This window comes from Leptonotus elevatus, chromosome 10 (assembly GCF_054856555.1).
Source record: "Leptonotus elevatus isolate MCC_2025b chromosome 10, RoL_Lele_1.0, whole genome shotgun sequence".
Classification (NCBI taxonomy): domain Eukaryota; kingdom Metazoa; phylum Chordata; class Actinopteri; order Syngnathiformes; family Syngnathidae; genus Leptonotus; species Leptonotus elevatus.
In genome coordinates this window covers 11,109,960-11,557,459 of record NC_141248.1, presented here as the reverse complement: position 1 = coordinate 11,557,459, position 447,500 = coordinate 11,109,960, and the positions used below count along the sequence as shown (strand labels likewise).

The 447,500-nt window shown below is 39.6% G+C and overlaps 21 protein-coding genes, 1 long non-coding RNA gene and 6 other non-coding genes across 42 annotated transcripts in view; 10 read left to right on the top strand and 18 right to left on the bottom strand.

The window, feature by feature from the left end:
• Positions 1–69,894, top strand: part of foxp4 (forkhead box P4) — a 127,959-nt gene extending 58,065 nt beyond the window's left edge. The window contains exons 3-18 of one of the 2 annotated variants that reach the window (XM_086086935.1): positions 17,655–17,744; positions 30,301–30,423; positions 34,071–34,232; positions 39,265–39,400; positions 42,243–42,444; positions 44,608–44,706; positions 45,560–45,658; positions 48,835–48,922; positions 50,898–50,981; positions 53,731–53,962; positions 54,069–54,145; positions 54,224–54,325; positions 60,558–60,679; positions 61,173–61,239; positions 62,913–63,085; positions 64,571–69,894. In XM_086086935.1, the coding sequence (XP_085943061.1) occupies positions 17,655–17,744; positions 30,301–30,423; positions 34,071–34,232; positions 39,265–39,400; positions 42,243–42,444; positions 44,608–44,706; positions 45,560–45,658; positions 48,835–48,922; positions 50,898–50,981; positions 53,731–53,962; positions 54,069–54,145; positions 54,224–54,325; positions 60,558–60,679; positions 61,173–61,239; positions 62,913–63,085; positions 64,571–64,718 (2,004 nt within the window). In that variant the 3' untranslated portion in view covers positions 64,719–69,894. Of the gene's footprint in view, positions 1–17,654; positions 17,745–30,300; positions 30,424–34,070; positions 34,233–39,261; positions 39,401–42,242; positions 42,445–44,607; positions 44,707–45,559; positions 45,659–48,834; positions 48,923–50,897; positions 50,982–53,730; positions 53,963–54,068; positions 54,146–54,223; positions 54,326–60,557; positions 60,680–61,172; positions 61,240–62,912; positions 63,086–64,570 lie in introns of both variants that reach the window. The other variant, XM_086086934.1, reaches the window with a different exon arrangement.
• LOC147167051 (uncharacterized) lies at positions 1,609–4,959 on the top strand. The gene is made up of 3 exons (XR_015096339.1): positions 1,609–1,686; positions 2,514–2,579; positions 3,399–4,959. It is a non-coding gene; the product is annotated as an uncharacterized LOC147167051 (long non-coding RNA).
• Positions 69,895–77,955: 8,061 nt separating the features above from the next.
• mdfi (MyoD family inhibitor) lies at positions 77,956–111,113 on the top strand. Its single transcript, XM_086087181.1, has 5 exons — positions 77,956–78,427; positions 80,784–80,979; positions 93,463–93,600; positions 106,118–106,501; positions 108,797–111,113. Exons 2-5 carry the CDS (start codon positions 80,835–80,837, stop codon positions 109,048–109,050), a joined length of 921 nt encoding a protein of 306 aa, XP_085943307.1. The 5' UTR covers positions 77,956–78,427; positions 80,784–80,834; the 3' UTR covers positions 109,051–111,113.
• A 43,817-nt stretch (positions 111,114–154,930) lies between these two features.
• tfeb (transcription factor EB) lies at positions 154,931–184,614 on the bottom strand. 3 transcript variants are annotated; one of them, XM_086087987.1, is made up of 12 exons: positions 184,333–184,614; positions 173,086–173,161; positions 167,539–167,643; positions 167,295–167,462; positions 166,249–166,347; positions 165,980–166,168; positions 165,221–165,310; positions 161,530–161,647; positions 160,209–160,259; positions 159,779–159,854; positions 158,465–158,621; positions 154,931–157,678 (listed from the first exon to the last, which is right to left on the bottom strand). In XM_086087987.1, the coding sequence occupies exons 3-12, from the start codon at positions 167,566–167,568 to the stop codon at positions 157,109–157,111; spliced, it is 1,548 nt and encodes a 515-aa protein (XP_085944113.1). In that variant the 5' UTR covers positions 167,569–167,643; positions 173,086–173,161; positions 184,333–184,614; the 3' UTR covers positions 154,931–157,108. The 3 variants fall into 3 exon arrangements, with proteins under 3 accessions (XP_085944113.1, XP_085944112.1, XP_085944114.1); XM_086087986.1 differs by lacking the exon at positions 184,333–184,614 and adding an exon at positions 175,249–175,378; XM_086087988.1 differs by lacking the exon at positions 184,333–184,614 and adding an exon at positions 175,249–175,378 and having other exon boundaries at positions 158,465–158,612.
• Positions 184,615–184,916: 302 nt separating this feature from the next.
• tmem183a (transmembrane protein 183A) lies at positions 184,917–189,822 on the bottom strand. 2 transcript variants are annotated; one of them, XM_086085988.1, is made up of 8 exons: positions 189,620–189,822; positions 189,129–189,218; positions 188,877–189,047; positions 188,642–188,801; positions 188,258–188,438; positions 187,141–187,221; positions 186,916–187,071; positions 184,917–186,784 (listed from the first exon to the last, which is right to left on the bottom strand). In XM_086085988.1, exons 1-8 carry the CDS (start codon positions 189,681–189,683, stop codon positions 186,605–186,607), a joined length of 1,083 nt encoding a protein of 360 aa, XP_085942114.1. In that variant the 5' UTR covers positions 189,684–189,822; the 3' UTR covers positions 184,917–186,604. The 2 variants fall into 2 exon arrangements, with proteins under 2 accessions (XP_085942114.1, XP_085942116.1); XM_086085990.1 differs by having other exon boundaries at positions 186,916–187,068.
• A 1,711-nt stretch (positions 189,823–191,533) lies between these two features.
• Positions 191,534–261,159, top strand: ppfia4 (PTPRF interacting protein alpha 4). 6 transcript variants are annotated; one of them, XM_086086616.1, is made up of 31 exons: positions 191,534–191,871; positions 192,036–192,325; positions 231,596–231,697; positions 231,855–232,019; positions 233,204–233,278; positions 233,848–233,919; positions 235,764–235,985; positions 236,385–236,519; positions 237,755–237,889; positions 238,478–238,561; positions 239,230–239,361; positions 239,457–239,519; positions 240,506–240,603; positions 241,522–241,651; positions 242,027–242,223; positions 245,426–245,654; positions 245,733–245,768; positions 245,873–245,994; positions 246,120–246,241; positions 247,533–247,614; positions 247,719–247,800; positions 247,913–248,113; positions 250,445–250,507; positions 250,847–250,873; positions 252,938–253,113; positions 254,777–254,874; positions 255,600–255,775; positions 258,945–259,013; positions 259,094–259,280; positions 259,382–259,479; positions 259,922–261,159. In XM_086086616.1, the coding sequence occupies exons 2-30, from the start codon at positions 192,068–192,070 to the stop codon at positions 259,438–259,440; spliced, it is 3,597 nt and encodes a 1,198-aa protein (XP_085942742.1). In that variant the 5' UTR covers positions 191,534–191,871; positions 192,036–192,067; the 3' UTR covers positions 259,441–259,479; positions 259,922–261,159. The 6 variants fall into 6 exon arrangements, with proteins under 6 accessions (XP_085942742.1, XP_085942745.1, XP_085942744.1 ...); XM_086086617.1 differs by having other exon boundaries at positions 191,535–191,871; positions 242,048–242,223; XM_086086619.1 differs by lacking the exon at positions 250,445–250,507.
• Positions 261,160–261,944: 785 nt separating this feature from the next.
• Positions 261,945–263,766, bottom strand: myog (myogenin). Its single transcript, XM_086086575.1, has 3 exons — positions 263,079–263,766; positions 262,722–262,821; positions 261,945–262,621 (listed from the first exon to the last, which is right to left on the bottom strand). The coding sequence occupies exons 1-3, from the start codon at positions 263,592–263,594 to the stop codon at positions 262,503–262,505; spliced, it is 735 nt and encodes a 244-aa protein (XP_085942701.1). The 5' UTR covers positions 263,595–263,766; the 3' UTR covers positions 261,945–262,502.
• Positions 263,767–276,279: 12,513 nt separating this feature from the next.
• On the bottom strand, positions 276,280–284,064 carry mdm4 (MDM4 regulator of p53). Its single transcript, XM_086087684.1, has 11 exons — positions 283,904–284,064; positions 282,956–283,043; positions 282,787–282,861; positions 282,454–282,587; positions 282,312–282,361; positions 281,960–282,024; positions 279,529–279,625; positions 279,283–279,443; positions 278,992–279,177; positions 278,711–278,779; positions 276,280–277,979 (listed from the first exon to the last, which is right to left on the bottom strand). Exons 2-11 carry the CDS (start codon positions 283,025–283,027, stop codon positions 277,425–277,427), a joined length of 1,464 nt encoding a protein of 487 aa, XP_085943810.1. The 5' UTR covers positions 283,028–283,043; positions 283,904–284,064; the 3' UTR covers positions 276,280–277,424.
• A 451-nt stretch (positions 284,065–284,515) lies between these two features.
• On the bottom strand, positions 284,516–301,900 carry LOC147167043 (sortilin-like). The gene is made up of 20 exons (XM_086087794.1): positions 301,588–301,900; positions 294,780–294,842; positions 293,774–293,847; positions 293,578–293,680; positions 292,794–292,955; positions 292,593–292,666; positions 291,768–291,814; positions 291,570–291,697; positions 290,905–291,049; positions 290,645–290,800; positions 289,486–289,598; positions 289,293–289,395; positions 289,053–289,221; positions 288,793–288,977; positions 288,538–288,727; positions 288,201–288,317; positions 287,914–288,022; positions 286,647–286,759; positions 286,435–286,567; positions 284,516–286,340 (listed from the first exon to the last, which is right to left on the bottom strand). The coding sequence occupies exons 1-20, from the start codon at positions 301,822–301,824 to the stop codon at positions 286,326–286,328; spliced, it is 2,436 nt and encodes an 811-aa protein (XP_085943920.1). The 5' UTR covers positions 301,825–301,900; the 3' UTR covers positions 284,516–286,325.
• A 1,327-nt stretch (positions 301,901–303,227) lies between these two features.
• psma5 (proteasome 20S subunit alpha 5) lies at positions 303,228–315,456 on the bottom strand. Of its 2 annotated transcripts, XM_086087755.1 has the most exons (11): positions 315,334–315,456; positions 313,235–313,291; positions 305,551–305,601; positions 305,144–305,210; positions 304,883–305,009; positions 304,670–304,737; positions 304,495–304,602; positions 304,357–304,415; positions 304,155–304,257; positions 303,954–304,040; positions 303,228–303,565 (listed from the first exon to the last, which is right to left on the bottom strand). In XM_086087755.1, exons 3-11 carry the CDS (start codon positions 305,577–305,579, stop codon positions 303,488–303,490), a joined length of 726 nt encoding a protein of 241 aa, XP_085943881.1. In that variant the 5' UTR covers positions 305,580–305,601; positions 313,235–313,291; positions 315,334–315,456; the 3' UTR covers positions 303,228–303,487. The 2 variants fall into 2 exon arrangements, with proteins under 2 accessions (XP_085943881.1, XP_085943880.1); XM_086087754.1 differs by lacking the exons at positions 313,235–313,291; positions 315,334–315,456 and adding an exon at positions 305,841–305,936.
• On the top strand, positions 306,602–316,725 carry LOC147167041 (matrix remodeling-associated protein 8-like). Of its 2 annotated transcripts, none has more exons than XM_086087753.1 (12): positions 306,602–306,882; positions 307,527–307,553; positions 307,993–308,298; positions 309,404–309,505; positions 309,588–309,721; positions 309,933–310,112; positions 310,892–311,033; positions 315,341–315,502; positions 315,763–315,787; positions 315,888–315,976; positions 316,057–316,125; positions 316,176–316,725. In XM_086087753.1, exons 1-12 carry the CDS (start codon positions 306,831–306,833, stop codon positions 316,184–316,186), a joined length of 1,299 nt encoding a protein of 432 aa, XP_085943879.1. In that variant the 5' UTR covers positions 306,602–306,830; the 3' UTR covers positions 316,187–316,725. The 2 variants fall into 2 exon arrangements, with proteins under 2 accessions (XP_085943879.1, XP_085943878.1); XM_086087752.1 differs by having other exon boundaries at positions 306,604–306,882; positions 316,197–316,725.
• Positions 316,726–316,768: 43 nt separating this feature from the next.
• Positions 316,769–331,399, bottom strand: per3 (period circadian clock 3). The gene is made up of 22 exons (XM_086087751.1): positions 331,120–331,399; positions 326,966–327,362; positions 326,661–326,821; positions 326,463–326,581; positions 325,994–326,192; positions 324,475–324,526; positions 324,200–324,348; positions 323,974–324,052; positions 323,778–323,884; positions 323,556–323,712; positions 323,349–323,457; positions 323,108–323,236; positions 322,915–323,023; positions 322,698–322,809; positions 322,469–322,608; positions 322,218–322,382; positions 321,557–321,808; positions 320,596–321,461; positions 320,314–320,497; positions 319,734–319,920; positions 318,111–318,261; positions 316,769–318,030 (listed from the first exon to the last, which is right to left on the bottom strand). Exons 2-22 carry the CDS (start codon positions 327,238–327,240, stop codon positions 317,917–317,919), a joined length of 3,816 nt encoding a protein of 1,271 aa, XP_085943877.1. The 5' UTR covers positions 327,241–327,362; positions 331,120–331,399; the 3' UTR covers positions 316,769–317,916.
• A 403-nt stretch (positions 331,400–331,802) lies between these two features.
• On the bottom strand, positions 331,803–337,902 carry vamp3 (vesicle-associated membrane protein 3 (cellubrevin)). The gene is made up of 5 exons (XM_086087756.1): positions 337,585–337,902; positions 336,306–336,384; positions 333,906–334,064; positions 333,743–333,794; positions 331,803–333,380 (listed from the first exon to the last, which is right to left on the bottom strand). Coding segments are annotated over exons 1-5 (309 nt in total). The 5' UTR covers positions 337,587–337,902; the 3' UTR covers positions 331,803–333,363.
• A 1,618-nt stretch (positions 337,903–339,520) lies between these two features.
• On the bottom strand, positions 339,521–339,593 carry trnar-acg (transfer RNA arginine (anticodon ACG)). Its single transcript has one exon. It is a non-coding gene; the product is annotated as a tRNA-Arg (tRNA).
• A 534-nt stretch (positions 339,594–340,127) lies between these two features.
• On the top strand, positions 340,128–352,685 carry ccdc3b (coiled-coil domain containing 3b). 2 transcript variants are annotated; one of them, XM_086087174.1, is made up of 4 exons: positions 340,128–340,332; positions 340,445–340,874; positions 346,458–346,632; positions 351,082–352,685. In XM_086087174.1, exons 2-4 carry the CDS (start codon positions 340,525–340,527, stop codon positions 351,373–351,375), a joined length of 819 nt encoding a protein of 272 aa, XP_085943300.1. In that variant the 5' UTR covers positions 340,128–340,332; positions 340,445–340,524; the 3' UTR covers positions 351,376–352,685. The 2 variants fall into 2 exon arrangements, with proteins under 2 accessions (XP_085943300.1, XP_085943301.1); XM_086087175.1 differs by lacking the exon at positions 340,128–340,332 and having other exon boundaries at positions 340,339–340,874.
• trnat-ugu (transfer RNA threonine (anticodon UGU)) lies at positions 349,398–349,470 on the bottom strand. The gene has a single exon. It is a non-coding gene; the product is annotated as a tRNA-Thr (tRNA).
• On the bottom strand, positions 350,266–350,338 carry trnat-ugu (transfer RNA threonine (anticodon UGU)). Its single transcript has one exon. It is a non-coding gene; the product is annotated as a tRNA-Thr (tRNA).
• Positions 352,686–361,922: 9,237 nt separating the features above from the next.
• On the bottom strand, positions 361,923–394,167 carry camk1b (calcium/calmodulin-dependent protein kinase Ib). Of its 2 annotated transcripts, XM_086086964.1 has the most exons (13): positions 394,086–394,160; positions 391,756–391,768; positions 388,387–388,500; positions 371,078–371,209; positions 368,302–368,376; positions 367,145–367,283; positions 366,747–366,873; positions 366,312–366,387; positions 366,110–366,222; positions 365,961–366,039; positions 364,763–364,850; positions 364,384–364,525; positions 361,923–364,144 (listed from the first exon to the last, which is right to left on the bottom strand). In XM_086086964.1, exons 2-13 carry the CDS (start codon positions 391,764–391,766, stop codon positions 364,044–364,046), a joined length of 1,197 nt encoding a protein of 398 aa, XP_085943090.1. In that variant the 5' UTR covers positions 391,767–391,768; positions 394,086–394,160; the 3' UTR covers positions 361,923–364,043. The 2 variants fall into 2 exon arrangements, with proteins under 2 accessions (XP_085943090.1, XP_085943091.1); XM_086086965.1 differs by lacking the exon at positions 391,756–391,768 and having other exon boundaries at positions 394,086–394,167.
• A 1,739-nt stretch (positions 394,168–395,906) lies between these two features.
• Positions 395,907–403,050, top strand: nek4 (NIMA-related kinase 4). The gene is made up of 16 exons (XM_086087912.1): positions 395,907–396,221; positions 396,864–397,130; positions 397,208–397,405; positions 397,475–397,582; positions 397,704–397,858; positions 397,984–398,128; positions 398,776–399,357; positions 399,432–399,482; positions 400,394–400,534; positions 400,597–400,734; positions 401,188–401,254; positions 401,384–401,484; positions 401,577–401,650; positions 401,737–401,954; positions 402,024–402,160; positions 402,320–403,050. The coding sequence occupies exons 1-16, from the start codon at positions 396,135–396,137 to the stop codon at positions 402,416–402,418; spliced, it is 2,568 nt and encodes an 855-aa protein (XP_085944038.1). The 5' UTR covers positions 395,907–396,134; the 3' UTR covers positions 402,419–403,050.
• A 389-nt stretch (positions 403,051–403,439) lies between these two features.
• spcs1 (signal peptidase complex subunit 1) lies at positions 403,440–404,423 on the bottom strand. Its single transcript, XM_086087913.1, has 4 exons — positions 404,277–404,423; positions 403,930–403,989; positions 403,762–403,848; positions 403,440–403,680 (listed from the first exon to the last, which is right to left on the bottom strand). Exons 1-4 carry the CDS (start codon positions 404,310–404,312, stop codon positions 403,555–403,557), a joined length of 309 nt encoding a protein of 102 aa, XP_085944039.1. The 5' UTR covers positions 404,313–404,423; the 3' UTR covers positions 403,440–403,554.
• Positions 404,424–404,823: 400 nt separating this feature from the next.
• trnag-ucc (transfer RNA glycine (anticodon UCC)) lies at positions 404,824–404,895 on the bottom strand. Its single transcript has one exon. It is a non-coding gene; the product is annotated as a tRNA-Gly (tRNA).
• A 585-nt stretch (positions 404,896–405,480) lies between these two features.
• On the top strand, positions 405,481–408,949 carry glt8d1 (glycosyltransferase 8 domain containing 1). Its single transcript, XM_086087481.1, has 9 exons — positions 405,481–405,753; positions 405,866–405,964; positions 406,343–406,553; positions 406,698–406,800; positions 406,876–406,960; positions 407,049–407,161; positions 407,327–407,493; positions 407,577–407,689; positions 408,047–408,949. The coding sequence occupies exons 1-9, from the start codon at positions 405,744–405,746 to the stop codon at positions 408,229–408,231; spliced, it is 1,086 nt and encodes a 361-aa protein (XP_085943607.1). The 5' UTR covers positions 405,481–405,743; the 3' UTR covers positions 408,232–408,949.
• A 2-nt stretch (positions 408,950–408,951) lies between these two features.
• gnl3 (G protein nucleolar 3) lies at positions 408,952–414,898 on the bottom strand. Its single transcript, XM_086087480.1, has 15 exons — positions 414,764–414,898; positions 414,577–414,635; positions 414,351–414,491; positions 414,022–414,141; positions 413,848–413,928; positions 413,639–413,774; positions 413,445–413,548; positions 412,587–412,746; positions 411,763–411,850; positions 411,495–411,672; positions 411,273–411,415; positions 410,946–411,082; positions 410,722–410,870; positions 410,473–410,530; positions 408,952–410,391 (listed from the first exon to the last, which is right to left on the bottom strand). Exons 1-15 carry the CDS (start codon positions 414,774–414,776, stop codon positions 410,291–410,293), a joined length of 1,668 nt encoding a protein of 555 aa, XP_085943606.1. The 5' UTR covers positions 414,777–414,898; the 3' UTR covers positions 408,952–410,290.
• On the bottom strand, positions 411,156–411,230 carry LOC147167029 (small nucleolar RNA SNORD19). Its single transcript, XR_015096397.1, has one exon. It is a non-coding gene; the product is annotated as a small nucleolar RNA SNORD19 (small nucleolar RNA).
• Positions 412,828–412,963, bottom strand: LOC147167028 (small nucleolar RNA SNORA47). The gene has a single exon (XR_015096399.1). It is a non-coding gene; the product is annotated as a small nucleolar RNA SNORA47 (small nucleolar RNA).
• Positions 414,899–415,394: 496 nt separating the features above from the next.
• LOC147167026 (uncharacterized) lies at positions 415,395–418,281 on the top strand. Its single transcript, XM_086087273.1, has 2 exons — positions 415,395–415,637; positions 416,572–418,281. The coding sequence occupies exons 1-2, from the start codon at positions 415,418–415,420 to the stop codon at positions 417,483–417,485; spliced, it is 1,134 nt and encodes a 377-aa protein (XP_085943399.1). The 5' UTR covers positions 415,395–415,417; the 3' UTR covers positions 417,486–418,281.
• Positions 418,282–436,676: 18,395 nt separating this feature from the next.
• On the top strand, positions 436,677–443,865 carry LOC147167025 (adenosine receptor A1-like). Its single transcript, XM_086087843.1, has 3 exons — positions 436,677–437,259; positions 439,419–439,713; positions 441,583–443,865. Exons 1-3 carry the CDS (start codon positions 436,931–436,933, stop codon positions 441,970–441,972), a joined length of 1,014 nt encoding a protein of 337 aa, XP_085943969.1. The 5' UTR covers positions 436,677–436,930; the 3' UTR covers positions 441,973–443,865.
• Positions 443,866–444,839: 974 nt separating this feature from the next.
• The window catches only part of LOC147167024 (uncharacterized), a 3,711-nt gene continuing 1,050 nt past the window's right edge, over positions 444,840–447,500 (bottom strand). Inside the window, exons 2-4 of one of the 2 annotated variants that reach the window (XM_086087844.1) lie at positions 447,029–447,147; positions 446,463–446,690; positions 444,840–445,937 (exon numbers count right to left, since the gene is read on the bottom strand). In XM_086087844.1, coding sequence (XP_085943970.1) covers positions 445,905–445,937; positions 446,463–446,690; positions 447,029–447,147 — 380 coding nt within the window. In that variant the 3' untranslated portion in view covers positions 444,840–445,904. The remainder of the gene's footprint in view (positions 445,938–446,462; positions 446,691–447,028; positions 447,148–447,500) is intronic. The other variant, XM_086087845.1, reaches the window with a different exon arrangement.

The window sequence follows — 447,500 nt, the reverse complement described above, 5'->3', positions numbered from 1 at the left end:
TATATGTATAGATCTTTTTTTTAGGTCCGTGTTAAATGTTTAATCTCCATCACTGTATAAAACACCCATGTCGCATGTTTTGTCAATACTGTGCAGCCATCACAGGTGCATAGTCCTCACAATGTCGTAGTTGTGAATAACTGACACTCTGAGGACAGTGTATTTACACACTGCGAATGTAAAATAAGTTTTCAGGGGTTTGGAGTTACACATGCAGTCCTCATAATTCATACTCTGGTATGGACACTCTGAGGACTGTGTATTTTCTATTGATTGTTTCATTGTGAAAAATAGACGTCACCAATTTACACAAACCACTAGTGCTGACGGATTATTTATTTTTGAAATGGCAAATAAAATGTGGTTGCATTCACAATACTTTAACCTATTCATTGTTCTTTATGTACTGTAACTGTGTAAATGCACAGGTACAGTCGTGTTACTAAGAATTTAATTTTATATGTATTTTTCTCTTCATGTGTACCAGGTTTCAACTGAAGCACAACCTGAAGACATAGCTAAAGACATAGCTGTCACAGACCAAGTTGACCAGGTGACAAGATTTCTTTTTGAATGTTGATGTTGAAATACATTTTTCAGAAGCAAGACGTTGCACAATTTATAAAAAAAAATATCTTGTCGCACGAATGGCTCATGCAATATGTGTATTGCAAAGACATGCAACAAATGAATATTGGATTGTATACTTTAGTCTGATTTTGACCAATCAGAGACTACCTTAATTGCGCATCACCATACAAGAGAATTGTATTGAGGAGCATTACTAACAAAATATAACATTTGGATAAGACTAGATCACAATGAGCATGCTTATTTTTCCGCATTAACGTGCATTTCTTTCTTTGGATTATAAAGATCTCTCTATCTCTATCTTTATCTCTATATCTATCTATCTATATCTATATATCTGTCTCTCTATGTCTCTCTCTCTCTATATACAGTATATATATCTATACATCTATATCTGTATGCATGTGTGTGTGTGTATGTATGTATGTGTGTATATATATATATATATATATATATATATATATATATATATATATATATACTGTATATATAGAGTATGTATGTATGTATATATGTATATGTATGTATGTGTATATATACAGTATATGTATAGATCTTTTTTTTAGGTCCGTGTTAAATGTTTAATCTCCATCACTGTATAAAACACCCATGTCGCATGTTTTGTCAATACTGTGCAGCCATCACAGGTGCATAGTCCTCACAATGTCGTAGTTGTGAATAACTGACACTCTGAGGACAGTGTATTTACACACTGCGAATGTAAAATAAGTTTTCAGGGGTTTGGAGTTACACATACAGTCCTCATAATTCATACTCTGGTATGGACACTCTGAGGACTGTGTATTTTCTATTGATTGTTTCATTGTGAAAAATAGACGTCACCAATTTACACAAACCACTAGTGCTGACGGATTATTTATTTTTGAAATGGCAAATAAAATGTGGTTGCATTCACAATACTTTAACCTATTCATTGTTCTTTATGTACTGTAACTGTGTAAATGCACAGGTACAGTCGTGTTACTAAGAATTTAATTTTATATGTATTTTTCTCTTCATGTGTACCAGGTTTCAACTGAAGCACAACCTGAAGACATAGCTAAAGACATAGCTGTCACAGACCAAGTTGACCAGGTGACAAGATTTCTTTTTGAATGTTGATGTTGAAATACATTTTTCAGAAGCAAGACGTTGCACAATTTATAAAAAAAAAAAGATCTTGTCGCACGAATGGCTCATGCAATAGGTGAATTGCAAAGACATGCAACAAATGAATATTGGATTGTATACTTTAGTCTGATTTTGACCAATCAGAGACTACCTTAATTGCACATCACCATACGAGAACCGTATCGAGGGGCATTACTAACAAAAAATAACTTAATTGGATAAGATTAGATCACAATGAGCATGCTTATTTTTCCGCATTAACGTGTATTTTTTTTTCATTGGATTATAAAAATATATAGATATAGATAGATCTTTTTTTTTAGGTCCATGTCGAAATAATCTCCATCACTGTATAAAACACCCATGTCGCATGTTTTGTCAATACTGTGCAGCCCTCACAGATACATAGTCCTCACAATGTCGTAGTTGTGAATAACTGACACTCTGAGGACAGTGTATTTACACACTGCGAATGTAAAATAAGTTTTCAGGGCTTGGAGTTACACATACAGTCCTCATAATTCATACTCTGGTCAGGTATGGACACTCTGAGGACTGTGTATTTTCTATTAATTGTTTCATTGTGAAAAATAGACATCACCAATTTACACTAACCATTAGTGCTGACGGATTATTTATTTTTGAAATGGCAAATAAAATGTGTTTGCATTCACAATACTTTAACCTATTCATTGTTCTGTATGTACTGTAACTGTGTAAATGCACAGGTACAGACTTGTGTGTTACTAAGAATTGAATTTTATATGTATTTTTCTCTTCATGTGTACCAGGTTTCAACTGAAGCACAACCTGAAGACATAACTGAAGACGTAGCTGTCACAGACCAAGTTGACCAGGTGACGAGATTTCTTTTTGAATGTTGACGTTGAAATACATTTTTCAGAAGCAAGACGTTGGCACAATATATAAAAAAATATCTTGTCGCACGAATGGCTCATGCAATATGTGTATTGCAAAGACAAGCAACAAGTGAATATTGGATTGTATACTTTAGTCTGACTTTGACCAATCAGAGACTACCTTAATTGCGCATCGCCATACGAGAAACGTATCGAGGGGCATTACTAACAAAAAATAACTTAATTGGATAAGATTAGATCACAATGAGCATGTTTATTTTTCCGCATTATCGTGTATTTTTTTTCATTGGATTATAAAAATATATAGCTATAGATAGATCCTTTTTTTTAGGTCCATGTTCAATGTCGAAATAATCTCCATTACTGTATAAAACACCCATGTCGCATGTTTTGTCAATACTGTGCAGCCCTCACAGATACTTAGTCCTCACAATGTTATAGTTGTGAATAACTGACACTGAGGACAGTGTATTCATACACCGTGACTGTAAAATAAGTTTTGAGGGCTTGGAGTTATTATACAATTCATACTCTGGTCAGGTATGGATTCTCTGAGGACTGTGTATTTTCTTGTTTTTGTTTCATTGTGAAAAATAGACGTCACCAATTTACACAAACCTGTAGTGCAGAAGGATTTATTTATTTATTTTTGTAATGGCAAATAAAATGAGTTTGCATTTACAATACTTTAACCTATTAATTGTTCTGTATGTACTGTAACTGTGTAAATGCACAGGTACAGTCGTGTTACTAAGAATCGAATTTTATATGTATTTTTCTCTTCATGTGTACCAGGTTTCAACTGAAGCACAACCTGAAGACATAGCTAAAGACGTAGCTGTCACAGACCAAGTTGACCAGGTGACGAGATTTCTTTTTGAATATTGATGTTGAAATCAGTTTTCAGAAGCAAGACGTTAGGAGTGAAGAGTGTAGAGTAGATGCTAGGGCTGAACTATATAACTAACAAATATAATCACAACAATTTTTTATGCAATGTGTATTGCCAAGACGTTCAAAATATTGTATCCAACAATAAGCTTGTATGGGACTAAAATTCCTACAAGTCAACATTAAAAATATCTCAAATTGAAGATTTGTTGGCAGTTTGGTGATTTGGATTATGCACTGTAGTGATCTTTTTTTCCCATTAATTTATTTATGGTGGATTTTAGAGATGAACTCGCTATCAATTTTATTTTATTTTTTTAAACAGAAGTGTAAACATCAGGTAGTTAATTTACTTGTATCAAGCTTGGATAAATGTGCTTTATGTTTTGGACCTTTCGCTGCACTAGAATGGACTGGCATGATGGGTATTTTATCTTCTGTGTTATTTGTATCTGCAATGGATCTTTGTTTCACGCAACCAGAATTAATAGTGCAGGCATTTTCATTGAATGAATATAATTTAGTCAAGAGGATAAATTATGACCCATGTTTATACCTTTATCTTTAGTTGCAAGCAGCTAAATGTTGAGCAATTGTCTCAATCTTAACGACTGTCTGACTCGGTAAAATAGAAAAGTCTACTGTAACTGAAGGACTGTATCACACAATATCTGTTTTAGGGGCAATGCCATAGATTAAGCATATTAACTATCCCGCTTGTTAAATGCTTCATCTCATCTTTCGAATAAATGTGACTAGATTTATAATAATCTTTAGTATGTGCACAAACTTTAGGTTCTAAATCCTTTTCTAGTTTGCTCCAGCATCTGGCACATATCCCGTTTAAAAAAAATGCAAAACTGCTTGATGATGAAGACCTTTGGTAAATTAACTTTAGCACATTAGCCCATCAATGGCGGGAGCTACTTCTGCCGCGAGCGCTCGACACTTTTCTCAAGCTTCTACTTCGAGTGTAACATCACTAAGTAACAGCGAAGTAAAGCTAGTAAATATTTATGACCACCCGCCAAAATGAATTTTAACCCGCATCTGGCAGGTTAATTTTAGAGCCACTGTATATATGCATATGTATGTGTGCATCTACTGTATATATGGATATCATTGCTGTCCTGTGAAAAACATGTTTCCATTTTTAGGTCGCGGGCTGCTCTCCGGTAGCTCCTATGGTGGAAGTGTTTTTCACAGAACAGCGACAATATGTGTATGTATGTATGTATGTAATAATTGTTTTCGTTTAAAAAATTAGGTTGCTGATGTATCCAGTTCAAGTGAGGATTCGTTAGCAGAGGAATATGTTCCAGATTCTCACAGTACTTCGGACACTTCCTACATTGAACCTGTTTCAGAAATTCAGAAATCCGAAGGTATTTCAGGAATGAGCTATGAGAAAACTGCTCATCCTTTAAGATGGGAGGTAGTCATGTTTTAAAGAATAAAATGTTCAATGTTCACTGACTCTTTTGCATCTGGTTTCATGTCTTGCTTATCCATTTCAAAGCTGTGTTTGACCTAGATAACCTGTTCACATAAGAAGCAGTTTTATTAACATACCAGTTTCAGTCTGTCCTAAAATTGTAAGTTGTAACATGAGCACCATGTTAAAACTTACAATTTTAGGACAGATCAGGTATGACTTTGCATTTCACAGTATTGTTATGTACAACAATGTGTCCTTATATCAGGTAAGTCATTACACATCAATGCCATTTTAGTTTGTGTAAAGTCAGAATGCCAGAACTTTCAAATCACTTCAGTGACATGGTTGCTGTGTGTTGTGTAAACTTTGTCCTTGTAATGTGAGTTGGTCCTCATAATTACCATTTTTGCAATGGGCGTGGCTTATTTAGGTCATTATCTATGTCCTCACAATTACGGATTTTTTCAGGTTTTTCTTTTTTTCGTGTGTTGAGTTTTTTCAAGTTTTGAAGTGAGATTTTCCTGGACAACCCCAAAAAAAATTTTTGGGTGCAAGTCCCATCTCTCTGGCATTAGCAGAAAGGGGTGTCCCTGTAATACACAATTAAACCGGTTTGGAAAAAATGTCCTCATAATACACAGAGGCAAGTATGTGTGTGTGTGTGTGTGTGCGCGCGTGCGTGTGCGTGGGGGTGTGCGTGTGTGTGTGGCGCAGGGCTGGGTGTGAGGGTGTGTCCTGCCTGCCCCCAAGCCACAGCCAGGTGTAAAAACTCTCTGAACCAAGAACATGAAACAAGTTTATTTCTATCGAGGCAAGCAGGCAATACTTTTACAGGCCACTAATGAATAACTTTTTTTTCTTCTCGGAATATAATAATAATACGCCTTTGTGCATACTTTTGTCTTCCTGTGTATGTGTGTGCGTTCTCGTGCACACGACAGACAGTCTCTGTTTACGTCTAAGTACGCAGTAGTCTCCTGAGCAAGGTCTTGGCAGTTTCTTGCACGTGTTATTAGTTTAATTTTTTACTCTCTCCTTTTGGTTATTAATAATAACAACAGTTAAACGGCTTCCATATGTGCGGCCTGGTTGCCATGCTGGACCTGCGCTCATCATGGCGCGGCCCGCACAGGCTCCCTCTGAAGGGTTACTCTTGTTGGGGAGGAGGCACGCTTTCAACTGTGGAGGTCAACCAAATAAGAGCAAAGTGGCCTTTTCTGCCCTGGAGCATGACCAAGCTACTAAACTGTCCTAGCATATACATGATGAGGGTGAACTAATACAATGCTCAAGGTACAGTGTGTGTGTGTGTGCGTGTGTGTGCGTGTGTGTTCCACTGTGGGCTCAGTCTGTCTGGAGTGAGACCTTCCTCTCTTGCCAACAAACGAGCTGTTTTGGAAACCACAGGGAAACGGCATACAGTATGTCCATATAATGCATGACGTGTGTGCAAGTGTAGACCTATTTGCCATCAATTAGCCGCTTGGACTGCAAAGAGGCTCAGAGTACAGTGGAAGCCCCTTTTTATATTGTCAGGAAGGGAGTTTCTGGCTATTTCTAGCCCTTCTCACCCCGTTGGATTCCGTAAATGTTGAGAATCCATTTGAAGTTACTACTTTTTAAGTTTTGACATGCGAGTTTGATGGTAAATTATGTAATGATATAAAGCAGTCCTGGGTATTCAGTCATCCGGCATTTATGAGCAGGTCTATACCCCTGCGAATCAATAGAAACGTTAGATGAGTGTCGGGAAGGGGAGGTTTTCTCATTCCGCCACACTGAAGAGAACCATCTGGAAAACAACGTCCTTCCTGGATTTTCAAACAGGTCGCTTTTGTGAAAAATAGGATGTGGAGAAAAAAAACTCAACTCAAATCGGCGAGCATTACAGCATATTTTGATGTTCCTTTTAGAGTTTGTGAGTTTTTATTGCGTTGGCTCTCGAGCACGGTCTTTTCCTCTCTTTAATGGTCAGTCTGGGCCCAAAGAAGCTGGCTGCAGCCATTTGAAAAACCTCAGCTCTCTAACGGAGACTTTATATTGCGGAAACATTACATTAAATAACTGCGGAGGAGAGCGTTGCGGTTGGCTGATGTTTCTGTAGGTGTACCAGATAGCAAGAGATTGAGGTGCCATGCTCGTTCTGGAGGTGGGAAACGGGTTTGAAGTCGCACTGAGTGGAAACAAATGGTTGCAAGGCTGGTGAGGGAGATGATTAATTCCAGAGAAAGAGAAGCCCTTGTGTGAGGACGACTCAGACGAACGGGGCAAAAACTTGGCACAGCCTCGTTTGTTTGTAACTCACTGTAAAATTGGGGGGCTTTAGCAGGATTGGACTGCGTCTGCTCATATATGTTTACGTCCAGGAAATATTGACCCACTTGCCGTTTTTAGACGAGTCTGCGCCATAGCAACAATAACAACACAAAATTCAACTATTTAGTTTCGGTTAGCGAAGAGATTCATTTTGACAGTTGGCATAACGATTCAAGTTTTAAATGATGCTGCCAGCTGTTTAGCAAATGTATTTTCCATTGCTTTTGCCCACCTCTCTAAAAAATATTGAATTCTCCAAAGGTCAATGAACCATAGGCTGAGATGATATCAATGAATCCCGCATACCTCATCTTAACTCAGTAGAACACTGGGATTGTTTTTCTACTGGAGTACAATGGTCATGATTTTTAAAATCTGCAAAAGTTACTCAATTCAAAAAGGTATTATCACTAATTAAATCCTTGGTATGTATTTCAATAATTTCCCCCTGCACAGTCCAATGAGATGCACTATAAGAGATGAATGAAAAATTCTCACTTTATGAGGTATAACTTTAACAATATTTTATGCAAGAAAGGCTTAATGTTTCTTATTGGCAGTACTTGATGGTAAGTTACATGTGCAGTATTAGGTCAAAGTTTTCCAGCATTTTTGAGCCAAGGCACCTTTTTAAAATCTTACGGCACACCACCAAATGAAAATAGAACATTGCATGAATACTGGAATTATGATGAATGTGAATGTGAATACTGTATGTGAAGTGTGGGCTTGCTTAACTGAATATGAGGCTCATTTACTTGCAGGAAGCTCATGAAATATTCTGAATGGCAACAGGGGAATGCACTGGTTCATTTTAACTTCTGCCGTTTTATGGAAGAGCATTCATAATTATTATCCATGCAACTTTATGGCACATGGCACATAGATAGATTTTTAATGAATAAGTCCTCATTTTCAGACAAATAAAGTAAAAATTAGACCACTTCCCGCCACACCCCTAACAATCTCTCATTACTACCTTATTCATCTCTTTGTGATGCAGCATATTATCAATAATTAAACATATCGATAAGATTCTGATGGTATGATAAGCATGAGCAAATTATTTTTTTGCTGTATCACAGTATTAAAATTACAAAATTAACCTTTTTTAAAATACCGGTATTTGGGTGAATAAAAATAGCATTTCCCCATTGAGCACCATCTAATCTAATTTTAAACAAAATGTAGAATATTTGATACAAAAAACAAATGTGTACTGTTTTAAGTTTGAATGAATGAATGTATATATAAATAAATAAATAAATGTTAACATTCATCTTTTGTTTTGATTTTGGTGAGCTATTTTTAGAACAGACCCACATGCTACTGATATTGTCCTTCGGGCTAACTAGTACCCACTGGCACCATTTTATTCATTAAAAAAAAGAAGAGAACAATGCACGTTAATCAGAGCAAAACATCAATGTTTGCAGTGTATTTGTCTTTCCTCCTCCCTCTTCCTCCACCGTGAGGAGTAAAATATTAATAATTGGAGGCAATTAAATTTAAAAAAGGCAGCTTGTTTACTCAACACTGCAAGCAACCAATCATATTGTGCCCTGCTTCGATGTCCTCATTACAGGTGACAGCCAGGCTCAGCGGTTATTGAAACCTTGACTTTTTAAAAGCATGATAAACCATCAAACCCGTACAATGGCGAGTTCCAAGGAGCATACACTTCTAAGGCCTGGTATTGGTATTATAACGGCATTGTCCTTAGACTAGTAAAAAAAAAAAAAAAAAGTAGAACTTTTAATAGTCATAGTCTGTCAGTCCAAGTAAAGGTGGATTTAGTTTGGAGGTGCACCCATGATGATGCCCAGTGGACAGGGGATAGTAGGGATCACGGGGGTGACCCGGGAGGAAGGGCAGCTTTGACCCAGCTCTAGCTTGGCTTCAGCTTCAATAACAGCCTTCGAAAAAGTGACGCAACGAAAGAAAAGATTGTAAAGAAAAAAAGTCCCGCCCCTCCCTGTGAAGCCACGTCTCCTGCCGATCCAAAATCAGAAAGCATGCAGGCCTGTAGAGAAGCAGCTGGGTGTGACGGGCTTTTCTCTGCATCTTCACCCACAATATCCATCCCCTTTTCCTGCACTCCCCTGGGGGAGGAGCAGATCTATATGGATAGAAGTGTATTACAGGCTCTTCTCCCTTCACACATACTGTACTCGCGCTGCGTTTTGTGCACTTGCTCAGTTGAGTCCAGTCATGAAACAACGGGCCTCTCAACCCCCCCCCCCCCCCCCCCCGAAATTCTTCTTGGTCAAAGTGAAGAAATGCGATACCACCTGCCTCCTCCTTCTCCCCCAAGGACAGCAACCCTGTGCTCGCCCCAGGGACTGTTTACCGAAGAGGGAGGGAGGGTTGTGGAGTGGATGGTTGGAGTATAGGGGAGGTGAGAGGGGGCCACGTTTGTTTCGTTTTGGCCATCAACAATGGACCTCAGTCAGTGCTGATGGATTACTCCAACATATGGTACCCACCTGTCTTTTCCCTCCCTATTTGAGACTTCACTCTGTTTAGATTACTTTGCTTCTCTCTGCCTGTCTCACCCAAACACACTGGATGGATTAGAGACTAGATTCATCACACAGACACACACACATGCACGTGCAAACACACACACAGACCTGTTTGCTTTAGAAACCTGAACCAGACACGCACACACACACACTGTCAAATGGAGTGAAAAGGAGCTCATCCGAGCATTTTTTGTGTGTGCCATGGACAAAATGTCCACACAAACAGAAATGTCCACAGCATAAAGGGGTAAAGTCAAGTTCTGTGCCGCACACAGACAGAAAAAAAAAGCACAAATGAAGTAGCAGGTTAAGTTCAAGCAGGAGATATAGTCCTTTATTTACACAGAGGGTGAGCAGAAGTCACTCTGTAAACGCGACGGTTCCGTTTTGAGCCTTGCTTGCGGATTTCACCAGCCTCATTGTTTTGTCCCACTATGCCGTCCTGGCATCCCGTTTTTCTTTCTAGTCCAGTCAGCAAGCCAATTTTTGGGGCCCTAGGTATATAAATCACACGGTTGTCATTGTGAGTCATACGATAAACCAATTAAAAAAGGAATTAAACTGTTAAACTACACGCTAGCTGGCGTGTTTTTGTCAAACAGGAATCATGTGAAATATAGTCCTACTAGCATAATGCTGCAGTCGCCGATCAGACCCAACACAAGCTGAGGCGCGAGGTAAACAACATTGACTTGTTTAGCGCTGTTGAACTGTCAACCAAGATAGCATTAGCATTAGCTAAAGTAATAACACAAACACATTGACTAGCGATTACATTTGGTACAAATACTTCCTAGTAAGAATGCATTGTATTTTTGATTTTCAGCAAAATTGTAAATTTGAAAATCTAGTCATACCATTCAAAAAATTCAATTCAATGGTAAATGGAGTACACTTATAACGCTTTATCTACACCATTACACCATATATTGTCCAAAGTACTTTACCAAGCCTCATATTCACTTGTGTCTTTTAAAACATGAACGGAGTTGACGCGCTAACACAGCTGCATCAACCAATGGAAATGTTTTCTTTAAAAGTTTAAAATAACTTACTTTAACTTCCAGTATCCCTCACCATACACTGGCCCACGACAGAACCAAGGCTGGTTTTTCCTTTTTGGTGAAGTTTTAAATCCGTCTGTTGTAGCAGGTAGCTTGCGCCAAGCTAGCCTAGCTTGGTTCCTCTCCTGTCCGGCGTCCAAGTTTGCCAACTCCTTCTTGCTAGGATGTCGTCAGACTCTAACAACAAAAAGTATTGACAAAGGCGTTAATACACTGCCTAGATGGGCTTTATTGACTGATTGCTGAACAGTTGTATAATATAATGCTCATTAGCTAGCTAAACATAGCCGTACACACGCACACACTTCCGGGTGACGGGTTTCGAAGTGTGCGCGTCAACACGACATATGCTATGATTCGGTCTCACTCGAAAACCGAAAATTCTGATTTGCCATTTGTTTTTAACTGCTAATACACATCTCAATTGGACTAAAACTAAATAAAATATTTCTTCTTTTCTCCAAATGGATCTTCTTTACTGGTCCTCCCTTGCACCCTCGTTAAAAAGAAACTTAGTTGTCAGCTGTTTTTCACAAACCTAGTTACAGTTTGAAACTGGTCCCCACCGTAGCCATGTGTGGGTGTGTGTGTGTTTGTGTGTGTGTGTGTGACCCTGCTGAATTAAAAAAAATGCACTGTTATTAAAGGCTGTGTCAGGGGCGATGATTTACAGAGGGTAGCGATGACAAGTCAGAAGAGCACACACACACGCGCGTACACACACACTCACACTGTGTGCTCTCAGGCCTCCAAGCTGAGCGCTGACCTCGTCACCCCTCCTTCCCCTTCCTCCTCCTCCTCCTCCTCCTCCTCCTACCTCTCTCACTCTCATAAAACCTGTCTGACACCATTGATGTGCATGTGTGTACGTGTGTGTGTGCGTGTGCATGTTTGTGAGCATGTGTGTGTGTGTGCTCTTCGGCAGCACAAAGACTCTGTTGTTGGGCCTCCCTCTTAGGCCTCTCTCATATTTTCTTTAAAGGTGCAGTGCGCCCCCAGGAATGCCACAGGGGGAACAGAGAGTTGGGTTTGGGGGGGGGGGGGTATGTGTGTATGCGTGTGTACGCGCGTTACAATGCTGCAGCTCACCCAGGTCACAGAGAGAAAAAGAGATGGTGAAGATGAGAGATGAGGAATGAGTGAAGAGGGCCAACAACGAGGAGAGCTTCTTGACTACGTTGAAATGAGTGTGTGCACATGCATAATTGCGTTCCTGCGTGTGTGTTCAGGACTGTGGACCACCGCCATTCCACAAACTTTGACACAGAAGACAGCCACCAAAATACAGATATTCACTATATTGTATAATTATTGACGGATCAACTTTACAAGACATGTTCTCATTAAACCATGTGGTCATTGTTTTTTTTAAAGGAGTATAATAATACTCAAGTAAACTTTTTTGACATGTTGACTGTTGACTGACTGTTGAAAGGGACAGTTGCTGAAGGTGTTTGAAAAGAGTTGTCAACTTTTTAAATGTGTAGTTAAGTCAAAAATATGTTCCCCGACTAGTCTAAACACGATATTCTGATTCATATTGTCTTTCTAGAATATCAATTAAGCAGCAAAATCCACTCGATTTTAACCATCTCTGGGGGTGGCCATTTTGTCACTTACGGTTGACATCACAGTGCCAGGTGAGATGTGATTAGCCGACTGTTTGCTCGCAAGTGGCAAAATGGCCACCCCCTGAGAATGACAAAAAAACAGGTAGATTTTGCTGCTTACTTCCTCAGTTTTATCCTCCAGAGGTATTTTAAGGTAATTTTTTTTTACTATAATTGACACTGTGTATAAGTGTACAAAAACATGTAAATAAAAAGTGTCCTGTGTTCTAAAGAGTTCTAAACGTTAAAATGACATTGCATGTAAGCTGCATTTGTGTGTATGCGATCAGCCCATCCGTGGCCTCTTAATAAGTCACCAAGCAGTGCGTCATTGTACTGTTTGCCAACACTAAAAGTGTAGACATGTCCACTATATATCTACAGCCAACTTGTGTTTACTCTCACACCTCCACAACTGTGGAATCTGGGAGATGTACACTCCCCGCTTCACACTCAATTTTATGCTCATTTCCCATTTTGTGTGGAAACGCGTGAGTCGAGCAGTTCATCCGGCAAAGAACGATGCAAAATGGTGACTTGTCACAATTCAAATTTGACAACCATCCTTTGTTTTGTTTTTATTTACTTTACTTGGTTGATTTTTTTTTTTTTTTTTGGTGTGCTGGAAGTCAAACCTTGTGTCAAACTGCTCGAGTGAAGTTAAAAGAAAATGGAGAACGGTACTGTAATGCCCACACGTAGGCAAAAAAAAAAGTTGAAACTCAGTTGTACATTCAGTCATTTATTGAACGGAACAAATAGTCCATAGACACAAAATGTTCGAACACTCGCAAGGGTCTGCTGCAGAAAGTCAACTCATGCCCGGATGTTCAAATGCAGACTGACCAACTCCAGCTTCCGACCAGTCACTTTTCCATGCCACTAAAACGCACACGTCCACCATACGAATACTGCAGTACATACTAGGGGTGAGCAGCTCTCCAGTAAAAGACATATTGATAAGTATCTCAAGACATGAGGTGCGATATGATTCAAAGATGGCTCATTTTAAAGTGTAACGATTTGATTGAGTTTGGTTGATTCCGTGGGATTCTGATTTGATTCAAAATGGTACGGCTCAGTTCGAGAGGTTATGATGCAATGAGTTTCTTGTTATTATTTTACATTATTAATGAACTTCTCTTCTGTAGTCTAGTAGACAATTCTCTTAGAACTATTACTATGGAAAATTTGTAGAATCGATTATCGATTATTCCTTTGATTAATTGAATATAATTTTATTTTGCATTAAAATGTATATGACATGTTTTCCTTAATAATGTTTGTCAATCGATTATTGTAGTTTATTTGATATTGTTTACTAATTTAAAAAAAAAGTAATTATTATTTATGGTAATTCATAAGAAATTAAGCAATAACACACAAGAGTGATTGATGCTGTACTCACCAACCTTTTTTTTTTACTGATTCAGTTATTGGTTTGGTCATTGTTTTCCAACGTTAAAGCAGATGTTTGCAAATGTCATATTTTTATTAAACACAAAAGATAATCGTCTGCTTTCATGAAAGACTACAGAACTCAGAATAATGACTTTTTTAGAGGATGAAATCAGACAATTTGTACAATTTGAAATTAAACAAATGACAATAAATGATTGCTCAATTCATTTAATAATGGATTAGCTGTTGATGAATCGATCCAGATCCTCCATATATTATAAAGTATATTAGTTGTATTATTAATAATAATTATTATACATTTTATTGCTATATATAATTATAATAATATTAATTTTCTATTGATTGATTTATGCATTAATCTTTCTTTTTTTGCATTTCATTTCTCCAGCAAAAGTCTAAAGTGTTAATAACATATTATTAGGGATACCTACAAAAATTACGCATTATAGAAAATATATATAACACAGTGCTTTATTTTTGTAGAGTAGCCTATGTAACAAAAAAATATTGTTTTAGGTGGGCTTGAGTGGATTAATACCATGTCATTTCATTTCAATGGGGAAAATTGATTTGATACACATGTAAAATGGGTCACACCTTATTTATTGAATTCATTTATGACTTGGTCATGGATTGAATTAAACTTGCAAGTCAATGCACAACTGCTTTTCAGTTTTGCAGCATTTACATAAACTGTTCCATCAATCCACTCTACCTTAATGCTATTCGAGTACATACTATAAAGCAACTCAACTTTTTTTTTTTTTTAAGCACATGTATTGCCATGCTTTCCAAAAACACATCTATGAATAGCGGCGTAGGAGAGGAGACAGGCATCACCTCTGCTCTGTTCTAGCGTTTATGAAAGCCATAAATGGTTCTTTAATATAGTGGTAATCAGGGTGGTAATTTGGGTGGAATTGTCCTTTATTGTTGCCAGACATGGCTTCCCAAGTCCTGCCAACACACACACACACACACACACAGAGACAAAAGCGCACACTCGCTCTTGGGCAGACATGGTGTTCAAGGCCTAATTCACACCACATGCCAACAAACTGGGCGGTTGTGTGTATATGTGTCTGTGCGTCTGTGCTTGTTTTAATGCTGAGGTCAAAGCAGTAAATGGGAGGGGGTTCCCCAGATTTTGGTTCAAGTGTTAAAATTCATGTGTGTGCGTATGTATACAGCCACATCTGTGTATGTGTGTTTTAATTGCGGTCTCGGCAAAAGTCGCAAGTGCGCTCCATCCAGATGGTTCTCATCACGGTGAAAGCGCGGAGCATTTCTGTCTCTTTCAGCCTCCCTCTAATCTCTCGCTCTGTTTTTGCAATTAGTCCTTACTTAGCGTCTAATTTGACAATTCATTAAGTATGTGACATTATACTGTAACTCTTTCGCAACAGCGTTCTTCTCCTCCCTCTCGTTGTCAAACGATGCATTCAAAGTCATTGCGTAAGAAGAACATCCCGAGTCGCGGCCGTTAATTTGTGGCGTCGGCACATGCACACACAGACTTTCATAAATCAATATTTACTAAGGAACCTTTCCCCTTTGAGTCAGAGGAAGCAAATGTGCATCCTGCTGTCTCCCCTCTCAAACCCTCCGTCACGTGATTGTGTATGCGCTCAGCGCTCGTGTTTTGAAATGGGTGTTTTCTTGTTTGGTTTTCGGCACAGTTCAGACATTCCTGCAAGAAGACCTTTGCCTCTGGAACGGATTTGTCTTCACAATGGCGCGTTATTACGGAGTTTTAACACGACAGATGACAAACTTTTTTTTATATGGATACTTAAATGTGGACAAATATAAATAATATTAGGGGCGTTAGGGGCTTGGCTGGGCAGCACTGGAGGGCAGAGAAGTAGAGGAGGAGGAATTCTCTTCAATGTGCATCAGGGTCGCCTTACATCACTCTGACACATATAAACAGCGTGCAAGTGACACACATGACGATATCCTGACACACTTCTGCCTCAGAGGATGTGGACAACCCAATTGCAACGGTGCAAGGAGCGAGGAGGGGGGGGGGGGTGTAAGAGAGAGAGAGTGAGGCAGGACCAAATATTGGAAATAGGACATTTCAAATGAGTTTGGAGTCACGTCAAGAGTCAAGTATGCCGTAAAAAGGAGTGACCGGGATTAGACTGCATTTTATTCTTTCTTAACTCATTCACTGCCATTGACGGTTTTAGACGTCAAATATTCATTTGAACTATTTTTATTAGTTTAACATGTTTCCACTTTTGTTAACAAGAGTATGAAAACCTAGAATTTGTTTTATTGTACATTTAGAACAGATATCAAATGAGTGATTAATCGTGAGTTAACTCATAAAGTCATGCAATTAATTGCCGGACGCTCCTATTTTTTAAAATTGTAATTAATCGCATGACTTCAATAGTTAACTCACGATTAATCAAAAATTTCTGTTCAAAATGTACAATAAACATTTTTTTTCTAGGTTTTCATACTCTTGTTAACAAAAGTGGAAAACAAATGTTAAACTAATAGAAATAGTTCAAATGAATTTTTAACGTCAATAGTCGTCAATGGCAGTGAATGAGTTAAGTTGAAAAGCATGTTGTGGTGTGTGGCTCAGTGTACATGAACACGCTTAAATCACAAGGTCATTTTGGGAGTGCAACTAAATCATGAATTGCCATGGAAAGTAATGGAGGGAAATGTTGCCATTTAGGGTAACATTTTAACTAGGATGTTCGATGCCAGTTTTTTTTTCCAGACCGATACCAGTTGAGTAGTCACCGATATCAAGCACCGGTACCAGTCATACTTTTTATACATATGTTCGATACCACTTTTTTCCGGACTATATCAGTTTGAGTACTCAACTAATACCAAGTATTGATACCACTAGTACGTTTGATTCATTAAATTTCCCCCAAAACACAATGACAGATCATTTTAAAGAAAGTCCTTTTTATCCCAAAATAGCATTTTATCTTAAATTGCATGAAATGAATGGCCATTTTATATTCTTCTAATGTATCATTTCTACTTCTTACCAATACCTTCAAATAAGGCCAGGTATTGGCCCCATGAGATATGGTATCGGTACACGGCCATCACTAGACAGACCTCTATTGCAATTGTGTGAAATTTCCGGCAATTTTCTATTATCTTTTGTTTGTAAGATACACATAAGATTTATACAACACACAATAAAATTAATTTAAAGCCGCCACAAGAAGCGGCTGATACTGGGATTGGCCGCCGATACCTTAAAATAAAGTCTGGTATCGGCCCTATATCTATAGCTGGTATCGGTACTCGCCCATTGTTAATTTTAACATTTAAGTGAACTGCCTTACAAAAGAAAAATTAGTTATATTCCATTGTATTAGTAAATATGAATATAAGTAGAATATAATGGAACCGATCAAACAGTTTTAACTTCAATGTCGGAGTCACTCAAGTATAATAAGAAGTGACTTTAAAATGGAAATACGAAAAAACAACAACAGTAACTCTGGTGACAAGTCATGTATGGTGACTACTTTGAATGTGAGTCTGCTTCGTTTTCTGTGTACCGTATATTCTTCTTTTTGTGTTCTTTGTGCTGTCCTACACAATCAAAAAAAGGTACAAAAGCCGAATTTGATTCTTTTTGAAACCTAATTATGTTTGACTTAATTATTAGCCACGTTCATGGTTCAGTTCTAAACTGTTTTCCCTTCGAATATTCCACTTTTGATGTGTATCAACATTTGACCCAACGTCTCCACATGTAAACGTTCCCATCATGTCCGCTCTAACTCTTGCAGGCTCTTCAGGCAGCCAGACAGTTCCTGCTCCAGCAGGCCTCTGGACTCAACTCCCCGGGCAGCAACGAGGTCAAACAGAGCCCCGTGCAGGTCAGAACACACTCGCTAACACACACATGTGCAGAGGTCTGTGTCCATGTCAACTACACAGCGTGATATAGGCACATATCTTTCCTTCCTTATTGCTTGGGCTTCCTCCTTTTTATCACCTTTGTCACATTGGGCCAGTTTGATTTGTAGTGGTAGTTCACATTAGGGTCTTCGTTCGGGCTATAAAGTCATGAGATGGCAAAACTAGGAATATGTAATTTATTTTTTAAAAAGGGGAAAAAGTCTGACTTATTTATTTATTTATTTATCTATTTATTTATTTTGTATTATATCTCAATATTTGTATTAATAATAATAACTTATTTTATTACATTCATATACAACAGTGTGTATATATATATATATATATATATATATATATATATATATATATATATATATATATATATATATATATATATTTATATATAATGTGTTTATTATAATTATATTCATTTTCAGTTTTTATTTTATTTCTCTAGCAAAAGTCAAAAGTGTTTGTGATACTATTAGGAATAGACTGATAATCAGCAAGGATGTTCAGCATTTAGAGAAATATCAGCGTAGGCCTTATTTGAAAATCAGATGGCCGATAATAGATCGATTAAAAAAAAATTAATACATTTTCAGTTAACTTTATAAGAGATGCTGCTGACCCTTGAAACTCTCTATACCTTCAGTTTTTGTTGAAAATAAGATATTCTAAGTACAAATGTAACATTTCAGACATTTTGTTAAACTATTTACTGTAGCAAACAGTAAGGAGCTAAAAAAAAGAAAAAAGAAAAAAAAAGAAAGTTAATGAAAAAAGAAAAAGAAAAATGCAAATCTGAAAAGTTAGGCATTTTAACTAAGTTGGGCTGAATTATTTATTTTTATGCCAATATTTTCCCTTTTAGTGCACTGGAAAAACATATCAGTCTAGATCTACAAATTATGATTAAATAATAATAAATATTAAATTAAATTATTAGTTACATAATACATGAAAACATTGGCAGCTAACTTTTTTTTTTTTGCACAGTGCTGAAAAGCCATTACATTTATGATTCAAAATAGAATAAAAAAAATTGAATTATGACACTTTAATCAAAAGCTGAACAGCAATCATGAAGACTTTATTGACTTTGGATCAGTATCGGGAAATCTAAAGTAAATGAAGTGACTTTTAAGACATCATCATTTCAACATTGTGCTTTGTTTCTGAATTCAAGATGAACTCTGAACAGTGTCAATCAACACGCAATAAGCGGCGATGATACACGTACACGTGTGGTCGTGTCTTCCCCGACGCAGCCCTTCAGAAGTGACACATGCCTTCAATCTGCACTTCATTTAGTTTGTGGCTCTACAAATGACAACATCTTATATTAAACTGTGAAGGCTATGAAAGGAACAATGTTGTTCGAAATGTTTTATTTTCTGTTGTTCACACATAAAGTGTTATCATTGACCTGGAATGACAGATTTGGATGAAAAACACAAATTGAACACACGCTGACTTGACCTGCCTCATGTGCACATTCTGATGTGGGGTGTTACCTTTTACTTCCTTCCCTCGCTTTTTCTCCTAACACGCGGACGCAGACACACACAGCAAAAAAACCCTCCTCCTCCCCCTCTCGCCATCTCTGTCTTGTTTGTCTTGTTTGTTGGTGCCTGGCCTGTTAGCCTCCCTGCACTATCCAGGGCACCCGAGCTACATCTCTGTTGTCTCAGCTGTCAGCTCAAATGGTCACACACATCCTGCCAATGCACTCTAGGAAGTGTGTTGGCAGAGCGTGTGTGCCTGTGTGTGTGTGTGTCCTCAGTGAGCAAAAAACAAGGTACACACACAAAAAAGGGTGCTATTTACTAGATGCCACGGTAAACTTCCAAGATTGTAATTTGTGATTTGAAAACTGATTTGTTTTAGGCCTGGTTCTTGTTAAACGGATAAACCCTAAAAAAATTAAAAAAAAAACGTTTTTGCATCTTGAGTATGATCTAATTTGATTTTAAGGTAACGGCATCACTAGTAGAGATAGACTGATTTGTTTTTTGTTAGTTTTTTCAGGTACGGGTAGTCAATGCTGAGAACCGATATATGGAGCCGATATTCATTTTCACTCATGTGGGCCATTAAAAAGCCTTAAAAGTAATTAAATACATTTTGCTGGAATTGAGGCATTAAATGGCATTAAAAAAGTATTAAATACGATTTTCAGAGGCATAAATTTTTTTCAATACAATTGATGAAAAACATTGTTGTTCATGCTTTATTTTACCTTCAGCGTTTTACTTGCTTTTACGCAATTTAGCAATAATAAATGTGATAAAAATATTTTTATTTGTGGGGACTGATGACTAGCTGTAATTCACAATGAACAAAATGGCCTGGAGTCCACGAGTGTTTCATGTTCTAAATACCAATTGCTCTGAATTAGAAAAAAGAAAAAGAAAAAAGTCACTAACGTCCAACATGAAACACTAATCCCACCTAGTGGCAGAAAATTACCTCAACACAAATGTATGACTCAATGATTTACACTCCTTTTAACTCTTTTGTTATTATATCTTTTTAACTTCAATTAACTATATGAATTATTTACTATAAAATTACTGCATCAATCGTTGAAAAGATACAACCACATTTGTATTTTGGTAATCCCATACTCCATTTTGGTAATCCACTTTCATGTTAAATTATTTAACAAGAGTATGAAACACTTGGAAAAAAAAATGTTGTTGAACATTAAGCTTCAAGAAAAAAATGAATACAATTAAAAAGAAAACATTCAGCAAATAATTCACATCATTTATAAGTATGCTTGTAAATTGATTTGTAGCATGCCATATTTCAACGGCGAACGGTAGACACAAAATGGCCGACCTCAGGTTGTTCCATGGGGTGCTCTCTCACATGCAAATGAGTGTCAGACAATAATTAGATCTTTAGGAGCCTGATAATTAGATTTTTCCCCCCCTTTCTCTCTGAGGGACAGAAAGAGGGGGAAGACTTCTTCTTGTGTCTTGACTTCTCTGAAGTCATGGTTTATGCTGACAACAACTCTAATACTAACCCCCCTTGGACCCGCACCCATTCTCCATCATATTTCTCTTCTTTTTCTTCATTTGTAATGGAAGGGAGGGTCCGGACTGCAAGCCAAAGAAACTCACTCAAGATTGTATCTGCTCCATGATTGGTTGTTCTGAGATGGTCTTTGTGTGGGACTGCTTTGCGTGAGATATTATCAGTCCACTCTGTGTGTGCACGCGTGTGCGTGTGCGTCACCGTCTCGTGTCACATCCAGGAGAAACTTGACAATAGCTCACGTCTCTCGACAGGCAATTGCAGGAACAATTGATGGCGTCCAATGGGAGTGTGGCTGCACTAAAAGTACAATAGTAGGATCAAATTTAATTAATAATAGAATCAAATGCTTTGTTATTGTTATTGAATTTATTGAATGATTGTGTGTTGGTCCATTGCTTGCTGCCAGTGGGATGCGGACCTTTTTTTTTTTAATACGAGACTTTATAAAAATATGATCGGCTGGATCAAATTGGCACATATTCGTTGATCGGTTGTCGATCAACGACGTGATTGATCGGACCCGCAAAATAAGACATTACAGCAAATGCAATCTCATTTATTCTAGGGACGTTCTGTGCAGCCATTGTTGATGACACAAATGAGTTATCTTATCTTATCTAAGTCTCTCTGTCGCATCAAGTTTTTTTAAAGGAATGCTTGACTCATTGAGCCATTTTCAGCAGTAAAAAGTTAATATTTAGTCCAGAATCAATTTGATAACTTCATTATTTTTCATGAACAATTAATACCTTTAAAAATAAAATGTTCCACTTGCTGTGGACTTAATTGCCGGTGGCGGAAGTGGGTGGGAACCCAATTGGCTGAGACATTAACAACTGGCGGATTAGCCAGCAGGATGCGCGCCTCCGCGACCTTCCACGCTTGGCACGCGCTCATATGGCGGGCGGGTGGCACATATACCGCATACCCACTTGGCGCTGCTCGTCGGCGCACTTAACACGCCGCCACTTGGCATGCACACATACAGATTAGCGCGCGTGCTTGGCGGCGGCCCATACGTGTGTAATTGAATAGTGAGGTGTCCTGTTTTCATGTCTTATTGAGGAGCGTGTTAAATTAGGAGAAAATGTGAAAAGACTCATTAGAGGAATGTTAATTAGTTGCGGTCTGAAGAGGCCTGGCACCAACACCAGGTTGTAGAGAGCGTCGTGACAGTCCAGAGCCAAGATTTTGCTTCACTGAAACATTTTCCGATGCGTGTTGCTGTTTCAGATCATCTGCGTCTGCACATGTGTGAGAAACTCAAGCATACATTGTTTAAAAGGTCTTTATAGTAAGCAACAAAAGTATGTGAAAAGATGAGTGCTCTGCCCCTCAGAGCGGGACTCAAGCAGCCCTTCTTTCCTTTCTCCATTATTTCCTTCTAAAGTGTTTTTCCCAAAGCACTCCTTTTGTCCACTCACTGAAAGTGTTTAGTCGACAGTTTCTCTCATTTGATGTGCGGGGAATTGCCAGGGTGCGTATGTGTGTGTGTGTGTGTGTGTGTGTGCGTCCGCGTCGGACAGGCGGGGACGGAACAAAGCTGGGGGTGCGCGGGGTCCTGACAGTTTGTGAAGGGTGTATGGGAAGAGGTTGGGATCGGGCCGGGATGGAGAGAAGGGCCTGCTTGTGAGCGCTGGAGTGTGAAACTTATTTTGTGATTTGAAACATGAGTGAAATCAATAATGAAATATGGTCAATAACAGCCACTCCTCACACTTCCCAATGCAGTGGCCCGAGTGTGTGTTTGCGTGTGTGTTTCTGGAAGTGTGTCGTCATTTTTATTCGGAGGCACTGGGGCGTTAGATGGACGATGGCGGTGGTGGTCGGTTTTTTGGGGGGAGGGGGTCAAGGGGAGGGAGTGGGTAGATTTTCCACTTGAACTTGATTGTCTGTCACTATCCTCTGAAGTTTCTTTTATTTTCATTTTGTCTGTGCCCTGTCAAGGAGAGTATTTGGCACAAGTGTGTGTCATACATGTGTATGGCCACATGAACGGTGCACCTCCCAGCTCACTAATAAGCCCCCAGTCAGTGTTCTCCAACACCTCCTCCAGCCGCCATTCGGAGAGCTGCCTCTGGAGAGGCTTTTCACACCTGTGTGTCTTTTAATATAGACAGATGCAGCATATTTTACGACGAGCGTGTGAATGCTAAGTAATAACTCACATGTCATCATGTTACACCTGCCTGCCACCTGTGAGCAAGATGCCAATTCAAAAGAAGTATAGCTGAACCGCCATCATGAAACGTGCACAAGATTGTACAATTTGGACATTTCTTGGGACAAAAGGCGTTTCCAAAGTCTCTGAAAAATTCGGACTTTATTTCAACAAGACTTTCTAACAAATTGGAGGTGGAGCAAATGTGACAATAAATATTCCATATTAAAACAAACCAATATTCCATATTTAAAAAAGTGCTTATATCTACGGAAGTGTGGGATTACCAATGTAGAGGTACGTTCAAACTTATTTCAATACATTCCAACAAATACTTTATACGTATTTTATTTGCAATGTTCGAACATACTTGCAGGCTAAATACTGAACTATTTCATATATAAAATGTGGAGGAAACCTTTGTTTTGACTGGCAAATACATTTAAACGTATTTGAAAGTACGTGAACTTATTTACAGTAAATTAATTTGAACAAGTACTGTATGCACAAATGTTTTTGCAAATAGGGTTAAAAGTATTTGCAAGTATGTTTGAAGTACTTGCAGGCTAAATGCTAAACAAAAGTTACTTGCACATGCACGATTAAATACCCTGTGGCATTATGGGGGGAAATTCCCAATGGAAATCTTGCACTGCAAAAATATTAATAAAATAATAATTCTTAATTAAATTAATATAAATTAAATAATAATAAATATTAATATAAATAAAATAACTATTTGATAAAATTGAAATGATGGATAAACAGATTTTATATTTAATTTATAAATACAAATATTTTTATTTTTATAATTTATTTACATATTTGTATAATTTAGGCCAATTGCTGAAAAAAATATTTCGATACCTAGACATTATGGTGAAAAAATGCATTTTATCTAATTTGACAATTTCTTACTTGCGTATATATCCCCTCCCCTCCATACAAGCTATGTAAAATATGTCAATTTTTCCAGAACCTCAAAGAACAACCACTTTCTCTGCTCTCCAGTGATGCATTCTTCAGATAATCCAATTATTCCATCTTTTAAACAGTTTATTTCTCTTCAAATCCTCAACATCGTATGCACACTTTTATGCAGTTTGAGTGAGCAATTTGTCACATATCGATGATGTCAATCAAACAGATTTGTCCATGCTTGATGCCAGTATGAGTTGTTGATGTCCTCCTGAGGGAAATAAGAATTGGAGGCGAGATGATCAGAACATCCCCAACTCTGCTCACCTTTTTTACTTTGCTCATCAGTGCCCCCCAGGCTAATGTGGCCCCTGGCCCCACTGTGGATTAGTGAGTAGGGGTACTCACCGCACACAATGGAAGCCCTTTTAATTCCAGTAGCGGGCTGACCCTGAGCTCCAAACACTCTTTACACAGTAGGGACTCCTTCACTTACTTTTTTCTCCTTTCTCCTTCAGTCCTCTCTTGGAGAGCCCACTTACTCCTGAAAAACCTCCCACCCTTCCATGCCCTCCTTTTATTATTTTGCAAGAGGAAGAGACAGGTTGCTTATCTGGGGAAAGATAGCTTTTGTACAAACAAGTCCGAGTTCAAGAAAAAACACGGGACTTCACTTTATTAGGAATGGAGTGTGTATCCCTTCAGTGGCACCGGAGGGTCATGCATGCATGCATGCATGCAAACAACACAAGTTGCACAAGTCAGGTTTTCAGGCACATCAAGGTTTGTGAGTGACAAGGAGAGTAACAGAGAGGGGAGAGGTGCTAATGCTCAGTGACAGGGATAAACAGCACTGCTGGGGTGGGAGGGCTTGCTCCTACCAGGGGAGCAAGAGGGGAAGGAGGAGGAGGTGCGTGTCAGCCTCTCTTTTCCTCCTCCCTTGTCATTTTTTCAATTATCCCTCTCTCCTATGTGTCCCCGTAGACCCAGAGGCAAGGTGCACATCATTTAGACTGAGAGCCTGTTTAGATGGTGATTATGGCAGCGCTTCTTTTTCTTCTTTTCTCTCGGCGCCGCATGAACACAGTTTGGCCTTGACTCAGATTTGCTATCGACTATTATTATTATTATTAATATTATTATTAGGCTTTGCACGATCAGGATTTCCCGGACGATCGGCAATCAGTGAGTTTGAAAAAAAGAAAAAGAAAACCAATCACAGATTCCATTTGAAGATGATGTAATATGTCTATTTAAATACCTTCTACATTTACTCTTTAGTTGACAGCCACCATTCGCGGAAAATACGGACTGGCCCGGCCCACGAATAGCGAAACGCCACATATAAATGACATCGATTGAAATGCATGCGGGATAGGGGGGTCTTCAAAAAATGCTGATAAACATTAAATATAACTTATAATGTCCTATTTTGTGGAGCTGATCAATAATGCTATTGATCGATCAGGCAAATTAAGAATATTATAGCCGATCACCGATTATGCAAAAAATGCAGATTATTGTCCGATCCCAATCCAGCCAATCAGATCAGTGTAAAATATGTTATTATTATTATTATTATTATTATTAGTATTATCATCATCATCGTCGTCATCATTATTATTATTATTATAATTACTATCATTATTATTATTAGGCTTTGTCATCATCATCATCATGATTATTATTATTATTATTATTATTATTATTATTATTATTATTATTATTATTATTATTATTATTATTAGGCTTTGTCATCATAATTATTGTTGTTATTATTATTATTATTATTATTATTATAATTATTATTATTATATTGTTGTTGTTTTGTGTGGGTGTGGGTGTTTTGGGAATTATAACAGCTTCCACTCATTATGTCGCTCACCTTCAGTTCCTTATAAACGCGAGCTGATCTCATGCATGGACTCCAGCGAGTCTGTTATGCTTCCGCCATGCAGACCGCACGCCTCACCTGTGCTGAATTGAAAGGGATTGACAGGAGCCGCTTCAATTGGCCGGGAATCAAGACGACTGTGTTCACTCCCACAACGGCACTAATACAAATTTCGAACTGCGCCCGTCTATGAAATTACCGAATGAATGTAAACTCCACCCATGACACCTGTTTATCTATTGAATGTGTAATTTGATGAAACTTGTATGGAGTTGTTTGTTTGTTAATGCAAGAGAACGCGATCAGAAGCCGGTATCCAAATTCCATTCCTTCCTTGAAGATAATGCAGTCATTTGAGCAGCCTGTCTGTATATCAACATGGAGGCTAGTCCATCTCCAAGGCACTGGTTTAATATCAGATCGTCCTCCTCACCATCTTGCGAGGTTTCATCCGGGATGTAAAGTGGGGCTTTCCCTCATTCTTGTTTGAATGGAAAGTCATCAAGGGAGAAGAGGAGAGAGGGATGGCTCCCTCATTGAAATGCAAGTTGCATCCCCCCTTTCTCCTCTCTCCTCTGGGGACTCCCTGCCTTTCTCCTCCTTCTATTTCCCATCTTTCAGACGCTCCCTCTCTTCCTTTGTTAATCAGTTAAACTCCCTCTTCAAACAGCCCCTCTAATTACTCCTCCACTCTCTGTAAACGACAGGGCTGTCTCTTGCATCTCGTCTCCATCCCTCCCCGCCTCCCTTCCTCCCCCAGCTCCCGCTCTCCATGGCAGGGGTTGACCTCTGTCAGCCACCAGGCTCTCAGCAGTGCGCTCCCGTGCACGCACCGTATAACTGATTCCTGCATGTTAATGAAGGGAGCAGTGTGTTAGGTTAGGATGTAATGCTATTTTATCTCACTATTGGTGATGCATTTCATCTGGTTGCACAGTCACTAAACCAGTGGTTCTTAGTCTTGAATTAGAAAATTTGTGTTCTTGTATTCCCCGTCTCCATCTCCATTGGTTTTGCTCGATAGCTAGTTGTGCTGGACTAGAATTGTCAACTCAACTCAACTTTGTATTTTATTGAGCACTTTAAAACAACCACTGCTGTTTTTTTAAAGATGGAACCCAGTGCCAGCAGATACAATGAAAACAGCAAAGGCCCCAGAATTGAACCCTGTGGAACACCATATGTTCTGTTAAACATGTTGCACATATTCGTCCAACCACTTTCTTTTATTGCTTGACATAGTTAGTATGTATATGGATTAAAATTATAATGAATATAAATTAATAGGGATGGATGAGTACTGATACCAGGTATTTGAAGGTATCGGGTACTAGCGACGGTGGCCGATACCAATATCGACTGAAAGAAGATATTTTGATTGGACTTTTTTTCTGGCCACTGCATTATTTGTTTCATTTTATTTATTTATATAAATTAATTTCTTTGTTTTTCTTTACAAAATATGTATTTTATCGGACCCATTTTCCATGTATTGAATGTTTGGAATGGGGGGGGGGGGTGTTGACTGTATAGTAAATAAACAAGCTGTTTAAATAGATATATTGGTCCGTCTAATATTCTTTTCTTTTCTTTTTTTGCTTGCTGATTGGTGATCGGCTCTAAAATCCTGAACGTGTAAAATAAGATGACCTGACTGGAATTTGCTATTCGAACAAAAAGCTTGTCTCTAAAATAGAATTAAAATATGATTAAACTTCAGTATAAAAATAGGGATGTGACACGTTCCTGATTGAGTAACTGTTGGCCAGTTTGTTTTACTTTATTAGGGATTTCTTAATTTTTCAACAGTGACGTCCTCATTTTCTCCCTCTGCCACCCGGCCCCACCTTTCTGGCATTAATCTACACACACATCTCCCGCTTTTAAATTAACATGCAACAAGAAAAAAGGGGGGCGACAGAAGAAGGGGGGGGGGGGAATTAAATGCATTTAATAAATGGCTGACTTCAAATCGGCCAGCTTTTCAGCCTCCCCCTATTCAACAGCCCAATGAAAGGGGAGAAATCATTCACAGGGAGAGACAAAGCCGAATGAAAATATAATTCTGCATTGTGAGGCGCTTTTGTCCCGGCCCGTCAAATCGTTAATGGCAGGGCTTTTGTTTTGTGTCGTCGCTTACCGCCTGGCGGTGTCGTACGGCGGTGGCATCGCGTGCCCCCATAATCACCACGCTTTGTGATATTAGATTATAGGGGCAATTAATGGCATCAAACCATAACCGCTCAGCATTCAGGTTGTCACACACACGCATTCAGCCTCATCTACATCCTCACACACCAGTTCCGTATATCAGCACTCGCGCCCATGCGGGGCATTAGCCGACATGTGGAAAGGTGCTATAACTCCAATAATTATTATGCCTCTGACTTGAAAATGTCAATGGCGGTGTGTATAAAATAGAACGTAGGAGTTGTCAGCACGGAAGAATGGGATGCACAAGAGCAATTAATTACAGCTTTTCATTTGGCAGCCTCGAATGACGAGGCCCGGTGGAGGGGCCACGCTGGCATGATGCCAAGTGGTGGCCAACATCGCTCCCACCTTGCTCACCGCCCCCCCCCCCCCCCCCGCGTACCAACTGACACGGCCCCTCCCCCTACCCCTCGCTCCACTCCGTCATTAATGCCGCCTGTCTCTAATCTCAATTGCATATTTGGTAACACAGTTTATTCATCTTCATGCTTAACTCAGCCACCTTCTACTTTTCCGAGCCCTACTCACATCATTCCGGAAAGCCAAGCTTCCACAAAGTTTAGTTTAGTGTCACCATACAGTCTTTTTTGCCACAGAATTTAGTTCAACATGTCACCGTACAGTATTTTTTGCCATACAAGAATAAAGTGTAATTGCACATCCACTACAGTAGGTGGCAATGGCACGCTCATTATTTATGTGATTTTTTAAGTTGGTCAACAATTCTCTTTTTAAACTTAAGTTGGTTCAGCAATTCTCTTTTTAGACTGTATTGAATTATTCTTGTTATTTTCTTTTCATAAATTCAAAGCAGCTCTTCACACTTCCCTCTGTAACTTCCCTAGCATTCTCGTGGGTAGCGAGCAGTGATACCATTTGACCGTGATGGTGACAAATAATTCTACGCTGAGTGGATGTAGATAAATGGCCAGTTTGTGAGGTGATAAGTCATGCTTGTATTTCTCTATTAAAGTGCCATCACTGCTTAACAGGCAGGATTATTTGTATTGCGAAGGCAGTATAGTTTATTGACGTGTAGGCAGTGAAGGAAACGCGAGTCATCCCTCAGCCTGTTAAGAGAGACACTAGATCCACTCTGGCAGTCACGCGCTCACTGCCCGTCTCACTGAATATCTGTAATCTGCTTTGTCTTTATTTCCCTTAATTGTTTCCTCTGTCATTTATCTATTAATTTAATATGTAAATCTGTTTTTAACACACATCAATTTAGCATCTATCCTGCGCTTATGTCTCACTGAAATGTGGGATTAGTTTGCTTTCAGTTGTGTTGTTTGTAATCAGATTAGCACCCCTGCCTATCTGCGTGTATAATGTTTGCACATTTCTTTTTCTCTATGCTGTGTCTTTGCTTGCCTGCCACACGCTCTGATGAGATAGACATCTCGCACTGACAGCCGGGATGTTGTTGTATGTCTTTTCGTAGCCAGGCTTGAATATGCGGGAAGTAAATCGCAGGCAACCATAATCATGTGTTTATGGAGCGAGATAAGATGTATTTATTATTTTTTAGATGAAGATTGCCTATCGGAGCTTGTATATCTGCTGCTGTCCCATAAATTGCCTCAATTATTTTCAACAATGCCAGTGAAGTGGAGGAACGTGCCAACAAAATATGTCTTTACTTGTCTTTGTGTGATTTGATCTATAACTAACATTTTAAAATATGTATTTTATATTTAATACAAAGTGCTGATTCACCTGTCAGTTTACTGTGTATAAATAAACTCGTCTTCGGAGTCTCTTTTTTTGGGGGGGCTAACTGGCATAGGCCATTGTTTTCATTGGCATATGGGGCAACTCAAGTGGCCACTTGTCTGAATTGTATTTCAGTTGTCAAGTTTTCTAATAAATCATGACTGGTTTCCGTTTTTGTTGTGGCATTAAAATGAGTCATTGAGCTACCTTAGTTTAAACTGTGTACATCTTGGGCATAGCTAGCTAGATAGATAGCTAGGTACAGTTAGTTAGCAGCTTACTGTAGTTAGCAGCTAGCTAGCTACTATAGATAGATAGATAGATAGATAGATAGATAGATAGATAGATAGATAGATAGATAGATAGATAGATAGATAGATAGATAGATAGATAGATAGATAGATAGATAGATAGATAGATAGATAGATAGATAGATAGATAGATAGATAGACAGACAGACAGACAGACAGACAGACATTCTTAATTCATCCCGTGAGGGAAATGAAATAAGTATTAATGATGACTCTTTTCACATAAAACTCTAAAGATTTGACCGTGTTTGTGTTACTTTATCCAGCTCCCCGTATCCATGGCTATGATGAGCCCCCAGATGATTACTCCCCAGCAGATGCAACAGATCCTGTCCCCCCCTCAGCTCCAGGCCTTGTTGCAGCAACAGCAGGCGCTCATGCTTCAGCAGGTGAAACAAATGCGCCTAAGCAAACAAACACACGCACACGCTGGTTGTGTTGTGCTAGTGTGTCTGGTTGGACTCGCTCCCACACCAACATGTTTAGATGTGTCTGATGCTTCATTGTGCGATGATACAAACTAGGTGTGCCTGTATCTCATTTAACGCTGTGAGATCATTGAAGGTAAACAAAGGCAAACATTCTGACTCATGCGCACATTTTTTCTTTTAAAGTTCCTCCTCTTTTGCATTATTACTACTGTGCATGATTGTTATTATAGCTAAGCATGACCCCACCTGTAGGGACACACATGCACTAACCAGTATTTTAGGACGGCTTCGGGTATTCATTGTTGTCATAGTAACAGCCAACAAACAAACACTGCTCATCTGCAAAAGATCTGTCAAATGTTATGACACAAGATGTGACCTCTTGCCTACGTGTGAAATACACTTGCATTTAAGATTAAGAGTCAAACAGTCTGACCTTATGAAAAAGTGTACATCCAAAAATGTTCTTTACAATAATATATTCTACGTGCCCCCCACTTGTCTAACTCATTCTGATTAAATTGCGTTTGCGGAAAATGAATTAAGCAGCAAAATGCACCCACTTTTAAAATCCATGGCAAAGGGCGGCCATTTTGTGTGGTTTTTGTGTGACGTTTAAGCCATATTTTCCTCAAGGTTTGGTCTTTTACAACGTTATCCAATCATAAAGGACCTCTACAAATCACATTGTGAATGTAAGATTGGCTAAGAACCTCCTCACCTCCCCTACGACAGTGAAGTCAAACTAATAAAACCGCGCAGTTTAACATCATTCTCCCTGTTAATTAACCACAGTATGGACTTGCTTCCAGTCTATATTTGCAAGCCAGCACTTTTGCACAAAAGAGAAAGAGACAATCAGCTGACATATCACTCAGCAGAGCGTTAAATTTCATAACCCCATGGCAGTACCGCATTGTATAAAAGTGTAAGGGAGGTTTACGGTCCACTACCACATAATATTTGTGTGTATGTGCGTGTAAGTTAACCTTTAAATTTCCTCTAACCTTTACTTATGCTAGAACTGCTCGGCCTTTCCTTCCTTACCAAGGCAAGGTCATGGTAATAGGCTGAAGAGGTGAGTGCCTCACTTCCATACTCTTAATGCATAGAGCCACTGAATCAAATCATTAAAAGACCTTAATTATCACTTAATTATTCCCTCAACTCACCACTCGGTGAGTGTGCTCGCATATGCATTTGCATGTGTGACGAGGAGGGGGATCAGGACTAGTGAGGCAGAAAAGAGATATTAACCCCGCTTAAGGAAGAATAAAAGAAAGGAAGGGAAAGAAAGAAAGAAAAAAAAAAGTCCCGCGTCTTCTATTAAAACAAATTAAAGATAAGAAAGTACATCATTGTTGAAATGCAAAGTAAATTATGCAAAACTCAAGCTATGGCCGGGATAAGATTGAAGGCGGGAATGTAAAATGGCGCGTTGCACAAAGGAGCGTTCCGCCGCTCAGTTAGGATGTTCACTGGTGTCTAGTCGGCTCGATGCCGGGTCAGACGGATGAGAGACTGCAGCAACTGCTGCTCTGTGAAGTCATTCTCCTCGGAGAAGCCTCTTTGAACATTTGATGCGCCATGAAACAAAGACAAACTGCAGAGGCGCGCACACATAGGCGCTGATCTCAAGAGGATAACCTCCCCTGCACACACGCACACTTAAGCGCACACTGTGGTCAGAGTTTTCCCCGCCTGCGTTGCTCCCCTCGTGTGCCAGATTGTAATCTTAATGGAGCGGCCTGACTAAATGACTGATTACGAACACAAATGCACAGACAGGCTGTGGTCAGTCAGGGGAGACAACGCTTGGGTGTTTGCGATGTGTGTTTTTTAAATTAAAGAATGGTCCCAGCGGAATGGGCCTGCGGTGGGGTAGTGGTTCACAGAGCTGATTTTTGTGCGGCTGGCGTGAGTTCAATTCACACTCGGCGTCATCTGGATGTTTTCAGTGGACTGCATAATACATCGATTTTGACTTTATTTCACTCCTGGACAGTAAATATGGATTTATTTGTGGTGGGGCCAGGTCATATTAGTTTAATCAACATGTGTTTCAATGCCACATATTCACACTAGTATGTTTTTTTGCATGCATTATGCATTAAATTCAAGAAGTGAAATTTTAGATGATGAACAATAAAATACTGATGGAAGAGGGAGGGCTTGCAACACACAGATACTAATCATTTTAAAACAATGACAAATATTAATAATAAAAGGACAGCGTATTTGAGGTCAACAGTAGGGTTGGACAAGTTAAATGCTGGAGGGGGTCACAATTTTTCATCAGAAATGCACTTCCTAACCAGATGTATGACAATAACGGCATTTTAAATATGGAGACAATACATGCAAAATATGTGATTTTAATAAGCCGGTACATAATAAAATGTTCAGGTTTGAAGCAAGTAAAAAAAAAAAAAAAACTGTCACATACTGTGATTTTTTATTTTATTTTTATTTCTATTTGGGGGGGGGGGTGTTCTCTTGTATAAACATTTCCATTCAAGGACGGCACAAAACTGCTGAACAGCGAACCAATTTTTGTAAAAAAAAATTCTCCACAGAAATCAACTCCATCAACGTTTTTATATTACTGAGGTACTATGTCAATATTCGGCCTACTGACATTGTAGTTAGTATAGAGTAGTATGAGACCCTGTGCAAGCACAACTAAGCCATGCCTGCCATCTAGTTGTGAATGGTGATATTACAACTCAAGCACGGCATACTAATGATTGGTTGGTTGCTGAATTTAATTATTTCTTCTTCTTTTTTTCAATATTTATTTTTTACCTGGTTTTCCATATCACCCCCCCCCCCCCCCCCTTTCCCCCTGTTCTTTGTGGAAAACTTTTTTTTATGTATAATATTATATATATATTGAGTAATTAAGGTTTGTGGCCGCTAGTTGCTCATCCCTGTTCTAGTAAGTGCAAAAGAGAAATATGTAAATAATAAACAAAAATATAGGCATTTGACTTTTCAAGTATTGCAAGTTGCAGAGTGTAAACCCAGTGTAATCATTCAAATGAACATGATTACAAAATAAAATATAAATACTGCAGTGGGGTACTGTGGTTGACATATATTGATGTCATTTGTCCAGGAGTCTGATGGCGTGTGAGTAGAATCTGTTTTTGTCTGTCCAAATTGTTTCTCAATCCAAAGAATGCATTTTCAAAGTAATTATTTCAGCGAATAGTTGTAGTACTGCTTTCTTCCACCAGTACAATGGAAGCATCGGAAGTTGAAGTGCAGTGCTTAAGTAAACGTGTGTCGCAGTCCTACCAGTGGCTCTCAGCCAGTATCAGCTGGGATCGACTACAGCCCCCTGCGGTGATCTCATGAATAAGTGGTGTAGATAATGACTATCTGTGTGTAATTCCCTCGGAGGGATGTGGTCCTGCTCAGCGTTATAGACCCTGTGGATGGATGTAAAAAAAAAAAAAAAAAAAGATCCATCCTCGTACCATTTTGGCCTGTATGCAGTCACAGGGTATTTCCGGTCACAGCCAGATTCTCAGATGCAGTGTTTAATTGCTTGCCATACATAATTGCCGTACAAGTCAACACACCTCTTCACCTCCCTGCAGCTCCAGGAGTACTACAAGAAACAGCAGGAGCAGTTGCACCTGCAGCTCCTGACTCAGCAACAGCAGCAACAACAGCAACAGCAACAGCAGCAGCAGCAGCAGCAGCAGCAGCAGCAGCAGCAGCAGCAGCAGCAACAGGCCGGAAAGCAAGCAGCAAAAGAGGTGACCATAAAGTGCACACTCATTCTGTTGAAGTACACTTTGAAATATACGAGTGCCCTCAAATGCATCAAAAAGTGGTTGACATGAGGAGAAAAATTCCATCAAAGTGTCCGATGTATTGAATGTGCGGTAAGCTACATATGTTGGCCGTCTCCTTCTTCTTTCCTCGTCTTCCTGTGCGGTTTGCGGTCAGCTCATCTCCAGACAAGCATTAGCGAGCGCACGCTGTCATTTTCTCCACAAGCCCGCCATGTGGAGGCAGCGTAGGCGTGCGGTGCCAAGCCATCCGCTACCTTGCCAGAGCCCTCATTTACATGCCTTCAACTGTGGGCCTGAGGTGAAATATCCATGTAGGAGGGGTCTTCCTCTCTTTTAATTGACAATTAACCCCGCCAAGCGCTGGAGGCCTCTGACGCTTTCTCGCTCGCTCTCTCGTGCGTTGATAAATACAAACGCGCCGCTTTAACTACGGCTGCAAATCACTTCCGAGGATCATGTCAAGGCCCAATCAGAAAGGATTCCGCTCCATGGGACAAGATTGCCGTAACCTGCGTTGGACTGATTGTCCTTCTGTGCTGTTTGTCTATTTTTGCAGGTTTAATACTCAGCGAAGAAAAAAATTGGAATGTGCCAAACATTCTTGAGAGACAAATATTATATTCATGCAAAATTCCAGTCTGAACTTATTGCTCTTTTTGGGATACTTTTCCATACACCACATACCAGAAAAGCACCAAAGAGGAAAAATGTCATCAGGATCATAGAACCAAAGATGAAGCTTATTCTAAAATGGGAAAGTGGTACATTCATGCTTGTTCTGGCTGCTCAGTATAATAAGCTAAGTTGGCAATAAGTCGCTAATGATAATAACAGAAGAGTAACAGAATGCACATCGGAAAGTATTCGCCAACCAAGCTGTAATCTTCCCTCTGTGTTGTCATATTTCATTGAAGTTATAGTTTTAATATTTCTAGCTGTGGTTAACTTCTTTTAAAATTCATGACATCTTCCAAGCATTTCTCCACTTCCCCGTACAAGTAGAGACTCATTTTACTCTTCGCTGGTTTTACTATTAACAGCGGTGATTTATACTTTCAAATTAAAATTGTGCCTGTGCTTTAAATAATGTGGGAGAAAAATCACTTTAAATCCATATGTTGACCAGCATTTTTGAACTGATTGTGTTTGATTTTAGATGTTCCACTTCCATTTTCTTCACGGCTGAACTAAAGGGCCGACTTGCTGCTAACCCTTCACATTCAGACCTATTGACAATATAGGCGGCATCTCGCGCTCGGTTATTTTACGTGAAGTAGAGGTTGACTTATATTTTCTTCCATCCTTCTAAACCCCTTGCTACATTTAATACATTTTACTTTTAAAATGCAAAATGAAAAAAAAATACAGGCACTGTAAATCCTTTAGACGATGAAGAAGAACGGTAATCATGGGAACTAGATTTTGGTTTCTACAAAAAGGATATATGGAGCCAAAAGGCACATGAACCCACCGGGATTGTACCCTTGGCTACAATCCAGCGCGGGATTCTACTTAACTCATTCACTCCCAGCACTCCCACACTTTTCATTGAAGCAACCCCCTTCGCTCCCTGCTGTTTTACTGGATTTTGACTGATTTTGCAAGACCCACAGAATATTGTGTTTGATTGCTATAAAAACATGGAACCTACCAAAAGAAAGATTGGCCCTGGTTGATCTCTTATACTTTGCTGCCACCTGCTGGGCATTTTTTTGTTATAACTACCATTGCTTTAAGTGACCTCTTCAGGTCAGAGGCTGTATCAAAGCCTTCTGTATGCTCCAAACTACATATATTAAAAAAATAATAATAATAAATAAACTTTTGGGGACCATGGCAATATTCAAAACCCACCAATTAATTATTTATTTATTTATTATTATTATTATGATTAATGAAGTAATGAGGGAACACTGTATTGACCTTGCAGTTTTTTGGACTAAAAAAGTGCCAGGAGAAACCCCGCACATCTGCAAAGAGCCCAGATTCGAACCCCTAACCTCCAAACAATGAAGCAGCATGCAAACCACTAGGTCACCATGCCGCCCCTGACTTAGCTAATTCAACTCACAAGCAGCTAAGAACCTGATACTTTCTGACAAAACCCCAAAGAGACACGTCCTGCATTCCGTCTCTTCTCCCAGAGGCCCCGAACCAGCCCCCCCCCCCCCCCCCACCCCCAGCAAACCCCTTCGCCAACAGCAGCCAAACCACCTCAAGCGTGACCGAAGCAAAGCAGTTGTGGTCGCCTGCCATGTTTGAGGATTGCTTCCTGCATCCCCGCCCCTCCTCCCTGCCACTGTCCCACTTTTCAGGTTTTTGTTGTCCTGTAACAAGTAGACAAGTGCAATCACTGGTCATACAAGTACACATAGACGCTTGATGTGTGGTGGGTCACTGCACAAACGCTTACACTCGGGGGAATATGGCTCCCAGCAGAGCTGTATGCACTTTATGTTGCGATAGTCGTTGCAAGTGACAACAGAACTTGCTATAATATCCTGCTTGGAGACATTGAGCCGTGCTGTGTTTACTACATATGTTGTAAGCTTGATGTCTATAAAGCAACCAATGTTATATAATAGTAGTCATTTACAGTTCATGGCATACATGTGGAAAATGAATTTTTAAAGGCTAACAAGAAGACAGTAGGAGGCGGAGAAGTGCGAGCAGAGGGAGGGTAAAACCTTTAATCACTGCTGAGAGTTTTGTGCTCAAGTGGCTTTGACTTCTTGACCTTTTCCTCATTTTCCGCTCTCTTTTTTCTGCGTGGAAGTGGTTCATTCCAAGACGATGAAAGTGTCAGTGTTTTTTTGTGTGCGCGCACATTTGGGACTGGTCAGGAGTCAGCTTAATGAAGTGACTCTGAGCATCGCAAGAGATGTGTGCATGTGTGTGTCAGTCGGTGACTGTCCATTTCGTGCGTGTGTGTATGTGTGCGCATCTGTGTGACTGGCAGGCTCAGACAGTGTGTGATGTGCTCATAAATCACATTGACAGCCTGTTACAGCGCTAGCTTTGGCCACTCAGCCACAGCTAATGTAAACAGAACACAGACACACGCACACACAAACGCACGCACGCACGCACGCGATGTGCGCTTTAAAGAAGGACATATCTCAGAAGAGAGTGAGGGACAGAGGGGGGCAGAGGAGCAAATGAAATGGACAGACGGGAAAGAAAAAAGAGGGGCAGTAGGGCTGGGGAAAAAAAAGAAGTTTGCTTATGGAAAAAAAACAAAAGCCACCATCAAATCTAAGAAGTAAATGTGAGACTCTGTCCAAATTATTAAAAAACAACAAACATGTATCATTCAACATTATACCATAGTATGAGTCTTTTTTTTTTTCAATAGTACGTTTTGGGTGGATGTGGGAGGGGCATATCTTAATTGTATGTAATTTTTAATGATGATTAACTGTCATGCACAGTTAGGATTTCAAAGGGGCGTAAAATCGTCAAGTGAATTTCTGGAAGCCATCCAGAAAACTTTCCATGGGAAGTTTAGTGAGGGAATTTTGGAACTATTCCAAGTTGGACACATCCCCTATGATGCAGTATGCGGTGGTGTGGCCCAAATTACATTGCCATAAGTGACACATAGTGATTCACAGTGCTGAGTACAATTTCAACAGAATTTCTATCTATCTATCTATCTATCTATCTATCTATCTATCTATCTATCTATCTATCTATCTATCTATCTATCTATCTATCTATCTATCTATCTATCTATCTATCTATCTATCTATCTATCTATCTATCTATCTATCTATCCATCCATCCGTCCATCCGTCCATCCATCCATCCATCCATCCATCCATCGGGATAGCTAGCCAGCTAGCTAGCTACTAGCTAGCTACTGTACCTAACTCGCACAAAAATAAAATAAAAATAATAGCACAAAAAAAACAGAAACCAGTCATGATTTGTTACAAAACTTTACACCCGAAATTCTATTTCAAGTGGCCACTTGTTGCTAGGCATAGTTCAGGGGCTCAACTGTAACTGTAACTCTCTCTCTCTCTCTCTCTCTCTCTCTCTCTCTCTCTCTCTCTCTCTCTCTCTCTCTCTCTCTCTCTCTCTCTCCACAAAGTTTCAACTAAATTAGTTATAATCCCACATAATTTAACCAAAATACCAAAAGAAAGAAAACTCCACCCATGGCCCGTGCAACCACACTTTCACACTTTGCACTATAGGCTTTTGTGCGTTTCCTGTTGTCCTTCCACTTACCTTGTGCACCCTCAACGCTGCCAGCACACATTCTCTCCCCAGGCTCCAGTCTGAAAGGAAGTGACCTAGCTGCCCTTCCTGTGAGTTGGTCTCTGTTCAAAGGATTCCATGCTGCCAACTCACTCTCTGACACCCCCCCCCCCCCCAAATACACACAATAAGCAGGTCCTCAAGTCGTATTTATTTATTTTTCCCCCCACAAGTTATCTATGAGAGATAAAGCTCATCTCTCTGGGGTTGGCCTGCAGGGACTTCAAACAGCTCAGCACAGTCCCGCTCAAGTCTACCCTAAGAGAGCAGGAAAGAGGACATTTATCACTCACACACGCACTCACACGACATGTGACCTTTCTTCTCTTCATCATTACGGCCATTTGATGAGAGTAAAATCACATTTTACTGTGATTCTATGGTCCAAATGTGTGGCTTTGCTCTTGGATTTATTGGGTGTGAATAAAGTCATAAACGGTGGGACACAAATCACAGGCAATTTATTGAATGTGTGACATTTAGCACCAAATTTAAATGCAGAAATAAGTGTGGAAGATGCAAAGAAAATGGGCACACAAAAAGTACAATCTCAAGATTGTAGAAATATGAAATGACAGAATTAATCTGTCTTGGCTTTATATTCCTTTCCTTAAATTGAGTCCAAAAAGTTGAGGGGTTGCATACAGAATCGCAATAAAACCCGACTGACAAGCTTATCCCCCCCCCCCCCCCCACCCCTCTTCCCCTTTCCCCTGGCGTGCAGCAGCTCGGCAGCAAGCAGCTGGCCTTCCAGCAGCAGCTGATTCAGATGCAGCAGCTTCAGCAGCAGCACATCCTCAACCTCCAGAGACAAGGCCTGGTTCCCCTGCAGCCCACCGCCGCCATGCAGTCCCTGCAGCAAGGTATGCGCACTTGAACGCATTCTTACCGTAGACGCGAGATGCACAAGGTCACGACTGCCACATGTGAAGCCTGTGAAGTTCATCAGGCTGTAAAAGATCAAGGCAAAGCCCTATTGGTGGCTTTGTGGAAGGTACTCATTGGCGTAATAGGTCAAATGTGACACTAATTCCCCACTTGGAAGTGCGTGCATTAAAATTAGCCACACTCAAGCATATCATCAGTATCCTATTTTTATACTCAGCCGCAGTCCCCTCAATTGGTCTGCCGGGTTGATAAAAGTTGACTGCTCCGCCCACACTGACCATGCGTGTGTAACAGACATTCATTCATATTCAAAAATGACATCTTTTTAACTTTTCCTTGACCTCCAAGTGATATTTATGCTCACCGTTTGATCTTAAATTCTTTAGCGAAGAAAAAAACTTGCCGTTCTTATGTCGGATTGACAGTTTTACAGAATTCATATTATACGAGAGACACCTTGCACTAAACTACAATGCTGGACTTTGGTATCTCCCTCTCTTGTGTTCTCCCTCTATATGCAAGTGGAATTTCCCTGCAGTGTGAAAGAGCCGGCCCATTGTGACGGCTCAGCCAGGCGTGAACCGGAGCATTCCTCGGACCAGCCATGCTACACAAACACACACACACACACTGAAACGCTTGTGCACGATTGTGCATAATTAAACACTGGCACACAACAACACATAAATGAACACTCTAGTGGACTGCTTCAAAAGGCCGTTGTGTCCGGCTGGTAAGCGGTGGGGGGTGACGAGAGGGCAACCCCTGAGAGCTGTAAGAAGATAGAGAAGCTGCTCAGATGGCTCATCGGTGTAAATGTACAACAAATACGCAGACCACATTGTGGTTAAGGCAGCGAGGTCGTTGGCATCGACACGTAGCTTTTTATAGAATATAGGACTGTAAAACACCCACTCGGTTTAAAGCACTTTGGAAAAAGTTACACTAGTAAATGGGAATTCAACGAAAAGGCGCAAATTGCTAATTGCTCTTTCATGGGATTTTAAGAAAAGCGTGTCCATATGTTAAAGCATTTTTGTACCCCACATTGTGCATCTCTCAGTTTCCACCATACAGCACAAAATATGCTGAGGCCACACGACAAAAGAATTAAGATGACTGACTACATCCAGCCAATTATTTGCACTATAAATATAATAGTGGAGGCATATAATTAATAATAATAATAATAATAATAATAATAACAATAATAATAATAATAATGTTGCCCCGGAAATTTGAGACAGACAGTACATCTACTCAACAAGTAAATTTGCAGATTTTTTGTGTGTCTTTTAAATATTCTTGAATATTACGAATGGGCGAGTACCCATATCAGGTATCGGTGTCGATACCAGCCTTATTTTAAGGTATCGGTACTTGTGACCATGATTGACACCAATGTCGGCCGGCTTCTTACGGCCGTTTTATGATCAGGAACTAAAAATTTGACATTACAAGAACAGAAACATGCCATTAATTTAATGCATTTTAAAGGGAAAGTGCTCAATTGTGATATAAAGGACTTTCTTTAAAATTATCTGACATTGCTTTTTTTGGGAGGAAAATGTACATATCAAAAGTGTTAGTGGTATCGGTACTTGGTATCGGTGACTACTCAAGACTACTCACTGGTATCGTTCTGGGAAAAAAAAGTGGTCTCGAACACCCCTATTGAATATTTTTTGTTGCTGACAAACTCCTGCTCCACACGTCAGGACATTTATCAGTAAGATAGTAAAAATGAGTGGAAATGTGAAACTTTACACAAGTTGAATTTCAGTGTTCGCTCCTAAATTTTCTACTCCTAAAATTTCGTTTAAAAAAGAAGAAGAAATTTGGAGCCCCGCACCAAAGGGACTATGTTCGTTCTATTCACAAAACATTCTACTCATAATCAATCATACTGTTGATATAAAAATTGTGAAATTGTTTAAGGAAATCTCATCTAATTTTCAAATTGGAAAAAAAGTCAATTTTGAGGTAAAAAAAGACGTTTCATTTGTACAGCAACAATACGAAGTTTGAATTGTGGTGTGCCCGCTCCTAATGGAAGGCAGATGTATTCTCATCTCATCTCATTATGATAATGTATTTCTCCTAAAGTGTTTAGTGTTCAGCTGCCAATGTGTTAACTTGCTCTTCACTCATCACTTGCTCACTTGGAGTGTTTTCTATTTTCACGAAGTGGTCGGCCCAGCCCGATAAGTTAAACAAGAGGAAACGCTCGGCATTTTTACAGTGAGGGTGTATGCATAGATCGATCGGGTTTCTTGGCTAATAAGTGCACACACGGAGAACTCTATACCAACAAGAGGCCCCATTCCTCAACAGTGAGAACTTTTGTTTTGGCGGGACCACTGGAGAATGCAGTCAAAGCAGACATAATATTTGTATTGCTGCAAGGTCGCTCGCTGGGTGTGTATGTGCCGACACGTGCGTCTGTATGCTGGGCTACATCGGAGTGCACCGCGGCATTTTAAGCGTCTCTCTTTGCTTTGAAATTGGAGCAAAAATAACAAAGCTGTGCTCAAAAGTGTACCCTGACCCGCTTCAGACAAATAGTGCCAGTGACAGCCGCCGCGGTGCTGCTCGGCCGACGGAATTGCCATTAGTGTTTGGAATGCACGTATAAATTAGCTTTTGGTTAGCTTCAGCTGGTGCATACATTTCAGGATTGTGATTTGAATGAGTAGAAATGAGAAAGTGCTGTCTCCCTCGCTCATCAATATTATACGAACCACCTTTCTTCCCAATTTAGGCCTTTTAAATACCCTGATCGTGATCATCTTTCTGACCCGTGTCTGTGTTGTGCAGCGATGTGTCCGTCGGACCTCCAGCAGCTGTGGAAGGAGGTGTCGGGGCTGTCGAGCAGCGACGAGGCCTTGAAACAAGCCGAGGGCCTGGACTTGAGTACCAACAGCTCTAATTCTACCTCAGCCTTCCCCAAAGCGGCCAGCGTCCACATGCCACTGCACAGCCTGCCCAATGGGCAGAGCCACACCCCAAAGAGAGACAGGTACACCAAGAGTTAACCGTAAATAGGAACCGGCCACAAACATTAGGTACACCTGCACAATCTCGTCGGATCAAATGAGGCAGTTGTTTATTATTATTAAAAAAAAAATGTTTTTATCTGATTGAAGAATAACAATGACATTTTAGTAGAATTTAAATCAGGGTGTCCAAAAAAATGGCCTGGGAGCCATTTGTGGTCCGCTGTCTAACCTTAAGCGGCCCACGGCATGTACAAAAAATAATAATAATAAAATATGAAATTTGCTACTAATAAATTATTTTTATATACTGAAGAGCTTTTCTAAATATGCAAAGATGCAAATTTTCCATTAAAGAAGTAACAATATTTCTCTTCATAAACTGTGGTGAACAAAAATAGTAAAACTGTTTTTCCTCCACTTCTGCTCAAAATTGAGAACATATCACACGAATGATTCCCAGGTTACTGCTTTAAAAATGGTCAGCTTTCAACAGATTGCTCTTGTTTTGGTTCTTAAAGTAGAGATAGATTTGGTTGCTCTTCAGGGCAGGGGTAGATATTTTATGCTGGGTTGATGGGTCTCTGTCCACCCCAAAATGTTGTTAAAATTCTAAACTCTTTGCTTTAGAAAAAGCTGTTCGAGTAGTCATTTTTTAAAAGGCTCTGTAATGTATACAATACGCTATTGCTCCATTGACTGATTTTAGTGTGCTTGATGAATTAAAAGTCTTCTTCATTTTTATTTTATTTTTTTTGTTGTATGCGGATCTCAGAGGAAGAACTTTGGACATCCTTGATTTAAACACTTTGAGATTGAAAATAATAAAGCTATGTCCTAAATCTTCAGTCAATTGGAAGGAAAAAAAAACTCGTCCAGATTTCCATCAAAATGTCGAAATCAACCAAGTATAGCTCGTTTAAATTAAATTTGCAGCAAATAAGCAAACAAGCATGCATGCATCAAGGTTAAAATAGTTTAGATTTGCCATTATAATTAGTTTTTATTTTGTTTTGACTTTTTTTTTCAATTCAGTTTCAATTAGTTTTTAGAGCAAGTGTGTTAGTTTTTATTTTATTTTAGTTTCAGTCAGTAAATAAAGCGTAATAAAGTAAATTTAAACTACAATTCTCAAACAACTGACCTTCCTTCTTCTGTAGATATAGATAGATGTATACAAATGCAGAAAAAAAATACATTTACAGTAATTAGGGGTGGGCGAGTGGTACTGTTACAAATTAGAAGAATAAAACATTTCAATTAAGTTCATGCAATTTTAAGGGAAAATGCTTTATTGGAATGTAATTGTAAAGGGCTTTAAAAAAATATATCTGTCATTTTTTGGGGGAAATTTTATGTCTCAAAAGTGCTAGTGATATTTGTACTTGGTGTCGGTACTAGTTTCGAACATCTCTACATTTAATATGAACCCTGAAAGCTCATGTATGTTAATTGACCAAGATGAACACGAAGGACATTTTTGCTGTCGTTCGTTTTAGAAAGGTGACGATGTAGTTTCAGTTAGTTTCAGTTCATTAATGAAAATGAGTTTTCAATTTTCCTTTTTGTTATTTCATTAGTTTTTGCTAACTATAACAACCTTGACATGCATATGACATGTTAAGCTTTGCGTCGGCCGAGGTAAAACATCTGACTTTTGATTGACAGCATCAAAGCGGTGTTAATTTCTCGACATCTTGATTATTGCGCTTGCAGTTCTGGTCCAAAATTAGATCAGGTGTGCGCTGCGAATGTCGTGGCTGGTCAGTGTTAGCGTCCTTCCACTGTGTGACCTGTCGTCTCTCTCATTCACACGCTCCCTATATTTCAATTTCCTGCCTTCCTTTTCACTTTTTAGCCGTCCTTCCCTTGCGACACTCGAAGCGTTCGCACGCAGCGCGCCACGCAGCACCAACGTGTGAAGTCATTTGATAGAAAGTGTGGGTTGCGTTATGTATGTACTGCCAGTATGCTGTCAACCGCGTGCTAATATGATATATAGGGGAGGATGAACGGGAAGGAAGGAACGAGGTGGTATGGTTTAAAATTGAGATTGATAGATCTAATTTTGCTGTCAGTGTGTCGAATGAAGGCGTATTAGCACTACGCACACATGACACACACTACATGATATGGAGGTGATGTGGCCCCATCTAGCTGCTCATGGGCTTGTCTCCATTTTTAAGAGCCAGACTGTTTGAGTGGATATCCTCCTTCACCAAGGCAGACAGTGGCGATGACCATGCCCCCCCATACTCCAAAGGCAGCCAACCCCCCACCAGCCAGTGAGTACTATGCATACACACACACACACACACACACACACACGGGGAGTCAAGTTAGCCTGCTAAGCTAATGCATGGCTGATGTGGAGGAAAATGTGGTTGCCAGCAGTTTGTCACGGCTGCTGTCTGAGCAGCTTCTGAGTTGACTCAAGCACAGCCAACACACACTCATACACTGCCCCAACCTCTGCATGCACATTAGATCAGGAAGAGGCGAAAAAGGGAGAAAGAGTGAGACATGTTTCCATCTGCAAAACAAATGGTTTTTGTTAGACGACCTTATGATGTTGATTTGGTAGGATCCTCATTCCACACACACACACACACAAAGAAGGTTTCGATCCACATCTGCTACCGGGCCCGCCGCACACCCATATACGTTAACATTCTACTCATATATAGTGTTTGTTTTAGCAAGAGCGCACGCCAAGCTAGCCCAGTTACACACAGTAAGCTTACCAGAATAACCGTGGTCTCGGGAAGAGTTGGGCCGGCGCCGGCTCGTCGTCAAAGACCCGAAACACAAGAGCCGGCAGCGAAAAATGAACACACGTGCGCGCCAAGGACAAAAAAAAAAAAACAGGTCATGGACTCCAAAATGTGCTTGTGAGGTTGCTGGAGTGATCCCCTTATTTGCCTGGCTTCTGTAACTGACCCCATTCTGCTCTATCATCCTTTGCCTGCACTTGGCTCGGAGAGCGGCGCGAGCTAACCGCACTCAGATGGCTGCCTTGCTGCTACTGCTGCAAACGCTTATTCATTGTGTGGTCGATTGACACTTTGCTGCTGGCTTTTCTTGCTTTTATCGACCGCATATTGTGTCGCGGGTCCTAACTGATGTCTCTCCTCGCAGTCACGAGGAGCACGCCGGCTCCCATCCTCTCTATGGCCATGGAGAGTGTAAGTGGCCTGGCTGCGAAGCACTGTGCGAGGACATGGGGCAGTTCATCAAGTAAGTGTTTCGATGCACTTCTGCTGTATTTGCTGTTGATTTAAGCTTCAGGCATTGATGTCTCCTTCCAAATGTTCTTGGTTGTTATCCTCAAATTTGGCAGTCGCTCACTTCTATTCTCATTAACCACAAACTTTGTTTAAGACCACATCAGAACAGTCTTCAATTCCATCTTGAATTGTAACACATTTAAAAGGCTCAGGGACCCAATTTCATCCATGTATTAAAAGAAACATGACATCTTATCTGATTGAGATCCCTTGTAGGAAGATGAAGTAAAAACCCAAGTGTAATGTCGAATGTCAATCACACACGCCACTGATGTATTTTAGCACTTCTCCAAGTCTTCAGTTGCCATTGGTTGCATCACATTCAGTGATCGTCTGACACATCTATACATGTGTAATTGTGCATACATTGACACCTTTAACCCTTCTAACACTACTGGCAGTCGACGACATGGGGAAAAACAACCTAAGTAGTGTGGAAGCTCGCCTCAACATTATCCGAATGAGCTCAAGTTGTTTCATTTCATCAGTGTTGTGTTCCAGTCCTTCCTGTCCACATCTTTGTTGGTTGTTATCAACCAGTATGAAGTCAATTGAGGATGCCGAGCTCGTCTGGCCTTGACACGCTGTTACTTCCTCTCACACACACACACACACACACATACACAGCGGATTTCCCGTAGCACTGCTAACGACGGCGTCACGAGCTCCTAACGAAGCCCCCCAAAACAAACTCACTGTCATTATGTTTTTATGGAACTATTAAGCAATTTGAAAAAGCGGGAGGGGTATTAATTAGCCAAGGTGATGAAATCGGCTTTATCGTGAAAGTGCGCTTGGTGATTGTGATGGCATCGGACAAGCAGATCAAAGCTCGCAGGCAGGCTGGGAAAGTTTGGAGAGGAAAGCTGTTGTTTGGTGTCTCATTTCACATAGCCTCGGGCAGATGGAAGGAAAGGGAGGGGGCAGAGTGAAAGTGTGCAAGAGAGGGAGAGAGAGAGAGAAAGAGCGAGAGAGAGAGAGAGAAAGAGCGAGAGAGAGAGAGAGTTGAAGATGAGAAAAAAAAGAGGCGGTGACAGATAATGCCCGTAAGTCCAACAACGCTCCCCCCTTTCAAGCCAGCCTTTGTCATCGCCCCATGAGGGGAGCGGCAAGCGCAGAGGAGGAAGACGCTTCCACTATTTCAGCCTTTCTTGCACCCCCACTTGCCTTTCTCCCATGTAAAAAAAAAAACTCTGAACAGTTGGGTCAAAAATGGGCTGACCCAACTTTTTGATTTTTTTAAATGTGAAATTAAATAAATAAACCACAAACAATCCCATTTTGAGGTTGTTTGTGAGCTATTCATTTGTCCAAACTTTTGGGATTTAACTGAATTGGGTCAAAATGAACTGAAATGTTGAGTCAAATTAAATTAATTACCCACAAAGCAACCCAAAGCAAAGTTTTTCTTTCTGGTTGTTTTGTGGGTTATTCATTTGAGCCAACTTTCTGGGTAATTAAATAACCCAATTGAACTGGGTAAAAAATAAACCGACCCAACTTGAGTCAAATTAAATTTATAACCCACAAAGAAACACAGTTTTGTTTTGGGTTTGGGAAGGGGTGGGGGGGGGGGGGGGTATTTGTTTGACCCAACTTTTTGAGGTAATTGAATAATCCAATTAAATTGGGTAAAAAAATTAACCGACCCATTTTAAGTCAAATTAAATTACTAACCTACAAAGAAACCCAATTGTTTTTTTTGGGGGGGGGGGGTTCTTTATTTGATCCAATTCGGTCAAAAATAAACTGACCCAAGCTTTTGAGTTTTTTAACCCAAAAAGTTGGGTCAAATGAATAACCCACAAAGAACCCCAATTTTTTTGCTTTGTTTTGTGGGTTATTTATTTGACCCAACTTTTTGGGTTAATTGTATAACCCAATTGTATTGGGTAAAAAGTGAACCAACCCAATTTTTTGAGTTGCTTTGTGGGTTATTCATTTGACCCAACTTTTTGGGTTGGACTGAATTGGATAGAAAATAAACCGACCCAACTTTTTGAGTTGTTTTACCCCAAAAATTTAGTCAGATTAAATGAATAATCCACAAAGTTTTGAAATTGAATAATACAAAAAGTTGGGTCGGTCAATTGACCCATCTTGGTGCTGTTTGTGGTTGATGGGCCTGGGTTTAATGTGGGTTAAAGTCTTGTCTGCCAGCACTCAGAGGAGTAAACAGAGCCTCATTGTGGGCCACATCCAAGAAGAAAACCTGCTACTGTTTATGTCCCATCGACAGACAGAAGGGAGGTTTTTTTTGGTCGGAATGAGAGTGAATCATTGGCATTTAGGGAGATGTGGGAGGGGGAAGAGTGGACGGAAGAGTGAGGAGAGTAAAAAGGAGGGAGAGAAGTGAGATCATGTTTTTGTTATTATTATCATGCACTTGTGTTGAGCCATGGATTAGCCATGCCATGACATCATTGTTTTTGTTTCATTTCAAGACTCACTCTGATATTGCCTAACTTTCCAAAGTCTAAGTCAGAGACACACGCGCGCGCGCGCGCGGTGCGCGCTATCATGTGCAAGTTTAATTTGCCCAAAAACAGTGAGAAGAGTGCTTCCTTTGGATTAACACCACATGATATCATAAAAAGTCCCTATTGAGCACGGGCACACACACTTTACGGATATGTGCTGGCACAAACACGCAGTGGGCGGGCGGCAGCAACCTGTGAATAACCTTGGTGATGACAGAGCAGAGAAAGGGATGGAGGAAGGGAGACAGGGAGGGGTGCAGTGGGAAAGATCAGAAGGTCCCAGGTCCTCCCACAGCGGAGGAAACAAACAGCACCGGCACTCAGTCACATACAAACGCACATTCATATGAAGTGGCGTGAAGTTTAGCAAGAAGCGCATCTGAAGATAAGCTTTTGGCCGATAACACATGAGCTCATATCCAGGTGGTTGTCTTGGAACACGGCTCACTTAGCACCAGTGAAGTATACACACACACAACACAGCTGCTGCGCTCTTCAGCAGACAAAATAAACCATGAGGACATTTCTGAGACAGTTCGTAACTCTCGGCTAAATAAAGTGTGATAGCTCTCCAAAGTCATCAGCAATGAAGACTGCTTTTTGCTTCCATTCCAGAAATGACTTAACCCCGTCCAATCTTCTTTAGGCACTTGAACAACGAGCACGCCCTAGATGACCGCAGCACCGCTCAGTGCCGAGTCCAGATGCAGGTGGTTCAGCAACTGGAGATACAGGTGGGCCACTGGCACGCTTCGTTGTCACCACTTCCCAAACAAAAGGCCCGACCCGATTCTTCTCCGGCCCGTCTGAGGCTGAGGAGCCGTGTTTATGGAGAGCAGCGGAGCTTGTAATTTAAAAGGAGCAGTCGGCGGGGAAGCTGCCATCGCCCGCTCCAATTATAAAGCTGCTCCGGTCACCGGCGAGAGCGAGCGAGGCGGTGAAGGAGAGGAAGGAAAAGAAGAAATAAAAAAAGAGAGACATGAGCAAGAAAGCGAAGGGGCAGGCCATACTCTTGGCAGCATTCATGTTCAAGCAAAGACTGATACACACAACTGTTCAAATGTGTGCTGCATGAGCAAAAATATTAGGACACACGAAGTGAAAATGGAAAAAATATAAAAAATATAGTCCCTATTTCAGGTTCCAACAAGACTTTTAAAGCTTAAGAGTGTGCCTGATGCAGTCTCACACTCTATCCTCGTTCATCCTGAAGATGTTTGAAGTGCTTCTTCCGCAGCAAAGGCATCCAAGCAAATACGGGAAGTCAAGCGTTTTCTTAACAATATCTTCTATGCGGCCCAATCATGACTCAGCTTGTGAACGTAAACTCAGAAAACAGGTGAGCCGTGATTGGTCGTCTAAGCAACTGTAATGTTGTTTTCAGTTAACAGCATGTGGCAAAATGGCCGCCGCCTGAAATGGATAAAAACAGGTGGATTTTGCTGCTTAACTCATAATCCATAAACGCAATATTAATCATAATGTCGTGTTTAGACTAAAAGAGCTGCATAGAACATATTATTGTAAAGAAAATGTTTGCATTGACTTCACCTTCAAGAGTGACTTTGACCAAAACAACTGCAAATCATTATGAAACTTCCCTTCAGCGCATTCATGGAAAACCAAAACCACTGATAACACATTTCAGTAGGCCTACTGTTCATTGAATATGTTTTACATTTTCACAAAATTGGTTCAAAAAGTGGAGTATGTATATGTAGTCAAGATGTATTAATAAGCATTACTGAGATTGGGAAACACCATTTTTGTTGATTTCGGTCTGACAGCTGTTTTTGACTCAATTTCGGGTGCATGATCCAAAACGAATCTCACTTTCTCTAACGTGTCGAGTTTTTTAACTATAGGATCCCCGTTTTCTTGAAAAATATGAAATACATGTCTATGTACATGGAAGAATGACAAGCTTTGAAAACGAGACTGCACAAACAAGTTGCCATGAAGCTGCAGATGAGTCCAATTGTAAGCAGCTCTTCTTACTACAGTCTATCTACAGATAATTAGTAGAATTTTGCTAATCTGAAGGGTAAACTGTAGAGGAAAAAAATCTGCAGTCAGCATGCCAATTTTAGTTTTAATCAGCATAAAAATCAACCTCAGCAGAATTTTTTTTTCTCCATATTGTTATTCGCAATATTTCATGACTGCATTACACAAAAATAAAACAGTGACTCCCAACGCTGGTGGTAAACATTCTCTATTTGCGACGCTGAGACCTCCACCAGGGAACACAAAGTGACAGAGGAGCAGGCGGCGTCACATCACATCGGAATGTCCATCTTTATCTCACTGACGTGTCACTTCATCCCTCAACAGGCACACACCGCACCAACGCACGCACACACACATGCTTTGCGGCAATGTTTACATTTCTAATATTCACACATGCCGCTGCAGTGTGTGTGTGTGTGTGTGTTAATAGTGCTGAAAGTACATGAAGAGGCACACACGCGCACACAAAAAGGATATCCACAGGCTATAATGGTACCCATTTAAAGGCAGTCAACAATGTCAAAAGGGAACAAGTGTTTCTGCAGGCTAGTGCGAACGTGTGAGAGTGCTGCGGGTGCTCTCATGCTTCTCTCTGCCCAGGGTGTACTTCCACTCGTAACACTGTGTCAATATAGCCTTGCATTCATCTGCGAGAGAGAGAAAAGTGTGAGACCATAACCTGCATTTTGTTTCTCACAGCTGGCAAAAGAGAGCGAGCGACTCCAAGCCATGATGACCCACCTGCACATGCGCCCCTCAGAGCCAAAGCCTTTTAACCAACCTGTGAGTTCATACTAGCACTCCCATATTTTTATGATTAGGATATTTTCCTTGACCAACAAACATAACATAAAGTGGTAGAGTTTTAGCTTTGAAGATTTTTGGGCTACTGTCATTATTATTATTATTATTATTATTATTATTATTATTATTATTATTATTATTATATGTACTTTTATATAGTATAAATATTTATATATATTTTATCTATGATTTTGTTTTATTTTTTATTAATTTATTAGTTGCTAATTATATATTATTTTATTTTATTATTTATTATTTTTTTATTTAGTTATTCATTATTATTTTGTATTATTTGAATTTTTATATATTATTATTATTTATTTATTTATTTATTTATTTATTATTATATTGTATTGTGTTATTTGTAACTTGCCATTTGCGCCCTCTACTGACCAGAGAGTGTTCATGTTCAGTCAGCTACTTCACAATTTTATTTCTTTCTTTCTTTCTTTCTTTTTTTAACCCAATTTTTTAACCCAAATGGGGTTCTTCATTATTTTTATGCAATATTTAAAGAGTACAATTTCTCATCTGCCCTGAGAGAGAAATACCAAAGCAGGTTGATGAGGGCTGGAAATTAGATGTAATGGTTGTGAAAGTGTGTGTGAGTGTGTGTGTGGGTGTGTGTGTGTGCGTATTTGACCATAGTGCTTGTTATTAGTCATCTGTCTAATGAATATTTCATTATTCAGATTTACGAAGAGTCCTATTAAAATATGAAGATGTTGAAATTAATTGTCAATTAGAGGAAGAGTGTCATAATTTGAGTTGATGTAAATGGTGCAGCTGAGTGGCGTGCGTGCGCGTGTATGTGTGTGTGTGAAGCTGATATGTTGTTGGCGGGGGGGGGGGGGGGGGGATCAGCCGCCATTATCATCTAATGGGAAATGGGGAAGAGGCGTGTTCTGTCACCGCTGGAGCCGAGCCTGTGGGTCAGGGATTGGAGGAGGAGGGGCAAGGGCGGGGCGTCGGGAATGGAAACAAAGCTTGGCCTCAATTAACAGGGTTCGACTGTTGCCGTGGTGATTTGGCAGGGTTGGGGCGTTAATGAAGTACCTGTTAAACAGTCCCGCCCCCTCGAGTCGGCTTAAATGGTGGCGAGAGGGAACAGAGGAAAGCCGAGGAAATTCACACACACACGCACACACAGACAGAGGTTTTAATTAGTCCTAAACTAGTCGTCCTAACCTCTGTCCCAGCGAGGCTGTGGCTTATGGTTAAATGTGTGTTTGTGTGTGTGTGTGTGTGTGTGTGTGTGTGTGTGTGTGTGTGTGTGTGGGGGGGGGGGGGGGGGTGTGTCTGCAAGGCCCTAATTGGCCTGTATTCTTCCGTGATTTCTGTTTGTCTTCTTTACAAACATGCTGCTGTGTGGTTTTGTTTTTGCACGCAGAGTTAATTGCAGGAGTGTTTTGTGTATAAATGCATGTGAGTGTGGTGTTTGTGTGTGGTTTGGGGGTGCGGTGGGGATCTAAAACTAATAGAGGAAGCTGCAATGTGATAGGTGGACACAACTTAAATGTGTTCAGTTTTGAGAATTGGTTTGCACATGTATGATGGTGTCTTCCATTGTAGGATTTTTAAATATTACATGTCCAAGATCAGGGGTCTTAATTTTTTAATTTATGTGGGGGTCACTGGAGAAAAGAGTCTGGGTGTGTCTGGGCTGCATCAATTATTCCACACAAAAAAAGCAGGGGTGCCCCGATCACAATTTTCTCGTTAAAAAAAATTATGGAAAACGTTGAACAATATCTGTGAAATAATATAAACGGTTTGCTGCTCATGAAGTAGTTCTCTCCCAAAAAAAAAGAAAAGCCTCAGCAAAAGAGGACGTTGGCTGACTTTTTAAGACCTCTGAGGATGGAGATGAGATCGGTGAAAAAGATCAGATTATTTTTAAAGGGATTCTTGACTCATTGAGCCATTTTCATCAGTAAAAAGTGAATATTTTGTCCGGAATTAATTCGATAACTTCATTATTTTTCTTTTACAATTAATAACTTTTTTTTTCACTTGCTGTCGACTGAAGATGACATCACCTGTGCTGAGGAAGTAAGTAACGACCAATCACGGCTCACCTGTTTTCTGGGTTTAGTCAGCAAACTGAGCCATGATTGGTCGTTACCTACTTCCTCAGCACAGGTGATGTCATCTTCAGTCGACAGAAAGTGGGAATATTTTTATTAATTGTATATAAAAAATAATTTTATCAAGTTAATTCTGGAGAAAATGTTTTTTTACTGCTGAAAATCTCTAATCGGGGACGATAAATCGTTTAGCCGATTGATCGGTGCATCCCTAAAAAAAAGTGTTCAAGTATTTAAAAGAAAGGTACAACTAATCCAATTTGTTCAATCTTTATTAATAACAACTCCGAATATGAACGGTTCTTCAGAACATGAAGAAGATCAGTGACCCGGTCCTCTTAATCTATGGTAGTCTAAAATGATTAAAAAATAAAAACTCAAAAGGCCCAGCGCAATGATATGGCAAAAAAAGGTGGTGACCACACGAATATTTAACTTTTATGTCAAGTAGGAGGCCGTAAAATGTCTGTGGCTACAAATTCAAATCAAGTTTAGGACCCCTGTCTTAACTGCAGACTTAAGAGATCTCCAACGTAATTGATTCATTTTCACATCTGGATAGTTTTGTTACTAACTAAGCAAAAGAACAAATACGTGTGTTTGACATCCTCTAGCTAACCTCCATGCTTGCCTCTATTCAGTTGAACCTGGCTTCCAGCGGCTCCCTGTTAAAGCGGGACAGCGACATGTACCCAGAGGGCCTTCCTCACCCCCCCACCTCAGCCGCAACCCCCATCACACCCCTGCGCCAGGGACCCTCGGTCATCAGCTCCTCCAGCCTTCACACACACTCCCACGCACACGCACACGCACACGGCGTCGGGCCCATACGTAGGCGCAACTCCGACAAATACTGCACCCCCATCGCTTCAGGTAGGCCGACGTCTTCCACTGACGCGCGTCATTGAAATGTGTTTAAAAATGGAGACAATTTGATGTGATGTTTTTTTTTTTTTTTCCGTTCTTAATTCCAACTCAGAGCTGGCTCAGAACTGTGAGTTCTACAAGAACGCTGATGTCAGGCCTCCCTTTACCTACGCCTCTCTTATACGTCATGTAAGTTCTCCTTCCTCGCCGCTCCTCTTCCTCCCGTCCGTCCGTCTTCCCCTCTTAATTGTCTTGCCGCGCCTTCAGGCTATTCTGGAGTCTCCCGACAGACAGTTGACTCTGAACGAGATCTACAACTGGTTTACACGCAAGTTTGCCTACTTTAGGAGAAACACAGCCACGTGGAAGGTAAATACACACGTTGCGCCTTTTCTTACTAAATGAAAACGCACAAAAGAAAACATTCGTAAAATGTTGATGAATATATAATAATGAATATCAATAAATATACAAACTCATTTTGAGGGCAGGCCACATCGTCATGTTTTTTATTTTCAGAGGACTGTCTGATATTACATATACACAACAAATTGATTAATAACTTGTTTTGAAATCAGAGGCCAGTAAAAACGTCTTATTTTTTTTTTTTTTTAAATGACTGCAATATGACACAATTGCAAAGTGAAGACAATTTGCAGCAATTTGGATATTTTAGCAAGGAACATGAACTTGATGCACATAACTTGCTTTCATGTTGGCCACATAAAATAATGTGGCGGGCCAGAACTGGCCCCTGGGCCCTCGAATTGAGTTTGACACCTGTGGCGCAAAATCTCAATATTATTCTTATCATGTTATGATGTTTCTCCTCACATTATTATTCAAACATTCTTGTAATAATTTAACTTTATTCAGTACTCCATAAAATAGGGATGTTTGGAATATTTTTTTTCCCCAGACCAATAGACAAGTACTCAACTCAACCAATACCAATACAAAGCAATAATACCATTAGTACTTTTGATAAATAAATAAATTAATTAATGAATATAACAGATAATAAAAAAATACCTATATATCCCAACTTAACGTTTTTTTCTGAAAATTGCATATAAAATGAATGACAATTATTTTTAAAACGTTTTTTTTTTTTTTTAACGTGTTCATAAAATACATGTTTTGCATAGAACACACAATGAAATGAATTTAGATAAATAAATAAATAAAACTTGTATATCTTTAGCTCCTGATTGTAAAACGGCCACCTGGTATGGGCTGGCTTCTCGGGTGCCGATACCAATACTTATATTCTAACAGGACTATATACACATGGAATTATAACTGAGCTCTCTTCTTAATTTGTGCCATTTCCTTTTTCTTTATTTTTTCTCCTTTTTTTTTTTTCTAAGAGCTCAGTATTGTTCATTCGGTAATTTCACCGATTTGACATGTCATCATCATTGCTCTTTTTTTTTTTTTTTGTATGTGGGTGAGTATGTGTATGTGCGTGCGTGCGTGTGAGCCTGTGTGTTTGTGCCATTCCCAATCCAAGCATTTCAACTTAAATCTCTTTTTTTCCCCATCTTTTTTTTTTCTCTTTTCTCAGAATGAACTTGCTACTGAAATCAAGCAATAGACTAAGGTCAAAAGATGTTTCAACAGCTTCAGTATGTAAAACTATAAAAGTGTCAAAACATTAGAAAATGTTGCACCACAGTCAATGAGTCAAAGTGCAGCATCTCCTGTATAGAGTTATTGAAACATGAGAAATAGCCAAAAGCCACCATTCAAGCAGCAATTTAAAGAACATATCGATTCTATTCACGGTAGTAAATTTTACGCTCCGCACTTTCGAGCTCGGCTCCTCAAAGACGTGATTGGACAGTTATTGGCTCTTCCCGTCTTTGATGAGACTCTTCAACGCTCACGTTTTCCTCTCAGGCTTCCGCCGTTGTCTCACCTCACACTGCACGTCCAGCGCCTCATTACACAACTCGCGCGCACACACACATACCAAACTGACCCATTTCGCTCGTTTGAGTGGCGGCTCGTCAAGAGAGAGTGAGAGTATGACCGTAGAGACCCTGACCTCCGTCCTCGGAGTCCCAAAACTGAGGCGATAAGGAGCAAGCGAAGATATTGGCGCCTCCACCTCCACATCTCCTTTATAAATATATAGAGCTTAAAATATGACTCTTCTTTGGCCTTATGTATTTATACAGCAGCCCAGTGAGTCAAACAGGGCCGTGAAGATGTATGTCCCTTAATAAGCTGTTAAATTTCATGAGGGGAGCAGCGGTGTCAAGTGAGTGGAAGTCATTGATCAGAGGTAGAGCAAGCCATGGGAGTGAGAAAAAGGATTTTTGCTGCAATATGAATTACAGGTTGAAAATAAATAGTTTTATTTTTTAAAAATGGTTACATTTGGGTGGTAAGGATCCATTCAAAATGTAGTTTGACTTTTTTTGTGCTCGGTAAGAGCATGGGAAAAAGAAGGCCTGTTCCGTTAAGCCTTATTGAGTGAAACCAGATGGTGTCCAAACTATGGCCCGGGGACCATTTGCGGCCCGCAATCCATTTTTCAGCGACCCACAACGTGTCACGAAAAATGGCATTTGACACGACCACAAGGCTAGCTTAAAAAAAAAATGGTGGATGTATAAAAAAAAATAGGCACCGTTACTACTACTACCAATACATTGATTTATATACTATTAAGATATAAGCAAACTTTTTGTGACTAAAATAACAATGGGTGGGTGAGTACAGTTATGATTATCAGTTAGTATTAGGCCAATATCCAGCTTTATTTCAAGGTATCAGTAATGATAATAATAATCATAATCATAATAATAAATTGTATTTGTAATGCAGTACTTGTGCCGGCAGCTGATACCAATATCGGGCGTCCTCAAGTACTTGTTTATAAATATATTTAATATATAATAACATGTAAAAGAAAATTGACATGTATTTAATGCAATTTTTAAGGAAAAATAAATGCTATTTAGGTACAGTAATTTCTGGACTACAAGGCGCACCTGACTATAAACCGCGCTAGCTAAATTTGGGGAATACTTGAGTTTGTCACACATCCTGCTACTTTCTTTTCCATAATGAGGGCGCAAATTGTCTCGCTCTCGTTCTGTCTCTCCAACTGTTTTTGGGCTCCCTTTTGCTCTGCGTGACGCTCTTGCTCTTCTTTTGTAGTGCGCCCCCTTGTGATCTGATGGATAAACCGCACCTTTGTATTAGCCGCAGGGTCGAATGCAAGTGAAAAAAGTAGCGGCTTATAGTCCAGAAATTACTGTATATATAGGTCTTTTATAGGTCAGTCTAAAAAAAAAAAAAGTGGTAGTGAACGTTCCTAAATATAATACAATATATAATATGATAATATAATAACACAATTTCTTAGTCCAATTTATGAACATTAATGATCGTCAAGTGACAGTTTTGGTTCTGAATGTGGAGATGGAATATAGTCACAGTGCAGTGCAGTAGGGATGTAACGATAACGATAATATTGTGATATCGCGATAATAAAACTGCCATAATATCGTCGTCATGTCACGATATTAAAAGCAGTTAATAAAAGTCAGGTTGATTTCCATTTGTGCAGTTCTGGCACCCTCTGGTGGCTAGTTTTTTAGTGCAGTTAAATTTTCACAAGGCATGTTTTGGCCCTTCTATATTTAAAATCCACGCTAATGGTCAGATGAAGGGGAACGTAATATGTTTGTGAAGCCTGTCAGTACGTGGAGGAACTCTATGTGTGTGTGCATTAGCAAGTAAGTGCCTCAATATTAAGACTTATTAGCGATTGTAGTAAAAAATGTACAAAAACACAATTGTGTTTTATTTTAGTATGAGCTTTTTTCTTCTTTTTTTTACAATATTGTGACCTTTTTTAAATCACCAACCTCCTCACAATATCGTGATAATTATCGTACTGTGACCTTCACATGGTGATAATATCGTATCGTGATGTTTGGATATCGTTACATCCCTAAGATCTGGTCTAGTGGCATACAGGGCCGAGGCCACCTCATAATCTGGAAAATCCTAAAGGCTCTTTGCCTTACCACCTGTTATATAGCAAGTTTTAAAAATAGCTAGAAAACATAAACAATATATGATTGCTTGCCTGATTGATTGATTTCAGCGTGTTTAATAAGAATTTCAAAGTGGCCCATTTTTCTGCAAATGAAAAAAAGTTTGGACACCCCTTGAAAACACACGGCTCAAACATATACAGTAGAATTAAACGCACAGATTGTGTTTTTGTATTGCCCACAATTGAATGTGTTGTTGGATGAGTGACAAGGGTGTTGTGACCCTCTCTAAATGACTCCTAATATTTTAACTGGGAGAATCAGGCTTTCATCACGGAGACAAATGCAAATAGCGCCTTTATAGCGGCGGGCTGTCGAGGGTGTGAGCGCGCGTGTGTTTGAGTGAGAGTGCGTCGTCAGGGTGGCAGGCGGAGATTGGGGTCAGACTCATTTACAAAACTTAGCATCGCGGCTCAGGGGTTGAAGGGATGCGGGGGAGAGAGGCTTCCTGCGCTGATTATGGCTTGTGTAATTTGGTGTGTTTGTGTGAATGTGTGCGTGAGTGTGTGCGTGTAATTACGCCAACGAGTGATGCATGCCTGGCCTGTCCCTCCCCCTCGGCTTCCAACAGCATGTCAGAGAGAATATGCAGGATTTAATTATAGACGAATTAAAATTGGTAATGAAATTGGGCATGAACACACTACAAATGGCAGATGAAAAGGGAGGCCTGTCCCTGGGGGGGCGGACCCAGATAGCTGTGTGTCTGCCTGAGTGTCTCAGTGTGTGTGTGTGTGTGTGTGTGTGTGTTTGCGCGGGCGTGTGTATGCTTGATGATGACGGATAACAAAACTGCGAGATAAAATAATGCTGCACCACGCAGTTGTGGAATATATATATAAACAGAGTGTAAAAATTAAATGTACCTCATGTTCCTCACATCATTTTAATTTAAAAGTGACACATTTTTATTAAATACACCAAGCTTGAGGACTTACTCCACTTTTCAGCAGGAAGAAATTAATATTTTGTCTCGAATTAATTTGATAACATCATTATTTTACAAGCACAATTAATACCTTTAAAAACACATTTTGCCACAAAATGAATCACGTGTGCACAGGGCTCAGGCAATGACCAATCATGTCTCAGTTTGCTACGGTCACATGACCAAACCTCGAAAACAGGTGACCCGTGATTGGTCGTGACTCGTTACTTGAGTTCTGAGAAATGGTGATGTCATTTTCAGTCGACGGCAAGTGGCAAAATGTGTTGGCACAATCCCCAATAATAATAATAATAAAAATAATAATAATTATTATTATTTTTATTTATTTATTTTTACTAAAATTTAAGTTTTTGTCATCTGATTGCATTTTAGTTTTAATCCAATTTTATTGAACGAAAAAAGAGCAATTTTAGTCGACTAAATTGACAGTTAAGTCGATATTTGTCGATATTAACGTTTTTACAGAAAATTATAACACATATTTGTAACTGTAGTTTAACACGCAAGGCACATTTAATACAGCGGTGTCTTTATTAATTGTTGCAAAGAAACATGTTGAAATGACAATAATATAACTATAATAAAAGTAAAATAATAAAAGTGCATAATTAATCTTAATCTTGAGATTAATTTTACAGCTGCACAATGAATGAGTGGTACTTTTCTCCCACCCGCACTTCTTCATTCCTTCTGATTGGATTGTGTTGTTTTCATTTTCATTTTAGTCATTGACGAAATTTTAGTTATCGTCTCAATGAATGACTTCTATTTTAGTTTTTGTTAAATGTTTTCGCCTGAATTTTTTTTGGGGGGGGGGGGTGGTGACGAAAAATATGACAATTTTTTTTCGCCGATAAAATTATCACTGATTATTATTATCATTATTAATATTATTATTTATTTTATTTTTTAAGGGAGACAGTGTCACGTAACACATCATTGTTTTCACTTAAAAATACAATACTTTTAATAAGGGATGGGCAAGTATTGATACGAGGTATCAGTATCGGGCCAATACTCGACCTTATTTCAAGGTATCGTACTCTAGACAGTGGCCGATACCAGTATCAGACACCCTCTTGTGGCCATTTTACGATCAGGAACTAGGAATTAGAAATTAGAACAACAGAAAATTGTTAATTGTTTATTTCATGCAATTTTAATAATAATTTTCTTTAAAATTATGTGTCATTGTTTTATTGTGGGGGGGGGGGTAGGTATAAAAAATACTAGTGGTATCGGTTATTGGTATCGGTTACTACATAAGACTTGAGTACTCGTACTGGTATCGGTCTGAAAAAAGTGGTATAGATCATCCCTAGTCTTAATACAATAACTACTCTTACAAAAAATAATCTGCTCTGATATGATTATATACACAGTATTTTATTCTTGTTTTTTTGTGTGCGTAAGCCTATAACTACAATTTTAATGCACTTTAATACATCAATCTTAGGAAACTACATTTAAATATGAATTGCGAAGTGACTTGCACAAAATCAGAATATTGTTGTATGATTTCATGAGCAAAACATTTGAAATGAAATACAATCAAATGTGTTTCCTCCTTTCCCAGAATGCCGTGCGCCACAACCTGAGTCTGCACAAATGTTTTGTCCGTGTTGAGAACGTGAAGGGGGCCGTGTGGACTGTGGACGAAGTTGAGTACCAAAAGAGGAGACCACCAAAGATGACCGGGTACGCACACACACACACCCACACACACATTCTCACAGTTTTCCTTGGCGCACTCACGGTTGACGTGCGCATGAGCTTATGGATGCTGGCATGATGATTGCCTAAATAGACCTACATTTACCGTTTTGGTTCGTGTGTGTGCGCCTGTGTGTGCTTTCCTTGTTAGTCAACAAAATTAGCAAGCAGCTGTGTGAGATGCACGGGAGGCACAAACCTTGTTAGTGAATACAAACAGATGTTCCTTCCAATTGCCAGGAAAACTGGGGTTAATTAAATGCACACACACACCTGCACATCAGCTATCAGACAGTCTGCTATTGTGTGTGTTTAAGCAGCTGTTTACAGTGTGTGCGTGTGTGTGTGTGTTTCTACTTATGACTTATGATTATTTCTAAGCTGAGGATGAGGTGACATGTTCACATATGTGCCCAATCTGCCGTCCTCATCGCTCTTATTCTCTGGCTCTCTCTCTTTATCATGTGTGTGCGTGTAGGAGTCCCACTCTGGTGAAAAACATGATTTCAGGCCTGGGCTTTGGATCCCTAAACGCCAGCTACCAGGTAAGGAATGCCCTCCTGCCCACACACACACACACGCACGCACGCACGCACGCACGCACGCACGCACGCACGCACGCACGCACGCACGCACACAGCAGCAGCAAGAGCAGCCAATCACAATCAAGGACACTAATATCAATTCCCTTTTATAATTAGCAGATTCCCTAACGACGTTCGCACCACCTCCCTCGTCTCCCTCATGAACCTCACCTCCCACCTCCCTCTCTCACACGGGCGCCACCCCCATTTCCACACACACACACAGCCACATGCAATTTTGCACAAGGCGTCAAGTAGTAGTCAATTAAGGTTACTGCATAAAATTATGGTCCGTGGCAGCAAAAAAAAAAAAAAAAAAAACCATCCCCAAGCCGGTGAGAGTCCCCGCATCTTTTATCCTTTTTGTTTTCGGATGTGTGAGAGGGCATCAGGGACGATGTGAGTGTCCAAGTCGGCACACCTGAAGTTGACGCATCACGTTTGTGCGTTCGTTGATGTTGAGGTTGTGGCTGAGTGTCCCTCAACATGACTGTTGAGGTTCTCGGGTGAACGCGCAGACTTTTGACTGCCTCCTCCATGCCGAATGTACTGTGTATAAGTGCCCCCTAGTGGTTTGCCAAGTCATCGCCTCCAAAGCATGAAAGCATCATTCGGAGATGATCTAGCACACGGGTGTCCAAATTTCGACCTCCAAGGGCCACATATGGAAAATCAAAGCAAGCAAGGGCCACATTTTTCACCTTTTTCACAGCAGAATTCATTGAATGTGGTGAAGCAAATCCATCATTGTAGGTGAACATATGCTATGCATTTATGTCTTGCTTTTATGTAGGTTTTTAGGGTGTCCAGCAGCATGTGTTCAAATAAAAATAGATCCGCCCCTGTACTGAAGAGCAATAGAATTGCATCTCCACATTCACAAGCAAAGTAAAAACAATCGAAGGTCAGCTTTGTATTGGGGTGTTATGAATGTTGTCATTATTTCAGTTGTAAATAGTTTTTGCAAATTGAGAATAGCTCAATTTAGGATTATTACCATTATTGGGAAATAGCTGAAGGCCTATTTTTTTCTATTTCTTACAATTATTTGACGCACTTCTCCTTCTTCATAATTCATTCAATTTACATAATTCCAATTTCAGCATATTCCAAAAATTCACGCACTGGTGGCTTCTATTTTGTTTATTCCAAAAATTCACAGTTTTCCCATAACTGAGCTTTTTCACCTTAGAATTCCCCATTCATTCCAAATGAGACAGAATTTCTTGTTATTTATTTACCGTTCATTTTCATTGGCACATCCAAAATAACAGAGTCAGATAGTTCCCATTTGAAATTTTAATCATTCTGCTTATTCAATTCGCCGAATGAATGATTTTCCAAAATACCGAAAATAGGAGGGAAAAAAGGTGCCTGCATATTTGGGTAGATTTCAGCCAATCCTTAAAAAAAATATATATTTTTAATTGCTTAGTGTTGGGCATTCCCTGATTTGAGTTGGTAAAATGTGGTAACATTTGTCACCAATCCACATCTTACTGAAAGATGTGGAAAACAAGGAAGTGAGCTGGAGAACATTTTTTTTTTTCTATTCTCCATCTGCCATCCAGTGTCGAAAGAAATCTGAATTCTATGGATGCCATGTAAGCTTATGCGTGTTTGTGTGTGCGCAGGCGGCCCTGGCAGAGAGCAGCCTGTCCCTGCTCAACAGCTCTTCCCTGATGACCCCCCCATCTGCAGCCAGTCTCAACATGCTGCACGTGGGCCACGATGATGTCAGCTCCACGGTGGAGCAGGTCAACAGCAACGGCAGCTGCAGTCCCACGCTCAGCCCTCACCAGTACAGGTACGCACGCGCACACAAACACACACACACACACACACACACACACACACACACACACACACACTGGCTTCTACTTTTTCACTATTTGTATGTCAGACATTTGGAGATGATTTTACCTGAGAAATGAATGACGATTGTAAGCGATTCCAAGCAGCCAATTACTACTGAACAAAATGGTCTTTTTCTGATTGAACTTTGAAATGCAGGTGCTCGCGATGCTACTTTAGGAAACAATTGGAAGTAGACGAGCAAATTAGTGTTTCTATCAGGGAAGATTAACAAAGACTGACAAACTAACAAAGACTAACATGGTTAAAATAAAGAGTGGCAAACATTATTCAGTTAAAGAAGAAAAGTCAAGTCAAAACAATGAGGTCTTACCAGAATGCCAGACTCAAATGTGTTGTAACTACTTCAAAAAAAAAAATCCACATTGGAACACTAAACTGGATTCCCATTGATCCTTAAAATGTCTTAAAAAGCCATGATTCTAAAAACAAGGCCTTAATTGGCATTGAAATGTATTAAATCAGTCTTTTTAAGTCAAGTGGATTTTTTTTATCAAAAAAATATTCTCACAGGGCTTCACAGGCCAGCATTCAAATATGATAAGTATGATTTTATGATTGTAAATAGATGCAAACTCTCAAAAAGAATGAACCTCCTTAATTAACCAAATGACAATAATGGAACCAACAAAATGTCATGCATGGACTGTAAGAACTGTGGACAATATGAGACATTAAGAACATTCTGAAGTTGGTCTTAAACCCTTCGGACCCATAGATGATTGCAGTGGACATGGCATAGTTGCGTGTCTAAACCAATAACGTATCATTTGGATGATGTCAACACTTCTAATGGGATTCTAGCTAACCAATTACAATCACAAGTTGATTTGCATGATGTTCATGTTAAAAATGTTACATATAAGCTTGGTAAGTTTACAACACGTTACAGCCAGAAAAACATGAGATAACCCCCCCCCCCTCCAATTTTTTTTAAATTTTATTCCCATGTTGTTCTTATGTGGGAAAAGAGTCAAAATCTGTTAAAAAATAAAATTAAAAAAATTGTCCAACATAAAAAATGCAGTTCTGAAGGGGTTAAATTAAATTTCAAGTTATTTTAAGCCAGACATATCCAAACTACTGTTTTTAGCGGCCCATGGCATATAACCAAAAATGATATTTGACATTTTGGACAATTGGTTTCTAAACTAGAGCTTATCTAGATATGCGACGATACGAGTAATTATTATAATAATATTAGTTCCGTGCAGGGGTGGATCTAAAAAAAAAAATCCTCAAATTAATTGAACAGAAAGCTGTTCTATACAGTAGCAAGTTTTCAAAACAACTCAAATATAAACAAGATATAATTGCTTGCCTTATTGATTGAGTTCAGTGTGTTGAATAAATTGAGCGTGACCAATGACGGAGCGCGTCGATGTCACTGACGTCTACCTGCGCACGCCTCCTGCAGCCACGCGGTGCACGTGAAGGAGGAACCCACCGAGATCGAGGAGGACTGCCGGCCCGTCTCCCTCCTGGCCGGGATCGCGCACAACCTGCCGTTGCCGAGCGACGACCGCGACCTGGAGGACGACCTCCCCGCCGACGACCTGGAGTAAGACGGACCCCGCGGACGGACGGGGTCGGAAGGGGCGGGGCTTAGTCAGCAGAAACGATAGCGACACTCAAGCAAAAGGAGAGAAAAGAAAACAAACGAGAATGTTTTTATTTTTGATTTGTCGTTATGAGCAGGCAACCAAGGACGACATTGAAAAACTCCAAACAGGGTTTGAAGACCTCCGTTACTTTAAGTCTGTGGAGCACTGCTTTAACGTTACGTCTCTTTACACAAACACACACACACACTGGCGCACTCCTTCACTAATCGAAGCCTCCTTCAGCCTCTGCCGAAGAGGTTTGGATGTAACCTCTTGTCCTCCTCACTCAGGCTGCCCGGCTAGCCGTGTAGGCCCACACACACACACACACACACGCACACACACACACGTGTGACCATGTGTATATAGATTGGGAGCATTCGCCAGGGGGTCGTGCAGTATACCTCTCCATCTCCCGACACACTTTGGAGTCAATCTTTCATCAGATCCAAAGCAAACGTTCGGCTTTCAAAATGGAAAGAGAGGAAGATGCTTTCAAAGAATACCTCGGACTGCGCCCCGACACATCCGGAAGGGGGTGTGGCCTCTCTTTGCTTGTGAGATATTGAGGGGGAGGGAGGGAAACAAGAAGAAGAAAAATACATTATCCCAGTCACCCAAAAAGACTGCAAGAAAAGGAACATCCAGTGCTGTCTCTTCTCCTTTGTTCAGGATGGAGAGATGAGTTTGGAACACTCATAGAAGAAAATAGCCGGGAAGTGTCTATAGAAATATTGTGACTTTAAAAACAAAAAAGAACAAAAAAAAAAAGGAACCTGTCAACGACATGGAAAAAAAACACGTGGTAGCTTTATCTTTATCATTTCCTTTTTTTTTGTTTATGTTATTATTCTTTTCTTATTTTGGAGGAGCATTATTCCCATTGTGGTGTTTCAGTTTCAATGTATCTTTTCTGACGATGCTGGTTTTATTTTTGTATCGATTTTGTTTTCCACGCCATTCCGAAAGAGTATGAAAAAAGACAACGCGCAGTATTGTCCCCCTCTCCCTTTCACTCCCAAGTGTAGCAGGCTAGAAATTTGGAAATAGCACTTAAAAGTTACCATTATCCCAACTAATTATTTAACAGCATTTTTTTCTATGTGTGCCATTCAATTATTTTGGTTGTTTATTTAGTTGAGAGATATCAGTAATGCTTTAAAAAAAAAAAAAAAAGAGATATAAAACTATATATTAATGCAGTCAGAGAATACCTCATCCCACAATTTCCAAAAGAAACAAGGGGGGACTTCTTTGCGTGGGATACTACCAAAACCATTCAAAGCTCTGTGCTCGTGATTTGTTGCCGTGGCGACGCGATCTTTGATTCAATGTGTCAGGATGTGTTAACGGAATATTACCGGAGATGTTTCTGTTTTTCTTTGAATTGTATTTTGTTCCATGAGCAACAAAGCATTGCTTTCTCCACAGTACCGTGCCAAATTTAACATTTGTCATTTTTCAAATCTATTACCTGCTTCTTATTCCCGTCTTATTTTTGTTACAGGTAACCAAAGAAATATTTAGAAAACCAAAAACCCTGTAGTTTGTTTCACCCCCCTCACCCCCCCCCCCCCTTATTATTATTATTATTATTATTATTTCCATCACCTTTTTATTCTTAAAGAACTGGCCAAAAGACAACAAACCAGGAGTTTGAGCTCTTTTTATTGTGTTTTTTTTTTTATGTATTGTTTAAAAGTTAAACAGGACTTACAGTGCTGACCATTCCCAAACCAAAGTGTGAGAAGCAAACTACAAATTTGAAGTGAAAGCTTTTTTTTTTCGGTTACAAACGGCTCCTATTCGGTATGAGGCCAAATAGACAAAGGAGTATTAAAGCTACACTAATAAAAAGGAAAAAGGAAAAATATGAGAAAACAAAATCACATTTTTGCTTAGTAAAAATCAGGCCACTTCTTTTCAGTACCGGTAGTCAACTTTTGAATATTACCAATACTGATACCAAGTACCAATACCACTAGTAGGCTACTTTTGATAAATAAAATTTCTCCCCAAAAAACTAGGGGTATTTGATACCACTTTTTTTTCAGACCGATATCAGAACAATTCGTCATCTTACTATTCACCCATACCACTTGTACTTTTGATACATAAAAAATTCCTCCAACAAACAATGATAGATCATTTCAAGGAAAGATTTCATTAAAATTTCATTAAATTAATGGCCATTTTCTATTCTTTTAATTTCTAATTTCTAGTTCCTGATTGTAAAACGGCTACAAGAGGGCGGGAGATACTGGTACTCCCCTATCCCTAAAAGAAAGACCTATATATCCCAATATAGCCTTTTTCATTACGATTTTATGACATGAATAGCACTTTTCTATTCTTGTTATTTCTAATTCCGGATCGTAAAACGGCCACAAGATATCGGCCACCATCCCGAGTATGACACCTCGAACTAAGACGGGGTATGAGCCCGATACCGAAACATGCATAAAGTTGTCATTTTAAGAACTGAATGTCAAACTCACTCATTATTTAATAATTGTTAATTCCCAAAGTTGAATTTTCTGTGTGTGTAGTTCTTTCTTCAGAAACAAACACAAACATTGACACCATAAATGTTATACTGTAAGAAACATTCTCAAATGAAACTTTTATCTCATAACATTGTCGATTATTCTCATAGCATTTTTTTTCTCTCTCTATTTTCAGTGTGGCCGTAATACTCCTTGGTACAATTAAGTATTAACGTGCACAGTTCCTCTGACTTAGACAAAAGAAAAAGCACTTAGAAGTGGAAGCGTGACTCTGCCATGCTCGGGGCTAACGTGTGTTCCAAACACAATCCCAGGACTAAGTCATTCCAAATATGTGTAGCGAGGAATCTTTCCGTAAAGAGGGAACAAATAATAATAGTACAAATGATATCTCTCCAATGTGAGAGGACAGCAACCAAGGGACATCACGTTGGCATTTTCATTCTTAACGTTTGCACTTGACACCATTTTCTTATTTAATTGAAGAAGCTTTGCGTTCAAACTGCAACTTATTTCTTCGAAAGCAAAAAGACAAACCAAAAAGAACACTACCTCCTTTTGGAACTCTCTTTCAATACCCCCCCCCCCCTTACACATTATTCCTGATTTTATTAACAATATGTGGACTCCCTGACGCGTACGTGTGCTTCAGCCCAAAAACAAACAAAACGGACTGTAAAGACTACCTCGCCTTAGCTGCGACCTGAAGCATGACGGGGAACCCGTGATTGGGGCGATGTGCCGTTGCAGGGAAACTGTTATCAGGTGCGATGATGATAGGCTGAATAACACACACACACACACATGCACATACACATGGGTGGCACAGAAGCATTGAAGCAGGGCTACATGGGTTCGTGCAAACACAGACTCTGACCAAATATCCAAAGACCCCCCCCCCCCAAAAAAAAAGCAGTAACCACTCCCCGAGAGGACACTCACACACACTCATCACGGCTCCTTCAGTCCAAACAAGAGGAACTGCTGCATTCAGTCCAACATGTAGATGATCTTGTGCTTTAAGGTACACCTGTAAACAAGGCGCTTTTATAAAGATTGTTGACAGGTCGCCGCCGCGTAACATTTCTTGGCATAACATGATGTATTGTTGTATATTAATGATTGACTTATCTCTCCAGGGCATTCTTTCCTTTCATTTCTGCTTTTTTTTTTTTCCTCTCTGTGTGTTTTCTGCACCTGTTTAGCGATTGTAAAGCTTGCAGCTCTGGTTGCTATACTGTATTGCTAATGCTGAACTATATGTATTTATCATATTAAGTACTGCAGGTATCTCGGTTTTGATAGTTTTCTTTTGTTTCCATGTTTTCAGTTCTTCATAAAAACGTCTGGGACGCTGATTTTATTTTTTTTTTTTTAAAGTGTATTATGGCAAAAAAAAACAAAACAAAAAGAAAGAAAAAAGATAAAAGTTAGATCAGTGGTTTTAGGTAAGATCTGTTTGTATATTTATCTTAGCTAGGTCTATTTTGATACTTTTTTGTCTCTGTACTGCATTTATGCGTTTTTAAGGAAAAAATACACAAATGGATAAACTACAAATTTATTTCATTATGTATTAATACCTCAGAAGGACTTTTTTTTTCTCTCAATGACAGGACCAAAACCTTTGAAAAGAAAACGAGTGTAAGAATATTTAGCCTCTCTCCTGCTTTACACAAATGTGGACTGTCTGTTGGTCCTTTCAGGTGCCAACATTGTGTCCCTCTGACCCCTGACCCTTGTCATTCCTTAGCTGACCTCTGACCTGCAGAGCTGTCAATCATCCGCGGGCGGGATGGGGGTGTGCCGAGTCACACAGTTCCTCTCTTAATCCCGAAAAAGCAGATCAAACGCTTGCATTGTTGACGCTCATCCTTTTTTTCTTTTTTGTCGTCGTTGTTGTTGGCGTGGTCACGGTGCCAAAATGTGGACTCCGAGATGCAGCTCTCCATCTGACTACCAAAGTCCAAAAACTCCTGAACTGTAACCAAACTGATACCTTAACCAAACCGAAAATGAGCTACTTCCAAAAGTCTCGATTGACGTCACAGATCACCTTCACTGATAGCTGTTATCTCTTGTGCGTGTGCGTGACCGCGGGCCTCCAGCCCCAATCGTCACGTGTGATTGGACGCTTTCGCCGGCGTCATTTCAAGCGGGGGAAGGGACTGTCAAAGTGGAGCATTGACGGTTTATTAAACAAGTCCGAATGACCACTTCAGCTCTCCTCTGGTTAAACCTTAGGAATGTGTGTACATTTTCAGCAGTGACTCTTCAGTGCGTTGTTACTTAATTTCACTTTATCGCTTTGCTTCTTTTGTTGCTATTTCTTGTTCTTTGCAAGTGTCACCAGATTTTGAGGCGGGGGCTGGGTGCAGGTGGCTTTAAGACACAGAGTGGAGCCTCCATGCCGGGTAGCCATGTTGATGCCAGTCACTGCCCTTTCTGTCATGCTGTATAAAACACACACACACACACACACGCATATATCTGTGTATTTGTAACCTGAATCTTCTTGTGTCTGTCCATGCAGACAATAAAAAACTGTACAGTAGGTCTAGTTGCATGTAATCTGTACTAATTATTGACAATGGCATTATAAAATGCAATAAAATACTTATTACACTGTCCCTTGTTGAGTCTTTGTTACTTTAGGGGTTGATATTAGCTTAGTGGATTCATAGTAGTAGATAGTAGCAGTATTACATTTATTATTAACTGAAATGTATTTATTATATTAAATCAGAGGAGGAATCATACTGTTTTACAAGGTGAATGGTTGTATTTGCTTTATACTGTAGGGTGACCAGACATCCCGGTTTAAAGGGACAGTTCCGTTTTTGAGCTTTAATGTCATGAGTCCACAGCGGATTCCTGCTTTTTTGTTTGTTTGCTTTTTAAATTGACAGCAAGCCAATTGTTTGGGTCATGTGCATGTCAATCATACAGTATAGCAAATCATACGATAAATCTTTTTTTCTTTTTTAAAGAATTCAACTGTTAAATCGCTAGTTGGTGTTTGTCAGGCTGGAATGTCCTACTAGCCTAATGATGTGGTCGCAGGTCGCACCCAACACAAACTTTTGTGGTGGCATATGGCCAATGTTATTATGTTACAATGCGGGACCGACGGGAGCTCTGCCAGCTTACAATAACTGCCGGTAACGGCAAAAAGATGGTTGGATAATGGCGAGTCCATTGGTTGTTTACAGCTGTTCAACCAAGATAGATGTAGCATTAGCTAAATTAATAACACAACCAGATTGACTAGCAATTACATTTTTTTATAGTTATAATTGTTCCTGTTCCTGTATATTTGATTTTCAGCTCAATTATAGTGTCCCTGTTTTTAATTTTGAAAATCTTGTCACACTTTTTTTAAACCAAATGAGTCGGCGCTAACTGTCCAGAAGCTAATGGTACCCAAAACAAGAACTGAATCAAAATGTCAAGACAATAATGCTCACTTTGATTGACACTGTGAGCAAGGTATCGACTTAGTTAACAATACTAATATGATCATTAAAAATGTCCCAGCAAAACTAAATATCCTTCCATCTATTTTTTTATGCCACTTATATTGTTCAGGTTGGCAGGGAGCACACAGAGAGACATACAAAAGAGAAACAGCTCCACTAAAAGTATCAGGTACAGTTATATTATTTAAGATAAGTATTTAAATCGTTTAATTTTATACTATTTAAAGTAACAGCAGCCTTTGGTTTGTATGCTTTTGCACAAAACATTTGCTTCCTTAATGTATATCATACATTGATTTATTACCTCATCAAATGTATCCAGTATGAGGCATTGTAAGATTAAAAACACGAACATGCCAAGAAATAAGACGATTAAGTAACGCGGAGTCATGTTTGCTGATGTTGTGTTGTGATACAAAGAGCAGCCACCAGGAGGAGTAAACAAACCGGACAACACAAGCGGCATGTCACAAACATGCAGACTGGGACAAACATCCACTGACAGCATCCGGCCAACAGGGTGCGCCAGAGAGTTCAGAACATTGAGGGTGCGCTATCTGCGCACTTTGTGATGGAGTTAACAGTGACAAGCAGGCGAGATGGATTGATGGAGTGTTTATGCTTCAAACTACTGTAGTTCTTGTCACCTTGCTATATACTTCCTTTCTTTCCTTGTGCTTTCTCTTGCTGCAGGTTTGGCACATGCCCTCCAGCTTGTCTTTGAACCTCAGCACTGCACTCTGCATATGTTGCCACAGGGAGAGGGGGAAAAAATGGCTGCATGTTTTTTTAAATATTTTTAATCCGTTATTTTTCGTAGGGAAAGTTGAAACTTAGTTTCATCTTTTGCTTTTAGGGAACTTCTTTCAGTCATCTGGGAGGAAATTCACTCACACTGAAATCCAGGTGACTTTTACTTTTGGGAAAAGTGTGCTGGAGACGTGCGTGCAAACATACAGCGGCATGCATACGGGGGACTATGAGGATATATGCTTGCGCAAGGTGAGCCAGGGTGCAAAGCAACATAAAGAGGTTGTTCTTGGCGGGTCACTTTGGTGTTTGGCGCTGATGCTCTGGCTTTCTTCCTGACTGCTCATCTGGACTGAGTAAATATTAGGTGTGAAGGTATGGCTGAGTTTAGATTTGACCGGTCGGTACCGCTTGTGAAAATGTGATGCATTTTATACGCATATCAGCTTGCATGCGCGCGTGTGTGTGTGTGTGTGTGTGTGTGTGTGTGTGTGTGTGTGTGTGTGTGTGTGTGTGTGTGTGTGTGTGTGTGTGTGTGTGTGGCTTGGTGTGAAGGGCCCAACATCATGCAGAGCACTGAGGTCCAGGCAGACCCTATGAGTCACTAAATACATTTAGTGTACTGTACATAGAGCCATGCTGACATCTTTTCTCTTCCTGTCATCCACTCCTCTCGCCCTTGCTTTTCCCTCCTTCCATGTCTGTGGCCTGCCACAGTGGGCTGTCCTCCAAACAGCATGTTGACTCACTAAAAGCAACACAACATGCCGAGTTGAACTGCGACACGCTCTGATCAACGCAAACGTATGTTAAACACCATTTACAGCTCAAAGCAAACATGGTGAAGCAGCGTTTAGCTGCCGTGCTGTACACAAATGGAATAAGAAATGAATTTCACAGTTGGGTCTTTTAATGATTTAAGAAACCTTTATTTTTTTAACTTCTGAATGTAAAAAAAAAAAAAAAAAAAGAACTGTCATGACAAGTTTGCTCTATGTTATTTATTTGGTTGTTACTAACATAACTATGAGATTTATTTTTATGAGAAATCATTTCCAGTTTAATACATTTTGGAGTCTCGCAGCGTTCCTAAAGGGACGCTCTAAAATCTTAAATGCGTCTGGTGAATGACGAGAGAGCGGCGTGGGGGGGTGTGACTCTCCCAATCGCATGTTGTGTCTTTAGGCAGAATGGAAGGACAACAAAAAGTTTATTTAAAAAAAAAAACCCGCAGAGGGTTACAGCAAAGAAAAGATTATTAATAACTGTGTTTTTTGTTTTCTTCTTTGTTGAATTGAATGGCAAGGTCCAAGCTTTCCCGCTAGAGGCCATCATTTGAGAATACGCAATCATTTAAAATCCTTTGTGTTCATACAATGCCTTTCATGAATGACATTCACAAAGCTCAGACGTTATCAATAACTTCTCCACCTCACAATCTATTTTACAATGTTGTGCTAAAAGCAATAAAATAGTATAATGCAAAGACTGTTTCTCATGCAAGGTATGCATTTTGATTTATAAAGTTGGTTTTGCTGTGAATAATTTTTTTTTCACTTTTTCTTTTGATACAGGTTTGAAATAAAAAACTATTAATTCATTCATTTTTTCAATAGACACGTAAACGTATTAAAACATGGCTTTCCAAGTAATATTCCTGTTCTCGCTCCCTCACTGTCTTCGAAAAGGGAACAACTTTCGTATTACAAAATGACTTAAGTGACCTAATCCGCCTTTTAACACTACCCGTTGAATATTATATTTAAATTGGCACAAAACAATTGAGAATGAAACATTGCATATTCGACCAAGCAAAATAATACCGTCAAACAAAAAACATAATAGATGTGCTAACGAAAATTAGCATAGTTGTTATGGTAATTGTAAACCTTCCAAATACACCCATGGAGTAGCAATACATACAAACATAGTATATTCTCTCTGCTGTGCGGGAACAACAAATATTAAAAACGACAAAACGTGATAAACGTCTTCTTCTCGAGCTTAATTACGTTATGTCCAGCAGACCTTACTGTAGGCGCATACCGTACTCTAAATTTTACCTGTATCAGGTAAAAACACTTTATTGGTTCATAAGATTTTCAATACAAGAATTTGTAGCAAAAAAAAAAAAAGAAGGCAAATCATACATAGGAGAGGTCAAGAAATGGAGCGGACTGATTCAATACACATTGGGCAATTTTTGAGAGAGAGAGAGAGAGAGAGAGAGAGAGAGAGAGACCACAGCTGCAGAACAAAAGCATCTTTGTGAGTGATTGGAACCACATTTTGAACCTCCTCCTCCTCTTCCTCCTGCTCCTCTCTCCCATCCGACCGCTCTGAACGACTCAAGCAATCCACGTCTAAAGTTTATAACCATTGTGCGTGCGTGCATGTGACTCTAGTTTGACTTGCTCGCACACAAACAAACCTCTCTCTCTTCTCTCGTGTCACTCACTCCATGTGCTTGTGAAGTAGTAGGGCAGTGGAGCAGCTCTTTCCTCCTCCTGGCGAGGTGAACTCTCTCTCTCTCTCTCTCTCTCTCTCTCTCTCTCTCTCTCTCTCTCTCTCTCTCTCTCTCTCTCTCTCTCTCTCTCTCTCTGCTGGCACTTAGCACAGTGGAAAGCCTCAGCAGAAGCCTCAGAGGCCCAAGCCAAACAACGAGCATGTCCGCGTCCTATGAGAAAGGTAGAATTGCTTAAATATACTCCGAACAGGGCACGGCTTTCCTTTGTGAGGACAACGTGCCCTTGTGCGCAGCGGGGAGCACATTGCCTTCTCTCAAATATGCATTTGTACTTGAGAGCAAGCACTCAGCAAGAGTTGGTTTTACTCACTGAGAAATGCTAATTTAAGAGCAAACTGTCGCTGTAGGCAAACGACAAGACCGGTTGTATTGGAGGGTCTGTCAGATACGTTGAGCGAAACTTCAAGGCTCATAACGCACTTCTTTGCGATTAAATAAATCAGGTGGGGTCGAAACTTCTGCAATCATAACATTTTTTAAACCACTTTTTTTTTTAATATGCTACATTGTCTTTCTAAGTGATCTGATTAAGTAATGTGTTAGCCAGGAGCCACTTAGCTTATCCAAGTCAATGAAATGCTAGCTTAACTCTTAAAGCACTCAACTCAAGCCGTTAGCACCAGGTCGAGTTAACATATTTTATAGAATGCAGAAAAACATTAGTTATCTGCAGATTTAAAAAATATTTGCTAGTTTTTTTGTACAAGCTAGCTACTTCATGCTAATTTAAAATGGGCATTTTCCTACTGCTTTTGTAAATACTAAAAAATAATTCTTGTTTTGATAGCAGCCGCTGCTGATTTGTAATTGGAGGCTGATTTGATAGAAGTGTAATGTGTTAGCCAGGAGCCACTTAACTTATCCGAGTCAACGAAATGCTAGCGTAACTTTTAAAGCACTTAAATCAGTTTGCCAGTACCAGGTTGAAGTAATAACATTGTATTTTATACATAACAGAAAATATATTAGGTATGTGCAGCATAAACAAGATTTGCTAGCTTTTTTAACGCTAGCTACTTCATGCTAGCTAATTTAAAACAAACATTTCCACGTTTATTGTCTAGCTTGTTCCTAATAATGGCATATAATTCATGTACGACATATGTGCTGTAGCTTGTGCAAATACTAAAATAATGCTTGTTGTGATAGCAGCCGCTCCTGATTCATAATTGGAGGCTGATTTAAAAGAAATGTTCGAGGTGAGGAATGTGGAACGGCGTTGTCATATTTGCCTGCTTGGTGCGCTCTGCCACTGGATGGCTTGGCCCCGTTCACCTCACAATCAGACCAAAAGATGATCCCCCTGCACCACAAGATGTTCACACGAGAACACAACACCACCCTGTGTAATGTCTTTCAATTATACCAACATCTAACAATACAGTAGGCTGAATTATCACAAAGTTATACATGCATTTACAAGTGTTGTATGTAATGAGAAATGACTCCGTCACAAACATCTCACCTCATAATCTTTCACTGAGCACTAACGTGCCATGGCCCATGGTCTAAGTTACCAAATGTGGTTCCTTGCCCTATAAAGGGCCACCAGGAGAGTAAATGAGATGCTGTGGTGAGGCTTAAATGCTGGGAATGTGGGTTATTGGGACTTCCACGTGTTGGTTTGGTTATAAGCACATAGGTATTGCGTTTGTCTTTCTCATTGTACTTCATAGTCTTCATTTGAAATAAACCTGAATGTTTACATCACAAAGTCCAATTCAACTTGAACAACTAATACAGCGTGGCTCCTTGAGGCAAAAGTCCCGCCCTCCGACAGGTTTTGTCAGAAATCCTGCAAAAAGCTCTCCGTCAAAGCTTTACCGACTCAGAGGAGTGACTGAGAGGCCAAATTGAAAAGGAGGCCAACAGGTTGTTCACAAAAATGGAAACGCTGTGAAAAGCCGCCTTCGCACATCAATCAAACGGCGCACTCTCATCAGTTGTACTTGTAACCTTCAAGTGTTGACATGAGCTGACTACCCTGCGATGGGTTTGGCCTGTATCACGGCTCGCTTGTTTGTTTAATGTCCTGTGCAGGCCTGTGCTAAACACTGCAAATATGTGCAACGGATCGCACTATTCAAAACCACCAGCAAAAGAAACTCATGAATATGTTGTCGTTCTCAAGACTGTCATGTCATGTGTTTGTAATCTCTCAACAAACTTCAATCAATTTGACTGCTATTCTTCTGAACATTTGAATTTTTTGGTGCCGTCTAGCATGTCAACGCTGACTATTAGTAATGTCCACAAAGCATGATTAAGTGGAGGCAAATGCTTAGTAATGTCCTGAAACCTGACATTGTTTATGGCCTTTTACTGGAAGGAGAGAGGAAGATTCCCAAAGGGGACCACGAAGCACTTTATCTTATTCGGGTCTTTGGTGATTCAGCATTTTACGTTAGTTTAGCGATTAGCATTAGCTTCTCCCTCTTCTTATGTTCTCTCTTCTTGCTCGGTATGTGGCATGCTTAGATATTTAGCCTTTGGTGATAGCGCTACTTGGAGAAGTTTTATTTGTCGCCACCAATGTGGACATTTGTTACTTACCATGCATGGTTTGATCCTGGCAGATTTATCAAAGTTCCATGCTAGCGTTTAACTAGATGTTTTGTGGATTGACAGTTGTTGGGTTTTTTTGGGTCTTAAAGGAGAAGATAGGGAATTAGCTAACTTGCTTCGCTGCTTCGAGCTACGCGTTGTGAAGCAAGTTAGTTTAGCACCTGCTGCCAAGCGTTCACTTTTTTTTTAACCAGCTCAGAGTTGATTGGTTAGCGAAGCATGACCAATCCACGAGCTGTTTAGGATTGGTGATCTTGGTAGGAGAAGAGCGCTGAGGTTCAGGGTTCAAATATTGTCGCTTGCCTTCGTTTTTGGAGTATGTTCTCAGCTCGCCATGCATGGTTTTCTAGGGGTACTTTCTCCCACTTTCATGCTATCTTAAGTGAATACTAAAAAGTCAATACAGTTGTTGCAAACGTGTTTATTATTATTATTATTGTTAACTCATTCACTGCCATTGACGGCTATAAACGTCAAAAATTCATTTGAACTATTTCTATTAGTTTAAATTTTCCCCCCAACTTTTTTTAACAAGAGTATAAAAACCTAGAATTGTTTTTATTGTACATTTAGAACAGATATAAACATTTGTGATTAATCGTGAGTTAACTAGTGAAGTCATGCGATTAATTACAGTAAAAAAATTGTATCGCCTGTCGCCACAAATTTTTAAATAATTTTTTCTTTTCTTTTTTAATCTTCTCTTTAAAAAAATAAATAATAAATAACTAGCGGAGTCATACGATTAATTACAATTAAAAATTTTAATCGCCTGTTGCCCCTAATTTTTAAGAATCTTTTTTTTTTTTATGAACTTATGGCAGCAAATGAGTTAATAATAATAATATTTTGTCTAAATGTGCCCTGCAACTCCGTGCTGGAGACCAATCTAGAGTGGTCCCCACCTCCTCACCCAGGACCCTGATGACAAGTGATAGGCCTATAAAAAATTTAACCGAGGGACAAAACTATGGAGTATTTACGTACTCTCAACTTAGAAATTGAGCACTATTTTCTTTGTAGTAAAATGTTGCCTGTGTATAACTTCTTGGATTTGAAGAAAAGAAAGAAATGTCACAGCAGTGAGTCATCATGACACTTTCTGTTGACTAGCTAGTGCTTCTTCAATATGTCGTTCGTATTTGCTACCTGCATTGTTGCCATCTGTGACAAAGACTATTATTAATGTGAAAACATGTGGTTACCGGCCTCGTAATTCACTGGCATGAAAGCTAGCCGGTAGTGCTAGCTGTCTGCTTCGGGTTAAGAGGTAATTATATGACAGCACTATAGCTCAGCCCAAGCCGTTTGTAGCCTGGAGGAAGCACAATCACTGCTGACTCTACTGAAGTGTCCTGCCCAAAAGCTGCTGCAGCACGCTGGGACCGTGAAGGCAGCACAACGGGGACAGACACGGATATCACAAGTCACGTATTAGCGCCGATTTTTATTCGCGTGAGAGCGAGAAAGCGGCACTCACAACTTTCTTTTTTCCCCTCTCTCTCTCCCTCTCTCCTTCAGCGAGCTGCCAAAAGCGTCCCAACATCTGGAGGACGAGGGGTGAGCCGGAGAAAGTTTTAAGGGAGGCGGAGAGGAAGAGGAGGAAAGGGGGATATCGAGTGGAGAAAAATGCACTGAAAAGTCAAACTTTTTTTGGGGGGGGTGTGCTGTGCACGTACCCGGCGTGCAGTGGATAAGATCCGTGGAAGTGTGTCGATAGAAGTGGAGGGGGCGAAGAGGGGGGAGGAAGGAGGACTCGGAGGGTGAGAGAAGTCCACCTGGAGAGGTCAGAGAATGAATTAGCCAAAAGCTCGGATATTACTCGATCCATCCACACGCAAGGTGAGTTGTTGTCGTCTTTGTTGTTGTGGTACAAACCGACTATCTATTGCGAGCTCATCAAAGTTCTTCCCACTCAACTCAGCACGCATGGACTCGTTAAGTGAAGCAGACGCGTGTAATTAAAGGAAAACCAACACATTGTTTACCTCGCAACTATCGTGATAACACGCCAAATATCGCCCGAGTTCGAAAGTCTTCTGTGTGACTGAGTTTGACGGCTTTTTTTTGGTCGAAACTTCTAGAAACGGTTTCACCTTCCCAAATGAACTTTATGATGAAATTGTGAGTGCGTACTGCGAATATGAACAAGTTGAAGTTGGTTTGTTCGGATGTTTTGAGGCAAAAATTGGTCAAGGTAGTGGATTAGCGAATGAAACAGCGGGAGCGCGCAAACAGCTGGCCAGCTGAGTGGCACGCGCTCGCCAAACACATAGTGGCACGTGATTGAACTTGAACTCCACTTTTCAGATCACTCTTTTTTTTTGGGAGGGGGGGGGGCATTTTTCTAAATTGTTCATGTTTCATCTCCAGCTAAAGAAACTGTGATTGCAGTCACTTGATCAAACTTAACATTCAATAACATCCATCCATCCATTTTCTTAACCGCTTGTCCTCACAAGGGTCGCGGGGGGCGCTGGAGCCTATCCCAGCTGGCTTCGGGCAGTAGGCGGGGTACACCCTGAACTGGTTACCAGCCAATCAAATCCTTTCTGCAAAGCATTCAATACATTTTGTGCTATTTTCTCATTTTAATAAACATTCCCTTGTTACTATTGATAGATCAATATGACTTTTTCAGGGCTGGTCGTGATACAGGTTATTGGTATTCAAGTGCATTGGAGCCAATATTCATTTTCAATAAAATAGACAATATTAGCGTAAAAAAAAAAATGTTGAAATGCCATTCAGCACTTTTGTTATATATATTTTTAACATGTTTAAAGTTTTTAGACAACTTTGTTTGAAATTGTAAACGTGCAGGAAGCTTCCAGGGTCATCACTATGTCCTCAGCTGAATGAAAAACTAAACAAGTAAATAGCTTCTTTAAAGTTTTTAGTAGTTTTCCAAAATTTCAACATAACTAAAATGTTAAAAGTAAATTTCACTTAATTTTGTTTTAATTTCAAAAATTTGGGTCAAATTTGGGGTTTTAGCAAAGATGTTTGCAGACAGTGAAAAACAGGCTTAAGATATCCCAAATTTCTTTGCGACAAGTTAAAACTGTCTGCAAACAATTTTGCAACCTTTTATGATCCCTGATGAAAACCCCAAATTCGCTACGTTCGCAAGGATTCTTCACTCAGTGAGATACTAGCTACTATATATCGGCCTTAATCCTTGTTTTTTTTTTTTAAGAAAGAAAGGAGAAAAAAAAGGCAATATTTGTCAAATGGCCAAATGTCGGGCTCCGATATTCGGCCCAGCTGATAATTGGTCTATCCCTACTTTTTATCCTTCAGTTGAATGAGCTCATGAAAATTTGTTGGTCATCTCAGATGTGTTACAAATTACCGAAACAACTTGAACTTGACTTGATTTTATATTGATTGACTTTTGACTTTCTTTTTTGTCTTCCTGACATATTAAACATTTAAATCAGTGATTCTCAAAGTGTGGTATGAGTACCACTAGCGGTACATGGGCACCCTCTGGTAGTACGCAAAATAACGCTCCATTTTCCTAACCGCTTATCCGGTGTAAGTTTATTTCAGTTGCATTTAACTTTGTATTACAATACATATGCATTTAATCTTTCAGAAGTATTTTTCAAGCTTTTATTTCATTTAAATGTAACTTTTAATGACTTATAACGTGAAAAAAACCTGCCTCGTTTTTGAAGAAGACTACTGCGTTATACTGCATTTTAATGTTGGTCATCATGTTGGTACTTGGAGAGCATATTTGGTGCAAAATTTTGCGAAGCATTAAACTAAATATTGTTTTAATAGTGAAACAGCTGTAATGTATGATTTTTCAGTATTGAAAAATCCTTCAAATGTATATGTTTTTTCAATATTGTCTCAGAGTAATAAATGTTTCTGATGGTTTCCCCTGATAAAAGGTTCATATTTTTACGTAAAAGCAATTTGCAATACAACGGCAGCATTGAAGCGTTTCATACAAGCAAAAGACTTACCGTTAGTCAAAACTAAACGTGATGAGATCTTTCCAGTTTTGAAAGAAAACATAATCTGTCTGCTGTGTCTTTTCTACTTGAGGAATAACTTAATCACGCCGGTGAAAAAGGCTCTACCTCCCACCATGAACCACTTAATACAATAAGAAATTGTTCCTGTTATTCATCCAGTGATCATTCTCCCCACAATGCTAGGTCTGACTCTCCCTTTCCCACAGGCTAGCTCCTGGGCCCCTCCACCTCCTTGGAAAAGAGCCAGGCCAACGCCCATGGATGAGGAGAGGAGTGCTCCTGCCATATCCCCAGAGCCACCAGATGACGGGGACCCCTGCCCAGCAGCCCACCTGCCCACTTTACATATAAATGCTAACATACAGATTGAAAATAGCACCTTCATCCCATCAACAAGTAGAGGTAAGGTAAAGGGTTGACTTGTCTTATTGGGGTAATAGGAAGTGGAATGGTGGGTTGACTAAGCTGTATGAGACATCGCAAAAGATTCTTAAATAACTTTTCAGTTTGCTTGTGAGCACACGATCACGAATGTAAACATCGTCAGGCATCACAATGGACGAGTGGTTAGCACATCTGTTTCACAGTTCTGAGGTTTCAAGTTCAAACCTCAGCTTTGGCCTTCTTGTGTGGAGTTTGAATGCTCCCTCGTCACGACAACAGCGTTTGGCAAAATAAAATACTTTGCTTTTACTTTTCGTCTTGAACATCTTTAGATAAAATCTCTTGGTGGAGTTCTTTAAAATGTTACCTATATAAAAGAAAATGGGGCTAAATGTGAAAGTAAATTGAAAATGGTTTCCCCTTTTCACCAAAAGTGTTTTTATTCATTTATTGCTTTTATCTACCAATCACATCTTTTGAAATGTCTGAAATAGCTATGGGAGTCAACCACACCTCTTTCTGTCCATTGTTTGCTCAAAAGTTATTTGAAAATGTTCTGGAATCATGCCCGAGCTAAGACTGCTTGCTAGGAATTTTTAGGTTCAGTTTACAAAATGGATCGTTGGGTAAACATCATTAGCCTTGACATAACTACACATTCTACATCCCCCCCCCCCCCCCCCCGTTTGTCAACCCGAGCTTGTCGGTGATCGAGTGATATTGTCTATTCTCTTGTGAAAGAAGCAAATTAGCATTTATTAATATGACATATGACAGGGTTGAAGTTCAAATGGTCTTTCCAGAAATGAGCTTGTCTGATGTTGTCGAGAACAGTGTCAGTATTCAGCCAATAAATCTGTGGTTGCAATGGTACAATCTTGACTTCGCTATTGGGATTTTTCATTTATGTTGTCACAGTTGATTTTAGTGTTTGGTGCTGAAATCAAATTGTGGCTATGAGCTTTGGTTTGTGGGAAATAGTTGCTTCAAGTTGTCTGCACTTGAATGGGTGACCTGAGGGGGTCAAGAAGAATTCAGTTTATTGGAAAAAGCCAAAGTCATCAATGGGGCTCCTGGGAATTTGCGAGTGACCTTTACCCTCTGTGTGATTGGTCATGGCACCCCATCAGCTGGTGATGGGACGTGGTTAGCCACCTTGTGCTTGAACGAAGAGAAACAAACAAAAACAGTTGAAAATAACCCTAATTGGATTTTGTGATTTATTCATTTGACCCAACTTTTTGGGTTAAATAAATAACCCCAAAATATGTGTTGATCGCATTTTGACCCAACAATACGTATTGTGTTACCTTGGCATCCTGCAACAAAACTCTTTATTGAAAGCTTTTTTTGTTCTAACATTTGTCATGGTTACTGAATTATATTTGCTACTGTTGTACTAGCTACTCTTTGGTATATCCCATATTCATATTATGGGATTTACCTCAAGAAAGCCTGTTAAAGTTATTAAAAAGTGGGGCGGTGCTTCAACATGTTCTCGGAATTAAGCTGACTTTACCTGTGCAAACTCAGGAATCCATCGCAAAGCGTAACTGGAAGTTCGGCTGCCAGTCTGCCTGGCTGCTTGTGTGCGTTGAGGGTACGTAGGTGAGCCAGGGCGGGGGGGGGGGGGGGGGGGGACGATTGGTCAGGCTACCACAGAGGGCAACAAGGCCCTGCTTTCAGTGCCCCCCCCCCCCCCCCTCCATCTGGAGAACGCAGGACTTTGGGGCAACACAACATGCGCAAGTACAGTGAAAAACACATCTGACAGCACACACATAACGCTTACCAGGACACATGACAGTGCGTCTCTTTGACTTCCTAAGAAGTTGTTCGCCCACTGTGCCGATGTCATGCTCAACGATAATTTTAAGACAAGGGACCCAAAGATGTTTATTTTTATTCTACACATCAATTGTTTAAAATGGTAATTTTTTCCAAGTCATTTTTGGTTCCAGTCAACAATTTGCAGTCTACACCAAAACAGCATGATGCTTATTTTGTAAAATTGGTAAGGATGAAATAAGTCCTCGAGTAATTATTAGCGTAATTCCCAATGTTAGCGGCTAAAGGCTAGCAGCTAGCCACTGCCTGATATAGGCTGACGAGTTGTCAGACTACTTTTCAAAGGCAGTTTAATAGGCGAAAAATTACATTTTGATGCTGACATCTTGACACGCTTGACAAGTTCCTATTGCTAATTTATTTTTATTTACTTTTTACAAACCAGGCTTACTCAAATGAGCTGTTTTAGCCAGCAAAATCGCTACTGTGTTTTCAACCAAGCAAAAACAAAATATATGTTTATTTTAGCCACATACATTACTTGTTTATTTGATATAACTTTTAGTAGTTTATCTGAATACCGAAATATTATATCGCTCCAGCTCTAAAATCTGGGGATAATTTAGAGTAACATTAACACATATGATAAGGCTTTTTAGACCTTGGATTGCATCATTAGAAAAAGCCTCCTTGCAAATTAAACAAAATGACCCAAATTAGGGATAGGCAAGAACCGATTCTCGGTATCAGTACCGGGCCCATACTGTACTGTAATGTAGTTAAAGCACCCAAAAAATCCGCCTTGGCAGTAGTTAGCAAAGTGCGGCATCAGCGAATCATCATCTGCATCAGAAAATTATTTGTTCACAATGTTTTGCCAGTGTTTTGAATAAAGTTTTTATTTATCAAAAGTACTCATACTGGTATCCATTTTGGTGTCACACACTTGATAACTAAAATGACACAACTTATACCAAAGTGTGCAGAGTTTAATGATGAATGCGTCCCTTGAGTAGTGACCAAGCATGCACAGCAGAGTGCAGAGAGATCTCTTTTAGCGATCTGGTCATCCTTGATTGTGTTTTCAGCCTTTCCTGCTTAAAGTAAGTCAAGCTCCCCTCAGCGGCTCCAAGGCCACGGAATGGTGCTGTGTTTTGACAGATGTGTGCTCCTCACTGTTGGGAATGTTGCTCTCCCTCAGACATGAAGATGCAATGAGGCTATCTGTTTATGTAGGAAACCCTCAGCTCCATATGCTAAGCCCTCGTTCTTGTCCTTTTTTTTTTTTTTTTACCACTGGCATCTTTTTTTTGCCTCATCTTCAGTATTTTTTGACCCACTTCTCTCTCGTGTTGTTTAATCTTGCTCTTCGTTGCCATCTGCATCTGAGCCTACTAATTACTTCATTTGTATATATAGCCGAAGACTGGCGTATTTTCAATACAAAGGAAGTCAAACTGCGTCATTCTTTTAGGAGTCAGCACAACACTGAATTTTATTGCTTCCTCTTCTTGTTTGTAGACCAGTGGTTCACATAGCTGAACGCAGTCAATTTTCACAGTTGTACCTGACTGGCCACCAGCTTCTAATCTGCCGAGTCTATTGAAAGTGACGCACATAGAAAATAGGTTGATGGAATATGTTTGTTAGTAGCGGCCCCTGTTGATTTTCTTATATTAGCTCTTTGACTGCCAAGCATTTTCAGAAAAGAGAACATGTGGGTGCCAGCTGATTTAAGCATTTTGACTGATCTTTCAAGGTCCACAGAACATTTTGTGTTTGGACTATGGAAACACAGATACTACCAAATGAAAGATTGAACTCTCATCTTTCATCATAAAAAAAAGTTAGTTTCTACCTTATTCCGTTCTTCAGTAATCAACAATAGAAAATAGGTTAGTTTCTCCCAAATGCTCTTGTTTTGGACCAAAATACGGAGAAATCAAGCTTTTTGTGAAACGATATTATTTCATGCACTCTAGTGAATTTGACACCTTTCTTTTTCCATGAATGATGCCACAAACACCTAAACAGTGCTTTACTTCTGTAAAACACTACCACCAACAATGAAAAAGTGTTTTTTGATAGCAAAATACGTTTATTTACATTAAACAGTGTAACAATTTGACAAAACAATTTGGCAAACTATTTACAAATGTGTGCAACTGTGGTACTATTTACAATTGTGTGGATGTTTCAACTGCAGTTTTTCTTTTTGTGAGGTATATTGTGTAAAACTCCCCTGCGTGCAAGGGGACGCAGCAGGATTTGCACCACAGATTAGTTTCACTGCGATTGCCCCTTCGCGTGCACTTTCTTGCTTGCCTTTTTTTCCGGGGAGTAGCAGGTATATACTGCAGTGTGTGTTTGGCCATGTCATCAAGTCTACTCTCAGGATCATGATACGGTGACCTGGTGTTACGTCTGGCTTCCTCATGTCCTTCGGTTCCTATACCGGGTGGTAAGAGATGTTCAGATCCATCTTATCCACTCCATTCATGGTGGCATCGTAGTCCAGAACCAGTGTCTTCTCCGTGATCAGACTGTACCCACTCCTCCGATGAATATGCATTAGACTCGGGGTACTCTTAATCGTCCGATTGAACGTCCGCCTGTACAGAAGTGCTCGGTTGTGCACCACGTTTTCCGCCGTTAGCATCGCTAGCCGGTGAGGCTTTACGACGTGATCGAAGCCGCCGTGTCAACGCTTCCAACTTCGGCGTCAACCTCGGAGCCACCATCATCATCATCAATGTGCTCTTTAGCATTGGTCGATGCTTTTCGTCTTTGAAAAAAATGCTCAAGCGTGAGCTTCTTGCAACCGGTCGCCATTTTCGCTTCCTCAGCCATTCTCCCCTCAACACTCTAGCTCCGCCTCACGTCTTCTACTGACTCCTACCCGATCTTGTCCAAAGAGAGTCATCGCTGCCATCTAGTGCCCAAAAATAGTCATTATACTAACTCGATCTGCTTGATACTTTCAGCACAGCTTGCCAAGGCTTTCCTCCACCCGTTTCCAAAAAACAAACAAAAAAAACACAGTGAACGTCTTTTAACGTCTTTGGCGGCACCCATTTGGATTTTACTAAACGTTATTAAACGTTTTTGGCGGTCAAAGAGTTAATACCTTGCAAAATGAAGTCTAATATAAGAGTTGTATCAACAAATCTGCCTGCAGCAGTGTTTTAAAAAGGTCTTTAGATTGTTGCTGAAAAAACTAAACGTCCATAAGACTTGATTTATTTAGTTATGACATCTTGTTTAAAAAAAAATTCAACCTCAATTTATCTGCCAGATGACTGGAATCAGTGCAAGATGCCTATAACGCCGGCAATCAAATTAATGAATTGATCTTTGATTGATTCTTTTAGCTTTATACCAAAATGTTTGGGCTATTATTTGGTCCATACACAACTCCTGTATTACTTACTATGTCAACTTTAAAAACAAACTACCCAACCAGCAGACAGCGATCAAAACAACCCCTGCCCTAACTCAGTTTGTGTACGTATTGCTCAGGTAATTATTTCAATGTCAGCCAAGAACTAATAAAATAGTTTTTAATTTGGGGGGGATTCATTGAGTGAAGTATTTTTTGACAAAGCCAACATGTAGATCCATATTGTTAGCTTACGTTCTATCACAACATGACAACGTAATCGTGACAATCGTTGAAAATTCAACTATGGCCACTAGGGGGTGTGAATTGCCTAGGACCTGGCGATTCGATTCATAGGTCACGATTCAATTCGATTAATCCCGATACGAATCTATAAATTGATAATTGCAATTTTTTTTAACTCAAATTTAGAAAATACAAATCAGTAAACTTGTACATGCACACTGTAAGATTTCTATGAAAATGTATTATTTATCTGAAAATTCAGGCTTATAACTGAGCCACTGCACTTAACAGGTTGCAGTCTGTTTCATGTTTGAACAGCACTGAAATAACATATTAAGGCTTAATGTTCCATTAATATAACATTCTTCCATGCTTAATGTGTGAATCCTAACCCTAAGTAAGACGTTTTGTTGAATATTTCCATCAAAAATTGATCCGGTCGCATATTGAATCGATTCGAGAATTGCGTGCTGTAATATCGCGATATATTGCCGAATTGATTTTTTTTCTAACACCCCTAATGGCCACTGTAAACAAGTACCAATTTGGAAACAACTTTTGGTTTGCAGACTTAAATCACACAGTTGGTCTAAGTCTGTATTGAAGTCATCAATATTTAGTTACTGTTTCAATGATTATATTCATTCAGATATTTATGAATACATGCCCATGTATTTGTTTCTCCAAAAACAAGCTGGAGTTTAAATATTGGTGATATTTTGTTTGATCGTCTCATGTTTGTTCCAGCCTGAACTGCAGCGCGTCTCGCCTATGCTGTTAGGATGCAACTATGTGCCCGCTCGTCTCATTTTAGTCACAGAGGTTCATTGAGGCCAATGTCTAATTTAGTTTCCCACCGAGATTGAAATAACCAAGGTGCAATTTGGGGCATTTTTACAGCAGCATATTTGAAGTAGAGACATGTGGGAGCTTTCTCCCCCCACCTCTTCACCACCTCGCAAACGTTTGAGAAAGTGTCGCTCTTGCTCACAAGCACATGAACTGACGACAGACTGTGTCAACATAATGTGAAAGGCAATAAGCAGGCCTTTCATGTAAAACCACTTGAATTTTAATTCATCTTCTAATCAACAACTCTTATTTCAAATGTTTACCACTGAGTCACAGCTACCAAAAAGTCCTAAATTAGCATGGTCCGATTGAGATACTTTCTGTTTTGTCCTCTGAACATCCATTTCACATATTTCTTACTCAACCTCGAAAAATGGACGACTTTCTGCCAATGAAAGGCAAAGGCCACATTGATTTTCTTTTGTAGCAATATTTGGTCAGCTCAAGCTGCCTTTGCTACAGACGAGATGCCCCACAATGGCACAAATAACACTTTGCTGTTGAAAAACACTGAAGGAGACGATTCATTCAATCTGGGATTCTTATACAGTATCTCGATTTAAAGCTGCATTTTGCCGTTTAAAAAAGGGAATATGAAAGCTTTTTCTACATCATGCATGCTCCACCAATGCTCAGATGAGTATGAAGAGCCCTGACTGTTTTACTCTGACTGCACCTATCCGCTTTTATCTTCCCTTTATAGTAGAGTGTGCAGATCTACACGGTCCACAGTTTCTTTGGGGAGGGGCGACCGTGCACGTACTCGCACGTGCACCACGAACGAGCCTGGCAGATGCTGCAGTTACGCGTTGCGGCGCGAGTAAAAAGAGTGCACAAAGATTCTTTAAGGCTGCTGTTGCACGCATTCGAAACATATTTAATGTTACAACGAGGTCAAGTTGTTGCACGGTTAGATGTCTATTGTATCTCTTTTTGTTGGTAATGGGGTATATGCCACGAAGGAGGCGGGACTTCTGACTCCCTGGTTTTCACACATCAGCTTTGATACGTACAGCTTTGTTTGTGCCCCTCGGTTTGCGCGTTCCTGCGAGTGTGTCGTGCGTCTGTCTCAGTTTGCGTGGTTCGGGGGCGCAGGGGTAGGGGTGCGAGTGTTGGAACGCGGCCATCAGTGGACGGAAACAACGCTGATGTGTGGAACCAGGAAGTTGTTAGTCGGCGGCATCTATTCTTTTATATGGTATGCTTGTAGATTGTGTAGTGTTATCTTATTTCAATTGGCACCTACTGGGCCGTTTTGTTGTTGTTGTTTTTTTTTTTTTAAATCGATGCCTTGTCTTTAGCAGTACTTGTGTAAATGTAAGAGAGAGAAATCTCTGAGACACTACCACAATTAGCGTTTAAGAGCAGACCGTTTCACTTTTTTAATAAGCTACTATCACTATCATTCGTTCAAGCAATAATCCCTCCTTGGACATATTCCAGTTATTTGTGTGTGTGTGCGCCAGCCAGACCGCAGTTCAACAATTAGTTCCACTTCTCGTTTCATTGTGCGCGTGCTCCTGCGTTGATTTGTTTGTTGTTTGTTGTTGGATTCAGATAAAAGCGTCCTAACCAGCGTTGTGTGTTCCCTCATGTTGTGCTCGTTCTGGTCTGGCCTCAATGTTCGTGTGTGGTTTCAATCAGTTCCGCTGGCCAGGCAGATACTACGGCACAGTCTCCACTAGCTCGGCGCTACTAAACATTTGTCTGCTTTGATGCTCTCCGCCTCTTTTGAGTCTGCTTGCTCGCTATATTAGCTCTGTGCGCTCAAATGAGTCTTCATAAGCTGATAGTGCATGATCAAATAATTAAGCATAAAACCCAGGCATCTATTAGGGGTAAGGCACTAAGGTAAGCCTTTTTTGTAAATACATCGGGGGGGTAGAAGTGGCATACAACAAATTTTTAGACTTTTACATGGAGGAGACTGGGAGGGAGGAATCCTTCACGGCTACAGGCATATTGTCTCGTTGCCATGGAGACAACCTTCATCCACCGCTGGAGTGTGGAGACAAGGGTCTAGTGTCCAGTTGCAGTTCTTCATCCAGGGGACCCAGTAGGGCTTCAGTTAGCCAAATTTGCAATCACTTTCGTCAAGACGAGACACCAGCTTCTCCTTGGTGGCAGCCATTTTGTGAAGGAACTCAAACATCGCATCCATCTTGCGATTGAGTTTGCATGTGTCTGAGTGTTTATTTGTTGACAGCTTGCCCAAGGAATGAAGTACTCATATTGGTATTGGTCTGGGAAAAAAGTGTTATCGAACATCCCTAGTCTTTTGTTGACAAACACAGTGAAGTTCTGTGTTTCTAAATACAAATAGCCAAAGGAAGTACAGATCCCAGCGAAAGAAACAGAAAGTCGTGCTATCCTGCGGCGTGTTTAAAATATATCGTATCATTTGCATCCGCTCATATAGTATATAGCCTCTGTGTGTATATGTATGTGTGTTGTCCACATGTTTTTGCTTTAACAGTTGTGTTTACCAGGACAGCAAAATTCCTCTGCATTGCCCTTCAGGGACACCCACCCAAGTGCATTGTCAACACACACACACACATGCATCACTATAAACACATGTACAATATGTGAACAAACAAACGCGCATTCTCCCAGAAACACATGTAAGGACACAGCCGGGTCTCTTCAGACCTTCTTGATTGCTCTGGTCTGATTCGAATTAGAGGCTCATCATTCTCAGATCTCCCTAATGGCTCTGAGGTCGGGCGGTTTGGTGGTTTGATGCTGATGCCAGCGAACAATTGGTTGAGGGCCTGCTTGGATGGCACACTTTGGTGGGAATGTGTTTCGTTTTCAGGAAGTCAAAAACAAGACCTGCACATTTTTAACCCATAATACTCCTTTGGCAGTCGGAGTCAGGAGGCTGCACATGCTCGGAATGAATCGTCTGACCACACGATTGACACGCATGATATAAAGTGCAGATGTTATCCTAATATTCAGATAGCAGGTGTATGCACTCACTGGTCAAATCGTTAAGTGCACTTATGCACTCTGAGAGCTAACGTCATGGTTTGGCGGGGTTGAGGACCTAAGTAGAGGGAAGCGGAAAGGCAAGGCAAAAAACTGGTAAAAATGATATATGCATGAAAGCAAACATTCCTGTAGTATGTTATGAATAAATAAAGATCACTCAGCCCTTTGTTCGCAAGAGATTGTTGAATGTCATGGTACGCCATTGTTTCATATTAGAGCACTAGGTACCTGTGCGCCAAGAATTTAGCACTCACTCAAGTAAAATATATATTTTTACATTCATTATTTTTACAACTTTAACAGCTCCACTACCTTCATACAGAGATATTCAGTTGAAAAAGTGCTACAAATGACCTCTGAATGGTGAATAATGGCCATCATGTTATACGCTGTTGCATTCGAGCGTCACATGGACACCACAAATTATTAGCAGTCGCTTCACACAATGCGAATTGTGCGCCTTTCAAATCCTGCTGACTCCCGCACAAGAAATAAGAAGAGAGGGCTTCACAGAATGTGCTTCAGAGCGGTAGGAGATTGTAACTGTGCACATCTCTGTCCGCTCTCCTCGCGAGCAAAAATAATCTAAGTCTTTTGTCTTCCTTCCTTGTCTGTTTATTAAATTAAACTGAATCTGGTAAATAGTGTAAAAAATATAGCCATCAATTTCATTGTATGTGTGTTACCAATAAATAAATTAAATAAAACTGGACACACAACTTTTGTTTTTAAAAACTCTAAAAATCTTATATTACAGTGGACCCATTCAACTTACGGTTCAACTTACTAAAGTAAATCCGGTTAAAGTATTCGTAAAGTAAAAGTAAAAGAGATATGACTTATTTTTGTCTCCTCATGTCATCATTTACAGCATCTCCACAATTGGTGACCCCGACGTGATCACTATGGTACATTAAAATAGTATTCAATAAACTTCAATATTTTGCATATCTTAAAAGTTTTTTTTTTTTTTATGTTCCCTTTTAGTAAAAATGAATATCGGCTCCAAATATTGGTCTTCGGCTACCTTGACTGCTAATAATCGGTCGCCCTGGAAAAAAAAAACATATCGGTCCATCTCTAATTTTTAGTCACATATGGAGGATGTCTGGTCCTGATTCGAGGATATCCAGTGTAATCTTTCTCCCTTTCTCTCTTTTATTGCACTGCCATGACCCACATCTCTGAATTGTGCCACTTGGGAGCACAAAAAAAAAAACCTGGAAGTGTGCCATGTAGTGTAAATGAAGTGAAATGAGTGCCTTTTTCTGTGGAATCAGGGCTTTGTTTATCTTTACCTCTCCTGTCATTTTACATCGTCTTTGTACCACTCTGCGCAAACTACTTTTCTTTCACAACTCAAACCGAGACGCCTTTGCAAAGACTTGACAGAAGTGTGAACTTATTTATAAGGCTTTGCCAGCTATTAGAGGGAACACATTTGAAGTGAGTGTGGAGGGAATGCGAATTCAGGGCCGAGAAGCCGGGGACACAGACGGCAAAACAGATAGAGAAGCGAGCGGGAGTTGCTCAAATAAATAAATATGGCCGGGAAGTGTTGAGTCCATGCACAGGACGCGGTTTGGCTCGTTTGTGTGTGCGTGCGTGCATATATGAGTGCGTGCGTGCATGTGTGTGTTTATCAAACCCAGCTGGCACCCATTTGCCTCGGAATGAGTCTGCACCTCTCGGAGGCCCAAGCTTGCCCTGCTGTTGAAGGCCTCTGTGTTGTATAGATGTGCACGCACATATATGTGCGTGTGTGTACATAATAACCGCTTCATTAGAGCAGCCTGTGGTGCCAGGGAACACATAAACACCCAGACATGCTGTGTATATACATATATTTGTTATATTATATGTGAATTATGTCTTCTCCTCCTATATGATTTTAACACACTCATATATATATATACTCTGACGCGCATACTTATAGAGCCACAAGATTTCAGGTTACGCAAGTGCGCACATAGACCCCTGAAAAGTCCCACGGGGTTGCCGAAAACGACTTCCAGATGCAGGTTGAGCACAGAAAACACACCAACACAGACAAACGGGACAAATCTTCTGCTTAAGTGGAAGTCAGCAGAACTGCTTTTGGAATTAATGAAGTGCGTGTGGATGTGAAGAACAACATGAGTTGACATGTTTACACAGACAAAGAGTATGGCTTGTTCATTTTACAGATATGGCCAAGAAAGGAGCAGGAATGGATTTCAAAATAAAGTTCACTGTGTGGTCTCAGATTAAAAAAAAAAGAATTCTATCTATTGTGTTGTCAAAAATTAATCGTTAATTTAGTAATTGAGTAATCATTTAGAGTCATTATTTAACTTAAAAGTGTCCAGATTCTACCATTTCAGCCTTTTAGCAGTAATTCTCTGTGAATCAATTATTTAATCGATTAATCGAATACATTTTTATTTTGCATCAAAATGTACTACAAAAGCATTTTTTCCCTGATTACTGTTTTTTGACCAATGGTTGTTGTTTATTTTGTATTGTTAAAAAAGGGGGATTGATGACCGAACCAGTAACTGAATTAGAGCTGTCAAAATGAATCGATTAGTCGACAAGTAATCAATTAAAACATAAATCGATAACTATTTTAATTATCGAGTAATCGTTTGGAGCCATTTTTTTATTTCAAAATTGTTCAAATCCTCTGATTTCGGCATATCAACAGTAATTGTTCACTGATTTCTGTAGTCCTTCATGAAAGAAGACTGATTATCGTCTATGTTTAATCAAAATAAGACATTTGCAAACATCTGTTTTTACTTTGGAAAACAATGACTTAACCGGTACAATAGTACAACATCAATCCCCCCTTTTTTAATCACTATATGAATACAAAGTACGAAATAAACACCAATCACTAGTTAATAAACAGTAATCGGAGGAAAATGCTTTTGTAATACACTTTAACGCAAAATTAAAATGAATCCGATTAATCAATTCTGAAAATATTCGATAGTGACAGCCCTAAACTGAATTAGTTTTAAAAAGGTTGGTAAGTACTGTAAAGCAATCCCTCTTGTGTGATATTTATTAGCTGTTTAGTTGTTTTTTATAGTCACTAAACAATACCAAATAACCAATAATTGGTTAATAAACAGTCATCTGGGAAAAATGGTTTTATAATACAAATTAATGTAAAACAAAATTGTATCCAATTAATCAATGGAATAATCGATAGCCTAGTGACAGGCCTCTAAAGCGCTTGTTTGCTTTTCCAGATGTGGCCAACACCTACACTGAGCCCCTCATTCTGAGGTCCGATGTCATCCCAGAGAGGACGCAAGGCAATGACGGAGGCAAATGCAAAAGCAGCCCCTCGCACCCGGAGCTTACAGCACCCGGCAGGAGTATCACATGTGAGTAAATAGCGCACTCTCACGCACACATTCGCAGAGCCTGGTGAGAATCGTGTTTCCATTGCATATCACCAGGTCGGATGAGTCACATTCTCCTGACCTTTAACAAATAGGCCCACAAAAATATCCACATTGTCAGCCAAGTAGGTTACCTTCTTGATTTTTCAACCCGAGCAAGCCTGCGTCCAAATCAGCACACTTGAAATGAAACATGTTTCCCTCCTTTACTTCTGTCTCCTGCCTCTTTTCATTATGGGAAAATGAGTGTTGTTACCTTGACGACAGCGGACGAGTGCGGCTGCTACTGTGAAATTTGCTTCCATTTGTAAGTCTCATTTAATTGTTCACGGTTCACGGGACATTATGTTATCAGTCAAATCAATATGAATCCTAATGAAATATTAGATTTAATCAGTTGAAAGCCACACGGTCTGATGTCACATTCCTTTCCAGCAGCCTCGAAATCTGCTGCACTGCGTGTTTTAGCAAAAAATAAATAAAAAGGTTCTGCTCGAGACTTTCCTTCTTATTTGTACGGATTGAAACAATAAAGAGCAAAAAAAATAAAGGTGCTATATCAGAAATATGAATTACATATCAAACACTTTTTGTGGACAAATGGAATGAAGCACAAAACATGATTACCTGTATTTTCCAGTGCTGGCTTTTAAGAGCGCTTTCCTGCCTACCTTGTTTCGTAAAATCAACAACCTTGGATACAGGTGTAATAAAAGGCACTGTCATATGGTGTTCCACAGGGCTCTTTTTTGGGGGCCCTGCTGTATTTATTGTATTTGCTGCCCCTGGGCCCCATCTTAAAACTCATTAACTGCCATTGACGGCTATAGAAGTCAAAAATTCATTTGAACTATTTCTATTAGTTTACATTTTTTTTCATACAAGAGTATGAAAACCTAGAATTTTTGTATTGTACATTTAGAACAGGTATACAATTTGTGATTAATTGTGAGTTAACTACTGTAGTCATGCGATTAATTCCGATTAAAAATTGTAATCGCCTGACGCCCCTAATTTTTAATAATCTTTTCGTATTTTTTTTTAAAAATAGGCGATTAAAATGTTTAATTTTAATTAATCGCATGACTTCACTAGTTAACTCATGATTAATCACAAATTTTATATCTGTTCTAAATGTACAATAACAATTTTTTTTTCTAGGTTTTCATACTTTTGTTAACAAAAGTGGATTTTTTTTATACTAATAGAAATAGTTCAAATGAATTTTTGTGTAAATAAAATTGAGTTAAAAATAGTTTTTTAACATAAGAAAGCTACTCTGGAGAATGGCTTCATCCCCGCAAAATGTCTCTTTGCCCTCCAGCGCTCCTCCACCCCTCTTTTGTGACGTGCGTGTCCAAAACACCTGGAGTTCCTTTCTCTTGAGTCCTATCGTTATCAGCCGACACCACCCACTCCCCTCCCTCATATTTCATAGTCCGACGTGTCAGCCAAAGCGTCTGCCTCTCACTCTTTTCGTCTGGAGCTCAGCTACGCCCGCCGTATCAAAGCCAAAGGTTGCACAATGACGCTGCCGTTACACCACCACGGATTTATATTTGTCTGAGTCTGGCTCCGGTTTGGAATAAGGCAAATGTTAAACCAGCATTTGCACTGTGTCATTTAGTCACCGGAGCCGAGTGCCCCGATGGGTGCTTCACATTGTCTCAATCTGCATTTCCTGCCATTTTGTCCCAAAGGAGCAAATGAGGAGTGTGAAGGCTGTTGAGTAAGGTGACATGTGAGCTTGTGTTAGAGGACGTTTGTTTCCTGGAATCCGGTGAGGGCTGACGCGCATATCCAAACTGCTCCTTGCTAATAGCTACTTTGTGGCAACGGACTGACCCGAAGCTCAGTTCGGAAGCGTCAAAGTAGGTGAATGGTGAGTGTGTGAGTGGGTGTGTGAACGTCTGCTGTGGCTGTCTGTGGTTTTCCTTCTCTACCTGTCTTCAGTCTTCAGTCTGTGTGTGTGTGCGTGTGTTCCTATTTTCAGGGCCACGGTGGTGCTAGTTGAAGTCATGGGTTTTATATGCCTATAAAATGTATGCAACCCGCTGACTCCATGAGGTATTCAGAGAGTTATGCAACATGGGTTTAGTTGGAATCTTTTGCACCTCTTTTCTCAAATAAGTTACTTCAACTGTAACACAACCACAAATTAAGACTGCTGTGTTTGTCCTGATTTTGCTAAACACACGATTTATAAGGCTGGGCAATATATCGAAAAAATATCAATATCGCGATATTGGCCCATGCAATATGCATACCGCTATATATATATATATATATATATATATATATATATATATATATATATATATATTAGTATTGTATGCTTTTATCTGAATTTGACCAGTCAGATGACAACTTAAATATACGTATCACCACCCAATAGGGTAATTACAATTTCATTAATTAAGAATACATTAAGCTGGCTTATTTGGCCACATGAAATAAATGTCAATCTTTCATTCGATAATACAATTTTATTTCTTTAGGTACATGTTACAATAGGGTCCAAAATGAGTCAGGCTGACACTATAAAATATAAGATGTAAGGCTGTGACTAACGAATATTTCAGTAAGATTATTCTGTTGACTATTATTATAATGATTTCTTCCCCCCAATTGAATCCCCATATCCAACTAAGGGACTTGCAAAGCTCGGGAATAATTGATTGATGATTGATTTCAAGTCACGGTGAGTTCAAGTTCACAATATTCACCTAGAGTTTGAATGTTTTTTCTTGACGTAAGAAAGTATTCAAAATGTCTTTATGACAAGAAAAAACATTAAAAACTCTAGGCCAGGGGTGGCCAAGTTCGGTCCTCAAAAGCCGCTGTCCAGCCTGTTTTCCATGTCTCCCTGTTCATGAATCAGCTGTGTTAGTGGAGAGAAACATGGAAATCGGGCTGAATAGTGGCTCTCGAGGACCGAACTTGGCCACCCCTGCTCTAGGCTCGTGGTTCTTAACCTAGTTGGAGGTACTGAACCCTACCTACCCCTCTGGTTTCCTATGGACGAACCGAACCCTTTTTGAATGAAAAATAAAATGTATTTATTTATTTATTCATTCAAATTCAAAACCTAAGTATCGGGTTTACTGTTGAACAAAATGATCAGGAGAGCCTTTTCATGAGTATGGCTGTCTTCACCTTGAATTTAGCAAGAGTTGCGTTCTTGTATTCTCCATCTCTATGCATCTTAAGAAAGTGTTCCTTTAGTTTTGCTAGATAGCTAGTTGTGCTTGAGTAGAATTGCTCAACTTGGCATTACAAATCATGTAGTTTAGGACGCTGACTCCCATCACTCAACTTTAAAACAACCGCCACTTTTCCATTTTCTTAAGATGGAACTCAGCGCAGCAGATACAATGAAAACAACAGAGGCCCCTGAATTGAACCCTGTGGAACACCATACGTTTCATTATACAAGTGAATGTATATTGCACGTATTCGTCCGACCACTTTCTTTTTGCTTGACATTGTTAATTTTAACTCTTTGACTGCCAGACGTTTTCAGAAAAGGGATGCCGCCAGTGCCAGCCGATTTAAGCATTTTGACTGATTTTCAAGGTCCACAGAAAATGTTCTGTTTGGACTATGGAAACACACGTACTACCAAATGAAAGATTGGACTTTCATCTTTCATCAGAAAAAAAGAGTTTGTTTCTACCTTATTCCGTTCTTTAGTAATCAACAATAGAAAATGGTTAGTTTCATCCGATTTCGCTTGTTTTGAACTCAAATACGGAGAAATCAAGCTTTTAGTGAAACGATATTATTTCATGCATTCTAGTGAATTTGACACTTCTTTTTGTCCATGAATGATGCCACAAACACCTAAATAGTGCTTTACTTCTATAAAACACTACCACCAAGAATGAAAAAGTGTTTTTTGATAGCAAAATACGTTTATTTACATTCAACAGTGTAACAATTTGACAACAATTTGGCAAACTATTTACAAATGTGTGCAACTGTGGTGCTATTTACAAATATGTGGATGTTTCAACGACAGTTTTTCTTTGTGTAACACTCTCCTGCGTGCAAGAAGACGCAACAGCATTTGCTTGATCCATTTTATCCACTCCATTCATGGTGGCATCGTAGTCCAGAAACAGTGTCTTCTCCGTGATCAGACTGTACCCGCTCCTCCGATGAATATGCATTGGACTCGGGGTACTCTTCATTGTCCGATCGAATGTCCGCTTGTGCAGCTCCGCGTTTTCCGGCCTTAGCAGCGCTAGCCGCGCTAGCCGCGCTTTGCCGATGAGGCTTACTACTTGTTCATAACAGTCACGCCAAAGCTTCCAACTTTGGCGTAGAGCTCGTTGTCATCTTCATCATCATTATCAATCTGCATTGGTCGATGCCAACTCTCCATCGCCCGATCGAATGTCCGATTGTGTAGAAGTACCCGGCCGGCTATTGTGCGCGTTTTCCGGCCTTAGCAGCGCTAGCCGCGCTAGCCGCGCTTTGCCGATGAGGCTTACTACTTGTTCATAACAGTCACGCCAAAGCTTCCAACTTTGGCGTAGAGCTCGTTGTCATCTTCATCATCATTATCAATCTGCATTGGTCGATGCCAACTCTCCATCGCCCGATCGAATGTCCGATTGTGTAGAAGTACCCGGCCGGCTATTGTGCGCGTTTTCCGGCCTTAGCAGCGCTAGCCGCGCTAGCCGCGCTTAGCCGTGAGGCTTACTACGTGTTCATAACGCCAAAGCTTCCAACTTTGGCGTAGAGCTCGTTGTCATCATCATCGTTGACATCAATGCGCTTTTTAGTATTGATTGATGCTTTCCGTCTTTGAAAAAAATGCTCAAGCTGAGCTGCTTGTAACCGGTTGCTTGGTCAAGCCATTGTGGCTTGGATCAGCCATTGTCTCCTCAACACTCTAGCTCCGCCTCACGTCTTCTACTGACGCCCACGGTGGGCGGCCCATCCAACCTTGTGCAAAGAGAGTCATCGCTGCCCTCTAGGGGCCAAAACGAGTCTTTGACTAATCAGATCAGCCTGATTCTTTCAGCACAGCTGCCCAAGGCTTTCCTGCACCCGTTTTTGAAAAAAAAAAAAAAAAACATAGGGGACGTCTTTTAACGTCCTCGGCGCCCTTCCCTAGGTTTATGCTAAACGTTTTATAACGTTTATGGCAGTCAAAGAGTTAAGGGATTGCAATAATAAAGAAATCACACGACGTACCACCACAACAGGCACAAGTCGACTAGTTAGCGCATCGGATTCCTTGCAGCGCAGATAAGCTAAGCAATGTTGCGTGATTACAAGTGGCCAAGTGGGGCGTATCATCACAAATCACATTATGAGTCAGAGCTGTGTCTTGATGTCTGCCAAACCCCTCAGACTGACTCATGAACACCTGGTGTTCAGTCGAACCCAGGTTAAGAACCACTCCTCTTGGCAAACGTTTGCAAACAAACCCTGACAAAATCTGACGGGAGCACACTTTCGCCACCACTGCAAACTCAGTGGGATATGGGCTTAATTGATGCGTCAGATAAAAAAAAAAAAACGTTTTAATTTCCATTCCTTTAACAGGAGATTATTTTCAAATCAACAGTGCACAAACATAGATGAATTCTGATTCAGTTATTGGTTTGATCTGTAACGGGAAGAAAATAGGCACAAATTTTTATGATTTTTTTCCACAGTAAAAGCTACAGAAGAGGATTAGGGCCAGTGAAGAGAAAAAAAAAGTTGGCAGGATTCTGACTTTATTCTCACTTTTCTGACTTTAAAGTCAGAATTCTGAGAATAAAGTCGAGATAGAATAAAGTCAGAATTCTGAGAATAAAGATCTTCATCTCAATGGGTTTTTATCTAAAGGTATATTTAAAAAAAAGTCAGAATTTTGGTTCAAATTTTTTTCATCAGGGTTCAGATGAAAGGTTTTCTCGTTTAAACTGTTTGCTAACGTCGTTTGCTACCTCTAACGAACGATGCCGGGAAAAAAATTCATATCCGCTACGCTCGTAAACACTCGCAAGCCTTTCTAACTCTAGAATGCGCCCGCACCTCTCGGGAACAATTAGCGTGTGTTTGTTATTTGCGTGAGCGTGAAGAAACAGTAGCAAAAACAGAAGGTTGCTCAACACTGACGTTGCGATGACACTGTAGCACAAGCATGTGTCTGGCGCTGGGCCTATGACGAGCCGTCTGAGAGCAATGTGCCGCCAGAGGTTTTTAACATGTGTGAGTGTGAGAGAAACGGACGCACTCCTCGCCGGTGATGTCACGAACCTGCCGCTATCTTTGACGTCAGGGTCCCAGCAGGATGCGTTCGCTTAACGGCCTTGCCTCACCAGGCACTTGTAATTTATCACAGAGAGGGTGTTAGTAGTTGTTTATGATACAGGGCCGAGCTAAAAATGCTAGCTTTTGGTTTCTCCCTGACTCATGCTATACTTTTGCAAGAAGACGGGTAGTTTTTGTGCAGATGTGATGACAGGCCAACAGACAGATGGCCCTGATAAAAGTATGATGTCTTTTACAAAACATTTTTTTTTTTCTTCTTTGATGCATCTTGTCATCGTGGGGTGTGCAGTGTGTCATTGGTGGGAAATTTAGCAGGGCCGTGACAAACTGCACTCAAGAGAGACTTCAGTAGCTGCAACTGCTCAATTTAATCAGATCCAAGACGAGAACTATATTGAGCATTCTGACATTTCAAAAGAGGTTGAGATTTCTGCTGGTGTTAACAACATGAATTTTGGTTGCTTTGAGTTTTAATTGTGAGAAAGTTAAGTCTTGGCGGAGCAAGTTTATAAACCACTACCTGGTTTCGGCCCCAAAAAAGTATTACGTGAACGCACGCTTGAGAAAACGGGGTCAAGGATTGTGTTTTTTTGTTGTGGCAATATTGCATGTCAAGTCATGTTGTTTCTCTTCACGTCTTCAACTCTTGGCTATAATACAAGTCTAACCATATTCTTCTCATGTTTACACAATATTTCCATTCATTTGTCAAGTGGAATTCACTAAGGCAGAAGAAAAACAGTCGCTAGGTTTGAGATCAACAGTTTGAATGTCACAAAGCACAAGAAAAGTCTTTCCAGCATGTAGCGTTATTCGAGTAATCATCACTCTTAAGCACCAGCTAATATCATATCCTTGACGTGTACTTGGCCGTTTACAAAACGCTGTGCAAAATACAGAACACAAATGCTTCTGCAAATCTGTGATTTTCTAGGATTAGAAAAAACTCCACAGCCAACGTGCGCAGGCATGAATGCGTTTTTGTGTACTCTGAACATATTTCGCTCTTGTTGTGTCTAAATACATCAACACATACTTGAGAATATTTGAACACTCCAACAAGTATTAGATTGCTCATGTGTAAAGAAAACTAAGAGAATGTGTTTATCAGTAACACAACGGTAATACTGACTACTTCACTACATGCCGTATTATGGAAACTACTGCTTTTCTAGTCCATAACTGTACCTGTAATTGTCACGATTGTTCTGGTTGAGTACTTTTTTTAAATTTATTTTTTAATTTTTTGCTTTTTAACTGAGCTCTCTTCACCTTGAATTTAGCAAACGTTGTGTTCTTGTGTTACTCATCTCCATGCATCTTTAGGAAGTGTTCCTTTCGTTTTGCTAGAGAATTAGTTGTGCTGGACTAGAATTGCTCAACTTGGCATTGCAAAGCATGCAGTTAGGACGCTAACTCTCAACTTTATAGAGCACTTTAAAACAACCACATCTGTTTTCTTAAGATGAAACCCAGCAATGAAAACAGCAGAGGCCCCAGAATTGAACCCTGTGGAACACCACATGTTGCGTTATACATATGTCCGACCACTTTATTTTTTTGCTCAACATAGTTAGTAAAAAGGGAGCTTTTCACATTTTCAACATGTTAAAGGTTATTTTTCTTTTTATGATTTTAAAATTCTAATAAAAAAGTGCGGGGCGCTCCCAAGCATAGCAACATGTTTTAGAAATTTAGCCCTGGCTTGTATGATGTGTTCCTTGGTCTTCATGATGCTGTTTGCTTCCCAATAATCTTTTAACAGACCTTTGAGACCATCACAGAGCAGGTGCATTTATACTGAGACTAAAATTGAGGTCAACATCATTTGGAAATCATCAGGGAACTTCTGGAGTCAGTTGGCTGAGTTGGAGAGAAAAAAAAGGAGGGGGGGGGGGTATTTTCACACACCCTACTTTGCAGCATATCAATTTCATTCCAGTACACAAATCTAATTACATGTCTTTGTTTGAAGCCTGAAATATGGCAAAAGGTCAAAAAGTTCTATTGGGGGGGGGGGGGGGGCGTGATTGGGAGAAGACACTGTATACAATATCATGAACAGCCCTCCTTAATTGAAAGCTTTCACCATATTCCCCTTCAAGCAGTGGCAATGAAGCCGTTCTTGACAAACAGTCATCCTGATGCCAACAGAGGATAAGTAAAGAGATGAACACGTCTCCGGGCTGGGAAGAAGGAATGTAAGTACAGGGCAGGCCAGATATGCCAGCAAAGGAGGTCGAGGGTGTGTGAGTGTGCGTGAGGAGGGGACACGCTGCGCTTTTACTCTTTGTGACTCATTTTTAATTGCACGCTCTGGCACGTTGCACTTAATAATATGCATACAAATATAATACATGTGCTTGTGTTTGAGGATTGGGGACGACACATGCTGCAGTTTCTCAGTCTCATCACGTCAACAGCATACATTGGCCCGATTTTGGCTGTTATTTTGAACCGCTGCTGAATCACTGCGCGCATGAGTCACGCCTGCTCCAAATATCGAACGGCGTACAAACACTGACCCATTTCTTTGCTTTCCTTCTCTTTCACGTTCACATCATCTCACTGCTTTACGTTCTCAATTTCAGACAAAGGGACCTTGTGTTGGGGTTTTTTCTTCTTTTTTCGGAGTCGGGCCTTCACGTGTTCACGCATGCATATATTTGTGTGCGCAAGTGGGTTTAACCTCAAGCTCTCTTTGGAGACAGTCCTGACTCCTGGGCTCTCAGAGTTGGTCTGTTGGCATGCCAGATCCCGCTACGTATATTCATGCTCTCATACACACGCACCGCACTAACTCAACAAGCGACAATCCTTCGAGGACAATGCAAAAAATAAACGCTCAGACTTTTGTATTCATTCCGAGGAGAAACTATAGTTTCTTCGAGCAACGTGCGTGAACTGAACACACTGGCTGTGCAGCTTGCCAAACATCTGGAGCAAAGTTAGAAAACGCTGAATGAAAAGAATCTTAAATAACAGCGGATTGGTTGCGCGACGCCAGACGTGAGCCAGATAAAACAGTCCTTGTTGGGTTATCTGTCTGGGAGCGGTTATCGAACAGACGCTTTTATTGCTAGTCGTGTTCCTTAGCCAGAGTTTTAAGACCACACTCTCAGCGTGTGTGCATGTATGTGTGTGTGTGTGAGGTGACGAGCAACTACTTTGATTTTTTTTTCTCTGCGTCTGCTGTGCTCTACTGTGTCCCGTCAAGCCTCACCACGCCTCCAGACACCATATGCTTTATGGTCAAGAAAATAGTCCGACCTTTAAAGGATGCTATGAAATGCTGACATTAAAGCAAGGCTTTGACTTTATTCTTCATTTTAGATTGTTTAACTTGGCAGCAAAGGTGTGTTTTCCCACCTCCTTGCCGCTTCAGCGTTGACTTAAGAGATGAAATATACCACGTTAGGAAAACCCTAATTGGAAAAATCTAAATAGTGATTCGTAAATTCAATTTTACTCGCATGTACTTTTATTATGGTTTATTTTTCAAATACAGTCCTGGTCGACAAGCATGGATCGCTTTTGTGTTGTGTTAGCATCAGTGCTAATCCTTACTGTTGAAAACAATTGTTCCAGTAATTAATTTGTTTTGCTAGTCAAACCTTTAACCGGTTTTCACCAGGTACTCCAGCTTCCCCACACATCCCAAAGAAATTATTCTTCGGCTAAATGTGTAAAATATGTTTGTCTATATGTGCCCTTCAATTGGCTAATGACCAGTTCAGGGTGTACCCCACCTCCTGCCTAACGTTAGCTGGGATCGGTCTGTAACTCTAGTGAGGATAAGCACTATATAAAATGAATGGAGCTCATGTTTCAATTGTTCAAGTTGTTCCTTCTTTTGCAATCAAGGTTGAAAAAAAAGTACAAATCCAAAGAAAACAAAAACAAAACAAATGTAAAGAATTCATTGTGGCTACACTTCCTCACTATATAGAAACGTCAGCCCCTTCGTTTGCATGAGTGGTTATCTGACGCAATTGCAAGTTACTTAGTTACTATTACTGGGCCCATTTCTAACATTACATTGTGCAGTTAGTTAGCTAGCTAGCTAGCTATGCCTACACCCCGAAAATAAATATTTTCAATACATTTAAAGAATAGCTTGGTGTCGTAATTTAAATTCCCAAGCGAGGTAGTGACGCCACGGAGGAGCTCGCCATCCATCCGGCGGCCGAGAGGAGACCCGGAAGCCTGTTAGCTCGCAAGCTAGCTGGTGGCTAATAATAATGCATCAGATCTATATAGCGCTTTTCTAGACACTCCAAAACGCTTTACAATTATTCATGCACTCACACATTCACACTCTGGTGGCGGTAAACTACTTTAGTAGCCAGAGCTGCCCTGGGGAAGGAAGAAGCACACTTGCGTATTGTTCTCTTCCTGAGACGAAACACAATCTTTACTGGGGAGAGGTCGAGGCCGCAGGCAGACCAGTCCGGCAAACTCTGTTCCTGCAACCACACATTGGACCAATGCACACAGTGTGGTTTTGTATTGTTGAAATATTTATGGCCACTTGTACTTTTTGGCATTAATGGAGTCATAACACTCGGTCCAAGTTACTGACACAGTCTTACGACATGACAGGAGCTTGGCTTTTCAGTATGTAGCTGACGAGAAGGTTCTGCGGAACCCACAGTGTCCACACCGAATTCAACTGACCACAACACACATTTCTACCGCATGACGGTCCAGCCCAGTTGCCCTGAGCGCAGACGAGTTGACGTTACTTCTCCACACAGTTCAAGTTCTACTTCCTTTTGGAACATTGGAGTTGAATTTGGCATAGGTGGATGTAACTATTTATTGTTCTGTTTGACAAAGTGCTGCCAAAGAAATCTCAGGCCCATGTGGTTCTATCAGCAATTGATGAATAACTACTCTTGATGAAGTGAAGTGGTGTCTTAAGGATCGTACATCATGGGTGTTCTGCTTAGGCTTGACTCCTTTGTCTTTATATGCTGAAATGATCCGCGTTCAATGAATCGTTTAATTAAATTATGCACCATAGAGCGGGGCATATTCAAAAGCCATCTTACATTTCTTTGGATGAACATCGGAATCATTCAAATTTAATAGAATGCATTTCTCAGAAAACTGCTGATCCTCTTTCTGTCTTTGCTGCGAAAGGATAATATATTGCTGGAATGTTTGACACCTGTTTTCAAATGAAATCATTAACATTAAAACCGGACAGTGGTTCAGCGGTGAGTCAAGGTTTGTCTTATGCTGAAGAAGAGTGTAGACAAGTAAGATGAGGTTTCAGATGAGTGAATTAAAAGCTCTTTGTTGCCTTTGTGCTTGCTTTTAACTCATTTGCTCCCACAAATGTATAAAAACGTTCTATTTTAAATATGACTATGGTCCCAAAAACGTATTTATGGGGTTTTAATGTTTTTTTTATGCTATAGTATACTGAAGGCTTTGATGCAGCCGCTGACCTGAAGAGATCACTTAAAGCAATGGTAGTTATTACAAAAACGGCCAGCAGGTGGCAGCAGAGTATAAGAGAGCAGTCAGGGCCATGTTGCAACAAAGCTCATTTACCCACAGTTTTAAAAAGATTTGTGAATAATGATGAAACTTAGCTATATTCTAATGCTAATTGCTGCAAAACAGAAACAGATACAAATGTATTTTTTTCCTGATGAAAGAAGAGACTCTAATCCTTCTTTTGGTAGGTTGCATGTTTTTATAGAAATAGAACACAATATTCTGTGGGCCTTGCAAAATCGGTCAAAATCCAGTAAAACAGCTGGGAGCAAAGGTGGTTGCTTCAGTGAAAATGGCTGGGAGTGAATGAGTTCAATTGAACCTAACTTTAGAGAACGTTTGCACAAGTACTAAGATAAGCCTCAGGCTAGACTAAAGTCGGAGATCAAGCCTGCAAATGCACAAACAATACGAAAATTGAAATCAAACACTTGCAATAATAGTGTGATGGCCCCTGGTCTAGGGGTATGATTCTTGCTTGGGGTGCGAGAGGCCCTCGATTCAAATCCCGGACGAACCCTGGCTCAAAAGGTTCACAATAAAGAAGGGGGAACGCACAGGGATGCAATAACGATGATGACCCAGGTGCCCCTGATTACAGCTCCACCCATTTACCTCCTACGATGGCCATCACAATAGTGAAGAAGTTGTTATCTTGTATTTCTATGATATGAAGTCATATCACCTTAACACTACCCCCTTTGTCTTTTTACAGGTCAACCAGCAGCCAGATCCACACCCATCCACCCCACCCAGCCATGTCGGACGCAACCCAACAGCCACCTACGCAACGGAACCAAACATCACGCGCACACACACTCCCCTCACTGTCCGCATCCCACGCCTCACACACACTCGCTCCAGTCTGGCGGGGACAGGAACGGCGGCCCTCATCCAAAACTGGGCTCCCTCCCAAGAGGAGGCTCATCCACCTCCTCCTCCTCCTCCTCGGCGGGGCCCAGGAACTGCAAGAAGTTGCAGTCTAACCCTTCCATCACCTCCCAGAGCAGCAAGAGGAGCAAAGGCAGCTCCAAAAGTAGCTCGAAGAGCAACAGCTCCAAGAGCAACAGCTCCCAGATTCCCACAGAGGCACAGGATGGTAAGATGCACACGACAGTAATAACCTTAATCATAATACATCAACAAGATTCTGCCCCTTGGCTATGACAACTTTTAATAGTTAAGATTCAACATTTACGTCATGACAAACTAACTACAGGGCTATGGCATTAATCATCATAACATAGAGGACTATCGTTGCCATCTTCTTGGCAGCACGGTGACCGAGTGGTTAACATGGTTGCCTCACAGGAATATGTTTCTCCAGCCTTTATTACGACGATATTCTCTCTGAACCTTTTGACTTGAATGTAGATGACAAAAAAATTCAGTGTACGTTGATGCCGTCTGCCCTGCTTCAATGCACTCCGTACAAATTGTACTGAGCTTTTACACTGTCCAGCTCTTCGTCACGCTAGCAGTTTTGGCACCAGGTCGATTTTTTTTTAGACACTTTTGTGAGGTCTTTGACATAATAGGTCAACTGGAAAAATCCCAATGTTATTGTTTGCAGAGGCAATTGGTAAAACCTGATCTGGTTTGCGTTTTCTTGCAGGGCGTGACGACGTGGAGACAGATAGCAGCATCAGCTATATAAATAGTATGACATCAGATATCATAGCAGGGAACCGTAACAAGGAATATCAACACAGCACAGCACAGCACAGATGTTTTGTTTAATATCTCTTGGCCAATCAGTGGGCAGCTGTGTGTTTCGCTCCTCCCCTTAAAAGATTGTCATTGAGCCCTATTTAAAGGGAGTGAGAGGAGCATCTTTGATTGGACATGACGGAAATCAGTGTTCACTCACACGTCGGCTTGTGTTCGCCTGAGAAATGACAAAACCTGGTCTAACTTACTAACTAATTTACGCCACCTGCCATCACAATCTTCAATTTATGAAGATTGTGAAACTATAGCACTGCTTGTTTAAACTAGCGAGAGACCAATTGTTTGTTTGTTTTTGGGGGGGGGGGGGGGTGTTCAGGAACAATACTGACCATGAGTAAGACAAAGAGGCTAATAACGGATAGTTGGAGCTGATATTCATGATCAGTAAAGAAAAAATCAATCATCAAAATTTTGAAAAATACTATTCCAACTCTTAACTTTGGTTTATTTAACAACTTTTCACATTTGCAAAGTTTATATATAGATATTTTTTTTAAATCTTACATAATATATATTTTTGTTTTGGCATTCTAAAAAAAGGTGTGATCAGTATGTCTTCAAAAATTAAATAAAAACTCAAATTAATATCTCCTTATATAGTTTTGTACAGTAAATTAATTTTCCAAAATTTCAACATAACTAAAATGTTAAACTGTTAGTTATCTTTTTTTTAAATTTCTAACAAAAAGTGCAGTTCCCAGGATCAGCAGCATCGCTTCTAAAGTAAACTGAAATTTTAATTAAATGGTTCTCTGAAGCTAAGGCAGTTTTAAATTGATCCTTTATTGGCCGTCATGTTTTTATTTTTTATTTTTTAAAAGGCCGAAAGTGATATTCGTCATATGCCAAATACCGACACCGATAATATAATGGGCTGAGTTTACCCCTATCTTAAACAACCAAATGTTCAACCAATCCATATAACTTTAACTCTTTGACTGCCAGACGTTTTCAGAAAAGGGATGCCGTCAGTGCCAGCCGATTTAAGCATTTTGACTGATCTTTCAAGGTCCACAGAAAATGTTCTGTTTGGACTATGGAAATACACTACCAAATGAAAGACTGGACTTTCATCTTTCATCAGAAAAAAAAAGTTTGTTTCTACCTTATTCCGTTCTTTAGTAATCAACAATAGAAAATGGTTAGTTTCATCCGATTTCGCTTGTTTTGGACTCAAATACGGAGAAATCAAGCTTTTAGTGAAACGATATTATTTCATGCATTCTAGTGAATTTTACACTTCTTTTTGTCCATGAATGATGCCACAAACACCTAAATAGTGCTTTACTTCTATAAAACACTACCACCAAGAATGAAAAAGTGTTTTTTGATAGCAAAATACGTTTATTTACATTCAACAGTGTAACAATTTGACAACAATTTGGCAAACTATTTACAAATGTGTGCAACTGTGGTATTTACAAATATGTGGATGTTTCAACGACAGTTTTTCTTTTTGTAACACTCTCCTGCGTGCAAGGAGACGCAACAGCATTTGCACAACAGATTGCCTCTTCGCGTGCAAAAGCTCCACTTTCTTGCAGGCCGTTTTTTCCGGGGAATAGCAAGTATTACTAACATTGGAAATGTTCATATAATAATTATAATGATACATTTGTGGTTTCAAAGAAGAATAACATGAAAGCGTGAACTTTGTCTCCAGACTGCTGCGTTCACTGCATCCTGGCCTGCCTGTTTTGTGAATTCCTGACGCTGTGCAACATCATGCTAGACTGCGCCACCTGCGGCTCGTGCGCCGGCGACGACTCGTGTTTCTGCTGCTGCTGCGCGTCGGAGGAATGCGGCGACTGCGAACTGCCGTGCGACATGGACTGCGGCATCATCGACGCCTGCTGCGAGTCCGCGGACTGTCTGGAGATCTGCATGGAGTGCTGCAGCCTTTGCTTCTCCTCCTGAGGTCACGGCGCCCGGGGGGGTGCGACACACTCGTCTCAATCTTACCACCGCAAAGCCCGGGAGCGATTTCGATCAGCGTCTTGTCAAAGCTGCAAAGTGCTACATTCAGTCTTTGTTGTCATAGCTTGGCCAGGACTCTGTGGCTCTCACTATATTGGCTCCGCAATACAAAACGTCTCTCACAAAAGACTCTGAGAGCAGTCAATGGTGAATTCCTCCCTCTTTTATGGATCGAACAGCAGCCCCTCCTGCTTTGTGTTGGCTGTCGGCCCGTCGCTACGCAGTTGGACGTGCGCCGCAGACTTTCAGCTGCGATCCGCTAGCGCGCGCAGACTGGATGTTCCGACGGAGCTTCTCGTAAGTGACTGGAGTTCTCCGAGCGTGAAAAATGACCTCTAAAGGCAAATGAGAAAATGGATCCATTTAACCGGATTTTAGCGTTTCTGTTGATAAGAGCGGCGGCGTAATGGAAAAATTGAAGCTCAGCTCTCTGTAGAACTGTCCTTGGCAAGGTTAACGTCTTGCGGTTTGATTGCATACCGCGGCCTTTGCGACACGCTCGGCCCGAGAGGCTGATGTCGGATCCATTGATGTCTTTGTCCGCGGAGAAATGTACAAAACAGAGAATAATGGTGGCTTGTGGCAATTTTATAGACACATTTCCTTTGTTCGTAAAGTGTCTCATTTAACGGACGTAATCAGCGAAGAATCATGAGAGAGTCATTCATCAGCTTGCAGATGGGGCGCATCAAATCAGGAACGTTAGTGATGGACATCAGCGGGCGACGCTTGATGACATTTATGGTCACATTCTCTGCTTAACATGTGAAGGGAGAGTTCGCAATCAAATGGCTCTCCTCATTTCAGAGTTCACTTAGTGTTTATTTTTACTGATTTGAGGAGCTTTTTGGCTGCGTCCGCTGAAGTCTTCCTCATCCAAATGGTCAAAACTGGTAAAATTGGAAATAGAATAGCGGCATCTATCTTGAATACATTTCGTCTTTCTTTGTGAACAAATGGCCTTCTCGGCTTAGCTCACTGCCTCCATTTCTAAGTAGATTCCAAATCTATTAATCCTTTTTGGGGGGGGGTAGATTTTAGTTCAGATATTTGCATTTCTCCTCTAATGTGAAAATCACATTTCTGTGTTATCGGGTTTGGCCAAGCTAGCCGTAGAGCAGGTACTGCTAATTGAATTCCACCAGTGAAAATCTCATATGGCATTATGCTAAGTTGGATCCACACGCTCGTAGTATGAATGGTACGCTTTTGATAACAGGCCCACAACTCTCATAACATCACACACACTCTTTTCAAGCCACACACTTGTGCTTTATAAATGACCTGATACATATCTCCCATATTTTGTGCAATTTTGTTTCTTAAAAATAGCAGAGTTTATTATGACTGGAACGTAGTTTCTTGATTTATAAAAATGTGTACATAGAAGGGTTTGTTTTATGTGATGATGGTGAATTCAAATCCTATTTTAGGGTCTGAGTTTGTTACACAATACACAAAGAGGGACAATCACGCTAATAGCAGCAACGCGTAAATGCACGTTTCTGGAATCGAACACGTGGAACTGGAGAAGATTTTATGACCAAGAGTGTCTCAAATTTTCCAACATGCTGAAATTGATCATCCTGGGAAGCCCTGGAAGACAATGCAATATTTTACAGAGATTTATGAAGGGACAACTGGATCACAGAATACTACCGACAAAAGGATTAGGATGCCGTGTTTGGGGTAAGATACAAAATATCAAAGCACTTTAACTGGGAACACGTTCTCTGTCGCCAGACCAACCATATCACAAGGACCAATTTTTTTATGGACAAGGCAAAAACCAAAGGAAAATAAATATCAGTTATTTTTGGGGTGAGTCCTCACCGTGAAACTACTTTTACCGTCAATGGTCAATAACTGATTTCCATTGATTGTATTCTTTAAAGTGGAAGTCAACCCCCCAAAATTTTGGGACAATAATATGTTCTATGCAGCCCCAAATATGGTACTCTGGTTAATATTACATTATTGGAATATGAGTTAAGCAGCAAAATCCAGCCGTTTTTATCCATCTCAGGGGGCGGCCATTTTGCCACTTTGTGTCAACTGAAGATGACATCAATGTTGCTCAGGTCTCAGGTAACAGCCAATCACAGTGCAGCTTCAGAAAACAGGTGAGCTGTGATTGGTCGTTGCCTGAGCCCTGAGCAACTGTGATGCCATCTTCAGTCGACAGCAAGTGGCAAAATGGCCGCCCCCTGAGATGGATAAAAACGGGCGGATTTTGCTTCATAACTCATATTCCACAAATGTAATATTAATCAGAATGTCATGTTTACAGTAGTGAGATCACATATAACATATTATTGTCAAGAAATGTTTAAGGTTGACTTCCACTTTAAGTACTTGGTGCAGGCTAACTATGACATCAGCACATTTTATTTGATCTCATACAGTTTAACTAAGCTTAAAACAACACATGTACACTAACTTGTCAGTGTAATCAAATAGTTACTGAGAACCTTCCTGAAATACATAATTTATGAGCACTACACTTGAAACAAACATCAGCCCCATGTTAGCAATAGTAAACAAGCTCGCTCCTGAAAGGTCAAATGTCGCCATGTTGCGATGATCTGGATGCAGTGTTAAAGACTGTTTGATTGGTCTGGAAAAAGAGAACTCAATCTGGAAGTGGATAGCATCTACAAAATGTCATATGGATAAACATTTGACTGGAAATAGAGATTTTTTTGTACCATACAGACAATGTTCCTTCATCCTATTTCTTTTTTACCTTTACCTTTGTAGATTTGTAATCGTTTGGTGGGTTTTTTCTAAAGTGGTTTATATATAAGCTTGCCCCCTTGCTAGTAGTTTAAAACTATCACAGTTCAGATGAAAGGTTACTTGACTGTTGTCCACAATAATGTCAATTTGTTTACAACATAGCAACTTTATGTTCATTTCAATTTCTGTCTTGGAAGTCACATTCAACTTTTTGTTTAGTACTGAATAAACAATGTGAACTCCAGAAAACTTGGATCTTTGTAATTGTTGTTTGACCTTACTTTTACAACACCAAAAATAATGCCTATCATCATTTTGGACCCCTTTTGTGCAACACAACAGAAGATTGGTAAGAGCACAATAATCCGATTCTTTGGATCAAATATTCGAACATGGTGTGATTTGGTTTATGAAACTTCCATTATTTCATACTGGGAAAACTGTTTCAAAATGTGAACATATCAAAGGTGGACTGCAAATGGATAAATGTCCACTGGATTAAAAATTCTTGCAAAATTCTCAAGTCAATCTTGGTAAAAAGATTAATATGACAATATCCATAAAGGCAGACCCGTCGCCAGAGCCCAGGCTTAAGGGGGGCACATAAAATGCATGGGGGGCCCTATGTATTTGGATGAATTCACATAGCACTGCCGTGCATCCATCCATTGATGGAAGTATTATCTTAGACAGCATTTACAGTAAATACACAAACAGCAGACAGCAACGCCGTCGTGAGTACCTTGACGCCGCAGCCATATTGGATGACTCGTTCACTTTCTCTTTGGCGATGTATCATCAAGCCACAACTCATTGGAATAATAAGAAACAATTACCTTTGATTGTATTATCCCACTGTGTCTTAATCTTTATAATTATTTACCGATTTCATGGCGAATACAATTGCCACATCCAATATGGCGGATGCGCTGACATATCGCCTCGAACGGGCCACCCGTTTGAACGGTGTCTGCAGCAGAATTAAAAAGAAAAAAAAGGAAAGAAAAATCCAACCTCATTTTAGATGCCCAAATGATATGTGGCTCCCGTGGTTTCTTATTTCAAGTGGCCCTTTAGTTGCCGACACTAATGTAGTGTGTCCATCCTCACACATCCTCGGAACTCCTTATTTACAACTACGTAAATGTTATACAGACATGTCTTGCCACAGTACACAATACCAAACAATAAAACTTGCAACTTCACTTTGAAAACTGTACATGACTCTTGCACGGCAACATTGACATATTCGTCGCATATAAACCAGCATACCTAACGTTATTAAGGCCGTGATGGCTGTTGCAGATAAGACTGGCCGTCAATCAAACAAAATCACACCGCGTTTGCTTTTCATCACTGTAAAAAGTCGAACTAGGCCATTTCCTCATATTCAAACAGTAATGTTGCTCAACACTCCTCAAATTTCTCCAATAATATGTTTTGAAAAACATCTTTTAGTATCTGGAGGTTTTCCCGTAACCCCGGCAGATTAGTTGTCTGTGCAGCTGACAGAAAGAGGAGAAAAACGTCAGAAATACGAGAAACGGCGCAACAACTGGCTTGATGCGGAACCAAATCCTTTAATGTGTTGTTTTTTTAACGGCTTGCCAAAGTAGTTGAGGAGGAATGTCTGCTTAGGCCAAGATATTAATGTGTGTGGAGAAGTACAGGGGACATTGGTTTTTACTGATGTTTGTTCTGTTTTTTTGCCTTAATCCTTCCTTCATTTAACTGCGGCCCGTTGCATCCAATCAGGAGTCGGCAGTTGTGTCTGGTGAAAACAATGTACACTCTACCGAGCGTGTGCCTACAGACTGGCCTTTCGCTGTCCATTAATCTGAGGTGGACTAACATCACATCAAAAAGATTCTCTGTAAAGTAGAGGAACTCAAGTGGAGAAACAAATGTATATATGGCAACGATTCAGATGAGAAATGAAGTCGATGATTGGAATAGAGATGCAGAGGACGTCTTTGGACATCTGCAAATGTTTTGCAGGAAGCCATGCTGCAGTCAGCCCTCATTTCCTTTTCCATGTACACACACACACACTCACACTCGCTCGCTCACACACAAACTCAACAAATCAAAAATGATACACATCCCTTGCAGAAATTTCCCATGCACAAAGCGGGCACAGGGGACAAGTGGCTATTGAATATTAAGCATGAAATTACAAAGGCTGCATTCTAATGAAGGTGATGAGGTCAGACGCTGGGATGGAAATCATAAATTAATACTCCTCTCATGACAAGTCACTCGCCCTTGGCTCACACCAAATACACCCCCCACCCCACCCCCGTTCCACTGGAGTCCAAGAAGACACCTCGAGGAAGAAATAGTCGATTCATTATTAATATCAGGTCACAGCGGCCATTAAATGCGCCTGATAGTGGTCACATGTGACACAACAATGTCACCTCTGTGTTGTAGCTGCAGCTTTGTTGCTGGTGTTTTTAAGGACCTCCAGTACAGTGTCAACTAGTTTGCAACCTGCTTCATTCATTCGCCTCTTCTGTCTTTGCCTTGCTGACATGCTGAAGATGATTGCAAGTGGCTTTTGAGGTATGCATACAGTACAGGCGTACGCTGTGTGGTAACGGATGTGGCGACTGCTGGATAGAAACCATATGCTTGACTATTAATGTATACAGTGAATGTGTGCATCATTGTTAATTAATTGCGGCAACATCTGGTGTGCATGACTTGGCCACAAGGGGCACTATAATAAGGTAATTCAGAAACATCAAAGAAGAGTTTCGACTATTATTAGTATTTTAAGTGGCTTATTATGCTGCAGTAATAGTAGTCATTTTTCGTAGAGGATGAAGAATGCATGCGTGTGAGTATTGTTATATTGTCTGCCTGTGGTACCAATACCACTAGTACTTTTGATTTAAAAAATAAATAAATAAATAAGTCATGGATAATTTTAAAGAAAAAACTAATACATATCAGTATAGCATTTTTCCTGAAAATTGTATGAAAATAATTAATAAAATGTTCTATTCGTCTAATTCTAATTTCTAGTTCCTGATCATAAAACAGCCACAAGAGGTCGTGTGCAGCAATACCTTGTAATATGGCAAGGTTATCGACCCAATATCCATAACAGGTACTCACCCATCCCTAATACATTTAGGGTATGGATCTGTTTTGATTTTTTTGCCAATAATCATGTACTGTAGTTGTTGTGGCCACCTGCATAATCTCATAAGATCCAAAATCAGAAACAAATCAAACATGTTGCATTTACAAATATGATCTTTTTTCAGTGCAGTTCTTAGTAATGTAGTTTGTACAGTATATTTACGTCTGTTTGAGATACAATGCAAGACATCAGCAGAGAAACAAAGAAGAGAAAATATAAATAAAAAATATAAAATAAAATAATAAATAATTTAATATGGAAGATAAATGATAATAATAATAATAATAATAATAAGTAAAAAAAAAAATGAAAATACAATAAATAAAAATAATTAGGGATGGGCGAGTACTGACACTTGGTATCGGTATGGTGCCAATAACAGCCTTACTTCAAGGTATTGCGACATGCGACGGAGACCGATACCAGTTTCGACCACTCTCTTGGAGCTATTTTACAATCAAGAACTAAAAATTAGAAGAATTGAAAATTGCCATTAATTTCATGCAATTTTAAGGGCAAATGCTATATTGGGATGTATAAATCTTTGTTTATCTGTCATTGTTTGTTCGGGAAATTTTTATGTATCAATAGTACTTGTGGTATCACTTGGCAATGGTATCGGTGACTATTCAAGAGTTGAGTACACAGTAAATTCTGTAGAGTAAACTTGACTCTATTTAGAGTGGGACCAAATAGAGTCAGTTTTAGAGTATTATTTACACTTGGAATAAAGAATTGTAAAAAATAAAAAATAAAAAGTAACTCAAGGTAGGAACCAACTCATGACCTTCAGCTTGGGAAACAGCCGATCTACTCCTTGAGCCACACAGCTCCAGCTTTCTGCTAGTTATACTGCTCGTGTCAGCTGCAGCTGATGCCGTGATTGCATGGAATCTTCCTAATTCCAAGAGACCAAAAACAATGTATTGGAGAAAAGCAAACAGTAGGAGGGGCATAGCTCAGATGGTAGTGTGTCTCCCAAGCTAAAGGTCGTGAGTTCTTACCTCAACTCTTGAGTGAGTTTTATTTATTTTTATTTTACTGTCTTCTTAGTGCCTACTCTAAAACGGAGTCTATTTGGTCCATATCTAAATAAGAGTCAAATTTACACTACAGAATTGACTGTGTACATGTACTGGTATGGGTCTGAAAATAAAGTGGTATTGAACATCCCTAAAAATAATAAGTACTAGTATTTAAATGACTCACAGCCTCTTGAAAAGCATCTGTTTCAAATCAGAAGAAGCAACATGGATGAATACTTGTTTAATTGCACATTTCACTGACTCGCCGCAAAAGTCACTAACATCTTTCGACACGTTCAGCTGTTCAATAAAGTTTTTTATTATTATTTTTGAATCACACAATGGTGCAGTTTACCAAACTGGTAAAATGGTCTTCTGTTTACACTTATGACACTTAAAGATGACAACATTTCAATTAAAACGTGACTAAATTCAAACACTCCCGTTTTGTATTTGACCTTAAAAGCTCCACCATATTGCGTCAATTGGATCACGCCAATTGGAGGTCAAATCAATGCGGTGTTCGTAATTACGTCCATTTGACCTAAAAATGTTTGCAAATGTTTAATTGCATGCTAGCTGTTGAGTTGGAGAAAAGCGTGCCAGACTATGAGTCAGTCTTTACAAAGAAACACTTCTTCCTCTTTCATGGCTTCATGTCAGCCAGAGGAAACGGGAGATTGTGGTTGCAAACTACCCTTTATCATTACTTTTGTATTACACATCAAATTTGTATGCCAAACAAAGCCTGTATTCAGATCATTATTTTGGTTTGGGTTACTTCTCATTAAATGTAATTAAAGACAATTTTCTCTATATTGAACAGTGTTAACTAAACACTATCCACTTTTTTACACATTCTGCCTACCCGATAATGCCCGACGGCTTTTTTTACAAGCTGAAGCGGAACTAAATCACGGCGAGCAGACAAGCTTGGATCTGCGACAAAAATGTGTGTTTACTGTATCGAGTTACTGCTGCTGCAGAGCTACTGAGGCGACCGCAACCCCGTGGCTTTTCATGAAAAGCGCACACATACACAAAGTGCACAGACAAGCAGGCAGCAGGCCCGAGAGTGGGCGGACCAGGCCAGATGACCATTTGCGTGTGCAAGCCGTAAAAAAAACAAAAAAAACCATATCAAATACCATTTGATGTGTGTTTGACGTAAAAAGGATGAAAAAGCTTTCTACAGCTGCTCACAAGTTCTGCTGGCTCTGGAGGATAGATCTCGTATATTTCAGCTTCAGAGTAGCTCCGCCCACCCAATATGTGATGTTCTCATTGCGAATATCCAATCCCTGCAAGGTTGAACTACAACCATACATCTTCCTTACAAGACAGTGACAGATAGATTCTGTGAGAGCATCTGTTAGATAATGAATCACTGATGAAAGATCTCCCTCCAAGACACACTAAAGTCATTTTAATATCCTTGCATAAGCTATAGCAGAGCAATCTGAGACGCTGATCTAGGGTCAGTTTGGTCATTTCCCTGCAGGTTTTTCTTCATCGGTATCCTAGGAAATAAAAACTTGTGGATCTGTGGCCGTAGTGGATAGAAGTTATCTGTAAGGTGAAAACAGCCTTGAGAGTCACGACTCACGATTCACAACTGATAAACGTCACAGAAGAAACTCACTAAGGGGCATAATTCTCTCTCTCTGTTGGTCGGTATGTTTTGTGTTTCTCAGACAGGTTGTGAAGAAAAATTGTGTGCTAGGGCTGTCACTTGGTTGACATTTTTAATTTTTAAATAATTAACTCAATTAATTAATCATGAAATATTTGTGTTGAGGTCAATTTCTGTTACTAGATGCATTAGTGTTTCATGTTGGACATTGGTGACAGCAACAAGGTATTGTTTGAACATAAGCAAGTTGAGAACTTGTAAGCATTTTTAAAATTGTAAATTACAACTTGACCCATCACATGATTTTTAATAACTAACTTATTACAATTAACTCATCACAAATTAATCCCACATTTTATTTTTTCTCTAAATGTACAATAATGTGGGGGGGGGGGATTCATACTCAAAAGTATGGAAAAATATGTTAACCTAATATCAGTATATCTGTATCTTTTGTCCATTACAGTAACTTCGAGATAGTTCATAAATGTATGTACTGTACTGTAAAAAAAAAAAAAAAGGAAAAAAAAGAGAAACATTTGGGTTGAGGTCAATTTCTGCCACTAGATGCATTAGTGTTTCATGTTGGACATTGAACATAAAGCAAGTTGTGAACTTGTAAGCATTTTTAAAATTGGAAATTAGAACTTGACCCCAGTCCCCACAAATTATTATTATTATTGTTGTTATTATCTTTTTCTATCACTGTCTTGGTTGGTGTTTATTTTGTGCATCATCAGAGCGTCAGTCACTCAAGTCAATTATGCTGTTCATAAAGTCCGCACCTTTCTGAGGATTCGCGCAGATCCCAGCATGCAGATCTTTTGAATCTCTGTCATAGTAGCTCTCTCTGATACTTTATTGATGTTTTCTTCTGCCATACCCTTCTTCACTGTACCAAGTGCACCAACAACCACAGGGATCATTACGGTTTTCATATGCCACATTCTCTGTATTTCTAGTTCTAGGTTTTTGTACTTGCTTCCCCCCCCATTTCCTTCCATTTCTTTATTATTATTATTATGAATATTAATATTATAATAAAATAATAAATACTAATAATACATTTTGTTAGTTATATTCTGTTATGCTCCTTTGCACAATATGTTAATATGTTTGCTTTTATTTTGTAAAGAAAAGAAAGAAAAACGGCTTTTCAAATGAGACAGAAATAACACGTTAGGCCAGCTATTTTCTGGAGTTGCTGAATAAAATATGCCTGACATCTTAAGATCAAGTGACTGTAGCAACCTAGCTCAGTGCAAACTGCTAACCGGCACTATCGAGTATCTCTCCAAGCTGGAATGCATCGGTCTGTTTTTTAAACATTGAGTATATTAGCTGTAGTGCAATACAGCACATTTCTAGAGGGTAATAGAGATGTGAAAGTGTCTGGAAATCCCCCAGTACATGGCTTCCCAAATAAAGGGTGTGTGTTAATCATCATAAAAAAAAATGGTTCAGTTAAAGCAACTATAAAGTTAATGCATTATTAACGCTCTAATTTCGACACCCCTAGTTTTTACATACAGTACTTGGCTAATAAATCTGATTCTGAAAAGAAAACAAATAATTCCCTCTCCAGTGGCTCTTTGTGACAAACTGTAGAAGAACGTTACCTTATTGAAACCAAATTGAAATGATCATTAGAATGCTTTATCCATCCCAGATGCTTGTGAATGCCAAGTAAAAAGGGGAGCAAGGCAAACAATAAGAAGGCAGAAATTGAAAGATGTTGAGCGCCAACTCTTGCACAACTCTGTAATGGCAAACACACACACACACACACATATGACAGACTTGGGAGGTGCATGCTGAGCAGACACTGCCACTTAAGAGTTGACTTTCATCTGTGTGGGTGGGAGATGCCAAACACACCGAGTCGGCAAAGCACTGCCCGAAATCTGCACTGTGCACGTGCGCTCTTCCACTCATTTGGTTCAAAATGAGACTTGAGTATTTTTTAACGGATGACTCACACATGGATTTCACTTGCAAGTATGCAAAATTTCTACTTGTACGACAAGTACTGCTATTTTTATTTGTTGTAACAAGGGGAAGACCAAATGTAGACATTTTTAGTTGCTTACTTATACTAATTTATTGAGGGAAAAAATAGCACTCTACAATATTCTACTTTACAAAAACATACAAAGGTGTTCTAATTAAATAGTTTAAAAAAACAATTTTTATTGCACTTTGCATCAATTTTATATTCATTGGGATGCCCCTTCCAGTGTTTCCGCCTACATGGATATGTTCTTAGCTCCTCACTCACAGTTCCTCAGTACAACACCAATATTAGTCGCTCTTCTCAGAGGTTAAAGACTGCTTCTGCTGTGAGTACTATTATATTACCTGTCAACATTTTCACAATATGTGTTAGCATTCATTTAGCAAAGTAATGTGATTGCTGTAAATACACCAAGTGTAATTCTCTTTATTCAATGTTTAGTGTGACAGTAAACTTCAACTGGAGGTGGCATTTAATTACTTAAAGGCAAGAGTGTTCTGACAAAATATTGTACCTAGCTAGCTAGTTATCGAACTAGCTAGTTGGCTATCTTGCTAGTTAGCTATTTAGCTAGCGATCCCCAAAATGTACACACTTTTTAAACTACTATATAGTAGTACAATGACTCATTTATTTAATGGCAATATTTCACATTATGTGTTAGCATTAATTTAGCAAAGTTATGTATTATTATTGTTTTTATACATAAAGTGTAATTCTCTTTATTCAGTGTTTAATCTGAAACTAAACTTCAACTGGAGGTGAAATTGAATTACTTGAAGGCAAGAGTGTTGTGAGAAAATATTGTAGCTAGCTAGTTAGTATCTAGCTAATTAGGGAACTAGCTAGTTAGTTATCTAGCTAGCTAGCAATCCCCAAAATGTACACATATTTTAAACTATAGTCCAATGACTCATTTTAATGATTAAAAAAAGCAACAAAAAAGCCTACAAGTTGTTCCTGTGACAGACTGAACTTGCCAAGGTGCGGCCCAATTGGTGAAAGTGTACTATTGAAGTTGTTGATAGCTAATATTAAATAACTTATAGCTAATGACACCGCATGCATGTTTGCGTGGTCACAATAGATTAAAGGTGAACCATCAGACAAATGAATGAACTTGGCTATCATTGAAGGTACAGCACTAAAAATGTAAATAATTAATCAACACTGAGGTGATAAACATTTGGAATGACATGACCTCCCGTAGGTTTAAGGGCCCCATATATGCGTCTGGCGGTCATCCAAACTCTGCTGGAGGCTCGTTGACCGCAGTGACGTGCTTCTGAGGGCCACGAGGACTCAAGGAGCCTCACCCCAGATTAAATTATTAAAGCTAACATACCTGAATCAAGGATAGCAACCACTGAGTTCTCAACTGGTCTCACCCTGGGACCCGCATTTTTCCATGGTCATGACATCATGACACCTTTTTAATAGAAACCAAGCTCACTCATTTGTAAAAGTAATCTTCAAAAACTCTCTTTAGCTTTTTGTAGTGTATGCTTTCAACAATTATTGTGCTTTACAAAACGATTTACTTTTGTACACAATGCTCGAAAACACTAACTCCAATATGAAATATTCATATAAACTGAATGTGTTTACTTTGGTTGGGAACATGAGATCAGAGAATGACGAAAAGGCAAAAACGCGTGCAATCATCGGTGGAATCAAAGGCCGGTTTAGCTCGGTAGATATGTTGACTTGTGGCTAGGTGTGTGTGTGCGTGTATAGGTGCGTGCGTGTGCATGTGTCCGGCAGGCCGTTGGCAGGCCACACTAAAACAGAGCTCCTGTTTTTGAGTCAAGCTGACTCATGCCACCTTGAGCAAACAGAGAGCACAGACCATAGCCTTGTCCGCACACATGTGCGCGCACACACACACGTGCACGTGTTTCTTGTGCATCTCAAATTAGCTTTGATAGCAAGACTCTACTGCATGCCATCATTCGAACTTAAAACAAAAATGTGCAAAAACTATATAAAAAATAAGTAATTGAAACCGCCCACCAAAACTCCTTTGTTTCTCCACAGCCAGTAAACGTAGAGGACATATTCAGAAGGTTTAGGAAAGGGAATTAAAAAAAAAATATTTAGAAGAAGTGATGGTACCCTATAAACAGAAAGATGAAGCCCTAAAAACAGACAAAGAACCCGGGATTGGGGGGTCCCTTTGGGAAGGCACAGGAAGGGGCGCCCTGTCCACATAAACACTCACTTCCTGTCCCGTGTCTGACCGAGCGCCTGTGACTATCGTATGTGTGTGTGCGTGAACGCCAGCGGAAACACGCGGCAGCACGGTGGTCACACTTCAAAAGGACATTGTCCAAGTGACCTAACTGCTGCAACTCAGCGAAGGAGCGTGCGGACAGCGTGAGGCCCCGACACTATTTGGGTCCTAACGCTCCCTTGTTGTTACCATGACAACTTTCAAAACCATTTCCTGTCAGTGCCTTTCATTCATGTGCTTGCCTACCTGCTTTAGCATGCATGGAGTCAAACTGCAACACATCAGTAACGCCACATGAGAAGTAGTTCGGATGAGGAAAATAAACCTGAAATCAAACAAATTGTTCAATTTACAATATATATGAATACATTTTCCAACATTGTGTAATGAGCAGTGCAATGTTTTTATTCACAAAGACTTGTCATTCACAGTAAGTCTGGATCCGTCCAATATCATGAAAATGCCAGCTACAATTAAAAATCATCATCATTATTTTTTTCCTAAGATTTCTCAGCTAAACTTGCTATGGAATAGAAGTTTGGTTCAGTCGCTAAAACAAGCTCTTGCGCAATTTTTCTGCGGTAGGCTTTATGCGATCAGGATTTTTCAGCCAATCACTGATCGACGATGAATGAGTAAAAAAAAAAAAAAAGAGATAACCAATCACCTATTCTCCCAGACGATGAAGCAATACAGTATATCCATTTAAAAAATATATATATTTACATTTATTTACAGTTGGCTGCCGCCATTTACAGAGGATAGGGACTCGCCTGGCCCATAAATAGCAAAATCCTACGTATAATTGACAACAATTAAAATGCGTGGAAAAATAAATAAACAATTAACCCCAAAAATTGTTTACATTAAATATTCAAACAAAGTTCAACCAATGTTTCAAATTTTCAGTGTCTGCAACATGTGAATGAACTATACGATCTCAGTAAGTTTTCAACTTGATGATTGAACGGCGTTACTCCATTATCACCATGATGAAGCTCATATACTGGCCACAGCTATCTTTGAGTCGTATCTGTGTCAGGGCAGGTGGGAATGAGTCTGTTTCTCCATGGTAGCATGCTCCGTGTCTCCTAGGACCATTCCGTCAGATGGAGGGGTGTCAGCAAAGATTGCTGCGGCCGACCTCCCAGCAGACAAGTGGATGATGTCCTTTCACACGCCGCGGTCTGCGGATAATGGCTGCCGAGCGGCCGAAGCGTCATATGAGGTGAAGCAGAATAATTGCCGTAACACGGGCGGCCTTGTCTCGTCATCTCCTTCTGATTCTTGGCCAGCGTGCTCAAGTCACTGTAGCGTGTAGCTCATTTCACACTGTGGTTCTTTCTCCCCTATCCAGACCTGTTAGCTGCCAGATTGAGTTGAAAAGAACAGGATCCAATATTTTTTACAAGTTGTACGATTGGATATCTTTATCTATGCTGTTTACAATTGTGTTAGTTCAGCATCAGCTCAAACTTCAAACAATAACAATCATGGTAATTACAATGACATGTCATCATCATTGCTCTTTTTATTATTATTATTATTATTTTTTGTATGTGGGTGAGTGTGTGTGTGTGGGGGGGGGGGTGCGTGTGCGTGCGTGCGAGTGTGTGTATTCATTAGTTCACCTAAAACCTATTAAAAATCCCATACCGTTCACCTAAACCGAATACTTCAGAAATCCAGCACCTACAACCCACCGGGTTACCAACCAGTCTTTCACCAACCCCAGAAACATCTAAATTCCAACAAATTAGGGAGACCTTAAGAGACCAAAGGAGAGACTGAGGAAAGGAAGGACGGACATATGAAGCAGAGTGAGATCCACAGACACCAGTCTCCCCCGATTCAACGACCAGAGGAAGAAGCAGATTGTGTTTGAGTTTCGATTCATGCATGAAAATCTCCACCAAAGAGGGGAGGATAACGTGTTTGGACGAGTTGGGTAACATACAACATTATTGTAAAGAAAACCTTTGGGTTGACTTCCCCTGTAAGAGTTTGTTTTCTTAAGTATGCTCATATGCAAATAAATGCATAAATAAATGATAATTATATCAATACATGTTTGATTAAGTTTAAATTCAGGTTCAATGAAAAGTAGGACTATTCTTCAATTCTACCAAAATGTTGACCGGTCATTTTTTAAAAACGTGAATATTTATATTAAAAAAATATAAATTAAAAAACACCATAAAAGTAAAAGCTATAGGATCTATCAGTGGAAAGCGCTGAGGATGATAACGACTCTCCACTTGTCATTGTTCTTAAGTGTGCACAGAAGAGCAACGTCAGCTGCTTCATGCATGAGGACATTATGCAGGCCTGAAAGGCACATAGCTCAATTACACAGCTCCACTACTCATGTACTACTAACCACAGATTGACTGGTCGGATGGAGATATTTAAAAGTGTTCAGACACACCCGCGCATGCACTTTGCCTTTGCACATCAAGACTTCGGTTCAACCTGTCTGCCTTTTTGTCGTGGCGTGCGAGTATTTCTCTGTGTGTGCGCTCCCTCTGTTTGGCCCCGCAGTGGCCAAGCTGACCCGCTAAGGAGAAGAGAGGAAGCGCGGGAGAGTGGGTAAAGCCAATTAAAAGAGAGATCACTTGTGTGTCTGCTGGAGTGCCTGTAAGAGACTCTCACGGTTAACCTTTCCAGCTGGTGGAGTGAACAAACGAGTGAGCGGATGGAGAGGGAAGGCGGCTGGGGAGATCGGGCGTTTCAACTTTAATGGTCCCTCAGTGTTGGAGTGAGGCGGCTTAATTTGCCTCCCTTCTTGTGGCGTGCGAGGCTTTTTGCTTCTGTCAGGCCAGTATTCTGCAAGAAACTTACGCATGAATAATAGAGGCCACATCTTGGCTGTCGTGTGTGTGCGCGCGTGTCATCTCGCGAGACAGATATTCAGGGAGAAAACGGCTTTCTTTTGCAGTTGGCTGAATTTCATTCTAAACTTTACCTGTTGGATGACACAGCGCTGACATTTCGGGGGAATGACGTCAAATCGCGAGGCGCTTGTGAATCTGTGTGTGTGTGTGCGTTACGTGCCATGCATCAGAGCAGGCTAAGACAACACAAATTGGGCTAAATTAATGGCTGTGTGCGAATGTGTGTGCATGTGATTGCGGGGGCAGGGTGGCGGCTGACAGTGTGTGGCGGCATAAATTGGGGTTAGATTAATGCAATGCAGATCTGCCTCCGTGCTCTGACCCTCATCAGGGCAGAGATGAGCTTTGTGTCTCAATTAACCTTGGCAGAACACGCATGCATACGAATACACACACATGCGGGGACACACACACATCAAGATGCTGCATTTAAGACAGTACAGTACAAATGAAGAGCATTGGAAGATACAATCAAGTAAGAAAACTTTTCGTTAAGCAAAAACTAAAAGAAAAAAAGGCGTGCACTTATAAGACAGCTGGGGGGGAAACGGATAACGTATTATTATCTCTCCTTTTTAGATTATTGATGCTGATAATTAATCTGGGATGGCACAGTGAGATGAGTGGTTGGGGGCTTCAATCTGGACTCCGGCCGTCATGTGTGGAGTTTGCGTGCTCTCCCAATGCTTGCCTGGGCTTTCTCCAGCTTCCTTCCACATTTCAAAAACATGCATCTTCGGTCCATTGAAGAGTATAAATTTTCTTTCGGTGTGAATTTGAGTGTGGCAGGTTGTTTGTTTATATGTGTCCTGGGATTGGCTGGCTAACTGGGATATGCTCCAGCTCACCGGTGACCTGAATGAATACAAGTGCTATGGACAATTCATCTAATATGACTATTTAAAATTTCATTGTGGACATCTATAGTGTGTTTTAGTAGGCTATAATGAAAAGCATTGCTAGTGGTAAAAAATGGTATTACACAAAATACACAAAATGAGTTAGATGGGGATAAATATTCAGCTAAAATATCCTTAAAGATCTTGTAAAGCAAACATTTGTTTGAATGGTTAAAAAAAAAAGCCGGATGAATAAAATAAGACTAAAAAGAATGAAAAAAAATCCATCTGTGGGTGTGTCACTTAAATGTACTGAAACCATAAAACCAAACCAAACCACGCCCTGCTCAACTGTCAACTGTCAATCAAATACCAGTGTGTCTGATGTGAGAGCAAAATGGCGGTGTGGCGAAAAAGACTTACACAACGTAAGGGAAGACATGCCGTTTCCATGTACAGTATATAAATGTTGTATTAAAAATGTTCTATTGACACACGCACATGCACATACTCACGCACACACAAAAGAAAAAAAGAAAATAAAAGAAAAAAAGAGAGCAATGATGATATGTCAAATCGGTAAAATTACCGAATGAACAATACTGAGCTCTCAATTTTTTTATATTGAAATAAAAGCACACCTTTTTCACATGCATTTAAACACAACAGAGAAATCCTTATTGAGAAATGTTTTACTTTTTAATTCATCTCACTGGCCGTCACGCAGCTATTTGGTGGACGGCAAACGAAAGATCAGGGGTGAGAATACATACATGAGGTCAGCACACATATGTAAGTCACCAGCCGTTATTACCAGCTCCTTCTAGATTTAAAGAGGGTACTTGCTTACTTTGTCTGTTTCCACACTAAAAGCAATGGCAGTGCTCCAGGCCACACATAGATTGCCACATCCTTTTCACACAGAGATGTCTCCATGCGAGATGTAAGTGTGCTACATTTAAAGGTAAATGAGAGGAGCTGCTTTGCTGGAAAAATGACATTGGCTGTGTTCACGCCCACATCGGCGCAGGGCACACCTTTTTAAATAGGCTGGTTTGCACACGTCTGCAAAATTATCAACACTTTGGATTTGTACTGGTCAAGAAAATAAAGGCCTATATCTGCACAATTTAGTCAAACATGTATAATGTATCTAGACATACATCTCTCAGTTCATTTAGTAAGTAAATCATGGATGCACTGGCCAAAAATCAGGAAAAATAAAATGTGATAAATTAACGCTACAAGTAAATTCACTACTACATCGATTTTAGTCTTTTCAGCAATTATTTTCAAACATGTATAAGTTATATATACCAAACTATGATTTAACTTGACATGGTCTTTAACATATCAGTTTTGCATTGTACCCTTGAGGGAGACAAGTGAGGCAAATGGTCATGGACGTTTAAACGCGTGTTTACATTCATCTCTGAGCTTGTGTGTGGTCGGCCTGCTGACTGGCCCAGCTGTTTGGCTAATTAACACGAGTCTCATCTAGGTGATTAAATAATCAAGTAATTAATTCATTAAACGCAGGCCTCTTATGATCTGCAGCACACAGCTTGTCAGTGTGGGGAGCGAGTGAGAAGATGAGAAGAGGGCGGCGGAACAGACTGCTGACACACGAGAGAGCCTTTGAATAAGACAGGACACTCGTGCGCATTTGATCCATCGTTCCCCATTGTCTTGGGCCTTAAATGGCTTCATCGACCGGATTAAACAAGGGAGCTCTTGCACTATAAAATGATCATCACTCCAAAACCCCAGCGGTGGGCCTCTGTATTTATATGTTTCATTATCTGAGAGGGCAGATGGAATTAAAAGTGCAGCGGAAGGAAAACTTGTGGGATTGTGTTTGAAGCAGTGAGAGTAAAATCCTTACTTGGAAAGAACATTGCTCTGCATTAATATCGAAAAGCCACAGAGGTGAAGCAACCAGCACGCTGTTGAGGTTTAAGGCAGGGTTCGGTTTAGGGTTAGTGTAGGCAGTGTTTGCTAACTTTAACTGAGCCAAAGTACATATTTTGCATGATAAATTATAGGTTTACGGTTGGGTTATGGTTGGGTCAGGTTGGAATTAGGTTTAGCTGATCAGGTTGGGTTGTGTACATTTGGCTAGGAATATGAGGTTTGGCTGAATGAGGGTTGTTAGGGTGTGGTTAGAGTTAGGGTTAATAGTGGGTAGCGGGTTAGGATTAGGTTGAAAGGGTTGGGTTGGGGTTAGAGTCAGGGTTAATGAGTATTAGGGGTACAATGGGTTAGATTTAGGGCTGAGAGTTTGAGTTCAGATAAGGATTAAATTGAATATACTGTAACCGACGGGATTAAGACTTTACACTCTAGAAATTAATCCAAAAATAGAGACAAGAAGAAAAAGACAAGGCCGACTTCTACCACCATGTACAGTACCTATAAAAAGTCAACACACCCCTGTCCAAATATCGTCTTTTTGTAGGATTAAAAGTGACCAAGATAAATCCTTGCAAAGATTTTTCCATTGTTCCATTTTTTCAAGTGGGGATGTAAAAATAAACAATTTAGATGGTGCACACACCCTCATAATAATAATGTTAAATATGAGGATAAGTATCGCATTGAAGGCCGTGTATCGGGATACATATCGTGATACACATTGTAGCATGAGGTTCTGTGGCTGTGTTCAGAATGTACCAATCACGTTCAAACTCATGGTAGTCAGCACACACCTGCCACCATTAAAAGTGCCTCCGATTAACGCCAAATCAAGTTCAGATGTTCTAGTAGGCTTTTCCTGACATTAGTGTTTTGCTTTCTTGTAGAATATATTGTGCTAGCACTGGCTAATTCCCTCCACCTTGACTACGGCTCCAGTTCCAGTTGAAGAAAAACGTAAACACTATAAAGGAAGCACCACTATGCTTCTCTGTAGGTCTGGTGTTTTTTTGTTTTTTTAAGCTTTGGTAACTGGCCAAAAAGTTTCACCTTGGTTTCATCGGACCATAACACATTTTCCAGGTGCATTGCAAGATGTAGCCGTCTATGAAGAAGACTGGAGGGATTGTTAACACATGTAATAAACAGCCAGCACCTGCCAGAAATTACAGCAATTTATTCAGTGTTTCAGTCAGCCTCATTTGTTTTCATCTTTTCATCAATTTTTGAAGGGACATCCATGTCTTGGTGTTCAGTTGTGCCATATTTTAGCATGGTTCCATGTCTTGAAATTATTTTGTCGCGTCCTGGACTTTACTTACAGTTAATCAATGGCACTTTAAATGGTGGCAGGTGTGTGCTTCCCAATTAATATGATTTTGAATGCGATTGTTGAACTCTTAACACAGCTACATCCCCAGTTATTAGAGGGTGTGCACACTTGTGCTATCATATTATCTCTGTTGATTATATATGATATATTCTTTAATTGTGTTGTCACACGAGTAGTGGAAAAAGTTGTATTTTCCTTGGCATTTTTTTAGTTTTTATATCGCAAAAACGTCGCATTTGAACGGGGGTGTGTAGACTTTTCATATCCATTACGGTATACATCTTTCACACACAGATAGAGAAACACACACATATACACACACACAAGCACACGCAAAAGCCCAGCCTTCCGCAGCCCTCATTTTAAACACTCCTTTAGCCATAATCATTTTCATATAATTCACTTTCATACAATTCCTTCTCCTAATCATTATCAGGGCCACTAACGTCTTAATGACTTCATAAATTTAAGCTATAAAAAGTAATGGAGAAAGACAAATGAGATAATTAGGAATAAATCTTAGTGGAAAGCCATTTATCAAAACACGGAGAGGCCCGGAATATTCCCCACCATTAGGCGCTGCTGTAATTAACACGGGCTCTCAGTTATGAAGGAAACCTGGTAGCAGAGATATTAAGATCCAAAAGCCTCACTGTTATTAAATTGACCGATGAATCTGCGACGTATAATATGATGTGGATTATTAGGATCCTTTTTAATTAAAAAGAGCGTTAAGATTTTTTTTATATATATATTTAAAATGTTAACGCTTTAATGGTGGCTTGAACTCATCTCTCTGTGGTTATGGGCCAATGAGACAGAGAGAGCTGAAGAAATAAAGAAAGAGGGGGAGAAACAAAGTGAGTGACTGAGTGTGTGAATGTGTGTGTGTGTGAGATATTTCCCTTTTTTGCTGAAGACTATTGTAAGTACATGAGAGGAAATGGTATTCTAATTTAGACATCAAATGCATACACCGAGCAGACATTATTAATTCTTATTATGGTTTAAAGTGTAAAGTGTGATGTAATGCTTTGCTCTGATTAGTTAAAGTCACATTCAGCATTTTAGATTTTTCATTATTATAAATATATTGTACTTCCTACACACACTCACACACACGTCTTCTCCTTTGCCCTCCAAGAACAGTAAACCTCCCCGCGCTCAAAAGGATGTCATCAAAAAGTCCGAGATTTTCCATTTTATTTCTTGACCTTCAATCTGGTTCTGGTTGAGCTACAATGGCTGCCTTTAAGACTCATCAGATCTCCATTGATGTTCATTTTCATCTGTTCAAACTGCGACTTACTCCAGAATGATAATAAGAATGTGCCGTACTTGAGAGAATAAAACACGTTCACTGTTCGGCCCTTTCAAAATGAAGGCAAGTTATAAATATATGAGGCTCTGTGTATGATATTGCTTTTTTTTATATTCTAGTGTTCTAAATGTTGACATTTCTAAAGGATCGTGTTGAAGCACTTGGAAGGAGAAGAAGATGCTTTTGAGGAGTAAGTACAGTAAATGCAAATGATCTTTTTTCTAAATGACATGCCAACCTCCAATCGCTGACCAATTAATGACCTTGGGGGGCATCTTGTGACACATCAGCTGCACTAATTTATACTTGACAGCTCCCCTGGCGCGTGGCGTATATATGTGTGCATATGAGTGTGTAAGGTCCTCCTGCAACAGTTGAGCTCATTACCATGGAAACCCAGTTTGCAGATGTGTGGGCGTTTGTCACCGGGGCCTCGTCACAACATGCTAGTGGTGTGTTCTTAATTCCATAATCACTCTCTACATTTTGTTTCTGGGTTTACTGGAATGCCCGTGTTCATCCCTGAGTGCACTTTTGTCTACAGTACACACACTTTTAGAACTTATCTGTCACTCTCAGTGCAATGTGCATTTGTGTGTGTATTCAAATTCATTCACCACTAGCTCTTGTTAGGCCATTAATTGAAAAAGTGTAATTAATCCTGAGAGGGAGGGAGCAATACTGGACTGTGAGGCCTGTGAGAGAGAAGTACAGTTGTGTCTGTTTAATGTGACTCAATACTGCCCCCTGTTGATGCTTTGCTAGGAAACAAGTGATCATCCCGTAACACCTACAATGGCACTGAAACCTCGGGCTTTTAAATGTTTTCGCATTATTTCATTCTTCATTGCACAAAACAGCAATTAGATGTTTTATATTCAGTAAATTATATGAAATATATTATGGTAATGTTGCACATGGACTGAATTTCATTTTAGTTTGCTCACCATCTTTCAGACAGAGATTATGCAAAATGGGGGGAAAAAAGGAATTTACAAGCATTTAAGTATTAAATATATGGTATTATTACAAATACACATCGAGAATTAAAAATGATGACAGGTTCAATGGCATGCAGGGTTCAGTTTGAACTTACTGACAGTCAAGGGTGTAGTCACCTGTGATAGGCTGCCTCGTCACCTGTGATTGGTTCCAGGTCCCTGGAATCTTGGAACGTATAAGCACTATAGAAAATGCATGGATAGATAAATAGAGATAATTATATACTGCATATAACAATAATTAATTCAAATTTGTTTAAATGTATAGCAGTTGTATTTTTAATACTATATTGAGAAAATAAGTAGCAACAGTACACAATAATTTTAATACCATTTTCATATTTAATCTTACATTAATTGGATAATGACAATTTATACAGAATAAGAATCATCTTTATTAGCCAAATATGTAAAAACACACAAGGAATTTGTCTTCAGTCACAACCTGTCGAAGAAACATGAATAATATCAATGACCAACAGAGAGACACAGAACGGGAAGTCTGGCGGTTCGCTAATTAGCGCCCCAAATTTCTTAGATGGGGAAAAATTGACTTTATTATAAACTTATAAAACCTATTATTATTATTATGAAGATTTTTTTGGGGTCTGATGCAGAAAAGAACAGCGCATGATGATGACCCCATTGCTTATTTGTATGATTTGTCATTTCACTTTAGTTACCACATTTGCTTTCTTGCCAAGAAAACCTTTGTGATTCCAAACGAGAAGCTCAGAAGGCAATTTGAAATTATAAAGAAGGTGAAGAACCGGACTAAAACCTGTAAAGGTAGGGGGCCTGGCCCAGCTCCCATGGTGCCCCCTGTGGCGAAAAGGACATTGCAGATAGGCGCTGGGCCCACTGTATTATTCTAATCCGTGGTTGTGTCTTGGTGACCTTTGCAGGGATGATTGTTTCTCATTTAGAAGTGTAAGGCGTGATCTTCCCACCCGTTTGATCCCGCTCACCTGACCTTTGTAAATTGCCTGTTAAGCATATCGCGCCTTGACCCTCGTGTCTCACACATTGCCTATTAATACACAGTGGCCTCGGAAGTATTTTGACACTTGGAAACACTCATACACACCGCCCACATCCACACACAAGTTTCCGATGTCTGCCGGTAGGATTCGAATTACAGAAGTGTAGGTACGTATTTTAAGTGTGTGTTTATCGATGCAACATTTTGGCGCTCCATTATACTGAAGTGTGCTTCAAATATTTTGTTTATACATCATATTAATATTACAAATAGATTGTTGATTTGTGAGAAAAGTAAGCATTAATATTTTTGCAAAGCATTTTGAATGTGCAAGTGGTCGCTGAAGTGTGAGCGGCACAGCATTTGGTTACAGACGCACACACATAATCGTGCCTTCATAAAGAAAAATGGGGGCGAAAGGAAAGGCAAAAAAAAGATATGTAATTGTCCATTGTGCCCGGCACCTTTGTAGGCTTGCTTTTAATGAGGGCCGGAGCTGAAAGCAGTGAGGTGATTTTTCCATCACGTTGATGAGAAGAGAATTAAACGCCCTCAGCTTGGTGTCTGCAGCACCATTACACAAAGAAGGTCTAAATTCATTTGGCCTGGCCACCATTCTAATTAACAAGTCAATGCCACATAGGAAGCGGGAGAAGGAGCATAGTGTGAATTCATTTTAGTGGAAAAATGTCAAAAAGATTGGTCAAATTCATCTTTAATCACAGAGCGTGGCGACACTATACGAGTGCAATTTGCGGCGCCTCCTTTTCCCCTTTCAGACTCGCAGTCTTTGTGTTTATGCCGTCTCTCTTCCAGAACTTTCTCCTGGTCTGCCGTCGTTGTGTCCCGTGGCTCTTTAAAGCTGTGGGCTTACCAGGGACATTTCCCCGGATTAAAAAGATGATTTCATTAGCCTCCTCTGGTGTCAGGTTTCATTCCAGGGATTAAATTCTGCAGATTAGAAAACGAGGCTATTCTCCGGCATCTCATTAATATCTAATAGCGCAGGAGATGTAATTTGGAAAGCCTGCCTTTCTGATTACTAAGCAAATGTATGCTTTGCCATTTAAGAGCATCAGGCGGGCTAAGAATAGTGTGTCGGCCCAGGGTTTGGCCCACATCCCTAGGAAGAGGCACACGGGCCTACTATGAGTATAAATCTGCAAAGTACATGCTCCAACTTTTAGCTCCCTGCCTTCCAGCCGTACATATTTTGTTCATTATATAGCTGCTAAATTAATCGACTGATTAATCGGTTATCAAAATTTTATTCTGCCAAATATCGATATCAGCAGAGGCAAACAAAAAAAGTCCATATATGATTTTATTAACAAAGTGCAATTTCTGCAGAAATTGCGTTGGAATGCTGAATAGCTGAATGCTAAGATTTGAATACATTTCAGTGAAATTATAATCTATTTCCTGATATGATAGTCATAGTTAGAATCGAACCATCGAATGGACTAATATGTGGTCGAAGCGGAGTTTGAACTCAGGTTCTCCGTGGTGGAAGGTGTGCTCTAAGGACTGAGCTAACTTGACTTCATGGCTAATGGCTTATTTATTGTGAAAAGTGTCATCTGATGCTGAAAGGTAGCATTCATTTAATCATTTCAGTGTAATGCATTTCTCGATATGGTAGTCAGTTGGTATACATTATATCACTTAGCATAATGGCCATGTATATATTTGCAATGTACAGTCAAAGGTGGGATTCAAACCCGCAACCTCCTAGTTACTGGACAATGCACTTTACCAACTGCACCACTGAGCAGTATCAGACAGGTGGTAATGATGATCAGTTGTATGTATAGAAGTGGGCTTGGTAAGTGGGATAAAAATGTCAATGTCTGTCCCATTGAAAATAAATGGGGAAAAATTTACATTTAAAGTTAAATTGTGTGAATACTGTAATTAATGTAAAATCAGACGATATGTACCCTAGGAGGTGTGAATTTTTTAATATCAATTTGAAATTTGAATGGTGTGGATCGGAAGTATCATATGGGAGTTGTCACACGGCAAAAAAAAGTGTGGAGAATGAAAATCACAATATCATTATCAATATCATCATTAATTAATTAATTATATTCTTATGTGAAGACAGTGACCAAGGTAAGGATTCTCATAATAATAAGAGATAAATATCAATACAAGTTGCATTTCAATAAATATCTGCCTGTGTTCACATTTTCAAATCACCACTACTACAACATCCCTAGTAAATCACAATTATCTCATCATTGGTGAGCTATTTTCAGAACGGGCATAATCACAAGCACCATGTTAGTGGACCCCTGCCCTTTCAGTAATCCTGCAACTACACAATAATGAAAATGAAAATCCCGATACTCTAAAACACAAACCTTTGTTGCCTTTTAATTGGCAGAACCAAGACACACCCCTTTCACCTCTAAGAGTCTATGCCTCAAATCCAGAATTAACTCTGTGTTATTATTATTATTCTTTTTACATGTTTTTCGCAAGCCCAACCTACAGTCATCATGATTGTCATCTGACTGGAGTGAGGAAAACTGTGGCTACCCCTAACACTAGATTTGACAGCAAAAAATGAATCAACTTGGCTAATATGACAAAAAAATTGCTTCAGCAAAGCATCCTCAAGTCACGTGAACGTGTTAATAAAACCAAAATACACCCTAAATGACCAGCCAAATGTTGCTAAGCATCAGGTCTCATCTGATCTCCGGGGATACACGCAACTATCACGACCCCCCTCAGGAGGACCTGGTCACATCAGACCCGTGCTGGCCCGGGCCGGTCCCCACAGAGGGGCGCTCTGAGCGCTTGTTCGCCTCCTGTCAGTCACCATGCCCCTCAGCTGCCTCCCTCCCTGATGGAGTTTGGACAATGGAGAACAAGGTGGGCGCAAGGGGAGGCCGCTGACTTAATGAGACAATTTTGCAGATAATAAGATTGCTAGATATGCTAATATTTCTACCTTAAGGAGATAATTATGATGTAGAAGATAGAATATTTTATCTTAAAGCGACAGTACGTTGGTCCCAAACCGAAGCTGATTTTTTTCTTTTGCATGGTATGAGTGGAGGGGGATGATGTTTGAGGCGGAGTGATGCTCAGTTTTGGAGCTGTGGGACAGTGGCAAAACAATGCCAGCAGAGCCTGAATGCTTTCAGTGTGTTTTTTGGGCTGATGCTTTGATCATGCTGAGCATTTGACACACGCAGGAGAGGCAGGGGACTTTCAGCCTTCATAAATATTTATCTCATTACTGCGGGCCAAAAATCACAGAAGAAAGGATGAGGAGATATCAAGTAATCTTTATTGTTAATTGACCCAAAAGTATACTCATCATAGAGTGATTAAAAAAATGGAACAACAAAAACATTGTCCCCTCTCTCTTGTGTCTTGCAAACTTGGTCTTTGCTCCTCAGGCTCTTGTAATTATAGTTCATAATAATTTTGTTTTGGTGTTTAACTTTCTTATCGACAAGCCTGCAGTTCGTCAAACGCGCTGCCACCTTGATGGCTAGAACCGGAGGTGAAATGATTTAAGTGTGTTGGAGAATAAGTCTGGTGATTGTGGCCCCTGCTCAACAGCCAGGGGCCAACTGGAGGAACACCAAGGGACGTTAAGAGGAAAATTGCTGCAAGTCGCTGTCACTTTCTGCACTGATTGCATTCTCTCTACCTCTCTCTCTGCCCTATGCTTTACCACTTTAATTAGGCCAGAGCGAGCTCAATCATGTAATTAAGAGCTCAGCTGGACCAGAAAACAAGTCAGCCATTAGCGACGAGCAACCCAGATTATCCAGAGCAGCTGCTAAGCACACGCGCATACACACACACACACGCATACATACACACACACACACACCTGTCACCAAAGAAGAATTATTTTTATGCATAAATCTTAACTTCCAACTGATGCCATTTTAGAAGAAAATAGAAAAAAATGTCCTGTCTCACTCATTCTTTTTGGATACATTTCAATGTCAATGACAGTGGCAGGAGTCTCCTTGATGTTTTTATTTCGAAAAAGTCGAAAAGGAGAGAGTAATAGAGTAGCACTTTTATTTTTTTGTATAGATCCCAAACTTAAATCTCTTCATTAAGTCCCTTTTTCTGTGTGCATAGCAGCCATTGCTATTTTGTGAGGAAACTAATTCATATATCTATAGTGGAGCAGCCAATGTCAATGTTGTAAGCTACTGTTAAACAACCAAAATGTTCAGCAAATGTCCAGCAAAATTTCAAGCCATCATCATGCTTGACATCAAATCTAATGAGGCTTTGGCGCATTGAGCATCTAAATTCCACAAGTGGCATAGAAGAATAGTGTGATAGTAAATGAATGCTGGCTCAATGATACTTTATTTTTCGTATTATATAGGTTTGTTGTACAGTGATTTAACTGGCTACACAATTCATCAAGGTTTTATTACAGCAGCATTTGCAAATTGTTTTGACTTGGAATTCAACATGTAATGTGTTCGACTTTGGAGGTTCTGTAAAGCTTTTCGCATCCTATCATGTTCAATAACAATAACTGCATGTGTGCACTTTATCAGAGGCAACACCTGGTGAGTGGCACAATCTGCCTAACATCCCCTCTTCAAATGCAAAGTTGATTTAGTTAGACCCCATTCAGAGCCCCTCATGTAAGCTATCATGTTGCACTGGCGTGTGAACAACTATTTCATATTCACAGAAGGCCTGTCTGGGGAAGTTGTCAATTGCACTCTCGCCTCTCGCCGCACGCCGCATTACAATGCAAACAAGGTTCGTTTTCAAACGGCTCATTTGAATACGCTCAACAAGGAAACATATCAGGTGGCGCTGCTTCAATGGACTTTGTATTGCTTCCAGGAGGGTAGAGAAGAAGGAAGACGTGGGTGGGCGGGTGGGGGGAAGGGGGTGGTGGCTTGACGCGATACCGGGGGCCGATAGCGGCGCAGGAATGGCAGTTCATTTGAATATGGCACCCCGAGCCACAATGATTATTATCATCACCAAATCAGGCAGATAAATGAGAAAAGGGGCTCCAAAAATAGCACTGAGAGCCTTTTGTGCATAGCAGGTAGGCCCAGTGGGGTGGGTGTGGGGAGAGGGGCGGAGGGTGCGCGCTAGCTCATTATCCAGGGCTGGGCAGAGGGAACGGAGGGATCGAAAAAGAAATTGCATTAATGTGACCACGGACACTCTTGTCATAAGCGCGCGCACACACACATTCTATATGTCTCCTATATGGTCTGTTTAATTTGACTAGCAGCAGGAGGTAATTTAGCCGCACTGCTGTCACCTGCAATGAGGCCACAGATCGAGGCGGGAATGGTGAGAACAGATTGAAACTAGTGAGGCTTGAGACCTTTCCTACCACTCGCGCCATGCACACCTTCTTCTCGTCACTTTCCTCAATTTGCTTTCGTTTTCTTACTTTCTCATCTGTCACATAACCCTGTATCCATCCTATGTGATTCTACTCATGTCACTGTCTTCATCCCTTCAGTCGGAAGGAAGTGTGCTGCTGCTGCTGCTGCTGCTGCTGCTGCTGCTGCTGCTGCTGTTGCTGGTGAGTCATCCCCGCCACTCATTTGATTCATGCAGCTCCAGGCTTTCATCTCCCCGGAGAAATTACCAGTCATTTTAATCAGGCCTACGTCTCTAATTCATTACACAACCGCTGTCCTGACACACACACACGCGTGCACACACACACACGCACACACGCTACCTGCACATAGTCACCTCCGTCTTTGGTGTCAAACGCCACTTAACATTGCTGTCATTCACAAAGAGTCAGAGGAGAGCTGAAGGAGAGAATGAGAGGGCCAAATGGAAGCTATTTAGCCTCCAACTAATATCTCATCACTTTACCACACCAACTATTAGTTCTCCACTCTGTCTGCAGGACTCCCTGCTTCACTTCTGCTCTGCTTTCAAGCTCGGAATAACATGCACTTTCTTTCTTTAAACCAGGGGTCACCAAGCTTTTTGAAACTGAGAGCTACTTCATGCGAAGGGCTACAAGTTTGATACACACGTTTGTTCTGAAATAAAACATTTGCTTTTACCTTTAATTGTGTTACTATTCATAATTAATTATGTTCATCTACGTGAAGGTACCGAGCATGTCAGTGAGTTCTCACAATAATTACACTGCTCAACAGCCACATTTAATCATAGGTGGCTATGTGTCCCTTAAAGTATTTTTAATGATGATTTAAAAAAAAAAAAAAAAAATTCTGAACACATCAGGTTTTTACCATATTCTTCTTCTTATTATTATTATTATTACTAATGAAAACGTATGTACTAGAGGGAAAAAACATCTAAAAATGTTTTACTTTCATCTCTGATTAAAATATGTAGTAAAATGTGTTTACCAGTCATATGATTTAACTAGGTAGGAAATAAATATTGAATACAACACGTTATTTTCTGCAATTCTCTTCAAATGTATAAATCTTCAAATCATCACTTCAACAACATTCCAACACGCTAAAAACAGTTGGGCCAAAAACAACCCAATTTGGGTAAAAAGCAGACCGACCTGATACTTGGGTTAATTTGAGTAGTGTGTACACACTGAAAATAGTTGGGTAAAAAAATAACCCAATATACTGTGGGTAAAAAAATAACCCAATATACTGTAGGTAAAAAAAAAAAAAAAAGGGACTGTCCCAAATTTTGGATTATTAATTTAACCCAAAGAATCTGGTTGTTTTTTGAGTTGTTAATTTGACCCAACTTTTAGGATTTAATAATTAACCTAAAACAATTGCGTTGATCACTTTTTGACCAACATTGGTGAGCTATTTTTAGAAGTCAGATGGTACATAGGTGCATTACAAAAGGAATATGCAAACAACTCAGCAAATGCCATACAACTTGAGAAACGTTTTCCTTCACTATGTTTTGTTTGGGTCAGCGTGTTTTGTACTCCATGCCAACAATACAGACAGTCTGTTATCGGGTCATTGAGTTCACTACTGCGAGTGTGTTTTTTAATTTTCACGGACACTTGGCAGCTGTTCGGAGTTTAGACTACTTTCACAATTTTGTTAGAATACTATTAGAGTACACTATTTTGCAGAACAAACATTTAAAAAACATTTTTTTTAGTTTGCTCCTCTTCAAAAAACTAAAAACAAAAACCCACCCTCCTACTTCCTTATTTAAAGATTCCTAAGAGCAAAGCAAGGTACAGCATTGACAGCAGGCTCTAGTGATTACGTCCTTTCATTGGTTAATTAGCCCCTGCAGCGAGGCAAACAACCACTGACTCACCAAGTGATCAAAGACACAGCCTGTCAAGAGGCTCCAACTCTTACAGTACCTGTGGGACACACACGCACACAAAGTTGTACCTGTGGGACAGTGTCTCTGTCGCGCGCACACACACACACACACACACACACACACACACCCCCACACACACACACACACACACACACACACACACACACACAGCCATGTCTTCTTACCTGTGGGAGATTCCCCTGTGCCTCCTCCTGAGGTGGAGTGAGCTGCACAGTCAGACAGACATGTGATGTTGGGGAGTTCACACGTACACATCCACACAGAGCCTGCAAAGGAAAGGGGACAACAGAAACACAATCAAAGAGGGAGGTTTGCCTTTTGGGAAATTGGACTGTATAAAACAGGCTGCACATATATAGATGTTAGGAAAGCCATATTGGGTTAAATTGTAAGCTTGACATTTTTTTTTACATTTTACTTCGGAAAAGCACCTCCACCAAGGCCAGAAACCTATGTCCTATAGGGGGCAGTCTTGAGCAGGATCAGCGTGCCTTCATTTCTTTCTCTTTAGATCCGATCCTACTGGCACGGCAGGATCTGGGGCATTTTAGGCTCATCCGTGAGATTATTTTCCTCCATGCTGTTTTCACTGTAGAAAATCTCTTTGCCGACATCTTTTCTACCGGATGTGCAGTGATTTTTCAATTTCGCGGCAGGCTCGTACCTTGACAAAAGTGCACACTGCGCCATGCTGAGTGCAGTGTGAAAGAGCTTTTTATTGGCTGACAATGCAGTCATTGTTCATGTGATCATCGGCCGGTCTGAAGGTCATTCATTACAGGCAAAACTTGTGGCTGGGCAGTTTGTCACTTAGTTTCTACCTAGACTTTGGTTAGTAGTACCATACTTTCCAAATTTAGATTTTCATTGGCGCATTGGCCCAAGGTTTCTTTGGCTTTGGTGCGGATGACAGACATGTGCCGATTCCTATTCATTGATGGGAAATCTCTACAACTGAAATCTCTGCAACCACTTGTCACACATCCAAAAAGGTTTGTAATTGCTAATAGATCTCACAAGATGGTGGAAATTGTGTTTTTTCTGACTAAAGCTGGTCCCCTCACTTCCACTTAGTTCTTTGGTATGAAGACTTGTAAATGGCAATATTTTTAAATGAGACATGACTTTGACCTGAGCACAAAAATGTCAAATGATGTTTTTTAATGTCATTTTTATTCTTGCTTTTTTTTTCTTTATTTGTTTTGTTTTACCTGTCCTTTAGATCCAATATTTCTTTCTTGATCAATAAACCTAGGCTAACAGTATCACAGCACAAAGAATGTCGACTTTGCTCAGAAAATGAACAGCCAAATTTGACAGCAGCAGACTCAAAATGGGCCAAAAAACATAATTTCCAGGGCTTGTTGTGTGGCCGTATATTGTGTTATAGCAATAATTAAAGACACGTTAACCCACTTTGTGTAAGATGCCGGCGGTTACGTCAATGTCACCTGTGACAAATTAATGGTTTAAAACTTAAAATTTGAAGCCTGTTGATGGACACCACAAAGCGAAGGTGCACCACCACGCGAGCGCTCGTCGCTGGCCTACAGCACTAAAGAGCAGTAATGGTTCTAATTCCAATAAAGAGAAAATCCAAGGTCACACTGTGAACTTCCTCGCCATCAGAAGACCACAAAGACTGTCTGGGAGAGTGCATAATATCCTCACAGCTATTTTTACCCTCAAATTAAAATCTATGACATGTTGAAATGACTGCAGTGAGCAAGAGGGGTATTCAAAGCAGACACTAATGGCGCTTATTAATGGCATGAATGAAGTCTTGACAGGTCGTGTGTCATTTTGCAGGCAATGCTCCACTGGCATAATGGCTAATGTAAGTGGGGATAATTATATATATTATACCCTGTCTTGTGGTATTTTGGCAGGAGTATGAGGAGCCAGGCAGTTAGAGAGGAAGAGTGAAAGTACTTGCTCTTTTTAAGATATGCACGTGTGTTTGCGGACGTGCAGCATCTTCATTGCTCCTCAAGCCAGGTAATAATAATTGTAAGCAACACAACAGCACCAAACTGTGGCTGAACATAATGCTTGTATTTCCAATAAATAAACAAAATACTTATATGGACAAGAGTCCAACAGAACATTTACAATTACATTGGAGTAGGAGATGAATGGACGGCCACAGTGTGCTTATTAGACAAGACATTATAGCACATGTTGATGATGCATCATTCCTTAGCCATTACCATGAGATAAGCAGCGAGCAGTTAAATGACACTAAACGGTCTGAGTTGTGAGGAAGATCAAATTAAAAATAAAAACTTTGGATGACTGCTTGGAAATAGTGCAATTGTCAATTCACTTTATTACATTAACAAACCTGTCACGAAAGAAGTAATATTAAATAAGTAGCAACATTGATTCATTTTATTAGCAGAAATAAATGTGTAGCTCCATAAGTAATAGGCCTACTCCCTATCCCCAGTGTTTTTTCCCTTAAATATACAGTATAAACTAATGAAGAGGTGGGTAATAATCTCTGAAAAACCCACAAAATAGGGTGGTACAACCCAAGATAAACCCTGTAATGCGTGAATTTTGGACCCAAATACAAATCCGCAATATAGTGAATCCGCAATAAGTGAACCGCGCAGTAGCGAGGGACCACTGTAAATTAATAAATCCCTATTGTTTTCTACAGAAGTTTTCCAAAATGTTAAATCTTCACTTTAATTTCAAACAAAAACAGAAGGTGCAGAAAGTTTCCAGGATCAGCAGCATCTAAAAATTTAAATAAATAGTTCCTTTTAAGCAGTTCCAAGTAGCAAGATTTTTTAACAAACGCCAATGGCAATATTTGTCAAAATGCTGAATATCGGTGGCGATAATCGGCCCGGCCGATAAACGGTCTATCCCTAGTCAAATTGAACGATCTGTTTAACTGAGGATGTAGCCGATTTTCACAGATGTGGCCAGCAGCATGAGATTGTTTAAGGCAAAAAATAGCAATTTTTGTCAAAATACGACTTGGGCCCTAACTTTTTTAGAGGATGATATCTAAGTAAGTACAAAAAAACAAAACAAAACAAGTACAGTATATTTTGTAGAGTAAATTTGACTGTATTTAGAGTGGAATTGGTAAAAAAAAAAAAAAAAAGAGTCACTTAAGGGTTGAGGAACGAACTCAACGATCTACTCTCTGAGCCACGCAGCTCCTGCTGTGTGTTAGTATATCGTTCGCGTCAGCTGGTAATCTTCCTAACTCCAAGCAAAAACCAGACGAGTCCACCTGAGACTCTGAGGGGCAAGTGCAGGTATACGATGTGGGCGAGCAAAAACATTGTTTTTGGTCTCCTCTTGGAGGTAAGCAAACAGTAACTGACTGACTCCCAAGCTGAAGGTCGTGAGTTCGTTCCTCAGCCCTTGAGTGGGTTCTATTTTTATTTGTTCTCAATTCTTTATTTTACTCTCTTCCAAGTGTAAATATTAGCCTACTCTGAAACTGAGTCTATTTGGTCCCACTCAAAATAGTGTCAAATGTACTCTAAATAGAGTCAAATTTACTCTACAGAATTTACTGTGTATGTTGCATTAAAACTACTCGAGCAAGTACAATTTGTCGAAAAAGTTACTTAAGTAAATGCAAAGAAGTAACTCATTATTAACCACTTCTTGGATGGCGTTGGTGCTGGTAATGGTGGCAATAGTGGTGGCCGTCATTGTGGGAATGGGTGGAGGTGATGGTACTGGCGGGTGTGGTGGAGGTGGGCCTGGAGCAGGCACGCCTGAGTGCATCTTGGAGGATGTCGCCTGTCTCCGATGTTGGCAGCAGAGGCGACTAATTGGAAGCCCGCTGGTAAAATATGTTCATTAACGCCTCTGCCTTTTGGTCCTCCCTCTCTCAAATACTTTCCCTCATTTATCTGCTTATTTACGCAGGACCTGGGAGCAGGTTCAACACAGAATAAGAGTAAGAAGGAGAGCCATGTGTGGAGGGAGGGAGGGTTAACGTATGCTCAGTGGGAATTAACAAAGCACTGAGTAATTAAATCTAAATTGACATTCTGGTAATTAGCCCCTTGATTAGGAGCAATAACACAATTAGCCAACTAGTCTTTGCTAATTGTTAATTAGTATAAGCAAAGTTATTGTGCGAGTGCGAGAGGGAGGCATGTAAAAGAACAAATGTTAATCTGTCTCTCTTTCAACAGCCTTTCTGGCTATTGAGCTAGCAGGCAGGCAGCTTCATTGTCTTTGTCTCCACTCACAGGCGAGCGCTGGCTAATTAGCTGAAAGTCTTATCCAGGATGTGATCAGAGAGCAGGCTGGCACATCTCCACTTCTCTCTACTTTCTACCCTGCGCCTCTCCAGCACCGCGCCCACCGACGCACGCGTCACACGGAGGCTATTTGTTCCCAATGAAGATATGATGTGGATTAAACGCAATCAAAAAAGCAAAGCGCTGAAAGCCACTGGGCTGCAGATCAATCTGAAGGAGATGTAATTCATCTAAAAGGTTTTAGTTGATGAGGGAGAGGAACAGAGCGACTCATTAAAGGATGCAGGGGGAAAGATGTAGGAATATTAAAGACACTGCAGGGAAGTGCGATTTGCTTGGCCACAGGTGAGGCATGGGCATCTTGTTCAACAAGTATGGTTCAGCAAGACACTCTCGCAAAAAACGAATTGGAGTCAGAATTACAACTTGACTAAATAATTGATGATACAAATGCTGAATATGTGTTATGTTATTGTGTTTTATGTAAACAACATCTTAAAAATAATTAACTAAGGAGTACAGTAGAATAGTAGTAGAGGTCAATTTGTCCATGTTTATTTGGAACCTCTGCTACTTCCTTAGCCACAAAAGCAAATTTAGATGTTCTTTCAACCATGGCCATGCTCTTAGGAAACGTTTTTTGAGTCCATTCTGTCATTATTAGTAATATTAAAATATATTATTGTTATAAAATGATTACTTTGAGTAGCAGCTACAGTACCTCTCCTCCATTTCTTTAGCCAGCAAACTAGTTCCGATTGGATTAACCACTCCCTCTGTTGGTTGTGGACAAGTATTGACCTCCATTTTGCTCTCATTGCTTCAACAACATTCAGCACCTGAGAACCAAACAGCATTAGTAATATGAACATAAAACACTCAAAATAATCAAATAATAATTTATCACATCAAGGAAAAAACCTGGGAGAAAAATGAGGAGGGGCAAAACTGGGTGCCATCCAAAAAAAAAGATTGAGGCGTTTGCTTGACTGGGAGTGAGTGTGTACATTCAAACTCTCAATTTCTTCATTAATGAATTTTTTTTGATAGAACATAAAAGTGACCAAATGTGAGGGTTTGTGTGTGTCCAAGTGTTTTAACGCCTGTCTTGCAGTGTCTCCTGCCGTGTCCCACCCAGTGTGCCTCTAATTGGATCCTTATTACCAGGCCAGCCTCCATCTGAGGAATGATGGATTCATACCACGCAGAATTCCATTAATCATTTCTTTTTCTCAGTCCACTCGGAGGAGAGGGCAAATTCATTTCTTTGGTGAGCCGAGCGGGCCGGCATAATGAATATTCATGCAAGTAAATTTGGGGTCAGGCCTAATAAGGGAGGTAATTTGTAATTTGTCCCGTTCCCGCTCGGGTCTTGTTCGGGAGGTTAACCTATAGAATAGTCACACACATGCAAATAGGAGCTGTCGGAACACGCGTACTGTATTCTTGCTCTGCCATAATGTAAGCACATTGTGTACATTTTACAGTCCACACAATGAGGCAACAACAGAGGCAATATTAGTAAGACTTTATGATGGATGTCAACATTCAAAACACTTTCTTTTACATTACAGTGTTTGCTAAAAAGAAAGCCAAATAATGTTAGCAGAATAGCATATTTATCTAAGATATAGGTGAACATTTTTGGAAGGAAAAAAAAATCCAGTTGCCTTGATTCAAACTGCATGACTGAGAATCTACAGCACGATAAAGGAAAAGACAAATTTCAGCAAAGATATTCATATTTTTTTTATTGGAATTATGACAGTGAGTTCAAAATGACTTGAACAATATGGTATTAAAAAAAACATATCGCAATATTTAAAAATGTTTTTGTTAAATCCACTACAATTAGCCTATATTACATTTCATTTTTAGTATTTAATTAGAATTCAACAGATGAGATGTGTCAGAAAAGTTGCAGGACTGCTGTCACAAAAAATGCACTGTTTTTCAAATCCAAACTACACGTTTTTTTCCCCTTTAAAGTCGTCCGACTGGAGTCTTACACACTTCACCGCTATGACTCTTGATTCTTGATCCTCCACAGCTACATCGTCATGGCCATCCTAATCAAAGATGTAAAAATACGGCCCGCGCGAGAACGCAACACAAATGTCAGGTTTTCACTCAAATTAACTGTTGTTGCTAATTTTGTCCACTGGAGGGCGTATTGACAACATTTTAAATGACATTCGGAAATTTGCTCTCATTTTTGTTAAGAATTTTCAAAATACTCTGGAATAAGATAATATTAAATGGGAATATTGTTAGAATGTACTTGTAATCCTTTGCATCATAACATTATAGCTTATAAGGCCACGGACATACTGGTCACTTTTGGGTGAAAGTGGCCCTTAATTTAAGATGAGTTTGACACGACACGACTTTGATGACACCCTTAAGCCTGTAACACAGGAAAAATAATGACACACCTCTCTTGACCTGCGTCCAGTATTGTTTTAATACTATGCCTGTACCAATACCAAAGCCTTTCCTATTGGCAGTTATGTAAATGGAAATTCTGGCCATTTTTTACTTAGATACAGTAAATGATTGTATAGCTTAACACATGATTTACAAGAAAAGACAAAAAAGGCAAAATCAGGCCTGTGAGACACACTTAAACACTCAAGCGTCATCGAAGCATAACCCGAAAATCATCACTTCAAGCATCACTTAAAGTCACTTAATTAATAATTGATCAGTATATTTGAAGTGATTAAAATTCATGACTTGAAAGTGAATAGTGCCCCAGAACCCTCAGGGTGTCCAATCAGTGCACTGTGCGTGTCAGATCAGGAATGAATTCTTAATTGTACCTGGATATTTAGTGGGGTCAGCTAACTCCTTTGGTGTGCGTGCAGGTTAAGTGAGGCATGTGCGCACACACACATGCGCACACGCCTTCCTACAGCCAGTCATAATTTGTCTGTCACCCTGTCATCACCTTCTTGTCATCACTGCCCTTCCTCTTTGTCTCCATCTTCCACCTTTGTTGGAGACAGAAAGAATCATTAAGTCATCATGATTGAGACGTCGCGTCCGAGCCCTGTCAATCACACACACTCACGTTCACACTCACACACATTCGTACATTGTCAGGCGGCTCACTGGTTAGCACAGGCTCAGTATATGTTCAAAGAAAGAACATTAGAATGAATTCATGTTGTGACACTTAGCAACCGTACATGCGTCATATACGCTCTTTTTGTTGCTGATTTTAATGCAACGTAATTAATTAAGCATTATAAGATGCTCCAAACACGCATTGTTATTCAAATCATGTTCAAACACTTACTGTAGATACATTAATTAAAATGGTCAACAAAGTGATCACTGTTATGTATTGTTGCATTTACTTAAAATATATGAGTTGAGGCAAATATTGAGTTCATATTGTGTTGAAATAATACAATTGCATGCAAATGGGGCAGGGGCTGTTAACGGAATTAATACTCATTAAATAAATATAATCAGCATGCTGTCCTATTTTTTTATGTCACCATTTTTAGATATACTTTGTGTTTAAATTCTAAAATGCGTAAAAAAATCATTTGATAAGAATTTAAAATTTTGCATCCAATAGTTCTCCATATAGTCCCCAAAATAGAAACTATAACAAGATCATGGAAATGGATATATCTATTTTAAAATGAGAAATACATTAAAACATGTCAAATGTTCCAGGTTGGCCCCACAAGGATGACCTAAACATTAAAACGCTGCGTCATCAATAATTTAAGAAGGGCCCGTTTGCATAACGTGTGTTTTCACTTACGGCAACTCCACCCCATTTTTGTTACACTTTAAGCATTTGAAAAGAAAACCCGGGAAAACGCCATGTGCGTATTACAGGGAGCACTAACTTGAATCCCGAGACACCAGAGATGGGATGTGCGCCACCAACCCCGCAATTGAAGGTCTAAACACGGAACATGATGTGTCTTTCTTACTGTGGAGGTGAGCAAAATGGCCAGTGTTTCTCCGTCCTCTCATGTATTAAACATCTCTCTCTGTACCCCCCCCCCACCCCCAAGGTTCACAAGCCCCCAGCACCCCCAGAGACCACCGCACTCTTTTAAAGATATGTGCTCACTTAATCACTGAAGAAAAGGGCCCCAGAGCTAGCCTAATATTATAATTAATTAATTCAACCAAAAAGGGGGTATTAAATTTCCTGCCTCTTAGGATACCGTGTGGAATATATTGACCTTTGTAGAAAAGCCTCTCACTGAAATCACGTTCACTGGTTCACACACACACAACTTGTTTCTTTTACTTCCGGTTCCCTTGCAAAGTGCATTGTACATGGACAGCACTATTATTTAATATTGACAGTAAATGAAGATCGCACATCATGTTATCTTTATTGGACAGCAAGGTTTTATTTTATTTTTGGGTGTGTGTTTTCTTCATTTTTTGATAACACATTATTACACTCATTTATTGTAAGTCAACCCTTATTATCATCAATTAATTAAATTGAAATGGGTTGGGTGAGGGTCGTTAGTTTCCCCCAGAGTATAAATTTCTCTGCATAAACTCTCCAATTCGGTGTGTCAAGATACACTCGACATGAATGTACCCTATTTAACCTAATTTTTAGACCTGTAGTATTTTTGTTTGTGCATTTTCCAGGCCCAAAGCAGTACCTTGAAGTCCTTTTCCATTCAGCCTCGTCACATAATAAACACATTTCCATTGGCAAAACAAAGCGTCCGCTGGTCAGGTCCTGGCTAGCTCACCAATTTTATGTAACACTTTTGAACGACAATGAATTACCTCAATGGACTGGTAGAATCGGTTGAAAAAGCTTAGTGGAGTGTCCAAATGAGAAACAGAGACCAAAAGAATGATGTTAGCAGCTTTAGTGAACAAATGAAGGAAAATAGCTAATCGTGTTGCTATGTGGTGTGGAAGAATTTGAGGGAGCTAATGTTCTCTTTCTTTACATCAGAACTTCTTTTTTTTTTTTTACTCGGACCTGTCTCACTCTTGTGGAATCAATAGACTAACACTGATCCGTGTAGATCCAATATGCAAAATAAATCTAACCTGAGGAATTTTTTTTCATTTTCTAATGAGGGGGAGCCATGAGGTACACCCTGGAATTGTCACCAGCCAATCACAACCATTTATATTCACATTGAGACTTATGGGCAGTTTACAGGGTTCAATGAACCAGTTTTAGAACGTGTGCACGTGAGAAAACGCAAACTCCAGTCAGATAGACCCGGGCCAAGATTCAAACCATTGACCGCGAGGTACCCCAATACTATAGTCCGCAAAGTGTTTATGTGAACTGGTGTAAAAGTGTGTGTGATCTCCCTGCGCACGCAAGAAGAGAAAGTTTTCTTATTAGTGGAGAAAGTGGGGAAATAGCAGTCAGCTAAGTCTGTGTCTATCTCGACTCCCCAGTGTACTCTCAGTCTTCACTAACTCTGACTGAAGTTCAGAGGGGTTAGGTGGTATACTCAGGAGGGGGGGGGAGACAAAAGGGAGGAGGCAGAAGGAGGGGGGTTAAGTAGGATTGGAACAGTGGCAGTTTTAAAACACAACTTTAAATCTCCACCTACGAGAGAAAGTGTGGGAGGGGTGGGGAGGGGGGGGTGCAACGGCGTCATGTGGCGCGTCGTTATCTTCGGGGAGACGACGGTATGAGACTAAAAAAGAAGCTTGAAGAAGGGCATAAATGTGATAACAGCTGTAGGCTGTATAAGCTTCTTCTCATGGAGTGATGCGGATAATAAAAAATAAAAAAAATCTAATCTTTGCGACCTTCACATCATAAGTTCATTGAAACATATTCTTACTCACCACATTGCAAATAGATTTGCAAGATGGATGGATGGATGGATGAGTGCCTGGTGGAAAGAAACAAACACAGCAACAGAACAAATAGATGTTAATAGGAGCTTACAGGCTAGAATGAATCCTATGTGCCACACCATTAGCTTTCACTCTTCCATCAAGGACAATGAAATTAGCCATCATTTAGCCAGTATTTGTCCCAGACATAAATTTATCGCCAGAAAAAGGCTTCAATCAGGAGAAAGGTGCGGGTATGATACATCCCTCTCTACAGCCAGAGAAAAGATGGAGTCTGTAACCTTCAAAAGGAGACAAATTCTGCCAGATGCATTATTTATCTTAATAATGACGAGCTGAAATTAGCAGCCAGCACAAATCTAAATGATGGCGGCATATTTGTGTTCCCTCGTTGATCATTCGAACAGACCAAACTAGAGCTGTCTGAACGGGTCTTGCGTTTACAAAAGGATGACATTTTTCTTCAAAGGAACACATTTGACATACACGTGTTTTTCATCCTTTACTGAGCCAAGGCACATATTTTATATTACAAAAAAAAAAAACACAAAAAATGTATCGCACTCGCAGTGGGCGATACTGGTGGCCGTTTTACGATCAGGAACTAAAATTTATAAATGAGAAGGATAGAAATGTGCCATTCATTTAATGCAATTTTAAGGGGGAAAAAATCTATATTGACATATATAGGGCTTTCTTAAATCTGTTATTGTTTTTGGGGGGAGTTTTATGAACGAGTGGTATCAGTATTTGGTATTGGTATCTGTGACAACTCGACGAGTTGAGTACTCGTACTGGTATCTGTCTAAAAAAGTGGTAATGAACATACTATATATACTACTATAAAAAAAAGTTAATTATGATCTTCTGCTACAGAGTGGAAGAGATTATATTTGTTCTGCCTGTCACTGTACATTGCTGGCATAGATGGATAAACAAATACACATTATTTGTACTAAATAAAAATAAAAAAAACTTATTCTTTTTCAATTCTGACCAATTAAGTGAAACTGCAAATCACTACAAGAAGGAAAAAAGTATTGAGATACCTATCGCCTACAACCATAGGGGGAAAAAATGGAAGACAGGAAGTGTCAACTACGTCTTTGCAGCAACAAAATGGAAGACAATATTGTGGAACATGTGTATGGAAATGCAGAAAGATTTCATCCCAAAAGACTTTTTGATTGGGTTCAGGTCAAGTTCTTCCACGACCTTGCTTCACAGACTGGGGTACAAAACGGCCTTCATTAAACTGCTCCCAAAGAATTGTCCAAAATGTTTTGGAATGGTAAAGATTCACATGTCAGGAAGTTGTAATCTCTAACTGATTGAAAATGTTTATCGATGCACACACAAGTTTCATCCGGCCTAGATAATCATTTCCTCAATGGTGTGTTGGCTTATGTGGCGGACCACTAACTCCACCTACTGGGCAAGATGAGTAAAACACCATGGTAGTAACACAAGAAAGGCTATGCATGGACTGCATTTTGGAGAAAAATATATATATTATAATATATATTTCCTTTCATTTATGTCACCGGCTGTCTAAGCAAGAAGAAGAGACGGACCCTAAACACTGACCAATACACCATCAGACCCCCTCGTCTCATCACCTCCACATACATGAAAAGACCAACCCTTTCCTTTGCCGCTGTTAATGGCGGGGACATTATTCATCTCTCCAGCCAATTTGAGTTCCTTTTTCTTTCAGGAATGGAAGCACCAGAGGTTGAGGGGAGTCAGTGAAGAGTATTAAATATGTAGAAGAAGATGGACAAAAGGAGCGGCAGAATAAAGAGGGCAGCGGAGTTGGCAATGAAGAAGGACGGGGAGGTGTGCGGCGCTGATGTCAAGGTAGTTACAGTGACAGAATGTGAAGATGGCAGAAAGAAAAGAGAAGACGCTTCGCCTCTCTGACGGGTGGCTGCATGTGCTCTCAGTTTTGACCTTTCAAAAAAGGACACTTCTTTTCCACATTTGAATGTAGAGCCAATGAGGAGGGCTCAAAAGTGACAATGTCTAATGTGGCTGCTGTCACAGTGGAACCGCCAAGGTCGAACGCCATCCATTCTGCGATGATGGAATTCTTTGTGCCACAGAAAAATTCAAAAACTCTCTTTCGGCGGTAAGCTGTATGTGCGGCAATTAATTAAGTCACATTTTAATATTCTTAGCTGTAATACAAGTGTAAAAATTATATTAATGGTGTAGGTAAAGTGAAGTAGGCCTATGTTACATAGCAAAAATTGGAGTGTTAACATTTCAGGGTTAAATTTGTTGGAACTGATTTTAACTCCTGAAGTGTAATTTTAACATTTTCAGAGTTAAAAGATGTTATCTTACCAAAATGTTATTTTTCAAAAGTGTTGCTTTAAGTAGAGTGGACCAATTTAGACACTTGAAGTGTTAAATTTAACTCTGTAGCTGTTGAATTAACACTGCCTATTTTGATGTGTATCGAAAGTGGTGGCGGCACAGTGGTTGAACGGTTAACACATCTGCCTCACAGTTCTGAATTCCTCTGAAAAGTTTGGTTGCCTGCATATGCCATGCAATTTTTGGAATTTCATTTAGACAAAAATAATGATTTACTTTCAAATTAGGGCATCTACAGGCAATTACACACACACACGAGGAATCCGCGAATGTCGAACCATGAGTATTTAGGGTTCCATTTTATTTGTATCTGCGGACTCCTGGCATATACCAGTACATATAAGTTGTATCACGTTAGTAGGGGGGGAAACTGTAAAAAAAAAAATAATAATAATAAAAATAAATAAATAAATAAATAAAAAATAGTGGCGTATTGTGCTATGTCATGCACGACGGCGGCTTGACCTCGAAAGTTTTATGCCATTTCATGATATATCAATTTGAAGGCTCTGCTCCAACTTGGAAACTTCAATCCGCAGTGGTGATGAAGAATGGCTCTAAAATCAATTTTGCGTCACTTTCTTTGGGAGGAGCCACACGACGATCTACGGCCTCAGAAGCTATAAATTGTGCCTCCAATCTTCATCATGTGGTGGGCTCCATTATTTTTGGTTGCCCAGGAGGATCAGTCTGATGCAGAGCAGATCGTAAAGCGGGCTGTGATTGACGGCAACTTAATGGAGGAAGATGGATCAATGAGTACTATCAGCAAGGCAACACACATAAACCTTACTAACTTCTCAATGTCACTCATAAAAGTTTGCTTTCATATCCCCTAAGAAAAAAAAAGATAAATCCATCAAAAAAAGTCCCAGTTTTTATTATCCTTTCCTTCCTTTCATCAATCCTCCTCATCTCCATTTTGATGTCTGTCTATTAGCACGAGGTGAGGCCTTGCCTGCTCTCACATCCAGGGGCTAAATTAGCTCAATCAGCCCCCTTTCACCTCTCTTCCATGGGCTTCCAGCAAAGTGACACACTGCTCCCCTGAGGAGGAAGAAGGGAGAGAGGGAGGCGGAGGGAGGAAATCCAGGCCTAGTGGCCAAGAGGAAGAGTGGGGAGATGGAGAGCAGGTGTGGGTTGAATAAAGGGAGATAGTTTTAATTGTATAATGCTAAAACCTCCAAGAGGCCAAGGCACTAGAAAATGACATGTTTTCTGTTTTGCCCGCAACCATTTGCTGCAAGTGAAAAGCCACACACATGCACAGTGCAACTGGAGTGTCAACATCTCTTAACTTGCTCCTTCATGTTTGATTTGTCTCAACCTTTCCCCCTGCCTCTTTTTACTAAACAGCCTCCCAAGTATCAATGGAAGTGCAAGGCAGGCACTTCTGCCACAGTAATAGCCGCGCATGTGTGTGCGCGCTGGAGTGAGATCGGAGGTGGTGATCGGAGTGAACCATAAGATCTACTCTATGCAGCTCTACAGGGATTTATTAGACCAGGGAGTACATTAGCATCATAAAGACCCTGGAGAATGGGCCTGCGGATGGGCTGCACACACCACGACTACACTCTAACATGCTCTCAGTGCATCAGCGTGTGTGTGCATGTGTGTCTATGTGAGGATTAGAAATAAGATTACTTCTATTTAAGTTAAGAAGGACTATTAAACAGTTTATAGTTCATCTTGAAGCAGACTAGGACTAATACATCATAAGAAGATGGAGGGGAAAGGGACAAAAGGTGATTTTTGCTTGAAAGGTGCGATGTCCTGCTTCAACATTTATATTTTTATGTACATATTTTTATTTCAACTGCATGACACAAAACATACTTAATTCAAACATTTTTAGGTTGCGATTTTTTTGCACAAATGACAACTCTATATTTCATTATTGCAGTTTAATTAAAGAAACTACAGTAGTCTTCAACAACTCATGGATCTCTAGTGTCCCCTGGTGGGCATTAGTATAATGACATGGAGAAAAAAGTCCCTTTAAAAATGGTTTATAAATTTGATATAAATAGGCTACAAATGATTTTACAAGCTATTTTAAAGTCAGTAAGCAGTTGCAAATGACCTACAACAGAACGTAAACATAACAGAAAGTGTTTGCTGACTCACTATTGTTTTTTATTTTTTTATTTAAAAAAAAATGTTTTGAAAGAACACCAAAGGTGGTATGTGAGTGAAAGCTTAATTAGACTGTCTTACCTTTGACTGGAGCCAAGCGCACGAAGAGTCATATTCACCTTAAAACAAGAAAAGCCTCTTAACAAAAGCCGTCACATCAAACACACCACAATATTTTTTGGGGAAAAGGAATTACATTCTTTCATTGAACATTTACACAAGCCAAAAGATGTGTGAATAATAATATGAAACGTGGGTTACCTTATGTAACGGGGTAACCACTCATGGTCTATCATGTCTGTAGCTTTTCACTATTAATGTGTCATAATGAGTTGCCCACTTGCCCTGTGTATCAAATGTGCCATACATTAAAGTTTCCTTGCGTATTATATACCTCAGAAATATTCAACAGAATAAGGTTTACGACCGCAATGTATAAGTTACTGGTTACCACATAAGAAATGGTTAGACTAGCTTCTTCAGGTTCGTCTTCTTTAAATTATTTTACTGATCTTGTCTGTCTGGATAATCTGTGTCACTATGCTACCACCCACAGGGACTACATGGTACTACATCAGACATCTTGTGTGGGGAAAACTAATGATTGTAGGTATGGTATGTGTGGGTCTTCTCGAGTACACCACATACTATAAGGGTCTCTTACTCACACACAAGAAAAAAGTTAAAATGTTTAAAATCTATATGTGTGTAAAATCTATATGTGTGTAGTGTGAACCCCACTCCACCAAAGCATACCATGTACACAACAGAAAAATAAACACAAACACGCATAACATGTCGCCAGACAAACAAAACACTTGAAGCAAATTCTTGGATTCTGGTAAAACATTTTTATAACTTATTTCAAATCAGGACATGTCTCCTGTGTATGTTGTGCTGCACTGCACCCCCTAATGGAATATTACAGGGGTTCTGAGCGATTCTTTGGGGAGTGTGGGCAAGGTTGTCAACAACAGTTAAACTGTAGTCGAAATGGGGGAAAAGGCACAACTGTGGTGGAAAAACAAACACGGTCAGGCACTGATAACTATTTAGCACACAGTTGATGTGAAGTCAGTCTTACAGTTCCCAAGGAAACCGCTGTTACAAAGGGAAATTACACAGCAAAACTGACTTCCCGCTGACCAGACACACTGGTAAACTTTACATTCACAATGTGAGAAATTTGAATTCAATCACATTCAATCAAAAGAGTCATCTACTATTTGGCCTTAAAAGACAACAATGAAAAAAATAAATGCCCAATTACATATATATATATATATATATACATAAAGTAGGGAAAAAAGAAAAGAAATACAAATCTGATGTACAAGATGTACAAATCTTCCTAATCAGTAAAAGTTCCCAAATGGCTCTTTGCTTCATCTCAAATAACAAAAAAGGTGGCTTTAACTGGCTTTAAAAGGGGGTAGAAATTGTTGTTTTGGGGAGAAAAGGAAAAAAATGCATTTAGAGAACATAGACAAAATACTTAAAAGCTGCTTAGTGGCATTAAACGGCGAAATAATAATAATCATCATCATTTTTGTACAAAGTCAAAACAATAATATAGTTTCCAGTGCTTTGGGAAATAGAATAAACAACAAACTACAATAAAGAAACATAACTTACCAATATAATTAGGGATGGGCATAATCATGTATTGATGTCGTGAAAATGATAAAAAATTTGGTTGATTGTGTGGAATTGATTGTTGAAGAGTTGTGTCTTGAAACATTTGAGATATTACTAATTGTAATATTATTATTACAATTTATTATTATAATAATATTATTGTTAATATTATTGTAGCACTACTTGGCTACAACCAGCAGAGGCGCTGTCAACAACTGGTTTGTGGTCTTTAAGAACATGAGATGGAAAAAAGTTCTGAACAGTCACAGAGCAAATCTCCCCTCCCTGTCATCAATCAAGGAAATGGAGTCAAATGCCCATCCCTACTTATAATACAAAATATATATCACCACATTTCTTTACCATCCATAATGCTCATACAGCCATAGAAAACAAAACAAACTAAAAAGATGGCTGACATATTGCTCTGATCGGTCCGCCACCGATCGTGGTTGGTCTATTTCTAGTAAAGTTAAAAAGCCATCCTGTGTGTGGGCTTCTTTTTTTTTTTTACAGTATCAATTTTTGTCATGAACTCTCGCCTTGAAAAAAAAAATCATGCTAAAATCATGGCCCAGGTAGGTTCAAGTTCCCATCAGCACTTATGTAAATTGACCCTGCTTGTGAATTCCGTTACAGTACCTGAGTATGATAGATATGGATGACATGGTTTTAAATGGCAAAGAGCACACTAACAGAAACAATGATGTGTAGAAAGATGCTCTGGTGCATGTGAGAGTTAATAAAAAGTACACCGGGAGTGAGGATTAGAAAAGTCACTCCCGTGAAGCCCACAATGTGCATGTCAACGTGGCCACTTTAAAGACATGCTAAGCTAAGCTTAGCATGCTAGCGATGGCCTCTGGATGACACCAACCACACAGTGCTCATGGTGACAACAAAGTGTGTGATTACAGACATACCGAAACAAAAAAAGAGACAGAGCAGCATCACTGTAGGCTACCTGTAAATCATACAAACAGGACCACGGAGCTGCTCCTTCGGTATTTGATTCAGAATCATTCAAATCATTTATGGTGATAAGAACAAATGAGAAAATGTACAAGAATGTCATCATGTGAATAAAAAAATGACCACCACCTTCATAAAAACAACATACAGGAAAACTCTCTGACCTCAGTATTGTTTCTGCCTTGAAAATGTTCTATGAAAGTTTCAATATCCTCAGTTCATGTCTTATCCATTTTTTTTTGGTTGCGAAGTCTTGCATGCGTGTGAGTTTTTTATTTGATCAGAATTATTAGACGCATTGTGCTACTTGTATTGATTTCCTTTTTATGCTGTTCATAGTGGTACAAACACCCTTTTTTTCCAAAGCGTGTGCTTGCAGGAGTGTGCATGTGTGCGCATGCATGTGTTTACAGTATGTCACCATCCTCTATGCTGAAGCTGGATCTGCGACTGGAGTCGACAGAGGCCTCTGGCGACATGGTGGAGAGCAGAGGGTCGCCGCCGATGGGGGACAGCGGCTCATCCATCATGAGGAAACCCATATCGCTTCTACGGCCTTGCATCTCCAGTCCTCCCAGATCGCCCAGCCCCGACATGCCGTCTGTGAACGCCTGCATTCCGTCGCACAAGTCCAGCGACTGGGCAAAGTCAAAGGGCTGGGAGCTGCCTACGGCCGGGTACTGGATGGGCGCCTGGGGCTGGAGGTGCTGCGGGAGCATGGTCAGCTGTCTCGGCTGCTGAGGCTGAGCCTGGTTTTGAGGGTGCAGGTGGGTCTGCGGGAGGAAGTGATGCTGCTGGGGTTGGGGCGGAGCCTGATTGTGGGTTAGGTGGTGGTGGGGTGCTTGTGTCTGAGTGTGGGAAAGGGTCTTCTCTGGGCTGGTCTCTTGTTTTATATATGGGCCCATCACGTCTACTGGGTTCAGGCCAGATGGAGAGTTGCTGGGTAGGCCATGCAGATGAGCTTGCATCTCCAACTCCTGTTAACGTCATTATTTTCAATGAGTATTGTACCGTAATGAGCTTGTCTCAACATAGTTTAGTTAAGACCAAAATTACTCATATCCTGGCCACATTTAACAGGGAAGTCAACCCAAAAATATTCTTTATAATAATATTCTGATTAATATTGTATTTGGCCATTTTGGCACTTGCTGTCAACTAAAAATGACATCACAGTTGCTCAGGGCTCAGGTAACGATCAATCACAGCTCACCTGTTTTCTCAGTTTGGTCATGTGACAGTCACAAGCTGAAAAACGTGATTGGTCGTTACCTGAGATGCATCAAAACAAGTATTTCTATACCTGATATGAATCATTCTGTTTTGTCTTGTTGGTAGGTGACCAAATATGTATTTTCCACCATCATTTCGAAGTTAAAAAAACCTATCATGTGATTTCCAGGATTTTTTTTCTCATTCCGTCTCTCACAGTAAAAACGTGCTTATGATGAAAATTACAGACATCTGTCATAATTTTAAGTGGGAGAACTGTGTCTCTTAAAACATTGTCTTGTAGTCTATTATTTACTTTGTGTGAATTCTGGCAAAAAGATCCCCACCCAATAACAACTCACAGTGTAGGAATAGTGTTGGGCTTTACTACATTGTCGCTGCTATGTGAAAAACAATTAAGTCCTTTTTTTCTTCTTCATTTTTGACATATTTACGTTTTTGGGGACGTCTGCATTCCCAAAAACATAAAAACGGACATAAGTGTTTTTCACATAGCAACAACGATCGTGTAGGCATATTTGGCAAACTACCTGAATGCGAAGCATCAGCTGTTTGTTGGCCATTTCCATCCTTCTGAAGTTAGTCTCCACCTCTCTGGTCCTATGAACATCCTTCTGCATACGTTTGATGTAGTCTACAGACGCTCTCAGGATGGTGCCCTTGTTCCAGCGGACATCACTGTGCAACCCATAAAGGCAAAGGAAATGTTGAAGCGGCTACCAGTGACACAGCTGAAAATAGTTATGTCCTCAAGTAAATGGGAATGTAAAATGATAATCATCATTAATTGAGTTAACCGCATGTGATTAACCCTAAACAGTATCTGATTACCTTAGGCCATGTATACACGTAGCCGGGCTTTTTGCAAACGGGAGATATTTTTCTGCGGCTTTCCCCGTCATCCACACGTTCGAGGGGATTTTTTTCATTGCAAACGAAGGTTTCTAAAAACTCCGGCCAAAGTGAAGACTTGCGTATTTCTCTGGCTCCGCGATCGCGTGTGTCCGTCAGTCAACGGAAATTTACGTCGTCCTCTATACGCGTCACTCAATCACATACCTCAAGTTGTTAAAAAAGAAGCAAAAAAAGGCGGCATGGATTTGCTTCCTCATCGGGGAAACCATGTTTGTATATGTGTGTGTGTGTGTGTGTGTGTGTGTGTGTGTGTGTGTGTGGGTGTGTGTGTGTGTGTGTGGTGAGTGAATGGGAAAAAAAGTTGTAAAAAAAAAGTTTTTTGAGATTTTGTATTCATCCTCTTTGTTTTCATCTATGCTCCGTTTATGATGCACTCATTGACTGTTTACAAGTATTTATTTTTTTTATTGATAAAAAAAAAAGTCTTGTGTGCACTGACAGCACTGATCCGCGTATATACAGATCAGCGGCTGGCAGTCCGTGCTTGTATGACATATGGTGAAGTGACGTCAAAAGATAAACAGTATTTGGCCAACTACTGCCTCCTAGAGGCTTGGCATGCATCTCATTGTAGGCGCAATTTGTGGAAGTGGCGTGGCCAGATGGACGCGTACTCTGATTGGATAGTATTTTGGGAACTTTTGCCACCTTAAGGTCTGGAATTGTTATGAACGTACTTAAAAAGGCATTAATGCGGTTAGCTGTGGATGTTTTCTTTCTTTGGTGGTGTGGACACTATTTTTTTCTACATCCAGAGGAGGAAAATATCTGTTTTTAAAAATACCCTGCTATGTGTGTACATGGCCTTAATAACTGGACTAACATGTGAATGCTTATCTAAAGACATTTTTCTAACTTAAGTCATATAAAACTACACATTAACACATGCACACTCCCCACTAAAACATAATATAGCAAAAACTACTTACAGATCGTTGGTCTTGGGAATCATTGTGCCAAGCTCTTTAATACGATCATTAATGTTGAACCTCCGTCTTCTTTCGACTGTAAATGAATGAACAAAAGAGGATGAATAAAAAGACACCATGGAGAAAAGAATGGCTCACGCAGAAAGTCACACTTGTATATGGATGCACATTTGCACATACCCACTCAAGCTCACACAATCATGGGCAATTACATAAACTTCATTGCCAAAGCAGCAAAAAATTTACAGGTTCTCTATCCACCCACTCTTTGCACTATGTCAGCTAAATCAGCAAGACAGGACATAAAACTGTATTAGATTATAGTTGTGTGCACGTGTGTGTGTGTGTTGCCCCTGTGTAAGATTATGCAATGCACAGAACAAAATCATTACATTTAGAGGAAAACTTGCTAGAAGCGGGAAAGACTTACTCAGATTGTGGTTGTCTTTCTTTTGTCTCTCCTTGGCCATGGCACGGGCTTCTGTTTCTTTGCAAAAACAAAAAGTCATCAACTAGTGGCTGACACAAACACTGCATAAGTGCATGTACAACTTGTAAGATGATTATTACAAGAATGAGTTACAAATGTTGAACGCCACTGATGTAGAACGATTCTGGAAAGAACGCAAATGTTTGGGGAGATTATGTCGCTTTTAAGTCGTACAAAACTTCAAAGTTTAAAGTGTCTCAGCATATTGTGAGAAGCCTGACAAGCTTCAAAGAATTAACCCATGTGCCTTTTGTACTTTTTCTTTGACCTTTATATAACTTTTCAAAGGAAAAAAAGATAAAATAAAATCCAATCCAGTGTAACCAGAGATATTTTTACATTACTTAACTTGATTTTATACTTGCATAGCTAGTAAATATAGAACAAAGTTGAGTACATCTGTGAACAATTTGCAAATCAGCTTTGCATTACTCCTTATGTACAGTTTGATGAGTTGAGCAGTTTTATCTTATTTTTAAAGAAGCTAACTTCTTTTGCACTTGAGTAAGAATGTAAAAATGCTAATGAATAAAACATTGCCATTCCAGGTCATAAAAATATTACGGCATCACGTAGGCATGGGCCGAGTACCAATTTGATTGTTTAGCATAGTGTTAAAAAGTCAAGGATTCAATTGCCCCTAAAAGTGTCCATCACCGGTAATGAGCATTTCTTTTCTTTTTTTGAGTCCCGCTGCAATATGATTGGCTGCTTTCATAAATCCCTAAACAAACTGCTACTTTGAAAATAACTTGAGCAGACAGCGGCTTTTTTTCCCAGAGAGGGGAGGGGTGGGGGGAGTTTGTTTTGTATTCTTGTGAAACCAATAAAAAGGAAGGGGCAGAGGTGGGGCAAGGACAAGTGCATACACGGATGTATTTTTGCGATGTGGATTAATGAGGATAGTCCTAAAAACAAACAAACAAAAAATGTGGTGCCAGCGGGTACTAGTTAGCCCGATGACAACATGAGCAGTCAATGGACCCGTTCTAAAAATAGCTCACAAGAAATGTGACAATGTGACTTATTAAGAAGAATTAAAACTGAAGAAGGAAAAAATATATTTTTTTACTTTTTAACATGCAACACATTTCTTAACGTGTTAAAATTGCTCTGTATTTTGTTTTGTTTTTAAAAAAGGCTGTTTTTATTTATCCAAATATTTTTTCTTTAAAAAGAAGACATTTTAAAGCTGCAAAATGAGTGGCTTCACAGGAAAGAATCATTTATCATCATCAAGAAGCATGCAAAATGGTCGCACCTGAAATTTCTCGTTTGATGGTCAAGTTAGCAGGACAGGAATTGCTGGTCATTGCAATGGCTGGTCCTTTCATCCCTGGACCTGTGTACACATCCAGGTGGCTGCTGGACAGAGGGAGCTGGGGAGGAGGCACACAAATGCAAACACAATCAGAAGACCAACAATCAAAAGTGGTAATTTAGCTTAACAAGTACATTAACAATTCAATTTCACTTCATTGGTCCTAAAGGTATTTGCGTACTAAAAACAATATAATTTTGCTTATTTATCTATGCCAACAAAATTTAGCGACAAATACAACAATTTAATGCTCTTCTTCTTAACTTATTTGCTCCCAAAAACATATAAATACATTCTATTTCAAATGTTTTAAGTGTCTCAAAGAAGTATTTACACACGTTGTTATGTTTGTTTTTTATTTATCCTAAAGCATACAGAAGGCTTTGATGCAGCCTCTCAACTGCAAAGAAGGGTTGAAGATTTTGTAGTTATTACACAAACGGCCAGCAGGTGGCAGCTGAGCATAGGAAATGAACCAGGACCATGTTGGAAAAAAAAAACTCAATTACTCAGAATTCTAAATAGATTTGTGAACAATGATGAAACTTAGCTATATTCTAATGCTAATTGCTGCAAACTGAAACAGATAGCAATATACTTTCTTTTCCTGATGAAAGAAGATACTTTAATTTTTCTTTTGGTAGGTTTCATGTTTTTATAGCAATAGAGCACAATAATCTGTGGGCCTTGCAAAATCAGTCAAAATCCAGTGAAACAGCCGGGAGGGAAGGGGATTGTTTTAGTGAAAATGGCTGGGAGTGAATGAGTTAATAACAATTAACCTGCAAACTACTTATGTCACATTTTTGTCTGCAGGAGATTTGTTTCTAATGCAAAATATGTGCCTTGGCCTAATAAAGGGAAACACTGCTGAATACTATATTCCACATAATGGCAAAGCTCCTTCCTAAATGTAATGTCAATGATAAAAAATTTAAAATTTAAACACAGGTCAAACGGCCGTACTCCAGATTATTTCTCTATGGGTCCGAGACAGCTCATTTACAGCCTCGTTTAAGTATCTTTATGAAGGCAAGTGTCCATTTTTAGTGCGCGGTAAAGAAGGCCTAACTAAGGATAATGCAATATTATCACACCTAAAGACTCCCTGACAAGCGTACAGCAATGATTGACTGTCATCCTCTGGCCAGTATCTTATCTATCTCTAATGGCTTTATTCTCTCCTCGGCTGTGTGCAGACATTCCCCAACGCTCATAAAGGTTGCACTTCAACACTAACACTGAAAGCTCTGATCTGGCTACTAAAAATTACAGATTTCCTTTCAATTGATTTATATATTGATTTACTTCTTAATATCGTGTTGCCTATTGTGTTTTACTCGCTGGCGTGAGGGCAAATGGGGCAGCACTAATGAGGCCTGAAAGATAAAGATGTCAAAAGGAAGTGATAGCTTATCTGCTGGCTACTGTGGGAGCTCGGACATCACAACATCACACACATGCACTCACACAAACAAACACAAATTCCTCTGTATGTAAATTGCACGCTGTGAAATGTAACATTAATCAGATGCTATTCAAATTAATTTTGTCTATTAAATTGTATGTTAACAGGTAAGATATCCATCAAGTTACTCTTGTAAACAGCTAAAACTGTCTGACCCATCGAACTCCATATCCCAAAAGAAGTGTAATTTCATGGGGCACTGTATGGCTCTGTGTTTCAGTCCACGCATAAACACACTCTTAATATCAACCTCAGAGGTGCCTGGTATTTAATGGCGCTCACTAAACTTTGAGATTCCAAGAATTCCAAGAGTATGCCTCTTTAATCCCCATCAGGATTAGCAGGTGAAGAATTTCAATGGTTTGTCATTTGGGAAATTTTTTATTTTATTTTGAAATCCAACTGTATATCTATATAATATGATACATGATATGATATCGTATATATATATATATATAAAATCTTTATTTCTTTCCAGCAGCAGTTCATTCAGTGCACAGCCTTCACACCCCTCGACGCGCCAGTGTCGATCAATGTCCTGATATAATCAATCTATTACTGTGTTGTTAGATTGCATGTTAACACACAAACGTATGCAGACAAATGTGCATAAATCAAACATCAACATTCATGCAATGTAACCGCACACAGCGACAACCTTAAAACGCCTTCCACCCCCACACTCGTGTGCGTCCACATGTAATCAGCGACCCGAGGCTGGTAATTAAAGTCTTTCACCGAGAACCATGAGCACCAAGCAAGTCCGCCAAAATTGATCGCAGCAGTTACTTTTTAAAATCTTACCAACTGAATTTGTTCTCCTTCAATAAGTTCCACAATGGCGTATGTCTTACTCATCTCTTTCATCCTCTAATCCAGCAGCAAGGTCAGAGGGGTCCTTCCTCCTCGCTCCAAGGCAGACTTTGTCGGGACGCTACCTCAGCAACACTGATCCAATTTTCGTCTAGATATTCCTCACCCCACCACCAAACAAGAGTGAACTTTCCCCTAACTGGACTTTCAGCCTGTTTTTCTTTTGCACAAATTGCCCTCATCCCCCTCCCCTCCCCTCCCCGTCCTCCTCCTCCCTTCTTCCAAATATCTTGTAAACAAGTTGAACTCTAACTGCCGGCAGTTTAATTGTTAATTCTTACTTTTGCCCTCCCCTCGTCTTCAATTGACATGTTTTTGTTGGCATGTATAACCTTGCTCAGCATGTTCAAATCAATATAACCATTGTGAGTTTACGCAAGAAAATGCTTGTGACATCACAGATTGTTGCTTGGGTCTGGACACAAAAAATTAAAAGCATAAATATGATAAACACTTTGAATCATAGTCAAATTTAAGTCGCAATGACCAAATCAACATATTGTTTTTAACTTTAACATTTTTTGTGCCTTTTTGGTGCAAATAAAAATTGTATCGAGTCATGCCAGTGCAACCAGTATTTTTATTATTATTATTTTTTAAATAATTACTATTCTTGAATATTTTTTGTTGCTAATAAACTTCTGCTCTACATTTCAGGGCATTTATCAATAATATAGAGAACATTTGCGGGATTAATATTTACTTTGCACGCCAATTTAAAGTGTGTGTCCTTAAATCTTTTACTTGCACCCGTAAAATTTCCAATAAAGGGCACGATGTTCCTAGTAAAAAAAACTAAAAAACTGGAGCCCTGTTTTGTAAATATAAATAAATACGAACTCTGGAGGTTTCCTAACATGGGGAACAAAAGTTAATGTTACTGTGTAGTAATTTGTTTTAAATGCATAAAATGCTTCTAAATCATTATGTTCAAATTGTAACATAAAAAAAAATTTTAACTAAAAAAAAAAGACACTATATAGACAACATTCCTTACGACTAGGTAATAGACGTATTACTCATACAGGACATAAAATGGAAGTTATGAATCTATTAAGATTTCCAGTCTTCTGAGAAGGACTTCTTCAATATTTTGAAGTGCACCTTTGGGAATTTTTGTCCAATTACTCAGAAGCAAAGACTGAGACCAAGCTGAAGAATAAAAATTCTGAGAAAACTAATCAGTGTAGATGAACTCTGCACTAATTGATAAATGAATTGATCAATAAGACTGTGTCAACACTTTTGTCCATATACTGTCATTCACTAGTTTGTTTTGGCCTGACTTACTGTGTTGGGCATCTGGACGGGGTCTATGTAGGCCTGAACATCATCGTAACTGGACTGCATGCTGATGATGTCATCAATGACCTCATCCATCTGAAAAAAGACGGGAAAACGTATGTGAGTAATGAGCATTATTATAGCCTGTAAAGTTTCACTTTAAGACGAGTCATGCATGCGAGCCACATCTATATACTGAAAATTCCCTTATATTGACGTTTACATGTCGAGGCCTTCAGGTAAACTCACCTGCAGACGCATGTTTCATGAAGATGACTTCTCCATGGAGGCTAACTGTTTAGACTACCGCTATTTCCTCTCCGTAAGACTGACAAAACAGAGGCTGACAGCGACGCGAAGAGAGATTTTGGTCAAAGTCTGCCAGGTTCAAAGGGCCTTGGCATAGTAAACTGTTTGTCTGTCACTTGTTAAGTCGTAATTGCTGCTACAAGGCCATAATGGAGCATTTAAACTTCAATGAAAGCCAGTGTCAGTTAGTCAACACATTTATTCACCAACTGTGCGCACGACACAAATGGCTTTTAGAACGCCGATGCAGTTTATCAACGGCCAATTAAATCATTACGATGTTTTCATAAAATGTGACGATAATGGGGATAATATTCAAACCTCATAATGTTATACGCATGCAATAAGGTCATATTTCAGAGGTATTTTTTTCAATGGGGTTCGTGTGGACTACACTATTTGACATGACCAACAACAAATGTTTACTGGCTTATGCCACGCTCTCGAACCCGCTACCTCTTGCTCATGGTTGGATCCAATGTTGAGCATGGCCATTGGGCTGTTGGGTGCACTATTGCCAGTCATGAGCTGCTCAGTGCGCCTGTGTGGAGAGTGCAAGGGTGGGGGTAGAGACGCTGAACCCCCTGTGGGCCCAATGGCCGCAGGGGGGGATGGCGGCATTGGCCCTGCTACGGCGTGAACCATCTTGAGACAGAGAGAACAAGAAGAGCGAATGAGCAACTTCCGATTAACAGTATTGATGACGGATGATGATTGGCCGATACCTGTTTGGTGGCAAAGGTAGTGGACAGGTATTCTTTCACCTGTTGCCTCCGAGACTGACGGATGTGGTAGTCTGTAGGATTCTCAAGGTGGGTCTCAACCTGCATTACAAACGAAAGCACAAATATTATTATTATTATTATAGATTATTTTTGATATTTTGTTTTGTTTTGATTGGATTGGATTTGATATCGTTGCTGTGATGTCTGCAATACATTCGTTTCATCCCATAAACGTAAAAATGTAAAAAAATATATAAATAAATACATGAATAAATAATTAAAATAGACAAAAATGGACATAAGTGTTTTTCACAGGACGGCGACGATATATTTATTTTAAAGAGATTATTAAGAGTGTGAACTGGTGTATCTACATTTAATACACTCTAAAAACAGTTGGGTCAAAAGTAACCCAATTATGGATCAAAAACGTACCGATCCACTTTACGACCCAACTTTGTTTTTTTCTTCTTCTTTTTTTTTTTTTTCAGATAACCATTAATTAATTTTTTACCAAAGTAAAGGATCTGACCAATATTTATGAGTTGTTTTACACTAAAAGACCAATTTCTTGACTCAAAGTTGGGTCAAATAGACCCAAGTCGATGATCGGTCCATTTTTGACCCAGACTCACATTTCATTTTAAAGAGCTCTACTATTAAGAGTGTGAACTGGTGTATCTACATTGAATACACTCTAAAAACAGTTAGGTCAAAAGTAACCCAATTATGGATAAAAAATGGACCAATCCACTTTATGGGTTAATTTGATGCAACTTTCTGTTTTTGTTGTTGTTGTTTTTTAAACAAAATAACCATTTTTTTACCCAAATAAAGGCTCTGACCAATATTTATGAGTTGAATTGACTAAAAGACCCATTTCTTGACTCGAAGTTGGGTCAAATAGACACAAGTAGAGGATTGGTCCATTTTTGACACATAGTTAGGTTATTTTTGACCCAACTGTTTTTAGAGTGCATACTTGGGTTATTTTTTGACCCAAGTGTTTTTAGAGTGTATGATCACATACAGCTCCTCCCACTGACCTTAAGAACCTCCACGGGCACCTGCATGCTTTGGTAGTTCTGAGGGGTACTAATGGCTGCAGTGGGGGCAGGTGGTTCCGCCATGCGGTGCTGCATGTAATGCAGGGCTGCATTTTGCTGCTGTTGCCACTCACGCTGCTCCTCCTGCTGCAGCTGGTCTCGCATCAGCTAAGGAAGTAAATAAGTACAATCACTGAGCTCTTAACAAATAACTGAAAAATGACAAGTTGCTCATGTCTTTTACCTGCATGCGCAGACCAATGCGTGAGGCCATTGCTGGGGGGCGAGGGGGCAGGGGAGGGCGAGACGAAGTCAACGCACCGCAGTCCAGTCCGAGAGGTAGAAGAAGCTGTGAGAGAACGTAGGTTGAAAAAATTGATAGCAATCAAATTTGGATAGTTTCCATTGCAGCCATATAGGATGGATGGCGATAGCTGCATACTGCATTCTGCAGCATCCCCAAGAAATATACAAAAAAACCACATAGCTTTATTGTTTTGCAAAAGCAACCCATAAAGTCTTTGTTTAAACAAAAGTAATCATTTAATAAATAAAACATGCAACAAACAAAATACACACCAACATTGTTTTTTAGTCATGAAGCAGACCTAAATGTTTGGTCAAGTAGAAGCCTCCTTCAATAAATGGTTATTTCTCCAAGTAAACAGACACCCGTGGTCACTAATTCAGGAGAAATGGAAAAAATAGCTACATTTAGTTGCACTTAATTAAAATTTCTATATAGTCAAATGATTTAATATTGGTTTAACATGTTAATCATCTGAAACCGATGTAGGCTTAAATGTTCGAATTACATAAATGCAAATGATTAAAAAAAAATTCAGTGTGATCTTGGACAGAAGCCAGATTTAAATTTTATATTATAGGAAAAAATGTGGAATATTCTGATCAATGTGGTACTTCTATTTGTTTGTTCATAACTGAAATTTAATTTATTTGCCGTTTTGGCCACATTTTAAGACTGCAGAGTACAAGAAAGTAGTCGCAAAATTATACAAAAATATTGCACAATACCTTTTGATCTGATAGTAGCACTATGAGACTAATGTCGATTTGATAATATAGAAATATAACAAAATTCCCAATCTACACTATTTATGAAAAAGTGCCAGTCGACCTTGAATATTCCCCGAGGCAAATCACGTGTCATCGGATATAACCAAGTAGAAAGTTTCGCTTCCTTTTTTCCTCAACTTCTTTTCAGGATGATTAATCATTTCCCAAGCAGTGCGCCGTTATTGTGTTTAGCACATCTGCCTCACTGTTCTGACTTTCTGGGTTTAAAATATCATCTCTTGCACGTTCTCCGTGTACTTGTGTGGGGTTCAAACAGGTAATCCAAGCTTCCTGACAAATTAAAAAAAAAACTTGCTTGTTTGGTCAAACGAAGACTCTAAAATAGGTGTGATTTGTGAGTGTGATGTTTTTGTGTCAATACATTATGTGCCCATATGAAAATATGGATGGATGGACGTAAAATGTATAATTTAGGTTGACTTCACAGTACCAATAAAAACTCATCTAAAAATGTATGATGATGATGGTGGTGGTGGTGGTGGTGGTGGCGGGCACTAGGGTGCTAAAGCGAGTACCACAAAACATGCTGACTCCGGTCATGTGAGCAATGGGATAATGGGGAACACCCTGACCTCTTTACAGCACCTCCTTCTGTTTTCTCTCACGCATACAGTCTTGCAACATGCAGATACAAACAATCAGTGGGGAGTCCCAGTTCCCCTTCTGCAATGACATGTGTTAATTTCCCTGCATGACTAAGCTCTGCTGGAGTCAACAAATGATGTGCTGGGAAGTGACTGATGGTTCCTACTTCATTTTCCTCGTCTCAGTGTTGTTTTGAGAGTCACAGACGCAGTCACATGAGGTTCTAAACCACCAATCAGAGCCAGACTCACACATTGGACGTTCATGGTCACGAAGAGGGGAAAGACAGAGGGGAAAGAGACAAAGAGAGAGAAAAGGTCATTGTGCGTGAGGTACAATAAGAATGGCAGCTCCTATTGAGAAAGGCTCAAGCTGCCTGTTGTCCAAAGTGTACATTTCAGCACCAGAGGGGGCATACACTGCCCGCTTTGTGCCTGTCGGATCGCCCACATGAAAAAGAAAAACCCATGCAGAACGACAAATTGAAACACTCACATTCAAACACATTCAACTATATCAAAGACCCTTAGAAGACAAAGAAACGACACTATAAAACTCACACTTTCTTTCATAGTTTGGCTGCTCCTGCGACTTACTTTTATATATAAAAATTAGAGCTTGGACAGGCACACAAAATCCTTGCTCCCCAATTGTGTAGACTTTGGTGGTTGACAAATACTTTTGGTGCATCATGCCCGGTGGCCACAAGGTGGTGGTAATGCAACAAAAGCACCCGCCAACCACCAAAAGAAAGTAGAAGAAGAAATTAAAGCAGAAAAAGAAGCAGTAGTCATGGCAACTAATGTGTGGTGTACAGCTAATGCATTCTTTTCATTGCCTCATGTGTGGGGTTTTTTTTCTTATTTTTTGACTGGTTCAACTTATACTCTGGACAGAGTTTTGTTCAAACTGATGTAAAACGTGTAATTAATAGACTTACATGTCTAACCCAAAGCTATTAAATGTCTCTGAATAACACACATACTGCAGCAAAGCCCAAAATGGTTAATACCTTGTCCAGATTTTGGAATTAAGTGAATTCCTATTTGTCAAATGTGGAATGGAAAGAACAGGAAATGGAAAAGTTATGATTATGTTAAAAAAAAAAAATTGCATTATATCACAACATGCAAACATACCTACCACATGTCGTTTTTTTATTCTATTTTCTACCTCTGAAAACTTGTAAACACACTACTTTGCTGTACCATCATTGGCAATGTACGATGGCGTATTAGGGTCACCTAGCGAGATTTTTTTTTTTTTTTTTTATAACGCAAGATGAGATTTAAAGTCGGCAGGACAAGAATAAAAAAAAAGAAAAAGAAAAGAAAATAATATTGTCCTGATTACTTAAATTTCGTCTTGTCTTCTATTTTTCTCTTGCTAATTTGCCGTTGTAGAGTATGGGCGAAATATTTGTGGTAATAATGAGCAGTTATTTGATTTGTTGTTTTTTAAACTCATTTGTCCCAAGGCTCCTCCTACAATTATGAAATGTGACTTTCTGTGTTATTATAGTCAGATTTACGCAACAAACGGAGTAGCGCATTCGCTGTGAAATTAGCTGCAAGACATTTTTTTAATTTATACTGGGAATCCTCGAGTTGCGGACGAGTTTTGTTCCTACTCTGGTGATGTAACCCGAATTTCCACTTAAGTCGGTTTTTACCGTTAAAGTTCATATTTAAATCAAAATACATTGTATACTTTGTACCGTAATAAAAAAAAAACACATTTGTGTGAACCGGAAGATGCCGGAACCAATATTTCGTGTTTCCGCACGGACATTCATTGCTGCCGGACGGAAAAGAGGAGCTAATGAAAACTTTGCAACACAGAAATGTGACGCGACTGATGGTAAGCTGACCTGATGGATGGACGCCCATTGCTGGAGGTAACAACAACATAACTTTAAATAACTTTAAAATGGCGTGATTACTGTGGGAAATTAACGAAAAAGTAAAGTAAAGTCGAAACGACGGAGGTTGCGTACGACGTAACTCGAGGACACCCTGTGTGTGTGTGTGTATATATATATATATATATATATATATATATATATATATATATATATATATATATATAAAAATTAGTTCAGCAATTCTTTCCCATATATGACGGCGTATATAAAGTTAAGATGAGGTTTAAAATCAGTAGCAATTTGCCCAAAAATATCTGTACAATAGCCTTTTTATTTGACCATGAATAACTCAAACATCTTCTAATTAGTAGCTTAACACTTTAGCTGTTTACAATGGGCACGCACTCCGGCAAGCCTCTGGCCAATAGTTTTCAGACTGGATTCGGGTTTGAATTTCCCGCCCTCTGTCTGTCACATGTGACGTCATGTGCGCAGTGTGTACGTGAAGAATGGAGTGTGCAGTTTCTTTTTTCGGGTACATGTGGCAGTAGTGAAATTCAATTTCCTGCATTGAGGATTTTAAGTTGGCAAGATGAGATTGAAATCTTTTTTTTTAAAGATTTATTGTCCTCATCCTGCCAACTTTAAATTTAATGATGCAGACTTTAAATCTCATCTCTTTTTCTCCAAAAGTTTGTTTGTAATTAGTCTTACCCTTTATGAGCTAATCCTGCTAATAAACTGACAAAACCAAGTAACAAATCATAACCTCTAACCTTGAACTTTGTGCATGGAGATAATAAACACATTATAAAATATTTAAATAGGTTAATTGGTGGGGGGACTGACTCATTTTTGTGTCATTTGACACATGCCAATGAATTTTAGTCATTTCATTTATATGCATTATATGTACCAGATTGTTGTAAATCGATCACAACTTCTTACAACTTTACTGCCCCTGAAAGTTGATATCATGATGACATTTACATTCCAGTCCTGCTGTTTATTTGTTTGTTATTGATATGCACAAGGAAGCAGAAAAACAGGATAAATAATTTAGCAGGAAAGGAAAAGAAGCCCACGGGCTTATATGAGCTGTCAAACACACAATTATGTAACTAGTGTGTGGCTTAAAGGCTCCGACTAAATGGTAACACACATCGACACACACAAAGTGGGCTATCGCTTCCTGAACTCATATGGTGACACACGGCTACCAGGCAATAGAACATCCCACACTGGCCTTCCCATTGCCAAGCATCCACCGGGGGAAGCAGGCATCTGTGACGCAGTGCAGGGACAGCACGACCATTGTGTGTCCGACGCTGTGATGTCACAAGCCCCGGCACTTCAAACACTGGGTGCCAGTGGGAAGACACGGAACGGAGGAAGCCGGGCTAAGGGGTCAACTCTGCACATTAGTCACCAACATGCATGTCAACAGAGGTGTGCAGACCATGGACAGTTGGACACCATTCTTTTTTTTTTCTTTCATATTTGAAAGTGTGCATAGACATACACTTGGGGGCAGTGTGGGGCCATGACACCTGTGCTCACAGATATGGTGTTAATATGTGTGTGTATTTTTAGACGTGTGCTATGCCAACCAAGGGCTTTTAGCAGCCAAAGGCAAAGGGGTAAAAAGTGTATAGACACGAACAGACACAAAGGTGGACCCTCTAAACACATGAAGAATAATTGGCGTGTAGTTTCAGAAAAGCTGAAAGTCCCAAAAAACACAAAGATAACATTGGAGTCAATCCGCCTCACTGCGCACACATTCACAATATGAGCAAGGACCAAAATAACATGCTTGCTTTCTCTGTTCTCCTTTTCAGGAACAACATTCTTTTGAAACATGCATTATTTTTTCTTCTCTTACTGTTGTGCACATGCGTGTGTCTGTGTTTGGTTTGAAGTGAGCCGATGAGCATGAACACAAAGTGTATTCAGTTTCAGGTAAATGTTTGGTAAGACAAATGTGACTCGGCTGGCACGGCAAATGTGACCTCACAAACACAAACAGCCATAGCCCTTGGTGACAAGAACACACCGAACATTCTGCATGAAGACAGACAGACACACAGCTCATGTTCATACTGTACACGCTTCCCAATATTGTCTTGGGGAATATAATGAAATGAAAGGTTTGGGCGATTATTATTAGCATTGGGAACATGCAGGCGCAGAATCAAAGAAGCCTTATGGTGATTCTACATTTGATGATTCAGACATATTTACCTTGTTAGAGAGGAAAAATAAGTTTGCAAACAGGAATGCGCTGCGCTTCTGCTGATGATGATCACATGGCTGGAAGCTGAAGAATGATGACGGCGATGATGGGACCAAACAAGAACAAAGAGAGAAAAGGGCAGAAAATATGCTTGGTTACAAAATGTAAATGTATGAATCAGTAGTTTTGTGGTACAAAGAACATTAAAAAAAACTTGGGCCTGCCAGATACAGTATACTGTTCACTGTTAGTGTTATATTAATGCTATTGCTGTTGTTGCAACTCTGTGGTAAAGATTTTTAATTGATATGAAAAAACAAAATATTACAATCAACCCAACATTTTCCAATTCCGATACTTAAGTCGCAGGATACCTTACTTAAATAGTACTTCATTTATATAGCGCTTTTCCGCCTTACATTTTGATTACTCGTTCGCCTAATGATGACACCGCAACTGGCAATTCGAACCCACAACTTCAGGGTTGCAAGACCACTCTACCACTGAGTCATGTCGCCTTAAGATACAAATATGTGAAATTTCAAGTCTGATCATTAAAAAATTATTGCAGTGGTTCTGAAATTAAATTTATTTGTAGCTGTTCACCATTTTAATGTATTTGTATTAATGATGCAAAATCATATTGCTGGTGTTAGGCAGAAACCTTGTACCTCCAAAATAGTCACTTTTCAGGAGACGCCAAGAACTCCATATTTGTTCAACTATTATCATTACATCATAAAAGATATCAAGCCATTTTAACACTAGGTTGGTCAATAATTTGTAAAAAAAAATACATAAATAAATAATACCATTGATGTGACATGGACAGTGGGAAGAATTTAGTGTCATCTAGTGCTGAACTAATAGACCTATGTAATATACATAGCGATTATTAGACCTACAATTATATATATTTAAAATTACGTTGACGTGAAAGAACACATTTTCTTTGCATATTATTGAAACTAATACATTTTTTTAATGAATGAACATTGAAAAATCGAAAAATTCTACACACTGTCCCTTATAATAAAAAGCTAGTAGAGCAGATGCAAGAGCATAGATTGGCAAAAGCATTATGAGTGAGTGACATGTTCAAATGGGGAACATACGGCAACAGGTGCACAACACTTAACAGACGCTTAACAGTGGAAGCATGAAATCAACAGACCATGGTTTCGTACTAAGCATCTACATTAAAGGTGAACATATGGTAAGGCAAATAGAGTATGAAGCTCTTCGGATAAAGTCGGAGTTAAATGTAAAAGTGGATTGGTGTACACGTGAACGTGTTGCAAAATGGTGTCTGCAGCGAGTTGAACCCTCTGCCTACGAACATAACAAATAGTCATACACTTTGCATGAAATTATCCAGATGAGCATTTATGCTAAACAGCATTCTCTAGGCCACCATAATTAAATAGCACAAATCTGCCAACATCAGTGAATCATAATATCACAATGCAAAACAAATGTCTATATTTAGTCCACCTCAAGTGAATGTGTAAACATTAGCTCCCACTAAGGCACAGGAAAAGTCAAAGATGATCATCATAACAAAGCAAAGTGCATCACTTCCCTTTTCTTCCCTTCAGTTATCACAACTCCCACTTTTGTCAGAGTTGAAGCAACTTCCTCTACAGACAACACAGGACAACAACCAACGTTGTAATACTTTTTTTTTCTCTAAAACAATAGGAGAACTTATCTATATATGTTTTAAAACAAGTAAGGTTGGGATTTTCTCTTTTTTGACTGAGAGTATGATTTTAACAGAATCGTGTCTAATTTAAAATGAAATGAAAACAACCATTCCTTGTGTCTAACCAAACTGGTTGGACACAAATTATTTTGCGAACATTTTGTGCAAAGGTAGTCACACTCAGATGACGAGATATACAACCTGTTGTAGCAAAAACGTTATTGCCACACGCTGTGCACTTGTGTGTTACAAACTACATATATTATTTTCAGGAGGTTGTTACATTCAAGTCATAGTCTTACTAACACAATTATTATATACCACCACATAGCAAGCAATAATGACAGGTGATCACATTGTCGTTTCTAAACGTGTTTCTGTTGTCTAGTTACCTTCGTGTCACTTCACTAGTAGCACAAAATAAACTTTCTTGCCAACTGCAGAATGTAGAAGCTCAAATTCTTACCGGCAAGTGTCCAACTAGCTCCGAATTAACACATCCATGTGAACGCTGCTCCTCCACGTGCCATCATTTTGCCTGCCGAGCTTCACAAACTCTCGCTCGCAAAAGCAAGTTGAATGGTTGTGTTGCCACCCCTCCTTCAACTGGCGGAGTTACAGTCACTATTCATCATCTTCCTCGCTCCTCGCTCAGTTTCCCCCTCCCACTCTTACTATTCCCCTATATTAGTCTGATAGCTGGAGTCAACAGGAATAACAAGAGGAACCTTGTCTAGAGAATTCATCCCCACTGTTTTTTTTTTGTTTTTACATCTTCTGCGGAAACTTCAGCCCCATTACTTGTGCGCACCCGATATAAGCACACACCACATTTAAGACACGCACAGCTTTACCAATACATAGGTCTGCTAAAATGATTTATAAATATATATTAGAATAACAAATACAATGCTAGAGGTGCTTCGCTGGGGTTACACAAATATCTGATGGGGCTATAGCCCCCATTAGTCCCCGATGTAGCGCCATCCCTGGGCTAGAGTCTGATTTAATGACTGCCATACAAACATGTTTTTTAATTGGACACACCATTTAAACATTCACAGCAAAGGGTGGGAAAATGATAAGAACCACAAGGGTAAAAATGTATTGGAATTAGTCGAGCCAATCCAATCAATGTGGCGAGACTGAAGGTGTTGGTTAAAGCAACCCTGCCCTATTAAAAGTACACACACAAACATGTGTTTTTGTGGTATTAGCTTTAAGAAACTTAATTTGTCTATTGCAGTGACTATAAGACAATCAGGCAACGTTTAATGGAGAAAATGTCATTTTAAGTGGCTATAAGTAATAAGATTAGAGAGCTCTGCAAGCAGAGGTGACAAATCCAGGTCCAGAAAGTAAAAACCCTGCCACAGTTTGGCTTTAGCCCTTGATGTTAGCTAGCTAGCTAGGTCCCTGGCAGGTAAACAAGAACCATGGGAGCTAGCTAGCTAGCACCTGGGGCTAAAGCAAAACTGTGGCAGTGTTTTTACTTTCTGGTCTTGGATTTGCCACCTCTGTCTGCAAGACAGCATAGTAACCCAATCTTAATCCGAATGCTTGACTATTTGCCAGAGGGGAATATGCTTGTGGTAAATTGGTAACTTGGTGAGTGACAAAAGAACACTGCTTGACACTAAAATAAATTAAAAGTTAAAAATAGTAAAAAAGAAAAGAAAAAAGAAAATTTCACTCAATCCGATGAAAATATATTTTAAGAAATCATCACCATCCGCAAACATCTATACAGGATGCCTATTGGTTAGCTGAGTGTCATGTTAAAAAATGTTTACAACAAAACTATGTAACCTGCCTACAGTATTTTGTGTCCATGAATACACACGAAGATTGGTATCAAAGTGCCCCTCCACGAGAGGTTGGCGCCTATCACAACAAAGACCAACATTTATAGGCCTGCATGGTTCAGCAGTACACGGCTGACAAACATGCCTTGTTTGTACACAAAGCATTCATCAGCTGGGCCAGCTCCAGTTCTCATAGTGCCTGCAGTGTATTTACAGGGTTATTTTGGTCTTGGGGCAGGACCCCTCCAGGCCCTCATTTTATTGGCTGGGAAACCTGCATTCCTGTCAATACCAGCCAATCCTAAAAAGAAAGTGGAGGCAGAGAAATCATCACTGACCAAGACAGTCTTGGACTCTTTTGACAATTGTTTTTTGTTTTTTTGGGCGGGGTTACCTCTCAACAATAATTATTCACTAATTTCTGTCATCCTTCACAAAAGCAGATTGATTACATTTTGTGTTTAATCAATGTACGATATTTGCAAACATCTGTTTTTACTTTGGAAAACAATAGCTGCTTTTCCACCAACAAGCCCAGGATCTTTGAGTTCTGTGAAAAGGGAGTTATTGGTTGTAAAAGTTCCACAAGGAACACAAGGACGATGTAAAAACAACAAACCATCAAATTTGACCAACCAATCAGACTTGGTCAGTGCAGCCCGGCCCCTCAAAGTTCCAGCCTGGCTCAGCAAGACTCTGCAGAATGTAATTACCCCGGAAAATGATGTTGGTGGAAGATCGCGCAAACCGAATTTTACCAAGGTAAATTGAAAAGTTCTCCAAAAGTTCCGGTGGTGGAAAAGCCCCTAATGACCGAACCAGTAACTGAATCAAAAAAGTTGGTGAGTACAACAATCCCCATTTTTTTAATGATTTTTTTATGAATAAAGTTTGAGTCTCAGCTATTTGGTAAATGGCCACTTGCAAGGCTCAAGAAGGGCTACGCAATTGAACAAAATTCAATTACAATTTCCATTATTAGTACTGCACAATTACAAAATCAGCATAATAAAAGGATTATTGATACTAATTTTGAGTTGTTTAAATTAATACATTTGCACCTTTTTTAAATTAAAAAAATAATAAATGTAATAATTGTTTATCCGTCCAAAAGAACTTGCATAATAATAGTGTTTTGGAATTGTATTTGTCTTAATTAATATTTTTTTAAGTGTAAAGATTTTCTTGTTTTGTATACCAAAAAATAAATGATGGTCCTCATCGTGATTTCGATTATTACCAAAATAATCGTGATTAATATGTTCTTCATAATCGAGCAGTCCTAGGCTCAAGTACACTTTAAATGGGTTTCTCCCATTTTTGCCCTGGGCAATTTCCCCCACAACATCAGGATTTAATGATGCGTTAACTGTGAACTGTTATGATATTAACCAAAGTTACCGATTATGGTTTCATGGATGTTTTAAGGAAATTGCAGGTAAAAAATAAATAAATAAGAGCACAAACAAGAACTGGCTTTAATTAGAAATTAGCCAAACCTCATTACGTTTACTGTCAAAAAACAAATTATTTCCATTCAGAACGTATCCAGTGTCCATGATTAACACTATGTAAACAAATGGAGAACTACGAACGAGCCTGTGTCAGAAAGAGACCATGTGCAAGAACCTGCGAAGCCACCCTGCAGCATTTCTCTCTGCATGGCTGAGAGTCACCGTGACGGCCAAATGGAATGGGAGGCATTTTTCAGATCACTTGGCAGATAAGGCTCACACAAAATGAATGCCATTCACTCTTTGCTGCTTTGTTCCTAAATGTGTTGAGAGCTAATATCCACTTAATATAAAGACAGTGTTTGCCTCTTGAAACAAAAAAATCTGTGTGTGCTCATCACAGATAGAAAGCCTTGAAAAGTGTGTCTCTTTCTTAAATTAAAAGAACATCGGCCAGTCATCTCAGAAATGGCTTGAGTTAGTCTGCGTCACATGATATGACAAGTGAAATCCAAGTATTTCCTGACCTAGCGACACACACCCATGAATCATCGGTGGACCATTTCAAAAAGTGCTGATTCTGCTGTATGCGGGGAAAGAAGCGACTTTCTTTGAATGTTCTACCACCAAAACTAAAGATTGGCAGGGTAGCAAAAATGTAATTCAGAGAAAACGACGTTCAATGTAAGTAGAAGTGCAATTCTCGAATAATCGCGGGCCTTAAATTAAATTAATAAATTAAAGAGAGCCACAAACACATATCAAATCACTGCAAGTCAGACCCCGTCTTCTCTCGCCCAAAAACAAGTTGTGTAAGGCAGAGGCTACAGTCTGCAAATCAAAAGAGGATATGAGACAGTAGAAATGAGCTAAGATGGGGAAGTGGAGTCACACATTCAGCACATGCCCCGAAATATCCCACCCACACTCACCTCTGCTAGATCATGGGTCGTCTTGTTAAATATCACATGCCAAGCTGTCATTCCGCCGGGTTTCTAAGAAGCACCGTTTCGTGACATACTCACTGTTTTTTGTTCAAGTCGAATCCAGTAAATCACGCAAGATGCTTCCTCGCCTTGTCACGAAGCGGAAAAAAACCAGTCCCTATCCATATGGCGGGTGAACTTGTATTTACGCACACCTGATGCTCTTTCACACTAGAGTACATCGGTCCAAGATGGCCTCTGTGTGTTTGCATGGATGCTTCTGTTTACTTGAGGAAAATTAGCCCCATCGCCAACACTTACAGGCAAACACAAGCCCAATGAGGCTGAAATATGACCACTCACGCGAGCACACTTTTCCACATGCATTGCGCACATGCTTGCCCTCGTTTGTACACTGTTGACATGTGTCACACTATGACCCAACGCCTGACAATGATACAGTAGGGTCGGCATCATTTATACTTTTTCTGCCCTGGCAACCATCCGTTGACGGGTGCTGATGGTCATTCTATGCTGTCGCAACATTCAAAGAACATTCACTGCCATTGACGGCTGTAGACGTCAAAAATTAAATTGAACTATTTCTATTAGTTTAACATTTTTCCCACTTTTGTTAACAAGAGTATGAAAACCTAGAAAAAAATGTATTGTACATTTAGAACAGATAGAAAATGTGTGATTAATCGTGAGTTAACTATTGAAGTCATGCGATTAATTACAATTAAAAAATAATAATCACCTGACGCCCCAAATTTTTTATAATCTTTTCTTTTTCTATTTTTCAACACCAAAAAAGATTATTTTAAAAAACGTCTAGGTTTTCATACTCTTGTTAACAAAAGTGGGAAAAAATGTTAAACTAAAGAATTGTTTACGTCTATAGCCGTCAATGGCAGTGAATGAGTTAATAACAGACATGTAGGCTATGCTTTTCTACAAGACATAAACCATCAAGCATTAGTGGACAGGGTGGGGAGGGAGGGGCGCACACCTCGAGCCCTGCAGACCCGTACCGGGCCACGGACTGGTGTGAGAAATACATCTGGGCTGGGGGAAAAAAGTCAACCAAGTCGACATGTTTCTACACGAACTCTATATCTATCTATATATATTTTTTTATATATATATATGATCACAGTTGTAAAACAAAACACTATCTCAAATTATTTTTCTACATTGAAACGAAAAGAAAATCTATTTATCTGTTCCAGCCGACCTCCCCCCTACCCATTATTAAATAAATAAATAAATAAAATGTGTTTTTAAGTGAAAACTACTCTGTGATATTGTACTTTATGAAATCAAAGTTTTGATAGCACTAAAACCATGCCCAACAACGCTAGATGTTAGCATACCAATGGCCTTTAGCATTGTTTGTTAGCATTAAGCTAAGTGGGCTTTTCCGAAGTCATAGCTATGTGGTAATTTTAAAACTTTGTTTTTTATTTATTTGACAGTAAACTTCAGCTGGTAATGCCATTAAATAGCTTGAAGCATCTTTTTTGATGACTTGCTCAATATTTGCTAAGCCGCTGCTTATTGTGAAATGAGCTGAATTGAGTTCACTGCCACTAATACAGCAATTATCTCAAGTTTGCGCTCACAAGTCAAAGCACAAAATTGGCCGAATGATATCTCATATTTCGAAAAGCTCTTGTTTACAAAAAACTTGTTTGTATCTCAAGGTAATGTATTCAGGACATTTCTCCGACTGACCAAAAATAGTCAAAGAAATTTAAAACGCAAATCTTCATATCATATTTGCTTAAATAGTCAGCCAGGTATTTATTTGTACAATGTTAGAAAATGATCCACAGACAGATTATTGATCCAATAATGTACACAAATGCCTCACAAAAGTGTTCTTTTATTCTTTTCTTGGTTTATTTCCCTAGTGCGGAACAGTTGGAGATGCAAAGTACTTTGTCCTTGCTCAAGTTTTTGCACCGTCGACCCCGATAGACACGCCTGCCTAAATGTGATCGAAGCAGACAAGCAGGATTGCTCTAGCGAAGTTACATCTATTCAAATTTGCTGTGTATTTTATTAACCAATATATTTGTTTCTTTTTCAACCCAGTTCGGTTTGATTAGTCTAAACAAGTGCAGGCTTGGTGCGTGAGAATTTCCTCTAGCATTTAACTCAAATTTTAAGTGGGAGTGTTGATACCATCTCTGAAATGCAGCCCCCCCCCCTCCCCCATGGAAGTTGTAGGCTTTTTGTCTTCCGTCTCATCATTTGGCTTTTTCTCCTTTCCAAAGTCATTTTTTTGTTACTCATTTTTCCATTCCACTCAATTTATTTTGTTACTATTGTATCGAGACAAGCTGTACAGAGGCACCTAATTTTCAAAAGTAACTTTTAGTAACTCTACTAAATAATTACCTTCTTCTGTCTCTGGCCCAGGGACCGATGTCGGTCCACGGCTCTGTGTTTTGAGGAGCGCTACTCTGGTAAAATAGCAAAATGAAAAACCAGCCCAATTTTTTAACCAACCCTCCTCCATGTGCTCTTTGGGATCCAACACAATTGGAGTAAATAATGACGTAATAATAATTCCATACTGTATTTAGTAAATTTACTGGCGACACTGTCCTGAGCTATCATGTTGTGCTATTTATGTAAAGGCACTGCAGCGCAGATCATCGGCTGCACCCGTTGATGGACATTTACGCTGCCTCAGCCAAACAAACATCATCCTCAAGGACAACGGTCACCCCGGCAGTTAGCTGTTTGACCCGTTGCCCTCAGCAAGGAGCTGCAGGCATACAGCAAAAGACAAACGGACTTTTTCCCTAAAAGCATCTACCACCTGGAATTGGGGTGATAAAGATAAAATAATTATGGAATCGCTTATTGTATTCATTAATCATGCCATCGATTGATCAAATACTTCCTTAAAAATTAAATTTTGCCTTCTTTCATTGCAAATTTATTTATTTTTTGATGAATGCTTATTAACAGATTTTTTTTGGTTTAGGTGGTATTATTTATGATTAAACAAAACCAAGTAAATAATAACTACTAAGATATTCAAGATATGATAAATAATTATTATATTTTGAATTGTTACTTATTTTGCATTTCGCAGAGTATAATTTGTTTTTATTGACTTTTCCAGGGTTATTTCTCAGGGTCCTTTAATTTAGTTTGTATTTATTTTATTCAAGTGCAGTACATTCTTATGTTTGAGGTGGAATTTATGTAACTCACATGTTTGGAATAAGTGGGTCATTTAGTTTCTCATACCTACTGTTGATGACTATTATACCGGACTGATATCGGTATCGGACAGTACTCTAGGCTGCTATATCGCTATCATATTGGAAGTGAAAAAGTTGTATAGGGACATCTCTTGTCTTATTTTGATGAAATACAAAAAATAATCATTCTTAGGGGTGTGAATTGTCTCGTACCTGGCGATTCGATCCGTATCACAATTCGATTAATCATGATACGAATCTATAAGTCCATTATTGCGATTTTTTTTTATTGAAATTTTTGAAAATACTCCTCAGTAGTGATAGACAAATGAAGCTTCATGAAACACTTGTGGTATTGTTTGACTCCTCTAGATGGCACTCTTGGTTTAAATGGGCCAGCTAGCTAGCTAGCTAAACAGCTAACCAGACAGACAGACAAATGAAGCTTTATGAAGCACCTGTGATATTTTTTTGCTCCTCTAGATGCCACTCTTGGTTTAAAAGCTAACCTCAAGTAAGATGTTTTGTTGAATATTTCCATCAAAAATTTATGTTTAAAAATCGATTTGGCCGCATATTGAATCGATACGAGAATTGTGCACGGTAATATCGCGATATATCGCAGAAACTATTTATTTATTTATTTTAACACCCCACCCCTTATCATTCTGCTTTCATAAAGAGCTACAAGAGAGGGTGATATCAGAGTATTTGGACAATTTTAAACAATGACTCTAAACGATTAATTAATTATCAAAACGGTTGTCAATTATGACGATCGATTAGTTGTTGATTAATAGATTAACTGTGACACCTCTTGTTTATTTGAGAGGACAACACATACATTAAATAAAGAATGGTGTATATAACAGCAAAAGTCACTGTTTGAGGAATTACAGTAATTTAGAACCTAATATGAATTTAGTTTTAAGCCGGTCTAATGGATGGAATTCCTACAAAACAAGAGAAACCACTAATTATGTGAAAAAGTGACAGAGGCATATGATATTTTTAGAAGATTTGACCCCCCCCCCCCTTTTTTTTTTTTAAACAAAGCATTATGAACAGAAGAGCAATATGGGCACGTCTGAATAAAATTGATGTTCCCTGGGGCATAATTGTTCTAAGCAGAGCTGAACCAGCTCTTGTGCAAGCGCATTGGCAACTTTTGCCCGCAGGCCTTCAGTAAACAACAGACGGAAGTTTTAAAATCTAAGTTTCACATTTGATCTTTTGCCACAAAGCATTACAGACAATGCATAAGTCACCAAAAAACACAACAATGCCGCAGTGGTCAACTGAAACTTCCCGAAAAACACAACTTACTGTAAATACAGATTTACTTACTACATATTTATTTATAAACAAGATATCCTTACTGCTCTCATCCATCCACCATTTCTGCGTAACAATCTAATTCCTCATCGTCAAATCTGTAAAGTCGACGTCACTTTTGTTCTAGTTTTAAACTATACGGGAGAAATCCATGATGTCATTGTTCTTGGAAACCGCAGAAGGAAAGAGCAAAAATGACATTTCCACGATGCCATTTAAACCATATATTCTCAAGAGTCTAGAATGGCATGGTTCATGATTAAAGTCTGAGGGCAAAGAGGAGACCTACTGGCACCGTGCACAACTTACCGTAAGTTGCAAGTACTTGAGTAGGCAATATAGTTTATGTAGTCACAGCTTATACATAGCAACACAGCCCGGGGCTTAGGTGTTGTTACTGATACTGGGCTGGCTTCAGCTCAGAAATGGCAAGCGGCTGACTCTCAATGAGAGAGGAGGGAGGGCAAGTAGTGCATTTTCAAATGACAATTTTTTATTTATTTAAGAGCTGAGTCAAAATGACATTCCAACTTTTTTTTTTTTAATCTATGTTGACAATAACAGAGTATTACATTTTAAAAATATATTTTAAATAGTTTTATGAAATGTATGGAACTGATCGGAGCATCTTAAAGTTAATGCACGTGTCTGTCTTTTCTATGCAAATACAACACAGAAATACAAACGCAAACCACATAAAAAATAAAATGAAAAATAAAGACGCACACAAATGTACTTAAAATACGTTTTGACGCTGGTGTCGGTGTTGTTTTAAAAGTGAAGTGTTGGTGAAATGTCACACTTACCAGCACTGAAGGTCAGATAGAAAGAACGCAGTTAAGAGTAGCTTGGCGACAACTTCTCTGGTGCACTCCACAGAAAGGAAACAGAAACAACTTCAACCACAAACACAAAAAAGCAAACAGCTGCGATTTGTCAAGTTATCGGCGCCCCGGAAAGATTATATATCTCGCCACTTCCACATGTTGCTACGCAGCGTGCAATGTTTTGACCGTCGAGCTTTGGTCGCCTGTGCGCGCGCCTTCTGTCACCTGTGCCGTCACCAATGGCATCGTTCTTGCGGGCTTCTGGGTAATGTAGTTCTCGCCGAAAAGCAGCCGGAAATGACTATTATTAGACAGTGACGAGAGAATTGTTGTCTACGAAACGAGGGAACAGGTCAACCAGCTAGACCAAAAACAGAGGCAAATTGGTTTATATATAGCTTAAGTGCCTCCAATATTATGTAATCATAACTTAGTATATATTATATTCTTCTATATGACTTCATAATAACTACTATGAGCCTTGATAGGATAAATAATAAGATTCCCCCCAAAGCTTTTGTAACAGTGGACAGTACCATATTGGACTCCAACCATGACTTACATCAGCTTGAATTGGTTTATGAAAGGTCTTAGTGGTCATTTTATAGACATTAAATTACTAATGGCATACACTATCAACAATTTTGGGGTCACCCTGACAGAGCAAGTGTGTGTAATCGTATAAATATGTACATGCACATTTCATTTATACAGTATGTAGTTTCAAAAAACATAGACAACCTCAAAGTTTTCACTTTAGAGTGTTATATGTGCCACCATTTATGCCTACAATTATAAAGACTCAATGCTCATGAATGGGAGGCTTTTTGGCAAAAAAAAAAAAATGTTTTTTACATTCACCAGACTGCGGTGTACCTAATGTGTAAAGCACACACTGTACTGAAACAATTAGTTATGCCTAAATGCAAAATGTCAGAGAAATCGGATGTGCTTACAGTACCGCGTGTTACCACAAGAGGGAAGTCAATACTGTACTGTCAGTCCTGTTTCAAACAAAATATTGTATTAAAAATCAGTATGGCAATCAAATAGGGCATTTTCCTTTTTTATTAATTTCAAGACAATTAATAATTAGGGGAGAAAATAGTTGATCCCAACTAAAACACTCAACTATCATCTACTACCAAATGTCTCTACAAGTCTACACTGAGCATTATCAGATGATGAGACACCATGTTTTTTTTTAAAGCTGCAGAATAATTCTGATTTAATCATTTTTCTGAGGTAGCGCCTTCCCTCCACTGCACATTAAGATCAAGTATGTGATATGTATAATTCAACATTCAATACGCTAAACACAAGAGTATTACAGTGGTGGAAGAAAGAGACAAAGTTAACACTCCAAGTTTGTGTGTGTCTCCAAGATCAAGATATCGGACATAAATATTCTCACCGGCCACATCACATCATACATTATGAGCATGTCTCGAATTAAATAACCTAAGAACTCAAATATGGTTGGACAGATAAAACAAATCAATACATGTGGCTGGAAAGAAAATACTAATTCAATCAACATTGTTTTGAATGTGAGTAACTTCTGAAGTGCAAAACATGAGTGGTAGCCAAGTACCCATACATAAGAAATGCAATGGTCCTCAAATTGTAGCGCGTTACATCTATTACAAAAATAAAAATTGACATAATTTAATTGCCACATTAAGTTTTCTGCCAAGAACCATACAGTGAAACATTTAGCCGATTATTGAATGCCAATCATTTTACTCAAGCTTTTAATGAACAGGCTTTTTTTTTTCATGCTCAATTGTAAGGCCTGATTAGCAAACCCAAATAATGTAGGTACTATGATGTGACGGTGAACTTCACTGAGAAATCTACTGCTCCAAAGCATAAGTGGTCACTACTTCCCTACCATTAAAAGGATGTGGATGGGGGTGGGGGCTGTTTAGTGTGCATGCAGCATTAGTGCAACTTGACTGAATTCACTCCGCCAGTAATCAGTTGGCCTTGTATTATAAGTAGCTATTTAAAAAAAAAAATGCTACTGGTTAAAGCGGATACTGGAGGGTGGTACCATCTTAAGTTATGTGTCGTGGCCTTCTACACTAACCAACAGTGATTCTTGGATTTGAAGTGAGTTTTGGGAGGCCATTTTTATTTACAGATTATTGGTCAGTGCGTGTAGTCATGAGGTTAGAACAAATTTCTCTTGGGCGAGCAGCAAGATAATAGTCAGGATTCTGCTGTAGTAACAGCAAGCCTTTTATGTTTACTGTGACAAAGGGTACTGTGGATGCCACCAGTCCACAAGCTTCACACTGTGTACAGGATCCAGCACAACCTGCATCCCGCCATGATCGCCTCTTTTCCTCCCTCTCTGGATCGGCGAGTCCTGGAACATGAGACGAACGCGGTGATGGCGCATGTCTGTGCTGACGTTGATCGTGAACTACAACAACAGCAATAAATGTCACGTTAGAGGGGGTAACATCTTCCCAGGGTTTTAGTAGCCTTTGTCATGGCAACAGCAAAATCTAAATATTTCGGTAAGTGTCAAAACAGAGAGATTATCAGACAAACCAGGCTAAGTGTCATGCCCATGACCACAGGGGTGAAGATGAAGTTGAACGTTGATACTTGAAGCATGTAACAGTCCGAGTCCGAATTTCGGTGGACGTCTTCATACTGTTTAGGCTTGTGCAAGGGCCTTGCACGGCCGTTCTTCGTGTTTCCCTGCTAGGGAGCAACAATGATGATTAACTCCTGTTGAGCATCGGTGTAGATGTTTTAGACAAAGCTCATTACCTGTTTTAAAAACTTGAAGTTGAACTCCCACAATGCTTCTGGTCGAGTCCCAGTCACCTTTTTCACCCAGAACAATAAACACTGCAGATGATAACAAAATCACATATTCACTCCAATGAGATACTGTAGATGCTAAACGTTGTTGTCACTTCCACAGTGGAAACTGTAAAGATGAAAGTGTCTTAAGTAGAATAATTCAAAAAAACTAAAAAATTGTCATGGATACACCTCGTCTTGCGAGACCTCAACTTCAGCTCAGCGAGTCCCTGAAAAGATTACCTCTACAAGTGTGCGTTTTTTTGTTTTGTTTTTGCAACACCTCCAAATGCCAGTGATGGCAACGAGGAGAAATATGACTCTAACCATACAAATTGAAATGTAACAATGTGATTAAAGGTTCATGACAAATTAACCCTCCCGACACTTTAACCCGGGGGGTTAAAGCAACCTAAAACAGATTAATCTCCAGGAGTTAAAGGGTCCTAGGAGAGATTATACCCCCCAAATATTCAGCAATTAATTATCTGCTTTCCCCCCGCCCAAAAAATTTAATTTTTTTTCGACACCACTCTAGACGTTCTACAGGTGTGTTATTTGTTTATTTTATCTATAAAGGAAGGGTTATGGTTTTGGGGGTAGAGGGGGTAATTTGGCCTAGAGGGGTATAATCTGTCCTAGGACCCTTTAACCCGGGTTAAAGCGTCAAGGGGGTTAATCTGTCCTGTTACACCTGCTACAGTTAATACAATATGATGACAACTGACAATATATTATTTCTAGCATTAATAAATGCTTGTCATATTATTAAATGTAGTTAACTTATTTTTATACAATTGTAGAGAGCTAACAATATTAAATGGTTTACGATGGCAGCAATTTAAGAATCAGTTTTTGACTAATTATTTAAATTTCCATGATTTCCTATAATTAAAATTGTTTTACAATCCTAACAAATAAGAGATTGACCAGCATTCTGCCAAGAATGAGGGTCCACCTTCTACTGTACATCAATTCAATTGAGTAAAAAACAGTCAATTAAACTATAAACAGAAATAGTAAAAATCAGCAGGAAAAAACCCTTAATACTGCCTGAGAGCAAACTGACATGGTCATTTACCTTAGAATTGAGCAAAGTTGTAGGTGTAGATTCCGGCAGGGCTGGAATTTTGGACACACGTGAGCTGAACGGCTCGTACAAATGGAAGAGGGAGCGAATCACACGGGCCCTGAGACTGCACATTCTGCCAATGCAATCAGGCTGGAGACGAAATGGCAGGTCAACATCCATCCGGTAATGTCTTTAAATGAAAGAAATTATAGGAGGGGGGATATCAGGTATGTTGTTATACTTGAGCCCCAACGCTACGCATCTCATACTCTGGAAACACTGCCAGATAATTTGATCAACCTAAATGCTATCTAATAATAAAAAAACAAAAACAATCAGAGACTTTAAAAGATGAATGTGCGCTATAAAGTCAATGGGATTAAACTAGCACACCTTCTGTATAGCCTGGTCCAAAAAACTGCAGTGCATGTGACCATCCATGCGTTCCTACAGATTAGTGAGAATCTGCATACGTCTTCAGGTCGAATATAGGAGGAAAGCACAAGCCAGACGTCTACTGGATACTCGTGTCCATCACTGCTTTCACTGCTCTCTGGAAGTACACAAACTGCGTAAATAAAACAAACCTGCTTCTCACTTTTTCTTCCTCCACACAGTGATATCATACCCTTTCTCCTTTTGCTCTTCTTCTTATGGATCACTTTAGTTTCACTGTCACCATCTTCCTCTGCGTCTGGGTCATCACTGTTGTCCAAGCTATCTATTTTGATGGTACCAGCAGACGAAAGGACTTCTTCTACAGCACCATGAGATGCTTCCAGCCCACACAGTAATTTGACTGAATGATAAAGTGCTTAAACTTATCAGTTCAGATGCAAAAGCTTGGAAAAAATGTGTGCATCAGTTAGCGTATAGTTACCTTCTTTTTCGACTGCATTTGCAACAGCCTTTTTCACCCTACCAGACTTCACAACGGCCGGATCGGCGTCAGCATAATCAGCCACAGTCACTGAGGAACAAAAAATGCATAGTCATGCCGCATATTTCTTAAAGATAACATGCACAAGCCACTAATGCACTAATCCAGTATGGAAAGAGAATGGTAACTTTAATTTATAAATAATAAGTGCATATAATTGATAATCATCGACTGATGCGGTTAGAACTTACAGGCACGTATGACTCTTACACCATGCTATTTGTCCAACTTTCAAAAACAACAACTCACGTTTGTATCGATGCAATGCACACACTGAAAATTGTGCATAACTTAATTTGTAAAACATGTCAGGATAACCTAATACTCATAAAAACTCGGATGTATTAAAGTAAACAAGCCCATCATTATTTCTGAAACACAGTTGAAGCAGAGGACGAGCCAGCTTGTTGGCTATAATGAAAAAGACCTACCTGATTCCGAGCAAACGTCCCCAGCCCTAAATTTCAGCCGTTTTCTGTTCCCTTTCTTGGGCATGTCGATACTAATGTTCTGTGGACGCTTAACGTGGCTGTGAATCCAGCCATTGCTCTATGGCAAGCTGGAACAGAGAAAAAGAAAAAAGAATGAGAGAGATATTGAAAATAACACCGCCAGGATCTTCAGCCATCATGGAATGACGAAACTTTCGTCACGAAAGATGGCAAGTATCGCGAGAATACAGTTGCCTCATTCAGGAGGCAGTGCTGCTTTGCTGACCTCTATCGGCGAAATACAGCTTAAACGTTATTTATTTAAAGTTAAAGTTATTATTAATTATCTATGTTTATTTCATTAACTTTATTTATTTATGTATTTATTTATTTTGGACGTAGCGCAATGGCCAACTGGTCAGCACATCCGGGCCTGAATTAAAAAAACATGCAGGGTTGCCCCTGAAAATAGAAGCGCTTGCAGAAGATTTATGGAAATAGTGTTTCATATTGATACATATATTTTTCCTAACTTGTTGCTTGATGAATTGGTTTGCATGTGCAACAACAAAACCGATTGTAGCTATAGTCTACTCTTGTGCCACCATTGCTGTGACGACATTTTCCATAGCAGCCATTTTAGAATGGCTGTAGCTTGTATATCAGTCCTTCTCAATTATTTTTTTGTTACAAGGAAGAAGAAAATATTTATTGTCCCCCCACCCCCAACTCTCCGCTACGACTATAAATAGTATAATTTGTCTATAAAGATAAATAAACAAAATAAGTAGGCCCTATGCCTTTTGTAAGTCTGCTAATACTCCTTGCGTATTCTCTGACAATGAATGTGCCACTGCCAACTACTGTAATGGATGTGCAATTGCACAAGATTCTAGTGAGGCCAAAAAAATAAATAAAACATATATATATATATATATATATTTTAAAAGGACCCCTTCACCACAACCTCACCCTCGCTGGCCTGCCCCCGTTTTGAGGAGTAGGCTACTGTTTATCAAAGTGTTAGACAATGGAATAATTATAACATGTCTGCTTGTTTAACAGTTGTACTGGGTTCAAATCTCAGCTCCTGCCCTTCCTGCATGTATTTTTTCCAGGTATAGAAGGCCTACTGGCTTTCTCTGACATTCCAAAATAACTCAAATTAGGTTAATTGATTACTCTAAATTCACCATATGTGAATGCGAGTGAATGTGTATCTCAATTATTTGTTTATGTGCAATTGGCTGAAGACCAGTACCAACTGCCTCATGCCCAGACACCTGGGAAAGGCTCCAGCTCGACCCTCGTGAAGATAAGCAGAAGAGCAACGGAATGGATGCATTGACGGATGAAATTGGTAACAATGTCATTTATTAGGGTTCCATTCCATTTAAGTTTAAGACAGTCAGGCCCTTGCTATTACACAATAAATACTTTATACAACTTTAGCCTAAAGGAGCTGTTTTTATTGTATTTTATGGTTGGTTGGTGAGGTCATTGACATTTTCCCACAACACTGTATAGTATTTGAAGTATGGCACACGTTAGAGCCGTTAAAACCAAAATAGACTTGCAATATCATCCTTTTATGACTTCCATTACAAACGCATGACATGATCTCATTTTCATTGAAGAACCTGCAGGGAGCGCAGTGCATCCAAGTGTGCAATCATGCACAGTAATAATGAGCGTGTGTGGTGATGATGGAGCTACTGGGACATAGTCATGCAACTAGCGCTGCACAAGTATACGTTCATGGTTCACCCATGAAACAAGAAGCAGACGACCAACTTGACCTTGTAAGTGCACATCATATACGGTAGCCGTGTTAAGTGTAAGTGAGGATTGTGTGGGTGTGGGTGTGGGTGTGTGTGTGTGTGGTGGGAGGGGATGGAAGCAGAGAAGGCGGGTGCAGATAAGACTCTCTCTCTCACACGCACACGGCAACACACATACATACACACACACATTGACTGGCTCCTAGAGCGGATCAGACGTTCTGTCACGGATCTATTCTAGTATTTTGGAATTGTTACGTACTATGATCTCCGCCTTGCTCGTGGACACCGCCCCTCCGAGCGGTCGCGCGCCTGAACTGTCAATCACGTCACGCCGGGTTTGGTACATGTGAGCGAGGGAGTGCATGGCGAGCCGGCTAGGGCGGTTCTGCACACGGGGAGAAACGACGGTGGTTGACAAGGATGAAAGGTCGACAGTTATTATAGCATCATTTCGATCACCCTGAATAGGTAAGATGATCGATGCACTATATGGATGAACACACTTGGCGCGTAAGGCACGCCGTCCACAAATGCATGCTGTTCCTTTTATTTTGCTCGTGGTCTCCAATCAGTTTAAATGCATACAGTAGGTTAGTTTATATGTAACACACGAACCCGTCTTGAACCGACAGATCGCGTCGCCCCTACATCCAGCGCAGCAGAGATGATGTGCGAGGTGATGCCGACCATCAGCGAGGCGGACTCGGCCGGTCCCCCAAGAGGAGCCGGCAGCGTCCCGAATGGCTCTGAGCAGGAGGCCAACTTCGAGCAGCTGATGGTCAACATGCTGGACGAGAGGGACAAGCTACTCGAGTCCCTCAGGGAGACCCAGGAGACCCTCATCCAGTCGCAGACCAAACTGCAGGGGGCGCTGCACGAGAGGGACGTGCTGCAACGTCAGATCAACGCAGCCCTGCCTCAGGTGAGGAGCAGCCGGTCTCAGGAGGGGTTCCATACATTTATATCAAGCTATTAATTGGTACTCTGTGATAGCCTGGCTAGGCGGCTGTCATTGGGGAACTGGGGTTGGTGAGTTTAGGAGCTACAGATGAGTTCTCATTGGCAGTCTTGTGAAAAAATAGTATCTTGGTTGCCTTGTTTCTGAAGGATTCTGTGAATCACTTGGAGCGAGTGATCTTCAAGTTGTATGAAAATAGGTCAGAGTAAGTGAGTGGAGACCTTCCACACAGACCTCGCAAGAGTTGACTTCCCTCCAGTGACCAGTGACCACCCAGGACAGTGACTATGCGGATGTTTGGCATACATATTGAAATCGAAAATGTAGCTCATCATAGCTAAATATTTACTAGTACTACTCGTTGGCGAACACACATCCCATTTTCATGATTCCACGAGAGTGCAAAGTTAGTAAAATGACAAGCCCCATCACAAAAGCAGATACGATGTTTTCTTGTATATTGAAGTAAAACGCTGACATTTAATATAAAACAGAAGCTTAACACTGTCCAGTATTTATAAAGGATGTACTGACCATGGTGAAGCAACCCTGTTGAACAATATGCATCATGTAACAATGGACAGAAGTATGCATTGCAGGTCAGTAGTGACCAAGAGCTTTTCCTCCCTCGAGAAACGGCTTCATCGCTGTATATGTGATATGTGAATGAACGACTGCAATGCTCTTTCACTCATACTTTTGTGATTGTAACATACTCAATGTGAAATAGGTAGGATGATTTTGCTACTTTTTGCAGTGGTATAGAACTATATTGTATTATATTGACAACTGTGGGAAATGTTGGCATACTCAAAATGGCTCTATTTATAAGTAACAGCTCAGTGTAGTAGTAGACAGTGCATCTGCACCGTGGAACAAATTTGGGAGCACCCTGATTTTTGGAGATGAGCCCAGCAAATTGACAATTCGGTGACAGACAGTCGGTCTAAACTTACCCCTGCTCAGCTATGTCTAAATATTGGCGGAGTTGGTCTAATGCAATTTTGGTGTATTTGATCAAGGCACAAGCAGACAATATGTGATGGATGTCAGCGTATTTCATTCATAAATATGTGAAGAGTGGGCATCAAACCTTCTGAATGATTGTATTATATATTTGATACCATCTCACTGTGCAACACAGCTATGGGGGGGGGGGGGGGGGCATAGAACTCTTCTTCCACCACGTCGAGACTCTAGTGTAAGGGAATGAAATGAGCTGCTTTGATTGGCCGTGATTGAAGTTGGATAATGTGACCACTCCTACAACGGTGCAGCCATCCCTCATGCAGATCTACCGGCCTGAGCTCATCTGCGAAATTACCAAATTCGGGTCTACTGGTAGCCTGTCTCCGTGCAGAGATATGCTGCGCCGGATTTACGGCGTTCACAAAAATAGAAACCAGAGATTTACATGTGGAAGTTCAGGATGATGCAGTACAGTTCTACACCACTGTAAACTGCAACCACAATAATGAACGTGGTGAATTAATACCACCCTGACAGTGTCAATCAAAAACATTATCATCTTTGCTAAGGTAAGCTGAATTAGATGCCAATATACCCTGGCAAGAGGTCATAACGTTGTTAATAATGTGTCTTTTTGGTGTATGGCGATTCTCTCTCAAATTGTAATTTTTGCGAGTTTAAGTTTACAATTCAGGTCTTCAACTGAAAAGGTTTGGAAAATATTGCAGAAACGATCTTTCTCAGTAAGAGCCTTACAGAACAGAAAACGGGCAAATTAAGGTTATTGAAAGTACAGTAATGTCTACCAATGAGACCAAATAGCCTACTTGCAATATGTCAGATAAATCATCTGAAGGCAGTAATTAAGCAGTGAAAATCAGTTTCCCTGCCTGTGAGTTACTTCTTGTGATGTTTCAGATGTAGGTCGTGACTGGCATCATGTTGCCTCCTTAATGGGTTGTTGTTTTTTTCAGCCCTTGATCTTGATCAGCCATGCTTGACTAACAAGAAATATGGAAAAAGTGGGCTTGTGACTATCAGGGCCAGACCCACATTTTGCTTGGAAACCCGGCAGGGAAAAGCCCAAGGCCCACCTTATCATTAGTGTGATTGAAACAGCCTCAGTGGTGACCTGCTTTCTCCTCAGGGCCGTTCATGTGCTTATGTTGACCTGGAATATCTCTGACGATAGCCCGTGAGTGTGTTTGAGCGAAGGAGAGCTGTATAAGCGATGCTGCAGCCACCTAGCATGGCGACAATGAGGCCCCAGCACATAATACTGTGTTATCCTCTCCGACCCCCAGGTCTAAATGTGCGGCGTGATGTCACACCGAGCATGATGGTGTGCTGCGTCTGAGTGAGCGTGAGTGTGTGTGTGTGAAAGGGCGAGAGACAGAGTGAGAGAGAACCATGCTGGAGACGACAGCATCGCTGCAGTCGCTTGTGGGAGAAACATGGCTGCTTGCTAGTGTACATCGCCCTGGGCTGCTTGCTTCCACACATGCACTTATGTGTGAGTGAGTGTGTGTGTGAGAGAGAGAGAGAGAGAGAGAGAGAGAGAGAGAGAGAGAGAGAGAGAGAGAGAGAGAGAGAGAGAGAGAGTCATGCCTGTTTTCTAATCCTGCTTGAGCGTAATATGTAATTGTAGCAATAATGCAAGTATTAGTTATACTGTCATACACCTCAGGGACATTACACACACATTACGACTAGCATGCTTGGTTATAAGCTGACTGTGCACACACACTTGAAAACCAGGTCTTTCACATAGAGCCGGTGCAATGGGCCTGTCCAGTTTCTCAAACTCAGGTTCAGAAGAAAAAATGGGTCATGACTCAAGGGTCACTTCTTATTGGATTGTTGGTTGTCAGAGTGAAATGCTGTAGGAAGCTTTTTTTATTGATCATCAAGCAATGAAACACTTGCTTGGTAAAGGGATTTTTGATCTATGTTTGATGATGAATTGTGTTCTTTCTAATTAGTGTATGTACAGTATATGTACATGTGGCATGAAATGGTTTCTTACGTTTTGGTTGCGTGAGGAACCAAATTTAAGGTCCTGAGCTTCACTGTAAAACAAAAAAACAAAAAACAAAAAACAAAAAAATGTTTAAACAAAACGGTTAATTTCCGACAGCTGGGGCAACAACAACAAAATACAGTGAAATGACAGAAACGTATTCTTAGTTAATTCTCATAAAAATACAGATCCCCCCTCCCAGACCCCCACAGTTAAAATACAGTTTGCAGTTGTAATGTCAACAAGATTTTTGCCTTATTTTCTGGTTGTTTTTCATGTTTATTTAGAAACATTTTCACATTTTCCAACAATTAAATTACCTAGAAATATAGTAGGTAAATGTTGTTAGATATCCTTTCAAAATAACTAAATAAATACAGAACAGAAATACGTGTTTCTACAGTTACAGTGATTTCATGTTATTTTACATTCAGTACATAAGATCACAGTCTATTTTTGAAAGTGAAATGATATATTTAAAACAAATATAGGAAAAATCTGTAAAATAAAATAAACAGTGACAGTTAATTTAGGATATATATTTTTTTACATTGTGGAAAAATATCTTAAACCCTACAATGAACAATAGGTGATATGAAATACACATATTTTGGAATTTATTCCAGTTTTGCTGTGCTCTCTTGAAGAATGGGGGAAGATTGGCCTTGACACGTTTAAAAAGTGTAAGAAAGAGAACCAAATCACAGCTTTGGATACACTGAATTATTAGAGCAGTGTTGTGCTCTTTGCTGCAGCCAGCAATGCTGTGTCGCCCTCCGGTCGGAAGTGTCTCAATGTGTTTTTCCTCTTCTATATTCAGTTCCTTCTGTACTTAAGGTGGTGTAGCTTATGCATGAGTATTAACATGGCAGGACAACATTGTTATTCCTCCAACCAAGCACTACGTCCTCTGCTGATTTTACCTAACAAACATTTGTCTTCTAACATGCATCATCTACACCTACAGCATCTGTATGTGTATGGGTGTGCGTGTGTTGGGTGTGTGTGTGTGTGCTCTGACAGTTCTGGGCCAGTGTGCTCCCAAAAAGTCAGGAAATATTGAAGACAGTACACAGGCACAAAAACATAGCGGACAAAAATATATTGTTAAATCAATACCTCTCTGATGGTGTTTATCAAAACTGAGCGTATTGTTTTGTGAAGGCTAAATTTGTCACAAAGCTCTCAATAAATTTGGCACCTCATATCTGCTGACTTAATTCAACTATGGTCACTACACACAGATATCTCGACTTCATTGTTGTTTTCAAAAAAGGAGGAGAATGTCTTTGTGAGGAAATGATAGCAATTATTAGCATCCAGTCAGAAAACTAGCTGATAAGATTTGTGCAAATTGCTATGGAGGATGTACTACCAGACACAATATTATGCCACAAAAATACTTTTACTTTTACACATTGTATATTTTTTTAAGAAATGTACAAAGAAGAAGTCAACCCCCAAATTGTCTTTAAAAAAACATGTTCTAAACACAGTATTGATTCTGATTAATATTTGTGGAATATTAAGCAGCAAAATCTACCTATTTTTATCCATCTCAGGAAGCGGCCATTTTGGCACTTGCCGTTGACTGAAAATTACAACACAGAGCCGTAATTGGTCGTTACGCGAGCCCTGAGCAAATGCGATTTCAAGTAGCAAAATGGCCACCAACTGAGATGGATAAAAAGGGATGGATTTTGCTGTTTAAAGCGACAATGTGTATTATTTAGTGCCATCTAGTGGTCAATTAATACTTCATTCATTTGAAAAAATAAAATAAAAAGTGTATTCTGTCACATCAACGTGCATTTATATGTGCATGTAGTGCATGCGTCTAGTAACTGCTAATTATATTTAGGTTGCGCTGTGCCTTACTGACATGTTTCAACTCCATCTTTTTGGTACGGATACCTGAAGGAAGATGAACTTCATCAATGTAGTTAGCCTCCAGTGGTAGTTGGAGCTCGTGTCGGACCCAATGGGTCGACCACCGCTTACATTCCACAGCTGAGTCCCATTATTCGGACTCCCGCTGCTTGTCTCCCTCGGCTTTGCTCTCGCTAGCTTTTGCTAGCTTCTCCCGCAAGTCGCTCTTGCAGGATGGTTGTTTTAAAGTGTTTTATCAATCAAGTTGAATTGAGTTCAATTGAATTCATTCATCCATCTATCCAGTCACCCCTTTTCTATAAGGTGAATGAATAGTATACAGTTTGTTCTTTCAGGATCACAGGTGAGCTTGTGCCAATCTTAATTTACTTTGGGCAAGATAGGTACACCCTGAACACAGTGAACAGGCTGATAAAGCTAGCCAATTGCAATTCAGCTAACATGCAGATTCAGTGAGAATATACCAGATCCTCACAAGAACGGCAGTGCAAGCCAAGATCAAACCCGAAACTGCAGACATGCTAACCATTAGTTCCGCATGCCTCATTGAGTTATTCATTTTCAAAAAGGTACGCAAGCTAGACAAAATCCTGCTCTCTTGAGATGAGACTATTGCCATTACTATAATGTTTCCTGGCCCAGACAGGCAAAAGTCACTTAGTTTGTTTTGCTCCTCCATCAAGTTGGAAGTATTGCCATTTAAACTGAAAATATTTTGAGAAATAAGCCAACTGGTGTTCCTTGCTCCGACTGCACTCATTTTTAATTTGTCCTTCATACCGCTCTGATACTTATTACTCACCTGCATCTGTCATGATGCCAATTGTGACTCAAACGATCAAATATGTCCACAGACAGATTTATTATTAAGCGGCACATCAGTGCAACAATAAATTTAATTTTTAAAAATTTAATAAACAACTGCTATACCGAAAACTTCAAACTCATGGTCTCATGCCCTCACTTTTCAGATCGTTTGCGCAACATTGGTTTAACTAAGAGATTCAGTATTTTGGTATGTTGTTTCCTTGGCAACAACATTTTGAGCCTGGAAACATTTGAAAACAAGACTATTACCATTCCTGTGCTGAAAAAAAATTAACAGTTGAAAAGGAACACTCACTTTTGTGAACGGTGAATCTTCTCACGTTGTCGTCTAATTTCTACTTTTTTACTAGATGGTTGTCATTTCAATATTATTTTAATTACCTTGGGCTCCTTCCTACCCAAGACATTAAAAGTGATGCAAAAAATGTACACTGTCACTGATATGTGTGCTGAATTGATATTTTCATAAACCCCACAATGGGAGGTAGACACTTTAACTTTGTAGTAATTTGATGCCCCCTATTAGTTTGGAGTGTAGATTATGAGGCATTAGCTGGTTTCCAAGTGTGGAGCACTGTGGGTAGCCTCGAGACGGGAATTAGCAAGAAACAGCAAGGCTGGTTTTCCAAACATTTAAAACGGGCATGCTGGTTTTAAGAGAGCCTTGAATCCAGTTTTCACAAAGCAATAGTACAGTTGGGTGACTTCAGCACAGGAGGCGATTTGTTTGGCGTTTGTATCGTAAAAAGTTGTGTTACCAAATACGGTAGTGACAGTGTGAATTTGGATCACCGCCTTGCTTTTTTCCCTTTCTTTTGTCACCATCTATAGTTAGTTATTATGACAAGCAACCTCAGAGTGATGACAGGATTGTAAGAGAATCCTGCGGCCTGTAGTTCACACTCCTTGCCATTAGTTTTACAATGCCAAATCTTTTACAGCTTGCAGAGTGAAGATTTATGATGGAGACTGTCCCGTTTTCACCTTTATTCCAAGAACGGCTCTGCATGCGGTCTCATAAGGTTATAAAAAGTTTGCAGCATTCATCTGTGTGTTTGTGTGTTGTGATGTTTGGACACCTGTTCCAGTCAGATGCAACACTGGCTATTTTTTGCCAGCATACAAATATACATAGAGGACACACACATGCGTGTTGTTGTCATTCCAAAACAACGACCTTCTCTTGTATTGAATTTTAGTGACTGTACTTGATTTTGTCGTTTGTCTTTGTATCATTAATTTAATACTTATTTATTCATATTTTATTTATATTTGTAGTTATTTATGTACAACGGCAACAGCGCTTATTGTTTTATTATTGACAGTATATAATGCCATTGCCAGTATGAAGGTATCTCCTAAAAAAAACAATATGATTTGATGCAATATGATTTGCAAATAAGTTCCTTAGTCTGCCGTGAAATGATATCTTCTCACACCTGCACAGGAAAAGCAAGTTACAGGCAATGTTGTTGCCGTGACGATGCAAAGAGAAAACCAACACATCCCATTAGAATACTATTTTTAAGATGGTTAGGCTGGTAAATGAGGTGCATTTATTTTGTACCTTAACTGTGCTCAGAGTGCACTGAGTCAGAGCTAATTCGAATTACAGCATTTTAGCCCTGATTTTCCACTTGCCGGTAGCGTTTTGAGCTGGCAGACAGGAGGCACATTGGCCCTGGCTGCGCTGACATGAGACGAGAGGCTCGCTGATGCGTCAGTGACACAATCCAGATGTCACAAGAGGTTTAGTATCTGGATCTGAAATGTTAAGGCCACCGTAAATTACCATTAACTCGTGTAAGTTTTAGTGTTCATTCTGAGTAATGCATTTAGCAGGTTTTCATATCAGCCTTGTAAAAAAAAAAAAGTACTAGTGGTGTCAGTACTTGGTACTGGTGACTACGGAGTACTTCTACGGCTATCATTAAAAAAAAAAAGAAAGTTGTATCGAATAGTTGTTGTTATTAGAGTTAAAGAGGAAATCAACCTTAAATATTTCTTGACAATAATATGTTATGTGACTTCACTGGTCTAAGCATGACATGATTGATATTACGTTTGTGGAATATGAGTTATGAAGCAAACTCCGACTGTTTTTATCCATCTAAGAGGGCGGCCATTTTGCCATTTGCTGTCGACTGAAGAAGATCACAGTTGCTCAGGGCTCAGGCAATGACCAATCACAGCTCACCTGTTTTCTGAAGCTGAGCTGTGATTGCTTGTTACTTGAGAAACTGTGATGTCATTTTCACTCGACAGCAAGTGGCAAAATGGCTGTCTTCTGATATTGATAAAAACTGCTGGGTTTTAGTGATTAAATCATATTCCACTAACACAATATTAACCAGAATACTGTATTTAGTCTAGTGGGGCTGCGTAGAACATATATTGTCAAGATGTTTTCTTTTTTTTGGGGGGGGGGGGGGGATCTTCCCCTTTAATTACATGTTTCTGTGACAACAGACATGTTTTCATATTTTTATTTTTACAATCATGTTTTGGTTTCAGGATTGCATAAGGTCATGCAAAAAAAGCGCTTGTTTTTCTAAGTTCCAACATGTTCACTTGGCGTATATATGAAGTTTGCTATCATAAGCAGAAAATACGCCACAGGATGGAAGTGTTAAAATGTGGCATATTAAATCATAGCCTTTTCATTCGGCTCTGCAAATATAGTTCCTACCATTCGGATAAGACTTTGTTTTGCCGTACATTATCCAGACTCTGCCAATGTAATTCCCACAGTAGTGCGTGCTGGCAGGCAGCTAACAGCTAGAAGCGAAGTATGGCTAACTGGGAAACAAACACACATGTTGGTGCTTGGGCAGCCTGCCAATATGCCTGACAGCTTAACAAAATTAGTTTTTCTTCATAAAGAGTGGTAAATAAACGGCAGTATTTACAAACACTCACAGGCATTTTTTTCCTGTGGCAACCGAAGAGACGCAGGTTTAGAAGCCTCTGGACACCCTGTGAACTAACATCACAGAAACATTTTCAACGTTTTCAAATCTTACAATGTGTTACAGATACTGTATGTCAGAGTTTGTGAGCGAGGGAGTATGCCCACAGCAAGTGTTGTTTACACATGATTAGTAGAGGCAGCCTGATAGGACAATATTGGGGAGGGTGAGTGAAGTCACTTAAAAAATGTGGCCATTCTCATTGGTGAGCTGCCGATGCCCAATCTTTTCGCTGTGTTACGTAAGCCCCAAACAGGGGAATTTGGGTTGATGCAGAGCAAAGTGGAGCGTAAAGTGAGCAGCTGAATGCCACCAAGAAACCCTGTTAGAGGAAGAGAGGGAGGCAGCGAGAAAGAAAGAACAGAACATGAGAAGTCAAGACAAAAGGACATGAAAATGTTCTCAAGGGCCTTCTTGAGATGCTATCTGCATTTTCAGGCTGTTCTACCTCCAGCGTTTTTAGTTAGGACTTTTGGTAATTGTAGGGCACAATATATATTGTAAATATATTTTGTGCTCTTAGTCTCCCCCTATAGTTAATTGTAGTGAAATTTCAACATATAGCAGTAAATAAATAGACATAATACAGATTCCTTCAAGCTGAGACATTTGGTCAGAACATTTGCCGTTGTTTGAAAATATACAGGCGCTCGTGTGGTTAAAGAGAGATCTATCTTGTAAACAAAAGGCCTTGGGATTAGCATGTTTTTTTTTCTTTTCTTTTTGGTATTTCGTGTGAATTTGTGGAATGGAACACAGCTGGCTCCCGTCCAATTGAAGCGGCTCTTCTAATTTTTTGTCGAAGTGCACAGTGCTTCATAGTGCAGAAGAAGAAATTGACTCGCTGTGGCCTATGCATGAGAGTTGCCCACGCAACAGGTTACCCTAAAACAGATTATTTCTATGCCCATTATTTACCATGAAAGATGGAATTATAGGAGGATATAATGATACCTAGAATAAAGAAAAAAAGCACCATGTTGTACACTAAACGAAAAATAATATATATATATATATAAATAATATATATAAATTATATATATATATATATAAAGTTACTCAAGGGTTGAGGAACAAACCCACAACCTTCAGGTTTGGAAACAGCCACTCTACCACCTGAGTCATGCTTCTCCTTCTGTGTGTTAGTATATTGATGGTGTCAAGTGAAATCCTTATACCTCCAAGAGACTAATTACTTGGTGTGATTTTAGATACGCCCTCCTCTTACTCCGTCTCGTCCTGCCCTGGGTGAAAAAACTTTACAGTTTTTTTTTTTTAAGTAAATATTACTCCTTTTTTTAGTGATATAAAACATAAAATATACAGAAATGATCAGCTTTTTAAAATGTAATTATTGTGCACACTGTACTATCCTTTCTTTTGGGATGTGTGCCTTTAAGGGGTGTGGCTTTGTGAGGTGAGGAGCAACTTGGCTGGTTAGTCTACATGTGAGCGTCTGTGCGTGAGTAGTAGCCAACAGCAGCTCTTTAAGAGTATTCTCATTTTGTATTTGTGTGCTTGACTGTTGAGTGCACCTGCATTACAGCATTTTAATTGCTCCATTTATTCTTATTTCACTTGAGCGGGAGCTTATCAGATGCTCACATGTAACTTGGTTCGCAACACGAAACAAAACAAAAATCAACCCTGTGACGCTGATAAAAAAAAAATATATATGACTAAAGCCCATGAACTAAAGCCCATGAAATATATAGTGATGTGACTTTTGAGTACAGTATCTATATACCTCCAGCAGCAGCCGACAAACATCACACTCTTCTCACTCCAGCATCTTGACAGCTTTACATAATGTGTCATTTCACTTCTTCTCAGCGGCTCGCAATCCTCTCTTTGCTTGGTAGCTATTCGGTTTGATTCAAGACCTCCTCGAAGCGCAGCCTGACCAGGTCGCACAGCTTTTAGCCTCCTGAGTACTAATGGATTATAATTGTGCGTAGCTATCACCGCCACGCTGCCCTTTCACACCATGGCTTCGGCGCGCCATCTTTTAGTAGAATCCATCCTTCACTCTCGCCGTCCTGTGCCAGTGCCATCTGGCTCTCGGCACCGGGCACATTTAGCTCAGCAGGGCGCCAATTTGTCCCCTCCGCATCATGGGAGATCAAGGGAGACGTGAGGACTGCGGGAGAGAGAGAAAGCTATACAATATAGATTTAGAAAGTCTGAGCAGTAAGACTGTAAGTTTTCAAGGAGACCGAATCAAACGGTCTCTAAATATGGGACGTGCCCTGGTAATGCTGAGAACAACTGCCATGTCTTAAAAGTAAGGGTGCAACCACATACTGATGCGTTAAAATACTGTATACTGTTCATTGAAATACATATAAAGTACATGCACATACACGAGGGTACATCTTCAAGACGGCCCCCCCTCCTTTTTTTTTAACCAGCAGAGACGTAAAGTGTGGCATCAGAGGCTAAAGTCCATCGTTGAACTGTTAAAGGGATTTAAGAACTTTATAATGCTAAATGCGCTCCATGAAATACAGTTTGTCAGCAACGAAGCAACCCCCCAACACACGCACACACACACACTCACTAGCCTCATTCTGCTACCAAACACACACACTCTGCTCTCTGAGAGCGTGACATGCAAGTAAAATAGAGGATTTAGGAAGAGGACACGGAGTTACAATACATACAGTTTAACCATTAAGCCATTATATGATTTTTTTTTTGTGGGGGGGGGGCGATTAATCATTATAGGGTAACCAGATGTCCCGTTATACACAGGACAGTACCAATTTTGAGCCTTGTGACCTGAGTCCCGGTGGATATCGCCAGCCCCATTGTCTTGTCTCACTTTTTTTGTTATATTGTAGTCCACTCAGCAAGCCAATTGTTTCGGCCATGTGTATGTCAGTCACGCAGTTGTCATATCGATTCATACTCTAAACCAATTAAATAGGAAGATAACAGTTACATTTTTCCTATTCACTTCCATATTTATATTTGTATCACACCAGACCTACAGGACTACTTCCTGCTTCCAAATCATGGGAAATGTAGTCAGCCTGAACACGAGCTAAGCATTTCTACTAGCGGCACATTTCCAAAAAAGGTTGGATAATGGCGAGTGTATTGACTTGTTTAGCGCTGTTGAACTGTCAACCAAGATAGCATTTAGCATTATCTTAAGTGATAACGCAACCATCGGTCAACAGATTGACTAGCGATAAAATTAGTTATACAGTAAATAGTTCTTGGTGAGAATTGATTGTATATTTTCAGAAATATGGAAATAAAAATAAATAGTTCAGGGTCCAACCATTAACATATAAAACTTTTATCATCTGCACAGGCAATGATTTAGTAGCATCTTAAGAGTAAAAACATGTTTGAGCATCAATAAAATGAGTACTCAACTCGAACTTTGCATGAGTGATGGTCACAGTGGCTAACACTCCGCTTTTCCAATGTTGCATTATATTCCCTTTCTGATCCTATAGATGATCTTTGATCCAGTTAGACGTGAGTGTTAAATATTGCATATCAACAGTAATTACTACAGTGGAGATTATGGATTGCATTTTGTACGAGAAAAGAGTCATCATTGCTAAATTGCCCAGCCAGTGTGCAACTGGCTTGATACATCCTTCACACACAGCCGCATGGGGATAAACACGCACGATGACTGCAGCTTGCGCACTAAAGTGTCTCTCCTGATGCGAATGAGATATTAGCCACTTGAAAGCGGAGTCATGGCCGGTCACACACCAAATTAATCCATGTTCTGAGGGTCGTCGGTGATAAATACAAGATGAAGTGCACTGACTTTGCTCCATAGGCCACGCCATGATTTTATTTAAAGAACTTAATACAACCTTCAAAATCCCTTTTTGTCATATTTGTTAAAACTGTCAGTAAAAACCTGACAGTATTACATTAGCGAAATGATCCGTGAAAAAAAAAAATCAGCCCTTTCTGGTTCTGTTTTGTAAATCCTAATATGATTCTTAAGAGACCACCAATAAAGCAAAATCAACAATCAGAGACAGAAGGCGTGATCGACGTGGTTTTGATTAGTCATGCAATCGTGTGCACACTCGTAGCATGGCTTTGCCTTAGCCATTTTAAGCTTTGTTAAAAAACAGGGGGAGGCGGGGGGATGCCTATCCCTCATTTGCTATCAACTGGACGTACGACTAGGAAGCAGAAGCAGAGAAAGCGACCTCGAGCAGCTACAGAATCAGAAGTGAAGTGATGCTAGATCAGGGTTTTTCCTGTGTACAAAATTCAGAGGTGGCCACCTCCACCTAATTTGCTCCCCACCTCCAGTCTTAGCCATTGATATCGCTCATTTTAGCTCGGCAGCAACGCATTTAACTTGCAGTGTTGTGCCATTTAGGAGACGCTATATCAACAGCAGTGCACCGGAAAGACCTGAAGCAACAACCGAAGAAGAAACAGCTTTATTTAAAAAAAATAATAATTAAACTTTAATTTAGCGAAGAAGAAACAGATCATGGAGCAACCGTTGCACACGCCCATTTTCTGCCATCGGCAAAGTCATAAAATCACAGTATATCTAATAAACATAATAGTGTTTTACAACAATGCTGAACTATATACAATTTAATATGTACTAGTGGATGCATTTTTAATTTAATTGTAGTTAAAAAATGGCAACTTTGTATTCATATAATTTATTATTTCTAGTCCCTGATTGTAAAATGGCTGCAGGAGGGCGGCCGATACTGGTATAGGTCACTGCCGTGAGTACCAATACCTTAAATAGACACTATGTCACCCATCATAGTCAGGATGACACCACCCTGAAGATAGTAATCATGCTAGCCATTTAAAAACTTCAAACTCACCCTTCAAGTCGCCAATTGTAGGGCATATGACTTGCTGGGCTAAAACTTCTGAAAGGCTTAGCTTGATTTTAACTTAAGCTACATCAAATCATTTTGTGTATGTGCGTGTGCAGTGCGCGCTAGCTAACCGATAGTGGGTCAAACTCCAACCAAGCTTAATATTGGTTATATGTTTTTAGAAGACATTCAAGTAATTGACAATACAGAGAGTGATTTGGGGACATTAAGAAACTAGATTGGGAATGTGTTAGCCCAGCTAACTAGCGCAAAGAGATACTCAGTGAAAAGTAGCTAATGTGCGAATATACGAGCAATATATGAGCAAGATTGTATAACTTGACTTATGACTCAGCTTGCTCGAAATTTAGTATGTACTTGAGTTGACTCACTTGATTTTTGCCGCAGTAGCTTAGGACTTTGCTTAACACTTCAAGGGTAAGACTTGAAACTTACTTTAAAGTATGACTTGTGCACGTGACTCACTCTCTTGAGAAAGTATGTCTGTTTGCAGAGTTGTACATCCAGCTTTGGTTCGAGCTATCCCATGCTTGCGTCTCACAACCACAACCACATACACACTAGGATCTCACTTAAAAAACACGCGCAGATTGTGAAGATCAAATCTCCACGTCAACCAACAGTGGCGTGTCCTTTCGCCATGCAAGCTTGGTTCTCCTGACATCCACTCTCGTGTCTCGGCGTTTTGGCTCCTCTCACTCTCTGCCTTATCAGCGGCGGTCGCTGTAAGCGTGCGCGCTGAGAGGCCTATTAGTTAGCTATCGGCCTGTCAGATAATGCTTCATATCTCTTTGCTCACTCACACAGCTTTGCTCCGACTCTATAAGGTGGGCAGTGTATGTTCGTGTGTGTATGTGCGCAAAGATGTCCTTTAGCAATGGCATGTGTGCAATGAATCGACCCAAATCAGCTCATTAAACTAAGCAATATGTCTCCATCATAGCCTGAGAGCATGATTTTTAAATGAATGCGTGTGTTTCAACCACACATACGTTCATTCAATGGAACAAGGTAACATTTGTGACTGCATTGTACCACCGTTGACACCGTATAATTCTTATAGCCTGAAATCACATGTTTTGATTGCATGAATGACTGCTGTTCACTTGATGACGAGGATGAGGGTCAGTAAGCATTGCGGCGCCCCATTAGAAAACTGGGGGCTTTGGCGTGGCGTGCCTCAATGCACACTGAGCTGCCCTCCTCTTACTCCGTCTCGCCCTGCCCTAAAACCACACTTCAATATCCTTTTCATTTCCTTGGCCCTTACTCTCTATTTTTTTTTTCTTTTTTTGTCCCATACAGATTTCTGCCCATGTCCTGGCATGTCAATCTGATCTAGTCTAGATCTTTAAAATCAGGAGTGATGGCCAAATTTGCACACACAAAAAAATTACACTCAGAGGGGGTGGATTTTGAAGCGTATAGAAAAAAGGAAAATGAGAATTTTGGCAATGGAAATGGTTTTGCAAATAACCGCTGGCAAGACCGGATACAAGTCGCACGTTTTGACTGGATATTACGTTTGTAGTCCCAAAGCAATGTCGGACAATAAAGTAAGGTATTTTTGGGGGGGACGCTACGGTTTATCAAGAATTACAAAAGCAAACTCATACGACGTTATCGCACTGCGCAGTCGCTTCCTGGTCTTCTTCTTTTAAATTACTGGTGGATCACATCTCTTAATGGTGTATACCGCCACCTACAGCTGCGGCGTCCCCTTTCAATAATCGCAAAAGAACAGATGTAAACGGGCATAAGTCGCACGTCCATTTTGTGCATTTTCAGAAAATTTGCTTAAAAAATTCGAAAAAAATTGTATGGTAACCTAACTAGTGTCTTAAAAGATTATAAGTAGCCCTGGATGCAGAGTGCAGTTCAAAGCTTACCGCCACGCCGGGTGGACGTAAACGTTTGACTCCGCCCACACGGATTTTACAAAATGGTTTAAACTTTTTTTTTTATAACAAAATTTAATAATGCACCGTCTCAGGACGTAAAGTTATTCTTTTAAAACACATTATGGAGCATCGGGAATTACAAACACTCAACCCTCAGCCGGGGCGGAGCTAACTAATTGGTTTGACAGAAGAGGTCGAAGTGCATATGTCCCCAGCAGAGAGGTTGAGGTTAGTATTTGGGTTTCGGTCAGTTTTTTATTTTTGTTGTTCAATAAAATGTTCAAACAATACTGTAATTGTGATGTGTTAGGGTTAGGGTTATAAGATATTTTAAGATTGTACACAAAGCCGCCAGGGCAATAGTTTAACAACAAAGAAAGATAGAAGAAGGCACTTCGAGGTCAAAAATCTGGAGTCAAACGTTTAGGTTCACCCCAAACTGCACTCTGCATCCAGGGCTTATTTGGAATCTCCGCCTGTCCATCCATCCAGGCATTGAAAAAAACAACAACAATTTAACACAAGACACAGGCTCATGATATTAATGCTGAGGCTGCGACATTATAAAGTCCATGTTCCATACTGTACATTACAATACATTACATTTTAGTACAGTTGACATTTTAGATCAGCCCTTTGAACTAAGATGAATTTTAAAAAGACAAAACTTTTGTATATTAATTGATTGTTGGAGTGATATTATATTCAATGTACACACACGCCAGAAATGTAGGATTATTTGATAACTGGAATGACAGCTGACAACTAGAATGCTAACCGCTATTTAACCTTGAGACTAACGTTAGCTCTTTTCCCATTTGAAGCGCCTTGCCATTGCAGCAGAAGTCCTCTTGCTGTGTTGCGATGTTCCAATGTTGCCCAGCAAGGCTCCATTCCATGGTCCTTGCCCCTCACCACATACACAATGAATGGGTTTGCGCCCTGCTAAATGCAGTGTGAAAATGGTTTTAGGCTGCCCAAAACAACACTGGCATGGAAATAGGACAGAACAATTGAGAGTAATGATTCGCCCTTCCCTTGTTTGCAACTCTACACGGTGGCTATAATGAGTTCACCCAAGCTAGTCAAGTTAGCATTCAGGCTTGCACTACTAGCACAACAGTAGCTGGACTGACTGACTTAAGATTGCTTGAACTGTATGTTTGATTGTGATTCCACTGTTTCAACTAAGCACATATTTGACTGAGGTTTCACAGAGGCAACAAGAAGATGGAATTAAGTACCTATTATAGGGTGACCATATTCCCATTTACACACAAAAAAAGAGGACACTTACCCCGGCCTTGAAATTGTTGTACCAGTCGCAGTTACACAGTGTACTTCACCTCCTATTAGTCATGCAATGCCAACCGGACATTTTCATAAATTTATAAAACCCACGGATGCCCGAACAGGATGGAAGAAAATGGTCTGTCCTCCCAAACGTCTTCCCAAAAGAGCGCGTTTGGTCACCCTACCTAATTGCAGCCACTGCTCCAACGTGTCAAGAGAGTGACCAAATGTCCTGTGTCAACTTTTTTTACACCCTAAATTCATGTCCTGGAGGCAATGTGTTTGAAGTGCCTTGCCCAAGGACACAACGACACATGACTTGGGGAGAGCGGGGATCCAATAGCCGACCTTCTGGTTCCTGAACGACCGTCTCTACACCCTGAGCCACGGCCGCCACAGACTGTAGACGGTAGACCGTGGACTTTTTTCCAAGTCAATTGCGAGGGTTTTAGGGGAAAAAAGTAGGTTAACTTTTTACATACCTCACTTCCTGATCATTCAAATAAGGTACTAAGGTATGTCGGCTGCCAAGAATTTTTGTTTAGCTCACTGGTAGCACTCTGCGATCCCAAACCGGTAATGTGGTCTATCGCAGGAGCAAAAAAAAAAAGAAAAAAAAAGGGCTTAGAACATGATGTCAATATTCATTCATTTGTCAAGTAAGACTTGAAAAGAAAGTTATGTTTTTATTTTATTTCTTACTCATACAGAGTAGGTATACACTCAAATAGTTATAACGTATGACATCTTTGAGTAAACTGTGTATCATCTAAGTATCTCAAGGCCAGGCTGAGTCCTCTTTTTTTAGAGATGAAAATTTGGCCACCCTATTGTTTACCATTCTCGGCATATAAATCAGATTTTGACTCCATCAATGTGTCCACTTGCAAATGAGCACTGGTCAAAAGCGACTGTGAATGAGAGATGGGGAGGAGGGGCCTGTAGTTGCGTTACATAAAGGTCACTTGAATCTGTGCTGCTTGCATCCCACGATGGCATCTCCAATCGCACCCCCTCCCCTCCTACCCCAGCCCCTTCCACACACACTTCCGCTGCCATCTCCCATTATTCCTCCCCATCCGTATCCAGTTTCCACTTGCACCCTTTTGTCATTGTGAATTGTTCACTTTTGCCTGCTCCAGTCTGATCTACAGTTTCTGCGCTTGTCGGCTCTCGGCCTGCATGTACTGACGTTTCTGCATCTTGTGTCGCTCACTGAATAACCACTCTCTCTCTCTCTCTCTCTCTCTCTCCTCTCGTTTCTTGCGTTCGAAGAGTAATGGGGGTGGGTACCCTGGAGGGAGCGCACACACTCAGTCACAGAAATATTGTATTTTAATTGGTCTGGATTGGATTCTGACATTGAATGTGACATTTTAATTGTCTGTAACCACGGAGCGACCTCACATCCATTTTGCAATGTTATACTGTTGATATGTAGTAATTTACAGCAGCAGATTCTCCTGTTCAAACAAACCAGCCACCTGAGCCATTGCTGAGTTTCACATTAACGGTTAATGCTGCACTTTCTCGTGATTGCCAACCAAGAGCTGCTTAAGTCTGTCCAGTTTGGCTGATTTAGAGCGTTTAAGCGACAAACCCTGGGGAGGACTCTACAGCTCTGCATGTGTGAGTCAATTCTCTTTTGTTATTTTAATCAAAATCCGCAGTTTTTGTCATAACATGAAACATTAGCATGTGATCAAGATTGATAAGAGCTGTCCTTGCTTCCAGAGTCAAATAATGGCCATGTGTTGTGTATGTGTGTGCCAAGTCAGCACATGCAGTATATTCCATCATCTGTCATTGTTGTGAGGTTATTTTTAATCCCCTCATTTGTCATGATCAACTCTTCTTTCCTCTCTGTCTCAAATTACACTGACTTATGTTGTTATCTTACACACAAGATCCCAAAAGGAATACACCCGTCATCCAGTTGGAGCATGTTTAATGCTGACCCAGTGGGATGCGAGTCCCTTCAGAATTCCCCCCTCCCCCTCCCCCCTTGCCTCACCCCAAGGGCACCGCGGGGTCGGGTTCCACAATCGCACACATTAAGCACACACAATACACGTCAAATCATTTGGCCTCGCGCCTCCCGCATCATCAAACTGTCAAGTCAATCAGGCTCCATCAGCCGATGTGCGTCTGTGATTGCCCGTGTGCGGACTCAGACCTTTCTCTTACCACCTCAAACTCTCAAAGCTCTGCACATTTGGTCTCCATAGAAACGGGAGGATGGGGGTGAATGTTGACTTCCTGACACCTTCTGTCTCATGGGATGCCAACTGACAGCAACACTGCACGCATGTGTGTGCAGTTAATTGAAGCTGTAAGTAATGTGATGAGGTAACAACCAAAAACATTTTTTTTCTGTTTTAAAGATGCTTCAAAGGTTGGCTGACTTGCAAATGTTGGTGTGCGTGTGTCTGGCGCATGCAGCATCAACCTTGGTGGTTGGTTCTGATCGGCTGCCAAAGCTGAGCCGGCTCAGTGTGTTAGTGGGTCTGGCTGGAGATCAGTGTGAAGGAATTCCCTGTTCAATGCGGTAGGAAGGATGAAAGGCGTGCTTAACCAAAGGGAAGAATGAAAAGCTTCTGTATCGTTTGTTTCATTTGTCTCACTAGGTGAGAAAGGCAGGAAAATTAACTTTGACTTAAACGGCGGTAATCTGGTGTGTGGTTTTGTTTAAAGGGGTCTAGATGGCTAACAAGAAGATTGTTCTTTGTGTATATTTCTGTCATTTGATGTGCTGACGGTCGGGCCCACGGCACAGACGCCAGTCACATTTGGCACTGGACTTGCACCCCAGTTCTGTGTCCACATATTCATTTACCATTTAACCACAGATTTAATCAATTTGATTGGGTTACTTACAACTACAACTACTAGTACAAAAAACTACCATATGTTGTCCAAAGCGCTTTACCGAGCCTTATATTAACTTTTTTGAAAGCATATCTGACCGCGTCAGTCTACGGAAAGATTTTCCTTTTTCGTTTGAAACAACTTACTTTAACCTCAAGGATCTCTCGCTGATCACTGGCCAACGGTAGAACCCAGGGTGTGTGTGTTTTTTTTTAAACTTTTGGTAAAGATTTAAATCCATTTGTGTCTGTCTTACAAGCTATTTGCGGTAAGCTAACTTAGCAGCGTCTAAGTAAAAAATATACATTCATTCCAGGATGGGTTTCAGAGGCCAACCAAACTATTGAAAAAATGTTGATACACTGCTTAGATGAGTTTTATTGATTAACTGCTTAAGAGTTTAATATAATGCTCATTAGATGGCTAAACATTGCCACACACACAGATCAAAGGTCAACCAGTGTTATTTAACCAAATCCAGTATGAATTGTATTACGTAGATAAAGAAGTAAAACACACACAAAAATGTGTAGTTCAATAAATAAATTGTTGATTTTTTAAATGTATTTTTTTTAAGGGCAAAATGCCTTAAGTGGTTTCTTCTTAAGGTTCTTATTTAAGATAATTACTCCTCAATAAAATCAATTTCTATTTGTATTGTGACTGGGCCAAATTTGGCAAATCCTTATATGGATTTAAGGTTACGTTATTAAGTGCTGAAGTCACCTCTGCTTTTCTCACCTCGGCTTCCCTTGTGAATGTCAAGGAGGCGGCATGGATGCATGCTGTTGGACAAAATGCAGTTGTAACACTCTTGAGAAATAAAAGAAAAGAGGACATGAGACGAACAGAAGACAAAGAACGGTCAAAAGACAAGTTTGAGTCTCTGCATCACTACATACCACACCCACAGTTGCCATGGTTATTGGGCCTTGGCAGCAGGCAGCATTGTGTGAGTGTGTCCTAGTGAGTGGTGTTCCTGGATGACATCATACAGTAGCTTGCTGAGAGGTTCGACTGCAGGCATCTACAATATTTATAGACCCCCCTTAGTACAGATGAGCTCACTCCGTCACTGTGTGTCTGGCCTGACTTGGCACACCCACAATGAGTAAAGTGGCACACACAAGTTAGCACGCAAGCCAGGCCACACCCAACTATGCCACCTTTTGCAGGGTTTCAGGTGCAACACGCTTCCTTACATGCGTGCCAGAAAACTCTGATGATTGAACAATTCCATATACACACACACACACACACACACACACACACATGCACAGTGTTTTTAAAGCATCTATATACCGAGGGAAAATGAGCTGCCACTGCATGAGTCATAAGGAGAAGGACTGGTTCTTTGTGAGGGATTAAACCAGCGGGAAAATAAGGGACCGCTACGGTACTACACACACACACATAAACACATGTATGCAAACACACACGCACTAAAATGACCTCGTTCCCCCTAAACATGTGCATACCACACACACGGGCTTTAAATCCTCATTTCTCAAAATAAACAAAATCATCTCGAGGGAGAGAGCGCATGCACGTGTGTGTTTGTGCATGTGTGTGGCATCCATCACCAGATCACAAGGACCCAGATGATTTATTTATGAAATGTGATTTTTCTTCTGCTGCTCTCTTGCCCTATAACTCACATGCACACACACACACACACAGCTCAAAAAAGAAAAAAGAAAAGAAGATTCGACTCTAATCTGGTTCATAGCATGATGGCCATTCTGTGTGTGTGCGTGTGTGGTTGTGCTCCAAACATTATGCATCCACTGTAGACAAATACTGTAGCAGGCTCCACTATAATAGACACCATGCCTCAAATCATTGCCACATGCATTGTCCACTTGAGTAAATAAACGTCTTAAAGGGATATTTGACACATTGAGCCATTTTCAGCAGTAAAAAGTTAATATTTTTTCCAGAATCAATGTGATAATTTCATTATTTTCCATGTACAATTAACCCTCTCCAGGCAGGCGTTGCATATTTATATATATAATTGCTAATCCCCTAATTAATCCACATTCATATTTTTTTTGCCTTCTTTTTACTCAAAAGTACCGCTGCAGACCTTCGTTGTGCATTAGCAACAAAGAGTTTCCCAGTAGCTCACTAGATTGCAAGCTCTCTCACTTTCAAAATGTCTGCCTTCTTGGCTTCACTGAAATGGATTTTCTAGGCATCAATTTTCATGTAAGTATCACTACCAATCTCACTACCCAATTTTTTTTTAAATAAAGCCATAAAATCAATGATACAGTATTATTATATAGCATGCATTGAAATATATTAATTATAATGCATATCATATTTTAATATTTGGGAAGAAAATTATATTATTAACTCATTTACTTCCATCGATGAGTGTACTCGTCAGACCATTTTTTCCAATGGGAGGGGCAGAGGAGCCGCTGTTGTAAATCCGCTACCAAAATAAAGCTTAGGTATCGTTTTAATGGCATGCAATCACCAGCAGTTGGCAGCATTACTAAAAGAACGAAAAATGGTAGACTCTCTTTTTTCCCCCGGTGTATATACAGTGATACGATGTATAGAACACAATATTCTGTGGGTCTGGAAAATCTGTAAAAATGTTCAAAAACAGCTAGCACACAATGGCACATTGCATATGCATTCTATTTATATAAATAGATAACAGCCTACTGTATATGTATTAATATGAAAAGTGGTGTTGTGTGTGTTGACAGCGTGAGGACTGCGATGTAGATGTGCAATGTTGCTCAGTTTAATAAGCATCCCTGCTTTTGGCTTTAACATTTGAGTCAGACGTCCCACTGAGTATGTGTGTATGTTTATGCGTGTGCGTTTCCAATACAAAGACAAGCAGAGTATTTTAGGAACCTATGTGCGATAGGAAGGTATCGCAGCGCACACCCAGACATCTGCCGCACGCTGGCTGACACTCCCTAAAAGCTACGATGTTGAATGTGCACATTTATGAGCTTCCGCTGGCACGCCGTATATTTTTAGAGGAGGCAGAGCAAAATGAAGTAAGATCGGGGAATACGTGATAGATGGGCGCAGGCAGATTAATTAAACAGTTCATGAGGGCCTCCCACACACAGACGAAAAAGACGCAGATTAAAAGTCAGCAAGCGCAACGTGTGTTTTGTGCTCTGTGGACAGCGATGTAGCATTTTAGCCAGCTTATAATGACACTCAGGATAAAAGTCACTGTCAGCATATACAGTATATGGACAAAAGTATGGTGACGGTTGGTCATAACAGCAACAGGAAGTGAAATCTTAAGGGAAAAAGCAGGCTATGGTAACGTTTGACCATTCACTCTAAAGAACACATTTGAGGACACAGACCATTGACTCTTGAAACACTGTGGCACAGTCATGCTGGCATAGAAAAGGACCTTCCCTAAACTGTTCCTGAAAAGTTGAAAGCAAAGAATTGTGTAAAATACTGAAGAATTAACATTATTTTTTTATGCCCAGCGCAGTCTAACTGTGCGCATGGATGGATGCATAAGAGTCCGTTTACACCATTCGTTGCCGTTATGCGATGGAACGCAGCCGACTCCTGGCAAATCAAAGCGGCTCCCCTCATTCCTATTAAAATCAGGGCAGTGGAAGCGCACACATGGTTGACATTGAGGAAGCAGAAATTGACTCGCTGGGACCCGAGAGATGAGATTGGCGGGTGCGAAGTGCATTTATTTTTGCATGTGACGTGGGCAATTTGAGAACGACTTGTATCCCCGATTGTGCATCTATGTATGACATCACCCCCCAGTCAGCCCGGTGGTTTTATTAAAATATTTCTTTGATGATAATGATAGCAATTTGCTCAATGAATTGATTTCTATGATTATTCAGAAGGATTGTCCCGCACAGTTGTTTTATTTATGAATGAACTACGGTGATATTCACCACACACGTCTGTCTGCCTGCGCCTCGATCAAATCCAGCAAAATTGTGGCAGCCGCAGCAGCGTGAACGCCCATCAAGGTGTAACGCGTCAACCAAATTCACAAAAACGCTAGATTTGACTTTTACACTGAGCGCACGGGGCCCGTTTTACAAAGATAGGGCCCTCAGGATCAACTTCAATTCAATTCAATATTGATCAAGTGATCAAAGTAAAGATAAATGTCATTAAACAAGCCAGCTACATTTCCAGTGAATCTCCACAAGGCTTTAAAATAATGAAAATCAAGTCCTTCTCTCCAGTCAGGCGCTTACATATCTGCTAAATGTGTGTTACTTGAAACCATGCCACACTCAACTGTCAATCAAATACCTCGACTACAACCTGGAAAAATGGATGCCACTTAACTACGTTTGAGGTGTGTAAATGTATCTTAGCTTATAGCAGGCTTCCTCACTCCTGGTCTTCGAGGGTCGGAGTCCTGCATGTTTTAGATGTTTCCGTCCTCCAACTAAGCTGTTTCATATAATCAGCTCATCAGCGAGCTCTGCAGAAGCCTGATAACGATCCTGATCTTTTTCGCAGTTGCGTGCGCGCACTCATGACCAACAACGAGGCGCTCTTAAGCAACCTCAGCCCTGTGAACCCCAGGTTTACATGCTGCCTGTCAAATCAGACTTCCTTATTTTTTCCCCTCCGGGGACTTCTTCTTTTTTGTCCCTGATGTGCACACACTTACGGCTAAGAACGGGGCGTTCTAATGTGGCCACACCTGTGTACTTTCTGAAGGAAATTCTAATTTTCTGAGTTGACTCGGACAAAGGTGCTCAAGTTCTTACAAAGAGGGCCCCATTTTCGCCATGTTGAAAAGCAGTTTATCGCTATTGCTTCAACATTGAATCCGCAGTCTTTGCACATTTTCAGCAATTGTGTTCAAGCATGTATAATGTATTAGGAATCAAATCTTTGAATTAACTTTAAGGGATTTTAAAAGAGATACTGTATATCTGTATAGTTTTGAGCATATTCTGCCTCTCTAATGCCTTTGTAGCCACAGTTTTGCTCTTGAAGCCTTACTGGAGACACACACACACTTACACGCACGCAGTTGTGTTAAGTTACATCCTGCCATTGCAGTATTCCAGTGTGAAGGTCAAGGGCAGCATGCCTGACCTTCACACACACACGCACGCACACACACACACACGCACACCTCTTCGTTGAAGTGTGTGAGAGAAGATCATTTGTAATGATGCAGGAGCCACACTTGGAGTCGTTTGCCTTATTTACCCTTTGATTCAAGAAAATGCCCATTAATATTAATACATCTGTTTTCCTCTGCTGACATGATCCACTTTCATCTGCACAGCACACTGATTGGACGAGTGGGTCCCCATGTGTACATGTGTGTCTTTTTGTGGACTCTTCGATGGCTGCCTAAGACTGTTCCTCGTTTGTGGTGCGATTGCATATTCAAGTAATCAGCCAGACTTGTTTGTATGCAACTGGGTGTCTGTCAGGAACCGGCTGTTTGTAAATTAACTGAGCCTAAATTATGTAGTTTTATTTAGATGCACAACAATGAGACATGGTTATAAATAGAAAGATTTCTGGGGCAGACTATTTTGTGAACATCTTGGCACACACGTTGCTTGTGTGCATCTGGTCCCAATGCCACGCTGGGATCGAACAGGACGCGGCGAAGGAGAAAGTGTGCGGGCTGAGGCTGCAATGAGGGCGACAGGGGAGGGAAACAAAGCTGACATGGCTGCTTTCAACAGGCGGAACGGCACTGGAAACAAATCATTCTGCTTGGCAGAAGGATTAAAGCAGCTACGAACGAGTATGAGGGAAAATTACCTTGAGGTTTTCTTTTTAATGTCATGCATTACTTAACAGCACTTTAATAGTGATAATGGTAATGAACGTGCTTTATCAGCTGTCATTATCTATATAGTTCCAAATTGATGAACGGGTTTTCCTTTATCATACAAATCCACCTCACTGTCTGAGCTTGGAGCGTTTGTGGATGTCACAAGGATTTATTTGGCCTTTGAAATATTTTTTTAATAGAAATGTCGGTTTTATTTGGAACATGTTCACATTTTCGGTGTTCACGTTACTATTTGGCAACATGCATTTTTCAAATTTCCGATTTTCACAGTGGCACTTTGGCATACGAATATAAATTGTTTCATTACCTTGCTCATAACGTAAAACACTTATATATCAAATCATCTTTCCTCTTTGAAATTAATGTAAATGCCATTAATCTGATACAGTCACCCTAAACAACATTTGCGATGTGTTTTTTTTAACAAGAAAAAATAGCACTCCATAGTACTGTATTATACACCCCCCCCCCCCCCCCCCATAATAGAATTGAATTTTTTTAATATATTTTTTGTCCTTTAAATCAATTGACATTATGATGCTCCTTCCAAGGCCACTAGGGGCAGTATAATACATACATATGAAAACTTCTCAAAAAGTGTGCTTCCCAGAGGATAAAGAATATATATCCCTATGTGTATTGTAATATTATCTTTGTACTTGTGTGAATTGTGTTTAAACAACCATTGCTTAAGGAGGTACTCAACACTAAATCTAATTTTTTTTTTGACTGATAAACTGTATAAACTGTTGTCTACTAATGCTGTTCAAATGTCCTGTTAGCGCCACTCCTCTCATTACACGAGAAATCAGTTACTCTTTCAGTGTGACATAGTCGCTCTGCCACCCACCGGCTCAGCATTTGGTAAATTTATTTAGCATAGTTTGTCATAGTATAGAAATGATTTAGATCGTACTTTTCACTGCTGCTGTCAATCACAGCCAGACCACGCCCAGCCCTCTCCCCATTCGCAACCCATTCCTGCGCTTCCTTTGAGCGCCGATTTCAAATCTTGGAGAGGGGTGGAGCAAGAGTCTGATTTCCTGTAGAGTTACGCTTTAAAAACACCAATGCTATTTATTAGCTCTTGTATGGCATTTTGCATTGCTTGTTAGCTTGAAGTTACACTGACTTTTGTAAAGTAAAGCTATGTGATTGTTTTAAACACACAACGGTGTGTTTAAAACAATCACATAGCTTTACTAAACTTAGTTTAGTAACTTAGTTTACGGTAAACTTTAAGTGAGAGTGGCAATAGTCAACTTGAATCATCTTTTTTTAAGAAAAAGAAGAAGAAAACGTGTTCACTATCTACCACCACGCAGTCTTTGCTTGCAAGATAAATCTAAATAAATGGTTTCATAATGTTTACAATTTGATAATGAAACTGATAATTTCTATTTCTACACTTGTTCTTTTGTAACTCAAAGGCGTTCGAATGTGCAATTGAAATGAACATATTGCGTCAAGTGGACCATTGTGGTCATCTACGACTATATGTTTATAGTTCATTCATTTGTCAGGTGGTTGACGACTTGGCGTATATTTGATTTATAAAGGCGAAAGTAGCATCTAATTTCGTGATAAAACTAGCCCATTTGCATGTCAGTCTCTTGTCCCGGAAATTATGATGTCATTATTTTTTGCGTGGCAATGCATTATACCGAGTGGGTGATGATGATGGGGGAAGGGTTGTGCGGACTTGCCCTCTGCTTTGTATGTTCTGACATAAAATGGCTGCTTTCCATCAAGTGAAGGTTCAGATGAGATTATATTAACTGCTTGAAAAAAGAGTCACTGGAGTGGATCAAGTATGAAAGAAAGATTTGAGAGAGACATGTAATAATAAGAAAATGGTGTGAAGGCGTTTGCTTCTATTTTGGTGAAATCTTCAGTTTAAAAAAAAACACATCTCATATGTAAGTTTCTGTGTGTTTGTTTTTTAATCACAAGCAATACAATGAACCTTCAGCCTTTCTTCACAGATCACAGATCTGAATTACTGTTTTGAAGTGTGGCTAATGCGCACCACGCGGCCAGTAGGGGACGCTGCCTCCTCACAAACCTGGACAGGAATGGCGACTGGTCCAGTCGGTTGCTGAGTGGAACCGCACTGAGGCTCCAGGGTGCACTGCGATGCTGTCAGTTAATGGTGGAAGTCACCACAATCACTAAAGGACGTTATGATTTGCGGCGACTTGTCTGTCTCACTAATTCAACCTCTCTTGCAAAAGCACACGCGTTCTCTGTGGCCAGCCCTTGTTTCCGTGACAACCAGGTGCAAGCAAGTCGACTTGTTGTCATGAACTATTTTTGCTTCTTTTCCCACAGCACAGCAGCAGATGAAAAGTTGTGTAATGATGGGCATTTAATTACAATTGTACAGATTAAACATGGAGGTGTAAGAGAGGAAGTAATGCCGGTAAATGAATACAGAACACAAGATGAATCAAGAGACAGCAACATCAGTATAACAAATAGATTGTGTTTCATCACAATGTAGTTTTACTATGTGGACAATACACTGCTGACATCTTTTCTCATTTGCTGAAACATCATTTATATTATTATTATACCACTCACGGCTAGCTTGAGTCATAGAAAAAGCCATATTGCAAGTTTATCAGCTTGAAAGCCATAAAAGTGGTAGATGTTAACGTGAGCCAATTTCTGAAAGTACATGTTTTATTAATAATGATCCACTGTTAACATCTCATAACATTAATTGAAAAGGCTAGAGTTTTTTCATTTGTTTGTTTGTTTGTACCGTGTTGAGGATTTGCTCCAGTGGATAGATATAAAAAGTCTACACACTCCTGTCAAATACCATATTTATGTGATATAAATAGAAATCATTTCAAAATCATTTCCACCATTATTATGACTTGTAACTTGTACAACTCAATTGAAAAAAATACGTGTGTGTGTATATTTGGTGCTTTGGAAAGTCTTTTGCACACATCTCCTCTGGGACCTTTGAACAATGATGTCTTCCTGATAGTGTTGAAGCTCTCTGTGGACCATGGCCTACAAAAATGTCAGCTCAAATTGATATGGGTTTAATCAAAAGCTCTTTATATGATGGCAAGTCTGTACTGACTGCCATTCAACATTAGTTTCCCCTAGTTATAAGAGGGTGTGAACTTTCCCCCCCTCAGAGTCGTAGAGGTTACAGGTCACATGTGGAAATAGATTTGAAATCACAAAATTCTGGCATGTGAACTTCACATTAGACACTAGTCAGGGCTGGACTGGCCACCTGGCATACAGGGCACATGCTCAGTGGGCCAGTATCTATTGGAGGCTATGCGGTGCTATTTTAATTATTTTTTTTCATCCAATATCACCCCAAGAGGCGGGCTCACAATTTAGAGGGAGCATCCCATGAACCCATTTACAATTTAGACAACAAAGCAAACCAGTCACCATCAGAAACAGACCTTGTCTGAATACAAATTTTTATAAGAGCCTGTCTTTGTTTCTTGCCATCAATGTCAATTACATCCATTTTTCTCACACTATAGTAGGCAAACAACATGACTGAAGAGTTATTGTTTATCATATGAACCAGAGTCATGTTTTCATGCAAAAAGATGCACACATATCAGGAACACATTCATAATACAAGCAGGAACAAATATAAGTCGAAAAGCATCATTTGGAATTGTGAAGAATTAAGAGAATTTGTGTTGCATGCTTTTCAGATATGATTTAAATGAATGGGCCATTAAAGCGCAATATGCAAAACGGTGTCAGCTCTGATTGGCTGTTAGCTAGCAAATGCATGATCAAATACAATGACATTATCTAGTAAATTAAGCTTGTCAAAATCTTGCTGTTTACTTACACTTTGCATATTTAAAAAACACTGATCCAAACCAAAAACTCTCAAACAGATTGTGAGTTAATATTGAAAGGAGTAAGTAAAATAGAAAATCCATTTATTATTATTATTATTATTATTATTATTGTTATTATTATTATTATTATTATTATTATTATTATTATTATCATAGTCATAGTGTGTTCTATAGCAAAGGCAACTAACCAATTGTAACCTGATATTGTATCTCACATGTTTCACAGCAGTGGTTCATCAAATTCCATGATAGTCATTCACTTAGCATTGAATTAGGCATTAAATGAAATGTATCAAATAACAAAAATGTCAACCTTCTGTTCATTCCAGATGGCATATCGTGGCATTACCAAAGCTGCTCGCTTAATTCTCCTTTTCAATGTGGACTCCATTTTGTTGCACTTGAGGTATTTTAAGCAGAACCTTGCTCGAAGTATACCCAACTAGTCAGTGTCCTCTTTCTAACTCGGCTCAAAGTGACACGCGTTGTTTGCAGACATTGGCTGATTATTCTTGAGACCAGCAAAACTCCGGAAGCGCTTTCAGACTGCAGTCATGCACTTTGAAGCCCCACTGAGAGCGGAGGAACGTTTATAAATAGAAAGAATCAGTCGGCACAGCAGTGTCATAGTGGATGAAAATAGAGCTCTTCATTTTGGGTTGAGTGAGCACTGATTAAGCTTTTTATTAAGAGGAACTGGTGATGGTGCTTTTCATTTATCAATTTTGTTTGCCGTCTTTGATCTAATTCTTGGCATTCGTTCATAAAACTTCACATCTACGTTGAGACCTCCATTGTAGTTGAAGGTCAAACCTTTTTTTTTCCCACCAAAATAAATCATGCAAAGTGAATTTGTTTCAGGATTAGAGCTTTGCGGTAATAGAGCCTGCCCTTGATTAACTGTGCAAGCAATGTTTTTAACAGGGATGTTCGATAATCGAAATTTCAGACCGATACCAGTACAATTACTCAAGTCTTGAGTAATTGATACCGTACCGATACCATTTGTACTTTTGATACTTAAAATCACCCCTCAAAAACAACCATCCATTACCAATCCTATATATCGGAATTTACAAATTTTCCTTGAAATTGCATGAAATTAATGGAAATTTCTATTCTTCTCATTTCTAGTTCCGAGTATCGATACTATGTACCATGCCATACCATACCAATATCCCACCTTATTTCAAGGTATTTGCGACGGGTATTTGCGACTGTTTTACAATCAGGAATTAGAAATTAGAAATAAGAAGAATAGAAAATTGCTGTTCATTTCATGCAATTTTAAGCAAAATGCTATATTGGTCTGTCTTTAAAAGTATCTGCCATAAAGAAATTTGGTGCAACAAAAATACTTAGTGGTATCGGTACTTAGTATTAGTGTCGGTGACTACTCAAGAGTTAAGTAAAAAAAATTAAAATAAAAAAAGTGGTATGGAACATCCCTAAATAAACAACCATAGAAGTGTAAACAGATGTCGGTTTTGAATGAACTAAAAGTAAAACAATAGAGACATCTGATTAACATTACATGCTATTTTAAAAAAAAATATTATCATTTTTATTTATATATTTATATACAGTAATTGCTTGAGTATATGTATTGTACACAATACAGCCGGAACCGCCTATATAATAATAAATACTAAAAAATAAAATAAAATTGGCATATATTTTGGTTGAACTTCAAATTGAACCACTTTGACTTTGGCGGCGCAGCTATGTCAGTGTGTGTGTGCGCGTGTGCGTGTGTGCGCATGTGCGTGTGTGTGTGTGTGTGTGTGTGTGTGTGATGGAGAACAGGTGGCCGCCTCCTCTGAGCCCTTCCTGTCATTTCCTCCATCAGCTGATCACTCACCTCCTCCTCCCTCCATCCTCGAAATGTTGTCTTTCTCTCTGATCCAAAACCCAAATGTACCTCAATCCCATTGCCTCGGCCTGCCCTTGTTCCTCTCTCTCCTCCCTCTTGCTCTGGCTCGCTCTCCCTCTGCCAGGCCAGCTAACAGAGTGTTGTTACGGTGTCGGAGGGCAGAGGGAATAGCGTTAGGGAACAGCTTGTGAATCCACTTTCAGCCATCCTCTCCTGCTCTTTCTTTCTCTTTTCATGGGGGTTCAGTTTGAGGGATCTGCTATGTTTAGGCTCCACCATGAACCCAACGGTGAAGATCCACCTTCAGAATGGGACCCACTTTAACACCTACATGTACCAGGTAGGGAATGACGCGCAGTCCGAGTGTGGATACGAGCAGTGAAAGATGGTCTCCAGTGGAAATAAGTCACACGTCCTTGGTTGTATCGATGATGACTCTTTTTTTTTTTTGGAACTTTGACATGGCCTCCTTTCGTCCTTTTCTGCCTTTCCCACTTTTCACTTCATGCTTTAGTCAGCCTGCCATAAAATGATTGACATTTCAAAGAGATGCAGAAAGAAGTTGCTCCGCTAAGGCTTTCTCTCTTGTTGATGTGGGCTCTTGTATCTTGTCGTATTCCACTTCTACAAAACGACAAACTCAATATGTCGTGCAATGAGTGGGAATCTGTCTCCGGCTGGGAATGTGCTGGGCTGGCTTGGCTGCGTGTTTGTTGCACAACAAAAAGTCTTTGTGTTTCTCCTCTCGGCCGAGGAGAGGAAGACTTCCCCTCTCATCCTCTCTTTCCGTGTCCTTCTTCACGCTGGAGGTTTTGTTTAATGAAGGAATACTGGGACACATGAATGGATGCTATTCTGGTCTCAGGCCTGCAGTGGCCGCAGAGGAGAGACTTAGACAACTAAAAAAACTTATGTGCATGTTGTGCTTTAGGGAAAGCAATGTTGTTACAAGGGTAAGAAAGCTTCAAAGATAAATTTTTATGTTGTAATTACTTAGACACCCAATTAATCCCAAGTATTATTTTTACGTGCAGTTTGTTTCACAAGAGTAAGCCTAAATAACCTAAAAACATTACACATTGTAATAATATATTGGTTTACTAATACATGCTTCTTGTGATCATTTTCAAAATAAAAATGTGTTTTGAACATGATTTCAGTCAGCTAACACTCAAATACTCATTAATGACATGACATCAAAAACATGTTCCCATTTGGGTTTGAATATTGTAAGACTAATGATGACTGCAATTACTGAAGCTAGTGAGGCTAGCTGCTATTCAAATTCATTCATCCATCCGTTTTTCGATACTGTTCAGTTGTATGACGTTGTCCTATTTACGAAGGCCACTAATCCTGTCCACAGAGCGCAGAATTTGTCTCCCTGTGTCCCATTCAAATTCACCAAAATTGCGTTACACTACTTGCGCCAATAGTTAGACGTGGTTTTAGCATGTGGGAAGTCGAGTCAACTTTCTGCCACCAAATTGTGACGCCCTTGGTATGCCACAACGCCCAACATGGAGCAGAGCGGTCTGCCAAATGAAATCCCAAATAGGCAAAACGAGGTTGCATGGCATGAAAATCAAGATGTGCTAGTTTTTACGCTCAAGCTGTGCCATCTAGTCAAAACTAGGAAGGACTTAGATGTGATCCCTGCAGGACTCCATTTTTTAAGGTCTCATTCATCAACAAATTATTACCCTCTTAATCCTACTTTATTTTATTATTATTTTTATTTACCTACTGGGAAACATTCAACATCTTATTTACGTGATTAATAGGGTTAACGTTGTCAAGTTAAATATTTTTTGGTATTGAGACTGACAATCATTCACATGGTCATATTTATCTAATGTACTGTTGGAGGAAGCCAAAGCTTTCTTAAAGTGGAAGTAAACCCTACAAAAATATCTTGACAATGTTCTATGCAGCCCACTAGTCTAAATACGGTATTCTGGTTAATATTGCGTTAGTGGAATATGAGCTAAGCAACACAATCCAGCAGTTTATATCAATATCAGAAGGCAGCCATTTTGTCACTTGCCGTCGAGAGAAAATGACATCACAGTTGCTCGAGTCTCAGGTAACAACCAATCACAGCTCAGCTTCAGAAAACAGATGAGCTGTGATTGGGCATTGTCTGAGCCCTGAGCAACTATGATGTCATCTTCAGTCGACAGCAAATGGCAAAATGGCCGCCCCCTGAGATGGACAAAAAACGGCTGGATTTTGCTGCATAACTCTAAGAGATACTTGATTCATTGAGCCATTTTCAGCAATGAAAAGCTAATATTTCGTCCAAAACTAATTTGATAACTTCATTATTTTTCATGTACAATTATTACCTTTAAAAACAAATTGTTCCACTGAAGATTACATCACCTGTGCTGAGCAAATAGATAACGACCAGTCTGGATCAGTTTACTGACCAAACCCAGAAAACAGGTGAGCTAAGATTGGTCGTTACCTACTTCCTCAGCAGAGGTGATGTCATCATCAGTTGACAGCAAGTGGAAAAAAATATTTTTGGAAGGTATTATTTTTGCTGAAAAATAATGAAGTTATCAAATTAATTCTGGGCAAAATATTAACTTTTCACTGCTGAAAATGGCTCAATGAGTCAAGTATCCCTTTAATCAGAATGCAATGTTTAGACTCGTGAGGTCACATATAACATATTACAGTGGAACCTCGGAGTTTGAACATCTCGGAACTCGTACAAATCGGACTACAACCCCAAAACTCTGAGTAAAAAATAAGCAAGCTAAGCCGAACGCACCTTGAAAACAGGTAGCCGAGTGAAGCTCACGTTGCGGTAGTTGAGACGATGCGCTGCTCATTTCCAGTCAGATCGTGAATACTCCCGGAGGTGCTCCATACTCGCGAGTGAATTTTCATTTTTCCACAACAATTTTCTTCGCCATGGGCCCAAAGAAAGACAACAATGCCAGTGGCAGCAAGGAAAAACAGAAAGTGCTACGGACCACTGTGGAATTAGGAAGGAGATTTTCGCGGCGTTGTAACTACTGTGACGACTTCTGTAAATACTAGCACGAGGACCCCCCTTAGCTGTTCAACAACGTGCCTGACATGAAACAACGCACGCAAGGATTGCTTAGTAGTCTAACGATATGCCCAATGTAAAATACACAAACTCAGCACTGAACTAAATCAAGCATTAACATAGCATTTATCATCCACTGATGCCATCACACCACAACAAAAAAGGTAAGGTATTTTTTTATTGTTTAAATACTGTACAAGGTGGAAATGTAATAAACATAAATAGAAATTATAATAGGAATTTTTTTCTGTTTTTGGAGCTTGGGAACGGATTAATTCCATTTACATTATTTCCTATGGGAAAAAAAATTTCAGAGGTTGAACAATTCAGACTTTGAACACTTTATGTTCAAACTCCGAGGTACCACTGTATTGTCAAGAAATGTTCAAGGTTGACTCCTTTAAGTTTTAAAGTAAACATTTGTATATGAAAATTTGAGCCGCAGCTTCCAGTCGCTCATCCCTGCCGAGAATACATCTCAGCGGCCTCGCGCATGTTTGCATGTGTGAACATCTGCAGCCGTTTGATAAAACTTGCTGTTGGTATCCTGCTCAAACGCTTTCCCCATGCCCTGTTGCCATGGCAATGGAAGTGTGCAAGGCGGCGTCATAGCAGCAGATAACTCACTACCTATTCACACCCAGGAAAAGTGTTAGGGCGCAATTTGTTTGCTCTTTCAGAACTGCTGCTGGAGAGAAGATTGAAACTTATTTTTCTTATGGATGTGGGAGATGTGAATCATCTCTTGGCCTTTATTTTTTTCCTCATCCTTCATTCAATTTTAGTGGGGCATTCCTTAGCCTGTTTAACCAGCAAATTCATCACCAGCGGTCTACGTACTCTGCGCTGGACTTATTTGGGCCTAGCAGGCGTTAGTAGTCAGATTTTCTGCCACCAAATTGTCAGGTGCGACGGGTGCATGTCAACGGACACGCCCTCGCTATATGCCACAATGCCCAGCATGGCACAGAGCGGTCTGCCAAATAGACAAACAGGTGCAGTAAGCCTTGTGGGGAGAAAATTGGGATATGCCAGCATGCTCGCATAAGCTGTCTATGAAAATAGAGCCCTTAATGTTATTAGTTTGAGGTTTTATTGTTTGTGAGGCTGCCTATGAGTGCACAAAAATTTATTGGCACCTCATTAATTGCAACTATTGTCTCTTATTGGTTGCTTTTACTCGGTGGTTTCTTACAGACCCAAGAAGGGGCTCGAGATGATTTATCATATATTATGATGACAGTTTTAAAGTGGAAGTCAACCTTAAACATTTCTTGACAATAATATGTTATATGTGACCTCGCTAGTCTAAACATGACATTCTGATTAATATTACATTTTTGGAATATGAGTTATGAAGCGAAATCCAGCCATTTTTATCCATCTCAGGGGGCGGCCATTTCCCACTTTCTGTGACTGAAGATGACATCACAGTTGCTCAGGGCTCAGGCAACAACCAATCACCTTTTTCACAACTGTGATGTAATCTTTAGTCGACAGCAAGTGGCAAAATGGCCGCCTCCTGAGATGTATAAAAACGGTTGGATTTTGCTGCTTAACTCATATTCCACTAACGCAATATTAACCAGAATACCATATTTAGACTAGTGGGGCTGCATAGAACACATTTTATATATATAAATATATATTTATGTATTTATTTATTTATTTATTTGGTGTGGGGGGGGGGGGGGGGGCGACTTCCGCTTTAACAAGTATGACAAAACGAGATTGATTTATATATTTTTAAATAGCAACCCCTCTCGTTAAGTTTACATAAGCATATAAAGGCAAGTTCATTAATTTTAACTGAAGTGTGAAATGTGGGATGAACTGAAGCTCGGTTTAATAGCAAATATATATTGGACTTTTCAGGAACGACTGAATGAGGTGAATTAAGGTGATGCAGGTTAGACTCCCCACATTGGCAACCTCTCAGCAAATGAGAAACACACAAATGCACACATGTGCACGCACGCACACACGAAGGATGAGCACTTTCAGGGGAAAAAAAACACCTTTTTTTGGGATTGCATGTGTCTGATTGAAGCTTTTTTTTTTTTTTTTCCCGGCTGCACTCCAATCTCTCTCCCTCTCTTTGCACACACACACATACACTGACACACACATTTTTTTTTTCATCCTTTAATCCCAAACTGCTTAAGGAAGCGAAAGAGAGCAATCCTTTTACAATGTCTGGGCTCAGCAGTGTTCGCTCGCTGCTTGCTATCTCACAATGTGGTTGGAGGCAGACGCCCAGAACCGTCTCTCTGCTCGGTGTGATATACCCTCTGACAGATGTCGACGTCGCCTTGTCAGCCGGTTACGCTTGTTGTGAAGTAGAAGAAATATCCTTGGATTCTTCCAAGCTCACGTGGTTTGCAGGGGATAGGATTGTATCGCGCTCACAATGACGCATGTTTGTACGTCTTTGTGCCAGAGGGAAAACCCTCCTGCGAAATTAAATGGAGATTTGTATTCGTCCAGACAGAGATGCATCGTTTTATGTTATATAGGGGATATGCTTCATATTCAGTTATGTAAGTGAATTGTTCATACTTTTCTGTGTTTATGAGTGTTTTGGGAAAATGCATGTGGGGAAGTGGAGCGTTCCCAAAAAGCAGCAGGATGAGGGGATGAACTGGCGAGTCAGTGGCCCGTTGAGCCTTTTTGCGGTGATTGAAAGAGATGGTGAGCGCCAACATCTGTTGGTGGATTTGGCCTGAGCTGCCATCTATTTGTGCACCCCTGCGGAATAAGGCAAAGTCAATCAAACACGCTGACCTGTTTTCTCTCCCCAACTTCAATCCCCTCACTCACCTCATTCATCTGGACTGAATTACGACGTGTAGTTTCAGAAATCTAAGAAAATGGTTAAGTGTGACCTTTCGGAAGATAGATGGATGGATAAGATGGGTGTATAAATGTCAAACAGGCTTTTGACTGATTCATTATCACAAGTTAATCATAGTGAGAGTGGCTGATACATGCTACTACTGCCACTTTATCACATTAACATTATATTTCAACACACATTTCATGGCACATATGTTTATTATGCAGGCGGCATTTCGTAGTGAAAGCCATGGCTCGCTAATTGACATTGGATCAGCGTTGCAATATTGTCATCTGGCAAGGAGTTTTTCTGTCCGCAAATGCAGATAGCATCAGTTTAGGAAGCTTTATGGCTGTCACACTGATCCAACGCGTAGTATAATTTACTCTATACATGGTAATTTCTCAAAACTGGTTTTGTTGCTACCATCGGTGATTAAAAAAAAAAAAAAACTCCTACGGCAGACGTTCATGGAAAGCAAAAGAAAGTTGTAATTGAAATCAGCGTCAACAAAAGTTCGATCCAATGGATGTTTTGTACCCTTGTTCTGATTTTTGTTTTTTCAAAGTGGAAGATTGTGATGCTTAACAACCTGAAGTTTAAATTGTACAGTGCATTGGAGCAGTTTGATGGCCATAAAGTTTGTCATAATGCTGAACTGCAGTCGGGACAGAAACATTGGGAACATTTTGCTATGCTGTACCAATGTCAATTGGTGAGATAAAGACAAGGAAATGATATGCTTACAAAAACTGCAAAGCCTAAACTATCAAATACTGAAATGAAATACAAAAAGGAAAGTGCATAGTGAATTTTAGTATTTGTGATCGGGCCAATGCCCGGCCTTGTTTCAACATATTGGTACTTGCAACGTGGCTGTTTAGGAACTGGGAATTAGGAATTAAAATAATAAAAATTTGGCATTCATTTCTTTACAATTTGAAGGAAAAAATGGCTACATTGGGATATATGGATCTTTCTTAAAAATAATCTGTCATTGTTTTTTTGGGGGAAATTTTATGTATCAAAAGTACTAGTGGTATCTGTACTTGTTACCGGTAACCACTTAATTCAAGATTGAATACTTGTACTAGCATCGGCCTGGAAAAAAAGTGGCCTTGAAAAAAAGTGGCTTCGAACATCTGTAGTGATGTCCCTTTGCCAGGGGTTCAAAGTAGGTGGGTCCAATGACCCCTTTTTTTATTGCCCTCATAATCCTAAAGCTAATTAACATAACTCCTAAATAAAGGCTAACTAAACATTCTGTTTATTTGGTACACATCAGGATTTGAATGATGTCGTACACACTTGATCAAAAGAGCCAGAGTTCGTTTTTAACCAGCCCGCACCTGCTTTTAAATTATTTGAAAGAGGAAATATGCAACGCTGTCACAAAGTGTGCAAACGGCCCTGCATTATTCATAGGAGCTAAAAATAATACAACACACAAATAGAAACTGATAGTGAGGCAGTTACACATGCCATTGCCACACCAGTAATAATTCTCTATCGGTCAATTTGTATAAATAAAGACATCCTCTAAGCTCGACGCTGGTATTCTTTGCAGAAGAGTAAATAAACGCTCCAGGCTTCTATTGGAGGAAATACAGCAACTTTGTAACGCATGCTTTGCAACTGTTGAAATGGGAGATGTAAATCAATATTTGCAGCTGATACATTAGACTGAATGACTTCATGACCTGAGCAGGAAGGCAGGTCACATTGAAATAAATCATTACAATGTAGGGTGAAGATTTATGTAAGGTTACAGGAAGGTTAGAGTTAATTTAAGGTCTGGGTAAATTCCAGGAATTGATTGTGTAGGTGCGTATATGTATTTGTGTGGGAGGGATCAAACTATAAAAATGACTGTAACTGCATGCCATTTGAAACTATACAAATTTTGGTGTACCTACTCCTTCTGTAAATGTAGATGGCAGAAAGGGAAGGGCAAACTAAGTTAGAGCTTTTTTTTTTATTGTCACAACAACTGACTGGTTACATTTGACATCTGAAAAATCCCTATAGGTCAACATTGCAACCCTTTCAAACTCAGCTGCCAAACTAATCAAGTTCACACGTCTCATACGCGTGCGCCCAGATGCACTTAGCTTCACAAGATGAAAGTCGGCCATGTTGACGGCTGATACAATATTAACCTCAGATGTATGTTTGTGTGTGTTATGTAGGAGTTTGCCACCCTTACCAAGGAGCTGAACATATGTCGGGAGCAGCTGCTGGAGAAAGAGGAGGAAATATCGGAGCTGAAAGCTGAAAGGAACAACACCAGGGTATGTGCGCATGAGTGGGTTTGAGGGCTTGCCTCTGTGTCCTCGCGTCAGCGCATGTCAGATCGAACATAATATTCTCTATGATTTCAATTTGCTATATATGTTATGTGTGTAAAAATGTTGAATGTGGATTTACTGTGTGTGTGTGTGTGTGTAGCTGCTTCTGGAGCACCTGGAGTGTTTGGTGTCTCGTCACGAACGCAGTCTCAGGATGACGGTTGTGAAGAGGCAGCCTCCCCCGCCATCTGGAGTCTCCAGTGAGGTTGAGGTCCTCAAGGCCCTCAAGTCGTTGTTTGAACATCACAAGGCTCTCGATGAAAAGGTGAACAACTTCATAATTACCAGCCAGGACGCTATATCATAATAAGGGGAACCACATGAAGCGTGAAAAAATCGTTCATGGTTTGTTAAAGGGGAAGTCAACCCCCCCCAAAAAAACACTATCATACACAATAATGTGTTTCATGCATCCCCCATGAGTCTAAATAAGGTATTTTGGTTAATCTTGTGTTTGTTCAGCAGGAAAATCCAGCAGTTTTAATCAATATCAACTTTGTCGACTGAAGATGACATCACAGTTGCTCAGGGGTCCGACAACAACCAATCACAGCGCACCTTTTTCTGAAGATGAGCTGTGATTGGTCATTGCCTGATCCCTGAGCAACTTTGATGTCAAGTGGCAAAATGGCCGCCCCCTGAGATGGATGAAAACGGCTGGATTTTGCTGCATAACTCATACTTCACAAATGTATTAATCAGAATGTCATGTTTAGACTAGTGAGATCGCATATAACATATCATTGCGAAGAAATGTTTAACGTTGACTTCCCCTTTAATTATTTTTTAGTGTTTATTAAAAGCAGAGTCTGAATCAATTAAATCACTGTCATTGATAAGGATTTAACCTACTGTTTGCCAAATATTGAACCCACCTGTAAATGGATGATTTTGTTTCTGTCATGTTGTGAATGTAAGTTGTTGTTATTACAATAATACAAATACAGTTTCACACTAGTTTACACTCTAAAAAGCCTTGTGAAAAATCCATTGAAGGGGCTTACGAAGGTCCCAATTTTGAGGTTACAAGCGTCATGTGGCACAAGCATGATCAGTTACGGCTGAACTTGCTGTTTTTCATTTGATTGTCTAATTACAAATTGTACTGTAATTATGACATTTTGACAACAGTAAGCAATTAACTCAATTTAATTTACTGTAACTGTGACTTAACTTCAATGTCAGCATAGGTTAGTTATAGACTGCGGTGCATTCCGTCTCCACCTCCTCCAAGAAAAAAAAATGTGCCTCTGTATTTGTATTGGCACAACCCATTAGGTACAATATTTGTAATCCATTACATTACAAGACTGGTTATAACATAAAACCATGTCATTATACACAACATAGGTCAAACAACAAGACTAACTCAATACTAACTCAATAACACAAGAAATGTGGAACCCTGAGGATGATGTAAGAAATACTGTATGTGTGCGTGCTGGCCAGGTGCGTGAGAGACTCCGCGTGGCTCTGGAGAGGGTATCCACCCTGGAAGGTCAGCTATCAGCTACCACACAAGAGGTGAGGTGATTGCAATTGGTTGATCGAATGTGTGATAGTCTAGTATGGAAGCCTCCAATTCTTATCTAGTATCTGGTAGACAGGAAGTGTGTGTCATGATGCATTGATGCTGCTTGAAATCGATGGTGCAAAGCAGGAGTCTTCAGTAAAACATTAAAGAGGTGCAGTCCAGGCAAATACTTCAATCCGAGGTCCATTATATTCTAAAGTTTGTGGTCATCGGATAAAGTGCTTTTCAGTAGTGCATCCTAAAGTGCCTGAAAATGGAAAATAAACAAGATAAACATAAATATGATTCAATTACAAGCTAGTCCTCAAAATAATCTAATAATATTATTGAAAGGCCTCCAGCTCCAGATGTGGTTTACGTTGAATGCATATAGGAGGACTTTTTGAAAATACTAGCAGGCTCAGTCAAAGCATATTGTATGAGTTTTATAATATACAGTAAATAATAAGTTAGAAAGTAATAATAAAAATGACAACGTTTTTTTTTTGTCTATGGATTCACACAGAGAAAAATGAAATGTGGCTTTTGTGATTTTTTTCCCCTCCATTCTACATTACAGCTGAGCATGGTGAAACAAAGGAAGGACGGTGACTCAGTGGAGCGGACAGATGGATCCAAACCTCCTTGGAAGGTCTTCCTGACTGTGTGATTGTTTTTCTGCTCTGTGATTTATTTTATGACAGTCTTTTGACTGGCTTGACTTTCAATCACACTGCTTCACATCCACTTTATTCCGACTTTAACTTTAACTAATAGTGATTACTGGACCATAAATCACACTTTTTTCATAGTTTGTCTGGTTCTGCGACTTATCCTCAGGTGTGACTACTTGTGTTTAGCTAAATTAGAGCTCGGACTTGCACACAAAATCCTCGTTCCGTAATTGTGTTGACAGCATTCTGGCTGGATTCGAAAATTCCGCTTCCAACTATGGAAAGGTTTCTCTTTTTAGTTTAAGAATGGCTTACCTTAGCTTTGATTAGAATTAGCAGAATGCTGGTTGGTTATTAGTAGTAGTAGTCTTACATATTGTTTTTACTTCTTCGCGATCAGAGGTGGCAAATCCAAGTCCAGAAAGTAAAAACCCTGCCACAGTTTGGCTTTAGCCCCAGGTGCTAGCTAGCTCCCTAGCTAACTCCCATGGTGCTCGTTTACCTGCTAGGGAGCTGGCTAGTGAAATTAATTAATTAATTATAACTGTTTGATTTATAATATTACTATTTAGAAGTGGACAAAATTGCTTTAATTTACTTTACAAAAACCAGTTGAGCAAGAGGGGGGGTTTTCTCTTCACAGTACTGAGAGCAGAGCGAATGTGTTAATTAGATCTCTTTGTTTAAACTAGGCGTCAGCAGGTCTGCTTTGAAAAACAAACTCAAATTCTTATCTGATCTTTGCAAAACATCATTGTGGTCAGGGGAAGGGACATCTAGGTCTGCTCTGAAAACAACATCATTGTAGGAGGGGGAAGTTTGGTGAGTGTATTGATGTATCATGTGACTGTCTGGGAAGGAGAAGAACGGCTGAGGATTGGACGAAGAAGACGGGGAGGGGTTTGAAGAATCACGAAAGGATATTGGTGACTTGCTCGGAGGAGGAAGGGCACACATGCGGGGAAACAATGGCGGCGTTTGGCTGCAACTCCATGTGTCCATAAGCTTATGTAAAATAAATCCTGATTTCACAGATCTCATTGTCTGAGTTTGATAATCAACATTGTGAACACGGGAAAACAAAAATTTGTTTTTCTAACACTAGCTAGGTAGCATCAGGAGTTAAAGCCAAACTGTGGCAGGGTTTTTACTTCTGGACCTGGATTTGCCACCTCTGTTCATGATGCATTTTTTATTTTACGTTTGGTTGCGTTGATCTTACATGATCACTTATTGTACCAATGGTAGTTCCAACCCTTCATGTTTTTAGCATCAGGAATTGTTTGTATTTGTACAGTCTGTTTTTTTTTTTTGGTACCATTGGCCTTAGCTTCAGTAGCAGGGTGATGTCTCATTAAGAAAATAAAAAAGAAAGAAAAAGCTGAGCTAAAGATCACGGGCATTTTAAGTCAGTTTGGAACGTTTGATTCTCTAAAAACAAACTAGTGAGAGAATCACCTGGTGTGTTCGCTTGTATTACCGGGACATCTTGCGTTTGTTTTGGGGTTTTTTTTGTGCATAATCAGGCAACAGAGTCCAAATAACTTGGACTGCCCACTGGGTTGCCTGTCTGTCTGTGTCCCTTAAGGTCTGTCCAATTAATCCACTTCACTTTGAGTTGTAAAAAGAGGAGAAACATCAAAACAACAACATGGCAGCATAACCTCAAACATCCACGGTGTTATCTAGGTTATCTTTATCAGCTATCTTTCTTGTTGGCATTAACATGTTAAATTCACCACCACTAGTCTCAGACCAGAACTTATTTTTGCTGCCTGAAATCTGCTTGCACATCCATTAATTGTGCACGTCCACCTTGCAGAGACTGCCCAATGGCTCCATAGACGTTCATGATGATGGCAGCCGTGTGTCTGAGCTTCAAGAGCTGTTGGACAGAACCAATAAGGAACTGGCCCAGACTCGCGAGCACTCCGCCTCTTTGAATGGTCATGTGACCGAGCTGGAGGCCGAGCTCGCGAGCGCACGGCGAGAGCTGAGTCGCAGCGAGGAGCTGTCAATCAAACAGCAGAGGGAGCAGAGAGAGGTGAGAAATGTGAACATAAAATCAATAATGTTTTTGTAGTGGAAACAAGGTGAGGTGCAAGGTAAAGCAAAATAAGATAAAAGGTTAATAAAATATCATTTATTATAGTTCACAGGAGGGTAAGAGCAATCAATCCCACTAAAGTTTTGAATAATGTGTGTTGAACCTTGATTTTCTAACCTTGAAGGTCTCATTAATCTTGAGCACTATTCATCATTTAAATTAACCTTTTCAGCCAATAACTAGAATGATAAGATGCATTCACATTTGAAATACTGTACATCTGAAATCTGAAATCATTTTGTCAAGCATACTTGTATTAATGCCTTGGCACACATATTGCAGCTAAAAGCCCTTTTGGTTTTGTGGTTGAATATGATTGTGTCGCTGTGCTCGCAGAGAGAAGACATGGAAGAAAGAATAACAACGTTGGAAAAACGTTACCTTGCCGCCCAGCGAGAAACCACACACACCCACGACCTCAATGACAAGCTGGAGAACGAACTGGCCACCAAGGATTCCCTGCACAGACAGGTAAGATGCACACAAATAGCCAAGCCGTACTTAATATTGAACTTTACTACTGTCAAAGTACATAGTAAATATATACTTTTAATAATCTCCATTAGATAGTCAATAGTGGGCACCATATGACTAAAGTTGATTAGAGTTGCTAACTTCCTTAGCATTAGTAGCTTTTCATTTGAACCATTAGGTGGTTGTTTTACCCTCTGCTGCAGCAGTATTATTATGTCCCCAGATCATCCCATTTCACAAACCCTGAACGAAAAGTAAACAACAGTCCGCGGTATACGGCCCCTTCATATGAAAGGTTGCATTAGGTGCTAACTAAATTACGCAGTGACAAGAATGAGGTCGTCACGAGGCACAAGAAGGCATGCTCTGTTACTGCTACTAGTGTTTTCCGTTGAATTGTTTTAAATGTTTGGCCTGGATGTTTTGTTTTTTTATGCAGAAATGTACTATAATTATTATAGAGGACCAAAACTGCAAAAATTATACATAAATAAATAAAAACTGATATACACACATAAATAAAAGAAAAATAAATACAAAAATAATAAACGAGATTAAAAATAAATATAAAAATAAATGTGGAAATAGGCACAAGAAATATATTAATAAAATTAAATATAATGGAGGACCAAAACTGCACAAATAATACATAAATAAATAAATAAAAACTGATAGAAAAAATATAATTCAAAAATGAAATGCAAAAAAATTATATAAATGCATATAAAAACAACTAGATATACGCACATAAACAAAAGAAAAATAAATAAATAAATAATAAACGAGATTAAAAATAAATATAAAAATAAATGTGGAAATAGGTACAATAAATATATTAATAAAATTAAATAGCAATAAATAAAATTTTAAAAAAACGCTCCGCTCTCGTATTTATTTATTTATTGCTGCAGACAATGTCAGTATAAAATACATCATAAAATGTGATTCAAAATGAGGGAGCAGTTCCAAAAACGGATAAATTGACTATTCCAACTAGTAAACAATTTGGGTCTACACTATGTGTTTGAAAGGTAATGGGGCGGGAGTCGTAGACTGGGTAATATCTAGGAGGTTCATGTGAAGTGCAAGGTGAATCTGAGTTCAGGTCTCAATAGGGAATTCAAGCAACATCCTCCGCATGAGCGTGTCTTCACTGGCTGCTCGACTGTCTCCTGTGCACTGCTGTCACACTTAGCTCCAATATGTGTGTACGTGTTTTTTGTGTGAGTCAGAGTGAGGAGAAGGTGCGCCAGCTGCAGGAGATGCTGGAGATGGCCGAGCAGAGGTTGGCTCAAACCATGAGGAAGGCTGAGACGCTGCCAGAGGTGGAGGCTGAGCTGGCACAGCGAGTAGCAGCACTGTCCAAGGTTACACACACACACACACACACACATACTATACAGGGTTTTGATTTGATTGATTAATTTTTCCTTTCTGACACATTATTACAACAGGTTACATCGATCACATCATTTGCAACATTAACATCCGAAAAGAAGGGCTGACGGGTTGAAGCCATGGCTTATCACTAACCCGTCCCCTATAAATTCTTAATGCACGCATCAGCCTTAAACATTGATTTTGAGAGTCATGGGTTCATATCTTTATCCATCAATCGCAGGTTATAACAATTTGTGATTTTTCACAATAGTTACTCTTTATTTTGTTTTGACTTTTTCTAGTGGTGTCAGGCGATTACAATTTGTAATTGTAATTAATCGCATGACTTCAATAGTTAACTCACGATTAATCACAAATTTTATATCTGTTCTAAATGTACAATAAAATGTACACTAAAAACACACTAATTTTGACACCCTTTTTTTTCTTGAATTCAGTTAGTTTTAATTCGTTTTTAAAGCAGGTTTGTTAGTTTTTAGTTGTACTTTTTCAAAAAATTGCTTAGTTTGATTTAGTATAAGATAAGATGCATGAATAAGTGTCTCCCCTTTCAGGCTGAGGAGCGCCATGGCAACGTGGAGGAGCGGCTCAGACAGCTGGAGTCACAACTGGAGGAGAAGAACCAAGAACTAGGAAGGGTCTGTATATGTGTTTGTGTAAAAGAATGTGTGTGCGTGCCCTGCAGTATCTCTCTGACCTCTCAGTGTGTGTGTGTACATGTGTGTGTGTGAGTGGACTGATGCTTCACATTAGTTGGATGCCTCGCCTCTGTGCTCCCTCATGCTTACACTCACACACACACACACCCCCCCCCCCCCACACACACACACACACACACCCCCACACACACACACACACACACACACACACACATCATTTTCCTGGTTCATTGTTGCATGAATTTGAACCAAATCCACATATCGTCCCTGCGACACGTTCGCCTGCCAACCCCCCCCCCCCGCCGGAAATATAAGAGTGATTTGCTGCTATCTTTAGATTCGGAGGAATTCACGCTAGGCTAATTTTTCCCTCACACTGCCCATTGTTTGTCTATATTTAGTTGATGGCGTTATCTGAGAATGTGTTGTTGTGCGTCTCGGTTGATTGACTTCAATATGCATCGCTTTTCATTGCCACGAAAAGGGCTGTAATTAAGCCAGAATCATTGTTTACCGAGCTGACCCACAGTTTATCTGGCAGCTTGTCTTCTTTGACTAAGCACGCACGTCATGCTTTAATCCATGCAGAAAGGTCTCGATTAAGCAGCGTAAACAATCACAAGAAAATGAAGTCTGGTCTTTATCAGGCTCGTCAGCGGGAGAAGATGAATGAAGAACACAACAAGCGTTTATCCGACACCGTGGACCGTCTCCTCACTGAGTCCAATGAACGGCTGCAGCTCCATTTGAAGGAACGCATGGCTGCACTGGAGGACAAGGCGAGGCCGATACACTTTTTTTATGGCCTCAAACGAATATGCAATTTGTACTTTGGATAGATGTTTTGACATGACTTCATAATTTTTGTGTCTAGAACTCTCTTATTCAAGATCTTGAGAACTGTCAGAAACAGCTGGAAGAATTTCATCACACACGGGTCAGTGCACTTGAAAATCTATCTGAAACTGATGTATTCACATAATTTGTCATTTAGCTGTAGGGATATGTTATATATGAAGATTAACCAAAATATATGTTATATTGTCGCTGCTATGTGAAAAACACTTATGTCTTTTTTGTCTTTTTCTTCTTCTTTTTTTTTTACATTTTTATGTTTTGGGGATGAAACTGAATACAGGCATCCCCAAAACATAAAAAAAAATAATAATTTTAAAGACCAAAATGGACAGAAGTGTTTTTCACATAGCAGCGACGATATGTATTATTTTTTACCAGAAAACAAAGTTAGCTGTTTCCTCTGTTTTGACTTTTTTTATTGATTAGACCACGTTTGTCAAAACTTTTTCTTCAGAGGGCCACATACAGAAAAATTTAAGAATGCAAGAGCCATTTTAAATTTTTGTTATACTTTAATTTATCGAGTCAATCAAGCAATTGCATATTGTTTATATATTCCATTGTGTGTGTGCGTGTTTTTTAACTACTGCCTGAACAGCTTTCTATAAGGCAAATAGAGTTTACAAGATTTTGGGGTGGTCGATATCCTGTAACCCACCAGAAAATTTCTGAATTGAACAGCAGCCGAATCCAATTTCTACATTCAGAACAAAAAAACTGGTGCAATCTGACGTAAGAAGACCGTTGTTAAAGCAGTTAGTTGGCTTGTAAATATTAATTATTTATATTCATTCATTCATTTGTTTTTACCATATGTCAGTTAAAAATGGATGGTGGGCCACAAATTGCCCTATTTTGGACCCACCTGAACTAACTAACTAGCTAAAGGCTATAATATTTCAAAACTCACAATGAATAATAACGTTCCCCAAAACCTTTACAAAACACTGTAAATACAGGAAAATTTGGACAAGCGTCCACTTCATTTGAAAATACTTTTATTTATTTTTTGAATTTAATTGTGTTGTTTGAAAGATTTCACTTAAAAATCCCCTTTTCACGTAGGAACGTCTGATTGGCGAGATTGAGAAACTGAGGAATGAGATTGACCATTTGAAACGTCGCAGTGGGGCATTTGGAGATGGAAGTTCAAGTCACCCACGGTACACACACATTTACATATTACAGTGTATATGCAGTACCTGTACAATCGATTTGGAGTGATTCCCAAACACTGTGCCGTGGTACATAGTGTGCCATGAGAAATAATGTAATTTCACACAATTGATCTGAAAATGACTTCTTTTTTTCTTTTTTTTTACCACAAATGTATCTTTGTTCATCTGTTTTATGTATTGACTGTAAAGATACCCAGAACATTAAATGTTCTTCCACTAGATGGCATAAGAAACATTATTATTCAGTTCAAAGCGATCATCAATTCTTCTTAAATGTCAAGGACATGATAAAAACTCCACAAATACTGATACTTCCAAAGTAAGTTTTGCAGAGGCAGTAACTCAGTTTATCAATGAAATTAACACGTGGCACAGTGGATGACTGGTTAGCACATGCGCACTGACCCCCCCCCCCCCCCCCCCGCAACCCTTGTGAGGACAAGCGGTTAATAAAATGGATGAAAGTAACATGTGTTATAATCAGTTACAGTTAAGTGTTACACAAACATTGATATCAGTAAGGATGTGATGAAAATATTTTCATAATTGTAAATATAAACTTAAAATATTCTGAATTGTCTTAAAGTGCAATAAGTCAGGCCTTTCATAAATTTAAGAAAATACTTTTAAATAGATAAATGTAAGATACCAAAAATAATTCTTAGGAATTTATGGGAAAAAAATTGATATTTAAATAATCGATTCATGGTTTTATGAATCAATATTGGTCTCAAAAAGGAAAATTGATTCATATTGATTATTCGATTTTTCCAATACACAAATATTACTTGCCGAACGAAGTGTGAGAGGTGCTTCTACTATTTTGGTTACCTTACTTAACAACATGATTGACACTAATGATTTTTGTTTGTTTGTTTGTTTGTTTGTTTAATGTCGCCTCAGTTCTCATTTGGGCAGTGCAAGCGACCTTCGCTTCTCTGTGGTGGAGGGCCAAGATGGCCACTACAGCACAACTGTGATCAGGCGTGCACAAAAGGGCAGACTCTCAGCACTGCGAGATGATCCAAACAAGGTGCAAATAACTTCTTGCCAAACCACCATGATTCACACTTGAAGGCACTCTTGGCTGTGTGGTTAAAATGGAGTTTACATGCCCGTGTTTTGACCACATTTTGCTTTGCTCGTAAGCTTCTGTGCGCCGCTGGTCTATGATGAGGAGCTTCATGCGGTGATCTTCATGCCTAACTTCATTCTCTACTAACCTCTCTTTATCTGTCCCTCACCTGCTGACATGGACATGTTCTCAAATGTAAGTCTCTCGTTCATTCATGTTCATAACTACACTCAAGTGTGCCAGTTATTATTGTTTTTAAATATCACTAGTACCCACCCATGTTGTTTATTTGCTCAATGTATTACCGCTCGCGTGTGTTTCTGCTGTGTCTAGGTTTGCGGCATGTTCGAGCAGGACTACCCTTCGCTGCGAGGGAGCGTCAGCCACCTCCTCGGTAGCGACATCGAGGCCGAGTCTGACCTGGATGACGACGTTAGCTCGGCCATGCTCTCCCCAAGCGGTCAATCGGACGCGCAGACTCTCGCTCTGATGCTGCAGGAGCAGCTTGATGCCATCAACGAAGAGATAAGGTGACATTATAACTTCCGAACTTCTACCCCTTTACGTGTTCACGGTCACATGAGAGCTGGAAATGGTCGCCAGTGAATCACAAGACACATATAGGCAAACATTCACACCCACATTCAGGGCGCTCATTTTGTGCCAAGCGCAAGTGTAAAGCGCAGTCGTTGGTATTTTCGTAGACGGGCACATTAGAAAGTACCATTTGCACCCTTGTGGGAGTGAACACAGCCAACTTGCAAATGACCCCATTTCGGTTCCTTTTTAATAGGGATGTAACTGCATTATTGCGATATTAATGTAGCCGCAAGGGGGCACAAGCCAGTGTCTTCTTGTGCCGGTCCCAAGCCCGGATAAATACAGAGGGTTGTGTCAGGAAGGGCATCCGACGTAAAACTTTGGCCAAATCAAACATGTGAATCAACTTCTTTACCGGATCGGTCGAGGCCCGGGTTAACAACGACCGCCATCGGAGCTGTTGACCTACAGGGTGCCGGTGGAAAACTGGACTACTGTTGGTCGAAGGAGAAAGAGAAGAGGAACACCAAGAGTCTAGGACTGAGAGTAGCGACTTTGAATGTTGGAATTATGACAGAAAACGGTAGAGAGCTGGTCGACACGATGCAGAGGAGGAAGGTGGACATATTGTGTGTTCAGGAGACCGGGTGGAAAGGGAGCAAAGCTAGAAGTTTAGCAGCAGTGGTTCAAGTTGTTCTATCATGGTGTAGAAAGGAAGAGAAATGGAGTAAGAGTTATTGTGAAGGAGGAGTTTGTTAAGAATGTCCTGGAGGCAAAAAAAAGGCAGATAGAATGATGAGCCTATTTGGACAGAGAAGATCAGAAGGAGCTGCATTGTGTCTTTGTAGATCTGGAGAAAGCTTACGACACGGTGCCCAGAAAGGAACTTTGGTTCTTGTTTGCTATGGTAATGGACAGGATGACAGATGAGGTTAGACAGGAATCTCCATGGACTATGATGTTTGCAGATGACATTGTGATCTGCAGTGAGAGCAGGGAACAGGTGGAGGAGAAGCTAGAGGCCTGGAAGTTTGCCCTGGAAAGGAAGGGAATGAAGACGGAGCAGGACAGAGTATCTGTGTATGAATGGGAGGAGTTTAAGTATTTAGGGTCAACAGTCCAGAGCAATGGAGAGTGTGGAAAAGAAGTGTAGAAGCATGTGGAACGGGTGGAGAAAAGTGTCAGGTGCGATGTGTGATAGAAGAGTTTCAGCTCGAATGAAAGGAAAGGTTTATAAAACTGTGGTGAGACCAGCGATGTTGTTTGGTGATGAAGATGCTGAGGTTCTCTTAGGGAACGAGTACATCAGGGAGACATGTTAGAGGCTTTGGAGATAAAGTCAGAGAGGCCAGACTGAGATGGTTTGGACATGTCCAGAGGAGAGATAGTCAGTATATTGGTAGAAGGATGCTGAGTTTCCAAATGCCAAGCAGGAGGTCGAGAGGAAGACCAAAGAGGAGGGTTATGGATGTAGTTAAAGAGGACATGAAGGTAGTTGGTGTGAGAGCAGAGGATGCAGAGGACAGGGTTAAATGGAGGCAACTGATTCGCTGTGGCGACCCCTGAAGGGAAACAATTGCCACGATATTAAAACTCATTCACTCCCAGCCATTTTCACAGAAGCAATCCCCTTCACTCCCGGCTGTTTTACAGGATTTTGACAGATTTTGCAAGGCCCACAGAATATTGTTTTCTATTGCTATAAAAACATAGAAAGATTAGAGTCTCTTCTTCCATCAGGAAAAAAAAAGTATATTTCTGTTTCCGTTTTGCAGCAATTAGCATTAGAATGTAGCTAAGTTTCATCATGATTCACAAATCTATTTATAATTGTGAGTAAAAGAGCTTTTTTTCAGCATGGCCCTGGTTGATCTCTTTTGCTCTGCTTCCACCTGCTGGCCGTTTGTGTAATAACTACCATTTCTTCAACCGTTCTTTGCAGTTAAGAGGCTGCATCAAAGCCTTCTGTATGCTCAGGCATTAAAAAATAAAATTAATAACTTATACATACGTCTTTGGGACACTTAAAACATTTAAAATAGAACGTATTTATACGTTATTGGGAGCAAATGAGTTAAGAGCAGCACGTCTGTTAAAAAGGCCAGGTTGGATTCAATTTGCGTAATTGTAGCACCCTCTGGTGGTTAGTTTATTAGTGCAGTTTTATTTGAATTAGAAATTCTTTTTTTTTTTGGTCCACTGCAGCGGTTGTCACTCCATACCAGCAAATATTTTTCAACATCTACGTCAATAAAAATGTATATAAAAATACTTTTTGCTTTCGCTTCAACTGAACACAGCTTTGTGAACTACATAGACCATGATGCTTTGCGCCGCTAAACCAATAGGAGCACATGACAATGACGTGACAAGACATGACACGGCCAAGCCTATTTTCTTTTTCCCTGCTGCTATTATTACAATAAACATTTTTTTTGTATTATTTTTTTTTTTTATCACCAACCTCACCACAATATTGTGATAATTATAACAATCACATTAAAGCCCATTATCAATAATATTATTATCATGAGGTTCATATGGTTAGTTTGAAATGCATAAATAAATATAGTTTCTAAAAGAATACATGTTTTATTTTACAGTAATGGGAATGCAGAGAGTGTGAGTTCTGTTTTGTAATAATTAACTTAATTTGGAGGAAGTCAACACCCCAAAATTTTATTTGACAATAATATGTTCTGTACAGCCCTACTGGTCTAAATATGATATTCTAGTTAATATTGCATTAGTGGAATACGAGTTAAGCTGCAAAATCCAGCCGTTTTTATCCATCTCAGGGGGCGGCCATTTTGTCACTTGCTGTCGACTAAAGATGACATCAATGTTGCTCAGGTCGCAGGTAACAGCCAATCACAGCTCAGCTTCAGAAAACAGGTGCGCTGTGATTGGTCGTTGCCTGAGCAACTATGATGTCATCTTCAGCCAACAAAATGGCCACCCTCTGAAATCGATAAAAATGGCTGGATTTAGCTTCATAACTCACATTCCACAATGTAATATTACCGTAATCAGAATGTGATGTTTAGACTATTGAGGTCACATATAATTGTCGCGAAATCTTTAAGATTGACTCCCACTTTAATCGGGCCAGCACCAATTAAGTGAACACCTTGATAGATGTGGTTAAAACATCCGGTGCTAAGCTAACCTTTTATTGTGTGCTCTGCCCAGGATGATCCAGGTGGAGAGAGAGTCAGCTGACCTGCGCTCGGACGAGATTGAGTCACGCATGAACAGCGGCAGCATGGACGGACTCAACGTGACGCTTCGGCCACGGGCGCTACCCACGTCGGCCACGGCCCAGTCCTTGGCGTCGTCCTCCTCGCCACCTACCAGCGGCCACTCAACGCCTAAACACCACGCACGCAATGCCAGCCACCAACTCGGCATCATGACTCTGGTGACAATCACACAGACAGCACAAGGTTCAGAAGAGGTGGAGCCTTTTTTTTTAATCATGTGTTTTATTTACTGATAGCCAAGCGACTTGAGGAAACACCGGAGGAAAGTTGCAGTAAGCAAAAATGAACTTTGCTCTTTCCTTTTCCCTCCCATATCCATAAATCTCCTCTTCCTAAATTTCTACTTTCCTGTTGCTGAGATATGCTACTTTTTCAGTCACCAGTGGAGGTGGACAAGGCGACGATCAAGTGCGAGACGTCGCCTCCTTCCTCGCCGCGCAGTTTACGTCTGGAAACCAATTTCGCTCAATTCACAGGCAGTCTGGAGGATGGGCGAGGGTATGCACACTCGCACAACAGGAAGTGATGACAATTAGTTCGTATTTTGAACCCCATACACACACAAAGTACGCCGTAGCTAACTCCTAGCTAACGTTATTATGTCTCATTCAAACTGATTGCAGAAAGCAGAAGAAAGGTATTAAGTCATCCATTGGCCGGCTGTTTGGGAAAAAGGAGAAGGGCGGTCGAATGGAGCCGACCAGAGATTTTGCCAGGGATGGACAACCTCTACCAGCGTTAACAGGTAGACTCACTATGGAGTATTGCTGACACACATTATGCTAATTATTTTTCGATTAATCAATCCGAGGTCTGGGTTAGACTATAGTAGAGTATCATTTTTCATCTTACAAAGAGAGAATGTGAGACAGGTCTTCTCGTTCGGCATCACTGAGCCAAAATATTCCTCTAGGTCAGTGGTTCTTATTCGTTAAGGTACTGAACCCCACCAGTTGCCTATGCGCATTCACCGAACCCTTCTTTATTGAAAAGTAAAATGTGATTATTATTATTTATTTTTTCAAATTCTAGACATTGGTAGATATTAGGTAGGTATTGGTGAATAAAAGGAACAGGGAGAGTAGCCTTTTCATCAAATATCGCTCCCTTCACCTTGAATTCAGAAAATGTTGTGTTCTTGTCTTCCCCATCTCCATGCATCTTAAAGAGGACGTCAACCGTAACCATTTCTTGACAATAATATGCTCTATGTGATCTCACTCGTCTAAACATGACATTCTGATTAATATTACATTTGTGGAATAGGAGTTATGCAGCAAAATCCAGCCATTTTATCCATTTCAGGGGGCAGCCATTTTGCCACTGTCGACTGAAGATGACATCACAGTTGCTCAGGGCTCAGTTAACGACCAATCACAGCTCACCTGACCTGAGCTCTGAGCAACATTGATGTCATCTTCAGTCGACAGCAAGTGGCAAAATGGCCGCCTTCTGATATTGATAAAAACAGCTGGATTTTGCTTCATAACTTATATTGCACAAATTTAATATTAATTAGAAAGTCATGTTTAGACTAGTTGTTTGTTAATGTTTAAAAGCAAGTTCCTTTCATTTTGCTGTATAGCTAATTGTGCTAGACTAGAATTCCTGAACTTGGCATTGCAAACCATGCAGTACATAGAACGCTGACTCATATCACGCAACTCAACTCGATATTTATAGAGCACTTTAAAACAACCATCGCTGCTTTCTTAACAGGGAACCCAGCATTTGCAAGGCAAACTACAGAGGCTCCAGAATTGAACCCTGTGGAACACCATACATTCCATTATACATGTGAATTGATATTGCACGTATTCGTCCAACCACTTCCTTTTTTTGCTCGACATAGATAGTATGAAATCACACCTGTAGCCAATGATGGCCAAGCGGGGCGTATCATTTCGAATCATTCGATCGAACCCAGGTTAAGAACCAAAGTCCAACATCTTGTAGAAAGTCTTCCCAGAAATGTATATTACATTTTTTCACGTAACTCATGCTGCTGCAGACAGTTAACTGAAAATGTATTTCAGACTTTGACATGGCTGTTGGAGACAGTATGACCCTGGGAAAATTGGGCACCCAAGCAGAGAGGGATCGCAGGATGAAGAAAAAGTACAAGCTTACGTCTATCTCCCGACATTGCTTTATTTTTTTTCAACTTGTATTTGTTGTTTAGTAGTCCTGCTTTTTCCCTTTGTCTTAAATTCCATCTTTAGGCACGAGCTCCTGGAAGACGCCAGGAAAAGAGGTTTACCGTTTGCGCAGTGGGACGGCCCAACTGTTGTCTCCTGGCTGGAGGTTCTGATTTCATAACTTCGTACTCGGGAGACATTTCTCCGCCACCCTAATATTGTTCTGCCGTTACGCGCACCAACAACGTACCAGTTTGACCTGTGTCTCGTTTCTCCAGCTGTGGGTGGGCATGCCGGCTTGGTATGTAGCGGCGTGTCGCGCTAACGTGAAGAGTGGAGCCATCATGTCCGCCCTGTCGGACACGGAGATCCAGAGGGAGATCGGCATCAGCAACCCGCTGCATCGACTCAAACTGCGCTTGGCCATCCAGGAGATGGTCTCCCTTACCAGCCCGTCTGCACCTCTCACCTCCAGAACGGTAAATAGTACGCATCTCTGTCAAATGGGCGGAAAGACAGTAAATGTGCATACCAACAACACGAAACTTGGATTTTCTTAAGATTATGTACACAGAAAACCTCTTTAGGTTCACCATCCCCCTGCACATTTTGGTGATAAGTTGAAAACGCCTCACTTTTTTGGTTTATAACGTCACCAGGTATTTTTCTGCTAACATGAATCGCATGGAGAAGACAACAGATTGGAAAGCCAGTTGAGCATTCATTTGATATCCTTGATTTTTCAGCTTCAGGTCTCTGCAGGAGTATGCTCACTAGTAGCATGACTGTGTCTTACTAGTAACATTTTTATCCACTACTAATACGCAATTAAACCTTACGAGTAAACTACTGTGCTTCACCAGTAACTCTGCTTGGCCCAGCATAGTAGATATGTCTCACGCACTAGTAGCATCCTTATCAAATCATTTAAAATAATGTTTGATATCAACTTTTGGCATACTGGAACTAGAACAACAACTACATTCAAAATTGTGCACTAGTTAAAATCCGCGTACTACCATGGCTGGACTGGCCAACTGGCATACAGGGCAGATGCCCGATGGGCTGGTCTCTTTTGGGGCCGATGTAGTGTTTTTCAATTATTATTTTCCTCAAGAGATTGGCCCACAATTTATCCAATCCACTTTATTTCTGTAGCACATTTTATAAAGTGTTTCTTACACTGAGATATGTACACTATCATACACATATAAGTCAATAAAAGAAAATACAAAAAATATTAAAATAAAATAAAATACATTAAAAAATAAATAAATAAAATAAAATAACACGGCCCAGAGGACCACAATTCACGCTGAATTAAAAGCCAAGGGAAAAAAGTGGGTCTTATGACGAGACTTCAATTTAGAGGGACCAATCCATGAATCCATTTCAGATATAGATATCAAAGTGAAACATCATCAATAAACATGAGTGGCAGAAGTACATGTTAGGCAAGAGTCGGTCCTAAGTCAAAATGCCAGGGCCGATTTTTTTGTGCCAGTCCAACCCTGCGCACTACTAGTACTACTTGTGAAGCACTGGATGTTAGCTAGTAGAATTTTGTAATGTCACGAGCAATACTAGCAGCTGGATATTGAGGCTATTGAATAAGTATTGAAATGGCTTTATGGAAAGCCGTTTGAGCATTTACACCGTATCCTTGCTCAGGAGGTTACTAGTGCATTAAACGTGCTCACTAGTTGGACCTAATAATGTTATCAGTAGGGATGTTCAATACCATTTTTTCCCCCCAGACCAATATCAAGACAAGTACTCACTCTTTGAGTACTTGCCGATACAAAGTAGCGTTACCTCTACTACTTTTGATATCGTTACCCTCTTAAAATAATTGACATTTAAGTCATTTGTTAGCAAAAAATATTGTTTTTCCTAAATCATCTCCTAATGATGCAAATGGTTCAATCTTTTGTGTTTCTTGAAAAATCTGAAAAAATGACTTAGGCGATTATTTTAAGAAGGCGTCGACATATGAAATTTAATTGAACAATGACAAAACATTGTAAACCAAACTTTTCTTTTTGATTTGCTCTTGTGTCAAACTGTCGCTAACTACTGCCGAGAAGAACTTTCTCAATGTCAGATGTTTTTTTCCCTAAAGTATCGACGGGTAGTATCGGCAGGCTCCATGAGTACCCAATACCTAAAAAAAAGCCAGCATACCAATATGGTATTTGTACTTGTCCATCTCTAGTTATTAGTGCAGCACAGTAGTTTACTAGTATGATTTGATTGCATACTAGTACTGTAGACCAAAATCAGCTTTAGTAAAGAAAAACATTTTTACTAGTTAAACAGTCATTCCACTAATGGGCTGACTTGTCTTACTACTGAGAACATAGAGATTACTAGTACAGTGATTCACAAAGTATGATACTAGTACCACTAGTGGTACTTGAAAGAATCACTGCTTAAGTTCAGTTTTATTTCACTTTTTAGTACAACTTTTCCTATATTTTTTATATTTAGGTGTCTCTTTGTTAATGTGGTTCTTGGTGCCAAAGCTTTGAGAACAAGTGTACTAGTACTTTCGGACTAGGACTTTCACCTGCATGTCAAAGATATTGAATGCGACGCTCAAAGGGCTTTTCCGTACAACTCACTCGCATAGCCTGAAATACACTCCATCCCTTGGCATCACTCAACACAATAAATGTCTGTCTGTGTGTTTGTGTGTTTGTGTGTGGACGGGGTGGGGGTCATCATGTGTGAAAAAAACACACTGTGTGCGTTTTTGCGTGTGTGTGTGTGTGTGTATGCGCGCCGACGTGTTCTCGTCCTCTGAGCAGTCCTCCGGAAATGTGTGGGTGACTCATGAAGAGATGGAGAACCTGGCTTCATCCACAAAAGCGGTCAGTACCATCTGGGTGCTCCCCCTGCCTCTACCCCACTCGCACCAAATACTCTCACACACCCCCACTGTCTCTGCCACGACACACATATGTCCCACTCAAGACACACACACACACACACCACTAACGCCTCTCTGTGCTTGTGCTGATACTCGTGTGTGTGCGTGGTTGTGGCGTGTAACCTGTGCTTCATGTGATCTGTGCGCTGGGGTTTGTGTTGGCGGCATATCGCGTCGATGTGTTATTTAAGAGAGTGGAAAAAAATGACGCCTTTTTTGACCGAAATGTGCTTGTTTAATCTTTCGACTTGTTTATTGTTCCTGTCATGCTGCCACTCAGGCCAATGAGGAGGGCAGCTGGGCGCAGGTGAGATTGCTGCTCTCTCAAAAATGTGTCCAATCACAAACTCTCACATTTATCCACAGCCCCCACACATGAAAGCAATTTAGCAGCGAATGTCGCTGCCCTGCGCTGTGCAATGTGGACGGACATTTTTTTTCTAAATACAGCAGACATGGATAAGATGGGACAAAATGTGTTTCAGGAAGTTGGAAGTTTCATGATTCTGGTTCAGGGTCAGACTGCAAACTCTTTAGTAGCAACATTCTAAAAAATAAGATAACCACTTTTAATGTTCAGACATCAAAACTAAAACTATTTACGACCAAAGACAGAAATGTTCGCAAACTTTTTATTTATAATATTTTTTCAGCATTCTCACTTGTCATTCAATTTGAATTTAGTTGCTTGTTGTTCAAATGACCAGAGACAAATTCCTTGTGTGTTTTTCAAAGAGATGCTTAATACTACTACTACTTGATACTAATATTTTCAGACTGATACCAGTAAAAGTACTGAACCCTTAAGCAGTCACCGATACCAAGTACCGAAACCACAAGTACTTTTGATAAATAACCCCCCCCCCCCCAAAAATGCAATGACCTATTTATCCCAATATAGCATTATGTATTTTCCTTAAAATGGCATGAAATTAATGGCATTTTTCTGTTCTTCTAATTTCTCATTTCTAGTTCCTGATCGTAAAACAGCCAAAAATTGAGTACGATACCTTGAAAAAAGTGAGGATATCGACTCGATTTCGATACCTAGTCTTGGTTCTTAGCCAATAAAGATGATTCTGATTAACTCATTTGCTCTCAAAAACATATAAATATGTTCTATTTTAAATATTACTATGGTCCCAAAAACGTATTTATACGTTTTTATGTTTTTTTTATGCTAGAGCATACAGATGGCTTTGATGCAGCCTATGAACTGAAAATAATGCTTACAAAAACGGCCAGCAGGTGGCAGCAGCGTATAAGAGATCAACCAGGGCCATGTTGAAAAATAAGCTATTTTACTCCCATTTCTAAATAGATTTGTGAATAATGATGAAACTAAGATATATTCTAATGCTAATTGCTGTGAAACGGAAACAGATAGAAATATGCTTTTTGTCCTGATGAAAGAAGAGACTCTAATCTTTCCATGTTTTTATACCAATAGAACACAATATTCTGTGGGCCTTGCAAAATCAGTCAAAATCCCGTAAAACACCTGGGAGTGAAGGGGGTTGCTTCAGTGAAAATGGCTGGGAGTGAATGAGTTAAAGAAAGTTCAGTTAAAGTCCAAAATTGAAAGATTCTCACATTCAACCCTTAAAAACCCTGGTGGTCCTTCTGTTATTGCAAAATACTGAGGTCTAATGGCTCGGTGACGAGGGGTTCAAACACGGTCATAGCTTCCCAATTTTTGATCAAATTTGGAATCAGTCAAATTCCAAGCTTCCACTGTTGTGTCAAACTTACAATGTCGAGCATTTCTCTACTGTACTTTTTTGTTAAAATCACATATATTATGCGTGTGTTCGATTTTTGCAGTATAAAAACATATGATAATATTCATTGTCAAAATAGTTTTCTTTACAGCCTGTCCAAATGAATATTTTTTATTCATGTATATTCAATATTAGTTTAACATTGTTTTTAATTAATCCAATGAAAAAAATGAAAATCATGTTTTTATAGAACTTTTAAAAGCAAAATATTTTCATAAAAAGCCCAAATTCCACCAACAACATTATTCATGTTTTTTGTTGATTTTATGTTTCCCTGGCAGTCGGTCAGAACAGCGAGTCAGCATCCACACTATCTGGACCTTGAATCTGTAACGGCTAAATGGATTGCAACCATGATTAATGGCATTTGCTACGCTTGCATTACCCCTGCTGGCATATGAGAATGTTTGTGACTGTAAATAATAAAACAAAGAAAGACCACACAGTGTGATATAACCCAGATCTACATTTTGAGGTGAATCCCCTCAAGCAGTTGTTGCCAACCACACAGGTTGTGATTTATTAATCACACTTTCACATATTGAGGTCTTTAATTGTATAGAAAATCAATAACACTCCTCTCCTTGCAGACGCTGGCATATGGAGACATGAATCACGAGTGGATAGGGAACGAGTGGTTGCCAAGCCTTGGCCTGCCTCAGTACCGCTCCTATTTCATGGAGTGTCTGGTGGACGCGCGCATGCTGGACCACCTGACCAAAAAAGACCTGAGGAGCCACCTCAAAATGGTGGACAGCTTCCACAGGTCTGCAGCGTGGAAAATGTAGCTTATTTGCAATCGGGCGTGAGAAGGAGGTGGGGGACTACAATCATATGACTTGACTTGAGTAAGATTTAAAAGGAAGTCAACCCCCCAAAAAATCTTAACAATAATATGTTCTACGCAGCCCCACTAGTCTACATACAGTATTTTGGTTAATATTGCGTTAAATATGAATTAATCAGCCAAATCCACCAGTTTTTAATCCATCTCAGGTAGCGGGCATTTTAACACTTGCTGTCAACTGAAAAGGACATCACAGTTGCTCTGAGCCCTGATTAACTGCGATGTCATTTTCAGTCAACAGCAAGTGGCAAAATGGCCGCCATGAGATGGACAAAATTTGGATTTTATTGCTTCACTCATATTTCATAAATTCAAAATTCATCAGAATTAAATAGACTAGTGGGGGTGTATAGAGCATATTATTGTAAAGATTTGGGGGGGGGGGGTGACTTCCCCTTTAAATGTAGGACTTTTTGGGGTAAAACCTTTGAAAGATTTGTCTTAACTTTGACTTGTTGTTTAGGAGTCTCAGCATTTACTTGGACTTCAACTGCACGACTTGACAGGTTTGGGCTGTTTACATTTGAGAATGTGTATTTTCAATAGCGTACCGAAAAAAAAAAGTCATCATTATTATTATTTATTTTATTTTTGTAGTGTATGTAGAGTGCAGAGGTCACTTCATGAAGCAAATATCATGTCAGGCTTTCCCAAGATTATGAAATTCTGATTCAAGGCTAATGTTTTTGCTACATTTTGAGAAAAGGAGAATGGCAACATGAGAGGTTTGCAACTTAATGATTGTAGACACAACAACTCTGATTAACTAATTGCATCAACTTCACTCTAAAACCCACAATGACAGATTAGCTACATGTAATTCACAGTATAGCTAACTGATAGCTAGTCATATATTAGCTATGCGTCATGTCATTTTATTCATTTAAGCGGTGAAACGACAATTGGTTTGGGATCATGGCAAAACTGTGTGAGTGTGAATGTTTTAGTAGTTTTTTTGACTTGACTTCTGACTTAACCCAAATAATGACTTGACTTGACTTGACTTGACTTGACTTGACTTGACTTGACTTGACTGAGACATAGTGGGGACTAAAATAGACTTGAGGGCTTGATTTAGACAATAAATACATTTTTAGAAGAAAAACTACGGAAGTGTATTGTATTCACTTGATAAAAAAAAACAACTCCTGTTTTTCTGACTAATTTTTGGGGGAAGTTTTGATTTTTTTAGTATTTTTTTTTAATTTTCTGTTTTTCTGAATATTTTTTTTTATTCAGAAAAACAGGAAAAAAATATTCAGAAAAACAGAACAAAATATTCAGAAAAACAGAAAAATAATTATTTAAAAACAGAAAAATAATTATTCAAAAAAACTGGGAAAAAAATATTCAATAAAACAGGGGGAAAAATACTAAAAAAAAACAAGCTCCCCCAAAAAATTTGTCAGAAAAACAGGATTTTTTTTTTCTCCAAGGGAATGCAATACGCTTCCCTAAAAACCCACATACATCCTGTCAAAAAATGACTTGGGACATTTTAGGAAGGTGATTATACGTGACTTCCTCCCCCCATCTTGTATGATGATTATTATTTGCCTCCATCTGCTCGTGTGTTCACAAGGGCGAGTCTGCAGTATGGAATCATGAGCTTGAAGAGACTCAATTATGACAGGAAAGAATTGGAGCGCCGGAGAGAGGACAGCCAACATGACATGAAAGGTAAAATTTGCATCAAACAGAACAATCAAGCGAGCATGTGCGCGTTTTCACACATTGACAGCCTCCTGGGTGCCAGCGTACCGCCTAGTGGCCGATAGTGACCAAAGCATGGCGACAGCTGCACTTTCATCTGTCATATAGTCAAGCCAAAATGCCACATGCAGTTGTGATGTCAGAACGTACATCCTAAATCTTCTCACTGAAATGTAATGATGTAAAAATGAGGATACAGCAATTACCATTAACAGTATGTTGGAATGACAAACTTGAAGAATGTGTTTCAATGTGCAGGCGAAGCAAGTTTTTCTGTCAAATCTGAGCGCGACAAAAACTAGAATGTTGAGTTAAAAGCCTATTGTGTCCAAAACACACAGTCATGTCGCCTGCCCTTTCGACCTTAAGCTGTGGACATGAACTTGATTCAGCTGTTGTTCAAATCAGACCCCTGGCCTGTTTAGACACGCACACGCACGCCGCCTGTTCCAGCGTGGAAAGTTTACCGACAGCTGGCCCGCAAACCAACAAAGGGAGTGTGCCAGGCACTTGACACTGCACGGACACGCACATTTATCTTTTTATCTCGCTCGCCCTCGCGCTCGCTTTCTCTCCCTGTCTCCTCCTAAGCTCGCTCCCTCTTTATCGTGGCGCCCAGCGAATTGCCAAAGCCTCTGTATGATCCTTGTTCCAGTACATAAGCACAATGGATTCACTCTTGTTCACTTTAGATGTGTTGGTGTGGACCAATGAGCAAGTGATCCACTGGGTCCAGTCCATCGGTTTGAGGGAGTACAGCGGCAACCTGTTGGAGAGCGGCGTTCACGGGGCGCTGGTCTCTCTGGACGAGACCTTCGACTATAGCAGCCTGGCCCTCATCCTGCAGATTCCCATGCAGAACACGCAGGTGCCGACAGACAAAAACACACTTCGTTAACTCTTTTACCGCCATAAACGCCAATTGACGTTAAGGACACGCCCACTGCTTACCGCCAATAACGTCAATTGACGTCAATTACGGGGGGTTTTTCTCAATGGGCAGTGCAACGTCTTGTGCGCCGCGGCTTTGTGAATGGGGTTGTGAAAATCCCAAAACATCCACTAACTATGGTTAGCAGATGGCATTTTTCAAATGTAGAGTAGACTAGACTAGACTAAAACCCTAAAAATTAATAAACACTAACCGGGACTAAATCAGTTTGCATTTTTGTCGACTAATGAAGACAGGACGAAAATGTACTCCACGTAATAAAAACGGAACTAAAATATATGGACATTTTAGTCCATGAACAAAAAAAGAGATCAAATCTACTAATCTCATGTGACACACACCCTTTCAAGTTTGCAACTAGCAACATGCACAAGCACATGGGACAGACAGGTGTATTCATGGTGTACGGTTAAAAAAAAAAAAAGAGTGAATTATAGCTATAATGTACCGTAACATTAATCCAAACGCTATAACGGTCTGACCGCTAACTAATGCTGGCTAACTTACTAGCTCATAGCATGGAGCCATAGAAGCCACTTGTTGATATACTGTAAATGTGTCAAGTTATTTTTCATCAAAAAGATGAGAGAAAATGGTATGTGAAATAGTTTTAGATCCAAAATGTTCAACATAATCTGCTGACAAAAAAAAAGTAAAATGATTGTCCTGAATAAAACTAGACTAAAACGTTGACTGTTTGTGTTGACTAAAACTAGACGAATAAAATTATGTTTTCTTGGATTCAAATAAAGACTAAAATGCTAGATTTATAGTCGGCTAAAAGCTGATGAAATAAAGACGGGATGAGGTAAGATAAAATATGATAACAACTAACAACTGTGATTGAAACTGGACTGAAACTGACACTAAATTGAAAATTTGTTAATCTAATTTTAGGTGATCAACTTCTACTATGGCCACCATTTAACTCTGAAAATGTTAAAATTACATTTAAGAAATTAACTCTCAAAAATTTAACTCTGGAATTGAACACGCCCATCTTTGCTGTGAAGCAAAATACTCAAACAACAAATAGTTGGTGCCATTCTCATGGATCATGGAATAACATAATTTGGTAAAATTACCGAATGAACAATACTGAGCTCTTAGAAAAAATAAAAAAATATATATATTTTTTTTAAAGGAATAACATAATTTGCAAGTTTGAGTCCCACTTTTGTTGAGGTCAACCAGACTGGATGAAGCAGCAGTATGTTTGAAACCAGTCTTTCCTTCTGCTGGCTTCATTCTGCCAGCACTTCCTTCTGCTCCAGTTGCTCTCTGATCCACAGTGAATTCACCTTAAACGATTCCCCAATCGCAGGCTGTAGAAAAAATGACTCACAGGAGTGGCGTCGGAAAGAAGTTATTTAGGGACACGCTGTCATTTGAGCAGAATTTTTGTGGCTTTAATTTACAGAAAATAAAGTATGGAGACACTTATAGTAACCATGATGCCTGTGTGGAAATTCATGCAATCGTTTTCTAAAGAGCTGGAGCTTCTCGTAGCAAGTGGAAGGATACACCTACGTCACTAGTTAATCCTTTTAGAATCGATTTTCCGATCAACTATTCCAGGGTTCGGCGAGCTTTACTGTTAAAAGAGACATTTTAGGCCAAATAAATAACCCAAATTCTGTCTGGAGCCGCAAAACATTTGAACATGAACAAAAAATAATGTGGGGGCCCAAAGCTGCACCATAACACAAAAATGCATTTTCTTTTACCTTTCATCTTCTGTTTTTGGATTTTGTTTTTCAGACTTCATTTTTCATAAATTTTTAGGCTTTTCTGCCTTTCTGTCAAAATTTCTGACATTTTGGGCAATTTTATGAACCTATTATGATAATATTCTGCCTCTCTTCTTCCGTTTTTAGACATAAAAAAACCCTGACTTTTTGCTATAAATTTTATGACATTTTTGGCAATTCTGTGGAAATGTTATGGTAAGTTTGCTTTTGATTTTTGGTCATTTCATAGTTACTTTTTAAACATTTTCTTTTCTGACTTTTAAAAAATTATAATTTTCTGACCTTTTTGGGGAGAAATTTCAAAGACATTTTATAGTAATTTTCTGCCTTTCTTCTTTTTTATGGTAATTTCCTGCCCTTCTTTCTTCCTTTATTGTTTGGACATTTTATGGTTACTTTTTGAACGTATTCTTTTCTGCTTTTTTTTAAAACTCAATTCGCTGACATTTTTGCCATTTTCATGGACATCTTATGCAAATTTTCTGCCACATTAATAATTTTAAAACTTTTTCATCCACCTTTTGTCTCTCTTTGACTGAAAAATTTGGACTCCAATATTTTTGAATATTTCATTATTCATTTTTTTTTATCTGAATCATTAATTAATTAAGATCATATTTTATCGAAAAATTTAATATGTAAAAACATATATATTTATTTCAATACTTAATACGAGTCGAGCCGCTGCTCCTCCGCGTTGAGAGGAACCAGTTGAGGTGGCTTGGGCATCTGGTTCGGATGCCTCCTGGACGCCTCCCTGGAGAGGTGTTCCGGGCATGTCCCACCGGCGGGAGGCCCTGGGGACGTGCTGGAGAGACTATGTCTCTCGGCTGGCCTGGAAACGCCTTGGGATTCCGTCGGAGGAGCTGGTTGAAGTGGCTGGGGAGAAGGAAGTCTGGGCTTGGATAAGCGGGAGATGATGGATGGATGGATTATCAAGCCATGAGTCACCCAAGTGGAACTTCACAAAATGTGAGCTGGAGATGTTGGTAAACAGACGAGGCCCTAAAAAACGTTTGTAATTGTGTTAAACAGCGTGCTAAGCTAAAATGGCAGCCCAGAATTTTAGCTCAATGCTGTGTGCTCCCAAACTGGAGACATGATGGTGCATTGGGTTTCGTCCCAAGTTGGGTGGACACTGCAAGAGTAAAAACGAGCCTCCCCCACCACCCGTGGGCAAGTAACGCTTTTGGGCATCGAAATCGGCACACGCCCACTGGCCAGCATCATCACTATGACGCGCTAAAGAGAAGGAAAACATGCCAGCCAGGTCAATGACGTGAAGCACGGTCATATCTACTCTTGATACGTGACTGTTGTGTGTTGTTTGTCAGGCCCGGCAGGTGCTGGACAGGGAGTTCAACAACCTGTTAGCCTTGGGGACCGACCGACGGCTGGAGGAGGTCACATAACATCTCATGTTGCTGAGTGGATTCAAATGTTGTTTACCATTGTGCAGCCTCATCTTCTCCCTGCCCCGCAGAGCGGAGACGACAAGTCTTTTCGCCGCTCTCCATCGTGGCGGAAGAGGTTTCGGGCCCGAGAGGGAGGGGCGGGGCTGGGGATGATGGCGGGCTCCATGGAAACGCTGCCCGCTGGCTTCCGCATGCCCTCCATGTCCATGCCGCCCTCCATGAACCTCATGCCCAAGAAGCAGCTCCAGCCTGAAGGTACGGACTGATCACATGACCGAAACGTTTGGACAGGAGTGTGCATGTTGTCTCTACTAACTGCATGCTGTGTTCTCTCTTGATAACCCCTTTGTGCCAAGCTCCACCCCCGGCATCACCCAGGCTTGACCCCTCTACGGTGCGGACCTACTCATGCTAACTTACTTTGGCTTACTAACTGGAGCCCTGATGCTAACAGGTAAGCTTAAAAAAAAATAAAAAATAAAAAAAAAGATAGAAATAAGCGAATTCATCTGTGTGGCTCAGTTGACACCTCAAGTCAATAATTATGGAGGACCAGAAATGCCAATATAATAAATAAATAAATAAAAGTGTAAATAAAATGGATATAGAAATATAATAAAACATTTAATATATAAATAAATATAAATGGAAATAAAAACAACAAATATATGAATATATATTTTATTTCTTATTTTTATTTTGGCGTTTTTGGCCCTCCATATAATGCCTGGCAACCTCTGTGCTCAATTTGAATTGTTGCCAATATAATGCCATGCAATGCATTAGTAATGGTATAATTTAATATAGGCATGCTAGCTAAGGCCATGATTGGAAGAATGAAGTATTTTGAACATGTATTCAAGTCTGACTTTCTTTTCCGATCTTCTGTCCTCCAGTGCATTGTCATTACCTGTATGGACACATGCTCGCGGCCTTTTGAGAGTGATATGCCAAAATTTGAAGAGAGTGCTACCAGGGTGCCAGTGGGGTCGGGGCTTCTCACCTCTGATTGCCAGCCCCGCCTCGCACCGTTCACCTCTCCTTCGGACACGTGCAATACCGAGGCCAGGTCTGCTGACCCTTGAACTCTTGAGAGCGGCGGCGGGGCCGCTCTCGCTGCTGTAAAGGAGACCAGCCTCCGGTCTCTCCCAGTTGAACCCAGTGCTCCCAGTAGCCTTGTCATCGTGGTTTTTGTGCTCCCCGAATCTCAGCTGTGGGTCGTCGTCCTTCCGTTCCCGAAGTCTCAACATGGCCGACTCGCCACTACACATTACCCTTCTATCGGTTATGCAAGGTATTACTCAATGATCGTATCGGTACTGTATATAAAATGGATGACTACGTTTTTTATAAAGTATATAAATATATATATTGGAAATATATATGGAAAAGTGATATAATGGCTGTATGAAACCTATCGCCCTGTATTCAGTAGTGACTGTTCTCACTTTTTCTTTGTCTTAGTGTCGGACCTTGTGTGTCTTTTGCTGTATGATGTGTGTGAATTTTCAATGGGAGGAGCTCACTAAGAAGCTTCTCGCAGGTTCATGGGTCCAATTTCAGACTTCCCTTGCTCCCCTCCTCTTTTGACACCATGCCATCCACCCCCCCCCCCCACCCCTTGACACTGTGTAGCCTAGACTAGAGAGGGCGTGTGCGCGATTGAACGATACGATGATCTGATCCGTGCTATGTGGCTGTTCGGTGTAAACACTGTAGCTCCTCTCCGCTGCTGCTCTGCATCATTTTCAGTGATATCGCGTGATGATGTAAATTTGCTCCAACCGATTGGCGAGTCCCGTCCAATCACTTCCTGTTCAGTTGCCATGGAGACGTGCCAGTGAGGAGTCAGGACTTTTGGCTGCCCTCGTTCAGTGAAAACACAACATATGAAGCAAGTGAAGTGCTGAATGCGTGTGCAATCTTTTCGTTATTTTCCTTTTTCTTTTTTTTAGGGTTTTCTGAGGTGTCTAAAAGGTGTAATGTGCTATGTGGCAGCTATGAGTACTGTGTCTTTATTCCAGGTGTGAAACAATGCTGACATATCAAGATTTTATTATTTGGCTATTTAAAAAAAAGTACTGTATCTATGACAATATATAGACATGAGTAAAGCTGTTTTTTAAAAACTTGAGTCTTGTGTTTATTTTTAATGTGACTTGCTTTCAGAATCCTAACATGAACGTCCGTCAGAATTTAATCCGAATTGTTCCGAAAAATATTAAAAAGTACATCAGTGTTTTGTTTTTCATGACTTTTATTTCGCTTTTTTTTTGTGATCTTGCCACACACCACAATATACCCATGTGATGATAACCATAGAACCAAATACCGAAATGACTGTGACACCCACCACTGTCCTGGCTGATCAGTACAAAATGGCCAAGGGGAAAATAAGATTGATAATAAAAGCAGAAGAATGGAATGTACCTAGAAAAGTCATCTGTGCTGAGATGAGACGAGCCTACCAGGCACACACAGTCAATGAGGTCATTTAAAAATATATATATATATATATATGTATATATATATATATATATATATATATATATATATATATATATATATATATATTCTTTATCATACAGAGATCTGTGCTTTATGACAGTCCTGACATGGAAATTTGTGGTTACGGATGGCATGTCATTGACTAGTTTGCGCGGTAAGAATAGGTCGTCATCCAATTTATTTATTTTTATTTATGTAAGTGTTTTTCATGCTAATACTTGCTGCTGTAATTATGACTCTATTACTGTGTATAGGTTATTGATAGCCTATGATGCTTTCTGACTTACATACAAATTCTATTGTTATACTATACATACTATTTTATTATTATTATTATTATTATTATTTTAATTACAGGTTTAGCTGTATCAAAAAAAAAAATACTGCCGTTGTATTCAAAATGGTCTTTATTGCAAGGTCTGGTCAGAAAATATCACATTTCCAAACATCTACAAATACACAACAATCTTAGTTATAAAAGTCAAAAATAAGTTAGCAAAACAAAAAAAAATACAAAATAAACTGGCAAAACCACTCTGTAGAAAAAAGGAACGTATTTACATCACTAGCATTTGTAACCATTTTAACATTAAGCAGATCTTGGTCAAAACTGCCTTGGTACATGTTGGCCCCGCAAATAAACTCATGGTTCTTTGTTTGCATAAAAACACACAAAAAACAAGAATGAAAGATCAGGGAAAGGTTTCGAAAAGAGGAAAGCTTAAATTAAGTAAGGAGGAAAAACTAGGCCTTGTTCATGCAAAAGTCTTTTCAACCGCAATCTTCCGACTGACTCTTTGGACTGTGGCTTAAGGCAGGGAATCAAGGAAATAAGGCCAAAGGTGGAATTCATTTTGTCTAGCAGACCTTTTGAAACATTAGTTACCGTCAAGGTGAATTGTAATTGAAAACAACAGCCTGCTTTTCCGGTCGAGTTCTTCTTCCTCCGGGTCCTCTCTGTGGAAGATCTTATTTGGGAATGTCCACAGGAAAGGTCACTGCTCCGTTTGCTGCGGCCATGCCCTCCACAATGGAGCTCAGGGCTTGAATGGTGGCGCGCTCTGGAGAATTGGCGTCGCTCAGAAGCTCTGTGGAGAGTCAAACAATAAGTAAGTTCTGGAATTCATCACGCTATTGGGTTTTAAGCCTAAAACCTGGAAGGGGTTCTGAAACGTGAACTGGACTCACCCTCGCTGCTGTAGCTTTGCGTGCACTGCTCCGGGGTGCTGCTCCACTCGGGGCTACTGCAGCAGGTGCTGCCCGAACTGGGCTCGCTTGATGACGACACCTGTTGCCGTGGAGACGCGCACAAGCAGAAGTCGCTGTCAGTCAAAGTGTTACGACACAGCTCACCAGTACAGAAACGCCAGACCCCACACGAAGGCCAACGTAGACGGCGAGGAAGTAAAAGCATCATTTACATTTTGAAGTCCTCTCAACGTGAGTCAAGATAAAACTACTGAAAATCTTCCATTCCAAAACTATTGGCTTCATTAACTTTATGGCTCTGTTTGGATCTTAACATTCCCTTCTTGCGCTACTCACTCGAGGCTGGTTCTGTCCGGCCCGGTAGTGCGCCATCTCGGTGTCCTGCTGGTTGAAGGAGGACACCAGGGCCTGCAGCCGTTCAATATACTGGATGGCGCTCCTCAAGATCTCCACCTTGGGCAACCTCTGGTTGGGGTTCATGAGGGTGCTCCTCTTCAGCGCGTCGAAAGCCTCGTTGACCTTCTTCAGGCGTCTCTTTTCCCTCAGCGTCGCCGCTCTCCTGCGGTCCATAGTCACCGTCTTCCGTTTGCACAGTTTGCAGGCCCACGGCAGGCACTGACCCGGGCAGTGGGGCTCGGAGTTGGTCGACAGGCCGGACGGCGAGGGTTTATCCTCCGGCTGAATCAACCCGACGCCCCCGGAGAGAGTCCCGCACATGCCCATCACCGAGTTCTTGTCCTGGAAGCCGGCTTGGTCGTACGCGCTGGGCAGACGAGTGTGGAAGTAGTTGTCCCCTCCTTCGTAAAAGCGTTGGTCGGGGAAAAAGTAAGGGTTGGTCTCGAAAAGCTCCATTTTGGACAACGTTGTGGTGCGTGAGTCTACAAGGATCCCCTGGCTTCCCTTGGAAGCGCTCTAGCTAGCGTATGTGGTGTTCGAGTCCCGCGCCTGGAGCGTGTGTGTCGGAGTGTACGCGTGCGTGCGCGCCTGCCTTCGTCCTTGGCCTGTTTGTGATGAGTGGAAGACGTGTGGGGAACAACTGGTGCGGAGCAACTGTAGGCTGGCATTTAAACCCCTCTGCCTGCTGTAGGATCACCGAGTTAAATTTAGCACGAGCCCCCAGAAACCTGACACGACGTTTAGCTGTTGCTGCACATCTATGCTTCATATCTCAGTCAGGCCCTGATCTCTGGAGCTTTCGAGGCCCGTGCGTATGTGTGTGTGTGTGTCGAGCGGGGGTCTTTTTGCCCGCGTGTGTCTCAAGAGCCCAACATATGATCGAGTTGCTGGGGAAATGGGAAAGATAACCGAGCATCAAAGATGTCCGTCTTAATGAGCTAATCCCGGCCTCACGTCTCCATCCATGACATACGTGACGTTTCCTACGATGGGGGCGCCGGGTTGGGGATGGACAGTCTGGAGGCAGCTGTCACTTGGACCAATGATATGCTATGACAAAAAGTTGTTTGACTAAGGGTTGTTTACACAGAGGAGATGAGGCCAAGGATTGATGTTTACCTAAAAGTAGGTCACAGATTCATCAGAATGATCAACCAAGTCAGCGCATCGATCTTTTTATAACGTCGGTAAGGTGCAAAGATACTTCTGGGTACTCTGACTATCGCCAGAGGTGAGCAAATTACAACATTTTGCTGGTCCGTCATTCGCTAGCTTCCTTGGCACCCTTTTGTCATCAGCAGTCCGTTATTCTATTTTAACCACGTATCCGTCATCAACAATATTTTAGGACCGAAAAGACAGAGGTGGGCATTCCTTAAGTCCGTCATCCATCACTCGTCAACAAAGCTGACAGATAAAACCCCAAAAATTCTTGTTTCTATTTCCTTCAAAATGATTAAAAGACTATCTGATAGTGTAGAAGTCACTTCTAAAGTTTCGTATCACAGTTTGCGAGGCAGAGTTTTCATTTTGCGCCTCATCAAAACACATTGAATAGCAAAACTGAGTATCAACTGCTGACACGATCGCCAATGCAAAGTAGAAGAGGAAGAAGAAGAAGAGGAGAAGAAGAAGAACAAGAAGAAGAAGAACAAGAACAAGAACAAGAAAAAGAAGAACAAGAAGAACTACTTTTTAACAAGTAAAAAAAAAAGAAAATTAACAAATGGACGGTATGTGCTGCTTTGAAGACCCCCCCTTTTTTTTATCGCTCAGTTCCTTAGACCCCAATATTAGACTTGGCAGAGGCATCTTTTGTTGAATTACAGTTATAATTCTTTAATAAATAAAACATATACAAGTTTCCTCCTATAAACATCATTAAGCATACAATTTATACATGTATGTAAGGCAAGTTGTAAAGTGTCTGAAGTCCTCTTGTTTATGTTTAACAAATTTAAAACTTAAATCATGCTGTTTTTACTAAGAACGGTCTCAAATGTTCTCCAATTTAGATCCCGTAAATGTATAGGATCGTATGCTACAAAACGTTTTTTGGGAGGAGCAATATGGCGTCCTCGTGACAAAATAGCAAGCAAATAATTAAGTGTCTGGAGAGAAAATCATACTTGCTAAACAGAACCAGAATTGGAAATGAATTAACTTCCATTCAGGGGAACATCTACCAGGAGGAGTCGCCTATACGCATCTATAATATCAGTAATGCTATTTGTTTGTTTTCACAATAGAACCCTGAATCTTGTTGGGGGGGATTTTAGGTCTGCACAATAAATGTTCACTAAATTACATTACAGTAGAAATTTAAAAAAATAAATATTTTTTTTAGGTGTGCTTAACTCATTCACTGCTATTGACGGCTATAGACGACAAAAATTCATTTGAACTATTTCTATTAGTTTAACATTTGTTCCCACTTTTGTTCACAAGAGTATGAAAACCTAGAAAAAAAGGATTGTACATTTAGAACAGATATCAAATTTGTGATTAATCGTGAGTTAACTAGTGAAGTCATGCGATTAATTACGATTATAGTTTTTAATCGCCTGACGCCCCCAATTTTTAATAATCTTTTCTCTTTTTTTTCAATCGCGTCAGGCGATTACATTTTTTAATTGTAATCAATTGCATGACTTCAATATTTAACTCACGATTAATCACAAATTTTCTATCTAATATATGTAGAATTAAAAAATCTAGGTTTTCATACTCTTGTTAACAAAAGTGGGAAAAAAATGTTAAACTAATAGAAATAGTTCAAATGAATTTTTGACGTCTATAGCCGTCAATCGCAGTGAATGGGTTAATAATAACAGCTAACCTGCTAGCTATCCATTTCACCATCAAAAGTCTATTACAATAGTCCAAGCAACAGAAAAGTCAACTCATTAGCCAGTCGCTCATCATTATTTTCACCACATCCATTATTGAGTCGCGTAACATCTTTTCAACTGACATTTCACACATTCAATTTACGGAGGAAGAGAAGAAGGCTAAATCATCATTCTAGCCATTTATTAAATTTTAACCCATGTTCTCAGTCTCTCTGCTATGAGGGTTTGGTTTGGTTACTAGTGTTGCCATCTGAGAAAGATCCATCTTGTCACACCTCAAACCAAGTTTATTATATTATAGTTAATGAAAACTTTTTTTTTAAACAAAAATAAATTCAGTCACATAATACACTTCACGGTGAATGAGTCATACACAAACAATATGTCCCTTCGTAAAAACATATTTGGGTCTGCAGTGCCAGTGAGGCTGTAGTGACCTTGCGAGAAGCAGACAAGCACGTGCAGGAACCGGCAGAGCTCAAAGCGGAGTTTTCACCGGCTCGTCTTACGCCAGGAGATCCGGGAAGAGTGACGAAATCGACATGCAGAGGTGGAAATGTTCTTCCTTGTCCTGACCTCCTCCTGCCAGCACCGAGTGCTAATCCTTCCAGGAGATGTCTCACCTCATGGCTCACCGGCTAATTCAGACTAGCTTCCGCTGGCATGGGCACACGGACAAAAGTGGACTGATTACCCTTGTCAGTGGGGACTCAGCCTTTTATATTTAATATAGAGTAGTGGTTATAGTGGTGAGAGGTAACAAAGTATAAATATTCCATTACTGTACTTTGACCAGTGGATTTTTCATGTACTTGAGTATTTGTTTACGCCCAACATTTTAAACTTTTCTACACCTTGCTTTGTGAGGAAAAAGACAAAAGTTTGAGTGGTTTCTCTCTTCCAGCCGCTGGCGTTGTCGTCTGCTTCAGGCTGCAGGCAGAGCTGCGGCGGCGGCCTGTCAGGTTAATCTGTGATGGATGGCCACTGATGGTGGAGGGAGCACAAAGACGCCTGTGTTGGTCCGGCAGGAGTCTCAGTCACTCACACGCCTCTCGCATCTTAACCCATTGTCAGCACAACTACGGACGTGTGTGCGTGTGTTTTGGTGCGTGGGGTCGGCACACTTGTGCCTTTTGCAGGGATAAATCCCTCCTCAGCGATTTGCAAGTGAACACTTGACACGCAATAAATCGGAGCGGGGGTGACGGTGTGGTGTTTGCTTACTGTTTACTTTGCACCAGTGATGGCAAAACCGAAACAGTATTTCGGAACGTGCTACAATCTTGCCGCAACTTGTGATTCAATCGATTACAATTTTAATTAATCAAATAACAATTTTCTCTCATTAATTGTGATTAATCGCATTTTTTGTTACTTCTAAACTTGTAACAGGTAACAACAACAGGTAACAGTAACAACTCAAATAAAATTTTGGAATTAATGTAAAACATCAAATACAAATTATAGCAAGATTCAAAGACCCTATAAAGCCAAATGTATCATATTAATAAATACAAGACATTTTGAGCACTCTAATTCATGAGTATAATATTTTTCCCTCTTAAAGCCCTGACACCTTTACTTATTAACTCTTTTACTGCCAAAAACGTTTAATGACGTATACTAAAATCCAAATGAATGCTGCCAAAAACGTTAATTACTATGTTGTTGTTTTTCACAATGGGCGGTGCAACGTCTGTGCAGCGCTGCCTTGTCATTGGGGTTGTAAAATCCCAAAACGCCTACTAAATATGGCCAGCAGATGGCAGCATTGTATCCATTTTCAATGTGCTCCCATTAGTATGGAATTACACTGAAACATGACAAATCTGATGAAATGGAACGTTTTCAAGGATGACGTGAATGATCAAAGCCATTGTCACATTAAATCGAATTCACAGAGCGTCACTAAGCAAATAAATAATAGTGTCAAAGTCATTGTTGTGCAGAAAATGTATCTTTTCACAAAAAGCTTATTTTCTCCTTTTTCTCCAATTTTCGCTCAATGTCACTTAAATGACCTATTTTCAAACAGTGATTACTAAAGAACGGAATAAGGTCATGAAAGAATGGAACGGCATCTTTCATGTGTATGTAGTCAGAGCACACAATATTCTGTTTGCCTTGAAAGATTAGTTAAAATGCTTAAAATATGTCAGTTATTATTTTATTTTTGACAGTTATAAACGTACGAATTTAAAGCATTGTGACCTGATGTATCAGATATGACACAAATCGAAAGTCAAATGTGGAAGTTTATTTTCTTTTTTTTCCAAAAGGACCAATAAATACTCTATTTACAAGGAATCTGAATTTTCTCTCAAATATTTCATAATTCAGGCCTTATAGGGTTAATCAGTTTGGGTATTTAATGACACTTAATGTAACTGTAATATAGATATTGGTAGTGTAGTGTGTGTGTTTGTGTGTGGGGGCAGGAGGGTTTCGGGGATTGCCCTGTCACTGGCAACACTGCTCCACTTCTCCTTACTGACAAGTAGCAGCACATTGCAGGACAGCTGAGCAAGAGGATGGCATGGGGCGGGGGTTGTTAAGGGCAAGTATTAGTCCCCATCAATCCTCAAACTCCGCCCCCACCCCCAACTCCAGGTTAGCCTCAAGATCATCGCTGACCTGCGTGTCTGTCATGTGAGTACAGTCAGGAAATCTGATACATGTAAGTGGAGAGTAAAATAACAAAGTGACGATTAAAGGTGGATAAAAGCTAAATATACAAGACTGGAATAGATGAAGGCCCCGTTTGTCCAATTAGACTGCTGGAACACGTCTAAAATGTTGTGGAATCACTTTTTTTTTGGTCTTTTTTTTTGACAGATCAAAATGATGGGATGATGATGGAATAGCTCATGATCCAAAGCATACCACATCATGCGCCTGATTTACTAAAGGTTTGCATGTGCAAAAAGTGGGTGGATTGTGTCTGCCGAACACGTTAAATTACCGCACAGTTCATTTGGCAAAATGATGTATCAAACCGGGGACAAATTATGATGGTTGAATTTGTGTCTTTAGATAAAGCAATGAGGAGAAGTTTTCTGAAATGCCAGAATGAAAAATTATTACAATGTATCATTTATTCACTAATTGTGATGCTTCTGTGCGGAAGCGTATTGCATTCACTAGAAGAAGGAAAAATAACTCTTGTTTTTCTGAATCATTTCTTTGGGGAGATTTGTTTTTTTTGGGGGGGGGGGGGGTTGTCTGAATATTTGTTTCTGTTTTACGGAATTTTTTTTTCTATCCAAAAAATATTCTGAAAAACAGGCCGGAAAAAATTTATTCAGAAAAAGCAGGAGGAAAAATTACTCAGAAAAACGGGGGGTAATTATTCAGAAAAACAAGGGATACAAATATTCAAAAAAACTGAAGAAAAAAAATTCCCGAAAAACAGAGTTGGTGTTCTGTTTTTAATTTTTTTTGACCTCTGAACTCCAAGTGACTTGTTGCAGACTCGCTAATAGCGATCCAGTATTTTCATCAGTATCCTGATTGTCTCTTGAATCACCACATAGCCAGCCTGAAATGCATCACTTTGTAGCCATTGAGCATGCCATCCATATCTATCCAACTGATCCTGGACAAACATTGCTACATCTAGCAGATCTGAATGGGTTTTCCTCCTGAACAGATGCAAAGTCCTCAGGTGCCTGCGTAAAGTCGACAAACTAATAATAATACCATCTATATGATTCAAAGACAGGACTATCTCCCAGTGCCTTAAACACATATCAAAATAAAACTTGATTAAACTAAATAAGATGGTCATGTTTACTTACTGGCTTTCAATAAAGGAATGACTGTGTATATTGTATTGTGGTTTGTTCTCTAATCTCTGAAGGAAAACCACACAAAAAAAATATTCAGAAAAACAGAAAGATAATTATTTTATAAAACAGGAAAAAAGTTATTCAGAAAAACAGAGGAAAATATTCTTTTTTTTAAACAGGAAAAAAAATTAGCAAAAAAACATGGAAAAAATATTCAATAAAACAGAAAAAAAAATACTCAAAAAAACAAAGCCCCCCCAAAAATTAGTCAGAAAAACAGGACTTTTTTTTTTAAGTGAATGCAATACGCGTCTGTAATTCTGAATGATCAAAGTGATAAAAATATATATATAGATTGTTCCTTGCGTCATTGTCATTTCAGTGCACTGTGACAATTGTCTGATGGTGACCTCTTCCAGAAGTGATGTCTTAAACACAATGTTACACAGCATGGACACTCGTAAATAGCATTAAGCTAGCAGACGTTTTCAAGACAAAATGTTTGCCTCATTATACTACATGTGTCCATTTTAAATTCAACTGGGAGTGACAATAAACATCTTGAAACTAGCATGTGGACTGTTTTCCTAACTGCATGCCACACACAAAGAGGACAGGATCGTAAAATATACGACACGCTGGTCGAGTGGTATCAGGTTTCGTAGTGGCGAAGCATTCTTACAAGTGCAGATGTATAGCATTGGTGCAGATACTGATGTCAGTATCTCTACAATTAACCCGTGTCAGCACTTTTTTGTGACAATTTAGTTTGGTGGTATGCCATGAGAATTTTGTCATATAAAATATGTGCTTTAGCTCAATAATGGTTGAGAAACACTGAATTAGATCAGCTGTTTCACCTGTGACTGCAGGTAATTAATTACACACCTGTCATTTCTGGGAGCCTTTTTCACCTTGATGAATCAGATCCTCTCCAGAAACCTTAAAGCTGCGCTTTGAAACAATTAACTAAAAAATAAAAAATAATAATCTTTACAATAGCCTTTTTATTTGACTATTTATGACTGAGACATTTATTATTATTATTATTTATTAGTAGATTAACAACTTAGCTGTTGATAATGGGAATTCCTGCAAGCCTCTGGCCAATATGGATGTGACGTCATGTGCACATTGTGTACGTGAAGAAGGGAAAATGCAGTTTCATTTTTGGGCCACGAGTGGCAGTAGTGATGCGAAATTAAATTTTCTGCGTTCAGTAGCTTTAAGATTAAAAAAAATATATGTCAACGTATTTTGCACTTCATGGTGTATGTGTGTTGAATTGTACTTTGGATTTTTGTGGCTTTTTGTGGCATTTTTTGCGAAAGAAGGACGTTTAGCGACATTTAGCACTGTCTCCAGCACTTCGAATTTGTCTTCCAATTCCCCAGTAGCCGACTTGATAGGAATTTTTTGAAAACGGAGGATTTTGATTGGGATCGTCTGCTAATGACCTTGTATTTGAGTAAATCTGTGTTTTACTGAGTGAAAATGTAGACTGCTACGTTAGCTTCTCAAGATAGCCACTTGCTAGATAGCTTTCAGCTAGCTTAGATAGCTTTCAGCTAGTTTAGATAGCTTTCTTAAGTGAAAATCAATATAGATTTAGAGGAAAAACAATCAACCTCGATGGCAGCCATGGAACTTGTAGAAGCCATAGCTACAAGTATAGATAATAAAGAATTTACTATTGGGATTTTTATAGATAAAAAAAAAAGCATTTGATACTATAGATTATAGTATATTATCGAATAAATTAGAGGGATACAGCATACGAGCCTTAGCATTTAAATGGATTAAAAGTTACCTAGATAACAGATATCAGTATTTGCAGTAACGGCATTCCCCAAAGGTCAGTGTTTGGCCCTAAGTTATTTATATTATATATAAAGATATCTGCTGTGTCTCCAAAATACTTAAAAGTGTTTTGTTTGCTGGTGACACAACTCTCTATTGCCCTGGAGAAAATCTGAAACATCTTCTGATTACGGTGGAAAATGATTTAAAAGCATTAGAAAATTGGTTTGACACCAACAAATTATCTCTAAATTTTCACAAATATTACTAAATGACATACTATACTATATCTACTAAATGACAAAAAAGAGCATTAAGAATTATTAAGCGATCAAAATATACAGAACCAACAAATTCACTATTTATCTATCAAATTAAACATAATGAAATTTTATGATCTAGTTGAGTTTAAAATTGCTCAAATAATGTACAAGGTACATAACAACCTACCATGCCACAATATTCAGAAGCTGTTTGAAATCAGAGACAGTGACTATGATTTGAGGGGTATAAGTGTCTATAAAAAAAATTCTAAACTGTTTGTGCAATTATTAAAAACAAAGCTGTGTAGGTTGTCACAAGTTTTCAAAATGTAAAGTATTATTATTGACTGATATATATGTGAGTAATGTTTTGAATCTGTTTTGTGTTTCACTGAGTGAAAATGTCGACCGCTACATTAGCTTCTTGTGACAGCACTAGATAACTATGTTGCTACTAGACGGTTGTCACTACTTTTAAAAGGTAAAACGTATTATTATTAGACTGGTTTATTGTATGTGTGTAAAGTTTTCATGTTGCTTATGTGTTGTTTTTCTACCACTTTTGTCCTGTTCAGGGTCATTGGGAAGCTGACACATACAGTATTATTATGCAGTATGCAGATTTTCCCTTTTCAGTTCACAATGGCATGATTCCTGCACGTCTCCACTCTCGTGGCCCAGTATTTGTGTCAAGTAATGTCCTTACATAAGATGTCCCATTTGACTGATGTCTAGGAGACGCGCTTCTACCATGGCTCGGTTAATCATAGGGAGAATGCTCCCATTCATTCCCTTTTAGAATGAAGTGGCCCACCTGTGTTTTCACAAGGCTCTGGAGGCCTGGAGAAAGCTTTCTAAGTCAGCGAGGAAACAGTAGTTGTGTAGCCCGGCCGTGCTGCTGCTCACTGGTGCTTTTATCGCACAGTAATCCCGACAACAAACAGAATGGCCGGCATGTGCGTGTGCAGCTGTCGCCGTCTTAGTGCAAGTGGTGTCAGGTTAAGTCAGAGGAATGGACGCCGGACCATCCGCTGCCCTTCCCTTCTCTGGCATGCCACTCGCTGCAAGGCGTCAGCACGTAGCAAACAAACACGCTAACATGCGCACGCATTCGTAACCCACTTCCCACAAACATGCTTTGCAGCTCAAGCATAGCGCAAAAGTTTACGATAACAGCCTGATGTTCAAATAAGCGATACCACTTGGGTATAAATCGTCAGGTATAATCATGATCACCAATATAACGCCTTGATATAAATAAATAAATAAATAAATAAATAAACTCTTTTTTTTTTAAATGAAATAATAATCATACTGGGTAATATAATCAATTATAATTTTGAAACTAACCCACAGAGATTATTTTTTAAATAAGTCCTTATAGTTTGTTACTTAATTATTATTCTCATTGACAGTGTTAAAAAATAGTGCAATGAGTCTGTTGTTATTTTCAATGCCACAATAAACAGTGTAGTTTAACACTAAAGTAAAGTGTAACATATATACATAGTTTAAGTGCAATGGCATGGTAGCGATACCGCGCTAGTACTTTTGATGCATCAAATTTCCCTCCAAAAACATTGACATACAATTTTAAACAAAGTCCTACAGTCCCTAAAGTCCCAATAAAGCATTTTTGCTTAAAATTTCAGGAAATGAATGGCAATTTTGTATTCTTTTCATTTCTCGCACCTGTTTGAAAACGGCCATCGGACCTGAGAGGTGCACTAGCTTAGCGCTAGCTAGGATTAGGCTAGTAGCAATGTAGATGGATTTAAAATGGGACCAATTGTTCTGCCGTTGGCCATTTAACAGGATACTTGACTCATTGAGCCATTTTCAACAGTAAGAAGATAATATTTTGTCTATAATTAATGCGGTAACGTTATTTTTCATAAACAATGAATAGCCTACCTTTCAAAACTAATATTGCCACTTGCTGTCAACTGAAGATGACATCACCTGCTGTGATGACCAATCATGGCTCAGTTTGCTGACCAAAACCAGAAAACAGGTGAGCCAGGATTGGTCGTTACCAATTTCCTCAGCACAGGTGATGTCATCTTCAGTCGACAGAAAGTGCAAAATTTAGTGTTTAAAAGGTATTAATCGTACATGATAAATAATGACGTTATGCGCATTAATTAGAGACAAAATATCTTACTGTTGAAAATGGCTCAATGAATCAAGTATAGCTTTAAACTATAAAGTTGAACCTTTCTTCTCTGGTGCAAGTTAAAGCATATATACAGTATATGTCACTTCTATTTTGTCCCAGAGCACAAAGGAAAAGGTCAACCAAGTGACAACGCGAAAACCAGGCGCTGTATGTTTGTTCCCGTCATTCACACCTATGAACAATTTAGTCACAAAGGGACCTAAAATGCTTGAAATGTGTGACGAAGTCCGAGTACCTGGAGAAAACCCACGCACACACGGGGTGAAGATGCAAACTCCACCCAGCAAACGCTGAATCGAGACCCAGAAACTATTCCACCATACAGCCCATTGTGCTCATCATGATTTTGCAATCACATACTGTCAATGACGACCCATACTGCAAATTCAAATATGGATCTCCCTCTCCTCTTTGTACCTTACCCTGCATTCCCATCTTTGTTTTTTTGTGTGCGTGTGATTCCACTGACCTTCTCCCATGTCAGCAGCGGGACAAATTTAGCGACCTGGTTTCTGGAGAGACAACATAGTCAGACACAACAGAGGGAATGTGTGTGTGTGTGTGTGTGTGTGTGTGTGTGTGTGTGTGTGTGTGTGTGTGTGTGTGTGTGTGTGTGTGTGTGTGTGCGTGTGTGTGTGTGTGTGTATATACCACTTCTATACTATTAAAAAGAACAATAATAATTTTCTGTAGTAATTCAGCACATAATTCGAAAATAGTCAAAGGCAATCTTTTTCACAAACCTCTTGTATTTGAGGTCATTAGTGATCACCAACTGTTGTGCAACGGCACATTAGTCAAGTGTGCCACATGAAATGATACAATTCAATTTAATTGTTCCAACAATAGTTGATTTACTGCAAATAGTATGTCTTTGTTCAACTTTCCATGCCGGCGCCCCTGCTATCTATATAAAGACAAAGAATTAGTCAAACCATTGAGTACTTTCCCTCCTCCAAGTTTATGAAGCGAGAATGTGCAAAGTTATTCCGGGATGTTGAAACGGAGGTAGTGTCGCTATGGAATCATCCAGAATCCCCTCCTCACTCTTTCCCACTCCCCGGGCGGTGCCATTCTACAGATTGCCAAGCTGTACCGGGTGCCAAGTCACTAGTGGCGTGCCATTCTTCTTGGATGCCATGTGACGTGTTTGACAGCGTTGACAAATCAGTCTGTGATGTCTGTCGGGTGAGTCATATTGAAAGGGGGGGACAGAAACACCTCCACACCGCGTTAGGTGTTGTTTAGTCTTCTCCAAGTGAATATATATATATATGTATATATATATAGATTTTATTTAAATTATTTTATACTGTCTTGCCTTTGTCTGCGTGTGCCTTTATTTGGAGCGTGGTTCATGTTGTACCCGTTTTGGCCACTGAGGGTCAGTGTGGTTCCACGTGGTCTAATACACTGTTAAGTTGTAGCCACATTAGAGAGTAGAAGGAGAAAGTCACGATCAAGTTATTCCAATAAAAGTTTGTTTTTTTTTGCAGTGTGGAGCCGTTCTTTTGAGTGATAAAAGTGCAGCGAGTAGCGCGCTAATTAGCGTTAGCAAGTCAGACTGGAGTAGATCATTACAATTCCTTGCACATCTACTGATTGAAGCAAAAATAATTGTCAATCAAATCATTTTGAATCAAAAATCGTTCATAATCCAAAATCTATTCCGAATTGAATCGCAGACTCAAAAATCGGAATCGAATTGAATCGTGAGACATTCAAAGATTCCCACCCCTAATGTATGTATGTATGTATGTATATATATGTGTGTGTGTGTGTGTGTGTGTGTATGGCTAAATGTGATGCAGAGGTCACAGGGTTCACTTGATGGACGACGCCCCCGCAAAGGACAGAGCAGTGAGTAAGCAAAGAAAGGAGAGACCCAGGTGCTGCTCACCAGTCAAAAAGGAGAGGACACGGGACAGCTGGCCTGTCATACAATGAATTATTCTTTGGCCGTCATCCACACACACACACTCACGTACACAAATGTTCCACATAGAAAGTGAACATTTTCTATCGTGCTTGTCCTCATTGGGGTTGTGTGCAAGTTGGAGCAAATGTCAGCTGGCCTTTGGGATGAGTGGTGAGTGAGATAATACGCCGTCGTACCCTGGACTGGAATTTCTCAGAGAGAATATTTATTGTTTACTTTCTAGAGCGACTATACACAACTTAAAGACCAGCCTTTTCAGTACTGTTTTATATTAACTTAGTACTGTAGCTTCAAAGTGAACATATTTCACACAGCAGTCATTTTTAGAGGTTTGAATATATTGTTGACATTTATTTGTCAGAGTGACAACACAGCAAGCCACATTAATTTCATTCGTATTATAAACTCAAATGCTAATTTCGCTCTCCCCTGCTTTCATTATGGATCTAGTCATTACTATGGACATGAATCCATCTACATTTGCTTTGTGTTGTTAGTGCTAATGTACAGCTTGTCACCACCATCACGCAGGACTTATCGCCCCCTACTGGTAGACAAAGAAAGCACAAGCCAAAAGCCAAACATGATCAACTTCACTGAAGCCTGATGACATCTGTATTGTATATGTATATGAAGAAGGGTCAACGTCATCACTCAAAAAGTAATGTAAGTGTACAGTTGTTGAATACAATCTTACAAACATGGTAACAAAATCTACTAATAGAAACGAAAAATGCTTACATGGCAGTGAAAAGCTCAAATCAACTCTCAACCTCCCTTTAAGCCTTTTTATTGGCTATAATTGATATTTAGCCTTCTTTAGATTCCAGTTTGGCAGCTCTTTAATAGCACAAGTGCTTGCTTTAACTTCAATTTAAAATGATCATAAATAAATCAAATGCATCACCATGTTGAGAGAATATGTTAAAACTTGTCACATTGTCGTCACTTTACAAAAGAAACAATGACCGTAGGGGTTGATGATATCAATTTGGACAATTAAATGGTAATTGAAAATTCTTGACTTACAAAGGGAGAGCTGAGACGGATGATTGTAATAAGAGCATTGTGGTTCCATCCTTCAGCTTCTACTCACATTCGTGACCCACAGCACACTGAAAACAAAACATAAAGTTAAAAAAAAAAAATCTCATAGGTTCTTCGGACAAGCTGAAATCAATCTTTAGCGGGAAACCAACAACCCTTCCACCCCCCCAAAAAAACAAATACTCATTTTTCAACAGCACCTTTAAAGAGATCTAATCGTTTTACAATAAGGGCACAAACAGCTGCACAATTTCATAAATAAATATATATCTCTGCTCTTATTGATCCCTTGTGAGAACGTGGCACCAAACAAAAAAAAAAAATCTCCATCCGTCCTTCACAGGCGCCAAAGTGCTAAATTGAGATGGTGCTTAAAAACATGCACAGAGTGCATGCAAATGAACACGCAGCTGGAATTTTACATAACAAATATCTTGACGACTTTCTGGATAATCTTTCCGCATCCCGGGCAAGGAGCGTGGAACTTATGGAGCCTCCTGGCACACGGGAAACAGGTGAGCAGATGGGCCGTGCGTCCGTGTATGATGTTGCCGTTGCGGGGTCGAACCTGACACAGCTTGCACGGCTCCAGCAGGGCCTCCGGTCGGCATTCCACCTCCATGCCCAGACCCTCCTGACCTTCCCCGCCTAACGCCTGCTCGTGCCTGTGGCCGGCGGTGCGTCGACCCGCGGCGGCGGTCGGCGGCAGCGGGCGGTCGGCGGTGGAGTGGGAGGGCAGGATGACCGGGTCCGAAACGGTGCGGCTGCAGTCGGGGACGTCGATGTCGGCGTCGCTGTCGTCGTCCTGGTGGTGCGCACTCAGCGAGCTGAACGCCGGGATGTCGGGGACGGAAAGGGAGTGGGCGAGTCGCGGGACGTCTTTGTACCAGTTCTTGCGCAGGGCCCAGCAGCGCACGCAGTACCGCTGCAGGGGGGAGTTGTACTTCCTGCACTCGCTGCACTGCCACGCGTCCTGCATGGCGGGGAGAGCATAGCCCAGGGTTAGAATTGTATGGGATTTTTTATTAGTTTTTAAAATTTATTATTATTGGTATTATTATGAATTAATTAATTAATTAATTATACACATTTTTTTTTAATCAGGTTTGTTAGTTTTTTATTTTTGGAAAAGGCTTTATATTATTTGTTTTAGACTCTTTTTTTTTTATATATGAAGTATCTTTTTATCATCGACATCTAATGTGAACGCAATACGCTTGTGATGCGACTCGCATGCGCAAAGAGCACACGTCGAGTGACGCGCGCCCAAAACAACGACATGTTGCAGTGTCGACTCGCAACGTTTCACCGAGCCAAGCCACTGAGGCAAGCGACTTTTATCATTTTCGTATGCAAATTTAGCTGTGCCAACGCACGCTACAGATTGATGGACTCGTTTCGCGGACGTGTTAGGAGTCCGATTTATGTCTTGTCTGCATACATTATGCAAATCCAGCTGTGCGAACGCCCGCGCTCCTGGTTGGTGGACTGTTTTCACGCTCGCTCCTGGTTGGCTGCTTTCCTCGGCTTCCTCGTGCGTCAGTTTTGCACGTGCTGTTTACGAACAGCAACTGAATTCCGTCTGACTTATTTTTTCATCTCATGTCGCCAGAGTAGCGAAATTGGAAGAGGTAATAGAAATATTATATTATAAATATAGTCAAAAATGGTGTTTGAGAAGAGCAGAAGGGAAGTTTTGCAAACCTGTGTGGAGATCTCGGTGTCCGTGTCATCGCTGAGACACTGAGACTCTTCGTCTGGCTCCTCCTGCATCTGAGGACACAATCACAACAATTCATTTACAAGACTTCACACTGGAAATCATTATTGACATAACAAGTACAGGGGTGGCTTAAGATTCAACTTGAATTTGATCTTTTCCCATTGAAATGAACGGAAATGCCATTTATCTGTTACAACCTTTAAAAAAAGTTATGTGTATTTCAATGAGCAAAAAAAAGCCCTCCATAATGTTACACTCTTACCTCTCGATCCGCCTTGTCCTCCTTTCCCCCTGCTTCCTCCTCATCAAGCGGCGTGTCTCCTTCTCCTGCACTTCTCTCCTCCAGCGCCGCCGCCTCCTTCATCTCCACGCTCACTTGCTCACTCTCGCCCTCCGTCAGGAACCACAGGTCGTCCGTGGTGTCCGACACGATGGCCGTGTCCTCCTCCTGTGATGGGTAAAGACGATGCATTAGCCAGACCAACTCTGTCGCGCTTAAAACACACACAAGAAAAATAACCACAAAAAAGATGTGACGTGGCGGGGTTCGTACTTGGTTGGTGTGAATATCAGTGGAGCCGTTGCTCCTGCGGCTGTAATTACTGCGGAGATTGCCCAAAAACCACCAGGGCAAGCCAGAGAGATCCCAGTCATCAAGAGTGACATCTAATTTGGGCCGTTTGCAGGCAGAGTGGGGCAAACCTTCAAGGGAGTCTTGAACGGGTTCGGAAAAAAGTTAATTTGAGTACTTTGAACAGCATAGAGTAAAATCCTGAGCACACACAAACTGTTTATTTACCGTCATCAGGCTCTCGAGGTCTTCTTTGAGGAAAGGTCGGCAGGGGAGGCCTGTCACTGGCAACCTCCAGTCCTGCTTTGACCACACCTCCACACATCTACGGGGGGGAGGGGGGGATTTTGGAGGAGAAAAAAAACATTAGACCACATAGCTGCAACTGGTTTACTTGGAGGGTTCGCAGCTCCTTTTCAAGATGGCCTCTGACTACGGGGCTCGTGGAATATTTAGGGTGGGAGACAAGGCAATGGGTAATAACCAGGACAACAGAAATTAAGAATGAATAGGTAAGGGCACACATGTGACTGAAGACATGTAGAAGAAAAAATAAGTCTAGTCATATTTCCTTTTACAGTACAAGGACATGAAGACAGAGAAAGGAGAAAAGGTCTGCGTGGTTGTCGTTAGGCCAGTTTCCGATTGGGAGCTGCGACCCTCCATTGTGAAGCAGAGAAGAGAACTCTGAGACAGACAGAGACAGTGACTCTGTCCCCCATCCAGAGTGGAGCTGGTGGGGCGCACAAAAGAGGCGGGGCCTTCCACCAAACCAGACCGAGGATGGGGCTGTACAGAGACGGTGCCACTCTGTACAAAAGGACACAAACGAAGACAGCAGCCCCGACCGGCCACCTCATCTCACGACACAACATCTGACGGGGAGATGACCAGTATTCTCTTAGACATCTAGTTAATGTGTGGACAATTTAGTGGTGGAAACACTCTTTTTATTTGGTTTAAATGAGGGGTGTCAAAATTAGTGCGTTGATTCTGAGTTCCTTTAATGCCACTATTTTTGTTTTACGCACAATTAATGATCGCCCCTTACTTGGAAAACCTGTACTGGGGGAATTCCAGTCGCAACACAGCAGACGCGTCCACGTAAAAAATGAGCAGTAATACATTTAATAATAATGCATATATTTGTGGACACTGGGGTCAAGTTGCATTTTAGAATTTAAAAACGGCGCAGACGTAAAAATTAGATAGCTCTTAATATGAAAAGAAAAATGCACTGAGCTGTCACCAATGTCTTACAAATGCAATTTATGCCATCTAGTGGCAGAAGAATGACCTCAACACAAATCAATATCACACTCGTTTATTACAATATAACATCTTTTTAATTTTAACTCAATTGTATGAAATATGAAATTACTGTATCAATGGCTAAAAGATGCAGCCATATTTCTATTAGTTAAACATTTTTCCCACTTTTATGTTAACACGAGCATGAAAACCTGTACATTTTTTTTGTAAATTTAGAACAGATATCAAATGTGCGATTAATAGTGAGTTAACTATTGAAGTCATGCGATTAATTACAATTAAATATTTTAATCACCTGACACCCCTAGTTTTAATATGTGTAATACCTTATACATATCATGGTTGTCTTGCAGAACTTCGATATTTTTTACCAAATCGATACTAATGTCGCATCCTCAGTGTTGAAGTAGCTCATTAATATTTCATTTGTGGAATAAGAAATAAGAATAATCCACCTGTTTTCATCCATCACAGGAGGCTGCCATTTTGTCTTGCACTGCCATCTGCCGTCAACTGACATTAACATCAAAGAACCTACGAGCTCGCCTTGCAAACGTCTCGTGAACAAAACCGGAAAACAGGTGAGCACATTCGCAAGCTGAGCCCGTGGACACTTTAACGTCAATTTCAGTCGACAGCAGGTGGCAGTACAAGACAAAACGGCAGCCGCCTGAAATGGACTAAAACGGGTGGATTATTCTGTTTCTTCCACAAACGTGGTATTAATCAGAATACTGTTTAAAAATATTATTTATTTATTTTTGACTGGTCATTTGTTTTAGCAAATTGAATTAGTGATTGACCATTATTATAGGGATGTGTTTAATGTATACTGTAATACAAACTTTAAAGACATAGTGTTTAATAACTCAAAAAATAAGAATTTTTTCTTTTTCCCATTTTCCTAAAAAAATAAAAAATAGCGGTTTTGGAAATGTGAGGATTTCATGACCAAAATGGAGCAAGAGTGAAGTCGCAGTAAAAAAATGAGCTAATAGTACAGAAAGGGGCCAAGTGGGTTTGAATTCAGGTGGGTGAGCATTTAGCACATTCTGTGATATGTAGAGAATAATGGTAAACTGCTATTTGCTTTGGTTGCGAATAGATAACCTTGACAATCAGCTGTCAGTTTCCAAACAGAGGTGAGAGCCGAGTTCCACCAACGGCAACATCTAGTCCAGATATAGCAGATCAGATTTTGAATGGCATCCCCGTGAACTTTTTCTTGTCAGACTTCCCAGTTTGCTGCAATGCAGCAAAAAGCCTCCAGTTTCAATCAGTCACCCGTGTCAGTATGAGCAATTTGTACTCGGGTTGCTAGTTGTGTGTAGTAAGGCGAGAACGGTCGGGGGCTCCGTTTCTTCTAAGCACCATGTTTCAGTTTTACCTGACCACGATCTTCCACTCCGCCCTCAACACACTCATGGCCCACAGAAAGATTCTCTGCAGCGTCTGCATTTCAGATGAGACACAGTAACAGAAACAAGAACACCGCACACTCCTCACTAAGGCCTTCTTTCCTTGATCTAAGGCCTTCTTTCCTTGATTTGTAGTAAAGGCTTGAAATTTTATTATTCTGCTCTGACCCTCAAGAGACACGCATCCATCACAAGCACACTTTTGGATGTAAAATAACCACCATAGTCCACAGGATCTAAACTTTGAATCAATTAATTATTGAGTTACAATTCAGACAAAGGCAATGAGTCATCACTAATTGACATTTCTGTGGCACTTACCAGCACTACCAAGTATAACGACGTATTTCTTGAGCATTTCATACACTGGGCTGTTCAAAAAAATAAAAGCCACAATTGTGTTAATTTACATTTGCAAATGGCTAGATTTTGAACAAAAGTGATCCTAAATGTTGGTGTGTACCTTGGGTTCTTCACTGAGAAGCTCTCCACTTCAAGCAGCTCTCCTAAAGGGTCATCCTGGCAGTGGACAATGTGCTGCCTCTGTTTGTCATAGAGCTGCTTTCCCATAATGTACTGACCCAAGTAGTGCATCACCTGCACAAACATAAACAATTAGACACAATGACACATGCACGTACAGTGGAAACTCCCTTCTCTAATCGTGTTTCACTCTGAAAATGTCAATTTTCGTTTCCTGGTAAGGTGCTAAGTCAGCATTTCCAAATATGGGCATGCTGGCAACCAAACATTTCACATTGCGGCATGACTCTCTTACGCTAGCTTGACAGCTAACCTCTTTGAGTGTGAAGACATCCTCCTGGGCTCCAGCAATGCGCAGTATTTGCAAGAGTGGGGCCTTGGGTTGGACCTGGAATACGTTTGTAAAACAAAAAACAAAAAAAACATGTATGTATAATAAGTAAACATGCAACTTTTACATTGATGTTGTTGATCCAGTGTACCTGATTTCCCTCTCCAGGCAGGGCCCTGATTGGCGTGCCTGAGGCGGAAGCCTGGGCTGATAGGGAGCTCATAGTAAACTCTTAGTAGCTTAGTAGAATTGAAAATTGGGTACGCGTTAGGATAGTGAATCACAAATACCACGCCAACTCACTCCTAAAAATCCACATTCTCCTTACAAATGGACACATTTATTATAAAAGCAAAAGAACAGATTCCGTATTTTTTGTGTGTTTTTTTACAAAACGGTTGTAGGACATGCAAAGGCAGGTGCCTCGACGGCGGCAGCCATGTGGCATTTGCCGCAACATTAAAACGAAAGTGACGTCTAAGCTGCCTAAAGTCCGAGACACACGCCACTGCCGCAAATGGCGCTCGCCCATTCTCAAAATATTTTTGAGCACCATGATTTGCATGAAGCTCATCAAGACGATACTTGATTTATTGTCGTCCCGTATGAACGAAATACACAATTGTCACGTGATATAAAACTCTGACAATCACTGACCAAGCACATACAACAAATCTGATTAACACATCTCATCAATTGCTTTTTGTGGTTTTTACGTGTACTGTGGACGCTATTTATAACCTATTGTCCTTTATCTAACAGAAAATACATGTATACAACGATAGGGAGCGACTGCATAAACCAATAACAATAGCTATTGTCCTTTGATAAAATACTGACATTTGTAGATATGCAGCGTTAACGTTACACAGTTGTACCCGATTTTTACCGCGACAACAAAGAACGTAAACAAAGCAAAAAACATTATGCAATTTAAAAATTACAGCTACCTACTGGTGCATGAATTACTATAACAATAGTTATTTTGAACGGTTAAAAACCTGCCGAACGTTACTAACAAGCGTGTCAATACATGTAGCTAACATTTAGCCTTATGTCCCTTTTCCTGGACCATATGTTGGTTTAAAAATGGCCTCACCGGTATGAACTGACATCACTTTAAGGCCGCTACTTTGCTCCATGCGTATTGTAGCTTTACAACGCAGATCGACATTTTTGATTAAAAGATTTGAGTCCAACTCCTGTGTTTCAGACACTAGCTAAGTGGTAGCTAATCAGTTAGCTTAACTGCATTTCAAAACGGACACATTTCCGGAAGTACTGTTACGGTGAGAAAGTAGCGCCGCCTAGTGTTCAGGAGGCGCAATTTTCGTAAATTCTAATTATGTTAGTGCACGGTTTCTTTTAGTAAGCTCTTTGATTTTGATTTTAAATGTTAACTATTTTGTTTGTAAATGCTTTTAAATATTGTACGTTTAATTATGCGAAGTTGCCTTGCGTGTGAAATGCGCTAAGATGCCTTGTCTTGTGTGGCGCGAGGTATGGGGTTGTAAATTATCCACTTTCAACTAATGTGATTCAATTTGGTTCATCAATTTCCATCATAATTTTCATCTGTTCATGCGGGGATAGCGCTATACCGGCCTTAGGGGGCGCCAGAGCCCCGTCAGAAATGTGTAGCCCCAGTTAAGATCCTCAGTGATTTAATTTTTGATTTTAAAATGAATGAAAACCAAAAACAGAGCACAAATTAATCTACGCGAAAGAGACATTTAATTCATCAATACTTTCATTAAAAAGACATATACAAATGTGAATGAAGCTCTACTTTTAATTCAAATACTCTTCATCCATGGTCCTATCACAGCATTGTCCAAAAAACATGACACAGATTAGTGACTCTGACCTCAAATATACAAAAACAAGAGGAGCATGGTAACATATATGTATGTATGTGGCAAGAATGCATTTTTTTCACAGATGCGTATACAGTGCAAAAATATTAATCATGATCTCCAGTAAATAGCTGTTGAGTGTATAGAGACATCAAGCATGTACTGCTCTCATACCTGACAAACATTCCTTGAGAATATGCCTATTAGTTCTACAGCGAGTAGCTTATCTGCTGGAATATTAATCACCTCTGCTTGAGGAGACAGGCCTTACATTTTGCCTGTAAATTGAGTTGCAGCTCTTATTACTGTAGAAGATGCACACATAAAAATACTGGATGAAGCGGTGTATATATATTGTAGTAACAAACAGTTGAGACTTGCTTATTTTTAGTACCTGTATCCAACTTAATATGACACACGATGTGGGGAAATATAAAAATATGGTGTATTTTATTTAAAAATAATTTTCAAGTAAAGTTTTTGAGTTAGTATTACCTTCATGTTTGTTAATTGCTGGGCTAGGGTAGATTTATCTCTACAATTAGAAAAATGCAACAATAAAAGTGCTTTGGCAATAATTCAAGTCTTTTGTTTTCACTGCACAAAATGGAGAGCGAAAAATATCTGTAACATTGTGATGCTTCACATTGCCCACCCCTTAAGAACAACTGTAGAGCATTTGAACTTTTTCTCCAAATGTCATACTTGACTGGCACACCAGGATATTTTTATTCTTTCTATTCAGGATGGTTCACATCACTCAAAAATGTTAGAGAATATGAGTAAATTAAACAAAATATTTGTTAAGCATAATACTGGACTAATGAAATGTTGTTCCATTCTCTGTTTTACCTACATTTAGGGTGCTTTTTTTGTAAGAAAGAAAACGTATATGTAGTTTTAGCATCATATATTACAAGCAAACAGTGTGCACAAAAAGGTTGATATCTAAAGTGCGTCCCCCAATGCGATGATTTCAAAAGCTTTTAAAAAATGTCAGCCGTCTACAGTCAAAAGTGAAAAATCATAACTCAGTGGGAGAGGACATTAAATGCTACTGCTCACAGATGTTACTTGATGTAAAAGTGCTTGTTTTGAAAAGAAAAAAACTTTAAAAACAGAAAACAGCTTAGATGTGAACATGAAAAATAGTATTTAAACATACCAAAGCCCAATTGAGTTGACTCTACAAAATGAAATGTCTACATGACTATATTAATTGACAAGTTTTAAATGTACAGAATAAAAAAAAAACATTTTGAAGATGGCAAAATTAACTTATATTCAGGATTTTTTTTTCCAGTAGCTGTATTCTATTACTTGATTGTTCTATAACACTGTAAGCTAAAACATCTCAAATTCCTCTGCAGTGCATTGTCAAATGCCAAACGGCGTCTTCGAGAGCACAATTTGACACTCCGACGACCTGACAGAAACAATAAAAGCTCTGCTGGAACATCAGAGCTTTCCTTTTGTTCTGTGCTGAGTTTTTGCCCCATACCCCCTTCCACGTTCCATTGGTTTGTCGCTATGCTCTTGTCTTGATGGGAACCTCAACCATGTCATCAGGCCACCAGGGGATAATGAAAATTGAGAAGCAGATGTTAATCAGCATGTGGGACAAGCAGGCATCAATGCAGATTGGAGGGGGTCAAAATGTCCAACCTATTCCAAGAGGTCCTGTGAGGAAAACAATCAAACTCCAGAAACAGTTTTTAAAAAATAAAATAAAATAAAAAGACCTAATGGGAACATTTCACATTGTCTGAGATACCTGATCTGAATCCTCATTGTACTGTGCGACATGTATTCCTGTTTCCATGTACTGGGCGTCAACATCATCAACACCTTCAATTTTGTTAGCTTCAGCGTGTTCCCTCATAACGGAGTAGCGGTGCACAAGGAACCTGACAAGGACATCAGCACATATCAGAAATGAAGGAAAATATTATTTAATGGCCTGTAACAGAGATGTAGCTGACTGACCGTCCACCACAGACGTATTTCTTGATCACCCAGACGCCCACAACAGCGCTCACCAGCAGCATGGCTATGACAACCACGGCTGTGATTGCGGCATTTGATGAGCCGCTTTCACTCTGACAGAAAGGAAGGAACAGAATGTGAATGTTGAATTTTTAATGGAATGTTGCCTAATACTTAAAAAGTCGGATTTAAGATAATTTACTGCATTTCCTCATTTAGTTACTGGTGGCTTTTATTTACTCAACTGCAGCGCTTTGACATCTAATTTTTTTTTATTAGCGGCATGGTATTTATTAAGCAAATACCAGACATTCACTAAAGATAATACTTTTTTTTGGGGGGGAAGGGATGCCATTAGAAGTGAATTTTGACACTAATTTGGAGTAAAATGTGCTGCATTTTTATTCATTTTTTGTTCACAAATAACGATAATTAAATAGGGATGTTCATCATTCGAGACCTCATAAAAAAAAAATTCAGACCAATACAAGTACAAGTACAAGTACTTAACTCAAGTAGTCACTGATAACACGAGTACCGGTACTTTTAATACATAAAAAAAACCAATGATAGATAATTTTAAAGAAAGACCTATATATCCCAATATACAATTAAAACAAAACATACATATAATATGCATTTTAAAATATCAATACAATATTTGAATTACATTGTCAAACTGGTATATCGTAATATCAGCAAATAAATTGTTTATGGTATGTAACTATTGCACAAAACAAGGTGCATGTACATGCTGCAGATAAATCATGACAGTATTTCAATTTGAAATAATTAATTAACCTTAAACATTTCTTGACAATAATGTGTTATATGTGACCTCACTAGTCTGTACATGACATTATGATTAATATTACATTTGTGGAATAAGAATAATGACACAAAATCCAGCCATTTTTATTCATCTCATGGGGCGGCCATTTTGCCATTTGCTGTCGACTGAAGATGACAACACAGTTGCTCAGGGCTCAAGCAATGACCAATCACGGCTCACCCATTTTCTGAAGCTGAGCTGTGGTTGGTTATTACCTGAAACCTGAGCAACATTGATGTCATCTTCAGTCGACAGCTAGTGGCAAAATGGCCGCCCCCTGAAATGGATAAAAACGGCTGAATTTTACTACTTAACTCATATTCCACTAACGCAATATTAACCAGAATACCATATTTAGACTAGAGGGACTGCATAGAACATATTATTGTCCAAAATATTTTGGGGGGGGTTGACTTGAAAACTAGCGGCACCAACCAGAGAAAATGGATGAAGAGCATCACTGGTGCACCCCTTCCTCAGGTCAGTCTCCTTCCTGACAGGCTGGAAACCGCCAGCACACAGGTCCCCTGGAATCTTCCGGTAACTTATAATGCGGACAAACATACAAAATTAAAAGTAAAACACAACTAAGCCCGATGGTGAAGTTCTGGTATTGTCTTTATTGTCCAAGCAGTAATGTTTTTGCAACCAGGACGGCTGTTTAATTATGCTGCTGCCTTTTCGTTTTATTGTTTAAAAAAAAATCAGTCATAGATTCTCACCCACTGGTCTGCAGCTCCTCTGTGGTTCCATTGAGACAGAACTCTAGAGGATGGCCCTTCATCTCCTCCTGCTCCACACACTCTGAGCTGTTCTCAGGTCGGTAGTATCCGAAGTCACTGTGTGACAAAACAGAGTCAAATGAGCTTCGATTCTCAACCCCATTTTAAAATGTGCCGTAACATGTCACAATCTCTATTATCAAGAAAAATACAGCGTCAACCAGTGAAAAGAGAAGATGACTACACTCAGGAATTGACATGACTTTTTGGGAGTGGTAACAAGCACCAAACCTGGGTGTAAAACATGACTTTGTCCATAGGTGGCGATGCACCGTACCATTGATAATCATCCAGTGTACAGGCACAAGGAGACAGACGCTGCCTGCCACTGAACTGCCTCCCGTTCCAGCAGGCCGAGTCTCTCCTCAAACGTAGGAACGTCTCCTTGTAGCCTAACACACAGCCGTCATTGGAGCTGTCAGGGTCGGCAGAGTGAGCCAACCACGGCACGTAGTCCTCGTCAATACCTGCATGTACACAAGTGGTGCATAAAAAACTTTTGCTCGCACACAACTACCTTCTTATAACTCACAATCTCGGGTGAGGAGATTCCTGAAGTCGATGGTGATGACAACCCACTTGGTAAAGTCATTTCTGTATCCCCACAAGCTGACGTTCAAGGAGCGCGAGCCCGGCTCACTGTCCATTCCGCTGAAGTGGAAGCGATCACTGGTAAAGTTATACGTGCGCCAGCATCGTCCTTCATCAGTGGAAAACCTGTATTGAATGGAGACGGACCTATCGTGACAAAGGCTGCAAATGACTAAAAGTGCTGCACCGCATCTTCCTCACTTGATTTGATTGACGGGGAAGTTGGTGTGCTCCACGGCCACGAGAAGAGCCCCCGAGTCCAGTATAGCATAGTGATGAGGACCAGTAAGCGATCGCAACCACGAGTAGCCACCGTCGTCAGATACATAAACGTCAGGCACCGCAGTCGACTCGGCATCCCCCACACTGCCTGAAGAGAGGAACGTATTACGGAATGCTATCGAGAAAGAATATTCATTAAGTTCTCTGTGTTTTTAATACCATGAGCAAGAATAAGGCCCACTGCACTTGGCTGTGAGAGTGGCAGCATGGGGACGTTCATCTTCATGGCCGTGCTGTAAGTGGCGTGGATGTGGAGGCTACACTGTAAAGACACAAGTGTAAGTGGAACATGCCGAGTTGGGTGTATGTGTGCGTTATAAGGGCCGTGCTTGGGTCATTTAGTTAGTCTCACTCTGTTTGGCCTGTTAGTGGATGTCTCAATGTCGCAATGGCTGTTTTGTGGTCGACGCAGTGTCTGCCATCTCGCTCCTTGGTCAAAGGTGATCACCGTCTTGACTGTTCCATCTACAGAGACGCAAGTTCATAATGCATGTTGAAGTCTATTAAATCAATCCATCCATCTATCCGAAGCACTTATTAAAAACTGCTGGGGGGGGGAACTGGTGATTTTTCAACATTGACAGATGTCTGTAGTCTACACTGTGTCATATTAATAATTACGGTCTTCAGGATTCTGACTGACAAATTGTATTTATAGCACTACGCATTTTTATGTCATTCCCTTGACAGCCCGCAAATGGAAAAAATATCTGAAAAGGGAAAAGGTTACCCCCCACACACACACATTGGTGGGGGGAAATCATACACGCACAAAATTTAAAAGCAGCTAACAGAGTTAAAGAGGTTTTCATCGAAATAAAAATATGCTTACTAAAATTACAACAACAACAAAAAAGTACTTAACAAAATTGGTAAAAATTAAATTCAAGTGGCCAACAGATGATTGAATTAAACTAATCCAAAGTAAATATATTACGTTTAATGAACTCATAACTAATTAAACTTAATATATATTCACTTTGGATTAACTTAATGCAATCGTGTGTTACCCCTTGAAGCAATTTTATGAAGTTGGTCAACAATTCTCTGTTTAATTTAAGTTGTTGGTTCAACAATTCTCATTTTAGATTGTTCTATGCAAGAAAAACATTTTGAAAAACATGATTTTAAAAAGTCTTTGAAAGACTTTAGTCATAGGCATGGGAAAAGAGCATCATTTTTAACTGCATTTACACTCCATGAATAAATTTTCTTTTTTATTATTAAAAAATATACCAGCAAATCAGTGGACCGTATAATACACAAGTATAGAGAAAAACTGCTTTTTATGTGTGATTTGTGTGTTAGTCGCAAGATTTTACAGTAATTATAAAAATAAGATATTTAGTTCAATTAAAAGCCCAATCTTTAATGTTCTTTAGGAAAAATATTTCCATTTTTGGGGGGGTTTGCTAGAAAGTTATAAAAAAAACGTACATTTATTCATATGTTTTATAGACTGTACACAAGGCAGTTCCCCAACACTCCTCCCCAAAAGTGCTTTGACTTACCCTCTGTGAGCACGCTGGTCATATAAACGCCTCGGAGTGACGCAATGGTGGTGAAGTCAGTGTCACTTCCTGTGGTGGTGTAGAGATGGCGCTCTAGAGACTTTGAGAACACGGTTCCTCTGTCATCAGACACATATACCGTTCCAATCCCTGAGTCTGGGAGACACACGCAAATGCAACATTTGGATACTATCCTATGTTGAATCATTCTCGCTCTGTCATAGCAACGTGATATTATTCATCAGCAACGTGGGCCTGACCTTCTGGGTCATCCACATGCATGAATATCATGTTTTCATTGCCTGCCAGGATTGAATAAAATTGCTCGTGGTTGACTGCAGGAAGCTGAGCTATGTTCCATACTTCTCCTCCATTCACCGAAACGTGGATCATGCGCTCTGTGTCCTGATTTTAAAAAACAAACAAAAAACAACAGAGTAAACAAATCTGAATGGGGCCATATTTATCCACATTTTACACACACACACGCGCGCGCACGCACAAACAAATACACAGCAAATCTGTCAGTGTTAAATTTCCAGTGTTGGATCAAAACGAAAGGCACCTTGAGGGCCTTGTAACGAGGAAAAATGCTACCAGCGTAAAATGTACTTTGAGTTACATTTTTAACACTGACACTAGTGCAAGACACTCATTGGTGTTTAAACACCAGAGTTAAGTGTAGTTAGGCAGAATTACATGTTTAACACTGACACTAGTGTATAGTTCTTCCAACACTAGTCAGTGTTTACCATAACTAACTATACAGTGTTGGAGTAGCACTGGTTAAGTGTGAAAAAGGTATCACTTTGAAAAGTGTCAGATTTACACTCATTGATGTGGACACATAGTAACCCTTTTCTCGTGTTAGATTTAACACTCTCAGTGTCAATCTAACACTGGTGATGTTACTGCAGATGCTCACCTTTCCAGTCATGATGGAGGCAAAAAGAAAGCGTCCACCCAGTACGAATGAGAAAACTCTAGTTGCGATCGTCTGGAAGCTTTTGCCATAGTCTACCGTTTTCCTTAACTCCAACATTCCTTTGTCATCTGGCAGATACAAGGTGGGCTTATGAAGCTTTCCTGAATGTGTGTGTGCATGTGTAACTGCATCACTTACTGCATGATCCGTTGTAGTTCGTCGTGAAGTAAATGCTATTCTTGCCCCTGTAGCACGAGAACAAGGAACAGTGGTTTGTCAACATTTTGCAACATTTAGCAGTTGTGTATGTTTAAATCAGAGTGATTATATTTGTGGTTTCTTGGCGGCAAATAAACATTCCAAAGTGCTGTCTAAGTATAAGCAGGGGAATGGGAACCAGCATTTTCTTGGAGAGTGGGCTGGATAATATCTAGAAATTGCAAAAACTGTTGCTGACTCATGACTCAGTCTAACGGAAGCCTCTGTTGCCTCCCATGGCAAACTATTTAGGGGCCAAAATGACAGCTGCGGTCAGCCAATGCTATTGCAATGCAGTGAATACAACCACAGGTTGACACCACAACCCCACGTTAACTGGGGTGCACAAATGCAACCAATGTTGGGCGGGCGGCGCAAATTGTGTGCAGCTGGAAAAACAACACAAGACAAGAAACACATAAACACAAAGATACAAGAATGTCTCGAGGAATTGGATGATTAAATTTTTTAAATGTGGCTTTAATGATTCTTAATAAAACTGACAAATATATACTAGAAAATACAACTGAAGTGTCTTTTTTGTCTTTGGACTGACAAAACTATACATTAGGTACATTTGTACAATTTAGTGAGCTCAATGTGCGAAACAATCTGCCTTGTACAAAAGCATTTCTCAGTTTTCATTGGCATGATCAGAGAGGTATTCATTTAGCAATGCTCACTTGTGTGCATAATTAACTGTGTACTGAAGAATTGTTGATACAGTTTAAGCTTGCTAATACATGAAAAGGTGACAATTCTTACCATCTGACGAGACAAACGCTGTCATGAATCTTCCGCCAGGTGGCACCAAAATCCTCCGACAGCCACAAATCCCACTGGCAGGAGTAGAAATATATCATTACGTAATAAAGTGTCATCTTCTGACTATTATTTAAAAATAACTGCATTGATCCAATTGAACACTCATGCTCCAATTTAACAGCCTGACGCGTTTGCTGCTACCCTGATGCTGAGAGTCAGAAGTATGTTACAATCTCCGGGGTTGTACAGCATCTGAATGAGGGGCTTAAAGGGCAGTTCTGACGTCTCAAAGGTCTGGCCGAAGTTCCGGGAGCGAAATAATCGAAATCCCCCAATTTCGGACACGTCAGCCGTCAGGATCACCTGAAAGAAAATATGAAAGAAAATTATTATTTATTTTTTTTCTGAAAGTAAAACAGATTTTATTTTATATTTTACAATAATATGTTCTATGCTGCCCACTAGTCTAAATATGGCAACAACAACAAAAATCATGGTATTCTGGTTAATACTGTGTTAGTGGAATATGAGTTAAGCAGCAAAATCCTGCCATTTTTATCCATCTCAGGGGCCATTTTGCCACTTGCTGTCGACTGAAGATGACATCATAGTTGCTCAGGTCTCAGGTAACAACCAATCACTCACAGCGCAGCTTCGGCAAACAGGTGAGCTCTGATTGGTTGTTGCCTGAGCCCTGATCAACATTAATGTCATCTTCAGTCAATAGCAAGTGGTAAAATGGCCGACCCCTGAGATTTTGCTTCATAACTCATATTTGAAAAAATGTATATTAATCAGAATGTCATGTGAGGTCACATATAACATATTATTGTCAAGAAATGTTTAAGGTTGACTAAGATCCAACACAAGTGCTTCAAACTGATAACGTTTTGACAAAGTGTCCAATAGTTATTCAATCTAGATTGCATGTGATATCAGGCTCCTTCAAAATAGCAAAATAAACAACATTTTTTAGGAGAAGCACCTTGCCAGAGTGATCAGGACTGACAGCAACGCCAAACTCTGTCTGGATGAAGGTGTGGTTGATCAAGTGGGTCACATCAGTGAACGTCTTCCCGTAGTCTTCACTGACACAGACATAAAGTTGCATTGAAATTCATTCAGTTATAGAAAGGGGGTGGGGCTAATTCCTGAGTGTCCATATTTAGTGTAGCGCTCACCTCCTGTAGAGGTTGGACTGGCCAAATCGCAACATGAACAGAGGCACCTGGAATGTGGTCAACACCAGAATCACCTGGCAGGGGAGAGCATCAGTGAAAAATCATTATCAATGCAAAATTTGGAGGCAAGATGTATTGTAAGTGGTGTGGAAAGGCTGAGTGATGGAAACGAGTCAGATGATAAGCGAAGAACTGGTAATAGAAATGTAAGTAAATTTCATTGTACTGTCTCAATTTAAGTGGCGCATATGTCCTGCGTCCTGGCTGCTCAGCAAAGGAAAACTAAAGTGACCACAAGTTGATCAGAATAATGAAAGTATGAAATGTGCATAGGAATCTCAGTTTGTTTTAGTCTTCACGTCAAGAAACTCAACTCCCAAACCAACACAGTTATCTCCCTCTGCATTTCCATCAAAGTTACGAGCAAGTTCATCATTTATTGTTTTACTATACAGTAGGTAGATTCTGTGTACAATGGATGGACACTTGACAGTTAGGAATTAATAGTTTAAGCCCTAACACTACCCCCAAACAGTGATCCCAAAACACTTTAATATTATTATAAACTCATTTTACTGTTACACTTAAAAATATTATGGTTTATATTTTAGAAAAATGCATTGGCGATGCCTGACACTGGTGTACATCTTGCATCCACAACTCATAAAAATACAAATTACTATTTATGACCTATTACCTATTAGCCAGTACGCAGGGGGTATGGGGGGGAACATGAAAAGGGGAGTTTGTGAATGGTGAATCGCAAATCACTGTATCATTTTATTTCATATTGTCCAGCCAACAACTTCATTTTATAATTTTATGAGTAAAAAAAAATGCTAAACTGTTACTTTAAACATTGATTGTACAGTCATTCAAGGATTTATGATGGCAACAGTGTGACCCTGGAACACAATTCGTTTCATACAATTTCAAAATCTAAACTAACAGAGATTGAGCAGAATTGTGATCAAATGTAAAAGTTCCACTGTAAGCACTGACTCACCCCCGTTTCATCTCCCACCCAGGCAAGTGATAGGGAGCCCATGGTCCTCACTTTAAAGTTGAACTGCAGAAATCAAGAAAACAAAGTAAAGATATGAATGTACAGTCATCATTTATGTAAATATCTCATGTATGTGTAAGAACTAGGGATGGGCAAGTACCGATACCAGGCATAGGTACTCGCGACAGTGGCCGATTATGGAACTAAAAATTAGAAATTAGAATTGAAAATTGCCATTAATTTCATGCAATTCTAATGAAAATGTTTTACTGTGACATGTGTGTTTTCTTTTGGCAGGAAATGTTATGTATCAAAAATACTGATGGTATTGGTACTTGTCACCACACAAGCATTGAGTATCCATACTGGTATCGGTCTATAAGAAAGTAGTATCGAACATGTGTGTACATTTTCCACGATAGCCCAGTGAGAATGCTCCTGGCTGTACAAAGCATCTTGGCTCTATACATGTTTTAGTGTGTGCGTACGTGCAAACGTGTGTGTGCGTGTGACCCACATTCAGCTAAATGACAAAGCCGCAGCCAGACAAGGAGACAATCGGTTATGTCCCAAGCACAGCAGGAACACAAACGCGCACACACGCTCCGCAGCAGGCTGCACCAATTACCATTACGTTCTCCAGAACGAATGTTAACGTTTACAATTCAGACATTTAGTCAAAGAGGACTTATAGTTCTCTGAATTGTTGCATAATATACAGGCTAATGACCATCTTAGCAGAAAAAAACCATCCCCAGTTTACTCATCTAGAGTTGTGTTCAAGTGTGTGGGGATTCAAGCAACAAATTTGGCAACGATCCAATTTGGGGGTTTTAGCAGTAGGAAGTTGCCCTCCTCCTTACTTCTTTTTTTCTGGAGAGGCAACAATGTTTATAAGGTAGTCGGGCACTATAAAGCCACAGGACATGACATGTTCTGTCTGACGGAAATTGCCTGCAAACCGGCCAAGTGCAAAAGTGTACTCTCACTCTTACACATCCCACATCACACATTCACTGATCACATTTTAACAGTAACAAATCGTCGGCTCAAAACCTTACAATACATGAGGTCAATGTCACTGTGCACTACAACGATTCATCAAAATAACTTGTAATAAGGAGAAAATTCTAGTTTGTAGTTTGGATTTATGTCCAAAGCATGACACTTTAGACTCCTCCTAAGTTGACATCCAAACAGACAAGAAAATGCATAATAAAAGACAAGTAATAAAGTGAAATGACAGTCCCAAGAGAAATAAACTGTGTTGTTTTTTTTTAACCACTCAAATCATCGCATTAACTAACCTAAAAAGTCATCAGAGATCCTCTTGAAGGTGTGATCGATCAGGACTAGCCAGTGTTTCAGTATGAATAGAAAAAAAGGTCAACAAAATTGAGGTGATTATGATTAATAATGTGGCAATATTAATTATTCAAACATCTAGAAATCAGTTTGTACAGTTTGACTTTTTGAACATTACTTTATTTATTTTTTCTTCCTATGGCGAGGAGCTACACTTTGAATACAGAAAATCTATGCAAGGAGGAGCTAACTAGAAATTTGACAGATAATGGGCTTTTCACGCAAAATCATATACTGTAATTTTTTTTTTTTAATGTATTTCACTAAAAAAAAATGTTTTTAACTTCTGGTACTGCAATATAAGTTGGGCGCACATCTGTCTCTCACCATCAACAACATGGCTCCGAAAGTTATTTAAAAAAATCTATTGCGTGAAGTGAAGTGAGCTCAAATGTAAACTACTTGCACAACAAAAAACTTCCACGTTCCATCTTGTCTTTTCTTCTTTAGCAATGTTCCTGACAGATGCTTTCACACCTGTTTTATGTTGAACCAGCGAGCACTTGGAAGTCTCCATGGACTAATGCTGACTTCACGAGCTACAGTTCGCCAAAAGCCAAACAATGGAAATCCCTGACATGTGCTCGCAAATGAGCTTGAATCCTGCCATTTCAGTGCTGGTGCTGTACATGCACAAAAATGCCGGTACACTTGGCAGTGGGAGGGTGCCCGCTAAAGTCGTCCTTCAGAGGTCGGACGCTGACACAATGAGCTACTTGTTCCTGCTCCCTCCGAGCATTGACCTTTGCGCTCCGCCAATGTTTACGCACATAAAACATCAGAAGAGGAGGTCAAACACAGGCCTATGATCTAACACACCAACGCTCTCAGGTTGGACCACATCACACAAAACGAGGACGGGGTGCACTTGTGTTACATCACACAAACTTTCTGCATGAACTACGAAATCATTCCTTTTAAAATTCACTGCAAAGCAGTAAGTTGGTTTGGTTTCATCCTCAATTGATTAAATAATCTTGAACTATATTAATTTTGAATAAAATACATTTAAAAAAAAAGCCGCTAGCTAACATTAAAACACTTCTGACATGTATCACATTTGTTTAAAAAAATATATAAATCCTCATTCATTTAACCCATCAATCTAAATTTCAATCGTTTTTGTTTCTATTTGACATCAAATCTCAAAACAGGCCTACACAAACAAACCGTAACATCACAACGTGATGACCATTAAATCAGATTAATGTGATTTACATAAAATATCTGCTGAAATCTGTTCAGACCGAAAAAAAATTACATCTACCATTAGTCACTAAATATTAAGTTAATAAATGTAATATATGAATTGGGTGGACATTTATTTAATCCACCACGGAGAAAGCTTCATTGTTGTTATTGTACTCTTTAAACTGCAAATTAGTTGAGGGAATCAAGTGCACTCCGTTTTGCCTCAACTGCATGAAGACAATTAATCAAACATCAATTCCAAATTAAGAGATTAATCAAATTTTAACTCGTTCACTGCCATTGACGGCTATAGTCGTCAAAAATTCATTTTTACTATTTCTATTAGTTTTACACTTTTGTTAATAAGAGTATGAAAACCTTTAAAATTTTATTTAAATTGAAAACAGATATAAAATTTGTGATTAATAGTGAGTTAATTATTGAAGTCATGCGATTAATTTTTTTTAATTAATTAATCGCATGACTTTACTAATCACTAATTTTATATCTGTTCTAAATGAACAATACAAAAAATTCTAGGTTTTCACACTTGTTAACAAAAGTGGGGAAAAAATGTAAACTAATAGAAATAGTTCAAATGAATTTTTGACGTCTATAGCCGTCAATGGCAGTGAATGAGTTAAGGGGTATGTGATTTCATGTAATTCCTGTAAATGTTTTCACATTCGCTTTGAGGAGACAGCAAATCTCTACAAGACATCCTTTCATTGCGTCAAAGGATGAACTTGGAGCCCGTTTTGCTTTTTCCTTGGCTTTTTGTGCTGTTTTCGTAATTATTCCAAAAGATGGCCCACCATCCTGCATGTCGGACGTGCAGGTAAGACTATCAATTCTATTAAACAAAACAAAAAAAGAGACTTCTTTGAACTCGTTCTCTTCCTCTCAATCTACTGCTTTTCTTGTTGCTCCAACAGCTGGCTGCAACCCAGCTTCACCTCTCCGCTGTTTTTTTGTCCTCAACATTTTTCAGCCGGAGGGGATCGACGACAAGGGTTGGAGTGGGAAGAGGGGGGGGGGGGCAACAACAAAAGGGGAAAACACCAGTTAGTAGAACAGTCAGTCTTTTTAATGACACTCACAGGAAGCAAACACTCTCGCTCTCAGGATAAAATGACACGAACTTCTCAACAATAGAAACTACCCCATTGCAGGACTAATAAAGATTATTTTATTTCATCTTACAGTATTTAGTATAATGTCCTCTGCTGTCCATGGACCCCTTTTAACGGAGTTGCCAACTTAAGTAACTTTGTCTATACAGGCTTTCGTCAATATTCAGATCACTCCATGACTCTTTTTTTTTCCTTCAGAAAAGTGATCAACTACAACATTTTCAACTTTTTATGGTGTTAATGGAGGCTTTTAAAGACTCCCTTCCGGATGTCGTCATATATCAGAAGGAAGGAAGTTTTAGAGTTTTACTGGAAATTCTGCTGTGCCCTTCTTGTTGCTTTTTTTCCCTGCACAAACTGCTGCATATGCTACGGTAGTTGTAGCCAAAAGAGTATGAGTCTCCATTTTGTAGGTTTCTACCAAGAGCACGATGGGAAAATTTTGCAATGCCAGAAAAAAACGTCTTAGAATCTACCGCTGGTTGTCGTCTTGTTGCTTTGGCAAAAAACACAAGTAGAGTCTGTGTGTACTCCTTCCTACACTGAAGAGAAAATGGGAATTATCCCTGAAGTCCGCCCAGGTATCCATGATTTCAGCTTTGGAGTAGCAGACATAGCTTGCTCTGGAGCCTCAAGCAGAAACGGCTAAAACTCGGATCAACTGCTTGAGTTGAACAAAGATCCAATACAGACTATAGCCAACATCAATTTATGAGTCAAAATCTTGTAGATATTGTCAGCTCAAATCCAATTAAATCATATTCCTGTGACTTCACTTTGCTAAAAATAAACACTGATCTATTTGTCCATGTCACAATCAGATGGAAAAATAAACTTTGTTATGAATTTGGAATTTCTCTTTATGTTAAAAATATCTATTCACCCTCTTGGGGCTGCTTTACAATCAGGAATTAGAATTTAGAAGACCAGAAAATTGCCATTAATTTTATGCAACTGTAAGGGAAAAATACTACATTATGAAATATTGGCTCTACTTTAAAATGTTCTGTTATTTTGTAAGGGGTGAACAATTTTATGTATCAAAAGTAATCGTACTGGTATTGGTCTGAAAAAAAATGACATTGAACATCCCTAGTAAATCAGTCATCTTAATCTTATTATGAAGATTTTTTTTTTTTTTTTTTACATGCATGAATATTAACTTTGGTAGTTGCTGTTTAACATTCGCATTCGCTGTTGTCAAAATTACAGTTGTACGCTTGAGGTCTCCCTAATTTGTTGGAATTGAGATGTTTCTGGGGTTGGTGAAAGATTCTGGTTGGTAACCCGGTGGGTAGTAGGTGATGTCTGGTCGGTGCTGGATTTCCCTTTTCTTTCTTTTCTTTGATCCTTCCTCGGGTCTCCTGACACCCTCAGGACTCTATAGCTGGATTCTGAAGTATTTGGTTCAGGTGAACGGTATGGAATTTTTAATAGGTTTTGGGTGAATTAATGAGCACACACACACATACAAAAAGAAAAAGAAAAAGAGAAGAAGAAAAAAAGAGAGAGAGAGAGAGAGAGCAATGATGATGACATGTGGAATCGGTAAGATTACCGAATGAACAATACTGAGCTCTCTCTCTCAAAAAAAAGAAAAAACTAAGAAAAAGAAAAAAAAAGGAGTACAACTGGACATGTACAAAAGCTAAACGTTGCTTAATGACAAAAATACTAGTGTGAATCGTCACCAAACTTCACATGCACATCTCTACTCATGTCAACTTCAACTTCGGAAAATATCAAACCAATTGCCACAGCATGAAGCCTTTTTCTCACCATACAGTTTACATGCCCAAACATATGAGCACAACTATAGGGTAATGTTGACTTTTCTTTCAGTAATACCATGATGAGCAATGAAAACACTCGCAAAAGCTTGTGTAAGTGGACGTGTGCAGCACTGATAGGGTACCATTCAACCCAAACAGTGAGTGGACGTGGGAGTGTGCAAACTTGGCCAATTCTTTTCATGGTCAATACCAATATGTGACCCAGACAGACACATTGGTAATAGAACTCACACACACACACACACACGAGCAAACAGGAAGACAAAACAGCCGAGTTGGTCCTCAAATTCCTCTGGGCATGAAGGCTATTCAGCTCTCGCTTTCCTTTGCAACACAGACGATGTGTTTGGCGTTTGGCTCAGTGAAAGTAATAATGAAGGCGCCTGTGATTGAAGACCGAGGCTGTTAAGTTGATCTTGGAAGTACAACGAATACCACCATGTTGTCTTTTTGTCTCTGTCCTTCTTCCAAGAGCCTCCAATTACCAGACTGCGAGAACATTTGTGTTTTTAAAACTCCATGCACCATTCCTATTTGGCTTAATGGATGTGATCTGGACCAATGGCCTACATATGCTCACTGGACAGTTTATTAGGTACACCTGCAGAATTCAACTCACACCAATACAAGTATTACATTTCCAAAAATAAGAATTATTAGTTTAATTTGACGCATCCAAAGTTAATCACAATTCATTCCTTGACACTGGTCTGACTTTGGGGTTTATCTCATTTCAAAACAAAATTTCCACAGGATCATCTTTTAGTTCAATTAACTATGCCAGCGATGTGTAGTGACAAGCATAACATTAGATGGCAGAAGGTACCACACACACACTCTTACCACTTGAAGTAGCACTGTTGTCAGTGTCAGCCGATGAGGATATAAACAAGGTGAAGAGTGATGCATTTTATGACAACGATGATATGGCGAAAATTGTAAACTACATTAAATTCTTATCAATTATACAAGATGACATGTTGATTTTAGAAGTTTCATTTTCTAGCTAATAAACCTCCAGAAGGTTTTTAAGGACTTTATCTTGCTCATGAAATGGGTGATTTTTCCTAAATTCAGACTTTGTTGTTGATGGCTAAAATTTATATTCAAAATCGATGCAGTCAATGGATAACGAAATGAGCATTATTTACATTTAAAAAAATAATTGTGGACTTTTGCAAGTTTGTCTAATGTTGTTAACTTGTGAGTTTATAACTTTCGAATACATTGCGACATAATGGACTTCATCTCTGCTAGCGGTCTAAGCATGGTAAAACACTCTCGGCGGATAATTATGGCTGTTAAAAAAAAAAGTGGTGAACTTACAGTGTGGGTGTTGTTTAACAGCGTTGACTCCACTCCAGGAAAACTCGGGCATGAATGTTCATTCAGTCCTCCCGCGCCGCGTTCCGACATCTCCAACTTCTCCCAAATGTGTCGCTCCTCATCACCGCTCAACTCCCTCGGCCGCCTGGCCACAAACGACTTTTGTCCCGCGTGGAAATGTCTCGCCAGCGCGCACGCAAACATGCACAATGTGAAAACGTAAGTTACAGAAATCATTTTTAAATCGGCTCGCCAGTTTTGTTGGCGCTCACTCACGGTGCCGCATTAAATCCCAAACACTGACTCCTCGTGCCCCCCCCTTCATCCCCCAGAAAGTATCTTTCATTAACGTCCCCTCCACGGAGGCGCGTGATTGGTCAAGACGAGAATAACCTGCATTTTCATTGGATGGCATGACTCTTCCTCGACTCGATAATATCAAATCTTTCCTGGGGTTTTAGCGCCTCTTAGTGGTCTATCTAAACCAAACAAGCCTCCATAAACTTTTCCCCTGCTTTCTTTCTGTTAAGTTTACCCCCTTTTCTTCCTACGAATTTAACGATTCCAGGAAGCACTAAAAATGAAGTACTCTGCAAGGGAACAAAAGTTCACAAACCGTAAAAACTGCCTCAGATATTTTCTCGGGGGGTGAAAAGGAGCATATTACACAGATTAAACAACAAAACTTTCATCTCGAATTTATGTGCAATTTTAGTTTGAAGTACAGTATAGTTTAATATTACTTGCTAAAATGGCGAAAATGTAGTCAAAAAAGTAATCAAATAATCATGTACTTTATTTAGCTTTTTAGGGTATTTTGAGCAATTAGAAATAATCCAATAAACAATTTTTATATATTTTTTTTTATCTCTAATTTATCTTTTCTGACATTTAAAAAAACATTTTCACAGTAGTTGAGATAATTTATATAATACACAATAATACCTTATTTAAAATTGTGAATTTTAAATGCCATTTTAGTTTTGGATTCAGTCTGCACAATGATATTAGATTGCGTAATAGGTTTACCTATGTCTTCACTGAAACAAAAGATAGCTGCATTTCCAATTTAATCAAAACACACACACACAATTGGAGATGTGTGCTTATTGTTGGACAATAACATAAAATACTAAATTCTGCAAGCACTTTTTCAGGAGTGACCGAGCTTGAATGAGTGAAGAGTGAGAAACTATTAACAATTAAAAATAATATCTGTCCAGCTTTTCCACAAGAAAGGCCTGGCAAACAGAGACATGAATGGAGTTGCTTACTTACTTCCCAAATTCATCCTCACAAAAAGGTTAGCTAAATATTATTGAATGTTAACATCAATGGCACAAAACTAGTTTTGCATCATGGAAAATCACAGATGCGTAACGAGAACTTGCTTTTGAGTGCAGACAAAAACTTTCCACTGAAGGAGGGAAAATTGTTAAAATATTATTTGGTGTATTATAAAGGGTAAATCCTAAAATGAAGCCACACGGAAATAAATATGTTCATATGAGACTAAGAGGACGTTCAGGAGTTCATAGCAGTTGATTTGTGGGTGAACAGTAAGAAAATTAAGGTACCGGTAAGATATACCAGTAGTTATAAACTCGGAATGTGCATGGAGAAACACCAGAAAAAAGTCATTTAGTTGTGGAATACAACAGTTTAATTGAAGTACTGATTTGTTAGAAAAAAAAAACCTCCCCCCTGCTTTCTTCCTGCCGCTGTACAGACGCTGATAGGCAAGAAGTCCATTAGCACATCGAACAGACTAAACCTCCGATGCAATCCAAAAATATCTGAGAGCAGCGAGTTGGATGTGCTGATGGAAAGTTGTGTTTTGTTGCTCGACTCTTGAGGCCAGGCGTACTTCCTGTTCTCTCGTGCCTGCGCTGAAAATCATCTAAATATCCTTGATCACATCCTCCAACTCTTCTTTGGAGTACATGTGGAAGGTCTTTCCTGGCTCCACCGTTGCAAGCTAAAGAGAAAAACAAACTTACTAAAACTTTGGCATTTAAATCCTAACATCCAAAAGCATTGTAAAAAATTAAGTTAATATGACATATAGTGGCCTGAGGTGTTCATTTACTCAACAACAGAAAGTTTTTGTTGCGAAAGCTCATGTGATACAACAATATTTTTGATAGGCTGTTACATTTGCGACGGCTATTCAAATTTCGAACTACAGCAAAAGCTAGTGTCTTATGGCTGGCAGTTCATGAAAACACCATAAGCACATGTTGCTAAAGCCAAACTGTGGCAAGGGTTTTTACTTTTTGGACCTGGATGTGACGCCTCTGGTCAATCAGAATAGAGGGCATTATTGAAGGAAATTGTGCATATGTTCAAACAAGGCACACACACACCTCAATGTTGGTGGCGTTGAGCTTTTCCTCCATCACCTGCTTCAGAATGGTGAGAGATGACTTGATGGCATCTTTTAGCGTCATGGACTACAAGATTCCAAAACAAAGGGCAGCTTTAAGTGAGTTATCTTAAGAAGAAGAAAAAAAATCCCCATATCTGGGTTAATCCATTGAATAATGGCAGCCAATCAACAGCTCTACCTTGTGGTAGACTTCTTGCAGGGAGCTCTGTGCGCCCTCAGACGCTGAGCCTATTGCCCGAGCGTCACACTGCACAAAGGTTCCTGAAGGGTCCATGTGATACCTGGAATAAAATTTTTAAAAAGGTGTGTGTGTGTGTTCACTTTTTTCTTTTTAAATATTCTGATATTTTTAATGTCAATACATACTAAAAATCACATACAATTGAGGTCCTTTTTCATCCACCCCTCCAAAAAGAAGTGCCACTCCAAATGGTCGACTCTGTAGAGGAAACAGAAGAGAGGTTAAAAGATATTGTAACGTGTCACATTTCGAACAGATGAAGAGCAAAGCGACTGACCATCGCGCCAGGGTCGGCGTCCTCCTCTCCGAACTGCAGCGCCAGGTTGGACACCGCTTGGGTCACACTTTCCACGGTCATAGTCTCGTCATAAGTGAACCAGTGGTTCTGTGGAGGAGCAGACAATGCAGCTAAGCCAAAGATGATAAGCAAAGTAAGCTGCAGACTTACATACCTGCGTTTCCACTCGGGCTTTGTCAATTAGAGTCTTGGCATCGGCTATCAAGCCACTCATTGCACAACCTTTGAGGCAAGACACAAAACATTCCATTATTTCCCATTCTTCTTCATTTAAACAAATGGAACACAATACCTTCCGGGGCATTTAGAGGTTCTATTCTCCTGCACAAACTGGGTAAGTGAAAGTGACATTCATACAAATACTCACCAATGTGACTGTCGATCTCCACAATCTTCTCAATACTGTTGGGCTCCATCAGCGGAGAGGTAATCCTCTTCTCCACAGCCAGACACACCCCCTCTGATGTCTGGATACCAATGGCTGTGGAGCCAAGCTGCAAAACAACAACAACAACACAGATGGATAGAATGAGAGGCCAATACAAAGATGATGAACTTCCAGGGATTCATTCATAGCTGTAAAATAGAAAAATCTAGGAGGTTGTAAAGCAAAATAAAAAACACTCACTTTTATTGCCTCAATAGCATATTCAACTTGAAATAACCTTCCTTCAGGAGAGAATGTGTTGACACCTCTGAAAGACAATGGAGCAGGAACGGTGATTATTACTAAGTGCAAATTATTGGTAGGAAATTCTGATAAACAACTGACAAAAACTTCAATTGCAAGGTTTCCACTAGGCAACATCGACAAGAAAGAAGTCTACGACGAAAGTGAAAGTAATGTGACAAGACTTAAACATTGGAACACAAAGTACTTAAGATTACATTCAACTCCATCAACTTAACATTATAACAGTTGTTACAACACAATGAACATGATTGTTATACTTCTAGTTTGTTCTCTAACCGTAGCGAGAAAAAGCAGCCAACAAATGACAAAGCAGTTTGTGTTGCACCGCCGTTTCCACCAACCTGTCATATTCCGATCTCGTAAGGAACATCGTTCAACTTTGAACAGGATACCTACGAATAAAGAAGAGAGAAGAAAGACCACTATATAATATAATCGTGTTTAACTTCGCCCTGACACCCGGCTAGCTTTAGTTAGCCGTGCGCATGCTAGCAATCCCTCAAACGTAATTGAAACACTGGATATATGTAATAGCCACCAAATAATCTCCAAACAGTATTGTGTGTGATTAATATAATTACAAAATAACCAACGCATAACATGCTTTTAAATCCATGTTCAACTAATTTACCTTGTGTTGCACAAACCCTTGAATGAGTTCGCTAGTTTCTGGGAAGCGGAGAGTGTGTAACACCGGAAAAGTTCCCTGTCTTTACAAAATAAAATGAACGTTCCTAGATCCGTTTATTTAAAGTTTTGTAGTTTAACTAATCTTAAAGTTGCTTTGCAACCAATTGACATTTAATATGTAGAATATTCTTCAAATCGGAGAGCACGTGATAGCTTTTGATTTTTAGTGATGGCAAAAAGTGTGCATGGGGGAAAAAGCTGTCAGGCGGTCCACAATTGTGGTATGAATACACCTCATTGTAAGCTAAGGAGCTATTTAAAAAATATATATATATTCGTTTTTTTGTGAATTCATATTATTGGGGTCACCAGACCGCCACACGATGGCACTATTTCTCCGATTCAACTACGAAATAAGAACGTAAGGGAAGACAAGCGATGGATGGATGGATGCAAGTAACCCGCTGTGGCGACCTCTGATGGGACAAGCCGTAAGTCACAACAACAATTTAGAAGAAGAATAAGGCAGTGTTTGAGAGTTTGGAACATTTATCTTGCTGCCTCATATTCCTGCCAATAGTCCAGTAGTCCCGCTTTACAACCACTACAGGCACCACAGAGAACCAGCCTCACACTTCACTCATAAAAAAAGAAAAAAGAAAAAGGCTTTTGTTTGATGGCTTGTCTCATTGGCTGCTTCAGTAATGGAATGATTAGAAGTCAAAATGAACCCAATGAAACTGGCAGGATTTTTTTTCTTTCTTTCCCCTTGAGATGTCTCGGGTAAAGTTATGAGAGGAGGGGTCTGCTTGTGTCAGGTTTCATTTCGCCGGATGGGAACGCTTCACTTTGGTGATCTGTACAGAAGTCTCCACTGCAGCTGGGTCTCTTTTGTTGCTTTGGTGGATGAATAAACAAGACTGATTATTTCTTTGTCTCACAAGGACAGTGTTCAACCTGAGAAACAATCTTGTTTCTAAATAGAAGCAACATGAAGAGCCACCGAGAGGACTTCTTGTTTCAGGCTGTACTCTTAATCCACAGTAAGTTTGGCTTCTAATGCCTTCATTTCCTCTGTTACATTATTACTGTATATGGTACTAATTCACATTACCTGTTCTCACAACCTCTTCTTTGCCTTCTAAAGGGCATAACATTGTGTATTAATAGATTCGTAATGATGTTTTACACCTTTGACTTTCATCAACATGGCATGAGTTTTAAACTAATGTATTTTAAACTATTCGTGGTTGTAATAAATCATAGCATAGGCCTACATACTGTAGCCTACATTACAATTTAATACAAAGTTGTATTGTCAGTTAAATATGATTTACTAAAAATCAATTATGTTATGTTAAGACTTTTACCTAATGTATATATATACAAGTTACACTGACTACCCATCTTCCACGCACATTCCAAAAACATGCATGTCAGATTCAATGACAATTCTAAATGGTCCATTATGTGTTTTGTCAATTAATTGTTAATATGTGGTGACCAGTCCAGAGTGTACCTAGCCTCCTGCTCACAGTCTTGCCCAAAATTCGGTTCTTTATATAACTAAAAAGAATGAGTATAGAGTGACTAACTAAATTAACTGTGACGTTACATTAATGCCTTCCCCACGTTGCCAATAGATAATTATGGCTTTTTATGTGATTTAACTGTGGTTGTCTTTCAGTGTCTGTGGTCTACTTCTTCACTGCAGGTATGTTACAGCCGCGTGCGTGCATGTGGTTTTTACCAGTGGTTTTTGAAAGTGTGTGATGTGGGCGCCAGAGGACTTCAGCCGGGACACAGCAGCTTGTGAATAATAAAGAAAAAACTTTGTTGTTCTTTAAACCTGCTGACCAAACTCAAGTTAAAATTTGTCTCTTTTTTTTCTATCTTTGCGGACGCAATGGAAAATAGTCTTCAGCAAATCTTTTAAAAAGCATGTGTAATAATTTACACAAAACGTAGCCTAGAGAGTAATACAAAATCAATGCTATGCAATTATTCAGATAGGACTATCACTCTGATCTTACATGGAATTTCTCAAATATCTTAGGGGAAGGCTCACTGTCCCACATTTTGAAAACCCTTAATTTGTGCCAATATACATTCCTAACTTTACATGTACTTGTGTGTGCTCCTGTGGCCCTCAGTTCGGGGCCAGTCGGATAGCAGCAGAAGCGTTGTATTGGGTGGCTACAATGTGAGCGTCCCGGCTGGCTCCAGCGTGACGCTACAGTGCGTCAGTGGCCGCATGGTGTGGACCAGAGACAACCTTAGGGACAGACAGCGGGTGGTCCACTGGGACATCTACCGGGCCCATGTGGATAATGGCATGGAGAGAGTTTTGGATATGTACTCTGCAGGAGACCAGAGAATATACAACTCCTACAACCTGAAAAGAGTCAGCCTCAGTCAGAAAGCATTCAAGGATGGAAACTTCTCACTGGTCATCAAAGGTCACACTCAAACTTTGTAGTTGTTGAAATCTAAATCTTTCTATCTATCTATCTATCTATCTATCTATCTATCTATCTATCTATCTATCTATCTATCTATCTATCTATCTATCTATCTATCTATCTATCTATCTATCTATCTATCTATTGTTAGAGTAGACAATATTAAGTATTGTACTCTTTGCGTGTTCAATTAACTGAATGGTGAGATCCTGGTGAAGAAGTCCCTTTGCAAAGGTAAATAATTATCAGAAGCTTCTGAGGACAAAAGGCTGATGACACTGAAGGCGTGTTCTATCAGGTTGTCTGTCTCGTCCAACGTGGGGCATCAATACTTATACAAAAGTGGGAGAATACGAAAAGTCTCCTCCCATCAGCCCACAATACATTTGTTTACAACTCAGTGAATACAAGAGAATCTGTTCCCATGGGTATAAATCAGATTAAAAAAAATACAATAATAATAAGCCTGACTCCCTTCCGACCAGCAGAGACCGGCCCTCCCATTTAGAGATAGCGAATGAATGTATGAACCCGTTGCCCTTCTCATGAAAGTAACACAGATAAGAATACAATTCTATTCATTGAGCCATACTGCTATAACTAAATCCAAAATGGCTAAAATATAAATTAAAACTGAAAAACAATGTTAATAACTCATCACTATCTATCTATCTATCTATCTATCCATCTATGTCGAGCTAGCTAGCTAGCTTGGTAGCTAATTAACTAGCTAGATAACTAACTAACTAACTAGCTAGCTATTAGGCCTACATTTAAGTATCCTCACCATTATTTTTTTATGATAGGATTGGAAAATTGCCGATATTTCTACAGCCTTAATAGAGAAACACGTGGCGTCCATTTTAGCCTTTGAATAAGTTTATGTTGACCAAATAAGTTTCAGTGCCCCATTAGAAGAGATGTCTGAAGTGTTTACCTTGACAGAGATGACTAGAATTGGCAACTGGTCAAATTTTGGAAGATACATTGTGCTCTTCTTCAACATGTGTATTTGTAATTTAAAACTAGGTTTACAGATGAAATGTAATATTTTTAGTATTTTTCAGTTTCTCCTAATACAAAAATCATCTGTTGTTCTTAGATGTGACAATGAACGACAAAGGATTGTACTCTTGTAACCTCCACCATCTTTACTGCCACTTGTACGAGACGGTCCGAGTGCAACTGAATGTCACCAAATCACGTATGTCGCCATCTCCAAGCCTTATGTGTAATGTAATATAACAGTACAGCGGGCCTGTGACCTTTCAGTTCTGCTCCTCCAGGTCGTAAAGAGCAGCGCTACTGGGATGGCCACAAAGCGGTGTACGTGGTGCTGTTGGGGAGCACTGTGGTGCTGCCTTGTGTCAACAGGAGAAACGTGTGGACAGACTGGAGCAATGACGAGGCGGATCAGCAGGTGGGTCTGACATCATCTTCGATGCCAGGGGTGGGCAGAGTATTAATCCGGCCCACTGAGCGTGTACGAGGTGAGTCAGAAAAGTTCCTGGACTGGTGACAAAAAAACTCGTTATTTTGACAACATCTACGAATGGCCTGAGTCATCTGTCTATTCTATGCCCAGTCGGCCGTATAGGAGAAGCATGACTGAAAATTTTTGCAACCCGCAGGTGGTCCACTGGGACCGTCAGTCCCCGGGAATCTACCACGATCGTGCAGATCGCTTAGTGGACATGTACGCCTCAGGGGAGCAGCGTAGTTACGGACCCTCCTTCCTCCGGAGGAAGATGAACATTAGCAACCAAGCCTTCTCAGAGGGAGACTTCTCACTCACCATATCTGATCTACAGGTACATACAGTACGTGTGTGTGTAATCTCACACACAAGGTAGTGTGTCTGTGCAAGTCGTCACATAAAGGTGAAGTTAAGTCTAGGGGTGAAGTGAGCCCCTGAGTAATGTGTACATTTGTCTACATATAAGCTAAGTATACCAGATATAAGCTTGTCTGTATATTTGTCAGTGTAAAGTATCATTTTATATAGACTCTCCCTCTGGCCAGTATAAAAGTACAATATAAGCATGCTTGATTTTTGTTTCAAATGCTACATTTTTGTCTCGTGTATGAAATGTTTCCAGAGTCTTTTCCTTATTTATGCAGCACACACGTCAAATTTGATTGCTTTCTTGAGGCGGGTCTTGAATTTAGTTTAATAAAGAGTAACAAGAATGCCAAAATAAAAACAAGACATCATGTGACCGGAGATGCTTCTTCATAAAAGTCTCAAAGAAGAAACCATGTGGACAAAAGTCCCCGCATTAAACTGGAGGATGTGTAACTAATAAACACTTCAGTACCATGACAACCACACTGATGGATTAATGGCAAGTAGACACAAACTGTAGTCAAAGATCACATTTAGAAGAAGTTAAATCCATCCAAGTTTTTTTGCCTTCCATTTTTAACATTAAACGTAACCGTATTTATCCATTGTTACACTTTTAAGTTTACACTCAAACCATATGTTAGCGATAATCGACTTGTTGAACTAAGTTTTTAGTTTTACATTTTTAACCTTATGCGTGTGTGTTTGTGTTTGTTCGTGTGTGCGTGTGTGCTGACTGTTTAGGTCACTGACCATGGGATGTACTCATGTCACCTTCATCATCATTACTGTGGTTTGCATGAGAGGAGACAGTTTCAGGTCACCGTGGAACCGCCAGTGATTCACGCCACCGTCCCAGCCAAGGCACTGCCCAGTGCAGACAAAGGTAAACTACGTTTTGTTTTGTTTAAAAAAAAAAGAAGAAGGATTTTATCACTCAAAAAAAGAAGTCTTAATTGACTTAAATAAAGTATTTTTGACATAAACAAGTTCCATACATTATAATTACAATGTGTTTGTTACCCCCCCCCCAAAAAAAATTAATTGATTCAGAATCAGCCAAATATATTTCAGCAAAAAATGATGTACTGTAATTGAATGGGACTGCTTGTCAGAAATATATTAAGTACAGTATTGTAGTTTTTTTTTTTAGACAAACAATTAGTTTATTAGTTGGTGCGAGTTAAACATTTTACAGAAAAGTTTAAATTAAATTGAACCTTTTTAATTTTGCGGATTTCACAGCTAAATAATATGAACATCTTTTACCTTAAAAAATGACTGATCTGGAAAAAAATATCATTAATTTAATTTGGGGGAGTTCATAGCTAAATAATAAGATCTCTCGCCCCCCAAAAAATGCTCTGGAATTATTATTTTTTAATTAATCACATTTTTGGGAGTTCACAGCTAAATCGAATATTCAAAAAATCTTGAAAAAGACAGCTCTAAAAAAAAGATCTTTAATAAAATAGCAACGCCTGTGGTATATTTAGATGAATTTTTTTGTATGCCCTTTCTGATTGGCTGGGACACATCCGTTTTGAGCTATCACTGAAACAAAAAAGAAACAAGTCTTTACCCTCAAACTGACCCTGAAAAAACAAGTGCAGTAAAAGTGATAACTCACTCCCCCTGACTGTTTCTCACACACTCACACACAGGTCAGTGTGAGTACTTTAACAGACTTGAACTAAAACTATCGTGAGTACAATTAGGAGCAAAAAGAAAACAAAACTTCACATCTGTTCTTCACCTCATTTTCTTTCTCTGCATCAAACTGCTGGGATTTGACTTCACCTTCCATCTCTCCTCAACGTGAGAAAGCCCCTTTTCCCTGTTTGCTTCATTTTTCTTGCTCTCTCAGCTTGTCTGGCGCCAGAGCCCCCAAAACCGCACACGCACCACCCAGTCACCATGTAAAGCCTCTGCCAAAAATGCCTTTCTCATTGTGGACTTTTCATTTGCCTCCTCTCATCCTGAGTCTGTTTGTGTACAGTATTTGTCTTTGTATGTTACAGGAAGTGGTGATGTTTTTCGTGCATAAATCACATTCTTCTGTTGATGTGCGCATTTTTTAGTTCAAATTTCTCAGTAAAGGAAAGACGAGAAGAAACGTGAATGCAGATGGTCTGTTTTCCAGTCATAGCGGATAATGGTAGATGTATAAATGTGGCAAAATCATTTAGAAGGTTTTGGAGCAATTCCTGCGGTTGAGCCTGTGCGTGAGTGTGTGTGCCAATATGATCTCATTCCAGTGGAATTTTATCCACAGGAGTTGAAATCCATCTCTACCCTCACAATTAATCTCCTCTCTCAGACGTACAGAAGAACCTCCAACCTCCCTTTAGAAACGTCTTTTTCACGTATGATTTCATTATAATGGAAAAGTTTAATTTCCCCTTTAGACATTATAAGAAGCAAATAAGCAAATAATCTGTTTCAGGGTCAACTTTAAAGTCTTTACAGGCAAGTTAAGTCATTAACATTCTTAACAGCTACACAGTACAAAAGCAGAACCAATAAAATCAGTACTGAAAATGTCACACTGAAAATACAGTTGATATAAAAAGTCTACACACCCCTGTTTAAACGCTAGATTTTTTTGTGATTTAAAAAAAATGAGAGCAAGATTATTTCAATTTTTTCCCCACCATGTGACCTATAACCTATATGATTTATTTTTTATTTTGGAGAGGCTAAATAAAAACAATTGAGATAATCAGAATGCACAAGTGTAAACATCCTCCACAACACAATTTCCCACGTAATTGGAGAATTTTGTTATGGTCCACTGAAAAGGTTGAACTTTTTCATTCCAAAAAGTGTGTTTTCGTGTCTTTCTTCAGTCCTTGGAAAAAGGGTGGAGAAATGATGAAGTCTTCCAAATATAAGTTAGTTAGTTTTAGCACAAACCTTTTAGGCTTTTGCTAGAAAGAGAAAAAATGTCAGGAAAAGTCTGCTAGAACAGCTGCATTTTATTTGGGGTGTATAGAAATTTCCTATCTACCGTACGCAGCTAACTTTCCATTCTTATTTTTGTATTATTATAACTGTCAACCTATGTCACTTTTACACTGCACTTACCAGCTCAACTCGACTCCATAATGTGAGTTTTCCACTTCAGAATCGTACCATGGGGAACTGAAGAAAAAACAAAAACGTGTTGCATTGAAGGCTCTTGTCAGAATAAGACAAAGCAACAATGATGGAAACAATGACGAGTGGTTAAAGGAGACATATTATACAACATTCTTTCAACAATTCAAAATAACGGCTTGTTCAGAGACACTTCTGATATAAGCAGATCCAACTATGTGTATAAAGTACAAGCAATTAAAAACTAATTTTCCCATAATATGTCCCCCTTAACACAGCTGACTTTCTGGTCTTAAATCTGTTATTCTTTTATTATTAGCAATAATGTTCTGAACAGATGGCTCCGTATGTCATCACACATTGCCTGTGGGGGCATGTTGGTTAACCTTTAAGTTTTAGAGGCTTAATGAACGTTTCCTGAATCTTTTGGTGAAATTCCAGATTCTACGACGAGGAGGTTCGCCTTTATGATAATGATCCAAACGTACAGAGTGATAGAAAGGCTGATCATCTCATGTCTTTTTCTCTCAGACTGTCTGCTGCCATGTTGACTTTGGCTCCCATCAACTTTTTTTCCCTCTCCCTGAGAATCCCACATACTCAGGTTTATTTTCCTGTCTTCTTTAGTAAGGAAAGTATTTTTGGTTGGGGGGGTGGGGGAAGGTGGAGTGTGTTTCATGTGTCTAGCAGCTGGTGAAAAACAGGCAGGAGAGGGAGTTGAATTAAGGATAGAATTTGATGTAGGTCAGCTCTCCTTTCCTTCATCATCCCCTCAAATGAAAAAGCGGGCGGAGGAGCGGATCCATAAACACAAACATACTGTACAGTGTGTTGCTATCAGGGATGAAGTTGGGGAATTAGAGAAAATAAACAAAAGGATCCTATTTGAAATGCTCCCATTAGACAAGCACTTCAGTATGTCTCTGTACGCACTTTCTTCAAAGGCACTCATCATTTTTTATGGCTTTACCGCAGAAAACAACGAGTCATATGGCGTGACTGTTTGCTTTTGGCTCACATATGCTTAAGTGTTAAGTTCATAACCTCATCGTGCCAGCCGACTTTAGTCCAACTGGAAATGAGCTCAACATTTTAGTACAGTACAGTTAGGAGACATGTGTTTGCAGAAAAGACTTGATCATGCATGTTTGAACTAAAGTACACAAAAAATACATACAGAGAGGGGAACCTTATGCCTATATATGGAATGGATTTGATTCAGCCCACCATAGCCTACAGTACAACTCCATAAACCTCAGACAAACTGGGAAAGCCCAAAATTATTCAACGAACAAATACTCATTAGATATAATGATTAAAACACGTTTGATCCTTCCACCACATTTTCATAAACTTGATGTGGACCTTTGAGGACTGGGTAGACTACTGTATCTCAACCAATCAGCACTCAGCAACGCGCAGACTTCCACTGAGGTTGAATTGTTTAAACTCTCACCGTTCAATTGTAACTTAAAAAGCCAAAAGGACAACTAAACTCCTCCAACAATTAAACAACTTGTGGACTGCTGTATTTGTTTTTTTTTGTCAGTGTTAGTAGGCTAATTCTTGGTTTAGCAAGGATGCTTTAAGACAACAGGACTGTGCCAATTTTGGGGAAACATTGACATTGTGACCTAAACAATAAAAAGAGAAAATAAATTCCTCTTATTAAAACAAAAGTCAAAAAATATTTTGGGGAAAAAATTAGAAGGCTGCTTCCTGGTTTATGGCTCTGACAAAAATAATTTGAAAGGCAAAACTAAATAAATAAACTACTCACACATTTTTATGTTTCAAACACTGAGCACTGTATTTGTGTTTGCTATTCTGTCATATTAGCATGCTACTTTCTAGCATACAGACAGGGAAACAAGATCGTACTAGTTTTGATTCTGGGGCAGGGGGGCACTTTGAATTTCAGTGTCACTTTGTAACATGATAAATTTCACATTTTAACGTAAAACGTATGTTAAACTTAAAACGTGTAAGTTTTGACTTCCGGTTCCAGTCACTAATGTTTAAAAAAAGAAGAAAAAAAGCGAACAATAAGGCCAGGTTAAAAAAAGAAAAAAAGTTGTTTTCGTCACCTTTCAGATACCAACAAAGTGGAGTCACCACCACGGGTTATCAACGTCGTCCTCCCCGACCACAGACATCACTTTCTCCTGCCTCTGGGCTTCGTCCTCACCGCCTTCCTCCTTCTGGCGTTTGTCGTCCTCATCATCATCCTCATCACACGCAGACGTAGAAAAACAGGTCGGAATTCAACTGAAGAGTTGTGAGAGGTTTTTATTTAACCCCTTAAAGATGTTTTGATGTAATATTCCTCTGACACCTTGACTCTCAGCATTACATGAATGCTGAAAGTGCCAATCAAAACAAACAATTTCGAATGCAGCTTTTGTATGTGATCACATCAGTACACTGTACACTAATAAAGCGGTTGGTGATTGTATACCTAAAATAGAAAACCCAATTACTGTATATTTGAAATTGTGATTGTCTTCTGGTTTCAGATTTGTATTCAGTGGACTCAACGAGGTGAGTATGTACTGGTTAGACACATCACATATTGCGCACACAATTTGAGGTTGAATTTATGTGACTTTTATTCCCAACTCTACACACTATTTGTCTTTAGGTCCAACAGAAGTCACAGCTGCTCAGAAGAGTTTGAGATGGATGTTGCAGAGGCAACGCTGCCCATCAGAGAGCCGGACGACAGATTTGGTGAGCGAAAAGGAATCAAGAAGCATCAACTTGTATTTTGAGTGAATTAACATTTACACGTCCTCTGGTGTGATTTGCAGATTTTAAGAACAACCTGCTGAAGGAGGTCAACATGAACACGCCAAGCAAAGTCATTGATCTGGATAAAGGTAAAAACAAAAAGAACGTGGACAGAAAAAGCATAAAATGAATTGAACAGCCTGTGTTTAAACTCTTGCAGAGATGCAGAAATGTCGCAAAAAGTGAGAGAAGTGACCAATTGGGTCACTGGCTGGTCCAGAGGCTGCACTCGTCACACCCACATTGTTGGAAGGTCTGGCAGTGGAGACTCCACAGAGATGCGCGTCATCCAAACAGCACACAAAAACCCAAGCCTTCATGATTTCTAAAGACACAAACAGAAATTAATGTTTTGTTCATGTCACATAAAGCCACAATACTACAAGGTACCACAGTGCCACCTTGATGTTGTTAAATGTTGGTGCAATACTGTATTTGAAATGATGCCTGACTCAGTTGTAAATTACTGAATCTAAGTTCTATTACAGCTTTGATGTATGTCAACCTTACATTCCACTGTTTTTTTTCCCTCTAGACTAAAGCAAAACTGAAGAGCACCTTATAGTGGATACTGCTCTTCCGAAATGTAGTTGTACAGTATGTTGCAGTAACACAAACACAGTTACATGTCCTTACTATGCTTGGCTGGTGGATTGTTTTAAACATGTAATAAAACTATTTAGTTTTTACTACAGGTCTTTCATTGATAAGCAAATATGCATACTAAAAAGCTCAGACATCATAGTTCATTTATTCATTCCTTTGTGTCACAAACAGTCCCTGAATTCAAGACAAATGGCTTTTATACACTGAAGTTGTGTGTACATCTTTCCTACAAAAACATGATACTGTTATAGATCATCTCAAATCTAAAATTGGTAAGAAAACCAGGTTGGTTTCGCAGATGGGCCGCTTTATGGAAGGAAGCAGCAGTCACACGCTTACTTACAGCAGCACGTAACTAGCTACGATATTCAGAGTCGAGTGGAAACATACACACGCACGTACACGTACATAAGAAGGAATATGTCAGTCATCCCATGATCACATGTACTTAGTACAGTGAGTTTAGGAAAGGGCAGGACTTTTAGGGAAAGAGCATACATGGGGCGCTAAGAATTCTCCTTGAAATGATCATCATAGTGTATTTGCTGTTGTTGTGGAGTCCGCGTAACTAACAAACATCTGAACAACAGACAATCAACCGATGACACTCCAGCAGCAATTCATCCAATAAGATTAAAAGCATAATTTTACATAAAGCAGCACATGTCTTTGTATCCAGACAACCATCTAAACAATCTACCGTGTATCCGCCATTGTGTGACATCATGTCACTGAAGGAGTTCATGTGTACACCAAGTGCTTCGTTTGTGTTAGGATTCACAAACTGGGGCAGCAATGTCTTTGTGCGCACAGTGCTCATGTTCAGGGGGTGTTAAAAATGACATCCACTTCCTAAAATAGTTTTTCAGCCGGTATTCCATTGTGAGTGAAGAGTGTCCATGTTTTCTGATACTTGGACCGGGCCGGTATGGTCTTTGTGCTGTCACACGGTCACATCTGACCTACAGGCAGAGAGTGACTGCATAGGGTTCATGTTCAGGGGGCAGGAACCATCTTTGGGGGCATCTTGAAATGGGCATCAAGTAGCCGGAGGATATACTTTACACTACACGGTACAATAGTCATGGTCCCATGACAGCAGTCACTTGAGGCCGGCTGAGCGTAAATACCTGTAAATTCAAATACCCATCTCTCTTGCACCCCTTTACATATCAAGCTAGACTAGCGTGCAGAGAACGAATCCTCTGGCCTGATCAGACAAGATGCATGGTGGGAGTTGTCAAGGATGGATGGTAGTTTGGGGGTCACAGCTCTCAAGTGTCCACAATGGAGTGTGGCTCCAGGGCCTTCAGAGGGGATGAGCTGTCGGGGTCTGGGGGTGGAGGCGAATGGGCTGCTCCTGCACAGGCGCTGCAAGTCACACAACCCTGAGGGACACAGTCACGAGGATGTTTAGGTGAACAGTAGACATGAATGACGTGACACGAGCTCTTGTGCACATTCCCACCTGAGTGTCAATCTCTTGTGGGATGGCGTGCTGCTGGATCCAGGGATGGACAAGTGCCAGCTCCTCTCGCTGATCTTGGTTGAACCATGGCTGGAGGGGCTGAAGCACTCGCAGCTTCTCCCTGTCCTCAGCCAATACCTCACTCTGGTCCCTGCAGGAGGTAATGTATAAACTAAATACAAAGTGAACCTCCAAAAAACACAAGATGTTTTGGGTTGACAGACTTTCAAAATCAATGTGCATTTTACAATTCTTTTTAAATTAGTTTTCAAATCTTTATTGTTTTGAGCTCCTCCTGCCAGTGGTGAAGCCCAGGGTATACGGCGTATATACTCACTTCCAAATAAATAAAATAATCCTTCAAATAGGTTACACACTGACCTACATGATGTAGGTCAGTTGTATAGTACCTACCAAAAGAAAGATTAGAGTCTCTTCTTTCATCAGGGAAAAAAAGTATATTTCTATCTGTTTCCGTTTTGCAGCCATTAGCATTAGAATATAGCTAAGTTTCATCAGTATTCACAAATCGATTTAGAAATGTGAGTAATGAGCTTTTTTTCAACATGGCCCCTGGTTGATCTATTTTGCTCTGCTGCCACCTGCTGGCCGTTTGTGTAATAACTACCATTTCTTCAACGTTTTTTTTGCAGTTGAGAGGCTGCATCAAAGAATTCTGTATGCTATAGCATAAAAAAAACATTTCAAAATGTATAAATACATATTTGGGACACTTAAACCATTTAAAATAGAACGTATTTATACGTTCTGGGAGCAAATGAGTTAATATTGCGTTAGTGGAATATGAGTTAAGAAGCAAAATCCATTTTGTAACTTGCTGTCGAGTGAAAATGACATAACAGCTGCTCAAGTCTCAGGTAATAACCAATCACAGCTCAGCTTTAGAAAACAGGTGAGCTGTGATTGGTTGTTGCCTGAGCCCTGAGCAACTATGATGTCATCTTCAGTCGACAGCAAGTGGCAAAAAGGCCGCCTTCTGATAATGATATACACGACTGGAATTTTCTTCATAACTCATATTCTACAAACGTAATATTAATCAGAATGTCATGTTTAAACTAGTGAGGTCACATATAACACATTATTGTCAAGAAAATTTTAAGGTTGACTGTATTTGTATTCATTATTCACTAAATATTATTTTACAACATTATTTATACTGTATGTTTGTCTCATGATAAATACATTTTACATTAATTCAGGCTGCTTGTGTTACCAGTTACTACAAAATGTTTTTAATCAAGTCATGATAATTTTATTATTGTGAGTAAGTACAAATGACGGATTTTTCTTACATGTCAGTGTTTTTTAAACAGAACGTTTTTCTGGACTACAAAAAAAAAAGGCCAACATTTAGAGTATACGCGCTTCTCCAGGGACCACAACACACCACTGCCTCCACCCCTACACACCTAGTTGAGTTGATTATATTTACGGTTCAAACTATTAATATATGTAATTGCAAACATTTTTAGGCAGGCTGTCAACTTCCTACTACTTTTCACCATTTGTGGGGGGATCCCTATCCCTGTGAATATTTGTTCAAATCATCATCACATCAACAGGAATGAAAAAGGTAGAGAACTTCTTGCATGTGTGTACCTCGTGCGGATCTGGTACGTCATCATGACATGCTCCGACGTGTGCTGGATCATGCTCCACAGGGAGCTCTCCACCTGATTGTCGAAGCTGCGTTGGTGCTCTGCTGGTGCTTCCTGACTCTTGCGGGCTTTGCGTGATGTGTCGGAGGAATCGTTGCTGGCAAAGTATTTGCTGCTGTTGCTGCTGCCTGTTACCAAAGAGAAAATGGAAACCATTCATCTCTACCTGTAATTAGAAGCAAAGTTGTATGTATCTGCTCTATAGTGGAGTATTGACAAGTGCCACTACTCAAGTCATACAACCAAGTTAATTTGGCAAGACTTTGAATCAGAATTTAACCTAAACTGAAGTTATTGCGATATAGAAAAGATTTTGGCTGCTCAATTGGTTAACTTTCCTGTATTTTTATTAATTTTTTTATAATACAGTGGTTAAATTCTATTGATGATGTCAGTCAGCCATAACTGTTTCAAAATTAGAGCAGTTTAAAAGTTCAATGAGTCATGGAGTTGGTTGCGTTTTGGTATTTCCACTACTTCTAAGAATGAATGAAGTAAAATCTTGTATTCAGGATTTATACCAGTGGAGCCGGATCCAGAACCAGATCCAGATCCAGATCCCAGCGATCCTCCGGACTCTCCTGATCCAGACCCAGAGGCATTGGAGCCAGTCCCTGACCGTGCATCTTCTTGCAGCAGGAGGTCGAGCAGCTCACTGGATGTGGATTGTGCATCATGATTCCCAGAATTACTCGGGACATCACCCTGGGGAGGGGAAATTGTTCAGTTAGAACCTTGCGCCAGAGCTGCATACTCGCCGGCAATCGTGTTAACCGTGATGAGGGAAATTGTATTGCTATCACCTCATTGGCACCCTGCTCATGAAGGCTTTCTGCTAGCTTGTGCCCTGTGCTGCTCTGTCTTTCACTCGGTTTGGGCAGCTCCTCCTGCAGCAAGTTGAGCTGAAGTGGAGAGCTTGAGCGTGAGCTGGAGAATAATGCGCGCGGGCCTGCCGTCTCCTCTTCTTCCCCGACGGAAAAGCAGGCTCTGGGTGAGCCGATCAAGGGCCCAGGGGAGGTCTGAGCTTGGGGCACAGGCTGGGCTTGAAACTGGGGCTGCAGGAAGGGGGCAGCAGGGGCGAATCCTGCCATGGTGATGGGTGCCTGGGGCATCATGGAGGCAGTGGAGGGGGAGTAAATGGATGGATACCCAGACGTGAACGTTGGGTAGTTGGGAAGGATGACAGTCATGACTGGTGTTATGAAGGGACTTATATTCTGGGCTGGCACCATGGGCTGCATATTTTGAAAATTGGGGATATTCTGCAGATTCTGCATGGGTTCCATCTGTATATTTGGTATGCCCGGCAGGTTCTGGTTTTGCTGCATGAGGTGGAAGTTGTAATTGAGCTGGGTCTGGTCAGGGGGCTGTACCACCATAGGAGGGGCTCCGGGTAGCTGTTGCAGTCTTGGCGGTTGTTCCGGGGCCGGTTGGGTTGCCAACATGGGAAAGAATGGGGCTTGAAGTGGAGATGTTTGACTGTAGGGCACTGCCATCTGCGGCTGAGAGGATTCTGAAGAGGGCCAAGAGGAGTTTGGGACCCGACGTGAAGGTCCGGGTGGAGAGGCATAGCTGTCTGACGAGCCCATGGGTTTGGGACGCCTAAGTCGGGGTTTTACTCTTCGAGTGCGGTTAAGCCCACCAACATTGATTGGACGTGGATATTCACCTGTTGCAAATAAAATTTTGAAACACAATATTTTAATATGCACAAAGGCTTTGTACTGTATATCATACTGTATATTTATGTTTGTGAATACAAACCTCTGTGTTGTGAGTGAGCCATGGAGCTGTTGTCCAGCTGAAGATAGAAACTGTAAGGGCTCTGCAGAATGCGATTTTGCAATCGGTCCACGTATTCTTGCTCCTCCTTCTGCGTGTGAGCTGAAAGCACCTCCTTGGTGAGATCAACAAACCTTCGCTCCTCAGCGGCAGGGCTTGGAGCAGGACGGACCAAGGCTGGAGCAGCATCGGTGGGCTCGCTGTCCATTGGCACATCTTCTAGGGCCGTAGCTTCTGTTGAAAAAATTAATAAATAAAATAAAAAGTCAACCCAAAAATTCTCGTTTCAATAATAATGTTATATTTCTTCTACAAATGCAATATTAATCAGGATACCGTGTTTGGACTAGTTGGGCTGCATTTAAGAAGAACTGATGTTCCATAATTAATATCGGATTGAACCAAATCGGGAAAAATCGAATCGAACTGAACTCTTGTGAATCAAACTCAAATCGATTGAGGAAATTAGAATATGGACAAATGTTTTGAGAAACATCGTAAAAATATAGAAAAGGACTGTGTCCTAGTATGTAAAGCAATAAAACGGATACAAGCAGTCTAGGATAAGTTGGGTGTGGAAGAAATGGAGAGCCCTGACGGCGACACCGTCGTTTGGATCAACTACAGCGTGTACTGTACATGCCTGATTCAGGTTGGGGCACATGGACGATGGTGCTGCTGTAGGAACGCTGACTGGTGACAGAGACCACACTCATTGCCTTAGTGGACATGGTGATGTCGGTTAGAGGAGCTCCAACAACAGCTGCTGTGCTAGGCCCAATCAACACCTCACTTTCCAACATTGCCACTGGACAGAGAGCACATTTCAGAAAAAAACTAAACAAGATAAAACAAAATTCAACTAACAGACTTGAGACATGTAATTGCTGATACCATCTGAGGCAGCTTGAGCTGTGTCATTGGCTCTGGCAGGCTTGATATCTTCGGAGGTAGAGGACGAGGAAGAAGAAGTGGCTCGGGAATGAGAGTCACTTTTTCGTTTCAGAGCTGGCCCAGTACAGCTCTCCAAATATCTGTAGGGCAGCGCCGAACACACACAGTTGATAAAGAGATAAACAGAAATTTGGGCATTTAATAAAGATGACACAAGAACCACACAAACCTAATAATGTTGTCCACACAGTTGATCTGCTGGTAGGAGGGAATGTGTGTTTGTTTCCTGCTTTCTTCACGATCGCCCACCTCAGGATTGGATGCTCCCGGAAGCAAGTGTGCTATGGGACGACAACATCATTTCAACCAACATTCAATAAAATCAAATAAAAACACACGTATTAGGAATAAAGATGTTGCGCTTTGCATTTGTCAGTTTGCGCTACCTGGGGCGGGTTTACCAAGAAGAGCAATTTTGTGGCTGGTATCAAAATAGGCCTGCTTTCCCCAACTCCTGACTCTATTCACATCTGCACAGATTTGCTGAAGAGTCATCTGGAAGGACACAAAGACACAATGTCATTCACTTTGGCTGCAGCGTTGATACTTCACAGAAAATTTGATAATTACGTGACTTACAGGTTCCCGGTGCGAGTCCTCCCACACATTGCCATTGCTGTCACTCGAAGAAGCTACGCTGATGTAATGCTCGTGAGAACCGTTACTTCCATAACTTCCATAACCACTGGAACCGTTGTTATGGACAGGCTGGGGGGGTAGAAAGGCTCATTAATGAAAGTGAGCAAAAACGCTGATTTGATTTTTTTTAGCGAGCAGTATAAATAAATATAACTTCAATACGTAGATGAATAGTAATCACCTGCAAGAAGAGCTTGTAGATCTTTGCTTGCAAATCCTTAATTTCTTCATGGGTCACAGTCAAATCCAATTTACTCGGAGCAGCAAATACATCCTCATTTAGAGGAGTCCTACCCAACAGGCAAACAAGCAAAACCGGTTTTTTCACACATGTATTCGTCTACCTGAGAACACTGCGTGATTGCGAACATATTTTGTTGCTCCTTACGTTCTGACTTTATGCCGTCCTATGATGAAGGCCACTTTGCGGCTCCAAGGGTTGATGAAGCTGGACCAGCTGGTGTCCAACGTGATGTAGTGTCCGTTCTGACAGCGCAATCGGACTGGCGAGTGTTCAAACGGTGCCTGACCCGCATACTTCAACACTATAAAAAACAAAACAAAAATAAGTTGAAGTCATTTAGGAATGGTCACGCAAATCAAACCTTACCCTTTCGGTGTATCGACAGCAAGAGGGCACGGTCTTCTCGATGAATGCTGGTTAACAAGGATGTACCAATTAGATCTTGAGGGAGGTATCCTAGCAGTGGTACAGCCCTGTGGGAGGTCACCAAATGAGTTGCATTAACTTGATGTTTAAAAAGTCCAGTGAATTCCCAACTTTCACACGTGAATGGGTAAATGACCTGTCGTCCACTTCGAGGAATACACAGCCAGGTGAATGGGTAGTGGTGAAGATGCGTTTGTCCATGGGGATTCGAGGTGCTGGGGGAGTAAGTAACACACCACTTGCGTGACACTCTTGAAGCAAATTAGGGCTAGCTACTAGCTACCATCATTTATTCAAACATCAAACATCTACCAACATGTACATCTGAATAGTGCATCGGGTGCTAATGATTACAGCATTACCCTCATATCCTGAAATGATGCGCTCGGCCAGTGCCAAGCAGCACAGCTCCTCCTTCACCCCGCTGCTCCCCGTTCCATGCACTTTCAGCAGGTAAGGTGTGACGCGAAACGGATTGTAGCGCATCTCCCCCTCACGATCCTTGCCACCTCTGAAACGGATGGGAAACTTCTATGTCATGTAAAAGTCACCATATAAAACAGTTACAGAATTGTGGTTTAAGAAATGTTCTACGAAAGCAGTTTTTTAAATCACAGATAGCAACATAAATGCTGACCTGATTCTGCAGAAGAAAGACTTCACCTGGGCAGAGTCAAATAGAACCCCCGCTGTGGAGGCAGCCACAAAGAAATGACATTTATTTTCCACTTGTCATTCAGTAAGATACATGCAGTCCAGTACAAAAGAAAACATATGTAAGAGTGCAACACTTTCCATTTGGCAAACAACTAGGAGAGTTACAGAATCTTGTGAACCTCACTATTTATTCTACTCAGCAACTGCTTCGAGTCTAAATTCAACACATTCCAATAGAGCGAGCTCGAGGTGACTTCTCAAATTAAGCTAATGACTGGCTTATAACCCTTTTTGCGTTTCGGGTAGAACGTTTTGTTTTTATTTACGATCACTACTTCCTTGTTGCTTTAAGTGACTGAGAGCCAAAACAATTGTACAATATTAAGGTCAACATGGATGTTAATCAAATAAATGTCTCCAAGTACACACACATTGTATCTGTTCCCACCAGCTCTTCATCATTATGATTTGGCAGACTGGTAATACCGGTCAAAATGTCTCTCTTAACAGCCAATGCCAACATGCGTTTATTCATTCTTTTCATTAAAACTCTTCCTGGTTCATGGAGGATGACTTAAGATGTTTGGACAGGATGTCAGTTTATTTTGGACACTGTACAATTCCATTCACGCCATATTGAACAAACAGTAGAGTCAAAACATGGTATTCTGAAATTTATGATTCATAGTGTGTTTCTGGAATAGGAGTTTAACAGCAACATCCACCCGTTTTTATCCATCTCAGAGAGCTGCCATTTTGCCACTTGCTGTCGACTAAAGATGACATCACAGTTACTTAGGGCTCAGGTAACGGCCAATCGCAGCTCACCTGTTTCCTGAAGCTGAACCGTGATTGGTTGTTACCTGAGCCCAGAACAACTGTGCTGTCATTTTCAGTTGACAGCAAGTGGCAAAAATGGCCGCCCTCGGAGATGGACAAAAACAGGTGCATTTTTGCTGTTTAAAGGAGAAATCAACCCCCCAAAATGTTCTTGACAATAATATGTTCTAGGCAGCCCAACTATGTAGTCAAAATGTAGTATTCTGCAGCAAAATCCAGCAGTTTTTTTTTAATCAATATCAGAAGGCAACCATTTTGCCACTTGTTGTCCAGTGAAAATGACATCTCAGTTGCTCGGGTCTCAGTTAACGACCGATCACAGCTCAGTTTCATAAAACAGGTGAGCTGTGATTGGTCGTTGCCTGAGCCTTGCGCAACTGTGATGTCATCTTCAAATGACAGCAAGTGGCAAAATTGCCGCCCCCTGAGACGGATAGTGCAATATTAATCAGAATGCTGTGTTAACATATTACTGTGAAGAACTTTTTTAGGTTGACTTCTGCTTTAATGGGTCATTCTGTTGTCCATGTTTTACCTTGCGATACCAATTGTCTTGGTGCATTTGTGTTTGGTGGAAGTACCAGTAATAATAATAATAATAATAATAATAATAATAATAATAATAATAATAATAATAAAAACTTGTGTCACAAGCACACCTGTGTGCGAGTTGGTCCAGGGCGGGAGATGCGGCTGTGCCGTATGGGAGTAGAAGACGTTCACATCCTGATGGAATAGCAACTCCACAAACTTGGCCGACTCGAGGAACTTCCTCTTGCAGCACAGGATGCTGGGCGCCTGCTCGGACGCATGCAGAACACGGCCGCTCGAGAGGGAGAAGACCACCACGAAGGAGTCCTACACAGGGGTACAGAGGCGCACGCACACACGCAAGCCAAGTCACGCACACACAAAAGCAGTAAACACATTTACACTCACGCACCACCCAGGTGTAAGGCAAATAAATATAAGGGACACATGCAAATGTGTGCTTATGTGTTTGCACCATATGCGCAACTGTGATGACATTCTCAATTTAGCATCAACTTACAATAAATGGTCTATTGTGTAGAGTACAAATTGCGGTGAGAATGACGAGAAATGAGTGGCAAGTGTTGGCATGTGTACCGTGTTCTTAAGGGTGTGTTCCGAGGTGACTCTTTCCAGCTCTTCACGAGTACAAACGGTGGCATTGCTCTTCACATCCTGGCCATTTCGCATCAGCAATTTGTAATACTCGCTGTTGGCTGCAGAAAACAGCATACCCAACTTATAAAGACTTTTCCTCTGATTGTCAATCAAGAGTTTCGTTAAGCAACAGGCTACCTTGCACTTGCTTGACACATTTGAGGGCATAGTGCAAGGCCTCTACAGTGCTGGCTTTGCTGCGGCTGCGTTTGTCAGATGGAAGCCTCTTCTTCATCTCAGCTACTGTGTTCATCATCTCTTTGTGGACATGACCTTTACTCCCATCTGCATTCACACTGCTGCAGACACACATGAGCGGGAGGCGGGGTTAAGGAACGCCTCAGATCATTCCCATGTTTATAACAATCACTGAAAGGATGTCAATGTGCTCATAAAGTATTGAGTCTTTTAAATGAAATTAGATTCTGTCATTGTCATAATACCTCTTTGTGGAGGCCGAGGTGGATCCTGCGGCACTTCCAATGCTGTGATAGTCTGGGGAGGCGCGGTCGTGCGACCCACTAGTCATGTCCTCGTCCTCCTGTCCCACTTCTCCACACACGTGAACCATGACACTCGCAGATTGAGCCCGTCGGACCTGCTGCCCCGATGACATCCCGACTTCCCTGCCACTTCCTCCTGTTGCCAATGGTATCAAGGGCTCCTCTCCATCAGGGCCGCTGTCTCCAGTGGGCATCTCTTCGCTTTGGTCGCACATCAGTGGTAATTCCGCCAATCACCTCGGTCAGTGGTGGTTTTCATATGATCAACAACAGGAAGTGGTTCCATGGAGTCCTTTAATTCATGTGGAATGCGGAGAGAGGTTGTTTGTCTTCAGCACTGCAGATTTGGAGGATACAAATTCATTTTCAGAGCAAGTCATCGCATGGATTTAATTGGTGGTGAGCAACGACTTATGGGACCAGAGTGTGTACTGAGTATGGCTGTAATGATGTAATATATTGTGCTAACGACAAACATAAGTCCTTTCAAACTTTTCCAGTGGAATCGGCAGCACCGGGAAGTCAAGTGCAAAGCCTGCTATATTAAAGTGAGTCAGGTAGCAATTGGTCACTTTTGTACAGAGTAGTGATAGACTGATACCGATTGCTGATTTTTAGTAGTCAAGTCCGATATTCAATTTTAGTAAAAAAAAAAAAAAAAGGGGGGGGGGGATATTGGTGTCAATTTTTTTTAAATACAAATGCAAATCTTGACTTTATTGTAATGTCTCAAAGCGTTATTGCTTATTGAACAGTTTTTCAGACTGTTCAAAATTCAAAAGTTTTTTTTGTTTTTGATCTTAGACAATAGACCTTTTTTAAATTTGTTGAAATGTTCAGGGAGCTCCCAAGGTTATCAGTATGTCTTAAAAAGTTAAATGGAGACTTAAACAAGTTTCTACAGTAAATATTTTTTCCAATATTTCAAAAATACCTGAAATCTTAAACTTCCACATTTATTTGTTTTAATGTTGAACAAAAACTAAATGTTCAGAAGGATCTTAGGGTCAGTTGCATCTCTTATTAAGTTAACTGAAAACTTAAATAAATAGTTCCCTAAGATTAAAATGGTTTTAGCTTTACCTTTTATTTTAAAAATAAATAACTGGTTTACACAAGTGTGGCTACCATTTTATAACTGGGGACAAATTCAACGAGAGTGTTCAGAATTAACCAATCACATTCAAATTCATGTTAAATGGGAGAAAGCACACACCTGCTACCATTTGTAGAGTCTCTAAATTAACCCCAAATATAGTTCAGATGTTCTAGTCTGCTTTTTCTGACATTTTTGTGGTCGCGTCTTATAGCACAAGCCATTGTGCACAGAGCGCTTCGACAGCTTCACAGGGCTCTCATTGTTCAAATGTAACAAACCGCTGGGGTCAAGCCGAAACCTTGTTACGTAACATTTTGGCAAATATCAAGTATTTTTCAAAAATCTATACTTGGTCAGCCCACATAAATTATGGACCAATCTCATTATTTTCCCCCGATCGTTTTACAATTGAGGTGTACGGGTTATAGGTCACATTAAAAGGTGGAAAAAATTTAAGAAATGATTTACCTGGTTTGCACTTATTTACATCCCAAAAACCTGGACTTTGGACAGGGGATTGCAGACTTGTTAGATCCACTGCACACTGAAAAGCTCAAGCGGCAAGCTAGTGAAAATATCCTGCATGGTCTCTGCAGGATTACATAATCAGGGAGCTCAGTTTGGAAGTGGAAGACATCTTCAGATATTGGAACCCTGCTGTTTAAAACAACTTTTTTTTTTGGGTGGTGCAGGGTGGTATGAGGAGACCTTGAGGGCTAAAGCGGACATGATAAAACAACACTTAAGTCTTACCTCTTCAACAAAACCACCTGTTTATATACGGGGTGCATAACAATTAATCATAAAAATAAAACAATGACAACCACAAAATGCCGTTATAGAAGTCCACCATACCTATTGGCATAGCCAATGTAGGATTTGCGAGTCACATGACACTGTTCTTTGGCTGCCTCTCTACTCACAAGTCTTTTGATAACCCATACTTCAGTGATTATCTTAACATTAATTACCAACATTTAAGTCACACTTTTTTCATAGTTTGGCTTGTTCTGTTACTTATAGCAGGTGCAACCTGTATACTTTGAGCTCAGACTGGCAACCTAAACTCCCATTCCGTAATCGGTGGTTGGCAAACACTTTTAGTGCATTACCGCCACCTTGGCCACCGGCGGTAATGCACCAAAAGGATTTGCCATCCACCAAAATAAAGACGTAGTAGACATGCATGATGCAATAACACTGTATTTAAAACACCAAAACAAAGTACAAGAAGAAATGCAAGAAGAAGTAAAAGTAGTCATGGCAACTGATGTGTGATGTATCGCACACGATAATGATTTACAGCACACGATAATGATTTACAGAACTAAAAAGGAGCAATAACACTTTGGCAACAATGTAATACAGAATTGTAAGCCATTTTAAACTAAAAACAATAGTAGTAGTTAGAAGCAGACGTTATAAAACCAACTTGTTTGCTGCAGTCAATGTGTTCGAAAAATTACTGAGAACCCCCACCCCCACCCCCCACGTGTTTTCGGGGAGGCAGAGCGCGCCCACCACAACGTTAATTTCCAGAAGCAGCCTATGTTATAAACCAATCAAGCAGCCTATGTTATAAACCAATCAAGCAGCCTAAGTTATAAACCAATCAGCAGCTCATGCTTGAACTGTTTTCATCTGTACTGCCTGACGCACTGAGCTCCAGCATTTCTTTTTTGGGACACAGTAAATAACCGAATGGTACATTTGAACATCGGACAGATTTTTGGGTGCAAGTCCGAGCTTTACTGTCCTTGGTCTGGGATTTTGTAAAATAAATTACCCCCAAAATTGTTTTTTATACTCTGCAGTGACTTCTATATGCATTTAAAAAAATAAAAATAAAGCTCTCAAAACTGTGTGTGTGTGGGGGGGGGGGGGGGGGTCCTCTTGAGGGGTGCTTGAGCACCCCTAAAAATGGGCTAGATACGCCTATGGTTGACAGCAGATCTAAGTTGCCGTGGTCGAGAGAGCTTCCTCTTGGCATCGTGTGGGCTGTTATTTTATGCTCGTCATTAAATTGTCCACTTGTGCTCAAAACTTTGTTGTTCATTAGTTTGTCATGGTGCTAAATTAGAAGAATTCTGACATAGTCTGACGCAAAATCGTTATGCACATTCAAGCATGTCTCTTGAGACCTTGCAATGTATATAAAATGTAACGATGGAGTCAAAAGACTTAAACCAAAGTTGCAAGAAAAAAAAATTAACGTCATGAATGTGAAAATTGCAACCCGTTTACCTGAACAGTGTAAACCTGCTTTTAAAAAACAAAACAGCAGACTGCACTTGAGGCTGACTCAAAACAATCCCGACCCCCTCTTGAAAGTTCAAAGCCCCTTTGCCACATTAAACCAGACAACCTTTATAAAAAAAAATAATAAAAATAAAAAATAAAAAAAAATAAAAAATAAAAAATTTGACTTGCATTTACTAGTTAACTAGCAATTATATTTTAATTTGATTTGTTTATTTACAACCCAACATACATACAGCATTACATTTTCACGAGATGTTATTACAACACAAAGCGCTTGAAAGCCTATTAAAATACTATAAATTATGAAAAACGTGACATCGTGGGGAACGTCAGATGACAGTTTCTTGTCCACTCCGGTCGTCGGAATTATTTAAAATGCAGTCGCCAATGCACTCAAATAGTATATTAGAGTTTAGTTGACACGGTTTAAAAGTAACCGCTTGCTTCAGCTCGCAGCGTTCTGGCAGACATGTTACTCAACGTTAGCTACTTATGGCTTCACACCGAAGACAATCGACGGCCGGCACAAGAACGCGCTCGATTTAGTAAAAAATAATTATTATGATTCCCGAAGATAGATAGTTATCTTATATAAAATGCTGATCACCAGACAAATGTTACTTTCAGGATTTACTTCCTTATTTGTGTGGGGTAAGTGGACGAGATGGCTGGCAAGCTAAACCCAGTAACAATTGCCAAAAACATAGCAAAATTGTTTTGTTAAATATTTTACCTTTTACACCTCACGCGTTCCTCCACTTGAATGTATTTTTCCGTGTCGTAATTAACCTATTTTTGGTGAGATCTCAGTCACAAACCTAAATCGCCAACTCGCCTAGTATTCGCGTGCGCTTGACACATTTGTGCAACGTGAGTCTGGTTGAGAATTGCCCCGCCCAGTACACAATGATTGGACAAGACATTTGCATGTGCTCTTTGAATGGCTGATACATCGTTTGTGGGCGACTATCCAGAATTGATTTGTCAAACCACGGTGGTGGTTCACGTGGACCTCCATGTTACGCAACAGAGGGAAAACAAGTACTGTACAGTGAAAACTGCGCATGCGCATAACCACAGTCCTTTTCATCACCAAAGGAATGAACACTTAAGACACTTCGTTCATCAGATTGCTGTTGAAAACTGTTTATACGTCTCACGTATTATTTATATATTGTTATTTTATTGGTGTAAATAAAACAAATATTTAAATTTTAGCATATGCTCCACATCTGATAATACTGTATACACATATTGAACTACTCGAAATGCGAATCGGCCCATTTCCGGCACCGAAAGTATCACTCATTTATAGCATACAAGTTGCAAATGCATGAGAATGGCCAACATTATTCACAAAACCTTTAACAAAGTGTTTCAAAAAGGCCCTAAACTATAACAGACAACGTAACAAGGCACCATTTAACGCATTTTAATCAGACGCAACAGCAGGGTATGCAATCATCCAGTGTTGGCACAATACATGTAATTCTCACTGTCATTCCCCAAACTAAGTGTTTCTACAAATTCCAACAGCTGCAATGTTTAGCAGCAGTGGGCACAAACAAAACAAAATGCATTCAAGATTAGCTCCACATTAGTATTAAAAAATTATAGCGCAATAAAATGGCATTACACACGTGCGCACTCGGATGGGATACATCAGTGTCATTATACACTCGTCGAGGTTAATTAAGAAAGTATGTTTTGGTGCATTCCGAAGGCACAACTGACTCCATCAGGTAGATAATTATCATACATCGTGTGGAACAAGTGCAGACATTTGATTTGACCGTTTATACGTCCATCCGCCTGACACAAAGGGCAAGGGTGCACAATCTTTTTACAGTCGGGTAATTTCCGTTTCTATAAAGTCCTTTGAGGGCCATACTGAATACTTATGAAGTAATGTTTTTTTACTGTTTTTATTGTGTAGCGTGACCATTTGTGGGTTAAATGCTAACAGTGGACATTACATTTAATTTACTTTGCCTTCTAGAACCGGTTCTGAAGTTCTCAGAATTGCATGGCGGGCTATTGTGGCGATAATTTGCCCATCCCTTGCTGTAGAAGTTGATCCAAATCAAAGCACAAATTAATTTTAACTACACACCAAGCACAAGTCATTCCTGAGACAATGAGACAATGGACTACTAACTAATTACTTTATCAACTGAGACAAACATGTTCCTCCGAAGATGTCTTTGATATAAGATGATCAATTTAATTATTTCATATATTCACAATTGAATTTACTACAAGTTAAATTTACCAAAGTATATTTTTCTATCTACCCAACAATCAAAATCTCTTCAAAACAGAAGTACATAAGCACTAAGTCGTGTATAAATAAGTTAAGGCATTGGGTCGCATTATCATACAATGGAATAGCTCTGAGTCTTTTGAAGTCAGGCAGAAGCAAAATACAGTATAGGAGTACTCATCAAAAGTTGAAAAATGCTGCATTTGCTTCAATGGGAGGCACAATACATTTCCAAGGACAATTTGAACTATTTCTAAAGGTACATATCTTAGCTTGGCACACACTTTGTTGGCTAGTTAGCAAATGTAAAAACAAAATAGAAGAGGATTTCACAACTATACACCATATTTTGTGTTGTATTCAAGGACAATCGGTATGTTTTGATAGAAGTTACAACACCAACTGGAGAGGAGGCACCATTTTTGTTTCCACCATTTGACACCGGTTTCGTTTTAGTTCAATTAGCTAATCATCTGTTAATGTGTCTTTGGTATGTGGCACTGCATAGGAAAAGCTTGTAGTTAGCCTATCCTTTACTGAGGCACATGCCGGCACACATAACAGGACAAGGAATGAAGACCCCCTCCCCCTTCCACGGAGAAGAAAATGTGGAACCAAGAAGCCATTAAACATGTGACCTCTGCCTCTCAGCCTCCAAATGATGCATGTTGCTCATCTCTTCCTCGCGCCATTCCGCCTCCTCTTGATGTCATTTTACGCTTTTGCCCAAACTGAAAATGAAACAAAAGAATAGGAAATATCTTGAGCACACGAAAGGTCATATGTGAAATGTAGGGGTGCGAATGTTTAGGGCGAGGGGCAAAAGGGCATGTAGGGTGTATTACATTCTCTAAATATCAGTTTTGAAATAAGGATTTGGTATTTGGAGAATATACACCTTGAAATGTAATTTTAAGATGTGAAGAAAAGCGGTTTGGATGATGGATGGATGTTATGACTGGGAAAATAATGGACGCCAACTGTTCAGGAATTATATGGCGACTGACAAAAGTCAAACTTATTCTATGTTACTGGAACAATGCAACTTCTTTCTAAACATTTTCTTAGTAAGGTTTGCTACAAGGATACTCACTAATAATGATGACCACGAGAATCAGTAGGACAGCTATCAGGATGGCCCACATCTGCAAGGCAGATAGACAAAGAACGAAAGAGCAAAGCTCAGCTCGTATTCAAAAACAGTAGCAAGATGTTTAAAAAAAATAAAAAATAAAAAAATAATATTGAAATTGTACCTTGCAGTTCTTCCACCAGTACTTCCTCTTCAGCTTGGCAGCGCTGGTCTCAAACTGGGATGCTCCAGCTTGGAGTGCATCTGCTCGGTCATCCAGTTCAGATAACTTCTGGTCACGTTCCAGCACTTTGTCCACATTCACGCGCATAATATCCACCACCTGGGTGCAAACGCCATGTTTGATCAATTGATTAGTACTTTTAGGGCTACAAGAAAAGTGAATGTTCAATCAAATGTTCAGAACAAATCAACACCATATTGGAGCATAATATTTAAATAGCAATAGGAGAGTTGTAGACACTGTGTTTGCTGTACAGTGTATTACAGATGTGAATGATTTAATTCCCGTTGCGCACACTGGGGCGGGGGGGCGGGGGGGGGGTGTGTTGGGTAGCAACTCTTCGAGTGTGTGTGGATATTTTGACAGACTGTTGACAATGATATATATGTACTGTATTGGCACAACTTAGGGGCATTTAAAACCTGGAAATATTTTTTATTTTTTTGCAAAAGGTCATGTGCATTTTTTTAGACAGATGAACCGATAAAAAAAAGTTTTTTATTGTAGCACTATATAAATCTCATCGTAGTTTCGCCTTGTAGGAATAGACATCAGATAGTATCAGGAAACACACGCGCATAACCCACATGTTCCACTGATCCACAAACAAACCCTACTTGTGCCACTCCCCTCAGACAGAGCAGCAGAGTGCAGAGGAGTGTGCAAGCATTACATAACCACAGCGATTATATAAACCTCCTGCAACCAATTGGAGGCTCTGAGGACATTCTTAAATGTGATGTTCTGTGTAGGAGGGGCTAATTTCAGCATACAAATAAAAAATAAAAATAGGGGGAGCACATGCGTCATTTCAGAGCAATCTTACTCTCAGAATGTTCTCAGGCCAGTAAATTAACATGTGAAACGTGTTTGTGGGCAACGCATTTCCTTGTAGTGGCGCTTCATGTGAGTGATGTCAAGGGTTATGCAATACTGTTTGAGACACACATCAAGAAACAATGAGTCATATGGTAGCCAGGGACGGTGAGAGGGAGGGACAATCAATGGAGGCTCTGAACTGACGTCACTTTCCCTAAACAAACAAAACCAGAAGGAACATTTTTTGACAAAAGCAACTTCCACAAGTAGGCAGTGTTGATGATGTGCAAACATTTGCATCAGCCCTAAAATTATGTTAGCTCGTCAATGCAATGGACAGGTAAATGAGTGCTATGACTAATGCTTATTAAACTTAGTAGTACACACTACAAGCTTTAAAGTAAAAGCAAATTTGTAGTTTTGGATAAATACAGTGTAACCTCTGACTCTGAATAAAATCAATGTCAATAACTCTTTATTCACTTCAAATGAAATGATGTTCCGTAGTAACCTTGACCACATCGTTTTCAAGTTGAACGTCTTTTCCATCTCTTGGCTATTTAACTTCTTTTTGTGTGTGGTATTGTATTGGAAATTCAAATTAAAACTGCTTTAATATTGACTGAAAGTTCATGGGACATATTCTTTGGAGGACGCACTTGAGCCCCACCAAGTGGTCTCGGCTAGCGCTGCGCTTAGCAGCTGAATCCGACAGGAGCTCTAGGTGCAGAGGTCAGCGAAAACAGCGTATGTACTGTCCCCCTGTCTAACAAACCGACTTTACTCAACTCGCGTACAGAGCCCCATAAAGCAGGCGATTCTCCTGCTTTCCGTGATTTATTTTGAATCATTACAATTTTCAACCTACAGTCGCAGATTGAAGGTTCAGGGTTCGCAAACACTGTGTCTGGATGTGTAGTCTCAGATGTCAGCATGATTACAATGCTCAACTCCCTTGGTAGATAAGGTCTGCACATTATCATCATTTTTTTAATGGTCATACAGCAAACACATGAACATCTGCACATCATCTGTTGTTAATGTAGAAACATCATGCGCCACGTTTGCTACTTATAAGCGAGGAAGTTGTGCGTTCTGTGCAGGACACAGAGTAAGGCCCAGTATACACAAAGACAAAGGGGCCCTAATTGCCTGCAGCATACAAATATTAAACGTGTATTAATATTTACGGCAATTAGTTGCAGAAATTCCCTTTTAATGAGACACCCTGTAACTTGAGGACAACACTGAAAGAGGATAGGGGCACTATGGATAGGCGGAGGTGGGGGGGGGGGGATAAAAAAAAAAGCCTGGTGGGCTGCCTGGCTAATAAAATGTTAGGGAAATGCCTGAATACTTTAATAACACTAACATTTCTGAAAGCGCATTGCAATTGTTTCCACAACTCATGTAGTGAACATATTGAGAAAAAGCATCACTGCAAACAATGATATGTCTTTTTTTTTTTTAGACTCTCATAGTATGGAAAAGAGAAGTTCAACTTGTGCAGAGTTATCGTACCTCATCGACCTGGGCTTGGGTCTGCTGCAAACGCTTGTTGCTTGACCCTGCACCAGAACCTTCTGGAACTAAGCCTGACCTGGAGAAAAATTATATTGAACACACGTGTTATTTTGCATAAATCTAGATGTTCTAGGCAATATTCCTAAACATAAAATGGTCATGTGTTGTGTAATGAAACCGTGAAAGAAAAATAGTTAAGTAGGAAACTACAGGAAGTGAACTTTTGGTTATTTCCTTGTTTATTTGTATGTTATTGCTTTAGAATTGTGGTTCAACAGGATGACTTTAAAAAAAAAAAAACTCATGAAACAGGCCTTAACAAAAATTATAGAATCCTTGGAAAAGATGTGCTTGTGTTATGTGTGCTTGTATTTCATTAAATGCTGTAAATTGTATTTGTATTTGATTCCGTGCTGCTTTTAGCACACTTTCATATCACTGTTCGTTTAGAAAAGAGCAGGATATTTCAAGAACAAACTGGAGAGTGACAGGGTGAGTGTATGGACATTCTGTCTGTCAAATCCATTACTAGCACTGTAGCACAGTAACAAGTAAACTTGTGACATTGGATAAGGCCTACATGCAGCCAGTACCAAGCTACTACATTCCTGCTGCTGCGCATACACTCATGGCGATTAGATCATTTGGCACGCCAAAAGGAACACCAAAAAATATATATTGCTCAACTAAAGATTACGGACCACTGAAAACACCTTTGCTCATCGATTATCTCAACGTTAACTTATCATACAAATTGGCCCGAAACTATTTCAAATCTAGATAAAATCTAAAAATATCTGCCACAGCCATTTAAACAACACTTTAACCAGCAGCGGTTTAGTATGTGTAATGAATCGACTCACCATTTCACCATTTAATTCATTTATTGTGTTAACAAAAAAAAACAAAAAAACTTATGTACTTTTGACGTTTAGAAGCTAACGGTTAGGTTAGCTGCTCGGGGATGCTAATTTCAACTCAAGTGAACTTGTAAAGAACAGTACAACGTATGAGTTATCAATAAAAAACTAAGTTAAAGTGAATGACGAATTCACTACTCGGCTCAAATGTGCACTTTTCTTTACGGCTAATGCAAACTAATGAAGAAATCGCCTGGTTAACAAACTAGCACTTGTTGCACGCTAACAGCTAAGTTTAGGGCGTATGCTACGTTCCATTTTTTCGCAATAGAACCAGATCGAGTCTTTTCCACTTGTTTGACCCAACAACACAATCGACATAATGCGAGCACATACTGTATAACTTTAAATCTTACATCGTGAAGTGAAAGTTGCTTTATCTTGCACCGGATGCTTCTTGTTTGTAGCGAGTTTCAGAGCTGAGCTGCGTTGCCGTTGCACTGGGAAGTTGGAAATTCGGAGTTCCCAGACATTAAAAAATAAATTTTAAAAAATGCACACCCCCTGACCTCGAGAAACTAACTGAAAATCTGACAGTCTGTCTTAAGTAAACTAATCGCCAACACTACCGTTTGTAAAGTGATTAATTTAAACCCTTGATTATTTCTGAAGTCGATTTGATAACGTTATGTGGCATAGCTTTGATTACTTCTGTCTACTTATTTAGCATATTCGACATTAGTTGTACGTGGGTTCAAAATCTAGATTTGGGCTAAAGTAAACGTTAAAAGTGTTATGTGACGTTATAGTGTTGACGTAAAATACACGTTAAGGGGTTTTTGTCCGATGAAAACGTCAGTCTTTGTTCTTAGATTTTATTTTTGCGGGGAGCACTTGAATGCAACACTGAATAGGCGACATACTTCCGCCAACAGTGGCGACGAGTAAACGGCCACATCGAAAGATAATCATTTTTGAAATAATAATTAAAGTGTTGTATTGCAATGGCCACTCACCCAAAGCACCACATTAGCATATTAAATAACTATTTCAGTTACATATATACATCAAATTAAAGGCATGGAGAAAAGCCCCGTGATCAGCATGTGACAAAAAGATTTGGTAAAAAAACAACAACTATATAATATACTCGTGATTCTAATCATCAAAATTCAGAAAAAGATTGTGTTGACCAAAAACTTGAAACATACATTTAAATTTAAAATATAATTTTTGTGAAACTGTAATTCAATTTACAGTTGCCAATGTCACTATACGGCCTCCATCTCATTTGACACATATTTGATTAAACTGTTGCCTTCTCCATATTTTCCCCTTTTCCATCATTCCAATACAAGTCAAACTTGTTTCTTCACTAAAAAAGTGATTTCACATTACAGAAGGCAGACATTAAGTAGGCCTATTGTACATTTTTGGCTACAGAACGTAGTCCAATTTTTTTGGAACCCCTGGAAATTGAGTAATAAAAATAGTTATTGAATTAAAGCTGAAATATCTTGATTATTTTCTTTCAAATCAAATTCGGTGCTGAATACAGCCAAAATAATGAAAAAAATAATTGCCTAAATACTTCTGGACAAGTCTGGTATGTAATGATAAATTCTTCCATGTCGCACATAATTTATTGAGTTATCCTTCATTCTTGTTAAACAGAGACTTTTCTTTGTCTGAAGTTTCACAAACACTTTGAATTTGAAACTTTTTGATGTCTTTAGTGCCTGATATAATTTTCACATAAATTGGAAACATGTATACGCAAGAACATTTGTGTAATAGCCTAAAAACAATCTTGATGAGTAACATTAATCGTGATAATATAAAACAGGATACAATTATTTGAGCAGATTTTAGAATGGGTTCATAGTGGCAAGTTACTAAAGATTGACCGTGGGTAAGCATGCAAATCATATTAAATGTCTGAATGTAATGTTCTGCAGTACAATATATATTAGCTAATTGCGAACGATAGACTCAAACAAATACTATACAATGCTTCCCCCTAGCGGTAATACATTAAACGGTTTAGGCTCCATTTTAGATTACAGTACAGTACAGGTGATTGGATGTGCTGTGAAGCGTCCATCGATTTGTGATTTTACATGCTAACACGCCTGTGACTCATTGCAAACGGGCGTTTGAATAAAGAATAATAAATAAAAATATTAAACGTAGATAATACGTTATTGATTTTTTTTCAGGTACTTTAATTCATCCGTTGTTTTACATATCCCAACGTTGTTGTTTTTTAAGGTATGAATATTTTGGTTGAAATTATGTCATTGCTTGTCTTTTTTTTCCATTCAATATTAAAATTAAAATAAAGAAAAAATACGAGCCAGCCAGGAGTCGAACCTAGAATCTTCTGATCCGTAGTCAGACGCGTTATCCATTGCGCCACTGGCCCGTTGTACCATCCAGCCCAGCATGATTATATGTATCAGTACATTTATATGTATCAGTACAAACAACAGCAATTAAGTTCCTGTGTTTTCCATGTCAAAGTCATGTTCAGTTGTGCAAGTCGCATTTCGACCAAGAATTGCCAACAATGTCCAATCGCTGAGCTTCCTTCATTTCCGAAAATTGACTAAAAGCCGTGTTGCATTTTTTTCGTGTAATACATGTGTGTCTAAACACTGAAATTAAATGTCATCCCCCAATCATTTATTTTAGGAGCTGGTTAATTAATGAGAACGTAGGATAAGGACACCTGCCTTTTGCGGAGTGAAATAAATGTATTCGGTGTTGTGCATTAACTCCCAGGCTAGACTTTTTTTTCTCTCTACTTCCGCTGATTGTTTACAAGTTGTTGAGTCGTTGACGAAACGAACGGGATTTGTCATTCCAAATGATTGACTTTAGAGCGTTTAACAAACTCGAACCCAGTAGCATAAAACACTGCCACAAGAGGGTGCAATTAACATCTCTCCAAATCCACTTCTTAATATAAGTCTTTTTCTTTTGTTTTAAAATCTCATCCAATGTTCTAACATCGTATAGAATTTCAATTTGCAATCGGTTATTAAGGTCCAACGCGATGTTGTTTGCAGTGGTTTTGTTTGCTCCGCCTAAATTTGTGTTGATAGGTGAGAGGGAATTGCTGCAGCTGAGAGAAGACTGATCCTCCTCCTTCACAATTACAGGTATCACTTCTGCAGACTGGAGACTACAGAAGCACAACCGTGGAGTTAACCTTTGTATGTTTGTTTGTTTTTCCCCCCACATACAAACCACCCGGATCATTCACTGAAATAGATTATGTCCACTGCGTGAGCGCACTGCCCTTACTTCGCAACTTCCATCCATCTTCAACTCACGACACTTTGCGTCTCATCATGTGGATTATCGTGTTTTTTCTCCTGACTGCGGCCGGTCCCGAGTGGAGCGAGGGGTGCCAGCTGCCCCACGACTGGAGACCCCAGACGGAGGCGTGCCGTGCCGAGCTGGCCGAGATCATCGTGTTCGCAAAGGTGCTGGCCCTGCACAAGGAGCCGTACAACTACCTGCCGTGGCAGAGCCACAGCGACCTGCTCTACTTCGCCGAGATCGAGCTGCTCTGTGACCAGGCGTGGGGAAGCATGCTGGAGGTACCCGCGGGCTCCAGATTTAATGTCACCGGCCTGGGCTACTTCTCCTGCTTCTCCTACAGCGTGACCCCAAATAACAATTACTACTTCTTCCTAAAGTGAGTAAACCCCCCTCCCTCCTCCTTAATTGCCGTAGTGCTGACTGACTGAATGAGTCCATCACATATCATGTAAAATGTCGACATCATGGGTAGCCTACATCAGGGGTGAGCAAAGTGTGGCCAGCGGGCAACATACAACACGCTCCATTCTTTTTAGCATTTGCATTAAAAGTCCTGTAATATATATTGCAATTGATCAATTCATTGGTTACCTACAATTAGGCACAGGCTAATATTAGATTTTGACGGTAAGATACCTGTGAGAAAAAAATATTGCTGTAGCCTATTATGGTGAAATTGGTATTACAATTACAGCTCTAAGATGACTTTTTTAAATTGGTAAATAAAAACAGAATTTTTTTCTCCATTGAACACAATCGATTTTATTTTTAAACATAATATAGGATATTTGCTACATAAGAAACCGGTATCATGTTACCTTTCGATGAATAAAATAAACATTCCTTTTCTGTTTTAATTCTTCTTAGTATGTCACAGTGTCCCTGCAATTTTATTTATTTATTTGTATTTTTTACCACAGACCCATGAGCCACTCATGTTGTCCTTGGGGCAAACTAGTGCCCGCTGGCACCATAGATTTATTTATTTATTTTTAGGACAATGCACATCCATCACAGCAAAATGCATCATTATTTGCAGTATCTCTTTCTCTTGCTCAACCCCTCCTCCATGCTTAACTGCTTTCTGCTTGCAGAGGAGGATGGGATTCATTTTTTTATTTGGAGGCAATAAACTTCAAAGAGGCAGCACATTTTCTCAACTCTCCAAGCAGACAATCATTTGTGTCCTGCTTAGACATCCTCTTAAGAAAGAGAAGGAAAAAAAAGAAGAAGAGCTCATTACCGGTGACAAGCCGTATTAGTGGTTATTGAAACCTTGACTTTTAAAAATCAAGGTAAACTGTCAAACCGGCAATCGGCCTACTTACAATGTATTTATTCATTTTTATGAATTAACGAAAATACAGTAATACCTTAACTTACAAATTTAATTTGTTCCTTGACCAATTTACACATAAAAAAAAACTTTTTTCCTTTTGAAATGAATGGAAATGCCTTTAATCTGTCTCAGTACCCAACAAACCACCACCATTTTTATGACATAGCACTGTAATGTATAAAAGCATAATAACAGAGTGTAAACAAATAGTTAAAAAAAAAAGAAGAAGTTATTACATTACATACCTTTCTACTCACATACTGTTGGTGAAACAATCTTAGTCCATTTTACTTGTCGCTTTGCAAATGCGACGGGCATTGGATATGATGACCTTTCGTAGCCCTTGCAGATATCTTGTGTAAATGGTTTGTTAGGGCTCACCAGTGACTTCAACTGGAAGGAAGGGCTTCATCCAGTTTTGCTGAATGCAAAAATTGGTTGCACACAACCCCTATAAACGGTTGAAAGTTTGCTTTTTTGTATGTGTGCCACTTTGATCAAAAATCATCGGCAAATTGTGTGGAGTTTGCATATTCTGTATATTTCCAGTGTGGGCTTTCTTTGGATTCCTCCCAAATGTCAAAGACATGCAAGTCAAGGTTCAGTGACGACTCAGTTCAAGTCTTTGCTAAGTTTCTTTCCCAACTGTTCATCTGCATACAGCAGCACTTTCTCTTTGAACGACACAGTGCTCTTCAATTTTACAAATGTCATGTCTGCTGTCCAGGCAGCAAGTGTTATGATAAAGACATCTACTGCAACACCATGCGATATGGTCATAGAAGTGTATCTACTTCTAGCGTTGTTAATGTGCTTTAGTTAAATATTGAAATAACTTAAAACTGACAAAATGCAATTTTCCAACAATACATAATTACAAGCCACAATGCATCTGTGAGAATGTCCTTTGGACCGAGTGGGCAAAACTGCAAGTTGTTGGCAAGTCACATCAGCTCTATGTTTACAGATGCAAAAAATGATGCATAAAAAGAAAATAACGCTGTCCCTACTGTGAAACATGGAGGAGGCATGGTTTTGTTCTGGGGCTATACTTCATCCAGCTTGGGGTGTCCTGAATATAAACTCGCATCCCATTCGGAGTTAGAAAGCTCGGTCTCAACTGCAAAAACATAGAATGACAGTTGAACATATGTGGAGGGAGCGGAAACATGCAAGAGAAGAAAAAAAGAAAGGGGAAAAAAAAGTCTGATTTTCATTACCGGTGGTTAGTTTTCTGTATATTTTCTAAAATGTATTATTACTTTTGTCATTTATTCTAATGTCATTTGTTTGTTTTTCTTTCTTTATTGGAACGGTAGCATTTTTGACTAAACATGAAATTACTGTTAGCTAAACACCACCTGTATTTTTTCTGGGGGGAAATGAGGGAATTTGAGGTACTCGTGTATTTATTCAAGGTTCTATGCAACTGGAGATTAATTGGGCGCAGAGTCGATGAGACCGGTGGCCAGTATTTAAGGGATCATGGTATATCAATCACGATGAAAAGTTACATATCATTTTGTTAATATTTAGTTTGCTTTGATTCAGTTGATTTATTGCCTAAACACATCTTTGGAAACTTTGCAATAAGAAATGTCTTTCTCATAAAAAGTGAAATACTAATCGCATGTTTATCCTTCTACGATTACTTAATAGATGTTCTCCTGATTTATGAGATGCATGATGAGGGAAATGCATCCATTTGGACACAGCACTTGGTCAAATCTCACACAGTGCCAGATATTGGAACTGGGGAGAACACTGTCGCTATCTGCAGAATGTTGTAGTATGCACTCCGAACATTAAAACATCAAACAGTCCACTTGGTGGTAAATATGTTCAAGTAATCTTTCAACAAAAGGCAACATTTTAACTATGATGTAATGTAATGCCTTTAAAATCCTTGAATTGAAGTTTCACTGTTTTCTGCTCTGCATCAACTCTTCAGACGTGCGCCATAAACATGAGAAAGGATTCTCAAAGGACTCAATCAGTGAAGAAACCGAAGTTCACCAAACAGAGCATTGACGCCCACTTCCTATGTGATCCCATGCTAATTTATGTTAACTGCCATACTTTCCATGCACATTGAAAAACATGTACTGTATGTTCAAACTTTGCATTCATGCGCATATAATTATAGAGACAATCAAAACACCAAAAGTTTGATAAAGCTCGCTATTTGTGGACCCGGCGCTGATGAAAGTCTGCTTGATGATAGGGGAGCATGTGCTAACAAACAGGTGTTACCAATTTTTCATTCACATTTTTTTTTTTTGTGTGTGTGTGTGTGCTCACACAGATGAGATGTCAGATATTGAGAAGGGGTGCTGGAAAACATTCCTGGTGTGTAATGTTTTGCAGTCCCTCATGAGGGTCTGCACAAAGCCAACAACAGCAGTGATTTTTTTATAATGCATCTTTCCGAAAGATGTGTGTGAACATGTGGTTAGACAACACTTTGCTTCCCTTGGTTTTGTTGGTCAAAACATCAAACACCCGTTTCCATTTATCAGGGATAACGGGAAGAAATTGTTCCATTTCCCCTGCCTAACTTCTAAACTGTAAACTATAGGCTCTATATTATTCTTGTTTACAACAACGTAGCATTGAAAAAGAGTAACAGCAGATTAGACGTTGCCTGAGGAGATTTGACAAAGCCTCGCATGTTGTGGGACAGATCAGGTCGACTTATGTCAGACTGGTGGGAGGAGAATGAAAAGAAGAGCAAACGATCCAAAGCATACCACGTCATGTGTCAAACATGGGGCTGCGACAAGCGCATGTAAGTTTGTTATGGAATGGCACAAATGGCGTTTATTAATGATGTGGCGGCTGAGAAACGTAACAGAGGAGGTTATGGCTGTCTGTGCTCAGTGGGTGGTTATATAAGAAGATTGATAGCACTTGTATGGGGTAAGAGAAGACAAGTCATTTAGTCAAACATTAAATTGGGAACAGATTAACTTGAGACAAAGCCTCTCTTGTTTTACCCTTGAAGTGCAAATCAGTACAAAACAGCCTTAAAGGGGAAGACAACTGCCCCTCCTCAAAAAAAGAAAAAGAAAAAGAAAAAAAAATCTTGACAATAAGATGTTCTATGCAGCCCCACTAAACTAAATACGGTATTGTGGTTAATATTGCGAGTGGAATATGAGTTAAGTAGCAGTTTTTTATCAATATCAGATGGCAGCCATTTTGCCACTTGCTGTGGAGTGAAAATGACATCACAGTAGCTCAGGTATGAACAACCGATCACAGCTCAGTTTCATAAAACAGGTGAGCTCTGATTGGTTGTTGCCTGCCTGTGCAACTATGATGTCATCTTCAGTCGACAGCAAGTGGCAAAATGGCCGCCCCCTGAGATGGATAAAACTGGCTGGATTTTGCTTCATAACTCATACTCCACAAATATAATATTAGTAATATTAGTCAGAATGTCATGTTAAGACGAAGGTCGCATATAACATATTATTGTTAAGAAATACTCCATCACTGCCATTGACGGCTATAGACGTCAAAAATTCATTTGAACTATTTTTATTAGTTTAAAAATGTGTTTCCACTTTTGTTAACAAGACTATGAAAACCTAGATTATTTTGTACATTTAGAACAGATATGAAATTTGTGATTAATCGTGAGTTATGCGATTAATTACAATGACATTTTTTAATCGCCTGACGCCCCTAATTTTTAATAATCTTTTCTTTTCTTAAAAAAATAAAATATTTTTAAAAAAAATGTCTAGGTTTTCATACTCTTTTTAACAAAAGTGAAAAAAAAAAAGTTAAACTAATATAAATAGTTCAAATGAATTTTTGACGTTCATAGCCGTCTATGGCAGTGAATGAAGTTGACTTCCCTTTTAAAAATGGTATTTTAATATCATATGAGTGTGTCTAGTTGACATGTCTTACGATGCTTTATTAATATTATATAGTGACACAAATACCCAAACAGGATTGTTTCTGGCTCACATTCGAATATGTTAACTCTTTATTTCATGAGGCAACAAAGATGAAGAGATGGAGTTCTCATTCTCATCGCAGTCTCCAGTGGACATCCATTTCCTGTTCAACAAAACCACAGAGAGACAAAAATAGTTGTTTCAATCAATCATGAGCAAAATGTTCCCAGTATAGGGCGAATGAGTATGGAGAAGAATGCAACCAGCAATCTCACATGGGATCTTAAAATGAGACCGATTGAGTGTGATGGCTAGTTCTCATGTGCACTGTAAAAACATTAGCCTATATGCTACCCCTTAAATATTCTGTCAGAAGAATAACAAACACAACCTATACAGATGGGAACCACTGACATTGTGCCAGATCAAAAACGCATTTGTGTTGTGTATCTAATGCAGGCATGGCAATTCTTACGCATTTCCAAATCTTACCTTTTCAACACACACATGTGCCAACTCTGTCACTTGTACAAACAAGCATACTTTTGATGTCTTCTGTGGAGACGAGATGGACTCCAGATGTCCATAAGTTTTCCCTCACACATTTCACATGACGCTATGCATTAATCACACTCATAAATCTGCTCTGGCTGGAGAGAGTTGAAAAGTGAAACTGTGTACAATAGATATTTTCTTTCTTGCCATGCAGGATGGATGAAAACTACAACATGGTCCCCCATGGAGTGAACTTCCAGGATGCCATCTTCCCAGACACGGCGGAAAACCATCGCATGTTTGCCAGCCTCTTCCAATTTGCCAACTGCACACCTGGTACTCAGGTCCATAGCTATACCCCCGAGTGGGAGGCTCAGGAGGACAGCAGGGTACGTAGATGGCAAAAAAAGCTCCTGTGTGTTTGATTTCACATGCGAACAGTTGAACAAGAAAGTCTGATTCAGCACATTGCTTTAGGGAAAAGAATGCAAGAAGCCATAATTGCTTGTATTAACGTGGGGGCACACAGGAAGATTCACGATGATATCCTTTTGTTTGAAGAGGAAGCATGCTGCAAGTCAAATAATGGTCCAAAATATGGGAAACAGGCATTTTCCGAGGTTTGGCTAGACAAAGAAGCCACAATGTTTTATGGAAAAATCCACTTTTAGAACATATAACATCTTGTTCTTGCAACATCCATGGCTTTTTGTTTGTTCTATAGCTTAGTCTTGTTTTAAGCGCAGCATGTGGGACCTTTTATGTAGGATTACATCATGTCGACGCCTGCTGAATATTAGGGTCACTATCACCATACATGAAAGTGCCTGTGGTGTCATCATCTGAATCACTTAGTCAGCATGGAAATGTAGCAGAATAATAAGTGGCCTACATTTTATGCCATTTCGTTTTCATTGGATGTACAGTATGATAATTTGGCATGTCTCACACCCTGCCCTGCTAATTATAATGTATGGAATGAGTGGTTAAATAATACGACAATTTAAATTTAAATTCAAATAAAAAAATCCAGTGGGTTTATTGTCCAGATCAATTTATTTGATAGAATATGTTTTTACGATTTTCATAATCATAATGAATATTTTGCATGTGTCCTTGAAAATGTTGTCCACCCTGTCATTATGGGGTAGCTGTCCCTTCAGCAAACCATCTGTTGGTTTCGTTGAAATCACGTGCACCATTTAGTCTTCCCACAGTGGTTGAAACAGCGGATAGTAGTAGAATAAATATTTACACTTCTTTTTTTGTAATTCCAATTGTAATTTTGTAATTGCTATTTGTAAAAAAAAAAAAAAATCATAGTGTGTGTGTAGTTGGATGCTGTCTAGTTTAACATGTCCACTCTGTCATACTGAAATCTCAATTAATACTTTGTATAAAACTTTTCATAAATGTGGAATATAGTTTTTAAACTGCACAGTCACCTTGCTAACTTGGTGTCTACCATGTGCTCCTAAATGCTAACATTAGCCAAAAATGTCTACCCTGTCATTGTCCACCCTGCCAGCAAGCTATACATTGTCAGCTTTAAAAGGACTTTATGGTGATATTGACTCGTAACATTTTTTTTGTCTGAAAGTGTCAAAAGTATGAATTTGAAAAAGGTTGAAATGCTTTTGCCAAATATAAAGGAAACTAATTACACAAATGTGCAAAAATTTTGTTATGTTATGTTATGTTATTTGTTATGTATTTATAGTTTCCACTGACTCAACACTGCGTCTTCCCCTCAAACAAGCACAAACATTTGGCGCAGTCCTCCTCATTTTGGTCTTCTTCTGTCTGTTTCCAATCTTTTGCTGACTTCCCATGAAAGCAGAACTCTACCACGGGAAAAGGGAATTACAAACACGGTTTGCATTTCCGTTAATAGCAAAGATTTGGGGTTAGGATTGGCCTGTGATTGTAATTACCAAGTGATATTTAGATATCGGCTGCGGGTTCTTAAATTATAGTCCAGATTGTATTTCCTCCCAGAGAAAAGAAAAGCAGACGTTGTTCAGGTCACAGTTGGTACATCCAAGTCATTACAATGCATGCGCTTGCCTCGAGATGTGCTAGTAACACCAAACTGCATGACGACCAAAGCGTGCAGAGGCTCCCTCGCCATACACACAAAGGGAAAACTAATGGCTGCTTATGGCTTCAGTTCATGTGCTTTGACAAAATTTGTCTTTAAAGCAGGACACACGTGTTTCCATTCAAAACATGTCTCTTCCCACTTCGAAAAGACTTAAGTACTTGAGAAAATTTGTTCTGTTCACAGTGTAATGGCATGTAAACACAGGCATGCTAAGTGACGTCATTGCCCCTGTGGCATTGCAATTAAAATCCACACATACTGTATTCCCATCTCTGAAACAGATTTATTAAAATGTCCTCTATGTGCAACCATATTAGTTAAAAATTCCTATTTCACGAGTTTGGCAGTACAGCGCATTTAATGTCCAACTACGGTATTTGTTATGCCTGGGCTCACACAGCAGGGTCACCCACTGCTTTACGTACCATGATCGTCCTGTCTCTACACTTCAACCTTTATGTTATAAAGTTTCACAGCCTTTTCACATCCCAATAGGGAGTAAGTAATGCCATATGGTGTATGGCCACAGTTATATTGCAGGAGGAAATGTAGCCACTAGTGATGTGGCCCGGCAGCCAGAAGCGCATTTTCAACATTTCCTCCAAGCTTTCAGCAGTTGTTATTTAAGGAATGGCAATTTACATACTGGCCCACATGGAAGCATTAGCATCTGCAGAGGAAATCCACACTCAGGCAGAAAATCCATACGGTCTGAAGCAGTTGGAGGTCTTTTATTTTTTGGGACCTTACAAAACTTCTAGGCTGGTAAGTGGTCTGTTGCCGGTCGTGTTGCCTCACATCACATTAATCCCTACCTGGAGGACAGAAAAGTTTACAAGACCGATGCTCTAACCTCTGACCTACAGTTCACATACTTTGCATAGCTAGAATTGGGGCAGTCAGAAACTGTCAACTGTAGATTCCGCCCTGCATTAATGTAGTCTTAAATTTCCATTCTTTGTCTGTGAAGTGAATTTTCCTTGGGCTTTTCCGTTTTTCACTCTGTAAAACAGTAGCATGTCCTTTTAATGGAAGGAGTTCCAAATATTCAGGCCTCAGTGAGATTTGAACTCACGACCCCTGGTTTACAAGACCAGTGCTCTGACCCCTGAGCTATGAGGCCCTCCTTTCCAAAACAGACTCCACATTATCAGACTAGTCAATTGTTATCTTTTTAAAATGCAAAACTGACCTGGTGACCCCTGTACGTTGCATGACAAGCAATAACCAACACTGTGTTCAGGTAGTGAACTAACGTTTCTTTTCAAACTTTTTCCGTTAAGATACTTTTGCCAAATCTAAATTTAGACTCATCAAGGTAAAGATAAATCTTTAACTCATTTACTGCCATTGACGACTATAGATGTCAAAAATTAATTTTAACTATTTCTATTCGTTTCACATTTTCCCCCATTTTTTCCCAAAAAACTATATTTTTTTATTGTATTAGAATAGATATAAAATGTGTGATTAATTGTGAGTTAACTAGTGAGGCCATGCGATTAATTACGATTAAAAAATAATAATCACCTGACGCTCCTAATTTTTAAGAATCTTTTCTTAAAAAAAAAAGATTATTAAAAACAACAAAAATAATAATTACAATTAAATTTTGGATGTTTTCCATCTCATACATAGCAGATATATGATTAGCTCATCAGCAAACTCTGATAATGATCCTGTTGATTGGAATCAGCAGGGAAACATCCAAAACCTGCAGGACTCCAGCCCTCGAGGACCCACCGCTAGACTAGATTGAGTTTTCCACCTTCGAACTATGATTTGCTGAAATGTGTAAGAATTGGTCAGGTTCAATCACCTACGATGCGAAGTCAAAGCTAACATTGACCATGTTGAACAGACTGATTGACATTCTGTATTTAAGTCACATACACCACTGCCATCATCCAAAAGCACTAGGCCCTAATGAGATTTGAACTCATGACCCCTGGTTTACAAGACCATCGCTCTGACCCCTGAGCTACAAGGCCATTGAAGTCAAGCATGACTTCTACATGACGAGACTGGTCGTCAGCATTCCAATGCAGCTTTTATGCCATCAGATGCCAAAACTGTTGCAAAAAAACAAACAAAACATACCTCTCCTCAGCTGTTTTTCATTCCAACAAATTTTGCAAGGTCCTGTCAGAAAGTTATACTACAAATGGATGACTGCTCAGCTTCTAATTTCCCACAACAGTGGCCTCTCTCATGCCATACTTTTCGGTCCTCAGTGGTGAGCGATATTGCAAAATTTGATATTGATCCGATACCAAATAAATACAGTGGCAATATTGCTGATATCGATACAGAGTCCAAAAAGCTATTAATAATTAAGGTAGATGGTGTCATTGCTAAATCTGAACAACAACAAAAATCAAGACCTTTATGTATTTTGTGTCAGGGACACTCCACCCCACTGTCATTTGGTGCTCCACAGGGTTCAATCTTGGGGCCACTGCTGTTTCCGTTGCATTTGCTGCTCTTGTGTTCCATCTTAAGAAAGCATGATATTTCCTTTCACTGCTATGCAGATGACAATCAAACCTATGTCCAAAAAGAACACTTTCTCCTTAAGGCCACTTTTGTCCAGTCTAGAATAAATCAAAGCTCATGGATGGCACTGAACTTCTTGAATTTCAATACAAAAAAAACGGAATTTTAGTGTTTGGTCCCAGTGGCCCTTGTCCATCACACCCTGTTGACTCTAAAGCCATTTTGTTTTTCTTCACAGTTGCTGTGCTCCACGGTGCAGAAGGCTCTGTTCGAGGAGGAGGAGAAAGTGAGCACGCTCTCTCAGAAGGTGCGTTCGCTAGAGAAGGCTAACGGCCACCTGAGGGAGAAGGTGAAGACCATGAAACGTCTGTTGCGTCAGGCCCAACGAGAGACGGCCAAGGAGCAACAAACGCTCAATCTCAAGCAGCTGTACGAGTCGAAGACATCCCGAACGCACCCGCATCAGGATACCACCCAGGACCGGAAGGAGCCTCCCCTCAAGAGGGCGCCGTCAAAAAAGTTAAAGAAGTAGAGCTGACTTCAATGCATGCTAACAATGCTGACCAAAGTCTGTGCAAAGCTGAAGTGTCTTTCATTACATTATCCATCCATATCCATATGCTTATAATAATAATATGTTCAATGCAGCCCCATTAGTCAAACTCCAGCAGTTCTTATCTATATCAGAAGGCAGCCATCTTGCCACTTGTTGTCGAGTGAAAATGACATCAATGTTGCTCAACTTGTAACTAACAACCAATCATAGCTCAGCTTCAGTAAACAGATGGGCTGTGATTGGTCGTTGCCCGAGCCTGAGCAACTGTGATGTCACTTTCACTCCACAGCAATTGGCAAAATGGCCGCCCCCTGAGATGGATAAAAACGGCTGGATTTTGCTTCAAAACTCATAATCCACAAATGTAGTATTAATCAGAACATTTTTAGACTAGTGAGGTCACATATAAAATATTATTATCAAGATTTGTTTAAGGTTAACTTCAACTTTAGGATTCCTCATGTAGAATCTTGACAAGCCGTCTCCGACTTAAGCACTACGTGGACAAACAACTTCAACCCACAAGCCTAATGAATGGATTTTACTCCGTGATATCAGAAACAGTTTAAAATAAAAATACTCTTAAATGTACAATGACATAAACTTATAACTTCTACACACTACCAAGGGTCCAAAGTCGGATCTGATGGTGTGGGCAGTGTTGTTGTTTTTTGGATTTTGCGAAAGCCTTCAAATTCAACTTCCACTCTTAATCCATCTGGGACCAAACTGTTCGTCTGAGTGACATCATATCAAATAAATATCTTCAGTTCAAGTTAAAGGGACATCAAATGAGAGCATATCATTTGAGTTGAGCATAACATATACAGGAAATACTCGAGTAACGTGTGTGCCAATAATGCCAATAGTTTTTACTCGAGTATGTGTATTTAGTTACGTTATTGGTCATGGCTGTATGCTGGTCATGCAAATCTGTTGTATTGTTGAATTCAAAAAAAAAGTTAAATGTGAGGAGCCCAAATGATGCTTTTTTTTTACTACTTATTTTTATATTTGAAACTATTTATGTTGAAAACATATAAGGACGTTTTTTTTTTGTAAGTGTACTCATACAGTGTCAATTTTGTTTTTGAAAAATGGTGCTGAGCACCGAGTAATTTGAATCAATGGTTGAAGATTGTCTAAGTTGCAAATTACAATCTGTCATTTAAAAATTTACTTTCCGTTTCTGTTTTGTTTTGTGGTTGGCTTTGCCGCTAGCATAATTATTTGTGCACATTACCCCTGCTTTCATTGTTTAAATGAATAAATCAGCTTTAACATCACCTCCCATGTTGTCTTTCCATTTTTCTGCATTATGCTCAGTATGTTTAACTATTTGGAAATGTTTAGCTTTATGTCATAAACATGACATGAACAAATTAGCAGCCTTGGATCCATATTGTGCATAGCTGTAAGACTCAAGCGTCCATCCTACCAAAAGAAAATGCTTGCAAATAAATTGAGACTATCAAGGACTTTTCCCACAGTATGTGCTCTCTACGCAGGTTCTGATCGAGGCTCACTTTAATGATTTATCACTGATACACTATCATTTGTAACCTCAGTGTAATTGTGTGTGTCATACCACATAAAAGAGTAGCGGCCAAAAGGAATAACTGTGTTAAAAAGGGTCATAAATTCCTGTGAACGTTTTAATCGCTATCATAACTTCATTCCTAAAACGTCTTTGGCATGAGCAGGGTGTTCGAGCCTCTGCTAAAGTGGAAGATTTACAAACGTATGGTTCAAATGTAAAAGGAAACAAAGAACCAAGTGGAGGCCAAGCAATAGCAAATAGAGAAAAGTTACTATCCTCTAGTGTAGCTCACTGTATGAAATAAAAGAAACTTGTGCAGAGGGTCGTCGGGTAACAGTAAAGGGAATTCAAAGTTCTAAATTCTGTGTAATAAACTCGTAAGCGCAGCAGTGTAAGAATACATCATCACACCCAAAAGAAGGCACGCTCATTTATCATTGTACTGATCGATTTCCATTGGATTGCTATTTACAGTATTTATTAGGCGTGTGAATTGCCTAGTACCTTGCGATTTGATCCCTATCACGATTAATAGGTCACGATTTGAGTCGATACTGATTAATCCCAATACGAATCTATAAATAGATTTTTTTACTTGCTCAAATTTAGAAAATACTAATAAGTAAACTTCTACATGTACACTGTAAGATTTGTATGAAAATGTATATATTTATCGGAAACTTCAGGCTTATTACTGTGAGCCACTGACTAACTAATAAACAATCTGTTGCAATCTGTTTCATGTTTGAACATCATTGAAATAAAATATTAAGGCTTAATGTCTCATTAACATAACATTCTTCCATGCTTAACGTGGGAACCCTGAGACGTTTTGTTGAATATTGGCATAAAAAAATTGATGTTTAAACATCGATTCGGTCGAATCGATTCAAAAATTGTGCGCTGTAATATCGCAATATATTACCAAATCGATTTTTTTTTTAACACCCCTAGTATTTATGGCCAAGAAGAAGTGTGCTATAATTCTTGAGCTTTGGAGTATTTTAAATAATGAACTTCATAGACGTATTATTAAGATACCTGGAATGGTTTAAAATTTTAAAGAAAAAATATATTGAAGTTGTTCATGCTGTTCCACCCCAGACCTGCAGGGGGTGGTAATGCACATTAAAAGAGCTCAGTCGGCCAAGGTTTTCCACCTAGCTTCAGATCACGCAATTTATTAACTTCTATCGTTAACAAAAGTTAAGGAAAAATACATGAAAACAAGAATTACGTTTGTAAATAGTCAACAATGTTTCCACTCAGTCCTGTAGGTGGTGGTAATGAAAATTTCGTAGCCGACATTAAATTTAAGACGTTATAGCCACCATTTTGGGACTTGAAGTTTCCCCCCGCAACATTACTAACCCAAAAATAGCACCTTGTAATGCAGTATTGCCTAAATGTTATTGTGTATTATTTTCTTCTTCTATGAGTTTGCCTGGCATAATGACAGTTTCAAGCCAGGTTCAACTAGCAAACACATATGTGGTGATCTGCACACATTCATACCTTTAATAATCATTATATTTGGCGATTGTACATTTGTGTGCTGATTGTTATTGTAATGCATTGGTGGTTTCTATAATTGTGACCTGATAGTGTGGTGGCATTACTGTAAGAGGCACGGAGGGTACCAAATGTTCGGTTCTCCACTGGAAGAATCTTTATCTGCCATCGTGAGGAGCTAGTATCTACATTACACAAATATTTTAACAACAATCAGGTGATAACGTTTGTCTCATTGTGCTTGGGTGAATATCAATAACAACCTATAGGTGAGTAGGCCTTATTTTGACCTCCTCTGTTGGAGATGTTTTCCACTTCAGGTTCTGTGCGCAACCACACGACCTATTGAGATCTCCAGCATGATTTTTAAGACATTTGACGTGAACCAAATAGCTTCCATATGTCGCTGTGTTCGACTGAGGAATCGAAGAATGAGAAGCAGGCTTTAAATGGGAAGCGGGACAAAAAGAAACATTTAGCAGGCTGTTGAGGGATTGTTCTCCGCTAAAGTGAGATCGGAAAGGGGACATTTACAAGACTTTTTCTCGCTCCTCAGTGGAATCCTTGTGCAAAGATTATAGCTATCTCTCTCTCTCCTGGTTTGCTCTTTGTTCTCCCTAATCCAACTTTGCCAAGCTTGCCTGCAGCCAAGTGTCAAAATCTCATGGAAGTGAGCCAAAAATGATAAACACACACAGCTTTCTCAACATAAACCAGCAGTGTGCACAGCCAAGCTGCAGAACACATGTCAGCCAATACCACTCCATGCTGGTGGTCTCCAACACTGTCTGAATGGGACTATTTTTGCAACCTTGGTGATTTAGCGTGTCTTGTTTTAGCTTTTCACCTTGCTTTCCAGCTATTGAGCATGTATGATTTGTCCTTGTGTTTTGCTTCTCCGCATATTTTTCCAAAAATATATAACCCATACATATTATTGTCATCAGAGAGTAATGATTAGATGGGATGTCCTGTCTAATTTCTACCTGGGGATTGCGCATGCGCGGAAGCTACGTATGCGCTACATTTTAGCGGACGCCTGGAAATAGTTGTGTGTGTGTGTGTTTGTTTATGGGAACTAGTTAATGCTGCCCTAAACACGGGAATACCTGGTTGCCTAATGCCTAATGCCTCGCTGTTGGCCTCTCACTCTGTCCTGTAGCAACAAACGGAAGTGGACGTTAGAGAAGAACTAGCTTAGCGCTAGCTAGCACGAGGCTACAGGCTAGTAGCCTACAACACAACAGGGATGGATTTAAAATGGGAATATATATAAATATATATATATTTATTCCTGGAACTGAATCATTTCATTTCTTATTGTTGCCTTAATTCCCTCTCAAATGTCTGCACCTATGTTCTCATTCTGTCTACATTTCAGAAAAGCTGCCAGTTGCCCCGGTAACGTGGCTTCTGTTCTCATGGAAATCTTTCCTCATTGTTACCATTACATTTGACCTGTGATATTTCACTGTTGACGTCCAAGATTTCTTCCATGACGATGACTGACTTGCGTTTTGCCCTCCGGGACCTCTGTCAACCCTTGGTCCGTAAAGCCAGACGCTATGCATAATAATATTGTCAAAAAGTCTAGGCTCAGTATTTAGGTTGCAAGATCAGCCATAACATTATATATATGTCTGTATGTCAAAAGAGTAAAATATGCATTATTCTTCAATCATTTTTATCCCCCTTTGGCAAAAGCCCTTTTCCTTTGTCTTTTTACTTTCCACCCGTCACAAAATACAGGTTTTGGAGGAATGGGACTTATGTGTTTGTTGATAGAGCTGTTGAAAATAGACTGAATCTTAACCTTGGTTCTCTATTTAGTTTCCACTCTGTGTGTATATTTAAAAAAAAGAAAAAAAAGAAGAGTGACAAGCTGCAATAGTATCAAGACCGAAGACTGAAACACCCCAACATTTCGAGAAGTACAATTACTTACTAATATTTATCTGGTTTACAATCATGGTCAGACTAGTCAACTTATTTCCACATGAGGCCTCAAAAAAAGGTTTTGTTTGCTAATTTATTCCAGATGCACACAGACTTCCAGAAAGTCAAACGCTCATGCAAATCAAGATGTTACCTATCCATCCATGTCACTGTGCTAAAATGCATGTGGACAGACATGTAGGCAACCACACTTGGGGGCAAGTTCAAGTTTCCACTTAATGTAAAGTGCATGTGTTTGGACTGTGGGAGGAAACCAGTGCACCCAGAGGAAACTCAACACATGCAAGTCCACATAGATAACCACCCCCATGACCAGTTAGGGGAAGAAGAAGAAAAACAACCTCTTTCACATATTTGGAATAATCGTCTAAAGATGTATTTCTTCAGTCATCCCGTTTCATCCGTCTCTCATTAACATACCAATCATCTGGAAAGATCAATAAAAAACAAAAGTGCTATATTGAATGGTTCTTTCATTTAAATTTGTATAGGAATTGGTTTTGTAGTTTATTTTCACTGTACTTGCTTTATGTTGCTTGTAGTTTTAAGGGCATTAAATATTACAACACAGCATCATCTCTATTCGGAACAAAAGTCCATTGGATGTCACATTTATTGTAATTGATGCTAATTGCTAGCGGAATTGTGTTTCCTCTCTTGCTGCCAGCATTCTATCGACTCTCTCATGATGATGTTTATTTTTTCCTGCAGTTTTTTTTCTAATGGAAAACCCCAATGAGTCGTCCTTTAATAATATGCTTGCTTGCTGTGGACTGGTGGACATGGTGAATGAATTGTTACGAAAATTGCAAGTCACTCATCCCAATGAAGTGGAAGATGATCTCATTGTATAATTTCAAGTCTCTCACCCTCTACTGTGTTCCAGCACCTCAGGGACTTTGTTTTGTTTGTGCTCTAATAACTTGGTTTGAACGAGGCCACAGGACACTCTGCAAATAGAGCTGGAAAATCTGACGCCAGTCATGACTTTCATCAGGTTTTTTTTTTCAGTTTCAGCCCAAACAAAATATTGATTCTACGAGCAATCTTTGTCTTCTCTCGAAACCCAAATGAGCTGCAGATAAAAGTTGGAAATACGAGTGTCGTGTTTGCTTATCAAGGATGTGAATGTGTGGGAAAGTTGATAAAAGCTGAATTTATGCAAGTCATTTTAAACCCAGAAACATTATTATTATTATTATTATTTAAAATTAATTATTAAAAATAAGATAAATAAATAAAATCGATAATATTTAAAATGTATATATATTCAGGGTTTTTTATTTTTTTTACTAGCACCACCTTGCACTGCATGACCCTAAACCCTAAACTCTGGCATAAACTTATTTACTAAAAATATAGGGATTAATAAAATAACTTAATAATAATAATAATAATAGTGATGATGATGAATAATTAAATCTATCGTGAAACCATTTTGTAAAATTATCTATTGCTCCTACGACTTTTATTTAAAGCTAAAATTTTAAAGTTCAATGTTGGATTGCTACTGCCACCTGTGGCCGCAAAACGAAACTGCACACACCCTTCTTCACGTAGATATTGCGCACATGACGTCACATCCGCCGGAGAGCGGGAAATTCGAACCCAAATCCAGTCTGAAAACTATTGGCCAGAGGCTTACAGAAGTACCCATTGTGAACAGCTAAGTGTTAATCTACGAATTAGAAGCTGTTCCATTCATAAATGGTCAAATAAAAAGGCTATTTGTAGAGATATTTTTGAGCTAATTCTCACAATGAGCAGCTTTGATCTTTTGAAAACAATACATGTAAAATCAATTCTAAACCTGAAATAAAGTTAAGAAATAAACCGCAGCAGATCAACTGTTTCAATGCACTTGACACACCTGAAAAACCAACACGGACATGTGTCCTCATGCATTTCAGATTCGGTGCCTTCAAGCCCAAAAACGGTCCCTGCATGGATGTTTTGGTCTGTTTCCACTTATGAGATGTGTGAAGCAGTCAGATGTGGCAATTATCAAAGGCATTCTCCATTAGTTTGTCGCTTTAACTCAAAACAGCAGGAAGCGAGTGGAAAAAAGCCAAACACCTTGTGAAAACTCTCCATTCCTATGACAACAAACCCAGCAGACACGTTAACCTCCGGCGGGCGCTGACAGAATCCTGCTGACAGATGTCGGTGTCACTTCAACCTGCGTGAGCGTTCCGTACACAACATTTCATTTCAGCTCAGCAAGAATCAGTTAGGGATGAAAGTTCAGTTTGAAGAAGAGCTTTCCCTGCGGAGACGTCTGTCATTTGCACACACACGATTTCTGCTTTCTCACACTCTTTTGTTGTTTTTTGGGGAGTGAATATTTCAGATACGACCATCTTGGTGCAGAGTGTCACATTTTTTATGCTTGGCACAAATCCACTCGCACCAGCAGTGTGAGTGGACTTTGGGAAAGTCTCTCTCTCTCTCTCTCTCTCTCTCTCTCTCTCTCTCTCTCTCTCTCTCTCTCTCTCTCTCTCTCTCTCTCTCTCTCTCTCTCTCTCTCTCTCTCTCTCTCTCTCTCTCTCTCTGCATGCAGCTTCACAGTCTCCAGGGATGAACCATCATGAGTGAACTTGAGTTTTTTTTTCCAAGAAGTTATCTCTTGATGTGCAAATAGCACAGACAAGCTCTATTAAGGAATTGTTTTGCAAGTGTTGACCATTTCCCAGCACATTCAAGAGTGTAGAGGAAATTCCATGACAACAACATCCGCGGTTCTGCTTAAAATACGGATTTGCCACGACAACTGATTCAAATTTAATGTGGCGACAATCTCACAAATGAGGCAATGAAACTTCAGAACTATGGAAACAGCTCTGACAACTTATAGCTTCCATTTCCAACATTAAATCCTTGGGAAGTTTCATTTTCTGCAATTATGTTGATTTAAAAAGAATTACAGAGTAGATTTGACACAATAAGTAACACACTTTTGGCATCACTGTCTGCCTTTAAACAAAAATGGGCTGAGTTGTTAAAAGGAAACAATCACTCCTCACCATTGACAACTGCATTCACGCTTAAAAGTATTGTCTCAAAAGTAAATCAAAATTGGGTGAAATAGCTAACAGCGCTGAGTCCAAAAGTTGAGTGACAATGTTGTTGTTTTTTTTATAGCCAGCACATTGGGTTGAGGATTTGACCCAGAACGTTGGGTGAAAATGTTGATCCATTAATAGGTTAAAAGTACCCATACTGTTAAAGCTATCAAGAAATGGTTTACCAGGTTAGTTGGGTCATTAGAGCTCTGGTTACAAATAATAATTTTTTTAGAGAAAAAGAGAAGCGTCATTCCCCATCAGGGGTTACCACAGCAAGCCGCTCACAGGATACGCTCTAACAACAGTTGGGTCAAAATAGAACCCAAATTGTGTCAAACAGGGACCAACCCAACTTTTTGGGTAATTTATTTACCTCAAAATTGTACGGAAGCGTATTGCATTCACTTGAAAAAAAAACCCTCCTGTTTTTCTGACAAATTTTTTGGGGAAGCTTTGTTTTTTTTGGGGGAGTATTTTTTCTGTTTTACTGAATTTTTTTTCTGTCAAAAAAATATTCCGAAAAACAGGCTGAAAACGTTTATTCAGAAAAACAGGAGGAAAAATTACTCAGAACAACAGGGATTTTTTTTTTTTTTTTAACAGATTTTTTTTAAATCAATAATAATAATTAAAAAAACTTCCCCTCTGAACTCCAAGTGACTTGTTGCAGACTCACTAATAGCGGAAGTGGACACTTTCCCGCACACCTTCATATGCAATAAGATGGTCATGTTTACTTACTGGCTCTCAATAAAGGAATGAATGTGTATATTGTATTGTGGTTTGTTCTCTAATCTCTGAGGGAGAACACTTAAAAAAAAATAATCAGAAAAACAGAAAAAAAAATATTCAGAAAAAACTGAAAAATTATTTTATAAAACAGGGAAAAATTACTCAGAAAAACAGAAAAAAACATATATTCAGAAAAAACTGAAAAATTACTCAGAAAAACAGAAAAAAATATATTCAGAAAAACAGAGGAATAAAAAAAAAATTAGTTAGAAAAACAGGAACCCCCCCCCCCCCCAAGTGTAAAATTGGGTCAAATTATTATTATTATTTTATTTATTTTTAACCCAAAATGAGCAGGAAACAGGTTTCACATCTTCCCAAACAATTGTGATGTTTTGTGTAACAAAACAATAAAATAGAAAAGGTGTGCATGTCTGGCACAATTTTCCCACTTGATGTCTTTTCTGATACAACCCACCCATTTTCCATGGGTGAGCGATACACCCTGACCAGGATTTGAACCCCAACAACTGTGCCTAAAAGTCAGCGGTGTTACCCAATGAACCATCCAGCCACGCCCCTGACTTTTGAACAATGTTACATTGAACTTACTTCAACTTCAGTATACGGCAAAAAGCTTCAGCTTTTCAGCCTGCCCAAATCTTCAACCCAATCTGCTGGGACAAAAATAATCAATACAAACGTGCATAAAAGTAACCCAATATGCTCAATAAGCACAGCTACCTATCTAGTGGGTTAAGAAAACAAACCAGCATTTTTTCGACGCTCAGTGAAATGGTCTTAAAATGTTTTCAAGGTTGGGGGCCACTGCCCTAGGAAACCATCCATCATCTCATTCGCAGAGTGTAGGGAGTGCATACAAGCTGTTTCAGAAAAGTTCCAGGACTGGTGTCACCAAAGGTATGTTTCAAAATGTTCCTCTTTAAAGTAATCCCCTTGGAGTCTAGCACATTTTTCCTGCCTTCTCTGCCATTCTTCTAAGATGACCTCCTTGAGCTTGGGAAAAAACACACACACACAGCGGCAGGGTGAATAGGTGGATTGCTTCAGCATGGCCAGGAACTGTCAGATGCCCTGGGCATCGTAAGCAGGCGTACAAGTTGACTGTGCTAGTATTGCTTCCTCTTGCACACTGAATGTAGCTAATGCCACTTGATCTCTTGGTTGATCGTGTGGCCAAAATTGATCTTTTGTGATAACAATCCTGGAACCCTCCTCACACACGTACAGGATTTGGATTCCCCCCTTTCCAACAGTCCTCCTCATTTGGGTTAATGATTTGTGTTTCCGTTCTTACATTATTTTGTCAAGTGAACGAATTGTCAATAAATATTCTAAACTAGAACATTTCATTCAAAAGACGTGTGATTTAAGTGTTCCCATTATTTGTTTATTTCAGAGGAACTCGTATCTGGTGCAATGTTTGGTTTACCTCATCAATTTCATCCCCACCTCCCTTTTCCACACCAAGACGTGACTTGCACATGTCAGCACTCCCTTGCCGACCATCCATGCGATTGTTTGGAAGCGGCCTCGTGCTCGTGGTCCTGCTGTAACCGCATCATTTGGACTCTGTGAGGACTCCTTATTCCCCTCGGCAGCCAAAGATCCGAGGAAGCTCTCAAATGAAACTTCTATTGCGTTGCAGTTGTTTTTGAGTATTGAAAGAGTTCTTATATAGAGGACACCAGGACAGATTATAACTGCATAGACAAGGAGTTTAATGTATGTTTCACTTACAGCCACTTTCCCACAGACCATGATCTTTGTGTACAGTTTAAAATACTGTTAAAAAAAAAGAAAAGACAACATATTCATGGTAAAAACACTCCTTTGTACGACAAATCCACCTGGACAAGCAAAAAGAGGAGAAAGTAGACAACCATCACACTTATATTTTCCCTTTATCCCGATAGCAATAAGCAGAAATAATTGTAAAGTCGTGTATGTCCAACCCCGGTGGATCCTCCCCCCAATAAAAAGAAAACAAAATCCTACCACAGCAAGTTCAATGGTGAGGTAATGGCTCGATGCTTATGCATGCCATCAGCATTTGCATCATTGACCATGAATGTGAGACTTTCTTTCCTTTTTCGAGGAGTTTTGCCCCACTTTCCAACAAAGGGACACCATGTGATCATAAAATATATATTTGGGTTTCTGCATGGATTAATTAACAATTCTGTTTGACAGTGACTCAACTGAGTCAAAATGGGGGCCACCATGCAGCAAACGTGCAAGGTGCTGTTGCTTGAGTCTCTGAAGAACAACAACACGAGGATCATCCTGCACAATACGACACTGGCATGACAACAGGAGTTCAGAACATCAGAGCAATTCAAAATAATAACTGATTAATTGGTTGTTATTTCCCCCTTAGTAAATCAAGTACTTAAACATCTATCCGTAATTTGAGTACTTTTGATAGCTACAGAAGCGAGCGATTCACTTTTGGAAACGCCGTCAAATACAGTCTACATTTTTACAGTTACTGTTCAAAAACACAAGCACGTTACCTTACCTGACAGGAATGCTGACTACAGCTTAAACATTTTCTTTTGATGCAAGTTTTTTTCCCCGAATCTGCAGTGTTCTCTCCAGCGCTTACCTCATGGCAACTACTCACAACGGATTTGCACACTTCCACATGAGATGTATGCCGCTTTTGAACATGTGCGTTAAAGATCCTCAAAAGGAGGCCATTTACTGGATTTTCTACAACACAAGAGTGAGGAGAATTTTTTTTTTAATGATGCATATTGACATTCTGTAATGCAGTTCTTTTTAAAGGGCTGCTTGTAAAATAATCGAGGGTGGGGAAAAAATATGTATGATTATGGTACACATTGCTAAATGCATATATATTTTTTGTACCCATACATAATTCTCTATCTTCAGGCTTATGCAATATTAAACCTGTCTAATTACAATTCGCCTGGATTTTAAAACTAGCGTCGTCATAGCTAATCTAGAGTGAAACAAAACATTTCAAAGCTACAAATGCGATAAATATAAAACATGACCAGACTGTGCAGATTAGACACACTTGAGAAGCTCCCACCCAAAATAAATCCATCATACTGTAAACCCTAAAGGCACCATAGACAAAGATAAGATCCCTGCGCTCATGTGGTTCAAGAGGTTGAAAGAAGCCAAGGGGGAAGCCTTTGCCACAGCTGCATGGAAACACCATATATATATATATACACCATCTCATAAAAGGCTACATAGGAACAGATGGAGTTTTGCATAAAGTTCACAGATTATCGAAGAGCATTAAATCTGTCTTCACTTTGCAGTACTATTAGCGTAGTAGACCCTGTTACATTCAAAACGGCAAAAAAAGATCTCAGAAAGGCTTTTGCTCATGGCACTCCTCCGCAATGACAGAAAGAGGGCATAATAGCGAAAACATGCTCGGGGACTCTCTCTTCTCATCATGCACAAATAACACAAAACAAATAGCAACAATCGCAAACACAAGCTGTGTCAAAATAATCGCCTCAGCTCTGTCCTGCTTTGGAAATAAACAATCCTCCCCTCTTTACTTTGAATTCTCTTAGCACAAACTACCCGCCCAGTCTGGCAACTAGTCATCAAAATCATCAATCAACACTTCCCGATTTACTGAATCTGAATCTCCTTCCATCTCAGACTGGACAGACTTGCTCCCCCTGCAGGCGAGAGGTCGGAATGACACCTCATTCCTAACCGGACACGAGGGGGTGTGAGGGAGTCGCAACCTCTGGTTTCACCGAGGGGGTTTAAAAATGGAAAAAAATCACTGGGGTCGACGAGGCAGTCAAGCAGCACAGGGATCACACCCGGCTCGTCGGGTGGCAGTGGTAGCTACAGTTGGACAGAGGGTCCACGCCGTCCCCGTCCAGCGCCTGGGAACACCCGGCCTCTCCACAAGACTCTAAAAAGAAAACAGACATCACGTTAATATTAGCTTTTGGACTGACATTTGATAAAACAGTAAAACCACGCAATCAGAATCTTGATATGACAAACCTGGCAGGTGGGTGGCTTATTTCAACTCATGGACACAAATTTAGACAGGAAAAAAAGTCTTCATATTATTCACATTTTTCTAATGTAACTGAAAAACATCAAAAGCACTAAAGAGGGAAAAAAGCAAAAGAGTGACTTGTGTACCTGCGTGTTGAGGGTCCTCTCCTGGGAGAAGCAGGTGAGCTCGGCACGGGCTCGTTAGGGTCGCTTGGTTGGGTTCTTCATGGTTGGTGCCCAGCTGAAGACGCCTCATGTGGCGGACCACCGCTGTAGCGTTGAATGCTTGCTGAGGAGGGACGCCAACATTAGAGCCACTTTCAAACTGGCCATGCAAGATGCTATCTAAATTCAATGGACAACAGCATTAGGACACCAACAGGATGGAATTAAAGAGTTGGTCCAATTTGGAAGGTATGACATCATCCGATCTATTTGGCAAGATTTTTGGGATGTGTGTGCTGGAATTTTTGTGTCATGTAAAACAATTTAAGATAATTATTGTAAGATATAGAAAAAGTCTTACTTTCCATTTACTTTTGGCAAAGTTCTTCTTGATCTGCGCACTGACAGACTCATGGATGTTCTTGTCGAGAGCAGTATCTCCAGCAATCCTGAAAGAGGAAACGTATCAGCATGTGCTTTTTATGTGAGTCTGTGTAGACAGTAGGAACTCACACATTCACGATTCACTAATTTGCATTTTTTCTTTCTTAGTTGGCTGGCTGTTTTGCTAGCAAGCTATTTGGCTGGCTAGCTAGCTACATATCTTTTATTATTTTAAGAAAAAAAAACTCATCTTGAGAAAAAAAATCTTTTTTTGAGGGTTGGGGGAATTGCTATAGATAGAGAGAGAGAGAGAGAGAAAATGACCAATTGATTCCCAGAAATAGAAAGAAAAGAAAAAAAAGAGAAAATAGTTTATTTATTTTTTCCCAATAATCTATATATCTAATGAGAAAGTACTAATTGGTGTCAAGGAAGTATAATAATACATCTCAACTGAGAGACTAAGATATTTTACATCAGGAAGGAGCTGGATTTAACCTGGGTACTTGTTAATGGTGCAAGTGACTTATTCATCATAAAATCTGGGCCAGATTAGTTGAACACTATGAATGGAATCGCAACAGGTGGATACACAGGCTCATTGGACTTTCTGCCATCTAGTGAAAGGGCATTTTCATTGTCCTGCATATATTAGCGGCATACATAGACGACCAACGTCGTAAATAAAAATGTTTCGGACCAATTAAGGGAACATTATATAATTTCCTGCTGCACACCTGAAGACATTGCATAAACTGCCGAACCAAGTTGAACTCTGTTGCAAGCCAAAACAGCAACACCTACTGATGTACGTAGATGGTCTCTCATGAATCCACAATGTTGTGTGTGTCCATGTTTGTTGCCTAACAAATTTTACCCACAGTGCCTTGGTTCTTGGCTGCCTTGGCTGTTTCTCGGCTCGTCGTTTTTATCTTGTTTTAAACTCCAGATTAACTTGACATATATTGTACATTATCCTACTTCTCTACCGTGTTAGTATAAATAAAGTCCCCTGGCCCCAATATACACTTCAGCCTGTTTGAATTTGAGTAAATCACCGACCTATAAAGTAGCTCAAATATCAATCATTTAAAGTTCTTATCATTATGATCAATACGTTTTAAATACAAATGGAGTTTCTCAATGCTAACGGGAAAGGAGGTTGTAACAAGTACCATGGATGCTGCAGGGCCTGCTCACAAGTGTAACGTATATTGGGGTCTTTCTCCATCAGGTGGACGATAAAGTCTTTCGCTGTAGAGATAAAAATAAAAGGCATCATTACACTTCAGATGTGACAGCGGTTGATTTTTCTCTCGGCTACCTGAATCCGAGATGTCGTCCCAGTACGGCGAATCAAACTCATATTCTGCTTTCAGGATCTGTTCAAACAGTTTGGCGTCGTTCTCGTCGTAGAACGGAGGGTAACCACACAACCTGAGAGTTGATGCGTTAACAGCTGTGGCTTAGAGACATAACTGGTTCAAAAGAAAAAAAGACAATGTAATAAATGCTTTTGTACTCACAGAATGTAGGCTATGACTCCAATAGACCAGCAGTCTACTGCTTTACTGTAAGGTTTCTGGGCCAGAACCTCAGGGGCTGAAATGAAGAGACGAATTATTTGAAACAAATTTCTTCATTTTTTTTGGGACACTTTCTATCTGTGTTGATTTATTGCATTTATGGTGAAACTTCCAAGCTTGAATTCCCTTAAACCATATATAATCTGGAGATACAAGAGTATCAGCGATGGCAAAAAGATGGAAAAGTTTAATGATTACAAAAGAACCAGAAATATAAGTTTATGTATTTTACTTTTAATTGGTATATATATTTTAAATAAAAATGTGTCCCTCTGTCAGGGTTCAGGTGTTTTAAAGCATTATAAATGAGTTATACAATAAAACCCTGTCTTATATATATATCTTGTTATTTCAGAATGTAAGTGACTTATTTACCGACATATCCAGGAGTTCCGCACGCTGTGGACATCACACTGCCAGAGCCCTCGATTTTCGACAAACCAAAGTCACTGATCATGATTTTTGAGTCTTCATCCATGCTGTAGTAGAGCAGATTCTCTGGCTGTGATTCAAATCAGACATATGGAACATTTGATCACGTCACTCTTGTCCTGAATACATTGATAGAAAACAGCTCCGTGGCCGCGTAATATGAAATCAAATTGGAGGAGTAGCACGGACATACAGTATAATACAGTGCAAGAATTGTGTTTTCTTAAGTACAGTTGAATTTGTAATCAATTCAAGGCCACATTTTTCAGTTTTATATAAATTAATAACAACAACAACAACAATAATAATATTAATAATACTAATACTAATAGTAATAAAACCTTGAGATCTCGGTGCACGATTCCCATGTCATGGAGGTATTTGACAGCATCCAGAATCTGCTGAATGAGCTTACTGGCATCTTTCTCCGTGTAGAAGCCCTTTTCTATGATGCGGTCAAACAATTCCCCGCCAGACACCCTGAATGGATCAAAGAAACAGACTCACATAATTGGACGTCACAATGACGTTGTAACATCTCAATAAAAGAGAAGACATCATTTGTTGAGGGATATAACATAACGTGTCTGTGTTTTCTCTGGCCACTCCGGCTTTCTGCCACATTAAAAAAAACAACATGCTTGTTGTGACTCTATAAAATACAATGGTTGTTAATGCGAGTGTGAATTCTGTCTCCTGGAACTGCCATTCATTAAGTTTTACGTCAGCAATTTTGAAGGCAAATATGTAAATGTTTATTTTAGTTATTTAGGGGAGAAAACGCCACTGATTATAATAATAATAATAATAAAATGATTGAGCAAACAAATAATCTGATGCCGCTACTACAAAATGGCCACTAGATGGTGACATGACTTTGCTTGCAGACTGCGGAGTCGCAGGCTATCAGCGTAACAGAATCTCTATGTCCCAAAAAATGTACACAAACATTAAATATGTGAACACGACCCTGCAAAACAGCTTCTGCTTCTGTTGCGTACCTTCTTGGTTTCCCCTCCTAGACACATTAATAATTAATACATGGATTTTAACTTGGCCTGATTCAGTTCATGTCGTTAGATTCATGACTGTGCAACCAGGTCATGCTTAAATTGTTATGAGGCCAAACAAATATTACAAGGGGGTAAAATAAGTACAAAGACATCACGTCATCCCCCATCCCTGCCTTTATCATTTACACCTGTGATTTTGATGTCTCGCATAGAAATCGTGTATATTCTGGACGCTCATCTAATACAACTCCAGATCCTTATCCACTCTTTGTCTTCTCCTCCCTTTCTTCCTGACATTTCAGTCACTAAGGTGGGCGGCAGGCTGACAGGCTGCAGGTGTGAAGGCAAAACTCCCCACCGATGTCCGTGGGTAAGCGTCGTACGATGTGTGCACGCGCGCGCGTGTGTAAGCAAGTGCAATTAATGGCACGTGACACGCGATGCGTGGGAGATGGCTCCAAAGTCACACATATGTGAATACTCACAGTTGCATGACAAGGTACAGGTGCGATTTACTCTCAAAGATTTCTTCCAGAGTCACAATGTTGGTATGTTTAATCCTGCAAGGAGAGAGTCAAAGTTAATTAAAAGATACAATAAAATACAAATCTCTTAAAGTGGAAGTCAACCCTAAAAATAATTCTTAACAATAATATGTTCTATGCAGCCCCACTAGTCTAAATACAGTATTTTGGTTAATGTTGCGTTAGTGGAATATGAATTAAGCAGCAATTTCCAGCAGTTTTTTTAATCAATATCAGAAGGCAGCCATTTTGCCACTTGCTGTTGAGTGAAAATGACATCACAGTTGCTCAGGCCTCAAGTAAGAACCAATCACAGCGCAGCTTGAGAAAACAGGTGAGATGTGATTGCTCGTTGCCTGATCCCTGCGCAACTGTGATGTCTTCAGTTGAAAGCAAGTGGCAAAATGGCCGTCCCCTGAGATGGATAAAAACGGCTGGATTTTGCTCATATTACTCAAGATTCTATAAATGCAATATTAATCAGTTAGACAAGTGAGGTCACATATAATATATTATTGTCAAAAAATGTTTTGACTCATTGAGCCATTTTCAGCAGTCAAGTTCAGTATTTTTCATGCACAATTAATACCTTTAAAATCTATTTTTCCCACTTGCTGTCGACTGAAGATGACATTACCTGTGCTGAGGAAGTAGGCCACGACCAATGATGGCTCAGTTTGCTGACCAAACCCAGAAAGCAGGTGAGCCTTGATTGATTGTTACCCCCCAAAAATAACGAAGTAATCAAATTAATTTTGGACAAAATATTAACTTTTTACTGCAGAAAATGGCTCAATGAGTCAAGTATCCCTTTAAGGATGAATTCCCCTTTAATTCAATGGTGGGCAAACTTTGTGCTTAAGTGCCACATTTGATTATTATTATTATTTTTAAATGGACAGGCGTTATGCATCACCACTTAAACCTGGTTTTAGCGAGTCTAAAATCATCATCACCCAGGGGCAAAAAAAATAAATAAATCCCCAAATCCAGTTTATTTGTCCATGTTACTGTGTATCATTATTAATGTGCTAATATTCTCTTCTGATACTGTTACACCAGTTGACTGAAGGACACAGCTGAGCTATGCGCCAGTCTAAACTCATGCTGGATTACAGTGCCAATTCAAACAATGCGGCATCATTCATCTGTTTAGCAGAGTGCCGAAAGATTGATGGACCCAGGGAAGAATGAATGTCAGATTAAAGGCGGCCAGCGCTAGGACACGTGCGATCGTGTGCGTGCACGCTCTATCGTGTGCATCCACTCCCACTTTCACATTCAAACATGTTTGTGTGTGGCTATTTTATGTGTTTGTGTGGGCGACGGATGTAACGTCGGTGAGGCTGACACTGGTCACGGTGACTGGAAGAGAAGGGGAGAAAGAAAGGCTGGTGAGTCATCTGTTGACCCCTTTCAGCACCCACGGCTCTCACAGGGCGCCGGAGAGCACAAGTCAGCAAATTAGAAGGGTGGGGCCATGTCTTGACACAGAAGCAACCACAAATGGATAATCTATCAATTCATTATTTTAGTATATTTAAAGAAACTTCATGATTTTTGTGATTGTTGGAACCACTTTGTTTGCAAAAAAAACCCAATATTATAATAGATGATTTCATTTATTTATTTCATGAACATGATCAGTGGAAGAAATCAGCCCTCTCTGGTGTGCCTCCGATTGTTTGATTAAATTATTATTTTTTAAATGACCTGAAGTGCCCGTGTCCATACACGTGGCAAAGACTCTACTAACTTTCCTTAACAACCAAGGCTAAACTTACTGTAGCTCCTAAAAACGTGTCCAAATCTATCGCTTGAGACCGAACTAGACAGGGCTTTCTCGTTGTCATATGACATCTTATCGAAAGAGCAATTAGACCGCAAAGAAGCGAGTTTTCCATTTTATAACAGAGGACAGATTCCCAAAGAAACAGGGGATTACTATGATATAACAAAAAACATATACCAGAAGTAGTGTATTTCATTTGATCACTGATACCAGGTATCAGGCATACTAGACCTTATTTCAAGGTATCGGTATTTGCGATGGCGTCCTCCCTCTAGTGCCCATTTTAAGATTAGGAATTAGAAATGAGAAAACTATAAAATGACCATTAATTTCATGCAATTTTTAGGAAAAATGCTATTTTGGGATTGGGATATCTAGGTCTTTCTTTAAAATGATCTTTTTATTTTTATGTATCAATAGTACTATTGGTCTCATTCTGGTATCGGTCTGAAAAAATAATTTAATTTACAAATGGCTTTTAATGCATTTTCATGACCTGTACTCATTATTCATGAAATGTGTAATTACTTTTCAAAAGATTTACTCCCCACTTGCATTGTGTGTTTACAAGGGGGGAAAAAAGAGTCATCAAATCATCAAATATGTACACACAAATCCCCACAAGGGCAAACCTGTTTACATGAGTAAGCTCCATTTGGTCCAAATTGTAACAGAACCACTTTGTAAGCCCCACCTGTATCCCCCTCAACCATCTGTATCTCGACTACTTGAGTTGTGTGTCTGCTGTAACCCAGGCAACAACAGCTCTAAAAATAACTTGGGAACCAATGCAGAAATGGCATTTTCACAACCGTCTGTAATTTTCTCAACATTTGAAAGAAAGTACGTTTCAAGTCCATGGCCTTTGTGTGACAATGTTAGACTGCAGCCATGGGGATTGTATGAAAAGAGGTTATCATACCCAAATTAATGAAGCCCACTTACTTGTGCAGCACTGCGATCTCATTCTCAATGCTGTTTTCCTTGCCCTCTAACGCCTTCTTGGGGATACATTTGATGGCCACCAACCTTTGGGTCCTCTTCTCCTCTGCCAGAACCACCTCAGAGAAAGCTCCCCTGAAAGACCCACAAACATTGTGATGGTAAAATGATTAGATGAACAATATATTGAATATATGGCTGACAGATTATGTAAGTGTCACATCAAAGTCAATTCACAAGTTAAAATTTAAGTAAAAAATAATAACTGGTATATTCCGGGGTGCTGTCAAGGATTTTGGGAACTGCCAAAAAAAAACAAAAAACGTGGGCCCCGCCACTTTAAAGGGGATGTCAACCCTAAAAAAATTCTTGACAATATGTTCTATGCAGCCCCACTAGTCTAAATACGGTATTTTGGTTAATATTGCATTAGTGGAATATGAGTTAAGCAGCAATATTCAGCAGTTTTTGTCAATATCAGAAGGCAGCCATTTTATCACTTGCTGTTGAGTGAAGATGACATCACAGTTGCTCAGGTCTCAGGTAACAACCAATCGCAGCTCAGCTTCAGAAAACAGATAGCTGTGATTGGTCGTTGCCTGAGCCCTGAGCAACTATGATGTCATCGTCAGTCGACAACAAGTGGCAAAATGGCCTTCACCTGAGATGGATAAAACAGCTGCATTTTGCTGCATAACTCAAATTCCACAAATGTAATATTAATCAGAATGTCATAGAATGTCATATATGTCACGTGAGGTCACATATATTATTGTCAAGAAACGTTTAACTCCTTTGTTCCCCAAAACATATAAAAACGATCTATTTTTAAAATTGCCATGGTCCCAAAATAAGTTTTTTATGCTTTTTTTTTATAGAGCATACAGAAGGCTTTGATGCAGCCTCTTACCTGAAGAGGTCACTTAAAGCAATGGTTGTCATTAGAGCTGTCAAACAATAAAACATTTTTAACAGATTAATCACATCTTAGAATTTTGATTAATCATGATTAATCGCTTAATAAAAAAAAAAAGCCTTAATAATATAATAAATAATTTTTGGTGATTAATTAATCAGTTAACGCTTTAACTTTGACAGCACTAGTTGTCATAAAAACAACGGCCAGCAGGTGGTAGCAGAGTATAAGAGATCAACCAGTGCCATGTTGCAACAAGCTCTTTTCCCCAGTGTTTTGAACAGGTCTGTGAATAATGATGAAACTTAGCTATATTCTAATGCTAATTGCTACCAAACGGAAACAGATACAAATATACTTTTTTGTTCCTGATGAAAGAAGAGACTCTAATCTTTCTTTTGGTAGGTTCCATGTTTTTATAGCAATGGAACACAATATTCCGCGGGCCTTGCAAAATCAGTCAAAATCCAGTAAAACAGCCCGGAGCGAAGGGAATTGCTTCTGTCAAAATGGCTGGGAGTGAATGAGTTAAGTTTGACTTGAAAATGCTATTTTCTAGCACCTCTGTCAGTCCTGACAATTGCCCTGAGTACTTTCATAATGAATAGACACAGAATATCTATCAACGTAGCGCCACACATAAAAGACACTAAATTGAGGTTAGATAGAGATAACTATGAATAAATCTCGCAACGATATAACATGTTGAAGTGCACCCACTAGATTTGTTTCCCTTCCTGCTGCATAGTAGTAGTTGAGGAAACCAACAATAACAGACAAACCAACACAACTGACGACATTTTCCCATGACCCACTAAAGAGCAAAGACACACATTCCTGGTGGCATTTTGGCACAGCTCCAAGCTTCAGACTTAAAGATAGACATTCTATTCCTCACAAATTGGGAGTATCATCTTTTCAGAATGTTAACATTTCTGGAAATTCCTGAGATAATCCCACAACATTAACTTCATGTTTACTATTGCCAATGAAAACCGTGAAATAAGATTTACGGGCTGCTCTTGCTGACAGAAGACTGCAGCCATTTCCTGACCATAATATCAATCAACACAGGCCCTACGGTCACATCAACAAGAGTCAAAGGGCTACAGAAAGGCCGTCCATTTTGGCACCAATCCAGCTGTGTGGAGAGTTACACATTCCTCGGCGGCATCTGGAGGATTGAGTTGACGTTCACCATACGCCTTCTGACAGAGCAGAGGGCTGTGACCAAATGTCAACCAGTGGTTCACACAAGCAATGGAGCCGTTTCGCAACATTGTGGTTAGCTTTCTTGCTTCAGCAAAATGTTGCAAGTATTTAACAGCCATTATGTGGTATGCTAATATCACTAGCTGGTTAGCATTAACATGACCAATAGCACTGTGCTGTGCACTGCTCCCCCCCAAAATAAGTAAGTAAGTAAATAAATAAAGAGGCTCAACAAACTGAGGAACGTGAGAAGAGTCATCACTTGCTATTAAAGTTAAGGCATTTTTGTTGATTTCATGATTTCCAGTGGTTAAAACGCATGTGATTTACCAATCATAGATTACAGTATTTTTAATTTCCATGACAAATTCATATTTTTTCACTGTGCAGCACGTCCCACATTTTACTTGCTAAATTCAGTCATCATTTTGGCTAACATAACGACCTTATTGTTATTATATGGTCTACTTGGTCAAACAGCCAAAACAATTACAGCTCGCAAGGGATACATGTTTGATACTCCAAAATCACAGAGATCACATTATTAAATAAACCAAGTCATAAAAAGAAGATATACAGTATAAAAAAATAACATTCAGAGGTCAGCTGAGTTTAACGAGCTGGTTACAGTCCTATCACAATGTGACCAGTGATAAAGAAAAAGTTACACAAAGGCAAAAATATCAGGGTGTGTGTAAATATACATTTTAAGAGTACATTCATTACGTAAGCATGTAAATAGAGAAAGATGTTAAATATTTGATCATGTGTTATTTATTCAGGCAAGAACACTTTATAATTGAACTGCTTAAAACTACTCTCACATTCTGAAAACATGCATGTTATGTTTACCAGTTCATTCTTTAAATTGTCCATAAGTGTAAATACAAGAGTGAATGGTTGTTTACATATAAATGCACTGTGATTGGCTGGTGACCAGACCAGGGTGTGCCCCGCTTTTTGGCACTGTCCTGTGGGACAGGCCCCAGCTCACCCGCGACCCAAATGAGGACAAGTGATATTGACATTGGATGGATTAATGCTCAAAAGCACAAACCAAAGCAAAAACAAAAAACAAAAAAAACTGCTACTGATCAAGTCAATATTATAAAGAGTCATACAAGCTACAGCTAATTTAAGTGACATATAATAGCACTATACCAATGGAGCGAAGGCTTGGCAGATTTATTCGGATGCTCTTTTTTGCTCCAATGCACTTTTTCTTTTTGAAACCAAATCTCTCACTTTTTTTTGAACCATCTGTTCTATGCCGTGTCATGATAGACTCAAATGCCAAATTTAGTTTTTTAAATGTGGAGATTAAACGGAAAGATTTGCGTTCAGTGGTGTCATGACAAATCTAAAACACTAAGCAAATGTACCATCTGTGCCATTGAAAAAATGGTCAAGAAGCTACAATATGCACGCAGTCGATAAAGTGTTGACTGCGGAAAGGTCAGAGAGATAGCGCAGGACCATCTGGTCCAATCAAAACTGAGAGAGAATTCCAACTGGGAAACTGGCTGCGAAACAAAAAGACCATCTTTGCTCTGTGGGCTGTTCAAATTCAAATCTAAACAACCAAATCACTCTCCTACTCTGAGATCTCATATCAGTATTAGCAGAGCAATACATGATCTTGATTCAAGACTTAAGGAACTATTTCGATCACAAAATTGCACAAAAACAACAATAAAAAGGTTTTGTTGCCACAACATGCTTCTTATACCCGTGCCTCCTCGTATTTGAATGTGAATGACTGATTGTCTATCCAGTCCAAGGTGTGCCCACCTCTCGCCAAAAGTCAGCTGGGTTGACTGCTCATCGGTGAATGATGAGGGCAAGCGCTACAAAAAATTGGAGGGAAAAAGCAATTACGTCGTTGTTGATTCCAAACAGGAGGATGGTAATCTGTGGTGACAGACATTCCTCACACTTCCCACCACTTCTATTACAAACATATCGCTCCATCTGTAAATTTGAAAGTGAGAATAACTAACAATTTCCATGCAGGCATCTGGAGAGAAAAAATCTCATTTTGTGAGTCACTCTTCCTGTGAACACATTTGTAAATATCATTGCATATTATAAAAGTGCAAATCTGGTTTGACAGCGATAATAGCCAGTGTGACACACATCAGGCTTGTAAAAGAGTCACTGGAGACAAAGAGATTAAACTCATGTTTTAATGTAGATAATTTGGCCTTTTTTTTTTGTCTTAAAGCCCCTGTAAAGTCAAAATAAAAATGTCTAAAATCATTTTTACTCACATTTTCTCAACTCTCAGACGCTGTGGGCGGGTCTGCTGAAACTGCACTAAACTTAAAAAACGGTCGGTCAATTGCGTTCGTATGTTTAGCTAGCATATGCCAACAAATCCCCATTCTGTATGAGCCATGTAAATATATCCGCTTAAAGCCTACATTTGTTGGAATATACCCTCAAGGTCATCGCGGAGAGGTGCTATTCACCAGCTAGCTTGCAGGCTAACGGGCTTCAGGACGCCATGGACCGGCAGCGGTCTCGTCACTGCCTTGCTTGGTGTTTAGTTTGTGTGTGGGTCCACATAAAAGACATTTCAGGAAAAGCTGGCTGTTTACTAAACACAGCGGCACGCGATATTTTGACTGCAGCTCACAGCACATGATTGACATTTGAGCACATACTTATGCTCAACAGGTTACGGTAAACAAAGTAAAACAAACTCGGTTGTTCAAATAACAAACACTGAGATGTTCTATGCAGTAAATTGTGGCTTCAGAGAGGATTCATTTTTCATGTTGTGGGCACAGCTAGCTAAATATGTCATGTCTGGGAAGGTCTGGTTTTGGTTGAGGGTTCCGATTGGTCCTGAGTGGGTTCCAGCCCTTCCGGGTTGACCAATCCGGGCCCTCAGCCACTTATGCCTGGCCCCAGGTGTGGCTAGTTACCCAATTAGTGTGAGTGTATTTAATTCCCGGGTGGTGATCAGTCGGCGTGGGATCATTGCCGCTTGTCACGGTCACCCCTGGAGTTCTTTCTGTCATTTTTATTTTGTATCTTTTCAGTTTGTTGTTTAGTTAGCATTAACCAGTACCCTGGTTAGTGTTTTCTGTAAAATAAAGCACGCCAGTTTCGCACTCCTGCTGTGGTTCTCCTGCCTCCCTGCATTTTGGGTCCTCTACTTCACACGCCGACAGACACCACGCCGCTCCGTGACCACACCGTGACAAAATAATTGTGACTAAAACTAGCAATTGGGTCGGATAGCCACTAATGCGATGAAAGGGAGGGGCAACACATGCTGGACACCTAAGCGCGTTACTGGGGGCCGTTTGAGTCATGCCCCCCAAAAAATCCAGAAAACTGAAAAGGTGAAGTACAGCTCAATGCTATATCTCCACAACTGAGTACTACACATTTCTCAGTCTTTGCATGCAAATATATTCAATTGTGTATCATGTATTAAGAAAACAAATGTCTTGGCCAATGGTTATATATTACTAATTTACTTTTAATCACACTGTGATAAATATAAATGTGCACTTGTGAACCAATATTATAAACAACTATCGTATGTCTGTCATCCGGGGTCACTATGGCAACAATACTGATGATGTTCTCATTGTGACAATTAAGCCAGTGTCCCATCAAACGGATTTAGAAATTGTGGCCTCAATTTGGACTGTCGGCTGTTTAAAATACACAAAAAGTGGTGCATGCATCTATCCTGGTTTCTCAATACGGCTAAGTTGCCAAAAATCCATTATCATATCTAATGGTAAGTACTACCACTAAGTGCTTGATTAAGTTGTAATAGACTGTGGTCATTTTTTTCCCCCTATGACAATCCTAACTGTCATACTTCGACTTCATTAATATTCTGTGCAGCATAATAATTGATACATTTCCAAGGTCCATTTACAGACGGGAGCTCGCTATGGAACAGACATTACAATACTGTCGAGTGTAATTAGGATGCACAACAGACAGGCTTCCATTAGGATGTCCAGTATTTAAGATTAAAGTACATTAAGAATCATTAAGTCTGTTCGCTAATAGGCAGAGAGCTTGTAATGAAGGAAAGGAGGGATATAAATAATACCGATAAGGAATGAGAGACTATGGGAAGATGTCAACCATTCAAGTGTATACTTAAAAATGTTTCAGGGATATTTTGCCGGGAGTAGATGGAGGTGCATGTGTGTGTTATTGTTTGTGTGTGTGTGTTTTCCAGGAACCGGTAGCACGGCCATGCTGAGCTGCGCTGTGCTGAGATACAGGCTTCTGTGCAAATTAGGTCAAGGCACGGCTGAAGGACGGTGGGTGCTGTAAGCATTGATTTTATGGTTTGGGGCCCGAATGGGAATGGAAAGTACTTTCAAGTTAAATATACTTTTTGGGGGATGATATAACTAATATATGTATCAATGCTTGAGTGTGAGTACTGAGAGAAGAGATGAGTAGACAGTCACAAGCACAAGCCGAATTCATCACTTTAGCTGAGACGTGGGATCACGTGGCCTGCGCTTTGAAGTCCGTGACACTGTTTATGCTTCATACGCTTTAATGGAGGGAGGTCTAAGATACATCATCCTGCAATTTAGATGCTATAAAAACTACTGCGAAGTCAAAATAAGGCACAGAAAAAGAGATATTTTAGTATTGGAGTTAGGTCAGGTGTCTATCTGGGACATCTGTCTGCCAATAATGGATTGAGGACATATGAAGAAGAAATATAGTATTAAACATTGGATAGAAAGAAATAGAGAACAGGAGAGAGATTAAAAATAGATGAAGAGAGACAGCTCTAATGCTGAGAGACTCATCTGCTCTATGAAGGTGTCTGCTGTTTCTTTCTTCGTCAAAACGATCTCGCTAATGATCACGCGTTACAAAAACGATGCATAATAAAACACAACAAAAATAGACCCATACCCATACTCACAAAAAAAAAAAAGAAGCTTCAAGACAAATTTCTCGGCTCCTTCCGCACCTGCATTTACACCTCAATTAAAGTTTACAATTGCACTGAGTCATGAAATCCTGCTGACAGCGGCAGGATCGTCACACTGGCAGATTTCCTGGAAATCAGGAAGATCGCTACAATCACGAAAATTCAGCTAATTAACACTTGGGAACTCAGAAAGTCACAAAGACTTTTCGTCTGTGTGTAAAGGAACTAATTTTATCCACTTATTGTACATACATTACTTTTTATTGAAAAACATTCATTCTTATGGAAATGTGGCTTTTTAATTTGTATATAAATACTTGTGCCTGCCCATCCATTAAAGCGGAACTCAACCCAAACATTGTCTTTACAATAACATATTCTATGCGCCAACATTAGTCTAAACATGGAATTCAGATTAGTATTGCATTTGTGGAATTTGAATTAAACCGCAAAATCCACCCATTTTTATCCATCTCAGAGGGTGGCCATTTTGCCACTTGCTGTCGACTAAAAATGACACCACAGTTTCTCAGAGCTGTAGGCACAACCAATCACGGTTCACCTGTTTTCTGAGCTTGGCCATGTGACATTCACAAGCTGAGCCATGATTGGTTGTTACCGGAGTTCTGAGCAACTATAATGTCATTTTCAGTCAAAAATGGCCGCCCCTGAGATGGATAAACCAACCGGGTGAATTTTGCTGCTTTATCCATTTTCCACTGTAGAATATAAATAAATGGAATTTCCACAAACACAGTATTAATTAGAATACCATGAGTAGTGGGGCTACATAGAACGGTTGACTTCCCCTTAATTGTGAAATAAATAACTTAGTAAATTATTGTAAAAATGCATCTATGAACTAAGCCGTTCAGTAGCCCACTTCTAAGTCACACAATAATCAACGAACACCCCAAATTAGGTACAATGTTCGGTACTACTTTTTTTCAGTGGTGTATTAGCTGGGGGACAGATAAGTAAATAAGACACTGGTGACTCAATACAGGTAAGCAGAGCTGCAGAGAGGTTTCTGCGTTTCACAGATTTGATTGCTTGGTGAAGTTGTTGATGGGCCAGAGTTGGTGTGTGATTAGGTTTGGCAATGTGTCCATGCAAACATTTTTTCATTGTTTCGGACACTCAAGAACTTATTTTCCACACTCTGAGCTCACTATTAAAAGAAGTAAGCAGACGGCCTGTGAACATTCGCAGATGCCGGTGAAATCCAGCCCTCTGGTTGTCATTCTAATAAAAGCCAGGCTCGCCATTGGCCCAGTAGTCTGTCTAATGTCACCTTCAAAATAAGCCATCATGGTGTGAGTGAGGCGATGTGACAAATAAATGAGTCTCCATGTGAATTTACAAAATAAAAACATTGATTAGATAGAAAAAGAGACCAATTGTCAATGTCTTATATTGTCATCATTTTATAAATCGTTGCTATGTGGAAAAACACTTATGTCCATTTTTATGTTTTTGGGGTGAAACGGAATGCAGACATCCCAAAAACCTAGAAATAAACAAAATGAAACAAAAAAATGGACATGTGTTTTTCACATAGCATAGCCTTGCTTCAGGTCCCTGGAATAACCTGCAAAAAAATTGCCCCTCAAAACTAGATTGTTGCTCCTCAAATAAAATCATTGATTAGCAAAACTGCTCCTCAAAGAAAAAAGATATATATTTCAAGCCTTAGACTCTTTAGGCAGCAGCAGTGTGTATTGAAGCTGGACTGGCTACAATCATGAAGTGCACTTAAAGTAAAGTTCAATTCAACTTGGCACGAATCATAACAAAATGATCTACAGGCACTTCTCATATGGAGCAGTTATAGCTTGGCGTTCCTTTGACATTACAACAGCAACTATTGCTGCTCCAGTGTCTCTGAAGAAGTTTAACGGCACACTGCACATGTTCATCATCTGAATGTTTGTACAGCAGTTTATTCATGACCAACATGGAGATGTCTGCATGGAAAACTATTTTTGTTTGTAAAAAGAGTTCTAAATATTTCAGAGGAAAGATGATGGAATAAATTACCGGTGCATATTTAATTGAATGGATTTCAGTTTGCGTAACAGCCATCATTAACAGTTTTGATACTTTAGTTTGTCATGAAATGCTTGATTGCATAGCATTTTAAGAATGACATTGCAGCAACATTTGGACTGAAATAGTCATCTCTTTAGTTTTACAAGGTGAGATCATAAAAATCCATTCTTCTGCAACATCATTGATACATCTCGGTCTCACGCAGGCTCGCACAAACACTCACAAAACAGAGTGAGTTATCGAACATCGTACTCAGAAGCTGAGTGCCCGCCCTCAAAGTGCTGAATTGTTGTTGAAATCAGTGTAATAGCTGAGAGGGAACAAGTGGAGCAAAAGGTTCTTCTTTTCACAGCCAGATAGTCCCCACAGCACTTTCCACATCACATTCTCGTAAACATACAGTGGAACCCCAAAGGTCAAAGGCAGTCAGTCGATCCTTGACAGCATTAATCCGGTCAACCACGGCATTAAAACAATAACGATAGTTTTGAATACGTACCAAATCCATCTCATGCATCTCACTTTTGAACAATTTAATCTGGTGTCAAACTCATTTTTGTCACAGGCTACATTGTAGCTGTTTTCGAACAGAGGACTGTTTTGACTGTCAAACCAAATGGATATAATGTTGGATGCATAATTGATTGATATGTATGATTATCGACTGGGCCAATTATTGGCGCCGATATTCAGCGTTTTGAAAAATGTCAGCCTTTTTGAAAAATCTGACAGCTGATAAGTGATCAATTTAAAACTGTGTAACTTAAATGGTCAGTTAACAACATAAGAGATGACTGTGGGAACAAACATATTTTGTTTTAGTATGAGATTAAAACAAAGATGAGTGCAAGTTTTACATTTCAGTTATTTTGAAATTTGGGAAAACGTATCCGTACCACTCATTATTTATTTGTTTTCATTTAGCCTTGGAGCTCCATGAACTTTTTAGAATTTTAATTTTAAAACAAAGATGTCTATTTATGTTGATATAAAAAAAAAACATAACATTTAGCAAATCTGAAACGTTGTTCAATAAACATGTGTTTAAAGACATTTCAGCAAAGTTAAGAGTTAGAGTTTTTATTTTCTTTTATTTTTATGTTATGCCAATATTTCTCCTTTTACCGAAAACATCGTTTCCAAATATCAGTTATCGGACTCCTTGACTACTTTTTATGAGTATCGGTATCAACCCTGAAAAAAACCCCATCTGTCTATCTTTAATTATTACATATAGACAACAAATGTTAAATTGCTAATAAATCAGATGTCAGGGAAAATAGCTTGTTAAACTATTTTTCAATTATTTAAAAAAAAAATGATTTGGTAAGAAAAAAAAACAAAAAAACAAAAAATCTATTCATTTATTGCAGCAGTTTGTCATAACAACATTAAATGATTAAACACTTGTGAAAAAACTTACTTTTTCAGTAGGAAAATCAGCGACATAGCCAAATTATAGCCAATAAATAAATAAATAAATATTTTATTCTATCTCTTAAGTTTTCCTTCCTCCCACTCTTTTTCAGGTTAGGTTTAGTATTGTCTGAAAAAATTATATATTGTTGATGTTGATTGCTGCCTGAAATAAATGAACAAATGAATGAATGAATGAATGAATGAATGAATGAATGAAACAAGGCTCAGAATAAGCGGTTTTGCAACGCAGTTTGCGAGTGAAAATGTGCATTTTACATCTCATAAAAACCAAAACTGAGAAATATCTACAGAGTGCATCAGCCACGCACACACAAACGCCACTCAAGGCCAACAGCCGAGGCCACTGTGTCACCATTCTACCAGAGCACCACAGACTGTCAGGGGCCGATCCATTAGAGCTAATGATTTTAGGCGATTACATCACTCGCTCCAAATGTTCCCCTTCACTTCCCCCCCCCCATCCCATGGCCTCCATTGCTCCATCCCCAATGCGCTTTGCAAAGTATTCTGGGCTGAATGAAGTTCCCGTCATCCAGCGAATGGCTGAACCCAAGCGCATGCTCTCAAAATGAGAACACGTGCATGTTTAAAATGTCAACACGGCCCGTTTGTGCAGTCGGGTAGAGGAGGCCTCGACGCCGGTGGGAATTATGGGAGCAAGTATTGTAACTATGGAACAGCTGCAAGCACATGAACAAGAAAAGCAGGTTTTAAGTGAGCAGAAGACCAGAAATGCATTTTGAATGTATGTTACGTATTAAACATACCGCTCCAGAGAACTTATATTACGTTTCCCATGAATCTATAAACTTCCAGATTTGACAAATGATGTCATGCCAAACAACAACAACATGTGCAAAACACATCCATATTTGAAATGTTGCCAGGGGAAACGCAGGGGAACCAAAAGTTTCTATGCTAAATAACCTGTACGGCTGCATTCGTGCATTTTGTGGTTTCATCCAGATTCGTTTGTCAGATCCACGTGAGCTTTAGTTTTAAATATTACTTGGGCCAGTGTACACTACAGAATCTATAATCAATCAACCGAACATGCATCTATGACTTGGTCTAGTTCATGTGGAGCTGAGGCTTTTTTTTTTTAAGTGAAGCACACTATGACGCACGAGGTCACAAACACACAGAAACCAAAGAGAAATAAACGGGAATAGATTAACATAAATAACAGCAAAGAGAAAAGTGAGAAGGCCAAAGAGGATTTGAGTTGATTGCAGTGAAAGCGCTGTCGCCAGTGTGCATTATTAATCCCCATCTGTTTTGATTACAAAACCATGCAAGGGCAACTTGGGAGTCACAGTAGAAATTCCACACATGCTCGTGGAAGACAGCAAACGTATTTCAGCAAATCGTCACACTCTTGAAATAATCGCCTAAGTCATTTTGGGGGAAAAAATATTATTTTGCCTAAATCATCTCCTCATGATGCAAATGCTTAAAACATTTTTTTATTAGATTATTTTAAGAAGGCGTCGAGATATTAATTACAATAGAGAAAAAATTATTAAATAATGACACCGAAGTTCAGAACATTTCAGTGCAGATGACCCATTTTAAAAATGGGGCAGGGCAACGAAAGACTCGTAAAGTTGAAAAAAAAAATGCTTGGAATAGTCTAGTGATGAACAGGTTAATTGGAAACAGGTGAGTGTCATCGCCTAAAGGCTCAATTATTCACAAGCAAGGATGGGGCAAGCTGCGGAACTGCGGAGATAATGCTCTAACAGTTATGTTTCTCAACGAAGATTGAAAAGGATTTAAGGGTTGAGTCATCAATGGTCCCTGATATCATCAAATGATTCCGACAATGTGGAGAAATCTACGCACGTAACCAACATTGAATTCCCCCAGACGGCATCATTGTTTCAAGTACGTTGCCATATGGGATCAAGAACACTTCAAAAAACTATTGCCAGTTAAAACATTCATCGCTTTATCAACACTTTTTGGCCAAATTGTTACAGAGAGCAGCTTTAAATATCTTGTCTTTTCAGTGTGTTCAATTGAAAATAGGTTAAAAAAGATTTTAAAATCATTGTACTCTGTTTTTATTTACGTTGTACACAATCTCCCAGCTACGATGAAATTTAGTTTTACTTTATTTTAGTCAAACTAAACTAACTTTGTTTTATACCTTTTTGGCAGTACTATGGAATGTTAAAATTAATGAACAAATGAATTGATATGATTTCCAACTCGATTTTTGTTTAGTTTAAATTACAACTTGGAAGTCAACCAGCATCACACAAAGAATTTACGTGCAATTCCGTTGTATAGGTTCTACCGTAATTTAAAGAATTTTATTAAATTATTGTTACGCCTTGTAAATAAAGTTAAGTCATGGAGATGTGCCAATCCTTAGTGCTTATCTCTTTCTTTTCTGAAGGACTCTGCTTGATCAGAAATGTGGTAGGACATACAATCTTCTACGATGTCATGTGTATAATTTTTAGTGCACGTGTTCAGGTATTCATATGCTTTATGCCAGCAACATGATCAAATTAAATTAATGGTGGGTCTAAAACAAGCAAAGCTCCTTGAAACATGTTTATAAAACCACAAGCGTGCCATCTACTTGTTTCCTTCTCTGTACACGCAAGTGTGAGTCTTGCACGAACCCAATGCACACATGTGCACCCACCCAGTGGATTATTAATAGCAAATCAAAAAAACTTTGTTTCCATAGTGACTGTTTGAGTCCATTCTGGAAAGTGTCTCCAGTTGTTACCAAGACAACAATCCAGCTATAGCAAATGAAGGTGGCACACAGCTGAGTAATGCGGTGGGCCAGGAATCACCCCATAGACAAGATCCTCGAACCGAGACGGAACAGGTGGAAAGCTGGAGGAAGGCAATGAGAGATACTTCTTGGGTACTGACTAATGTGAAGGTTACCACTTTGATACGCAAACATTAATTACTTAGTTGGTGGATGCAATAAAAAACGTACGTATATGGGCCTTATTTTCATGTGCAGTTTAATTGTGTGCAAGATTTTCTTTCGTTTGGTAGAAACAGGCATTTGTGCCGTTGTGGGCGAGAACAAATATGACTTGCTTCCTGGCCAGTGGAAGCGTCTCCTCTCAATCCCTTTAAATTCAGCCCATTAGAGGTGGATGGACTTCATGGCAGGAGATCGTCTATGTATATATATAAATATATATATATATATATATAAGGGGTGTGAATTGCCTAGTACCTGGCGATTCAATTCATATCACGATTCATAGGTCACGATTCGATAACGATTAATCCCAATACGAATTTATAAATTGATTATTAAGTGTTTTTTTTTATTACTTAAATTTAGAAAATACTAATCAGTAAACTTGTACATGTACATTGTAAGATTTGTATGAAAATGTATTTATTTATCTGAAAATTCAGGCTTATAACTGAACCACTTTAGCAAACAGATTGCAGTCTGTTTCATGTTTGAACAGCACTGAAATGAAATATTAAGGCTTAATGTTCCATTAATATAACATTCTTCCATGCTTAATGTGTGAATCCTAACCCTAAGCAAGACGTTTTGTTGAATATTCCCATAAGAAATTGATGTTTAAAAATGGATTCGGCCGCATATCGAATCGATTCGAGAATTGCGTGCTGTAATATCGCGATATATTAATGAATCGATTTTTTCTAACACCCCTAATATATATAAAATGAAACTGCACACGCCCTTCTTCACGTACACAATGCACAAATGACGTCTCAGCCGCAGACAGAGGGCGGGAAATTCGAGTCCAAATCCAGTCTGAAAATGATTGGCCAGAGGCTTGCAAGAGCACCCATTGTGAGCAGCTAAGGTGCTAATCTACTAATAAGAAGATGTTTTAGTCATAAATGGTCAAATAAAAAGGCTATTGTAAAGATATTTTTGGCCTAATTGTTACAGAGAGCAGCTTTAAGGATACAAAATGAGTTTGTCACGTATGTTTTGCCGCTTAAAAATGATGCCTTTATCTTAAATTATTCACTCAAACAAGATTGAGTTTCACTTCTGTATCAGCTACTGCTCAAATAAAATAATCCTGGTCAAACAGGGATGTGGGTGCGTGTCATAGGAAAAACTAATACCTCAAGCAAACATCTTGAATAAACATCCTGGCATGTGACAATCAGCAAGCATGAGAACGAGCACACACAAAAAAAGAGTTCCAGCTCAAATAACAGTTCCAACTTTGAGTCGCTTCGGGGAGACTGGCCAGTACCTCCGTGTGAGAAGGAAATCAGTATCATTTGAAAACACGAACCAAGATATCCTCAGGAGAAACTCACAAGACAGACAGTCAAACAATGTTGAAGGATTCTTTTCCATAGCTGGAAGGGCTAAATTACATTTTAGCTTTCAAAAAAAAAAAGTCCTGTACAGCTAAGTAGGCCCTTTCCTCACATGGATACTATCATACTACATTATTAGCGAGGCCTCTGAGACGCAGATGATGAGTCAGTTCAGAGTATACCAAATGACATGCAGTAGATGATCCCGGCATCCACTCCAAACAACAAGCACACATGCTCACTGTGGCACAGGCACACAATGTCCTCTGAAGTTAAGAGGTTTAATAGAGACTGTAATGCCTCAAGAAAAGCAAACTAGGCAAATAAGGCGCGCGCACACACACACACTCATCTCCCGGCAGTAATCCATGGCCAAACGCTCCTCTCGTACCGCAGTATTTACCCTTCCAGTGTCTGTGGCAAATGATGTCATGCACTGCTCGGTGCTAAACTGGGACTGATTAGAAAATGGTTAAGATGAATGTCATAACATACATGAAATGGCCTTACCTTCACCTCATGTCTTATCCGTGCAGACAAATGTTGAGAGATGAAAGTGTATTCAATTATATACATGCACTGTAATAGGGCTAGGCCATATGGCAGGCTCTTAGCAAAGTCAAATTGATAATAATAATAATAATAATAATAATACTGCCAGCTGGCAACCAGTTCAGGGTGTGCCCCGCCTACTGCCCGAAACCAGCTCGGATAGGCTAAACACTGATGTATTTGGTGTTTTGCTACGCTACTTTTTATGTTACAGAAGCGCTTATCATAGCTTCTCTGCTTTCTCCATTTTGCTCTTCTTGCTCAGTGTGACGCATGACTTACTACTAATCCTCCTTTAGCGATAACGATACTTGTCAGCAATGTAGTCTGTTCACCGCCATAGGTTGAACCAGTCGCAGCTGATAGCTGGCGGTTAGCATAGCACCTAGCATAACAGACACACGTATGGGTCAGACTACGATACGATGACATCATCATCAAGTGTTGTTGCAATATCATAAACAGAATTTCTACCATCTACCACATATACCACATAACGTGCTGCAGTTTCATTGTGAAACTACTGAATTAGATGGTATCACGTTTTGTAGTGAGCTTTGACACCTCACTGCTCAAGATCTTTCCATTGTTTTGGCTTGTGCCTTACACTTTACGATTGTTAATTGTTCGTAGTTTTGTGAATTTTCTGTAGAGCTAGTCTGTCGGGAAACATTCATCAGACTCCACTCTTTTGTACACCTGAAAAATCGATGGTGATTCAATGTAGCAGCCCGGCCATAACTGTTATCCAAGTGAAGTGTATCGTGTTCACTTTTTTATTGTCACTGACGTGTCTCCTCAGCTCCAGGGTGCAGAGCTGTCATGGCTCTTCCATAACAGTTTAAAGTAACCGCATATCCTTAAGAGGCTACTCAAGTTCCATCTACAATTATTTACAGGCCGACAGCAGCTCCATGTAATTCTTTGTGGAGGGTTTGTTGACATTGTGACATCTCGCAGTGTCATAAAATGGACATCATGAGCTTGATTTAGTGTGCGGCTTTTTTATGACTTCAGAGAAGTCAACTTGCTGAAAATCTAACAGAACCAAACTATTTCATGTAATTTGACTGGGAAGGCAACATTTAAACAATTGATGACAATTCTAATACGAATATTTTTTTTTTGAGGGAAAGTGTGGAAAAATGTTATGCATAGCTACACGATGGCAAATATTTTTCCCTTTGCCAAGAAATTAATAAAGAGTTGTATTTCAGTTATACAATAAAGACACAATCTCTGATCAGTCAGCAGTGACTGTGAATTCCACCAATCTCAAGCAGCTATAATAGTTCTGTACATAAATGTTGAGACTGCAGACAACCCACATACTTACGAGTAGCAATATGAATGGCACAGTATAAACTATTACAATGAAACATTAAACCCTATAACGTCAAACGTATCATATTAATAAATACAAGACATTTTGAGCCCTCTATTTCATTAGTATAATATATTTTCCCCCCATTAAAACCCTGACGTGTACGATCTGACACATGCATTGCACGGATAATCCATTAGAGGGCAGTATCACCCAGCTGATGGCTTTTCCAGCTAACTTGCAAGATTGCCCCAATTAAGTAAGGAGAAACACTTATATATATAAATACTTATTAATAGCTGGAAATGTTCTTTATGGTTTTTGGAAATACTAATATGTTTGATATGTCTGTTTATTATAATATTTTTGACAGTTATGAATGTACAAATTTAAAGCATTGTGACCTGATGTATCAAATATGACACAATTTAAAAGTCACATATGGAAGTTGATTAAAAAAATGTGTCTGTTCAAAAGTACCAATAAATACTCTATTTACAAAGAATCCGAATTTTCTATCATATATTTCATGGCACAGGCTATATGATATGATTTAAGGCACAAACCACACTTACGTTCCGAGGATATCTTTGAAGTCGTAATTCTCCTTCACATCTGATGTTTTCTTCTTCCAGGTATGGCAGTCGTCACCCAGCGGCATCTTCTTGTTATTACGGTCAGAAACGTTACTATAGACAAACAGGAGGAACAGGGGAAAGAAAATATATCATTACTAACCAAACTGTTTATGTCACATGTCATCCCTCAAATAAAAGATAGTACTGCATTACCAAAAAACTTGCAAGTAGTTTTTTGAGGTTGGGAGGTAATCGATTGCGAGTCATGTTCACGTATGAGGTGATCTTGTCTCATTCATGTGACATCATCAGTCCCATGAAATAGATGCAGTGATGTGACTTCAGCCAAATAAGCGTTACTTGACCAACTTACCACTCAATGAATACACTATACAGCAGCAACTGCGGCTGAAGTTTATGTAGTGAACAAGGGAACCAGGGAGGCTACCAGGGAGACTACCAGTGATGACGGTGACGGCTGAACCTGCTCATGTATCAGCTATAATTCTGAACTAAAACCAGACTACATCTAAAAACAAAATCAAATCTCTGCATGATATCCTATCTACAAATACTCTTCCTGCTTTGCCTCCAGATAGAAACGTGTTTCATGCCTCTGGAGGCATTATGCTGTTGTTCTGTCAATAGTTTGATTTTTGGGCTTGTTGTCCTGGGTTTGCATTAGCCCAGTTGGAGGGCACACTTTCTGCAGCGTAATAATGAAGTGTATACGTGACTGAATGTTGTAAAAGGAACACCCCAGCAGTCGCACAATTTCAGGAAAAATCTATCTTTGAATTTGCATCGCGCAAGGCAAATCTCCGCTTTAAACCGGCTTGCAAGTCTTCAACATATCTCGTGAGACTTCGGCTCACTGAGCATCTAACGGATGCACTAAAAATAAAGAAGGTCTTGAAAACAAAATCGTGTTTGTCTTCTTATCTTTGTTCAGACACTTTATTATTGCCAGATTGGAATTTATGGTATATATGGTAAAAGCCCTAAACCGGGTCAATAAGTAAACTTCACTTTGTTCAAGGGTAACGAGTGTACAGCTAATTCTTAGTTTAAAATGATTGGATTTAGACGCCTGTCCCCATCATACCTTTTGAGTGAGATTAATCACAGAGCACCTAGCTGCCAGAGACATCATCATCTAAACCCACAAAGTGTCTCGAACTCAAGGCTTGGCAAACTAAAATAGCCCAGTTCATATCAGCGTGCCTCACGCCTCCCTCTGTTCCTGCTGCCGCAACTACTTCCCTGTCAGGCCATATAAGATGATGTAATATTCCGCTTGTTACAGACAACGAAATAGCCTCATAAATAATCTCTAATTAGCTCGGAGTCAGTTATCCATACAAGTGGAATTGTGTGAATGTGAGTGGTGATTAATGTGAAGTAATTTATATTATCTGGCAGCTGAACATCAATAGATGATATTCTATATACTTCACATTTGTCTCACTCACACACACACGCACATCAGGTGGCCCTCTTTCAGCCTTTGCCAGCAGTTCCATATGTGTCGTCATAGAAACCCAAATGGAGCTGCGATGGTATTTTGAGAGTCCAAATTGCTTTAGTGTCTCGCAGCAGGTGGCAGCTGAGATGCAAATCGTATGGTCACTTTGTTGGACGGGCACATGACATAATGCAACGTTTTATACAACCACGCGTGGTTAAAGGAATATGAATTTGCATAAATCACCAGAGACAACAATACAGCAATCAGTCAATGTTACTTATATATTTTGTAGCAGTCATATTTGTCATGTCGCGACAAGGAGCTGCAAAAGGTTTGATAAGAATCTAAGATAACTTTACAAGGAAGTTTCTTTCAACGAAATATGAAACATGAGAATACGACATTTCTGCAGTAATGACTAAAGGGGAAACTAACAGTGTACAGTATATAACAACTGAATCAGCAATATTGTTTCCATTATTTACCTACTAGGGCACCAATTATGGACCATCCATGAACAACATGCCAACATTGTTGAGCCAATACTCAAAGCAACTAAAAGCCTTCGTTTCTTCTTGGTAGCGGACATTGGACTTTGCTTATCCTTAAATCCTTTCAGGTACGTAAATGTTTGAATGCTTAGATCCGGGTTGGCAAAGTTCGGTCATCGAGAGCCCCTATCCAGCCTGTTTTCCATGGCTCCCTCCTTCAGCGCAGCTGAATCTAATGATCAGCTCATCAGCAAGCTTTGCAGAAGCCTGATAACGATCCTGATCATGAATCAGATGTGTTAGTGGGAAGAAACATGGAAAACAGGTTAGCTAGGGGCTCTCGAGGACCGAATTTGGCCACCTCTGGCTCAGATTATGAGATTTGTTTTCCTCCTGAATGATCCACGCTGCATAGAGCCGCACTTCCTATTTCAACTCTACCATAAACATCAGCTTTGCAGATACAAATTGTGATGTGGAAAAGACATTACAATGCGGGAATTAAAAAAGAGCCTTAAAAGGGAAGTCAACCTTAAACATTTCCTGTCAATAATATGCTATATGTGATCTCACTAGTCTAAACATGACATTCTGATTGATATTACATTTGTGGAATATGAGTTATGAAGCAAAATCCAACCATTTTTATCCATCTCAAGGGGCGGCCATTTTGCCACTTGCTGTCGACTGAAAATGACATCACAGTTGCTCAGGGCTCAGGGAACGACATCACAGCTCACTTATTTTCCGAAACTGAGCAGTAATTGGTTGTTACCTGAGACCTGAGCAACTGTGATGTCATTTTCACTCGACGGCAAGTGACAAAATGGCCGCCTTCTGATACTGATAAAAACTGCTGAATCTTGCTACGCAACATTAACCAAACTACCGTATTTAGACTAGTGGGGTTGCATAGAACATATTATTGTTAAGATTTTTTGGGGGGGTTGACTTCCCCTTTAAGAAAAATTGCGAAACAGGAAACCCGGAAAAAAAGGAAATTACATCTAAATGTGGGGCTTTTTCTGAAACTAAACTACCACATTTTTAACTTCACTTTGGAATCTGTTGAACTACTTTAACGTTATCTTCAAAAATAAAAAATAAAATAAAAGTGCTATTAAATAAGGAGTAGACAGCAGAAAGTGAAAACATTGTAACATACTTGTAGAAATATTTTTGAAAATGCGGGAAAAAAGAGGAGAGACACATGCGGGTATCATAAGAGAATTAATCATGTCCTGTGGTGACATGACCTTCGGTTTGTGGGTGGAGTCACGTTGCTTGCAATCGGGGACAACTTGAGGTCAGAGAATCGGCAAAAAACACAGTCTCCAAGTCCAACATACACAACATGCAGCACACAGCCTTGTTGCGGGTGGACACAAAGAGAGTGACTGTACTCACTGGTTTCCCATTCCTGTGACGAGCATGGACAGAAGAGACAAACATACAAAGTACATACACAATAACAATAACCCAATGGCGTGTGCACTGTTCGACGGTGAACTTCGTTACACATGTTTACATCACAAATATACAAAGCAAACATTAAAAAGCCAACTTGGACGGATGATATTTGTCTTTCACCAGGTACAAATATTGAACCAGGCGCACCTGTGTCACATGGCATATCCCGACAAACAATTTGTGGCACATCACCAAACTGCGAGGGAGGCGGCTGCCAAGTTTCAAGCATGCGTAAGTTCTAATGAGACACTTCCTGGAAGTGGATTCACTTTACTGGAAGCTAAACAGCAATTTTTACAGTGCAGTATAGTTGGTATGTAAAGAATCAAAAAGCCATGTTGAGGTATGGATGTTAACTCGACATGCATGGTGAAAATGTACATCCTGTAGTTGTCTTAACATTTAACACAAATGTTTTGCACGGCTGTGGAATCATTTATTTGCACTGCACAGACAAAAAATGCAAACAAAAAGCACAGTATAATCGAATCTACGACCTTCTTGATCTATTTTTTGCTAGCCAAAATTTGACTATGAAGCAAGTTTCAGATATGCCGCCACTCTAGTGAAGTTGGAATAAAAGGAGAAGCACAGTCACCGATGTACTTTCAGCCTTTGGTTAAATGGGACAGACTGTCAAGCACAATAGGAAAATGAAAACACTCACAAGGAGCATGGAGGAGATGTTAACACTGAACTGAAACTAGACTGGCTCAAGGTTCTTGATGTCACTCATTAGGCCACACCCCTCAAAGGGAACCATCAACACAATGGGGCACATGAAGAAACAGGGGTGGGGGGGTGGTATGCCAAGTGAACACCGTATTGAGACTCTAGTGTGTAACTAGTGGGTCACATTTAAAGGGAATAAAAGCAGCCGCTATGATTGGCCATGATATATATGGACTGTGACCACTCCCACAACGGTACAGCCCTACTTCTCAGCTCCGCTTGCCTGCACTCAGCTGCAAAATTACCAACATCTGGTCTAACCCACCTCTGCGCAGAGTAACGCTACGTGCCACACAGGAATACATTAGTCAACAAAATAGAACCCAAAATGTGTGTTGTGCTTTTTCTTTAGCCAGTTAGCAACTATTATTCATTCGTGATGTCAACATATCAAGAAAACCAAGGATTAACCAAGTATGTTTTTCTATTTATTTGCTGTTTTTTTTTGTGCACAAAAAATATATCCAAAAGTAGTACGAGTGTCAGCAAAGGGAGTTTGACAAGAGAAGAATGTACACCGGAGAGTTGAAAAAAGAAAAAAGCACCTTCAGGGAAGGAAGGGTCTTGCTTGTGAATTCCAATCAGTGGGGTTGACTAGCAAACCAGTTAGCTGCCAACAACCACCTACTAATGTATTGTGACTTGTCACCAAAGAACGTTTTAAAGTTTTACAGTACATCAGTAGTTGACTCCTTTTTACACTTGTCTGACTGTTAAGAATGGTATTATGCTATTTAGAACAATATTGGACACTAATTAATAGAGGCTTTATAGCGGTGACAGTTTGACTCTGGTGTGGACTAATTCAATTGATCTTATAGTGGATTGTGTTCAACTTTTTAGATTCCACTTTATTCATCTCTATTGTAGTTAAATGTTTCTAAGCAGCGGCATTCTTAATTTTGTTGTACAGTAGGCTGTTGTACACTAACCTTTCGGTTTCTGCTCTGAGAAAAAAAAAACTTGAATACAGTAACATCATCGAAGTCACCAAAGTCATAATTGCGCAAAAACGACACAACATTTTTACTTTATAGTCAGTGACAATCATGAAATGGTCCAGTGCACACACGAACACACACACCAACAAGCACTGGCACGGATTTCCTGTTTGTTCACTTGTCACTCCTGTCAACATAGCACCACCAGGGGCCCCTAAATGTCAAATTCTTGCACCGCTTATACAAGCTGCAAATCTGCTTTATCAATTGATAAGAAGATGAGGGAAGGGGTTGGGTGGCGTGAGTCGACAGCAATAGAATAAACACGTTAGGTCATGTTTACGCAGAAACCATGTCATCTGACTCCAGGATTAATAAAGCCGCTTATGGAGAGATGTATGCGAGGGCGACGTGCAACCTCTCCTGCTACAGTCCACTCGTTTAATACAGAACTAAAAGCGAAACCCAAGTCCCAACAGAGTAAATATTGAGCGCGCCTTCTTCACATGTCAATAACTGAACAAGCGACATTTTTGCAGTCTACAAGACTCTAATAAAAAAATTTTTTTAAAAGTACCAGGTAGTCTGTCCTACCTGCGGCGTGACAACGGGAGATGTCCGGTGACCGAGCTCCGCGCGCTTCTGTCCTCGAACCGCCGACTCGCCCACGGCTTCTCTCTCTCGGCCAAGGGGCGGAGCTACGTTAACGTCATGAGGAAGCGGGGGAGAATTTTGCATCAATCAGAGGAGGAGCTGGGGCACACAGGTAAACGCTTGCCACGCTATTGGCCACCTCGACCTTTCCACCTGTAATTTTTATGATCTATTACTGTATATATTGTCATTAAGATGTACTTCGCAGTGGTTTAAAAATTAGAGCTCAGGATCTCAGAGAGTGACCTAATAACATTAAACATCCTAAAACAACACAACTTTGAGCATTATCAGAAACTTTGGATCTCATTAACTAACAGTGGCGAACCATCAGACTAGCAAAGACTTCTTCAGTTGCTGTCCTAAAGCTATCAGAAGCATTTACTTACCTTTACAACCTAAATTCTAACGTTTGCTCCATGGAATTGCATACACTCTTAAAAACAGTTGGGTCGAAAATAACCCAATTTGAATAAAAAAGGGACCCTGCAACTGCAGCATCAAAAATTGGACCAAGCCACTACTTGGTTCAATTTAATACAATTTTTGGATTGCTTTTTATTTTATTTTTTATACAAAACAGCATTTTATTTATTTATTTATTTTTTACAAAACAACCCTCCAAAATTGGGTTGCTTTGTAAACAACTCAAAGTTGGGTCAAACTGACCCAAGTAGCGGCTTGGTCCAATTTTTGATGGAAATTGGGTTATTTATAATGAAGAAGTTTAAGAGTGCAACAACTTGAATGAAATGAATAACCCACAACGAAACCCTTTTTTTAATGTCGTTTTTGTACAAAACAACCCAATATTATGTGTTGTTTTGTGGGTTATTCATTTGAAACAACTTTTGGTGTAAAAAAAAAAACTCAAAAAGTTGGGTTGTCCTTTTTTGACCCATTTGGGTTATTTTTAACTCAACTTTTTCTTTTAGAGTGTCCAGCAGTCTATTCTCTTTTTCTACTTCCAGCAGTAATTGTGCATGTTATTTATTCAATCAGGTGGATTAAGTTGGGTAAATCCTCACTGAAGGCTCAAATACCATATGCACAGACTGCCAAAGGTAGGCTACCTAATAAAGTGATAGCACATCTTCCTTGCATTTGCCATTTAGCTTCTACTTGGTTAATGTGTAGCTAACGTTACATACCGTATGTCACATTGTTGTCATGGATCAAGTGTCTCCTACAGGGATGGGCAACGTTTGTGGACAAACTTAGGGCTAAGCATTGATTTTTAAAAGCAGAATGATGGGCCAGGTCAGTCACTGCTTGGGAGGATGAAGGCAAAATATGTAAAATATTGTATTTTAAAAATAAAAATACTGAATAACACACATTTTTGTTCGAGATGAGTAAAAATGCATTTTTTTTTTTTAATAAACTTTTTTTTTGTTTGTTTTTGTACAAAAGCTTTGTCTCTCATTATGTGCATGTGGGCCTATTGAAGTGACAGCTCACCGGTTGCATTTGCCATTTAGTTTATGCCTAGTTAATGTGTGGCGAACGTTATGTACGTCACGTTATTGTAATGGATCAAGTATCCATAGCATTGCCACTATTTTAATTATAGCATCCATGTAGATAGAGTAGAACACTTAAATCTCGGGAATTACATATTAAGAGTTGTGCTGTGTAAATTACGCAGGCAAAGGCTGCCACCTACTGTCTCAAAAAAATACAATAAATTGCTAGCAGTTTTGTTTTTCAATCGGTAGATGGCAGTAGCTGCTTTTGGAGTGCTTTACGAACCTTGCTGCGGTCGTCTGCTGCCAGTTGCCTAGTGACTCCACTGATGGTTTCCTGCTTTTCAAAATCCAATCTCCCCATTATATCACGCTCGTGTCCAACTTTTATAGAACTCATCTCATTATGATTTTTGTCGGCTTTCTAGTTGCATTATGGGTTGCATAAACACATATCCTCTCGGAGCGAATGTTGAGTAACTTCTGTGTCGTCCGGCACGGTTATGAAGAGCCTTGAAGAAAGATGGATAATTATATTTTCATCAGGGTGGTTGGGAAGGGAAGCTACGGGGAGGTGAACCTGGTGAAGCACAGAACAGACCGAAAACAGGTGAGATGCGTATGGAATCGTAATTATTATGTACCTAAGACTCTTTGGGTACAGCTAGCGTTGTGTAGCAGCTAGCCTTGAAGTGCTAAGTTTGTTTCTAAGTATTTTTGTAAGGCTATGGAGCGAACTGAGCCTATTCACATTACCAATATAAAGTACAAGGCAAGCGTTGTGAGCACCTAAAGAAATGTGATGTAAAACCAATATAGCAGCAGTGGTAGTAGTAGTATTTTTAAAAGTCATTTTGGCAGCATGACTGTTTCAAGCTGTTTGGAGCATTTTAATCAAACATCTAGTGTACTGATTTACCTTTATTATATATATATCTTCATTCGCAGTTGTCCAATTGCAGTTTTGTTTCAAAGCTTTAAAATATTATGCCGCCTTGAGATTACAAACATTGGTGAAGTGTGTAAATACATACTGACAATCACTAATAAATTGAATTTGCAGCAATCTCAGATAGTGGTAAACACTCCACGGTGTACCCCAACTCACCCAGTACCCTTTGAGTATAAGTCGTAAATAAAATTGCTGAGTGGATACAAAGACAACCATATTTTTAGTATATTTATGTGTTAACAAATATTATAAAGCATCATGATGAAATATTGTTCTTTTCTTCCGTTGCCTACCCTGCAGTATGTCATAAAGAAGCTCAATTTAACCACCTCCTCAAAACGGGAACGTCGAGCTGCGGAACAGGAGGCGCAGCTTCTATCCCAGCTACGACATCCCAACATTGTAACATACAGAGAATCCTGGGAAGGAACGGACCTCCAACTTTATATCGTGATGGGCTTCTGTGAAGGTGGCGACCTCTACCACAGACTCAAACAGCAAAAGGGGGAGCTGCTACCAGAGAGGCAGGTAGTGGAGTGGTTTGTCCAGATTGCCATGGCACTCCAGGTATGTTGCATGTACACGTGAAGCCAAATCACCAACACAAGCAGACCTGGAGTCACTTCTTTTGCATTCACTTTCAGTACCTTCATGAAAGGAACATTCTGCATCGAGATCTTAAAACACAGAACATCTTTCTGACACGGACCAACATAATCAAAGTTGGCGACCTCGGCATCGCACGAGTACTGGAGAACCAGAATGATATGGCCAGCACACTTATCGGGACCCCTTACTACATGAGTCCGGAGCTTTTCTCTAATAAGCCCTACAATCACAAGGTATCACCTTTATCTCATCTTACTGTTCTCTACTGGAAGGCTTGACAATTTTTTATTTATTTTTCCCAGTCAGACGTGTGGGCCCTGGGTTGCTGTGTTTATGAAATGTCCACACTAAAACATGCCTTCAATGCCAAGGATATGAACTCACTGGTCTATCGCATTGTGGAAGGAAAGGTAGGCTCTCTTATTCTGTCTTACTTGTGAATAAGGAGATGGCGGGCTCCGACTTTTAAGCGTCAACTGTAGCACGGGCACTATAAATCAAGTCTTTTTGATGACTGTTTTCTTCTCTCAGCTACCGCAGATGCCAAGTAAGTACAACCCCCAGCTAGGAGAACTGATTAAGAGCATGCTGTGCAAAAGGCCAGATGACAGGCCAGATGTCAAATTGATCCTGAGGCAACCTTACATCAAGCGACAAATTGCCATGTTCTTAGAGGCTACCAAGGAGTAAGTTAGAAAGACAAATCATTTCCATTTGTTTGTTCAGAATTTGTCTTTGTCACGCAAAAGTTGATAGTAACCTCTTCCAGTTGTGTTGCTTCTTCATCCATTTGTGTGTTTTTGTTCCTTAGAAAAACTGCTAAATCAAGAAAGAATGTTGCCGGCGGTAGCAGTGACAACAGAAGCAACGATGTAGCCAATGTGTCACAGCCGCCGCCAAAACCTGAGCGACGACCTCCAAGTCCTCAGCAGGAACCCATTCCCAGGTCGAAACAGGTTGGTGGATGTGTAAATGTTTTATTATGTTAATTGAAAAGGGAAAAAAAACGTGAAAATTTGACCATTAGCAAGAAGTATTAAGGTACACCTCCTAACCAATTAATCTGATCTGTAATCCTAATCTTTCGTCATGACAAGACATCATTGGCTGGAACAGTTTGGAGAAGAATGTCCTATTCCCTTGCAGCATGAGGTCATAAAGGCATATTATGTATGAATTGGATGTGCACCATGACCTCAAACATCTTTGAACTAGAACAAATGAGTCAATAGCATCATAAAAAGTACCCTTTAAAACCTCCTCAATTCACCCCAAAAAGTTACGATTTTCAATTGAGCTCCATAATCACTGTGTTAAATAGATTGCATTTAGATTTAGGTCAAGCTCTCGCCTTTCAACTAGACTGTGTACATGCACAAAGCAAGATATGGCAGCTTTTTGACACGGTGGACAATGGCAGGGTGGACATTATAATGTTAATGTTAGCATTTAATGAATCTATCACTTTAGCAATAAGATCCAACACATCTACAAGCATATGTTGAGTTTTAAAAGCATTCTATACATATTTTAATGCACTGATTTGTTTTGGTTATGTCGATATTTGTTGGTAATTATGTTTTATGTTTAATTCATTCTGCAGAAAGACAAGCCACAGCTTCCGCAAAAGCACAATGATCCCACAAACTGCATCCCAGTTCAGATAACTCCACCGCCTAGACCGTCCTCACCCGACGCTCTCAAAAGCAGCATCGCATCCATGGCAACCATCAGCAAAATCCAAGTTGACGTGTATCCACAGGAGGATGCAGATGCGATAAAGAGGCCATTCGAGACACCTCACTTAGCTGTGTCCCGCCACCAGGTTGAGGGAAAGGAGCCCTCTCTCCCTCCTACGCATGTTAAGCCCCCACTAAAGCCTGCATCAGCAGCTGGCAAAAGGGGAGTAGATGAGAGGAAAGTATCAAATGGCTTTCGTCCATTTCAGGACACCTTTTCTGTCTTTGAGAAAAAAGTGGCAGCTAATGATGAAAAGGATGACACAATGGAGCTACTTAGAGAAGCTAACATGCCGGACCTGAAACTAGAAGTGGACCAAGAAACAGATTTAGAAAAGCGATCTGCACACAGAATCACCATGGAAAAAGTGGAGGCAAATATGGAGTGTAAATACGATTCCGTGAAACCTGTCAATGGAGCTTTAACAAGACATACACACATACAAGTAAGTTCAATTCTCAATTGAGATGTATTTTGGTTGTTGTAAGAGAATCATCATGCGTTTTGTTGCCTTTTTAGGATCATTTGGAATCAACGGAAAAGCTGCTAGAACCGCTCCCTCCAACAGTTGTAAGAAAATTGTCCTCATTCCTTCAGCTTTTATAACTGTTGAAGGTCCCATGTCATCTAAATAAATAAATAAATAAATAAATATATATATATATATATATATATATATATATATATATATATATAGAGAGAGAGAGAGATAGATATGAATAATTAAAAATAATATATATATATATATATATATAACATTTATTATTATTATTATTAATCTAGTAATTAGGGCTGCTCAATTACGAAGAAAATATGAATCTGGATTATTTTGGTAATAATTGAAATCACGATTAAGATGATCATTTATTTTTTTGGTACAAAACAAGAAACATTTTTAAATATTAAGAGAAATAAAATTCTCTGAAACACTATAATTATACAAGTTCCTTTTGGATGAAGCAAAATGTATTAAAATAGTTATTTTAAAATAAAATAAAAAGGTGCAAATGTATAAATTTAAACAACTCAAAATTAGTATTAATAATCTTATTTTTTACAATTATGCTGATTTTGTAATTGTGGAGTGTAATAATTGAAATAGCAATTGAATTTCGATTAATTGCACAGCCCTTCTAGTAATTTATTTTCTTATGGCTCATATGTATTTATTGTAAGATTACCATTGTTTCATTATAGTAGGTGTTGCGTTTGTCTCCTGGATGTACCTCCAATTCAGATTAAATTTACATAACAAATGTTAACGAGAACGCCGACCACTCAAGATGCCAGGTGTTTTTGACCAACTAAAATAGCTTGAAAAAGGCCATTGTGGGCATTTCTTACACATGACCTAATTATTTTTACCCAATAAAAGGACATCAACGATAAAAAAAAAAAATAATAATTGCGGCTTGGGACCTTTAAAAGATGTTTATGTACTGTACTGGAAAGTGTTAACTACAGTAATTGTATGTGTTAAGGAAACTCCCGAAGAAGAGTTTCCCTTACAAATCAACACACAGAATGTGTCCAGTGCGCTGGTTGTCACATCCCAAGAACCTGCTGTCTCACTTGAGTACAGTTGGAGAGAAACAAGACAGACAGATGGTGATCAAGAGAAGGTAACATAGTCAATGAATTCCTGTCTGGAAAGTTAGTTTGAAATATATTTTTGATCATTTAGCCTAAAGCTCGCAGACCTCTGCCTCCGCGTCCTATCGAGCCATCATTAGAACCGAGGAAGAGAAACACAGAGGGCAAGAAATCGAATGAGAATGAAGCATCGAAATCTTGTGCGGACGGATTATTTAATCTGCCAAAGGTACAATGCTTCGTTTGTTTATTTATTTACACACTCCTGATATTGAGAATTTTTACACATGTTCATTTTTATTCAGCCAGCATCAGGTTATCACCAGTGTCAGATTATTGATTTGATGTAGTGAGTAATTATGTGGGTGGAGTTCTGATGCTGCAGGTTGGAATCCAGGCTCTGTCCTTCCATTTTAATGTTACATGAGTTTTTTTCCGAATACTTAGGTTTCTTCCCACATTACAAAAACGTACGTTCACTAAATACTAATACTAATACTAAATAAAATAGAATTGTCTTTTTAGTGTAAAGGTGATTGTGAATGGTGGTTTTCCCTATTTGATCAACTGAAATACGCTCCGGCTCACCCGCAAGACTCATGAGAACAAGTGCTATAGAAGATGGGTGGAGGAATAATTGTGCAGATGGATCCTGATAATAAACCTAAATGTCCATTTCCAGGAGCGTCCTCTTTCTGCCAGGGAGAGACGACGACTGAGGCACTCGCAAGACACTGCCTGCCAATCAGGTGCAGTCCAAATATTGTTTTAGTCCTCCTTTTGAAAGTACAACAACATGAGAATCAGTACAATTATATTTTGTGGCATTTTCATTTGACAAAAGATGACACTTAGAACTATGATAATTCTTCCTCCAGCTGCTGTAAGAGCATCTCATGATGTCACTGCTTCCAAGACCCAACACTACAACATTCCGGTTTCCCACTCTGCTTCAGATTTGATTCGTCAGACCAATAAGGTACGACACACACTTAAGGTTTCTTGTACTTTTTGGAGGTTTTCTAAAAGCAGAAATGACAAATGTGAAAACTTTGGTGTGATTCACTGAAGCGGGAAAAGGACGAAGACGAGTACAGCTCTTCCACAAGCTCCACAGAGCATGCAGAAGGAGATGGCAGGGAAAGGTGAGGCAGTACAGCAGAGAAAGACCTCGAAATAAACGTTATTTTTTTAAAGTGCAGTATTCACATTATAAGATTGTTCTGTGCAGGAAAGCCGAATCCACAGACATGCAGGATTTAGTCCAAATGATGACCCAAACTTTGAGGATGGTTGGTGGGAATGATGTGACCGAGGTGGACAAAAATGAGTTTGGCTCTACATTGTTGCCAGAATTCAAACTGAACAGGAAGTACAGGGACACCCTGGTGCTCCACGGCAAGGCTCAACAGGAAGCAGAGAACTTGTCACTGGGTGAAATCCCAATAGGTCGGATATTACAATCAAACGTCCATCGTCACCTTTGTGGTGCGTTTACTATATTTTCCATTCATAAAGGCTCCAAGTCCGGCCCAGCCAAGATCAGGAGGGCCATCGAGCTCCTGAGAACTGATGTCGTGAAGGGCCTGGGGGTCAAGCTCTTGGACAAGGTCTTGGAGATCATGGAGAAGGAGGACGATGATGATAAACGAGAAGTATGCTTTTAGAAATGCTCCAAATGAGCCGCACTTTGACTACATGACATGTTTATTTTTTCAGAGTGCAAAGTTGAAAGCTAATCTAATTGATGAAGATGAAAAGTGCCAAGAGGACAAGAGCATAAATCGTACTCATTCCTTTGTCTCTCACTGCAGCTGTGCCTTCGTCAGCAGATGGGCGATGACAAGTATCATGCTTATGCGGTGATGGTGAGACAACTGAAATTCTTTGAGGAAGTCGCCTTCGAGGTTTAGAAAAAGTCATTTTTTATATTTTTTTTAATTGACTTTAGAGCTTTCACCAATGAGGCAAGTGCCATGACAAGTGCCACTTCCTGTCTACATGCGCCTATTGTTGCATTTACACCATGTGAAACAATGAAATGTAAATAACTGTACAAGATTATTTATATCCTTATAGTTTAGAATTTTTCCCAATGTCTATGCAAACATCTTCAATTACTTTGAAATGACTTCACGTAACTACTTGCTGTAATGGAGTACTTAGTTTGTTAATTTATTATGTGAGCCAGAGTACCATGTATCTTTTGATAATTACTTATTTTTATTTGTCGAATACACAATGTAGACATGTTGTATCATAGATATTAACAATAAAATTATTTCTGATAAAACCTTGCCTATAATGTTATAACCTTGTCCTTTATAGTTCTTGTAGCGTTGCAATACAGTTGCGCAGGGGGTCTATATGTTGTGGCTATAATGCCCAAAGCGCCCTTTTTTTTTAAAAAAAAAAATGTATATATTCGGTATTTGGACAATGGCCTGTATTTTATTTCAAAGGATTTGAGGAAAAAGCAATGATTAATATTGAGATTTTAAGATTTAACCTAAGATGTCTTAGCACCATTGCCTTCATTTTCAGGGGCCGCTATTGAGACAAAAAGTGATATACTGCAATTGTTAATGTGACCATGATGTTCAATACAATAAATGGATGACAAGACAATCCTTTACATCCAACGGCTGTCTTAAATCTGCAGTACATGGACATCACAGAATAAAGTATCCTGCCTGGATACAGACATCAATCAGGCCACGTGAATGCTTATTTAAAAATATGTATTTGCCTGTACCAAATAATCTCGTAGAATAGGGTCATTGTCCATCTGCACCATAAAAACTGAGTTGTTGCTGTTGGTAGCCACAGTATCAATAAACACCATTTAACCCATTTCATTATGTGGCCATACCCATGCCATGACGCTGCCTCCACTAAGTTTTACACGTGGTAAGGATTAATAGTGAGAACATATCGGCCACACAAATTTTATTGGACATGTATTTCAGACTGTAACATGAGGGTTGCGAGATAAATCAAAACACATTTCCAACGTAAAAAGATGTATCAATAACCGGAAGATCCAGAGTTACTTGTGCTTCTTTTTCTTTTGACTCTCCTGGGGCTTTTGATTGGATTCTGCACTGTTCTCTGGAATAACAGGTTGCCACGGCAGGGGATGCCTTCTGTACATTGGCCAAGGGGGCAGGGTCATCTTAAAAAAAAAAAATCTATACATTAGTGCATACACATTTTAAACATCACAAGTGCAAGATAGAAAGTAGTCTAAACTCACAATGCATGACACAACAAATCCAATCAGGACTATGTATACAGTGTATCCAAATTGTTGAATGATGAGGCCATACACGAATCCAACCACCTAAAGAGACAAACCAAACGCACAAGGTGAGAACTGGAATGCTTGGTTGATCTAAATGTGTTGATATAGTTGCATATTTACCACAGAGACAAGGATTATCCCTTGGAAAATCTGTTCAGACAGTTTCTGTCCTTTGTAATCCTACAACAAATTGGAGAAAATCAACATCACCGTTTATGCAACCCCATAACATTAAAGCAGGTGTTGAATCCCTATTACAACCACTTAAGCAGAATTAGCATCGATTGTAAACATTACTGTAACTAAAACAAATTACAAACTGGTGTAAAACCCGCCAACGACATGTACATATTGCATTCAAGCTGCATCGGATGAGGTTGGTCGTACGGTTTCGCAAATGCAAACAGGCAAACGACCTCAAACTGGTACATACTGTGATACAATAGCATAAATCCAATCAAATTTACCATATGTGTCGGGATTGAGTTAAATATCGACAGCATATTTCTTGTTAAATTCGAACAGCCTGCGCAATATAATTTCCGGCAAGAAAAGATACGTCACCCTAGAAATCAAAAGACGGTCCCATATCTTCTTCTTATAAATTTTGGCCGGTTGACAGACAACGCAATGGTGCATTTTCGCCACCTACTGGTTCGGAATGTTGACAAAAAATACAAATGTTAGGATAAACACTACATACATTCATCAGTTGTGTTTGTTTGAGAATTAGATATCGATAAAAATATCCTTATAACACTTATTTACTGAATAATTTTGTAGAATATATATAATATTTGAGCACACATTTTCTCTATCGAGCTCCCCTTTCTACTGCACACTACTGTCATGTCCTTTTGATGAACTGGAATCTATCAGTGATGCTGAAAGATCATAAAAGTAACTCTCGGAAGTAATGTTGATATTTGTAAATACGGTGGGGAAAAAACAACTTAAATTAACTATAGTAGTACTTAGTGAAGTATAGCTATATACTCAGAAAAGAAAACAATCTGCGTTGGCCGGGAATCGAACCCGGGTCAACTGCTTGGAAGGCAGCTATGCTCACCACTATACCACCAACGCGATATTACTTAACGTTATATTATAACCTATATAATAATTTAATGACAGAGCGTTGGATTACGTTATAACGTATTTATAATGCTGAAATTAGAAAAGTTTCGGCACGTAAATTACATTTATTTACGTTTCGGGCGGGATTCAAATCCTTTCATCCAAAAGACGCGATATAATTATGTTTTACTCTGGTCATGAATGCAAGAGAAATATGTTTTCCAGCTGTCAGTGTCGAATATAGGATTACTCAACTGCACGTTGTTGTTTTTTTAAAGATACATCCAAAGTAGTTTCAAACAGTTTACATGGAATATTATAGAGGGCTGGGTTAAAAAAAAGAAGTTATTAAGAAAAACAAAAACAAATGAGTGACCCACTAATGCTAATGCACATGGGCTAGCTAAATTATTGCCAGTCAACAATATGGTGATTATTACAACAAATTGACATTAAAAAAATAACCACACACACAATGATTACAATTATGGATTTACTATGTATATGTATTTTTAATTCTGGTGTATTTGTTGTGTAACAATCAGGCTGGTCTTCACTTACAATCAGGCACGCTGTGGGCGACTAATTGTTCGTGCGTTTGTAGATGATGGTGGTGCGTTGGCAGTTTGGTCCGTATGTTTCTCATGCAAATGATTTATGTAGATAAATGTTTTAGGGCTTTCTAGTTGACATACACTCGGACGGTTAAATGTGCTCCAATTTGAAAATGGTTTTATTTTGTCACGTTTTAGAAGTGCATTGGGTTTCCACAAAGTGAGCAAGTTATCATTGATAACGTGGCGGTTCTGTGTACATAACAATATTGTTTGTTATTCAGCAGAGTAACGAAAGAGGCGATGAGGAAAGGTTCGTGAAGTCTTGTAAAATTGTTTGTGGCAATCAGACATTTTTTTCCCCTAATCTTAAAGTAATTGCTCGGGTTTTATTCACCATGTGTGCTTTTTATTACATCTTCCAGTAAACGTGGTCATCCTTGTGCTACTTGCTGTGGCTTTCCTGATTATAATTCAACGGAATCTCCTCAGCCTCAGTGACTTTTTACACAAAGAAATAACACGTAAGTGTTTTTCCTTCACGAGCATTTATACCATACCTTCATGTCCATCTAAGGTCCATATGTTCTACTGCCCTCTTTGTCCTCAGTGGTAAGTGCACTAGTAGAACGACCGCGTCTTTGTCTTTTCCACCATTAGTACCATTTTTGCCCACTAAACAATCTAAAAACTATACTAAACTAGCAATATATAATTGTCCCGCTGCTGTGTAGAAATGTCATGCAGCAGTGGGAAAAAAAATGTTACAGTGGTTCAGACAGTATGTTGATTTGCCTTACTAGTAAGAACAAAGAGCGTATTCGTAGATGGACGTTAAACTGCTTGGATGCATTTCTGTCCTGCGCACAACCACAAAGTGAAAACCCCTGATCTCCCTATAGATACTGGGGCCATTCTTCCCTTTGAGGCGGAATTGCCTCCAGACCTTCGGGTGGATTTGGAGAGGCAAGGAGACGAAATCCCTGTGGTCATGACTGCTGCTGAGGAGAGGCTTGGTGCCGTCGTGGCTGCCATGCACAGCATCCACCAGAACACTAAAGCCAATGTTGTTTTCACAATTGTCACCATGAACGACACAGCTGATCACTTAAAGTAAGACCGTTAAAGCACACATAAAATACGGTGGCTAAGACAACGTCCAGTATTGTTGTGCTTGTCTTGAGGCATTAAACCAACGCAGACAGAAAAACAAAATTTTGTTAGCTTTAGTTATTATCAAACTGTGTTGATCCACAGGACGTGGTTGAGTGTGCCGAGTCTAAAAAGCATCAAATATAAAATGGTTCCTTTCAAGCCTGAGGTAGCAAAACATCCTGAGACGATGGATGCTACAAAACCGGTGAGGCAACTTTTTGTACATTTAGAGCACTGAGCATGTTGACCTTCAGTTTATTTCAATCAAACTGTTTTTCAGCTTACCTTTGCCAGATATTATCTGCCTTTATACCTGCCTGAGGTGGAGAAAGCCATCTATTTGGATGATGATATTATTGTGCAAGGTAAGATACTCAGCGTTTTTGCATAATCTATATTATGGCCCTATTTTTTTTTTTTACTGAAAAAAAAAGATGTTCTTTTTGGTCTCAGGGGATATTAAAGAGCTTTATGAAACAAGTTTAAAACCTGGACATGCAGCAGCCTTCTCTGATGATTGTGAGTCGGCATCTGCCAAAGGCATTGTTCGAGGGGCGGGAACTCAGGTGGGCATCTCCATTCAACATCAATAATAATAAAAATACTTTTATAGAATCTTTTTTTAAAATTGAAGCTTTGAGACCCCGGCGTTGTCAGTTAAAACTTTATTTTACGCTTGTTAATGTTAAAAGTTCATAATTCATAAATATATATTTTTTTTCTCTCAATAGAATAACTACATAGGGTTCCTGGATTTTAAAAAGGAGGCTATTAAACAACTAGGCATGAGAGCCAACACATGCTCATTCAACCCAGGAGTCCTGGTTGCCAACCTGACTGAGTGGAAGAACATGAACATTACGGGTCAGCTGGAGCACTGGATGGAGCTCAACACACGGTCAGTTGCTCACACTGCACAAATATGGCCATCTTTTATGTTTCTTCCTATTGAACGTGCACGCATTGCTTGTCTTTCCCCAGGGAGGATTTGTACAGCAAGACATTAGCTGAGAGTATCACCACCCCCCCACTACTTATTGTTTTTTACAAGCGTCACTCTGCACTTGACCCCATGTGGCACGTTCGGCACCTTGGTAAGTACTGTCCATCCCTTACATTTTTTTTTTGTTGAAAAACAGAAATGACTTAAAATAGTATTGTGTCATCATTGTCTGATTATTATTAAACATTCAAATTGTATTTGTTTGTCTCAAATTACTTGGAAATAAGATCCAACTAAAAAAAAAAAAATTAATAATTAAATTATTCTAAGTAAAGATTTTTGCGCAAAAAAAATTGCACAATTAACTGTCCACTTTTTGGGTCATAGTCACAGATATGTTCTCAAAAAGAAATCACTTAATTTTAAATACAGTTTTGAAATGATTGGCAGGTGATGCTAGGTGGCATATAACAGGTTGGGTCGAACCATTTCTGTTTTTAATTTTTAGGTACTACTGGTGCTGGAAACCGCTACTCGCCACAATTTGTCAAAGCAGCTAAACTCCTTCACTGGAACGGACACTATAAGCCTTGGGGGAGGACGTCCGCCTTCACCGACATGTGGGACAGGTGGTTCATTCCGGACCCCGCGGAAAAGTTTCATCCTGTGCGGAGACACGCGGCGGACAAATAAAACTGAAAAGCTGTGAAATGTGGGCATCTAAGCAAGTCAAGTCAACCCAGCCGACAGAAACCCGCCTCTCAGGACCAGAATATACACAAGGGAACACTTTCCACTCATTTCTCAATGGTTACACTAGTACCACTGAGAAGTATTCTATACAAACCCAACACAATAGTCTGTGTCAAAACTATTTTCAGTTCAAATGTTTACACAGAGCTCTCACATGTCTAACTCTGAAAGGGTTTTCATTGTTATAATGGTGATAAAACATCTTGCCAAATTTCACATGTATCATTTTAAAAAAGTTGTTGCACAAATGGTGTTACCTCAATATTTCCTGGGGAAAAGTCATGTATTAGTTCATCGTCTCCATTTTTAGTGTCAATTAAGTTGTACGCATTTCTACTCCTACAGAATGATCGACTGGCAATTCCAACCTTGGATTGAACATTGTACAACACTAATTGTACTTGAATTGCAATTTCTCATGACTTGCTGTTACAATGCGGTTTTCCCAAGGATATAATATGCAAACCACTAAGCAACCGCTTGCAGATTAATATTCCATTCCAGGCTGGTGTAAATCTATATTGTACATTAAATGCATTTTGTACAATTGTCTACTTTGAAACTTTTGGGTGACAAAGACCAACCATGTCATGTCTGTGGTGTGAAAGGTCTACAATATGAAACAATTTAAAAGCCTAATTAAATTAATTGGCCAGCAGATTGGAAGGAATTGTGGTTTATTACATCAGTAGCATCTATATACAAAATGTTCATGCATGCAGAGAGAGATACAATTTTAATTGCATCATATGAGACCTGATTATTAAATCTGAAATGTTGGCATATGTACCATATTTTCGGACTCCAAGTTACACAAAAGTATATGTCACATTTGGGGGGGGGGGGGGGGGGTGGTGGTATATTATTAAAAATACAAAACAAGAACAGTAGCACATGGACTTGCTCCCAGAATCTCCGTTCCCTAATCGTGGGTGCATTTGGAATTACGCTTCGATCCCACACATCGCTTCACTCTGATCGAAACTAGAGTGCCCCAAAATGTTTCCAATGGACCCAGTGTTGACAGGTGAAACCCCCCGCTTCCAACTATGGAGAAGTTGTTGTTTTAAGTTTAAAATGTTTTCTCAACAAGTCGCCAGCTTAACTAGTTTACATCACACATTCGTTGCCTTGACTACTACTCTTCTTCAGCTTCCATGTCTTCTTTTGGCAGTTGGCAAATAAACAAGGTGGCCACCGCTAGTAATGCATGACTACTACTACTACTACTACTATTTTCTGGCAGTTGTAAATACTTTTGGTACATTACCGCTGGGGGACAGAAGGTGGCGCTAATGCAAATAACACAATTAGGGTCGGGTTAATTTTAGTCTAAAAAATATGGGTACATAAATCTGCAAATGTTTTCAGCAGAAAGGATGTCAGGCCATTAAATAAACATGGATTCTTTCTAGACACCAATTCAGAAAATTTTCACCTTTAGGGCTAACACCATAATTTATGTAGCTGGTTACATAGCTCTTAATTTTTCATAATTATTATTTTTATTAACATTGTTTAGAATATTGTCTTTGACGATTTTTTTTTAACTTCTATGTGACAATTTGTGTTCAACTTATTCAAGTGGTTGACATTAATTTGTGATTTCATATGTGTCCGTGAACAGTCCACATGTATGAATTGTCTTTTTTTAATTACATTTTTGTCTATGAATCATCCGGATACCGGGGAGAAGAGCTTTTGGATTTAAATCTAAAAGCACACTACTTTTCTCTGAACTTTAACACACAATAACTCATCTTGTATGGCATTTACAAGCAGCAAACTGGCATGAACCCGTTTACTTTTATTATTTTTATCTTTTTAACATATTTTCCTATTTTTACGTACAGCACTTTGGCTTGCCCTGTGGATCTCTTGAATGTGCTGTACAAATAAAGTTGATTGACTGAGTTGCAGTGAGTGGGTGTTTTTCATGTTAGTAAAATGAAGGTCCGCAATCTGCATCTCCACCTGACCCCATGAATCAGGCACACGTTCATTTAAAATAAGTGTTGAAGTCATAGGCATCCTCTGTTTCCACTGCGGAGGAGCTGATGTCGTTGGGCACCGACTTGAACTCGACATGATTTGTTTTTTCTATAAAAGACAACAACATATGGTCCTCAGTGGGTGGGTGTTCACATTTTTGTGTATGTAAGAAATTGGAAACAAATGTACCTTCAGGTGAAACTTCCTCTGGTTCATCTGCATTTATCTCATCGGCTATTAGTTCAGGCTGTGAGGAAAAACAAAGTTAGTAGAAAGACAAGCACAGTTCTTCCATTAGAGGTTTGTTCACCAGCAGGATCAGAGTTGGATTAGAAGTCTTCACGAGTAAATCTAGACTTGCGATTCTGTCCTCATTTCCATGCTAAGGTGACACCTCATACTTGTAAAATGAAGTCACGCGACAACAATAAACAGTACCTCTTCGGTGATCTTCGCCTCCACAATTTCAACCTCCTCTTTGGCTTCAACAACTTTTTCTTGAGGGATGTCACTGACAACTAGCAGACCTTTAGTGGGACCGCTCGACGTGAAGCTGATACTGCTGGACGGGGTTGGGAATTTTATACCTTCCGGGAGGAAAATAGTCAACTATAACATTACAAAGTACAGTTTCTCAAACGTGTGCTTGCTAGCGCACGTACCCCTCAGAGTATTCTCATTGCCAGTTTGCAGTTGCATGCGATCCAGACTGCTCCACATCTGCGTGATCACGGCATCCGTCACATAGGCAGGGAGGCCATTCTTGTCTGTGGCCTTGCAGTGGTAGCTCATCTTGGCTCTGAGAGAAAAATCAAACCGTGGACAGATGTGAGGGTGCACTCACGCTCATACTAGCACATTTGTCATCCTGGCACAGTGTTTGGATCAGAGTTGGATTAACGGTCTTCATTTGAAATCTGTTGAAGCTATTTTTGTCCTCATTTCCACACTGATATTCTGTGGCCAGTCATCAAGGTTCAAAAGCTCACCCTGTCCAATCATCTAGAAACGCTGAAGCGGCCTGCACCGTATTCACGGCGCCGCCCTTTTGCAAGAAGCCCCGCTTTTTGGCCAATAAAGTTAGAAACTCTGCATGGTTTCTGTAGTCAGCGATATTGTACTGCAATAGGATCTGAAACAAGGAGAGCAAAATGGTGTGAGATGACTTCAAAATGGCAGGATTGCACCCATCTTACTACACTGGACAGTACCTGAGTCTTGTTGCATTTTTGGAGCAAAGTCCTGGCAGCCTCCAGCACGTTCTCCTGGCCATCCTCCACTTGCAGGCTCCTCAGAGCCATGGCGGATGCCGGGTTGGTCGGACAGGCCAGGATTCCCGGACTGTCGAGCAGATTCACGTTCTGCGAGATTTGCACCTCCTGCATGGATCTAAAAACACCAGCACCAGACAATGAAGGTTCCTAATGCACATTAGAAAGCAGTATTTGTCAACACTGCTCAATTGTGCCAATAACTCACTTTGTAATGCCTCGCTTAAAGTCAGCAATGCATGCAGGACTTCCTTTCAGATAATTGACCAGGCTGCTCTTACCCACATTGGGAAAGCCTGGATGGAAATAACAGTTAATGTTAAAATTGTAATGCGTGGGTCGTTTTTAGCATGTGTTTATTTATGACTGACACATTTTTTTTTTACTATAGCTATTAGTGTTTGTTAAACGTCATTTAAAGTGGAAGTCAACCATAAACATTTCTTGACAATGTTATACGACCTCACTACTCTAAACATGAAATTCTGATTAATATTACATATGTGGAATATGAATTATGAAGCAAAATCCAGCCGTTTTTAACCCATCCCAGGGGGCGACCATTTTGCCACTTGCTGCCGACTGAAGATTACATCACAGTTGCTCAGGTAACAACCAATCACAGCTCAGCTTCAGAAAACAGGTGAGCTGTGATTGGTTGTTGCCCGAGCGCTCAGCAACTGTGATGCCATTTTCACTTAAAAGCATAAACATTGCTGGATTTTTGCTGCTTAACTCATATTCCACTAACCAGAATACTGTATTTAGGCTAGTGGGGCTGCATAGAAAATATTACTGTCAAGATTTTTTTGGGCCTTTAAAACATTGCTTGCACAGTGACAAGTTTCACTTAATTCCTGTGGGAAGCTTTGCTTTGGAAAGCTCCCAAAATCTCAAGTTGATCAAAATCCGCGGGGGGGAAATTGTTTGACCCAACAGGTTCCATTATCCCACTTCATGCTCAACGAATAAGCCATGTTTGAAGATTAAGGTGAAGTGGTGTGTCAGGAGTGGGATGGGGGATCTCGTTACCAACTACGCCCACTCGGAGACGAGAGTTGCCCTCCATGTTCGCGCCGTAATGCTTAAACAGCTCAGTGAGAAGCATGCTTCCAAAGCAGGCAGCTCCTCTGGATCTGTCAAGGACTTCATTAGAGGGCACGATCCTGCTTCTCTTTCTCCTTTTTTTCCTCTTCAAGACATAAAACAAAAGGGGAGGATCACACATAAATAATAATAATAAATCAACCACAATGGACAATCTCACATCAAACACTTGTTCACAAACACACAAATTCAGGTCAGCACACAGCCGAGCGACTTCATTGAGTGGTTTGATCGTTAATATCGGAGGTTGTAACCAGTTAGGAACAGCACCACACGAGCTGCTCAACTTTCTCAGACCTCCGTGGAAATTCAATGCTAATGATTCTGCTGTGATCTAAATTAAATGCATTGTAAACAGGTCAAGTAATTTATTAAGTCAATATTAACAGCCAATTTCCATAATTTTCCCATCAATGATACAGGGGGTGGGGGCACATAGGACCACACACTTCCTACTATGATGTATAAAAATAAATAAATAAAAACATGGACTTAATATATTTCATTTTTGAATCTTTTACGGCTTTCCAGTGATTTTTCCACCTTTTCCCATGAAAACATATTGATGTTTATTGGTGTCTTTTTCCCAAAGAATTTTTGGGGTTAGATTTTTTTTTTACATGTTTCCTCACCAGTCTGTTAAAATATTTCTTTACATGAAACTGGTCCATAGTGCAAAAAAAAAATGGTGATCCTTTGAGAACCAGACCAACATTGTGATATATAACCCTGAACATACCAAATTACAGCAATGTATTGCAGTTACTGCATTACGCCTCATACCGATTTTTCATTTTGAGCATGAGCGGACGCTTTGAAGGCCACAACTGGAAACTCCTGCTGTAGTCTTTGCATCCACTGCTCCACATTTGCTCTTGGTACCAAATCTACGACAGAATACAAACAGACCACTCATTTTTATTACAAACAACGGGAGCGCGTATAAAGTAACACAGTATAGTGTCTTGCCCTTGTACCTATTTTGTTTAAAACAAGAAGTAGTTTCTTGTCGCCGCCCTTCTGGAGTACCATCTCCTCCAGCTGTGGACACCTGCAGCCCATTGGATCACGAGCATCCAGTACTTCTATTACAACGTCAGATGCATCAATGACCTGAAGAGGGGGAAATGATCTGATGAGCTCAATAAAAAACACTGGAAAACACTAACAAGGACTGTGCTGTTACCTTGTTTAGTTCAGCACACTGAAACTTTTTAGTGTTCCTTTCTGCTGCATTCTTTTTTTCTGGACGCTGAACAGTCTTTTCCTGCAATATAATGAAAAGCAACAGTTATATTTAATAACATAAAATACATTGATCTTATATCTTAATCCAAAATGTGTTGCTTTGTTTTGTTACCTCGCGTGCTTTTTTGGCTTTGGGTTCTTTTTTTTTACTTCCAGAATCCTTTTCCTGTTTCCGCTTCTTAGCGCGTTCTTCTTGCAGTGCTTGTTTTTGTCTCTCTTTTTCCTCCTCAATCTGAGATCACAGTTTTTGGCAGAATTAATGTCATTGGTCAAGGCTCTCCAGCCATGCCAGATAATAGCAGCATAGTAGGGCAGTGGAGGTAAGTTAACCTAAGAAAAGCCGTTTTAGCATTTAGTTAACATCCCACTTTGTCCCTAGTAAGACAATTCATCACAATAGTAAGATAATGAATGTCTGATCAGACTGCTTTCCATACAAACCTGCAGTCTCCTCTGTTCGGCCTCCCGCAAGACTTCTTCTTTAAATGGAGCAATACTTGGCACTCCTGGATCTTTCTTGGGTCGTTTGCTCACTCCTTTCTTCTTGGCCTCTCTTTTTAACTTTTTGTTGTGCTCTCGGACCTAGACAAAGTAACACCATTAGAGAAAAATACGTGCATAAAAACACAAAAATTGTCTCTAGTACAGCAAAAGATCGCCAGCTTACCTTCTTTTGTATTTTATATCGTTTAGAACATGATAGTCGCTTACTCGCTTTCTTCAGCTCTGAGAAAACGAGAAAAAGGACTTAAATCAGCCGGCAAACGTACATTTGTATATCCGTAGCGATAAAACGATAAGATACATTGACAAGTTGCGAATATTCATTTAACGTGACTAAAGTGTCGACTTACTTGGTCGTTTCATCTTGAACTAGCATCGATCACTCCAACACGAAGTGCTACGCTCGCACCACACGCACGTGGAGGGCAAGTTACAAGACGTAATTTCCTGCATTTTAGCGCCCAGTTAATTTGATACCGCCACCTGTCGATCAGGAGGTTCATCGCGATTGTAAAACACTTTGCATTGTTGTCTTTATGCTGCATGGCTTCTTTTTTTTTAATCCAAGAGTGTATTTATACGGAGATTTTGATATTTGCTTGGTTTGAATTGTTAAATTCCTATGTTGATTGTATTTGTTTGTTATATATAAAAAGTACTTTTCCACAAAAAAAAGATTTTAAAATAAAACAACAATAACCAATCTATCCACTTTCTATAGCACTTATCCTGTTCAATGTCATGGGAGATTGCCATAAAGAAATGTGAAACTTACTTTAAACAAAGATGTAAAAGAAAATTGTACAAATCCTCACTGTTAATAACCCAACAAAAATAATTTAATCATCAACTTTATTATAAAAACAAAACAAAAAAACAAAGAATGTCTACATAATGCATAACTTTAGTTTAATATTTGGCCAAAATATAGACTGTAAGTAGACGTGAGATACAATTGGCGATTGTCACGTGACTAGCGACTCATCTTTTTTGGTGTCTTTTGGATGGTGGCGAGCGAGCGATCCTCCGCGGAGTCCAGGACGATGACCAAACTGCAGTTTTTGAACGTCTTCTTGACCGAGCGGCTCATGCTTGCTGCGCAGGAGATCTACAAGTCTGTGGAGGACACAATTTTGGAGTACCAAGAGGAAATAGCCATCCGGGAGCGGGAGAACGACCATCTGAGACGCAGGCTGCGAGATGCTGGGATTGAAATATGGCCAGGTTAGCTCCACTAAAAGCTAACAATTTGCACGGTGCCTTTCTTAATCCAATTTAATGAGCCATTTAACGTTGGGCGTTAGGGGTAAAAACACAGATGGAAAATAGAAACCCTCAAATCAACGCAACCACTCTTCACTAAGTCAGCATTAGCTGCTAGTTAACGTTAGCAGCTACTGTTGTTATGGAGCTGCTAGCACTTTAGCAACCTTTGTTCGTTAGCGAACTTGCTAGCCAGCAAATAGCGCCGTAAAGTTTGCGCTGTAAAGTTTTCTACTGTGAATGAGTTTCCCTAACATTTCAGTATAGCTGAAATTGCTGGGAGTTTCCAGCAGTGTGGCTGCATCAGTGCTAAAATAACCCAGTTTTAAATGTATCTCTTAATGGCTGCTGGATACAAAAAAAAAAGCAGATGCCGATATGCTATGATATATCGGCCCGACCTACTTTTAATTAATCAGTTTTATCGATTGTTTTTTGCAGCCCTAGTATGATTGAGTCAATTTTTTACAAGGATCATTGACGGATAAGGATATTACCAGACCCAGGCCAGCACGGTTAATTTATTCTAAAAACACAAAAAAAATTATTCTTTAATATGATTTACTATTAAACTACAATTTTGCTATTATCTACAATTAAGTACGTCTATAATTGGTCATACAATTACCATGGAAAGCTTTCTTCAATGGTTGGTTGCACCACATCATGTTTTCATCTTCAATCAAAGTTATGAAGCTAATAATTAGCTAGCTAAACAAAACAAGCTAGCTAGCTTCATGATTAAAATTATATTGAAAATATATATTGGTTTGACAAAATTAAGATTAATTATTTTTCAGATCATAACACATGATGTCCAAATATGACTATTACATAGCAGTTGTGAATATCCCTTAAAATGGTTAACTCGGGGCTCTGCTGATTTTTTTCTCAGACCGTCCATCAATGGCGTTGCTGGAAGAGGAGGATGGCGAACATCCACGACGCGAATGGAGTCCCAGCATGGGGCATGAAGAGCGCATTCCAATCCAAATCAAGGATAAACAAGATCTCCGAGCCAATCAAGAAGAGCTGCATGGCCATGGCTCTTGCAGCACTTCAGAAAACATGTTCACACCCGCGCGCGTCACAAATGAGTATGTGCAAGATGGCCCTCACACGTCCACGCTGCCCCAGAGTCAAGGCGTGGAGAACAGGCAGCAGGATCCTGCCTCTCGGGGCCCCGAGAGGCACGTGAAGGCGGAGAGTGGAGGCAGCCACAGGGGCTCCGCTTCCTCCAACAACGGCGGGCAGCCCCTGGCACCAGTCAACCCAAACTGCGCAAATGAGAACAACATTGACATCATTGGAGTGGAGAATGGAGGACAGATGGTTGGCGCGAAGGGAAACGGACCTGTGGCAAACAGGGGACAGGCCTCTCATATGCGCAACCAAGGGGCCAACGGCGTGGAGTGCCCCCATCAGAAATCCCCCCTACAAGGACACATGTCATCCTTCTGCTGCAAGGTTTGTGGCGAGGCGTTCAGTCACGTCGGCCACTTGCACGTGCACGTGCAGGTGCACACGCGGGAGAAACCTTACCGCTGCGGCGTTTGCGGGAAGTGCTGCAGCTCTTCGGGCCGACTGCAGGAGCACCAGCGGAGCCACACTGGAGAAAAACCCTTCCGCTGCCAGATTTGTGGCAAGGGCTTCACGCAGATGGCTCACCTCAAAGTGCACATGAGGATCCACACGGGGGAGAAGCCGTACAGCTGCCCCGTGTGTGGCAAGTGCTTCAGCCGCTCTGACAAAATCAAAAGGCATCTCCAGACACATACCCGTGAAGGGACTTATTTTTCCGGGCAATGATGTACTGCTGATGTTGAACAGCCCTGTTTGGAAATCACATTCATGTGGATTTTTTAAAACATTTTTTTATATTAAAACAATTGCTGTCATTCAGTAAGACCTTTGTACTGACTTGGAAATCTGTAAAAAAATGCTACTCCATTCCATGATCCCCTCATAATTTTTTTAATCTGATGTAACAAAATTTAAATGATGATTGAGTCTTCCACACATGCTAAAGTGACACTGGCACAGAAACAACGGGTTAGAACTTTCAGGAGAGAGTGACTCTTCCTAGGAAATCATTTAAAAGGTACTAATTATAGATTACTGATTCCCCCCATTCAATTTAATCAATTTTTTCATCAAGGAATTTCTGTCAAATACCCATCCCTAGATGAGACAATATGGATCAAAATGTTTTTAACATCAGCTATTGAATATACTTAGAATTGATTCTTCTTGATTATCCCTTCGATCAATAATTGATTAATTGGATAACATTTCATTTAGCATCATTAAAAAAAACCAATACTCTACAAATTATGCATATGAAGGGCAGTTTTTTTTTTTATCACCATCCTACACTGGTAGTGTCTGTGACTTTGAATATGTGTGGCTTTAAAAGGCGGAGCCTGGCCTGATGACTGATGTATGTGTCAGCGAATGAGAGTGTAGTTGGCTGTTAGCTCAGGTTAGCTGGTCGGCATTTTGAGTTCTTAGGAATCACTTGTGACTGTTGAAGCTGGTGTATGAATGGGCTCATACTGTGTTTATTTTGTTACCATTTATTCAATAAAGTTTGGAAGTGCACCGATGGCTTTGTCTATCCTTCACCATTTTTTTTACAATGCATTCTAACAAGCAGTGGTAGGCTATGTTAAATTAGCTAAAAATGTTTAGGTAACCTTGTGTCGGTGATCGTAGATGTGCTGTGTAAATTGGTTCACATTGCACTTTGTCTTGTTTTTCAAGTGAAATGATGCCTCTGGTCACACAATCTATTCTCACCAGGATTGCTAATTAATAGATCATAATGTTCATTTCCGTTTGTGTGGCCAATACATTTTGATTGTTTAAAAAAATTCTGATTGTGGGTCACTCTCCACTTTTATGTAGTAAAACACACTCGCCACTAGAGGGCGCAGTTATCATTTCAATGAGAGATCAGTGAAACTTAACAGAACAGTCATCTTTTGCTGTTTGCCTGCTGTCTGCTTTCAACAAATGTGGAATAGTTAATATTCTGCAATGTGACGGTGTCACGATGAAGACAGGAAATGAAGCAGAATGTTCAGTGACAAGATGCCAATAGACTCTCTTAATAGTGTTTGCTCAAACGGCTTAAATTTTGTGGGTGAGTGGAATTCAATCCCGAAATTCCAGAGCTGCACGCTTTATCCATTTGTAATATTGACCTTCCTATTTGGGAAGTTAATGCTTTCTTAATCTGTCAAATTTAAACTTGACAGGACTGAAGATTAAATTGTACAGAGCAAAGATCTGAATTCAATAACTGACAAAGTAAAATAAATTTCATTAATATCTTATAATAGTAATGACTGCAAATTAAGTTTCATTTGTTAGTTAAATATTTGTTTTTATCTGGTTGTTTTGGAGACATGACATTGATTTGGGCACTGGGTTCATTTTGAACACCCACTCTAGTTACCAAATAAGCTTGTGTGCCCTGTAAAGATCTGTGTGAGTGGCGAATCCTTCATATTTGATTTTAGCTTTATAATTCAGAAAGGCCAAAGCCTGCCTTGCTAGAAAGAGATGTGGTTTTGCACTAATTAATGTTGCCGTGTCGACTAATTGCAACATTAATCTCCTGTAAAGTATTACAGTATGAGGATTACATAAAATGAATAAGACTTTAATGGGATTAGTTTACACAACTTTTCTTCTTTTTTTTTTTTGGTCCCCTTATGCCCTTTGGCTTCAGGAAATACATTTTTTAACTTCTAAGTAACCTTATTGATTGATTTGAAGAAGTAAAAACATCTTCCTCCCACTGCCTCTCTTCATCTGTCACATCCTCCTCTGCACTCACTCACTGCACCTTGACACTCTTCTTCTCTTGCCATTGTATATTTTAGTGACATTGACATCAGCTTGTACTTTATCTCCTTACCATGTCATGTGTTTGATCTACTATTCAGGCAAACTGCACCCAAACCACCCGCCCCCATTTAATTGTCTCACTAAATAACACATCCAAATGTGAACATCATAACAAAGGTTGGCAAAAAGTTCAAATGCAAACATTGTCTGGTAGCATTGCATTTTATAGGGTCTCTTGGTTTAAAAGCTCTTAATGGTGGACGATTCAGAAGAAATGCCATTAAACTGTGGTATAACATATCTGGCCGATACTTTGATGTGACGTGATTCAAAGAATCAGAGAGGAGAATGAGAGTGAAAGACAAATGAGAAGTCTGAGTTGGAGGCTTGGTTCATTGGACACGGAGTTTAGTGGCGCTCATTAGGGCCGAATCTTCATAAAAGCGCATACTCGCTAACAAGCCCGCAGCTTTGACCCAAGCGGGGCAACGAGGTTCACTGCAGCAGAAGAGCTTGGGTGAATACTTTGACGCTTTAGATGCTGGGCCTCCTCTCTTGTTTCCTTCTTAGAAGTCATCACGGACAAATAGTGAAAATCATATGAATAAAATAACATTTACCTCTGACATTCAAAGAGCACACCTCTATTGGGGAGGGTTAACAACAGTTGAAAGTCCTTGTAAAGTGAAATTAAAATGTCTTATTAACTCATTCGCTGCCATTGACGGCCATAGACGTCAAAACTTCATTTGAACAATTTCTATTAGTTTCACATTTTTTTCCACTTTTGTTAACAAGAGTATGAAAACCTAGAAAAAAATGTATTGTACATTTAGAACAGATATACCATTTTATCTTGAGTTAACTAGTGAAGTCATGTGATTAATTACAATTCCCCAAAAATATTTTCCTTATGCCCCTAATAAAAAAAGAACAGGATAGATTATTAAAAATTAGGGGCGTCAGACGATTTTTAAAAAATTGTAATTAATCGCATGACTTCAGTAGTTAACGCACAATTAATCACAAATTGTATATCCGTTCTAAATGTACAATAAAAAAATTCTAGGTTGTCACAATCAAAAAGTGTGAAACTATCGTGTTAAAGGTGCATTGTGCCATTTAAAAAGGTAATGTTGCCCAGATGTGTATGAAGAGCCCTGACTGTTTTACTCTGACTGCACCTATCAGCTTATATCGTCGGTTTCTTTGGGGAGGGAAGGGTGGAGTGGTGGAAGGTGGCGGAGTAGCGGACTTGTGGCGTTGTGCTAGCATTAGCCTGTGGTGTACAACACTGCACGCTAACTTTCCACAGTTGGGATGCTGCAGTTATGCTTTGGGCCAGAGGTGGCAGCCGCGAGTAAAAAAGTGACAACGATCTTTTAAGACAACATAGAACATGTTGTAAAGAAAAAAAATTGACTTGACTTCCCCTTTAACCGCTGTTAATTCCAATAACCTGAAGTAAAATGATTACTGTATTTGCATAACAGAATGGAGAAGGGCGATTCATGTATCTTTTAATTTCTGTCATGAAGTATCAAAATAAGTTAACAGTTAGGTGTTGTGATCTAAACTCAAGTCAAGTCTTCCACTATACCGTCAGTGACGTCCCGTTAAACTTGTTGAGGGCAACTTACTTATCCTGTATTTCTGTTAATGCCTTAAAAAATATATATACTTTTTTTTTTTAAATCAATATAGAATCGTTTCCATTATCAAATATGATGTTGGTAAATAAAAAGAAACAAAGCAAATATATTGACCATCTCCAATATTTTATTACATTTAGGCAAAAACAGTGGACTACACTCACAGCAATTATACACAGAATCAAGTCTTGTCTTGGCTTTCTGGTCCCAATTAAGCCATGTGCGTATATAGACTGATCTTCTGCTACATGATCAAATTCAGTCACATCCTCCTGCATCATATTCTTAGTGCCAATTAAAGATTAGCCCAGTCACTCACTGAGATGGGTCGATTCAATTTGTCACAGTAGAGGCAATGAAATCAACTGAAGCTGGGACATAGAGGCAGAGGCCGTCTTGGTCTGCTCCCCCCAGAGAGGAGCAGTCAGTCAGAGTTTCTGCATCACCAGGCAGACAACATTTCAAACAAATTTTACATTTAAAGATACAACTAGAAGTAATAGCTTGTCACATTTTTCGAGCAGCATAAATGACATTTAACATAGTCTTTGATAACAGTATTGTGTTTGCTCAGCAATGTGACGTCACAACCAGGAGCTGGTGATAAATTGAAAATAAGTCACTTGTTGCGAGACAATTCAGTGGTAGCCAATCATTCTATTTCCCTGAATCCAATGCAATAATGTTATTACACTCACTATGCTGGTTCCTCATTTGAGGGTTCACATAAAAAGGCAGGGAAAAAGCCTAACATATCTTATTGAGAAAGTCCCATGGTAGCACTTGGATCACTTCACATACAAAACCAACATACTGTAACCAATTTCCATGAAATTTTATGGAGTGTTGGGTCATTTGCAGTTAGAGAGCACATTCAATTTGGGAGCAAATCCTGCAATTTTTTTTGGCCTTTCTTTCTATTTGAGTCACAATAGAAAATTATAAAAAAAAAGAAAAGAAGATTGATTCATGTCTGTTGAATTCTTTATCACGATCTGTGTGCAGTAAGTTTGGTTCATGAGCCAAAAATGTGTCGGGAATCCTCATTTTGTCCAAATCAGAAGCTCAAGATGGGATGTTTTGTATGGCCAAACCTTTTGTTGAAGTGAAACTCTCTACTCCAGCTTTACCCTTATAAAGATGATATCTCTGGTAGACAACGTAATTGATAACTGCTGGAGGGAATCACGTGACATATAATTCTTTCTTCTTCATAGGTCGGCCTCCTTGTGGCACTTGTATGAATCCGTTCTCTCCAGCCAAATGAAATAACCTAATAAGGATCATTTTAGTGACGTTTGTGGTGAATGTCAAAAACGTACTTAACTTATCAGCTGATGGCCAGTGCTCAAAGGGATCTTTAGTGGATGACATTTCGGTATGTCCTCCGGGATAAACAAAACCAGAAAGACCCATCATACTGTTACAGAACTGTTTGCACGACTTCTTTGCCCATGTTTTTTCATTCTGCATAATTGACATTTTAATTTAACTGGAATAAACACACTTAGCCTATCACGTCACGATTCCGCGGCCCAGGAAGTAGTAATGAACACACACCCAGCAAAGGACATATGGTACATAGAGGTCAGTCCAGCAGTCAGGAGGAATTCTGTTTTGTTCCGTTGCTGTTGCAGGCTGCATCACAATGAGCTTCAGAGCTCAGCCTGTCGCAGCGGATACGTGAGAAATGGAGAGGAAGAGGAAATGGGAAAAAAAGAAGGGAAGGTGAGAGAGGAGAAAAAATCAAGTAAAGCAGGGCAATATTGATTTGTTGTTCAAACGTGTATGCATATGTATTTAGCGGAGTAGAGTTGTGTTATGTCAAAATCTGGTAACATAATTGTTATTCAAATTTTGTTGTTCGAATTCCCTTTCCCGTGAATTTGTATCAGCATGTCTGCAAGTTATCATAATCATCGTCAATCATCAATTATGGTTAAATATCCAGATATGATGCCTCGTTAAGTGCTGACTGTAACCAAATGGCAGCAATTTCTCTAGGTTTAAAAGTGCTATTTGCAGTTTCCAAATGTAATGCAGTCTTTTGCCTCACGTTTCATTCCTCTGGTGCTCTAAAAGGAGCTGGCCTGGTTTCCGCCTGTGCAACCATTGAAAAGGATTCACTTTGAGCTTGCAAGTCATTTCCTGAGCTTCTGCAGGCACCTAAAATTCATCAATTTCTTTTTGCGCAACGTTGACTTTTGTGCAACGTTGTGGCTCAGCCACAGTGAAGAATGACAAGTATTTCCATGTTACATATCACCACCGTCATGTTATGAGCGTGAAATGACATTTGATGGTTTAATGAACATGAGAGAGAGACTTTAGTGAATCAAGGTGGCTGCGTGAAATAAGAATGGCACCAGATTTGACCCATTCGTAAGCAATTTGAAGAACAAGAAAATACAAGTTTTTTCTTTCTTTTGATTATGTTTGAGATTCTTTGTTTCTTTTGACAAAACCGTTGAGGCTTTCAGCGAGGCCAACAAGAGTGATTCTTTTTCTGTCATCAGGCAAGATGATGAGGCAGCTACAGACAAACATTGAATGTGAGAATAATCATTTTTGTTGATTGATTATTATTGATATGAATAGCAACGGGACAATAAAAGGCCCGTTTTATTTTATGTCAGGGTGAAACTACTGTTGAACTTTGTCTAATTGTGTGAAAATGACTAATGTATATTTTCCTTTTGAATGCCCATACACTGAATTTAATTACCCGAAACACTCTTTGGAATGCACAGTCAGACAACATCGCTCGGAATGCAAATTTACATCATTCCCCTATTGGCAAACATTTCCGGGCAGAGTAATCAGAGTGAAAAATGAAGGTGAAAAAGGATAATTGCTGAGAGCATAAGGAAAAAAGAAAGAATCATAAATCTTACAGGCAATGTTTTACACAACATTTCAACATTGTTATTGTAAAAACAAGGATGTTTATTCTAACGTTTAAAAAAAACACACCTCAAAGAAATACTTCAAACACAATCCGCTCCAAAGATGTTCCTCATAATTGTTTTTTAAACATTCTTAATTGTCATATACCCATTTCTCATTCATCTCCTCATAAACCTCATTCTCAAATCCACACCCTAACCTTAATCCTCAAGTCAATTGGGATAGAATGCAGCTCCCCCTAAGTTATAGAAAATGACTGGACGGGTGGACAGTGCATTAAAAATGCATTGTCCAATGCCAGATTGTCAGTAAAACTGTTGGATAAAAGAAGCCAGATTTGCCACTGGCCAGAGTCCAGTGTGGACTTCTTTACACCCTTCAATCGATCTTGGCATTGATGTAAAGCTATCATACAGCTGCTTGGATCATGGATTCAAATGTCATGAAGCTCCTGGCACTCACTTTTTATTGCTCATGTCCAGCAGAGGTTTGGAACGATACAGTTAGTGGTGCATTTTTTTTTTTTTAAACCTTACATTGACAATTAACCAGTTGTCCAGCCATCTGCTTCCTCTGTTGAGTATTACCACACAGATATACATTTTAACATTCATCTCCATAGCTTAGACATGAATCCGAACTGATCACATTTGTCTACCACATGTAGATGTTTCAAAACCTTTGCATTTTACAAAAGCGGAGTGCATAGCAGAAGTCACAATTATATCCAGGCACCACACGAGCAAGGGTAATGAAGCCCAGAAGGTTGGAACTGATTGGCCTGAAACACTTTACCTTCATAATCACCCATGCGCAGGTGGTGTAATGAGCACCATCGAAACCAAGTAATGTTGTTTTTCTTACATTAAATTCGATTAATTGGTGACCAGGGAGCTGGTTGGTAAATTAACTGTCCCTCCTAAAGCCACAAATGGGCCACTGAACCACATCAGGAACACTACTCGGACTCTGGTACGAAACTACTGGTTGAGCAACCCAGGTTCTACTTCATTTGGCATGTGTGAAAACTTTACTAAGATGGATACTTTTTAAAATTATACAGATATATAGGGAGTTAGATTAAGTGATCATTAACATACTAACATGTTATTTTTAAAGTGGAAGTCAACACAAAATATTTCTTTACGATAATACTGTATGTTGTCTTTGCCCCCACTTATCTAAACACGGTATTTTGATTCATATTGCTTTTGTGAGATATGAGTTAAGCAGCAAAATTCACTAATTTTTCTCCATCTCAGGGAGTGGCCATTTGTCTTCAAATTGTATTTAATAAATGTAATTTACATATAACAATTACATTTAACATTTATAAACACTGAACACAATGTGAGGGGTATACATATTTATACGTACATATATTCCAAATACAATTATACAAACATATTATACTCAACACAAGCAGAAATAGTCATTATTGCTTTTTTCCTCCGTAGAATATCAAATTTAAGAAATATAGAGCTTGAGTTCATTAATAAAAGAAAAAAAGATGAAGTACTTTCCATTAATTTGCACGTATGTATGTGGAATATAGCCAATACGATAAGTAAACTAATCAAAAATATAATTAAATATATATATCTTTTTTATTTTTTCGAGTAAAACCAAAAATAACATTCTTCCAAAATAACAAATTTGTTCAAATATGATAATATTTGGGGTGTGGCCATTTTGTACTTGCTGTCGACTAAAAATGACATCATAGTTTCTCAGGGCTCAGGTAACAACCAATACAATAAGTAAACTAATCAAAAACATAATTAAAACATTTTCTTCTTCATTTTTTCGAGCAAAACCAAAAATAGCATTCTTCCAAAATAACACATTTTTAAAAATATGATCATATTTGGGGTGTGGCCATTTTGTTACTTGCTGTCGACTAAAAATGACATCATAGTTTCTCAGGGCTCAGGTAGCAACCAATCACAGCTCAGATTCAGAAAACAGGTGAGCTGTGATTGGCCGTTACCTGAGCCTTCAGCAAGTCATTTTTAGTTGACAGCAAGTGGACAAATGGCCGCCTTTGGAGATGGATAAAAACTGGTGGATTTTGTTATTTAATTCATTATCCACAAAAGCAATATGAATCCAAATACCGTGGGGCAGTAGAGACCATATTATTGTAGAGCACATTTTTAGGTTGACTTCCCCTTAATGTCTGTCATTAGTGCAGGTTCAATTCATGGATAGTTCCCCCATTACAGAGCCAATACCAGTCCCAATCTCAGATAAATGGGAGAGTTGTTACTTTCTGTAGTGACTATCCAACCTCTCAGTATGATGATGTACAATACTCTTCTACATTAGGCTATTGTAAAATACAACCACAATAACAAACGTTAAATAAATAATAAATACTTCCCTGACAGTGTCACTCAAAATTTAAGTGAGAATATTGGTCAGTGTGATGAATACACACACACACACACTCACACGCACGTACACATACTCACCCACATACAAAATAAAAATAAATAAAATAAATAAATAAAATAAAATAAAAAAAATAAAGAGAGCAATGATTATGACATGTCAAATCGGTAAAATTACCGAATGAACAATACTGAGCTCTTTAAGGAAAAAATAAATAAAAATTAAATAATATTGGTCAGTCACTGCAGCTCTTTGTAGTGGCCGAGGCCATGAAACAACATTAGAGGCGGTTGGCCATCTGCCAAATGCTGCTTAACCATTAAACCAGAATAATAAAATTATTTGTCACTATAATTTAGCGACCTAATATATTTCTTATTTTCATTACAAGAGTGAGGTCATGCATCGAAGTGGGCAATTAAATGGAGCTCAGCGAGAAATATATAATTTGATTTTTTTTTCTCTAAGGCTGAAAGTTTACATCCCTCTCAACAAAAAACTTGCAGAGGAAATTAGCGATTAAATTTTTTTTTTCCTCAGTGTGTGGCCCGTGGACCATCGGTAGTACCCAAGTGGTCAGGTTTCCTGATTTTTATGTGTGTCAATGGTGTAGCTTGACGCACTTTGCAGTCCACGGCATCAGGCTGGCATGCCGCTTTAGAGCGCCTCGTTGTCAGACGTGAGTGTGTGCAAAGTCCGATGCAACAGCCCATGGGTAGACAGGAGCTCCAGGTTATATTCCAGCCACCAGAGACTGTAAGTGAATACATTTTCGTAGCTCAAACGTGCTTATGTGTCGGCATAAGAAAGGTGCTAGGCTAAAGTAGCATCCATTTTTTCAGGTTGTGGTACTTGTATGATGACATTACAAATGAAGGGCTTGTACACTATTTCTTGGTTCTGACATATTTAACTAGAAAGATACTGTAGATCAGAGAAGGGCAACTGAAATGCTGGATGGGGCCACATTTTTCCCCGCGGGCCACTGCCGTAGATGGTTAGATTGGTGGATAGGCACAGTGGATACAGTACAAGTATATAAATAGATAACCATGTATATGAATTTGAACAAAAAAGCAAATAATAAGGATTTGTTGAATGCAATGTAGAACGCTTGATTTCACAGACAACCACTGTGTAATTTCAAGGCAGACAGTTTGGAATCTTTGTCGCACCACCAGAATTCTAAATCCTCTAAACTGTGGGCGAGAGCGAGGATGCATGTCTCCTCTATTTATTTCCCAGTGCACGAAACACCTCCGTCAACCTGTCAATCAATCTCCAGTGGCACAGACACAAGTAAACGACACAGCAGCCAATGTTGGAAAAGGTCTGAAAACGTCTGATGGAGCAAGTAGGCTGTTTACTTAGAAGGAACAACACATTGTGAAATGTCTTCGGATTTAATGCATTGTCGAAATTTTTTAATCAGATATATTTTACATTTGATCTAATCAGGCTAATTAAACTAGACATTTATATAAGCATTTTTAACTTGTGATTATTAAATTTTGTAATTATAATTTTGTCCCCCTAATCATTTGAATCATGTATGTGTGATGTCAATGAGACTGCATTTATAAGTACTGGATCAGCAATCGAGTTTGTTTTTAGAGAAATGTAATTTACAGAACACGCTGAATGGAAGTGATCAACTTCTGATGTCATTTTGACTTGACAGCAAGTGACAAAATGGCCGCCTTCTGATATTGATAAAAACTGCTGGATTTTGCTGCTTAACTCATATTCCACTAACGCATTATTAACCAGAATACCATATTTAGACCAGTGGGGCTGCATAGAACTTATTATTGTCAACACATTTTTATTTTGGGCTGACTTCCCCTTTAAGAATACTTGGAACGCACACATCTTTATGATTGAGTAGTGCATTTTGGTAATTCTACAGTTCAGTAAGAGTATGAATCTTTTTAACAACATTTTAAGAACATTCTTACAAAATTGGCTTCAACACTTCCACTGTATATCTTGGACTTTATCCTGTGAACGTTGAATGATATTTTCTTTTCTGAGCTGTTGAGCAACACGCTTAATTATACGGCTTGGATCGATGCGGTGTCGAGTGGCTGTAAATTCCCCCAAACATATCCAAGTTTACATTTCTGTCCATGCGAAACACAAAACAACCCCATCACCCTAAGGCAGAATGTTATCTCAACTGGAAAGCTGTGGAGGTTCACAAAAAGGGAAAAAGTCTTGGATGGATACAACAGTCTTTTTATTCCAATTAGTATCAGTTTGATTGATAGCAATCAAATTTTGCTAGCAAGGAAGTCACTCCGAACGTCATGACACATCAGTTGTGTCAAAGCACCCGTTCCTAGGTAAAAAACGAAGACAAAAGATTGAAATGTGACATTGTATGTCAGTAGGAAACCAATTTAAATACAATCACCACATCTCCAGAAATAAACGCCGAAGATCACAATTTGATGCGCTAAATGGTAATATGCAAATGCATCTTTCCCATAATGCAACTGAAAATGTCCTCCCTTGCTGGTAAACTCTTCCCCATCAGCAACATCACATTCAGGTGATGACTTTTTTGAAACACCTCAGCAACACGTTTGACAGAAGCTGCATGAGGATGAATAACACATTTCTCCAGAAGAGCTAACTCCCACAGGAAGTCTGGAGATGATCAGTCACCATTGTCAAGCTGTCACTCCATGCAATCTAATGCACTGCGTGAGCTGATTGCTTGGCCTATTTTCTCATTGTGGCTTCCAGAAATAAAGGAATAGAGACACGCTCCCACCAGACACAACATTACCATCACTTGCACAATATAATGAGAACCAAAATATTAGCACACTTCAAACAACTTTGATTTTCAACATACCTGTATTGTAAAATATACCTCTGGTACATGCCTTTTTTTTTTTTTGTCGTTTGTTAAAGTGACAACTCTGCCAGGAGACTGGAGAAGAGGGGGAAAAAACAACAACTGATTGATCGTGTCTGTGACGGGGGGAGGTGGGTGAGATGGTAACTCTTGTTAGAACCTGTAATCACGAATGGCAGCATGTCAGCCTGTCACAGCAGGTTTGCAGCAACTGAATTGTTCATTCTGGATTTCCTTTCTTATGCATTACAGGTTGCAGGGAATGAAATGATGGAAATATTGTGAAAAACGTGCCTCTGAAGAAGGGCTCCAGGCTGTCCCTACTGTAAAATTTTGCCCCACAAATTAGAGACAGTGCTACTTGCACTTGGGCCAAAGTTGAATTGGATGCGTAAATAAGTTAATAAATAAATAAAGATCCCAACTTAAGAGAAAGAAATGAAAGCCATATTGAAGCATTTCTTCCAATGTACCACTGCTTTTCCACGTTGTATTTTGTTAAAAATAAAAGATTGAACAGTGCTTCATCCTTCTTCTCTTTCTCCTCCACACCACCTCCTTCTTTTCTTCTTTTACTCCCCTTCTACCACATCCTCTTCTTTCCATTTTCCTTCTCCACCACCACCTCCTTCTTCTTCTTCTCATCCTTCTTCTCGTCCTTCTTCTCCTTCTCCTCCACACCACCTCCACCTCCTTTTTCTTCTTCTACTCCTCATCCTTCTCCTTCTTCTCCACACCCCTCCACCTCCTCCTCCTCCTTTTTTCCTTTCTTCTTCTTCTCCTCTTCTATCACATCCTCTTTTTTCCATTCTCCTTCTCCACCACCACCTTCTTCTTTTTTTCTTCTTATCCCTCTCCCCTTTCTTCTTCTTCTTCTTCTTCTTCTTCTTCTCCTCCACACCACCTTTTCCTCCTTTTTTTTCTTCTACTCCTCTTCTACCACATCCTCTTACCTCTTTCCATTCTCCTCCTCCACCACCACTTTCTTCTTTTTCTTCTTTTATCCCCCTGCCTCTCCTTCTCCCTCTTCTACTCCTCTTTTTCTCACCCTCCTCTTTCTCCTGAACCCCGTGCTTCTGCTCCTTTTTCTCCTCCTTTTTCTTCTTCTCCTCTTTCGTCTCATTCCCCTCCCACCTCTTCCTCTGCCTCGTCTTCTTCTTTCCACCTCATTTTCTTCATCCTCCTCATTTTCCTCCTTCTCCTCCTCCTCCTCTTCTTCTTTGCGCTTGCCGAGCTGTGTGTTATGAAAAGAATGTAAATAAGTGCGGCAAATAAATGTCATTTTTCAAAATCAAATCAAATCTCCTTCTTCTTTTTCTTCTTCAACATGCAATGTGAACGTTTCAGTCAATTCAATAAAACTCAATTAAATGGAGAGAAAAACAAAACAAAACATTTATTCCCGTTGCTGACTTGATTACTACACAAAGTTCCGTACAGCTAAACTGGCTTCTAAAAAAAATTCAGTGTTTAACATGATAATGTTACAAAAGCACAAGCCATTTTAACAGCCATGCTGTAAAAATATCTCTTACCAGTGCATTCAATCATTTTGAGACCACCAAACTATCCATTTTATGTGAACATTTTTGTGACCCCATCGTAACGTTCATGCACTGCACTGTTTTTGCATTCTACTTGCTTCGGGCGCACATAATATCTGATTGCATGAATATTCGTTTTGACATCTGTTGACCTGAGCAGACAGTAAAATTGTACTGAATGAGATCCAGTAAATAGTAACAAATAACAAAAACTGAGCAAAACATTATAGATCTGGTTATAATGTATTGTTCAGTCCGGGAAGTATTAATCTAAAAATAGGTTTGTTGCTAAGGTTTTCTTCTGTGACCAATAGTCCTATATCACTGTATTAATAATAATAATAATAATAATAATAATAATAATAATAATAATAATAATAATAATAATAATAATAATAATAATAATAATAATAATAATAATAATACAAGCATTTAGATAGTGCAGGCGCACTGAATGTTGTGTCTTGGGATTGTCGTGCTTCAAAAGTAAACATTTGGCTGAGCTGACGAGGTTGTTTACTTTGTTCTTCCCCGAGGAGATCTGCAGTGCACACTTAGGAACATTGCACATTTCATCTTCACGCACGTTCTTGCCCAGCCTGCAGGTCAGCAAATAAAGTCCTCGTGATGCTCGCCTCATCCCGGCAGGGAAATTGTCGGAACAGTTCCCTTCATTTGTGCAGGGTTGCAGAGGGTTGATGAGGAGCTGCACGTTCTCCCCCCACACCTCCCTGGAAATTATCACGCCTCAGCAGCTGCCGCACACATTCAACTCCATCACAATGGGACCCAATGCAAGCTGGGGATGCATTGTGTGTGTGTGAAGGTTCATTTGATCAATCACATGACTATTATCATCGCCTAATTGCAATGAAACAAACTCATTTGACTAAAATATCAAGCATGCTAATGCATAGATCATTCATTTTTCACATCATGTAACAAAAGAAGAAATAGAAGATGGCCTTTTCATTTTGACAGCTCATTTATCGTCGAAGTCGTGGGCTCGACTAAAATCGAAATATTTTCCGTACAAACGGCAAACTGGTGGTTAGCGCGTCTACCTCACAGACTAGTGAAGCGGTTTTTAATTGGAATCTTGCCTCACGCCTTCCTGCGTGAACTTATTTGCATCCTCCCATTGCTTGTGTGGTTTCTCCCTATATTCCAAAACCATGCTTTTTAGGTGAATTGAAGATGCAAAATTGTCCATATATAGACATTTAGGGCCCTATTTTTGTATTTATTTTCCTCTCTTTTGGTATTTTGCTAGACTGGCGTGAATAGAAGGACTTTTAGCGCCGTTGTGGAAGGGAACACAACTGTCTCCCGGCCAATCAAAGCGGCTCGATTCATTTATCCAGTTTATATGCGTGGCCGACTTCATCATCCACAAGTGGAGATCTTCTTGTAGTTCCTTTAACTGTAAATGCACTTTGCGTGTGCCAATCTCCTGCATAGACTCCATTATGCTTACGCCATGTAGTCCACACGCCTCACCTGTGCTGAACTTAAAGGGAGTGAAGCAAGCTGCTTCATTTAGCTGGTAATCAAGCCAGCTGTGTTCAGTCCCACAACGGTGCAAATTGACATTTTTAACTGCGGCTGTCTACGAAAATGCCAAAAGAAAGAAACTTCTCCTGATGTGCACAGTTAACTGCACTTTGCATTGGACTTGCACTAGGCACGAAATAGTACACCGGGCGTCGACTGAAATTTATGTCAGAATTCCTCTGGGTTCGAATTGTGAACGTCACAGCTCACCTGTTTTCTGGGTTTCGTCTCATGATGAAATGGATAAAAAGATTGCTTTTCAAATGCTATGTTGAATGTGATATGTTACAATTTCTAGTATTTCAATTCTTCCGAGCAAAATTATAAAGACTGCTCTTGTCCAAATACTTCATGATCAGGGGCATGGTGGCCACAGGGAATTTTCGGAGAATCCCGGCCGTCCAATCCACTCCAGGCCAACATGGGCACGCATCAGGGCTGGTCATCCCTCTGCCTATCCGCCCAGCGCAATGACGATAGTTAATTGTGGCCATAGCCACACCCCAGATAAAAGACACACATTAATTTGGGTTAATTTCACTATCTGTCCACTTTTATGGAGAAAGGTTGGACAATTTTGGAAAATCTTCACATAGGCTACACATGGCATCAATTAGAAGTATGAAGACAAAACTGCAGTCTTCATCCTTGTGCTTTGCTAGATTTATGTGAATTTGGCTCTTTTAAGCATGGGACATATGTTTTGAGAGCAAGAGGACATTTAAAACAGAAATACACAAAAGACAGACACGTTTATGTCTTTGACAGGATTGTGTTTCTTTGGATGACCTGCGGTCCGGTCACAAAGAGCTTCCACAGGGAAAAGGGGATTAATTATTATGTGACTCGACTGAGAGGGGAGGCATTTGGAGGGCCATGAGCTGCCAAATTCAGAGTAAAAAATGTTACATGTGGACAGGTGTGTCTAAAAATGGACTGGTTTGAACGAAAGTAATATCTGACACCACAATGTTTCTCCCCATATGACCTGCAACTTTATTGTAAATTTCTGTGCTTCATGTATCGGATGCATGGAATTTAATTTGAGACGATGCAATATGTAGCTGCATTGGTGCCAACAGAAGAAATAATATCTCAGTTGAAGCTGCAGCTTCAAACAACATTGTAGTAAAAATACGGTGGATGAGTTGCTTTGAATTCCCAACACGATCCAACTATCTTGCGTGGTGCTGCTGGTGCGGTCAGATGAGTGCAGGCAGCCTTTGATAAAATCATTGTGGGAGAATAAAAAAAAGCCCCTGCCTCAATTTATCATTATAGGAAGTTGTGTTTGAGACTTTTGAAAATAACCTGGTACTTTTATTTATTTATTTGCAGCAGCTGCAAGAAGTCCATTCTTTCAATGAGTGAGTTTGCAGCATTAAAAGATTTGAATCCAGCTTCACTTTCAACTCGGTTAAAGTGTTCTTCTTTTTTTTAGGTAGAAGTTTTTTTAAAAAGTAACACACCAAATATGTCAAGCTATTGTTATTTTCTTGTATTCCTCAACAGAAAAGATGTCTTAGATGTTGAAAGTTATGCTTGATTGTTTTTTTTTAATCAATAAAATCTCAAAATTGCATCTGTTCCGAGACACTCACATCAATTATACTTGGAAAATGCTCTTACCGAGTCTAATCATTCACAACCATAAAACTAAAGTGGGCCGTCCATTTGGCCTTCAGCAGGGGCGTAAACCACTTTTTAATACCACCAGTATCATGTTGCAATTATAGAAACAAAAACAATACAACCTCCCACCAATATAACAGCACACATAACATGACAAAAGCATTTAAAAAAATCATTAGGAAGAATACATCAGACTCTTCAGCGCTAATTATTAAGTGAATTAATGAGTGAACGCAACAGACATGTTTTGTTACTCAAAACTGGTTTTAACAAGTTTTATTCTAACCGAGTACAAGCAAAATAAGCCAAGGTTAACCGTTTTTTCATGAAACAAAATTCCTTAAACGTGCACTACTGTAATTTTAAGGATAACAAACAAATGCTCCACACCAATCGTAAGACTTAAAAAAAAAAGAAAGAAAGAAAAAGCTTTGATTAAAAAAATTGAACTAAAACCAGTAATGGTGCTAAAAATCACTTTCAACATGTTATTCACATGGCTACCAGTGGTCATCATATTGACCAGTAGCGTTTTTTGGCATGAGCAATATGTGCAGCTGTGTAGGGCCGCAATTTGCTCCAATGATACTAGGAAAAGAAAAAAAAGTATGTAAATTTTTATTATTATTATTATTATTTTTAACTGTGTAATGATGTGACGTGTAAATTATTAGCGTTTGTATTGGAATTTGCTCCCTCTTGTGGTGTCGCCTTTTGCAGAAGAGATGCAGGGCGGGCGCGGGGGTCTTGGTAAATGATGGGAAATGTAAGTTACACTTATTGTAAATTAAGCCATCAGGGGCACAATTTTGAAAGTAAAAGGAATAAAAACAAGTCAAGGATTCAGGTATATGATCTTAATTCTAAATGACTAAAGTACGTCAATACTTATTTGTCATTTAGTGCAAGGCAAGTTTTGTGTGTGTTTGTATATGTTTGTACTTGGGGGAGGCACAAAAGAAAAAAGGCAAAAGCCACCAACATAGCTGATATGTTGATATGAAATACGCAACTGAATTAAACCCCAAAAAATCTCAAGGGGACGTTTTTCATGAAAATATTGGTATAATTTCAATGAACTGCTGTACTATTTTAATTGTAAATATGATATGATCTGGATCTCATGGAAGCAAACAAGAGACACGTTCCTCGTTCACAGGCTCTTTTCTGACTAATTTCATCAATGCGGATGTAATCTTGTGGGCATGAAAAAAGTAAGTGGCGAGTTCCTGACAAATGATTGAGCAAGTACACACGCATGAATCATTCTCTGTACAAGGACCTTAACGACACTCAAGGTGAGGGAAAGGAGAATCTTCATCAATCATCTTCTACACCGATTGTAATCTTCTCTCTGAGGTGTTTTTGCTTCAGAATCTTTTGGGAATGCAGCCCAAACCCAAAACTTTATTTGCCGTACATTGACAATATTTATCGAACACCTGACCTGAATTACATAACCTGCACTGACATCAAGTAAATATTCACACACCATATACAGTCTTCAATGAACCTCCGATTTGTGTTCATGCCATGCGGTATAGGAAGTACCTGGATAAAACCTACATGCAAAAAAAGTCATAGGCTAGGATATGCAAAATCCACAGTCCACACAATAGGGCCAGGGTCGAGATTCAAACGTTGAACCTACTGTGAGGCAGACATTCGAACCACTTCTACGCCCTGCAGTGGAATAATAACCCCTTCAGACCCATATAGATGGTTACAGTGGACATGATATATTCGCGTGCCTAAACCAATAAAACTTATAATTTGGATGATGTCAACACTTTTGGTTCATGATTGGATCTTACCTAACCAATCACAATCACAAGTTGATTTGCATAATATTCATGTATTTTTTTTTACAACACGTTACAGCCATATTATTATTGTGTCCACTATAACAACTAATGACCCCCACAAAAAAGCAACCAATCAATCATTCAGTCAATCAATCAATCAATCAATCAATCAATCAATCAATCAATCAATCAATCAATCAATCAATCAATCAATGTTGCTCTTATGTGAAAATGAGTCAAAATCAGCATAAATAAAGGAATTAATGAATAAATAAATAAATAAAATAAAATAAAATAAAATAAAATAAAATAAAATAAAATAAAATAAAATAAAATAAAATAAAATAAAATATATCCATGTTGCTCTTATTTGGGAAAGGAGTAAAAATCAGCATAAATAAATAAATACATTTTGCCCAGCAGAAAAAAATGGGGGTCTGAAGTGGCTACAATAGCTTACTAAAATGTTAACTTCCAGAAAATGAACAAAAAGCTATTAAATCCATGCATGATCTCAATGTAACGTGACTTTTTGTGAAAAGAATAGACCAAACTCAGTTTGTTAAATTCCAGTAGACTCTACAAGAAATGAGACGTGATGATATCACATCAGACTAACACAAACGTCTGCTCGATAAACTCTATGTCTAAATGACTCACGTTTACGCAAAAACTGTGAGCAACTGTAAAAGCGCGTGCACTTTATTGCGCTTTATCTGCGGCGCAGAATGCAAGATTTCAAGTCAACCGTTGTGAAAGGAGCTTTTGTGACTCATTCAGTATCCACTGGGGCTGCGGGAAGCACTCTCCCATTCTCCTCCAACACCGCCTCCCAGCATGCGCGGAACAAGTTTCTCGTGCGCTGCGCAGCTCCGCGTCCCGCAAAGAAGACACTCGATTAATTGAAACGGGACCACCTCAGAGGGACCAAGGATTCTGGGAGTCTACTTAAGTGAGTCGGAGGTGTGTTTCAAGCGCGGGAGTGTTTCAGCTGCTCCCCCCTCCGAGCGCGCACTCCTCGCTCCTCCCGACAGTCTCCCCGACCATGTCTTGGCCTTGGGTTGTGTACACCGGCATGGAGGTGCTCATCGCCGTCTCGTCAGTCGTCGGCAACGTGATGGTGGTGTGGGCCGTGCGCATCAACCGCTCGCTACGGGACACCACGTTTTGTTTCATCGTCTCGTTGGCCTTGGCTGACATTGCGGTCGGGGCTCTCGTCATCCCCCTCGCCATCACCATGAGCATCGGACTCGAGACTCACTTCTACAGCTGCCTGCCGGTCGCTTGCACCGTGCTCGTCCTCACGCAAAGTTCCATCCTGGCCCTTTTGGCCATCGCCATCGACCGCTACCTGAGGGTAAAAATACCCATGAGGTAGGTAAGACTGCACTTTTGAGATAGCACATCCTTGTCACTGAGCGGCAGACTCCTTTGTGTCTGATAAGCTCCGACCACCATGTTATTTAATTTCCATTTCACCGTGTAGTAAGAGAACATGGGAGGTTACTTGCATCGTGTGGTTTGTCATTTCAGCGCCATCTATACGTCAATGTCATTGATTGAACCCGAATACAAAATTTATACCGAAACTCCTCAAACAACTTTTAAAACTGTAAGTGAAATTGAAAAACGCACCACAGGTGAAAGAGGAGTGCAGAGTACAGGCATTAGTTGATACCTTTCTTCTGTCCATTATTTGTTTGGAAATGATCAATATTCATATTTTTAGGTCACTGAGAGTGTACACTGAAAAAAACTGGGCTTAAAAACAAGAACGTAATAAGGAATATATCACTTAATTGAACAAAATGATCATAACACAGGTATATTATATACAAACATACAGTAGCTACAGCCCCACTACTGCCCCCACCATGTGGAACTGAACCCCAAATGTCCTATAACCGGACATACATGCATACACATAGTCTTTATCAGCTAATGTTTTCTTAAATCTACAAATTATTATTGTAAAAAAAAAAAAAATATATATATATATATATATATATATATATATATATATACAAAATAAATTAGTTTTTTCAGTGTAGTGACGGTATGAATCATAATGTGAGTGTAAATGATTGTTCGTCTCTACATGTGCCTTTCTGACTGACTGGCGACTAGTCCAGGGTTTCGCTGCCTTATATCCACTGGTCACCATGACCCTGAACCTAAGCAGTATAGAAAGGGGATGGATGGATATATTTCTTTAAAAAAATCCCTTATAGATGGATGATCGCCAGTGTACTATGGCACAGCATGATGGTGCAGGTGGTAGCATGCCTGCCTCACCGTCAGGCGATCTGGGTTTCAATATCAATTGTAACATTTCTATGTGGAGATGACCCACATTGCAACATGCAACGCAATAATTTGGCATCACTCTTCTGAAATAGTAAATCAAACGAAATTCAAAACGTCTATTGCATTGCAATGTGGCTTTCTTGTAAAATGGTGCCATCCAGTCCAAAAAAAAAGTTTTCCATTGTGACATTAGGGCTGGAATACTCACTCTGACAAAGGATGCATGATTGGTCAATAGGCTTATGCTGGCTGCTTGGTGGTTTGCATAATTTTTCAAACTGGCAAACAGCGCACACAAATACAACAGTGGACGTGATTGTCATGACTTTAATGCCATCTGGATTTGAAATGTGGTCTTATCTGAATATTTCTTATTGCTGGGGTTGTTGCTGCAAGATTTGTTTGACTTTTTCATGCAGCATTTCCAGTGGACAAAAAAAGTCTACACCCCCCCGTTCCAATGTTAGGTTTTTGTGATCTAAAAAAAGATAAACAATTTCAAAACTATTTTCCACTATTAATGTGAGCTGTAACACTTATATAACTCAACTGAAAAATATTTTAGAAATGGCAAATATAAATAAACCACTGAGATAATACGATTGCACAAGAGTGTTTGACTCTAATAATTGCGGATGTGGCTGCATTCAGACTTCACCAATCACATTCAAACTCGTGTTAAATGGGACTCAGCACACACCTGCCACCATTTTAAGCTCCTCTGAGTAACCTTAACATGACCAAGAACTGTAGTTCCCTCCAAAATGGATAATAATAACAAATAAAATAAAAAAGAGGAGAAGAAGTCTGGTCAGTGTGGTTGCCAAGAGGCAAACAGCAATATTGAAGAGATGTTGGAATCTCTGGAAAGCTTTGTAGAAAAACACCTTATTGTGGGAAATGATTTTTCTGATTTGTAGAAATACTAATATGTTTGATATGTCTGTTTATTATTATAATATTTTTGATCGTTATAAATGTATGAATTTAAAGCATTGTGACCGGATCTATCAAATATGACACAAATCAAAAGTCATATGTGGAAGTAGATTTTCAAATTTGTGTTTGTTTGTTTGTTCAAAAGGGCCAATAACTACTCTAATTACAAAGATTTAGAATTTTCTCCCATATATTTCATGATTCAGGCTTTATATGGTTAAGGACAACAATTAACATACTGTAACTTACTTACAGTACAATTTTGCCCTTCTCTCTTGTAACCACAGCTACAAACGAGTGGTGACCCCTCAGCGAGCCGGCTCGGCCGTGTTGCTGTGTTGGCTGGTGTCCCTCTTGGTGGGCCTCACACCTATGTTTGGATGGAATAACTTGCAGAGTCTCCGTGACAATGGCTCGCTTGTCAGCGACGACCTGGTGGTGAAGTGCCAGTTTGAGACGGTCATCAGCATGGATTACATGGTCTACTTCAACTTCTTTGGCTGGGTGCTGCCGCCTCTACTCCTCATGCTCGTCATCTACGTGGAGATTTTCTACATGATTCATAAGCAGCTCAATAAGAAGGTGAGAACATCTTCGGAATTGAACAGCAGCCGAATCTCATCTCCACATTCAGAACCAAAACAAGAGCAAACTGTGCAGTTATTTGAGGATCAATAATGTGATATGTTCGTAAATTGGACCTTGATATGAAGCATAAAGTGGAAGAAACTATTTTTGCTTCTAAAGTTGAATGATATTTATTCACCAAAGTGTTTTAAAGATAAATTGTTATTTTAGTCCTAAATAACTGTTTACATCATTTATATATTTGCAGCTGTACAGTATATTAATTAATGTAAAATATCGTGACTAATATGTATACCCCCCCCCAAAACAAAAAAATCCCAAATCGATGGGGAGCATTGCATTATACACGGGGGTTAATATGAAAATGTTCACTTAGGCAGGGTTGTAAACAAACACACACAAAAAGCAGCAAGTACTGTTCTCACTTTCGTCTGATAGTTGACTTGAGGTGCATTCACAGACCACTCACACAGTAGTACATCCCAACATCCATATAGATAATCTTGAAATGCACCTAACAACAATGACTAGTATGTAAGCACATTGCATGGGCTATGTGGAAACATTTGATTATTTCTTTGACACACCAAATAATAATAATGCACACCAGCAAATCAGAGTACCATATTATTAGGGAAGTTACGGTAACGGCAATATTTTGATATTGCGATATTAAAATTGCACACAACATCGTTGTCATTTCACGATATTAAAAATAGCACATCTGTTAAAAAGGTGAGATTGTATTCCATTTGTCCATTTCTAGCACCCTCTGGTGATGAGTTTATTAGCGCAGTTTCATTTGAATTCTGAAGGTTGTGGTCACTGCGGCAGTTATCACTTCTAAAAATCAGTCAAACCAGCAAAAATGTTCAAAAAAACATTACTTTTAGCCTGCTTCAACTGTGTAACATTTCCGCAGATATGTAATTATATCTTTTCGTGGGATAACACTGAAGAAATGACACTTTGACACAATGCAAAGTAGTCAATGTACACAATGTCACATCAAAAATACCGGTAACTTGAAATACAGCCGTTAATAGCTAAACCCTTGCAGACAAAAGTGAGTACACCCCTAACTGAAAATGCTCAACGTGTCAGATCTGCTCCCTATTCACATCAGAGACTTTCTTATGAGTCAAATGATACTGGGAGGGAAAATGGCTACTGGTAACTGTGTTCAATTTGGACATTTTCACTTTTGTTGCCAGGAATTAAACTGTTAATGGCTTCATTTTATGTCATTTTGAGAGAACAATATATTTACATTGTTATATAAGCTGTATACTAGGGGTGGGAATCTTTGAATGTCTCACGATTCGATTCGATTCCGATTTGATTGACAATGATTTTTGCTTCAATTTATAGATGTGCAAGGAATCGTAATGATCTACTCCGGTCTGACTCGCTAATGCTAATTAGCGCGCTACTCGCGGCACTTTTATCACTTTAAAGAACGGCACCACACTGCAAAAAAACACAACTTTTATTGGAATAACTTGATCGCCACTTTTTCCTTCTACTCTCTAATGTGGCTACAACTTAACAGTGTATCAGACTGTGGAATCACACTGCCCCTAAGTGGCCAAATCGGGTACAACACGAACAGCGCTCCAAATAAAGGCACACACAGACAAAGGCAAGACAGTATCAAATAATAAAAAAACAAAACAATTTTGGGACATTTAAAATCGATTCTGAATCGTACTAAATAAGAATCGATTTTTTTGGCACACCCTTACTGTATACTGACTACTTTTCTTTGTGTCAAAGTGTCATTTCTTCAGTGTTGTTACTCACTTTTTTGAGATAGTGTATGCAGAGTCTATATATGCTGACCTTGCGGTCCTTTGTGTGCAGGTAACAGTGAGCCATGCAGACCCGAGTCATTACTTGGGCAAAGAGCTGAAGCTTGCCAAATCCTTGGCTCTTGTTCTTTTACTCTTCGCTGTGAGCTGGCTTCCCCTTCACATCCACAACTGCATCACACTATTTTGTCCCAAATGCGACAAACCACCGAGCCTCATTTTAATTGCCATCCTCCTAACGCACGGCAACTCTGCTGTCAATCCCATCGTGTACGCCTTCCGCATTAAGAAATTCCGCTCAGCTTTCTGGAAAATTTGGAATCAGTACGTCCTTTGTCGAGATCCAGTTGATCAGCTCTCTCAAAGAGGGAGTCAGAGAATACAGAACATTTCGAGGAGGCTGAGGCACAACGATGATGATGACGACGATGATGATGTGTGAACTTTTTGCACTGTAGTAACCATGATTTGGGATTATTATTATAATTTTTTTAAGATCACAAGGATTACAATGAGGACCTTATTTAAAGGATGCCCGACGGATGAAAGCTACTGAGGATCTATTCCCTCCAGGACGCTCCATATGAGGAAAAACTGACAAATCAGACTGACTCAGATGGGAATGTTTTTGTTTATGTCTCGACCGGCACCACAATTTGGTGATGATGTCATATGGGATAAGGGGCTTACTATCAATGTGAATGACTCGGTAAAGATGTTTTGACAAACATGATTTTACATATTTCTTAGTTATTGAGATATGTTGATGTTTTTTCTCCCCGACTGTTGAGCCACAATTGTGTGGTTAAACGACAAGAATGTGACACTGGCTTCATATGTAAACTGGCAAATTTCTGACGGCAAACCTTTGAGAAGGACAATGATGAAGGAAAGATGAATATTGCACTTATAGTTTGTCAAGCTTTGTTAAGGTTACAATGACCCAGTTGCTCATCAGTCACACATCACATGCTTTCATCGGTGTGTAGGTGGTGCATGAGCACATGGGAAATAGATTTGTTTATCCAAGAATGAAACGTCAATTCTTCTCTTAAGATGTATGTCTATTGCTGTGAGAAATATGTCACTGTCTCAATTTTTCAATTTTTTTTTAGGAGACTACTATGAATCTGCACTTATCTTTTGTCACTGAGCAGATTGGACTCATCTTGATAAGTGTGAGGCTGTGAGAGAATGTGTGATGGAACACTCGCAGCTGAGCCCAAAATGATTCAAATCCTGGCTTCATTTGGAGGTAAAGTAGATTTGTGGTTTTTGAATGGGTGTCTTATGACCGGAAATGACAGAAGAAATCGAATGAGAAGTTTCTAAGTGATTCATATGGCTGGCAATTGTGGGTAAATGAAATATTTTGGACCATTGTTAAATATCCTGCTAACTACATAATCTACAACCATTGAGAAAATTGGATTCCTTTATTGAGAATGAATACAAACATTTTTTTGTATTTTACCCTAATTCTAACCCATGTGCCACTTGCACCATTTCCAGCTAAAATATACCCATTCACTGAATACACAGTAAATTCACTTTGAATCAAAACTTGGCCAGAGTGCGAATCCATTTTGGTGTAACTGTTTATTATTGTATTTGAATGTTATTTATTTGTGGAAACAGTGGTACATATAATGACATCACTATATCGAATAATAATGGATTTGTACAAATACCCATGCCCTCGCACCCCTCATAACACTTAAGCTCTATAATACAGTAGTTGCAGTTGAGTAAATAAAAACCTTGGACACTGAATGAGCAAACCTATTTTTTCTCATGGTTATCAAAAACCTCAGAAAACAGTTTGTCTGTTAAAGTGTATAATGTACAGTAGTGTAAAGTTACATTCATATATAGTGACAAAACAATTACCAGGCACAGTATTCAACACGTTTGAAGCATACAACGATATTACACATATTACGATATTATTATGTAAATACGAAGCCAAGGGATAGTGGGTTGGATTCGAAAGGATTCCTTCAGATTTTCATTAACAGTCCTTGGTAACGAATTTAATCCAGTTATTCCCAAAAGTGGATGAACCATATTACGGTGAGCGAGCTACAATCTTCTGGTTTTGGAATCACTAGGGAGCGGTGAGCTCTTAACATATAAAGATGTTCTTTTATAGTTAAGAGTGTGTTTATTTGAAGTTGTGCTTTTTCTTGGTGACAAAGCTATTTTTGCCATGTACCTTGTAAAGTGTTTTTTTTTTTAATGGACCCAGCTGGTTGCTTGCCTAATGTGCTAGACTTCCCTGATGTCCCAGACAAGAGCAGTAAGTGTGCTTACAGTAACACCCTAAGAAATACATTGCGTTTCTTGTTAACAGACAAACAATCATATTTATCAGATTTCTTGTATGAATAAAAAAAACAAAAAAGGATATTTGACATTTCTATGTATTTAAGGCTTCACAGCAGAATATAGAATAAAACAAAAACAAACAAAAGTCATTCACTTTCCGGGAAGAAAGAGTTGCCACATATAATTGAGTAATTCTTCTTCACATCAGCAAAGTTACTTCTGCTTTCACAATCAAATGACTTGACGTTTGTACGGTATAGCTTGATCAAATAAAATTGTGGGCCCGTGTTGATTGAAGAACAATTGTACTACCTCGTGCTGCCCTCTGCTGGCTGCAGGTTATCATGTAAGTCAGTGCTTCTCAAACTTTTTAACCCAATCACCATTATCAATAAATCATATGAGAGTCAATGTACTAAAGTAAAATAGCCATTGTCAAACTATTAGAGACTTTTTGACAGAGAAAAACAGTACTAGTAAAAAAACTAAAACATGCAAACTTTCTTGTCTCTGTGTAAAAAACTCATGAACTGTTTATTAAGTTAACATGAAGTGCTGACAAGTATTATTAGCACAGTAGCTTTTCATATACCGTACACCACACGGACATCATCAACCATTTGAATAATTTGCCCTTTGACAGGAGTGGCAGGAGCAAAGTACACATGTTTTGTATCCTAGTGCTCATAATTATGTCGCGTTTCATGCTTTTATTGCGTTTATATTTTTGTTAATGGCAATTCAGCAGTGAGAATTTAAGTGCTCAACCCTTTTCTTTGGCACAACGGGAACATTTAGCCCACAGAGAGATTACAAACAAAATACCTCATAAGGCCCCTTTGGTTGTAAAATAAATCATTTTGCGACAACACTGAAAGGTTTACCTCAGGGGAGACTTTAAATGTAAAAAAAAAAAAATGCAACAGAAGGTAACATACAGTAGGACCTACAATACATAATCACAGCACACAACACACTATGAACGGTGGATGATGTATATTTATTTGACTGTAAATGTACACAGCAGTGATCAAAACTATAGAATGAAATGAAGATGTTTCTTCGGATCACAAATGGGCCTAACCGCGTGCATACATAAATAAATACATCGCCGTGATTAAATGCATACAATGGCGATTATCAAAGTGTCAAGTGCACTTCCCTTGGTGAGTACCGCCAGATCACTTCAGGGACGGGCAGAGGTTAAAAAAAAATATATTTTTTTTAAAGCTTACACCAGCAAATGTTAAAAGCAGAATTAATGACCTTTGTGCGTAGTGTTGATTTAATAATGTCAACTTGAAATTTCACCATTGTCGTACAATCGTTAAATGGTTCCAAAATGTAGATTTTAGGACTAATCTAAATGTATTTGTGTGAATGTTGTAATATTGTGTTGTGTGTAGATATACATTACATACGTATATGGTGCGTGATGTTATTTGAACCATGTGTGAATAACTCCAAATTACAGGAATGTAACACATTTTCTATTATGTATTTTGTTAACTAACAGTAAACTATAATTTTCTACCATATGAATAATAGGTAATAAAAATTGCATTTAGTGTCCAGTACATATTACTGAGCATATTGAAAACATTGTTTTTGCTCTACAAAAGACCAATGTACGAATTTCAAGTATTTCCTTTCACAGTTCATATGAAGTTAGTCACTCAACCTGATTTAACCGTAATCAACAAGAGGGTATGAGGCTTTGTGGCAAAGTGCATTATAGAAGAATAAGGATAAGGAAATACTTTGTAATTGTAGAGGAATATGAAAGCAAAAACAGTCAATTATAATTATTATTTTTTTTTTTACAAGGAACCAATGAACTTAACTGTAAACAGAGGGTATGTAAGGCGGCAGGTTCTCAAATTTCACATCATTTATGTCTAAAAGGTTGATTTCTTAATCATTGTCAATCATAATCTAATAAGTGTTGTTCAAAATTCTTATTTTGCTGATAATAATGAGGCTCCAGAAGTGCTGTTTGGTGCGGCATTGTTGTTCAAGTAGGTTTCCTCCTTCATGAAACACGATTCAAATGCCTTCAATATCCTCTCTCACTTTTTCCTGCAAGAAATGAAGCAAGAAACACACTCAAACACGAATCCCCCAGAAAGCGCATGTAATATCCAACCCCCCCCCCCCCCCCCCCCCCCCCCCGTAGAAGCAGTTTAAATGTCAGGCAACATTTCTTCTTTCACAGATCTACGTGATATTGATAATTTGAAATTGGAAAAAGTTGCTACTATCACTCTTCCATTGTTGTTTGTTCGAGTTACTGTTGCAAATGATTCAAGGCATTTTTTTCAGTCTTGTAAGGACTACTTTGAAGTGAAAAACTGATTGCTCTAAACTAAGGTGAGTAGAGTTGCAGAGTGGGGGGGGGGGGGGAACTGAACTGCGGTGGAAAAGTGACAAGTGGATTTGCATTACACATTAATAGTCGCTAATTTAAATGCAAAGAAATGACTGAATAGATGCAGGAATTGGGATAACTTGATCAATTGCTGACATCAAAACTATAACCCTACGAGTGAGTTGCAGTCAATTGACTTTCTTCAGCATCAAAAAGAGAAAAAAAAATCTACTCACCCAGCCACCTTGACGAGTAACCCATGTGACAACACGGCTGTTGTCGAGCAATGTGGACACAGCACTCTGGGCTTTGATTTTCAGCTCGGGGAACGATTTCTTCACGAAAAGCCCGAAGGCAAAGCAAACTTTGATGAGTTGCATTTCTGGAGCCACATCAACAGCTTGCTGGGAGATTTGAGTCTGCACCAAGGCATTCACGCTACGGCTAAAGGCTGCCTCCATGGCCTGCAAAGAATTCAAGTATTTCTCAGAAAGCAGAAATGAAAGCATATCTTGCCAGTTTTTTTTTTCTTAAGGCAAAACATCCACACAGAATAATGTGATTAAGCGCTGTTAATGAAGATAATTTTGATTTTAATAAAAATTAAGGAGCTAAATTACAGTACAAGAATAAAATGTGAGGTGCGTCAGAAACAGACCGGTGTCACAAAAGACACGTCAATCTATTAACTGTGAGTTTTTCCTTTAAAAGACTACACAATTCCCATTATCTGAGTAAAAATGCTCAAAATTATTTTTAGGCTTTAGTTAGTGGCAATGACGGTTTATTTGTGTGCGCCTACCTCTTGTCCTAATGTAAGCTTAAGGTCGTCCAGGGCAGCCTTAAATTTTGCATCTTGATTCATAGACTCTGCCACTTCTTTCAGTTTATCAGCTATTGGAACTGGATCAAAGTTTTCTTCTGGAGAACAAAAAGAGTTAATTAGATAAGATTACACAACGTCATCAAATGAGTGACAAATTAAATAATTAAGATATATTCTGGGTTTTAAATTAGACAAACAATAGACCAGAGAAGATCGTATTTTATCCAAGATTAAATTGTCAACTTTTCTGGTAGTAATTAATGGGGAATCAGTATTGCAACACTGACAAAAATGCTATCGATGTGTCTGTTAAGAACATTTTAATACCATAAAACAGACAGGGGCCCTTGTTTTACAAAGAGGTTTCGCGCAATGTTAGCATAGTTTAACACAGTAAAGTCATTTGTATAAAAAGAATGACAGTAACTGATTGTAACTTTTAGTAATG

Excerpts from the sequence above, each read along its gene's own strand:
- spcs1 (XM_086087913.1), bottom strand. The coding sequence starts at position 404,312 with ATGCTGTCGATATTTAACTCAATCCCGACACATATG. Across the intron at positions 403,990-404,276 it reads ACTCAATCCCGACACATATG|GATTACAAAGGACAGAAACT; the intron begins GTAAATTTGATT and ends AATTTGTTGTAG. Across the intron at positions 403,681-403,761 it reads GATTTGTTGTGTCATGCATT|ATGACCCTGCCCCCTTGGCC; the intron begins GTGAGTTTAGAC and ends TTTTTTTTTAAG.
- LOC147167041 (XM_086087752.1), top strand. The coding sequence starts at position 306,831 with ATGAAGAGCCACCGAGAGGACTTCTTGTTTCAGGCTGTACTCTTAATC. Across the intron at positions 307,554-307,992 it reads GGTCTACTTCTTCACTGCAG|TTCGGGGCCAGTCGGATAGC; the intron begins GTATGTTACAGC and ends TGTGGCCCTCAG. Across the intron at positions 309,506-309,587 it reads ACTGAATGTCACCAAATCAC|GTCGTAAAGAGCAGCGCTAC; the intron begins GTATGTCGCCAT and ends CTGCTCCTCCAG.
- mdm4 (XM_086087684.1), bottom strand. The coding sequence starts at position 283,027 with ATGAGCTCCCTATCAGCCCAGGCTTCCGCCTCAGGCACGCCAATCAGG. Across the intron at positions 279,626-281,959 it reads GAGTGGAAGATCGTGGTCAG|ATGTGTGGAGGTGTGGTCAA; the intron begins GTAAAACTGAAA and ends TCCCCCCCGTAG. Across the intron at positions 278,780-278,991 it reads AGGACAAGGCGGATCGAGAG|ATGCAGGAGGAGCCAGACGA; the intron begins GTAAGAGTGTAA and ends TTGTGTCCTCAG.
- glt8d1 (XM_086087481.1), top strand. Across the intron at positions 406,801-406,875 it reads CGATGGATGCTACAAAACCG|CTTACCTTTGCCAGATATTA; the intron begins GTGAGGCAACTT and ends ACTGTTTTTCAG. Across the intron at positions 407,494-407,576 it reads TGGATGGAGCTCAACACACG|GGAGGATTTGTACAGCAAGA; the intron begins GTCAGTTGCTCA and ends GTCTTTCCCCAG.
- LOC147167043 (XM_086087794.1), bottom strand. The coding sequence starts at position 301,824 with ATGATTTCTGTAACTTACGTTTTCACATTGTGCATGTTTGCGTGCGCG. Across the intron at positions 291,050-291,569 it reads CCTCCATCATGACTGGAAAG|GACACAGAGCGCATGATCCA; the intron begins GTGAGCATCTGC and ends TTTTAAAATCAG. Across the intron at positions 288,978-289,052 it reads TTCCCCGTCAATCAAATCAA|GTTTTCCACTGATGAAGGAC; the intron begins GTGAGGAAGATG and ends CATTCAATACAG.
- psma5 (XM_086087755.1), bottom strand. The coding sequence starts at position 305,579 with ATGTTCCTTACGAGATCGGAATATGACAG. Across the intron at positions 305,211-305,550 it reads ACGAGATCGGAATATGACAG|AGGTGTCAACACATTCTCTC; the intron begins GTTGGTGGAAAC and ends ATTGTCTTTCAG. Across the intron at positions 303,566-303,953 it reads TCAACGCCACCAACATTGAG|CTTGCAACGGTGGAGCCAGG; the intron begins GTGTGTGTGTGC and ends TTTTCTCTTTAG.
- gnl3 (XM_086087480.1), bottom strand. Across the intron at positions 411,851-412,586 it reads TCTCCGAGTGGGCGTAGTTG|GCTTTCCCAATGTGGGTAAG; the intron begins GTAACGAGATCC and ends ATTTCCATCCAG. Across the intron at positions 410,531-410,721 it reads AGGCGAAGATCACCGAAGAG|CCTGAACTAATAGCCGATGA; the intron begins GTACTGTTTATT and ends TTTTCCTCACAG.
- camk1b (XM_086086964.1), bottom strand. Across the intron at positions 371,210-388,386 it reads TTCAAAGATATCCTCGGAAC|GGGAGCTTTCTCTGAGGTGG; the intron begins GTAAGTGTGGTT and ends TGGGTCTTTCAG. Across the intron at positions 367,284-368,301 it reads CTGTACCTTGTCATGCAACT|GGTGTCTGGCGGGGAATTGT; the intron begins GTGAGTATTCAC and ends TGATCCATTCAG.
- ppfia4 (XM_086086616.1), top strand. The coding sequence starts at position 192,068 with ATGATGTGCGAGGTGATGCCGACCATCAGCGAGGCGGACTCGGCCGGT. Across the intron at positions 246,242-247,532 it reads ACCTCTACCAGCGTTAACAG|ACTTTGACATGGCTGTTGGA; the intron begins GTAGACTCACTA and ends AATGTATTTCAG. Across the intron at positions 248,114-250,444 it reads CACCTCTCACCTCCAGAACG|TCCTCCGGAAATGTGTGGGT; the intron begins GTAAATAGTACG and ends TCCTCTGAGCAG.
- tmem183a (XM_086085988.1), bottom strand. The coding sequence starts at position 189,683 with ATGCCCAAGAAAGGGAACAGAAAACGGCTGAAATTTAGGGCTGGGGAC. Across the intron at positions 188,802-188,876 it reads GAAGAGCAAAAGGAGAAAGG|AGAGCAGTGAAAGCAGTGAT; the intron begins GTATGATATCAC and ends GTGTACTTCCAG. Across the intron at positions 187,222-188,257 it reads CAACTTTGCTCAATTCTAAG|TGTTTATTGTTCTGGGTGAA; the intron begins GTAAATGACCAT and ends TATCATCTGCAG.
- tfeb (XM_086087987.1), bottom strand. The coding sequence starts at position 167,568 with ATGGCCTCACGCATTGGTCTGCGCATGCAG. Across the intron at positions 167,463-167,538 it reads GCATTGGTCTGCGCATGCAG|CTGATGCGAGACCAGCTGCA; the intron begins GTAAAAGACATG and ends TTACTTCCTTAG. Across the intron at positions 165,311-165,979 it reads GATCCAACCATGAGCAAGAG|ATGGATGAGGTCATTGATGA; the intron begins GTAGCGGGTTCG and ends GTCTTTTTTCAG.
- ccdc3b (XM_086087174.1), top strand. The coding sequence starts at position 340,525 with ATGTGGATTATCGTGTTTTTTCTCCTGACTGCGGCCGGTCCCGAGTGG. Across the intron at positions 340,875-346,457 it reads AATTACTACTTCTTCCTAAA|GATGGATGAAAACTACAACA; the intron begins GTGAGTAAACCC and ends CTTGCCATGCAG. Across the intron at positions 346,633-351,081 it reads AGGCTCAGGAGGACAGCAGG|TTGCTGTGCTCCACGGTGCA; the intron begins GTACGTAGATGG and ends TTTTCTTCACAG.
- per3 (XM_086087751.1), bottom strand. The coding sequence starts at position 327,240 with ATGTGCGACCAAAGCGAAGAGATGCCCACTGGAGACAGCGGCCCTGAT. Across the intron at positions 323,885-323,973 it reads TTCCTCGAAGTGGACGACAG|GGCTGTACCACTGCTAGGAT; the intron begins GTCATTTACCCA and ends GACCTCCCACAG. Across the intron at positions 318,031-318,110 it reads CACAAGAGATTGACACTCAG|GGTTGTGTGACTTGCAGCGC; the intron begins GTGGGAATGTGC and ends TGTGTCCCTCAG.
- LOC147167026 (XM_086087273.1), top strand. The coding sequence starts at position 415,418 with ATGGTGGCGAGCGAGCGATCCTCCGCGGAGTCCAGGACGATGACCAAA. Across the intron at positions 415,638-416,571 it reads TGGGATTGAAATATGGCCAG|ACCGTCCATCAATGGCGTTG; the intron begins GTTAGCTCCACT and ends TTTTTTTCTCAG.
- nek4 (XM_086087912.1), top strand. The coding sequence starts at position 396,135 with ATGGATAATTATATTTTCATCAGGGTGGTTGGGAAGGGAAGCTACGGG. Across the intron at positions 397,406-397,474 it reads ATAAGCCCTACAATCACAAG|TCAGACGTGTGGGCCCTGGG; the intron begins GTATCACCTTTA and ends TATTTTTCCCAG. Across the intron at positions 398,129-398,775 it reads CCATTCCCAGGTCGAAACAG|AAAGACAAGCCACAGCTTCC; the intron begins GTTGGTGGATGT and ends TTCATTCTGCAG.
- myog (XM_086086575.1), bottom strand. The coding sequence starts at position 263,594 with ATGGAGCTTTTCGAGACCAACCCTTACTTTTTCCCCGACCAACGCTTT. Across the intron at positions 262,822-263,078 it reads CCGGACAGAACCAGCCTCGA|GTGTCGTCATCAAGCGAGCC; the intron begins GTGAGTAGCGCA and ends CCACGGCAACAG. Across the intron at positions 262,622-262,721 it reads GCAAAGCTACAGCAGCGAGG|AGCTTCTGAGCGACGCCAAT; the intron begins GTGAGTCCAGTT and ends GACTCTCCACAG.
- LOC147167025 (XM_086087843.1), top strand. The coding sequence starts at position 436,931 with ATGTCTTGGCCTTGGGTTGTGTACACCGGCATGGAGGTGCTCATCGCC. Across the intron at positions 437,260-439,418 it reads AGGGTAAAAATACCCATGAG|CTACAAACGAGTGGTGACCC; the intron begins GTAGGTAAGACT and ends TTGTAACCACAG. Across the intron at positions 439,714-441,582 it reads ATAAGCAGCTCAATAAGAAG|GTAACAGTGAGCCATGCAGA; the intron begins GTGAGAACATCT and ends CTTTGTGTGCAG.
- mdfi (XM_086087181.1), top strand. The coding sequence starts at position 80,835 with ATGGATGAGGAGAGGAGTGCTCCTGCCATATCCCCAGAGCCACCAGAT. Across the intron at positions 80,980-93,462 it reads CATCCCATCAACAAGTAGAG|ATGTGGCCAACACCTACACT; the intron begins GTAAGGTAAAGG and ends TTGCTTTTCCAG. Across the intron at positions 106,502-108,796 it reads TCCCACAGAGGCACAGGATG|ACTGCTGCGTTCACTGCATC; the intron begins GTAAGATGCACA and ends CTTTGTCTCCAG.
- vamp3 (XM_086087756.1), bottom strand. Across the intron at positions 334,065-336,305 it reads CCCAAGCCCAGGTCGATGAG|GTGGTGGATATTATGCGCGT; the intron begins GTACGATAACTC and ends GTTTGCACCCAG. Across the intron at positions 333,795-333,905 it reads ACTGGTGGAAGAACTGCAAG|ATGTGGGCCATCCTGATAGC; the intron begins GTACAATTTCAA and ends TCTGCCTTGCAG.